The 576,716-nt window shown below is 41.4% G+C and overlaps 1 protein-coding gene across 6 annotated transcripts; it reads right to left on the reverse strand.

Moving 5' to 3' along the window:
* Window positions 1–4,985: 4,985 nt before the first annotated feature.
* On the reverse strand, window positions 4,986–333,452 carry CDH20 (cadherin 20). 6 transcript variants are annotated; one of them, XM_072152732.1, is made up of 15 exons: window positions 332,944–333,452; window positions 251,110–251,178; window positions 198,110–198,136; window positions 111,839–111,888; window positions 82,289–82,649; window positions 74,668–74,962; window positions 69,446–69,565; window positions 52,976–53,143; window positions 51,694–51,881; window positions 46,607–46,860; window positions 19,802–19,938; window positions 18,355–18,476; window positions 13,785–13,902; window positions 9,878–10,129; window positions 4,986–6,352 (listed from the first exon to the last, which is right to left on the reverse strand). In XM_072152732.1, exons 5-15 carry the CDS (start codon window positions 82,514–82,516, stop codon window positions 5,859–5,861), a joined length of 2,376 nt encoding a protein of 791 aa, XP_072008833.1. In that variant the 5' UTR covers window positions 82,517–82,649; window positions 111,839–111,888; window positions 198,110–198,136; window positions 251,110–251,178; window positions 332,944–333,452; the 3' UTR covers window positions 4,986–5,858. The 6 variants fall into 6 exon arrangements, with proteins under 6 accessions (XP_072008833.1, XP_072008834.1, XP_072008835.1 ...); XM_072152733.1 differs by lacking the exon at window positions 198,110–198,136; XM_072152734.1 differs by lacking the exon at window positions 111,839–111,888.
* Window positions 333,453–576,716: the final 243,264 nt, after the last annotated feature.

Genomic DNA, 576,716 nt, shown 5'->3' on the forward strand with positions numbered 1-576,716 from the left:
GCCTGAAACACCTGGACCGAGGTAGGCCCCGCAATCCTCGGCGTCGGCAGTATATGAGCAGCCCCAGTGTCAGACTCGGTCCCAGCCTCCACCAAGTTAACCCAATGTGCCGTCAGCGATATATAGTGGCCCTGCCCGGCAGCACTCGTCCACGTGTCCGTGGTCAGGTGGACCTTGTCAGAAACGGCGTTGGTCAGGGCACGGATGATGTTGTCTGACACGTGCTGGTGCAGGGCTGGGACGGCACATCGGGAAAAGTAGTGGCGGCTGGGGACCGAATACCGAGGGGCGGCCGCCGCCATGAGGTTGCGAAAGGCCTCGGTCTCTACTAGCCTATAGGGCAGCATCTCCAGGCTAAGCAATCTGGAGATGTGCACATTAAGGGCTTGGGCGTGCGGGTGGGTTGCACTATATTTGCGTTTCCGCTCCAGCGTCTGGGGTATGGAGAGCTGAACGCTGGTGGATGCTGTGGAGGATCGTGGAGGCGACGATGGGGTTTTTGTGGCAGGGTCCTGGGCAGGGGGCTGACTAGCAGCTGACACAGGGGAAGGAGCAGTGGTATGCACGGCCGGAGGTGAACGGGCTTGTTGCCACTGAGTGGGGTGTTTAGCATTCATATGCCTGCGCATACTGGTGGTAGTTAAGCTAGTAGTGGTGGAACCCCTGCTGAGCCTGGTTTGGCAAATGTTGCACACCACAGTCCGTCGGTCATCCGGTGTTTCCTTAAAGAACCTCCAGACTTCTGAAGATCTAGCCCTCGCCGCAGGAGCCCTCGCCACGGGAGCTTCACTAGTTGACACATTTGGCGCTGATGCACCAGCTCTGGCCCTGCCTCTCCGTCTGGCCCCACCACTGCCTCTTCCAACCTGTTCTGGTCGAGGACTCTCCTCCGTCTCAGAAGCACTGTGTTCACCCGGCCTCTCAACCCAGCTTGGGTCTGTCACCTCATCATCCTCCGATCCCTCAGTCTGCTCCCCCCTCGGACTTCCTGCCCTGACAACAACTTCCCCACTGTCTGACAACCGTGTCTCCTCATCGTCGGACACCTCTTTACACACTTCCACTACGTCAAGAAGGTCATCATCACCCACAGACTGTGACTGTTGGAAAACCTTGGCATCGGAAAATTGCTCAGCAGCAACCGGACAAGTGGTTTGTGACTGTGGGAAGGGTCCAGAAAACAGTTCCTCAGAGTATGCCGGTTCAAATGCCAAATTTTCCTGGGAGGGGGCAGACTGGGGGGGAGGAGGCTGAGGTGCAGGAGCTGGAGGAGTGGCGATTTCGGTGACATGGGTGGACTGCGTGGAAGACTGACTGGTGGTGGACAAATTGCTCGAAGCATTGTCAGCAATCCACGACATCACCTGTTCGCACTGTTCTGGCCTCAACAGTGCTCTACCACGAGTCCCAGTAACTTCAGACATGAACCTAGGGAGTGTAGCTCTGCGGCGTTCCCCTGCTCCCTCATCAGCAGGTGGTGTCTCACCCCGCCCAGGACCACGGCCTCTGACCCCTGCAGTAGTTGGACGCCCACGTCCCCGCCCTCGTCCTCTACCCCTAGCCCTCGGGTTAAACATTTTTAAAATGAGAGTTATAACTTTATTTTTTTTTTTACTTTTTTTTGTTTTTTTTTGTGTTTTTTTTTTTTTTTTGTGTTTTTTGTTTTTTTTTGAGTTTTTAAAACCAAACAATGCTATCCTATTGCTATGGCTATTTTCTAGCCAAGTATCAAAGCACACTACTATGCCAGATGAGATGACACTGAGTTAGTGCCTAATTGAAATCCAACCCCTACTAAATTTTCCCACTTCGGTCTTTGCTATGGATATGTGCGTCACTAAGCGCAGAACACAGCGGTCGCAAGTCTCACTACAAATTGCTCAGAATTGGCTAGTACATGCACTGCAGAAAGTACAGCCACCAGCAGATCAACCAGAAATCAAATATATAGAACGCTACTGTATGCGTAAGTAAGCTCTTTGTATTCTCCTATGGCTATTTTCTAGCCAAGTATCAAAGCACACTACTATGCCAGATGAGATGACACTGAGTTAGTGCCTAATTGAAATCCAACCCCTACTAAATTTTCCCACTTCGGTCTTTGCTATGGATATGTGCGTCACTAAGCGCAGAACACAGCGGTCGCAAGTCTCACTACAAATTGCTCAGAATTGGCTAGTACATGCACTGCAGAAAGTACAGCCACCAGCAGATCAACCAGAAATCAAATATATAGAACGCTACTGTATGCGTAAGTAAGCTCTTTGTATTCTCCTATGGCTATTTTCTAGCCAAGTATCAAAGCACACTACTATGCCAGATGAGATGACACTGAGTTAGTGCCTAATTGAAATCCAACCCCTACTAAATTTTCCCACTTCGGTCTTTGCTATGGATATGTGCGTCACTAAGCGCAGAACACAGCGGTCACAAGTCTCACTACAAATTGCTCAGAATTGGCTAGTACATGCACTGCAGAAAGTACAGCCACCAGCAGATCAACCAGAAATCAAATATATAGAACGCTACTGTATGCGTAAGTAAGCTCTTTGTATTCTCCTATGGCTATTTTCTAGCCAAGTATCAAAGCACACTACTATGCCAGATGAGATGACACTGAGTTAGTGCCTAATTGAAATCCAACCCCTACTAAATTTTCCCACTTCGGTCTTTGCTATGGATATGTGCGTCACTAAGCGCAGAACACAGCGGTCGCAAGTCTCACTACAAATTGCTCAGAATTGGCTAGTACATGCACTGCAGAAAGTACAGCCACCAGCAGATCAACCAGAAATCAAATATATAGAACGCTACTGTATGCGTAAGTAAGCTCTTTGTATTCTCCTATGGCTATTTTCTAGCCAAGTATCAAAGCACACTACTATGCCAGATGAGATGACACTGAGTTAGTGCCTAATTGAAATCCAACCCGTACTAAATTTTCCCACTTCGGTCTTTGCTATGGATATGTGCGTCACTAAGCGCAGAACACAGCGGTCGCAAGTCTCACTACAAATTGCTCAGAATTGGCTAGTACATGCACTGCAGAAAGTACAGCCACCAGCAGATCAACCAGAAATCAAATATATAGAACGCTACTGTATGCGTAAGTAAGCTCTTTGTATTCTCCTATGGCTATTTTCTAGCCAAGTATCAAAGCACACTACTATGCCAGATGAGATGACACTGAGTTAGTGCCTAATTGAAATCCAACCCCTACTAAATTTTCCCACTTCGGTCTTTGCTATGGATATGTGCGTCACTAAGCGCAGAACACAGCGGTCGCAAGTCTCACTACAAATTGCTCAGAATTGGCTAGTACATGCACTGCAGAAAGTACAGCCACCAGCAGATCAACCAGAAATCAAATATATAGAACGCTACTGTATGCGTAAGTAAGCTCTTTGTATTCTCCTATGGCTATTTTCTAGCCAAGTATCAAAGCACACTACTATGCCAGATGAGATGACACTGAGTTAGTGCCTAATTGAAATCCAACCCCTACTAAATTTTCCCACTTCGGTCTTTGCTATGGATATGTGCGTCACTAAGCGCAGAACACAGCGGTCGCAAGTCTCACTACAAATTGCTCAGAATTGGCTAGTACATGCACTGCAGAAAGTACAGCCACCAGCAGATCAACCAGAAATCAAATATATAGAACGCTACTGTATGCGTAAGTAAGCTCTTTGTATTCTCCTATGGCTATTTTCTAGCCAAGTATCAAAGCACACTACTATGCCAGATGAGATGACACTGAGTTAGTGCCTAATTGAAATCCAACCCCTACTAAATCTTCCCACTTCGGTCTTTGCTATGGATATGTGTGCCACTAAGAGCTAAACACAACGGTAGCAAGTCCCCCTGCTAATTCCTCACAAAATGGTACTAGATGCAAATTAAAATAAAAAAAGTAGAACGTTATTGTAGCCCTAAGAAGGGCTGTTGGGTTCTTTGAGAATCACTCCTGCCTAACAGTAAGCTAATAGAACACCCTAACGCTTTCCCTGACCAGCAGCAGCTCTCTCCCTAGCGGCATCCAGACACAGAATGATCCGAGCAGCGCGGGCAGCGGCTAGTCTATCCCAGGGTCACCTGATCTGGCCAGCCAACCACTGCTATCGACGTGTAAGGGTACCACGTCATGCTGGGTGGAGTGCAGAGTCTCCTGGCTTGTGATTGGCTCTGTTTCTGGCCGCCAAAAAGCAAAACGGCGGGAGCTGCCATTTTCTCGAGCGGGCGAAGTATTCGTCCGAGCAACGAGCAGTTTCGAGTACCCTAATGCTCGACCGAGCATCAAGCTCGGACGAGCATGTTCGCTCATCTCTAGTAGTATATTATGCAAAAAAAATTTTGTGGGGTGCTAAACACACACCACTATTTCTGTCCCTCTTTTTTCATTCACAGTATCTTATCTCTGCTTGTTTTGGCTTATTTTTGCCTGTCTTTTTTCCGTCTGCTACTTTGGTCATTTATCAATCTCACTTCTTCCTTGTGTTAAATGTTTTTTTTTTTTAGATCTCTTTACGTAAAATGATACAATTGTCACTTCTATCCATTTTCTAAGTTTTCCTTAAGTATGGCTTTGTCTGGAGTGTTTTGCGCCAAACAATGTTGCAAATTTTGAAAAGATAAATGTTATTTGCAACATTTAGCACATTTGGAATAGAAGATAAATGTGTCTTACTGATGATAAACAAATGACCGTTGGACTGCAAAAATTTGCAATGCGCCATATAAAAGACGGAAAAAAAGAAGAAAAAAGGAAGAAAAATAAAGATTATTGACCCCATCGTGTTTTGCTATATAATTTAATGAGTAAAAATGTAATAATAAAATGTACCATTTATTCCCATTAAATAGCTTGTATGATTAATAAAAAAAATGGTGAGCATTGTTTATTTTAGAGACTTTTAGGACTTTTTTTAAGGTTTGCCATATCATAATGCAGGCACAATCAGCATTGCACCAATTAAAGGTACATCTTTCAGTTTGAACTTTTATTAAAGAAGTGCTAAAGTACTGAACAGTCAGTACATCTTATTTCATTACCAAAATTATTGACAAATATACAAAACTTAACTTATTTTTTTTTCCTTTTTCAGAGATATTTAAGTTGATCATCTAGTACATGAATGTAAACAATCCTGGGTATAAATTGGCATAAATATACAGGGAAATAATCTGAAACCATCATGATAATGTGAACATAGTTTATGAATCTGATAAACAGCATTTGGCACACAGCAGTGGCATGTCCAATGAATTTACATGTAGTTAAACCTGTTTTCTTCTAAAGACATGCCACCAAATAGCAGGAATACAAAACTGTTACCATTACTATAAAAGGGAGAATATTAGTATTACTACACTTAATCTCTCACTGATAAATATATCTGTGGGAAAAAAAGACCAAACACTGTTAATAGAAAGATACTAAACACAGTGTTATGTTTTTTGTCTTTTTACATATTTTGAAAGTTTTTAAAGTCAGAATTTATAAATTATGAAACAATATTTTCCTTGCAAAGTAATTTGCAACTGTGTAAATTTGAAACAAAGTGTAAATATGTCACATAGTATAAAAATATATATCATATTATTCCTGGACTTCAAAGTCCTTCAGATCCAAGAAGCATTGTGTCATTTTCACACGTTAATGTTGTTTTTGTCTTTACATATGTTGACCAAATAAAGCTGATCTTGAACAATATTACATCCTGGTACGGTGCCATCAATGTCTATATAGTCTGCCGTGTAGAGCTTCTTGTCACTAATAAAATCCCAAAAGAAAATGGATCCAGATGGGGTGGGGCTTGGAGCCCTGCATAAAATCTCTCACTTCTTCCTGGGTGCTATCACAATGATGCATTGCTATCCTTGGCTCCATACATTTCGGCAAGCTTTTTAAACCGAGGTCCCCAGTCGTTAAGGTAGTCATAGCTCTGCTCAGAGTCTGTACTGAAGGATTGTAAAGAGCTTAAAGACTGAGCCACAGATCCTTCTCCCTCAAACATATATGTTTGAAGAGAGTCAAATGGAGGAGCACAAACATCTGTATCCGCTTCATAGAGCTTAGCCATCATGTAGCTATGTACATTATTGTCCATGGAACATGTTTGAGGCACGTAACGGGACAGGCTCTCAATCTCTGGCTGCATGTCCTGTCTACTTTTTCCAACATGGGCCTCCCTTGAACTCCATAGGGTTGCAATATCAAATGCTTCAGTGTCTTCTTCTCCCCCTCCTTCATCGTCATATCTAACAATGTTTTCATGAACATTGTCCTCCTCATCAATCGTGTAAGGCTGTTTTCTTTGTCTTCTCATGGACAAAATAAGCAGGACTAGTACTGCAATCAGAAAAAAATATACTTAGATGCACAGTAGTTGAGAGAAAACAGTATATACTAAGACTCCATGCACCATGATTTAGAACATAATGGTTTATGCAACATAAAACACAGTTGGAACATTGCTCTATGACAGTGTTGGCGAACCTTTTAGCGGCCGAGTGCCCAAACTGCAACCCAAAACCCCCCTTACTTATCGCGAGGTGCCAACCAAAAATTAAAGCAGTAACTTATTGCTCCCTGTTTTTAACAACTTTCAATCATATTGGCCTCCAGAGGACAGCAACACAGAATAAATATGGAAAATTTCCAATGTCCCTCTGTACACAGAAATTTGTGGGGCCGGCAGGAGGTCCTCTAAAGATTATTTGGCCCTGTCCACTCATTCTCCCTCCCTAAAGTCCCAAGTGGCGAAGAATCACTTTAATATATGACTGAAAGCAGCATCTTTTAAGTTGCATGGAACTGCAGAAAGATTCTTTGAGTCATGTCTGGAGCGCTGGGGAGATGGCCCGGGTGCCCACGGAAAGGGCTCGGAGTGCCGCCTCCGGCACCCGTGCCATAGGTTCGCCACCACTGCTCTATGATGTAGGGAGCTTTAAAGGGGTTTTCCAGGTTATTGATATCAAAATGTTAATAGGTCAGACTTATGAAATATATATGGAATGATTTAGCCCAACTGATAGCAAGGGGTTGGGGTAATGGACAAGATAGCCCACTGCATCTATGCTCCAATTCAGTGAAAGCCAATTAGGAGACTCATACACACTGCTGAGTATTTCGGGGTACCAGGTACTTCGGCTAGCATTTGGATATTGATGACCTATAATAAGTTGTGATATATACCATTTTGACATCTGTTTCGCTGTAGGAAATATCATGATGCTTTTACAGCAGAAGCATTGATACACAATAGTATATTTTCTTACATTTTTAATTTTTTGAAAAAAATAATTTTATTTAGTATTTTCTTACAAATTTTCCTGGTACCACATGTGATTGTGATGTGGAGTAACAGCATCGGTCAGTTACCAGTAATTTCTTTCCTCTGCCTATGAACAATTGCTACAAGTTGTAGCAGCATCTGAGGTATTAAAGGGGTATTCTCAAAAAGACAAGATTCTTATTTATATACTTAGGATAACAAAATAACACATTCTCTAATTCCCTGTTATTAACAAAAATACAGCATTTCACAGATATCATTCCAACTTCTTTCTATCAGTCCTGGTTTATACAATTTTGGTTCTCCTGGGATCCGACCATAAATCAGAAGTCTAAGGTTGGGCAGGACAGATTCTTCTCCTGTCTGACACTTCAGTGAGCTCCTCTCTGCATCAGTCCCTCCACCATGAATTCCAAGACAAGATCACATACAAACAGATTTCTTGCCAGTGAACAGCAGCATGATGAGAATACATTTACAAGCTACAGGCAGATAACTGTGTCATTGTGTGTTGTATACATCTCATGGATCTCATTATCTTTCATTTCTGATCAGTCTCATCTCTCTTTTTCTATGTGTCAGATGGTGGTAGAACATTCCAAAGCTAAATGAAAGTGTATATAAACCTGGACCCTTGTAATCTAAGTACACTGTCAGCACACAGCATCTCTTAGCATACAGGAATCATAATGGGTCTGCTTAGAGAGTCCCCACCCACACTCTGGAATTTCACACTGACCAGCCCAGGGAGTGGTAGGAGCTTAAACAGCAATAAGACTGTAAGAAAGGGGTGAAAAATGATCTTTATTGTGTAAACCTCACTATGGGATTGAAATATGAGAATTTTCTTTCAGGGCAAACCCCTTTAACTAAGTATCCTCCAAAATGAACTTTTTGGAGACAGTTAGTAGCAGTTATTTGAGTTTTCCGATTTTGAGTAGTTTTATGTCCATTTTCTTTATATATGATAGGCCATAAATTGAGTGATGTACTTTATCTGTATTCGTCATTATGCTTCTTGGTTAAATTATATATCTGTGGTCTGCTGTTAATCACAGCTCAGTAGAAAAATGCTTTCAGCACACACTTTTCAAAGGCAGCATTCAGCTTCTGAGCATGTGAAGTGCGCTGACCGCAGGGAGCAGAAATGCCAGAGGTATCTGTACTGGGCTTGGTAATTATAAACCAAGCAGACAGTCCTGAAATGTCGAATTACAAAAGCTCCAGCTCCATCCAATGGATATATCTGCAGAGAATATCCGAGACTACAATCACCTGCTGACAACTCATTTACATGCATAAAGCAGAAGATTAGAAACCACAAACTCTACATTATAATACAGCAACTGACTCAGAGTGTTAATAAGGGATGTCATGAAATTAATATGGACAGTAAAGTAATCTGACAGATTCCATTCCAGCAACCGATAAAGTGGATTCATCCCTTTAGCTGTATAGAAGCATTCAGCTTAAACTTTACTGCCCCCTTAATGCATTAACTACAAAATCTCGGTGTACAGTCAAATAATATAAGAGCAATTTCTCAAGTTATCGGGAACAAGTGTTTCTTGGCTATGTAATAGCCCATTAAGTCTCAGTTCACATCAGTGTATGTTTATAAAGGAAGCCACAAAAGTGCAATGGGTTGCATAATAAACATCAGCAATGTAAGATGGGCACTGCTGACTTACAACATTAATTTTTCTAATATTCTTTACCACCATAATCAGTCTCATTATTTTTGGATCTCCACTGTGGAGATCAGTGGCGGATAAAGTGTCCCATGGGCCCTGGGTTGTTCACATGACTAGAGCCCCCCAGAATTCAAACCAACATGTGTCTGGATGTTAGGACTTAAGTATATATACTCTATAGCCTTAATTTTAGAGTACTGTTTGTAAAAGTAATTTAATGATAAACTTCAAACCTGCTCTTATAACGTATCCATTTAGGAAAGCCAATCACATTGCTTAACTGCATGAAACCCTCCATCCTGACTATCATCCAGACCAGATCTCCCAGACAGTGTAGGACATCTGGACTGAACACCCACTCATATACTCATGTATAAGCCCAGGCTCCTAATTTCACCACAAAATAAACTGTGAAAAGTTATTGGCTTGAGTATAAGCTCTAGGGTAGGAAATGAAGCCACTAGTCTAATAAAATGTCCAGCAGCAGCCACAGCTCAGTAATAAAATGCCCACAATAGATGCCCCCTTTAATGAAATGTCAACAGCAGAGGCCCCTTTAATGAAATGTCAACATAAGAGCTCCCCTTTAAAGAAATGTCCACAACAGAGCCCCCCTTTAAAGAAATGTGCACAGCAGCTCTCCTATACAAAAATATCCACTGAAGATGTCCCTTTTAATGAAATGTCCACAGCAAAGCCCCTATACCGTGTACCATATAATAATGTGCTCTTTTCTTTTCCATGGGCTAGAGTAGAGAGCTTAGCCTTGCCAATTTGACAGTACAGAATCACAGTCCCTATTAAAGGGCACTTAAAGGTCCTCTTCAAGTGACATTTAGAAGTAGGATAACATACCAAAAGTACATTCATAAAAATAAAACTTACCTAATAATACAAAAATGCAGGCAAGGATAGCAATGAGTGCGCCTCTGCTTAGACTTATAGGTAAGGTGTATGGTTCAGCACTACAAGACATTATATCACCATCTTCATCACAACTGCATACTTGTATGGTCAGAGTGCCTGTACTACTCAACATTGGTCGCCCATTGTCTGCTATTATGATTGGAATGTAAAAGATGCTCTGTTCACTTTGCCTGAAGCCTGATTTTCGGGCCAAGATCCAGGCTGTATTATCTAGCAAACACACAAAAAAAAACAAGTATAATAGGTATTAGGTGTCAGTAGATTATGGTTTATTAATGTAGGAAGGGGATAATCAATGCAAGAAACCAGCTAGAAACATACCTCCAAAACTATAATTAGAGTCCTTCCAAAACATTTCAACCAAAAACCAACAAGACATGAAGCAATAACCCATATATCATAAAAAGGTCAAATTTTATTGTAGAATATACACAACATGTAATAGAAAATACTTAGAGAAGAAATAAAGCTAAAACGAGATGGAACTCATAAAGGTGATGCATGATACACTGAGGAGCCCACAATATTCATCATATATACAATAGTGATGGAGGAACCCATGTACACTACTTCTTAAGTCCTCCTAGATAATACCAGTTATAACATCTAGGGAAAAAGTGTAGAAAAAAAGTGTTGAAAAAATGTGGCCATATACACTCACCGGCCACTTAGGTATTAGGTACACCAGTCCAACTGCTCGTTAACACTTAATTTTTAATCAGCCAATCACATGGTGGCAACTCAGTGCATTTAGGCATGTAGACATGGTCAAGAAAATCTCCTACAGTTTAAACCGAGTATCAGTATGGGAAGAAAGGTGATTTGAGTGCCTTTGAACGTGGCATGGTTGTTGGTGCCAGAAGGGCTGGTCTGAGTATTTCAGAAACTGCTGATCTACTGGGATTTTCACGCACAACCATCTCTAGGGTTTACAGAGAATGGTCCGAAAAAGAAAAAACATCCAGTGAGCGGCAGTTCTGTGGGCGGAAATGCTTTGTTGATGCCAGAGGTCAGAGGAGAATGGGCAGACTGGTTCGAGCTGAAAGGCAAAAGTGACTCAAATCGCCACCCGTTACAACCAAGGTAGGCAGAAGAGCATCTCTGAACGCACAGTACGTCGAACTTTGAGGCAGATGGGCTACAGCAGCAGAAGACCACACCGGGTGCCACTCCTTTCAGCTAAGAACAGGAAACTGTGGCTACAATTTGCACAAGCTCATCGAAATTGGATAGTAGAAGATTGTAAAAACGTTGCCTTGTCTGATGAGTCTCGATTTCTGCTGCGACATTCGGATGGTAGGGTCAGAATTTGGCGTCAACAACATGAAAGCATGGATCCATCCTGCCTTGTATCAACGGTTCAGGCTGGTGATGGTGGTGTCATGGTGCGGGGAATATTTTCTTGGCACTCTTTGGGCCCCTTGGTACCAATTGAGCATCGTTGCAACTCCACAGCCTACCTGAGTATTGTTGCTGACCATGTCCATCCCTTTATAACCACAATGTACCCAACATCTGATGGTTACTTTCAGCAGGATAATGTGCCATGTCATAAAGCTGGAATCATCTCAGACTGGTTTCTTGAACATGACCATCACCAGATCTCAATCCAATAGAGCATCTTTGGGATGTGGTGGAACGGGAGATTCGCATCATGGATGTGCAGCCGACAAATCTGCGGCAACTGTGTGATGCCATCATGTCAATGATTGAGGCAGTTCTGAAGGCAAAAGGGGGTCCAACCCGTTACTAGCATGGTGTACCTAATAAAGTGGCCGGTGAGTGTATATGATTGTTATGATAACAAATAGCCAATACTGTGCCACACAATGTATAATGTATAATGTATCACCTTTGTGAGTTTCATCTGACTATTGTTTTAGCTTTAATTCTTCTCGAAGTAGTATTATTTATTACCTTTTGTGTAATCTACAATAAAATTTTAGCTTTTTTATTATATATGGGTCATTACTTCATGTCTTGTTAGTTTTTGGTTGATAATCAATGTAAGACCTAATTCTCATTAACATGTTGGAATGTAAGTATTATGACGGTTTTTGTCTGTATTCATGTGGCTGAACCTTTTATTTTATATTTTCAGGCATTTTTTAATGATTTTATTTCAATTTTTTTTATCACAGGAAAGAAATAGAAGGTGACATTGTCTGATTACACCTATAATTTACTGCAAGACTAAAGTATTAGGATATCATATAGTGTTAATATCTGTAATACTAGTATAATTAATTCAGGGGAATTATGCATATAATATAATTAATTCTGGTGGGTGTTATATGTATTGATAATGATGTTGGAAAATATATTTTCATACAAGTTGCATTGTATACAGTATATTATAATGGGACACATTTACTGCACTGACAGAAGGCACCAACTTTTTTTTTGGTGCACCTTTAACACAATTTTGTCGGTCCAATTGTGCACCGGAATGCCCATTTCAGTGCCGAAATTTGTGTTACATGAAGAACACAAACACACTTCTTAAATATCTGTGCACGCAGTTTGCACATAAAAGAAAGTGGTCTGACAGAAAACTGGTGTAAGGTGACCCATTGGGGCACATTTACTAAGGGTCTTGCGGGCGCGATTCTGTTGGGTTTTTGCGGAATTTAAAAAAAGAATTGTGTTGCAAGATCAGCACTTACATGCACAGAGAAGAAGAAGGTGAACTCTGGCGGACCTCGGCGCAGCAGCGAAACCTGCTGGATATCAGGCACACGACCTTAGTGAATCCCGGCAGACCCGAATCCTCGTCAGACAACGCGCTGCGGGATCGTGACTCAACCAGGTAAGTAAATGTGCCACAATATGTAGAAAAACAGACTTGCCCTCTTTGCCGTTTCACACGTTACAATCTTTACTTCATACCTGTATCAAATTTTTCTGTGCAAAGGATCCGAAACTGGCTGCGAGAGATGTCACTTTCTCGAAGGAAAAGCAACAGAATCCAAATATTGGTTAATATTCCATATAAAAGTACAAGGCTTTTTGAGTCCATACAAAAGTTACACGTTTTGAGTGCAGTGTACTCTTCATCGCATGTTGTCGAGATAAAAAGTTTGCAGCACACGTAATGTGTTACTTTTTGTATGGACTCATATACTTTGTATTTTATATGGAATAATAAAGAAACAAAATATGTTTAAAGAGTGCTGGATTCTCTTGCTTTTCCTTCAATTAAATATCATAGTATATTGATGGGCCTTGGTATATTTTTTAATATAAACGGGGACTCAGAATGGTCAGTTGTGATAACAGAGGTTATATGCAATATATCTAGCATATTAGGTCAGTTATGTTGTGAGTTGTATATATTATTTTGGAGCACAGTGTATGACATTGTTATCATGGGTTAAGTAGCCTGAGGCATTTTGGTGGCAAGAAGGAGTCCTCATGAAGTTCTAAAACAGATGGCACAAATGTGCCAGCTACGAGTTACTCATTTCTGCCAAATATCAAGTTAATATTGTAGTCAAATACTATTACTCTAGCATGTCACCTCTTTGTTGTTTCAGGTGTATTTTCCATAAGCCACTATAATATTGTCATGAGTTTGCATAGCTCAATTATAGTATGGTGGTCCTGCTTTAGTGGTCCTATTTCCTATATCTTGTTTTGTTATTTGTTGATAGAACAATATGTTTTGTGCTGCTTTAGTACACATTTGGTGGCAGCTTTTACAAAAAGTTTGACTATTTGAATGTTCCATATGCCACACCCATTAAAATTAAATCAACAATTAGTGCACATTATACCACAGATTGAAGTTACTAAAATGAAATGGCACACCATAAACCCACTATAGGCAAATCACACTAATTTACTTTATATGTTATTTGGTTACCTTGGTTATCTCTTAATGTGAAATTTGGATTACTAGCAGCTTCAGGAGCCAGGCTGTAGTATATATGTTGACCTTCTGGAGGATCATCTTGATCTATGGCACTCACGGTCTGAATTAGCTAAAATGTCAAGATAACAAATAAAAGGTAAATGATTTAGATGCACCTGCTACAACCCATATTTTGAAATATTCAAATAAATATTCAAATTGGTTTGCATAAAAAATTCTTAACTGTTTTCAATAATAATAATTCCTTTATTTATATAGCACACACAGATTACGCAGCGCTGCACAGAGCTTGCTAAATCGGTCCCTGTCCCCAATGGGGCTCACAATCTAAACAACCTACCAGTATGTTTTTGGAGTGTGGGGGGGAACCAGATCCAGAGGAAACCCATGCAAACATGGAGAGTACATACAAACTCTTTGTAGGCACCACTCATGCTGTCAGCATGTTTCCTCTTACATTGTAAACTTATACGTCCTGTTGTCACTTAAATCAGCCAGTGAAACTGTCTGACACTATGGTGTGTACCCCTTGTCTTTGACTAGTGTTTATAGTACTGATGTTACTTAATTTCAACAAGAATTAACGGCTTAATGACAAGTGACGTACAAGTCAGTCTGTATGAGATTCCAGGGCTTGTCATTTCTGAAGATCCGTTAAAGTGTGGGGATGGAGAGATCAGATCCCCTATGGTTAAAGTACTTCAGGGGGTCTACATATATATTAAAAAAAAATATAAGTAAAAAAAGAAAAGAAAATTGAAAATCCCTTTACGTTTAAAGCACCTCCTTTCCCTAGAAAATAAACAAAAAAAATCATAAAAATGTTGGGTTGGCTATGTCTCCTCATAGCTTTTAATAGAGCCTTGAGCCCACCAGGCTGATTTGCATAATTGTTAAAACCTTTTTTTCTTAAAAACAAAGACATAAGAAGCTCAAAGAAGAGCAGAACCTGTCAGCGGGGTCTCACACCAGTATGTCAGTGTGCTTGGTTTACAATCCTTGAACCTGGTTGCAGATGTCCTAATAAATCCCATGTAAATGTAGTATCCCAGTTATTGTACTTAGCTACAGAATTAAATACATACCATATATACTCGAGTATAAGCCGACCCGAGTAAAAGCCGAGGCCCCTAATTTTACCACCAAAAACTGGGAAAACCTATTGACTCGAGTATAAGCTGAGGGTGGGAAATGCATTGGTCACAGACCCCACCAATATATAGCCAGCCAGCCCCTATAGCAGTGGTGGCGAACCTATGGCACTGGTGCCAGAGATGGCACTCAGAGACCTTTCTGTGGGCACGCTGGCAGTCTCCCAGACACAGAGTTTGCCAGACATGGCACCTTCCTGCAGTCTCAGGCAGTCCAAGTAGTGCCCTGCTATTTTAAAGTGACCTATCCTGTGCTGCTTGGTCCTGTCCGAAGAGTGAGAAGATGTGGACAGGGTCGAATTGGAGCTCAAAGATTCTGGTAGCAATAAGTTTGTTACTGCCTAAATTGCTGTGTTGGCACTTTGGGAAAAGCTAGTGTGTTTTGGGTCTTCTTTTGGGCACTCGATCTCTAAAAGGTTCGCCATCACTGCCCTATAGTATACAGCCTGCCCCCAGTAGTATACATCCAGCCCAGCCTGTCCCCAGTAGTATACAGCCAGCCCAGCTTGCCCCCAGTAGTATACAGCCAGCCCAGCCTGCCCCCAGTAGTATACATCCAGCCCATCTTGCCCCCAGTAGTATACAGCCTGCCCCCAGTAGTATACAGCCTGCCCCCAGTAGTACACATCTTGCCCCTAGTAGTATACAGCCAGCTCTGCCTACCCCAGTAGTATAAAGCTTGCCCCCAGTAGTATACAGCCAGCCCAGCTTGCCCCCAGCAGTATACAGCCAGCCCAGCCTGCCCCCAGTAGTATACTGCCAGCCCATCTTGCCCCCAGTAGTATATAGCCTGCCCCCAGTAGTACACAGCTTGCCCCAGTAGTATACAGCCAGCTCAGCCTGCCCCCAGTAGTATACAACTTGCCCCCAGTAGTATACAGCTTGCCCCCAGTAGTATACAGCCAGCCCATCTTTCCCCAGTAGTATACAGCCTGCCCCCAGTAGTATACAGCCTGCCCCCAGTAGTACACAGCTTGCCCCCAGTAGTATACAGCCACCTCAGCTTGCCCCCAGTAGTATACAGCCTGCTCCCAGTAGTACACAGCCTGCCCCCAGTAGTATACAGCTTGCCCCTAGTAGTACACAGCTTGACCCCAGTAGTATAAAGCTTGCCCCCAGTAGTATACAGCCTGCCCCCAGTAGTATACAGCCTGCCTGCCCCCAGTAGTATACAGCCACCCCAGCCTGCCCCCAGTAGTATACAGCCTGCAACGTGTAGTATACAGCCTGCCTCCAGTAGTATATAGCACCCCAGCCTGCCCTGTGTAGTATACAGCCCAGCCCAGACTGCCCCCAGTAGTATACAGCCTGCCCCGTGTAGTATACAGCCTGCCCCCAGTAGTACACAGCTTGCCCCCAGTAGTATACAGCCACCTCAGCTTGCCCCCAGTAGTATACAGCCTGCCCCCAGTAGTACACAGCTTGCCCCCAGTAGTATACAGCCACCTCAGTCTGCCCCCAGTAGTATACAGCTTGCCCCCAGTAGTATACAGCTTGCCCCCAGTAGTATAAAGCTTGCCCCCAGTAGTATACATCCTGACCCCAGTAGTATACAGCCTGCCCCCAGTAGTATACAGCCTGCCCCCAGTAGTATACAGCCACCCCAGCCTGCCCCCAGAAGTATACAGCCTGCCTCCAGTAGTATACAGCACCCCGACCTGCCCCGTGTAGTATACAGCCCAGCCTGCCCCCAGTAGTATACAGCCTGCCCCATGTAGTATACAGCCACCCCAGCATAAAAAAAAATTAAACTTATATACTCACCCTCCGGTGGCCCCGATGTGCAGCGCTGCTCCCCGATGTCCGCGCGGCTTGTCTTCAGGCTTCTGCGCCCGTCTTCTTTCTTCTGCAGGGAGAAAAACAATGGCAGCGCCTGCAGAAGAAAGAAGACGGGTGCAGAAGCCTGAAGGCGAGCCACGCGGACATCGTGGGAACAGTGCTGCGCATCGGGACCACCGGAGGCTGAGTATATAAGTTTTTTTTTTTTCTAAGTAATTTTTAATGACTGACTGACTTGTATTGACTCATGTATAAGCCGAGGGGATGTTTTTCAGCACATTTTTTGTGCTGAAAAACTCGGCTTATACACGAGTATATACGGTAATAAGTGTCATTTGAAGTGCAAAATGAAAGCCGTAAAAACAATGCCCAAAAACCTGGCATAAAAATGTTTTTTTGACAATTTCATCAGAATTTTTACCTGCTTAACAGTACACAGCATATAAATATAAATTAGCAGTAAAAATCAGAAACACATTAGGTATCAATGCGTCCGAAAATGCACAATCTATCAAAATATAATAAAGGTTTTTCACTGCGTTTAACCCCGTAACAGAAAACAGCAACCAAAGTCGAAAATGGCACTTTTTTGCCATTTTGAAAAGTATTGAAAATTCTATAAAAAGTGATCAGAAGCCCTAAAAATGCTAACGTTGAGAACTTCATCAGAAGTTGCAAAAATTTACAGCGGTGTTTTCCCGCTGATTCGCGCCACCATCTTGCCACCATCTTGCCGAGGATCGTTGCTCCCCGTGACGTCATCAGGGAGCGGTCCGTCACCATGACAACCCGTGGCTGCTTCGTGTTAACACATTCATTACAATGTGCTATCAGCACATTGTAAAGAATGAGGAGGAAAATCCCCATATACTGCCATACTGAAAATGCCCGATCTATTGAAAACGTCATCAACAGTCGCAAAAAACAAAACGTCCCAAAGCTCTGTATACCAAAGTATAAAAAAGTTATTAGTGCCAGAAAATGGCAAAATCCCCCAAAATGTTTTTAGTCCAGGAGGTTTTAATATTTGTAAATGTATGAAAACATTATAAAACCTATGCAAATTTGGTATCCCCGTAACCAAAGAATAAAGTAGACATGTCATTTGGGGCGTACAGTGAAATCTGTAAAATCCAAGCCCACAAGAGTAAGGTGCAAATGCGTTTTTTCACCAATTTCACTGTATTTGGAATTTTTTTCCCGCTTCCCAGTACACGCCATGGAATATTAAATACCAACATTTTGAAGTGTAATTTGTTACACAGAAAATAAGCCATAACATAGCTCTGTACATGGAAAAATAAAATTGTTATAGATTTTTGAAGGTGGGGAGTGAAAAATGAAAATGCAAAAACGAAAAAGGGCTGTGTCAGGAAGGGGTTAAATTCTATTTTCCAAATAAAATATAATATCTTGATACAAGTTGTCATTGCGGTAGCCAATCACTAACTGTTCTACTGCAGATGGTTATAGGCTTAATGGAAAACCCCTGTGTCACAACCTTTAGAGTTGGGGAAACTGGTGCTGCCATAATCGAGAATGAATTTTTCAGGGATCTGTGATTTTAATATACATTCTTTTATTTTTAGACACACTGCTGAGCACAATTTTGAATATTTATTTTTTCTTACCTGACCAGCCTTTGCATTTTCACACATGAATGTCTCAAAAGATTTTGTGAAAACAGGAGCATTGTCATTAACGTCTAGGATTTTTATTGTAACAGGAACACTTCCAACCTGTGCCGGATTGTCTGTAGAGTTAAACAATTACAAAGTTAATTTTCCTGATATCACTGTCTATAGTAAGAATTTACCTATTTGAACATTATGCACATTAAAATAATCCCAAACTTCCAAAAAACCTTGCATAAAACAATAGTGCAAGTGAACTTACTTTGCTTTTCCCCATATTAACTGAGTTGTCAGATATTAATAAGTCACAGCAGGTCCCCACCCACCAGCACAGAAATGTCTGCAAGTTACAGACTACAGAAATTATTGCAGTTGGCAAATGACTAGAAGTAACATAATGGCCAGAAACAGTGTTATTCCTTATTAATATGCTAGGGACCATTGAATTAGGCAAAGTTTTTTTAGAAGGTAAAATGCAGAATCAATTTATAAATATTTAAAAAGGTCATAAAAAATATTTGCCCAATTTTTCTTGAATGTCTCTAAGAACAAAACTTCTTTTATATGTAAAAACATGACTTGGTTTCTCACAGAGGGATATCATTGGATAATTCTCTTGGAATTTAATGACAAAAAATTTCACTTAAAGAGGATCTGTCAGGGTGATATGGGACACTAAACCACTCACAGGTCCTTATGGATCGATAGATTAGCGCCCCAAATCGCCCTTTAAAAAAAAAAAACACTTTAATATTTACCTAGAGATGGGCCTGACGAGATGCATGGGACCCATCACTTGTGTCCCCTGGCCTTTGTAGTTCTGCAGTAAAGCCAGAGCATTGCTCCCTGGTTTCATTGTGCAAGTGTCATATATAAGACACATGTGCAGTGAAGGCGGGGTGTAGTAAGCCGACTTTACTATGTGACAGCGCAGGGGCGAGAAACAACGGACCGAGGTAAGTATAAACATTTTTTGATAGTGGGCATGTGGAGAGCGATTTGGGACACTAAACCACCGGTCCATAAGAAGATGGGTATAGTTTAGTCTCCTAAATCTGTGGTAAAAATGAAATATCAAAAAAATATTCTAAGAGCATGAGTATATAACTTGGAGGGTGAGAAGAGCCTGCGGAGGTAGTCGTGATCATACATGATGATGAAGGAATCCTATTGTCCTGTGGGTACAGTAATCTGCCAGGAATACCTTTTGAGACTGTAAATGTACCTTCAGAAGACCATGGATGGTGGCATCATACTATATGGCATATGATGATATGCATAGATACACCCATGCCCAGTTTTTTTTATCTAGATTATACTTCTTCAAAACAATAGTTAATAGCAATTCTTTAAACAGTATTGATAATATAAATATAAAAAAAAACCTTTGTTGTAAAACGTAACTTAAGATGATTTGTTATTATATTAATGTGTGATCACTTACTCATCTCCATTGCTAAGATGGTGATATTATGCAAAGATACTTCTTCCCTATCTAGAGGTCTTGCTGTCATCAATGCACCTGTGGTAATATCAACATAGAAATATCTCCCTGGATCACTGTTCCTGTCAATGGAATACCTGCAAAAAAGACAAAGGTTTTAGTAATCATGTGAAATGCAATAACATTTTTACTGTTATAACTACTCTCCTGTTATACTGGTCCTTTAACTAAGCTTGCAACTCCTCCTATTGTACGTTATCCTCCAAAAAATTTAAAGTTATTCTTTGGGCCTGAAACCCAGAAAGAAAATCACACAATTTTAAAAAGACATTAGAGATGAGCGAACATACTCGTCCGAGCTTGATGCTCGGTCGAGCATTAGCGTACTCGAAACTGCTCGTTGCTCGGACGAATACTTCGCCCGCTCGAGAAAATGGCAGCTCCCGCCGTTTTGCTTTTTGGCGGCCAGAAACAGAGCCAATCACAAGCCAGGAGACTCTGCACTCCACCCAGCATGACGTGGTACCCTTACACGTCGATAGCAGTGGTTGGCTGGCCAGATCAGGTGACCCTGGAATAGACTAGCCCCTGCCCGCGCTGCTCGGATCATTCTGTGTCTGGATGCCGCTAGGGAGAGAGCTGCTGCTGGTCACGGAAAGCGTTAGGGTGTTCTATTAGCTTACTGTTAGGCAGGAGTGATTCTACAAGAACCCAACAGCCCTTCTTAGGGCTACAATAACGTTATACTTTTTTTTTTTTTATTTGCAGCTAGTACCATATTGTGAGGAATTTGCCGGGGGACTTGCTACCGTTGTGTTTAGCTCTTAGTGACACACATATCCACCTCAAACACCAAAGTGGGAAAATTTATTAGGGGTTTGATTTCAATTAGGCACAGTCTGCCATTTACTTTTTATTTTACGTTTATTTTTTTAATAACTCAGTGTCATCTCATCTTGCATAGTAGTGTGCTTTCATACTTGGCTAGAAAATAGCCATAGGAGAATCCAAACGGCTTACTTACGCCTACAGTAGTGTCACGGGCACCCCCGCGATCCATACCACGGATCGCGGGTGCACCCGTGCCTCCGTTGCGGGCACCCCCGCGATCCATATCGCGGATCGCGGGTGCACCCGTGTCTCCCTCCGCTGCCCCAGTGCTGCTCCGGTGCACTCACCTCTCCTGGCTCCCGCTCCCGTCCGGACTGGGTCTCGCGCGCGGCCCCGCTCCCTAGGGCGCGCGCGCGGCACTGCCTCAAGATTTAAAGGGCCAGCACACAGGTGATTAGTATTGGTCATTTCCTGTTTTGTATATAACCCTTTGTTTCCCATCATTCCCTGCCGGATCTTTGTGCCTCTTAGCCTTAGAGAAAGCTTCCTAGCGAGTATTGCTGTGTTCCTGCGTATTCCTGTATTCCTGCGTTCCAGTGTATTCCTGTGTGTTCCCGTTCCTGAGTCCTGTGTTGCTGTGTTACCTGTGTTCCTCCCTGTTGCTGTGTGCCTGTGTTCCCGTTCCCTCCTGCCTGGACCTCCTGTTGCTGACCCCGCACTTGAACCTGACGTTGCATCTCTGCCGCCTGCCCTGACCCTGTGCCTGGACCCGACTACGAGTTTGTCATCCGTTAAGGTACCTCGACCTCGGCTGCCACCGTGGGCTAGTCACACCTGGGAACGACCTAGTGGTATCCTGCCGCAGCAAGTCCAACCCGCTTTGCGGCGGGCTCTGGTGAAAACCAGGTGCCGCTAGGCTCCGGTTCCGGGTGTTGGCTAGTTACATCTCCCGCGGTGGTCCAGAGGATCCACTGATCCTAACAGTAAGATCCGGCCATGGATCCCGCCGAGGCTCCTTCTCCCAGTCAGCCTGATCTCGCCACCATCGTGATCCACCAGTCCCGGCAGATTGCAGCACAGCGGAATCAGCTTGAGCAAGTCACCGCCATGCTCCAACAACTACTTGCTACCCAACATCAGCAACAGTCTCCTGAAGCGGCCGCTGCGACCCGTGCTGCCCCGGCTTATCTTCCTGCTGCTGAACCCAGGCTACGCCTCTCTTTGCCCGGCAAGTATGATGGAGATCCAAAGATGTGCAGGGGCTTCATAACCCAGTGCTCCTTGCACATAGAACTGATGCCGTCGCAATTTGCCACAGAGCGGTCCAAGGTGGCATTTGTCCTCAGCCTTCTTTCCGGGAAAGCCCTGGCCTGGGCTACTCCGCTTTGGGACAGAGATGACCCGGTTGTGTCTAACCTCACTGCGTTTCTGTCAGAGTTCCGGTCAGTCTTCGAGGAACCAGCACGAGCCTCCTCTGCGGAGTCTGCATTGTTGAACTTGCGTCAGGGCAACTCATCGGTGGGAGAGTACGCAGTTCAATTCCGCACCCTGGCTTCTGAACTTGCGTGGAACGATGCAGCCCTCATCGCTACATTTAAGAAAGGGCTCTCTGCGCAGGTCAAGGACGCACTGGCAGCTCGGGATCTTCCATCTACTCTGAGTGACCTCATCACCTTGGCCACTCGAATTGATGTTCGGTTTAAGGAGCGAGCTGAGGAACTACGCTCCGAGTATCCCCAAGGCCGTGTTAGACGCATTCCTTGCCTGGCGCCAGTCTTCCAAAGGCCGCTCCAGGGTCCGCCTGAATCTTCTGCTGAGGAACCCATGCAGGTTGACCCAACCCGGCTCACTCTACGAGAGCGTTCAAGACGCCGACAGGAGAACCTCTGTCTGTACTGTGCCAGCCCTGAGCATTTCATCGGTTCCTGTCCTGTCCGTCCTCAACGTCCGGGAAACGCCAGCACCTAGGCTTCTTGGGAGAAGCGTCCCTAGGTGTAAATACAGCTTCTCCACGTCTGACTCTTCCCGTGCTCCTCAGCGTTGGCACCGGTACCCAGATCGAGGTTACTGCCTTCCTGGACTCGGGCTCTACAGCGAACTTCGTGGATGCAGCCTTGGTCTCTCGGCATCACTACCCGGTGGTTCGTCTCAAGAAGCCATTGTCTATTGCCTCGGTCAATGGTCAGATTTTCTCCGTACCCATCTGGTTTCGCACGGAGCCCCTGCTTCTGCAAGTTGGTGCCCTACATCAAGAGAGACTTTCGTTTTTTGTGCTGCCCCAGAGCACATCTGCTCTACTGCTGGGTCTCCCCTGGTTGCAGCTTCATGCCCCTGTACTGGACTGGTCCTCCGGGCATATCCTCCGTTGGGGTCCGAACTGTGCTTCACGTTGTATGCAGATTCCCCGTCCGCTACCTGTGAGGACTTCGACTCTGGCTCCCAAGTCTCTGGAGGGTCTGCCAGCTTGTTATCGGGACTTTTCGGACGTTTTCTCCAAGAAGCAGGCGGAGATTCTACCACCACATCGTCCCTATGATTGCCCTGTGGATCTTCTTCCTGGCGCCACTCCTCCCAGAGGTCGTGTCTACCCTCTTTCTGTACCTGAGTCTCTAGCCATGTCCGACTACATCAAGGAGAATCTGCAGAGGGGTTTTATACGCAAGTCCTCCTCTCCGGCTGGTGCAGGTTTTTTCTTCGTTACCAAGAAGGACGGCTCCCTACGTCCCTGTATAGACTATCGTGGGCTGAATAAGATCACGGTAAAAAACCGTTACCCCCTGCCGTTGATTACAGAACTCTTTGATCGCCTACATGGTTCCAAGGTGTTCTCCAAGCTGGACCTCCGTGGTGCTTACAATCTCATCCGGATCCGCAAAGGTGATGAGTGGAAGACAGCGTTTAACACCCATGACGGGCACTTTGAGTACCTAGTGATGCCCTTTGGACTGTGTAATGCCCCTGCTGTTTTTCAGGAGTTTGTGAACGACATTTTTCGGGACCTTCTTTATACTTGTGTCGTGGTCTACCTCGATGACATCTTGGTGTACTCTCCAGACCTTGAGTCCCACCAGGCACACGTACGACAAGTTTTAGGTCGACTTCGTGCCAATCACCTCTATGCCAAGTTAGAAAAATGCCTGTTTCACCAGCACTGCCTTCCCTTCCTTGGTTACATAATTTCCAACAGAGGCCTCCAGATGGACCCCGCGAAGCTGTCTGCAGTTCTTCAGTGGCCACGTCCAGAGGGTCTCCGAGCCATACAGAGGTTCCTGGGGTTTGCGAACTATTATCGTCAGTTTATTCCCCATTTCTCCACTCTGGTGTCCCCCATCGTGGCGCTCACCAAGAAGGGTGCCAATCCACGTGCCTGGTCTCCAGCTGCTGAAATGGCCTTCTCCAAGTTAAAGTCTGCTTTCTCCTCGGCTCCCGTACTCTCTAGGCAAGATACGGACAAACCCTTTCTTCTGGAGGTGGACGCATCCTCCATAGGAGCTGGAGCGGTGCTCACTCAGAAAGGGCCCAAGGGCCGAACTTTGACTTGCGGTTTCTTTTCCAAGACTTTTTCTCCAGCTGAGAGAAATTATTCCATTGGAGACAGAGAACTATTAGCCATTAAACTTGCTCTTGAAGAATGGCGATATCTTCTGGAGGGAGCTCTCCATCCTGTTTGTGTGTACACTGACCACAAGAATCTTCTGTACCTCCAGACAGCCCAGCGCCTGAATCCCAGGCAAGCCCCGTGGTCTTTGTTCTTTTCCCGCTTTGACTTGCTGATTCATTTTCGTCCGGCAGACAAGAATGTCAAGGCTGACGCTCTGTCCCGTTCGTCAGATGTTGTTGGAGATGAACCAGTTCCTCGGCACATAATTTCTCCTGATCAGCTTGTAGTTGCAGCTCCGGTGGACCTTCGGCAGCTGCCTCCTGGCAAGACGTATGTTAGACCTGATCTCAGGAAGAGGATTCTGTCTTGGGGACATTCTTCTCGTCTGGCTGGGCACCCTGGGGTGCAGCGCTCCTTGGCCCTCATCTCCCGCTATTACTGGTGGCCAGACCTGGTCAAAGATGTTCGGGAGTTTGTGGGATCCTGCTCCTCCTGTGCCCGCAATAAAGCCTCTCGTCTCAAACCGGCTGGACTGTTACTCCCGTTGCCGATGGACTTTGTTACTGATTTGCCTGTCTCCTCGGGCAATACTGTCATCTGGGTGGTGACGGACCGGTTTTCCAAGATGTCCCATTTTGTTCCCCTTCCAGGTCTTCCGTCTTCTCCACAGCTTGCCAGTTTGTTCTTCAAACATATCTTCCGTCTGCATGGCCTTCCGCTTCACATTGTGTCTGATCGAGGAGTCCAGTTTGTCTCTAAATTCTGGCGTTCTTTATGTAACCAACTGCAGGTCATCCTTGACTTTTCTTCTGCTTACCACCCTCAGTCGAATGGTCAAGTAGAGAGGGTGAACCAGACTTTGGGCTGCTACTTGCGCCACTTCGTCTCAGCCCGTCAAGACAATTGGACTGACCTTCTACCTTGGGCTGAGTTCTCTTACAATTCTCTGGACTCGGGATCTACTGGTTCGGCTCCGTTCTTCGTGGTCTATGGACGTATTCCTCGCCCACCTCTCCCGCTGTCTACTCCCTCTGTTGTCCCTGCAGTGGAGGATCTGGTGCAGGATCTCAAGGCTGTTTGGGACCAGACCCGCCAGTCCCTTCTACGAGCTTCAGACCGTACCAAGACCCAGGCTGATAAAAGACGTCGAGCTCCTCCTGTCTTCTCTCCTGGTGACAAAGTATGGCTATCCTCCAGATACGTCCGGCTTAAGATACCCAGCTATAAACTTGGGCCCCGGTTCCTTGGCCCCTTTGAGGTAATCAAGCGCATTAATCAAGTGGCATATAAGCTCTGCCTTCCTCCATCTATGCGCATCCCGAACTCCTTTCATGTATCCCTCCTGAAGCCAGTCGTCTTGAACCGCTTCACCCAGCAATCCCCTCCTCCGGCTCCTGAGGCTGATTCTCCATATGTATATGAAGTCAAGGAGGTTCTGGACATGAAGTTCGTAAGGGGTAAGCGGTTCTTCCTTGTAGATTGGAAGGGGTTCGGGCCTGAGGAGAGATCCTGGGAGCCTGAAGAGAATATTTTTGATCGGACTCTCCTCCAGAGGTTTCTTGGGACCAAGAAGAAGAGGGGGAGGCCGAAGGGGGGGGGGGGTACTGTCACGGGCACCCCCGCGATCCATACCACGGATCGCGGGTGCACCCGTGCCTCCGTTGCGGGCACCCCCGCGATCCATATCGCGGATCGCGGGTGCACCCGTGCCTCCCTCCGCTGCCCCAGTGCTGCTCCGGTGCACTCACCTCTCCTGGCTCCCGCTCCCGTCCGTCCCTGATGGGAAACAAAGGGTTATATACAAAACAGGAAATGACCAATACTAATCACCTGTGCGCTGGCCCTTTAAATCTTGAGGCAGTGCCGCGCGCGCGCCCTAGGGAGCGGGGCCGCGCGCGCGGCACTGCCTCAAGATTTAAAGGGCCAGCGCACAGGTGATTAGTATTGGTCATTTCCTGTTTTGTATATAACCCTTTGTTTCCCATCATTCCCTGCCGGATCTTTGTGCCTCTTAGCCTTAGAGAAAGCTTCCTAGCGAGTTTTGCTGTGTTCCTGCGTATTCCTGTATTCCTGCGTTCCAGTGTATTCCTGTGTGTTCCCGTTCCTGAGTCCTGTGTTGCCGTGTTACCTGTGTTCCTCCCTGTTGCTGTGTGCCTGTGTTCCCGTTCCCTCCTGCCTGGACCTCCTGTTGCTGACCCCGGACTTGAACCTGATGTTGCATCTCTGCCGCCTGCCCTGACCCTGTGCCTGGACCCGACTACGAGTTTGTCATCCGTTAAGGTACCTCGACCTCGGCTGCCACCGTGGGCTAGTCACACCTGGGAACGACCTAGTGGTATCCTGCCGCAGCAAGTCCAACCCGCTTTGCGGCGGGCTCTGGTGAAAACCAGGTGCCGCTAGGCTCCGGTTCCGGGTGTTGGCTAGTTACATCTCCCGCGGTGGTCCAGAGGATCCACTGATCCTAACAAGTAGCATTATATATATTTGATTTCTGGTTGATCTGCTGGTGGCTGTACTTGCTGCAGTGCATCTACTAGCAAATTGTGAGCAATTTGTAGTGAGACTTGCGACCGCTGTGTTTTGCGCTTAGTGACGCACATATCCATCGCAAAGACCGAAGTGGGAAAATTTATTAGGGGTTGGATTTCAATTAGGCACAGTCTGCCATTTCCTTTTTTATTTTACGTTTATTTTTTTAATAACTCAGCGTCATCTCATCTGGCATAGCAGTGTGCTTTCATACTTGGCTAGAAAATAGCCATAGGAGAATCCAAACGGCTTACTTACGCCTACAGTAGCGTTATATATATTTGATTTCTGGTTGATCTGCTGGTGGCTGTACTTGCTGCAGTGCATCTACTAGCAAATTGTGAGCAATTTGTAGTGAGACTTGCGACCGCTGTGTTTTGCGCTTAGTGACGCACATATCCATCGCAAAGACCGAAGTGGGAAAATTTATTAGGGGTTGGATTTCAATTAGGAACAGTCTGCCATTTCCTTTTTTATTTTACGTTTATTTTTTTAATAACTCAGCGTCATCTCATCTGGCATAGTAGTGTGCTTTCATACTTGGCTAGAAAATAGCCATAGGAGAATCCAAACGGCTTACTTACGCCTACAGTAGCGTTATATATATTTGATTTCTGGTTGATCTGCTGGTGGCTGTACTTGCTGCAGTGCATCTACTAGCAAATTGTGAGCAATTTGTAGTGAGACTTGCGACCGCTGTGTTTTGCGCTTAGTGACGCACATATCCATCGCAAAGACCGAAGTGGGAAAATTTATTAGGGGTTGGATTTCAATTAGGCACAGTCTGCCATTTCCTTTTTTATTTTACGTTTATTTTTTTAATAACTCAGCGTCATCTCATCTGGCATAGCAGTGTGCTTTCATACTTGGCTAGAAAATAGCCATAGGAGAATCCAAACGGCTTACTTACGCCTACAGTAGCGTTATATATATTTGATTTCTGGTTGATCTGCTGGTGGCTGTCCTTGCTGCAGTGCATCTACTAGCAAATTGTGAGCAATTTGTAGTGAGACTTGCGACCGCTGTGTTTTGCGCTTAGTGACGCACATATCCATCGCAAAGACCGAAGTGGGAAAATTTATTAGGGGTTGGATTTCAATTAGGCACAGTCTGCCATTTCCTTTTTTATTTTACGTTTATTTTTTTAATAACTCAGCATCATCTCATCTGGCATAGCAGTGTGCTTTCATACTTGGCTAGAAAATAGCCATAGCAATAGGATAGCATCGTTTGGTTTTAAAAACTAAAAAACACAAAAAAAAAAACAAAAAACACAAAAAAAGTTAAAAAAAAATTAAAGTTATAACTCTCATTTTCAAGAGAGTTATAGTGTAAAGAGGTGTCCGACGATGAGGAGACACGGTTGTCAGACAGTGGGGAAGTTGTTGTCAGGGAAGCAAGTCCGAGGGGGGAGCAGACTGAGGGATCGGAGGATGATGAGGTGACGGACCCAAGCTGGGTTGATAGGCCGGGTGAACACAGTGCTTCTGAGACGGAGGAGAGTCCTCGACCAGAACAGGTTGGAAGAGGCAGTGGTGGGGCCAGACGTAGAGGCAGGGCCAGACCTGGTGCATCAGCGCCAAATGTGTCAACTAGTGAAGCTCCCGTGGCGAGGGCTCCTGCGGCGAGGGCTAGATTTTCAGAAGTCTGGAGGTTCTTTAAGGAAACACCGGATGACCGACGGACTGTGGTGTGCAACATTTGCCAAACCAGGATCAGCAGGGGTTCCACCACTAAAAGCTTAACTACCACCAGTATGCGCAGGCATATGAATGCTAAACACCCCACTCAGTGGCAACAAGCCCGTTCACCTCCGGCCGTGCACACCACTGCTCCTTCCCCTGTGTCAGCTGATAGTCAGCCCCCTGCCCAGGACCCTGCCACAAAAACCCCATCGTCGCCTCCACGATCCTCCACAGCATCCACCAGCGTTCAGCTCTCCATACCCCAGACGCTGGAGCGGAAACGCAAATATAGTGCAACCCACCCGCACGCCCAAGCCCTTAATGTCCACATCTCCAGATTGCTAAGCCTGGAGATGCTGCCCTATAGGCTAGTAGAGACCGAGGCCTTTCGCAACCTCATGGCGGCGGCCGCCCCTCGGTATTCGGTCCCCAGCCGCCACTACTTTTCCCGATGTGCCGTCCCAGCCCTGCACCAGCACGTGTCAGACAACATCATCCGTGCCCTGACCAACGCCGTTTCTGACAAGGTCCACCTGACCACGGACACGTGGACGAGTGCTGCCGGGCAGGGCCACTATATATCGCTGACGGCACATTGGGTTAACTTGGTGGAGGCTGGGACCGAGTCTGACCCTGCGGCTGGTCATATACTGCCGACGCCAAGGATTGCGGGGCCTACCTCGGTCCAGGTGTTTCAGGCCTACTATGCCTCCTCCTTCTCCCACCCCTCCTCCACCTCCTCCTCCGAACTACCATCTGTGGGCATGGCGCCATCAGTCGGTAGCTCTAGGCACAGCAGCAGTGCCGTCGCTAAGCGACAGCAGGCGGTGCTCAAACTGCTGAGCCTAGGCGATAAAAGGCACACCGCCCAAGAACTATTACAGGGCATCACGGCGCAGACTGATCTGTGGCTGGCACCGCTGAACCTGAAGCCAGGCATGGTTGTGTGTGACAACGGCCGTAACCTGGTGGCGGCTCTGCAACTCGGCAGACTGACACATGTGCCATGCCTGGCCCATGTGTTAAATCTGATAGTTCAGCGTTTCCTCAAGACATACCCCAATCTGTCTGATTTGCGCCGCATCTGTAAGCATTTCAGGAAGTCCAGCACAGATGCTGCCACTCTCAGGGCAGCGCAGCGCCGCCTCCAACTGCCCGCTCACCGACTGTTGTGCGACGTGCCCACGAGGTGGAATTCAACACTGACCATGTTATCCAGAGTTTACCAGCAGCGCCGAGCGATTGTAGACTGCCAGATGTCAACTTCCACCAGAACTGGTAGTCAGGTCAGTCAGCTTCCTCAAGTCTACAATGAGGAGTGGACGTGGATGTCTGATATCTGTCAGGTGCTGAGTAACTTTGAGGAGTCAACACAGATGGTCAGTGGCGATGCCGCCATCATCAGCCTCACCATCCCGCTGCTTGGCCTGTTGAAAAAATCTCTGATCAGCATGAAGTCGGAAGCTTTGCGCTCGTCACAAGAGACGGGGGAAGAAGATTCCATTGTTGATAGCCAAAGCACCCTTAGGTCTGTTTCTCAGCGCATATCGGAGGAGGTGGAGGTGGAGGAGGATGAGGAGGAAGAGGAGGAGAATGTTGGCGAAACACAAGAGGGGACCATTGTTGAGTCCTTCACTGTTCAGCATGTATGGGCAGAAGAAGAGGAGTTGGAGGAGTTGGAGGAGGAGGAAATGGACAGTCAGGCCAGTGAGGGGAGTGAATTCTTACGCGTTGGTACTCTGGCGCATATGGCAGATTTCATGCTAGGCTGCCTATCCCGTGACCCTCGCGTTCAAAGAATTTATTCCAGCACCAATTACTGGGTGTTCACTCTCCTGGACCCACGGTACAAGCAAAATCTTTCCACTCTCATCCCTGGAGAGGAAAGGAGTGTGAGAATGCATGAATACCAGCAGGCCCTGGTGCACAAGCTGAAACAGTATTTCCCTTCTGACAGCGCTAGCGGCAGAGTGCGTAGTTCTGCGGGACAAGTAGCGAGGGAGAGTAGACGAGCAGGCAGCTTGTCCAGCACTGGCAAGGGTACGCTTTACAAGGCTTTTGCCAGCAAGACACTGTCACCTGTCCCCAGTCTCGGCAGAGTAGGGCTGATCTTTACAGAAAGATGGTGAGGGAGTACGTAGCTGACCATACCATCGTCCTAAATGATCACACAGCTCCCTACAACTACTGGGTTTCAAAGCTGGACATGTGGCACAAACTGGCGCTGTACGCCTTGGAGGTTCTTGCCTGCCCTGCCGCTAGCGTCTTGTCCGAGCGGGTTTTCAGTGCAGCTGGTGGCATCATCACCGATAAGCGTACACGCCTGACGACTGACAGCGCTGACAGGCTGACGCTTATTAAGATGAATAAAGCCTGGATTTCTCATAATTTCCAATCTCCACCAGGTGAAGGAAGCTCAACCTGAATAATTTATCCACTCCTCCTCCTCCTCATTTTCCTCCTTCTCCTCCTCTTTGTACAGTAAAGCAGAGGAAACTGGCTATTTTTTGACAGGGCCCACTGGCTCTAGCTATAGTACTTTATGCATTTAATTTTTCTGGAGGGCCACCGACCCGGTCCTCTGTTTTAAACAATTTTTGGGAGTGCCACATACAGGCACTCAATCTATTCAATTTTTCTGGAGGGCCACCTACCTGCTCCTCTGGTTTGAAAACTTTTTTGGACTGCCACATACAGGCACTCAATCTATTCCATTTTTCTGAAGGGCCACCTACCTGCTCCTCTGGTTTGAAAACTTTTTTGGACTGCCACATACAGGCACTCAATCTATTCCATTTTTCTGGAGGGCCACCTACCTGCTCCTCTGGTTTGAAAACTTTTTTGGACTGCCACATACAGGCACTCAATCTATTCCATTTTTCTGGAGGGCCACCTACCTGCTCCTCTGGTTTGAAAACTTTTTTGGACTGCCACATACAGGCACTCAATCTATTCCATTTTTCTGGAGGGCCGCCTACCTGCTCCTCTGGTTTGAAAACTTTTTTGGACTGCCACATACAGGCACTCAATCTATTCCATTTTTCTGGAGGGCCACCTACCTGCTCCTCTGGTTTGAAAACTTTTTTGGACTGCCACATACAGGCACTCGATCTATTCCATTTTTCTGGAGGGCCACCTACCTGCTCCTCTGGTTTGAAAACTTTTTTGGACTGCCACATACAGGCACTCAATCTATTCCATTTTTCTGGAGGGCCACCTACCTGCTCCTCTGGTTTGAAAACTTTTTTGGACTGCCACATACAGGCACTCAATCTATTCCATTTTTCTGGAGGGCCACCTACCTGCTCCTCTGGTTTGAAAACTTTTTTGGACTGCCACATACAGGCACTCAATCTATTCCATTTTTCTGGAGGGCCGCCTACCTGCTCCTCTGGTTTGAAAACTTTTTTGGACTGCCACATACAGGCACTCAATCTATTCCATTTTTCTGGAGGGCCACCTACCTGCTCCTCTGGTTTGAAAACTTTTTTGGACTGCCACATACAGGCACTCAATCTATTCCATTTTTCTGGAGGGCCACCTACCTGCTCCTCTGGTTTGAAAACTTTTTTGGACTGCCACATACAGGCACTCAATCTATTCCATTTTTCTGGAGGTAAGTAGTAGCCTGATGTTTCCACAATCACGCGGATTTTGAGCGCTCAAGGATCTTCTGGACACCCGATATTTTACTATTAGCGTATATTTATTGTTTATAAAATAATAAAATGCACTGTTGCGACGCATTTCGGTCCGGTACCCGGACCTTCTTCAGGCAGTATAAGAAATTACATGATCTGTTGTTACATATATAGGAAGATACCGGAAATGAGAACTTTCGGTAACCACATATGCTTCCGGTTCAGGGGTTAACCGGGACCGGTAAAAAGACATAAATATCTATTTTGCAATAAAAACTCATATTATATTCTGTATATAATCAACATTAAAAACATTAATGTCCATATGATATTAAAGATTAAAAATGAATTGATTCGGAAGTAAAAAGGTTTTTTATTTGATGTGTGCCAGAAGGTGAACTGATTGTTTAAAGCTAGGTGAGGGGGAATAGTAAGGTTTTACCTTGATGAGCCTTGTATTGGTAGAGAGATAACCTCAAATAAAGGTGTTATCCAAGTTAATTCCTGTTATCCAAGTTTAAGTTGCACATCAGCCTGTAGCCATGGTAATGCCATACGCTGTTAATGTGTTCGCGTCAGCTACGGAAGCCGAGATGGATCAAAAAGCCGCTCGAGGCCAGCGAGCTGACGTTGTGATATTAAGCTGACGAACAGGTATCGGGGTTTTTCCGGATTATCGCAAATGAACAGTAGTAATTTGGGGTGAGTATATTGAACCTATAGTGGTGGTATATTGGCGTGTTGGGTTATTTAAAATTAGTATTTAGACCGACTCGATCACTTCATTTAGACCTAAGGGGTGAAGAGTGCTGATCTTAAATATCCAATAGGACTCTCTCCTATTTAGGGTTTTTACTCTATTTTTAACATCGATCGAAACTTGTTCAATCGGGATTACTGTGATTGTTCCGAAATTTTTCTCGTGTTCCAGAAGTAGATGTTTCGACAGACTGTGTTTTAAATACCCTATTTTTGTTTTATGTCTATGGCCGTTCATCCGAACTCTAAGTGTCTGAACGGTACGTCCCACGTATTGCAGACCACAACTACAATTTATAAGATATATAACGAAATCAGAGGCACATGATAGATTTTGTTTTATATTGAAGACCTCTCCTGTACTGTTTGATGAAAGTAGTGATTCCATCTTGAATTATATCACAGCACATACATTTTTTGTGCCCACATTTTTTGATGCCAGGAGTTAATTGTTTCTTAGTGTTTTCAGTTTTAACTTTCCGTAATTTGCTGGGGGCAATGATATTTTTTACAGTTGTTGCTTTTCTAAATGTTATTTTTGCATGTTGGGGTATTAAATCTTTTAGATAGGGGTCTTTTAGGAGTATCCCCCAGTGTTTGTTCAAGACTTTCCTTATTTGATGGCTCCCCTTGTCAAAGGTTGTGAGAAAATTAGCTGAAAAGGATTGCGATATTTCTCTATTTTTCGATTTTGGTATCAGACAATCCCTTTGTGTGCGTTTCAGATTCCTGGTATATGCCTCGTTTATTATAGGCATCGGATAGTTTTTTTCCCTTGAATTTTTCTTTTAGATTTTTTGATTGTTTTGTATAGTCAGCAGTGTGGGTACAGTTTTTCCTTATACGGTGAAACTGGCTGAATGGAATATTTTTTAGCCATTTTTGATAGTGGCTGCTTTTATAATCCAAAAAACCATTACTATCTACTTTCTTAAAATGAGTCCTGGTTACAATGTTTTCTTTGTTATGAGTGATTTCTAGATCCAGAAAGATTATAGAATTTTTATTAAAATTTTCTGTGAATGTGATACCCCATGAGTTAGCGTTTAGCTGGTTTATAAATGATCTGGCCTCTTCTTTAGTTCCTTTCCATATAAAGAACAAATCGTCTATATATCTTTTATAATAGACGACGTTCCTCATCCACTGGGTCGAGCAATAGATATATTGGTCCTCGAACCGCCCCATAAACAAATTTGCATAGCTTGGGGCGGCTCGAGTCCCCATAGCCGTACCGCATTTTTGCAGATATAGTTGTTCTTCAAATTGAAAATAGTTATGTTCAAGTACAAATTGTAAACTTTCTATCAAGAAGTCAGTTTGTGCTGGTGGTATATTTTTATTTTCCCCCAGGTACCAGCGAGATGCTTCCAATCCAAGGTTATGTTTAATATTAGAGTACAGCGATGTAATGTCGAGAGTGAGGAAGCCGTATTCTTCTTTCCATCGGAAGTCTTCTAGGTCCACTATAAGACTAGTAGAGTCCCGTAGATAGGATGGGAGCTCTTTTACTAGCGGTTGCAGGAATAGATCGATGTAGTGTGACAGATTGCATGTCAACGAATCTATCCCTGAAGTGATAGGACGTCCTGGCGGGTTAGTTGCATCCTTATGCACTTTTGGTAAGTGATAGAAGGTGGCCAAAGCAGGATGATTAACTTTCAGGAATTGTTTCTCTTTGGTGTTTAAAAGATTGCTCTTGTGTGCTCTATCTATCAAATTTAAATAGTCACCTATATAGTTTTTAGTGGGATCTGTCAGTAGTTGTGTGTAATACACCGGGTCGTCTAGGATCCTTAGGGCTTCCGTAACGTATGCTTCCCGATCTTGTACCACTATCCCTCCACCTTTGTCCGCCGATCTTATAACTATGTTTGTATTTTGTTTTAGATTTTTCAGAGCTAGTTCTTCAGCTCTGGTTAGATTTTTTTTATCTTTTTTCTTTTGTAGACTTCGAATCTTTTTGAAGTCTTCTGAGACAAGACTATAAAAGGTGTCTATATAGTGTCCTCGATGTTGAATGGGGTTGAAATTAGACTTTCCCTTTACATTCTGGTGTAGAAATTGATCTACTTGTTGGGTCGGCTCCCTCACTCCAGTGTTCTTTCTCTCTTTGATTTTAAAAAATCTTTTTTGTGTTAGTTTTTTTATGTAGAGGTTTAGATCTACAAAGAGTTCAAAGTCGTCAGTGTTTTTATCCGGACAGAAGTTTAAGCCTTTTGTTAAAAGGCTCTCTTCTTCCTTAGTCAAATTGTAGGAGGAGAGATTGAAAATTTTCACTGTCCCTTCATTCCCATTTTTTGGGGGGCCATGAATTGACAGCTTTTTGTTTAATTCTCCTGTCTCAATTTTTTCCCCCCCTGTTCTATTTTTTCCTCCTACAAGGCTCATCAAGGTAAAACCTTACTATTCCCCCTCACCTAGCTTTAAACAATCAGTTCACCTTCTGGCACACATCAAATAAAAAACCTTTTTACTTCCGAATCAATTCATTTTTAATCTTTAATATCATATGGACATTAATGTTTTTAATGTTGATTATATACAGAATATAATATGAGTTTTTATTGCAAAATAGATATTTATGTCTTTTTACCGGTCCCGGTTAACCCCTGAACCGGAAGCATATGTGGTTACCGAAAGTTCTCATTTCCGGTATCTTCCTATATATGTAACAACAGATCATGTAATTTCTTATACTGCCTGAAGAAGGTCCGGGTACCGGACCGAAACGCGTCGCAACAGTGCATTTTATTATTTTATAAACAATAAATATACGCTGATAGTAAAATATCGGGTGTCCAGAAGATCCTTGAGCGCTCAAAATCCGCGTGATTGTGGAAACATCAGGCTACTACTTACATTTGGAATACCATCCTCGGTGACCCTGGAACACGGAGGACGGGCTTCAATCCAAAATCGAGCTGCCAGGACACATAGGACCACAAGGATGACATGCTGACATTGATCATGGAATAGGTGAGAGTCCATCTGGACAAACCTTCTATTCACACGTGCCCACCTTTGATAAAACACTAGGAGAGCGTTTTTGTCTCCTTCTCCCTTGTTCTCTCTCCTATTCTCTTGGAGGGAGATTGCATAGTGTGCAATCCACTCTGCTCCCAGGTTCTACGTATATACTACGTGTCATCAAGGATACTGACCCTGACTGAACACGGATAAAGGGAGAATAAGACTGAACAGCCCCATTTGACTTATTTAACATGGAATATTTCAGGAAACGCCTTGACAACAGGAGAGATCTCCTAAATAGACTAATAAAAGAAAACAAAATAGAGGCGACGTCGACACTAGATAACGGGAACACCAGAGAAATGACTGATCTCTTCAAGACCATTGAAGATTTAATGAGAAAAGAACTGTACCATAGCTTAGATATTATGTTTTTAGAACTGTACATAAAAAAGGGCATATTACCGAAGGGACTAACTATTAACATTCCATCTGCATTTCCTGAGGATAAAGGCTATACCACAGAATGGAATGAATATATCCATTCATGTTCGGTTGGCCTCGCAAGTCGAGTCATCAACAAAAGAAATAGAGAATGTGACCTTATAACTAACCAAATTGTCAAGTTAGGGGAAAAATTATTCTCCTTCAATACACATCCCGATTTCACAAATATAGAGAACAATACACATCAAAGATTAAAAAAGCTAGAGATAGAAATTGCCACTAAAAAAACTAAAAAGCTATCGGCTCTATGTAATCCGAGGAAAATGATATCAAACTCTCCTTCCCCCGGAAAACTCAAAAAAAGAAGAACCAATACTCACATACAATAGGAACTCAAGAAACACTAGCGAGAACACCAAACATTCACATTTGGAACAAAGGAGGAAAATAGACCACCAATATAATAATAAAAAAAGAGAAAACAATCAATATAAACACATCCCCCGCACTGTCCTAAACACTGCATTCAGAAGAAATGAGAATGAGAATACAAACAATGAACGAACGCGAAGAATGACTAATCCCTTCCAAAACAAGAATAAAAATCAAATAGTGAGACAATCGAGTCCCAAACCTGCCCAAGAAAGTCCGAGACAACAGGATAATACTCAAGAGGATCCTAGACAACAGATCAATGTCCAAGAGATCGACATTGACCCCAATGAGATTACCATACATGATACATTTTCACAGAGTCAGGACACAGTGATACATATAAAATCACATAACAATCAACAAGATATCCGTCTAGAAGAGCTCCCATCTATCTCTCCAGTGAGTCTCAATCTACAATCATCTTTTTTAGAGATAGGCCCGACCAGACCCCTCACTCCTCTGAGACCCCCAATAGATCCAAGCACTCCCCAAGACAAAAACACGACAAAATCGAGGTTTCTAAATTACTTCATACCCCTAAATACCCCGAAAGCAGAAAAAAGAAAAAAACACATAGAGGAAGAAGAGGAGGAAAAAATAGAACAAGGGGGGGGGGGAAATTGAGACAGGAGAATTAAACAAAAAGCTGTCAATTCATGGCCCCCCAAAAAATGGGAATGAAGGGACAGTGAAAATTTTCAATCTCTCCTCCTACAATTTGACTAAGGAAGAAGAGAGCCTTTTAACAAAAGGCTTAAACTTCTGTCCGGATAAAAACACTGACGACTTTGAACTCTTTGTAGATCTAAACCTCTACATAAAAAAACTAACACAAAAAAGATTTTTTAAAATCAAAGAGAGAAAGAACACTGGAGTGAGGGAGCCGACCCAACAAGTAGATCAATTTCTACACCAGAATGTAAAGGGAAAGTCTAATTTCAACCCCATTCAACATCGAGGACATTATATAGACACCTTTTATAGTCTTGTCTCAGAAGACTTCAAAAAGATTCGAAGTCTACAAAAGAAAAAAGATAAAAAAAATCTAACCAGAGCTGAAGAACTAGCTCTGAAAAATCTAAAACAAAATACAAACATAGTTATAAGATCGGTGGACAAAGGTGGAGGGATAGTGGTACAAGATCGGGAAGCATACGTTACGGAAGCCCTAAGGATCCTAGACGACCCGGTGTATTACACACAACTACTGACAGATCCCACTAAAAACTATATAGGTGACTATTTAAATTTGATAGATAGAGCACACAAGAGCAATCTTTTAAACACCAAAGAGAAACAATTCCTGAAAGTTAATCATCCTGCTTTGGCCACCTTCTATCACTTACCAAAAGTGCATAAGGATGCAACTAACCCGCCAGGACGTCCTATCACTACAGGGATAGATTCGTTGACATGCAATCTGTCACACTACATCGATCTATTCCTGCAACCGCTAGTAAAAGAGCTCCCATCCTATCTACGGGACTCTACTAGTCTTATAGTGGACCTAGAAGACTTCCGATGGAAAGAAGAATACGGCTTCCTCACTCTCGACATTACATCGCTGTACTCTAATATTAAACATAACCTTGGATTGGAAGCATCTCGCTGGTACCTGGGGGAAAATAAAAATATACCACCAGCACAAACTGACTTCTTGATAGAAAGTTTACAATTTGTACTTGAACATAACTATTTTCAATTTGAAGAACAACTATATCTGCAAAAATGCGGTACGGCTATGGGGACTCGAGCCGCCCCAAGCTATGCAAATTTGTTTATGGGGCGGTTCGAGGACCAATATATCTATTGCTCGACCCAGTGGATGAGGAACGTCGTCTATTATAAAAGATATATAGACGATTTGTTCTTTATATGGAAAGGAACTAAAGAAGAGGCCAGATCATTTATAAACCAGCTAAACGCTAACTCATGGGGTATCACATTCACAGAAAATTTTAATAAAAATTCTATAATCTTTCTGGATCTAAAAATCACTCATAACAAAGAAAACATTGTAACCAGGACTCATTTTAAGAAAGTAGATAGTAATGGTTTTTTGGATTATAAAAGCAGCCACTATCAAAAATGGCTAAAAAATATTCCATTCAGCCAGTTTCACCGTATAAGGAAAAACTGTACCCACACTGCTGACTATACAAAACAATCAAAAAATCTAAAAGAAAAATTCAAGGGAAAAAAACTATCCGATGCCTATAATAAACGAGGCATATACCAGGAATCTGAAACGCACACAAAGGGATTGTCTGATACCAAAATCGAAAAATAGAGAAATATCGCAATCCTTTTCAGCTAATTTTCTCACAACCTTTGACAAGGGGAGCCATCAAATAAGGAAAGTCTTGAACAAACACTGGGGGATACTCCTAAAAGACCCCTATCTAAAAGATTTAATACCCCAACATGCAAAAATAACATTTAGAAAAGCAACAACTGTAAAAAATATCATTGCCCCCAGCAAATTACGGAAAGTTAAAACTGAAAACACTAAGAAACAATTAACTCCTGGCATCAAAAAATGTGGGCACAAAAAATGTATGTGCTGTGATATAATTCAAGATGGAATCACTACTTTCTCATCAAACAGTACAGGAGAGGTCTTCAATATAAAACAAAATCTATCATGTGCCTCTGATTTCGTTATATATCTTATAAATTGTAGTTGTGGTCTGCAATACGTGGGACGTACCGTTCAGACACTTAGAGTTCGGATGAACGGCCATAGACATAAAACAAAAATAGGGTATTTAAAACACAGTCTGTCGAAACATCTACTTCTGGAACACGAGAAAAATTTCGGAACAATCACAGTAATCCCGATTGAACAAGTTTCGATCGATGTTAAAAATAGAGTAAAAACCCTAAATAGGAGAGAGTCCTATTGGATATTTAAGATCAGCACTCTTCACCCCTTAGGTCTAAATGAAGTGATCGAGTCGGTCTAAATACTAATTTTAAATAACCCAACACGCCAATATACCACCACTATAGGTTCAATATACTCACCCCAAATTACTACTGTTCATTTGCGATAATCCGGAAAAACCCCGATACCTGTTCGTCAGCTTAATATCACAACGTCAGCTCGCTGGCCTCGAGCGGCTTTTTGATCCATCTCGGCTTCCGTAGCTGACGCGAACACATTAACAGCGTATGGCATTACCATGGCTACAGGCTGATGTGCAACTTAAACTCCCGGAGCAGGAATTAACTTGGATAACACCTCTATTTGAGGTTATCTCTCTACCAATACAAGGCTCATCAAGGTAAAACCTTACTATTCCCCCTCACCTAGCTTTAAACAATCAGTTCACCTTCTGGCACACATCAAATAAAAAACCTTTTTACTTCCGAATCAATTCATTTTTAATCTTTAATATCATATGGACATTAATGTTTTTAATGTTGATTATATACAGAATATAATATGAGTTTTTATTGCAAAATAGATATTTATGTCTTTTTACCGGTCCCGGTTAACCCCTGAACCGGAAGCATATGTGGTTACCGAAAGTTCTCATTTCCGGTATCTTCCTATATATGTAACAACAGATCATGTAATTTCTTATACTGCCTGAAGAAGGTCCGGGTACCGGACCGAAACGCGTCGCAACAGTGCATTTTATTATTTTATAAACAATAAATATACGCTGATAGTAAAATATCGGGTGTCCAGAAGATCCTTGAGCGCTCAAAATCCGCGTGATTGTGGAAACATCAGGCTACTACTTACATTTGGAATACCATCCCCGGTGACCCTGGAACACGGAGGACGGGCTTCAATCCAAAATCGAGCTGCCAGGACACATAGGACCACAAGGATGACATGCTGACATTGATCATGGAATAGGTGAGAGTCCATCTGGACAAACCTTCTATTCACACGTGCCCACCTTTGATAAAACACTAGGAGAGCGTTTTTGTCTCCTTCTCCCTTGTTCTCTCTCCTATTCTCTTGGAGGGAGATTGCATAGTGTGCAATCCACTCTGCTCCCAGGTTCTACGTATTTTTCTGGAGGGCCGCCTACCTGCTCCTCTGGTTTGAAAACTTTTTTGGACTGCCACATACAGGCACTCAATCTATTCCATTTTTCTGGAGGGCCACCTACCTGCTCCTCTGGTTTGAAAACTTTTTTGGACTGCCACATACAGGCACTCAATCTATTCCATTTTTCTGGAGGGCCACCTACCTGCTCCTCTGGTTTGAAAACTTTTTTGGACTGCCACATACAGGCACTCAATCTATTCCATTTTTCTGGAGGGCCGCCTACCTGCTCCTCTGGTTTGAAAACTTTTTTGGACTGCCACATACAGGCACTCAATCTATTCCATTTTTCTGGAGGGCCACCTACCTGCTCCTCTGGTTTGAAAACTTTTTTGGACTGCCACATACAGGCACTCAATCTATTCCATTTTTCTGGAGGGCCACCTACCTGCTCCTCTGGTTTGAAAACTTTTTTGGACTGCCACATACAGGCACTCAATCTATTCCATTTTTCTGGAGGGCCACCTACCTGCTCCTCTGGTTTGAAAACTTTTTTGGACTGCCACATACAGGCACTCAATCTATTCCATTTTTCTGGAGGGCCACCTACCTGCTCCTCTGGTTTGAAAACTTTTTTGGACTGCCACATACAGGCACTCAATCTATTCCATTTTTCTGGAGGGCCACCTACCTGCTCCTCTGGTTTGAAAACTTTTTTGGACTGCCACATACAGGCACTATCCAAATTAAATTGTCTCCATAGCAGCCTCCACACGTTGTCTCCATTGCTACCTCCAAAAGTCGTCCATATAGCTGCCTCCATACATCGTCCCTTTATCAAACGAGGTGTGTCAGGCAGAAATTTGGGTTGTTTTCATGGATTCCACATCAAAGTTGTTAACTTTGTCGCCACCCAGCTGTGTTATCCACAAAATATACTGGCAAACTTTTATCATTTACCAATATTATTTCAGCGCTTCTTGCGCTTCTGTTTACATTCCCCTCACCCGCCATATCCTAAACTTATAAGAACGCTACTACACTTGATCTTATACAAAAGGTTCTTAGAAGTGCTGTTTGGGGAGTAGCCTAGAGACAGGGGCTTGGATTGGCGAAAGCTCGCCTGGCAGCGGAGCGCCAGCTCCATGCCAAGATCCAACTAACATAGTTTTAACTGCAGCACCTTTAATCTACTACTAGTTCACTGCCTCCATATATGGTCCCCTTATCAAACGAGCTGTGTCAGGCAGAATTTTGGGTTGTTTTCATGGCTTCCATGTTAACTTTGTCGCCACCCTGCTGTGTAATCCACAAAATATACTGGCAAACTTTTATCATGTACCGATATTATTTGAGCGCTTCTTGCTCACCTCCTTTGGTTCCTCTCTGCCACCCATTGGTTTGAAGCCTGAGTCCATTTAGGGTATGTCGCCATGCCACTCTCTAGCCTGCCGCTGCTGCCGCTGCCTCTGCATGAAGTCCCCTATAGTGTCAGGGTCAATTATTGGATGTTTTAGATGCTATCTAGCTTCATTCTGTCACTCTGTCATTGCCATGCTGTTGCCCATAATTTTGGCATAATGGTGCGATTAAGCAGCCTCAGAGGCATCCATGCATGCTGCCCTTGCTGTTTCCTGTCCATTTCCGTGGTGTTTCCATCCTTTTCTGAGGTTCCCAGGTGTTTGGCCAAGCTTCCCTGTGCAGAGCCTTGGTCCCCTTGAAAAATGCTTGAGTCTCCCATTGACTTCAATGGGGCTCGTTATTCGAGACGAGCACTCGAGCATCGGGAAAAGTTCGTCTCGAATAACGAGTACCCGAGCATTTTAGTGCTCGCTCATCTCTAAAAGACATGTCTTATCACGTACACACATTATACAAGACATTAGTTGTGTGTAATGCATCCATGCGTCCAGTGAACTGGATGAAACACAATGTCCAATGACTGTTCTCATTGCCATACCATCCTTGGAAGCAGACCATATGGATGTTATGAGGCCCATTGTGGAAGAGAAAATACAGGAAAATGCTTATTCTGCCTTCTTCAAATGGTTTCTGCAGCCACTGCTAGGGGAGCTACCCTCATATAGATTGTTATTGAGACAACACTTGGCTACCCTCTGTTTTGGCTACAGACAGCTTGGGTTTTATCATTACTTGAAGAAAATAGATTTTATAAACTGACTTGGGAATATTAATACATGTAATTACGATATATGCTAAAGTATAAGCCGAGCTTTTCAGCACAATTTTTTTGCTGAAAATTCCCCACGCCGGCCGGTGCACAAGCTATGATGTCAGCTGCTGCACATGAAGTAAGAAGAGGACCTGCCCAGGGTGTAAGAAACGTGAATTTTTTTATGTGCTGGCATACTGGTGGCAGGCAGGCTCTATACTAAAGTGGTCTGGCTATTTACTACAGGGGCTGGCAATATACCACAGGCGGCTGGCTATATACTACACAGGGGTGGCTATATACTAAAGGGGGTTGGCTATATACTACAGGGGGCTGGTTATATACTACAGGGGCTGGTTATATAATACAGGGGGTGGCGATATACTAAAGAGGCTGACTATATACTACATAGGGCTAGCTATATACTAAAGGGGGATGGCTATATACTTCATGGGGCTAGCTATATTCTAGATGGGGCTGGCTATATACTACTGGGGGCTGGATATATACTACTGGGGGCTGGCTATATACCACAGGGGGCTGGCTGGCTACATACCACAGGGGGCTGGCCGGTTATATACTACTGGGGGATGGCTGGCCATTTACTACTGGGGCTGGCTGGCTATATACTACTGGGGCTGGATGGCTATATACTACTGGGGCTGACTGGCTATATTCTACTGGGGGCTGCTTGGCTGGGTATATACTGCTGGAGGCTGGCAATATAGTACTGGGAGATTGCTAGCTATATACTGGGGAGGTTGTGACCAATGAATTTTTGCTTATACTCGAGTCAAAAGGTTTTCCCAGACTTTGATGGTAAAATTAGGTGCCTCAGCTTATACTCGGGTTGGCTTATACTCAAATATATACGGTATATGTATTAAGCTCCAGAATAACTTAATTTTCATTAACAGTATCTAGATACACTATCATATCCACTAATGCAACATTAAATAATTTGGTATATTATGAGGTGCCAATGTCCCTGCCATCACTTTATATTGGTAAGCTATGTAACCTATGGCATTCAATTAACGCTTTCCTGCCCTATCTTAATGGTTAAATGTATTTTATTGTGGAAAATTGATTACAATTATTTAATTATTTATTGTTCACTATTTGAAACTGAGCACACTAGAAACAAATATAAGACATTTAGAAAGGTATTAATGAGGAATTCTCTCCTAGAAGAAAATGTCTTTATACATTGAGCATACTAAAACATACCATAGTAATGCTCCAGAGAATTTCCACTTAGTGTATAGTATTAAATTCTGGATAAGATCTAAGAATTTCAATTAAAAGTACAATGTTTTAAAACTATGAGTGACTTCCCAAATAATAAAAGTGATGATGATATTCATCAATAAAACCTTAATAAAACAGCCACCTTCCTTCACTATATGTGGCCAAATACCCTTTAATTCCTTATAAGCCGGCCAGTTCATTCAGCACCCATCTTAAAATGAGTTCCGGGTTTGATTTGTTAGGAATCTCTTGCAAGTTCTTTCAACATATTCTCATTGACATTTGAAGGTCAGATCAGTATTAAAGATTATGATCATTGTGCTATATTAATGACTAATGCTAAGCTGCACAGGCTATAACTTTGTTCTGAATTCTCCATTTTCTCAATTAATAACTAGTCTTTGAACTGATATTACTCTTCATATGCAGGCCACAGGACAAAGCCTTACATTTTATCACAAAGTTTTGTTCTAGGATTGTAATTAGCGATTAAGTTTAATATAATTTTTTTTTCATTATTTAAGGTTTTGGAATTAGAACATTAATATGTATGCATTAAAAAAATCTAAAATATACATGAATATACTGCATATACAGACGGTCCCCTACTTAAGGACACCCAACTTACAGACAAACCATAAATACATACAGACCCCTCTGACCTCTGGTGAAGCTTTCTGGATGCTGTACTATAGTCCCAGGCTGCAATGATCAGCTGTAAGGTGTCTGTAATGAAGCTTTATTTATAATCCTTGGTCCCATTACAGAAAAATGTTTAAACTCCAATTGTCACTGGGGCCAAATTTTTTTTTGTTTGGATCTACAATTATAAAATATACAGTTTCGACTTACATACAAATTCAACTTAAGAACAAACCTCCGGACCCTATCTTGTACGTAACCCGGGGACTGCCTGTATATATATTCTAAATGGAGGCAAAAGGAAAGGTGGGATGGCACTACTTCATATGATTAAATGCCCATTTTTATAAATGTCGGATTTATATACGGAATATGCCAGACCTAGTGGATAAACAGGTGGTGCTCTTATTGAACAAAAACAGTAAACTCTGTATATATATTCTATACACACTTCAAAGCTGGCTACAACTGTATACCACATTAAATATTAGAGAAATGTTTAAAAATGTTGGGTTGTCATCAAAACCAGGATTAACAATAAAGCTTAATTACAGACACCTTAAAAAACTGTTACAGCTGATCATTGTAGCCTAGGGCAAAAGAACAGTAAATTATCATCATCCAGAGGACTGTTTGTGACTTGGGGTCATCTATAAGTCGGGTGTTCTTAAGTCGGGGACCACCTGTACTGTCATGCAGTGTATAGTATATAGTATATTGCACCATTTGGCCAGATTGCTTTTAAAGGGAACTTTTCACCATATTTTACTCCATTAAACTTAAGGACACCCTACTTAAGGACATCCGACTTACAGACGACCCCTAGTTAAAGACAGCCTCCTCTGCCCACTGTGACCTTTGGTGAAGATCTGTGAATGCTTTATTATAGTCTGTATACTATATACTGTATATTATATACTGTGTACTATTTTGCGCCTTTTTGGGGACATTTTGAAATGTCCACCGGAAATTTATTTTTTCGCCAGTAAAACTCATTTCTCTTCTATTTCTATTTATACTCAGCTGTGCTAATAACATTTTTTGGCACAAAAACTCCAGACCAAACCATACTTAAGGAAAACTTAGAAAATGGAAAGAAATGACTTGAGACATTCGTGGGACATTTGTGTGACATTTGTAACAAAGAGATCTGAAGAAAAAAATAATCTAACACAAGGAAAAAGTGAGATTGATAAATTACCAAAGAAGCAGATGAAAAAAACACAGGTAAAAACAAAAACATACAGAGATAAGATAAATGACCCCTATTGTTACAATGAGCAGAACTTGTCTTACCCTCGCCCTGCTCTCTCTCTCCTCCCTCTGCGGGAAGACCTAATCTGCTCATTGTAACAATTGGTGAAAGGACATCATTAAGGGGCTCCGGAAACACATTTTAAAAGTTTATTTTAGAAGGCCATGGAGGAGGCCATGGATAACAAATATAAGACGATTACCACAGTCATGGTGTCTGAATCTATGAGTAAGTGCCCATGGTTTATCATGCTAGATTTCGATGGGAGATTTTCTTAAGCTACCTGTATCTCCAGTTCTGAAAGTTACAGAACCACAAGTATGAAAGATTATATGAGACTCTCTTGTCTTTAATATGACACCAAAACCCAGGTACTAGAAACTGAACATAGGGATCGTCTCAAGTGATCCACCCCACACTTGGATTTGTAGAGAGCACATTTTATAATCTTCCTGAGAATAGTAGTCTAGTGGGGTTCAATTTTTTGACAGTATCGCTCAAAAACCATACCGATTTTTCCGACTCCAAATTTTAGGTATATTTTAGATTTTTGTCAACATCAGCTATAGCTACTCACCTGACTGAGTTATTGGTTGCATCTGGATCTCTTGCGGAAACAATCTGTATTGTTGTACCAATGTCTACATTTTCAGAAACCTCTACAAAATAATGGCTAGATTCAAACACAGGAGGTTCATCCACATCTTCGACACTGACATGCACAGTTGTTGTGTCACGGAATGGACCCAGGTTGAAGAACCGTACTTCAATGTGTGGGTTTGAACCCTCAATTTTCAGTGTGTAACTTTTCTTGCTCTCAAAGTCCAGTGGCTGAAAGAAAATCCATAAGATTTATTGTTCTTTTTATTGATTTATTGTCTTTACAGGCAAACAGAGAAAATAACACGCTTCCATACTTTGGCTCCTCTTTTATCTAATATGCACAATATATTATGTTAGCTCTCTAGAATAACTTTGTTATGGATATTCTTTAACATGAGATCTAAAAGAAAATAAATAATCAAGTGTTACAATAAAACATCAGGAAAACTGTTTTGTAAATATTGTATATGGCTGGGGAGATAAATGGAGTTTTTGTTGTCTTTGTTCAGAGATTTAGCAGCAGAGTCAAAGCTAGGAGTGAAGTCAGCTTGGAGTTGTATAACACTTCTTTTTATTTGCTTCTTTACCCAGGAAAAACTCATGGGGCACATTTACTAAAAACTTTGTGCAGTTTGTCTGTGTAGTGTGCAGGGAGCACCAGATTCAGGATTTCTGGCGCCCATTCTTTATGAATCTGGAGCCCCCACACTGCCCAACTGCCCCCAATTTTTTTGTGCATCTTTAACATGGGGTGAGCTACACACTTCTGTCGGACTTTGCATGTTGAATTTGCCGCACGGTCCAATTGTGCAGTGAAACGTTGCGTGATATATGTGGTGCGGACACTTCATAAATACATGTGCAAGCGGTTTGAACATAAAATAACATGCAAAGTCCGACCAAAAACTGTCGCAAGGTCCTTCTTAAATATGGCCCCATATGTGCATTCAGCCCAAGATAGCTTCTTATTCTGGTTTTATGCCAGCTACTGGAAATCTATAGAGAACAATTTAAATAGTATGAGGCTTTCCATGTCACATTTTTTGACTCCTGGATGAGATTTTATAGACAAATAAGAATCTAAATGCGTTAATTCACACTTCCCACTCATTAAATAAAGTGTTTTGCAATGTTAGTATGTGCAGATAGTATGGACTCATAAATCATAAGTAGATTTTAATCTTGCTTTGGTAACATTCACGGTTCATTTACATAAACAAAGATTCTTTCTATTATTGCGCTGGCAATATAGTATAAGTGGGGTCAATGGACACTAAACTGTAGATCTCTTCATTATAATGTAATGAGTTATTCTTGAAATAGGATGAGTTTAATATTGCATCCCTCACATTCTAAATACTTCTAAATATAGAGGGATTTAAACATTTTGGGGCACATAGCAAGGGAGTGCAAGTATTTTTTTTGTGCCGAAATTTGAGGCGAACATTGCTGTGCAAGTAAATAAGTTTTTTTTTTTTTTGCAAATCCACAAAAGCAATTCAGCAAAAAAAAAAATCACAAAACGGAGTGCAAAAAGAGAAACCGTGATAATAGGGTTTATAGGGATATAATAGGGATAAACTGTGATAAATCATTCTCATTGACTTGTTTGCTTCTAAAAATTACCTAAGAGAACTTTTACAAAAGCAAACTTAAAAATGTCAGCAACAGAAAATGTGGTTTTAGCGAGATAGCCATAATTGGACTATTTTTATAGCATTTCCACATAATTCACAATTAAATATTCTTAGTGTGAATTGGCCTGTGTGATGTATTGCTTCAAGCTGTCTGTGCTTGCTACTTTGTGACTTGTTCTAGCAGAACAGTATATATGTCTGTGGTTTTACTGTTGCCTAATATAGGACAATTTATTAGTATCCGCAGAGTAACAGCCTTATCATATACAATACTTTACTTACTTTTATACTCTGCGCACAAGCTATTCTCCATCTGCCTTATCTCAGACAGCTTTGTCTAAGCAAAATTAGCATTTATGGATCTTCAAGTTGCAATTAAAAAAACACATGAGTTTTATTGGTTTATAAATAATCCATGCTCTACTTTATTGAAATGAAAAATGCATAGTTTGTAAATGCAACTATGGATAAAATAAGTCAGACAGTAGACTTCATTTACATAGCCTGTCTGCTCAGATACATTATAGAAGAAAGGTCTACTTACAGGAATGTTTGGGTAACGCAATATTTTGTTTTTACAAATCAAAAGCACCATTTTATATGAAAAAACAACACATATCAGAAAATGGAATTTGAACCCCATAGAAAATGTCTAGAATAATTGCTGGTATCATATGTGGACTTTATCTGATTACTCTCACATGATCATGTCTACTAACTGTAGGAGTAGGGGTGGGGAGGCAGGGAGCAGCAGAGACAGAGGCACTTCCTGAGAGGCAAGCTAGTGCTGAGTGTGTGTTTGATTGATTAGGTGAGATAGCAGTGCCGAGTGTGTCAGTGTGTCTTACATACATCTCATGACTCTGATCTGCCTTGTCTCTTATTCTATGTATCAGATATTAGTAGAATTTTCATAAGCTATATAAATTCTAGCTAAACCCTGTACCAAATTAATCTAAGCACATTGTCAGCACACAGCATCTCATAGCACAGAGAAATCAGGAAGTGTCACAGTGAGCATCTAATGCAGTGATGCAGCAATGAAACAAGTAAACGTGCAAAATAAGGGGTTAGAAGTTATCTTTACCAAGTCAGCTTCACTAGGAGATTACAACTTGAGAACTTCCATTCATGGGCAAATCCCTTTATCAATATGAGAATATAGAAAGGGAGTAGGGGCTACTATGGAGATTTCTGGGTAAATTGTTAAAAGTATCACTATGCTTGGATATCCCGTACTCACTGGACATATTGGTGAATCCCGTAACATTAAAATGACGACTTGGCAGACTCCCAGTGGAACTAAGCTTCTCTGATAGGGGCGACATATAGTGGCAGCATAGCCTACTTTCTCCAAATCAGCTATTAGGGGGTCATCTTAGCTTTTGTCTTGGCAGGGCATTTCCAGATATGTTTAAAAAGGGATGAGCAGTTTTTTTTTTAAACAACAAGATTTCATGTAACAAAATATATGTCCTATATAGGTTTGTGTGTTGCTACCCAAGGGAGTTACCATGTTCTACTGAATTTCCTTGGATTCCTTAATGAAAAACAAACTAAGGTAATGGTGAACACTTTAAAATCTTATAATTTTATAGTACAATGTGGTTAAAAGCAAAATTTTGCTGCCGTTCACAGGCAGAGCAATCCTTAATTCTCAATCAAATAAACTACTGCAACAAATGCCTACAATCTGGGTCGAGAGTTAGCATGTTAGTGTAATTCATATTAAATTTATATTCACCATATGGAGGGTATTGTCAATCATTGAAAAGGTGCTAAAATCCAAATACAAAGTTGCCACTTTCAATTTGCATATTCCTAAATATTCAGACCTTCCAACATAAGTACAAATGACATTTACTCTTTAGGGACCTACATGTTTATAAGTTTTGGAACTACTGTAGAATATTTTTTTCTGGAAATTAGCTACATTAATGCTAGGATTAGTGCATAAACAGCAATAGGCAATTTTTTTGTAATAACATTTTTTACACATCTACATTAACACGTTAAATTCTTCAGCATTTCCAGAAGAAATTAAGAGAAAGCAGAAGTTTATACAACTATTGGAAACTATTAAAATTATAAACAAGTGATTTTAAGTTTTGCTTTCCAGACCAAGTGCTGGTCTTTAAAAATACTTTGTCCAAATTGTTCAAAGTTCTACATTACAACTTTGGGTCTAAATTAAGGTATATTATATAGATTGCCATCCATGAGAAAAGACAGATGTCTAGATATGAGTCATACAAGATGTAGGGGTTATTTATCATACGCTGCTACTCATGCATCTGCATTTAATAGCTCTATCCGGTCACTTGATGTATCTGGCAGTGGCCTGTGTAGCAATTTTTCTATGCCAGACCCTACCTGGCGTAGAAATAATTGCCACCTTCAATAAGCTAGCATTTGCGATTATTTCAGGGCTTATACACCACTGGCGTAGTGCAGAAGCCCAGATAAATACCCCTCAATGCCTTTTCTTCATAAGCATCTCTGTATGGAGGCAAAGGGGGACATTTATCATATGCTAGTGCTCGTGAGCCAGCGTATGATAGCCCCGCCGCTCTGCTGGCTGCTCGGCTGGCCGCTCGGCTGGCCACCCTTCCCCCCCTCATGCCCCTTCACGACCCACTAGCATGAAGGTGGCGGTTTGGGGCAAATAGTAGTGAAGGTAGCGGACGTGGTGCAGAGGTCCTGATAAATATGCCCCAAAATGTGCATTTGTAGTGATGGTGTTATATCCAGTCTATATATTATGATGCAATGCATTACTTATATACAGAAACACCTAAGGGCCAGTTGAAATCTCAGTTTTTTGCAACCAAACTTTTATTCATCTGTTTTTATTTAATACATGTATATATTCATGTATATAATTATTTATTATTAACAATAAATAGATATGTTTTGTAAATTTAGGACAGACGTCATTCTGAACTTTAAGATAAAATTATAATATTTTGAGGCTGTGCTGAGAATGTCTCATGGTGTATCCACAGGATGACGTCTGTAATAAACACAACAATGGCAATCCATTCATCACCCATAGTGATATTACAATATTTCAGACCTTTTCAATTTAGTCTTCCCTTTCTACAGTTTATCTCATGACCTCTACATCATTGGCTATCAGTGCCAAGGAGCTGTCAAGTCTCTAGCAATGTTAGCCCAAACTTGTACTTTAGGATGAGAGGCCTCCTAAGTTTGTTTAATGATGGATCATAATCATTAAATGAATTACTGACTGTTTTGGATGGGTCTGTACTCACAGTCTGCTGGTGAATTGCATGACTAAATGTGAACTCCTTCTCATTATGCATTACCTGAAGGACAGATCTTCAAAAACTGGTAGCCTTAACCGTGAACAGAGAATAGTGCACAGAGTATCTCTTCATTGTCTTATGAAAGTAAGGATTACCTTTTTTACTGTAATCACTCCAACCTGATATGTTGGGTCTGTTGTGACATCAAACATATCAGAACCGTCTCCATCTATAATGGTGTATTTCATTTCGGCATTAACTCCTTCATCTAGGTCCATTGCCAGAACTCTACCAACAGTAGAGTTTACAGGAGATGACTCTAAAATGTTCATTTGGTAATGTTCTGATGATGATTAAGAGAGAGAGAGAGAGAGAGAGAGAGAGAGAGGAAGGAGAGAAAAAGATAGTTTAAAGAGAAAAGACAGTGAGTGAAGCACAGGAGTATTAGAGAGGTAGCATTGAGAGAAAGGACCAAAGTATGAAAAGAGATAAAAGAGGAAGATAGGAGAGAGAGGAAGTGAAGAGAAAATAGACCAATGAGATTAAGGGATGGAAGTGAGTAATTGAGGGGCCACACAGAGAACATAAGCATGAAAAGAGGGAAGGTGGGTGGAAGAAATGAATGGGAAGTAGAAGAAAGAAAAATGGAAATGGAGAGAGGCAGACAGAGAGAAAACATATTAAAATGATTGTGTTCTAAACACAAATCCTATCAAAGGCTTAATCATACTGAACACAGACATCTCATGATCACTTACAGTATATGTTTAACACTATGGGGGTCAATTATCTTTAGTCTGGATATTTGTGACAGTCTTTTTTTTTCTAGACTTGTTTGATATATCTTAGAGGGTAATTTAACAGGCATGTGATCCTGTTGTTTTATTTGCAACTTTTACGTCACACAAAATTCTTCTGTAACTTATTCCTAGCACCAAAATTGCCACACAAGTCCACATATAGATTTTAAAGATATATCAGCACTGCGAAAACTAAAAAAATGCAAAAGCATTTCAAATAAAGTTGCAAATATAACAGAAAAAGAAACGATGAAAGATAAATGACCCCCTATAAATTTAACTCTAGTGTTAGCCTCATTAGCAGATAAATCCAGATAGTGTTAAATGTAGAATTTCCACAAATCCAGCATAACCAAGCATTTAATGTTCAGTTTATACAAGTTGATCTTAAGAACTTGAAAGAAGTTTAGCTAAAACATCAGTTGGGTAACATATGAACTTGCACTCTGCAATCATTTAGATCAAAATAAGTTAACACTTTTTTTTAATAAATCACAGTTTTCAAGGTTTTAGGTTAGAAATGAACGGCATAACAGTACTTTAATGTTCCTTCTTGGTACTGAAGCCTTATGTCAGTGTGTTAACTTGGCACTTGATGAGCTGCGCAAGCTGCTGCTGATGATGATAATACACTTACTTTGAGGAAATCTGGGCGGATTGTCATTCACATCACTGAGAGTGATATTAACAGTGGTGGTTCCGGCTAATCCCCCCAGCTGTCCACCCATGTCTTTGGCCTGGATAGTCACTTCATAATAGTCTCTTGCTTCTCGGTCCATGTTTGTTAAAGCTGTTCTAATTATGCCTAGAGGGAAAAAAAATAACGGTGAAATTTGCTTAGACAACATATTACACGGAAAAGTACACTTCACTTTGAAATGAAAGAGTGGTTTTTTCAAATGGCCAAAGACAGGAGAAGAAATGGGTAATATTGCAGAAATGACCTGCAGAAATGCTGTTGATATCCTACCATACGGCAGTAAGTATGTCATTTAGAACGTCAGAGGTAATTGTCCAGATGCTTAAAGTACCCAATCAATGTAATTTCTGTACCACGTCCAATTAAACAACTCAAAGTGCCGTATACTTAAGTACCGTAATACAGTCATAAGGACATCATTCTGAAAAATAATTATCAGTTCTGTAATGACAGGCTGCACGTGGATTAGTTTGATGGCCACAAACAGTTTAGACTTCGGTTTTTATTTGTAATGTTCTGAAAGTAACAGGTAATTCTTTGAGTTTTGCACTTGCTATGACAGCTTTTGCCAATAGGTGGCAGCAATGCTTCTTGATAGAAGTGTGGCTGAAAGTTGGGCCATATAATTAGTGCTTGACTGAGTTGCTTGATTTGCTCTTCAGCTACTGAGATGAGTTTGCTCTTCCTGAAAAGACTATCATGAGCCTGACCTCTTCATAGGATATTTCCCCAAAGATCACAATTTTTTGGAACGTCTACTTTCGTTTTGTATAAGAACATGAAACTAGTTTCTGCGTTGACATCCCGGGCTGTGGAGAATTTCAATTAGATTGCTCCTCAGTACGATAAGAGCATTGAAACCCATTTGTCTGAAAAATATTGATGCTACAAGCACAAATGCCATTGTTTGACTTAAAATGGCAGAAAATAAAATATTGCATTTACTATTAATACTGTTGGAACATCTGCACATGGAAAAATGCAAACATATTAGACAAAGGGGTTTTGTTGCATTTTGCTTTTGTATAACAGTAAAATATCTGAGAAAATGGATGGATGCATGTTGTGAAAACTATTGATGATCAACAATAGGTGAAGTTATTTACATGTGCACATCCTTATAGGTGTTCTATATGCACCATAGTACCAGAGGTCCAGAGAATACTCCTGGGGGCCCAGGTGTTTCAGAATGGGAAAAAGGTAGATCATGTTCACAATATACATGCATACTGAACAAAGAAATAAACTGTATATAAATAAGCAGATAATGTTCACAATATACATGCATATTGTAGACAAATATACATTGTAATGATATGTACATAGATAATGTTCTATGATGCTGCACATTATATGAAGCACACAATATACATGCATACTGTACATACACACATACTTTATATTTATAGGTAGACAATGGCCCACATTTATGAAAAGAAGATCAAACTGCCCTATGTGCAGTATGCCTGTGTATTGTGTAGAGTGCGCTTGATTCATTTTGTGGCGCACGTTCTGAATGAATCTGGTGCTTCCCTGCACTGCTCTGAAAGAGCGCACCAGCTTTTTTATGGTGCACCTTTAACATAGGGCTTGCAACACAATTCTGGTGGACTCTTCATGATAAATGTGGCACATGGTTTGACTGTGCACCAGAACCTCCCTTTATGTGCAGAATTTTGTGTTGCGTTGGGTATAGTGCACAAACGTGTGGCGTGCAACACAATTGTGTCTCAGACACTTCTTAAATACAAGTGCATTATCCTTTTTCTATGGTAAACAGGGCGGAGCTTTTACAGGAATAAGCTTTATGAGGGGAAACCAAAGGTCAGGAGAGGTCTTTCTGGGGTTTTAAAGATTTTAAATTGATATGCAATATTTTTAACCTTCTTTGTGAGTATAACAAAAAGTATTTTTCTACCTATGCCTCGACGAACTGCACAATTTTATATCCCCTTTTCCATGTAGAACCCACAACGGGTTTAAACACGAGAATGTTTGGACACCGGCAGCGCTGGACCTCGTGTGGGGATCATTAAGAGTGACCCTTATCCAAACAGAACTGTTTCCTTTTGAAGAAGGAGTGAAGCTTTTGAACTTTTACATTTATATTGTGTTTGAGTGTTTATGAGCATGTGTGAGAGCATGCTTTTTTCAATTGCTCCCCCAATGCATATTGTATGAATCACACAGTATACATGCATACTGTACATACTTTACTCATTATATACTGTATATACTGTTGTGTCTAGAACTGAAATACATCCACATACTGTATATAGACGCATCGGTAGAATTTATCCAAAATATCAATTTTTTATTGTCTTCCTAAAATTCAGGAATGATTGGCAGTGGTGTCCACTAGGGCCATTCATGTCTATAAAGCAACAATCTATCACTTTTGGTATTTTCATTGTTCTGATTGAAAAACAGAGCAGGAAAATGGAAACAACAAAGAAGATGTGAGTGAAACCTACAGAGTTGGATGTTCCATAGCGGGTTCCATATGAAAGGAGATCAAATGTGTATGCTGGGTGTGTGCTGTCGCACTTGATTCATTTTTAGAAGACTTTTTTTGGTGAAAAACACCTTTAAGGCCAAAAGGATTAGCTGCTCCAGACATTGGCACTCACAATTTCGATAATTTTTGGCCAATTTGAATGTGTATTAACCTAATCTGATAGGTAGTAAGTAGGTATGGCCATGCATCACCATGTCAGGTCGGATTTTTCCTGTTAAGTTTTATTGTAGTCATCTCCTTGTCTTTTCCTACCTTCAGATAGATTAATGTGCACATTTGGCCATGTCTACAATGCATGCTAATGTAGGGCGTGATGGTGTTAATTGCTGGCCAAAGATCTTTCAGCCAGCAAATTATCCGAGGTCTATAATAAGGCATTCCTGTAGGGTCAGTAAACACTCAATGAAGTACCTAAGCAATAAGTTAGTCATGTTCCAAAAATGATGGCAATGATGTGCGCCTGATTGGTTGGGCTGTTTAATTAAGCAGGCTTTTAGTCTCTTTGCAATAATGTTCTCCAGAGGAAGCATTGTTTCCATGGTACCTGAGAACAGATGTTCTTCATGCTTTGTAAATACATAAACCATCAGTGATACATAATGATACAGAAGAGAGGCCTCGGCTCACAAAGGACTTATATAAAGAACAAGCACATAAACATGTACCATTGGAAAGATCACATGTCCTTCCACTACCTGCCTCTCCAAATATTACATTTATCATATGAAACACACCAGGAGGGTGCAGCTCCTAAAACAATAGGCAAGCGCTTGAATGTAGGGTGGCATTTCTTGAGATCTGGGAGCACCTCAAGCTAAAAAAAATATCAAAATTTATGTGTGTAAAATAAGAATCCCTTCTCTATGGTGAATATATGATATGATGCAAAAACTCATTTAAATTGCAATGATTTTAAAAGCCTTTATATATTTAATAAAAAAATTGTTTATGCAAATAGATAATCTTTATTTTAGAACTAAGCTCATTCATGTCTGTGTAACCAATATGAAGACATTTAAAGGCTGTAAATACTAATGGAGGGTAGGTAGGGGGGATAAATCCAAGCTTGATTTAGTTGCACAGGCCAGGAATTGCGACTATTTTCCCCTTACCTCACAACCATGCCGGGCACCGGAGTGGGTCACTCCCTTCACTAGGTATAGCTATAGCCGGCTAACAACTAGCTACAGCCTGCGCCCTTTCCTTGTGCAGGTTAAAGCCCAAGGCCGGACCTAAACCTCTCAATATTTATCGTGCACAAAAAGGGCGGGGTTAACATCATGTGCTGGGTAAGTCACAATGCAACAGCGTATGAGATATTCTCCTCAAAGAATTTCTGGAATAATAAAGTTTGGCCCATTAAAATAAAGATCCTACTAATGGTTTCCTACTAATGACCTCTAGGTAATTGCTGGGGGTCATTGTGCTATGGGCATCAGCGATAGAATCCCCAACAAGCAGACACTTATGCATACAATGTAGACAGGGTTATAGCGGAAGATTTATCAGGCATTCTGCGCCAGTTTCCTGTAATACAAACAAAGGAATTGTGAGCCAATAGTAATTACAATTGTTTCCGCAGCTGACTACAGTTGGCAAAGGGGAGCGCAGCCGAATAATGGTCAGAACTAAAGGCTACAGATTATGATGCAATTCTACAGGAGGCAGGGCATGGCATAAAATTGGACACTGCACAGCTTCCTGATGTATATGACAATACTGGAGGGGCGGAGACTATCGTTGGCGTATGATAAATGCCCCCATGGTGTTTATGGGGCTTTCTAGCCAAAACAATTAATGCCCTATTGATCTTAATGTCCTAAAAATATATTATCCAGGTAATATCAAGGTACATTAGAGCTCGAGGTTTTCTAAACATGGAACTTTTATGCCATATGTGCGGGTTCCGGAAGGGGGGTTAATTCTTTAGTAGCTGGCATAACGCTTTGCAGCTGGGGCTTATCAGAGATTACATTCTAGAATTTGATGTACTTATGTCATTTTTTAAGATAATGGCTATTAAACAGATTATTTATAGAATCAAAACTGAGACTTGGAAATGGATTGAAAAAGGAAAGTGGGACTTAGCTAATTACAGGGGCAAGGCTGCCAGTAGGGTGTATTGCCAGGAAAGTAATTAGAGTAGAGAAGGAGGGAAAACAATAGTGAATAACAGAGCAAATAATATGGAAGTCTTTGATGATAATGGGAGAAGAGGTATTATGTGAGGAGTGGGCTGTGCATTATATTGTGGTGTATTGTGTAGTGAACAGAATCGTTCGGTAGACATGATAAAGAACATAATAGGTCAGGATGAAATCATAACCTGAAATACATCACACTTGACAAAAACAAAAAGGGAGAGCACGAGAAATCTGCAGAAATGTAAGAAAAATCTGAACAAACCTTGAATGAATACTTAAACAATAGACATGATGGAAGATCAAACATTAGGTCTGTGTAGGATGTACGCATGAAACAAGCAGTTCAATAAAATCCTTTGTATTGCTAGAAAATAGAGGTAAATATCAAAGTGAAGCCAGAGCCACTGCAATGAATGTGAATGGAAATCTACCATTAAAATCAAGCATGATTAAATGAGGAGCACTTACTCATAGATCCAAGCACTGTTAGTGTGGTAATCTTCTTATATTTGTTATGGACTCCTTTCTTCTGAAATAAACTTTTAAATTATGCTAAGGAGCCTGGGGGGCTCTAGTAGGTGTTTCCAGAGCCCCTCATCGCTGCAACGTCACATGCTGTTACAATGAGCAGAACATGTCTCCCTCCGCCCTCTCCCTGTGTAATCTAGGAGCAGCAGGGAATGCAGAGGGAGGGGAGACCTGTTCTGCTCATTGTAACAACAAGTGAAGAGACATCACTGAGGGGCTCTGGTAACAGCCACCAGAGTTCCTCAGACTCTTTAGCATAATTTTAAAAGGAAGTAAGCCATGGAAAACAATATAAGAAGATGACCACAGTGTAAGTGTCCAGTGTAAGTGTCCAGTTAAGAACTGATCCATAGTATACAGAACCACTCATCAGTATGACTGAATAAAGGAGAGACATTTTAGCTTATTCTTTTAATAAGCAAAAACCCCTAAATTAAGCTTAGAAAAGAAAGCCCTCTTTATGCAGCAACCAGTACATTTTAAGGATATCTCAAGCTGTGCCGCTCAGTGGTTTCTCTGTGGGGTAAATTATATTAAAAGTTTGTGCAACACCCTCGCCGATGCAATGGCGAGGGAGGGTTTGCGAATACGTCCCACCTGCATGTAATTCCATTACACTACATGGTCCTGATAGGACATAGCGGTATTGCAGTGGTGAATCCTGCCTGGCAAGGCAGGAGTTAAGTATTTTGTATAATGCCAGATGCTGTTATCCAATGATATGTGTTACATCCTGTGCTCTGTAAGCTGAGATGTGATTGGAGGAGCAGCCACCACCTGACCAAAGGAAGGTAATAGGACCTCTGGCCAGGAATGTTCTGGAGAACAGTTTAGTCTGAGCTCAGCTCAGATCAGAACATTAGGGGATTCTCAGTGAGAGAGATTCCAGTGTAGGAGAATCAGTGAGTGAGTGAGCAATCTCTGTCTAGCCCATACCAGAGCAGGAAGAGCCTAGCTCCTGCCTCTGAAGAGTGGAGCATTAGACTAGAGTTAGTGTAGTGAGGAAAAAGGGGTATCATCTTACCTTTGAAGGTGATACCTGAAGCCCTACAGGACAAGCTGAAGCTTCCTACCAGGACACAGCTGCCTCCCAGCCTGCCCTCTACTTCCAGGCTGGTGAACTATCTCCTGAGGCTCCCTCCAACTCACATCTCGGCACCCTACCTACCTGTTAAAGGCACGTTTGCTGCGGTTCCTGCGGTTCAAATAAAGAACTGTAAGTTGTTTTCTTCAACTTCTGTCTCCGTCTGGTCCCTGCTAATACGGCTGCCTTCATCACCGGCACCCTGTCCATCACCCAGAGACTCACACTCGGGACACTAAGGGGTTGCCCCAGGGAGATCCGCTATAGCAGCCGCTCCCTCATCATTTCTTGCCAACACCACCCTGCTGGAGACCTGCCAGGCTGTAGGACAGCCCTCCGGTTCCCCCGTACCAAGCACCGTGACGATAGCGTGCTTAGGCCGCAACCGCCAGCCACTCCGGTACCGCGGGCCCCGGCTGTCACCAGGCCTCACCTCAAGGGCTAGGCCCCGGTGGGGGATGTTGCAAGTGGCGTCACGAACAGGATATTTACTTCTGTGCCTTATCACGGCATTAAAGACTTTCCTTTATTAAAAGACTGTGCTGCCTAACCCTGCTGCCATCCGGGTTTAGGCCCAAGTATTTGTGTGTTTCACATTGAACTGGTATACTGCTGCCACGTGCTGTCGAGCGCCGCTCCAGCACTCAAGAGGTTAATTCCTGCAAGAACTGTGTCAGCTCTGCTACATCCGGCGCTGCTGCGCCTGAAGCATTTACCTCAGAGGCGTGTGGCGCAGCAAGTATTTCCAGCCCGCCAAATCCTCACTGGCGGGAACTCCAGAGGCGTCACTAGGCTCCGCCCCCTGCTCGAGTGGCGCGAACTACCGTGGAGGAGGAGCTGGAGCGAGTGCAGCCGGCAACGAAGAGGGTTAATCGGCCATCTTGGATTTCGGCGCAGGCCGCGCCTGAAGCCTGCCAGCAGTGTGCGCCTCATCCGGAGTTCCGGCGCACGTGTCCTGCGACTGGAGGAGAACACCGCTGAGCATCACCGAGCCCCTGCTGCCTGCCGGACATCGGGAACGGAGACCTTCGTGCACCGGAGCTGTCCTGTCACCGCGGCTGATCCTGAGTGAGTACCGCTGGGGAAGTTAAAGGGGGGTAGAGATTGTTTCCGACGCTAGGTTATTGGCTCACCTCCCAGGGAATAGTGACTGTGTCTTAAAGTGCCCACGTCCCATTCTAGCCATCGCCCATAGCAACGGACATTGTGTAACCCTACAGACTTCCCTCAGCTAGGCCAGTCATGTCCGCCCAGGACGAAGATACGGGACTGGCGCAAGTCCTGTCCCCTGGTCCCTCCTCAGGGTACCGGAGCATGTTAAGTCCTCCAGAGAGTCCTTTCAGCCCTGCTACAACTAGTGTCCCTGGGACTCCCACCATGATGCCTCTGACTATGCCCTACTATCCGGGGGCCCCCTGGTTACCCCACTACGAGGGAGAATCACACACTCTCTCTGAATTCAGAGACAAATTGTTAGCCACCTTTGCCCTGTGTCCGTTTACAGAGGAACAGAAAGTGGGCATCCTCATCGGGCAGTTGAAAGGACCCGCTCTCCGGGAAGTCAAGTCTTGGCCCCGAGAACAGTGTCAGAATGTGGTCCAGATTCTTGATAGGCTACGCAATACCTTTGACAAGTGTACTGTCTCCGAGTTGAAGCAGAAATTCTTCGGGAAAAGACAGAAGCCCCAAGAGTCCCTCCGAGACTTTGCCCTCTCCCTACAGGAGACATGGAAGGCCATCACCTGCCTTGAGCCCAAAGACGCTGAAACCTCTGATCAAACCTTAAGGGAACAATTTATTAATGGACTTGTTGATAGAAATCAAAGGTGTCAACTAAAGATCATCTCTTCTCAACATGCCCAGGCCTCCTTCCTTGAGTTTAAGGAAACTGCCATTGACATATTAGGGGACCGACCGCCTACTGGACCGCAGAAAGAGCCTGAGTCCGTGGAAATGGAGGAATCTGCTCTAGCTTGCTATCCAACGCAGTCGACATCACCTACTCCTGCGGCTACGGAAGTTGCTGACTTAGCAGGACAGGTCTCTAATCTGGCGGACACCCTGCATAAAATCCTCAATCGGTTGACCCAGTTGGAAGTGACTGTCTCCGCTATGAGGAGGAAACCTCCAGAGAACCCGGTACGGTCAGCTACTCCTCGTGAATCTCCGACTAAACAGCGCCCAAAAGAAGCGAAGTCGTTAAGCACCTGGAGTCAGAAGAAACCCCGTCAGCGGTGCAGCTACTGCCATAAATATCGGCATGAAGAGAATGACTGTCGTCAGTTAAACGACAAACCCTTGGAGCTAAGGGACGACCTCCAAGGGAAGAACTTGTAAGTCCCCGAGATGCTAACTGGATGCCCAGGTTCGTGGGGACTCGCCCCATGGTTCATGTAACCATCAATGGAGTTACCCTACCGGCCTTAATTGATACCGGCTCTCAAGTGACCACCCTCCGGAGTGCTGCCTTTGAGAAATGCCGAGGAAAAGCATCCTTAATCCAGCCTCCCAAGGCTTACTTGAACATTATTGCTACGAACGGAAAACCCGTACCCATCCGCGGCTACTGGGAGCCCACGCTAACCATTGGAGACACTGAGTTAACCAGACAGGGCGTAGTGGTGACACGTGTGCCCGAAAACGGTAACTTCTCCCTGGTACTGGGTACCAATGTCCTCCGCAACTGCTACCCTGAAGTGCTGAAGGCTCTCCACGACTCCCTGCCAACAGTGCCCAACGGTTCCCGGAAGGTAATTCAGGAGACTATGCAGGTTCTAGCGCCGCAACAGAAGTTTGCTGGCCCTAATGGAGAAATCTGCAGAGCCCGGATCAAGGATCCCCAACCTGTCCGCCTTCAACCTGGGACTGAGACGTTAGTATGGTGTCGAGCCTGCATGGGCGTCCAAGGTCAAGACTACCAGGCGATAGTAGAACCTCTACCCGCGGATGAAGACCTGCCCATTCTAGCCGCCAGGAGCCTAGTCACTGTGTCCCGAGGACAAGTACCCATTCGACTACTAAATGTGGGAGACTCCCCAGTGGATCTGAGAAAGTACCAAGCCGTAGCCACTCTCTTCAGCGTGCATCCTGAAGACTTGGTGGAAACCGCTCTGTCTGCCTCCCAACAGTTGGAAGTGAAGCAAAGTGCTGAAGGTGAGCCTGCCGAGCAATCCTGGTGGCTTGAGCTCAATATTGGAGACGACGATTTTACTCCTGCAGACCAAGTACAAGGTGTCCTGGATGTCGTTATGAAGCACCACCAGGCCTTCAGCAAACACCCACTGGATTTTGGGCAGACTACTCTGATCCAACACACCATCCCTACTGGCTCTCATCCTCCTATCAAGGAACGATATCGGCCCATACCTCCAGCCCGTTACCAAGAGGTGAAGAAGCTGGTACAAGAGATGAAGACAGCCAACGTTATCCGGGAGAGTCGCAGCCCATGGGCTGCCCCGCTGGTCCTTGTGAAGAAGAAGGATGGAACCCTTCGATTCTGTGTTGACTATAGGAAAATCAACAATATCACCCACAAGGACGCCTATCCTCTGCCTCGAATCGAGGAATCCCTCGCAGCCCTAGGGTCAGCTGCCTACTTCTCTACCCTGGACCTGACCAGTGGCTACTGGCAAGTGGCCATGGCGCCGGAAGACAGAGAGAAGACGGCTTTCACCACCCCAATGGGCCTGTTCGAGTTCAACAACATGCCGTTCGGGCTATGCAACGCCCCAGGCACATTTCAACGGCTGATGGAGAGATGTTTGGGTCATCGCAACTTCGAGACCGTCCTGCTATATTTGGACGACATCATCATCTACTCCAAGACTTATGAAGACCACCTCCACCATCTGGCTGAAGTCTTCCAAATCCTGACCCAACATGGGTTGAAGGTCAAGCCATCCAAGTGCCACCTGCTACAACCTAGCGTCAAGTACCTGGGACATGTGGTGAGCGCTCATGGAATTGAGCCAGATCCAGAGAAGATTGCAGCTGTTCACGACTGGCCTACCCCATCAACCGTACGGGACATCAAAAGCTTCCTGGGATTTGCCAGTTATTACAGGCGTTTCATCCCGAAGTTTGCCCAGCTGGCGGCTCCCCTGCAAGAGCTTCTAAGGGGCCTGCCAAAAGAGAGCCAACGTTCCCGAGTATCCATTGAGTGGACGGCCGAACGAGAAGCTGCCTTCCAGATGCTCAAGCAACGGCTGACTGAACCTCCGGTGTTGGGATATCCAGACTATAGTCTGCCTTTCACCCTATACACTGATGCCAGCAAGCAAGGTCTAGGGGCGGTATTATCCCAGCTCCAAAACGGAACTGAAAGGGTCATAGCCTACGCCAGCCGTTCCCTCCGAGAACCGGAGCAAAACGACCAGAACTATAGTTCCTTCAAGTTGGAGTTTCTGGCGTTAGTCTGGGCTGTGACCGAAAAGTTCAAGGACTACCTAGCTGCATCATCTTTCACTGTCTTCACAGACAATAATCCTTTGGCGCATCTGAACACCGCACGTCTTGGAGCACTGGAACAACGGTGGGCCTCCAGACTTGCCAATTTCAGCTTTGCCATCAAGTACCGGGCTGGTAAGACCAATGACAACGCCGACGCTCTGTCCCGTCTCCCTGACCAGTGGGAGGGACCCTCCACTGATGCTCAGTGGGAAGATGTTGAGATGCCAGCGTTCTATGCCCGGTTTGTGCGTCAAGATGCCCAGAGAGTTTACTCCCTACCGACAGAGGCAGCGCCAGCTACTCCTCAAGAAGAGTCAGAGCCCCCTGCGGAAAAGGACCTCTGGATGAGTCTTCAGGCTGATAGCCGTGCCATAGGAGAAGTAATGGACTATCTCTCTAGTGGGCGAGTGCCTGAAAGAATCCGGCGCAGAAGAGCTGATGGAGAACTGTCTCAATTGTGGCGCCAGAGAAAGACTCTGAGCATGCACCAGGGGCTGCTAAAGAGAAGACTTCTGGACCCTATCACTTATGACCGGCTATACCAGATTGTGATTCCCAGGAGGGACGCCAAGATAGTACTGGAAATGTACCATGACCAGTCCGGACACTTTGGCGCTCAGAAGACTGAAGCCACCCTCCGAAGGCGATTCTTCTGGGTCAACATGAAGTCCGACATTGAAGCCTGGTGTCGAGAATGCCCAGCCTGCGCCATCGCTCGAGGAGAGCGACACAATCAAAGGGCCCCTCTACGTCCCATTGTGAGCCAACGGCCCTTGGAGATCCTGGCATTGGACCACGTGAAGTTGGAGCCCAGCAGATCCGGTCACAGTTATGCCCTTACTATCATCGACCACTATACCAAATTTGTGGTTGCAGTACCTGTCAGAGATCTGTCTGCAAGGACTACCGCAGCGGCCCTGTGGAAGAGCTTCATCCTCCCCTATGGCTGTCCGGACCAGATCCTTACAGACCAAGGAACAGCATTTGAGTCCCAAGTCTTCCAGGAGCTGTGCACTCTATATGGCTGCAAGAAGCTGAGGACCACAGCCTATCATCCCCAAGGCAACGGGCTGTGTGAAAAGATGAACCAGACTCTAATCAATATGCTGAGGACTCTGACCCCTGCAAAAAGGGCTGACTGGCCTAAACTGTTGCCCGAATTAGTGTACCTGTACAACAATACCAATCATTGCTCCACAGGATACACCCCGTATTATTTGATGTTCGGGAGACACGGCCATCTCCCTGCTGATATGACCTGGGACATGGAGTCCCCTGATTCCCAGTCTTTACTCCCTCAGACTGACTGGGTTCACGAACACCAGAGGCGCCTGGCGGATGCCAGAGAAGTTGTGGATCTGCGGTTGGAAGAGGCCCGAGAGAAACAAAAAAGGGACTTCGATCGTAATGCCTGTGCTGAGCCTCTTGCCCCAGGAGATCGAGTGTGGCTGCGCAACAACCATCCTACCAGTAAGCTAGATGGGCGTTGGGAGCGTGAGCCATACCTAGTTAGGGACAGTCTCTCCCCTGAAGTCTACGAGATTTCAAGAGGAGACCGTCCACCACTCCGGGTACATAGGAACCGGCTGAAGAGATGTCTTCGTCCTTTTGCCCCTATGTCTACACCTCTCACTTCGACCCCCGACTTACAGACCTCCTTGTGTTCGCCTACCCCCAGTTTCTTGGAACTTGTGACTGTGCCTCAATTCTGTTTTGTTTCCACTCCAGTAAGAGGTACCTCGCAGAGACCATCATCCCCACCGCAGTCTCCAATACTGCTGCCTGTGGAGGATGATCCGGCTCCACTGTCTGCAACCCCTGAAACATCAGAGCCAGCTGAGACTCCGACTCCAGCGCCTGAATCAGAGGACGACGATGAGGAGATTGTTATCTTCTCCAGGCCGGAACTTCGAAGGTCTCAAAGGGAGACAAAAGGTAAAGCTCCTGCGTACCTGCAGGAGTACCAGCTGGTGACACGCAGAAGCAGGAGGCAGGTACGTTTTTCTGACACCGAAGTACTTACCACCGAGGAAGATGCAGAGTAACCCCTGAAGGGCTGTAGCCCGCTTCAGGTACTGTACTATGTACATATTGTATATTTCTGTCCTTACCCCAAAGAGCCAGAGACTTTCCTGAGACTCTCACCCCTATTTATCTCAGTCAAGAGACATACCTTGAACTGATTATTGGCCTGTGCTATGATAGCACCCTTCCTCTGCCACAGCAGAGATTTCTTCAAAGGACCCTGTCCCTCTACCCATAGAGGAGACCCTTTGCTTCTTCATTGCACTTTTCCCCCACATCAAGGGCTGTACCCAGAAGATGGACTTTGTCAGTAGAGACCTTCTGAGAGACTTTTGCCAGATACTACAAGGGAAAAGTGGCTATTGACTATTATTTTGCACTTAATGCCTTCCTTTTTAGGTACGGACATTCTGGTTGCACTTTTTATGCCTTTCCTTTGCAGGAAAAGAGACATTTGCTATCTTGCTACCCTGAGTAGTCTATCCACCTCTGTAACGTTTGTAACGTTCAAGATGTGTACCCATTGGGCTCCTAAGCCAATGTGAATTAAACTGTTTGCACACTGTCATATATGCCAGTAGTCTGCATTAACCCTTTCATAGGCTTTTCAGGTTGTAGAGTGGCTGTGTCGGACCGTCTCTATGTAGTACAATGTTTTATTGTGTCACATATGCCAATGTATGCATATATACACTATATAATTGCCGCCAGGGAAGAAGTGTTGATAAAACAAATATACAGGCCTTGGTGCAAGGAGTGGATTACAGGACATGACACCACACCTTTCCTACTGTACAGTTCGGTTTAATGGCGTCAGCGACCAACTGTCATACAGCTACATGTTTGTCTTAGTCCGACACCAACCCAGGTGCCTGTCTCCAGGACCATGGGCGGTTTGTCCCTACACCTCACATAGCCTGCACTTCCTAGAAGTGCCCTTAGCCCCCTCTGTGCCCAAACCATCGGTAGTCGAGCCGAGGGCGGCTCTTTCAATTGCCCCCGGGGTATGCAACACCCTCGCCGATGCAATGGCGAGGGAGGGTTTGCGAATACGTCCCACCTGCATGTAATTCCATTACACTACATGGTCCTGATAGGACATAGCGGTATTGCAGTGGTGAATCCTGCCTGGCAAGGCAGGAGTTAAGTATTTTGTATAATGCCAGATGCTGTTATCCAATGATATGTGTTACATCCTGTGCTCTGTAAGCTGAGATGTGATTGGAGGAGCAGCCACCACCTGACCAAAGGAAGGTAATAGGACCTCTGGCCAGGAATGTTCTGGAGAACAGTTTAGTCTGAGCTCAGCTCAGATCAGAACATTAGGGGATTCTCAGTGAGAGAGATTCCAGTGTAGGAGAATCAGTGAGTGAGTGAGCAATCTCTGTCTAGCCCATACCAGAGCAGGAAGAGCCTAGCTCCTGCCTCTGAAGAGTGGAGCATTAGACTAGAGTTAGTGTAGTGAGGAAAAAGGGGTATCATCTTACCTTTGAAGGTGATACCTGAAGCCCTACAGGACAAGCTGAAGCTTCCTACCAGGACACAGCTGCCTCCCAGCCTGCCCTCTACTTCCAGGCTGGTGAACTATCTCCTGAGGCTCCCTCCAACTCACATCTCGGCACCCTACCTACCTGTTAAAGGCACGTTTGCTGCGGTTCCTGCGGTTCAAATAAAGAACTGTAAGTTGTTTTCTTCAACTTCTGTCTCCGTCTGGTCCCTGCTAATACGGCTGCCTTCATCACCGGCACCCTGTCCATCACCCAGAGACTCACACTCGGGACACTAAGGGGTTGCCCCAGGGAGATCCGCTATAGCAGCCGCTCCCTCATCATTTCTTGCCAACACCACCCTGCTGGAGACCTGCCAGGCTGTAGGACAGCCCTCCGGTTCCCCCGTACCAAGCACCGTGACGATAGCGTGCTTAGGCCGCAACCGCCAGCCACTCCGGTACCGCGGGCCCCGGCTGTCACCAGGCCTCACCTCAAGGGCTAGGCCCCGGTGGGGGATGTTGCATTTGCTTAAATAGTTTGATGCATGAAGCTCTACATAAATTTCACTGTCAACCTTAAAAGAAACCTGTCACCAGATTTTTACTAACAGACTTGACAGGTTCCCATAGCACTATACTAACTATTGCCCACACAGTTTTTAGCTGAAAATGCATCTTTCCTATCCCCAGCAAATGGACTATGTAAGCCTACCAGAAAAAGCACCAACTCCCAAGGGCATGCATTATTCATGCAAGGCAGTGTGTCTCTAAGCTCATGTCTGCAGGCTTCTCCCTCATTCCCCCTCCCTCCAGCTGACGTTATCCTCCGAGGGACATGCCACCAGACATGAGGTGAAAGATACACTGACATGAATAACACATGCCCTTGGGATTCAATGCTCCTTCTGGAAGGGTGCCAGGCAGGCTTACAAACTTCATTGTCTGGGGATAAGAACTATGCATTTTTTTTTATAAAAACAGTGTGGGCAAAAGTTAGTATAGTGCTAAATGAACCTGTCAATAGGTTTAATAATGAAAATCTGGTAACCCTTTAAAGGACACCTGTCATCAGGTCTCTGTAACTAGTCCTGCCACCAGTAGCCACTGGAGCAGCTAACAAGGATTCCATCCCTGCCTTTATCTAGTCAATTCATCCAGTAATCATTCTAAAATAATCTTTTCTTTATTATGGTTAGAGGCAGTGATGTCACCCCTGTTACTCCTCCCTCCTCCTCCCCCTACTCATGTCTGTGTGTAATGTATAGTAAAGCATTGCTAGTGTCTGTGCTTTATCTGCTGAGCAGTTTTATTTTACACACACACAGGCTGCAAAGGGCAAGGACGCCAGCACCAGGAAGTATGGAAAGGAACCAGCACCAGGAGTGTCACATCATTATACAGGCTGTCTGTCAACCACTGGGGGGCATGGCTGTGCCTCTCACTCATGAATAAGCTGGACAGCTGAATATGGTAATGGTTCATTAAACCTCTATCAGGTCATTTGCATACAACTTTAGTACCTGATAGCTTACGTTTACAGGCATGTCAGAGGGAAAATGAAGGGCCAGGGGCAATGCTTTCTAATGACAGTTTATAAAAATATATTTAGTTTTGTGAGTTAATATGCCTGACAGGTTCTCTTTAACTGTCCAATTTAATTAGACAGTTCCCTGCTGTGCCAGATTAATCTTTGTGTTCATTGTTGTATGATTAATTTGGTGCAGTATAAGACGTACGTTGCACCTCCTATTAGTTGGTCTAGTTTGCTGCACCACAATATTGAATTTTTTGGTGCATGGAATGAATTTTCTGGCGCACTGACAATTTTCTTTCTGGTCACGCCCCCTAGTTACTGAGGACAAGCCCCCTTTTTTAACAAGCTGGAAAACTTCCTAAAAATGGTCTAAAACCTTTGATAAATGCATTTTAGGTGGAAATGACTCCAGTTTTATAGGATAGACAGATTGATATACCCCCCACTGTTTCTAGATCATCTATTACTCTTTAATGGATCTCCTTTATGAGTAAAAAGATTTTATCTATCTATACATTTTACTTGTTATCCAGAAATTTTACGCATAGGATCAATAAAACAATATCAAGACCTTTCTTGACAAGAAGCGAGATGCCTTCAGTGTCTCCATACAAATTATGCAACCTCAGTAATTACCTGTTTTAGAGTCCACAGAAAAATATGGCTGTCCTTGCACAATACTGTACACAACCCTTGCACTGCTTCCATAAGTAGGATCGTCTGCATCTGTGGCTGACACCTGGATAATAGAGGTACCTGACAAAAATAGAAAACATTGACCTTTTTTAAATTAAGAGCTGAAAATCTAATTTAGCCTCTTCAATGAAAATAAAAAAAAAAACTTGCAAACTTTGCATAATGACAGCAACACTAACTGTTTAACCAGCTGTCAGTGCAAGATTAATTGCCAGACACATCTTCCATTCCACTAATGTATCCTAACAATATAATGAAGAAACCATTTTTACAGATAAGCCACAGAAGGCTGTTAATGCTTCTCTGTCCTCTTAAATATTGGATTTACCATTCACAGTCGACATGATGACTGCTTTAACCACCTGTTCTCTGGTCTAAGTAAGTCTTTCATTTCCCTTCTCTCTGTGTCTGTGTGTGCTATGCATGTAAATATTCTGCATCAGAAGAAAGAATTCTTCCATATTAACCCACCAGATATATTCATAAATATATATTTTCCATTTTATAGCAGCAGGGACTAAATTATAGACAAAAGATGGCTGTCTGGTCCCAAATAATAAGATTCATAAAATAATGGGGCACATTTACTAAGGGCTTTGCACCACTTTGCGGCACACTTTAGTTGGACTGCTTACGTTCGTTATTGCTAAAACAGCTTGCACAGGTATTTAACCCCTTCGCGCTCCGCGGCGGATATATCCGCCACGGAGCGCAGTGACTTAGCGCTCAGTGGCGGATATATCCGCCACGGCTCCTATGCCGGCTCGGCTCTGGATCAGAGCCGAACCGGCATCGGGAAACACGGGGTGCCGGCTGTAACTAATAGCCGGCACCCCAGTGTAACACCCGCGATCGGAGTTGTCTCCGATCGCGGGTGCTTAACCCGTTAGATGCCGCGGTCAGCGCGACCGCGGCATCTAACAAGTATCTGGGGGGTCTTTCCCCCACGATCGCCCCCCCCGAACCGTTTTCGGGGGGCGCCGATCGTTGCTATAGTAACTCTGGGGTCCGATCTGGACCCCAGAGTTACTAGCAAGAATTGCCAGTAAGATGGCGTCTGTGACGTCATCTTACTGGCAAAGTGCCAGCCTATGCAAGTGCATAGGCTGACACTGATAATACTCTGCAATACATCAGTATTGCAGAATATTATCATGAAGAAGCAATCAGAAGATTGCTTCTTCATGTCCCATGGTATAAAAGTGAAAAAGTAAAAAAAAAAGTTATTCAATAAAAAAATAAAGTCATAAATCACTAAAAATGCCCCAAACCCCCAAAACATATAAAGAGACATATAACTCAAAAAAAAAGTCTAAATCATAACACAAACCCCACATATATAGTATCACCGCGTCCGTAACAACCCGTAGAATAAAAGTAAATCATTATTGAACCCCCACGATAAACGCCGTAAAAAAAAACTGTTATAAACCCTCCAAAAATTATGATTTTTACCTTTTCAATCCCACAAAAAATGATATAAAATGCGACCAAAAAACCATATGTACTCAGACATGATACTGGTGCAAAGTACAACATGTCCCGCAAAAAACAAGCCATCAACCAGCTCCGTAGCCAAAAACGTAACAAAGTTATGCCACTTGGAAGATGGCAATACAAAAATTATAGATTTTTCCCCACATTAGGGTTTTGTTTGACAAATTTAGTAAAACGTAAGAAAATATATTCATGTCTGGTATCCCCGTAATCGTATCAACCCATAGAATAAAGATAACATGACTATTAGTCTATACGGTGAACACCAAAAAAAAAAAAGTCAAAAATCCAGTACAGAATTGATGCTTTTCTACTCCTGCCCTCAAAAAAAGTTCCTAAATTTTCAACAATAGGTGATACCAACCCCAAAATGGTAACAATGGAAAAAGCATCTCATCCCGCAAAAAAAATGCCGTCACATGGCCCCAATAACGAAAAAGCGAAAATTTTATAGCCTTCAAAAGGGGCCAATGAGGAAACTAAATTCCTGGCAGCTGCAGGGCTCTCCTTCCCTTCTGCACCTCGCTGTGCGCCCATAAAACAAGTCACAGCCACATGTGGGGGGTCTTTGTACTCAGGAGAAATTGCAGAACAAATTGTATGGTGGGTTTTCTCTTTTTATATTTTGGAAATGTGTAAATTTTAGTGCTAAATGAACGTATAAGGGAACAATTTGACCATTCTAAATTTCACCTCCATTTTGATTCAATTACTATGAAGATCTCAAGGGGTTAACAATCTTCGTAAAAGCTGTTTCTGATAGCTTGAGGGGTGCAGATTTGAAAATGGGTTGGTTATATAGGGGGTTTTGATGCTAAATATGTAAAATTTCATTCAAAACTGTATTTATCCCCAAAATAGTCAATTCTGAAAATCCGGAAAAGCGATATTCTATTTGCAAGCCGCGTGACGTCAAAATAAATTATCCAGATATTTCAGAAATTATGAAAATGTAAAGTAGACAAATGGGAAATGTTATTCAGCAACTTATTTAGCTGGTAAATCTATCTGCCTGAAAACGTGATGATTTAGAATTTCGAAAATGGCAAATTTTTCAAAAAATTCATCACATTTTCTTTTTTTTGTAAATAAACGCAAAACTTATCTGCCAAAATTTACCACTAAAATGAAGTACAACATGTGGGGAAAAAACAATCTCAGAATCGTTTTGATAAGTAACAGTGTTCAAAAGTTATAACCATATAAAGCGAAGCAAGTCAGAATCCAAAAAATCGGGCTGAGCCTTAAGCTGTAAAATGGCTGCGTCCTTAAGGGGTTAAGAAGTGTGTGCGCTGCGATTGTGGAGCACGCAACCATTTAGTGGCGCAGCTGTGCTGGCTTCCATGTGACAAAAATTAGGGGACGTGCATCGAACGGTCTGACTGATTCGGGCCAAGCGCCGTATTTGACTTTCAAATGTGTTGCACGCCCTATGTTAAAGGTGCACCACAAAAAAGATGGTGAACTCTGTTGGGCCAGTACGGGGAAGCGACAGATTCATGATTTCTGGCACATGTTCTTGGTGAATCGCTGCATGCTGCATTACAGACGGACAACACATTCAATGAACTTGAGTGACCTAAGTAAATATGCCCCAATAAGTTTCATGATGAAATCTACTAATAAATGACACCAGTTTTGGATAGGTACTGCATATTACTGGAGGATGAATTTGTAATAATAAATTGCTAGAACTTGTCAACAGATTTATAATCTGCTGGCAGGATATATTTAAAAAAAAATGCAGTTGGTTATGAAGGATATCGCCTTGGTGCACAAACTGTCTCATTAGCATATCATATCATTGGATATCATAGTGCATTTCTCTCCAATATGCTGCCAAAAGATTACTATGTTGTTCAGAGCTTTTGAATCCCTTTTACCCCATCATGACTGCCAGACACCAATATACATACTAACTGCACATAGCACATGAAGATAAAATTTGTATAGAAATTAATAAACATCATAACGGTGACACAACATCTAAATCTAGTGAAATGTGACACCAGTAAGGTACCACAGAAGTGGATATATCCACTGATAATCTTGCTGTAAAATATGTAATTTTTATATACAGCTTCCACTGTAACTTTAACAGTCCCTTTTAAAAATTACACCAGAACTGTGTTTCTAGGTGCCACTGTTCAGAAAATAAAACCCTCTCCAGCCTGTCAGCTGACGGCAGAATGGAGAAGGAACTGAAAGAAGACAGAGCTGACAATTTTCAGAAGAACATGCACCCTCTGCATCTGTAGAAGAATTTGGGGCGAGGGTGATGGGTTGATGTTGCACATGTTTGTAATATATTTTGGTAAAGCCGTTTTTAGTTTTATTGCTTACTAAAAAAGATTGAATGAAAAAAAATGACAAAAAAGCTTATTACATTACATTTTTAGTTATTTGTCTGCTAATTCTGTAAACCAAAACCATGTTATAAAACTGTTCAATGAAGTTAAAATAAAGTAAACATTGTTATGATATGTAAAGCTATTCCAAAGATATTGGCACTTGAAGAAGAGCATAAGACAACTGCAAAAATTAACCCGGATATTCAGGTATTAATGGACGGGTTAAAAAAATCTATGGGACCACTTTAGAGCTGGTCAAGTAAACTAATACTAATACTTTATTATTAACTAGGAGGGATGAGTGAACCCAGAAAAGTATAAGCCCAATGTGAACTGAAAAATTTTGTTCGAGCCCTGTTTCCGATACCTAACCAGGTCATACCAAAACCATGCCCCCAGTAACACCTGCGATCAGTGCTAGCACCAGTCACAGTGGTTAACTGTTTAAATGCTGCTGTCAAAGTTGTGCTATTTGTGGCCGTTTTAGGGAGGAAAGGCGATCCACATAATACACTAGTATTGGCGCATAAGTACAGCATTGATTTAGAAACCGCCATTGACTTTGGTGCCATCATTTTAAAAGTTCACATCAGTGAAACTGCCGGCACCATTGGCGGAGTTACCAGGGGGAAAAGGGAAGATGAGCTGGATCCGATCTTCTAATGAAGTCCAGGGACCAATCCAGGGGACCATAACCAGCGAAGCTCGGTATGGAACCTGTATTAACTAGTTTTAATAATATTTATGTTTTAAGAAATAGAGTAAAAAAGAAGGATCTCAGATTATATATTCAGGAAATGCTGTTATATTTGAAGAAACTATTGCACTTCTGTTTCTTTACATGAAATGTCAGCAGTTATGTGTTCATTTGCACTGTACACCTTTTTATAGTAGTATATCCATCAGTAAAATAAACTATTTTGATATTGGTAAAAAAATGTATGCAGCAGAGTAAATGCTGCTATAGAATGATAATAATATGCATCAGGTTAACCTGCTGGAAGACAAAGGAAAGCCATGGTGGTCTAATCTCTTGTGCTGTCAGATGTATTACCTTTGTACTAGTTATTACCACAAAGGCCATTATGCAGTTGTCTGTGGTCTACTCTCCTATTAAATCAATATTTTTATTTTAAGCCTTCACAGCCCTTTACTTCTCTATTCATGTTAATATTTTTTATAAACTAAAGCTGTATAGTGTTAAGTTATAGCGTACTTGGACTAATGTAAACATACAGCAGGGATGTCGAAGAAATCTAAAGGCCTATAAGATTGTTAAGGTCATTGCTCAACATTTCCTTCACATCTGCTTACCAACTGGTGACATCTCTGGTACAGAAGCCGTGTAGGGTCCATCAAGGAACCTAGGTTCATTGTCATTTATGTCTTGGATTTTAATAATAAATTCAGACTCTGGTTCCATGGGGATTTCAGTCTTTCTATCCAAAGCCTGAGCTCTGAGGGTATATTGAGCCCTCTCTTCCCTATCCAGTCTTTGTATAGCATGGATGTCACCGGTTGTATCATCAATTGTGAACATGGTTCCTGCCCCTTCGCCAGTGAGTATGTATTTTATTGAACCATTTCCTCTGTCCATATCAGAATGAAGCTGTGAAAAAGAAAAAAGAGAAAAAAAAATTAAAAAATGTACTTAAATGCATATATCACCCACATGTATTTCTAGGCCACGCTTACAACCAATAAAACAGAAGATGTGATAAATGGCCCAAGATAAATATTCAAGGCTATTGCATTAACTGCATATAATACCTTTATAGAAAGAAAACGCATTCTGCAGCCTTTTAAAAACCATTGGTACACATATAAACAGAGTACACAAAATGCAATGGGGGAGATGTATTAATGTGTGAGTCTTTAGACCTGTGCAGAGTAGAACTAGACAGATTTTTGTCGCGCCAGATTTATCACTGTGTCTGATGCTGGCTGAGTAATCCGTTGCAGTCTAAGACTGCTGAGTCCTACTTTGCACCTCCTATTAGTTGGTCTAGTTTGCTGCTCCACAATATTAAGTTTTCTGGTGCAAAGACTGAATTTTCTGGCACCCTGGCTATTTTCTGTCGGCCAACACCACCTTTTGGCAAGGACAGGCCCCTTTTACGGACAAGTTTGCAAACTGCCTAAAATGGTGTAATACCCTCAATAAATATGGCACACTACATTTTGGGTGCAAATCACTTCAGAATTACACATCTCCCTCAATAACTTTGGAAACAAAATTAAACAATACAAGTGAGGACCTTGCTCCCAAGAACTTACAATATGTGCATATTGTTTAGTTTGTAACTGCTGTTTCAACATGTAGAGTATAAAAACTTGGACATAAGAAGTTTGCATGTTTTATAATTTCACTGTATAATAGTAAATAATCAACTTAGAAAACAATGAAGTTTATTGAGTCCAATTTATAAATCCTATAGATCCAGAGGAAGGCATAAACTCCAAGGAATTAAAAGAGAGCCTTTCCTTATTTCAGATTGATGATCTATTCATAGGTCTATCAATTGCTATTGGTTTGGAGACCCTGTATCTCCAATTCAGAAAAAAAAAACAGTCCATTACATAGTATCTGCCATAGAAAAAATTTAGATCTAGCACCTAAAATACAATGTGAGAGATTTATTAATCCATCTATGACAAAATTCTGTTGTAGTTTGCACTAAAAACTGCCTGCAACACAATTATAAAGGGTTTAAGATAGTTTTCTAGCTCTCCTAAGACTGGCTCGACAAAAGACGCGTGGCCTGTGAAAAAGGGCGTGGCTTTGTGCCAAAAAGGTACACGCTCCTAATTTTCTGGCATAAAGTAAGCCAACTAATAGGAGGTGCAGAGTACCACTAGACAGTCTTATACTAGGACAGCTTTATCACACAGCACCACACACTTATTCTTCACCAGATTTATATATGACTGTCTAGTCTAACTCGCCATTGTCTAACATTAGGATCTGCCACAATATCTATATTTTATAAATGTTCAAATCTAATGAACAAGAGGCAACAATCTGCTTCTTGGAGTCATAGTCTTCATGAGATTGGTTAACTGAGTTCCCCCATGGAGAATATCAAACTAAGGCTACATTTAGACGGCCATAGGGGAACACATATATGGCCGACGTATATCCGACGTACATACGTCGGCCATATATACGTTCCCCTATGGCCGTCTAAATGCAGCCTTAGTTTGAAACCCATGGGCCGGCAATGGGCAAACAGCACCGTATTGTTCCATACCTGGGAGAAAGTTAAGATATGTCCTATCTTTCTCCGGAATACGGCATCATGCGCCATATATTTCTTTGGAAAGGGCCAAGGGTACCACATACGGCGGGCACATGTGTGTGTGAATATAGCCTTAGTCAGGTATCATATTTGAGGCTACGTCTTCATTTTGTGGGGCTCTCATTCTTGTGATCAGGGGGCCTCACCTCTATTGTCAATAATCACTCATCACCTTTCCTGTGGGTCCCCTGATACATACGTCTTTTTGTGGGACAGTCACTTTAACTTATATGAAAACTACTTTGAACAAACAATATATGAATAAATCAGACACGAAAGGCACCAAGCCATTTCAAGTTTCAACTTCCTAATTTACAAATGAATGTTCCCATTCACTGACAGTAAGTCTTAGTTTCAGTCCACACTCATTGAACTTTATTTGCATAAAACCAAAGGTCCACTTTAATGACAGAAAAAAAGGAAAATTTGCTTTGCAAATTCATATAGAGTTAGTAAATGTAATATGTAGAGTGTTTTTTAAACATTGGTAGACAAGAAAGCACAACATTTTCTGACTATGTTTCTTACATGTTTCATCCTCAGTGTATTCTAGACATACTCCTACTTCAAAAAGCATGGGAGAAATTTGGCACATTTCCTGAACACTGGGAATGTAATTATAGCAAAATACAGGATTGCTCATTAAATTAAAAAGAAAAAGAGATGTGAATAATCGCTATCAAGACGCATAATAATAATAATAATAATAATAATAATAATAATGTAACATGGTAATTTATTAATAAAACATGTGAATAAACCAAAATAATAAAAGTAACATACTCAAGAGCACAAAACCAACTGAATAAATTATCTTTATGTTCTAAAAACAATACATAAGCCAGATCTACAATCTAGAAGCTTTCTCAAAGAGTTTAACCGTGTAGCAATTATGTCCGTCATATCATTTCCACTCTAATGGGTATAAAATAATCTGTACACTTCAATCACATGTGAAAAAAGTATTTTGTGAGGAAATTAATTATTGGGATTGAGAAAATGTACCGTTTGTGTTACAGACTTTCCGGGAATTACTGCTGAAGGCTGAATAGCTGATTGGTGCTGCATCCAGGTGCTATTACCCCCCTTATTCTCGGTACAGTCATAGGTACATTTTTAGGTATCCGATCACATGCCTAAATTTCAGTAAACACTTACGGAAAATCTTGTATATTGTGCTATAGCAAAGAGGAGGCAATGGTGTTCTCATAATCGCACCCCCCTCAGGTCCTGCAGTTAATATATAACATTGATGGCGAACCTATGGCACAGGGCACCCAGGCTATCTTCCTCAGGACAGAGTTGATCAGACAGGACTCGACTTCCTGCAGTCCCAGACAACTTGAGATGCTGCTGTCAATGCTCTTTTAAGGTTACACATCTTTGATTGATTGGAACTGCAGGAAGAGTGATAAGGTATGAACAGGGCCAGATTATCTTTTGAGGTTCCCTTGCTGGTCCCATGATTCCTGTACAGAGAGACCCTGGAGAGAAACTACAAGGATGTCAGAATTTGCCCTCCTGCTTTCAACTATATTTGTGTACTCAGGGAACCGTTACAATTGAATGTTGTGGAAGAACAGGGAGCAATTAATTACTGTTTAAATTGTCATGTTGGCACTTGATGGTAAATAAGTGGGATTTGGTTGTAGTTGGGGCACCCTGATATATAACATTGTGCATTTGTATGAAATATCCTTCATTCGCAATGTTACCAATACCTACTGTTCCAGCTCTCATCAGGCTGTTTTTATACCACCACATGAGTCCATCCACATCCTCCCTTGTAATATGCAGGGGCTTCTATTTCTTTCATGGAAAAATGTGTTATACCAAAATCTTTTCACTTATTTAAAAGTTATTAAAAAATTAGCTTGTCTTAAAAATGGCTTTCAATGGTATATAAATGTGATAAGTGGTAGAATCTCTAGATGCAGACCTCCTTTATGGGCCAGACTAAAAAACTGAGCACAAAGTGAACCAAACCTGTTTATGTGTGACATGCTCCTCTAAATGGTAAACATATACAGTAAAAATGTTTCTTTCCTTACCTCTTGATTTGAGATGTCACAATGAAACAGGTGGACCCTTTTCTCACAGTGTCTAAGCCTACACATTGGGTTGTTTTGAACCAAAGGGAAAGGTAAGAAGGGACAAATCTGTAATACATTGATCCATATTGTGGGGCATTTATCAATTTTGGCACAGGGTCTGTGTTTTTGAGCATGAATTGTGCTATAATTTACGCTGGGATTTTAGATTGTAGTGCAAGTGGTTAACGAATTGGCGCATGACCGAAAAGGGTTAGAGCTGTCTCCATATTCATGCTGAAGAAATAGAACTCCACAGACCAGCATTTTGCAGCTCTAAGTGTGCATTGAAAATGGCACCAAAAACAGTTTTAGGAAACTAGAAGCGCAGAAAAAGTGTAGGGATTTAAAATTTGTACCAAAATAAAAATACCTTTTATTAACAGTATAAAGTAACTAATATTTACCAACTGTCATTGTAGAGAATCTACGCAGGACAGTAAAGACAGGATCATATACGCCATTGCACTGGAACAAAGCAGCAGGTGCACTGATGTTGGCTGTTCTAGTGAACGACTCCTATGTCAGTTCTTTCTGCTGGCATTTTGAGTAGTCACTTGAAATTGCCCAGAGAACAATGCATCCTTCTGTGGCGTGTGGCTTATTAAGTGAAGGTTTTAATTAGTGTGTTGTAATGATTAAGATCCGATTCTAAACAACTCACTAAGAAATACAAAGCTGATTTTTTTTCATTAATTTATGCACTCAGGAAAAAAATCTGCTATTGCAAAGTAAACTAACAAATTAATCCTTCTCTGCTGGAAACATCTTCATTATTACAAGAGGAACTACACTGACATTTCACTAGTTGGAAATTACCATGATAGTAATTAGCAACTGTCATATACAAATAGCCTGGAACTATAGTCACTGCTGCATACCTCTACAAAGAGTGGAGCCACTGAAGAGGACATTATAATTGCATCATTAAACCTAGGAATTACTGTGTATGTGATACATAAGAAACAGCTCCTTATAGGAATGGAAAACAAATATTTGTCAGAGATGCCATGAAAGTGATTTAATACAATCACACTGTACAGTGCAATGCACAGAATATGACAGCTTTTAAAGGCCATTGTTCACTACACATACCAACACTATAAGGCTGTGATGGCAAACCTTTTAGAGACAGAGTGCCCAAACTGCAACCCAAAACCTAATTACTTATGGCAAAGTGCCAGTACGGTAATTTAACCTGAAAACTGACGGTTTAGTTTAGAATCAATTTAGGACTGTCGGAGCTCGGATTACAGCATTCCTAAACACAGTGAAGTGCCACTTTTACACCATTTTACATCACATAAAAGAGTAATAAAACGTTATCAAAAGGTTATGCAGTCCTCAAAATGGTAGCATTAGGTAACAGCTCATTAGGCAAAAAAAAATCACACCTCCCCAGCTCCGTACACTAAAGTTATTAGCATCACAGGATGGCGAAACTATTTCCATTTTTGGGTGCGGGGGGCTTGTGGTAGCGGGCGCAGTTCGTGCCGTGAGTTTCGGGCCGGTTGCGGACGGAGTTTTAGGGGAGGGATGGGAGCAGGCAGGAAATCAGCCTTCCTGCTGATCTATTATGCCCAGTGGATGCCCTGAATAAAAGGCACGTTCCTCCAGCTGATCACTGCAGCGCACACGGAGTAAGGTGCCCAGCACTGGGACGCTTACCGTCCTGTTGGCTGCAGTGATCAGTGTGACAGAGCAGGCAGTGTTAGCGCCCTGCTCTGTCATGGCTGTTAACAGTATCGGAGCGCAGCTGAGTTTGGACAGTGGTTGTCCGCACCAGGGCATAAGAAGCTGAAAGAGGAGCAGATCCTGCCGGGGGGGGGGGGGGGGGGGACACCAGTATGTCAGCGTTCTTGGTGTACAATCCCTGATCCTGGGGGGGTCTGGCAGCTTTTACCTCCAAGAATAGAGGTCCACTTTACCCTATATAGTTGGAGTGTCAGGCTGCTCCTCAATTCAATGTTATGGACTGCTGAAGGCTCAGGGCATGTATATCCTACCATTCTATTCAGGGTAAAGAGGATCCTCATTCGTATGAGGTCATAGTTGAATTTTGAAATAGCTAACTATTTGTTTTGGTTATGGCTCTATTAGCCTGTGAGGCCGCCACCAAAGTGCCATTCACAGATCTCCATCAGATGCCTACATTGTGAGACTATACATCCCTTGGTAGCCATTCCTGTACAGAACACACATACTGAATTTTCAGTTTTTTTCTGTTAAAACAGACCTAAAATAAATGTGATAAATAAACCCCTGAATGGTAAGAAATATCCCAGGATGGCAATGCCACTAGAGCCCATTAAAGTTAGAGATAATATGGCTGAGGTTTACTACAAAACCTTAGTTTCACACGTTGCTCCACATTTATCATACTTGTACACAGTTTTTTTTTTGTGTACTCAGCATTTAAAAAGACACAATTTCTGGAATACGGTCAGGATTTTTTGTGGTTTTTCCAGCCCTTATACCTCCTTTTTTCGGAATGTGGTCATGGTGGGACAGGGCATAGGGCAGGCAAGAGCGGAGACACCTCATCCTTCTGGACTTACCTTATCCTGCGTTACCTTGCAGGTTATAGCTGAAATTTATTCCAGGTCTGACTTAGCAGTGCATATGCAGCAGATAGATAGGACACAAGATACACAACACTAGTTCTACAAGAGCATAAGACAGTTCAGTGCCTATAAAAAGTTAATTCATTAGAACCATTATCAGGTTCCTTATCTATGAACTTTCATAGGCAGAAGAAGAAGAAGCTGACATAGACTGCTAAAGGAAGGAAGAAAGGCTGGGAAAAAAGGACACTGGAATATTATTCTTATTTAATAAGGAGTATTACAAATTTTGCTTTTATCATATATATATATATATATATATATATATATATATATATATATCATAGATTTACTTATATCATATATCATATATGCAATTTGGTTGAAAATGTAGTTATGCTTTAAAAAGAGTGCCCCTGGTCATTACTCAGCAGATAGTGCTGATTTGTCGGTGTGCTCTGATCTCACTTTTATTAAAACTAAAACTATAAATGATGCTAAAATGATCCATTTGATTCTTGATCTGTCAACAGAGATATCAACAGAAGGGAGCAGCCAGGAGATACTGCAGGGTTACATTTTTGCAGATTTGGATTATATACATAAAGAACAATGTTTCATGCCATGTACTTGATATTGTGCTGGATGGATCTGTACAAGGACAAAAACTGGATTAATTAGTAAATGTATTGAAACATGAGATTATCATCATTCACTACTGGAATAGCTGTAAAACTGTAATAAGCTGTCACATTACTGGAAGACTTGATGTGTTTGGCACCTTAAAATGGGGAGCTGCCTAGTTAATGCAAGATTTGTATTCATTTCATTGGACGTTAGGCAGCTGGAATGTTCTCCAGATATCTCAAGGTGACATCAGTAACATGTCCTTTTCAGGTGCCATAAATTTATTCTGTACATTGTCTGACAAAATGAGGAAAGGCAAAGTACGGTATGTAGTATTCTATTTGGAACATCTTACCTTTCCGACATAAAGCGGTTCTGTTCCTGTGTACTCCTCCAGGACAAAGAACTGGTTCCATACCCAACTCCTCTTCAGGCGATTGTGCATCAGTTGTTTGTTCAGGGATTTATCGCCCAACTCTCTAATAAGCTGACTGGAAGATGCTAAAACTCCATTTGTCAATTCCAATAACATCATATAGTAAATGTAGACACCTTGGCCAGGATAATTCCTCAAATATCGCATTCTCTTGTGAGGTCTTTTGAGATTTAATTGATAAAAGTAGCGCAGTACAAGTTGATGTCAAATAAATAAAGTGGTGTAAAGGTGTTTGATCGTTTGTCTTTGATGGCAGTCCTAACAGCAGATACCTAGCAAGCTGGGAAAGAAAAAAGAAGCATAAAGTCAAATGACATCTTCAGTGGAAATAATGATATTTTCTGCTACAAGATGTGGAGTCTTTCGCATGGGTAGCATGATAATAAAATATGAACAGTATGTTTAGGAACAAAGAGGTCTGTTATCTTCCTATATACAACAAAGTACCTTTGGACACAGGCACACTGGGGGTTGTAGTTAGTGGGGAGGATTACTTCACTTTGGCTACTTTGATTACAACAGGGTTCCACTGTATTATTGATTTGCTGGAGTTAACAGCATGCTCTCAGAAATACAGTATTTATGATCTGAGAAGCCCTTTGAAAGTGCTGAATATAAGCATTCGCTTCCAGAAAATAGAATACCAAGCAATTTCCAAGGATAGCTGCTTTTTTCTTCTAAATATATATTTTGTTGAGACACAAAAGCGTAGAGCGGTTATTTTTATGGTAAATCTGGATCGCTCCTGACCTTAATTATTATTTTACGCTTGCCGTGGCACTCTATGTCACTTGAATTGCTGTTTTCGAGAGACACATATAAGTAGTGATAATGCAGGGACACAGCCCTGATCTGAATGGTCAGTTAATCATGATGTGATCCACATGGGAGATTGTCACATGCCATTGTATGATTTTGTGCAAGTCAGACCCACAGATTTTCCTTCTTTAGTTTTAAACCCTGGCTTAGGTAAAGGAATGCTGACCTCCAGTGCAGAAAGCTCTCCCATCAGTCAAGCGTCTTTTGTTGTCATGAAGTCAGATTAGCTGGTGACCTCACTCTGGGCTATTGAATCTATAAACTTTTTCTTTAACAGTTTATTGAGACTTAATCAGGTGGCATTGCGCTCAAGTTACTCAGTCAAAACACTCAGAACATCTTTTATGCCATTAACATTGAGCTGCTCAGTTTAGAGGCCCTTAAGTCTCTTTTTTCCCTCTGCTTTCTCTCTTGTCCTCTCTCCATCTGGCTCGCACAGGCAATTACACCAATGTTTATTTATGATTTGGCAACTTTGTGACAATACATTTTACAACTTTTTTTTAACTTTAATTTATTGGTAGCAAGTGAACAGCTGCATGTCTCTGAGAAAGCCATAATGTATACGATTTCCCTTTACTTGCCACTTCTTAAGAATTCAGCACAGCTGTAGCTCACAAGCTAAAAACAACAGAATGTAATATTAAGGTTCAAGCTTTGGTTAGTGATCACAGTTTGTGTACAGTGCTGATGTATATGTGAGCATTATATAAGCAATAAAGCTTCTATAATACAAATTGTCATGGACCTATACAGCAGTCGTTAAAATTAGCGCCATGTGCCTTAACGATTTGGATAGTTTGCCCCTTTTTCACTTTGTTTGAAAATGGATTCAGTATGCAAATATCATGTTTCACAGTGAATATGCAGTACTTTGGGAAGCTGTGTATTTGTTATAAATTCTAAAATGTATTATCTATTATATTAATATACAAAATCTGTTCTTTTACATATTATAACTTACAAAGAGAAATGCTTTCCTTAGGGTAGCTTCTACTCTAGAGACATATACACACTGTATGCTCATTTTTGTAGACAGGCAGCCCATTTCTCAACTTATTCTAATAAGTTGGATATGGATGGTGAGAAAAGATAGAATTCTCATTAGAGATGGGCGAATCGATTCTAATGATTCTAACTTCGGTTAGAATTTCAGGAAAAATTTAATTCGCCACAAAGCCGAAGTTTATGCTGATTCGCAGGAACGAAGTTGTTTTTTTCCCCTCATGTTTCTGCTAAATGGGCACGAGAACAACATGTTACATGGGGAAGAGAACTCTGGGAAGTAGAAAGGAACACCCCCGATGACATCTGCAGACCTGTAAGCCAATCAGCGACCGGCAGGCTAATGTGATGTCACACAGCCCTATAAAATCCAGCCATTTTCTATCTCAGCACTTCACACTTCATGTTGTAGCGTCCAGCTGCTGCTATAGTACTGTGTGATTCTTGCTGCAATCCCTTGCTGTTCTCTAAGGGGAATCTGTATACCCCAAATAGCAGTTCTATTTAGTGACAAAATCGAATAGGAAGAAATCTGTTTGACTTTCATGCATCTGCAGTAGTGATTGGTGGACCAATCCCTGGTTGTTCTTTAAGGGGGATCTGTATACCCCAAATAGCAGTTCTATTTAGTGACAAAATCGAATAGGAAGAAATCTGTTTGACATTCATGCATCTGCAGGAGTGAGCTGTCAGTTGTGGGTTATCTGTATAACGCACATTGCAATACCTTTTGGGGGCTCTAGTTTACAGCCAGATTCACGTGTCAAATCCACGTAGTATATACAGTGATTTTTGCTGAAATTACACTGTCAGTTGTGGGGTATCTGTATAACGCACATTGCAATACCTTTTGGGGGCTCTAGTTTACAGCCAGATTTACATGTCAAATCCACGTAGTTTATACAGTGATTTTCGCTGAAATTACCCTGTCAGTTGTGGGGTATCTGTATAACGCACATTGCAATACCTTTTGGGGGCTCTAGTTTACAGCCAGATTCACGTGTCAAATCCAAGTAGTTTATACAGTGATTTTCGCTCGAATTACACTGTCAGTTGTGGGGTATCTGTATAACGCACATTGCAATACCTTTTGGGGGCTCTAGTTTAAAGCCAGATTTACGTGTGAAATCCACATAGTTTATACAGTGGTGATTTTCGCTGAAATTACACTGTCAGTTGTGGGGTATCTGTATAACGCACATTGCAATACCTTTTGGGGGCTCTAGTTTACAGCCAGATTTACGTGTCAAATCCACGTAATTTATACAGTGATTTTTGCTGAAATTACACTGTCAGTTGTGGGGTATCTGTATAACGCACATTGCAATACCTTTTGGGGGCTTTAGTTTACAGCCAGATTCACGTGTCAAATCCACGTAGTTTATACAGTGATTTTCGCTCGAATTACACTATCAGTTGTGGGGTATCTGTATAATGCACATTGCAATACCTTTTGGGGGCTCTAGTTTAAAGCCAGATTTACGTGTGAAATCCACATAGTTTATACAGTAGTGATTTTCGCTGAAATTACACTGTCAGTTGTGGGGTATCTGTATAACGCACATTGCAATACCTTTTGGGGCCTCTAGTTTAAAGCCAGATTTACATGTGAAATCCACATAGTTTATACAGTAGTGATTTTCGCTGAAATTACACTGTCAGTTGTGGGGTATCTGTATAATGCACATTGCAATACCTTTTGGGGGCTCTAGTTTATAGCCAGATTTACGTGTCAAATCCACGTAATTTATACAGTGATTTTCGCTGAAATTACACTGTCAGTTGTGGGGTATCTGTATAATGCACATTGCAATACCTTTTGGGGGCTCTAGTTTACAGCCAGATTCTCGTGTCAAATCCGCGTAGTTTATACAGTGATTTTCGCTGAAATTACACTGTCAGTTGTGGGGTATCTGTATAATGCACATTGCAATACCTTTTGGGGGCTCTGGTTTACAGCCAGATTTACGTGTGAAATCCACATAGTTTATACAGTGATTTTCGCTGAAATTACACTGTCAGTTGTGGGGTATCTGTACAACGCACATTGCAATACCTTTTGGGGGGCTCTAGTTTACAGCCAGATTTACATGTCAAATTCACGTAGTTTATAAACCACTATGTCAGACAGAAAGGTGGAGCAGGCAGAGGTGGCAGCACAGTAAAGGGATGTCCCAGCAGGGGTGACTCTGTGAGGCCAGAGCTGCTTTTGTCATCTAGTTGCAGTGTGTTGATCAACAACCCAAGGTCATCCAATTCCTCAAATATAACATCTGACAACCCCAGCCAAGAGTCCATAGGTTCCTCGGATACAACAATTAGTTGGCATGGCCCAGGAGCAGGTCAGCGGCCCTCACCTGTCCTCAAGCAGGCTCTGTCCTGTTCCTTTCTCAGAGCCAGAGAGCTACTAGGTGGTCTGGGTTTGAGGACAGTCAGCATCTGCTTTGCAATGAAGAGGTGGGGCAGACTTCCGCTGCTTACTGCAGTAGGCAGTCTGTGCATACTGACACCGGTGAGGAGAGTAGCAGTAACTGGGAAGCGCAAATTGACGATGGTATAGCCGATCGCACTTGGGAGCCAGGTGTAGTAGGGGATTCATCATCGTCGGGTGAAGAGAGGGTCAGCTTGCGGAGCAGGCAGCAAGTTGCTACTGTGGCTGTGAGTCAGCAGGGTGGCAAACGTTCGCGGGGTACAAATCGCAATTCGCAGGCCCAAATAAGCAGTGGCACAGGGCTCAGCAAGGCAGCGGCGGTATTAGTCGCTCAGTGCAGAGTGTTGGCGGTAAAATTACCACCTCAGCGCTGTGGCAGTTTTTTGTAAAGACACCAGAGGAGCCAGCGTGGGTATATGTCTTATCTGCGGGCAGAAAGTGAAGCGTGGCCAGGGAGCTAACCTTGGCACCACGGCCCTGTGCCAACACATTCAGCGTCACCATCCAATGGCCTGGGAGAAACGGGTTTCAGATGCGGTCCATAATGCAGGCGCAGCAACAGCAGCAGTACCTAGTGGCACACATGCTGTTTCAGCAAGTAAAGGCTCCAGCACCTCTGCCGAAGGGAGCTGTTTGTCTTTGACATCATCTCCCGGTCCAGATGCTCCTGCTCCTCGCTATGCATGGCGCCAGCAGTCGTTGAGCGAGGTGATTACAAAAAGACAACTCTATGCGTCCAGCCATCCTAAGGTGCAAAAGCTAACTGTGCTCTTGTCGAAGTTGTTGGTACTGCAGTCTCTCCGTTTCCAAGTCGTGGACTCCCCACCCTTCAGAGAACTAATGGCTTGTGCCGAACTGAGGTGGAGAGTTCTAAGCCGCAATTTTTTTTCCAAAAAGGCTGTGCCAGCCCTTCACCAATATGTACAAAAGAAGGTGGGCCAGTCCTTGAGCTTAACAGTTTCTTCCAAGGTGCACGGCAACGCGGAAGTGTGGAGCTGTAATTATGGCCAGGGCCAGTATATGTCCTTTACGACCCACTGGGTGAATGTGCTTCCCGCCCAGCCACACCAACAACTTCCACAAGAGACGGCGCTTTCTCCTCCACGTTGTCAAACTGCTGCTCCTGCGTCAGTGTCCTCCTCCTCCGTCTCCACCACCACCTCAGCCTCCACAAGTGCTGCCCCATCATACCAAATGTGCAGGGCACAGCGGTGTCACGCAGTTCTACACCTGGTTTGCCTGTGCGAACAAAGTCACACAGGGGAGAAACTGCTCAGCGTCATGCAAGAAGAAATCAATGTGTGGCTTTCTCCGTGACAACTAAAAATCTGAACCATGGTGACAGACAATGGGAGGAACATGCTGTCCACGCTGGACAGAGGAGGGATGGTCCATGCGGCCTGCATGGCGCACTTGTTCAATCTGGTAGTCAACAAGTTCCTGAAGTCTTACACCCATCTGCAAGACATTCTAAAAATGGCCAGGACACTGTGCACGCACTTCAGCCATTCTTACAAAGCCAAGCACACCCTACTCGAGTTGCAGCGCCAGAACGGCCTACCACAAGTCTGATATGTGATGTTTCCACCCGTTGGAATTCCAGTCCTCCATATGTTAGACCGCCTGTATGAACAGAGCAAAGCCATTAATGATTTTTTGATGATGCAAGCGGACCGTAGCACTCCTCTGTGTAACTTTGATGTCAGCCACTGGCAGCTCCTGCGTGACACCTGCCATTTGCTCAGGTCTTTTGAAGAGGCCACGTTATTTGTCAGTTGCCAGGACTGCGCGATGAATAACGTCATTCCACTGCTTCATGTCCTGGAACTCATGCTGCAAAATCTGTCTGGTCAGGGCACTGGAGAAGTGGAGACTACATCTCATGGCCACATGAGTCCGGTGGGGGCTGAACTGGAGGAGGAGGACATTGGAACACAAGCAGAGTCTGGTGCAATTTGTGGTTTTTCTACTCGGTTGACAGGAGAGGAGGAGCAGGAGCATCCGGAGGAGGTTAAAGACGAGGCAGATGACCAAGAAGCGCATCTCACTTGCACAGATGGCCCGCAGCATGCTGCTTTGCCTAACTAGTGACAGCCGAATAGTCAACATCCGGCATAGGGATGACTTTTGGCTCTCCACCCTCTTGGACCCTCGCTACCGGTCCAAAATGGGTGACTTTTTTCCTGCTGCTGAGAGGAAGGAACAACTGGCATACTATAGAGAAATGCTGAGCACACAGTTGGCCGCTGCCTATGTGCGCCATTGTCCATCCTCTGTCAGGTCTGACCGGGGGATTCCTGGCAGTCATTGCTCACGTATTACTACCACGGCTGCTGAGGGGAGCTGGGAGGGTAGACGCCACCAGCAGCAGCAGCTTGACATGAAGCAGACCCTGCACCAGCAGGTGGTGGCCTACTTGGACAGCACTTTACCACCTGAGGTAGAGGATCCCATAGACTACTGGGCAGCCAAACTTGATGCGTGGCCGCAACTTGCGGAGTTTGCAGTAGAGAAGCTGTCCTGCCCAGCCAGTAGTGTGGCATCAGAGCGGGTGTTCAGTGCGGCGGGGGCCATCATTACCCCCAGGAGAACCCGCTTGTCCACCCGTAATGTGGAGAGACTGACCTTTGTCAAGATGAATCCGGCTTGGATCGGCCAGGATTTCAACTCACCAATGCCTAATGCATCAGATTAGATCAGCCATGACGCCTCCTCCAAACGTTGAGAAATGAGTCGGGGTTCTAACTACCTGCCTCAGCTACTATTTTGATGCTGCCACCTGCCTGATGCCACACATCTGCTGCTAGTTCCACCATCTGCCTCCTACCATCTTTACCAGGGACTGGAATTGTCCGCCACCTCCACACTATATCATGGTGCCACTCTGCAGGCTCCTGCTGCTTCTGATGCCACCAACACACTATATCATTGTGCCACTCTGTGGGCTCCTCCTGCTGCTGCTGCTACTGATGCCACCTTCACACTATATCATTGTGCCACTCTGCAGGCACCTGCTGCTTCTGATGCCACCTTCACACTATATCATTGTGCCACTCTGCAGGCACCTGCTGCTTCCAGCATGTTGCTGACACCTGTGGACTCCTGCTGCTGCTTCTTCTGTTGCCACCTCTACACTCTTATCATTGTGCCACTTTGTGGCCTCCTGTTGCTGCTGCTGCTGATGCCACCTCCACACTATATAATTGTGCCACTCTGTGGCTTTCCCTGTTACTGCCACCATGTTGCTGCCACCTGTGGGATCCTGCTGCTGATGCCACCTCCACACTAAATCATTGTGCCACTCTGTGGCTATCCCAGTTGCTGCCACCATGTTGCTGCCACCTGTGGGCTCCTGCTGCTGCTTCTGCTGCCGCCACCTCCACACTCTTATCATTGTGCCACTTTGTGGCCTACCATGATCAGTGACGTCAATGCAAAATTACTGCCGACATCCTCTGCACTCTTTTGGGGGTCTTTCAGGTTCTGTCGTAATCTATGGAATCATCTGATGTCAGTGTAAAAAGAGTGCACTCTTTGATGTTATAGTGGGATCTTGGCCCTCAACTCGGTCCTTTCGAGCTTCCACAGACGTTACCTTGTCAGGCTACATTCCTGCTTCGCTTATTTGGGGAAGTTGGCCTATGTAAGTGCACATGGAAGTGAAGAGTGAAGCGATTCTAAGAGCCACGGCTGTCATGTGCGTGTCATACTAAAACACAGCATTGTTTGAAGACCAAACCACGCTCCCTATGCATATTTAAGCATGGCACATCATTCTACAACACCCTACAGGCTCTCTGCAGCCAGGAAATGCCTGTTTTTTAACGTGATTCGTTTTGAATTCGAAAAATTCGGCGAATCGGGACAAAACAAATTTTAACAAATTCGCCCATCTCTAGTTCTCATGTTAGGTTTCAGATACTAACAAGGGCTGCAGGGAATCTTTACAGCACTCAGATCCTAGGGAACAAGTACATATAAAGACAAGAAGTGGTTTCTGCCTCATTTTTGTGTTTTTCCACAGGTCTGTCGCCGTCCCTGAACAAACAGATGATTTTTGTTTGGCAGAAATTGTTTGCTAGAGTAGCATTGTATTTTGACATAGAGTTAGGGTGTTATAATCTGTACCTTGTACCTGCAAAGATAGGAGTGAATCTTAATTTATTGTGTAGTTATGTACAAAGTCCATGCTGGATTATGGCATACACCTGTATGTAAGTTTTTTCTGTGTGAATTTTGAATAAAATATCTTGAAATAAAAATCTTTTCAATCAAAAAACATTGAAACAGTGCTGTCTACAGTTGGGAATTTGTTCCTTCTGGAATAGCTATATTGCTTTGGTTTCCATCTTACATCATGTCTATAGGCTTTCCTAAGTCCTGCTTGGAGTTTAGGGAGCTGCCTTATAAGGTAGCTGAAAGAGGCATTGTTTTCCTTATCCCTTTCTGGAAAGCTTATTTGCATATTTTCCCAGAATACCCTAGTGGAGCATCAATGGCTATGAGTCCCAACATGCATACAAGTCGGCTGTAATTGGCAAAGTCTCCATAAAGCAAACTCTTACTTCCTGGTACTAAGAGGAGCAAGCATGTCTAGAGCTGTAATAGAGCAAGCATGTCTAATAGAATCTAATGTAGTGCACATACCTTTACATTCTGAACACCAGGGGATACTATTACAAATATATGAATAAACCCTTTAAAAAGTAGAGGGAACTATGTTTATAACTAAGTAATTTCTTACCCATCTCTCTCTCTCTCTGTACTAATGAATATAAACATATAACAAGGATGAACCATTGGACAATATGATTGTTAACCCCTTAATGACTGCCCTATCGGCTTTTTACGGCGGCCATTAAGGGTACTTCTTCTGACGCGTACGCTTCTTCTGTCCCGCGTGGATCGGACCCCCCCCCCGGTGTGCTTCCTGGCAGGACCCGGCTGTATGTAACTGAGCATGCGCAGCATGCTCAGTTACTTACACTATACACTGCAATACAAGTGTATTGCAGTGTAAAGGCTTGAATAAGCGATCGGACGATCGCTTGTTCCAGCCAAGAAGTAGAAAATGTAAAAAAGTAAAAAAAAAAAAGATGAAATAATTTTATTATATAATTAAATAAATAAAATAAAAGTCCCATAATATACAATTTTTCATCAAACACCATCACAAAAAATGTTCTAAAAAGTGATCAAAAAAAGTTACGTTCCCTAATATGATACGACTGAAAGGAACAATTGTTTTCACAAAAAATAAGCCCTCAACGAGGTCTGACAACAGAAAAATACAGAAGTTACGGCACTAAAAAGTTGTCAATAGTAAAAACAATGCGATATTCTCCAATATTGGTTTTGCTCAGGAAAATTGAGCAAAGATAAGAAAAACTATATAAATGAGGTATCACCGCAAAGTGGTGAACCAGAGAATAAAGATAAAATATTATTTTTACGTTACAGTGAGCGGGGGAAAAAAAATGCAAAAAATCCAAAATAAAAATTGATGATTTTGTTTGTGTCCCCCTTGAAATAGTTAATAAAATCTCATGAATAAGCTATAGACCCCCTAAATGAATTATCTATACATTGTATCTCATCCCGAAAAAAATAAGCCCTCATATGTTCGCATTACCAAAAAAAATAAAAATTTATAGGTCGTACAATGTGACAATACAAATCTGCTGTGAATGGCGCCTCCATTCATTTTATACTCGGCTGTGCGCCCGTACAGAAGTTTACCACCAAATATGGGGTATCAGTACACTCGGGAGGAGTTGGGCTTCAAACGTTGCATTTATTCAAACGTTGCAAATTTATTCTGAAACTGTCAGTTTGGCCTAAATGAATGTATTTTCCAAAAAAATTCCATAGTTTCTAAATCGCAGGTCCATATTGTTTTAACCCATGTGAAACACTTAAAGGGTTAATGGACTTAATAGAAGTTGTTTTACATACGTTGAGGGGTGAAGTTTCTATAGTGGGGTAATTTATGTGGTTTTACTATTATTTAGGCCTTTCAAAGTCACTTGAAAGCTGAGTTTTCCCTCAAAATGTGAGTTTTGGCAATTTTCATGAAAATGAGAAAAATCGCACCTAAAGTTCTGCACCTCATAACATCCTAGAAAAATGAGAGGATGCATAAAATATCATCCCAACATAAAGCAGACATTCCGTAAATGTTAATTATCAAGCTTTTTGGGTAGTTTTACTTCCTGTCTGGAAAGCAGAACATTTCAAACTTGGAAAATGAAGAATTTTTACAAACTTTTGCCAAATTTTCACTTTTTTTCAGAACGAATCGCAAAACTTATCACTTAAATTTTATAACTAACATGAAGTACAATGTATCACGAGAAAACATTCTCAAAATCACTAGGATATGTTAAAGTGTTCCGAAGTTATAACCAATTATCGTGAGACATGTCAGATTTGAAAAATTGAGTCTGGTCATTGAGCTGAAAACTAGTTTCGGTGATAAGGGGTTAAGCAATTGTGTAAACATTTTCTAGGGATTCCTAAAGGGAAGTGTATTTGTGTAAAAGTCCTTGATATTTTTAATGCATACATTGTAAGCTTGTTTCTAGGATGCCGATGAGATACATAATGAAACCTAAAATTTCAATATTATCATAGAAGAAATGAGTTCTTTTGCATTTTATACACATAGATATCATTTTTTTTTCTAGAAGTCTTTCTATTTTGAGGAGTCTTTCCAAACCTATCAATACAATGACAGCAGTGTTGTGGGTGACATGTTTTGCACAGAATCTGCCTTTGAATAGACTGCCTTAAACAGTGACCTCTTACATGCTGCTTTTTTCCAGATTAAATGGATAATCCAGTTGCTTGCACAGGACTGCCATGGGACATTGAGCGCTTTGTTTTGTAGATTCCATCTCTCAGTGACATCTTGTCCAGTTGAACTAGTGAGTTCCCACCCACATGCTGAGTATTCCTCAAACATTGACCTGTCTGGTGTTTCTTCAGTATTTGCTATGAATGTCTTCCTCCCCAATCTTATACTCAGTTGCTCTTTCCCCCACTCCAAAAGAGGATTTTCTTATTTTAATCATACAATGAGAATATTTGTAAGTGGACTTGACAGGGAACATAACCCAAACATTCATGCGTTTACCATAAGTAGTGCTTTCTTAGTGTAGAAAGAGTGAATTAAAATACTTACTAAAATGCAAAGGAAATGTCTAACCTCATGGAAAATCCCATACAATACACATGGACAGTTTTCAAACTTAGTTTGTCTATTCATTGTGTTATCACTCAATGACATCTGTAGAATCACATAGAATGAAGGTATATTGTACTAACTGGGTTGTCCTTAAAGAAAACCTATCGTTTGTTTTTATGCATTATGAACCAAACCCTCTTGAGAATGCTTTGGCTACACTAATGCAGAAGCATAGAAACATATCTTGTTTAATCCCTGAATTTATTGGTTTTGCTGAAAAAACAATTATAAAATTATGATAATGAGTCTCTGTTGCTCCTGTGGCTGCCTCAGCGTTTTCCGCTTAACCTAATTATGCACTGCTCTAGAGAATGATGTATTCACTGTGTTGTCCCTGACAGGTAGAAGTAATTCATTGTTGAACCACTCCCCAGCTGCCGTGTATGAGTCATCCAGCTCAGGTTGATTAGTCTTGTCTGGACAGTTCAGGAGGCTCTGTGTAATGTGTTTATGAACGGCAGCCAGCATGCAACTAAGCTTTTCCAAGTTCCTGAATTTTGTAATAGTTTTTTTGGCAAAATCACTCGGAGCAGGGACTAAACAATATATGTTTCTGCATCAGTGTAGCTGATGTTTGGTTCATAATGCATGAAAACAAATGGTAGATTTCTTTTACATATATATGTTTCTGAAAAATTATCTCAGAGTCTATGTTATGATTCTTGATATTTAAGATGAGGGTTTTCTCACTACTAATTTTAGAAAATCCGACAATTTTGAGCCTCAACAATCCCATGAATGCTACTGGTCACTGCTTTTTCATCTATATGGGACTTCCAACTTTCTCTAGCAGTCACATAAAAATCAATATAATGATAAGAAAACTATCCCCTAACAAAGTATTTTGGATGGAGCAGCACTGCGGTATACTGTTAAGTTAACCCAGGTGCGGGTGCAAACCTTAGTGGACCTGGTATCCAAAAAAAGAAGGCGATGCAGCAGTCCTGGTCTGCGATGTTTCAGCCCCTGCAATGTTTTTAGACAACTATTCGCTATACTTGGATGCAGAAACTTCCCATTTTAGAAAATATATAGTTTGTATAATGAAAAGTCTTTATTAATTTTTCAGTGTTTATTTGAATCTCTGCCTTCTGTCATTTTAAAGAAAGCTTCTATGTTTATTTCTGGTGGATAGAAATCTGTCAATGTTCACATGATGTCACATAGATCCACGGCTTGTTGTATCCCAGAGAATAATCAGAGCTGAGTGTTATAACGAGCGGTGCACTAGCGTTACCATCAACGGATTTCTATCTACTGGAAGTAAACATTCTGTATAATGACAGTGAGAAGAAATGTAAAAAAACTGTGAGGTATTGATAAAGAAAGCATATTGGAAAACTGTTTGACTTTTCAATTCAAAAAATAACGTTTATTTGCTGAAAAGGGATCGCCCCTTGAAATTGGTGTAAAAATTGTGCAGTTATGGACAATTTTGATGTGAAAAATGGTGCTATTACTGACTTGTGACTCCACAATCTGGAGTCCACAAACTGCAACAATGGGTCATATACACACATCGGAGTCATTTATCTTTAGTCTGAACATTTGTGCCTGTCTTTTATTTTCTGGTTATGGGCTTGTTTGATTTATGTTAGAGGGTGATATATGTTGCATGTTGGTTTTTGTGTGACTAGGAAATTATTAGAAACTGTAATGTCTCCTCTAAATGTGATCTTCTGCATGGTTATCATTCTGAACAGCTGTTACACCTGTGATGTACAGGTGGTCCCCTACTTAAAGGGAACCTGTCACCAGGAGACCCATTTTTAGCACTCCCCCAGTCCCCACAGAGCATAGTACATACACTGCCAAAGTGTTTTTGTATTAAAAATTGGTTTTACAGAAAACAAGATATGTTATATTGTACCTTTCATTAGCATCTGCTGTGTGACTAGGCAGTAGCCTATTGGTAGGGGCTGGAAAGGAGCAGTTCCCCCCACCCTTGGGGAACAGCTCCTCCATGTGACCTTTTCAAATATATGAAAACACCCATCACTGCTCCTCTACAGCTAATCCCGAGTGTTGGGAGTTATTCATATATTTGAAAATTTCACATCTTTCCCAAGGGTGGGGAGGAACTGCTCCTTTCCAGCCCCTCCCAATTGGCAACTGCCTAGTCACACAGCAGATGCTAATGACTTACATACGACCCCTACATACGACCCCTAGTTACAAATGGACTTCTGGATTTTGGTAATTTACTGTACTTTAGTCCTAGGCTACAATAAACAGCTTTAACAGTTATCAATGGTGCCTGTAATTAAGATTTATTGTTAATCCTGGTTCTTATGACAATCCAACATTTTTATTGGGGTTACAAGGATAAAGAATATGGTTCCGACTTGCATACAAACTCAATTTAAGAACTAACCTACAGAACCTATTTTGTATGTAACCCAGGGACTGCCTGTATATCTGTATTTCTGCAATACTAACATTACTGGCAAGTGTTTTATTTAACAGGGGAACATCTGTCATAAGTATAAAAAGGGGGCACAATACCTTAGACCCAGTTTATAGACCTTTTCTAACTTTTTCTACTTGCCTGACAAAGGGAGCACTAAAGTTCAAAATTCTTAGGCAACTACTTCTACATTTAAATGTATACATCTGAATTTTAAAGATATATGAGGTTCAACACCGATATCCTATGTAACAGTGAAGTTTGCTAGGTGAGTGGAAAAGTTACAAATATAAGATAAAAAAGAAACTAAAATAAATCAGCCCTATTGGGGGGGATTAACCAATGTGTCCCAGGTTCCGCCAGTTTCTAGCTGGAAAACACTAGTCTTTTGCTGCACCACATTTATCACTGTGTTGATTAATCCTGTCGGTTCTTACTTTAGACCTACTTTTAGTTGGTCTAAACTGTGCACCAGAATTTAGGCGCAAAACCTCTGAATTGTGGCGCAAGTGTGTCAATACATCCCCCCCATTGAGTCATTGCACCATAATGTTTTTTTTTCTTATTAATCAGAGGTTTGAGGAGTTAAGGTCTTTAGTGAATTTGAGACTTTTTTTAACAAAAGTTGAAAAAATTCTCGAAAGTTGCAAACATCTATAAGCTATCTCTAATCTATAGTTATCCTTCCTATTTCATCCAGAGGTTTGCATTGTAGACAAAGAAATAGGGGCACATTTACTAAGGACTTTGCTCCAGTTTTCTGATGGACTTTGCACGTTCTTTCTAGCTTTCAGCTCACACAGATATTTAAGAAGTGTCTGCACCACAAATGTGTCGCACGTGACTGTTTTGTGGCACGGCTGCACTAGCCATCATGCAACACTAATTAGGGGGTATCGGAAAGTGTGCCAGATTTAACATGCAAAGTCTGTTGCATGACCTATGTTAAATGTGCACCACAAAAACGTTGGTGAACTCTATTGAACCAGTTCTTAATGAATCTGTCGCACCCAGCATTATACACGGACAGAGCACTTTTAGTGCAGTTTCCTATATTCTCAGGAAATGTGCCGCATAATGTATGTCCAGATAAACCGAAGTCGAGAAATAGTATGATAGATATATACTCACCGGCCACTTTATTAGGTACACCTGTCCAACTGCTCGTTAACACTTAATTACTAATCAGCCAATCACATGCCGGCAACTCGGTGCATTTAGGCATGTAGACATGGTCAAGACAATCTCCTGCAGTTCAAACCGAGCATCAGTATGGGGAAGAAAGGTGATTTGAGTGCCTTTGAACGTGGCATGATTGTTGGTGCCAGAAGGGCTGGTCTGAGTATTTCAGAAACTGCTGATCTACTGGGATTTTCACGCACAACCATCTCTAGGGTTTAAAGAGAATGGTCCGAAAATGAAAAAACATCCAGTGAGCGGCAGTTCTGTGGGGGGAATGCACCTTGTTGAATCTATGCCACGAAGAATTGAGGCAGTTCTGAAGGCAAAAGGGGGTCCAACCCGTTACTAGCATGGTGTACCTAATACTGCCGGTGAGTGTACTAGAGTATGTATAGTCCCTATTACAGAAGAGACCTATTTAACCCTTGGATTCCTAATTTCGGAGAAACAGCCCTCACTGGCTTCCACCCCAATTGTAATCTTCTCCTGTATTAAGTGGCCCACTTATAGAACTAGCGACAGGGTACAGTCACAGATCGACAATTAGTCCAAGTAGGTATATATTAAATAAACAAATAACTTTTAAGGTGAATTCTGAGCCAGGTTTAACTTTCCCAACCCTTTCTTTTACTTTTTAACTTGATGCATGCAGCACAAAAATTTGCAAATATAGAAGTAAAAGATACATGAAAGGTAATTTAGGCACTAGCTAATCCCAATTAAAACATTCAACAGACTGACTACCCATATGTTTAACATGTAGTAAGTTTCCATATGGCTGTGTAAAGTTATATTATTTTCTACATACACTTTCTACAATGACCAGTTAGGCTCCAATGTGAAGGCTGGGGTATGACAGCCTGACAGGTTGCCCTGATGCAACTACCCTCCCCATCTGTTTCAGTTCTTTGTTATACCACTATGCTCTGCATTTCTGTAGTGCATTTCCTGACGGAATCTAACAAAATGTCTTTAGCAATTGTTGTGCAAATTTGTGCAGTCAATATGAGTAATAATGTTGTGAATTAACTTATTGTATTAATGCCCTCAAACACTGGAGACATGTTCTTGTGTTCATTGAACCCTAGACATTTAATAGAGATCTGAATAGGACACATTGTTCCTCCCATAGTAATATGCTGCTCATTGTATGCCACTGGGTATTAAAGTCTGCCCCCTCCTTTCCCAATCATATGTGCACCTGTTTGTTTCCTACCAGGCAGGCAATTCTGAGTAAAAATGAGAACAAAACTTATATATTCCCTATGCTGAATTTCTGATGCCTTGCCAGAGAATGTCTGTTTTTCAGAAAGTGGTCATTTATGGTGATGTTGAGATTTATTTCTCCTATTAAATTTTAGGTTGTTCAGAGTCTGTTCAGGGACGAGAAGCAAGCTTGGTTTAGAAGAGCTTATTCTGTTAGAGAAGTACATGAACGTATCCAGCTGTACAAATTTGGACGTCTTGTTGAGGCTGATAATATGTAATGGAATTACTGACATTGATTTGGCTGAATCAGAGCCAAGCGTACTAAAAAGGTAATTCATTTGGAAATGCAAATAACAATCTGCATTCTATACCACAGCTGGTTTACTGCAGTGATGGTCTGACTGGACAATGATCCTTGTGACCAGTAATTGTTCTGTCCTGTCCTGTCCTAAGCAATGATTATTTAGGCAAAATGCAGCACACCAAGAGCTAGTACCCAATTTCTTATAATGTTCTAAGATGTGATATATTACCTAGCCCTACACAGAATGCACACAATAACTGAGAGGTGTTGATGTTTTATTACAAACTAAAAGGGAAGCTGTCATCAGGATGACACATTTTATTTAAAGGAAACCTACCACTTCTGAAGGTAGGTATGAGATGCAAACACCGGGCACCAGCTCAGGGTGAGCTGGTGCCGGTGCTTAGTCTCGTTAGTGTTAAAACCGCGGTATTGCGGTTTTAACACTTTTTAAACTTTATAGCAGAAACTGCTTCGGTGCTTCGGCGCGGTTTTAACACTAACGAGACTAAGCACCGGCACCAGCTCACCCTGAGCTGGTGCCCGGTGTTTGCATCTCATACCTACCTTCAGAAGTGGTAGGTTTCCTTTAATGTCTGATTCCCATAAGCTTTATAATACTATTACCCAATCTGATTTTTTAAATTAACATTAATGGTTCCACTTACTTTTAAAAGTTCATAAAAATATACCTGGCAATTCACGGGGTGTTCATGTGTAATCATCATTTCCTCCTCTCTTCTTTTCTAGCTCTCTCCCTCTTTCCCCTCCCTCCTGCAGACATGAGCTGACAGTGACAGTTTGCTGGCCAGGGAGCCATGTATACTTTAATATACTTTTAAGAGTGAGTAGAAGCAGTAATGTTAATGGTAAAAGCAGATTGGGAATTAGTGTAAAAATGTGTGAATCTGTCATTAGTTGAAAATATGTGATCCTGACGACAAGTTATTTTTTTAAATTTTTGCTATCCAGAGCCACAAAATAGCATCTGCAATAAACAGTCACTTTGATGTGTAATGAACCAATTGGAGGAATAATCTTATTGCTGAATCAAGTTTTTTTTAATAAGACATAGCCTTTATTTTCAAATCTGGTCTTTAAAGGAAGAATATTAGGGTCAATTCCCCTCTTTTTCCTTCCTCTGGTATGGCTTGCATTGCCACACTGTGAAGGAATGATGCTGATGTTGCCAATTAAAGGTGAAATAAATAGGCCTTATCTGATGTAGCCAATCCTGCTGTAAAAAAATTAATTCTTGAATAAAAAGACATCTGACAATAACAGCCATGACACAAGCATAACAGATCCCTAGATGCCTGCTGTAAGATTGCCTACAAGGTCACACTTTATTCCTTAAAAACTTGCAAAAATCAACACCTCAAGACAGAATCTACTAATATTGTATTCTGCTTTTTATAGCAAATATTTGAAGTTCTAAAAATTTAAATCAACTTCATGACCATAAAGAGTCTAAAATCATAATACTTTGTGCTATGAGTTAACGTGATCACCATAATTCTTGCAAGTACTGTTTGAGGCAATGTCAGATTTAATGTGGTTATATATGCATGCATGTCACTTGGGATCTGCAAAAGCAAAGACTTGCAGGGTTTAAAATAAAAATTATAACAATGAGAGCATGGAGATATTAGGCAGTGATTTAATTTGGTGTCAATGAAACGACACATGTTATGCGACAATTAAACCATGAAAAATTTACAGGTAAAGCTTCTGCAGGAGAACTTGTTATAAAGTCTCCAGATTGTTTGTAAAAAGAACCTTAAAAAAATTATTTCCATGTTAAATGAATCTACCATCAGAATCAAACCAAGGAAATTTATTTATAGATCCAAGCACCGTGACCGTGATAATCTTCATGTGATTCATGTTCCTTCTTCCTTATAACAAACACTTTTAAAATGACACTAATGAACCTGAGGGGCTACCCTAGCCCATCTGTATTCTGGCTTTAAAGACTGTTACACTGTCTTATCCTCCTCCTACTCCCTCACAGCAGGAAGTGCTAAAGAAGCTGGGGGAGGGGGAGGGGAGAGAGAGTAAAGTAAAGTAGTCTGTAAAGCCAGAACGCAGATGGGCTACAGTAGCCTCTCAGGCCTCATTAGCATAACTTTGAAAGTTGATTTTAGAAGGAAGGAGGCTATTGATAACAAATATAGGAATACTACAGTCACAGTGCTTGACTCTATGAGTAAGTGTCCCATGCTTGATTTTGGTGGTAGATTCCCCTTAAGTATCTTAGGCATACCACATGATATGTCAGAAATATCTGATTGGTGCAGACTTATCAGGGACGTTCTAGATAGCTGAGGTCTCAGGTTCTCCTTCTCAATAGCTTTAATGGAGTGGGGGAGAGAGCACTCTGCATTTATGCTGATGATGAAACAGAGGTCAGGGGACCTCTGTTCTCAAAACAGGTCCATTTTAGAGGAAGTGTAAACACTTATCCTGTAGATATGTGGTAATTAGTTTAGAGAGCGAAAAAGAGCACATACTGAATCTGCTCCACTTTCCATTTTATGCATTGCTCTGGTACTTTCAGTGTACAGTGCAATGCCTAACCAGAAATTTCAAAGTGCCACTGAAAATGGTTCATCCAATGAGTGCCCAATTGGACCACAGAACTTCACCTCTTTTTTCTAGGTGACTTTACTTCCTGTGTTTTGCTCTGTTACATGGCGGCCACTCATTGGATGAAACGGGTCCCATGAGCCTGCAGTACTTCCAGTCCGAAAATCGTAAATACATGAGCAGTCAGGGGGTAGCAATTGCAGTTGCAGAGGGTTTGACTTCGGCGGGGCCAAGGTATGGAGGGGGTCATTCATGATTGGAGGCTTCACATTTCATAAATGGCTGGAGGATTTTTCCTTAATAAGGGTGGGCTGCTGGACACTAAATATGCAAATGCACTGCTGGACAGTGTATATATGACATATTAGCATGTTGCTGTGTGCATATGTCTGTGTAGCATATATACGGTATGCATTCTCAAGTGTAATGTGCTGGATGGGGTGACAATATGAGTTTAGGTATATGAGGCAATAATCCAAAGTTTGCAATGGGACCCACTGGTGTCTCCTTACGCCAATGGGAGCAATGCTGGAACTGGACTTGGACTGAAGTAAGTATGTGTTCTTTTTCTGTCCCACCAGGACCCTTGGGGGTTTTTCATATCATGGAAAAACCTTTCAAGTTTATTAATTAGAATTATTATCCTATTAATGATATTAAAAACAGCATCAAATGTTTTATAGGATAATGAAGCTTTGGGATTCTGTCTAAACAAGTCTGTATCAGGGTCTTCTAACTTTCATGCATCTTTAAAAGTAGTAGTTTTTGGGGTATATTAACCTTTTAGACTCTAGAACGTATTATCATTATCTTTTGCACAGTAATATCTCTCTATGGTTTGCAAACTCATTTTACAAGAAATCTTTTAATGGTTCTTGAGAATTCTCATGGTTACCTAATAAATAATAACCAGTAATAAGTAAGTGATTTGGTAAGTAAGTAACAGTTTTCAATTACTGAAAAGTGTCTCTTTACTGCTGTCAGCATTATATCAGTACTAATTACCATACATTAGCAAACACCTACATATGCACATATCCATCACTGTGTAGAATCAGCATGACCAATGAAATGTGCTCTTTAATAACAAAACCTTTGCCTGTAAGGGCATATATTATTAAATTGCCATAGTTCAGGAGAAATGCAGTCATAGCATCTGTGTCTGTCACTTGACACAAAGCTGGCACGTACAGAGAACCCAGCAATCTGCTGATCAATAATTTTCTGGAACTTTTTTTGTCACTTCAACTCTTGTGAATATATTTTTCAGCACTTGATGCTTGCTCTTACCTGCTGATTCCCACTCTCACATCTCGGTATGGTACATCCCCTGCTAATGCTGACTGAAGAAAAAACAATTCGCCATACAGTTTCATGTTTAAAAGAGGATTGTTCTGTTGAACGGCAGCCAGAAGTGTCTCTGCATTACTCTTAGTGAATGTTCAATGTAACCTAGTTACACACAGCTATGCATGGCACATTGGATTAGCAGGAGCCCCTAAAAAGCTTCAAGCACACCTCAGGACAAAAATAAAACTTGACAATGCTCCTGAATCGATATATGCAGTAACTGTGCTCAATACTTTAACCAACCAATTATTAAGCTAAGTCTGCAATGGGAAAACGTTAGGCCTTTTACCAGTGCAGTCAATCTGGCTGATCTCCTGGAGGTAGTGACTGGTCGCAGTGTTAGTCATTGGGTGCTATTGATAGGGAAAAAGTAGATAATCTTTGTAGCAATGAATCTTTGTCAAAGTATGAGTTAAAGACCCCTATACAAGGCTACACATACCATATGTGTAGGTCTGTCTGATATACAACTTTAGGCAGAAGCTGAGAAAATTGTAGGACTAGATCCTACAGTACTTGAAACAGTTTTGCAACCATTACAATGAAAATGTTTATTGAAAATGTAAAAGTGGATATACAGTGCAGTCTTTTCTCTGTTTATATTCTACTTATAAAGAAGATGACTAAGGAAAACTAATTCCATTGCAAATACATTTACTAATAATGTCTTCCCAGGTTTAGGTCCACTGACAGCAAATCTGGCATGTTAAGATTGAACATGGTGGAAACATGGCCAGGCTAAGTTATATGTGTCCTACTCCATCCATAATCTTTGGTTTGCAGGATCTCATGTTCAGACTTCTTGAGAGGGATACATTTTCTTTTATCATTCATTATTTTAAGATCAAATGATGAGGTTCTAAAGCAGCATTGATCAAACGCAAGAAAGATCAAATGCTGAAGTCTGAAGATGAACTGCTGAAACTGCTGTACTATACAAAACAATACTGGAGATGAACTGAAGAACTCAAAGTGTGCTTTCTTCTAAGTCTCAGTGACCACAGGAATTATAAAGGTTTTGATGCTGCAATCATTTGTGGTGGACAGGTAATCCCTAATTAACTTTTGGTAATGTAGAGTGGAAATCAATACAAGATGTATAAGATACACTAACTTATTATAAGTTATTGCCACTTTATCTTATTGCACGTTGGGTATATCTAATGGACGTTATATTTAGAATATTGTTGTAGCTATGGCTGATGCTCTGTGTATTAATGAAATGTAGTATCTATCCTCAATCTGCATCAGCAAGTTACTAAATGTTGATTAACCTTAGCAGACCAAAGGCATTTAGTAGCCTCATGTGGGAACAGAATGATCCCAACATACAGGAAAAATATATAATTCATTATTAGGAGAGTGAATGTAGTATTGATTATTACTAGTTGGTTTTGCACAGGGGATTCTGTAAGGAATATTGAATTGGTAGTTTATGAACTTTCTTACATTCTGACAGTTCTTTGCTTTAAGTCTTTGAATGTCAGTACAAAGTGATGTTCATATGATAGAAATTGAAGATGTAGCAGTGCAAAAATCATGCTTTTGGAGTGCCTGTAGTTTTACATAAAATGTCAGCAGGACTGGATGGAAGTTTGATGTTTTGTGCAAAACATATGATGGGGACCACCTCCCTAGCTCCAATGTTACATGATGCATAACTTAATTAAGGATTAGAAAATATATGGTGTTATATCTGGTTGTATTGTTCAGCTTCATTGAGCTGGGAACATATTTGTATTAGCCAGGAACAATATATATTGTTAGCAGGTCCTCCATCAATCGGTGTTCCAGTAAATAAATGGAGCTAGAGGTATCTGAAAGCAATCTATTCCACTTTCTTCATTGCAGCAAGCCCACATGCTGATATTGTTATCATTGATTATTGTTATTACTTATTCATTTAAAGAGCACTATTACTTCCAGAAACACAAGTACAGATATAAACACGCAAATTAGAGTGAACTGGCACAACTGGACCCTGCCCATGAGCCCCCACATTCTAGAATTCAGTAACTAGTACATATAGATAGGGCTAAAGCAAAAGTACGGCAGCAATAATTATTATTAACATGTAAAACCCTGTAAGTTCTGTCTCTAGAGCCTTACTACTGTTTTTCCCCTACCCATAATCTGGCTTTAGATATTAAATGAACTAAAATGGTGAGTAAAGGAGTCTAAAAGGGCATGCATACATTTATTAAAGCGTAACTCTGAAGTTACCTGGCCAAAAATAGTTTTAGAAGAGCTGTAGAGAGCATTTAATGAAAGCTTACCAAGAAGAATGTATATATGAGGATGGAGTGCCATCTCCTTATACCAGGGGAAATATGTGAGACCGCTGTTCACACAGGGTGCTTTCCGGGTCATGACGCAATATTCATGTGCGCGTCTTGCATAAATGCTAACCAGATACCGCCACCTTTGGGGTGCTCAATCATCTGATTGGACATCTGTCCAAACACGCAGCACAGTGTTACCATACACTTCAGTCTGCTGCAGATATACGAATCCAAAAGTCTTACCCATCACTTCCGGGGTTCTAGCTCAAGTTTTTTAGAATAACATGTCAAGGCAACCAGGCCGGCCATGCGGAGCTCACTCACGCCTGCACTTAGACACTTTTCCAGGTACGGCCATGGATAAAATGGCACGGGCCCGATCACAACAAGTTGATACAAAGATATGTAGGGGCTACCTTTATCAAAAAGCCCTAATGGATAAAAAGCATTTTTTCAGAGGGAATAAAGAGAGGAGATAAAGGGTATTAGTTGTTAGTACGTTAGAAGATACATATATGCTTGCACCAGACATCATAATAATAATGTTCCATATATAATGTCAGACAAAACATGCATAATTGTACATTAAATCCTCTAGGTGCTACTGTGTTCAACAGATAAATCCATCTCGCTTCTCTTTGTCCCAGTTCCCTCCCCTTTGTGGTAAAGGTATCAGTTCGATCCCTGTAAACTTCAAAACGGAAGCTTGTCCAGAAGCTTCAATTCTGAAGCTTGTCAAGATTTGTAGCACTCGCCAATATTTCTCAATCAGTGTGTTGTCATAGTTATAGCCATAAGATTTCCAGGCATGAGTCATGTGTCCAGGGATTTATACTGTGCCAGATTTGTTTTTTGTCCTCCATTAACCAATATTACAGGATGAACATTATAGCCTGAAGTAGACTAGTGTCATTAAGCTTTAAAAACTAAAATATGGTAGAATATGAAAGAATATGCCTAAATTTGCAATACATTTAGTGCTGTGTCTATTATAAAGAATGCATAAGGTGAATAAGAAGCAACTTTGAAAATACCTTTGATTACATCTAATATAAGCTTGTTTTAATTGGTCTCTGTGGTTACAGACTACCAAGAGACACTGAGGGAGATTTAATCAGAAATGTCTGAGGTAAAACTGTTCTAGTTGCCCATGGCAACCAATCAGAGCTCAGATTCCATTTTATAAACTGCTGTGAGAAAATGAAAGCTGAGCTCTGATTGGTTTCCATGGGCAACTAGAACAGTTTTACCTCAGACACTTGTGATAAATCTCCCCCACTGTCTCTTGTCTGATCCTTAACTAATCTCAAGCAAAGTACCAATTCAACTTGGATGGTAAAATATATGGGCAACTTTCAATTCTTTTGGCATGGGAATGGTAAGAGAGACATTTTCTGGTGGGTGGACAGCCCAGAGACTCATTTATTTAGTAGGAAATACCTAGGCAACTGGTCAAGAAGCACACAAAAGGTTGCTCATTCTGTGGCCAACAAAAGGCTCAGATAACTATTATTTGCTGTTCAGTGTGACAAGCTAAAATCCCACTCTCACAGTGATATGTTAGAGGTGAAAGGAAACATTTTGCTTGGTACAAATGTGACATTTGGCTTTTTAAGGTACCATGAAGACCTTTTAACTCAAAGATGCTGGTGGTCCTAGCAAGAAAAGGATGTTTTTGTATACACCACCGACCAAAATTCCTTAGAGATGACTTGTTTGTAGTTGAAGTTCACTTTAAAAGAAATTATCATATGAAAATATTATAGTCCTTTTGCTTCCAACACAGAAATCTTTTTCAGTGATATGGTGCTTAGAGCACTGAGCTGCATCAATTATTAAGCTACGGCCCTTTCTAGCAAAATAGGATTTAGAATATAAAAACAGTGCACATGATGATTTTCAATTATATTGTTTTTTCAAGTATTTTGATAAGAGGATTACTGTTAATAAAACCAAGATAAGTGTTAAACTGTGACAATTAACAGTGTTTCAACCATACCATTACAAGAGTTACAGTCTTAATCCGCAAATAAAAGAGCAGAAAGTGGTTTAAGGGGATTTATCTCTTCTGAGATGAATAACCAGCATTGGATTATGAGTTTGCTGACAGAATGGTGCCTAAGCAGTGAATAAAACTGATGTAGTATGTGAGCATATAAACAGTTAGAAGACAATTCATAGCATTCTCTGAAATGATTACTTTTCCCCCTATCCATAAAATACGTAATAAATGTGGGGGGATCTGACTCTGGGGACCTATGCAATCGATGAAACATGGGACCACAAATCCCTCTGAGCTCCAATATATAGCAGACAAGTTAGATCTATGCTCCATTGTGCTAGCACAACCTACAGGATGAGACAATGCCAAATGCCTGTAATACAGCGCAGCTGAGAGAGACTTGTGGTTTCCTGATGGGCCAGTTACTAGGGGCCCCAGCACATAAAACCCCAACCATTGTGCATAAGGGATAAATGTTACTTATGGGTTGTCCCGCACAAAAACTATCTCAAAGTAATTGAACATTATGTCACCTCTGTCCATACTTCTAGAATTGACTTCAAAATCTTCATGCAAAAGCATGACTGTGGATGATACTGATGCTTCTGCTTATTGTGCATCAGGTGTAGAGTGCAGAGCCGATACAAGGGTTTCCTAAGATCATCCTAAGATCATTTAAGATCATTGTTTATGGCAGTTTATTTGGCTTTCCAGTGAACTTTATTTTTAAGGAAAGTTAAAGTTAAGGGAATTAAACTTTACAGTTCCCTTTGGGTTGGTCCATACCTACTGCTGCATCTGCTTTCTTCATTCTACTTATTTTAATGAGATGTCATTTATATTGTAAGGGACAATTTTGGGTAGTGCTGGTTAGCTAATTTGCATAGATACAATGGGGCACATTTACTAGGGGCTTTGTGCCGCACTTTTGTCGGACTGTGCACGTTCTTCTAAGCTGAAGTGACTTGCACAGGTATTTAAGAAGGGTCTGCGCAGAGACCCTTTTGTGAAGCAGCTGCCATGTTCCACATTAGGGGGTATGCCTAGATGATTGTGCACAGTCCGACAAAAGTGCAGCACAAAGCCCTAAGTAAATGTGCCCCATTGTGCCCCCATGTGTGAATATTTTCTAAAATAAAAAAACAGCAAAGAAACATCTGGAAATATTATATTAAGCAAGTTATACTAAGCCTATGTCTAGTACTCTAGTATTATAAACTTTTTTCTTTTCATAAAGCACTTGAGAGGGCTCAGAATGACTAATGCTAGCACAACTACTATACCCACAGGGTCCAAAGCAATAGTCTGCTTGGAGAATCTTGAACTGGGCAACGGGGGACCACTTTATAGGATGATGAGGAAGGTGGTTTTACTTTTGAGACACAGCAGAACAAACCTACCTCCTTTAGTTTTCACCTTAAAATCTGAGATTTATTCTTGTACTGGGCAAGTGAGTTTGTTCAGAGATACCCAACATTGATGGTCCTTCATTAAAACTTTCAGAGGAGGGCTTTAAACACTAACCAGAACTGAGAGAATATTCCACATCAGTCCTGCTAGCTTTTACTAAGGAACCAAAGGAATATTTTAATAAACAAAAAGTACATTAAGTTGGAGTATTTTTTTTACCTGCTAGTTATTTATGCCAAAATTTATCAACACGTCACAAGCATAAGCATATTGAAAAATGTGGCGCACATTACATACAAACTTACACAATATAATAAAGACATGATTCAAGGATTTCTATGCTTTGTATTACTTATTGAGGTTGTCAAAGGATCTGCAAATTATGTCACAATTTTGCATAAAAATGTCCATGAGATCATAAGAAATTACTGTTTTATTCAATACAGTATCCAGGTGGAGTGTACTAGCAACAATGTGATATTCAATGTTTGAAATGTTGCACTTGATGAATGCAGTGCATTCTTGTGCACTACAGTAAGGCCTCAATTCACACGACCATGTACTCTCTCTCGGACCGGATCCCGGAGCACTCCTGACTGCTCCCCTCTCAATTGAAAACCAAGCGATGTGGTGAGACATAGGCCCACATTTATCAAAACTAGTGCAAACTGCCCTAGGCCAGAGTGTGCCAAAACTGGCACACAGTCTTCATTAATCTGGTGCACATTTTTTCTGTCTTGTAGGACACAGCGGTGCCATGACACAAAACTGATGCAGACACTTTATAAACACATGTGCAAGCAGTTTGCACGTTTTTTTCAGTGCAAAATCAGACAGAAAACTGGTGCAAACACTTTAATAAATGTGGGCCATAGTGTGCAAATCGCACCATGACTGGATGCTATAGACCTCTATAAGGACCCTGATCTGGTTGAAAGTACCTGGTAAGCTATTGTGTTGTACATGTGGCAAACCAAAGAAGAACATGATGAGTACTTTCTTTTTTGATAACTATATTAGAACTTTGATACCATTATAGTGGCGAACGGACATCATCTACAGTCAAAGTTCATGGTCTAAATAACTACCAATCTGACTCTAATTAGGTTATTTTACTGGACTAAGTAAATCTGACAATTTATGAAATAAAATATTTATCACATTCTTTATTGTATTAATGTTTCCGTGTTTATGTATATTTGTTATTCCTCTAGAAAGAAAGGGATGTTTCCCAAGAAAACTAACATGGAAAATCAATGACTGCTGCCTATTTTTAAGTCCAGTTACTGCACACTATGAGGAAGTATATTACCATTAGGAAGTATTGACTTCCATGTGTAATTACTCTTTTGGAAAGCTTAGTCTAATCTGAGAAAGCAATGTGGTGTGTTAAGAAATGTGAAATAGATGAAAGGTTTATAGCATTAGCATTTTTGCATAACTAGATCAGAAATTCTGCGCAAAAGTGAAAAAGACTGTTTCTTTGTTCCAATGTAGCAACACAAGGAACAGCGTCTTTTTCAAAACAGCAACCTCTCCAAAGTCTTTGTTCTGTAAGAAAAAGACCTGACTCCCTAAGTTGTGTATGAGCAAGCTCAGCAGAGGCATCAGTGTGTGAATGGGCACTTGGCACAGGACGCTTTGTGTGCCCCCTCTCTGTGCCAGTAGACTCTTTTAGAACAGTGAATCTGCTTCAAAGAGATGCTGTGACATGATCACCCTGAGCAAGTACCCAGTCCTCTTCTATTCACAGAACCAACTGCATCGCTGCTTTGTACTGTATTCAGATGGGTCCTCTGCCTTTACAAATGAAAAGGGACAACCTCATTGATACCTTGTTAGAGGGTGTGTTGGAAATACAAAACAGATACCCTTTGCAATTTCCCTGCAGCTATTTGAAATGAATCCAATTAATAATCTGGATTTCTGCAGAGAAGTAAAGGAAAACTTTCTCATTAATTTCTGCCTTGGAGCTGGGTTTCATAGTCAAAAGCACATATATACATAAAAGAAAGTAATGAAGTGCTTATTTGATTTAAGTACAGTACACATATAACAAGCAATTCCGTTCTGAAATATCTGAGTCTCCAATGTAATAGGATGTAATTTAAGTGGGATATCTGCTCCCTAACATCCCCTCCAGCAAAGAAACATTTTTAATCCCAATTAGTATTTCAGGGGAAGTGTTTTCTCCCTTCTCAGCATAGTAAATCGACATTATGTGTACATGAATAGAAAACAATCAGCCTCATTATTCAAGCGTGGGAGAGATAACAGTAGCAACCTTTTCCATCATGCTGTCACAAAAGGTGAGAAGGAAATTAAACCCAAAGAAGAAAAAAACTGGATGGACAGAGAAGTCTCTTTACTGTCTTATTAAAGAATCCAGAGCTGCATAGTTCTTGGGTTATTAACCGAGTCAGTTTATCAAGTTTTCCCTACTAGGAGAACTAAACTTTCTAAGAGATGGGTGGCATGTACAGTAGACCAGTACACAAAGGCACACATGCACCTGTAAGCTTCAGAGTTTCATAGTCTAATAGAGCAATTACGCATTTGGTGTATTTTTTGAGTTAGATATAGTAAGGCTGAAGTTGGCATTTGGTCATCATAATGATATTACAATTTTCTTGTTGTAATGTGGCTAAATGAGCTACATACATTCAGTCAAATTAGACACCTGTCACAATGTGTGCACCTCGCTTTTCTCCTAAGCACATCTATATATCATGAGAGCTTTCCTGAATAACATGGTTATTCACAGTTAAATGACTTCACATAATAGACAAGATGCAGTCAGATTTCTCTATTATAATAAATTTCTAAAAATATCTTATACATTACACACATAATAGGAACACCAAATATAACTGTACATACTATGAGTCCTCTTTACAAGCTGTCAGGCAAGGTGATTGATCGAGCACTCTGCTTGCAGTGTTGAAAACCCTTGTCATAAGTCTCTGTGTATCTTATAATATAAGTTACACAGTAAGCTTAGACAATGTTCAGGTGTAGAGGGCAACATACTTCACATTATTTGTGATATTTCAATGGTGTCACATAAGGCTGCAATTAACTAATATTTAAAGGTACTAACAAATTCATCTCTGCTACATGTGCAAACACAATCAAACATGCTTTTCTTTAGCCATCGTCTCAAAAACCTAATTTCAAACCACAATTGTATCCAAGTGCATATCCATAGCATATCAGAAATTAGAACATCATACCTCTTTCCTATGGACTGAACTCTTAGGGATTCCTTAGGACGTGTCAGCCGCTGTAAAAGAAACAGTGCAGCACATCAGCCATTTTTTTACTCCTTAGAGTCCAATTTTCATTTGTGATTCAGGCAACTTTCACTGAGAAGTGAAGAACACAATTTTCAAAAGACACACCAATCAGAGTCTGGCCGTCCTCCCTCCTCCTTCCTCCCTCCCCCCAAACTGATTCAATGAACAAGCCCTGAAAGCCTTGCGTAAGAAGTCATTCACAAGTAAAATTCTGCAAATACACTGGCTGCTCTCACTGCCAATACAAAAGGCAGCGGTACAATTTGTAATATGTAAAAGAAAAAACACATTGATCAAAAACAGTGATGCATCTGTTAGTAAAAATGGAAAAACAGCAAGAACAAAGAGGATTTTTCCAAATTGTGTCTGTAATATGAAGCAAGTTTCATTAGTCTCACAAACAACATGCATATGAGCTGTGATATAAGAGATCCCTTCACCTTCCTTACCGCTTCTCCCTATAATTGGACGCTCTATGTACCTAATTAGAAGCTACAGTCTTTTAATGTCGCATTTCCTTTTATGCAAATAAACAATGCATCTGGGTTGGCCTATTAAATCATTATTAATTAGGAATTACTGTACTCCCGGAGAACGCTGTCATTATTGGAAGCTGCTTCATTTTTCTTTTGCTGTAGGCTGCCGACAGGCTTCTAATTGTGAAGAGATTATAGTGTTGATACTTGGCTGCCATCTGATCAGTAAGTTTTATGAGTGAAACTTATTGGGTCTTTAATCCTGATGAGTCATGAGGACGAGAAGATACAATTCTGTGGCGTCTTGTCCTCCTGGGGAAAGCAGAAGTCAGGTTTTGTTTGCTGTGCAGTATTTAATATACCTCTGATTAATTCTATTTCTTAATTAGCTGCTTCCCGTACACAAGAGAAATGGATTTTATTGCACGTTTCAAGTACATGAAATCATTTGTTACATAGATGATGAGGAGGATTCTGCCATGAGCCATTTGTTCTCAGGTTTCAGATCAAACCATCTGGCCTGGTCCTAATACAGGTGTTGGACATCTACAATATGTATATGAAGGTGTGGTTTGCCTTTTCATATTCTAGATAAATACTGATGGCAGTGTTGAGAGGTTTTATGGCCAGCTTTCCACACATCCTGAAGGGTAAAAACTGTACATTATGCAGTATTTGCTATGGCTTATTCACAATAGGGGGGGGGGGGGACTTATCAATGTGTCCCAGGTTCCGTCAGTTTAGTGGAGGAAAACCCTAGTAATTTTCTATGCCAGATTTATCACTGTGTTAATGAATCTGGTGCAGGATAAGACTGTCGGTTTCCAGTTTAGACCTACTTTAAAGTGGTCTATTCAAATAGGCCATGTCCCTTTTCCAAAGGCCACGCCCTCTCATTCGGACAAGTCGGAAAATGGCTAAAAACAGGTCTAAAAAGCCTTGATAAATATGGTGAAAAGCTTTTCACACTGGGGGTCATATACTAAGGGCCAGAATCACGTTTTTCCATCAGGCTACCCAAATACTACCGTTTTGCACTGATTTTCCCTGAATCGCCCCAAGTTTTTGGTGCACGCGATCGGATTGTGGTGCATCGGCGCTGACATGCACACCATGGAAACCGGGGGGGGGGGGTGTGTGCCCGTAAGAAAACCCGATGGATTCGGAAAAACCGTCGTATTTAAAAAAAAAGTGTAGCTTGACATGTGCTTACCTGCACCCAGGATAGCTTGGTGAACTCCAGTGAACTCCAACGGACTCCAGCGCAGCAGCAACACCTGGTAGACATCGGGCACACTACCTTAGTGAATCGCTGGCAGACCCAAATCCTCCACAGAGAATGTGCCGCTGGATGGCGACAGGACCGGTTGAGTAAATCTGCCCCACTTTGTTTTAGGTGCAAAACCAACAGAATTGTGGCGCAAGTGTGTTAATACATCCCCCCCATTATGTTATAGATGTAATACAGAACCTATGGAATGCTAGTGGTCTATGGTATTGTACTTGCTTGTAACTTCATGTAAAACTGCTGTTTACTGAGGTGGTTATCTTATGGAGTTAGAACAATCATACCATATTTAATCAAATGCAGTACTTTACATTAATCAATTCTGCAGGGGAGAATATGTTGAAATGTAGCATATTATAGACAGCAGTATTATATAATGGAAAATGGAGTCCAGCTTTTACATGCTTAAATGTAAGATGTTTGTAGCCTTAGGGTGTTTTATAAGTTCCACAAAGCTCCATGATGCGATGCCTATAACTTTTCGAAAAATGCACTGATTTCAACCATAATAGTATTTTTTCTGTCAATTGTGAGATTTTCAAGATTTCGTAGTTAAATTCGTATGCTAATGATGCATTTGGGGCACCAAGCTCATGGCCTCAGCCATTGGAGCACTGCTATTCCTGCCTGATACACTTCCAGTGTTTCCTTTTTCCATGCTATTCCTGGTGGAAACAGGAGTTACCCAGGCACCCCTCATTGAAGGATACCCTTCCCTCTAATACCTCACCCTGTGAGTTATGTACAGTGGTAGAAGTGCCCAGGTTTCTTTCCGCAGCTCAACCCAATACCTGCTTCAGTGACACTTTCCCCTTGTACAATCCCTCTTCCTAGCAATCACTTATTACCTAATAAAATACTTAACCTCTTTCTCCTCTGTTATCTTTCCCTCCTCATCCTGTGACTAAATATTTACTCCCTGGATCAGTCCTGTGCAGTTTCTCCCCTTTATCTCCAACTTCTGGAATGCATGGTCTATTCTTGCCTAATCCATTATGCAGTCTGCCAACTCTCGACCCATTACAGTCCGGTTTCCATACTATGTGGTCCACTGAAGCTGCTCTTTCCAAAGTCTCCAATGACCTGCTGAAGCCTAAATATGAATGTAACTATTGTCCCCTTCTGCATCTCTCTGCAGCATTTGACTTGGTGGATCATCAGCTTCTCCTCAGGATGCTTCAGTCCACTGGCCTTAAGTGGTCTGACAACGCTCTCTGCCTTTTTTCCTTTATATTGTCCTCAGTGGACAAACCATCTACAGATTTGGCTTTTACTACCAGCTTTATGCTGATATTAGCAAACTGTATACTACTTCACCTAACATCACCCCTGCCTTACTACAGAATACCAGTGATTGCCTGTCTGCTGTCCCTAACATCATGTCCATTTTCTATTTAATTTTATTCTAAAACTGAACTTCTTGTCTCTTAGCCGTCTGTTAACTGACCTAACCCTGGACATTTCCATTATTATGGAGCAGCAGGCTGACTATGCGTCCTGCTGCTTCTTTCAATTTCTATGGGAATGCTGGATATTTTCAGGCACAGGGCTCTGCTATTTCTGGTACTCTCATAGAGGATGAATTGGGTGCAAGAGTTAACCAAGTGCCAGACTTTTTTTTGACACTCTTACAGAAATTGAATAGATCCTGTCCTGTGGAGAGTACATTATAATGAAACTAGGGACAACCTCTTTTAAAGATACCTATGTTTTTGGTTTTCTAAATATCAGAGTTAAAATAAGAAAAGCTAACTATTCTAGATAATTTCCATGATTCTTAAAATATGGGAGAATTATGAAATCTCCCAGAAACCAAAAAAACTTTTAGAATCTCTTGCATTTCCATGAATTCTTAAACACATTGGGACACATTTACTTACCCGGTCCCTCGGAGTTGCCGAAAGTGCATTGTCTGTCCGGAATGCACTGTGCCGCAATTCACTTAGATCGTGCGCCCGATTTCCTGCATCTGTCCACCATCTTCTTCCCGATGCATGTAAGTGCTTGGCTTGCAACACAATTTTGAAGCTAAATACTGCGGTTTGTCCGGATCCGTCGGATCGTCTGACGGCCCGCCCCCGATTTCTGTCGCATGAAAGCAGGACCTGTTGCGCCAAAATCCGGTTGCGTAAATAATTTTATATCCAGTTGTATATGGAAAAATCTTCTAGATGGGATGGAGAACAGTAGCCCTCACGTCATACAAGTTATATTTTCTTTTATTCATAGGTATCCTAAATATAATATTGTTGAATTGGATTAGAGATCTGTAGAAAACTAGTGTGTGTATAGAGTATGTATAAAGGGGCTGTTGCACAGATGAGTTCTGCTTTAGAATTTTCACTTCTAATTCTTTTGTACTGGGTTTTAGAAACATTTTAGGTTATTTCCCTTTTCTTTGTCTCTATCATTCTTTTAAGTGGAAAGCTATAAAATGAGATGGTGAGGAAAAACCGAAAATTAACAATGTGCAAATTCTGGCTGCAAAGGGCATAATTACTAATACGTTTTTCAATTCAATACATGCCCTGAATTTTTGATTTGAGTGTCGAAAGTTTTCACAATGATCCTATAGAATTATAATCCATTCTGAAAAAAAATAAGGCTGCCTACGGCCAAAGAACACAGTGGGATAACAAAATGGGGGCATTGTCAGAAGCTATTTAGTCTTACTTCAGGAGTTGAGCTCTTTGGAGCTTCATGTCCCTCCAGCGCTGAGGAGGATACCTTTGTCGAATGTAATAGTCTATGAGTAATGACAGCAAACGGTGGGCAGTGATAGCGGAGCTACACAGAAAATAAGTCATAGCATGCTTGCTTTCAGATATACCTACTGTACATAGACACGCTTTGATTCTGCTTGTGGAGATGCCAGCCTATACATGATTGCAGATGACAAATTAACAATTCAATGATGGGTTATAAAACATGACACAGGATAGGGAAACCAACTTAACATCCCTAAATTTGTTATCGGAGTGAATAATGTAAGCTTTGACATGCTTTGTGCAGCACTGCGTAATCTGTGTGCGCTATTTAAATAAAGAATTATTATTATTATAACCTTTCTGGGTAGCTAGTCAGCTATTCTTCTTACCTCATTTATTTTATCTTTAGTCAGTCGGGGTAGTAGTTTGAGAATAGTATTATATTGTAAATGCTAGGTAAAATCATGTGTGTATTACAATATTGGATTTAATACCCAATAATTGTCAAAATAATGACCAAAGTGAGTGAAACTGGGAAACATATTATATGAGTTATTTTTATGTAATGAATGTTTATTCACAATTGTGGAGATGTATCATAGCTTTATTGGAAATGTTTGGCATTGTTTTGGTGCATTCGTGGTGCAAATGCAGTTTTGTGACCTTCCAGTGCACCAAATTAACAATGTAAAGTCACTTTGACATAGACCCTGTTTGCACCAAATTCATTATTTCTATAGGCAAGTTTTCACATTACGACTGAATTCATGAATTGCGACTTTCCATTTAGGTGCAAGTTTTGCTGCAACTTGACTCCAGTCCCCAACCTGTTCTATGTGCTGAAATTTTTGATAGAATTTGCGACCTTTTAATGCGACTGTCACAAACAAGACACTGCAAACAGATTTATCAAGGGCCAAGAGCCACTTTAATAAATCTGATGGGAAGTGGAGCTCCAAAGACAGACATAGAACTGTTGCAAGGAGCCGCCTAATGAGAAATTATCCCCAATGAATTTAGAACATGTTTCAGAGCACTTACTATATAAAACCTCATGCCCGCTACAAAGCTTAAAGGAAACCTACCACTTCTGATGGTAGGTAGGAGATGTAAACACCGGGCACCAGCTCAGGGTGAGCTGGTGCCGGAGCTTACCTTAGCGAGTGTTTTAAACCGCTATATTGCGGTTTAAACACTTTTTTATTTACCTCTCCGAGGTAGCTTCGGCGCTGCGCGCGGCCGTGCGCGCGGCCGTGCGCGCGGCCGTGCGCGCGCGCGCGCGCCTCCATACGGAGTGCCGGAGGCGTCACGCGCGCATGGCCGCGCGCAGCGCCGAAGCTACCTCGGAGAGGTAAATCAAAATGTGTTTAAACCGCGATATAGCGGTTTAAAACACTCGCTAAGGTAAGCTCTGGCACCAGCTCACCCTGAGCTGGTGCCCGGTGTTTACATCTCCTACCTACCATCAGAAGTGGTAGGTTTCCTTTAAGTGTGAAAGACACTATGGAAAAGATTTAATAGTAAGTTTACAGGAAGGATAGTAGTTCAGATTTTTCTACTTAAAAAATACCCTGCAGAAATGATGGCAGAAGTGTGTCCTTGGTTTTTTTCTGTAGATTAGCTTGCTGAAGAGATAGGGAACATACTTCTTTTTCCAGAATACTATAGGGAATCATACTTCTTTTTACAGAACACCAAAAATTAGCCAGATTTGATGGCTTTTGAGAGGCCAACATCTCAAAATATGATTAGGTTATCCTAAAGACACAAAAACATATCTACTGAAAAAGCAGCAAAAAATGTTTTAACTGCTGCCACATTCTTCTCTGCAGTCTCCCAGATAACTCCTGCCTAATCCATCCCTCTCCTCACTTCTCAACTGCCTCTCCTCCTGGCAGTCTCTCTACTAGTTATCTATTGCACAACAAAATAAAATATTAACCTCCATGTGGACGTGGAGGGGACGTGAAACGAAGTGGGACACTTTTAAAAAAAACCTGTGAATTTTCAGATCTAAATGCAAAACTAACCCAGATCAGGCCTGGCGTTGTGGCAAAGTGGTCTTTGCCTCTTAATGTATACGTCATGGCAGGGGTGTGCGGCATTTATCATACAGTGGTGCCCAAGCGTTCCCCCTATAATATCCAATTCTCACAAGACTTTCTGCTTCACTCTGTTACCATCCACTCTTCTCACACCCGTCTCTAGTGCATGAACAGGTACATGAACTGGTTAGATACCCATCTCAGTGAATACAAATGTACATGTTAATGTGTTAAGAATATTATTTAAAGGTTTTTTCCACATTTTTTTTAATGCTTTGGATAAGGGACCCCCAGTTATCATGAGTAGGGTCCCAGAATGTTCTGAGTTAGTGAATATGGCTATGACCTTGAAAGCTGATGGGGAGATGTTTGCTCAAAAATTATTACCGGTAACCTCCAACAAGAAATTTAAGTTATCACAAGTTGCAGGGAAACCACCAGTTCAGCTATTATTCAGAGATATTTTGCAATATATTGAGGTTACAACCTTCACATTATATAAAAGATCTCACAAAAAGGGATCCCTCTATAAAAGCACATTTACTTAGCCATGTATTGTATGGTTACTCTCTGTATGCCATGTAGGTTACAGGGTGATGTGTATAAATCAATTACTGCCCGCAATTATGCAACCCCTTTCTTGTCCATTAACATGATGCTGGAGGGTGTGTATACTAGAAGTAATGGTGCTCCAATTATACTGTTTTCACGTATTTAGCAATTGAGACAGGATGAAGAATAGAATTGCTGGATGATAATGCTGATATATACAGTATATATTGTACACATACATTTATATATTCACACAGCATATGTGTGAATAAGCCAATCTTCTTAATTGGTAGCCCTGGTCTGGAGCTGTACACCCTCCACATAATTGTGGTTGTGCTTAACGCTCTGCAATACTCTGCACTGCCACTAATGATAGAGGTTGTAAAACCAAGGGAAATAATTAAAAGCCCTTAACATCTTTAAACAGCTGTTTAATATAGTTGACAATAGTAGGACCCTCCCTGACATTATGCTATTTACAGAAACCCTGTTGGTGCAAAAATTATGCTATACTAAGTCCATCATGTCACAAACCTCCATGTATCATTGTAACACGCTATAGCCCCACAACATTATAATCATGAATAATCTGTATAATTAAGCAGCGCCGTCTAGAGCAATTGCTTTGTTGTGCTATTAGCATGATATGTCACTGCCCCATCATCATGCTCCTGATAATTAGCTTTTTTTTGCATTGTTCCAATGCTAAAGTTTTACAGGCATTTCACTGTTACTGTTTTTCCGCTTCATTTAAACATTTATGAATAAATACTCTCAAAATATACCCTATGTATTCGGCAATAAATTGTACATTACATGCCCGTGGTCACAAAAAATGAACTGGCACAAAAGTTAGTTGTCACTCAAGAGCAGCTATTTATTTCTTGTTTTTACTTTGCCACAGTTCAGTAGGCTTTCAATAATTCTCCAGATACAGAGGCTCTGTCGTTTTTCGACTCTTCAAAGAAATAGTTTCACATTACTGAGAATGTCTTACAGGAGTGAATCATTTCTTATATGAGAAAAGCCCCAAAAACCCACCAGACCAAAGATGTTGTGATGAATTATGTGACCAGGTAGTCAAAACAGCTCATCCACATCACTTGTCAGATTCCATTTTACGTCTTTCAGTTTCTATATCTCTTTTTGTCCTCCACTAGAATTGTAATGGTCTGGCACCCCAGCCAATATGTCAATACATGCTTCAATTCACACACAGAAAAGAAGCTCTGCTTTTGTTTGGGCCCTGGATAGCTGGGTGGTTTCATGCATCAGCAAGCAGTGGCTTCTCTCACAGTAGGAGCTGTGCAGTAATTGCCAGAACACATTATACTGGGGCAATCTGTTCTTTCTCCCTTTTCAAAGCAGGAAACTTCCATGGAACTTAAAGACAACACCAGTGTTGACTACTGACAAAGCAGCGTAAAAATAGATTTGATACACTATTAAAAGGATCATGTTGGGAACAACAGTTTTAGGACATGTTATTTTCATGGGTGCTAATATATTATCTTGTTTGGGATATGGTAAGTTTCATGCTCTATCTACAATGTAATTCAATAAATGCTGCAATAGGTTGTAACATATGTTTTACTACTTGGGCTAGTAAACCCATTAAAAACTAAATATGTACATACAGTATTATTTAAAACCACATTGTTACTCTGACTTCATTGTGCATCAACACAATGGGGCACATTTACTAAGGGCTTTGCGCCTGTTTTCTGATGTACTTTGCACATTCTTTTAGGTTTAAATTGCTTGCACAGGTATTTGAGAAGAGTCCACACCACTATTGTGTTACACCCGATCCTTTTGTGGTGCAGCTGCATTAGCCACCATGTGACACAAATTTAACATGCGCCAGATTTAACATGCAAAGTTTGCTGGACTCTCTATGTTAAAGGTGTACCACAAAAAAGTTGGTGAACTCTGTCGGGCCAGTGAAAGGAAGCCCCAGATACATGATTTCTGGCGCAGGTTCTTAATGTGTCGCACCCAGAATTATTCACGGCCAGAGCAGTTTTAGTACAGTTTCCGACAGTCTTAGTAAATGTGCCCCAAGATGTAAGAAAATAAATTTATCTGTAAATAATAAACCATAGCATTTCTTTAAATCTTTAATAAAATATGCACAAAACCCTTATTTATTATTCTTTGGAATAGGAGTGTTAGAACTTATGAAAATGTATAAAAATATACCTTCAGTACTAAATTTTAGCATATATTAAAGTAGTAAAATACAATTAAAGTGTTATTCTCATTTACATCTGCTCTGCTCCTTTTTGCCCTTTCCCAGGAGTTACAGAATCTGTGTATGACAATCGAGTTCAGCTGATTCCATAACTCTAAACCACCTCAGAGAGGCGAAGACAGGGTTATTCTTGTCTCAGGCAAGAAAAACTCAATGGGAATGACCCTTTAAACATATTTAACAATGTTTCAAGAAGTAATTCATTAATGTAATTTTAAAGTTCTGAAATTCTGAAACAAGTTTTTAAAGGTCTGGTAGCCAAGTCACGCCTTTTTTGCTCCATGATTCTGGGCCCTCTAGCTGTCAAAACAAGGCCTAACACTTTCCTAATTTTCGGACATCTGCAGATGATTTTTAAAAAGTGTTTTGCAGAAAGAAGTGTTTTTATTCAATGAAGCACACTATTGCTTCTTCCGCTTGCATCGCCTACTGAAAGCCTATAGATGAGATGATCATCACATTTCCCTTTAATGCTTGCCATATGCTCTGAATATTCAATGGAAAAGTGTCACAGACGTTGAGCTGCACTTCCCATCACTAGCCCTTACAAAGAGTTGGGCTTTTAGTACTGGAGAATGCTGGAGTATGCTAATCAGCGGGGGCCAAGTGTCAGACCCCATCATTCTAGTATTGATTGCTATTACTTTTCTCGAAAGTCTTTACATTGGATAGCAAATTCATCCATGGTTTACAATGCCAATACATTTTTCAGCATAAGTCAGGCATATATAAAAGAAGTCTATAAGACCTTTCTAAGTTCCCACTGGTGTTACCCCTGCCATGTGTTCTTTTGGCATCAGTGACTACTTAAGATTTTTACACCCACATAAGGATGTTTGTGATGTGCCAAAATGATACACACGGTGAGCGACTTCCCGAAGTGCCACCTAGTAGAGCAGGTGGGGGGGTGCAGGGACATAAAAAAATAAACTCAATACTCACTTTCCAGCACCACCCGTAGCTTCCTCTGCAGTAGTGTGGGCAGAGATAGGTCCGTGTGCTCTGCCCATGTACACACTATGAAGTGGCGGTGTTGCCACCTCTTGATGTCAAAGTGTCAAGAGCACCAGGTTCTGGCTCTGCGCACGCTACTGCTGAGGAATACTGGGGAGAAAAGGAGTTGTGGGGAGCACCTCAAGATGAGTACTCAGTTTATTTTTTATGTGCTGGGAGCACTGTACTGAGCTACATATATACTGGAGGGTAAGGTATATCTTTATACTTGGGGGGCAATGTACTGGATGACTATATACGGGAGGGCAGTAAGCTTGATCCCTATATACTGGGGGGGCAGTGTGCTAGATATATGTATAATAGGGGTCAGTGTGCTGCTACCTATGTACCTGGGGGACAGTGTGCTGGATACTTATTTATGGGGGAATAGTGTAATGGATACCTATATACTGGGGGGTGGACTTTTCTGGATACCTATACATTGAGGGGGCAGTGTGCTGCATACCTAGATAATGGGGGGGGGGCAGTGTGCCTGGATACATACATATACACTGGGAAGGGGGGCAGTCTGCTGGATACCTAGATACTGGGGGGCAGTGTGCTGGATACTTATATACTGGAGGTCAGTGTGCAGGGAAATATCATATACTTGGGGAAGGCTGCTGTTCATTTCATTAGTTTGTGGAACACGTGACCAATCCATTTCTGACCCTAGGGTTATACTTTTCCCAAGTCACAGTTCTCACACACAAAACACAATGACACTACGGCCATACTATATGGACAGAGAAAGAATTTGTTATGAATGTTACAGCTATTTAGCAAACATTGGCCCACATTGATTAAAACCCCAGCACCACTTTTTTGTCTGACTTTGCAGGTTCTTTTCAGTACAAACTGCTTATGTATGTATTTATAAAGAGTCCATAACACATTTGTGGGTCGGCTGCACTGTGCCCGATGCAGGACAAAACACGCCTTATGTTAAATGTGTCCCTAAAAAAAGCTTGTGCACTCTGTTGGAGCAGTGCAGGGAGCACCAGATTCATGAAGAACGGGCACCACAATTTCTGAATCTGACGCACAATTCCTAAATCACAATTCACAGGCAAACTGTACATAGGGCAGTTTGCACTGTTTTTGATAAATGTGGCCCGTTACGTAGTACTTAACAACATGCTGCAATAGCCCTCATAATAAATCTGCACCTCTGTATGTCTTGAACTTGTTTTTTTTCTGGGCATTTTGGCTGTTATTACACCTCAATTTTTGCCATATTACAGCAACAGTTTTTACATGAACTAAAGTACCACAGGTAGGTGGGAGTCATCTGCTATAGGAAGACTATTTAAAAGTTGAACAGGTAGCAGCGCACATTAGAGCACATGCTCATGCCATTCCTAGCTTTTCACATTGATTTGTCTGTTCTGACTCATCTTACAGTGTTTGCATTATTAGTTTGACTTTCAGGTACCGTATCTTGACAGGCTGTAAAAGCGCCAGCACTGCAAGCATTCTTGTATATTTGGAATATTTCTCTGGTTCTTTAATCTTTTTTCAGGATATGTCAACTCCAGCTAGCTGGTGCCCATAGGGAATTTGGTTTCTGCTTCGAACATCACATACCAGTTACTTCTGCTTTTATCAACCCCCTAAAGCCAAGTTTGTAGCATTTGATTAATTTAACCCTACCCTAGTCTCTCGATGGGCCCTGCGCTCATCAGAGTTTCAGATAATGAGACTTTTTTTTGCAAAATATAAAAAGATTTCTACTCTATGTTTTATTTGCAAATAAGATTTAAATAGTACATTTATGTTTTTAACATGAAAATTAACCATATTTAATTGTATGTAAAAGAAAATCTGACTGAACAATAATTATTTGATCTGGTTTTCACATTATTTAGTTAGTATTCAATTTATTGAAGATGCTTAACCCTTTCCTGCAACAGTAAATTTCAGCTTTTTTATTTTGATTTTTCCTCCCACCTTCCAAGAGCTATAACTACCTTTTACAGAAATGTTCAACCTTTATAGCTTTTTTAATGCTTTGAAAACGAGATGCCACGTGAGCCTTATTGTAACTTTGATACTTTAGGTACTTAGGTTTTTTCTTTGTAACAGTTTTGTTGTGTGGAGGCAGATCACCAGTCAATGTGGCCCTGAGAAATAATTTCTCAGATGCCACAGTAGTAATTAACATACTCTCTTAATCTCTTAAAGAAGCTCAGCAGCCATTTCTATTTATTATATAAAGAGATCATTTAGAATACGCTTCTTCAAAAAATTTTAAAATTTGATACCTTACACTGACCTCTGACACTGGAAACCTGACTTCTGACTCTGATACCAGACTCTGATACCTGACTTTAATACCTGACTCTCACATGTGACTCTGACACCTGACTGATATCTGAGTTTCATATCTGACTGTCTTCAGAGATCAGAGAATGTGTATTGGATATATTAAATGTGCTTCCTAGTTAACTTACAGATTGTAATAGCCAAAGAGGAAGAACACAGGGGAGTGGAAAAGAACCAGCCATCCATTGGACTAGTTGTAACATTTGCAGAAACTGGCTTCTAGAGAGGTTGCTTCTTTGTCGCTAAAGACAGGCAATCATTACATGACTTATAGCCACTGTGCATTTTAATCATTCACACATTTCTCTTAACACTGTTATCATTGTTGATCATGTAATTAGTGTGCTCAAAATATATACCATGCAAAAAGAATGTGTAATCTTAAAAAGTTTGTTGGTATTATACTGGGACCCCAGGAATTACAAGAACTTGGGTCACATACAATGTGACAATGACAATATGACTGATAGAGGAGGAATGGCAAGGCACTAAGTAAGTATTCAGTAACACTGATTTTATCTTTAAGTAATGAACACTGCTTTAGCCATAGCAATTTTTTTCAGTGCTATATAGTCCATTCGTGATTTAGATGTTAGATTTAAATGTAACTTATTTTTGAACTGTTTGCAGACACTCTTTGTTTACATGACAAGCTCTGATTAATAGTAGGAGCTGTAGCAGGAGAGTTATGACTCCTCCCGGGGTCGGCGTGTGGTTTTGTCAATGGGTAAGGACACGTATACCAATTAACAATTTGTAGGATACCCCAGGTATATGTGGGCATTGATTTTAGCACCCATAAAAGTGTAACTTGATGTACATTTGTCCGGACCCTTCCATGTATATACAGTATCTTATGATTGTCTGTTCGCTCGATAGATATATGGCAATTATTTGTACCTTAACCCACGCCGTTTCTAGCCAGGGATATTGTCCACTAGCAGATGTCTAATTGTAATATGGTATATTTTATGATGTATTTACTATTAGTATTAAGCCTGGCAGGTGCATCTGCCATTAAGTGGGATGATCCCGCCTCAGGCGGCAGATGAAAGAGCCCTTCTGGAGGTGGTTTAATTGTAATTTTGCAATGTGTGTGATTCGGGCAAGTGCCACTGGCAAGTCTGTACAACAACTGGGGGGGGGGGGATATCCATGGCATCATTGTCTTAAGTCAGAAATGTCATTGAAATGCAGAACAATGCAGCACCGCTCTCTTGCTCTGGAAGACCCAGGCACTTTTGGACAGGTCGTGGGCGGCGTGTGATGACGAACCTGGAGGTGAACTAAACGATCGTGGCAGCGTTGGACACAAGAACTCCGGGTAAGTATCAGTATTTGGCCATATTAAGAATAAAATTGTGGGATTGGGGTAAAAGCAAGGCTAAGTATACTTGATAATTATAATAATAATGATTATAATAAGGGGGCTGTATGTGTGGGCCAGAACATACTTTATATAATTAAACTGAGGGTAGTAACTGTATATACGGGACAAAATTTCATTAAACTGGGGGAGGGGTTTCATATAGGATAGAGTATATATTTAAACTTGAGGTAGGGATCTGTATGTAGAACGCTGTATACACAGTAATTTCAGTGGAGGGAAACTGTATCTAAGGACCTTAGAAACTAGTGTAGGAGCTGTATATGGTTTACTGTGTAAAGTTAATGGGCAGGATCTCTATATAGGGGTTTGACTATAATTAAACTGTTGGTAGGGAGATTATATATGGGGGCAAGATTTAAATTAAATTTGGGGCTGTATTTTGAAGGGAGCTGTCTATAATGTAATTTGAGGGCTCTGTACATTGAAAGAAGCTGTATATAAATGATTATAGTTCTGGGTTCAAGTCCCATTCAGGTCAACATCTGAAAAGAGTTTGTATGTTCTCTCTACATTTTTTAAGGTGGCACTATCATTATGTTATTGGAGGGCTGTATGTAAGTTTTAAAATATATCAGGGTGGAACTGTGTATAAAATCATTAAGGTTGGCATTACATAAATTAATAGTAACAGCGGGGTGTATATTAAAGGGGTCGTCCAAGAACTGGAAAAAAAATGATATGTGGACAGGAAGGTGCTGTCTTAAAAAATAAACATTTACTTACCTCCGCGGTCCTTCCCAGCGTCCCACGCTGCTGTCTCGCCATGCCATGCCCCTGTTTGTCGACTTCCGTCCCCATATAAAGCGCTGAGATACAGCATAGTGGCGATGCGGGACACCGGGAGCAACCGTGGAGTTAAGTAAATTTTAATTTTTTTAAGCAGCACTCTCCCAGCAATATATATATTTTTTCAGGTATCGGATAACGCCTTTAATTACAGGACAGAATAATGCATTTGTACTGTATTTTGACGCATATTTATTTTGTAAGTAGCAATGAATTTTTTTGCTATGTTAAGGTTTCATATTAATGTTTAAAGGGAAAACACATGTTATCTGTGGGGGGGGGGGGGGTGCATTTCAGTTTTCGCCTCAAGCAAATAAAGGGCTAGAATCAGCACTGGAGCCAGTCACCTCCTGCTTTGTAAATATGTTCCACTTTTCTGCTGATGATGCTGTCACTGGCTACCACTGCGATATTAAAAATAATTCCTTTATTTACATAGCACTCACAGATAACGCAGCGCTACACAGAGCTTGCCAAATCGGTCCCTGTCCCCACATGAGCTCACAATCTAATCAACCTTCCAGTATGTTTTGGAGTGTGGGAGGAAACAGGAGGACCCAAAGGAAACCCATGTAAACACAGAGAGAATATATAAACTTTTTGCAGATGTTGATCCTAGGACTTGAACCCAGGTCCCCAGCGCTGCAAGCAATGGCTGCTGAGACTACTGGAGTTGGAAATCATACTCTGCATTTTAAAAACAGCTGTACACTGCTAACTGATTTCCATCGATGTTTGTGGAATGGCTGTGAAATTACTGCTGGGTATATTCTGTGGCTGTTCCACAATACACATAGCCTAATAGAACTGCATAGCATACTCTAGTATATATGGCACAATGTATGCTCTATAAGAAGGTAGCCAGTACGATGAAAAACTGTGTAATGTTTATGACTTCTTCAAGTCTATATAATTGTGAATTATTTAACTTATTTTTTTTTTGCATTTTATTTTAAAGTAACAGAAATCAATAAATGACTTTAAACAAAATATATTTTCAGTCCTAAAAATGTCAGCTTTTATTTATTTGCATTACATTTACTAACTAGAATAGACAGAGCAAGTTTAATGATTTTACAAATCTCCTTGGTATTTGAAAAACCTAAGGCTAAAAAAGTTTGTTATATAATACAATGCAGCGGACTAACAATGTATGTGCATCTTCTTTACAGACCGAAGAAATGAGCAGACTATACAAGGTGCATTAGCCTTCTGAATGAGAAGATCCCTTGGAGCTTTCCTATCTCTGCCTCTGAAATTTACAGAATGTTAATCCTTCCAATGATCCATAATGTAGGTAGGAGATAGACCAATTTAATTTTTCTTTACAGTATCAGGGCTCATCGTGTCACTTCTTTGTTAATTGTTCATTACCTTGACCCTGTAGCCGAAGGCAAGATTAATTATCTTGTTCACAGACAAGCAAACATATGTAAAATATCATTAATAAATAAATGTAAGATCCACTGATTCTCAAGTTTGATTTCAAGGCTGGTAAATACTTTTGACCTGCCATTCCTTAGTGATGTCAGTTGACAGCAATTAGAATGAGCAGTAGGTTTTATGGGGCCTCATAAGTAGAAGACATTAGGGATTAATCACAGTGTCGGCATTCTTATTCATTACAACTGTTAAGATGTATTCTTAAATGTAGAGGCCCTCTTGTGAGATGAATAAGATAAAAGACAATTGATTCAAAAATGTGAAGGTTCTCAATAACTTCTAAGATTTAACTGTTTTCCGACCAAGGATGAGAATGGTTGTCCTAGTTAGTATGCTGTTGCATCCATAGGGCGAGCAGTCTTGTCCTGATGATCGCAATGATCAGCCCAATCAGCAGCAGAAGACTATTATACACATCTGGTCAGTGAAGAGGCTTTGGTGCTATTCAGGGCAACATGAATGATGGGTTACCATTAGAAATGTATGGGCCACCAGTAGCCAATGCCCCCCCAGCAATCACAATGCACTCAATAGCCACACTGCCCCCCAGTAGTCACAATGCCCCCAGTAGCTATTGCCGCCATTAGTCACAGTGTCCCTAGTAGCCAATGCCCCCTCAGCAGTCACAGTGCTTCAGCAGCAACACTGCTCCCCAGTAGTCACAGAGCCCTAATAGCCAATGTTCACATCGGTAACAGTGCCTACAGTAGACACTTTTCCCAGTAACCAATTCCCCCATCAGTGACAGTGCCGCCTGTAGCCAATGCTTCCAAGCAGTCACAATGCCATTAATAGCCACACTGCCTCCCAGTAGTCACAGTGCCCCTAGTAGCCAATGCCCCTATCAGTCACAGTTCCCCTACTAGCCACTGCCCTCCCCAGCAGTCACAGTGCATTTATTCACCTTTCCTTGCTCTCACAGTGCAGGGACAACAGCTGTCTTCTTCTTTCAGCGTGTGCCCATTGTACACGCCAGCTCCGAAGCCAGGACAGGTGACATGATCATGTGTTCAGGTTTCAGAGCCGGCACATTAGCGGTGCAAACTGAAGTAAGCTAAAGTGCTGTGTCTGTGGAATGAGGAAAGTCGAGTATCGAACCCTGCCTCTATCTTGTGCTCCCAACAAGGGCAGGGACACAAGGCTGCTGGACGGATTTAGCAAACGGGCCTTGTGTTTGACACCCATGCTCTAGGGTACTTTAACCCTGGAGGGTCTCAATGTATTGCAGTATATAGTAATTTTACTGCTGATCTCTAATAGGCTGCCATGGCAACCAATCGGCACGCTCTAATGTCGTAACGGGGGGCCTCAATTAGCCATTCATGATGGAGATACCCACAAGAATGCTTAACAGCGTGCCAGCACTGACCACAGTAGTTACAGGCGGGTGTTATACAGCCGACACCCGCTGTGTATGGATACACGAGGTACATCTTGGTGTGAAAAATGGTTTAAGAGAACTTGTCACCAGGGAACCTGTCCACAAACAACACACAGTACCTGTTAGATGCCTTTATACATATTTCACTGATGCGTCTGTTCATGGGATTAAATCCAGCCTTCTTCTAAACAAGACTTTATTGATGTCCTCTGTTCCAGTCATGGTGGTGGGGATCTGTAATGTACAGCATACCCCACTCTCCTCACTGAGGCTGACATTCTTTATTCCTCTTTACACTGCTCCCACTTTTCTGAGGGAGTGGGTTATGATATAGCAGAGCCTGAACACAGATCCACTGTCTGTCGCTCACCTGCTGCCCCACCCACGAATTCAGCCATTGGTAGTGTCAGCTTCATCAGGGAGGAGGGGGATAGCTTGACTGTATTCTGCAGTTCTCCGCCTCTGTGACTGGAACAGAGGAATCAATAAAAGTCTTCTTAAGAAGGAAGTTGGCTCTAATCTCATAGATGGAAGCATCAGAGGAACATATATAAAGACATCTAATAGGTACTATGTGTGGTTTATGGAGGGTTCGCTTTAAGGGGTTAAAGAGATCATGATCAATCCTTTCATTCACTAGAACTTTAAAACAGATTGGTAGTTGTCTTTGTTACTGAAGAGCAAACCAGTAGATCTGATAAGCCTTGTACATCACATACTGTATTGCAGCTACTTTATAACCGTTTTCTTTCTCTGAGGACTGGAGGGCCTAGTCACCACTAATTGGTTAACATTTTCTATCTGAGCTACTGTGACTCCTGGAACTACTTAGTAATCTAGACTTCAAGCAAAGACACCAAGTGTGGGCCCGTGGCATTTGACAACTTCTTTACAATCAGCCGTTCCTTAATCAAAACAATGTCACAGTTCAAGCATGCATTATGCAGAAAGTGAAACACACGAAAGCGACTGCTTTATTAACATATAGCTGCTACACTTGACCTCAGCTTGTGCAGGGTATGCTGGGCGGTGTGCTGCTGTAAGTGCCTACAAAGGTAGATATAATAAACATTTGTTGTACTTAAGTGATAACACTTGTATAACATTTCCTTCTTTTTATTTTGTGTTAAGGGGGTTGTATCAAGTATTATTCTATGTTCTATACTGTGTATAGGGGATGACAGTCTGAAACATCCTGCAACTCCATTTAATGCTATGCGAGTATTAGACAGCACTCTGTTCTCTCAGGCACACCCATATACAGGAAATGTGAATACCAGAGATATCTGAGAGCAGTGCTACCCAATCTCCTACTCTCTTATAGAATACAATGAAGCAACAAGAAACATGCTCAACCTGCTGCTTAATTCAATTACTTTTTACTAGAGATGGGCGAATTTGTGAAAATTTGATTTGATCCAGTTCGTCGAATTTTCAAAGACAATTAGATTGGGACCGAATCAAATCGAATTGAATCACGGTGTGTGACGTAAATTACGTCACATGCTGGGAGCAGGTACATGGAGAGGGCTCACGGGCTGAGCCCTCTCCATAGCCGGTAAGTCTTTGCTGCATATTGCAGCAAAGGCTTAGCGGTAACACCCGCGGGCGGTGCTAGCACCGATCTCGAGTGCTAACCTGCAGAACAAGCCAGCAAGCTGTTGGCAGCTTCAGAATAATGGCGGCGCCATCATGCCGAGGATCGTCGCTCCCCATGACGGGGAGCAGCGATCTGTCACCATGACAGCCTCAGGTCTTTGAGACCCGAGGCTACCTCGGCTTAACCCCTTCATTACAATGTGCGATCAGCAATGAGGGAAATCCCCATGTACTGCCATACTGTAGTACAATAAACAATGAAGCCTCCTATAGATGGAGAACAAGCAGAGATCTAGAAAACCATGAGGAATTGATACAGAAAGTATATTGGAAAATTGTTTAACTTTTCATTATTCAAACAACATTTATTTGCTGATCTAGAAATACCCCTTCAAGAAGTCAAGCTTTAATAAAAAAAAAAAAAATATATATATATATATATATATATATATATATATATATATACTCGAGTATAAGCCTAGTTTTTCAGCACAAAAAAATGTGCTGAAAAACCCAAACTCGGCTTATACTCGAGTAAAAAAAGGTTTTACCAGGTTTTTGTGGTAAAATTAGGGGCCTTGGCTTATACTTGGGTCGGCTTATACACAAGTATATACGGTATTTCATCCAGGAGCATTAGATTCACCTGTAAACTTAGGAGGTTGTAAGTAATTATTTTTCTCTTAAAGTATTTGACTGTGACTTTAAGATGGGTGGAAGTGGAAGGTTATCAGGGATAACTATTCAATATGTGTATGAATTTATCATGTTGGCTTGTATTTTTACGAGGAAAAATGCAGAGACTTTTTGTAAACTTTTTTATCTTGACCTATTGATGTTTAATAAACAATAAACACAGTATCCCTGTGTTAAAGTACATGATAAATATTAGGAGTTAAAGTGAAAAAACAATGCTTACTTTGTGCAAAGCTCTGTACATAAGTATAAAAAAAACTTTAGAACTACTGTGAGAAGAAAACATCCACAATAACAGGAAACACTTTATGATAATGCTACTTTGAGAATATCACTTATAATTAAAAAAAAAACGATAAGAAGAATAAAAATAAAGAAAACCAAGACTAAATAGCAAAATAAAACAATATTTTTGTTAAAAAGTAAAATCATTTATAGATATTAAACACCATGATCATCAATTGTTGGGCATATATTGTACCAAAGTAACTTGTAATAATGTACATTTTACATAATTCCGAACTGTGCAAGGGGTGGATATCCAATATTAAATGAGCCGACAGTTCAGCTGCCCAGAAAACTGGAAAGATACACAGGCCTAAGAAACTAAGAACGACTAAGAAAATCCAGACTCCTTGGAGGTTTACATGGCCAATCAGAGAGCCGGTCTGTGGATGATTCTGTTTTTTTTTTGTATTCTTCATATATCTGCAGCCTTATCTTGGTATTGAGAGAGTGTTCTGCATTAACTCTTTGACTCTTCTAGTCTATCATTTTCTTCTTAATATAAAATTATGTGAAGTTTACCATATGACTTAAGTGAAATGTTATGTTTATTCTGTATGTCATTATGATTCAAATAAAAACCATTTTTTGTTTTGCTAGTTTTATAAAATAAAAATTTTCTTTTTAAAAAATAATTTGTTCTTGCAAAATCAACTTCTAAAATTTGTAACTTTTTGATTTTTCCACCATGACTTTTTTTTGCACGATGAGCAGTAATTATCGCTGTAATTATTCGGTGAGAGTGACTATCTGATACTGAAGGATGAAATAGTGTTAATGCTGTGCTGCAGAACTCATATATAATCTATTTTTCAATTCTTGCGCTATGACTTCAGGACTCCTTCGTATAGGGTGATACGTCACTTGGGTTGTGCGGTGTTCATTTTTAACAAGCATACTGTGCAATTCAATCCTAAAGAGAAAAGGGAACATCACTCACCCTTCTGTGTACTTTATTTAGCATACTCTTAAGCACTTAGAAGGAGATCAAACACAGGGCATCTTTCTTGAAAGACTTTTTAAATTACTTTTTATGCATTTTTTTTTAAACAAAGTGACAAAAACTCAGCAGTTTTATGCCAATTGTTTTGAAATCTTTATGGTGCTCATGGATTATCTTTTTAGATCAGGGTGTTACAAATGTAATTATACCAAATGTTTGGGAGTATTCAGAATTAAATTTTTTTTATCATAATAATTGGATTCTTATGGAATAGGGGGATTTGGAGTTTGGACTTTGGACTAAAAGTTGCAATACCTTGGTTGTACTTACAGTATGATACACTGCATTATGTGTGGTGGTGCACTAAAGCCCCTTTTACCAAGTCATACTATCCCATTTTGGGTTGTCAATATTCAGTGATCTAGAAAACTGTTGGTAATCTACATTACACTGAAAGTATATTGGAAAATTGCATAACTTTTTCAAACACAGTGATTAAAATTTAAGTGCAGCATCATACACTATCTAGCTCTCACTTATAATACAATAGGACACAATTATTCATCCAGAAATGGTTACATTACACGCAAAAAGCAGATGCAAGGATAGGATGCTGTACACATCTATAACTGACGCGTTTCAGACCATCAGGTTCTTAGTTATAGATGTCCTATGACTAAGAACCCGATGGTCTGAAACGCGTTGGACATTTCTATCTTGTCAGCTGCTAGTCTGATTTGCATTAATCTGCAGTACCACTATTTTGAGAGCGCATAACATACAGTACTGTGGGGCTTCCCAGTACAGCTTATCATTACCAGAATGGCACCAAGGCTGTGGTTAAATCTCCTGTAGATGCTCTCCAACTATGCAAGTTCTGAGATCTGATGAATAATGAAGCATCCCTGAAAAAACATCCCTCTCTTTAACTTCTACTTGAAGAATGGAACCAAGCATCTCAAAACAAGAAAATAACTGACTTCTACTTTGTTAAATCTCCTGTGGGTGAAATGGTTATTGCATTATTATTCTTTGTCTCAATTACCTAGATTATGTATCTTATGTTACAACTAGAGATGAGCGAGCACTAAAATGCTCGGGTACTCGTTATTCGAGACGAACTTTTCCCGATGCTCGAGTGCTCGTTTCGAGTAACGAGCCCCATTGAAGTCAATGGGAGACTCGAGCATTTTTCAAGGGGACCAAGGCTCTGCACAGGGAAGCTTGGCCAAACACCTGGAAACCTCAGAAAAGGATGGAAACACCACGGAAATGGACAGGAAACAGCAGGGGCAGCATGCATGGATGCCTCTGAGGCTGCTTAAATGCACCATTATGCCAAAATTATGGGCAACAGCATGGCCATGACAGAGTGACAGAATGAAGCTAGATAGCATCTAAAACATCCAATAATTGACCCTGACACTATAGGGGACGGCATGCAGAGGCAGCGGCAGCAGCGGAAGGCTAGAGAGTGGCATGGCGACATACCCTAAATGGACTCATGCTTCAAACCAATGGGTAGCAGAGAGGAACCAAAGGAGGTGAGCAAGAAGGGCTCAAATAATATCGGTACATGATAAAAGTTTGCCAGGATATTTTGTGGATTACACAGCAGGGTGGCGACAAAGTTAACAAGTTTGTTGTGGAAGCCATGAAAACAACCCAAAATTCTGCCTGACACAGCACGTTTGATAAGGCGGGCATGTATGGAGGCAGTGAACTAGTAGTAGATTAAAGGTGCTGCAGTTAAAACTATGTTAGTTGGTTCTTGGCATGGAGCTGGCGCTCCGCTGCCAGGCGAGCTTTCGCCAATCCAAGCCCCTGTCTCTAGGCTACTCCCCAAACAGCACTTCTAAGAACCTTTTGGATAAGATCAAGTGTAGTAGCGTTCTTATAAGTTTAGGATATGGCGGGTGAGGGGAATGTAAACAGATGCGCAAGAAGCGCTGAAATAATATCCGTAAATGGTAAGAGTTTGCCAGTATATTTTGTGGATTACACAGCAGGGTGGCGACAAAGTTAGCAAGTTTGTTGTGGAAGCCATGAAAACAACCCAAAATTCTGCCTGACACAGCACGTTTGATAAGGCGGGCATGTATGGAGGCAGTGAACTAGTAGTAGATTAAAGGTGCTGCAGTTAAAACTATGTTAGTTGGTTCTTGGCATGGAGCTGGCGCTCCGCTGCCAGGCGAGCTTTCGCCAATCCAAGCCCCTGTCTCTAGGCTACTCCCCAAACAGCACTTCTAAGAACCTTTTGTATAAGATCAAGTGTAGTAGCGTTCTTATAAGTTTAGGATATGGCGGGTGAGGGGAATGTAAACAGATGCGCAACAAGCGCTGAAATAATATCCGTAAATGGTAAAAGTTTGCCAGTGTATTTTGTGGATAACACAGCAGGGTGGCGACAAAGTTAACAACTTTGATTTGATGAAAACAACCCAAATTTCGGCCTGACAAACCTCGTTTGATAAAGGGACGATGTATGGAGGCAGCTATATGGACGACTTTTGGAGGTAGCAATGGAGACAACATGTGGAGGCTGCTATGGAGACAATTCAATTTGGATAGTGCCTGTATGTGGCAGTCCAAAAAAGTTTTCAAACCAGAGGAGCAGGTAGGTGGCCCTCCAGAAAAATGGAATAGATTGAGTGCCTGTATGTGGCAGTCCAAAAAAGTTTTTAAACCAGAGGAGCAGGTAGGTGGCCCTCCAGAAAAATGGAATAGATTGAGTGCCTGTATGTGGCAGTCCAAAAAAGTTTTCAAACCAGAGGAGCAGGTAGGTGGCCCTCCAGAAAAATGGAATAGATTGAGTGCCTGTATGTGGCAGTCCAAAAAAGTTTTCAAACCAGAGGAGCAGGTAGGTGGCCCTCCAGAAAAATGGAATAGATTGAGTGCCTGTATGTGGCAGTCCAAAAAAGTTTTCAAACCAGAGGAGCAGGTAGGTGGCCCTCCAGAAAAATGGAATAGATTGAGTGCCTGTATGTGGCAGCCCAAAAAAGTTTTCAAACCAGAGGAGCAGGTAGGTGGAGCTCCAGAAAAATTGAATAGATTGAGTGCCTGTATGTGGCACTCCCAAAAATTGTTTAAAACAGAGGACCGGGTCGGTGGCCCTTCAGAAAAATTAAATGCATAAAGTACTATAGCTAGAGCCAGTGGGCCCTGTCAAAAAATAGCCAGTTTCCTCTGCTTTACTGTACAAAGAGCAGGAGAAGGAGGAAAATGAGGAGGAGGAGGAGTGGATAAATTATTCAGGTTGAGCTTCCTTCACCTGCTGGAGATTGCAAATTAGGAGAAATCCAGGCTTTATTCATCTTGATAAGCGTCAGCCTGTCAGCGCTGTCAGTCGACAGGCGTGTACGCTTATCGGTGATGATGCCACCAGCTGCACTGAAAACCCGCTCGGACAAGACGCTAGCGGCAGGGCAGGCAAGAACCTCCAAGGCGTACAGCGCCAGTTCGTGCCACATGTCCAGCTTTGAAACCCAGTAGTTGTAGGGAGCTGTGTGATTATTTAGGATGATGGTATGGTCAGCTACGTACTCCCTCACCATCTTTCTGTAAAGATCAGCCCTACTCTGCCGAGACTGGGGACAGGTGACAGTGTCTTGCTGGGGTGACATAAAGCTGGCAAAAGCCTTGTAAAGCGTACCCTTGCCAGTGCTGGACAAGCTGCCTGCTCGCCTACTCTCCTTCGCTACTTGTCCCGCAGAACTACGCACTCTGCCGCTAGCGCTGTCAGAAGGGAAATACTGTTTCAGCTTGTGCACCAGGGCCTGCTGGTATTCATGCATTCTCACACTCCTTTCCTCTCCAGGGATGAGAGTGGAAAGATTTTGCTTGTACCGTGGGTCCAGTAGAGTGAACACCCAGTAATCGGTGCTGGAATAAATTCTTTGAACGCGAGGGTCACGGGATAGGCAGCCTAGCATGAAATCTGCCGTATGCGCCAGAGTACCAACGCGTAAGAATTCACTCCCCTCACTGGCCTGACTGTCCATTTCCTCCTCCTCCAACTCCTCCAACTCCTCTTCTTCTGCCCATACACGCTCAACAGTGAAGGACTCAACAATGGTCCCCTGTTGTGTCTCGCCAACATTCTCCTCCTCTTCCTCCTCATCCTCCTCCACCTCCACCTCCTCCAATATGCGCTGAGAAACAGACCTAAGGGTGCTTTGGCTATCAACAAGGGAGTCTTCTTCCCCCGTCTCTTGTGAGGAGCGCAAAGCTTCCCACTTCATGCTGACCAGAGAGTTTTTCAACAGGCCAAGCAGCGGGATGGTGAGGCTGATGCTGGCGGCATCGCCACTGACCATCTGTGTTGACTCCTCAAAGTTACTCAGCACCTGACAGATATCAGACATCCACGTCCACTCCTCATTGTAGACTTGAGGAAGCTGACTGACCTGACTACCAGTTCTGGTGGAAGTTGACATCTGGCAGTCTACAATCGCTCGGCGCTGCTGGTAAACTCTGGATAACATGGTCAGTGTTGAATTCCACCTCGTGGGCACGTTGCACAACAGTCGGTGAGCGGGCAGTTGGAGGCGGCGCTGCGCTGCCCTGAGAGTGGCAGCATCTGTGCTGGACTTCCTGAAATGCGCACAGATGCGGCGCACCTTCGTGAGCAAATCAGACAGATTGGGGTATGTCTTGAGGAAACGCTGAACTATCAAATTTAACACATGGGCCAGGCATGGCACATGTGTCAGTCTGCCGAGTTGCAGAGCCGCCACCAGGTTACGGCCGTTGTCACACACAACCATGCCTGGCTTCAGGTTCAGCGGTGCCAGCCACAGATCAGTCTGCGCCGTGATGCGACGGCACTGCTGCTGTGCCTAGAGCTACCGACTGATGGCGCCATGCCCACGGATGGTAGTTCGGAGGAGGAGGTGGAGGAGGGGTGGGAGGAGGAGGAGGCATAGTAGGCCTGAAAGACCTGGACCGAGGTAGGCCCCGCAATCCTCGGCGTCGGCAGTATATGACCAGCCGCAGGGTCAGACTCGGTCCCAGCCTCCACCAAGTTAACCAAATGTGCCGTCAGCGATATATAGTGGCCCTGCCCGGCAGCACTCGTCCACGTGTCCGTGGTCATGTGGACCTTGTCAGAAACGGCGTTGGTCAGGGCACGGATTATGTTGTCTGACACGTGCTGGTGCAGGGCTGGGACGGCACATCGGGAAAAGTAGTGGCGGCTGGGGACCGAATACCGAGGGGCGGCCGCCGCCATGAGGCTGCGAAAGGCCTCGGTCTCTACTAGCCTATAGGGCAGCATCTCCAGGCTTAGCAATCTGGAGATGTGCACATTAAGGGCTTGGGCGTGCGGGTGGGTTGCACTATATTTGCGTTTCCGCTCCAGCGTCTGGGGTATGGAGAGCTGAACGCTGGTGGATGCTGTGGAGGATCGTGGAGGCGACGATGGGGTTTTTGTGGCAGGGTCCTGGGCAGGGGGCTGACTATCAGCTGACACAGGGGAAGGAGCAGTGGTGTGCACGGCCGGAGGTGAACGCGCTTGTTGCCACTGAGTGGGGTGTTTAGCATTCATATGCCTGCGCATACTGGTGGTAGTTAAGCTATTAGTGGTGGAACCCCTGCTGATCCTGGTTTGGCAAATGTGGCACACCACAGTCCGTCGGTCATCCGGTCTTTCCTTAAAGAACCTCCAGACTTCTGAAAATCTAGCCCTCGCCGCAGGAGCCCTCGCCACGGGAGCTTCACTAGTTGACACATTTGGCGCTGATGCACCAGGTCTGGCCCTGCCTCTCCGTCTGGCCCCACCACTGCCTCTTCCAACCTGTTCTGGTCGAGGACTCTCCTCCGTCTCAGAAGCACTGTGTTCACCCGGCCTCTCAACCCAACTTGGGTCTGTCACCTCATCATCCTCCGATCCCTCAGTCTGCTCCCCCCTCGGACTTCCTGCCCTGACAACAACTTCCCCACTGTCTGACAACCGTGTCTCCTCATCGTCGGACACCTCTTTACACACTTCTTCCAGTACGTCAACGAGGTCATCATCACCCACAGACTGCGACTGGTGGAAAACCTGGGCATCGGAAAATTGCTCATCAGCAACCGGACAAGTGGTTTGTGACTGTGGGAAGGGTCCAGAAAACAGTTCCTCAGAGTATGCCGGTTCAAATGGCAAATTTTGCTGGGAGGGGGCAGACTGGGGGGGAGGAGGCTGAGGTGCAGGAGCTGGAGGAGTGGCGATTTCGGTGACATGGGTGGACTGCGTGGAAGACTGACTGGTGGACAAATTGCTGGAAGCATTGTCGGCAATCCACGACATCACCTGTTCGCACTGTTCTGGCCTCAACAGTGCTCTACCATGAGTCCCAGTAACTTCAGACATGAACCTAGGGAGCGTAGCTCTGCGGCGTTCCCCTGCTCCCTCATAAGCAGGTGGTGTCTCACCCCGCCCAGGACCACGGCCTCTGACCCCTGCAGTAGTTGGACGCCCACGTCCCCGCCCTCGTCCTCTACCCCTAGCCCTCGGGTTAAACATTTTGAAAATGAGAGTTATAACTTTATTTTTTTTTTTAAACTTTTTTTTGTGTTTTTTTTGTGTTTTTTAGTTTTTAAAACCAAACGATGCTATCCTATTGCTATGGCTATTTTCTAGCCAAGTATGAAAGCACACTGCTATGCCAGATGAGATGACGCTGAGTTATGAAAAAAATAAACGTAAAATAAAAAAGGAAATGGCAGACTGTGCCTAATTGAAATACAACCCCGGGCCCTAATAAATTTTCCCACTTCGGTCTTTGCGATGGATATGTGCGTCACTAAGCGCAAAACACAGTGGTCGCAAGTCTCACTACAAATTGCTCACAATTTGCTAGTAGATGCACTGCAGCAACTACAGCCACCAGCAGATCAACCAGAAATCAAATATATATAACGCTACTGTAGGCGTAAGTAAGACGTTTGGATTCTCCTATGGCTATTTTCTAGCCAAGTATTAAAGCACACTACTATGCCAGATGAGATGACGCTGAGTTATGAAAAAAATAAACGTAAAATAAAAAAGGAAATGGCAGACTGTGCCTAATTGAAATACAACCCCGGGCCCTAATAAATTTTCCCACATCGGTCTTTGCGATGGATATGTGCGTCACTAAGCGCAAAACACAGTGGTCGCAAGTCTCACTACAAATTGCTCACAATTTGCTAGTAGATGCACTGCAGCAACTACAGCCACCAGCAGATCAACCAGAAATCAAATATATATAACGCTACTGTAGGCGTAAGTAAGCCGTTTGGATTCTCCTATGGCTATTTTCTAGCCAAGTATTAAAGCACACTACTATGCCAGATGAGATGACGCTGAGTTATGAAAAAAATAAACGTAAAATAAAAAAGGAAATGGCAGACTGTGCCTAATAGAAATACAACCCCGGGCCCTAATAAATTTTCCCACTTCGGTCTTTGCGATGGATATGTGCGTCACTAAGCGCAAAACACAGTGGTCGCAAGTCTCACTACAAATTGCTCACAATTTGCTAGTAGATGCACTGCAGCAACTACAGCCACCAGCAGATCAACCAGAAATCAAATATATATAACGCTACTGTAGGCGTAAGTAAGCCGTTTGGATTCTCCTGTGGCTATTTTCTAGCCAAGTATTAAAGCACACTACTATGCCAGATGAGATGACGCTGAGTTATGAAAAAAATAAACGTAAAATAAAAAAGGAAATGGCAGACTGTGCCTAATTGAAATACAACCCCGGGCCCTAATAAATTTTCCCACTTCGGTCTTTGCGATGGATATGTGCGTCACTAAGCGCAAAACACAGTGGTCGCAAGTCTCACTACAAATTGCTCACAATTTGCTAGTAGATGCACTGCAGCAACTACAGCCACCAGCAGATCAACCAGAAATCAAATATATATAACGCTACTGTAGGCGTAAGTAAGACGTTTGGATTCTCATATGGCTATTTTCTAGCCAAGTATTAAAGCACACTACTATGCCAGATGAGATGACGCTGAGTTATGAAAAAAATAAACGTAAAATAAAAAAGGAAATGGCAGACTGTGCCTAATTGAAATACAACCCCGGGCCCTAATAAATTTTCCCACTTCGGTCTTTGCGATGGATATGTGCGTCACTAAGCGCAAAACACAGTGGTCGCAAGTCTCACTACAAATTGCTCACAATTTGCTAGTAGATGCACTGCAGCAACTACAGCCACCAGCAGATCAACCAGAAATCAAATATATATAACGCTACTGTAGGCGTAAGTAAGACGTTTGGATTCTCCTATGGCTATTTTCTAGCCAAGTATTAAAGCACACTACTATGCCAGATGAGATGACGCTGAGTTATGAAAAAAATAAACGTAAAATAAAAAAGGAAATGGCAGACTGTGCCTAATTGAAATACAACCCCGGGCCCTAATAAATTTTCCCACTTCGGTCTTTGCGATGGATATGTGCGTCACTAAGCGCAAAACACAGTGGTCGCAAGTCTCACTACAAATTGCTCACAATTTGCTAGTAGATGCACTGCAGCAACTACAGCCACCAGCAGATCAACCAGAAATCAAATATATATAACGCTACTGTAGGCGTAAGTAAGCCGTTTGGATTCTCCTATGGCTATTTTCTAGCCAAGTATTAAAGCACACTACTATGCCAGATGAGATGACGCTGAGTTATGAAAAAAATAAACGTAAAATAAAAAAGGAAATGGCAGACTGTGCCTAATAGAAATACAACCCCGGGCCCTAATAAATTTTCCCACTTCGGTCTTTGCGATGGATATGTGCGTCACTAAGCGCAAAACACAGTGGTCGCAAGTCTCACTACAAATTGCTCACAATTTGCTAGTAGATGCACTGCAGCAACTACAGCCACCAGCAGATCAACCAGAAATCAAATATATATAACGCTACTGTAGGCGTAAGTAAGCCGTTTGGATTCTCCTATGGCTATTTTCTAGCCAAGTATTAAAGCACACTACTATGCCAGATGAGATGACGCTGAGTTATGAAAAAAATAAACGTAAAATAAAAAAGGAAATGGCAGACTGTGCCTAATTGAAATACAACCCTGGGCCCTAATAAATTTTCCCACTTCGGTCTTTGCGATGGATATGTGCGTCACTAAGCGCAAAACACAGTGGTCGCAAGTCTCACTACAAATTGCTCACAATTTGCTAGTAGATGCACTGCAGCAACTACAGCCACCAGCAGATCAACCAGAAATCAAATATATATAACGCTACTGTAGGCGTAAGTAAGACGTTTGGATTCTCCTATGGCTATTTTCTAGCCAAGTATGAAAGCACACTACTATGCAAGATGAGATGACACTGAGTTATGAAAAAAATAAACGTAAAATAAAAAGAAACTGGCAGACTGTGCCTAATTGAAATCAAACCCCTAATAAATTGTCCCACTTTGGTGTTTGAGGTGGATATGTGTGTCACTAAGAGCTAAACACAACGGTAGCAAGTCCCCCTGCTAATTCCTCACAATATGGTACTAGCTGCACTACTAGTGCCAGCAAGCCCAGCCACAAGCAAATAAAAAAAAAAAGTATAACGTTATTGTAGCCCTAAGAAGGGCTGTTGGGTTGTTGTAGAGTCACTCCTGCCTAACAGTAAGCTAATAGAACGCCCTAACGCTTTCCCTGACCAGCAGGAGCTCTCTCCCTAGCGGCATCCAGACAGAGAATGATCCGAGCAGCGCGGGCAGCGGCTAGTCTATCCCAGGGTCACCTGATCTGGCCAGCCAACCACTGCTATCTACGTGTAAGGGTACCACGTCATGCTGGGTGGAGTGCAGAGTCTCCTGGCTTGTGATTGGCTCTGTTTCTGGCCGCCAAAAAGCAAAACGGCGGGAGCTGCCATTTTCTCGAGCGGGCGAAATACTCGTCCGAGCAACGAGCAGTTACGAGTACGCTAATGCTCGATCGAGCATCAAGCTCGGACGAGTATGTTCGCTCATCTCTAGTTACAACCTCTGCCACATCAGCTCCAGTCTTATCTGGCCTGTTTTACCACTTTGTTACCAGGCAATGTTTACAGTTTTAGCAATGGATATGTGTAATGGCAAATAACTATTACATTTTTAATTCAACATACATGAAGTATATGTTTTTTTTCCAAATATTTACAGCTTCAAATATGTCATAGCGGAAGCACCTATAAGAAAGGATATAAGGATTTATCCCAAGGTAAGTATGATATTATTAAGGGTTTGGCATAAGTGATGTGTAAATTAGGTCCATGTGTACCAGAAGAGGAGGTTAACAGTAAGTGTTACTTTTTTCTCTATATATATTGCAGCAATGTATTTAGTAGTCAGTGATTTAGTAGTCATGAAATCAGATATATGCACATTGCTTATATTTGTCATAGGCTACAGGGGCGTGGAGCAAAAACTACTCCATTCCTCAGTAGCCTCTGCGATCACACCTTTCTGCATGTCCTCAGCGTGCGCTCTCATAGTATTAGTAATAGTCATTAATAGTAAATAAAAATCCCATTCTATTAGAAACTTTAGTAGTGGATTTAACAGTGTTAAACAGTTAACTTCTCCTGAAGTTAAAGGAAAGGTGCTTCTCTTTAAAATGGCATCAGAATTGTGTAGTTGGTGCAGATGTTAGTTAAGTATATTACATGGTTACATCTAGACCCAAATGCACAAAGTTATCAGAGTTTGCTTATTTTATGGGTATAGGTAATACTGTGGAAATGTTACCCTGAGCAAGTTGACAGAACATAAAATGTTTTTGTCTAATGTTTGTATGTTATGTTTTCATTTACCTTCTGAAGAAGAACCTGCTTGGTCAGCCATTGAGATACAAACAAATTACATGACAGATTTGCTTTTTTGCTGTGATAAATGTAGATTCCTTAATATACCATTAGTAATATTGATGCAGTAGTATCTATTTATCATAGGCACATATGTAAATAGCTGAACATATGTAAATAGCTATTATTAACATGATTTACTATCTTTTCTACATGTGCTCACATGTTTTTCAATATCTGATTTAACCTAATTGTTTCAAAGTACATATGTGTTGACCTACATGCAAAGCTGTCGTGATTTATAGATGTAATAGGGTTACATACACATGAAAAACAAGACAAAACAGTTGTTTGCTCTTCAAAATATACATTTAATAGTAGAAACCTACCTATCAAAACTGATGATAAGAAAGGGGTAAGTTTTAGGTTTTATATAGCAACATATTAGATTGCATCTTTTATTTCAAAGTAGACCTATAAAAATGGGAGCTGGGAGCTAATTGGTTGCCATGAGCAACTGTTCTTCTGTCCCAATACTGATACATTTAATTATCAGAAAATAGCATATTCCAATAAATGTGTTGTATGAATCCATAAAATTGTGTGGATATTGTAGCCTGCTGGGCACCCATATGGTGCCACTATGTTCTTCAGATTTTATAATGGATTCTTGGAGAGGTGATAAAAAATAAAATAGTGGCATGTTCCAGCAAATTCCATATGACAAGATGTTCTTTAAAGCAACCTTACTCCTTTGAGAGAATACTCTCACATGGCATTACACAGCTAAAAAAAGAGTGTCTATTGGTCTTCTTATGCTGTCCTACGTGACTTTGCTAAATGCATTAGCCCTAATAATTTTCAGGTTATAATCTTTTACAGAGTAAAAGTAAATACATGCAACCTTATAACCTAATAATTGCTTAGTTAATCCGGAAAAGTTGTGTATAACTGAGGAAAAGTTCTACAGACAGCATTTCACCTGCTAACTGTAATTGGACAATGTAACGAGTGAGTAGTGCAGGTCATGGAGTAGCTACGGTTGACGTCTGACATACAGCAGATCAGTCACGGAGCACAAGGACATTTGGCACTTGCTTTTGGCAGTATTCCTAACGGTACTATTTAAGGCGAAGACTGTAAGAAAAAAAATCAACTTACATATCCAGATTAGTATTTTACCAGATTTTCATTTTTCGGAAATTCAGGCACATATCAGGCAATATACTATTATATTTCTTTTCTCTTTAATGTACAATCAAAGGTGTTTGCTCTTGAAAACAACCCTGCTAGGACCATAAAGGTCAGAAAGGTTCCCCCATATCGGAGAACTAGACATACACTAGAAATGCTTAACACTGTCCATGTATTACACAAATGTCCCTTCACAGTAACCAACACAGCACAACTTTCATTGCTCTTGAAATATAAAAGTTGCATTATGATCAATAGATTTACTTAGCCACTCTTATAATCTCCCTGTAAACTTTAGCTGTCTCCTCATAAAAAGTGTGGCCTGGATTGCTGAACATGTACATACATACAGAGATGTATGTCCCGAGACTCCCAGGCTGTTTAGAGCAAGTAAAACACATTCAGTATATTGAGTAAAAGACAGACACTTTTATAATAGCTTCTGGGTTATTAACAAAAACTTCCTAAAACTAACAGTGTATTTCATTTGAGCAATGGTTTAGTTTCTTAGAGAGGTGTCACCAGAGGAATTTTGAACAGATTTACAAGTATGTGCATTATTATTATTTTTAAGATTTTGGAATGTTTTTCTAAAAGAAAATCCCATGTCACTATCTTTATTTAATAGTAAATACTATATCCTACAATTTTCCTACAAAATCAAGCCTAATACACCTAAACTTTCTAAATCTGTATTCAGCCACATTTCACCGTACAGACAGGACTATTTAACAAGACAACATTTCTATAGAAAACGCCATATTTACATTGACTGTTGACAATACAATGGTTTTAATAAATATAAAAGAAAATTGATATAAACTGGTGTAATAATATGAAGGCTATAATCTGCTTGGTTGCTATTTGCAACAAAGATGAAACTCTTGCTCTTTTTGCAAGATCTATGCTTGTCACCGGTCAACAGAAATCAGAAGAGGAAAATCTGTCTTTCCTAGTCGTACAATGATCACACACATACAAAATGGAGGGTAATTTTTTTGCATATTCAAATTTTATAAAATTTTTAAAAAACAAAACAGAACATCACAAGCAGGAGGGGTAAGGGGAGAGTGTAGGGAAAGGAGCTGCAATTCAGGCGCCAACATGCACCCGATATGGGGGGGGGGGAGTGGGAGGTTATTTGTAGACCATAAAACAGTTTCAACGACATGGTGCAGAGTATGTCACAACAGAAATACAATATACTGTTATCAATCAAGTCAGTTTCACTGTAATTTAGTTGCGTTCTTATTAGATTGCTCAGAGAGGAAAGGGAACAGCATCAAGGAACCGGAAAAGAAGGGGGAGGAAAAAGAAAAGGGGAGAAGGGGGAGGGGAGAAAGGAATTAAGAGAGAAAGAGAGAACACTGTGCCTCCCCCTACCTGGTGGTTAGGCCTCAGCAGATTCACTGACCTGTACTGAAAGCGGGATTGAGCTGGTCAATTCCAAATAACAGGGAGACGCCACAAATGTGACCCAGTGAGACCACGTTTTCTGAGAGCGGGTAGCCCTCTTTGGATCAACATTCAAGAGACTCTCCATCCTTTGCAGCTCATTGACTCGGGCCAGCCACCGATGCAGGGAGGGAGGATCCGGGGAGTGCCAGCAGGCCGGAATGTAGGCCTTGGCTGCATTCAGAAGGTAGCATACCAGGGACTTACGGTATGTGGGAGGGAAATCTCATGATGGTGTAGCAGAACCCAGGCAGGATCATCTCGCAGCTCTCTGCCCTTCACCTCGCAAATCACCCCCAGCACCGCTGTCCAGTAAGGGGCCAGTGAGGGACAGCTCTAGAAGATATGAAGGAGCGTGCCCTCCTCCTTGCCACACTGCCAACAGGTCTGGAGGATGTCCGGGAAAAAAAATGGAGGGTAATTTTAATTCTTAGATTGATTTGAATTTTAACATTTTTACTTTACCTACTGAAGGGTGCTGTATAACTGTACAGTATAAATACTTTTTCCTAGCTCTGCACAAAGTCAAATAAGCAATTTTGTCATTAGCTATCTTCCGCTGTTTGTCAGCTAACAGGCCAGAAGCAAGCAGTTACCTTGTCCCTCTGGCTGTCTTTGTTTGGTTGATTGTGGTTGGAATCTGTAACTAGATGGAGAAGAGGAGGTTGGGAGGGTGTTGTTGGGGGAGTTACTAGCATATGCATGCTCCTTATCAGTAGATGCTGGGTGCAGGAAAATATTAGTCCAGGGAGAATGTAAAACACTCCAGGACTTGCAGTGATGTCATAAGCATGTGACTAATTACATACTTAAGGTCATTTAATTACATACCAGGATTGGTATGTAGCAGATCTGTTTGTGTTTGAAAGTTTGAATATAGTAGAAAGTATATGTGTATGTTTAAATGTTTGAATGCGTAAATAAATAACAACAAAGCTCAGGCTCCCTTTCAGATCTCAAGAATGGATCAGATCCTGCACACACAGCACAGTGTATATACAGTGCAATCTCTTTGCACCGGAAAGGTCAGCTTCCATATTGTATAATGGCAAAAAAAAATCAAAAAAAAAAAAAATCAGTGATTGAATTAAAAAAACCCAGTCTTTTAGGAAGTGGGTCCTTTCAGAGAGGTGGTCTTCTGGAGAGGTTTCATATATATGTATATGTACACATACTGTGATGCTGCCATGTGTTTATCTATATATTTCTATGTAGGTGTTTTAAAGTGTAGGTGGACATGTTTTAATTTCTTTTTTTCTTTGTGATGTAGTAGGTTACTGTATGAATCAGAGCTCCAGTGCTCTGTCTTTCCTACCTCACTTGTTATCTATACAAGCAGTAACACTGGTTCTGTGTCCTGATTTGCTGAGTAGTTTGTGCACATTCACGTGAATGCCCTCAGTGTTATTGTCATCATTGCCCACAACTGATGTCACAACCAGGAAATCCACTCAAATATCTATTAGCTCATTATCTCAGGCTGGGAAGAATCCAGAAGCATGATTCAAGTATTGGAATTGTCATAAAAGGCTATCTCCAGCCATGCTAAAACTATTTTATGTCTGTACAATTATTATTGAATCACCTATAGCAGTGGTGGCAAACCTATGGCACAGGTGCCAGAGGTGGCACTCAGAGCCCTTTCAGTGGGCACTCAGGCCATTGACCCCAAGACGGAGCTCACCAAACAGGACCAAATCCACCAAATCTTCCTGCAGTCCCAGGCAATTTAAGAGATGCTACTCTCAGCACTATTTTAAAACCACACTTCATTGGCTGTTTGGAACTGTGGGAAAAGTGAGAAGTTGTTGATAGAACTGCAGTATCTTTGGTGGTCATCCTACTGGACCCTACTTTCTTACTGTACAGAGAGGCCCTGGTGAGAAGGTACAATGATGGTCTGAATGTACCCTCCTTCTTTCAACTGTATTAGTGGCCTCAAGGGGCCGATACGATTGATAGATGTTGAAGAGCAGGTAGCAATAAGTAGATGCTTAAAATGCAATGTTGGAACTTTGCGGTAAATAAGTGGAATTTGGTTATAGTTTGGGCACTCGGTCTCTAAAAGGTTCGCCATCACTGACCTATAGCATAGAACACAGGTTCTTGTCAACAACAAAAGACAATTACCTGTCGCAACTAGTCCTGGAGCCAACAAGAGGGGGGCACTGCTGGACCTTATCCTTACCAACAGATCTGATAGGGTATCAAAACTACAGGTTGGGGGGAACCTGGGTAAAAGTGTTCATAATATCATTGATTTTGTATTACGCTTAACTAAGAGCGTTAGTGAAGGGGCAACCAACACTCTAAACTTCAGGAGGGCAAATTTTCAGCAACTAAGAGAAGACCTTAAAGGCATAGACTGGGATAATGTTCTCAAAGACAAAAGCCTCCCCCCCCCCCGAAAAATGGGACTTTTTCTTATATATTCTGAAAAAGTCCTGTGAGAAACACATACCTTATGGGAAAAGCATAAAAGGAACAAGAAAAAGCCTATGTGGCTAACGAGTCTTGTAAGGAAAGCAATAAGCGAGAAAGATAAAGCGTTTGAGGTGCTAAAACGTGAAGGTAGCGATGAGGCATTACAGGATTATAGAGAAAAAAATAAATCCTGTAAAAAGCAGATAAAGGCCGCAAAAATAGAGACTGAGAGAAATATTGCCAGGGAGAGCAAAAATAATCCCAAATTATTTTTCAAGTATATAAATGATAAGAAACTAAAAACAGAGAGTGTGGGTGCCCTTAGAAATAACATGGGGGTCATGGTGGAAGGAGATGAGGAAAGGGCCAATCTACTGAATGTCGCCTTCTCAACTGTCTTTACCCAGGAAAATCCCCTGGTGGAAGACACAGTGAGGAATAATGTAAATTCTTTTTGGAATGTCAACAGTTTAACCCAGGAAGAGGTACGGCGCAGCCTCGCAACCACTAAGATAGATAAATCACCGGGGCCAGATGGCATACACCCCCGGGTTCTGCATGAATTATGTACGGTGATAGACAGACCGTTATTTTTAATATTTGAAGATTCACTGAGGACTGGTTATGTTTCACAGGACTGGTGCATAGCAAATGTGGTACCAATATACAAAAAAGGATCAAATAGCGATCCTGGAAACTACAGACCCGTGAGTCTAACTGCTGTGGTGGGGAAAATATTTGAGGGGTTTGTTAGAGATGCTATCCTGGAGTATCTCACTGTGCACAACCTTATAACCCAGCGTCAGCATGGGTTTATGAGAGATCGGTCCTGTCAGACTAATCTGATTGGTTTCTACGAGGAGGTAAGTTCAAGACTGGATCTGAGAGATGCTGTGGATGTTGTATATCTGGACTTTTCAAAGGCATTTGACATCGTGCCACATAAAAGGTTGGTATATAAAATGAGACTGCTGGGAATAGGAGAAAATCTGTGTATTTGGGTAAGTAATTGGCTTAGTGATAGAAAACAGAGGGTGGTCATTAATGGCACATTCTCAGATTGGGTTGATGTTACCAGTGGAGTGCCACAGGGGTCAGTATTGGGGCCACTTCTTTTTAATATTTTTATTAATGACCTTGTAGTGGGTTTACACAGTCAAGTTTCAATATTTGCAGATGATACTAAGCTGTGTAAAGTAATAAATACTGAGGTCAGTAGTTTAGCATTACAGAGGGATTTGTGGAAGCTTGAGGGATGGGCAGAGAAATGGTTGATGAGGTTTAATGTAGATAAATGTAAAGTTATGCACTTGGGCCATGGAAACAAAAAGTTTAACTATGTTCTAAACGGTCAATTACTTAGTAAAACTGGAGCTGAAAAGGACTTGGGGGTATTGGTGGATGGTAAACTTAATTTTAGTGACCAGAGCCAGGCGGCTGCTGCTAAAGCAAATAAAATTATGGGATGTATCAAGAGAGGAATAGATTCTCATGATAAAGACATAGTTTTGCCCTTATACAAATCTCTGGTCAGACCACACATGGAATATTGTGTACAGTTTTGGGCACCAGTGTATAAAAAGGATATAGTAGAGCTGGAACGGATGCAGAGGAGAGCAACCAGGATTATTAGGGGAATGGGGGAACTAGAATACACTGACAGATTAAAAAATTTGGGATTATTCAGTTTAGAAAAAAGACGACTGAGGGGAGACCTCATTACAATGTACAAATACCTGAACGGACAGTACAAGGATCTCTCCAAAGATCTTTTTATACCTAGGCCTGTGACCAGGACAAGGGGGCATCCTCTACACCTAGAGGAGAGGCGATTTTACCATCAACATAGACAAAAGTTCTTTACTGTAAGAGCAGTGAGACTATGGAACTCTCTGCCACAGGAGGTTGTTATGGCGGACTCTATGTACATGTTCAAGAGAGGCCTGGATGCCTTTCTGGAGAGAAAAAATATCACGGGTTATGGGGATAAAACATTTATTTAATTCTTAAAGGTTGGACTTGATGGACTTGCGTCTTTTTCCAGCCTTATATACTATACTATGATACAATGCAACTGTATATCAATCTATGGTAAAAAATACTATGAGGGGAGAGCCCATTTAAAAAAGCAACTTTTCTGCATATACCTTAAGTAGAAGATGATGCTAATACATTAAACACACCAAAGCAAGCTTACTTTAATCATCTATATTCTTTGTGTTTTTAGATAAAAGCATCTGAATTCTGGCCAACTAAATGAACCATATCTCACCGCTAACAAATGTAGTTATATTATTGCCCTTTTATTCAGTGAAGCCTCCATAATGTTCAATAATGAAATGCAGTTACTTATATTGAAGATGTAGTACACACCTCTAGGATGTATGACTATTTTACAAAAATATTAAGATGATGTAAGAATCTTGATCTAGGAGTCTTCCAGACTAATTAGGTTTCATTCCAAAACTACCTTACTTTATTCTACATCATTTGGATTCCAAGGCAGCATTTGCACTTAGTTACAGTAAAGTGGTAATGTATGCATAAGGATTCCAAGCAGTACTTTGTCTAAAGCTAACAATACAAATTCATCTCGTGGAACAGAAGCCTATTACTCAGAACACAAAATGTAAGTCACCAAATGGTCCTTAAAGAGTCTCTGGAAGCTTATTGTGCAAGAAAGCAGAACACAGAGTTTGATGTGATTTCATGCACATACATCAATAAATAAATTTTTTTCTTAATCCAAAGCACATGAACTATAAAGGGTAGATACATTCACCAAGGAAGTAAAGGGAGACCACTTGTCTGTGTTACAAAAATAAGCCATGTTGGATATCTGCTTACTATCAAATTAGTACCATACCCAGCATGACTGCAGGTCAGCTTTAAAGCAGAAAAGGGAACCCCATGCTGATGGGACCTGCAGCTTAGCTCCCATTCAAATAATTAGAGTTGATATGCAGCATACTGGTCTGATCACTACACTGAAAGTGGAGCTGTTTGTTTCCTATTCTATTCTGTATTAATTTAAATATATTTATAAAATAGACCATTACATTGGAACTCAATGCCAGATTGGTGGGGTCTAATGCCTAGCGCTCCCTCATATCAGGTATACTCAAAATATATAAACAGGGAATGAAACAGGAGGCTGACAGGTCCATTCTCTATGTGGCTGTCCATTCTCTATGCACCTGTTTATTATCTATGCATTTTACTGCGGATCAGCTCCCATCATTTCAATGGAAACTAAGCTTTAGTTAAATAGTTCAGCCACTACATTGAGAATGGGTCTGTATGCATCCCCTTCCATTCTCTGTTTTTGTTAATGGTGAGAAAAGATGTTCTTTGGAGGTTTTTGATAACCTATTTTATAGATATGTTATCAATATGTTTGTTCCAGAAAAATTCCTCCTGGTATATCAACTCCTTTCTGCACCCTGACTTAACGATATGTCATAGGATGTGGGTAGTTCTGTACCTAGATGTAGAGTAACTTCATGGTGATCACTATGTATATCATATATATCAGCAGTATACTATAGCCAGGTCCCCACTGTAACAGCATGGCATCAATAGGGCATCTCAAGCACAATCAGCATCCTCAGTGCAGGGCACGGAGGTGCCGTTTGATGCTATGGTAGCCCTGATATCCGGTGAAGGACCCCAGAGCTTCCAGCAGTAAATGCCTGTTAGATCATGTTGAAACAGTACAGAATGCATAGGCTGACTATGTAATATGCTGCAATTCATAAGTATTGCAGTATATTATAATGAACAAGTCATCAAATTATCACTTGAATGAAAAAAGAATGAAAGTCCCCTTATACCCCATCGAATATAAAACTGAAATACAACATATAAAAGGGAAAATCACCAAAAACACTAGATATTGGGTAAAACCACGTCCATAACAACCTGTACAAAAAATAAAATTGTTGCTGAATTTGTACGGTGAACATCATAACAAAAAGTACAAAAAAAGTACAAAAATTATTAAATTTTCACATCTGACCTCATAAAAACAGGATAAAAGGTGATTAAAAAGTAACATTTACTCCAACATAATGCAAAGAAAAATGACAGCTTGTCCTGTTAAAAACAAGCCTTAAAACAGCTCTGTGGTGACTCATAGAATAAAGATAACACATTATTTTTATGGTATAAAAATGCTAAAAACCATAAACAAGAATTAATGATTTTTTTTAACCACAACCAAGAAAGACTTAATAAAATCTCATTATTGGCTATTGACCCCTAAATGATGTATCTGAAAAGGGGACTTACCCCTGAGATAGTCACCGAATAGGTGACAATACACGTGGGGTCTGCCTACCCCTCTCTCTCTCTGCCTTCAACTGCATGCCTTGCTTTATTGTCTCATTCTACGACAACATGGTATTGTATATGTTGGGCATGTAGGGATCAATACATCAGAGCTTTGTTACATTGTTCAATTGCACTTTTCATGCATCATTTTCTGCACTTTAGCTCTATATGGTTATTCATATTCTGGTCCTTATGGTTACTGTAGTTCTGCTCTTGGCAGACTGTAGTAGGGGGTTTCTAGGGCAACTTGGCCCTTGGCAGCTTTGTACACCCCTCTGGTGTACTTTTTAAGTGTTTTTATATTTATTGTTGTCCCTTCTTGATTGTGTTTAAAATTGTTACTTATCCAATAAACATTTTTTTGTTATTTCTGTCTAGCCTTGTGTACGCATCCCACCTTTTTCTTGTTTTGTTTGGATTAAATGGGGTTTTGCTGTAATCGTGGTGACTCATAGAATAAAGATAACACATTATTTTTATGGTATAAAAATGCTAAAAACCATAAACAAGATTTAATGATTTTTTTTAACCACCACCAAGAAAGACTTAATAAAATCTCATTATTGGCTATATCTCATTAGCAGTTACCCCCTAAATGATTTACCTGAAAAGTGGATCTCATCCGCAAAAAAAAATAATCCCCCATATGTCCAAATGACAAAAAATAAATATTTTATAGCCTGTAAAATGTGACATTGCAATTTTTTTTCTGAATGGCGCTCCTTTCATTCTATGCCCAGTCGTGTGCCCATACAGAAGTTTACCAACATATATTGGGTATCGACATACCTAGGAAAATTGGGTATCAAACTTTATGGAGGTTTTCGTAAAATTTATACTTTTTGAAGATTTAATTTTTGGCCAAAAGTTCGTAAATTACACCTCCATTTTGTTTTAAGTGTTAAAAGGGTTAACACACTTCTTAAAGTTGATTTTTTCATACATTGAGGGGTGTAGTTTCTAAAATGGCATCATTTACAGAGTTTTACTGTTATTTAGGCCTTTAGACCATTGGTGGACTTTTTGTGTGTATGTTGTCTTTTTAAATGGGATTTTTTTTAATTCTTCTAATAAATTGTTTGTTTATGCTTTCTACATTTTGTTTTTTGTTTCCTATTTTATTGTGGTGTTATTTGAATTAAGGAAAAATGTGTTTGATCTGGTGGGGGAACATTGTGTCTGTGCTCCCTGTTACTTGTATTAGTATTATTTAGGCCTTTTAAAGCCACTTAAAGCTGAGCAAGTGCCTCTAAATAAAGGTTTTGGCCATTTTCATAAAAATTGCACCCAAATTTTTGAACCTCCTAACAATCAAGAAAAAAGAGAGGATGCATAGAAAGCCATGCCAATATAAAGAAGACATTTTGGAAATGTTAGTTATATAGTTATCTATAACTATCTGCCTGAAACACAAAAAAATTAGAACTTTGGAAATGAATAATTTATAGAAATATTTGCCATATTTCAGTTGTTTTCATAACTAAATACAAAAGATATCATCAAAAATTTTCTATAAATTTGAAGTACAATGTGTGACGAGGAAACAATCGCAAAATCCACTGGATGTGTTAAAGTGTTACAAAGATATGACCTCCTATAATACTACAGGGTAAATTTAAAAAATCAGGATTGGTCCTAAAGCCCTAAAATGGCTTAGTCAAGAAGGGGTTAAACTCATGAGTGTATTTCCTTTTTCTTGAGGCAGTAAAATGGAGAGGCTGCATATACAATTTGCTACATTTCCAACACTAAAGTATGTAAGAACACGTAAGAAACAATAACATTTTATGGTGGGAATACATATTAATTCACGGCTTTAATAAAAAAAAAATGCCAAAAAGTGCCAGCCACTCAGTAATAAGTGGCTCTATGTAGGATCTATCTCACAACCTCAATAACTTGTCTTCATTTTGTTGTTTTAAATTTGATGAAAAGTATTGTATACGTGTCATTTTGGCTAAAATTGAATTATGCTTTAGTACTTTATTTTGATAAAAGCAGCTGAAAAAATAGTAATGTTAGGGGTGGAAGACCATATTGCAGAACTTTTCTTCTTCTAAATGGAGGCTGTCCAGACAATAGGCTGGTTTAGGCTTGGAGTATGTAGTTTCTGTCAGCTGTCATTAAAGCTCATTGCATGTTTTATTGTAAGACTGTAAATGCATTACATTAATGCACACACACTGGTACTAGAACAATAACCGCTCTGCTCTCTGCCTCTGTCAGAAAGTAGTGTGAGAACTAATAATACGCTTTAATGGCTGTACGGTTGGTTCAGATCAGCCCCCCTGTGCTCTTATATGCCTTTTTACACTAGAAATTCACAGATGCATAGCAGTAAATTACAGTGTTAACATCTCAATACATTTGTAGCATTACAGTAGAAAACTGTTAAAGAAGTGATTTTCCCTGAAAGAACATATCCATGGCCATATGAGAAATTAAACACATGTATTACAGTGGTTTGGAAAGAATGTTATTAGTACAGTAATACTGGGTAGGTAAGAAGCAGTGTTATAGGTGAAATGCCACTGTCCTAGATGTGATCTATTTTCCTGTATGTGTGACTCTTTAATAGGCACTTCTGAAGTCATTACTTTAAAATCAAGGTAGTATTTTCTTCTGATTTATCTATCAAATGCCGGGTCGCTTGGAAACCAGAAAATGAAGTGGCTCATACACACAGCAAATAATGACAAAAAGAGACAATAAATATACAGTACACTGGATATGGAGAATTTATTCTCTGCCTCAACATAATGGCCACTATTTAATCTATACTGTATGCTATGTTTTGCCAAAAAGATAGCCATTACATGTTATTTTGGTACAGTAAATGGAATTTCTCTAGACCAGTCAGAAATGTGTCAAAAAAGGTCTAAAAGCTGTGATAAATGGAAAATATGCCTGAAGTATGGGGATTAAAGGGTTTGGCCACTTTACCTCATGTTTTTTTGTAATATGTTTGTAAGTGTGGGGGGGCAGAATATTTGGCAATTAACTAATTTAGATATTTAAAGTTCTGGTCCGCTTTCTTGGTATGTAAAGTGAAGCCTCCTGTCTTTTACTTCATCAGCCAGACATTCCTGACCATAAAATGGCCGCAGATGCACTCACTTTATGGACAGGAATGGCAGCTAAAGAGATAAAGGACATTTCCTAACAGGGGCTTTACTTTACATTTCAAGAAAGCATTGTATAACTTTTAAAGGAAACTTGCCATTAGGAAACTACCTATTAAGCTAGGCAATCCAATACAAAAACAAATAAGGACATAGCAGGGATCAAAAAATACCCTAATGAAATGGTCTTTAACAGGGGGTCAATAATGATAAAGGGTCCCCTTGATAAAGACCAGTGCAATGGAAATGCTAGTCGGAGTGGACATCAGGGAGTTTGTCTACGGCCAGCTTGTTCTTTGTGCAGGTATATATTGCAGGGTTCTTGCATTGAACTTATTTGTGTATATTATATTTAACCTCTATTATTTATTTGTATCCTTTGATATACTGTTGACACCTAGCACATTTACAGATTCTTATGGACATACTGCCTGGATTGTCCTAATTTTCTGTTCCTCCCTTTGAATATACTTCATGTATGCTTTTAATACATTGTATCTAATAAAAGAATATTCTCTATTATATTTCTTGCTGTGGTCGACTTCTCATTCATTGGCTATATTCATTGGTATATTACTTTTTAATGTAGATCCAATGGTAGTTTCTTACTAAAAACCCCTAAGCCCTAAACTTTCCCTAGGATTTGAATCCCAGGAGAGGAGGCATTCAGAGCTACCATGACTTTAGTGTTACACTCTCCTCCTCCTTGACTTTAAACAACCAATTTACAGCTTTTGTTGGATGAAACCACAACATTGGGACATGAAACAAGCAAAAACTAGAAGGTGTTACGCAGCTTGACAATATTCTGTTATCGATTTATTGGACCAATTGCTGATGACAGGTTCCCTTTAAGGATACATCAAACAATTATTTCGGAGTTCACTACTTACATTCCTTGCACTAAGTTCACATCGAATGGATTTATTTTCCATTCAAAAGTTTTCTATTTGAGCATATGTTAAGTATATATTTATTCTATCCATGGTCTCTAAGCAGAGATCATTCACCTGAAAGTAAAGCTGAGCAACATACTGAAGTAAAACATGCACTGTGCTTATTTCGTGTGTAGATATGGGAAAGCAAGGAGAAGAAAGGTAGATGCCAAAGAAAAGAATAAAAATTGGTATTTGCCGCCTTTACAATGTGATAAATTTTAATCTATGGGAATGCTGCAAAGACCTGGATACTTTAATGAGATTCTCAGTTCTATTTTAGAGGTCTGGCTAGAATGTATTCAGTTTTCCAGCCCTCGGTTTTCTAAAGGGGGAAGGGTTTTTACTGTATAGCTTTTGAAGCTGACTAGCTCACTGATAATGAAAAATAAATGTGAACTGCTTAATATTTTGATCAGAGAATTCTTGGGTATCAGAAAACAAAGAGGGATGGCAAAAGTCTCTCTGCATTGAAAAGCTGAGTCTGCATCGGAAATTCTGGAATGAAATGGTAATGTCTTTTCTAATGTACATTTGACATTTCTCTGGTCAATATTCTCTCAATTATATTTAATAAGTTGACTTCCTCTCTTTAATTAAATCTCAGCAAAAATAGTTTGTCTGATTTTATACCATAGGATTTTTTATTATAATCCTCTCCTTTAATGATTTCCTACTCTGGTGTAGTAAAAAAGTGATTTGATGTACCCTTGTGAAGGAGACCCTTTATCTGCCTCTTATAAGTGTGATGGATGAGACAGGCTCTGTATACAATGGAGATGCATCTTTTCAAAAATTACCTGAATCATAAAACTCAGCCAGGCAAGAGCTGATGTAAATGATAGACACATATAAAGTAGCCATGTGTTATAAATCACTTCAAATAAATCCTTCCACAAGCATGAAAGAGTTTTGGTATCTGACACAACATCTAATGATCGTAAAAAGGTCTCACTTCACAGGTTCACAACATACGAGGTCACTGAAGGGGATGGATTGGGATTTATACTGGAGATTGTATCACACAAAAACTGTAATAGTGTTGAAAATGTGTTCACTACCCTCCAACAAAAAGAGGACACTAACATGACATGGACCCAGTAGGCCTGTTGTCGGTATGGGTTACTATTAACTCTGTGGAGGTGGAAATATCACCTGCTTACTTTTACTGTATGTAATTATGTATGTGTGGTATACTTTTGTTACTACATAGCAGTATGAACTTATAGTGAGGATCGTTATTCTTTTTTTGGTAATGTTAATATACTGTGGCATATTTGCAACTGCTGCTGTATTCAATTGACATCCAACAGATGTGGTAGTATACAGTATTAAACCTAGTTGAGAAATGGAGATACAACGCTGGCATCAGAAAATTAATTGTATGACGTAATGTGCTGCATCCAATAGGTGGTGCATAGCTGGTCAAGGTATCTTCTTTTACATTTACAGGCAGTCCCCGGGTTACATACAAGATAGGGACTGTAGGTTTGTTCTTAAGTTGAATTTGTATGTAAGTCGAAACTGTATATTTTATCATTGTAGTTCCCGACAATTTTTTTTTTTTGCCCCAGTGACAATTGGAGTTTCAAATTTTTTTGCTGTAATAGGACCAAGAATTATCAATAAAGCTTCATTGCAGACAATTTTAAGCTGATTATTGCAATCTGGGACTATTTTAAAGCATCCAGAGAGCTTCACCAGAGGTCACAGTGGGCAGAGGGGTCCGTCTGTAACTATGGGTTGTCTGTAAGTCGGGTGTCCTTAAGTAGGGGACCGCCTGTACATGAATCTTTCTATTGGCCTAACTAAAAGCCTCCTCCTTTAAATTATGTTAGTTTGGGAGTCAATGTTTACAAGTAAACAAGAGTACCTTGGAGGTGTTGACTGCTAGACCATTTTATGCGTATGAAAGGTTATTTGAAGAATAGTGCTAGAAAGAGTGCAGATGGTGGCCACCACCAAAAAGATCTTAATCTCACTACGCAGTACCAAAACTAAACTTACCAAGCTTAATACATAGATACATTAATGTAATTTTTTGAGACCTTTTATCTGTCTCACTTCACAGGTTCACAACATATGAGGTCACTGAAGGGGATGGATTGGGATTAATACTGGAGATTGTATCACAGAAAAACTGTTGTTTTGAAAATTCGTTCACTACCCAAAAAAGAGGACACTAATTTACCAAGCCTAATACATAGATACATTAACGTAAAAACTTATAAATTCTACATCAGAACAATTTTTTTTTAATTATGAATTTTTTGAAGAATTTGGGAGACAATATATAAATATTTCTATTGATCTATATACTTTTATTGATCAATTTAGCCACTCACTTTATGTAAATAGTCATAGAATATATATATATATATATATATATATATATATATATATATATACAGGCAGCCCCCAGGTTACGTACAAGATAGGGTCTGTAGGTTTGTTCTTAAGTTGAATTTGTATGTAAATCGGAACTGTATATTTTATCATTGTAATCCCAGCCAGAACTTTTTTGGTCTCTGAGACAATTGGATTTTAAAAATGTTGGGTTGTCATAAGAATCAGGATAAACACTAAAGCTTCATTACAGACACCTGTGATAACTGTTACAGCTGATTATGGTAGCCTAGGACTAAAGTACAATAAATTACCAATATCCAGAGGTCCGTTTGTAACTAGGGGCCGTATGTAAGTCGAGTGTTCTTAAGTAGAGGACCGCCTGTATATATATATATATATATATGTTTCATATTTTTACCATATTGTAAACTTAACTAAACATAACTTAAAGTGGACTGTTTCAGATATTCATCTGTAAGCAATGTTGAGCAGATAAATGTTATATTTTGTATATGTAAATAAAAGAACACTTTATTATAGAGATAACACTGGTGTACTGCTTTCATGGCGTTTGGTTGGATTATTTAACAGTAAACTTTGGGTCAGGTCTGTTAAAGTGTGCACCCTAATTGGACTGGATCACTTGTACTGCCCCTTGCCTGGCTGCCCCTCATCTGGACATCACTAAGACTCCTCTGTTAGATCCTGTTTCTGGGCAATGGAAGTCAAGCTCCAGTGTATGCACACTGAATCCAGGAGCATGTCTTTGGCTTCATCTTGCAGGGTCATGTGTTTTGTGAGTGGGGGGCTTGTATATTGTGAGTGGGGGGCCTTGTATATTGTGAGTGGAGGGGGGAGCTTGTATATTGTGAGTGTGGGAGGGGAGCTCGTTTATTGTGAGTAGGGGAGGGGAGGCTTGTATATTGTGAGTGGGGGAGGGAAGCTTGAGTGTTGTGAGTGGGGGAGGGGAGCTTATGTATTGTGAGTGGAAGCAGTCACATATGGCATTTTAGGGATGTATGTTTAAACGCATGTGCCTGAATGCATGCATTTTATATGTTTACCATGAGTTTGGCTGGTTTGAAAGCATTTTTCTTCATTGTTGGAAGTGTAAGCAGCTGCATTGAAATGCATGCATGAATGCACCCTAAGGGTAGGCTGCTGCTGGTCGTTTCATTGACTTGAGGCTGCTGCTGGTGATTTTATTGAGTGAAGGCCCTTTTTTAGCTGTTCATACTGACCCAATAGAGACATTGGGGCACATTTACTAAGGGTCCGCACACCACATTTCCGTCAGGTTTCCCGACTATTTCTGATTTGCACTGCATTTAACAGGGGTTCTTGGAGCACGTGATCAGATTTTGGCGCAATCGCACCGACTTTCATGCAACACAAATCGTGAGGCCCGACTGTTTCGGACTTAGTGTGGGATTTAAAATTCTAATTGTGTCGCAAGACATGCACTCACATACACCGGGAAGAAGAAGGTGAACTCCGGTGGACCTCAGCTGGGAAGCAACACATGCAGGATATTAGGCACACGATCTTAGTTAATCGCAAATGCAAATGTCATTTCACTCCATAAAGTCACATTTTTCCTTGTCTATAACCTAGCCAAATGTTAACTCTCTGAGAAAACGGCCATATTTTCTGAACAAAAGTAGGATCTTGGTATCACTATTCAAAGAGTACCAGTGTTGCATAATGGTAAGTTTCAAGTCCCAGCTTTGAGTGATAATCTGGTACACATCTGGTATGCAAAAATAAACAGAGTATAAGTTCAGTATTACAATGACAATCAAACGAATAATAGTAGTAATGGCTGCTGCGTTTCTTGGGATCTGGCGTAGAATACTCTCCAGATATCCAAGAGCAAATATGTAGTGAAATATCAGATATCGACACGCTAGCCTCCAAGAAATCCTAAGATGATGAAAGGATTTTCTTTATTTTAGAGAAATTTTGTGGACAATACGTTTTGTGTGCGAACTGCCCCCTTCATCAGGTCCAATGAATGGACACACTGTAAACGATCATCAAAACAAAGGAATTCATACTGTAGTATATGTGTTTTAGAAAACATTAACAATAACAATTGTTCTTGAAAATCTTAATAAAAGCATAGCGATGAGTAACAAACACACATGCATTCTGTGATAAAATGCTTTTAGAAAGTACATGTACATAATTACAAAATATATATAAGGAGGGTGACCTACTGTTAACAACCTTCTTGATATACGGGAATTTGTCTAACCAGCTCCATGTCAGAGACCCTACAAACCCTTCTACTTCCCTCATTGTCTCAGAAACAGAGGTTTTTGAGTCTGCAAGACAATGCAAGATTTTTATCTGCATAGAACATTAATTTCCTCTCTGCCCCACATACAAACCACCTCACCAGTGCTGGACCAGAACAAAGCTACCGAGAGATTAGGGTGGTAGGCCCAGCACTAGAACACAGTTCAGAGTTATGCAGAAATGTATCCTTTAGTAACGGGTTGGACCCCCTTTTGCCTCCAGAACTGCCTCAATTCTTTGTGGCATAGATTCAACAAGGTGCTGGAAGCATTCCTCAGAGATTTTGGTCCATATTGACATGATGGCATCACACAGTTGCTGCAGATTTGTCGGCTGTACATCCATGATGCGAATCTCCCGTTCCACCACATCCCAAAGATGCTCTATTGGTTTGAGATCTGGTGACTGTGGAGGCCATTTGAGTAGAGTGAACTCATTGTCATGTTCAAGAAACCAGTCTGAGATGATTCCAGCTTTATGACATGGCGCATTATCCTGCTGAAAGTAGCCATCAGATGTTGGGTACATTGTGGTCATAAAGGGATGGTCAGCAACAATACTCAGGTAGGCTGCAGCGTTGCAACGATGCTCAATTGGTACCAATGGGCCCAAAGAGTGCCAAGAAAATATTCCCCACACCATGACACCACCACCAGCAGCCTGAACCGTTGATACAAGGCAGAATGGATCCATGCTTTCATGTTGTTGATGCCAAATTCTGACCCTACCATCTGAATCGCAGCAGAAATCGAGACTCATCAGACCAGGCAACGTTTTTCCAATCTTCTACTGTCCAATTTCGATGAGCTTGTGCAAATTGTAGCCTCAGTTTCCTGTGTTTAGTTGAAAGGAGTGGCACCCAGTGTGGTCTTCTGCTGCTGTAGCCCATCTGCCTCAAAGTTCGACGTACTGTGCATTCAGAGATGCTCTTCTGCCTACCTTGTTTGTAACGGGTGGCTATTTGAGTCACTGTTGCCTTTCTATCAGCTCGAACCAGTCTGCCCATTCTCCTCTGACCTCTGGCATCAACAAGGCATTTCCTCCCACAGAACTGACGCTCACTGGATGTTTTTTCTTTTTCGGACCATTCTCTGTAAACCCTAGAGATGGTTGTGCGTGAAAATCCCAGTAGATCTAGATCAGCAGTTTCTGAAATACTCAGACCAGCCGTTCTGGCACCAACAACCATGCCATGTTCAAAGGCACTCAAATCACCTTTCTTCCCCATACTGATGCTCGGTTTGAACTGCAGGAGATTGTCTTGACCATGTCTGGCTGATTAGAAATTAAGTGTTAATGAGCAGTTGGACAGGTGTACCTAATAAAGTGGCCGGTGAGTGTATATATATATATATATATATATATATATATATATATATATATATATATATATATGTATATATATTAATGACTAAAGGAGGCAGAGGCCCCTATTTTTAGATTTGTCCTGCAGAGTAAATTACCTTCATTGCTGCACTGGTTACCACATCTTGGCCACAGTTGGTCTTTCCCCCCTGGCTTGCTACGACAGATATCCCAAGTAACTGCATAAAATTGAACATTTTATCTCTGCATTTCTGTGTCATTCCAGTGCAGCTTCATTTTCACTACTACCACACATTTTTGTCCGTAAACAGAAGAAACAGCAATTGGTATCAATGTTACGAGTGGTTAATCAATATCACCATTACACAGGATGGCTTCTATCAGTAAATAAACTGGAGTTTAGCTTTATTTTCCCAGATCAATTTTAGCATGTGTAATTTCTGCAGTTGACATTAACGTGAGGTCATAATTTACTGACTCGGCAGCATTTCAATAAATTAAGAGACATTCAGAATCCTGTTTACTTTTTAATCTGTGGATTGTATGTAGTTCTCTGCTGCAAATTAGTCTCTCATTTGTCAGTGTCGTGCAGAGCTGAAGATGTGGTTTTCCCATCAGTCTTGATCACACTGTGCAGTGCCAGCTACCATGCTGCTTTGACACTGAAAATATATTCAAGAATCCAGTCAGCTAGCAAGATTCTAGCGGTGCAGATGATTTGATTAGTTATTTAGTAACAGTTTAATTGATAAGACATATGCAAGCTTTTTTTTTTTTACCTATTTCTGAATTAGCCCAACAATCATTGGATACAAAAATGTCCAACAATGTGTAATGAAGATTTTAAAAGTGACAGATATTGTGGGGAAGCAATGAGATAACTTCAAGGTTTAGATAATGACAACACAAAAGTTATGGCTAATGCCTACATATGTTATGATATATAAGTGATAAATGTCTAAATACTGTGGCTGACATGAAGCATTTGCACCAATTTTTTGTCTGATTTTGTGTGGTGGCTGCACTTTGCTCAACAAGTGCATCGAAAGGGGCGCAATACTGCTTAGTCGAATTTGCGGCACATTTATTACTGATATGCGCCACAATTCTTCCTGGGCCCCAATTCTGCAGCATGAACAATGTTTCAAAGGAAATGGTGCACACTTTCAGAGCATTGCAGGGAGCGTCAGATTGATGAAGAGCGGGCGCACTGTGCACACTCCACAGGAAAACTGCACATAGTACAGGCTGCACCAATTTTCAAAATGAATCGTATGAATAAGAGTATCTAAATTCTTTGTGTGAATTGTGCACTGAAACAGTTGTGGAATTGACAATGCACTGTACTCATTAACTTCTGTGAAGCAAACAATACTGAATGGAGGTTGTCACATATTGTATGTACAATAGCACTACACAGGGAATCGAAAATCCCTAATATCTAATGAAAAGGGTCATATATTTATTACCTATACTTTGTGACTTGGGGAATTCCTTAAAGAGGATGTTTCATTATGCCCATCAACTCCCCTCTTTGCATTTTTTTAATAGGTGCCACTTTTCAGATGCTGTAAGAGTTTACTCTCTAGCTCCCACCATTCCCAAGTAAGCTATGTCTGTATTTTTTGAATTTCTCCTGTCAGATGGGAAGAGCACAGCTATTTGCTGCTACCAAGGACAACCCATCTCACAGACATGATCCTAACAAGCATATTGAGTCTTTAAACTACTCTGTAACCATGCTAACTAGATTTCTACTGGACTACATGTGGTCATGGGCTTGATCAAACAGTCTGGCTCTGCCCATCTGACAATAGAGAGCCACAGATAATGGCATTGATTACAAAAGCGGAAAATGTCTGTTGCAGAATGCAAGAGTTGGGATTGGTTAAAAAGGGCTTATTTAAGGAAGGCCTTGGATAGTAATCATTCTTCTGCAATGTGTATACAGATTAGAACATACTGCAGATAACACATATTGGGGGTAATTTATCTTTATTTAAAGAAAACCCATCATGCAAAATAACCCCCCTAATCTAAATAGATTTTCATAAACTGCCATTAGAGAGCATTGCCTATATCCCTTCATTGTCCCTCTACATGGCTGTAAACTTAAGCAATGAGGTCCTAAAGCTGTATGCAAATGGCCTGTGAAATTTCCAATGAGTCATTAGCATATTCAAGCTGTCCAGCTTATTCATGAGTGGAAGGCACAGCCACACCCCCAGTGCTTGACTGACAGCCGGTATATTGGTGTAATGGCTGCTCCATGTACTTGCTGGTGGCCACGCCTCCTGCAGCCTATGTATGTGTATGTGAAAGATCCAGGCAGCCATGATATAGCAGAACATGTGAGGTACTTGTGTAGCTGATGTCTGTGTCTCTGCGTATTAGGAGGATGCAGCATGTCAGCAGATGCAGCACACACACTAGCAATGCTTTACTATACAGTAAACACAGACATGAGCAGGGGGAGGAGAGGGGGAACAGGGGTGATATCACTGCCTCTGACCATGTGACCAGCCTCATTAACATAATAAAGAAAATATGATTTTATAATGATTAATGTATGAAATAACTGGATAAAGGCTGGGATGGAATCATTGTGTGCTGCTCCAACAGGTAGAGGAGACAGGACTAGTTACAGAGACCTGATGACAGGTGTCCTTTAAGGCTTTTTCTTTTTTTCTCTTACATTTGTTACTTTTTTGGTGCATTTTTCAGTATTGCACCTGATATGTCTTTAAAATTCAGATGTGGACATTTAAAACAGTAAATCACCAATATGGTGCAAATTACCTCCATTTCTGAGCATGCATAGGCAAAAGTAGACTTTTGTGTGACAAATAAGCTAAAATTTAACACGTAAAAGGTAACAATTATTTGTTTCACTGTGCAAAACTTAAAAAAATAATCTTAAAGATTTTACACTATTTTAATGTATCCAGAATTATACTAACCTCAGGAATGGAAGCATGGGAGAGGTAGTTGATGTCATGGAATAATGGGAAGTAGAAGTGCAGGGGCATGCATAATTAGCATCCCGGAGCTCTGGAAATTTTTTCCCCACTGCTAATTATAAGTTTCTTTTATCGGTGACCCCAGCTTCTCAAGACTAGCAGAGACAAGCTCTGTGAGTAACATCAAGAGGAGCAGAGGTAAGTATTTGTATTTTTTATTTTTTTTTTTAAATGTTGATTTCCTAGAAATGGTCTAATAAGTCCTCTAGATGTGCCATCTGACAAAAGTGCAGTCAAAATTGCTCAAGTGTTGGTATTACACCACCTTTTTTCTAGCTAAAATTTCCCAGGTTCTTCAGAAAGATGCTAGAGACATTGTGGTCATAAGGGCTCTCTTCTTCACATATTTCGGCTTGCCAGGTTTTGCAATCTTTTTGGATAAACACCGTTAAAAATATCCCTTCAATGTTAGGGATAGAAGTACCCCCAGAACGTGCTTTAGCTATTTTTGCTAATCAATACAAAAAAAAGATATATACACAGAAAATTGGTCTGTCATGTCCTTCAAGTGGGAAAAATGTCAATAGCTAGAGTCTGGAAATCTCCTTCACCCCATCCAAGATTGCTTTGAATGAAATTCTAGACCAACACTGCCATTACGAAAAGGGGTTTGCTCTCCGACAAAGAACATTAAAGGCCTATTCTGCCATGTGAGATCCCTGGTCGGCACACCAATGATAATGCTGATCTTTCCTGACTGAAATTCTCTAAGCAACCATTGTTTCAGTATTACAATCTATATTATTACCCCTAATGTTTTATGGAAAATGTGGCATAATGTGATGCTCCTTTCATGTATGACCTTATTCTTTTAAAATATCAATTACAAGTTAAAGTTAAAAAAAAAAATTAGTGAGTCTTGGATTTGGGTTCTGTCCCTTTTTTTGCTCACTAAAGATTACTTTCAGAGGCACCATACCGTGGATCATTTCCCACTGCAAGGGTGCTGTACAAATACTGCACTACAATTCACTGCCACAGAGTATTGAGGATGCACAGAAGAAGTCCTGAAGACCGCTGCAAGGAGAACGGATGTTGATACAATAAACATAGGTTAGAAAGGTGAAGATGAAAACACTTTTGCAAAGGATGGCTAGACTCTGTGGTACTGAATAATGTAGACATACCAGAGGATGAGAGAAATGAATGGTGTTGAGATCACGTGTAAGCTGAGGTTGACAATGGTGAAGATGACTGAGGGTGCAAGATCATATTCTATAATGTCATAATTGGTATAATTCAGGTGTGCACTTATGATCTGCACTTAGGAAACTGCACTGTAAGATTAAGGTCTATAGACTTATATTGGGCCTATTCATAGTGTGTGGAGGCATGGTGCATTTTTCGATAATGACTTTACATGGTCAAGCTTCAGGAATGCTTATATGGGTACTTAGTGTATGTTATTTCTGAATTTGACTAAATTATCACTGTGAAACTATTTACTAAATGTGAAGACCGCATAAACAGAAATATAAGTCATCACAATAGGGAACACTGTTGTCACCCTCGTCCATTCTTAAATGGATTCCTACAGACTACAACTATGCTGCATATGTAGATAAGATAGACTTTTCGTTTGATGTTTTCTTCCTCCAGATTCTTAGAGTTATCTTTATTTTTTGCCAAACATTTTCTTACATCAGGGAATTTCAAAATTGATAAACTGCTCCAAGCCTGCCAATAAATGTATAGCATTCAATATTTTTGAAGCTAAAAGCTAGCTTTTGTTAGTAAAAGGTCATGTAGAACACATACAAAAAAGTTCAAATTTGATGGCACACAAAGAAGAGATATACAGGTCTTTGTTCTTTACCCTTTGTAATTATCACACAACACCCACACTGCCAGAAACAATAAGAGATGAGAAAAATAGAAATTGCTGGAAGAATTACAGAAATTTACAAAGTACACCTAGGAGAAGATTTCTACAAGAAAAAAAAATCAAGAATAATTGTGTGCTCTTTTTAACTTTTTATGTTTGAAAACTAAACAAAAATGGAAAACTATAATTGACTAAGTATATTTAACAGCTTCCAGCTTATTAACAGCTTATTATGTCTTCAAACTCAAGTGTAAAATAATAAATGTCCATGTGTACTGGGAGATTATTCAGATTACAATATCCATTATTGTGTCATTCTTACAATGATTTTCAATGATTATTTTTATTATTTCCAGTTATTTTCTTTGTAATCACTACATGTAAATTCAATATGCAATTGAACCACAGGTGGGAAGGGGTTGAGGAATTAAGCATGGCTTGAATGCCAGGAAAGGTGCCTTTTTTCCATTTTTAAAGCCACCCTAATGTCAAATGGTCAGAAGTGGTTTTGGCCAGGTACAACTGGATGCCTGACATACTATGAGACTTTTGTTTTCTTTTACTTGCTGTGCCTGTTACACTGTTGCACCATATTCATGAAGTGTTGGTGCCACAATTTTGGTGCTTTTCCAACACCCGCACCTCTTTTTGGGGGGTGGCTCACAATTTCGACGCAGCTTTGAAGTTCCAATATTTTTCCTGCTCTTCTAGTTTCCTAACACTTTTTTGATAACATTTTTAACTGACATTTGTGGGCTGCAAAAATCTGGTCTACAAAGTTATATTTCACCTTCATGAATGTGGAGTTATTTAGACCAATTTTGGTCATGTGCATATTTATTAATCCATTGCATCAAAATCTAAAATCTTAGTATAAATTACTGCACGGTTTATGTGCCAAAAAAAACAGGCCCTGCGCCAAAAATGATGAATGCTCCCCAATGTGCCCCGTTACTACCGTAGATTCCTCCAACAAAGTGGGTTTAAATGATTTGATAAATTCTGATTGTAGCTAGTTTTTAACTCTATGTACAAATCTGTAAAAGACTGACAACCGATTAAAGACTGAATTTTTACATGGTTGCCAATTTTCAACTAAAGAAAAAAGAAATAAATATGTGAGACAAATAGTGTAATGTTTAGCTAAATTTCTCTATAATATACCGTAATTTACCTTTTAACCTTTTTCTGAAGACTGAAAAAACTGCTGCTTAAATGGAGCAATTACCACACTTTGGCCACACTTAACCATTTTAAGGTTGTAGTGATAATGGTAATTTACAGTGAAAGATGTTTAAAGGGATTGTCCGAGAGTAATGAAAAAAAAACTAAAGGTGGCCAGAGGGGGCTGCTATAAAAATAAAGATCTACTTACCTTCCAGTGCCCTCCCGTATACCGCGCTGCTGTCGCTCCGGTCCGGGCGCCATGTAAACAAACATGGCCCCAGAGCAGCGCAGGACTCGGCTTCCGGTCGGACCCAACAACCTTCCAGCCCCCATACACAATGCTGTAAATAGGAACGGGTAGGCGTGGACGGCCACGGCCAGCCGGAAACTAATTCCTGTTTACATTGCGCCCGGACTGGAGCGACAGCAGTGCGGGTCACCGGAGGGCATCGGAAGGTAAGTAGATTTTTATCTTTTTTAAGCAGCCCCCTCCGGCCACCTTTAGTTTTTTTTTCATTGCTCTCCGACAATCCCTTTAAAGAGGACCTGTCACCCAAAATTTCGGCACTAGGAGCTGCTTACTAAAGTAACTTTAGTGAGCAGCTCTTAGTGCCGAAATTTTGGGTGACAGGTCCTCTTTAACCCTCACCTACCGATTTTTTTTATTTATTATTGTCTTCTAGGTACTTTCTTTTTTGCTTAATGAGTTGTATCTATATTCTATTTGGTGCGCTACATCATAAATTTATGCATTTTTATGAGATCAATATAATACAAGCAAGACAAGCAGAATGCGCTAGATATCTGCTATCAAAAAATATATAACAATCTTTGTTAAAGACAATGGGTTCCATATACAAATGTTAAAACCATTTAAATAATGTAATATACACTATACACAAAATCCCCAATCATCAGCATCAATTCATACTTCGGTACATATTTGGTAAGTTGATTTTCAAAATTCTTTTTTTAAGGAAATATAACATTTTTTCCCTCCTCACTTTCATTGGCTTTGAACCTCTTGGAAACTGGGCCCTTAAGGACCCGTATTCACTTACCACCTCCAATGGTGATGATTTTCACTATATAGGACATACTATCCCATATAGATTGGGCCTTTATAGCTACTTGTTTGCAACAAAGTACACATAACACCCCTTTTCCCCCTAATTTTCATCTTTTATAGATAAGGATCATATAAACTATTGGGCCTTTCCTGTGATTCATTAATTGGATTTAGAAAATCACAAGACCAGATACAAAGGTCGAGGTGACTTCATAATGAGTTGCCAGAGGGTTTTATGATATCACATTTTTGATCATCATTAGAGATGAGCGAACATGCTCGTCCGAGCTTGATGCTCGGTCGAGCATTAGGGTACTCGAAACTGCTCGTTGCTCGGACGAATACTTCGCCCGCTCGAGAAAATGGCAGCTCCCGCCGTTTTGCTTTTTGGCGGCCAGAAACAGAGCCAATCACAAGCCAGGAGACTCTGCACTCCACCCAGCATGACGTGGTACCCTTACACGTCGATAGCAGTGGTTGGCTGGCCAGATCAGGTGACCCTGGGATAGACTAGCCGCTGCCCGCGCTGCTCGGATCATTCTGTGTCTGGATGCCGCTAGGGAGAGAGCTGCTGCTGGTCAGGGAAAGCGTTAGGGTGTTCTATTAGCTTACTGTTAGGCAGGAGTGATTCTCAAAGAACCCAACAGCCCTTCTTAGGGCTACAATAACGTTCTACTTTTTTTATTTTAATTTGCATCTAGTACCATTTTGTGAGGAATTAGCAGGGGGACTTGCTACCGTTGTGTTTAGCTCTTAGTGGCACACATATCCATAGCAAAGACCGAAGTGGGAAAATTTAGTAGGGGTTGGATTTCAATTAGGCACTAACTCAGTGTCATCTCATCTGGCATAGTAGTGTGCTTTGATACTTGGCTAGAAAATAGCCATAGGAGAATACAAAGAGCTTACTTACGCATACAGTAGCGTTATATATATTTGATTTCTGGTTGATCTGCTGGTGGCTGTACTTTCTGCAGTGCATGTACTAGCCAATTCTGAGCAATTTGTAGTGAGACTTGCGACCGCTGTGTTCTGCGCTTAGTGACGCACATATCCATAGCAAAGACCGAAGTGGGAAAATTTAGTAGGGGTTGGATTTCAATTAGGCACTAACTCAGTGTCATCTCATCTGGCATAGTAGTGTGCTTTGATACTTGGCTAGAAAATAGCCATAGGAGAATACAAAGAGCTTACTTACGCATACAGTAGCGTTCTATATATTTGATTTCTGGTTGATCTGCTGGTGGCTGTACTTTCTGCAGTGCATGTACTAGCCAATTCTGAGCAATTTGTAGTGAGACTTGCGACCGCTGTGTTCTGCGCTTAGTGACGCACATATCCATAGCAAAGACCGAAGTGGGAAAATTTAGTAGGGGTTGGATTTCAATTAGGCACTAACTCAGTGTCATCTCATCTGGCATAGTAGTGTGCTTTGATACTTGGCTAGAAAATAGCCATAGGAGAATACAAAGAGCTTACTTACGCATACAGTAGCGTTCTATATATTTGATTTCTGGTTGATCTGCTGGTGGCTGTACTTTCTGCAGTGCATGTACTAGCCAATTCTGAGCAATTTGTAGTGAGACTTGCGACCGCTGTGTTCTGCGCTTAGTGACGCACATATCCATAGCAAAGACCGAAGTGGGAAAATTTAGTAGGGGTTGGATTTCAATTAGGCACTAACTCAGTGTCATCTCATCTGGCATAGTAGTGTGCTTTGATACTTGGCTAGAAAATAGCCATAGGAGAATACAAAGAGCTTACTTACGCATACAGTAGCGTTCTATATATTTGATTTCTGGTTGATCTGCTGGTGGCTGTACTTTCTGCAGTGCATGTACTAGCCAATTCTGAGCAATTTGTAGTGAGACTTGCGACCGCTGTGTTCTGCGCTTAGTGACGCACATATCCATAGCAAAGACCGAAGTGGGAAAATTTAGTAGGGGTTGGATTTCAATTAGGCACTAACTCAGTGTCATCTCATCTGGCATAGTAGTGTGCTTTGATACTTGGCTAGAAAATAGCCATAGGAGAATACAAAGAGCTTACTTACGCATACAGTAGCGTTCTATATATTTGATTTCTGGTTGATCTGCTGGTGGCTGTACTTTCTGCAGTGCATGTACTAGCCAATTCTGAGCAATTTGTAGTGAGACTTGCGACCGCTGTGTTCTGCGCTTAGTGACGCACATATCCATAGCAAAGACCGAAGTGGGAAAATTTAGTAGGGGTTGGATTTCAATTAGGCACTAACTCAGTGTCATCTCATCTGGCATAGTAGTGTGCTTTGATACTTGGCTAGAAAATAGCCATAGGAGAATACAAAGAGCTTACTTACGCATACAGTAGCGTTCTATATATTTGATTTCTGGTTGATCTGCTGGTGGCTGTACTTTCTGCAGTGCATGTACTAGCCAATTCTGAGCAATTTGTAGTGAGACTTGCGACCGCTGTGTTCTGCGCTTAGTGACGCACATATCCATAGCAAAGACCGAAGTGGGAAAATTTAGTAGGGGTTGGATTTCAATTAGGCACTAACTCAGTGTCATCTCATCTGGCATAGTAGTGTGCTTTGATACTTGGCTAGAAAATAGCCATAGCAATAGGATAGCATTGTTTGGTTTTAAAAACTCAAAAAAAAACAAAAAACACAAAAAAAAAAAAAAAACACAAAAAAAAACAAAAAAAAGTAAAAAAAAAAATAAAGTTATAACTCTCATTTTAAAAATGTTTAACCCGAGGGCTAGGGGTAGAGGACGAGGGCGGGGACGTGGGCGTCCAACTACTGCAGGGGTCAGAGGCCGTGGTCCTGGGCGGGGTGAGACACCACCTGCTGATGAGGGAGCAGGGGAACGCCGCAGAGCTACACTCCCTAGGTTCATGTCTGAAGTTACTGGGACTCGTGGTAGAGCACTGTTGAGGCCAGAACAGTGCGAACAGGTGATGTCGTGGATTGCTGACAATGCTTCGAGCAATTTGTCCACCACCAGTCAGTCTTCCACGCAGTCCACCCATGTCACCGAAATCGCCACTCCTCCAGCTCCTGCACCTCAGCCTCCTCCCCCCCAGTCTGCCCCCTCCCAGGAAAATTTGGCATTTGAACCGGCATACTCTGAGGAACTGTTTTCTGGACCCTTCCCACAGTCACAAACCACTTGTCCGGTTGCTGCTGAGCAATTTTCCGATGCCCAGGTTTTCCAACAGTCACAGTCTGTGGGTGATGATGACCTTCTTGACGTAGTGGAAGTGTGTAAAGAGGTGTCCGACGATGAGGAGACACGGTTGTCAGACAGTGGGGAAGTTGTTGTCAGGGCAGGAAGTCCGAGGGGGGAGCAGACTGAGGGATCGGAGGATGATGAGGTGACAGACCCAAGCTGGGTTGAGAGGCCGGGTGAACACAGTGCTTCTGAGACGGAGGAGAGTCCTCGACCAGAACAGGTTGGAAGAGGCAGTGGTGGGGCCAGACGGAGAGGCAGGGCCAGAGCTGGTGCATCAGCGCCAAATGTGTCAACTAGTGAAGCTCCCGTGGCGAGGGCTCCTGCGGCGAGGGCTAGATCTTCAGAAGTCTGGAGGTTCTTTAAGGAAACACCGGATGACCGACGGACTGTGGTGTGCAACATTTGCCAAACCAGGCTCAGCAGGGGTTCCACCACTACTAGCTTAACTACCACCAGTATGCGCAGGCATATGAATGCTAAACACCCCACTCAGTGGCAACAAGCCCGTTCACCTCCGGCCGTGCACACCACTGCTCCTTCCCCTGTGTCAGCTGCTAGTCAGCCCCCTGCCCAGGACCCTGGCACAAAAACCCCATCGTCGCCTCCACGATCCTCCACAGCATCCACCAGCGTTCAGCTCTCCATACCCCAGACGCTGGAGCGGAAACGCAAATATAGTGCAACCCACCCGCACGCCCAAGCCCTTAATGTGCACATCTCCAGATTGCTTAGCCTGGAGATGCTGCCCTATAGGCTAGTAGAGACCGAGGCCTTTCGCAACCTCATGGCGGCGGCCGCCCCTCGGTATTCGGTCCCCAGCCGCCACTACTTTTCCCGATGTGCCGTCCCAGCCCTGCACCAGCACGTGTCAGACAACATCATCCGTGCCCTGACCAACGCCGTTTCTGACAAGGTCCACCTGACCACGGACACGTGGACGAGTGCTGCCGGGCAGGGCCACTATGTATCGCTGACGGCACATTGGGTTAACTTGGTGGAGGCTGGGACCGAGTCTGACACTGGGGCTGCTCATATACTGCCGACGCCGAGGATTGCGGGGCCTACCTCGGTCCAGGTGTTTCAGGCCTACTATGCCTCCTCCTCCTCCCACCCCTCCTCCACCTCCTCCTCCGAACTACCATCCGTGGGCACGGCGCCATCAGTCGGTAGCTCTAGGCACAGCAGCAGTGCCGTCGCTAAGCGACAGCAGGCGGTGCTCAAACTGCTGAGCCTAGGCGACAAAAGGCACACCGCCCAAGAGCTATTACAGGGCATCACGGCGCAGACTGATCTGTGGCTGGCACCGCTGAACCTCAAGCCGGGAATGGTTGTGTGTGACAATGGCCGTAACCTGGTGGCGGCTCTGCAACTCGGCAGACTGACACATGTGCCATGCCTGGCCCATGTGTTAAATCTGATAGTTCAGCGTTTCCTCAAGACATACCCCAATCTGTCTGATTTGCTCACGAAGGTGCGCCGCATCTGTGCGCATTTCAGGAAGTCCAGCCCAGATGCTGCCACTCTCAGGGCAGCGCAGCGCCGCCTCCAACTGTTGTGCGACGTGCCCACGAGGTGGAATTCAACACTGACCATGTTATCCAGAGTTTACCAGCAGCGCAGAGCGATTGTAGACTGCCAGATGTCAACTTCCACCAGAACTGGTAGTCAGGTCAGTCAGCTTCCTCAAGTCTACAATGAGGAGTGGACGTGGATGTCTGATATCTGTCAGGTGCTGAGTAACTTTGAGGAGTCAACACAGATGGTCAGTGGCGATGCCGCCATCATCAGCCTCACCATCCCGCTGCTTGGCCTGTTGAAAAACTCTCTGGTCAGCATGAAGTCGGAAGCTTTGCGCTCGTCACAAGAGACAGGGGAAGAATATTCCCTTGTTGATAGCCAAAGCACCCTCAGGTCTGTTTCTCAGCGCATATCGGAGGAGGTGGAGGTGGAGGAGGATGAGGAGGAAGAGGAGGAGAATGTTGGTGAGACACAAGAGGGGACCATTGTTGAGTCCTTTACTGTTCAGCGTGTATGGGCAGAAGAAGAGGAGTTGGAGGAGTTGGAGGAGGAGGAAATGGACAGTCAGGCCAGTGAGGGGAGTGAATTCTTACGCGTTGGTACTCTGGCGCATATGGCAGATTTCATGCTAGGCTGCCTATCCCGTGACCCTCGCGTTCAAAGAATTTATTCCAGCACCGATTACTGGGTGTTCACTCTCCTGGACCCACGGTACAAGCAAAATCTTTCCACTCTCATCCCTGCAGAGGAAAGGAGTGTGAGAATGCATGAATACCAGCAGGCCCTGGTGCACAAGCTGAAACAGTATTTCCCTTCTGACAGCGCTAGCGGCAGAGTGCGTAGTTCTGCGGGACAAGTAGCGAGGGAGAGTAGGCGAGCAGGCAGCTTGTCCAGCACTGGCAAGGGTACGCTTTACAAGGCTTTTGCCAGCTTTATGTCACCCCAGCAAGACACTGTCACCTGTCCCCAGTCTCGGCAGAGTAGGGCTGATCTTTACAGAAAGATGGTGAGGGAGTACGTAGCTGACCATACCATCCTCCTAAATGATCACACAGCTCCCTACAACTACTGGGTTTCAAAGCTGGACATGTGGCACGAACTGGCGCTGTACGCCTTGGAGGTTCTTGCCTGCCCTGCCGCTAGCGTCTTGTCCGAGCGGGTTTTCAGTGCAGCTGGTGGCATCATCACCGATAAGCGTACACGCCTGTCGACTGACAGCGCTGACAGGCTGACGCTTATTAAAATGAATAAAGGCTGGATTTCTCAGAATTTCCAATCTCCACCAGGTGAAGGAAGCTCAACCTGAATAATTGATCCACTCCTCCTCCTCCTCATTTTCCTCCTTCTCCTCCTCTTTGTACAGTAAAGCAGAGGAAAATGGCTATTTTTTGACAGGGCCCACTGGCTCTTGCTATAGTACTTCATGCATTTAATTTTTCTGGAGGGCCACCTACCCGGTCCTCTGTTTGAAACAATTTTTGTGAGTGCCACATACAGGCACTCAATCTATTCCATTTTACTGCAGGGCCACCTACCTGCTCCTCTGGTTTGAAACATTTTTGGGACTGCCACATACAGGCACTCAATCTATTCCATTTTACTGGAGGGCCACCTACCTGCTCCTCTGGTTTGAAAAATTTTTGGGACTGCCACATACAGGCACTCAATCTATTCCATTTTACTGCAGGGCCACCTACCTGCTCCTCTGGTTTGAAACATTTTTGGGACTGCCACATACAGGCACTCAATCTATTCCATTTTACTGGAGGGCCACCTACCTGCTCCTCTGGTTTGAAAAATGTTTGGGACTGCCACATACAGGCACTATCCAAATTAAATTGTCTCCATAGCAGCCTCCACACGTTGTCTCCATTGCTACCTCCAAAAGTCGTCCATATAGCTGCCTCCATACATCGTCCCTTTATCAAACGAGGTGTGTCAGGCAGAAATTTGGGTTGTTTTCATGGATTCCACATCAAAGTTGTTAACTTTGTCGCCACCCTGCTGTGTTATCCACAAAATATACTGGCAAACTTTTACCATTTAGGGATATTATTTCAGCGCTTCTTGCGCATCTGTTTACATTCCCCTCACCCGGCATATCCTAAACTTATAAGAACGCTACTACACTTGATCTTATACAAAAGGTTCTTAGAAGTGCTGTTTGGGGAGTAGCCTAGAGACAGGGGCTTGAATTGGCGAAAGCTCGCCTGGCAGCGGAGCGCCAGCTCCATGCGCATCATGCGCTTCTTGCGCATCTGTTTACATTCCCCTCACCCGGCATATCCTAAACTTATAAGAACGCTACTACACTTGATCTTATACAAAAGGTTCTTAGAAGTGCTGTTTGGGGAGTAGCCTAGAGACAGGGGCTTGAATTGGCGAAAGCTCGCCTGGCAGCGGAGCGCCAGCTCCATGCGCATCATGCGCTTCTTGCGCATCTGTTTACATTCCCCTCACCCGGCATATCCTAAACTTATAAGAACGCTACTACACTTGATCTTATACAAAAGGTTCTTAGAAGTGCTGTTTGGGGAGTAGCCTAGAGACAGGGGCTTGAATTGGCGAAAGCTCGCCTGGCAGCGGAGCGCCAGCTCCATGCGCATCATGCGCTTCTTGCGCATCTGTTTACATTCCCCTCACCCGCCATATCCCAAACTTATAAGAACGCTACTACACTTAACTTGGTGCAGGCTGGGACCGAGTCTGACCCTGGGGCTGGTCATATACTGCCGACGCAGAGAATTGCGGGGCCTACCTCGGTCCAGGTCTCAAAGGCCTACTATACCTCCTCCCACCCCTCCTCCACCTCCTCCTCCTCCGAATTACCATCCGTGGGCATGGCGCCATCAGTCGGTAGCTCTAGGCACAGCAGCAGTGCCGTCGCTAAGCGACAGCAGGCGGTGCTGAAACTGCTGAGCCTAGGCGATAAAAGGCACACCGCCCAAGAGCTATTACAGGGCATTCCACATCAAAGTTGTTAACTTTGTCGCCACCCTGCTGTGTAATCCACAAAATATACTTGCAAACTTTTACCATTTAGGGATATTATTTCAGCGCTTCTTGCGCATCTGTTTACATTCCCCTCACCCGCCATATCCTAAACTTATAAGAACGCTACTACACTTGATCTTATACAAAAGGTTCTTAGAAGTGCTGTTTGGGGAGTAGCCTAGAGACAGGGGCTTGGATTGGCAAAAGCTCGCCTGGCTGCAGAGCGCCAGCTCCATCCCAAGATCCAACTAACATAGTTGCAGCACCTTTAATCTACTACTAGTTCACTGCCTCCATAATAATAATAATAATAATCTTTATTTATATAGCGTCATCATATTCTGTAGCGCTTTACAAATCATAGGAAACAAATACAAATGTAATGTAACAGAGCACAACATTTGTATGGAACAACAGGAGTGAGGTCCCTGCTCGCCAGAGCTTACGGTTTATGAAGATGATGGGGTAACACGAGGTAAAAGAATATTTAATGGTCAAGCCATTCTTCTTAGGGAATAGAAAAAAATATAATAAATGGAATTGCTGTCGCTTGAACCACTCAGCCGTCATCTTATATACCAGGTCCAGGGTGAATGGGACTGCAGAGAAGTCTGGTGCCTGTTGGTTGCTGGATAACAGATGGGAGGACGACACAGGACGGGTTAGTAGAAGAGTTAAAACTTCATGCAGTTAATGAGTGTTATAGGCTTGCCTAAAGAAATGGGTTTTAAGAGCACGTTTGAAACTTTGGAGGTTAGGTATTAGTCTGATAGTCCAGGGCAGAGCATTCCATAGAATTGGTGCAGCTCTAGAGAAGTCTTGGAGACGCGAGTGGGAGGTCCGCACTAGGGTAGAGGTTAATCTAAGATCACTGGCGGATCTAAGAGCACGGGTTGGGCGATAGACTGAGATAAGAGAGGAGAGGTAGGGGGGTGCAGCATTATACAGAGCTTTATGGATGAGGGTTATTATTATTTTAAACTGTATTCGAAAGGAGACTGGCAGCCAGTGCAGCGACTGGCATGAACTGTAAGCATACATGGTCCCCTTATCAAACGAGCTGTGTCAGGCAGAATTTTGGGTTGTTTTCATGGCTTCCATGTTAACTTTGTCGCCACCCTGCTGTGTAATCCACAAAATATACTGGCAAACTTTTATCATGTACCGATATTATTTGAGCGCTTCTTGCTCACCTCCTTTGGTTCCTCTCTGACACCCATTGGTTTGAAGCCTGAGTCCAATTAGGGTATGTCGCCATGCCACTCTCTAGCCTGCTGCCGCTGCCTCTGCCTCTGCATGCCGTCCCCTATAGTGTCAGGGTCAATTATTGGATGTTTTACATGCTATCTAGCTTCATTCTGTCACTCTGTCATGGCCATGCTGTTGCCCATAATTTCGGCATAATGGTGCGATTAAGCAGCCTCAGAGGCATCCATGCATGCTGCCCCTGCTGTTTCCTGTCCATTTCCGTGGTGTTTCCATCCTTTTCTGAGGTTCCCAGGTGTTTGGCCAAGCTTCCCTGTGCAGAGCCTTGGTCCCCTTGAAAAATGCTCGAGTCTCCCATTGACTTCAATGGGGTTCGTTATTCGAGACGAGCACTCGAGCATCGGGAAAAGTTCGTCTCGAATAACGAGTACCCGAGCATTTTAGTGTTCGCTCATCTCTAATCATCATCCTTCAATGTGCCAACATGGGAATCTGTTTTGTTCGTGGTAGTGAAGACTGGTTCGAAAATATTAGGTCAAGCTTTGTTGGGACATTGTTTAAAGTGAGCTGCAAACTTATTATGCAACTTACCCCTGACGACGATACACGTGTGGAGCCTTCTGCCCCTATTCGGGTCTCTTTACCTGCCGATCTGCCAGCCTAGTCTGTTTGTCATTTGTGCTTAGCCACTGGTATTGTATACACACATGTGTAGTGTTCATCTTTTTTTCTGGATTCATAGGTGGTTAGATACTTTGTCTGTAGATTTGTTTTACTTGATATTGAGGATTGATTTGCTCATGTTCATCTACAGCTTGACACATTTATACGGCTTATCTTTCTATGCCACACACTTATATTACTTATTTCAGATTTTCAAGGACTATGCAAGAAAGGCTTATAACCATGATGTTGTGGTGGAACAGTGGGTGGTGAATTAGGTGGTCGCTACCATGATCACCTTTTTGTGCATAGTGTATATGACATTTTTAAATGGTTTTAATATTTGTATGAGTAACCCATTGGGGGGGGGGATTTACTAATTCTGGCACAAGCACGACTGTTGGCATCGGAGATAAGTCACCCAATGTGATAAAGCACTGCCCAATGTGATGCATGGCTCTTAATTAATGGGTAGACGGAACTAATCAGTCGTGTGCCATAAAAATGCCAATATCAATGAGATGTGCACCAAAATCTTAATTTTGCTCTCTGACCATTTTTTTCCTGGTCTATTGTGCGCCATAATTTGCGCCAAAAAAATGCAGACAAAATAAACATAAATGTGACGGATAATGTGGAAAAGTTAGGCCACGCCCACTTGCACCAAAAGACCCCGGAGTCGGGATAGTCTGAAACATCTGTTCTTTGTGGCGCAAACTCATTATGAATGATCCGCAACAATTCTGCACCAAAAAAAAAGTAAAATCACTGCATTTTTTTAGGCGCAGATACGATAATACATGTCCCCCATTGTCTTCAATAAAGACTGTTATATATTTTTTGATACCATAGAGCCATATCTTGCACATTCTGTCGTCTTGCTGTTGTCTTGTAACTTTTTTCTGATTCTTAATGACTCTCTATGTGACGAATACTTTATATAAACTATATGACAGGAGGCAGAGAGGGTCGAAAAGAAGCAAGTGATGCTAAACATTATGAACTTTCTGCAAACAGCATGTATTGCAGGAAGCTTAAAGGCTATAGCTTTGAGAAAAAGTTTAAATATAACCTGGAATAAATCAATTTCAAGCTAGAACTTCAAGTCAGGTTTAGGCACTCACTTTTTGAATAATCATTTTCCCTATTTATAACCACCAGTCATTGTGAAGAGCTATCCTCTGTAAACATGAAGTAAATGCACCATGATTCATGAATGTGGCTCACTCTGCACATATCACAGGCAAACTGCACATAGTGCCTATGGCACTGGTTTTGATAAATGTGGGCCAATGTGTGGATGAAGTAAGTAAGTTTTGATCTATTGATCTAGAGCTGGGAAAAATAAAATAAGATTCACTATAGCTTTAAAGGCTAAAGTTCCCTTTGACATTTTAGCACATTGTACTTTTAAATGGACATTCTTATAAATTTACCTAAATCATCTAAGATGTTTCTGTTGCTCCCAAGTGTGCAGTTGATGGAAAGTTTATTTACACTTCCTCACGTGAAAAAGTATGGCTCGACACTCATGAACCTTGTTCTAATTAACAATAACACCATGAAGGGTGGGAAACCCATAAAATCAATAAAGAGTATCAATGGTGGAGAAATGGTGGATCTGAAGGACTTTCTGGCCAAGTTGAGAGTGGTGGCGGCGAGAAGTGATTGGAGCTGGATTGGAGTTGGAGCTGGATTGGAGCTGGCTGAGCTGTTGTGGCCAGTCCTGGATGGAACAGTGGTGGAAGCAGTGGTGGCACAGCCGGAGCCCAGGGTGGAGGTGAGAGAGGCCGTGGTTACGGTCGACGTGGGGCCGTCTGAAGTAGTCAGGAGCTCTCGCTGCACCAGGGCACTAGATCATTTGAGCCCAGAAGAAACCCCCAGATCGTGACAGCTTTTAAAGAGCCCCTCACAGTACCCTTCAGTGCAAGTGCATGCTTCCCATGCCTTGGAGCAGGGTTTGCACGCAGGAATCCACGTGCCCGGTCAGCAGCTGTGGAGAGGAGCTGGTTGTGCCTTAGCCCGGGGTTGAGGCATCTTGCTGCTCTTGTTCAGCGGAGATCCAGCCGTAGGAGGTCCAAATTTGGAGGTGGAATTGCTCCCCTGCCTGGCATAGTGCCTGTGTGGGGGCAGTGCTGATCAGCACATGGTACAGCATGTAGGTTTCAGGTCTCCCCGCCAGCAGAGGCGGGATGCTGGGTGGCTTCTGAGCATGGTGTCCAGGCCAACAGAGTTAGTGGTAGCTGAGGATAGTGGTACCCGGTGGCTGAATCCAGTACTCCTTCGTAGGAGGGGTGCCAATCTTGCTGCAGCTGCTCCAGGCTGAGAGACTGATGCCAGTGCAGTAGAGGTCAGATGTGTGGCAGCCCTGACAATAGGGACACAGCGGGTGGATTTTGACCTTCCAGCAAGTGGAGTCACAGCCCCCTTGAAGCCAAGTGAGCATACTTTTATGTCAGTGCTTGTATTGGGGGCCCGTGGTGCGGGGGGAAACGGGAGTGTAGTCCATGATACAATAGCTAGATGGTTTTTCATGCATTGGTTCTGAGGTGTCTGGAGTGTTGTTGGCATCAGTAAAGTGGGTAGTGGAGAAGTTTGGGGTTCTGTTGGCAGGGAAAATAACAGAGGGTCCTAGTAATAGTTTGGAATTTTTGGGGGATAACATTGGATAAGGCTTGGATGGAGTGCAGATTGTCTGGGGAAGATTGTTGGGTTTGCGAGTAGAGGTGCAGAGAGTGAGTAGGTTGCGCAAGATTCCTCTTAGGGAGTTGCAATCTTTATTGGAGAAGCTTAACTTTGCATGTTGCATCATTCCAATGAGGAGGGTTTTTTGACACCACATCTGAGGTTAGGGCCCTGCATCAGTTTGCATGGCTTACAGGAGAGTTGCGGGAAGATTTGGGACAGTTTGGGACAGTTTCTTGGGAGGTCTACTCTTGAAGGGGTTGTGGAGAATTTTGACTGGGGGTTGTGGGTAGATACAACTGGGGGGGGGGGGGATTTAGGTCCAGATAAGTTGGTAGGTAGTGGGGGAGGATTGGTGAGGAACTTCACTTGGCCTTACTGGGGCTCTTCCCTATTGTGGTGTCAGTGCTGGTCTGGGAAGAATGTTTTAGGAATGGTAAGGTTTGGCTTCACTGCAATAATCTGTTGGTGTTGGATGCCATTAATAGCATGTCGGCATTTTCACCTCCGGTGGTGGGGTTCTTGCAACAGTTCGTGTTTCCCTGCTTATCCCTAAATGCACGGGTGGTTTGTGGTTCATGCTCCAGTAATTGAATTGAGAAACCTTGCCTGGGGTTCAGAGTGGCGAGGGTGCAGATTCAGGCCACCCTGGCTACTGGCATAGGGGTAGCGTACATGGCTTGTTTGCAACATTGGGGTGGCCTCAAACAGTTATGGATTTTGAAAGGAGGGGGGCAAAAAATTAAAACAAAAATGTAGAAGGGCATAAGTGATAAGGAGTTACATTTTCATAGAACATGATAAAATCCATCCAGTCAGATGTAACTAAAATATAATCTTAAGCTTTGGTACAGGTGCTTGTGGAGATTGTTACAGATAGTGAAGTGTACTTTTCACCCTGGAGGACAAATCTATTGTTAATATGATTTTTGTTGATGAAACAGCTTCATAACTTGCATGAGATTAATATTAATACTTTGCTATATCTCTAATAGAAATAACAAAATAACAGCTAATTTGCTTTTTGTTGCATAATTATGACTCATGGTGTTAATGAATACATATAATTATCACAGAAAACGTTTTAGTAATGTAAAGTAAGCCATATTGCGTTTACATTGTCTGGACCCCTGTCTACAAATGAAAAAGAACAAAACATGCAAAGATGTAACTGTGCAGTGTCTGACAATGCAGCAGAGAATTTATCCTGATATCAAGGACTTTATATGAAGCTTTACTTAGGTATCAATTTGGAAATATAAGGAATATACAAATAAGTTTTCCAGATTGGGAAAAGGATAACTATAACTATAGTTCATGGGGCTAAACATCACGGTCTGACTTTTAGGAAGCCATTCAACATAACATGGTAATTGCCAAACCAGTAGGTCATGTTATACAATGTATTGTAAATGTCTTTAAAGGGAACATGTCCCCAGCGACCCCCTTCCCACACAAACCATGCACAGTTCCTTTGAGATGTATTTATACTAATTTCACTGTTGGTTTTATCCATGTGATTAGAGCTACCATTCTTCTAAAAAAAAGCCTTTTAACTAAATATCCAATCCATGCTGGGGGAGCTCCAGCATACAGGCAAGCTACAACTCCTCCTGACACCAACACAATATACTAACACGGATTTTGCAGTGCGGCGGACACAGCTGCCGTGGCACAATACTGGCGCAGACACTTCATAAATACAGGTACAAGCAATTTGCACCTTCTTTTCAGTGCAAAGTCAGACAGAAAACTGGCGCAAACACTTTAATAAATGTGAGCCTTGTGTGAACGCACGGTCAGGGTTAATGTAAGGAAGCATTGATAGAATGGCAGCAGGGACATAATTTGGAAGCAAGGTGACCTGGCAAATATAGGTAGATGGTTGTATATGGGAAAGAGATGGGAGGTCAAGAGGAAAGGAGTGGTGGTACAGGTGGCACACAGGTAACATTTCAGGGGGCAGAAAGTGAGCATAAAAAAACATAACTGACTCTGTCAGAGTCAAGACTGAAAGGGTTAATTGCACACACAGGGCTTGACTCCTACCATGCTGTCCTCCTCAGCGAGGTGACAGGGTCACCATACATCAAACAGGAGTGGACTTTGGTTCCTGTCTGTTTCTGTCTGAATAGCTGCTCCTCCAAACGCTGATAACGCTGAGGCCGACCCGAACAGCCCTGGTGGCTGGAGGCACGGGAGTGCTCAGTAAATTACACATTGGGAGGCACGGCCCTGGCGCGCACGGGAGTGCGGGGCACGGCTGCAACACAGACACTGATGATGCAAAGAGTAACCGCTCTCTGCATCATTATTATTATATCCCTGTCACACACCTCCCCCGCCTTAAGTGGGCCCGGCCCTGATTGACATGCTATGGACAGGAAAGCATCAAACAAATAAGGATCAATTTGACAGAAAATACACCAGAATGATAGGGCACCCCAATCTGCGTTTCAATGGGCAAAGGTTCATCAAGGGTATAATTGGTATGCGTATTTCTTCTAGTGAAATTGTCTTAAAGAGAAATGGTAATGAAGGAGGATAAGGAAACGCGATGGAGTTGGTCTGAATGGTGACCTATTCTTGTCAGAAACCTGTGGAGACGTGCAATACTCATTGAAAAGGATCGATGCGTCAAAGCAATATACCGTGTTGGATTCATAAAGAATTTATAAAGGATTGTTGGAGCTCCGGTCAGAGTAATTTTTCTCTTTCTTTTGTTTTAATTGTGGGACTGTTTGTGGACTGGTCCTGAGCTGTTGTTAGCTCCTAGGAGCCAAGTGTGCAACACATTAAGATATTAATATTAATAAGTTATATTAAGGGTATAATTGGTTGCCCTGAGAAACTATACCACTTTTATAATAATAATAATAATAATAATAATAATAATATAATAATTATTATGCATGTAACTTTCACTTTATTTTTTCTAACCACCTTTGATTTCTCCTCCCATCTATGTAATCTCTTACCACTTGATACCATTAAACAGGTTACTTGGTGGATCCTGGTTTCTGTAAATATCGATCATAGTTGGTGACTGGTTCATTTGGCGTTATTAATGTCTTTAATTATTTTATACCTTAAAGCGAACGTGTCACCAGTAATGTGATTTTTAGCTGGTGACAGGTTTCTATAGTCTATCCTATGATTTTATAAAATGCCTTTGTTAGCATTCTGAATTATTTCAGTAGTTTATATAATGTTTATTCAGATTACCTGGCTCTCTGCTAGCATCATGTGGTGAGTCCTGGTGTAAGGGGCAGCTGTAGCCTGTGTGTGCCTGTGTCAGTCTGCTCTCTGCCAAACTAATGCAGCCCCCTCACCACTTCCCACTTTCTGTCATGTGCATTGAGCAGGCAGGGGAGGGGGATGGTGTGGAGGAGAGGAAGAATGCATGAGGAGACACAGGCACACACAGGCTGCAGCTATTATAAAGTACTAAAATGGTTCAGAATGATGAAAAGGTAATTTTTAAAATCAGCATAGTATAGACTTTTGGTACCTGTCAACAGCTAAAATTGACAATCCTGTTGACAGGTTCACTTTAAAGAATGACCGGACCATTGTACAAGTTACTGTAACCTTCTGTGTCCTTTCTTCATTCTCATAGACTGTAAGCCCTGATTCCTATTGTTTCATCTGACCATGCAATGGCTCTGCTATGTCTTATTTTATTTATACATGTCGCCCATGATCTGTAAAGCTCTGCAGAATATGATGACTGTAAAGAAAGAAAAATGTCTTATTGTTTATTATTAGTACCATTAACATTAAACATTTACTAAATAATATGTTTGTAATAAATTATAGAAAAACTTTTAATTGTCAACTTTTAGGCGCATCTCAACCACATCACGAAACTGACTATCTATTGGTATCCTAATCCTGTATCCTAATTCATAATCCTGCCTACTCAGCCACAGTAATAATACTAATAATTCCTTTATTTATATAGCGCACACAGATTACGCAGCGTTGCTTAGAGCTTGCCAAATCATGCACAAAGAGTTTGTTTATCTGCTTTTCAGGTGTAATGCTTTGCTGTGGGTCACTGTATCAAAACCACATGTGGTACTGTCTACTAAGTCAGTGTTTCTAAGCATATAAATTCACATTTTTATAAACAATACCCAATAACTTCCAATTGTCCATCCAATCTGAGCTGTGTTTGTTCTATTGGTTTGGAAAGTAATTGCGTTTTAGGATGGTGTGTATGTTTTAGATTAAGGAAGAAATCTATGCATTTAAATGAAGACTGTAGACACGGTATAAGAGTAATCCTTCACTCAAAACTAAAAATTGCTTTTACTTTACTATTTGGCTGCTTTTTCTTACTGTTACTAAGCAATATTGGAAACCCATTCTGTACAAGTTGTAAGGAACACAGACGCATTAAAAACATTAAAAATAGATTTAACTTTTCAGCCCTGTAGTAGGCCATTTTGGGAACTAAAATGTACTTTCCCCAAACAAAGGCTATTTTCAAAAACCCATTTTTAAACTCACTCTGCCATTCTTTCTTTCAGCAACTTGATAATAACATGTAGTGTATTCAGAGAACTGTTGTGCTTCACTTTTGTTCATAATCTATTAAATGAAATAATATTTAATGAGGAATAACTTCAAATATTATTGTATTTTCAAATAGAGGCTTGTAAAAAAATGTATACTCCTTTGTTTTGTTATCATTTTGACACAGTTTACACCTATTATACAGAAAAGTATTTATTTTTCCAAAGTATCTTGTACAGAATGACAGTTTACAAACTTGAAATCAGGACAAGCTCAAAAAACAGGTACATTTAGTTCTTTAGACTCTAAATAGTACTTAAAGAAATGCTCGAGATGAGCATCAAAGGAGACATCTGCACATGCTGAGAACATAGATTTAGCTCAAAAATTGGTAAACTATCAAAAAATATGGAATTAGTAGACATGCTGTTATTTATTATGTCTTATAGCTTATAACTATGTATGAAAATACCAATGGACAGTGCAGAATTTTAATGATCTCTGTATACCTAAGCATATTGCTGTAACAAGAGAACATCCATATGCCCATATCCATATCTACAGAAAGTATCAGAAACTTGGAAACTGTTTAAACAGTAGCTAATTATTATAATTAATATACGAAAAGGAATATTTCCATTCAATATTGGGAAATGTAAAACCTGTTATCAGATTAGACCATGATAATAGTTTATACGGTTGAAAAAACACACTTGTCCATCAAGTTCAACCAAGGAAGGGTAGGGATTGGATGAGGAAGGGATTTAGGGGAAACAATCTTATATAGCATAACAATCAATGTTATTTAATAATAATTGATGCCTAGCACACTGGAGCATTTACATGTTCCACATCCTTGGTTGGAGAGAAAAAACAGAAGTGGAAAACAAGGATGAGATTTAATTAAGCATGAACAAACACATCTATAGACCTGGGGCTTAACAATTTTTGACCCTGACCATATTATCATGAACATAAAAGATTTAAATGTATATTAAATGTCAATTGGGGTTTTTGAAAAGATAGGATAGTCTAGGAACAAGTTGTAGTACTTTATGTTAGGCTACAACAATTAAAGACTTACTAGTCTAATTTAGTACTAAAAGTTCTCTCCCATACACATGAAACAGTAAAGTATCTGTTGGCTGACCAATTGCTCAGCTATCTCTTAACAGAGTTATACAAATGCATAATCTGCTCCTCCTTGCCCAATCCTTGTCTTCCCCTACATCTGAAGTCTGGGGAGTAGCCCCATGCAGACAGCTGGAAGAATCCACCAAAAATGGCAGATTTTTCATTTAGCTACTTTTGTTTTTTGTACATATTTTTCACTTCTAGATTATGCCTTCAGTAGTACAAATTATTCTGCAATTAGAGCAATCAGTATGTTTTTTGCAACAATAAGGTTGTGAAGGTCTGTAGAGAAAGATCACTCTGTTTATCATGACATGATTTTGTGTGCTCTTATTGACAATGAGATATCTTTTGGGGCATGATTGCTTTCTTATTGCTGAATTCATCCTATGTCATGACTTTCCATGTTCTTTTGCACTTCTCTTTTTTAAACATGTTCAATATGTTTTGCAACTAAATTTATGAATATATGCTGTACGGCTTCATTGCTGTAGCTGTGGATTAGATGGGTTGTTCATGTCCATAGCACTTTAAGAATATATTTACTTAAAAAATTGGTGACATGTTTTATCATTTTTTTTTTCACCAACTGTATTTGTGTTCCTTTAGAGTCATTGTTATACTATACCCAATGAAGAGTTCCAGGTACTCTTAAAAGTTCACTTGTAACACAATATATTTCTATTAACCATCAATATGTATCATAACTTCAAGATGATCATTTTGTTTCTCATATTAATTATAATAAGAATTGGACCATCAACATCAAAAGGCATTCTTTATTTTACAGAGAGGTTATGGAACTCTCTGCCACAGGATGTTTTAAATGTTAATTCTTTATTTTGGGCTCAATGTGAATAACCATCTTCAGTAAAATCAATAAAAGTTATATTTAATAGATGACTAAAGATGTGTCAGATGATTATAGACAACATGGGAACTGATAAAAATCAATAAACTGTCTAGGTTCATATATAAGGCGCACTGGACTATAAGACGCACCTGATTATAAGGATGAATGACCAGCAGGTGGCAGACCTGTGCACAGTTCAAGGCAGATGTTGTCTGTAAGTAAAGTTCGTATATAAGGCTCACTGGACTATAAGGCGCACCTTTGATTTCTGAGAAAATCAAAGGATTTTTTGTGCGCCTTATAGTCCGAAAAATACGGTATATTCTTCATGATATGCAAATGGTAAGTATCAGTGGTTCCTCCTATATCTTGATGGTGCTGGTTCCGATCTCATCAAAAGGGGATATATTTTAAAACATCTTAATGTTCATAAACTAAGGAGCTGTTTAAGCTAATGATGTGCGTTAAATTACAAAATTGTATAAATATATGACAATTTGTGGTGCTACAGTGTACATAGCAGCCATAATATATATTTATAGTCTATATCATATTACTCATATACATACAATAAAAAACATATTTATAGTACTGGTATTTGGTGTGGTCCCATGTAAAATATGTTTGGAGAGAAAAGCTTTAGCGTTATACAAGTTATATGGGATTAAAGTCTGGTGGTATGCTATAGATGAATTTTTATGGCATTGTAAAAAGAGTAAAGGCTAGATTAATAATGAAATCCATGAATACATGTGCAACCTTTTTATTTCAAATGTTGTATAGGCCAATTCTCGGCACTGATGCATAATAGCACTAAGGCCGTGCAACACCAGATTTATCTACTGTAACTTTTTAAAAATCTGCAGTCACTCCAGTCCCCTCCTGGCATATGTGAAGCACCTTACATGCCAGCAGTACAGAAGATCATCTGTATTTTTCAGATTAGTTAATATATAGCATATAACAATATAAAATATTTTAACTCTTTCACAAGAGGAACATTTTTGTATATATACAATTTGATTTATTTGCTTTTTTTTAAAGATCCATTTAACAGTTTATTAAAAGATCTGATCAAGATGAAAGTCTGCCACAAAAACACATATGGGGGATTTAACAGAGCTATTACACCATAAAACTGCCCCCCCCTCAGGCCAACATCATAGCAAACGGGCATGGAGTGATGTGAAGGGGGCAGTGCCTGGTGGTGGAGTGGGCCGAGTTTCAGTAGGACCAGTTAAAGAATTGCCCTGTTGCCCGCTTGATACACATATACTGAGGGGGGAAAGATCATATATTTTTGCCCACTACCAGGTAGGCCTCCATTTATACAGGGTGAGTGAAGGTAAATTTATACTTCACTGTATTGAAAACTCTTACTCCATAGGAGTGCTGTCTAATTTATGTTTTTATTTTCTGTCAGAATGTGTACAGTTGGAATATGACATCAGTTTTCGTAGTGAATCCCTGTTAACTGAAGCATTTAGAACAAATGGTTCATAAAATTTGTCCAAAATTAACATCCTACTATGAAGTTACTTTCACATTTCAAAATTACATTTTTCCATAAGCAAATGTAGATAAACTGCTTTTTTCAGATTTATGAAACCTATCAGTCAAACTAATGTAGAAAAAAAACACTTTTTTTTTTATCAAACTGCTGCTTATAGACTGCTGGTGTTTTAACTGAAATCTTGGATATTGCAGAAAAGCAAAAATTAGTTTAAAAGGACTATGCTTCGTGTAATTCTGTCTGAAACTTGCTGTATTCTTATTTAAATATAATTTGTAAATGTATGCTGTTCCTGTAGATCCTGTTGCTGGGCCCCATAGGACAATTGTTTTTGGGACCCCCCTTGAATGAAGACTAGTCTAGACTGCCAGCTAGAATCGGCTGCTGGGCCCCCTTACACCTTGAGACTCAAATAAGCTGCTATGGCTGCTATAGTGGTAGTGGTAGTCCCTGACTTAAAAAAGCCAAACTTATAGACAGACTTATAGTTACAACCTGACCTCTCTGTCCACTGTGACCTCTGGAGAAGCTCTCTGGATGATGAAAATTTACTTTAGTCCCAGTCTGCAATGACCAATTGTAAGGTTTCTTCAAATAAACTTTATTATTAATCCTTGTTCCTTTGACAATTCAGCATTTTTTAAATCCCATTGTCACCAGGACACAAACAATAATTTGGCTGGAGTTACACTTACTTAATATACCTGGTGCAACTTATATAAAAATTTTACTTAAGAACAAACCTATAGAACCTATTCTATACGTAACCCGGGCACTGCCTGTAGTTACACCCCTGAATTCATTTGAATGATAAAAAAACCAATGGTTTTTTTTTTTGATGACCCCATTAAAAATACCTTAAAAAAGTGTTTTTCTCAAAGAATTTTGGCAGAGTGCATAATATACATGAATATAAGCCGAATGTTTCAGAGCAAAAAATGTGCTGAAAAACCGACTTACATTCAAGTAAAAAAAAGAAATTCAAAACTCACATTTCTGGCACTCTGCAGAGGGCTTCTATTCAATCTGTCCATCAGGGATAGGTCCATGCAACGTCACAGGCGCTGAGGTCAGAGCTGTGAGCTGCACGGACCTGCCACTGCCGGACAGATCGAACAGAAGATCTGCGGGGTAACCGGAAAGATGAGTTTTCACTTAGATTTTTTAATGAACTGTCTGTATAATGGGGCATGGGGCTGGCTGTATAACAGTGTCCCGGGGCCAGCGGTAAAACAGAACAGGGGGCTGGTGGTTTAATGGGGCAGAAGGCTGCCTATCTAATCAGTCAGGGGGCTGGCTGTATAGGGCTGGCTCTGAGACCCCCACTGATCAGCAAGTTAGGCCCTATTCTGTGGATAGGGCCTAACTTTAGCTCATGGAAAAACCCCATTTAAAGCTTACTTTTTCATGGTCATATACCTAAGTCATATTCTATATCGTTAATTTTATCTTGGACTATTAACTCTAATGGAATTTTAAAGTGGACATATCAGGCACATCAGACCCCTCTCTGGTGCTTTCCGCAGAAGTTCACTTAAGCCGCACACACCAACTTCATTGCGCAAGCGTAGTACCCACAGCACATGTGCATTGAAGCTGGGGCGGTACCATGCTGGCTTCATTGTATAAGTGCACAGGTGCCAGAAGGTCTGGATTGATGTAGGTATTCAATTTTTCAATTTTTCTTTTTAGAAAACTGAAGAGCAATTGGGACACTAAACCACAGGTCCAAAAGAAACTGAGGGTGGTTTGATGTGCCAAATTGCTCTGACACGAAGCATTTAACACATCAGGAGGAACAAAGATTATCTTCAAAAATACATAGCATTTTCTAATGCCTAAAGAGATATCCCCTGTGGCATGTCCTGATTTACTTTCTGTTCATTTCAATCCTCCTCTATATTTAATATACCTGCAAGACTTAGGGGCTCATATACTTTTGTCAGACTGTTCATCTTTTTCGGGGATTGCACGGCTTGGAGAGTTACAGTGCAGGTGTCTGCACTAGGATGCAACACAAATTGGGGGCTGTGCTGTCCAAGATCTGACTGATTCGGACTGAGTGCAGGATTTAAAGGGGTATTCTCATCTGGACATTTACATTTAATTTTATTCATTTGCCATATGGAAACATTTCTTCAATTGGATGTTATTAAAAAAAAATTACCCGTGTGAAGATAATTTCTCATAAATGTAGTCATATGATCCCTTAGAAACAAGACTATGTCCATGGATACAACCACCTCTGCTGGAGTGATTGCACAAAGAAACAAAAAGTTTTTGTATATGAAATGTCCGGGAGTTACTCCATGTCCCACAGCCGTCCTGTGGTAATGAACTCTGAAGCCAGGTGGTTGGGCAGGGCTCGATAGCGTATGTCTGGCCACCACTGCCAGAGGACAGGGTGATCATATCTGAAGAAGCTATCTGGTTTCTAAGGGACATCATGGCTACATTTATGAGAAATTATCTTCTACATTTACGAGAAATTATTTACACCAATATTTCATGCAGACACTATCTGTTAAGATTCACTGAAGTTATAGCATTTTAAGGCAATTGGAAAAAATATTAATGGATCCACTTGCTGCAGATACGTTAAAACCTCATATTCTTTATTTATTCCATAACGATCCAAGTACACAAAACATAAGACGTTACTTATGTGGAGCGATGATGCTCACTGTTAAAAATAATGAGGCAGACCTACGCGTTTCGGACATTGACTGGCATGTTGTCCTTAATCATGGTCTATCTGCCTATAAGTAAGACACAATCCTTTATACTTAAAAAAAACCAGGATTTTTCCTCTCTAGTGATCCGGGCACTGGTCACACTAGTTGGATGTCGAATACCTGAATACGAATCTTCTGCCGAACAGGGTGAGCTGGTTCCGGCGCTTCTTTTCGTTATGTTTTTAAACACATGTAAAGCGTTTAAACGCCTTAGTAATCTTTATATACCACGTACATTCAGCGCATTGTGATACAAGCTCGGCGCACCGTGCGCATGACCACTTTGTGCTTCTGAATGGGAAGTGGTCGCGCGCATGGTTTAAAAACATAACGAAAATAAGCGCTGGCACCAGCTCACCCTGAGCTGGTGCACAGCATTTGCAGCTTAGAAGCACCATTGGAAGTGGTAGGTTTCCTTTAATGTAAAATGTAAACTGGATGTGGAATTTATATGAAGACTACAATAACTTCACCCTGTTAAACAACAATGAATATAGACTGTTTTAAAGTGATTCTTCGAATAGTAAGGATTGACTAACGATCTATATAATCATCTATATAATAGCTTCATGTTCTGGGAAAGTAGCTCGGCCTCTACTGCTCGGAAAATAACACCCATGTATAATAAGCAGATGAAGGTTAATGAAAATTGTCTTACCGCTAGTGAGAAACTACAATAATTATAAAAAGCCCTAAAGCTAGAACCTTACATGGGAAAATAAAGTAATTTTAATCAAGGTGAGGACAAGTGCATTTCATTCACTAAATGTGCAATAATTTGGTAAATAAGTTCTCCTTTCATGTATTTAAAAAACTGCTGCAATATGTAATGCTGATGTAGTATGGGATCCTAATGTTGCATTATACATTTAATTTTGAATCCTTAAAGGAGTCTTCCAAGTTATGTTATGGATATTGATGACTTACCTTAAGATTAGATTATCATCATCTAATTAGTGGAGGTCTGAGACCCAACACCCCTACTCTTCTGTATTGTCTCTGGTTCACAAAGTAACACAAAGAACAGAACATGATGCATATTGAGCAGATTTACTGACCCGGTCCATTCGCGATCCAGCGGCGCGTTCTCTGCGGTGGATTCGGGTCCAGCCGGGATTTAATAAGGTAGTTCCTCCGCCGTCCACCAGGTGGCGTTGCTGCGCTGAAAAGCATCTGAACGCGCCGGAATTCACGGAGGCCAGCTGAGTGAAGGTAAGCGCTTCCCGAGCGACACATTTTCCGTTTTTAAATGCGGCGGTTTTTCCGAATACGTCAGGTTTTTGTTCGGCCACCCTCCCCCCCCCCCCCCGATTTCCAGCGCGCGCATACCGGCGCCACAATCCGATCGTGTGCGCCAAAATCCCAGGGCAATTCAGGTACAATCGGCGCAAATATTCGGGTAACACGTCGGGAAAACCGCGAATCGGGCCCTTAGTAAATGACCCCCATTGAGTTGGAGCTGAGCAGCAGTAATCTGTCTTGGCCTCTACATGGAGAAGAGTGCTGTCAGTGGTAGATGACAATAGTTGGTTAGTGGAGGTATCGAGTGGGAGACCCCTATTTATCTGAGATTATTTACCCATGCTAAGGTTAGGTCATTCATGTCTATAACTGTAAAACTTGTTGTTCACTTTACAACATTGTTCACTTATCCATTCTGAAATTATGGGAAATGTGCAGTTACATGTCAATAAAATGGATATTCTGCAGATGTTAACAGTGATAAAAAGAAAATTTTCTCAGGGCAGTCTTTTGTTTCTTTATGGCAGGGGTCCCCAAACTTTTTGCATAGGAGGCTGTTCACTGTCCCTCTCAGACCATTGGAGGGCCGGATAAATAGCGGTACATGTGACCGCATCCGTAATACACTGGGCCACCCCTCAATTAATTATTTAATATACTGCACCCCCTTGTGAATTATTTTATATATTGACCCAATGAATTAATTAATTGGGTCAATTAATTATTAAATATACTGGGAAGCCTCTCCATTAATTGTTTCCCATGCTGCCCCCAAATTAATTACCAGACTGTCCCCCACCATTAATTATTTTATATGTCCCCCGCCACCATTAGTTATTTTATATGTCCCCCCACCATTAGTTATTTAATGTCCCCCCACCATTAATTATTTCATATGCTGCCCCCCACCATTAATTATTTTATATGTCCCCCGCCACCATTAGTTGTTTTATATGCACCCCCCCACCATTAGTTATTTTATTTACCCCCCACCATTAGTTATTTTATATACCCCCCACCATTAGTTGTTTTATATGCCCCCACATTAGTTATTTTATATACCCCCCGCATCATTAGTTGTTTTATAAACACTAAACTGATGGTAGATGTCCTTACAGTGACTTCACTGTGATTTCACTTATGTGTCATGTTCTTTAAGTTCTGTCAATGTTGTCTTCCATACTTAGGTTAATAGATTATCATCGAATATGGGGGTGGATATTTGACATTGGCATTGCTTGGCAGAACTGATCATAATCTGATTATAATCTGATCTTGCTAAGAATTTAGCAGAAGCATGTAGTTTCTGCAGTAGCCAAGGAGTGTTGAGGTGGTGTTACAAACAAACCCTATACAAAGCTACCTTGAGTAAAAAAAAATGCATAACTTTTGTAAGGTGGCAATGAAAAATCTATTATTTTCTTCATGAAAACTAATGCACAATGTTATGCCACTGCAATGTTTTGAAATGCTTAACTTCACAAGATGTTTATTCTGAGAAACTACAAAACCATGCTTAAAAAAATTTGTAAAGCCTCATAGAACAGGCCTACAAATATCAACCTCAATTGATTGTGTGGGAAAACTGAAATGTAATAAAGATATTTAATGAAATTTATATTTTGAGCTCTGAGGAATACCATTATTATTCCAATTTATACCAGGAGGGCATTTGACTATGCCAATTGGGACATTGCTCTTCAAAACTAATTTTATTATAGGGTATAAAAGGAAATTCTGTGTGTGGATCCAAAAGGGAGGTAGAAAGGGAAGCACTGTAAGGTATTATATGTAGAAAGATGAATACTTTCACATTTGAAATAAAAGTAATTCCAAAAGGGGTTTTATTTCAGGCAGAATGTTACACTTAAACCATTTATACTCACTGTAACTGGTAAAATACTGTGAATAGATTAAATACTATAATCATTTTATTATATCAATTTATGTCTAAAAGCTCAGATTTTCATATTATTCAGAAGATTTGGTATTTTCATATTATTCAGAATGTAATACAAATTGTCAAACAAAATCTGTGTGATGTGTACCAATCCAAGTCCAATCCAAGTCCATTCTTAATTACATTGTAAACATTACATTTGAAATGTTATCTAATTTATTGACTAAAACTGATTAACCCCAAATTGAGAGAATTAATCATATAAAAACCCTGGATGCTACCTCATGCACCCTCAAAAAACAAAACATGTCTATTGTGTATTTACATAATTTCTTATTTCTACAAGAAGGTGAGTTTAAAAGCCTATCACTTCCATTTGGCTGACATTCAGAGTGGTCAATTTGTGTGATCAAGAACTAAGTGTCTAGCTTGCAAAAAATAATGTAATTTATATACAGCGGGCCACATATGCTGTGTACATCAGTATATACATAAATAATGTAAAGACTGGCAAGGAATAGCTAAAACCATTAAATTAACAGCCCCACCCCACCCCGACATATTTTGCCCTTATTCCTTATAAGGCTGTTACACCTGAGGACACCCATAGGTAAAACATATCAGGTTTTATTTACTCATCGCCACTGCTGTGGGTCATGGATCAATAATGCATATCCAGCAATTTAGTACCTGCTGCATGTTCTTTCATAATTTTCAATAAGTAACGATCTTGAAACATGTTTCAAACACTTAAACATACTTAACTCTTCATCAAGCTGCATGAATCAGTAATTTATTATGTGTATATGAGGAATAACATTACAGAACAGAACATAACATGAATATTTATCCATATCTGTTCTAATTAATAAAAATTACATAGATGAGACACTTCAACAGTTCCCAAGTATAGCAATCAATTATTTAGCTGCAACCAGATCACAATCCCCATAGACATCTATGGCTTTCGGTGATGGTGAGCAAACGGTGTGTGACTGCACCCCCAAGTTTGGCGGGGCACTGCAAAATATAGGACTTGTTCGCAGCCGCTCGTCTCTGCCTATGGAGGGAGTAGGAATGAGAAGCGCTTACCCCTCCCTCCTCCTCCTCTAAATTCAGACTAATACTCTCCAAAGCTATTCTGTCATAACCAAATATAGAAATGGACCAGAGGATAATGGAGCAGTACACCAGGTATATCTTCCCAAGTTCGAGCTATTTGGGAATGCTACTGTTCTATTCTTGAACCCTTGTCTCTTTTGAAGTCAGTGCACCTCATACTGAAATCTATTAATGGCACATATATTTTGCTAAGTAAAGTATCTGTGACATGTTATCACTGAAATAGCAGTGGCAAATGGTAATTAAAATATTGCTGTTATCAGAGAAGGAAAAAAGCTAAACTAAAATTAACATTTTCTGTTACGTGCTTAAATATCCCGATGGGCAAATAGTATTTGCACTTTACACATTGTAAGATAATAAGAGATAATATGCAATATGATTGGACATGTATGAAGTTTTATAGCAATTATTAGAAATCCACTTAAAGTCAGACTTTAATAAGAAATCTTACCTTTCTTGTAAAACCTCTAATCAGTTCCTAAGAATAAAGACGAAATGAGATATCAGCATTGTGAGCAGTATTGTCAATCATAAGCTTGGCTGAATTATACTAAAATTCCAATGAAAAACAGAACTTTATTTCCTAAATTCGCTTGAGAAACTATTACAGTCAATTGGGGAATTTGATGCAATTTTTTCCGCAAGTGCTGAAGTTGAGAAGATGTTATCAAGTCAAGCAAACAAATCTGGATGAATTATGTATAAATTGTGATGTGCCACTGTATCTTTTATTGTCCACGTTAGTTTTATGAGATTTAAAGGCTCTTTTTTGGCCAATTTAATTGTACACTTTAGAGCTGGATGACTCATGTAACATTTGAAATTATTGAAAAATAATGAAGGATGCCATTAGCAATTCACTTAAAACCCAATATAGTGAACCTTCAACATTAAAAAAAATTTGCATTCGCCCAAAGAAGTATCTCTTGTTTTTGGCTTCAAGGTGAATTGCCCTTAGGTCTCTCCAGTCTTCCTATAGCCAATTTTTGAGACAGTAGTAATTTGCTATATCTTGTATAATGTACCTCTCTATAAGGTCTCCACTCATTACTGTGTTACACAAGGTAAATACGCCGACATACTGAAATCTCCATTGTATTGGTTGTATTGTATTGGTTGTATTTTGTGTGTATAAGGAAGGATCTGTGTAAAACATTTGTTTACTAATGTCTGTCTTTTTTCTGGTAAAATTTGAAAATGACTAAAATTTGCTGATAAAAAAATTTGCATAGGGAGTTTATTATCCTGTAGACTACACACTCCATTTATTTCAATACAGCTTGCATTACTACAGTCCTTTGCTAACTTCAGCCATAGGAGTACAGGAACAGCAGTAGTACAAACACACTGGAACTTAAGAGGGGATATAAAATCACCCTTACTAAATAGGAACATAACATTATTATAAATACTATATGATAAATAAGAAGTTCTGTCAAATAATATAACAAGTTGTAAAACAGTGTGCAGGTTAAGCTTTTTATTATACAGATTAACAAGATTAAATAGCAGTCCAAATGCCCCCCTGATGGATGCATGTGACCTTTGTTAACCTTGTATTGTGGATTATAATGGTTGAATTACATTTCTGTCAAATAACACTTCCTAAACTACATCCACTTACAATGGAATTAAAACGGTCATATCACCAAGCTTTCCATCTTCTCAACATAATCTTCTACGATATTATATTGGAACTCTTGTCAAATAAGTTTGAAACTTCTTTTAATGAGATTACCCCATGTACCAAAGGTAAAGACAAGCAAAAATATCATGTATATATAATGTTAAAATTTTTTAGATGGGACAAAAAATATAGTGGTCCCACAAGGGAGATAGACCCCAAGGGGTCTAGAGTCGAAATTTTACTGTGAAAAAGCCCTCATTACAATATGAGAGTTATCTATCAAGTTTTTTCTAGAATTTTTAGGCATTAAAAAGGCTAAAAGAAGTTGCATTAAGGTTTTTTTTGCAACTTTTTACTGCTAAAATTTCACACATGGTTATTTTCGCCACTTCACTATTTTGGCATAAATATGTAACTACTGGTAGGTAGCAAAGGTAGTAGATTCATAACTTGAGACTTTTAAAAAGAGTCCCATAAAAAGTCTCATAGTCACTCCAGTCCCCTGCTGGTGTATGTGCTGGGACTTTTTATGCATTTTGCAACTTTAAAAAAAAAAAATCCCAGACAGCAAGTAGAACACAAAAACATTTATTAAATGGCCAAAGCCACTTTAATGAATCTAATGGGCAACAGAGCTTTAAAAACAGACATAGAACTGTCCCAAGTAGTCGCCTAATTACAACTTCCCCCCATAGAACTGTCCCAAGGAGCTAGCCTAATGATAAATAAACCCCATGCAGGTTCCCATAGGTAACTACTGTGTTGCTAGACAGGATAGTTTAAATATCCATAATACTAATGGTTGGCTCTTTCACCAAAAGGAATTAAGGAAAATAAGGGGAAATTTAAGATTGCTAACTTCATGAATTTTGCTATTTCATCATTTATGCTATTTGCTGAATATGTAAATAACAGACCTTCTGTTTCAAATTGTTGTACCTATGTATTGTGAATTAATGAAATATAAATCTAACATATATAACTATACATTGTAATCCAATGCTTATGAAGATTAGACACTATTGCAAAATGCTGAATTAAGTACAGACAAAACACTCATTAACAGCAGAATGCATCATGACATCATACCATGGGTTATAAGCATACTCTTAAAGGCTCCAATGCTTCTACAATGAGTCAGATCTGACAGCTTTGATAAATTCATTCTGGTCTCTGATGACTTTCAGCTCACTGAATTATTATATGAATATGTTGCAAAAAGAATGGGAAAGAAAAGATACACAGGCACACACGTTATGCAACAGGTAATGATAGGTCATCTTTTTAACCAAAAGTGTTTTACACAAAGCATTAGTATTACACAAAGCATAGTACACTGCAATACAAGTGTATTGCAGTGTAAGGGCTTGAACAACCGATCGGATGAACGCTTGTTCAAGCCTAAATATGGAATGTGTAAAAAATGTAAAAAAAAGTAAAAATCATTTTATAATAATAATTAAAGAAATAAAATAAAACAACTCTTTTTGCAAAGAATAAGCCCTCAACCAGATCTGACAACAGAAAATACAGAAGTTATGGCCCAGAAAAGTTGTCAATAGTAAAAACAATGAGGTTTTCTAAAATATTGGTTTTGCTCAGTAAAATTGAGCAAAGATAAGAAAAACTATATAAATGAGGTATCACCGTAATCGTAGTGAACCAAGAAAAAAGATATAATATTAGTTTTACAATATGATCAGCAGGGGGAAATAAGTGGTAAAAATCCTAAATAAAAATGTATGATTTTGTTTGTATCCACCTTTAAATAGTTAATACAATCTCATGAATAAGCTATAGACCCCCAAAATGAATTATTTTTACAAGTGTTTCTCAACCTGCAAATAATGAGCCTCATATGTCCACATTAGCAAAAAAAATGTACATTTTATAGCCTGTACATTGTGACAATACAAAAATGCTGTGAATACCCGGCCTTGCAACAGTACAGAAGTTTATCACCACATATATGGTATCGCTACACTCGGGAGTAATTGGGCATTAAACTTGGCAGAGCGTTTCATCATTTTATTCATAGTCAGTTTTTCCCCAAATTAATGTATTTTCCCCCAAAATTCAAAAGTTTCTAAATCACCGGTCCATATTGTTTGAACCCATGTGAAACACTTAAAGGGTTAATAGACTTAATAGAAGTTGTTTTACATACGTTGAGGGGTGAAGATTCTATAGTGGGGTCATTTATGGGGTTTTACTATCATTTAGGCCTTTCAAAGTCACTTGGAAGCTGAGTTTTCCCTCAAAATGTGAGTTTTGGCGATTTTCATGAAAATGAGAAAAATTACACCTGCGTCTCATAACATCCTAGAAAAATGAGAGGACGCATAAAATATCATCTCAACATAAAGAAGACATTCCATAAATGTTAATTATCAAGCTTTTTGGGTAGTTTTATTTCCGCTCTGGAAAGCAGAACATTTTAAACTTTGAAAATGAAGAAATTTGACACACTTTTGCCATTTTTTTTTTTTTTCAGAGCGAAACCCAAAATTTATCACTTAAATTTTACAACTAACGTGAAGTACAATGTGTCATGGGAAAACAATCTCAAAATCACCTGGATATGTTAAACCGTTCCGAAATTCTAACTAATTATTGTGATACATGTCAGATTCAAAAAATCGAGTCTGGTCATTGAGCTGAAAACTAGTGTCGGTGATAAGGGGTTAAAATATCTTTGGTTCAATTAAGTTATTTAGTGATTCAAAAGCCGACTGTATGACAATAATAATAATAATCTTTATTTAATAATACATATATATATATATATATATATATATATAATGTTATATTACAGAGTATAAACATTCATATGGAACAATAAGAGTGAGAGCTTACAGTTTATGAGGATGAAGGGGTTGACACAGGAGGTAAAAGAGATTGTACAATGGCCCAGCCATTCTTTATAAGGGAATAATATAAAATAATTTAATAAATAAAAATTCTGCAGCTTGAACCAGCCATCAGCCGCCATCTTATTTACAAGGTCCAAGGTGAAAGTAACTTCAAAGAAACCTGGAGCTTGGTATATATCTGGTGCTTGCTGGATAACAGATGGGAGGAGGACATAGAATGAATTAGTAAAGGGAGAGTTGACATTTCCTGCACTTAGCGAGCGTGATAGCCTTGTCTAAAGAGATGGATTTTAGAGATGCAGTATGAAACTTTGGAGGGTAGGTATTATTTTGATAGTCTGGGGAACAGCATTCCAGAGAATTGGTGCAACTCGGGAGAAGTCCCGGAGACATGCCTGAGAGGTTTGAATTAAGGTAGAGATTAATCTAATGTCACTAGCAGATCGAAGAGGACGGGAAGGACTAAGATGAGAGAAGTGAGATAGGAAGATGGAGCATTATTTAGAGCTCTGTGGATGAGGGTTATTATTTTCAAAGTGAATAATGAAGGAGATAGGCAGCCATGGCAGTGATTGGCACAAACTGGAGGCATCCATGTAGCGTTTGGTCTGAAAGATCAGCCTGGATGCTGCATTAAGAATAGATTGTAGAGGAGAGAGTTCAGTGAGTGGAAGCCTGATTAGTAGGGAGTTACAGTAGTCTAGTCGATAGTGAATCAGCGCAACAATTAGCATTTTAGAAGTGTCAATTGTCAGAAATGGTCTGGAGATGTTTCTGAGATGCATGCAGCAAGAGCTAGCAAGAGATTGTATATATGGTGAAAAGGAGAGGTCAGAGTTCAGCACAACCCCAAGACAGTGGATCTGCTGCCTCTATACATACATATGTATGGAAAACCATATAAATATTGATGACTTCCTTTACTGTTATAATAATATAAGAGAAAATGGCTCTGAAAGGACCGTGTCTTTCAGTAAAAAACTCAGAAATCAATAAAATATTCAAACACTATCATTTATCTCACAATGGACAATTACGTTTATTGACACTTATAATGAAACTCTATATTTAGATCAAAAATACCAAATAAAAATACCATCTTTGGACATAAATAAATACACACAAAATGTAAAAAATAACTCAAATGTCTATTAGACTATGAAAATAGCTGTTGTACTCAAAGTCATGTATCTAAATGAAGTCAAAATCCTACATCTAAATATATACCTATGTTGCATAACATACAAACCTAAATGGAGTCATAATAGAGATCCTAAGAAGGAATAACCTAAAGTTGTGTGAAATAAAGATTGGTAATGGAATCAAAGTTATATTTTAAAAATGTTGTCACTAGTCTTTCTTTGTAAATAGACCTTTTTTAATTTATCTTACTAACCAGACCCAGATGTGCTCATATGTGGTGCTCTATAGAGTAGATGTGCCTGGGCCCAGGCTAAAATTTATGAGCTCGAGGTCAGCATAAACATATAAACAGCAGAAATTTTATGTTTTTTGTATAGCTCTAAATTTGTTCCTCTGTATATGAATCATCTTAAAAGGTTTATGGCAAAAATGTCAATTTCTTTCATTACAGCGTGTTGTATTTAAATTTCTCATCTTATTCCAGATTTTTCCTTTGATAACTGCTCATAGTCTCTTCCCTGATTACTACAAATTCTTTTAGAAAAGTTACTAGCCACGTGTTTTCTGTGCGACCTTCTCCAGCTGGTGGATTCCTTGGCATTCACTGTGTTCGAGATCAGTTGATGTTAAGTTCCAGTCAGCTAATCTTCTATTGAGTAGTGTACTATTGCGTAGTATAATTATAAAATACAATCTACCAAACCAAACCAATAGTCTATACCCAAGCCCCAAATTTAGGCTAAAAAATAACTCCAATTATTAAAAAAAGAGGCCAAATGAAATCAAGGTTAGATTTTAAAGGATATTGCCGATGTGAACTATGTAAGAAATGGAAAATTACCAACTTCCTGATAAAGATAGAACAGGAAGTATCAACATTTAGGATTTGTACATCCCATAAAGGAACATCTCACCTGCCATACAGCATCCGTTATTTATCTTATAGAATGCCCTTGAGGCAAACAATACAAAGGGCGACCTTGTAAAACCCTAAAATAGAGAGTTGGTGAACACAATAATATCATTAATGGATTTGAGAACCATACAAGTTCAGGGATGAAACAGCAGAATCTGACCCCTAAATTGTTATAGAGTGAGGGATCTGTAAAGCTACACATATGCAAATAACACATAAGAAGAGCACGAGAAACATATGTCAAGCAGCAAAAAATGATAATATCAATATTTATTAAAGTACAAATGCAAAACAGGAAAATCAATTGGACAGACAATATAAAAACATTTAAAACACGAAAGTGCAGATCAACTGCCTTCGTGATTGAACGTAGCAGGTGATGCCATACAATAGTGTCAAACAACCTGCAACAGGGCCCCCCAGAACACACCAAAAAAATTAACCAAATGAGTATCACAAACTGCACTCTAGCTGCAACAAGAATTACTATGTAAACTGCACAATGTAAGGGTCTAGGCAAAAGAGGACCAGATGTTGGTCAACTTCATATGGCGCCACCAGGGCCAAAAAGGAAAGTGAGCAGCCCTGACGGTATTTGTATAATGCATGGAGTCTCAAGTCACCAGAAGAATGTGGAGACAACATTATACAGAAAAGAGACTGCAACGAACAGCCTGTTGCACTGGCTGTTGCATCAGAGCTTTCATCCCCGCCACTTGAAGAACGGAATTCCGATCGAACTATTTCTACGGGTCAAAAGAAACTGTACCACACAAAAAGAATTTTCACAACATGCAGAAGAGCTTACTCGACGTTTTAGGGAACGAGCTTACCCCAAAAAAGTAATCTCCAGGGCCTACATGCGGGCCAAACAAACCCTCAGAAAATATACCTTTGTATCAAAGCCCAGAGTCTCAGATGGCAAACCCTGCCTCATTACATCATACCATAACCAGTGGTCAGACATATATAAAATGTTACAAAAAAACTGGGGCATTCTCCAAAGTGATCCGAGATTGGAGCTACACATCCCCACTGGCCCTAGGATGATAGCCAGACGGGACAGAAATTTAGCTTGACTAGAAGTCACTTTCAGAGACCATGCACACCACTGGGACGAGGTCAGCGGCTGACGGGCTCCTACCCGTGTGGTGACTGCACAGTATGTCCCCTAGTGATACGCGGGACAAATTTCGTGAACCCAGCAAACTCCAGGAGCATACAATTACGGTCATACATCAACTGTCGTACCCGTAATGTCATTTATGGTCTACTCTGCCCGTGCCCCAAACTTTATGTGGGGCAAACTGGTCAGGAGTTACGAAAGAGAATTCAGAAGCACATTTCCACCATCAACAATGCGGCACAAGACATGTCTAATGTCTAATCAGCTTTCCACCGTGGTGAAACATTTTTTCCATGTCCATCGGGGAAATCCCACAGGCCTACAGATTGTGGGCCTGGATAAGGTTCAACAAAATATACGCGGTGGTGAGATCACACCAGCGCTTCCTGCGCCTGGAGGCAAAATGGATCTTTGATCTGAGTTCCGTAGCTCCACATGGGATGAATGAGGACTTGTTATTCTCTGGCTTTTATAAGAAGTGAAGCATCTGATGCCACAATTGCCACTATTATCTATAACAGGTATGGCGTACTCACATCTCTTTGCACTTTCACCTCACATTTTTCACTTTTGGTCATCTTCTGGTGTTTTCCATTGACCCTTACTTGCATTGCCTCACTCATTTTCACGCCCCTTCTTCTTTTTGGGGCAGTCTCCCCTACCAGTCACCTTAGGTCACTTACACATTGTTCCTCGTGTCTCTATACACCACCTTCTTCGTTTTCTCTTGTCACCTCTTCCACGCAGGGCACGTTCACCATTTCTCAGCTTTTCCCACCTTCTTCTTCATTTATTAATTTCAATTTTTTTTTTCCTTCACTTTCTTTATAATATTTTTTTTTCTCCAGACTTTATTCATTTCCCCCACCATGGAACCCTTCCTTTTTCTCCCCCCTTCCCCTCTTTCTTCCCTTCCTCCCCTTCCCTTCTCCCTTTCCTTCTCCCTCCCCTCCCCCTTTCTTCTCCTGGCCTTGTTCCCCTGTGTTTTCCTTGTGTATCTTACTCATTTTTATTTTTTTCTTGACTTCATTTACTTCCAGGTACCATTTATGGGGCTTTGGGATTCCACTCTCTTCCCACCGCTATAGGATCTAACATACTAACCTCTGAAACTTTGTTCCCAGACCTTCTGTCCTGCTGGTCTGGTCCTCCATGACACACACAAGAAGAAGAAATCCACTCCATTCATTATCCCTAACGGGACTAGGGTGTCTGTTCTTAATTTATCATATGTCTTTCTATTACTTCCTGGGCTGCTCTGTGTGTATGCTGGTGTGTCTGTGCATGGGCCCATGTGTGCATGTGTTGGGTGTGTGAGTGCGCTTGTAGTCCATTCATCATGACTTTGGTATTTGTCTAGAGATAATCATGCATGCACATTACGTTTTTTTCTATGGGTCCAAACTTATGTATTATGTGTCTTTATGTATTTTTAGCTTTGCTGCTGCACGGTCACTTTATTTATTTATTTATCTATGCACTTTATTAGGAGAAAAATCTTTTAAAATATCATTTAAAGTATATACACTGCATGACATATCGCTTATATTCAACTAGTAATTCTTTGTCTGTCCTTATCAGCTAGCACTGCACTTATATAGCTTATCTTTATACGTCCAGGAGCTCTATACAGGTCTCCTCACATCACCTTTTCACCTATACATTCCAAGACATTCCCAGGATGCAAAACTTGCATGGTAGAATATAACACTTCCTTTCACTTCTGTGTCTGGCCGCACAATGCAAGTGCGCATGCGCGGTCACGGGGACCCACGTCACCGGATGTGACGTTATCGGATCACGTGAACTTGCTGAGCATGTGACCGCATGGGCGCCGCCAGGACGCTCGAGCCGCACACCGGCAGCGCGGGACTTAATCAGTACACCAGGTATTAAAATACAGACGCCACCTAATTTGGGCACCCCTGAGGAAGCCGCGATTCGTTGTTGTTTGACACTATTGTATGGCATCACCTGCTATGTTCAATCACAAAGGCAGTTGATCTGCACTTTCGTATTTTAAATGTTTTTATATTGTCTGTCCAATTGTGTTTCCTGTTTTGCATTTGTACTTTAATAAATATTGATATTATCATTTTTTGCTGCTTGACATATGTTTCTCGTGCTCTTCCCATACAAGTTCAGCACATCTCAAAAAAGTTCAGAACAAAAATTCTAAGGGTCTCAGTTTTTATGCAATATGCTCAGTTCAAAAGGATTGGAGGGGTGGTAACAAAACATAGCAAAAATGTCCATCTATGAATTTATCCCTAAAAGTTTAAATGCGGAAACGGAACAGTTTATTTCATAATAACTATATATCATTGCATACCATATTATCCATACCAATGTTTATATATTACATAGAATTCAAGCCAGATTTTGTGATAAACAAAAATCATTTAAAAGCCAGAATGGGGTGCCTTCTACGCTACCGAGGAAGGAGCTGTTAGCTTCGAAACACGCTTTGATGGTGCTCTTTTTGTATAAATCCTACTTAACTTCAGGAACAAAAAAAAGGAATTTCTCATGAGGATTTTAGATTGTATTTACAACTGTACTGTACTAAGAGAAAGTACACTATCTTCCCATAAAAGATCAGCTGACCAAAATTTAACATCAGTTGATCTCGGGCACAGTGACCACCAAGGAATCCACGAGCTAGAGTGATGAAGGTGTTACACACCGAAACGTCGCCACTTGTTCAATAAAGTTCACCTTTTATTTTGAAATTTTGAACCATGGAGTGCTGCCCGCTTTTTACTTTATTTAACAACACTTTGCCAATGTAGCCCATCACTTCTCTAAAAGAGTTTGTAAAATTCAGGGAAGAGACTGTAAGTATTTTTTTGTGAAAGTATTTTTATTAGAGCCAAGATGCTACATTGATCAATCAATGCACATTGGCAATCAATATGCAAATGTGACACATACACATGCTCCAATTTTACAGTATGTAATGGATTAAATATCCATAGGAAAATATTAAACAACATAGAAGACAAAAAAAAGGGCTCATTCAGACGGGCGTGTCTCTGTTCAGTCCATATTTTATCCATTTTTTCACGTCCATATGCCATCAATTTTTTTTTCACAAAATTGATGTATTTCTAATCTACTTTTTGTCCTGCCCAGTTGGAAGCCTAGCAACATTTGAGAAAAAACTGTCTGCGACGATCCCTTTTAGAAAAAAAAAAGAAGGAAGCGTCGTAAGAGAGTTAGATTAGGCGCACAAATTCTAGAGGCGACTCAGTGCAAAACAGGAACAAATTTCTGGCACAAACTTTACAATGAATACCCCTACCAGGTGTCTCTAGCACAATACAGGTGCCACAATACCAATATTTATAACATTTTGGGGGAGATTTATCATTAAGTTTCTGAGGTAAAACTGTTCTAGTGGCCCATGTAACCAATCAGGGCTCAGATTTAATTTTATAAACAGCTGTGGGGAAATGAAAGCTAAGCTCTGATTGGTTGCCATGGGGAACTAGTTTAAGACGTAGAGAAAGATAGGAAAAAATATCTCACGTACCCTTATATCCAAAAACTTGCTTTGAGTATAGTGGAGGCTTGTTTGGATTGCCCACGTGTTGCTGGCTTGTTTGTCCAAAAATAGTCCAAGTAAGAAAGAGTATACGTGGCACATCCCATAAAAATTCAAAACTTTATTCTTCTTACATTAGTATTCAGTATGCAGAGTTGTTCCCTTAGTCACATAGGAGTGGCCAGTGGACCTACATGCTACCTTTATTGCACCTTTTAATGTAAAAAGAATAAAGTTTTGAAGTTTTATGGGATTGTGCCACGTATACTCTTTCTTACTTGTACTATTTTTGGGCAACTAGTATAGTCCAGCTCTAAGAAACGTATGATAAATCTCCCCCTTTGTGTGTATCTATTTATATCAGGAGATGGTATTTTTTAGTTTGTATTTTTATTTCATGTATAAATATAGAGTGGTGTTATAATTGTCAATAAATCTAATTGTCAATTGTCCTAGTGCCTAGTGCCTGAATATCTTAAATAAAATACATCAAATTCAAATTAGAAGGAATTCATTATCACAATGTCTTTTTCATGCCTTCGTTCAAAAGGCATGAAATGTTGGCATGTTCAAAAAAATACCATTGCAGTCAGTACAATCTAAAATTGATCACCTATCCTAAAGATAGCTCAATTACAGGTACAGTTAAGCAACAATGAAGCCTTGAGTTGTTTTCTATTTGCTGTTGGTTCAACGAACGCTTATGTAGATGTTAGTTCATTGGTGGATAGATAGAAACCACAACACATTGTTGTATGTTATATTATCATGACTTTCTTAAGACTGATGCATTTTTTTGCCAAACTAATTTTATAATAGTAGAACCTGTATACCAGTAAATTCAGTTCAGCAGCAAAATGGTCATATTAATTCTCTTTTGTTTTATCAGGTTGATGACAGCTTCTTCATGAAATCTTTTAATAAACTCCTTCATTCTGAAGATGTTTTCATGGCAGCCTTTGCCACCCCAGCTTCATTTGGATAAAATAACAAAGGCTACATCTGTGCAGCTCCAGAACGAAATACAAACTCTTTATTTCTAATGTTAAGATGACTGAAAATGCATATAAACAGAAATGGATTAAGTAAACCCCCATCCTTGGAAACAGGCAAGAGGGATGCAAAGTTTTGACTATATTCATGCCTTAAAGCTCCCTTCTTTGTCTGCCTAAACCAACAAATACAGAAAACTACCACATCAACATCCTTGTCAGGATGAATAATCTAAAATTAATGTGCACTTGTCCGCCTGTATTACCATTCCTGACAGGGAATACTTGCCTGCACTGGCTAGAAACCGACAATCCTTCACAAGCAGTTTTCTTACTGCCAAGGTCTCACAGAAAATATAAAGCACAAAGGAGCAAAGCACTCTGATTCTAAATGATATATACAATGATTCCTGACACATAAAACTAGTATTGAATTCGCTCAAGACCACAATGAATAGTTTGCTTTACTTTTCATTTTGGCAGATTTTGGATTTTACTGTTCTCGCTTGCTGCACTCCAAGTGATCCAGCTAAACATCTGAAATTATGTATTTATTTACGCAGCGTCTACACAGATAATAGTCATATATCATTCAGCAAACAGTTTGACTCTCAGAAGGTGCACTGAGCTTCTATTCTCTAATACAAGAGTAACTTAAATTGTTAAAGGGAACTTGTCATCAGGAGCCCTTTTTCTGGCTCCCTCATGTCCACATAGTGTACACATTGCCAAAGAGTTTTTAAAGTAAAACTGTCTTTTTCTGAAAAAAACATTAATTAGTTTCAAACCTTTCAGTGCGCAGAGTTGTTCCCTTAGTCACATAGGAGTGGCCAGTGAGGAGAGAAGCCGACATGTATGACATCCTGAGAGGGGAAGCGATTGGGGGGGAGTACTGAGGGACATGTGCTTGCACCGTGCGCAGCTTACTCCACATGACAAGCGCTGGCCTAGCAAATCGCAGGGGTGGAAATTTATCAGGCAGGGATGATGACATCAGAGGATGGAAAGAGTAGGTGGCAGTGATGACGGGTGGGTTGGTTGGACTTGGTTGAAAAATATACAATTCCTACGACTCACTGCTTGCTGCCAGGAGATTAACAAGTATTTTTTATGGAGATTGAAAGTACTGCTTTTTTAGCTAAAAAGGGTGGCCATTAGTTAAAAGAGTGTTATGGAAACATGTCAATAGCTGGAATAATGAAAAATGTGGTGACAGAGGTTTTAGATTTTAGAGAAAAAAGAACAAATAAAATAAACAAATTATGTGCAGTGTGTTGTATATTTAATAATTTGTATTCTACCCAAGAATACTGTTCCATACTAATGACCAGGCCCTCCTTTCCTCCAATTTTGGTTCCATGTGGGATGCTGGTCCATGTAAATACCTGTGCACATGTGACCAATAAATGGCCCTCACCGCTTCAGCAGGACCCTTCAACAATCACACCTGCTCAGACTTAGCTGCAACACAGCTTTTCAGAACTGTTCAGAATTTCAGTTCTCCACTATGGATCTGTTGACAATCCAAAAAGAGGTCCATTCTTCCTTTATCGTATACCCTTTTTTGTAACTGTCTTGCTTATACATATTTTCAGTTCCATCATGTTTGTAACTTTAGCAAGAATAGTACTGTATATACTTGAGTATAAGCCGACCCAAGTATAAGCCAAAGCCCCAAATTTTAACACAAAAACCTGGGAAAACCTATTGACTCGAATATAAGCCGAGGATGGGAAATGCATTGGTCCCCAGTATATAGCCTACCAGATCCTGCCCCATAGTAAATAGCCAGCACCTGCTCCCCAGTATGTAGCCTGCCAACCCATATCCCCAAGTATATAGCCAGCCCCCTACCCTAGTATATAGCCAGCAGCGGGGGAAGCCAGAAAGGTGAGTTTTGATATATTTCTTTTACTCGAGTATAAGCCGAGTTTGGATTTTTAGCACATTTTTTTGTGCTGAAAAACTAGGGTTATACTCGAGTATATATGGTACTTTTATATATTAACAGTTCAATGAAAAAAATTGCTCCTTGCTGCTCTATATACCCGCCAATTCCATCAAAGTTACATAACCCTACAAATAACAGTGTGATTATAGTTACCCTGTTTTTTGTGTGTGCCTGTGTTTTGATGTGTGATTGCTTGTGAAGTGTATAAATTGTGTCAAAGAACTTAGTTGCAACGGACTGAAAGATACACAAGTGCTGGAATATTTCATGGCCAAAAGAGACCTGGCTGTGGAAATTTAATGAACAAGAAATATTCATCTTGGTTGACCTTAGTGTTTATGCAAGGCTATGGAGATGCCACAAACCTAATGGATGGATTAAGGACAGTGGTACCAGGGGGTATAGTATCTACTCATGTACTCAGTATTTCCGAGTCTTAGTAGCTACAAAGTGTGTCTTCTGAAATATAACCACCTTCAGCCTATCTTTATAGATTCTATAAAATACCTGTCGATACACCTCAGGTTTATTTAGGTTGCATAGGATTGTAGGTGCTAAATTTCAAGGAAGCAAAATTCACTGGAAGCTTTATGTCTCATTGTATTGGACATAGATGGGAGAAAAATTAAAGAGTTTAATGCATTTTTTAACATATCTTTTAGAAAGGGATCAACAACCAATACAAAAATGGAAAAATAAATTGGAAAATAAAAAGGAAGGCAGCTTTGGGAAAGAACATTGCACTGTTTGAAGTTTTTGAATTCTTCTGTGAACATTTGTGAATTGACATCTGCTCCTCTCTTTCATGGTGCACCTTGGATTGTCCCACATTAAAGATGTGACCATACAATATGCAGGTCATGCAGCATTTCACAGGGACAAACGCATGAAGATAACAACTCATGTGACCCTGGCTCTATAGTACCTGAGGATTTATGCCTCTAAGAGGCAGGTAACAATAAGTATATAGAAACTATATCACAAAAACTTTCTATTATGCAGGTCTGCTACCTGCAGCCATGAAATAACAATAAAATGTAATCTTTTAATGGACGGAGAGGCTTGATAGGCCAGGGCACCTCTGTCTTCAGGATATATTGTGCTGAGGCTTTTCCAAGGTTTACAATCTGTTGCTATTTTAAAATTAATAAAAAATAAAACTGGAAACAATAAATATATAGAAATCATAGATATATAGAGAATATAGAAATCATATAACAAATAGCTTCCTCCTGCTAGGACTGCTACGTATAAAGTCTATACATAATACATTTTGCTTTTTAACACTGTATTACTTCTGCTGAGTTTCATCTTATACCAGACAATACTGTACATAGTGGATGTTTCTTATTGTACTTACCAAACATACACTCAAAAATGTGAATGTTTAACCTTCTTCTGACCAAGGCTCTTTCCTGAACAGTCTATTTAAAAGAAAATATTCATCTGCTCTCCTACTTGTATTTAACTTTCTAACTAATTTTTTTGGTGGTACTAAAATAAACAGGGATATGCCTAGAAGCCCAAAGGCGTTGGTAGAAAAGATACATGAAAAAATAGTCAGCTGGCTACCTAAAGGAACCTTGTGCCAAAATTGAATAATGTAGTAATAATGGGGCTAAGTAACTTAGTTAAGGCTACCCATTCTCTGTTGGTGGTACTGTTGTGTTTGGATGTTTCAGTAGCACAGGAGATGTACCTTACGCCACATATTCCAAGTTCAGAGGTCTAGTAGATATTCAAGACTGGTGATATACACCTATATCAGTATATGGAGGCCACTCCTAAGCCTCCTGTCCTGCTGCAAAGTCCTGTTATGTTGATGTCCCTGAAATATGGACAGTCTGGAGAGTCAAGATTCCTTCAACTTGTTTCAAAAGCAAATGGCTTTCTTCATCAGGAAGCAACAAGATGCCAGATGTCTGTGTTCCTATATACACAAGTAAGTATTGTATATGTTGAAAAATGGTTCTTTGTGATTTTTAGTATCTTTAGAAAATCACCACTAGTGTGTGATAGGTTGGAGTTCAGTGTTCAATTACAAAATGATAAAATTCTTATTTTACATATTGACATGTGAGCCGTTTCACTAATACTCTGTGGGGCACATTAACTAAGGGCCGAGCACCACTTTTCTGTAGGACATTTCACGTTCTTTCTAGTGCAGATTGCTTGCACAGTCATTTAAGAAGTGTCTGCACCACATATGTGCGATCCTTTGGTCGTGCAGCTGCACTAGTCTTCATTTCTGCACTGAATGGGGCGTTCCGGTGCTTAGTCAGAACATGCAAAGTCTGTCAGAATTGTGTTGCACGCTGATGTTAAAAATGCATAAAAAAATAAAGTGGTACACTCTGTCACATGCAGAACGTGCCCCTGAATCTGGCGTACTATGCACAATCTGCACTATGCACTGTTCTAAAAATGAACTTGGTGATTTGTAAGGAAAATTAATATGTATAAGAGGAGTAGAAGAAGAAGAAAGAAAAAGGAAGAGACTAGAGGACAAAAAAGTGGGGATTTTTTATATATAAAAGTGTATAACCCTTATAATAAAACTTAATTTTAATAATATATCATTCAAATAGAATATAGGAAGTAATTATTAATAATAAAATAAAAGCAATAAAAAAGGAAGGGTAAATACATAGAACACCTGATGATCAAATATACCTATGTATCTGTTATAAAGAAGGGGAATGGGAGAAAGGACAGATGTGTGTGAATTCCACTACATTTGTATACACCGATATCTGTCTATGCATGTATACAGTTCTATACATTTGAAATACCTCCATATTCTAGCTACCTTTTACTGAAAAGCGAAAAGTTCAATTTGTCTAAGAGGAAAATCCATTTACTCTAATCCCTCAACATCATTTTATAAAATTTCCTTCTCTTCAGCTTTTATGGATGTTCTGTAGCCCATAAACTTTTGACCCCCTAAAATCCCCCTACAAGAAGTTACCTCCTGCAAAGAGAGAGCCCCCTTTTGTCACTTACAGCCCACATATTGTTAAGGGGATTGCCTGCAAATTACACCCTATTTTACAGAAGGAAGACAACCTGAAATCTATTATTCCAGATCTCTGACCCTCTCGGATATAGACAATTCCCAAACCAAACATTGCTGTCAGGAGCTCATTGTCCTCTTCAGTTATATGCCCCCTCTGGCTGGATCTGCTCTTGTGCCTTTTTTCCCCTTAAAATAAAAGCATAGGAAGCTTAAATAAGAGAAGATCCTGCCAGAGGGGGCACACAGCAGTATGTCAGTGTGCTTGGTTTACAATCCTTGATCCTAGTGGTAGATGTCCTTTAAGGAATCTGCTCCCATACCTGGTAGGATCATCAATACCATGGGCCAGATCTCACTCATAGGACAATAAAACCACCTCACTCGCCAAATGCTAAAACATTTCCTGCCATTAGTGTTTACTTTTCGTCTTCTGTTGATTGTTCTGTCTCTTATCACTTGTCTCATGAACCATAGCCTTACTGCATCCATTTGTGTTCTAAAAATTTGTGTTCGATTCAGACATTGTCTTATGAAGAGACCAGTGTAGTCTCAAAAGCTTGCAACTAACATCATTCTATTTAGTTAGCCAATAAAAGGTATCAATAACTGAGGATTAACAACTTTTAACTATTCAACAACTGGCTAACAAATTACAAGCATTTATTAAGCTGTACAAATATAGTGGACTTCACACACATCTTTACTTTCTGACTGGGTAGCCTTAAAGGGGTTTTCCCACAAACAAAAGTTTGGCCCTATCCACAATATAACTTGCTGATCAGTGGAGGTCTCAGTGCTGAGAACCCCACAGATCACGAAAATTATGGGGTCCCACTTACCTCTGTTGAACCTCTTGTTGAACTTTCACAATGCTGTTGCCGTCGTACCATACATGATGGGCACACGGTGGCGCCGGGGAGAGGATGAGGAGGGAAATATGGCGCATGGCGCCGTATGCTGAGAAAAGATAGGACGGCGCTGCACGCCCATTGCCGGCCTTATATAGGTCCCCTGAACGGCCGTGTGAATGAGGCCTAATGAAGCAGATGGCTGCACATAACCATTCTGCTCCATTAATCTCTATAGAGCTGACTGAAATTGCTCTGGGAAACATGGGCAAATACTATGGAAGAGCAAATTCTATAAAATACATCTAGTTTTAAGAAAAGACTAATCTATTCTGTTATTACCATATAATGAAATGTTTATTGGGAAAGGGTCAGTACTGTGCTAGACAGTTTAATTCTGTTCATTTATAGGGCCTGTTTAGATTATGTGTCAGAAAACATCTGGTCACTTATACTTAACATATCTGCAGCCCCATGCACACAGTATGTGACAACAGTGTTCTTTAGGTATATTCTATCATAAAATATATTTATATTAAGTACAGGAAATGCACTTTCCTTCATTAAGGGAAGCAGGAGAGCAATGGGGATCATTTATCTTGGGACATTGTGCCTTGGTAATTTATTTCCTTTGGGGTTTGGGCTTGTTTAATTAATCTTACAGAGGAATTTGGCATTTGATTTTAATTTTTTTTGTTACTTTTTGAACTACCCATACCATTCAATTGCCTATATCTGAGAATGGGGTTTATCTGTGCTTAAAATTTGACTTTTTACCTTGATGTGTACATCTCAGTTTACTCCAGATTTGTAATTCTAACAATAACAAGATGTGATAAGAGAATTGGATGTAATGGATTGCTCCTATAAGGCAGCAGCATTACTCTGGCAAACTACTGAAATAAGTTATTTGTGTGGAAAATCTTGATGTATGGCGATGAGATAGTAGACTGTGATTGATGAATTCACTGATGGCACAGATAAGACATTTTATTTAAGTATCCAACACTTTTATGTGAAGTTCTGTTTAAATGTATAAAATATTCTTCTTGTGTGAAAATTCTGGTGCAATTTGCCATATCTTGAACCTCATCCCTTTTAAATAAAACGCCTAACCCTTCAACTAATGTTATTCACATTTATCTGCTTGAAGCTTTCTTCAACATAGTACACAGTTATGTGATGCAGGAACTTGCTTTGACTTCATAACCCAACATCATTATTTAGCAGAAAGAAAGATTTTTACATTTATAAAAAGCATTAAAACAAAATACAAGGAATTACCACAGTAAGTTGCAGGTATAAGTAGAGTCCGGGACAGGGGACCAGAAGATACATTGTAACACAGCAGTATAAATTGGAGTAAACTGGTGATAGAAATCACCGAAAATAACGTGTTCAAGAGTGTGTTCTATAGCCTTGAATGTCTTGTCAGGATGACCAGCATTCCAGGTGTACATTAACTGTGTTGAATAGCTTAGCTGTCATTTTATCCATTCTTCAAATGTGATCTATTTCACTTATCCAGTCAGCAAGGACCCTAGGATGACTGTCCTCGCTACTACCAGGATGTGACTAATCAGGGAGCGCAAGGGACATCAGGTAGGAATTGTGAGAGGAGAATTATGGAGTATGAATTTTCAAGCTGAACTTATTAATAACAGATAGGACTCTATTCAGGAACCCTGAGTTGGTGGACTTTTCCACCATATAGTCATGGTTAGTTTGCGTGCAGCACAAATCAGGCACTGAGGATAGGACATGGCTTGGCAATCATGGAGTGAGGACACTTATTTTGATAGCTCTGTCCTGAACAGTGCCATAACTGCTGATATACTCAACTCTCTGCTCTACTGGAGATGAACGGCCAGCAGGTGAGAAACTCGAGTTGCCTCAGCATCACTTCCAGCACAAAGTAGGCGATATCTGGCCTAAATTTAGGCCAGTTTTTGCAGCCACACCGCACAGCTCCCTCTCAACCCACAACACCCCCTGCAACCAATGTGGTGCCCATTGATGTGAATTACTGAGCAACAGAGCAGCAGACCATGCAGCAATCAGCTAGCAGGGACACATCTCCCCAGGCACTCCAGGTGCAACAAGTGCACCCAGCTCCACAATAAAGGGGGTCAGAGACCCGTGTACTATCGTTGCTAAGGGTTCCCCCACAGAACTAGCTACAAAGGACAGGATCCAATGCTATGCACACTAAATTACAACTCCTTAGGGAGCTTATACAGGCCCTTCCCACCAGGATCTGGCCTCTGCTATCCAGAGGCTTGAACTATCTCATCAACGGTTTCATAGTAATAACAATATCTCAGGGATAAATGTTAGGGGCTTTACATATGAAATAGAGGCATACCCTGATGACCGCCTTTTCTTCTTGACTAACCTACAGGTCTCCCTACACAATCCTAGTGGTCCAAGTCAGAGGCATTAAATGTCTCCGTACCAGAACAGCTTCAAATGACTCTGGAATCTTCATTCAATTTCAAGTTGGCTTCCCAAAGCATCAAATATTTGGGGATTCATTTACTAGCCAATCTTTCTAAACTCTACATTTTACAATTTCCTGCCGATGCTTAAAAGTGTGTGGGAAGAATGCTCCAGGTGGACCAAGTTTGGTCCTGGTTTGGTAGATGTGCAATACTCAAAATGGATATCCTGCCACTCCTGCTTTATCTTTTCCAGGTTATTCCAACTAAACTACCAAATTTCAACACCCTTCAACACAAATTTGTTTGGGCTGGCAAACTGAAAAGAATTAAATGTTCCACCTTGTTTAGGCCAAAGATCTCTGAAGTTGTTGGCCTTCCTTATTTCAAAAACTATCCTTTGGTTGCTAACTAGAGATGAGCGAACATGCTCGTCCGAGCTTGATGCTCGGTCGAGCATTAGGGTACTCGAAACTGCTCGTTGCTCGGACGAATACTTCGCCCGCTCGAGAAAATGGCAGCTCCCGCCGTTTTGCTTTTTGGCGGCCAGAAACAGAGCCAATCACAAGCCAGGAGACTCTGCACTCCACCCAGCATGACGTGGTACCCTTACACATCGATAGCAGTGGTTGGCTGGCCAGATCAGGTGACCCTGGGATAGACTAGCCGCTGCCCGCGCTGCTCGGATCATTCTGTGTCTGGATGCCGCTAGGAAGAGAGCTGCTGCTGGTCAGGGAAAGCGTTAGGGTGTTCTATTAGCTTACTGTTAGGCAGGAGTGATTCTCAAAGAACCCAACAGCCCTTCTTAGGGCTACAATAACGTTCTACTTTTTTTATTTTAATTTGCATCTAGTACCATTTTGTGAGGAATTAGCAGGGGGACTTGCTACCGTTGTGTTTAGCTCTTAGTGGCACACATATCCATAGCAAAGACCGAAGTGGGAAAATTTAGTAGGGGTTGGATTTCAATTAGGCACTAACTCAGTGTCATCTCATCTGGCATAGTAGTGTGCTTTGATACTTGGCTAGAAAATAGCCATAGGAGAATACAAAGAGCTTACTTACGCATACAGTAGCGTTCTATATATTTGATTTCTGGTTGATCTGCTGGTGGCTGTACTTTCTGCAGTGCATGTACTAGCCAATTCTGAGCAATTTGTAGTGAGACTTGCGACCGCTGTGTTCTGCGCTTAGTGACGCACATATCCATAGCAAAGACCGAAGTGGGAAAATTTAGTAGGGGTTGGATTTCAATTAGGCACTAACTCAGTGTCATCTCATCTGGCATAGTAGTGTGCTTTGATACTTGGCTAGAAAATAGCCATAGGAGAATACAAAGAGCTTACTTACGCATACAGTAGCGTTCTATATATTTGATTTCTGGTTGATCTGCTGGTGGCTGTACTTTCTGCAGTGCATGTACTAGCCAATTCTGAGCAATTTGTAGTGAGACTTGCGACCGCTGTGTTCTGCGCTTAGTGACGCACATATCCATAGCAAAGACCGAAGTGGGAAAATTTAGTAGGGGTTGGATTTCAATTAGGCACTAACTCAGTGTCATCTCATCTGGCATAGTAGTGTGCTTTGATACTTGGCTAGAAAATAGCCATAGGAGAATACAAAGAGCTTACTTACGCATACAGTAGCGTTCTATATATTTGATTTCTGGTTGATCTGCTGGTGGCTGTACTTTCTGCAGTGCATGTACTAGCCAATTCTGAGCAATTTGTAGTGAGACTTGCGACCGCTGTGTTCTGCGCTTAGTGACGCACATATCCATAGCAAAGACCGAAGTGGGAAAATTTAGTAGGGGTTGGATTTCAATTAGGCACTAACTCAGTGTCATCTCATCTGGCATAGTAGTGTGCTTTGATACTTGGCTAGAAAATAGCCATAGCAATAGGATAGCATTGTTTGGTTTTAAAAACTCAAAAAAAAACAAAAAACACAAAAAAAAAAAAAAAACACAAAAAAAAACAAAAAAAAGTAAAAAAAAAAATAAAGTTATAACTCTCATTTTAAAAATGTTTAACCCGAGGGCTAGGGGTAGAGGACGAGGGCGGGGACGTGGGCGTCCAACTACTGCAGGGGTCAGAGGCCGTGGTCCTGGGCGGGGTGAGACACCACCTGCTGATGAGGGAGCAGGGGAACGCCGCAGAGCTACACTCCCTAGGTTCATGTCTGAAGTTACTGGGACTCGTGGTAGAGCACTGTTGAGGCCAGAACAGTGCGAACAGGTGATGTCGTGGATTGCTGACAATGCTTCGAGCAATTTGTCCACCACCAGTCAGTCTTCCACGCAGTCCACCCATGTCACCGAAATCGCCACTCCTCCAGCTCCTGCACCTCAGCCTCCTCCCCCCCAGTCTGCCCCCTCCCAGGAAAATTTGGCATTTGAACCGGCATACTCTGAGGAACTGTTTTCTGGACCCTTCCCACAGTCACAAACCACTTGTCCGGTTGCTGCTGAGCAATTTTCCGATGCCCAGGTTTTCCAACAGTCACAGTCTGTGGGTGATGATGACCTTCTTGACGTAGTGGAAGTGTGTAAAGAGGTGTCCGACGATGAGGAGACACGGTTGTCAGACAGTGGGGAAGTTGTTGTCAGGGCAGGAAGTCCGAGGGGGGAGCAGACTGAGGGATCGGAGGATGATGAGGTGACAGACCCAAGCTGGGTTGAGAGGCCGGGTGAACACAGTGCTTCTGAGACGGAGGAGAGTCCTCGACCAGAACAGGTTGGAAGAGGCAGTGGTGGGGCCAGACGGAGAGGCAGGGCCAGAGCTGGTGCATCAGCGCCAAATGTGTCAACTAGTGAAGCTCCCGTGGCGAGGGCTCCTGCGGCGAGGGCTAGATCTTCAGAAGTCTGGAGGTTCTTTAAGGAAACACCGGATGACCGACGGACTGTGGTGTGCAACATTTGCCAAACCAGGCTCAGCAGGGGTTCCACCACTACTAGCTTAACTACCACCAGTATGCGCAGGCATATGAATGCTAAACACCCCACTCAGTGGCAACAAGCCCGTTCACCTCCGGCCGTGCACACCACTGCTCCTTCCCCTGTGTCAGCTGCTAGTCAGCCCCCTGCCCAGGACCCTGCCACAAAAACCCCATCGTCGCCTCCACGATCCTCCACAGCATCCACCAGCGTTCAGCTCTCCATACCCCAGACGCTGGAGCGGAAACGCAAATATAGTGCAACCCACCCGCACGCCCAAGCCCTTAATGTGCACATCTCCAGATTGCTTAGCCTGGAGATGCTGCCCTATAGGCTAGTAGAGACCGAGGCCTTTCGCAACCTCATGGCGGCGGCCGCCCCTCGGTATTCGGTCCCCAGCCGCCACTACTTTTCCCGATGTGCCGTCCCAGCCCTGCACCAGCACGTGTCAGACAACATCATCCGTGCCCTGACCAACGCCGTTTCTGACAAGGTCCACCTGACCACGGACACGTGGACGAGTGCTGCCGGGCAGGGCCACTATATATCGCTGACGGCACATTGGGTTAACTTGGTGGAGGCTGGGACCGAGTCTGACACTGGGGCTGCTCATATACTGCCGACGCCTAGGATTGCGGGGCCTACCTCGGTCCAGGTGTTTCAGGCCTACTATGCCTCCTCCTCCTCCCACCCCTCCTCCACCTCCTCCTCCGAACTACCATCCGTGGGCACGGCGCCATCAGTCGGTAGCTCTAGGCACAGCAGCAGTGCCGTCGCTAAGCGACAGCAGGCGGTGCTCAAACTGCTGAGCCTAGGCGACAAAAGGCACACCGCCCAAGAGCTATTACAGGGCATCACGGCGCAGACTGATCTGTGGCTGGCACCGCTGAACCTCAAGCCGGGAATGGTTGTGTGTGACAACGGCCGTAACCTGGTGGCGGCTCTGCAACTCGGCAGACTGACACATGTGCCATGCCTGGCCCATGTGTTAAATCTGATAGTTCAGTGTTTCCTCAAGACATACCCCAATCTGTCTGATTTGCTCACGAAGGTGCGCCGCATCTGTGCGCATTTCAGGAAGTCCAGCCCAGATGCTGCCACTCTCAGGGCAGCGCAGCGCCGCCTCCAACTGCCCGCTCACCGACTGTTGTGCGACGTGCCCACGAGGTGGAATTCAACACTGACCATGTTATCCAGAGTTTACCAGCAGCGCAGAGCGATTGTAGACTGCCAGATGTCAACTTCCACCAGAACTGGTAGTCAGGTCAGTCAGCTTCCTCAAGTCTACAATGAGGAGTGGACGTGGATGTCTGATATCTGTCAGGTGCTGAGTAACTTTGAGGAGTCAACACAGATGGTCAGTGGCGATGCCGCCATCATCAGCCTCACCATCCCGCTGCTTGGCCTGTTGAAAAACTCTCTGGTCAGCATGAAGTCGGAAGCTTTGCGCTCGTCACAAGAGACAGGGGAAGAATATTCCCTTGTTGATAGCCAAAGCACCCTCAGGTCTGTTTCTCAGCGCATATCGGAGGAGGTGGAGGTGGAGGAGGATGAGGAGGAAGAGGAGGAGAATGTTGGTGAGACACAAGAGGGGACCATTGTTGAGTCCTTTACTGTTCAGCGTGTATGGGCAGAAGAAGAGGAGTTGGAGGAGTTGGAGGAGGAGGAAATGGACAGTCAGGCCAGTGAGGGGAGTGAATTCTTACGCGTTGGTACTCTGGCGCATATGGCAGATTTCATGCTAGGCTGCCTATCCCGTGACCCTCGCGTTCAAAGAATTTATTCCAGCACCGATTACTGGGTGTTCACTCTCCTGGACCCACGGTACAAGCAAAATCTTTCCACTCTCATCCCTGCAGAGGAAAGGAGTGTGAGAATGCATGAATACCAGCAGGCCCTGGTGCACAAGCTGAAACAGTATTTCCCTTCTGACAGCGCTAGCGGCAGAGTGCGTAGTTCTGCGGGACAAGTAGCGAGGGAGAGTAGGCGAGCAGGCAGCTTGTCCAGCACTGGCAAGGGTACGCTTTACAAGGCTTTTGCCAGCTTTATGTCACCCCAGCAAGACACTGTCACCTGTCCCCAGTCTCGGCAGAGTAGGGCTGATCTTTACAGAAAGATGGTGAGGGAGTACGTAGCTGACCATACCATCGTCCTAAATGATCACACAGCTCCCTACAACTACTGGGTTTCAAAGCTGGACATGTGGCACGAACTGGCGCTGTACGCCTTGGAGGTTCTTGCCTGCCCTGCCGCTAGCGTCTTGTCCGAGCGGGTTTTCAGTGCAGCTGGTGGCATCATCACCGATAAGCGTACACGCCTGTCGACTGACAGCGCTGACAGGCTGACGCTTATTAAAATGAATAAAGGCTGGATTTCTCAGAATTTCCAATCTCCACCAGGTGAAGGAAGCTCAACCTGAATAATTGATCCACTCCTCCTCCTCCTCATTTTCCTCCTTCTCCTCCTCTTTGTACAGTAAAGCAGAGGAAAATGGCTATTTTTTGACAGGGCCCACTGGCTCTTGCTATAGTACTTCATGCATTTAATTTTTCTGGAGGGCCACCTACCCGGTCCTCTGTTTGAAACAATTTTTGTGAGTGCCACATACAGGCACTCAATCTATTCCATTTTACTGCAGGGCCACCTACCTGCTCCTCTGGTTTGAAACATTTTTGGGACTGCCACATACAGGCACTCAATCTATTCCATTTTACTGGAGGGCCACCTACCTGCTCCTCTGGTTTGAAAAATTTTTGGGACTGCCACATACAGGCACTATCCAAATTAAATTGTCTCCATAGCAGCCTCCACACGTTGTCTCCATTGCTACCTCCAAAAGTCGTCCATATAGCTGCCTCCATACATCGTCCCTTTATCAAACGAGGTGTGTCAGGCAGAAATTTGGGTTGTTTTCATGGATTCCACATCAAAGTTGTTAACTTTGTCGCCACCCTGCTGTGTTATCCACAAAATATACTGGCAAACTTTTACCATTTAGGGATATTATTTCAGCGCTTCTTGCGCATCTGTTTACATTCCCCTCACCCGGCATATCCTAAACTTATAAGAACGCTACTACACTTGATCTTATACAAAAGGTTCTTAGAAGTGCTGCTTGGGGAGTAGCCTAGAGACAGGGGCTTGAATTGGCGAAAGCTCGCCTGGCAGCGGAGCGCCAGCTCCATGCGCATCATGCGCTTCTTGCGCATCTGTTTACATTCCCCTCACCCGGCATATCCTAAACTTATAAGAACGCTACTACACTTGATCTTATACAAAAGGTTCTTAGAAGTGCTGTTTGGGGAGTAGCCTAGAGACAGGGGCTTGAATTGGCGAAAGCTCGCCTGGCAGCGGAGCGCCAGCTCCATGCGCATCATGCGCTTCTTGCGCATCTGTTTACATTCCCCTCACCCGGCATATCCTAAACTTATAAGAACGCTACTACACTTGATCTTATACAAAAGGTTCTTAGAAGTGCTGTTTTGGGAGTAGCCTAGAGACAGGGGCTTGAATTGGCGAAAGCTCGCCTGGCAGCGGAGCGCCAGCTCCATGCGCATCATGCGCTTCTTGCGCATCTGTTTACATTCCCCTCACCCGCCATATCCCAAACTTATAAGAACGCTACTACACTTAACTTGGTGCAGGCTGGGACCGAGTCTGACCCTGGGGCTGGTCATATACTGCCGACGCAGAGAATTGCGGGGCCTACCTCGGTCCAGGTCTCAAAGGCCTACTATACCTCCTCCCACCCCTCCTCCACCTCCTCCTCCTCCGAATTACCATCCGTGGGCATGGCGCCATCAGTCGGTAGCTCTAGGCACAGCAGCAGTGCCGTCGCTAAGCGACAGCAGGCGGTGCTGAAACTGCTGAGCCTAGGCGATAAAAGGCACACCGCCCAAGAGCTATTACAGGGCATTCCACATCAAAGTTGTTAACTTTGTCGCCACCCTGCTGTGTAATCCACAAAATATACTTGCAAACTTTTACCATTTAGGGATATTATTTCAGCGCTTCTTGCGCATCTGTTTACATTCCCCTCACCCGCCATATCCTAAACTTATAAGAACGCTACTACACTTGATCTTATACAAAAGGTTCTTAGAAGTGCTGTTTGGGGAGTAGCCTAGAGACAGGGGCTTGGATTGGCAAAAGCTCGCCTGGCTGCAGAGCGCCAGCTCCATCCCAAGATCCAACTAACATAGTTGCAGCACCTTTAATCTACTACTAGTTCACTGCCTCCATAATAATAATAATAATAATCTTTATTTATATAGCGTCATCATATTCTGTAGCGCTTTACAAATCATAGGAAACAAATACAAATGTAATGTAACAGAGCACAACATTTGTATGGAACAACAGGAGTGAGGTCCCTGCTCGCCAGAGCTTACGGTTTATGAAGATGATGGGGTAACACGAGGTAAAAGAATATTTAATGGTCAAGCCATTCTTCTTAGGGAATAGAAAAAAATATAATAAATGGAATTGCTGTCGCTTGAACCACTCAGCCGTCATCTTATATACCAGGTCCAGGGTGAATGGGACTGCAGAGAAGTCTGGTGCCTGTTGGTTGCTGGATAACAGATGGGAGGACGACACAGGACGGGTTAGTAGAAGAGTTAAAACTTCATGCAGTTAATGAGTGTTATAGGCTTGCCTAAAGAAATGGGTTTTAAGAGCACGTTTGAAACTTTGGAGGTTAGGTATTAGTCTGATAGTCCAGGGCAGAGCATTCCATAGAATTGGTGCAGCTCTAGAGAAGTCTTGGAGACGCGAGTGGGAGGTCCGCACTAGGGTAGAGGTTAATCTAAGATCACTGGCGGATCTAAGAGCACGGGTTGGGCGATAGACTGAGATAAGAGAGGAGAGGTAGGGGGGTGCAGCATTATACAGAGCTTTATGGATGAGGGTTATTATTATTTTAAACTGTATTCGAAAGGAGACTGGCAGCCAGTGCAGCGACTGGCATGAACTGTAAGCATACATGGTCCCCTTATCAAACGAGCTGTGTCAGGCAGAATTTTGGGTTGTTTTCATGGCTTCCATGTTAACTTTGTCGCCACCCTGCTGTGTAATCCACAAAATATACTGGCAAACTTTTATCATGTACCGATATTATTTGAGCGCTTCTTGCTCACCTCCTTTGGTTCCTCTCTGACACCCATTGGTTTGAAGCCTGAGTCCAATTAGGGTATGTCGCCATGCCACTCTCTAGCCTGCTGCCGCTGCCTCTGCCTCTGCATGCCGTCCCCTATAGTGTCAGGGTCAATTATTGGATGTTTTACATGCTATCTAGCTTCATTCTGTCACTCTGTCATGGCCATGCTGTTGCCCATAATTTCGGCATAATGGTGCGATTAAGCAGCCTCAGAGGCATCCATGCATGCTGCCCCTGCTGTTTCCTGTCCATTTCCGTGGTGTTTCCATCCTTTTCTGAGGTTCCCAGGTGTTTGGCCAAGCTTCCCTGTGCAGAGCCTTGGTCCCCTTGAAAAATGCTCGAGTCTCCCATTGACTTCAATGGGGTTCGTTATTCGAGACGAGCACTCGAGCATCGGGAAAAGTTCGTCTCGAATAACGAGTACCCGAGCATTTTAGTGTTCGCTCATCTCTATTGCTAACCTGTATAGAGTTCTGGATTGGTGCTGCAATTCCACCTTGAAGCCATGAGTGCACTCGGAGTAGTCCTTTACTACATTACAAGTAGCTCCATCGTTAGATCACAGCAAAATGCTCGCTCTTAAGAACCATCCTACAATAGGACCAACTATTGTCAGACAGAAGTGCTGAGGGAGTAGATTCTACTAAAAAAAAAATCCCCTTTAACTCCAACTTTGGGAGATTTCCCCAGATTTCCCTGAGGGGTGTGACGATTCTGTCTTTAAACAATGGAGAGGGTGGGGTAAATTTAGAGCTGAACATTTGAAGGAAGACTTCACCTGGTTATCTACACAATCTCTCATGGGCCTTAAAGAGACCCTACCTCTAGGTGCGTGGAAAGCTCAACAGTTGCGGCGCTACTTAATGTTCCTCCCTTTTTGCCCTTAATTCTCCCAAAATAAAACAGCATTTGAAGGCCTCTGTTCTGCAACTGGGAATTTGAGTCACATACTCTTGCCTACTGATTATTCCTGAGGACCCTGGCCCTCGCTACCTGGTGCAATAGGTATATCTCCCTCAAGCTGTAACAGAAGACTAGAATATTTGAGCTGTGCTATAGTACCTTGAAAAGTCCTAGATTTCAGGAAGCGGGATATAAAATCCTGGCCAGATTTTACAGGGTCCCTACTAGGTTGCATACCTTCTTTTCGCAGGTCTTTGCCATGTGCTGGAGATGTGGGGAGGACTATGGTACCTTCCTTCATGTATTTTGGACTTGCCAAATCCTCTACCCATTCTGGCAAGAGCTACCATGCCTTATCTCACTGTTTTGGGTAGATCCAGTTAAGTTGGAGCCTTTACTCCTCCCTAAGAATCTAGCTACTTCCTTGCAAGAATCATAGAAATGTTGCAATTGTACTTCCAAAGTAGTTTAGGGGCCTGTTGGAAATCATGGCATCTATAAGTTGTAATGAGTTCAAGTTCAAAGGATTACAAAAAGTTAGTGGGGAGTGACCTTTTCATCAGGAAGAAGACAATCCTAGGGAAAAGTCACTGACTAAAGTGAGTGGGACATGCAGTATAAAGGCATTAATGCCCTTTCAGGGGCCAGATAAATGCAAGGTTGGTTTTGAAGTCTGAAGTAGGAAGATGCCCACCACAGGTGGGTTGAGGAAATGGCAATAGACTAGTTGAGCCTGACTAGTTTAGTGAAATCAGTCCAGAAGTCTGGTTGCTACAGAGGTTATGTAGTCTGCTCTACAATCACACAAATTTAGTATAAAAGGAAAATAATGTATTAAAAAAGTTTCAGGGATGAGAAGTGGGTAAAGCTCTTATTTTCACACTCCACCTTCACAGAAGGTCAGCTTTAACCTTATGAACATTATTCATGTTTGTATATATTATGGCTTAATCTTTTTGTAAGAAACTTGGTGTAGAGTTTTGCATCTATATTATGGAGAAATATTGATCTATAATTGATGCAGTAATAGGGGTCTATCCCATCTTTGGGTATATATGCACCTGTAAAAATGCTGAGGAGAATTTGATTGAAAGGGAGATCACATTACCATATATTCCGGCGTATAAGACGACTTTTGAAGACTGAAAAATCTTCTGTCTGGTCTGGGGTTGTCTTATACGCCGGTAATTGACCGCCCGCCGTGTATTCACGGCGGCGGTCGGGTCGTGCTGCATGGAGAGGGCTCACAAGCTGAGCCCTCTCCATAGCCGGTAAGTCTTTGCTGCATATTGCTAGCACCGATCGCGGGTGTTTGCACAGGCGCATGGCGCCGCCATCTTACCTGGGATCGCCGCTCCCCGTGACGTCATCGGGGGCGGCGATCCGTCTCCATGGTAGTCTCAGGTCTTTCGAAGACCCGAGGCTATTTCGTTTTAACCCCTTCATTACAATGTGCTGATAGCACATTGTGATGAATGAGGAGGAAAATCCCCATATACTGCCATATTGTAGTATGGCAGTATATGATAGGATCGATCAGACAACCTAGGGTTAAAGTACCCTAGGGAGTCTGAAAACTAGTATAAATAAAAATTTTAAAAAGTAAAAAAAAATAAATTATAATAAAAAAACCCTAAAATTTCAAATCACCCCCCTTTCCCTAGAACTGACGTAAATATAAATAAACAGTAAAAATCATAAACACATCAGGTATCGACGCGTCAGAAAATGCCCGATCAAAAAAATGATATCATTGAAAATATTATCAAATTTTGCAAAAAATTACACCACACACAGCTCCGTACACCAAAATATAAAAAAGTTATTAGTGCCAGAATTTGGCAAAATCAAAAAAATAATTTTGGTACAGGAGGTTTTTATTTTTGTAAATGTATGAAAACATTATAAAACCTATACAAATTTGGTATCCCCTTAATCGTACCGACCCAAAGAATAAAGAAGACATGTCATTTGGGGCGCTCAGTGAAAGACGTAATATCCAAGCCCACAAGAAAATGGCGCAAATGCGTTTTTTCACCATTTTCATTGCATTTGGATTTTTTTTCCCGCTTCTGAGTACAAGGCATGGAATATTTAATAAAATACAAATTTAAGGTACAGTATGGTAACATTTACAATAAAATGGACAATGGTAATGTTGTTGTTGTATGCCTTATGTTTATGAGCGACAGTTTTCCTGCTATATACCTGCATGTCATAAGAATTTAAATTAAAAAAAGGACCATGTTAAATTCAAATCTTAATGTTAATGTTAATTTTTACCGGTGTTTTGTATGCGTTGGAAAAGGGGTAGTCTTATACGGCGAATATATCTTAAACTCTATATTTTAACAGGAAAGTAGGGGGGTCGTCTTATACACCAGGTCGTCTTATACGCCGGAATATACGGTATCCAAGACAGGGGAATCAAGTTCATCATGCAATATTTTGTAGAAGGAGGATGTAAGCCATCAGGGCCAGGGCCACTGGCGAGATGCTAGAGGCAGTGATTAAGATGGGATCTCATTAAGAGAGTGACGAATTTAATAAATGTACCACATTTCATGTGCTTCAGAAACCCAGGGTAAGGGTTTTTGCCATTTGGTAGGGAGTTCTAAACATTTTAGTCTGTGCTCTAAATCATAAATCCTTTATTCTAGAAACTTATATTCCACTGAAAAATATAGCACAGTTTCAGCGCCAACCCTTGCCAAAATTAATAAATTCCGCTGAAAGTCTCTTAGAGCAGGCAGAAGCACGATCAGCATGAGAGTCAGGTGCAGATACAGTAGAAAAGGCTGTATAGTAAGCATGAAAAACCCCTGCTATATCATTGTTCTTATGGACAAAAATGCCATTTTTTTTTAATGGAAGGGATATACAAAAGTTTTTTTAATGGAAAGGATATACAGCACTGTTTGTCTAGCTCTCAGTGTTCTCGTCAACTGTCTACAGGATTCCTTATTTATAGCACCCTCCACTTTGTGTGAAATGTTGTGTCCTACAGCATGGCAATGTACTGTGTATTTACCTTTAATTATTTAGTCTTTGAGGTAACCAGTGCAGGACAGGGCATTCTGGGAAGAAGAAAGGAGCAATATCGTGGTATACTAGAAATGGAGGATTAGCGGGAATAATCAGCTCTTGGGCCAAAAGCTGCAGAACAGTGTACCTGTGTCCCCGCAGAGGCAGAGTGTGTTAGCACAGTAAGAAAAGTGTAATGCCTGTGATGAACACATGGAGGAGTAGGATAGCAAGCAAGCTGACATTGAAGAGTGTTAAACATCATGCTGACCCAAAACACCTACCTCCCAGGGGACCGAGTTGTTGATTGACCACATCCTGGTCAAACATCCCGACTGGCGTCACAAACTATTTTCTTGCAAGTCATTTCCCCCCTCTTTAAGCACTGTATGTGGCGGCTCCTGTCTCCCTTTCAGTAGAGAACCTTGGCCTAGGGGAAGGGGCGCGACACATTCATATTGGAATTTAGCACATAAATGTTAAAATCATGGATGACCAGCACCCAAAAGTCACTTAAATTCTTGACAAACCAATGTTAAGTCTCTTAGGGGGTCATTTCTATATTGCACCAACATTTGTGGCTGATATATTTTTAAAATCCAGATCTGGACATATCTATGAGGACTGTGCTTCACTTGTAAAATGCTTTCACTTTTTGGCAACCTCATTGCAGCCTCACTTTTCACTTTAGTGGCTGGCAATTGGCTGGTATTTGGTTTTCTGTGCCATCTTTAACCCATTTGCAATAATAATTCACAATAATGTGCAAGTTGGCGAGATGCTAGAGGCAAGTGATTAAGATGGGATCTGATTAAGAGAGAGTGATGAATTTAATAAATGTACCACATTTCATGTGCTTCAGAAATCTGTCAAAAAATATTGTCCCGATGTCCATCAGGATCTTCTATTAATCACTTGTCAAATATTTGCACACCTGGGAGAATGAATAATAATATAAATTAAATACAAATACAAATTTAATAAATATGTGTTTTCTGTGTATATGCATGAGCATTATGTACTTTCAGTTTATTGCATTGAGATTGCCATATAGTTGTGTAAGACTGTAATGTACACAAAATAATTATAAATAAAAATGTAACCATAAATCGGAAAAATCTTGTATAATAATAATAAATAATAATAATCTTTATTTATATAGCACCATCAAATTCCGTAGTGCTTTACAAATCAATATTACAGCAAGTATTAAGTTATACCAAATGCACAACCAGATTTATATTACTGTATATAATGGAGAATTTAGATCTTTTCTGATCATAATATCATCAATGCCACCTAAATTCACAAAATGCATAAGTCAAAGGAGTTTAGGTGACAGGAGGGAGAACCTGTGCATGAGGCTAGGGCATCCTACACATTTTGTCACCTACAGTGACTTCATCAGGGGTCGATAAAGTCATTGTAGTTGACAAAATGCATGGGAAGAAGTTCTCCCTCCTGTTATATCCCCTAGCCTATGTTGGTATTTATGACCTTGGACAGAGATGTTTGTACCATTTGTTATAGGTGACATATGCATTTTTTGGATTTAGGTGGTATTGATGATATTATGAACAGAGAAATCTTTGGTATTTATATATAGGAGGTGTTTACCATATACGTTTTGTGCATGTTAAGCTATATGTGAATACACTGATATGGTTTGTAGCCCACATGAATTGAAGGGCTTGTATGCACATTTTTAAATTGTTTTGTTATGTTGGCTAATCCAGTAAATTTTTTGGGCTGTGTAGACCACCTCTTTCAATGGGGAATTTAGGTCTATTGCTTACCTTACCATCTGACTGTGGTTTGGAACCATATGTGAGAAGTGACTTGCAATAATCACATGGGAATACTGTTGCTTAGCAAATCATGTTTACAAGCCCCTTATGCCAATGCAGGCAGTTTACATATGAATGAAAACCAAGAAAATTTAATCAGACTGCAAGTCAAATTCATAAATATACAATATTGCACCTTTTGTTCTTAACACAGCATATAGCCCAGTCACTTTATGTCTTTAAAGTGCTAGTGCAAATAGTTTATTGCCACAATGTCTCAGCGAGTATGTCAAAGTGCTAGTACATATCAAAAACAATTAAGACATATGTCTCCATACTTAGATCAACGTTAATTCAGAATAACGGAGAGAGCATTGCTTACCCCTGATGTCTGGTATACCCCAAGTGTGCGACGGACAGGATACTCCCCGACGCGTGTTTCAGCGTTTGCCTTCGTCTGGGGGAATGCCTTCGTCTACTCTAATTTAGAGGTACAATTGAGAACAAGTGAAGAAAAGGCAGATTTGTTCCATGGAAAGGACAGTCTGTATACAATGGTAATGAATTATTTAAAGGTCAGCTTGCCAGTATTTACAATATTGCTCCATTCTACAGGGAGAACAAGTTAGGAACAATTTATTGCAAAGACCTACATGACCTACAATGACCACTTTCTACTGCGCTCTCTTATTACTACACCAAAAGCAGAGAAATATTCAATTGGTACTTATAATTTACATAAGCAAACACCTAATGCAGGTGTTTAAAACACATATTTTATTAATTCCCTTTATGATAAAGTTTTTACTCCTCATTTTTCCAAGAGCCATCCTTTATCACTCCCCTTTTCTGTTGACATGAATGTAAATTACTGCATATCCATTTATTATTTATTAAGGGTGGTGTGGAAAATATAGTCTACCATTATTTGTGTGAGACAATATTTCTGGACAGTAATTATTAGTATGGAAGTGATAATTTATAGGGCAGTGATGGCTAACCAATGGCACTGGTGCCAGAGGTGGCACTCAGAGCCCTTTCTGTTGGCACTCAGGCCATCACCAGAGATGACTCCAGGTATATTTCTGCAGTCCCAGACAGCCCAGGACTTGCTGTACACAAAGCTATATTAAAGTGACAGTTGTACCTGGGACTATTTTCTGCTTTATTGGTGTCCTCAGAGTGCTGCTATCAATGAAAACTGTGACAGAGAAGGGAGTATAAATCACAAATTAAATTTCTGTGTTGGCACTTTGCGATAAATAAGCGGGTCTTTGTCGTAGTTTGGGCACTCGGTCTCTAAAAGGTTTGCCATCACTGTTATAGGGTATGTTCTATATATAAATTAACAACCATTTACAACCATCCACTGTCTTTTGATGGCAGATGGAACGTGTTTCCTAGTCTGCAGCAATGTCTTTCAGCATTGATTGCAGAAAAAGAATAGGTCTCTGTCTGGTAGAAACAGCCTGAGACCCGGAAGAGAAAGTAGAATCCATTTATAAACAATTCTGCCTTCTCCTTTCCTCACTACATAGCACTGAACAAGTGCTATGTAGTGAATAGAGACAATGGCAGTGCTGCTGCCTGTAAAGATCCGGCAGTCACGTGCTTGCCGATTCTGACAGTGTTGACCACAGGGGGGTTGTTTTCACCTGAGCTTTTATAGATGCTCCAGTTACATTGGAAAATTTGAAAAGTAAACCATTAAATACAAAAAAAAGAAAATGTCCCCCAGGGGTCTTTTACGTCCTTAATGGGAAACACATAAAGTAAAAAACACAAAAGTAATATGTAAATATATATATACGAATAAATATTTTCCAATATATTAGCAAAACAATTTCTTGCCTACTAAACAGCAGCTTTAGTTAAAGACATAGCATTAATGTAATCAAATTTATAGGTGGGTATATGCAATATATTAAATTTGGCCAAAACCACAGGTTTAAAACAAATTAAATGATCTTCTATGAAGTGTAAAAACATGCCCAATCCTTTAGTTTTCAACCTTCTAGTGTTTTTCAGGAAAGGCTTAGGGCAGATGCACATCAGTAAAATAGAATTTTAATTCTCCTTTTTTTACAAAATTTTTAATAGTAAAAATCATTATTCTTAGGCTACATGCACAATGTTTTATGAGGGAATCAAAATCAGTCCGGTGGTCTGTAGTTTGTATCCCATGTGTCATTTTCAGGTCTGATGTAAATTCTAAAACAATTACAGATGCAATCCTTAGCAATGTTCATGATCCCATAGAAAGATATGGGGGGAGGGGGGGGGGGGCTAGCTGTAAAAATACAATTAGTACACATCTCTTAAAACTTGCAGTGTGTATGTAGCATTAATAGTGTTCAAAATTTTTTCTAAAATCACACTTAAAAATATAGTTTTTAGACTTAAATTCAGATTCAACTTAACAAAAAGCCTACACAACCTACTACAATCTTGTGCATAACCCAGGTATTATGCAGCATTTTCACATGAACATTAAACTCTCACTCTTTCTGTGTCCATCCTTGTTATGAATATCCCTGATATAATGATATGATATCCCTGGTGTTATAAACACTTTTAGTACACTTTTTTTTAGATCCAGTGGTTCACATCAAAATTTCCTATAAAAGTTGCTTTTAAACATGATGTGAATATACTTCATACATAAATGTGTTCAGTTAAGTAAATGCTAAGACTGTTCTTGTGAAATATAAGTAAATATAAGTAATGGGAGTTTCTAGAGTACACATAAACTCATCATTAGTCACATCCATTTTCTTGGGAAATCAAAAAGCATATGTCTTTAGAATATATATCTTATCATTTTATTCATATATGTAGTCTCTTCTACTGACATTGATTTGGTCAGAAAACATTGTTTTAGTTTTAAGTGTTCTTGATTTAAAATAAATCCTCACTTGTTCTATTTGACATGATATGTGAGCAAATCTGATTAAATTCAATTGGAAAAGGAAAAAATCTAATATCCTAGCACATGCTACAAAGATTAAGCTGACAGATGGGAATTTAGCACAACTAAAGTGAATTTGCTGTATTTGTTAGCTTTCGGAATGATTTTCTGTCTAAGTGCTTAGTGGTTTATTTAATGGTCCAGTTCAATGTAACAAGCTAGAAATACACTTATGTGATAAATACACTTAGAACATGTAACATTCTAAGAGGATTATATACTGTTTTGTGCTTACACATCCAAATACTAAATCATTATCTTAAGGCTTACTATTTATTTATTTTTTTTTTTTTGCTAAGAATTAAAATTATGAATACATTTCAATATGGCACCATCTTTTCTTTGGATCAGAATCCAAAATGAGAATAAAAAATCCAAATCCATAAACATATGGCATTCTACCATACTGTAGCTCTGTATTACTGGCAAGTCAGATATAGCCATAAAAAGTACTTTGAACAAGGTCTTAGAAGGGTTTTCCAGATAAAAAGAATACAGGAGTAAAATAGCAAGCTTATTTAATTACTATCTGTGCATGGATTATCCAAGGTGCCAAAATCTTCTGATACCTGCTCCAGTCCAGTTCCAGGTAGGTCTGACCAACATGAAAGAGCATTTCTTGTGTTTAGGTGAATTGCTGACTGGCTTGGGAAATAGCTAAAACCCTTCCTTCTCCATTCATAAGGGGGCTAAATTAGCCATTACACTAGATGATCTGACCTCCACACTCCACAAGTATATACTGTAATTCCACATGTGTTAATTCATAGTTTTGATGCCTTCAGTGTGAATCTACAATTTTTATAGTCATGAAAATACAAAAAACTGAATGTGAAGCTGCATCCAGACTTTTGGTCTGTACTGTATATATATATTTAAAGTTTAAAGCAGACAATAATAGAAATAACCAGATATTCTGGAAACCCTTATACAAAGATTACACAGGGGCAACTTATTTTGAAAAGGAGCGTGAAATGGGTTACTAATCTGGACAAAAATGTTTTGCATCTAATTTGCAAATAAGAGGAAGTGGGTCTAAATTTATCATATTAAGCACTTAGTTCTCTGACCCTCCAAAATGAATAACAATGCAATTAGCAAAGAGCAATTTATCTTCCATGGGAGCTGATCTGCTGATGCTATGGGGAAAATGTTTTGGTACATGGTTAGTGATTATAGCTATTCAGAGCTGAGGAAAACTATGGTATGTTTTGTTACTAAGGGCTCATTCACACAGTCGTTCATGGGGACATACATGCGGCAGCAAGAAATACTTGTTAAATCCACATAGTTGCTGGAGTGACTTTTGCTCCAACCCCAGGGTGTCCGTTTTGGGGGATCTGTATACCCCAAATTGCAGTTCTGTTGCTGAAGTGAAAAGGAAGGAAACTGTGTAAAATGCACATACTTTCCGTAATGATTTCTGCTCGTATCGCAGGGTGTCCTTTTTGGGGGATCTGCATACTCCAAATAGCAGTCCTTTTTTTTCTGAAGTGAATAGGAAGAAATCTTTGTAAAATGCACATACTTTCTGTAGTGATTTCTGCTCCAATCCCAGGGTGTCCATGTTGCGGGATCTGTATGCCCCAAATAGCAGTTCTTTTCTGTTGCTGAATTGAATAGGAAAAATTCTGTGTAAAATCCACATACTTTCTGTAGTGATTTCTGCTCCAATCACAGGGTGTCCGTTTTGGGGGATCTTTGTACCCCAAATAGCAGTTCTTTTTTGTTGCTGAAGTGAATAGGAAGAAAACTGTATAAAATCCACATACTTTCCGTAGTGATTTCTGCTCATATCCCAGGGTTTCTGTTTTGGGGGATCTGTATACCCCAAATAGCAGTTCTTTTTATTGCTGAAATGTATACAAAGAAATCTGTGTAAAATCCACATAGTTTCTGGAGTGATTTCTGCTCCAATCCCAGGGTGTCTGCTTTGGGGGATCTGTATACTCCAAATAGCAGTTCTTTTTTGTTTATAAAGTGAATAAGAAGAAATCAGTGTAAAATCCGCATACTTTCTGTAGTGATCTCTGCTCGTATCCCAGGGTTTCATTTGGGGGGATCTGTATACCCCATATAGCTGTTCTTCTTTTGTTGCTAAAGTGAATAGAAAGAAAAATGTGTCAAATCCACTTAGTCGCTGGAGTGATTTTTGCTCCAATCCCAGGGTGTCCATTTTGGGGGATCTGTATACCCCAAATTGCAGATCTTTTTTGTTGCTGAAGTGAATAGGAAGAAATCTGTTTAAAATCCACATACTTTCTGGAGTGATTCCTGCTCCAATCCCAGGGTGTCCATTTTGGGGGATCTGTATCCACCAAATTGCAGTTCTTTTTTGTTGCTGAAGGGAATTGGAAGAAATCTGTGTAAAATCCATGTACTTTCTCTTGTAATTTCTGCTCGAATCCAAGGGTGCCAGTTCTTGTGCTTCTGTATGTCCCAAATTTCAAGTTTTCTGGTAGATAAAGTAGATCCTTGTCAAATCAACATAGTTGATTAACTAATATGTCACACAGAGAGGTGGCAGATGAATCAGGCCCAGGTCGTGGCACAGGAAGGGGACGTCGCAGCAAGGGTGACTCTGTGAGGCCAGAACTGCTGATGTCATCTAGTGGCAGCGTGTTGATAAACAACCCAAAGGTTGTCGATTGGTTGATTTTGTGGGTTTGTCAGATACAGCATGGCCCAGCAGCAGGTCAGCGGTGCTCACCTGTCCTCAACCAATCTTTGTCCTGTTCAATTCCCTCAATCAGAGATATACGAGGTGGTCTGGGTTCAGCGCCACTATAGAGTGAGGACGAACTCCTTGAGGACAGTAAGCAGCTGCTTGGCAGTGAAGAGGTGGGGCAGGCATCCGCTGCTTTGTGCAGTAGGCGGAAAAGTAGAAATGTGGAGAGTGCCACTGGAGGTTATGTTGCACTTGCAAGTAGTCGGGCTATGCATACTGAGACCATAGTGGAGAATAGCAGTGACAGGGAAACACAAATCGATGATGATGTAGCCAATCGCACTTGGGAGCCGGGTGAAACCAAGGATTCATCATCATCGTGCGTCAGACAGTGAAGCAGGCAACATGTCGCTACTGTGGCCGTGAGTCAGCAGGGTCGCAGCAGTGCAAGGACGGGAGCCAAATGGCCGCGGGGTACAAACCCCACTTCGCAGGTCCAAATAAGCAGTGGCACAGGGGCTCACTGAAGCATGCGGTGTTAGTAGTCGCTCAGTGCTGAGTGTTGGCAGTAAAATCACCACTGTGTGGCAGTTTTTTGTTAGGCCCCCAGAGGAGCTTAGCATGTGTATATGTAGAATCTGCGGGCAGAAAGTAAAGCATGGCAAGGGAGCTGAAGTTTTCACCACGGCCCTGTGTCAACACATGCAGCATCACCATCCAATAGCCTAGGAGAAATGTGGTACAGATGTGGAATTCCTTCCTGCCGCCGCAGCAACAGCATGAGCACCTAGTGGCACACATGCCATTTCAGCCAGTCAAGGCTCCAGCACCTCTGCCAAAAGGAGCTGATTGCCTTTGACATCATCTCCTGGTCCAGATGCTCCTGTTCCTCACTACGCATGGCGGCAGCAGTCGCTGCACAAGGCGATTACAAAGAGACAACTGTATGTGTCCAGCCATCCTAAGGTGCAGAAGCTGACCATGCTCCTGTCCAAGTTGTTGGTACTGCAGTCCCTCCCTTTCCAAGTCGTGGACTCTATACCCTTCAGATAACTAATGGCTTGTGCCGAACCGAGGTGGAGATTTCCAAGCCATCATTTTTTTTTTTTGCCAAAAAGGCAGTGCCAGCCCTTCACAAATATGTAGAACAGAAGGTGGGCCAGTCCTTGAGCTTATCGGTCTCTTCCAAGGTGCACGGCAGTGTGGACATGTGGAGCTGCAACTACAGTCAGGGCCAGTACATGTCCTTTACAGCCCACTGGGTGAATGTGCTTCCCGCCCAGCCACACCAACAACTTCCACTAGAGATGCCACTTTCTCCTCCACATTGTGAAACTGCTGCTCATGCACCAGTGTCCACCTCCTCCCTCTCCACCACCACCTCAGCCTCCACAAATCTAAATGCTGCTCCATCATACCACATGTGCAGGGCACAGCGGTGTCACGCAGTTCTACACCTGGTTTTCTTGGGCGAACAAAGTCACACAGGGGAGGAACGGCTCCGCGTCATGCAAGAAGAAATCAATCTGTGGCTTTCGCAGCGACAACTAAAAATCAGAACCATGGTGACAGACAATGGGAGGAACATGGTGTCCACGCTGCACCAAGGGATGGCCCAAGCTTCCTGCATGGCGCACATGTTCAATCTGGTTGTCAACAGGTTCGTCCAGTCTTCCACCCATCTGCAAGACATTCTAAAAATGGCCAGGAAACTGTGCATACACTTCAACTATTCTAACAAAGCCAAGCACACCCTCCACAAGTTGTAGCGGCAGAACGGCCTCCCCCAACATAGTCTGATATACAATGTTTCCACACATTTCCAGCTTCCATAAGGTAAACCGCCTATATGAACAGAGAAAAGCCATTAATGATTTTTTGATGATGCAAGCGGGCCGGAGTACTCCTCTGTGTAACTTTGCTGTCAGCCACTGGCAGCTCATGCGTGACAACTGCCATTTGCTCAGGCACTTTGAAGAGGCCATGCTATTTGTCAGTTGCCAGGATTGCGGGATGAATAATGTCATTCCACTGCTTCATGTCCTGGAACTATTGCTGCAAAATCTGTCTGGTCAGGGCACTGGAGAAGTGGTGACTACATCTCATGGCCACATGAGTCCGGTGGGGGCTGAACTTGAGGAGGAGGACATTGGAGCACAAGCAGAGTCTGGTGAAATCAGTGGTTTTTCCACTCAGGTGACAAGGAAGGAGGAGCAGGAGCATCCGGTGGAGGTCGAAGACGTGGCAGAGTCACTTGCTCAGGTGGCCTGCAGCATGCTGCTTTGCCTAACTAGTAACAGCCAAATAGTCAACATCCGGTTTAGGGATGAGTTTTGGCTATACACCCTCTTGGATCCTCGCTACCGTTCAAAAATGGGTGATTTTTTTTTCCAGCTGCCGAGAGGGAGGAACAACTGGCGTACTATAGAGAGATACTGAAAACACAGTTGTCCACTGCCTTTGTGTGTGATTGTCCATCCTCTGTCACATCTTACCAGGGGATCCCTGGCAGTGAGCACTTATGTACTACTGCAATGGCTGCTGTGGCGAGATGGTGGTGGAGCAGTAGCAGCTCCATCAGCAGCAGCTTAAGTCTTGAGTACTTAATAAGCAACTTCCTTCACCCGCCTAGTGAGGAGGGTAGCTGCCACCAGCAGCAGGAGGACATGGAGCAGACCCTGCACCAGCAGGTGGTGGCCTACTTGGACAGCACTTTACCACCCCAGGTAGAGGATCCCCTGGACTACTGGTCAGTCAAACTGAATGTGTGGCCGCAACTTGCAGAGTTTGCAGAAGAGAAGCTGTCCTGACCGGCCAGAAGTGTGGCATCAAAGCGGTTGCTCAGTGCAGTGGGGGCCATCGTTACCCCAAGGAGAAGCCGCTTGTCCATTCATAATGCGGAGAGACTGACCTTTGTCAAGATTACCTTTGTCAAGCCGATAAGGCTTGGATCGGCCAGGATTTCAACACACCAATGCCTTATGCATCAGATTAGATCAGCCAAACATTGAGAAATGAGTCTGGATTCTAAATACCTGCCTCAGCCACTATTATGATGCTGCCATCTGCCTGATGCCACACATCTGCTGCCAGTTGCTCCATCTGCCTTGCACCATCTTTACCAGGGACTGGAATTGTCTGCCTCCTCCACAATCTGTCATTGTGCCAATCTGTGGCCTACCATGTTGCCGCCACCTCCACACTCTGTCATTGTGACACTCTGTGGGCTCCTGCTGCTACCGCCACCTCCACACTCTATCATTGTGCAACTCTGTGGCTTACCATGTTGCTGCCACCTCCATAATTTGTCATTGTGCCACTCTGCGGCCTACTCATGCGGCTGCCAACTGACCGATGTCTGCCTGGAACACCCTGTGATTTCCATAATGCTTTTTTCACCCTCCACCACTCTATGACGTTGCCACTATGTTTGGTTTTCCCCTTCATTTCATCTGTCAGAAGGAATGAAAAGCCTGAGGATTGATAGCCTAAAGCAGGAGTGGATACAGAGCACAGAGGACATGCAAATATCCCATTTACTGGTAATCTCTGTTTTGGATTAACTCCTATTTGTCTTTGGCTTTTAGCAATGCTGATGGATTATTGAGCGATTGAAAGTGGACACTGATGGATGACATTAAGGGCAAAATGATCAGTGATGTCAAAGCAAAATTACTGCCGACACACTCTCCACTCTTTTAGGGGATTTCTACATATATCCGCGTTTAACAGAACAGGTTCTGTCATAATCTATGGAATCATCTGATGTCAGTGTAAAAAGGGTGCACTCTTTGACGCTATAATGCGATCTTGGCCCTCAGCTCTGTCCTTTTGAGCTGGCACAGACGTTACCTTGTCAGGCTGCGTTCCCGCTTCGCTTATTTGGTGAAGTTGGCATCTGTAAGTGCCCATGAAATTGAAGAGTGAAGCGATACTAAGAGCGGCGGCTATCATGTGCGTGTCATACTAAAACACAGCATTGTTTGAAGACCAAACCACACTCCCTATGCATATTTGAGCATGGCACAACGTTCTACAACACCCTACAGGCTCTCTACACCCAGGATTTAATGTGATTTGTCATGATTCGATTGGGGTTAAATCACATTTTTTCAAAAAATTTGGAAAATTGTGTCAAACAGAATTTCAACTAATTCGCCCATTTCTATTTGTCAAGTTTTACATCCCATCTGGTTATCAAAGTAACTCAAGGAAAACAGCCAATAAAAAGGGATAGTCTACATCAGACAGAAAATATAAATGTAACAAAACAGGTGGCAAACAATAACCTGTATGACAATAAATTACAGCATTATGAGATAGACTAGCAATTACAGGTATGTTGGAGGTATCTGCTTTAATACATTCCTTTAAATTGTAACCATGGTTTCACAAAACTTCTGAAATGTGATAGTGACATATCAGTAGTTTTGAGCAGTTTTGCCCTGATTGCTGAGAGCACTACCAATCATTAAACCAGAGCAATAGAAGCTCTCAGCTATGTTCTTATACTGTAGCTGTAATCAGCTCAGCCCTTTTCTGTAAATAGAGTGGTGTATGGACAAATTTCCATTATATGAGCCCATACACAACTGGTTTCATAATCCGAGGAGAGACAAGTGGAGCTGATCAATAATGGAGGTGAGGTCATATGATAATAATAATAATAATAACAATAATAATTATGAATCTTTCTTTATGTAGATCATATGATCACGTTTTCTTCTACTTCTACTTCTGTGCACTTAGCAGCTGCGGACTAAAATAATTAGTAATACCCTTTATATGAACAGCCTTCTGTTTCCAAAAGTGCCACCACAGGAGAAAAAGAATCATACACTTTCCTTCTTTACTAACAAAATATAGAAAAAACTTAATTCCATTTTACTTCAATCTATATAAAGAAGCAATAATCTATAATTTGTAAAGTGTCTATGATTTGTAAAGCACTATGGAACATGATGGAGCAATATATATAAATATTATTATTATTAATACTTTATATACTCCAGAATAACCCATCCGAATATAAGCCTAGGTACCTAATTTTAACACAAAACTGAGAATACTTATTAACTCGATTATAAGCCTAAAGTGGAAAATGCATTGTTCACAGCTAGCCAGTTCCCTTCCCCCCAAGTATATAGTCATCCAGCTCCTTGCCCCCCTAGTATATAGCCAGCCCATGCCCTATATTATAAAGCTAGCCAGACCATACCTCCCAGGATATTGCCAGCTGCCCCTGCCCCCATATTGGCCAAGTAACCCCTGCCCCCATTATATAGCCAGCAGCTCCTGCTCCCAGTGTATATCTAGTAGCCCCTGCCCCCAGTATATAGCTAACACCCCTGCCCCCAGTATATAGTCAGACACCTACCCTCAGTATATTGCCAGCTGCTTCTGCTCCTAGTATATAGCCAGCAGCCCCTGCCCCCCCCCAGTATATACCCAGCAGCCCCTTCCCCCCAGTATATAGCCAGGACCCCTTCCCCCAATATATTTAGCCCCCACAGTTTATATAGCCAGCCCTTTGCTCCCAGTATATGGCCAGCTAGCCTCTGCCCCCAGTATATAGCCAGCAGCCCCTGCCCCAATTATATTGCCAGCAGCCCCTGCCCCCAGTATATAGCAAGCAGCATCTGCCCCAAGTATGTACTCACCTTTTTGACGCCCCCCCCCCCCCCCAACAGGTCTTCTTCTTTCTTCCAGTGCTCCATCTCTGTCTACGGGTCCCTGTGTGCTGTGGCACACAAACTATGCCATCAGGCACTTTCATTCTGTGTGATCCGCTAGTGCCTCTGCTTGTGTCAGCAAGTGCCTCACTTTATAATGATGGTGCAAGCACAAAAATAGGACCTGCAGGGGGCGTCGGAAAGGTGAGTACAGAGTTAATATTTTATAGATGCGAGTATTTGCCGATTTATTTTTTTTTAGCATATTTTTACTTGAGTATTTACGTTAGCCATTATACAACAATGTGCATCATGTATTAAATTTCACTACATGCTAAACTTACATTTTGCCTATGTTTTCATGTGGCAGAAGCTGCTACAATTGCATATCATCCAGATTGCTATGATAACATAATGGTTCATGCTGCTGGTTGCTGCCATGTGGTTGGTATTCCCATATATATAGCTAAGCAACATGTATTAATATTATTCAATGGAAACCAATGTATCCCACTGTGCTACATTGAAAAAAAAAACTGATTTGTCTTTCCAGAAAGCATTGCTTTTATTTAGTCATTATTCGCTCCCATTTTGCACCAAAAAAAAGAACAATTATCACCCCCCTGCTGCTTAAATGTTTGCAGATAGCAAGATGCTAATAATTTGCTTGTAGTGCCCATTGAAATGCATGATGTCTTAACATAGCAATAAAATACAATTATATTAAAAGCTGGGGTTTGTCATACAAACTAAGCACTTTGGATGTGACAAGGCGCATTGACATTTTCTTTAAAATATAGTCATGGCATGTGACATTTTAGGCTTATAAATATAGCTTTTCATTTAGTTCACTTAAAGCAGCACAAAGAAGAAAAGTATAAGATTCATTACCTTCGAAAACCAAGAAACATTGTAGGGAAGTATACAGTTTTATTGTAGAACATCATTCTTCAAAATAATAGAGTGCCCTGCTGCGGTCCTACCGCATCAGCATTTACAGGTTTCTATTGAATTCTCCATCATCATTAAAAGAGTATGTTTGTAAAGTGAAATGTTGATCTGATAATATGGGGTTGCTATGTGTTATCCAAGTGTCTGAAAAAGCTTATGACTCATATTTGTATTGTATGAAATTAGCAATAATGAGAATCTGTCACTGGTTCTTCAAATCCTGATCTGTTAAAAAGGGAGTTAGATTTCATTTGTGTTCCACACTTACAAATTCATTTTGTTACACATCTGTAAGAGACTGCTGCTTTTGACATTTCTTTCTATTTTACAAAGTGATAATCAGTGCAAACTGCTTACATATTTATGTAGGAAGTGTTTCCACCAGTATTGTGTCATGGCCACATCACAATACTGTGCACATAAAGGGGCATTCCTGTGCGCATTCGCACCGTGCACCACATTATGTCGTAAGTCCAACATAATTGTGGTGCCCGCCTGCTAAAATGAGTGCCCGAGAAAAAACTGCACTTTGGGTGCCCGCTGGATTCTCCAGATTCATGAAGACTTTGCTTTTTGCTTCACTGTTAATAAATGTGGGCCAATAAGAAAAAAGGTTTGAACTGCTGATAGGTGGTCACATACGGGTAAGCACCATGATATGAGACTTACCAACATCATTACTCAAAAACTTATCCCTGAACACATGTGATTTGACCAAAATGTTTGCTATTAATACGTAGCAAAATGTCTTTTGCCTGGTTAACTGGCAAAACGCATCTGCTTGCTTACCAAACACAAGTGTTTTCGCAAATCGCATGTGTATTCAGGGAGGAGCTTCATTGCGCCTGCAATGTATTTCAAAATGCAATCCAAGTCTAAGTGAACACAGGCTTAGTGAATTATAATTTTACAGGATGTTGCTCTAAAAGAGAGATAAGACACATTAGAGAAGAGAGATAATGAGATCCATGAGTTGGATGTAAAACAAAATGACACTCTCAGCTCTGCTAACTATAACAGACACAAAGTCAGGATTGCTATAAGCCTCCCTCCTGGATAAAGACCATATCTTGCCTGTAGCTTGTAGAGTAAGTCTCTGTACACTGCTACTTGCCAGTAGGAAGTGCCTGTGTTTGAGGTGGTCTTGTAATGCAGGGGGGAGGGGCAGGAGGCAGAGAGCACTGCAGTGTGTAGACAAGAGAAGCTATTCATGAGAAGAGTCGTAAACAGCAAGACTGATAGAGACAGGTTGGAATTATATCTGTGAAATGCTGTATTTTTGTTAATAACAGTGAATTAGGGAATGTGTTATTTTGTTATCCTGAGTACTGTATATTTAAGAATTTTGTCTTCATTGGAATGCCCCTTTAAGCATGCATGGCACTATTACTACCATGCGGTGTACTATTAAATGCACTGTTTAATTATATAGGCATGGTTTATTAATATTATATTATTATTATAATTATATTATTTAAATATTATTATATTTTAAACGGTGGTCATATGATGGGCCACTGCATGGTGCTATATGCTCATAGATTATTTGCATGGGATATTGTAATAACATTTGTGCAAGAATTTAGAAATATTGGGGCACATTTACTTACAGGGTCACCGTTCGTTCACTGAAAGTGCATTGTCCGTCTTTAATGCAGCGTGTGGCTTTCACTAAGATTGTGCGCCTGAAATCATGAATGTGTTGCTTCCCCCGCTGAGGTCCGACAAAGTTCACCTTCATTTTTGTGGTGCATCTTTAACGTAGGGCGTGTGACACACTTTAAAAGTTAAATAACACGCTCTGTACGAATCTGCCGGACTGTCGCATGGAAGCCAGCACAACTTTGCCACAAAAAGGGTTGCGTGCAGCACAATCCAAGTGCACACACTTCTTAAATACCTGTCCAAGCTGTTTTAGCCCCAAAAAAGGTGCACAGTCTGTTTAAAGTGTGCAGCGCGACCCTTAGTAAATGAGCCACATAATCTTTATCTTAAGGGAAGCTTTTTTGTTTTTTTGTATGCCAAATTCTTAATGTATTTATTAAAAATATGAGTCATATATATTATAACTGTTTAATACCTAAACAGTGTAAAAAACTTCAAAACAGCTCATGCAAGGTACAAAAATAATAAAATATGTAAAACACATAATACATTTTATTCACAGCATGTACATCATTGTTGGTATAAGTAAAGCCAGATTTCATGCATATTTAGCTTACTAATTTTGATGTACTTTATTTGATTGAATAACAGATTTATTGTATCAGGGGGTGGCATTTTGTGCTTGTAAGAAACCTTTGATTTTTTTTCTGAAATTTCCATTTACAGACAAAATTGATCAAACATTTATACTACTGCACAGAGCAGCAAGAGCTGTTACTGTGGCTTGTATTCCGGCAAATGCATTTTAGCAGAGCTTACTGTGAGCTGACAAGTCCAGTAATCTCCTTTGTTCCCTGACTGATTTTTCTCTAGTTTTGCATTTTGTTACAATTTCTGTCACTACTAACTGCACAGTGGCACCTGCTCTTCCAGGATGGTACATCCATATGTCCTGTTGTACAAAGGTATGATGTGTCTCTCAAGAGCAAAGAACTTATATAGTATGAGGACAGGGAACATTACATGAAGTAAGAAAGACCAGACCATAAAAGGCCATTAATCCAACAACAGGACAAGAATCAGCTCATTCCTGTGTAAGATGCATTTGGAGATTACCAGAACTATATAGTTACCTTCAATGGGCTCCTTATCTGCATGTTGTTGACCATACTATCTTAACCCGACTTCATGAGGCTGGCATGAGGACCCAATGTTTTGTAAATTGACATGGGCTAACCGCTCCCAGGATTTGTTTCATTTGTTATTCTCTTGGTTTATTGGTTATTCTCTTACCAAAAGCAGGTTCAACATAAACACTGCGATAAAACCAAAAGAGGCTTTAGACGCAATGATGAATAGTAAGCAGCTTGCAACACCCTTTAGAATGTCCAGACTATGTAACCCTGTCTGTTGTTAGGTACAGGAATGTCCAGACTGCATGCAATTCTTCTAGTGCAGGACATTGTGCAGACTGCATGACATGATGCTACTAATTGGCCCTCACATCAAAAAGACTGGAATGAAGTTCATAAGTTGTTTGAATCCATGTGTGGAATTTATCTTTGTAGAAACATCAGTTTTCTGACATAGAAATTTTATAATTGTCTTAACTATAGTTTGCTTGTGATGTTTGCCAGACTACTCCACTATTTGCTTTTGCCTATATTTATTAAGTGAATCTGCTAGAGCTGCTGGTGGGATGGCATGGATACAAAGTCCCAGAGCTGCTGGTGGCATGGTATGGATACAGAGTCCCAGAGCTGCTGCTGGGATGGCATGGATACAGAGTCCCAGAGCTGCTGGTGGGATGGCATGGGTACAGAGTCCCAGAACTGCTGGTGGAATGGCATGGGTACAGAGTCCAAGAGCTGCTGGTGGAATGGCATGGGTACAGAGTCCCGGAGCTGCTGGTGGGATGGCATGGATACAGCATACCAGAGCTACTGGCACAGTACAAGCATTGACAGGGTTCAATGAGAGTTCCAGATCTGTTGGCAGGATATAAACAAGTTCCAGCACAACTGGCAGGATTCAGAGTTCAGGGTTCCAGTAAACACCGGCAAAGCTGACTTCATCATAGTCTGGTCCAGCAACAGATATAATGACTTGCCCTTGACATCTAAGGGGAAGCCTTATATGCAGCCCCAAGATACAGCCAACAGCAGCTGACTGGCCAAAACCTACATCACTCATCACCCGCAGAAACAGCCCTAAACTCAATTAAGGACCACACAGCTTTTCACAGATAGTGAAAGGAAAGCTGATTGTGGCTTACAAACCTGCCAGCAGACGGTCATGATAGAATCAAATCACAAATTTAGGTGGAAATTAACTCCAGCCCCCTCCAAACTTTGGAAATACTTAGCAATTATTTGAGCTCCCAAGAAAGTCTAAAAACTGATTCAAGAAGCCTCTCTAATGATTAATCCCTAAATAATTACCTAATGGCAATAAGCACACGCTGCCAAGGGGCACACTGGTGCCCTGGTCAATTTTTAAAGGAAATCTCTGAATGCATCTTCTTCCATCTCATCGGAAGCATGTCCTGATGATTTTAGTGTGGACAGGCAACTGGAGGCAATATACAGTACAGATTCTTACATTAAGAACTGTGATCCACCAGTAAATAAAATACTTCATTAGGATTATTTCTTCTGCAGATTTTACACTGTTGATGAATTTGTTTTCCATTGATCATTGATACATCCCTTCTTGGTATGCATGTGGTCAATATGTCCCAAAAAATTTATGTGTGTTACAAAGGCTAGAAAGACATTGCAGCTTGTTAAAAAAATGTCCCATATCTCCAACAACTACAAGCAAATTAGATGTATTTAAAACTAAATGTTTTCTATAAAACACAAAGAAGCAAGAAGCCCCAGTCAAGTATAATTATGATATAATGAGAAACTATAAACTTTCATTGATGCATATTTTATCACAGCTCACATCTTATGTGATCTAAAGATTCTGAGCTTGTCCCCAGAGACAAGGGGACTGAAATATGTAATCACGATTTCTTTTATGTTTTTTCCATCACTGACACTGTTCTGATTGCAATTAACATCTTTTACAATGAAACATCAGTTAGCTGTCACATCTACATATAAGAGAAGTAAAGATCACTTAGTTTACTAAGTTATTCTTACAAAGTTTGAAGGGCATAATAAGTGCTAAATCCATTGTCGATGTGCTCAATGTGCTCACCCATAACAATTCATCCCAATTACCCCATTGTATTTATAATAAAATAATCAATTCAATAATATTTACTGATGTTAAAGGGGTATTCTCGTCTGGGCACTCACATTCAGTTTCATTAATCTGCCATATATAAACATTTCTTCAATTAGATGTTATTAAAAAAAATGTTCCTGTGTGAAGATAATTTCTCATAAATGTAGTAATATGGTCCCTTTGAAACGAGATGGCTTCCTCGGATATGGCCACCTCTGCTGGAGTGAGTGCACGAAGACACAAGGGTGTTTGTATATGAAATGTCCGGGAGTTACTGCATATCCCACAGATGTCCTATAGTAATAATTACTGAATTCAGGAGGTCGGGCAGGACTTAATAGCGCATGTCTGGTCACTGCTGCCAAAATCTGACGTGGTCGTATCCGAGGAAGCTATCTGGTTTCTAAGGGACAACATGACTACATTTATGAGAAATTATCTTCACACAGGAACATTTTTTTTTAACATCCAATTGAAGAAATGTTTACATGTGGCAAATGGATTTAATTAAATGTAAATGCCCTGATGAGAATACCCCTTTAATCTAACTATTTTCTTGAAATCGACTTCACATTTGCACAGGAATCAACACTTTATAAATTCTTAGGTATAGACTTCCTGTCATTGTAGGGATTTTTCTTTTCTATTTATGTAAATGAGCTTCTCTGTGCGTTAGAGGCAAAGCCCTGACTGTTTCCCCCTCCACAGTGCACCAAGAAGTTTATTTGCTAATCTAAAACTGATCTACAACTAGGAAATAAGTTGTATTCATGGACATTTTTTTTAAACTGGTGGTAACATTTAGGTATTGTAAATACAATATAAATATTAGATCACTATCCACTGAATGAAAAATTTGATGAAATTAGATTTTTTTTTTAATGAGTTGCCTTTTGAGATTTAGAATTCTGTTTTAAAGAAAATCTACTATCAAAATGAAACGTAATAAACCAGAGGCAAGATAGATAGATGTTTACCAAGTGTTTCCAGAGCTCCTCTGTGGTGCAGCTGTTACCTTGTGATAGAGTACTTTCCTCCTCCGACTGTGTGCTGAAATTTCCTCTGCTACAGAAAAATGATATCATGTAGAGGGGGGAGGGAGTGCAGAGAGAGCAGAGGGGGAGCATGAAACACTGAAACAGCCTGTGAAGCCAGAGCAGGGATGGGCTCTGGTAACAGCCCCCAGAAGCTCTCTTGGCACAATAAAATTTTATCTGGCACTACAATTATAAAATATACAGTTCTGCTTTACATAAAAATTCAACTTAAGTACAAACCCGGGGACTGCCTGTCCATCCATATCTGGATCTATGAATTAGTGCCCCAAGATTATCATGCTTGATAGGTTAATTTCCTATAAATATTCCTAAGTCACAGAGGTCAAGACTAGTGATAAGCAGACCCAACAAAGTTTTGACATAAATGAAATTGGATAAGCTTGGACTCATACCCACACATGTAACACCCTTTATTGGTGCTGGTGTTAACCAATTAAGTCACAGGATGCAACGATCCTCCCCAAAATGATGGTGGTCAGACAATAGGTGTTCTCCTTAAGGAGAGATTACCAAATAAGGCCACCTTAAAGGCATGTGGAGACTTAAAGCCATAGATGCTCCACTAGGGAATTCTGGGAAGAATGCAAATAAGCTTTCCAAGGTGTTAAATGGAAAACAATACCTCCTTTTGCTACTTTAAAAGGCAGCCCCCTTAATACCAAGTATGACCTATAAGAAGTCTAAAAACATGGTGTGGTATTAAGCCAAAACAGGCTGCCTTTTAAGGTAGCAAAAGGAGGTATTGTTTTCCATTTACCACTTTGGAAAACTTATTTGCATTCTTCAAAAAATGATAGTGCACATGCATCATTGGCAAATAAGTGCTGGCACACACACACCTCAATAACTTAAATGCAGATGAAGGCTTTGCCGATAGAAAAGGGGAAAAAGGGAGTGGGGTAGGTTGAGCTGAAACCCACAAAGCTCAACACTAGTCATGGCAGAGGAGATAATAAAAATACACACTGATATTTATTGGCAGTTGGAAAAAAATGATGTTGTTCCTACCTTTAAGCTGATGCTGTCTGGGCATTGTCTTTTGTCTTCCTCAAAGTTTTATTTTTATAACACTTTTGTCTGTAAAACAAAGAAAACAATGACAAAAAACATGTCATAACACACCTTAACTTTGTCTCTATTTTCATGACATTCCTATTACCTCTACCATTCTCTGACATTTGTTCTGGTAGTTCATTCATGTAATGTGTTTCCATCATCATTTTGCCACCTCCTGTCAAGTTGAAGGAGACCCGATTAAGTGTCCTGCATTGTAAGCTTGAAAGGATTATGACTAGTTACCCTATCAGAAGAAATCTAACCAAATGAATTCTGCATTGAAGTAATTGCTTTAGTCAAAGCCCTAACACAAGGAGGAAGCTATGATAGCCCTAGTATCAGCATGTATATCAATCTATGTAACTTACCATGTACCACAATATAGCCAGGACTAACTTCTGTAAAGATTTCTGTAGAACAACTGCAAACAATAAATAAAATACTATCCCCTTGTGCAGCCAGTCCCAAATGAGCCCAAATACTTACCCCCCAAACTATCCCTGCCTGCCTGATGACTGTGCTAATAAGGTAAAAACAAAGTCAGCTAGTTGAGTCAAAACCTGGAGAGTATATTTAGACAAATCAATTGCCAGAGAATGACCAATTCAAATTCATAACAAGATGGTTGTGCACTGGCAAGTCACAGATGAAAAAAAGGTTTGTCAGGAAACAAAGCTGATAACTACAAAACGGCTGTGCAGTACCATGTCAAATATGCAAATGGAGAAGGAAACAAAGCCAATAACTCAAAATTTAATTCAGAAGTATTGGCACGCAGAAGACTGAACCCTAAAAAACTGGCAACCTCTAGAAGGCTGAAATGTTTTTTTTACCAGTTATTGAGCTGCTGAGTAGTAGGTGATCAACATCATTTAGGGTTTTAACTCTTGGCTACCTCTTAGCTTGGCACTGCTATCATTAAACTTGTTGGGGGAGAATTATCATATGCTGGTACTAGGTGTGCCGGACTCCTGATAAGTCAGGCAGACGAAAGAGCACTCCAAGGAAATGATACCACAGACCTGGTTCATTTGAAAGGCCTTATTTGATCCAAAAAATGCTTATAGCCACATGTTTCTAGGATGTAGTCAACCTCTTAGTCAGGCAGAGCATATGCAGATAATAAAACCTATTTATATATTTAGCTATAATATTTAGCTATAATATAACGCCAAACTCCCAACAGGAAACATGATAGTTTTGGCCTTAAAGAGGATCTTGCAGCACTTTCACCAGCTTTATGCTATAATGTGTACACAACTGTCAACACTGTATAAGTGCTGAACTTATGTAGCTGCTTTAAATATTCAGGACACCCATTTAATGTTGTTGATTTGATGATTTGAGTGAAGCATGTAATCTATTTTTTTAACCATGTTTAGGCCCTTATTCGAAGTACAGATGTGTCAACCCTGACATTGCTACTATTTGGTTAAGGAATCACAATTTTCTCACCAAAAAAAATTGATCTAAAATCTAAACATATGAACAAAACCAGTGATAGACAGCAATTGACAAGACAGCCATTGAAAAGATATTTAGATACATACTGGTTAAGCAACACATCTTTACATGTGGAGGCAAGGTGAGAAGGCTGATAAGAGCATCCTAAATACTCAATGTTGCTTTTTAGGCTACCTCTAAGGACTGTGAAGCATGTCCGGAGTTGGGACAAAATCTATGTTATGCCTGCACCCATGAGATTTGAAAAGTGCAAGGCAACTACATGACAAGAAGGAAGGAGGGAGTACAAGAAGGAAGGAGGGAGAACAAGGAGATGCGAGGAGTTAATAAATTTCTAAACCTATTTTCTAAACCTTTAAGGAAAATGTTATGTCCCTATTTCTTGACATACGTTGTAGCTCGGCATGCTGCTTATTACTTTACTCTTTCCTTAAATCTATTTAAATACTCTATTTAATATGAAATTAAAATACAGGAAGAAAAGCTGTATCTGCAGATTTCCAGTGTTCTCTGTGTAGATAGCTAAGTCTTTCATCTTTTCTTACTATTTCATATGGTTTTGAAGTCCAGAATCACACGCTCACACTAATATAAGTCACTTTTTGCATTTACTTAATATATTTCACATTTCTTTTGAAATCACTCTGAACCTTGTTTTTTCCAATTATAAAGTACCTAACAGAGCAAAAAGGGTCATTTCAATAATGAAGATGAAACCATTCTTATTATAATTTCAGTAAATATGAACTTATTCTCTTAAAGTTACTGTGTAGAAATATCAGCACATTTCACATTAAAGTAGCACTTCCAAATTTTCTTTTTAACTTCCTGCCCATTAGTATTGGGCATCCTGTTACATGTTGTACTGCTCAATCATTCCCTGTTTTCTCGATCCTTTTGAATCACATGAGAAGCAGTCCTACTGACCAATTTATACACTATCTGAACAGATTGGGTTCATATGATCATAGAGATGTCATATTTGTATAGCTTTTATATGTTTTGCAGTACTCTGATAACCATGACTTGTATTATCATTTCATTTAAGGAGCTCTGTAGGTGGTATTTCATTGTGAGACGTTGTAGTTTCACTGACAATTTTGGCACTTTTAGTTCAGTTCTCTCTTGGTAGCAAAAATGGAAAGTTTAGTAGCAACTTAAATTTTATGGGTGCTTTTCTTATCCCACCCAGTCAAGTGAAACATTCAACTGTGGTTTATAAAGTGCCCTTTTGATCCCCTGATCCCCTATGGAAATAGGTAGGTTTGTTACTTAACCTTCTTATGTGTTCTCCTCAGGTTCTTGCAGTGTTTCAAGGATTTGATAAACATGTACATTCTTGACATTTATATATCAATACAAACTATTTCCCCCCCAACAAGATTGTAACCCACTAAGCCACTAATGTGTTGTGCGTATACATAAATCCTGTACTATCCTTGTGATATTTCTGTTTTTAATCTGAATTGTTTACTTTTCATATACTTAGAAATACAAATTAAAACAAGGAAATTATAAGATGAGAAAATGCAATGCTACCCTAAGCTATATGCAAATAAACTAAACTTAACTTGTATATATTATGGATTGGTTTGGTTTGGATTATAATTTGGAATCTGATGGTTTTCCGGAGTCCAATAAGGGAAGGGAGAAGGGGACATATCTCACATAATGTCTAGTAGGACAATACATTTCTGAATACGTGTGGTATACAGTAGGTCCACTGTAAGTGAGTCTGATTCCTAAAGTTTCCTAAGTAATAGAGTAGGAGCTGGACCCCAAATTTGTCTATGATCATTTAGCTTTCAGAGCCATGGGTCTTCAAGAACAATGCTTGAGATTTATGCGTTTTCAATATATGTTCAGAAAGTTAACTGAATGAGGTGGCATTAATTTAGGTAGGAGGAGCAGATTTGGGTAATTGAGGAGAGGAGTTTGTCAGTGGAGAAACTGACTCTGTAGATGCCATTGTGTGTGGACAAGCCTTGGATATTGGGATTAGAGCAATTTTTTTTTTCTGGCACAAGTTCGTAATGCAGTAATCTCCTAAACTCTGTAAACTGGTAGCTGATGGTTCATGGTATGTTTTTTTGTCTTTGTAGGATTAATGAAAAAATGGAAACATTCAATATAAATACATTTTTTTGCTTTATAAAATGAAAACATTGCAGACTGAATGTTATATAACCTTTTCATACACTTTGTATTTCATTTCCTAACAATGTCCAGAGGATGGAAACTTCCTTGTCATATACAATCCTTTAATTTATTGACTTGTACTTGAGGATATAGTGAGAAAGAAATACGTTTCTCTAGCATGTAATATACAGTTCAAAAAGGGTTAAGCTTAAAGTGGATTACATTGTATGTAATGTAATCTCCAATGATCAAAATTTGATTGATTTTTCAAGGGGTACACCATGTCATGAGAACAGTGTTTTATAAAATTAGCTTTATTTAGCAAAAAATCTGATGATCATAATTAGAGGACAGCATTGACATTGAGAAAGATTTTATTAAAATTTTCCTAAGGTTACAACAGTCACCAATCAGTAGGGAGTGTACAGTGAATGACTTCAGCACATCTGCGTCCACAGGACATCACTTGCCTCCCACACTGCTCTGGTGGGATTGGACCTCTCTTCTTCCAGTCTCTTCCACAGTTCTGGGACTGTTGTGGGTTTCTTGGACATAACTTTGTCACCAAGGATGTTCCATTGGTTATATATCTATTGAGCATAGATAATACACTGGCACTGTTTCAATGTTTTATGTTTCAAATAACTGCCTTACAGGGGGCATTGTCCTGCACATCTCCCTGCAAACAGAGGAGGTGACACCACCACCAAGCCTGTCCACACCATCCCAGGGAAGGGTTCATACTTCTATCCCCCCAAAAATTAAGAAAAAGCAGAAGTTCAACCAATCTCACACAAGAGTCCCTGTTCGTTCTGGAACAATTGCTAAATTGCTGTCCTCTTATAAAGCTATCATATCAGACAACTTTAAAAATTTATAAGTGGCTGTTCCACAATATGTAATTCCCAGTGGCCAATATTTCTCTGGCCATGTCATCCCCTCCCTGCAATTACAGTCACAAGTTGCAGGCCACAACTAATATGTGGATAAGTAAGCATGGGCAGGGACAATACATCTCTTTAACTGACCATCTCTTTTAATGTAGGGTCCAAGGCAGGAATCGCTGTGGTGCATATACCTTCACCACAAAGTAATGCAGTACATCACTCTTTGCATCTGCTTACCTCCTCCTCCCACTCTGTTTCCTCTTCTCCTTCCTCCTCATCCATTTGGCATTGATCGAAACCACCAGTTTAAGCACAGCCATTGGGAAATGCAACTAGCCGTGCTGAAACCCATCTGTCTGGACTAAAAGACTGCACACCAAAGTAGTCTTGGTGTGGGAAAACACAAAGCAGAATGGGGAGTTTTGGATACTGCAACCAACATTTATGATTGTCCTCGGCATGGGACCTTCATAGTGGAGTACTTGACACACCAGAGAGGAATCAGTATAACACATTTCTCCCTCTCTGTATTTGGAATGCAGCTTGATTTTTTGGCTTTGTAATCACCAAAAGTGATCCATAAGATAAGCATAGTTGTGCTTAATGAATATTATTGGTCTCCAATGAATTCTGGCACAAAAAATGGCATGTAACCATTTGATCTAGGTATTTCTGTACGCTATTCATGGGAGCACCTTTATGATTAAGGCATTACTGGACCCTATGCACTGACAGGAACAACTTTACATTAAAGGTATTACTGGACACTATTCACTGAGAGCAGCAACTTTACAATCAAGGTATTAGTGGATGCTATTTACTGACAGGAGCAACTTTACAATCTCAATATTACTGCATGCTATTCACTGAAGCAGCGCCTTTATGATCTATGTATTAGTAGTGTTCTCTATTCACTGACATCAGCACTTTTAAGATGTAAGTATTAGTGCACTATTCAATGACAAAAGCACCTTTATGATCTAAGTATTAGTGTGCAGTATTCACTGGCAACAACACCTTTCATAAACTATGAATTAGTGCAGCCAGGCCAATTAAAGACATGCCTATAGAGGACATGCCTGTGGATGCTAAGTGTCTGCAAGCTGCTTGATTGATCGATCTGTCATTCAAGCAGATCGCTGCTTCTTCCCAAACACAGAGACCTGAAAATCCAACAGCAGCTCTTGTTCAGTCTTGTTCATGGGTGCCTAACCTGACAAATTTGGTACAGACCTTGAAATATCTCTAATTTTGATCTACAGTGTGTGTGTCTATATATACACACACATACAAATATTTTTTTAATTCAAGATATTCTTACCACTTAGTTCTACCATTGTCATTGCTTATTATTAACACAATAGCTGGATTATTTTAGTTATCTTCTTGGAACGATTGAAATAAACAAATCTCCCCGGGATACTTCAAATTCTCCAAGGCTTACTCCTTTTCCATCAGCTAAGGTTAAAACCTCGTATTTAGCCCTACAGTCATTAGTGCAGCATTTGACAATCTTCTTCTTGTAACATCTATATCAAGTATAATCCATTTGCTATCTTTGCTCACATTGGCTTACAGTCTGGCTATGCTCTGTTACAGTCAGGCTTACTGAGCAGAGCACGAGTTCTAGCAACAGACAGAAAAAAATGGTAAAACTTCACTGTTATTAATAGTTCATTTTTCTTTATGATGTGCATCCATCCATGTTTTAACTATGTTATTCTTGTTAAAGGTGACATTTTAACATTTTTGTCTGTTGCTGAATTTCCTCCTATGGATTCCTGCTATGGATTTCTATCTTCCTGTGTTGTCTCTGGCGTTGCTCCAGACCATGGATGCAGTGACCATAAACATTTTTTTTTTTTCTTTTCTTTATGTTATGTATTTATTTGTGTTCAACTATACCAGTACAGTTTTCCTCAGTAAATTATATATTTTTCTGATGTTTATCTTCAATGCAGTTTTAAGAAATCTGTCCTAGACTACTGTAGTTTCCTAGTGCTAAATAAACCTTTTATGCCAAGATCAGGACATAATTGACGATCACATTAACATCAAACCAGTTGGAAATAACAGTCCTACTGTCAAAATGTATACCTACATATAGATACTGTACATAATGTAGACACTAGAGTACACACCTGAAAATAAGTAAAAAAAGTTAAAAAAAACCCACAAAGATAAATTAAAACAAAATATTAAAATCACAACTGTTCCCCTAATATAAGTGGTAAAGAATAGGCAATGGCTCCATTCCTCTATGAAGCGTCCGGTTTAGTGAAGCCTGGACCTACGACTGGCGTGTGCACATGCTGTGGACCGTCAGGACGGGAGTTTTTTGATGACATTAGGTTATATATCAGTATGTGAGGGATATCCAGTTTCATCATCATCTGCATGAATCTTCTGGTCTAAATTCAACACTCTGGATTTTCCAGTTTTTTACCCACAATAAAAAACTGTTTTTTAACCTAACATGTTTATGATTTTATTTATTTTTATATCAGTCTTTTGGAAGGGGGGGGGGGTTGAACATTTAGGTTTTTAACATTTTTTAAATATTTTTTAAATTTTTTTTTTTTAGACCCCCCTTGAATACTACTTTAATCCTAGGTTGTCTAATCGATCCTACCATATACTGCTATACTACAGTATATTAGTATATGGGGATTTTTCATATGATCTGTTAAAATGTGCCACATTGTAACAGATCCTCAGAAATGACAAGTCTTGGGGTCTTATTAAGTCCCCAGGCTGTCATGGAAACTTATCGTTACTCCCTGATGATGTCATGGGGATTGATGATCACCACCAAGATGCCGACACCCATGTGCCATCATCTTTTACATGCAGCCGACAGCTGTGTACACGACATGTAAAAGGATAACAGCCGCTATTGATGCTGAGCCCTCTTCATACATCCCCCATCACACCACGATGTTGGTGAACGTCACGCTGCGGCAAGGATTTAATAACTGCATGGGAACAAAGGAATCAGGACTAACTGTCAGTGTCTCTAATAGGAGTTCTGTCAACCCTAAAATCCAAACTTCAGCTTCTCTCCCTCACTACTCTCTGATCTCTGATATGGCTACAGTAATCATCTGATATGTTCATTTTAAGCCTACATTACCTTGAGCAACATAAGCAGGATATACTGTCTTGAGTGAAAGCTGTTGGGTAACCAAAATTGCTGCATTAATTTCCATTTTTAAGTGAAGAGCTTATTTATATTTAACTACTTAATTATCTATGTTATTACATGATGATAAGTGTTTATTTAAGGGTTTCACTTAGCTTTATATCTGTTTAATAGTAGTGATAGGTCTGAATTAGAGATGAGCGAACATGCTCGTCCGAGCTTGATGCTCGGTCGAGCATTAGGGTACTCGAAACTGCTCGTTGCTCGGACGAATACTTCGCCCGCTCGAGAAAATGGCAGCTCCCGCCGTTTTGCTTTTTGGCGGCCAGAAACAGAGCCAATCACAAGCCAGGAGACTCTGCACTCCACCCAGCATGACGTGGTACCCTTACACGTCGATAGCAGTGGTTGGCTGGCCAGATCAGGTGACCCTGGGATAGACTAGCCGCTGCCCGCGCTGCTCGGATCATTCTGTGTCTGGATGCCGCTAGGGAGAGAGCTGCTGCTGGTCAGGGAAAGCGTTAGGGTGTTCTATTAGCTTACTGTTAGGCAGGAGTGATTCTCAAAGAACCCAACAGCCCTTCTTAGGGCTACAATAACGTTCTACTTTTTTTATTTTAATTTGCATCTAGTACCATTTTGTGAGGAATTAGCAGGGGGACTTGCTACCGTTGTGTTTAGCTCTTAGTGGCACACATATCCATAGCAAAGACCGAAGTGGGAAAATTTAGTAGGGGTTGGATTTCAATTAGGCACTAACTCAGTGTCATCTCATCTGGCATAGTAGTGTGCTTTGATACTTGGCTAGAAAATAGCCATAGGAGAATACAAAGAGCTTACTTACGCATACAGTAGCGTTCTATATATTTGATTTCTGGTTGATCTGCTGGTGGCTGTACTTTCTGCAGTGCATGTACTAGCCAATTCTGAGCAATTTGTAGTGAGACTTGCGACCGCTGTGTTCTGCGCTTAGTGACGCACATATCCATAGCAAAGACCGAAGTGGGAAAATTTAGTAGGGGTTGGATTTCAATTAGGCACTAACTCAGTGTCATCTCATCTGGCATAGTAGTGTGCTTTGATACTTGGCTAGAAAATAGCCATAGGAGAATACAAAGAGCTTACTTACGCATACAGTAGCGTTCTATATATTTGATTTCTGGTTGATCTGCTGGTGGCTGTACTTTCTGCAGTGCATGTACTAGCCAATTCTGAGCAATTTGTAGTGAGACTTGCGACCGCTGTGTTCTGCGCTTAGTGACGCACATATCCATAGCAAAGACCGAAGTGGGAAAATTTAGTAGGGGTTGGATTTCAATTAGGCACTAACTCAGTGTCATCTCATCTGGCATAGTAGTGTGCTTTGATACTTGGCTAGAAAATAGCCATAGGAGAATACAAAGAGCTTACTTACGCATACAGTAGCGTTCTATATATTTGATTTCTGGTTGATCTGCTGGTGGCTGTACTTTCTGCAGTGCATGTACTAGCCAATTCTGAGCAATTTGTAGTGAGACTTGCGACCGCTGTGTTCTGCGCTTAGTGACGCACATATCCATAGCAAAGACCGAAGTGGGAAAATTTAGTAGGGGTTGGATTTCAATTAGGCACTAACTCAGTGTCATCTCATCTGGCATAGTAGTGTGCTTTGATACTTGGCTAGAAAATAGCCATAGCAATAGGATAGCATTGTTTGGTTTTAAAAACTCAAAAAAAAACAAAAAACACAAAAAAAAACAAAAAACACAAAAAAAAACAAAAAAAAGTAAAAAAAAAAATAAAGTTATAACTCTCATTTTAAAAATGTTTAACCCGAGGGCTAGGGGTAGAGGACGAGGGCGGGGACGTGGGCGTCCAACTACTGCAGGGGTCAGAGGCCGTGGTCCTGGGCGGGGTGAGACACCACCTGCTGATGAGGGAGCAGGGGAACGCCGCAGAGCTACACTCCCTAGGTTCATGTCTGAAGTTACTGGGACTCGTGGTAGAGCACTGTTGAGGCCAGAACAGTGCGAACAGGTGATGTCGTGGATTGCTGACAATGCTTCGAGCAATTTGTCCACCACCAGTCAGTCTTCCACGCAGTCCACCCATGTCACCGAAATCGCCACTCCTCCAGCTCCTGCACCTCAGCCTCCTCCCCCCCAGTCTGCCCCCTCCCAGGAAAATTTGGCATTTGAACCGGCATACTCTGAGGAACTGTTTTCTGGACCCTTCCCACAGTCACAAACCACTTGTCCGGTTGCTGCTGAGCAATTTTCCGATGCCCAGGTTTTCCAACAGTCACAGTCTGTGGGTGATGATGACCTTCTTGTGAGAAAGTAGAGGAAAAAAACGGGGTTATAAAAGTGAGACGCGCTACATCCAAGGAATGATAATGGTTTGGTAATTTTTTGTAATTTTTATTGGAAAAATGACAACGCGTTTCAACGCCGTAATGGCGTCTTCATCAGGTCAAAACACTGTGGAGTTACATGGTAAAAGACATAATTAGTTAGTTAATGGGTTAAAGGGCACAGACATAAATACAGACGTAAATAACAACAAAAATATATAAAATACAAAAATACAATATAACATATAAATATAAAAATATACACTGTGACAGAGAATAACCAGTAGTAGAAGGGTGATGGGCTGTATTTGTGAATCTATTCGATGGTAAATTAATTGATTAGTTAAATAGTTGATTAATTACAGAGTTAGAGTCAATAAATGCATAGATTGATGGTACATCGGGTGATTCGGTAAATGATTTAGTAAATTAATTAATTAATTAATTAATTAATAAAATTGATAAATTACTGAAATAATAAATTGGTAAAAAAACACATTAAGATTATGAGAGTAAGGTAGAGTAAGAGTGGAGAAGAGAAGAGAGAGGAAGTGTGGAGGAGAGAAGAGAGAGGTACCTGCAGTGTGACCTGCGGTGTTGAGGGCAGATGCTATGCTGCCTGGGAGTCCAATCCTGGGGAAATGCAGAGTGAAAAACGCATAAGAGAGCGATGGAATGAAGGCAGTGTAAGGGATAAAAGGAGGCGCTTAACTTACCGCTGCGAACGGTGTAGCGGGGAGGGAGGCTGCGTGCTGACACCGGCGTGAGAATGGACAGGAAGCGCGCCGGGTAGACACGCGGTTTTTTATTGTGACAGGCAGCTGATGATGATGCGGGGGCAGTGCGCCTGCGCGGGTAGCGGCACGGACAGGTGGATTGGGCGCACGGTACGTTTGTAATGTAATGTGCTGAGTGCAGGAGAAGTATGTATGTATGGGGATGACAGAGGTGAGTGGATAGACTGGAGGATGGGAAGATGAATGAATGAAGAGTATAGAGAAAAGGGATGATGGATAAAAAATATGGGAACCGGGATGGATGTAGAGGAGGATTACATGAATTAACATGGATTAGCATGTGCTAAAAGATGATAAATGAAATGGAAGTTCTATTGAATTTACAATGAACAAATTGTAATAATGAACAATACAAATAAAAATGAAAGTGGAAATATTGAAAAACGAAGAATGAATCAAATTGGATTAAATAAAATAAAATAAAATAAAATAAAAACAAGGTTGAGCACCAATCAGACTGCAAATTAGATATTTAAAATTTAAAATTAAAATTTAAAAATTGCAATTTCCATAAGAGGGTAGATAAAGTACAAAAATGATGGAATACAGAAGAGGGGGGGGTGTTGATCATGGGATTAGAATGATGTTTCGACCATGTCGTTAAGACCAGCGGGGGAGAGGGTGTCTAATTTGTAGATCCAGTATGATTCTCGCTGTCGGAGTTTTTGAAATCTGTTGCTAGTGGTGGAGGGGATCTCTTCAATCGGGGTGATCTTGATGCCACTGAAGTCCTTGCTGTGTTTGAGCGCAAAATGGCTCGAGACGCTGTGTTTCAGGAAGCCGTTAGTAATATTGGACCTGTGGTTATTCATGCGGATGTGTAATTGCTGTGTGGTTCTGCCGATGTACTGTAGGTTACATGGGCATTCGAGCAAGTAGATGATAAAGGAAGAGTGACAGTTAAGGAAGGAGACAATTTCGAAAGTCTCACCGGTGGTGGTTGAGGTGAAAGACTTTCTTTTGTGTTGGATGTTGAGGCAACATAGACATCTGGATGTGCCACATTTGTAGGATCCTTTGAATGCCAGAAACGTGGTGGATTGGGTCTTAGTAGGTATCTTGAGTTTGTTGGGAGCAAGTATGCTACGGAGGGTTTTGGCTCGTCTGAATGTGACTGATGGACGGTTGGGTAGGGAGAGTTTGAGATGAGGATCACTGAGTAGAATGGGCCAATGTTTAGTCAGAATGCGTTTGATGTTGCTGTGGCTACTGTTGTATGTTGTGATGAAATTGAGTGGGGGAGTGTTGATGTGGTTAGGTTGTTGGTGAGATGATGGTTGTTCGCTTGGTTGGAGACAATGGTTCTGGGTAAGGGATAGAGTTTTGGTATATGCATCTTGTACTAGCTGTTTGGGATAATGTTTGGCCTTAAATCTTTGCTTGAGGATTTTGGCCTGGTTGATGAAGGTGGTAGTGTCAGAGCAGTTTTTACGGATGCGTTTGAATTGGCCGTAAGGGATATTGCGGAGCCATGGGGTGTAATGTGCACTGTGAAAGTCCAGATAGCTGTTGACGTCCACGGATTTGAAGTGCGTCTTAGTGGAGAGAGAGCCTGTATCACTGAGTTGGATGGTGAGGTCCAGGAAGTCAATCTGTGTGGTGGAGAAATTGTGGGTGAAACTGAGGCCCATGTTGTTGTTATTCAGATGGTTGATAAATTCAGTGGCTGTGTCTATGTTGCCTTCCCAGATGAAGAACAGATCGTCTATGTACCGACGGAAGAAGATGATATGATCACGGAAGGGGTTGGGGTTGAGGATGAATTCTTGTTCAAACGTGCCCATGTACAGGTTAGCATACGATGGGGCGAATCTTGTGCCCATTGCGCAGCCTTTGGTCTGGCGGTAGATGTTATTCTCAAACGAGAAGGAATTGTGGTGGAGTATGAAGTTGATGCTTTTGAGGAGGAAAGCGGTTTGTGCTGGGGGCATCTTAGGGTTAGATGATAAAAAGTTCTCAATGGATTTGATTCCTAAGGCATGTGGGATATTGGAATAAAGTGCTGATACGTCAGCTGTTAGTAGTGACCAGGTTTTGCGGTTCATGTGGGGGTTGGTGAGGTAATTTAATGATAAAAGTTCCTTGATCAGTTGAGTTGAGTCTTTCAGATACGATGGTAACTGGAGAACAAGGGGTTGAAGGTGGAGATCTATGTAGTGTGACAAATTGCAAGTTAGAGAGTTTATACCTGATATGATGGGGCGGCCAGGTGGGTTGGTAAGGGATTTATGGATCTTGGGTAGGTGGTAAAAGAAAGGGAGTGGTGGATTGCTGACAGTAAGGAATTGTTTTTCTTTCTTGTTGAGCAAATTTTGGGAGGAGGCTTCATGAATTAGATTGGTATAAGTGGAGTAATCAGTAGGAAGAGGGTTTGTTTGCAGTGGTTCATAGAAAGATGGATCAGATAGAATATTGTATGCTTCGGCAGTGTAATCTGAAAGGTCTTGGATTACGATTCCTCCGCCTTTGTCGGCTGGTCGTATGATAATGGTGGTATTGTCCTTAAGGGTTTTGATTGCTCTTTTTTCAATAGCAGACAGGTTAGAGTTGGTGCCTTGGAGGTTTGACTGGGGAAGTTTTTTGAGGTCATCGAGAGCTAAGTTGTAAAAGGTGTCGATGGCCGGTCCTTTGTGATGTAAGGGGTAGAAATGGGAGGGAGGGTGGACCTGGACTGATATCGGAGGGAGGGTCGTGGGGGAAGGGGAAGGTAATACGGGAATGGGGGTAGTGGACATACGTGTTGCAGATTGGACTGACTGTATAGCAAAATGTCGGTTGAGAGTGAGTTTACGGATGAAACTATTGAGGTCTAGGAAAAGTTGGAAATCATCAGCCTTGGCGGTGGGACAGAAAGATAACCCTTTAGATAGGAGGTCGAGTTCGTTCTGATGGAGGGTGTATTTGGAGAGATTGAAAATCTTGATGGGTTGGTTGGGTTCGACTTTCATGTTTAATGGATTCTTGTATTTTTGGCTGCTGGCTCTTCTTTTAGTGGTTCCACCACGGCAGCCTCGTGGTCTATTTTTCTTTTTGTGGAGGTTTTGTGACTTAGAGAGAAGAATTGAGTTATTTTGATTGGGCTTGTTAGGATGGGAAGTAGAGGTAGGACGGAGGTGTGGGGGGAAGGGTTCGGGGATCGGGAGAGAAGGGTGGGACTCGGGGATCTGGAGAGATGGGTGGGAAGGGCTAAAAAAGACTGTATTTTATATATTTTTGTTGTTATTTACGTCTGTATTTATGTCTGTGCCCTTTAACCCATTAACTAACTAATTATGTCTTTTACCATGTAACTCCACAGTGTTTTGACCTGATGAAGACGCCATTACGGCGTTGAAACGCGTTGTCATTTTTCCAATAAAAATTACAAAAAATTACCAAACCATTATCATTCCTTGGATGTAGCGCGTCTCACTTTTATAACCCCGTTTTTTTCCTCTACTTTCTCACAAATACATCTGGATTCACATCCAGCTCCCGGGGTTGACGCTGCCACTCCTTCCCATTATCCATTCACCACCCATCCTGTGCATAAAAACCTCTTGGCGCCTGGCTCGAGACAAATCCCTCACAATTTTATCCTCTCCTCCCTAACCATACCGGCTCAGGGCGGGTTCCACCGAACCAGCCGGCTAAGGGATCGAGCACCGTTATCCACCGGTGGCTGCCTTTGCACAAAAAACCCCCCCCCCCCCACCCCACCGATAAACAGAATGCTCTCGTTTTTGGCTGCACGAGAAGCACAGAGGGACCACCTCATCGACCAATTGACTGATCCGAAAACTACCACCGAACCTCCAACAACGAACCATTTTTCCAGGGAAGATACCAGGTCCATGACCAATCTGTTCCTGGACCTGGAAGAATCACTGAAAAAGGAATCCTCCAACAGCATCCATGCCCATTTTCTACGACTCTACCTCAAAGAGAACCTTTATCCCAAAAGTCTCCAGGTAGACTTAAAATCTCCCTTCCCGAATGACCAGCTCTTCAACGAGAAATGGAGCACCCGCCTGGAAACCCTCACTCGAGACCTGATTGACCTCATCATACTAAAACGATCCGACCTCCAAAAGGAGGCAACACTCAAAATCAACATCATTTCCACACTACTATCACCCTATGAAGATCACCCCGATTTTCAAAATCTAGCTACTAGTACCCATTTCCGCTCCCAACAACACGACCTAAGCGAAATCAAGCGGAAATGCCTTAAACTGGTCAATACACGCAACCATCACACCTCTAATAACACTCCAGACAACCCCACACTGCTATCACCTGAAGCCGTTCCTGTACGACACACCCACCCAGAACACAACAAATATACAAACAGATACCACAACACCCACCATCCGAAACAGACTTCTACAACAACAGATAAAAGGCCGGAACACAACCGAAACAACAACCGGAGGGTGCCCCCCTCCCACACTATACCAACTAAGAACAGAACCTTCCGCAAAACCTCTGCACCCACACCACTCCCCGATCACATGAACGTCGCTTCTACCACCCCAACAATCCTAACCCCCATACCCTACCCAACTATAACCATCCCACCCCCCCCTCCCCCCATTAACCCCCTTGGCTCCATTAACCCCCTTGGCTCCATTCCCCTCCATGCATTCAAAGCCGCTGATTTGGATGCCCATTTAGCCAGCCTCCCTTCACATCTCACCATCCACACCACACGCGAGCCCATAGACAACCTCCATCTGTCTCTACTGTCGACCCATGACGAACCCCAATCACCTACCCTTTCCCCTCCCTCACTACCCACACCCCCGAGTTACCCTCCACCTCCAGCACCTCTTCCACTGAGTCTTTTTTAGCCCTTCCCACCCATCTCTCCAGATCCCCGAGTCCCACCCTTCTCTCCCGATCCCCGAACCCTTCCCCCCACACCTCCGTCCTACCTCTACTTCCCATCCTAACAAGCCCAATCAAAATAACTCAATTCTTCTCTCTAAGTCACAAAACCTCCACAAAAAGAAAAATAGACCACGAGGCTGCCGTGGTGGAACCACTAAAAGAAGAGCCAGCAGCCAAAAATACAAGAATCCATTAAACATGAAAGTCGAACCCAACCAACCCATCAAGATTTTCAATCTCTCCAAATACACCCTCCATCAGAACGAACTCGACCTCCTATCTAAAGGGTTATCTTTCTGTCCCACCGCCAAGGCTGATGATTTCCAACTTTTCCTAGACCTCAATAGTTTCATCCGTAAACTCACTCTCAACCGACATTTTGCTATACAGTCAGTCCAATCTGCAACACGTATGTCCACTACCCCCATTCCCGTATTACCTTCCCCTTCCCCCACGACCCTCCCTCCGATATCAGTCCAGGTCCACCCTCCCTCCCATTTCTACCCCTTACATCACAAAGGACCGGCCATCGACACCTTTTACAACTTAGCTCTCGATGACCTCAAAAAACTTCCCCAGTCAAACCTCCAAGGCACCAACTCTAACCTGTCTGCTATTGAAAAAAGAGCAATCAAAACCCTTAAGGACAATACCACCATTATCATACGACCAGCCGACAAAGGCGGAGGAATCGTAATCCAAGACCTTTCAGATTACACTGCCGAAGCATACAATATTCTATCTGATCCATCTTTCTATGAACCACTGCAAACAAACCCTCTTCCTACTGATTACTCCACTTATACCAATCTAATTCATGAAGCCTCCTCCCAAAATTTGCTCAACAAGAAAGAAAAACAATTCCTTACTGTCAGCAATCCACCACTCCCTTTCTTTTACCACCTACCCAAGATCCATAAATCCCTTACCAACCCACCTGGCCGCCCCATCATATCAGGTATAAACTCTCTAACTTGCAATTTGTCACACTACATAGATCTCCACCTTCAACCCCTTGTTCTCCAGTTACCATCGTATCTGAAAGACTCAACTCAACTGATCAAGGAACTTTTATCATTAAATTACCTCACCAACCCCCACATGAACCGCAAAACCTGGTCACTACTAACAGCTGACGTATCAGCACTTTATTCCAATATCCCACATGCCTTAGGAATCAAATCCATTGAGAACTTTTTATCATCTAACCCTAAGATGCCCCCAGCACAAACCGCTTTCCTCCTCAAAAGCATCAACTTCATACTCCACCACAATTCCTTCTCGTTTGAGAATAACATCTACCGCCAGACCAAAGGCTGCGCAATGGGCACAAGATTCGCCCCATCGTATGCTAACCTGTACATGGGCACGTTTGAACAAGAATTCATCCTCAACCCCAACCCCTTCCGTGATCATATCATCTTCTTCCGTCGGTACATAGACGATCTGTTCTTCATCTGGGAAGGCAACATAGACACAGCCACTGAATTTATCAACCATCTGAATAACAACAACATGGGCCTCAGTTTCACCCACAATTTCTCCACCACACAGATTGACTTCCTGGACCTCACCATCCAACTCAGTGATACAGGCTCTCTCTCCACTAAGACGCACTTCAAATCCGTGGACGTCAACAGCTATCTGGACTTTCACAGTGCACATTACACCCCATGGCTCCGCAATATCCCTTACGGCCAATTCAAACGCATCCGTAAAAACTGCTCTGACACTACCACCTTCATCAACCAGGCCAAAATCCTCAAGCAAAGATTTAAGGCCAAACATTATCCCAAACAGCTAGTACAAGATGCATATACCAAAACTCTATCCCTTACCCAGAACCATTGTCTCCAACCAAGCGAACAACCATCATCTCACCAACAACCTAACCACATCAACACTCCCCCACTCAATTTCATCACAACATACAACAGTAGCCACAGCAACATCAAACGCATTCTGACTAAACATTGGCCCATTCTACTCAGTGATCCTCATTTCAAACTCTCCCTACCCAACCGTCCATCAGTCACATTCAGACGAGCCAAAACCCTCCGTAGCATACTTGCTCCCAACAAACTCAAGATACCTACTAAGACCCAATCCACCACGTTTCTGGCATTCAAAGGATCCTACAAATGTGGCACATCCAGATGTCTATGTTGCCTCAACATCCAACACAAAAGAAAGTCTTTCACCTCAACCACCACCGGTGAGACTTTCGAAATTGTCTCCTTCCTTAACTGTCACTCTTCCTTTATCATCTACTTGCTCGAATGCCCATGTAACCTACAGTACATCGGCAGAACCACACAGCAATTACACATCCGCATGAATAACCACAGGTCCAATATTACTAACGGCTTCCTGAAACACAGCGTCTCGAGCCATTTTGCGCTCAAACACAGCAAGGACTTCAGTGGCATCAAGATCACCCCGATTGAAGAGATCCCCTCCACCACTAGCAACAGATTTCAAAAACTCCGACAGCGAGAATCATACTGGATCTACAAATTAGACACCCTCTCCCCCGCTGGTCTTAACGACATGGTCGAAACATCATTCTAATCCCATGATCAACACCCCCCCCTCTTCTGTATTCCATCATTTTTGTACTTTATCTACCCTCTTATGGAAATTGCAATTTTTAAATTTTAATTTTAAATTTTAAATATCTAATTTGCAGTCTGATTGGTGCTCAACCTTGTTTTTATTTTATTTTATTTTATTTTATTTAATCCAATTTGATTCATTCTTCGTTTTTCAATATTTCCACTTTCATTTTTATTTGTATTGTTCATTATTACAATTTGTTCATTGTAAATTCAATAGAACTTCCATTTCATTTATCATCTTTTAGCACATGCTAATCCATGTTAATTCATGTAATCCTCCTCTACATCCATCCCGGTTCCCATATTTTTTATCCATCATCCCTTTTCTCTATACTCTTCATTCATTCATCTTCCCATCCTCCAGTCTATCCACTCACCTCTGTCATCCCCATACATACATACTTCTCCTGCACTCAGCACATTACATTACAAACGTACCGTGCGCCCAATCCACCTGTCCGTGCCGCTACCCGCGCAGGCGCACTGCCCCCGCATCATCATCAGCTGCCTGTCACAATAAAAAACCGCGTGTCTACCCGGCGCGCTTCCTGTCCATTCTCACGCCGGTGTCAGCACGCAGCCTCCCTCCCCGCTACACCGTTCGCAGCGGTAAGTTAAGCGCCTCCTTTTATCCCTTACACTGCCTTCATTCCATCGCTCTCTTATGCGTTTTTCACTCTGCATTTCCCCAGGATTGGACTCCCAGGCAGCATAGCATCTGCCCTCAACACCGCAGGTCACACTGCAGGTACCTCTCTCTTCTCTCCTCCACACTTCCTCTCTCTTCTCTTCTCCACTCTTACTCTACCTTACTCTCATAATCTTAATGTGTTTTTTTACCAATTTATTATTTCAGTAATTTATCAATTTTATTAATTAATTAATTAATTAATTAATTAATTAATTTACTAAATCATTTACCGAATCACCCGATGTACCATCAATCTATGCATTTATTGACTCTAACTCTGTAATTAATCAACTATTTAACTAATCAATTAATTTACCATCGAATAGATTCACAAATACAGCCCATCACCCTTCTACTACTGGTTATTCTCTGTCACAGTGTATATTTTTATATTTATATGTTATATTGTATTTTTGTATTTTATATATTTTTGTTGTTATTTACGTCTGTATTTATGTCTGTGCCCTTTAACCCATTAACTAACTAATTATGTCTTTTACCATGTAACTCCACAGTGTTTTGACCTGATGAAGACGCCATTACGGCGTTGAAACGCGTTGTCATTTTTCCAATAAAAATTACAAAAAATTACCAAACCATTATCATTCCTTGGATGTAGCGCGTCTCACTTTTATAACCCCGTTTTTTTCCTCTACTTTCTCACAAATACATCTGGATTCACATCCAGCTCCCGGGGTTGACGCTGCCACTCCTTCCCATTATCCATTCACCACCCATCCTGTGCATAAAAACCTCTTGGCGCCTGGCTCGAGACAAATCCCTCACAATTTTATCCTCTCCTCCCATGATGACCTTCTTGACGTAGTGGAAGTGTGTAAAGAGGTGTCCGACGATGAGGAGACACGGTTGTCAGACAGTGGGGAAGTTGTTGTCAGGGCAGGAAGTCCGAGGGGGGAGCAGACTGAGGGATCGGAGGATGATGAGGTGACAGACCCAAGCTGGGTTGAGAGGCCGGGTGAACACAGTGCTTCTGAGACGGAGGAGAGTCCTCGACCAGAACAGGTTGGAAGAGGCAGTGGTGGGGCCAGACGGAGAGGCAGGGCCAGAGCTGGTGCATCAGCGCCAAATGTGTCAACTAGTGAAGCTCCCGTGGCGAGGGCTCCTGCGGCGAGGGCTAGATCTTCAGAAGTCTGGAGGTTCTTTAAGGAAACACCGGATGACCGACGGACTGTGGTGTGCAACATTTGCCAAACCAGGCTCAGCAGGGGTTCCACCACTACTAGCTTAACTACCACCAGTATGCGCAGGCATATGAATGCTAAACACCCCACTCAGTGGCAACAAGCCCGTTCACCTCCGGCCGTGCACACCACTGCTCCTTCCCCTGTGTCAGCTGCTAGTCAGCCCCCTGCCCAGGACCCTGCCACAAAAACCCCATCGTCGCCTCCACGATCCTCCACAGCATCCACCAGCGTTCAGCTCTCCATACCCCAGACGCTGGAGCGGAAACGCAAATATAGTGCAACCCACCCGCACGCCCAAGCCCTTAATGTGCACATCTCCAGATTGCTTAGCCTGGAGATGCTGCCCTATAGGCTAGTAGAGACCGAGGCCTTTCGCAACCTCATGGCGGCGGCCGCCCCTCGGTATTCGGTCCCCAGCCGCCACTACTTTTCCCGATGTGCCGTCCCAGCCCTGCACCAGCACGTGTCAGACAACATCATCCGTGCCCTGACCAACGCCGTTTCTGACAAGGTCCACCTGACCACGGACACGTGGACGAGTGCTGCCGGGCAGGGCCACTATATATCGCTGACGGCACATTGGGTTAACTTGGTGGAGGCTGGGACCGAGTCTGACACTGGGGCTGCTCATATACTGCCGACGCCGAGGATTGCGGGGCCTACCTCGGTCCAGGTGTTTCAGGCCTACTATGCCTCCTCCTCCTCCCACCCCTCCTCCACCTCCTCCTCCGAACTACCATCCGTGGGCACGGCGCCATCAGTCGGTAGCTCTAGGCACAGCAGCATTGCCGTCGCTAAGCGACAGCAGGCGGTGCTCAAACTGCTGAGCCTAGGCGACAAAAGGCACACCGCCCAAGAGCTATTACAGGGCATCACGGCGCAGACTGATCTGTGGCTGGCACCGCTGAACCTCAAGCCGGGAATGGTTGTGTGTGACAACGGCCGTAACCTGGTGGCGGCTCTGCAACTCGGCAGACTGACACATGTGCCATGCCTGGCCCATGTGTTAAATCTGATAGTTCAGCGTTTCCTCAAGACATACCCCAATCTGTCTGATTTGCTCACGAAGGTGCGCCGCATCTGTGCGCATTTCAGGAAGTCCAGCCCAGATGCTGCCACTCTCAGGGCAGCGCAGCGCCGCCTCCAACTGCCCGCTCACCGACTGTTGTGCGACGTGCCCACGAGGTGGAATTCAACACTGACCATGTTATCCAGAGTTTACCAGCAGCGCAGAGCGATTGTAGACTGCCAGATGTCAACTTCCACCAGAACTGGTAGTCAGGTCAGTCAGCTTCCTCAAGTCTACAATGAGGAGTGGACGTGGATGTCTGATATCTGTCAGGTGCTGAGTAACTTTGAGGAGTCAACACAGATGGTCAGTGGCGATGCCGCCATCATCAGCCTCACCATCCCGCTGCTTGGCCTGTTGAAAAACTCTCTGGTCAGCATGAAGTCGGAAGCTTTGCGCTCGTCACAAGAGACAGGGGAAGAATATTCCCTTGTTAATAGCCAAAGCACCCTCAGGTCTGTTTCTCAGCGCATATCGGAGGAGGTGGAGGTGGAGGAGGATGAGGAGGAAGAGGAGGAGAATGTTGGTGAGACACAAGAGGGGACCATTGTTGAGTCCTTTACTGTTCAGCGTGTATGGGCAGAAGAAGAGGAGTTGGAGGAGTTGGAGGAGGAGGAAATGGACAGTCAGGCCAGTGAGGGGAGTGAATTCTTACGCGTTGGTACTCTGGCGCATATGGCAGATTTCATGCTAGGCTGCCTATCCCGTGACCCTCGCGTTCAAAGAATTTATTCCAGCACCGATTACTGGGTGTTCACTCTCCTGGACCCACGGTACAAGCAAAATCTTTCCACTCTCATCCCTGCAGAGGAAAGGAGTGTGAGAATGCATGAATACCAGCAGGCCCTGGTGCACAAGCTGAAACAGTATTTCCCTTCTGACAGCGCTAGCGGCAGAGTGCGTAGTTCTGCGGGACAAGTAGCGAGGGAGAGTAGGCGAGCAGGCAGCTTGTCCAGCACTGGCAAGGGTACGCTTTACAAGGCTTTTGCCAGCTTTATGTCACCCCAGCAAGACACTGTCACCTGTCCCCAGTCTCGGCAGAGTAGGGCTGATCTTTACAGAAAGATGGTGAGGGAGTACGTAGCTGACCATACCATCGTCCTAAATGATCACACAGCTCCCTACAACTACTGGGTTTCAAAGCTGGACATGTGGCACGAACTGGCGCTGTACGCCTTGGAGGTTCTTGCCTGCCCTGCCGCTAGCGTCTTGTCCGAGCGGGTTTTCAGTGCAGCTGGTGGCATCATCACCGATAAGCGTACACGCCTGTCGACTGACAGCGCTGACAGGCTGACGCTTATTAAAATGAATAAAGGCTGGATTTCTCAGAATTTCCAATCTCCACCAGGTGAAGGAAGCTCAACCTGAATAATTGATCCACTCCTCCTCCTCCTCATTTTCCTCCTTCTCCTCCTCTTTGTACAGTAAAGCAGAGGAAAATGGCTATTTTTTGACAGGGCCCACTGGCTCTTGCTATAGTACTTCATGCATTTAATTTTTCTGGAGGGCCACCTACCCGGTCCTCTGTTTGAAACAATTTTTGTGAGTGCCACATACAGGCACTCAATCTATTCCATTTTACTGCAGGGCCACCTACCTGCTCCTCTGGTTTGAAACATTTTTGGGACTGCCACATACAGGCACTCAATCTATTCCATTTTACTGGAGGGCCACCTACCTGCTCCTCTGGTTTGAAAAATTTTTGGGACTGCCACATACAGGCACTCAATCTATTCCATTTTACTGCAGGGCCACCTACCTGCTCCTCTGGTTTGAAACATTTTTGGGACTGCCACATACAGGCACTCAATCTATTCCATTTTACTGGAGGGCCACCTACCTGCTCCTCTGGTTTGAAAAATGTTTGGGACTGCCACATACAGGCACTATCCAAATTAAATTGTCTCCATAGCAGCCTCCACACGTTGTCTCCATTGCTACCTCCAAAAGTCGTCCATATAGCTGCCTCCATACATCGTCCCTTTATCAAACGAGGTGTGTCAGGCAGAAATTTGGGTTGTTTTCATGGATTCCACATCAAAGTTGTTAACTTTGTCGCCACCCTGCTGTGTTATCCACAAAATATACTGGCAAACTTTTACCATTTAGGGATATTATTTCAGCGCTTCTTGCGCATCTGTTTACATTCCCCTCACCCGGCATATCCTAAACTTATAAGAACGCTACTACACTTGATCTTATACAAAAGGTTCTTAGAAGTGCTGTTTGGGGAGTAGCCTAGAGACAGGGGCTTGAATTGGCGAAAGCTCGCCTGGCAGCGGAGCGCCAGCTCCATGCGCATCATGCGCTTCTTGCGCATCTGTTTACATTCCCCTCACCCGGCATATCCTAAACTTATAAGAACGCTACTACACTTGATCTTATACAAAAGGTTCTTAGAAGTGCTGTTTGGGGAGTAGCCTAGAGACAGGGGCTTGAATTGGCGAAAGCTCGCCTGGCAGCGGAGCGCCAGCTCCATGCGCATCATGCGCTTCTTGCGCATCTGTTTACATTCCCCTCACCCGGCATATCCTAAACTTATAAGAACGCTACTACACTTGATCTTATACAAAAGGTTCTTAGAAGTGCTGTTTGGGGAGTAGCCTAGAGACAGGGGCTTGAATTGGCGAAAGCTCGCCTGGCAGCGGAGCGCCAGCTCCATGCGCATCATGCGCTTCTTGCGCATCTGTTTACATTCCCCTCACCCGCCATATCCCAAACTTATAAGAACGCTACTACACTTAACTTGGTGCAGGCTGGGACCGAGTCTGACCCTGGGGCTGGTCATATACTGCCGACGCAGAGAATTGCGGGGCCTACCTCGGTCCAGGTCTCAAAGGCCTACTATACCTCCTCCCACCCCTCCTCCACCTCCTCCTCCTCCGAATTACCATCCGTGGGCATGGCGCCATCAGTCGGTAGCTCTAGGCACAGCAGCAGTGCCGTCGCTAAGCGACAGCAGGCGGTGCTGAAACTGCTGAGCCTAGGCGATAAAAGGCACACCGCCCAAGAGCTATTACAGGGCATTCCACATCAAAGTTGTTAACTTTGTCGCCACCCTGCTGTGTAATCCACAAAATATACTTGCAAACTTTTACCATTTAGGGATATTATTTCAGCGCTTCTTGCGCATCTGTTTACATTCCCCTCACCCGCCATATCCTAAACTTATAAGAACGCTACTACACTTGATCTTATACAAAAGGTTCTTAAAAGTGCTGTTTGGGGAGTAGCCTAGAGACAGGGGCTTGGATTGGCAAAAGCTCGCCTGGCTGCAGAGCGCCAGCTCCATCCCAAGATCCAACTAACATAGTTGCAGCACCTTTAATCTACTACTAGTTCACTGCCTCCATAATAATAATAATAATAATCTTTATTTATATAGCGTCATCATATTCTGTAGTGCTTTACAAATCATAGGAAACAAATACAAATGTAATGTAACAGAGCACAACATTTGTATGGAACAACAGGAGTGAGGTCCCTGCTCGCCAGAGCTTACGGTTTATGAAGATGATGGGGTAACACGAGGTAAAAGAATATTTAATGGTCAAGCCATTCTTCTTAGGGAATAGAAAAAAATATAATAAATGGAATTGCTGTCGCTTGAACCACTCAGCCGTCATCTTATATACCAGGTCCAGGGTGAATGGGACTGCAGAGAAGTCTGGTGCCTGTTGGTTGCTGGATAACAGATGGGAGGACGACACAGGACGGGTTAGTAGAAGAGTTAAAACTTCATGCAGTTAATGAGTGTTATAGGCTTGCCTAAAGAAATGGGTTTTAAGAGCACGTTTGAAACTTTGGAGGTTAGGTATTAGTCTGATAGTCCAGGGCAGAGCATTCCATAGAATTGGTGCAGCTCTAGAGAAGTCTTGGAGACGCGAGTGGGAGGTCCGCACTAGGGTAGAGGTTAATCTAAGATCACTGGCGGATCTAAGAGCACGGGTTGGGCGATAGACTGAGATAAGAGAGGAGAGGTAGGGGGGTGCAGCATTATACAGAGCTTTATGGATGAGGGTTATTATTATTTTAAACTGTATTCGAAAGGAGACTGGCAGCCAGTGCAGCGACTGGCATGAACTGTAAGCATACATGGTCCCCTTATCAAACGAGCTGTGTCAGGCAGAATTTTGGGTTGTTTTCATGGCTTCCATGTTAACTTTGTCGCCACCCTGCTGTGTAATCCACAAAATATACTGGCAAACTTTTATCATGTACCGATATTATTTGAGCGCTTCTTGCTCACCTCCTTTGGTTCCTCTCTGACACCCATTGGTTTGAAGCCTGAGTCCAATTAGGGTATGTCGCCATGCCACTCTCTAGCCTGCTGCCGCTGCCTCTGCCTCTGCATGCCGTCCCCTATAGTGTCAGGGTCAATTATTGGATGTTTTACATGCTATCTAGCTTCATTCTGTCACTCTGTCATGGCCATGCTGTTGCCCATAATTTCGGCATAATGGTGCGATTAAGCAGCCTCAGAGGCATCCATGCATGCTGCCCCTGCTGTTTCCTGTCCATTTCCGTGGTGTTTCCATCCTTTTCTGAGGTTCCCAGGTGTTTGGCCAAGCTTCCCTGTGCAGAGCCTTGGTCCCCTTGAAAAATGCTCGAGTCTCCCATTGACTTCAATGGGGTTCGTTATTCGAGACGAGCACTCGAGCATCGGGAAAAGTTCGTCTCGAATAACGAGTACCCGAGCATTTTAGTGTTCGCTCATCTCTAGTCTGAATGTATAACTTGTTTTCTGGATCAGAATGCATTTATGAATCTCTCTTTCCTACAATCCTATTGTCACTGTACAGTTACTTTATGCTGTCAATCATCATGTTGAGATGGCATAATCCACACTCATGCATTAGCTGTGGCATGCTCTACTAAGCAGAGCCATGGTTTAGAAATGAGATTGACAAATGTTAGCTGCATGTTAAAATATAATGAACCTTAGCTGTAGATCTTGGAATGTCATTGAAATCTCCAGCTCATATCTGCATACTAAGGTACGGTTAATTTGGTTATTGCTGTTAGGTACAACTGTTAACTATTAGGTACAATAACACAGACTTAAAATAACGTAATTAAAATGTGTATTTTCACATTTTACCATGCAGATATGTTCACCGTTTTCCTAGTATTTGGTTGGACATATCCAGAGCTTGAGATGAGCATTTTTATCATAAACTTTTAAGATCTTTTTTGGCTGCACACAATGGCACCAATCTAATTGGTACATGTCTGTACATACATTGCATAATTTAAAATCATAATTATAAAAATGTTATATACATTTTGTACTGTAAATGTACATTTCATTATTTCACAAACTTTAATTTGACCTTACATTTTGAATCTCTAAACAACAAAACAATACCTCATATTACCACCTTAACATACTATTAAAGTTTTATGGTTTTATAGATAATACAATACTATAAAAATATCTTCTACATACACACAGAGCAATTAAAATAAAGTGTAACTGATAGAAATTGCACTTTTTCAAGAAATACCATTTTAGTGTCTGATATCTTCTACTCAGCTACTACAGCATAAACCTTCTAGGGAGTATATCTCTTCTGACAACTTTTTTTTACTATACTTATGTTTATTAACCCCTTCACGCTCACGGCGCACGGCGCTTATGCCGGCTCGGCTCTGGATCAGAGCCGAACCGGCATCGGGAAACACGGGGTGCCGGCTGTAACCCCAGCGCGACCGCGGCATCTAACATGCATCTGGGGGGTCTTTCCCCCACGATCGGCTCCCCCGAACCATTTTCGGGGGGCGCCGATCGTTGCTATAGCAACTCTGGGGTCCGATCTGGACCCCAGAGTTACTTGCAAGAATTGCCAGTAAGATGGCATCTGTGACGTCATCTTACTGGCACAGTGCCAGCCTATGCAAGTGTATAGGCTGACACTGATAATACTCTGCAATACATCAGTATTGCAGAATATTATCATGAAGAAGCAATCAGATGATTGCTTGTTCATGTCCCATGGTATAAAAGTGAAAAAGTAAAAAAAAAAAAAGTTATTCAATAAAAAAATAAAGTCATAAATCACTAAAAATGCCCCAAACTCCCAAAACATATAAAGAGACATATAACTCAAAAAAAGTCTAAATCATAACACAAACCCCACATATATAGTATCACCGCGTCCGTAACAACCCGTAGAATAAAAGTACATCATTATTGAACCCCCACGATAAACGCCGTAAAAAAAAACTGTTATAAACCCTCCAAAAATTATGATTTTTACCTTTTCAATCCCACAAAAAATGCTATAAAATGCGATCAAAAAACCATATGTACTCATACATGATACTGGTGCAAAGTACAACATGTCCCACAAAAAATAAGCCATCAACCAGCTCCGTAGCCAAAAAAGTAACAATGTTATGCCACTTGGAAGACGGCAATACATAAATGATCGATTTTTCCCCACATTAGGGTTTTGTTTGACAAATTTAGTAAAACGTAAGAAAATATATTCATGTCTGGTATCCCCGTAATCGTATCAACCCATAGAATAAAGATAACATGATTATTAGTCTATACGGTGAACACCAAAAAAAAAAAAAGTAAAAAATCCAGTACAGAATTGATGCTTTTCTACTCCTGCCCTCAAAAAAAGTTCCTAAATTTTCAACAATAGGTGATACCAACCCCAAAATGGTAACAATGGAAAAAGCAACTCATCCCGCAAAAAAAATGCCATCACATGGCCCCAATAACGAAAAAGCGAAAATTTTATAGCCTTCAAAAGGGGCCAATGAGGAAACTAAAATCCTGGCAGCTGCAGCGCCCTCCTTCCCTTCTGCACCTCGCTGTGCTCAGGAGAAATTGCAGAACAAATTTTATGGTGGGTTTTCTCTTTTTATATTTTGGAAATGTGTAAATTTTAGTGCTAAATGAACGTATAAGGGAACAATATGACCATTCTAAATTTCACCCCCATTTTGATTCAATTACTATGAAGATCTCAAGGAGTTAACAATCTTCGTAAAAGCTGTTTCTGATAGCTTGAGGGGTGCAGATTTGAAAATGGGTTGGTTATATAGGGGGTTTTGATGCTAAATATGTAAAATTTCATTCAAAACTGTATTTATCCCCAAAATAGTCAATTCTGAAAATCCGGAAAAGCGATATTCTATTTGTAAGCCGCGTGACATCAAAATAAATTATACAGACATTTCATAAATTATGAAAATGTAAAGTAGACAAATGGGAAATGTTATTCTGCAAGTTATTTAGGTGGTAAATCTATCTGTCTGAAAACGCAATGATTTAGAATTTCGAAAATGGCAAATTTTTCAAAAAATGTATCATATTTTCTTTTTTTTTGTAAATAAACGCAAAACTTATCTGCCAAAATTTACCACTAAAATGAAGTACAACATGTGGGGAAAAAACAATCTCAGAATCGTTTTGATAAGTAACAGTGTTCAAAAGTTATAACCATATAAAGCGAAGCAAGTCCGAATCCAAAAAATCGGGCTGAGCCTTAAGCTACAAAATGGCTGCGTCCTTAAGGGGTTAAAACAAGCTCCACCAAAATATTGGGACAAAAATCTGCAATGGCACATGTAGAATGTTTAAAGTAAATCTATCACTGCAGTACAGTAAACTTAATCTAAACATAGTTACCTATTGTCCTCTTCATCCCGATCCTGATGTTGGTCTTTTTTAATCTTGATGCAGTGGGATTACCTAAAAAAAGTCTTAAAAAAGCAGCCCAGAGTGCAGGAATGCCCTACTCTGTATTTATGGTGCCCTCCTCAGACCAAATAATCAGACACCACCATATATAATCAAATGAGAAGCTGTTCTTTTATAGCATTGTGAGATGTCCACAAAGAAATTTAAAAGTAGGTATTTATTTTGTAAAAGTGGTAGTGATCTATGAACACACATTCACAGACCTGCTCTACTCCCGATGCGTGAACCTCCAGGAACGCCTTTCTTCTCACCCAGGTGCAATGAAAATTGTAAGAGACGAGGTTCGCACTCTTGATTGCTTGTATCAAAACTTGTATCTTTTATTTGTGCATAGAAAACAGCAGTTACAGATGTGGATAAAATCTGACGCGTTTCTGACCTACTTGGTCCTTAGTCATAGATAGTCTATTGCTCACCAAATCACCTTCAAATAGCCTCCAACAGCAACTCCGTGCGGCGGTGCACGCCGTCAGGTCCTCAACTCCAAAACCACACGTCAAAAAATTGGAATGGACTGCACTCTTAGTAAACCACACTGTTACTGTGTCATGAAGGCTGCATCCTTTATTTCATTTCAGTTGGGATGCATCACAGGAACAACAAAATCAACGATCACAATGAAAAAGTTGATGTTTTTTTCTCCTTTTCTTTATAGTTTTCTGGTTTGTTATATGTTTATGTGTGTATTCTATGTATAAAATGTGTTACATGTAATGTTAATATTGAAATAGAGAATTTTAAAAAAACATGAGAATAGACCAGGCATTCTAGGAGTTTGGAGATGAAATATAGATTAGAGACTGATTCGTAGTTAACAACATTGGACGTGTCCAGGGAAGGTTTCTTTAGTAATGGGGTAACAACGGCGTGCTTGAAAGAAGAGGGAGTATTTGGTTGTATTTATTCTTTGATGGATCTTGGTTCAAATACTTCATTTCCATTCTCTGGTCTACAAACTAACCATAAAATAGTGCATTACTAAAGCTATAATGGTAAGGGGTAAATACAGAGAAATTACCATTTTTCATTTCACTAACACTACATCCTTCCTTGAAATTGCTATTTGAACTGAAGCATGACAATAATAATGCTAAGAAAAATCAAACCTTTGTTATTCCCACAGGAATAACCACAGAAATGCAACTTGACCTGACATGCTGAGGTGTCTACCTACTTATCATTAGGAAAGGGCCCCTTTCTACTTTACAAAGGCACCTATCATTCCTGTATTTTTTGAAAGACATGGCCTAAATCCTATATTTATAGAGACTTTACCTGTTCAACTTAATCTCATTATCCAAGAACTGGCAGAATTATAGCCTGCAGCATTTGACACTGCTTTCCCTTTTATACAGAAACATTGCTATTTGAGGATTTTTAAGGTAAATTTTGAAAATGAAATTATATTTTTTCATGTATATATGAAACTGGAAAATAAATGTGCCATTTATGACACAGTTGTAATTCACGAAGTGTTCATTTAAATGTTAGCATTTGCACAGAAAACCTGTCACCAATCCTGTCATAGCTTTTTACTATTTCCTATTAAAGAGGACATTTCACACAAAATACTGTGAGACATAATTAATTTATTTACCACTGTGCCCCTGATTGATTTACTGGCAGTGGTTTTATTATGTTGTGAGATCCTTTATCACTTGCCATTTCGATTTTGTTGTGTACATTGTCTACTGTTCATGCGGTAGGTTCCATATTTGTAAGACCATCAGATAATTGTTCACTTGATTTAGGAAAGACCAGAGTTTTATTACAAAAGGCAATGGGATTCCTAGCCTCATTGAACATGTACAGAGGGACCATGGAGGTAAGCCTGAGGTCTTGAGGTTTGCAGGCATCGAAAGAAGTAATGAAAACATAGTGGGAGGGGATAGCTCGAGACTCCTCCTACAACACAAAAGCAGTTGGATTATGAGGTTTGGAAACCTGGGACCTCTTGGGCTAAACAATCATAATAAGCTCAATGTGTTTTTGTGACGTATGCTGTTTTCATTACCATGGTGTTTCTCCCTTGATTCATGTATATACCCTGCATAAGGCTACCATGTATTCTGTGTCGTACTATGATATTATCTTACCTCTAGAGGACAATAATTTATATTTGGGTAAGACTGATTTGTAAAGGATCCTTCCCGGTCTGCATACTATACTAATCTTATTTATGGCTCCATATTTATGCCTCTCAATTGTTTTGTAGCTGGAGTTTTGGATTTTTCAGAATGTGAACATATATTGTCAGAATATGAATATATTCTACCCTTTTTCATTATATCTAACTCTAAAGAGAACATGTCATCAGAAATTGACCTAGTAAACCACTAGCAGTGTGTTGTCAAGCAGCTGAGCAGCTTCTAGAAGATGTTTCTTTCATTTCCTGGTGTGATAGCTGTTGAGATGTGGGGTCTTCTGGCCGTTAAAAAAAAGAAATCTTTACTCAGGCTGTAGGTCCAAAGAAAAGGCCTGCATTTATTTGCACAAAAAAAACTCCAAGGAAGGAAGCAGCATTCCAAGATAAATAGTGAATGTTTATTATTATGCACAAAAATAAAATGTACAGAACAAAAATGCAGATAATTCAGGGGTCAGGTTGCAGTTACCTTGGAACAAGCAGCTCCCCTGTGGTCAGATCAGACACTCTGACCTAGAGACAATCCATGTACACACAGGTGTCATTAAATAGCCAACTATTTCCCTTGAGTCTTAAAGGGATACACCCCTGGGTTGCACCTTTAACAACAAACATCACACAAAGATATATTTCTTACTTAATATATATATATCACCACAATACAGTATAATAAACAATATAAAAATAAAGGTGAGTTTACAATATACACAAAGTAACCAAAGTAAGAAATACATACATAAACCACATGGCTTCAGCTCAGCATCACCTGGCAGTAATCAGGTGCAGCTATATAACCCCAGCTCACCCTCTTCTCAGGTTTTGCACACACAGGTAAGATCAGGTAATGCTGAGTGGTGACTGCTGAACTGGTTTGTCTGTTGAAACAATAGTGGACAGAGACAAAGGTTTGCTGGCCAGCAGGAGGAGAAAAAGAAGAAAAGGTACAAACACACAGACAGACAAACAGTTCACCCCTCAGAAAATCAACTTTGAAGTGATATGTAAATTGGTTTTATGAAGTAAAGGAGGCAGAGAGTTTGACACTGAAGTTACGCTTTCCCTGTCTTAGAATGTGTATTTCATTGTTAATGGTGGTCCTGGGGACATTATCCAGGGACATCATTGACCAGGTTTCCAGGTCTGGCACATGATGTCAATCACATGGGAGGAGGTGCTCAGTGGAAGTTAGAGTTTAACTTCAACAATAAACTCTCCGCCTCCTTGACTTTATACATCTTACTTGGGCCATGAAAGAAACATGATATAGAACCTGCTGAGCTGCTTGAATACATACTGGCAGTGGTTTATTAGGCCAATTTCAGCTTAACACTACATAAATCTGCCCTTCGTGTATTTTACAGGTAGCACACTGTAATGTATTTTGACAATGTAAAAGAGTCAGCTCTTATGGACTTTAATGTTTTTTAGCTTGTAAATTATTTTGGTATCCCTTAAATGTTGTATCAATGTAATAGCAGGAAAGCAGCATATAAGAGACTTAATTACACAAATTGATAATTACAAATCATTACATGTATTCAAGAAATGTAGTCAATGTGATTAAGCAGCATAAAAGCAGCATGGAATAGCTAAAGATTGTATTTCAGGCTATTCATAGATATGTTTAATGTTACAGTACATTGTTTTCTATAGGCAAATTGTTCTGTAAGATAATAATAGCGGTAATTAATGCTAATATACATTATGTACTGAGATCATTAGGGGTATTCACTACTAAATGTAGTAACTATAAAGAAAAGCAATTGACATGAGATGCTTGTTAATGTTACATCAAAGCAACTGTTTGTATCCTTTGATACAAACTCCAGATCTACCTTTAGAATCGGTGTCAGCTGAATACATTTGCTTTTCTTACCAACATTAGTTTGAAGAGCCAGTTTATGAAAATCTAATGTGCTAAAAAAATAGATGTTTATTCTACTAATCCATACCTAATTTTGAAACTATACTGTGTCTTCTAAAGAAGGCACTAAAATGAATTTATTATAAATGCTGCTTTAAGGTGCCATTTCTATCATAAGTAAAGAGTATAAGTATATGGCTACAGCCCATAATTGATGTGAAACTGCAGACAGATATACAGTATAGTGTACATCATCCTTTGAATTCCATTATTCCCTGTATAACCTTCTCCTTTCAAGCTCTAGGACTTATTGAATAAAAATCAGTTCTGCGGGATAGGGGATAGTTGGTAAGGGCGAATACAGCCAAATAGAACGATTGGGACTTTCAAGGGCAATGACTGTGGTTTCTGTTCCTTTTTTGCAGAGTGGCAGAATAAGTGTCTCACGGGCCCCTGGCTGTGCACATGACTAGGGCTCCCTTCCACCAGCATCCAAACAAACATGTGCCCGGATGTTAGGACTTAAGTACTAATCTATATACTCTATATACTCAATGTTCTCAATCTTATAATGCTCATAAAAGTATTTAAATGATGAACTTCAGATGTGCTTTTATAACACATCTATTTAGGAAAGCCAATTGCATTCCCTAACTGCATGAAACCCTCCACCCCAACTACCATCCAGATCAGATCTCCCAGACAGTGTAGGAGATGTGGACTGCTACCCATGGCTGGCCCAGCCTATGTGCGCTCTGCTGCTGAACTCCCCCTCATTCTGTAAATACTCATTTGTAAGCCAAGGCTCCTAATTTTACCACCAAAAAAACTGGGAAAAGTTATTGACTGGTGTATAAGCCCTAGGGCAGTGGTGGTGAACCTATGGCACAGGTGCCAGAGGTGGCACTCAGAGCCCTCTCTATGGGCACCTGCGCCATCACCCCAGCGCAGAGTTTGTCAGACAGGACTCAAGGCCTCCTGCAGTCCAAAGCATCCCAGAACCCTAGACGGAAGTTACCAAGATAATCCAAACTTCTTCTCCTTATTTCTACTGTATTGGTATCCTCAGGTGCCTAAACAATTTAAACATGTAACAGGGCAGGGAGTAATAAGTTACTGCTTAAATTGTCGAATCGGCACTTTGCGAAAAAAAAGGGGGTTTTGGTTGTAGTTTGGGCACTCGGTATCTAAAAGGTTTGCCATCACTGCCCTAGGGTAGGAAATGCAGCCGCTACTCTAATAAAATATCCTGCAGCAGCTGCACCTCATTAATGAAATGTCCACAGCAGATGCCCCCTTTAATGAAATGTCCACAGCAGAGGCCCCCTTTAATGAAATGTCAACATAAGAGCTCCCTTTTAAAGAAATGTCTACAGAAGTGCTCCCCTTTACAGAAAGGTCCACGGCAGAGTCCCCTTTAATGAAATGTCCACAGCAGAGCCCCCTTCAATGAAATGTCAACAGCAGATCCCTCTTTAAAGAAATGTCCACAGCAAAACCCCCTTTAAAGAAATGTCCACAGCAGAGTGCCCCGTTACAGAAATGTCAATAGCAGAAGCCCCTTTTTATGTCCCACGGCTCCTTCTTTTCCTCTTATGACCAGTGCGGCATGTGCACACACTTGTGCCATAGTGTGTGCATTCTTCATAGTTTTTGCATAAGTAATGGCAGGGAGTTACTGAATGTCATACAGCTGTCCTGTTGTTATGAGCACTGACTCCAGGTGCAACAACACGCTGTCAGAGTATGGTTTGGCCGTATCCAAGGACGACAATCTTGTTTTCGAAAGGAAATTATCTTCATACAGAAATATTTTTTAATAACCTGCAATTAAATAAATATATCTATATGGCAGATTAATTAAATGTGCATGTTTAGAAGAATACACCTTTTACTTCCAACAAATAAACTGCTTCAAGCAGAGTTTTAACGCCACATGGAACATTTCTGCAAAAAGTTTCACCTGTATCAATATTTGTATCAATATTTTTGTTTTACTGTTATTTAAATGCAATATAGTACAGTAGATGGCAGAGGCATGATAAACTGTGCTTTGATTGAGTAGGTTTCCACACATATAATCATAGTCTTTCCACTACTGTAAACAAGTTTGGTTTAGTCAGTAATTAGTATTGCAAACATAGAATTTTTATGAACATTAAAATTAACAACGTTAAATTAGTATGTAGAGTAAAAATGCCATTCTGAAAGTAATGTTTATTGTATATGCATAGCAGATTCTTTAGATATATTGTACATTGATGCCACTCTACCATTCCATTTATTTCACACTCACATGTTCTATATTGCTGATCTAAGTACAGTTTAAATTCATTTACAATGCCAATTCTTAGCCAATATCTAATGGAGGACTTTGGGCAGTTTTACTCTGTTCTTATATTTTCCTCTTTATTTGTACTTGAATCTGAAGCCAAAACTAAAATGTAATTGGTGAATGCAATAAAAGTACAGAAACAAATGAGACACATGTGCCGGCAGCTGAAGTGTTCTGTGCCTGATACATATGGTAGGTTAACCAGTCAATCCTGTGTTATCCCCTTAACACCACAACCCTTTAATTTTTAATTTTAATTTCAGTTTTTACACGCCAACTTCCAAATGCCATTTTTATATTTTTCCCTTTACAGAGCTGTATGACGACCTGTTATATGCAAGAAAAATTGTCCTTCCAGATTCAGTACAATTGAAATAAAATTTGAGCTGTTTTCATACAGGCTGCATAACCATATCTATGGGTGTGTTGTTGTTAGCCGCAGGACTATGGAAAATGGAATTATATTCCAGTATTGTAGCTGGACTTAACTGTAGCTGTGGAGAACTGTGATAACTACATACGTTAATAATTAAAAAAGGACTAAAGTGTAGTGTCTCCAGGTTTCTCATGTTTAGTCCATTTAAGTAGGCACATGGCTTTAACCCCTAGGCGCACCACGACGTTATACTACGTCCCCGGGGCTAGATGCTTAGCGCACCGGGACGTAGTATAACGTCCAGCTTCTGGGACCGGCTCACGAACGGAGCCGGTACCAGAAGCAGCGGCTGTCAGCTGTCTATCACAGCTGACACCGCGCTGTAACACCCGCGATCGGAGCCGACTCCGATCGCGGGTGTTAACCCCTTACACGCCGCGGTCAAGCATGACCGCGGCGTGTAAGGGTGTTCCTGCTGTGGATCGGATCCCCCGTGCCGCTTACCGGGGGATCCGATCCTCTTCCGGGCAGCTCCGAGGACTGGCATGTGCCCCGGAGCTGCCCGGTCTCCATGGCAGCCAGACCCCTTCCGGGTCTGACTGCAAACTGTCTGAGCATGCGCAAGCATGCCAGACAGATTACACTGCTCTACAATAAAATAGTATTGTAGAGCAGTGTATTGAACTTAAACCAGTGATCAGAGCATCACTGGTTTAAGTTCAAGTATGTATAAGTAAAAGTATGCAAAAACACTTAACACTACACATTATAATAAATAAAAAATAAATACATAAAATATAAGCCCCTAAAATGTCACTTTCCCATAAAAAACTTAATAAAGTATAAAAAACATAAAAACACAAAAAAACCCCTGCATATTTGGTATTGCCGCGTCCGTAACAATCTGCATAATAAAACAGAATTGTTACTGGACCCGCACGGTAAACGCCGGAGGAAAAAAACGCAAAAAACGTTCCGAAAAAAGAAAATTTTTAATTAATACCCTATAAAAATGCTCTAAAAATGATTTTAAAAATTTTATGCACTCTAAAATAAGCCCACTAAAAAGAACAACTGTTCTCGCATAAAATAAGCCCCTAACAAGATTTGTCAGCCAAAAAATAAAAAAGTTATGTATATAAAAAGATGGTGATGCTAAAATGAATAAGATTTTCTCCAAATTAGTTTTTATTCAGTACAATTGAATAAAATACACAAAACCCCCACATATTTGGTATCCCTGCGTCCGTAACAATCTGTATAATAAAACAGAATTGTTATTAGATACGCAAAGTGAACCCGTAAAAAACAACCTAAAAAAACTCTCTCTGAAAAAGATGATTTTTTATTAATGCCCTTTAAAAATGCTCTAAAAAAAGTGATTTTAAAAAGTTACGCAATCTAAAATAAGACCACTAAAAAGAGCTATCATTCTTGCAAAAAATAAGCCCTTAAACAGATTTGTGAGGTGAAAAATAAAAAAGTTATACATATGAAAGACGGTGATGCTAAAATTAACAACAATTTTGCCAAATTACTTTTTATTCAGTAAAAATGGTAAAAAATAAAAAATATATATAAATGAAGTATTTTCATAAACGTGGCAACCCATAGAATAAAAATAATATACTATTTTTATGGTATGGTTAACGGCCAAAAAAAAAAACACATAAAAATTTTCCTAAAAATTGATGATTTTCATTTCCTCCACCAACAAATAGTTAATTAAATTTCACCAATTAGCTGTAGATGCCCCAAAATTACGTACCAGAAAAGTGCATCTCATGTGGCAAAAGAAATAAGCCCCTATAGGTCCTCATTAAAAAAAAGAAAAAAATTATAGCCTGTACAATGTGACATAGCAAATCTGATCTGGATGGCGCCTCCTTCCCTTCTATGCCCGGCCGTGCGCCCATACAGCAGGTTACCAGCACATATGGGGTATCCGTGTACTCGGGAGAAATTGGGTAACAAATTTTGTGGAGCCTTTTTTAATTTAATCCATTTTAAATGTTTAATTTTCCACCCAAAATGAGTGTATTGTGAAAAAATATTACAATTTGCAGACTCCACCTCCGTTTTGTTTTAACCCCTATAAAACACGTAAAGGGTTAACAAACTTCTTAAAAGTAGTTTTTCATACGTTGAGGGGTGTAGTTTCTACAATGGGGTAATTTATGAGTCTCGCTATTATTTAGGCCTCTCAGTGTCAATTAGAAGTTGAGCAGGTCCATCTAAGTACGGGTTTTGGCGATTTTACAAAAAATGTGAAAAATGGCACCCAAATTCTGAGCCTCATAACATTCTAGTAAAATATGTGGAATCTTAAAAAACCATCCAACATAAAGCAGACATTTGGGAAATGTAAGTTATGAATTTATTTGGGTGCTTTGACTATCTGCATCAAAAGTAGAGAATTTAGAACGTTGAAAATAAAGAATTTTTCAAAATTTTTGCCAAATTTTGTTTTTTTTCATAACTAAACGCAAAAGATTTCATCCAAATTTTTAAACTAATTTGAAGTACAATGTGTCACGAGAAAACAATCTCAAAATCCCCTGGATATCTCATAGCGTTCCCACGCTATAACCACTTATAGTGACACAGGCCAGATTTGAAAAATGGGGCCGCGTCCTTTAGGCCAAAAGATGCTGAGTCCCCTAGGGGTTAAATGAATATTACACATTAGAGGTGCATTTACAAATAAAATTATTTTGTTCATATTTTTGAGAGAAATCATTTATCATAGTAACTCTGAAATAGTAACCTCATTTTAGCTTTATAACAGATGGTTATTGTTCTCTATCGGCACAGTTTTTTGCTGAATGGATTTCTCTTATGTCACAAGCTATATTTATAGTATATTACAGTCTATTTGGGATTACTAAGGAAAAAACAATCAAACAATACGTAGATGAATTTAGGGCTGATTTAAATATCTATTGCTTCATAATTCACTTCAACCATAGGGAAGAAATTTTATTTTCTATAGAGAATATTGTTTAATTGTTTTAGAACATAACTCATTTTAATACTACATAGAGAATAAACATGGCATTTTAATAAGACCTTGTCCTGGACAGAAAAGTAAAAGGTTGCCACTTCCATTAAATGAATGTATTTTTCTTTCCTCAAGATTTATCATTCCAAAGTGCCCTATAGTTCAATGCTGTATGTATTATAGTAGAAAAGACTAAATTAAAATCCACATACGTAAAGGTCACTCAATATTCCTAAAGTATTCCCCGTTAATGTTATTTGCAATTTTAATTTAATAAAGAACTGTCAAAAACAGAAACGTCTAATACTATTAGTATTTCCTGAAGAAGACTCATTCAAATACAAGAACATTCTAACTCTAGCATTTTTGACATGAAGAAATGTATACCTTCACAGTTACCCTATGTTCCCTCTTGGAGCTTGTTTGATGTCTACTATAACCTTGCTAAGCTTAAAGGGGACCTGTCACCAGAATTTCACTCCTCACCACATTAATACTTGCTGGTAAAGTCTTCCCCATATCACCTCAAATGATCTGCCACTGAGGCACTGTACCTTAATATGTTTTTCTGATATTCAACATTTCAGACAGGAGAGTGAAAATATATATCAGTAAAGATGTCCAAGGACCTAATGCTTACAAGGGTGGTCCCAGACATACTCTGGCAAGCTACAATGTCCATGAGTAAAAAACATACACAAACTTCCAATGAACTTTGCCCCTTCTTCATGGGGTTCATTAAGGGATATACTCAGAAGGTGGCAAAAACCTATAATCCTCCCATAACTACAAACAGGGAAGTACTCTGTCAATGAGCAAGGCAGCAGCCTCATCTCAAACAACCCAGCCTGTGGCGTGCGGATTGATTCTGGCGTGAACTGAACATATATGTCTTGTTGTCATATGGTTCTTATGGACCACTGAGTTAATGTGTTTACAGGCGACAGGACTACACAGTGTGCACTAATTGCCTAACTAATTGCACTAATGGCCTAACTAATTGCCTTAAGTGGTCCATCTATTCAATATGGTAATATTGTACACAACTGTTTGATTGTTATAAGTAAAAGTTATGTTTGAATATAACCATTCTTATTGGATCTAAATATCACCTTTAGAAATATATTTTCTTTAAATTTTTCACTTGTTCAGTACTTGAACATTTGACCCACCGTATTTTGGTTGGCAATAATGTTACAATGTTACTGATGTTGTCCACTGTTTCATATTCAAACTTTTGCAATGTGTCAAGGTAAATTCATGCAGAATTTCAAAAATAGATTTCAATAAATACTTGCGAAGTGTAATACAGTAACCTTCACTGAGACCACAGAAACTACTTACATTTGCCACACTAAACAGTACAATTCCTTAACAAACCAATGCATTTCTTCTTTCTGGAACAGTTTTTCAAAGACAGACAATATTTTATACATACTATTTTGAAGGCTACAATTAATAGCAAATGTAAGTGATACTGTCTATGCCAAAAGTTAAACATACAAATATATCCAAAAGTTCAACATATAAATATGAATCTATTACTAGTATAATGATAAATAGTCAGTATTATCTATTCATTTTTACATTTTTACATTTTTACACTAGAAAAAAAGTTCCTTTTTTGTTGGGAATCTCGAAAGATTTGTGGATGGTTTGCTTATCTGTCCAACCAATGGCCACATAACAAATGACCGGCCGCGGCACAAGAATAGTACCTGCCCTATTATTTATGGTGTGCCAGGTTGGTATGTTGAGACACTGTGTATGCACCTTGCCTCAATGTTAATGTGCCCAATAGAGGTCTATAGGACGATAAGTTGGCAGCAGTTTTAGCTCACGATATACATATATTTGTGTGTATAATTACCTAGTATAGGAAAGATGTTTGCTTTTATAGTATTGTACACAATATATTGGTTAACAATAAAAATAACAAAATTCCTATTTGGATATATGACATACATATGGAGAACATATTGCTCTGTTTTGCTCCAGTTAGTGTTTACCATGTGATGGGAACATTTTTTGTCTTAATAATAATTTTGTTGACTTTAGCTGACTAAGTTGAAGCTGTTTCATTTTTGTCAGGTTGCATTTAGGGCATTAGACTTTTCACAAAAAAACATAAATCCTACCATCAAGTAAATCTATTCCATGTGTACCGTAGAAGCAATACTCATATAAAAAGTGGATAGTTGCAGGAATTTGTACAATTGACCTTCATCTTCTTGCTTCACAGATAATTTTGCTTAGCTCAAAATCCCCACTATCTTTTCCAAACAGAAATGCCTCTAGATTCATTACACCCCTGAAATGCTTTTTGACCATTCATGAAAAATTATACGGTATACAGCTGCTTAACCATGCATTATTTATACATAACTTGGGACATTCACTCTTTAAATAGTTTGATCTCTGTTGGGTTTTTTATATAGTAAGATTTAAGGGACATCTGCAGATTACACATTGAAATTACAAGGGAAATTTTGAGAAACATGGAGATTTGCATAACCAGGGTAAAAGCAAAGGAGAATTTACAGATACAAATTGCAACCCGCATCCTCCTTACTTCTCAGTAATTTGGAAGACTCTATGTTATACAAGGGACATGGAGAAAGGCTATAATAATCAAGCGTTCAATAGATATATCATCAACATTTGGGACCTGTGGAAACTAAAACCACTACTACTATTAAGCTAAACTACAATCTGAAGCTAAAACTATAGATTTTTGGAACATTAGTGTGTCCTACAGTAAATTTACAAGACACTTTCCTGTAATTATTCATGTAATTCAAGTATTTAAAATCAACAGACCATCTCCTGGGTGGCATGCCCAACTACTCCCCACCCCCCACTTCCAGCAATTGTTTCCCTTATAACTGGTTTACAATCTTCCTATGTTCAGACTACTAACATTTATCAGGACCTCTGTTCCACATCAGTGACATAGAAGTCCTGAAATAATCGCAAATGCTAGCTTATTGCCAGCAATTGCAATTATTTTCCCCAACCCGCTACCTTCACGGCAGTGGGGCGTGAAAGGGCGTGAAGGGGGGCACAGCCATCCATGCAGAGGGTGTGGCGGCCGGAGGTAACCTTTCCCCATGCCTGCACACTTGCTGCAGCTGGCGAATTTTCACATGTGAAAAGTCGCCAGCTGCGTTTATTTCTACACCAGGCAGGGCCTAGCATAGAGATAAAGGGGGGTATTTATCATACACTGGCGGTCATGCATGGCGTGGCATGTAGAGGCCCTGAGAAATATGCTCCAAACTTTGCAATGGACCCCACCGGATACATCAAGGGGCCGAAGTCTCTTGATGTATCAGTCTGCGCAAGAGCTCCAGCATAAGATAGATAACCCGCAATGACCCTGAAAGCCATCAGAAGAGCCAGGCAACTTCCTTACAAAAACAAAACAACAATTTAACAATATATCACCATAGTGAGATGGAGTAGGAGAATACTATGTCATAGATACATGTTACCTTACACCAGTTGCTGAACACTTTTGTTTAGTCCTACTTGCCTTTATGTAACTATACATTAGAATCATAACCCCCATTATGCCTATTTTTTTAGATTTCTACGTGAAAACTTGCATAACTTGGTTTACAATAACCGTAAGAAAAAGCAGGAAAATAACACATACAACAATTTTTTCCTTTTATTTAAGTATACTGTATTCTACACAAACATAATTAAAATAATATATGTAATATAATGTGAAATGATAGGTATTGTTCGACAATACACAATACAGGGAAAATAATGCTGAATATTTTACTCTCTAATACAGTGAATTTCGTGGGGTTAACCTCTGGACTCAAAGTAACCACTATGTTAGTGTATGTTTATTCAGCTCCTACTTTATTCACTTTGCCATCCAGTCTTTTATCATATCTCTCACCCCTTTATGTAGGTGATTCATCAGAGCTGCACACTAATAGTATTGCCCCTAGTGTGAATAGTGAGATGAAGAGCTGTATTAGACAAGCAACATTCACACAGTTCTCACTACTGATAAAAGAGTTGACAGTGACTAAAACATGACATTTCCAAACCACAAAGCAAACATATCATGAATATATTCATGTACATAATAATAATAATTGACTTGTAACAAGAAATTATTTCTGTGCTGTGAAACTATATAAGTCTCTTTTGTCATTCCATTGAAATGTTGTCCTTAGTTAATTGAGGTTTTTGAACATTTGTTTAGGATCAGCTTTCTTTAGGCATCACCATAACATTTCAAAAGAGTTAAGAACTAGATACTAAAGCACCTTTTTTTTTTAATTCAATCATTATATTGTAGATTTACTTCTGTGCTCTGGATTATTGTCATTTTACTTGACCCCAGTTAAAATCAAGATGTAGCTGAATAATAGATTGCCTCGTATTTGATTCTGGGATATTTGATCTTACAGAGGAGTTTTTGTTTAACTCAATATTTGCAGGGTGCCCAGGTCCAAAACAAGACAAAATCATCAACCCTCTGCCACTGTGGTTGGGTAGAATTTTATTTGTAATGACAGTATATCCACCATTTTCATACATAGAAGTGCCAGAGGGATGTAAGAAACCTGAGCAGGATTTTACCAAGCTTAGTGAGGGTAAGGACAGATTAAGTTGGGATGCAAGTTGGTTTGGGCTGTGGCCCCTATGGTTACAAATATAGATTGAATCTAGTTTGATAAAGTCCACACATGCAGTCATGGACATAAGTTTTGAGAATGACACAAATTTTATATTTTCACATGATCTGTTGCCCTCTGGTTTTTAGATGTTTTCAGATGTTTTATTACATACAGAAATACAAGTGCAATCATATTATGAGTAACAAAAGCTTTTATTGACAGTTAGAATGAGTTAATGCAGGATGTCAATATCTGCAGTGTTGACCCTTCTTCTTCAGGACTTCTGCAATTCTCACTGGCATGCTCTTAATCAACTTCTGGACCAAATCCTGACTGAAAGCAGTCCATTCTTGCACAATCAATGCTTGAATTTTTGTTACAATTTGTTGGTTTTTGTTTGTCTACCCGTCGCTTGATGATTGACAACAAATTCTCAATGAGATTAAGATCTGGGGAGTTTCCAGGCCGTGGACCCAAAATCTCTGTTTTGTTGTGGCAAGGTGCTCCATCATGCTGGAAAATGCATTGTTGATCACCAAACTGCTCTTGGACGGTTGGGAGAAGTTGTTCTTGGAGGACATTCTGGTACCATTCTTTATTCATGGATGTGTTTTTAGGCAAGATTGTGAGAGAACCGATTCTGTTGCCTGAGAAGCAACCCCACACATAAATGGTTGCAGGATGCTTTACAGTTGGTATGAGACAAGACTGGTGGTATCGCTCACCTTGTCTCCTCCGAACAAGCTGTTTTCCAAATATTCCAAACAATCAGAAAAAGGATTTGTCAGAGAAAATGACTTTACCTCAGTCCTCAGCAGTCCACTCCCTGTACCTTTTGCAGAATTTCAGTCTTTCCCTGATGTTTTTTCTGGAGAGAAGTGGCTTCTTTGCTGCCCTCCTTGACACCAGACCTTGCTCCAAGAGTCTCTGCCTCACAGTGCGTGCAGATGCACTCACACCTGCCTGCTGCCATTCCCGAGCAAGCTCTGTAATGCTGGTAGCCCGATCCTGAAACACTTTTAAGAGATGGTCCTGGTGCTTGCTGGTCCTTCTTGGGTGCCCTCGAGCCTTTTTGTCAACAATGGAACCTCTCTACTTGCCTTGATGATGTGATAGATTGTTGACTGAGGTGCAATCTTTCAAGCTGTGATACTCTTCCCTGTTAGGCCAGTTTTGTGCAGTGCAATGATGACAGAACTTGTTTCTTTAGAGATAACCATGGTTAACAGAAAAAAAAACAATGATGCCAAGCACCAGCCTCCTTTTAAAGTGTCCAGTGTTGTGATTCTTACTTAATCATGACAGATTGATCTCCAGCCATGTCCTCATCAACACCCACACATGTGTTACTGGAGCAATCACTGAAAGGATGTTAGCTGCTCCTTTTAAGGCAGGCCTGCAATGAAGTTGAAATGTGTTTTGGGGGAAAAAATCATTTTCTAGGCAAATATTGACTTTATAATTAATTGCTGTTAAGTTGATCACTCTTTATAGCATTCTGGAGTATATGCAAATTGCCACTATAAAACATGATGCAGTAGACTTTGTAAAAATGTACATTTGTATAATTCTCAAAACTTATGACCATGACTGTAGGCATTGTTGGCTTTGCTCTTTGCTCTAAATCATTAAAAATAAATAGTTAGTTTCTATTTTTGTTTCATTTGTGTATGGTTGTGCACTTAGGCTACCCTTAGTATTTTATTTCATTAGAGATGAGCGAACATGCTCGTCCGAGCTTGATGCTCGGTCGAGCATTAGGGTACTCGAAACTGCTCGTTACTCGGACGAATACTTCGCCCGCTCGAGAAAATGGCAGCTCCCGCCGTTTTGCTTTTTGGCGGCCAGAAACAGAGCCAATCACAAGCCAGGAGACTCTGCACTCCACCCAGCATGACGTGGTACCCTTACACGTCGATAGCAGTGGTTGGCTGGCCAGATCAGGTGACCCTGGGATAGACTAGCCGCTGGCCGCGCTGCTCGGATCATTCTGTCTCTGGATGCCGCTAGGGAGAGAGCTGCTGCTGCTCAGGGAAAGCGTTAGGGTGTTCTATTAGCTTACTGTTAGGCAGGAGTGATTCTCAAAGAACCCAACAGCCCTTCTTAGGGCTACAATAACGTTCTACTTTTTTTATTTTAATTTGCATATTTTACCATTTTGTGAGGAATTAGCAGGGGGACTTGCTACCGTTGTGTTTAGCTCTTAGTGGCACACATATCCATAGCAAAGACCGAAGTGGGAAAATTCAGTAGGGGTTGGATTTCTATTAGGCAATAACTCAGTGTCATCTCATCTGGCATAGTACTGTGCTTCCTTTGATACTTGGCTAGAAAATAGCCATAGGAGAATACAAACAGCTTCTTGAAGCCTACAGTAGCGTTCTATATATTTGATTTCTGGTTGATCTGCTGGTGGCTGTAGTTTCTGCAGTGCATGTACTTGCCAATTCTGAGCAATTTGTAGTGAGACTTGCGACCGCTGTGTTCTGCGCTTAGTGGCGCACATATCCATAGCAAAGGCTGAAGTGGCAAAATTCAGTAGGGGTTGGATTTCTATTAGGCAATAACTCAGTGTCATCTCATCTGGCATAGTACTGTGCTTCCTTTGATACTTGGCTAGAAAATAGCCATAGGAGAATACAAACAGCTTCTTGAAGCCTACAGTAGCGTTCTATATATTTGATTTCTGGTTGATCTGCTGGTGGCTGTAGTTTCTGCAGTGCATGTACTTGCCAATTCTGAGCAATTTGTAGTGAGACTTGCGACCGCTGTGTTCTGCGCTTAGTGGCGCACATATCCATAGCAAAGGCTGAAGTGGCAAAATTCAGTAGGGGTTGGATTTCTATTAGGCAATAACTCAGTGTCATCTCATCTGGCATAGTACTGTGCTTCCTTTGATACTTGGCTAGAAAATAGCCATAGGAGAATACAAACAGCTTCTTGAAGCCTACAGTAGCGTTCTATATATTTGATTTCTGGTTGATCTGCTGGTGGCTGTAGTTTCTGCAGTGCATGTACTTGCCAATTCTGAGCAATTTGTAGTGAGACTTGCGACCGCTGTGTTCTGCGCTTAGTGGCGCACATATCCATAGCAAAGGCTGAAGTGGCAAAATTCAGTAGGGGTTGGATTTCTATTAGGCAATAACTCAGTGTCATCTCATCTGGCATAGTACTGTGCTTCCTTTGATACTTGGCTAGAAAATAGCCATAGGAGAATACAAACAGCTTCTTGAAGCCTACAGTAGCGTTCTATATATTTGATTTCTGGTTGATCTGCTGGTGGCTGTAGTTTCTGCAGTGCATGTACTTGCCAATTCTGAGCAATTTGTAGTGAGACTTGCGACCGCTGTGTTCTGCGCTTAGTGGCGCACATATCCATAGCAAAGGCTGAAGTGGCAAAATTCAGTAGGGGTTGGATTTCTATTAGGCAATAACTCAGTGTCATCTCATCTGGCATAGTACTGTGCTTCCTTTGATACTTGGCTAGAAAATAGCCATAGGAGAATACAAACAGCTTCTTGAAGCCTACAGTAGCGTTCTATATATTTGATTTCTGGTTGATCTGCTGGTGGCTGTAGTTTCTGCAGTGCATGTACTTGCCAATTCTGAGCAATTTGTAGTGAGACTTGCGACCGCTGTGTTCTGCGCTTAGTGGCGCACATATCCATAGCAAAGGCTGAAGTGGCAAAATTCAGTAGGGGTTGGATTTCTATTAGGCAATAACTCAGTGTCATCTCATCCGGCATAGTACTGTGCTTCCTTTGATACTTGGCTAGAAAATAGCCATAGGAGAATACAAACAGCTTCTTGATCTTGAAGCCTACAGTAGCGTTCTATATATTTGATTTCTGGTTGATCTGCTGGTGGCTGTAGTTTCTGCAGTGCATGTACTTGCCAATTCTGAGCAATTTGTAGTGGGACTTGCGACCGCTGTGTTCTGCGCTTAGTGGCGCACATATCCATAGCAAAGGCCGAAGTGGCAAAATTCAGTAGGGGTTGGATTTCTATTAGGCAATAACTCAGTGTCATCTCATCCGGCATAGTACTGTGCTTCCTTTGATACTTGGCTAGAAAATAGCCATAGGAGAATACAAACAGCTTCTTGAAGCCTACAGTAGCGTTCTATATATTTGATTTCTGGTTGATCTGCTGGTGGCTGTAGTTTCTGCAGTGCATGTACTTGCCAATTCTGAGCAATTTGTAGTGGGACTTGCGACCGCTGTGTTCTGCGCTTAGTGGCGCACATATCCATAGCAAAGGCCGAAGTGGCAAAATTCAGTAGGGGTTGGATTTCTATTAGGCAATAACTCAGTGTCATCTCATCCGGCATAGTACTGTGCTTCCTTTGATACTTGGCTAGAAAATAGCCATAGGAGAATACAAACAGCTTCTTGATCTTGAAGCCTACAGTAGCGTTCTATATATTTGATTTCTGGTTGATCTGCTGGTGGCTGTAGTTTCTGCAGTGCATGTACTTGCCAATTCTGAGCAATTTGTAGTGGGACTTGCGACCGCTGTGTTCTGCGCTTAGTGGCGCACATATCCATAGCAAAGGCCGAAGTGGCAAAATTCAGTAGGGGTTGGATTTCTATTAGGCAATAACTCAGTGTCATCTCATCTGGCATAGTACTGTGCTTCCTTTGATACTTGGCTAGAAAATAGCCATAGCAATAGGATAGCATTGTTTGGTTTTAAAAACTCAAAAAAAAACAAAAAACGCAAAAAAAAAAAAAAAAACACAAAAAAAAACAAAAAAAAGTAAAAAAAAAAATAAAGTTATAACTCTCATTTTAAAAATGTTTAACCCGAGGGCTAGGGGTAGAGGACGAGGGCGGGGACGTGGGCGTCCAACTACTGCAGGGGTCAGAGGCCGTGGTCCTGGGCGGGGTGAGACACCACCTGCTGATGAGGGAGCAGGGGAACGCCGCAGAGCTACACTCCCTAGGTTCATGTCTGAAGTTACTGGGACTCGTGGTAGAGCACTGTTGAGGCCAGAACAGTGCGAACAGGTGATGTCGTGGATTGCTGACAATGCTTCGAGCAATTTGTCCACCACCAGTCAGTCTTCCACGCAGTCCACCCATGTCACCGAAATCGCCACTCCTCCAGCTCCTGCACCTCAGCCTCCTCCCCCCCAGTCTGCCCCCTCCCAGGAAAATTTGGCATTTGAACCGGCATACTCTGAGGAACTGTTTTCTGGACCCTTCCCACAGTCACAAACCACTTGTCCGGTTGCTGCTGAGCAATTTTCCGATGCCCAGGTTTTCCACCAGTCACAGTCTGTGGGTGATGATGACCTTCTTGACGTAGTGGAAGTGTGTAAAGAGGTGTCCGACGATGAGGAGACACGGTTGTCAGACAGTGGGGAAGTTGTTGTCAGGGCAGGAAGTCCGAGGGGGGAGCAGACTGAGGGATCGGAGGATGATGAGGTGACAGACCCAAGCTGGGTTGAGAGGCCGGGTGAACACAGTGCTTCTGAGACGGAGGAGAGTCCTCGACCTGAACAGGTTGGAAGAGGCAGTGGTGGGGCCAGACGGAGAGGCAGGGCCAGAGCTGGTGCATCAGCGCCACTGTCAACTAGTGAAGCTCCCGTGGTGAGGGCTCTTGCGGCGAGGGCTAGATCTTCAGAAGTGTGGAGGTTCTTTAAGGAAACACCGGATGACCGACGGACTGTGGTGTGCAACATTTGCCAAACCAGGCTCAGCAGGGGTTCCACCACTACTAGCTTAACTACCACCAGTATGCGCAGGCATATGAATGCTAAGCACCCCACTCAGTGGCAACAAGCCCGTTCACCTCCGGCCGTGCACACCACTGCTCCTTCCCCTGTGTCAGCTGCTAGTCAGCCCCCTGCCCAGGACCCTGGCACAAAAACCCCATCGTCGCCTCCACGATCCTCCACAGCATCCACCAGCGTTCAGCTCTCCATACCCCAGACGCTGGAGCGGAAACGCAAATATAGTGCAACCCACCCGCACGCCCAAGCCCTTAATGTGCACATCTCCAGATTGCTTAGCCTGGAGATGCTGCCCTATAGGCTAGTAGAGACCGAGGCCTTTCGCAACCTCATGGCGGCGGCCGCCCCTCGGTATTCGGTCCCCAGCCGCCACTACTTTTCCCGATGTGCCGTCCCAGCCCTGCACCAGCACGTGTCAGACAACATCATCCGTGCCCTGACCAACGCCGTTTCTGACAAGGTCCACCTGACCACGGACACGTGGACGAGTGCTGCCGGGCAGGGCCACTATATATCGCTGACGGCACATTGGGTTAACTTGGTGGAGGCTGGGACCGAGTCTGACCCTGGGGCTGCTCATATACTGCCGACGCCGAGGATTGCGGGTCCTACCTCGGTCCAGGTGTTTCAGGCCTACTATGCCTCCTCCTCCTCCCACCCCTCCTCCACCTCCTCCTCCGAACTACCATCCGTGGGCACGGCGCCATCAGTCGGTAGCTCTAGGCACAGCAGCAGTGCCGTCGCTAAGCGACAGCAGGCGGTGCTCAAACTGCTGAGCCTAGGCGACAAAAGGCACACCGCCCAAGAGCTATTACAGGGCATCACGGCGCAGACTGATCTGTGGCTGGCACCGCTGAACCTCAAGCCGGGAATGGTTGTGTGTGACAACGGCCGTAACCTGGTGGCGGCTCTGCAACTCGGCAGACTGACACATGTGCCATGCCTGGCCCATGTGTTAAATCTGATAGTGCAGCGTTTCCTCAAGACATACCCCAATCTGTCTGATTTGCTCACGAAGGTGCGCCGCATCTGTGCGCATTTCAGGAAGTCCAGCCCAGATGCTGCCACTCTCAGGGCAGCGCAGCGCCGCCTCCAACTGCCCGCTCACCGACTGTTGTGCGACGTGCCCACGAGGTGGAATTCAACACTGACCATGTTATCCAGAGTTTACCAGCAGCGCAGAGCGATTGTAGACTGCCAGATGTCAACTTCCACCAGAACTGGTAGTCAGGTCAGTCAGCTTCCTCAAGTCTACAATGAGGAGTGGACGTGGATGTCTGATATCTGTCAGGTGCTGAGTAACTTTGAGGAGTCAACACAGATGGTCAGTGGCGATGCCGCCATCATCAGCCTCACCATCCCGCTGCTTGGCCTGTTGAAAAACTCTCTGGTCAGCATGAAGTCGGAAGCTTTGCGCTCGTCACAAGAGACGGGGGAAGAATATTCCCTTGTTGATAGCCAAAGCACCCTGAGGTCTGTTTCTCAGCGCATATCGGAGGAGGTGGAGGTGGAGGAGGATGAGGAGGAAGAGGAGGAGAATGTTGGCGAGACACAAGAGGGGACCATTGTTGAGTCCTTCACTGTTCAGCGTGTATGGGCAGAAGAAGAGGAGTTGGAGGAGTTGGAGGAGGAGGAAATGGACAGTCAGGCCAGTGAGGGGAGTGAATTCTTACGCGTTGGTACTCTGGCGCATATGGCAGATTTCATGCTAGGCTGCCTATCCCGTGACCCTCGCGTTCAAAGAATTTATTCCAGCACCGATTACTGGGTGTTCACTCTCCTGGACCCACGGTACAAGCAAAATCTTCCCACTCTCATCCCTGGAGAGGAAAGGAGTGTGAGAATGCATGAATACCAGCAGGCCCTGGTGCACAAGCTGAAACAGTATTTCCCTTCTGACAGCGCTAGCGGCAGAGTGCGTAGTTCTGCGGGACAAGTAGCGAGGGAGAGTAGGCGAGCAGGCAGCTTCTCCAGCACTGGCAAGGGTACGCTTTACAAGGCTTTTGCCAGCTTTATGTCACCCCAGCAAGACACTGTCACCTGTCCCCAGTCTCGGCAGAGTAGGGCTGATCTTTACAGAAAGATGGTGAGGGAGTACGTAGCTGACCATACCATCGTCCTAAATGATCACACAGCTCCCTACAACTACTGGGTTTCAAAGCTGGACATGTGGCACGAACTGGCGCTGTACGCCTTGGAGGTTCTTGCCTGCCCTGCCGCTAGCGTCTTGTCCGAGCGGGTTTTCAGTGCAGCTGGTGGCATCATCACCGATAAGCGTACACGCCTGTCGACTGACAGCGCTGACAGGCTGACGCTTATTAAAATGAATAAAGGCTGGATTTCTCAGAATTTCCAATCTCCACCAGGTGAAGGAAGCTCAACCTGAATAATTGATCCACTCCTCCTCCTCCTCCTCATTTTCCTCCTTCTCCTCCTCTTTGTACAGTAAAGCAGAGGAAAATGGCTATTTTTTGACAGGGCCCACTGGCTCTTGCTATAGTACTTCATGCATTTAATTTTTCTGGAGGGCCACCTACCCGGTCCTCTGTTTGAAACAATTTTTGTGAGTGCCACATACAGGCACTCAATCTATTCCATTTTTCTGGAGGGCCACCTACCCGGTCCTCTGTTTTAAAAAATTTTTGGGACTGCCACATACAGGCACTCAATCTATTCCATTTTACTGCAGGGCCACCTACCTGCTCCTCTGGTTTGAACAATTTTTGGGACTGCCACATACAGGCACTCAATCTATTCCATTTTACTGGAGGGCCACCTACCTGCTCCTCTGGTTTGAAACATTTTTGGGACTGCCACATACAGGCACTCAATCTATTCCATTTTACTGCAGGGCCACCTACCTGCTCCTCTGGTTTGAACAATTTTTGGGACTGCCACATACAGGCACTCAATCTATTCCATTTTACTGGAGGGCCACCTACCTGCTCCTCTGGTTTGAAACATTTTTGGGACTGCCACATACAGGCACTCAATCTATTCCATTTTACTGCAGGGCCACCTACCTGCTCCTCTGGTTTGAACAATTTTTGGGACTGCCACATACAGGCACTCAATCTATTCCATTTTACTGGAGGGCCACCTACCTGCTCCTCTGGTTTGAAACATTTTTGGGACTGCCACATACAGGCACTCAATCTATTCCATTTTACTGCAGGGCCACCTACCTGCTCCTCTGGTTTGAACAATTTTTGGGACTGCCACATACAGGCACTCAATCTATTCCATTTTACTGGAGGGCCACCTACCTGCTCCTCTGGTTTGAAACATTTTTGGGACTGCCACATACAGGCACTCAATCTATTCCATTTTACTGCAGGGCCACCTACCTGCTCCTCTGGTTTGAACAATTTTTGGGACTGCCACATACAGGCACTCAATCTATTCCATTTTACTGGAGGGCCACCTACCTGCTCCTCTGGTTTGAAACATTTTTGGGACTGCCACATACAGGCACTCAATCTATTCCATTTTACTGCAGGGCCACCTACCTGCTCCTCTGGTTTGAACAATTTTTGGGACTGCCACATACAGGCACTCAATCTATTCCATTTTACTGGAGGGCCACCTACCTGCTCCTCTGGTTTGAAACATTTTTGGGACTGCCACATACAGGCACTCAATCTATTCCATTTTACTGCAGGGCCACCTACCTGCTCCTCTGGTTTGAACAATTTTTGGGACTGCCACATACAGGCACTCAATCTATTCCATTTTACTGCAGGGCCACCTACCTGCTCCTCTGGTTTGAACAATTTTTGGGACTGCCACATACAGGCACTCAATCTATTCCATTTTACTGCAGGGCCACCTACCTGCTCCTCTGGTTTGAACAATTTTTGGGACTGCCACATACAGGCACTCAATCTATTCCATTTTACTGCAGGGCCACCTACCTGCTCCTCTGGTTTGAACAATTTTTGGGACTGCCACATACAGGCACTCAATCTATTCCATTTTACTGCAGGGCCACCTACCTGCTCCTCTGGTTTGAACAATTTTTGGGACTGCCACATACAGGCACTCAATCTATTCCATTTTACTGGAGGGCCACCTACCTGCTCCTCTGGTTTGAAACATTTTTGGGACTGCCACATACAGGCACTCAATCTATCCCATTTTACTGGAGGGCCACCTACCTGCTCCTCTGGTTTGAAAAATGTTTGGGACTGCCACATACAGGCACTATCCAAATTAAATTGTCTCCATAGCAGCCTCCACACGTTGTCTCCATTGCTACCTCCAAAAGTCGTCCATATAGCTGCCTCCATACATCGTCCCTTTATCAAACGAGGTGTGTCAGGCAGAAATTTGGGTTGTTTTCATGGATTCCACATCAAAGTTGTTAACTTTGTCGCCACCCTGCTGTGTAATCCCCAAAATATACTGGCAAACTTTTACCATTTAGGGATATTATTTCAGCGCTTCTTGCGCATCTGTTTACATTCCCCTCACCCGGCATATCCTAAACTTATAAGAACGCTACTACACTTGATCTTATACAAAAGGTTCTTAGAAGTGCTGTTTGGGGAGTAGCCTAGAGACAGGGGCTTGGATTGGCGAAAGCTCGCCTGGCAGCGGAACGCCAGCTCCATGCGCATCATGCGCTTCTTGCGCATCTGTTTACATTCCCCTCACCCGCCATATCCCAAACTTATAAGAACGCTACTACACTTAACTTGGTGCAGGCTGGGACCGAGTCTGACCCTGGGGCTGGTCATATACTGCCGACGCAGAGAATTGCGGGGCCTACCTCGGTCCAGGTCTCAAAGGCCTACTATACCTCCTCCCACCCCTCCTCCACCTCCTCCTCCTCCGAATTACCATCCGTGGGCATGGCGCCATCAGTCGGTAGCTCTAGGCACAGCAGCAGTGCCGTCGCTAAGCGACAGCAGGCGGTGCTGAAACTGCTGAGCCTAGGCGATAAAAGGCACACCGCCCAAGAGCTATTACAGGGCATTCCACATCAAAGTTGTTAACTTTGTCGCCACCCTGCTGTGTAATCCCCAAAATATACTTGCAAACTTTTACCATTTAGGGATATTATTTCAGCGCTTCTTGCGCATCTGTTTACATTCCCCTCACCCGGCATATCCTAAACTTATAAGAACGCTACTACACTTGATCTTATACAAAAGGTTCTTAGAAGTGCTGTTTGGGGAGTAGCCTAGAGACAGGGGCTTGGATTGGCGAAAGCTCGCCTGGCAGCGGAGCGCCAGCTCCATGCCAAGATCCAACTAACATAGTTTTAACTGCAGCACCTTTAATCTACTACTAGTTCACTGCCTCCATACATGGTCCCCTTATCAAACGAGCTGTGTCAGGCAGAATTTTGGGTTGTTTTCATGGCTTCCATGTTAACTTTGTCGCCACCCTGCTGTGTAATCCACAAAATATACTGGCAAACTTTTATCATGTACCGATATTATTTGAGCGCTTCTTGCTCACCTCCTTTGGTTCCTCTCTGCCACCCATTGGTTTGAAGCCTGAGTCCATTTAGGGTATGTCGCCATGCCACTCTCTAGCCTGCTGCCGCTGCCTCTGCATGCCGTCCCCTATAGTGTCAGGGTCAATTATTGGATGTTTTAGATGCTATCTAGCTTCATTCTGTCACTCTGTCATGGCCATGCTGTTGCCCATAATTTTGGCATAATGGTGCGATTATGCAGCCTCAGAGGCATCCATGCATGCTGCCCCTGCTGTTTCCTGTCCATTTCCGTGGTGTTTCCATCCTTTTCTGAGGTTCCCAGGTGTTTGGCCAAGCTTCCCTGTGCAGAGCCTTGGTCCCCTTGAAAAATGCTCGAGTCTCCCATTGACTTCAATGGGGTTCGTTATTCGAGACGAGCACTCGAGCATCGGGAAAAGTTCGTCTCGAATAACGAGTACCCGAGCATTTTAGTGTTCGCTCATCTCTATATTTCATCAAAAGTTGCATTACATTGCTGCTCCCAATTTGGATTTTGACAGGTTGACTAGCTTGTGAAGAATATAATCTCCTTTTCTGTAAACTATTTGGATTGTTAAAAAATATCAACCATTTTGCTGTTACTGGTAAAAAGCGATAACTGTACTATCATTTGGGGAGGCTGCAGAATGGAGAACCATAAACCTTAATGGTTAAATTATAGCAAAATACATTTGCATTGGCAACTGAAATACTAAAGGGGTACTGCTCTGGAAAGTTTTGATTAAACAGTTCAGAATTTAGAAATGCCAGCACTGCGGAGAAACAGTAAGCTCTGCAAAGAACTTTGGACACACGGAGAGTTCAGTTACAGATTATGTAGATTACTCTATGCCTTCAAAACAGCAGCTACCATTTCATACCACATCATTATAGTTTTATTAGTCAAGGTAAATCATAGCTAAAACAAATCGCAGGATCAGAAAATATGTAGCAAAGAGTACATCAAATGGAGGAAAATGCACAATTATCCATATGTGCTCTGCTCTGATTTTCTTCACTGCATAATGAATCAGAAATATGCTTTAAGTTTGAAAGTGGTCATTACCAAACGAGACAAAATGAGTAGTGAGACTGATAAGAAGCTTGCACCCATGGATATGGAGAATTATAAGCGTAAAAATTAAAATTGAAACTCACTACTGTAAACTTCAGCTGAGTTATGGAAACTGTAAGAATTATTATAGGTCAAAAGTATTGTGTATAACTAATGTCTGGGCCCCTACAGTAAAGCTAAATGGTCAGTGCCCATTAATTTGTGGGGGACGGGGGTATTGTGGAAAAGGGTTGATAACCTGATTATACTGTAAAGTAGAACTCCCAAGATAGAAATAAAAAATGGCTGACTGGAGATGGGATCAATGGAGTTACGTAGATTTTGTGAAATTACTGGCCTTTATGTTTGCATGTGAATGGGTCTTAAAATGATATTCTGGTATTTAGATGTTAAATAGGACCTATCAGGGTGATTTGGGCCGTTAAACCACCCACAGGTCCTTATGGACTGATGGTTTAGCTTCCTAAATTAAAGTCCCCAGGTGCCAGCTATAAAAATCTAAAACATTAATACTTCTCTAGATCCAGTGTTCTCTACGCCTACATAGTCGAGCAGTGATGCCTTCTTCACTGCTAATGTGCCATGTTTATGGCTCTTGTGTGATGAGGTATACAGCTCTAGCTTTATTAAAGTACTGTGCAGGCACGGGGAGCACACAAAATGTGTGTTATGCAAAGTGTCTATAAGGACCTGTGGGTGGTTTAGTGTCCCAAATTGCCCTGACAGGTCCTCTTTAAAGAACATTTATCAGCTTAGCTCATTAACCCCTTGACAACCAGCCCATGTAAATTAATGGGCTGGTTGTTGTTGTAAAGGTGGAATTCAGAGGGCTCACAGACTGACAGAGAAAGGAACAGCTTTTTTTCCGATTTCAACACATTTGGAAATTTTTCCTAGCTTTGCAGTACATTACAAAGTACAATTTGTCCTGCAGAAAACAAGCCCTCACACGGCATTATACGTAGAAATATCACAAATATAGGGCTTATATTGGCCCACAGGTACACCAGTTTTCTGTCAGTCTTTGCATGTTCTTTTCAGTGCACACTGCTTACACATGTTTTAAGAAGTGTCCGAGACACATTTGTGGCGCACGCAACACTTTGTGATGCATGCCGCACTATTCTTCATTCTGGACTGAAATGGGTCTTCTGATGCTTAGTCAGACTGTGCACGCAGTTATCAGGCAAAGTAAGAAATGTGTCGCATGTCCATTGTTTAAGGTGCACCAAAAATGGTGTACTCAATCAGGGCAGTGCAGAGTATGCCATATTCATGAAGAACAGAAATTTTGATTCTGGTGCCCTCTGCACAATACATATGCACTGTTTTTAGTGAATGTGGGCCATTGAGCTGGGGTTCTATATTTAAGGTCCTATTCCCTTGAAGGGAACCTGTTACCAAATTTTTTCACAAATACAGCTAGTGGCGCATTCACATACTGTAGAGTAATAGTAACTAACTGTCTTCCTTATTTTAGCTAAAAATTGTTCCCCTCAGATTCCCATATAATCAACTTTATAATTTTACCTGGTAATCAATAATGTCTATAGTGAACTGAGAGGGGTTTGGCCTCCTTGGGCTGAATCCAGCAGCTCCTCCCTGTGCTTTATCTGCATGCAGCAGTAATGTCATGTGCCCAGGGTGACACCATTGCAGGTCCTTTAGCCTTCAAACATTAGCAAACTGTACACCAAGCATACACTTCTTGAAATTCCAGCAGCCTGCATGGAGAGGAGTGGAAGTCCAGGCAGGCATGCTGTGATTTTATGTGGTCAGATATACTCGCTGTATAGATCCCTAGATACCAGGCAAGTTTATGACCCTGATTTTATTGAGATGTGAGAGAAACAATTTTTAGCTAAAAGAAGGGTGTCAATTAGTTACTAGGGCTCTATAGAAACCAACCACTAGCTTTATTTGTAAAAAATGTGGTGGCAGGTTCTCTTTGGATTTTGTACACTGTGCTAGTCTTAGAGGTGTTACTCCTGATATAAATCGATCCATGTAGTGAATTTTAGAAGACTGGTTTGTACCCATTTTGTGAACACCACCATTTACAAGCTCTAGCAACAGCAATGTGGTAGGGCCATGCACCAGTTACTGCTGGGTGAATGGCTTACTACTCACTTGAAAAGCTAGAGTGCTCATAAGCTATAGGAGCTTAACTGCCATCCAGAGGTGAGGCTATTCACAGTCAGTGAACAGAAAAACAAATGAACAGTACCCAAGTGATGGCTGATATTTTTCACTGGAGCATTTATGACATTAATATGTAAGTAATTTTATCAAATATCAGGCCACATGTATCACTCGTTTTTTTCTGGTGTTTTTGCGCCTTTTCATTCTGGTGCACTGTTTTTGCGCCATTTTTGCGACTAAACACCAAACTAGCCGTGCAGCAAAAATAACGATGTTTCCCTCATTTATCCAACCAATCCAAACCAATGGTATTCAGGCGCAAAAACAGGAGCAAAAACACTCCAGCCTGAAGGTGGCGTAAACTGAGAAGCAGCACTGAGCTCTTGTGCAGAGCAGCTCATCCCCAGCAGCAGAGCTCAGCAGATACTAGTACAGACATTACAGACACTACAGACAGGACCTGCAGAATCTATTTACAGTTCATGACCTTCTATTTACAAAACAATCTGCAGAAGCCTCAGCTCAGAGCAGGAGAGGAGAGAAGTTTGTAGGATTTTGCAGATACTACAGAGAAGTGTCCCCCTATGTAGCAGGATAACCACACTGGTGTCTGAGGAGGATACTGGTCATAATTACAGGGGGACAGCATTAGATCAGCCCTGGCGGATCCCCTCCAGGAGAAGCCACTGAAGAGGAGGTCACTGGGTTCAGGGTGTCACACACCTGGGTGCTGCTGTGAGTGTTATCTGCATTCTGGGATGTGGGAGAAGCAGAAAGGAGCTTGTAGCAGGATCACATGTAAGAGCCCAAATCTAACATTGCCCCTAAACTGCACCTAAATTGAGCCTAAACTGTGTTGAAGGAAAGTGATTAAATAAGAGGCACAAACTCAACTCATCATTGATGGTTGTAGCTTGTGATATTTCTGGTGCAACAATGCGCCAGCATATAGGCGCAACAATGCACCAGAATATAGGTGCAACTACTACACTTACATGCAGAAAAGTGATACATCTGGCCCATCTTCTTAAGAAAATGACAATTACATTTCAGACAGACATATACATTGCAATATGTTGCACCATATGATAATATATTTCCATTAATATATTTTCTTTTTTTGCATTTATTTAATATAATTGTCATCTGCTGTGCTGTTAGTTATATTAAATATATGAATGTAGTGTTCACAATCACAGGCACTTAGCAAGGATCATTTAATGGATTTAACACATGAAAAGGCAATGATTTCTTGCTTGTCCTTGTGACCTATTAGAAAGCTACAAGAATGAGCACCTTATTTATTGACACTATAATAAAAGCTTGAGTCACCTGTGCCTCGACATTGATATATCAATCAACCTTGCCATTTAACTCAATACAGTATGAGTCGGTGAAGAAAATTTACATCTCATCTCCTTAACTACTAAATGAAATGACATAGTGTTTGCATGTATTAATAGAATTATATATAAATATAAGCTGTTTGGAAAGACTATGGGGGACATTAATCATAGTGTGTCTCAGATTCGCCTTTTTTGCACCTGGTTTGTTAGTTTTCTTGTAATTTATGTTTTTTTTATTTGTTTTTTTGCCTTATTAAAGGTGATTATATGGAGAATGGGGAGACAAAAATAAAATTACAGATTACAAAATTTGGATTATTCCGTTTAGAAAAAAGACAGCTGATGGGAGAGCTCATTACAGTGTACAAAACACTGAACGGACACCAATTGTAATAACTAAAATTTATACTGAAAAACTACAAAGTAGAGTAAATAAGTATGTGTGGTTAAACAAAAAACCACAAACAAAAAGCAATATCCTCTACCTACCCCCAGTAAAAGGAGGTTTAGGGGTTGCACATTTAATTAGTTATAATAATGCAGCCATCTTGGAGCAAGCGCGTCAAAGTGTGATGGAAATAGAGAAAAAGCACTGGTTACAGATCAAAAATGAGGCCTTCCCACAGACTCCTTTAATTGGTAGGTTATGGGCTTCAGGGTTAAAGCAACCTCTGACAGGTCCTTTACTTAATACATCCAGAGCTAGCCTAAAAGTATGGGACGAATACACAACAAGATTTCCACTGGTAAAATTGCGAGTTGTTGATATGCCATGTAAGCTACTAAAATATTTTATTACCAATTTGGATATCATTAATTGGGAAGGACAAGGAATTACTCACGTGGGCATGATTTGGGACAAAACCCATCTGATGTCATTTAAAGATATTACTCAGCGGTTTGATATACCAACAAGGGATTTCTATAAGTGCTTACAAATGAGGCATTTTCTAAATACACTACCAAAGGAATGTTGGAGTCCAAAAACATTATTTGAACTGACCTTCCTTAACAAGAATAAGATAGTTAAAGGAATCTCATTGGCATAAAAGGCTATTGAAGAATTACATAACAAAGATTCGATGATATGCTTACAACATCTTAATATTACTATAGAGAAATCCATATGGGAGGCAAAGTTTAAGATGGCTTCCACTTTATCTAGATGCGCATCACACTTCGAAACGAGACGCAAACTGCTGTACCGATGGTATTATACACCTCATAGGCCTGCAAAGCTATACGGGTCGACTTCCCCAAAATGCTGGCGTTGCCATAAACAAAAGGGAACAATTCTGCATATATTTGGGGATTGTCAATTGATAGTAGGTTTTTGGAAACAAGTAGAATCCATGTTAAATAACTTGCTAGACATTAGGATAATTCTTTCCCCAGAATTGGTGCTGTTAGGTATAGGTCTTATGGAAGCGCCACTGGAAAATAGAACTATAACATTTCATGTAACTACGGTAGCACTTAACTTGATTGCTAAAAACTGGAAATCAGTGAAAATACCTTCCTTTGCTGAGATGACAAATAACATAAATGGATGGGAAAAATGGATGGGTTCCATATATTTTCAGAGTCACATAAATATAAATGAATAAAAATAATGTCATACACAAAAGAAGAAGATACTGAGGGTATATATATATATATATATATATATATATATATATATATATATATATATGATGTGGTAATAGGAGATATGTTTCTTATGCTATCCTACAAGTTGGCTATGTTAGTACAATGTTTACTTTTGTTTGTATAACAGTAAGATTTCGAAAGAGACATGGATAACATAAAATGTATGTTATAAAAAACAGAGGTTCAGTTTTAATAGACATGTAAAAAGAGTCGAAATGCAGGATGCTGTTACAAAATAATTATGCAATGTACTTACAATGTATGATTTGTATGATTTGTATTCATTAATTTTGACTCAAATAAAATATTTAAAAAAAAAAAAAACCTGAACGGACAGTACAAGGATCTGTCTAAAGATTTTTTCTTTACCTAGGCCTGTGACCAGGACAAGGGGGCATCCTCTACACCTAGAGGAGAAGCAGTTCTATCATTGCCATAGACAAAGGTTCTTTACTGTAAGAGCAGTGAGACTGTGGAACTCTCTGCTGCAGGAGGTTGTTATGGCGGATTCTTTCAGATTATGGATGATTTTCTGGAGAGCAAAAATATTGCAGGTTAGGGAAAAAAACATTTGTTTAATTCCTAAAGATATGGTCTTTTTCCAGCCTTATTTACTATTTACCTAATTGTTGCATGAATTAAAATTAAGGCATCTTAATTGCTGCATCTCTATTTTTTTTTTCGGTGTTACCAGAAAACCCAAGCAACATATTGGTCCACATTTATTAATGTGTTTCTGAAAAGAACATGCTTGCACATGTATTTTAAGTATCTGCTCCAGTTTTGTGTCACGGCTGCACTGTGTCCGGAAAGAGAAAAATGTGTGCCTAAAGGGGCGTGTTAGTGCTTAGTCGGTGTTTGCTCCACATTTATTACTAATGTGCGCCAGAGCACCTAAAAAATGGTGCACACTTCCAGAGCAGTGCAGGGTGGACCAGATTAATGAAGACCATGCGCCAGTTTTGATTAATCTGGTGCTCTCTGCCACTCAGCAGGCAAATTGCGCATAGTGCATTAGATAAATGTGGGTATTTGATAAATTATCTTTATTCTAAGGGTCATTATGATTACGGTGACACCATTTCTTCTTGCTCTTTACTAAATATAAACCTAATGTTTTATGGGCTTGTTTTTTGCAGAACATGTTGTATTTTACAATAGTATTATTCTGGAATACATATATTTTTTGATCACCTCTTTTGCATTTTTTGTGGGACAAGATAGATTTAGTGAGTTTTTAAAAGATTTTTAAGGATTTCATTGTGTGAGTTAAATTATGATTTTGTTTTATTGTACAGGTCTTCCTTACATGGCAATATCAAATTTGTAGAGACCCTTATTTACCTTTATATGTAACTTTTTGGCAGCTTTATTAATTTGCTGATTTTTAATTTTAAACATTTTCATTAACTTTTTAAAAACATTTTAACTTGTTCCACTATGAACTTGCAAGTGGTGTATTGCAAGGTATTCCCATAAATATCCCATCTGCCTGATTGACATATTTAGCATTCATCCAGGAAGTCACAGCAGAAGGTCACCAAAGGCCCCCTTTTCATAGCAACTTATCTTGCTGATTTTTGACAGATTTTCTCTCCTAGAAGCATAGATTACTAGAAATAAAGAAACACATATGTATCAACTCTTTTGTAACTTTTTCCACTGCTTGTAGCTTTAAGAATGAGTTCAATATTTACTTTATTTTTATTCTGTACTATGCAGTTTGATTTGATTCATATATTATAAAGTGACAGCTAATCAGCAAACATAAATGAGCATGCCAATAGCAAAAGCTTGCAAGATAAATGAATATATCTATATTTTTCCTTGCGAAATAGCATGAAAAGAAACACAAATTATGTTCGCACAGATGAAAGAAAACTACATTGAATTTTCTGTGTTTGAAATTAGTTATGTCTAGTATTCTAATGCGCACTTATTATTCAGACTATAACCATACTTTTACATTAAAATGACATACTCACTATGAAAGCTACAATGCAGAAACCAGTACATGGAATTCTGTAGCGCTATCTGTATCCACTTTTGTAATGTTATATTCATACCCTTTTGTACAGTCTTTAATAATTCTGATCTTTCTTGCTTCCAATGCATAAAAAATGTATACATTGCTTGCATTAGCCTTACAGCATTAAAGACACGCCATTTGTTCTTCACTTTTCATAAGAGGAGAGGAAAGTCTGCATAAAGGATTTTAATTTGACTACTGAAATGAATAAATAAGCATGCCATTTGTTTATAACAAACAGACATTGAAAAGTACTGCATATGCTCAGTGCATTTCTTAATGCAAGATTACAGTTTGTATTGAAAATGGGAAAAAATATATATAAAGTCTCACTCATACGTCATTTAGCTATGTCCAAAAGGGAACATGGGTTGAAACTAAATTTTTTAATCAGTTTATGTAGCTGCAGAACGCCATTAATCCACAACAGTCCAAACCGGTTCAGCAAGCCCCTCATATCTCATAACTGGATTAAAACAAAAGTGGTAATGTCTGGTGAAGGCCGACCACAAGAACTCCCCTCTGTTTCCTCTCAGTGGGCAGCCAACAAAGATCAGACCTGACAGTCCTTACAGTATGTGAGGTATAGCGGCTCTCCAAGTATACCATACACATGTGTACCATACCCTTTAAATGGAATATGGGGAAACTGTTGTAATTATGGGGCTGTTAGGTTATGTTGGTGAACTGCCAGTTAAGGATAGCCTCAAACATGGCATCCTTTGTTAACTATAACTAGCTAAAAAGTTATTAGCATTCCACTGGGAGAAAGCCACCAATCAGACACAAACACTATCCTTTATCCTCTTCAAACCTTGAATGACATTCTTTCCGGCTTACTATATAGAGGAAGTTCACACAGACAAAGCATAGTCTGTTTCAGCAAAGTTCCAGTAACTTTATTATAATATACTCACAATTAAAAATGTGCATATAAAATTCACAAGGGCGCCAATGACCAGTGCCCAACCCTGGGTTTTGCCTCCTTGGCTTCTTCCGGAGCACTTATAATGCTGGACAAATTGGTTTGGTCTGGGACAGTTAATAGCTTTGGTATTTAGAGTAGTACGGCACTTAGTTTTATGTGCCAATTTTCCAAAATAATATGAATAAAAGCTATAGCTAGTTCCACAAAATGAGTATCATTGACCGTTTTATTTTATTTTTTTAAAGATGTAAAGTAAATATGTATGTAACTTTATGAAGACGTAAAAACCATATAAACATTTGGTACCAAAGAATGGCCTGCACAGTTTACTGCACAATGAAGGCATTGAAAACAAACAATAAAAAACTTTTAACAATATTGGGGCAGATTTACTTACCCGGCCCATTCGTGATCCAGCGGCGTGTTTTCTGCGGTGGATTCGGGTCCGGCCAGGATTTAGTAAGGTAGTTCCTCCGACGTCCACCAGGTGGCGCTGCTGCACTGAAGAGCATCGGAACGCACTGGAATACACCGAGCCGGGCTGAGTGAAGGTAAGTGCAATTTTAGCGACACATGCGGCGGTTTTTCCGAATCCGTCAGGTTTTCGTTCGGCCACGCCCCCGATTTCCGTCGCGTGCATGCCGGCGCCGATGCACCACAATCCGATCACGTGCGCCAAAATCCCGGAAAAATTCAGGGAAAATCGCCGCTAATCGGAAATATTCGGGTAACACGTCGGGAAAACGCAAATCGGCCCCTTAGTAAATGACCCCCATTGTGTTTGTTTCTTTTCCACAGTTTTCCACAGCAGGTGCAGTACAGCAATCATGCACACTGTATGATGAGGGCTCAGCCAGTGATCACTTTACATACAGAGCACTGTACATGTCTTACATGGTTTTATGTAGCCACTAAGAAATAAAATTTATCTAGAAAAAAATAGGCCTTCTTACAATCCTGTGAATGAAATATGTCCTTTAAAGGGTAGGTAAAAAAAAGAAAATTCGAAAGAAAAAATGACAGCGATAGAAAGCTGTTAATTTTTAGCCATCTTTAGTTATCTTTATTCTACATTCTTGACTTAAAGAGAAGCTGTTATTTCTATCCTCTAATCCTTTATATGTATGCAATGTTATAACATCACTTTGTAAACTTATATGCAACTCACCTTAAGTGAGTCCTGCATATCAAATTTTATTTGCATTGTCCTGCCTCCATTTTCATGATTGACAGGCCTCAGTGCTAGGACATGCTTTTGCATGGAACATTAAAAGAGAGCTCTGTTACATCATTAGGCTCTTCATGTCACTTGACCAGGGTGATGTCATCTCAGGCCATTTAAGCATTGGCATTTGCAATGTTTACTCCATGCATGTATCTGTTTATATGAAATCCCATGCTGTGATTTCATGTGACCAGATTTATTAATGGGGTCGATGTTGTAAATGTAACATCACCTTGGCCACATGACACTAAATGCTGACTGCGAAGAAGAGGTATAGGGCTACGGGAGGAATAGATGGGAGGGGCTGGCTGAGCAGGACACGCCCCTCTGATGCCAGTTAAAATAACAAAGTTCAGTTATCGGCATGTGAGGGAAACAATTTTTAGCTAAAAGAAGGGTGCCATTTAGTTAATAGGGCTCTATGTGAACCTGTCACTAGCTGTATTTGTGAAAGTGTGGTGACACACTTTTATCTTCATGTAACAAGAAAGAAATAAAGTAAATTTTTCGTCAATGATCACAAAATGTATGTAAATCCAGTGTTCCAATGTTTTAAAACCATTAAAATAGTCCTACCTGATTACAAAAGCTTAGGATAGACCTTACAACCAACATGAACAATGTTAAATAGAAAAGGCAACTTATACTTATCACAATTAAAATATTTACCAAAGCCGTGGTGTAATTACTGTAAATGCAATATGCACAGTTTGATAGCTAGAAGCGAGGTGACTTATTTTAACAGTTTTATCTCTCAATCCTAATGGACACAAAGACTGGATTTATAGGATTGATTTTGTCCTGTCATGACTAGGTAGGCTTGCATTTCTTAAAGCATAATACAATTACACTTATTTCTGCTCCTCTTCTTTTTGTCTTCTAAGTTCCTGTGTTCTTTAGTTTCTTACTTTGTTGTCACAGTTTTCCTTCTTTCAATACCCCTTAAAAGATATTAGGGCATATTTATCAGGTCCTCTGCACCATGTCAGTGGCGTAGAGGCCCTGAAATAATCACAAATGCTAGCTTATTGCTAGCACCTGCAATTATTTCGCCCTCTTCGTCACCTTCACGCCAGTGGGGCGTGAAGGAGGCTGGGCCATCCGGGAGCCTGTGCACACACTGCTGCCAGCAACTTTTTACATGTGTAGTGGCGGGCCTATCATAAAACTGTGCATGAGCTCAGGCTTTTGATAAATATCCCCCATTGTGTCAGTTCCTGGTATTTTATGTACCGTATTTTCCGGGCCATTAGGCGCACCGGAATATAAGGCGCATTAGTCCGATGCGCCTTATATATGTAATAATTCCATATATAAGGCGCATCGGACTATAAGGAGCGGGGGCGTGGCGGAGGTCCGGGGGCGGAGCGGCAACCCGACGGGACGAGACGCAACGCGACGCCGAGACGAGACGCGGAACGCGGGGAAGGTGAGCGGGGAAGGTGAGGGGGAGGTGGAGAATGGCATGCTTACATAGGTCCCCGCTACCGGAGACAGCAGATCTCCAGCGGGAACTGCAGACCGACGCGGCAGAAGTTGTTTGTGCCGCGTGGTCTGCAGTTCCCGCTGGAGATCTGCTGTCTCCGGTAGCGGGGACCTATGTAAGTAGGTCCGCTGCCCTCCTATAGGGCGCACCGGACTATAAGGCGCACTTTGGATTTCCAAGGAAATCCAAGGCTTTTATGTGCGCCTTATAGTCCGGAAAATACGGTAATTTTGACAACTTATGTATTATATTTATAGTCCTTAACTGAACATTGATTTAAAAGAATGAAGTTCTTCTAATCTCTAAAAATTCTTGAAGTTATTATTGTAGAATCTATACTGGTTCTACACTAGGAAATATAAGTTCTTGCTAATGCTGTGGTTGACCTCATAATAATTGTTGTGGATGATCCCAATTTTCAAAGAACATGCATAAAATACATTACCTTAGCATACTTTTTAAGTATGGGGAAAAGTTACTATGGCTAACTGCATATTTACTAACACCAGCCACTCTTAGCCACTTAATTTTACATTTGCTTTTCAGGAGTTTATCATTTGATGATAAAACATAGCTTTTAGATGTGTGAAAAGGGTTATGTGCATATTTACTGATGCTTAAAATGAAATTGAGAAATTTGTTTTCCTTAGCTGTTCTTTGGGCTGGATATGCCTTTTCACAAAGCAGTGTTATCTGCTTATGTGTGTCCACAAAATGTGAGGATGTAAGTTGAGGGGAAATTTCTGCTTTTCAAGGCCTTTGTTATAATGTTGAGTCATTGTTTTATTTTGATTTCATGTGATGACCAAACTGGAAATTAGTTAAAAATGAACAAATCTGAACATAACAACATTCTGTCTCCATGGCCACATCTCCTGCCTTGTGGTTCCCATGTCGAATGTTCTGCTATCCTGTACAGCCCTCTGTTGCAGGGTTCACCCTTTGTCTTTCTCACTACCAGTGATCTACTGATCCCTTCCACATCTATACTTTGTCTTTAGGTTTCTTAAAGTTTCAGTGTGCGCCATCATTACCTCTTGCCAGCCAAAGTCCAACAAACACAGAACTAAGAAGAATCCTTCCTCGGTTCTGCTGTGCCTACATAATAAGGTCTTTTTACTTTTTTAAACGGGAGCTAGAAACGGAAATGTGAATGGTAGTGTTGACTTTGCCTGACATGTTTGTCTAGTGTATTTTCTGTATTTTTTAAAAAGTCGCTATTTTTTAATGCAAAAGTGAAGTGTTTGTTCTGCTTCTTTAAACCAAGCTTTCTAGCCGAGACTAGTTGAGCTTTTGTGCTTATTTTTGAACTTTTGCAAAAGTTGCAATTAACTTTAGTCTAATTAGATAAATACAGTAAAGCCATCCAAAAACAGTGCACTATGGAAAAGTCACAGAAAATGTGTAAAAAATAAAATGTGCAAAAATGTGTGACTTTTTGCACTGAAGTGAGAAAGTAAAAGACTACTAGATCTCCCTGTATGTCTTTTGCAATCTCTTTTCTGTGCCATATTATAGACATATCCATAAGTAATAATCAGGGTACTTAGTTTAGGGTGGTGGTGCACATGAGGTAAGCAACAGAATTAATGATATACAGCACTCAAACTTCTTCTTGCATAACCATTCAGATAACATGGCACATACAAAAAGAAGGTTGAGTGCTGCATATACTTTATTCAATTTATTTTACTTACATTGGATCTAGAGTGGAATATGTTACTTTACAGAGGTGTCCTACAGTAACAAGATCTTTTGGGTATTTATAGCTATGCTTTTCACGGGTCTCCTAAATGCTATACTACCCAGGGAAAATAATTTGCTTTCCAAATTATAAAAACAATCAAAATCAAGCATTATAAACTAGTGGCACTTATTCATAGATCCAGGTACTGTGACTATGGTAATCTACTTTAAGGGAACCTGTTTTGCACATATACAACCAGTGATAGGTTCCTATAGAGCTCTATTAACTAACTGACTCCCTTCTTTTAGCTAAAAATTGTTTTGTTTACATCCATATAAATCACCTTTTATCTTATAATACCTGGCATCAAAGAGGGCATGACCTGCTCATCTGGCCCTTCCCATCTTATACTTCCCATGCCTTATTACTCCTTACTGGTCACAGTTCATGTCATATGACCAGAGTGACATCATCTTAGGTCCTTTAGCCTTTTAACAATGTCAAACTGTACCCCATGCATGTATCTGACCCCATGAAGTCACAGCAGCCTCCATGGACTTATACTCCTCTCCATCCCTCCATGGAGACTGCTGTGATTTCATGTAATTACATACATGGTGTACTGTGTGCTATTATTAGAAGGCTAAAGGACCTGTAATTATGTCACTCTGGGTCACATGTCATCAACGTAACTCAAGACACTGTGTAAAAAATGTACACAATATTTCCCATCTGTCAGTCAAAATAATGGGGCGTAGTTCACTGCCAGCCTGAGAGAGAGAAACGTCACAGATGCCAGATACCGAGTCAGAACAGCTGATTTGCATATCAGAAAAACATCTGGTGGTCAAAATCTGGTGACAGGACCTCCTTAAATTTGTTACAGATTCTCAGGCTGTTACAATGAGCAGAACATGTCTCATCCAACCCTTGCTCTCTCTCTCTTCTCTCTGCCTGTGTAATATGGTAGAAGAAGAAAGTGCAAGGGGGGGGGAGAGACCTGCTCTGTTCATTGTGCTGTGTAAACATTTCCAGAGCCCTTTAGGCTTATTAGCATAATTATAAAAGTTGATTTTTAGAACCAAGGGGGACATAGATAACAAATATAAGAAAATTATCACAGTCATGGTGCAGAGATATATGAGTAAGTGTCGCTGGTTTATCATGCTTGAATTTGATGGTAGATTATTTTTTAGCAACATGAATTCAATTAATAAATGGAAATGTCTAATTTAATAGGAATTTAAGAAGGAGATTTTTAGAATTAGACTACAAGCATGTTTGCCTCTAGCTTTTGTCATGTGAATAATCATGCGAGAAAATTGTTCATCTGAAATAAAGAAAGATAAATGTATAAATAAATAATGTATCTACAAATTTCCTTGGAGATGTCTGATCAATTGTTAAATACATTTCCATGAAATGCAAATTGTTATCAATTATGAATGTGATATTTGCTGTAACAGTAAGGCTATATTCACACGAACGTATATACGGCCGATATACGTCCCCCATACACTCCTATGGGCGCACGGCACCCTACGGGAGCGGTACGGTGCGCCCATACCGTTCCGTACCCGGGAAAAAGATAGGACCTGTCCTATCTTTTCCCGTAATACGGCGCCGTGCGCCATAGGTTGCTATGGAGAGGGGCGGGGGTGAGCTGCACTCACCTCCTCCTCTTCTCCTCGTACACTGCCGTTGCCCGCTACGGTACGGTACGGGCGGGCAACGGCAGTGTGAATATAGCCTAAAAGTAAATAATATCACCAGCAGTCTGCTCAATGCTCTGCCACCATGACACAATTACAATTTTCTCTTATTATGATGCACAAGTTATGTAACATAAACACTTGGTACAACATAGTGAAACACAGTCAGCAATAGAGATTTCATTTCTATATGCTCAGCATCTTTGCCTTTTGAGTAAACAGCCACCCTGCAGTGAATTCTAAAGATGCTGTTTTAACTTTGATGGTGAGTGGTTAGGCTTCCTTCTGTGCTAGTCAAGACATTTTCCATGAATTCTAAACAAAGCATTATAAGTTGTTTCAAACTTTTAGCCTGTATAGCTAGAGACTATGTAGACATAATGCTGTTTCTTGTATGAGAAATATTTTTAAACTTTTATATCTCTAAGATCAGTAGAGCTGGGAAAGAAGCGCATCTTGCATACCACTATGCAAAAAGCGACTTAACATACTACATCAGAAAAGGTTGAATCGATAAAACAAAAATAACTTGAGTCCATTATTGTTGGTCGAACTCCGAGTCAAAGAGTGGTTATTATGCATTTTATACTGGTAGATAGAGAAGAAAAATTATTTTCTAGTGGTATGAAGTTACAAAGGGTTCTTCTGAAAATACAGTTTATTTCAGAGATTTAAAGATTTATTTTAGTACAAATGTAGTCAGCACACATCTACAGTATTTTACTAAAGAGTAGAGTACAAAGCCAACTGCTGAAGGTCTTATAAAGTTTAGGGGACCCAGTTTGTCTGTTCATTTCTGAGTTCTCCAATGTATGCAGGGTTCATCATTTATTTACACAATGCATAGACCACCATAATGTTTACAACCCCAAATACATTGGAAGGAAGTTGATAGCCACAAACATCTGAAAAATATGATCACTCTGATAAAACTATACACATTTCAGACCATTACAGACCATTAAAAGAAATCCATCATCAAAATCCATCATGATAAACCAGGGACACTAACTTATAGATCCAGGCTCTGTGACTTTGGTAATTTTCGTATATTTGTTATCCATGGCCTCCTTTCTTCGAAAATCAACTTTAAAAAATGTGCTAATTAGGCAGAAAGGGTATGGGCATGTTACAGAAGCCCTCTGTCCACCGTATTCACAGACATGTCTCAGTCTCACCCTCAAAACAACGTTTTCAAATTTAAAGTGTAAGTCTTAAGTCCTTAAAGTGAAGTGGACCCAGTGCTGTATTGCCCCTTATGCCTCTCCCCATTTCAAGACAGATAAGATTCAGAATCAGGACATCTCTTTCATGTCAGTACAAATGAAAATGCATTTGCATATTAAAGTGTTTATTACTTTGGCAATGTGGACAACAAAAATAATTTGTTTGAAATGAAAAAAAAGTACTTGTGACCAGTTATGAGAGGGCCCTTCAGTCAGAAATCTGAGTTCGGTTACACGGTAACACCCACAATCAGTGCTTACCTCCACTGTGGGTGCATTGCCACCTGTGACATGTAATTGCCAGTGGTGCATGTACTTGGTCATTTTGGAAGCAATTTTGATGCTCCCTGCAATGTCATGGGGAGCTGCAGTCCCAGTATGGTGCCATATTTAAAGGGTTAACACTGGCGATCAATGCAAGCACCTTTTGAATTCAAGCCCAGGAACCCAGACTTTTGGTCCAGTTTGGCCAAATCCATAGGACTCGAATACTGATTCGTTCATTACTACTTGTGACTAGAGATTTATACTTGCTAAATTGCAAGTTTTAACTTGCCCTAAATTCACCAAACAGGTACATTTTTTTAAATGTGCATTAAATTTCTGTTATGATCTGTTTAGGATATGTTCCCTATTACCTTGTTGTATACACACAAGCAATAAGCAGTTATGCTGGGAATTAATTTTCTATGCCCGTGTTACAAAATTTTGTTACAAAATTTAGATTTGCAACGGATTGCCTGTCTACAAAATTGGTAATAAGAGCGTGACTAGGGACCCCATGAGAATGAGAATTCAACATCTACTGTATGATTGGATAAGCAAGTCTAGTATGCACACTGCTGCTCCACTGTACTCCACAGATTGCTAAACACTGTACTTGGCTACTCTTTTACAAATATAAAATGTGTGTCAATAAAAATTCATGTAAACCACTCCATTAATGCATTGGACCCCATTTTCTAGATTGTGCATCTCTGCCCAAATCCCCCTCATTGATCACACACTGCACATTATCTATCTTGCGAATAGATAATAAGTTGAAAAATTGGTACAACCTCATATCTTACAATTAGAAAAATATCTCTACACTAACATGTACTGTATCAATATGGATCATAGTATAATAGTAGACATGGTTGAAAAAAGATATTGATCCATCAAGTCTAAACTGTTAATCTAGATTGTTAATCCATAATGAGGTAAAATAGATCATAGTCCCAACAAATATCTGGATCAATGATCCATCTCAAAGATATATTTCTCATAACATGCAATATTCTTAATTTTAAGAAAGGCATCCGGGTCTTTATTAATTTGTGTAATGCATTATTTCGTTATAGCAGCAACATCTTCACTTGCTTCACTACTTAGAAGTCGGAGAGAAATTTATGTAACTGTGTAAAGAAAGTCATCGGGAAAAAATAAAAGCTCAGTAATTCAGTCATTACTTTTTAGTGGCCCCAAAGGTATGATTGAATTTGAAAGGGTCTGTGGGGATAATAGGTGTTGTTATTTAAGAAGTGTGAGGTGTGCTCGTAAATTCAATGGCACCTTGGAGTAGATAATTGGCCAGCAATGCTTCCTGATTCTACATTCCAGCCAGGTGTTTGGGAGTTTTATATTCTAAAAGCTACCCATTTAGCCAGATGTCAAACAGCATTTAGCTCTCAGAACCAGCTGTAGACAGTGACATCAAATGGAATTATAATTTTATTAATTATTCTTTAATTAGTTGATACAGCACAGAACATGCAGTAATTTAATCATAATTGGCTTGACTAAGACACAGCACTTGAAGAGATAGATCCTGCCTGTGATACTTTATTACACGAATAATGGTAATGAATAACAATTATAAATGTGATAATGCTTATTTTAATCAAATGCTCAGTAGCAGAAAAGAAAGTACAGTAGAAATAAAGTATATCATCTTGCTAATGTAGCTCTACAGTAGCCAACTCATTGTAAGTAAACTTGTTAGCTATAATGAAGTTTCCCAATAGATTAATGGTAATACAGAAGTATATAATATTTCTAGCTCATACCACAATCAAAGTTCTTATAGCCAAGATATTTTGTTTATTGGTTGTTGTGCCTACTTATAAAGTGTGAATGTAACAAGCTACATGTCACTCATTATTGTGATATAATTGAAATGTGTTACAAACATAAATGGTTCTTGCTTGGAATCCTTGAGCAAGATCCATCCAGAATCAAAATATGTAAGCATTAAAAGCATTTCTGAAAACTCATTTTTATTTCAAGCATCATGTTTTATTTGTTATTTGACAATAAAGCTTTGGATTGTATATTGTCAGACTATTAAGAGTTACCTTGAGGACCTTGAGGTGTCTGTTCACCGAGGATACATATTGAATTAAAGTCATTTCACACAAGACAAGTGTTTGCTACAGATCACTTTTTGAAAAGATTAATTTTTTAAAAGCTTAATTGGATATTTTAATCTGGAAATTGTAATTAAATTCAATTCACCTATCATATATATTTATTTTTTCAGTTTTACTTTATTAAAATATGTTCATGTTTAATGATAATTTCCTGCAAATGTAGTCATACAGTACCTTAAAAATTAGATTGTTGTCCTTGGATACAACCACCTCTGCTGGAGGGATTGCACAAAGAAACAAATATGCAGCTACTGCTGCTAGAGTGTGGGGGTGGGTGTATGCGAAGATAGCCTTCTCATTTCTTAAGGACAACATGGCCACATTTATGGGAAATAATCATTACACAGGTAAATATTTTTTAATCACATAAAGGAATATGCCTTTTAGTAGAAACTAACTTCTTAACAAGCATTCTCCACTTAATGAATACAGTATAGTATAAAAAACTCTTGAGTAAGGAATAATACACAAAAGGCACAGATTATATGTAGATTGGAGATGGAGTATAGTGGAATAAAGGGAATTAAGAATGGAAGAAAGGGCAAATGTCATAAGAAGTAGCAATTACAGAGAAATAGTTTCAGAAGTGAAAGAATGAAATAGCTGAATAAGAATGACAAGAATAGAAATAAGAAATCATTTTGACAGATAACCCTTAGTGTATAGGTCCATCCAGTCCACAAAACTGATTTTACGTGTGTGATGTGCTCAATTCATAGATGTAGATCCTAAAACAAGACATTTCTCCATAGAACACTAAGTTATAGCATTGAGCAAACATCTTTGTAGGTTTAGCATTACTCAAATGAAACTAGTTAACTTAGCTAAAATCAGTTATTCTGTAATATTTCTCATCTTGTAAGCAAAGTACAGATTATCATCGGCTGCACCAAGTATAACTAGGTACGTGAAGGGTTTTGAAAAATACACGGCACTCAACCATCTTCTATAAAGTTTTCTTTTCTCTTTATTTCATCAAAAACATTTGCTTACAATGAAGGAAACAGGGTAAAATGAAGTGGAGGGAGGACATGGGGGGTTGCCCATAGACGAGGCAACACTGCGCTTCTTTCGGCCTCTTTCAGGTCGGATGAAGGCCAGAAGAAGCGCAGTGTTGTGTGAAATGGCCATCACTACACTACATTAGACTGTGAGCACCTAATAATAATTCCTTTATTTATACGCAGTGCTGCACAGAGTTTGTCAAATCAGTCCCTGTCCCCCTGGGACTCACAATCTAAGCAACCTACCAGTATGTTTTGGAGTGTGGGAGGACACTGAAGGACCCGGAGGTGCAGATGTTGACCTGGATGGGAGTTGAACCCACTCCTATACCTTAAAAAACACATTAGTTGTGGCAACATTTACTGCAATATTTTCTGAAGTTACATTCACAAGACTAAAAGGAGACTGGGGTGTGGCTATTGCTTGGAATGAAGATGCCAAACACTATTGGTCCCCAAGGCAGAAAAAACAAAAGAACATGAGTAAGAGCACGCTATAGTGCTAGAAACGCGTCAACGGTTATAATCCGTTGAAGAGCTGGATCAGTGGATTTTATTTCAGTTTAGAAAAGATGAAATCCCTATACATGGGAATGGAACTTTAGGAATTAATTTATTCCAACCTCTTGGGACTTTACAACTGTTAATTTTGTAGCAAATACAGTTACATACACTGCATTGAATTTGCACCATACTCTTCTTTTGTGTCTTTTGTTTTGGGACAAAACATATTTTGGGAGACTGCAAACTGATAGTGTAGTTTTCATTGTTTTTGATAAATGTGCCCCTATGTGCAGTTTGCCCGTGAAATGTGCAGGGTGCTCCAGATTCAGGAATTGTGGCACACATTCTGCATGAATCTACCATTCCCTGCACTGCTCAGACAGTGTGCACCAACTTCTTTTTGGAGTACCTTTAACTTGGGCGTGTAACACACTTCTGCTAGACTTTGCCTGATAAATGTAGCGTATGGTCCGACTGTGCACCGGAATTAAATTTGTGTTACATCGGGTAAAGTGCCTATAACATGTGCATATATATGTGGCACAGACATTTTCTTAAATACCTGTGTAAGCAGTTTGCACATATAAGAACGTTCAAAGTTCAAAAGAAAACTGGCACAAGTTCCTCAGTAAATGTGTCCCTTAATGTTTGCTTTGCATAACCAGAATGCTTCTAAAATAATTAGCATTTTACTGACATTAATGGCCAAAGATCTTTTATGTTTTAGTAATTTAAATGTAGATTACTTCTCATGAAGATCCTGATCTAGTGTACTATGTCACCAAACACATACAGTAGAACATTAGGGTTCTGTAGTGTAATTTTTAAAGAAATTTAAAATGTTTGACTTTTTTTTAACATCTATTTTATATCACATCATCCCAAACTCACTTAATGGTTCCAATTTATATGCTAATTGACTCAATTTGCATGTGTGTGAAAAAACTATAAAAACAATTAAAACTATACCTTGCTAGTATAAATTAAAAAAATAAATGCTTCATATAAAATAGCACAATGTAAAATTACCTTTAATGTCTTTTAGCTTGACGTATATCCTGTGTGCTAGAAGGTTGAAAGGACAAGTCATTTAAATCCTGTAACGTACAGGAGAAGTATCCCACTAGGCATACTTTGAAGTACCACATTATTAAGATCAAATGGAAGTGACTAAGTAATGAAATAGAGAGTATATAAATGCCCATATGGTTCAAACAAGAAGTATTGTAAGACTGGATGATAAAGTAAAGTGATTACCCACTGAATGTGTACATGCAATTTAATGGTAAAACTGATCGTGAGTGACATGAAGACTGCATGAGCCAACATGATTGCAAAGCTTTTAACTTCCATTTGGTAATATGAAATTGCACAAGTTAATATAGGTATAAAACATCATACTGAAAGACTGCTGTAAAAATAACTCTATTTATGCACATGTATTTCTAATGAAAATGAATTAAACCTTTGCTTTAAAGTTAACTTAATGCAAAAATCTTTTTAAAAGTAGTTTTGTATATTGTTACAACTTTGTCCCAGTTAATCCAATCCCTGATTTATTTATATTTTTTCATGGCTTATACTTTATTTAGTTTTTGATTTTTGTTAAACTTTATTGATTTTTCATTCTTTTTTATATGAGAAAAAACATATTACATATATAAAAGAACACAACGTTTTACCCATATAAAATGCAACAAAAAGTATAGTATACAAATCTTAGGCTAAACATAATGCATCTCTCAGACCTCAGACGCTCTTGTATAAATCCTCACTTTCTTTTTAAGGGTTGATCAGAATCCCACAAATAACAACCCTTACCCCACCTGCCCTCAACAAAAACCAAGTAACCCAGGTGTGAGAAGAAAAACATTATCAAAATCCTAGATATCTCTCCAATAACTCAATCTATTCCACCTACCATAGTAAATCTTTTCATAGCTCTTCCCACTACTTTCCAAAGCTAGCCATTGAGAAAGCACAGGAGAGTTTGTCCACATATAGTTCCTTGCAATGATTGCTTGCTAAAAGGGACATCTGCAAATAACAATTTTATATTTGTTTGTTATTCTAGGAAACTCTCTCTTATTGAGTTTTTTTAGTAGGACCTCAAAGGGTTTGTCCACTTTCACCAAACAATTGATATTGTTTATTTAAAGAAAAGTTATACAATTTTGCAACATACTTTCTCATTCAATGGGAAGCATCATTGTTTACTTCTTGTGGATTAAAACTGGTCCACGGTCTTGTGATGTCACACAGATGATTGGGTCATTAGTATTAACAAGAGTTTGATTTTTGTGTTACAATGAGCCATGCACCTGTGTGACATCACATGACCATGCACTGGTGTTTATACACAGGACTTGGTGCTTGGTGACAGACTTTTCACCTTCTCTTCAGTGCAAACTACTTGAACAGGTATTTAAGAAGTGTCCGCACCACATATGTGTTGCACGCAACCCTTTCGTGTCACAGCTGGACTATTCTTCATGCAATAAAAATTTCTGCACTGAAATGGGTGATCTGGTGCTCAGTTAGAACCTGTGCCACATTTATCATGCAAAGTCTGACAGTAGTGTGTTGCACTCTCTGTTAAAGGTGCACTCTGTTGGAGCAGTACAGAGAGCGCCATATTCATGAAAAACATGCGCCAGAAATACCAAACCTGGCGCACCCTGCACACTACAATGCACAGAACCATTTTTAGTAAATGTGGGCCAATGTGTTTGAGAATATAAAAATGTAGCATTTACCACCATTCATAGCATAGCACTCTAAGCAATTTAATCAGTGTGGTTGCTCATTCTTGTATTTTAAGGGTAGCAATATTGTCCATTGTACAGAATGTTTAATGCTTTAATAGTAGGTGAAATCCCTATTTTTAAAACTTTTTTAATACTTCACATTTCTCTTCAACAAGATTTGGTTCTTTAGTTTACAAAACAATTGCACTTATTTCTGGGAGATCCTAAAAATGGCAGGGGAGGCAAGTATAGATCTTGTGCCTATAGGCTATTATCTTACATAGACATAACAGACTCGAAAAGGTTCTCTGTTTCTCAGCTCTTCCTACGTGTCAGAAAAGGGCTACCCTTCCAACAATATGGACTCTAGAGAATCCTGATTTACAATGTATTAAATTAATGGGCTCTTATGACCCCTGTTTAATACGGTGTTATTTCTGCAGCTATATTACTGCAGACGAAAAGGGTGACTTTTCATAGCTTCCCAAATCATCATCAGGGGGTCATCATGCTGCCTTCATTATAAATGGGTTGTGAAATTCAACAGTAAAAAAAATCAACAGTAACTTTTTTGGAAGTAGGTATCAAAGAAAAAGTCATAAGCATGATAACCAAAGTATGTGAACCAAATGAAAAAAGTCAATGAAAAAATAAGCATAATTCATACATGAATGGGTCCTTAAAATATAAGCTAATATGTAATTTCACTCCTTAGCAGAAAAATGATTTGGACATACAATGTAATGAAGAATTAAAATGCTACTGGTTCTTTAGTCAGCTCATTGATTTTCGCCGCCCGGAGCAGACACAGGACAGAAGATGGCCGCTGGTTTGGCTGTAGTCGTTTGCTTGCAGTGCATCCAGTATGGCCAGTGTTGTGGTGAGATATCTGTTACACATTATCCCACATCAAAGTTACACATCATTACTATGGTAATAGAGCAAGTAAGTCTGTTAGATCTTTATTGGGAGCAGAGCAGAAGAGAGAGGAGCTGTTACTGAGAACTAAAGGATCATGGGACTTGTAGTTTCCAGTGGTGGCCATCTTGGTAATAACTACTTTAGAGAGGCCATAAAATTTTGTGAATAATAAAATCACACTATTTAAGCTTCATTTTGTGATTAATGACAGTGGGTTCTGTTATATTAATTTATTTATAGCATTATGGGTTTTTGTATTGAACGTTCATATTTCCGGGATACCCCTTTAAGTTGCACTGTTCATTTTTCCAGGAACCCAAAACATTTTATCTAATTAAGTTAATAGAATTTGTGATCTTCCTTTTGTTGTTGATACACTATGACCCGTTCTGGTCTACAGATTGTCTACATAAGAAGAAAAATTCCAATAGACCATTTTTATACCCAAACTGGAAAGTGGTGAATATTTGAAATTTATTATTTTGAATAGGCTGTTCACAAAAGCCACACCAATCAAATTTGTGTTCATTCATAAAGATATCTGTCTAGCATGCGGTTTTTGAGGTATTTAAAATCAACAGAAAGGTATTGAACACATTTCTAAAGTTTATGTTTTCAACAACTTGAATTTATTCTTATGAGCATTTTAAAACGTCATAAAAGTTCATAGACTGCAAATTAAAATACAAAATGTTACATTAAAGGGGTATTCCGGGAATATGAACGTCTGATACAAAAACCCATAGTGCTATAAATAAATGAATGTAACAAAACTTAATGTCATTAGTCACAAAATGGAGCTTAAGTAGTTTGATTTTATGATTCACAAAATTTTATGGCCTCTCTAAAGTTATCACCAAGATGGCCGCCACTGGAAACTACAAGTCCCAAGATCCTTTAGTTCCCAGTTACTCCTCCTCCCTCTTATGCTCTGCTCCCAGTGATGATGTAATAGGTTTTTTTGCTCGGTTACCATAGTAATGATGTGTAACTGCCATCACCACAACATCGGCCATACTGGATGCACTTCAACCAACCGACTACAGCCAAACGTAGTGGTGATCACATGACCTGCCCAGGCAGGTGCAGGACATGTGATGTGGACATGTGACCAGCGGCCATCTTCTGTCCTGTGGATGCTCTGCAACGGACCACGTGGAGGAAATTAATGGACTGACCAGTAGCATTTTAATTCTTCATTACAGTCTATGTCACCAGCATTTTCTGATAAGGGGAGCTAAATTTTAAATAACAACTAATTACATATAAGCTTATATTTTAAGGACCAATTTATATATGAATTACGCTGATTCCTGGAATACCCCTTTTTATGATATCATGGCTTCCCTTTTATAGGATACATGATAGATATGACCTATTTTGATCCATTGTCATCTATGATCCATTCAAATTAACATACCCCACTACGATCTTCTGAAATCTTTTTTATATTAACTATCTTACACTGAAATCAGAAGTCAATGTTTCACACAATAACAGAACTTTACAAATATAGAAAATGATACTATTTAAAATTGTTGCATTACAGGAGGTCCACACACAGATTTACTAATCTCCGCTGACAGATAATGAAATTATTAAATTTGAATTAGTTATATTCAGGTTGAGAACCAAAAATCTATAAAATGGATCTGCACAGTTTATGCATAGAACTAGCAAAGACTTTTACCATTGTTCTCCTGATTACATAGCATGTGTTGTATCTGTATCTGCTACCCAAAATTATTCTTCCCCTGTCTGTTTCAACTTTTCTCATGATCCTATTATTATTATTATACTCATCATCACACCAGTGTTACATTAAATATTGCAAAAGATGAGTGAAACCAATGAAATGTGCTTCTAGGATAGTGTCATTGCTAAAGCCCTAAGCATTAGCATCAATCCTCTTAATCACATGTAAAATACTGCTGTAATAGGTGGATAGTAGAAACACAGGAAATTACTTTATATGAGGGATATTGCTAGTGCCCAGTAGCACTTCATGTCCCTGAAGTTTACACAAGACACAAGAAATAGAGTTAAATCATACACAAGTAAAACAAACTGCAAGCATGTGTATGTGATGTGAAGGGGAGAATATATATGTAATGGATGCTTTCATTAAGCACTGATTTACCTTAGCCTAGGAAAACATGTGATTTTTTTTACACAATTCATACGATTGAAGTAAACTGTGAAATGGACATATGTATTATAGCTATAAAACACTTGTAATTAAAGCTCTTGGAACCTGCAATAATTGTCGTCTTCTGCCTGATCCCCAGTAAAAGAGCAGCACCATTAATTTCTGCATTACTTCACACAACTAACCATTTCTGATGACAGAATCTCCAATCAGAATGAACAATTAAGTGCATAATTATTCCAGTCAGCTCGCATACAATGAAATCTTTATTCTGTGTTTACAGCAAGCTTTGGCAGAGCCTCCCTCGCTGCCCCCTTGGCTTCCATCAGAATCAGCTGCCTGCATTTTTTAAGCATCCCTGTCTTTCCCTGCCAATACTCTGCTTCAACTCTCTCTGCGGAGCAAAATGTTTTAATGGCTAAAAGTCCTATTATTTCCTTTTTTTTATCAGTATGGTACAGTTCAGATAACTGCTTCCTAACAACTGAATTGCCATTTTTCTCACTAGCAGTCAATTTTCTCCTCTGCTTACACTGTGCCAGCATAGACAGAGAACGTAATCAGAGATCTACTGTATTTAATAGCAACCTCTTGGGTGCAAGGTGACCTGAATATCGCCCCCCTTTATAGCCATATATTACAGGGAAAAAAGTTAACAAGCCCATCACTACAGGATAATGCAAGACGATCAGAAGCTCAGATCAAGTTGTCCTTTTACGTAACAGAGAAGACATACTTCAAGTTCACTAGGAAGTTGGAGAAACTTAGCTTAGCTCTGAGTTGATTGAAAAGTTGGAGTCAAGGGTGTTTGGAAAAATTGGCTGGGAGATCTTGGCATGAATCAGCACTCATTGAAGGTTGTGTATGAAAGCAGGGAACTGTCCACAGTGCTGAAATGCCTCGTGTCATACTACACCAGATACATCATAACAAATATTCAGCTGTATTTACAAAACATGCTGCAGCAGATACAATGTATCCGGCTTACAAATACAGCTGCCATCACTGAAGAAAAGACCGAGAAATAAAACTTATTTACCTGCTTTGTGTCTCTTTCCAGAAACAGCTTTCCTTTCTTCCTATTAGATCCAAGGATCTTCTTGTCTTCCACAGCTTAGCCAGATATGTGCAGTCTTGCCTTGCTGCTCCTCCAGGCTCCTTACAATCCTCTCTGCGAATATGTTTGTGCTCTAAGTGTTCATGGACAGGAGCAGTGGAGCTTGCAGATCGATATTCTACAATAGTTTAGCGCAGGCAGGCACCTTGCTCGCTCACATGTTCTCCCGAAGTGGATACTGTCTGCCTGAGCCACAGCTTCTCATTCCCCTGCTCATGAATATTCTGACAGAGGTTATTGCTGCTGAAGTAAATTGAATTAGCCAATTGGTGCCAAGAGCAGCACTCCTTCCTTCTCAGGAGATGTCTGGAACTGCACCAGATGGAAGTAATTAGTGTCCAGTTGGCACCCTGTGGCTGCGTCCCTGTAGTTGTGATTGGACACCTCAAGGGGATCCCCAAGAGGGAGCTGTAGCTTAAACATTCCATTCACATCACCCTGACCAGTGAAAGCAGCTGCCTGTTATACTAAAAGGGAATCTGTTCAGAGCAGTCTCTAAGGAAAAGAAGCAGCTTCCCTAGCATGCTCCAAAATCACTTTGCAGATTGATTTTGCTTTGGAACATATGATATTTTCATGATTCATGGCAGTGACTGCATGCAAAAATGTGCAATATAGAATCAATAGTAAAGGATGTACATAGCCAGTACATGCACAATATTATCACAGAGGAAAACAGTATGCCAAAAATTACTTTCACCAAGACTTTAACCCCTTTTCACCGACACTAGTTTTCAGCTCAATGACCAGACTCGATTTTTCAAATCTGACATGTCTCACGATAATTGGTTATAACTTCGGAACGCTTTAACATATCCGGGTGATTTTGAGAATGTTTTCTCGTGACACATTGTACTTCATGTTAGTTATAAAATTTAAGTGATAAGTTTTGCGTTTCGTTCTGAAAAAAAGTGAAAATTTGGCAAAAGTTTGTAAAAATTCTTCATTTTCCAAGTTTGAAATGTTCTGGTTTCCAGACAGGAAGTAAAACTACCCAAAAAGTTTGATAATTAACATTTACAGAATATCTGCTTTATGTTGGGATGATATTTTATGCTTCCAGTCATTTTTCTAGGATGTTATGAGGTGCAGAACTTTAGGTGCGATTTTTCTTATTTTCATGAAAATTGCCATAACTCACATTTTGAGGGACAACTCGGCTTCCAAGTGACTTTGAGAGGCCTAAATAATAGTAAAACCTCATAAATTACCCCACTATAGAAACTTCACCCCTCAACGTATGTAAAACAACTTCTATTAAGTCCATTAACCCTTTAAGTGTTTCACATGGGTTAAAAAATATGGACCTGCGATTTAGAAACTATGGAATTTTTTTGGAAAATACATTCATTTAGGCCAAAACTGACATTTTCAGAATAAATTAAATGATGAAACGCACTGCAACGCTTGATGCCCAATTCCTCCCGAGTGTACTGATACCACATATGTGGTGGTAAACTGCTGTACGGGCGCACGGCCGAGCATAGAATGAATGGAGGCGCCGTCCACAGCAGATTTGTATTGTCACATTGTACGACCTATAAATTTTTATTTTTTTTGGTAATGCGATCATATGAGGGCTTATTTTTTATGGGATGAGATACAATGTATAAATAATTTATTTTGGGAGTCTAAAGCTTATTCATGAGATTTTATTAACTATTTCAAGGGGGACACAAACAAAATCATCAATTTTTATTTTGGATTGTGAGCATTCCCCCCACCCCCCCCCGCTCACCGTCACGTAAAAATAATATTTTATCTTTATTCTCTGGTTCACTACGATTGCGGTGATACCTCATTTATATAGTTTTTCTTATTTTGCTCAATTTTCCTGAGCAAAACCAATATTGGAGAAAATCGCATTGTTTTTACTATTGACAACTTTTCAGGGCCATAACATCTGTATTTTTCTGTTGTCAGATCTGGTTGAGGGCTTATTTTTTGCGAAAACAGTTGTTCTTTTCAGTCGTATCATATTAGGTACCGTAACTTTTTTTGATCACTTTTTAGAACATTTTTTGTGATGGTGTTTGATGAAAAATTGTATATTATGGGAAGTTTTTCGAGTTTTTTTTTTATGTAGTTCACCGAGCAGGTTCAATATTGATTTAGATATATTGTACAGATTAATACGGATGCGGTGATACCAAATATGTACGTGTTTTGTGTTTTATATACTTTATTTGCATTTTATGTGTTACTGGGGAGATTATGGGACTTTTATTTTATTTATTTATTTAATTATATTATAAAAAGATTGAATTTTTTTTTTTTTTACTTTTTTACATTTTCTACTTCTTGGCTTGAATAAGCGATCATCCGATCGCTTATTCAAGCCTTTACACTGCAATACACTTGTATTGCAGTGTATAGTGAAAGTAACTGAGCATGCTGCGCATGCTCAGTTACTTACAGCCGGGTCCTGCCAGGAAGGCAGGACCCGGTGAGAAGAGGAGCCGACAGCCCCGGGTCACTCGTCGGAACCCGGGGCAGCAGCAGGAGGGATCAGATCCCCCGGTAAGCACACCGGGGGGGTCCGATCCACGGGGGACACACTTGCACGCCGCGGTCATGCTTGACCGCGGCGTGCAAGGGGTTAAACACCCGGGATCGGAGTTTTTCCGATCCCGGGTGTTAGTGCCGGGTCTGGGCTGTGATATCACAGCCCGACACCGGCACCAGCGAGACCCGGTGTCCCGAAAACTTCTTCTGATGCGCCGCCGTAGAAAGGCGTCGCATCAGAAGAAGTACCCTTAATGACCGCCGTAAAAACCCGATAGGGCGGTCATTAAGGGGTTAATGTTTTGGTAAAGTCTTAATGATGACTCACTATACTTGTTACTGCATAAATTAACCCATTTAAAGCTAGTTGTAAAGTTTATAATTTCTTGTTTGTTATAAACTAACTGTAAATGAACTGTGACATCTGTGTGGTGGAGTGGTCATCTGTGTAGGGGGAGTACAGAGGCTCTATGATAAATCTGTAGAATCAATAAGGAAGATCATTAGGTGTATATACAACAGGGATTAAACAATTTGCTGCTGTCTGTAAACAGGCTAGTCATAGAGGGTAATAAATGTAAAATTACAGCATTGGTTATTAATAGTCTTTGCAGATTAATAGTATAACCCTAATAAATCTATACGCACACACTGTTTAGTTTAGAAATATTTTCAGATTTAGAAGTGCAAAGTTACGGTAGCAGGATCATTTCTATTAAATTTCTACATAATTATATGTCTGTAAATAGGTTCATTAATAATGATGAGCAGAGCTATCCTGCAACGTTTGAGTCTGTACCAAAGTTCACAGGTTTGGCACCCAATGGACCCGGAGCCCAAACAAACATCATTATTTGGGATTCTGGTCTGTGTTTGGACTTTTAATATTGCACTTTTGTACATAGTTCAAAAAAGTCCTGCTGTTAGAGAATATTGCACTTTATGCAAGGTTCAGAATAGTGTGGGCAGTAAAAATAATGCACCCCAATATGGGGTTTAGAAAAATGTGGTCAATGAAAATAACACAAATACATGGATAAAAAAGTATGGTCATTGAGAATAGCATACACTTTTACGTGGATCAGAAAAATGTGATCAGTGATAATAGCAGACTATTTCTTTGATTGTGCCATGGATGTATTATATATTGTGATTATTGATTGGCCCATAATTGCAATGTTGTATTCATTCTGTAGGTTACAGGTTTTGGTGGCTTATATCTGAGAAAGTGCGTTGGATTGACTCTAATAGTTGTTCAGATGACAAAAAAGATGTCTGAGCTTATACTACCTCATCGGACGGGTTCATATTGGATTAAATCTGAATTGAATTTATCATGGAGGATACTTAACCTAAAAGAGACCTTTTGTTGTAGTACTAATGTTAATGTTATATTACAGTGGATGTTTATGTGTACACTATACACTGTCAATTGTGTGTAGTTCTGTGTTTGTTTTGATGTGTGTTTTGTCTCAATTTTGCAGCACTTTATTATTTTTTTGTACGTTCTAATGGACCGTGGTCCATGAGAGGAGTTAACCACAATAGAATTTCTTTGCACCATGCACTTTAGGCTCATAGCACTTTTTTCATATTTTTACACCTTCTTGTATATCATTTTATTTGCTGTTTGCAGCATCTATCTTTGAAATGGTGATATAATAATATGAACTTTCACATAGTGAAATGATATGGTTTCAGCTATAAGTGTCTTGCATCAATAAATGAGTCACCCTGATTTACCTTGTTAAAAGAAATGAATCATGTGTGGTATAAAAGATATGTTAAAAAGGCTATCTATGAGGATAGGGCAATTTTTCCCACTTCCAAGATGGCGACCGTGATGTCTGGGGTGTTTGTGCGCATCACAGGAAGTCGATCCCTACCGCACGTCTGGCGGGAGTTCTTAGCGGCTCTTACATCGTTTGGAAAGCGGTGCTGGATCCGTGACGCTGGCAGCTGGATTCTAAAGGTGTTGTGGACGCTTCCTGACATACGCCGCAACAAAACAGGCCCTTTCTGGTAATTATCTCCACCTGTATATGGTCTTTAAATTGTTCTCTGGCACATTGTATCGACACCCCCTGATGAAGCAGGGTGCGAAACATATGTTGGGGTGTTCGGACAGTGTGGTACTGGACTTGTGGAGTATGGCCTCTGGTTGGTATTATGGTTGTATCATAGCTGGCTCAATATAATTTGGGATGATTTAGAGTATTGGACTAGACTATGTGTATTTAATAGAGATGAGCGAGCACTAAAATGCTCGGGTGCTCGTTATTCGGTACAAACTTTTCCCAATGCTCGAGTGCTCCTACCGAATAACGAGCCCCAGTGTTCTTCACTGTTTTTTAATAATTTAATGCTCAAACTCGAGCCAGCAAGATACTCGTCCGAGTAACGAGCCGGTCCGAGTATGCTAATGACTCTGCTGACTCTGACGAGTATACTCGCTCATCTCTAGTATTTAACCTTCTCTGTTCCCCTAAAATGTGTAATTGCTGCTAGGATATTTATGATGTGTTACCAGGACCTTGTAATGCATTTTATATATGATTTCCCAGTCGAGATATTATCACACTGTCTGTTGTTTTTTTTTAATGTGTATCTCTTTTAATGGGGTGTTTTTAAATACTTTATTCTGGTCATTATGTATGACTGATGTGATTAATAAAGATTAATTATGTGTACCATATGAAGTTGGTTACTGTACTTATTCAGTGATATTGAGTTTTTTTTTGGTTAAATATTAGTTGAATTGTCCTCTATTTAACCTCTTGCTATTTGTATTATCAATTTCTTGTGGTTGATTAGAGTCTGGGCAGGGAAAATAGCACACTAGATTGTGTATCAGAAAAGTGGGGTCAGTGAGAATAGCACACTAATATGTGCATCAGGAAAGTGTGGTCAGTGAGAAAAGTGTACACTAATACGTGGTTAAAAAAAAGTGTTCAGTAAGAATACCCCACACATACATGGATTAGAAACGTGTGTTCAGTAAGAATACTGCACACAAATAAGAGGATCATAAATTGTGATCAGTGAGAATAGCGCACAATAATATGTGGCCCAGAAAAGTCCTGTTTTCTAAGAATATTTTTCATATTCATGGTTCAGAAAAGTAATATTGTCAGAGAATATTGCGCCTTTATATGTAGTTCAGAAAAGCCCTGTTGTCATAGGATATTGTGATTTTATAAGTAGTTCAGAAAGGTCTTGTTGTCAGAGAATATTACGATTTTACATGTAGTTCAGAAAAGTATTGTTGTCAAAGAATATTACACTTTTAAACATGGATTATAAATGTCTTGTTGTCAGTGAATATGGTCCAGTAATACCTTAATAGTAAAGGTTCTGTCACAGTACTGTTTGGTACTGAAAGACTTTTAAAATGAGAAAAGCAGGAACTAATGGATAGGGATGTGACTGTGGTTCTGCTGCTGTTAGAGATTGTTAGAGATCGATTCTAACAAAGTGAAATTCGTTTAGAATTTCAGGAAAACTTTGATTCGTCATGAATCCGAAGTTTATAGATTTTTTTTCCCCCTTTATTAACAAAATGTCCGCGAGCACTGCGCGTTACATGGGTCAGAGAATGGAAGAAGAAAGGAACATGGTGGTACTGTTCCTCACTGTCTGTGGATAGTGTTCCTCACTGTATGGGGGTAGTGTCCCTCACTGTATGGCGGTAGTGTCCCTCACTGTGTGATGGTAGTATTCCTCACTGTATGGGATTAGTACTCCTCACTGTATGGTGGTAGTGTTCCTCACTGTATGGCGGTAGTGTTCCTCACTGTATGGCTGTATTCTTCACTGTATGGCGGTAGTGTACCTCACTGTATAGCTGTATTCTTCACTGTATGGAGGTAGTATTCCTCACTGAATGGAGGTAGTGTTCCTCATTGTATGGCGGCAGTGTTCCTCACTGTATGGGGGTAGTGTCCCTCACTGTATGGCGGTAGTGTCCCTCACTGTATGGTGGCAGTGTCCCTCACTGTATGGGGGTAGTGTTCCTCACTGTATGGCGGTAGTGTTCCTCACTGTATGGCTGTATTCTTCACTGTATGGCGGTAGTGTACCTCACTGTATAGCTGTATTCTTCACTGTATGGAGGTAGTATTCCTCACTGAATGGAGGTAGTGTTCCTCATTGTATGGCGGCAGTGTTCCTCACTGTATGGGGGTAGTGTCCCTCACTGTATGGCGGTAGTGTCCCTCACTGTATGGTGGCAGTGTCCCTCACTGTATGGGGGTAGTGTTCCTCACTGTATGGCAGTAGTGTCCCTCACTGTATAGCGGTAGTGTTTCTTTGTGTACGGACCTGTGGGTGGTGTCATTTTGTGCAACTTTTGATGACGTTTTCATTGCTACCATTTTTAGGACTGTATGACCTTTTTTTTTCAAGCCGCCGGCATCTTTGCTGGTGGCCATGTGCGGCTTGACACCCGTGATTGGTGGTAGCACCGACTATTTTACGTCACATGTTGTGATTCGTTTAGTTTCAAATCAAATTTTTTCAGAAAATTCTGCGAACCTGGTCAAATCAAATTTAGAAAAATTTGCCCATCTCTAGCTGCTGTTGGTTGTAGTGATGTGGTGCTGGTTCTGCAGGAAGAGGATGTGTTCTGTTCCTTTAGTGCAAGTGGGCCGCAGAGTTTGAGATGTCTACTGGTGAGTCCCAATAGGCCACATGAACTTGTGGCATTGGTCAATGACATGGTAGACAGTGCATCAACTTCTGTGGGATTATCTTCACCACACACAACCTCAGTTGGAAGTACATTGCCAACCATCTCACCCCCATTCAAAGTAGCAAAGCCGTTGGAGCCAAAAATCCTATGACAACTCTCCGGTGGCCGGAACCTTGCAGAAGCTTGTGGCTGAGCCAAATTCACCCACATCCTATATATTGTGCATGTGCGCAAATTGGTGGTGCAAAGGTTCCTGGCCAGCTATACAGACATGCCAGAGTTGTGTTCACATTTTCTGCATGCCTCCATGAGAGACGTGTTCAATGCTGCACTGCTTCCAATATGCCCCCAATTTGGTCAATGCCAATGATGTCATTGTCAGCTCTACCATCCCCATCTTTCGCCTTCTAGAAAAAGTTTTTCAGGCCATGGCGGAAGCTGTAGTGGCAGCATATGAGGAAAAGAGGAGAAACAGGTGCCTAGATACAAGGAATAAAATGATGGAGTGAATGCAGACTTTTCTACAGGCACTACTGGTGGAGTTCCCATCTGACACTGAGAGCTTATTGATAGCAATAGGAGGAGGAAGTAATAAATGCAATAAGGGCACCAGCACAACCTGTGGAGGGCTATGTTAAATTATCCTCAACCTCCACCACCAACAGATAAGGCACATGGTGGAAGATTATCTGTCCACACATCTCCTGGTACTATAATGGGTCCTCCCTGTTCAATTTTGGGGTGGTAAAATTAAACATGTAGCCAGATCTTTCCCTCTATGACTTGTAGGTGATGTCCTGCCTTGCAGGTGATGTGCTGCTTTGCATCTAGTATGCCATCAGAGCCCGTATATAACACCAGTGGTTATGTCATCACCCACAAGAGGATTCACCTCTCTACAGGCATTCCTAACATTTATTAAAATGAACAAAGCATGGATCCACTGCTACTTGACTTTGCCATTGTATAACATTGTATAACACTGAATAAGTTCCGTGTTCCCAGAACATCACTTTACAATTTTTCAGTTCCACATTACAGAAGGACACTTTCAAATTTTGCAGTTCCACATTCCCTAAACATCATTTGACAATTTTTCAGCTCTGTTTTTCCAGACCATTACTTGACAATTTTACAGTTCTGCATTCCAAGAGCATCCATTCCCAAATTTTCAGTTCCGCATTTCTGGGGTGTCACTTTTCAATTTTTAAGTTCTGCTTATCCGGACCGTCAATTTTCAAGTTTTCAGTTTCGCATTCCCAGAATGTCAAATTCAAATTGTTAATTTACGGAAAGAAGAGTAAGAAGGGGCACTATCTAGAACACTTTACAACAATATGTGGATACAGTGATGTATTAGCTTGAGATGACGTCCGTTGTGATAGACGTATAATGGTGGTGCTCGACGTATGGCAGAAAACAGTCCATTGAATCACATTTGAAAGGCTTTCTCTAGCCTTCTCTAGCCTCCGGAGGCTAGAGAAAGCGTCGGACGGCGCGAAACGGCTGTTGCCTTGTGTTACCCCCTGCTCCCACCCCTATCCTGTCTTGCCTGTGCCACTGTACTTTTTATATGAAGACAAAATAAAGAAGAAGTTTTTATGGTGAGTGGCCGCGTTTCTTCTTTTTTCTTTCAAATGTGATTCAAATTGTTAATTTGCTTCAACTGACCTTCAAATTCAAACATCTTTCATTCTTTTAATGCGAAGTGAATGACTAAGACCCAGAGAGTTTTTAAGCGCAGTGAGAGAAAGGATGTCTGGTTTTTCCATGGCCACTAAAATTCTTTGTATAAATAACTGGGTCTGAACACTCAAGTAAACAGTGGGCACATAAGACTAACCCCTTAATGACCGACATATTGTGTTCTTACGGTGGCCATTAAGGGTACTTCTTCTGACGCGCCGTCTTTCTACATTGGCATGTCAGAAAATTGCGGGGCATCGGTCCTGCTGGTGCCGGGACCAGGCTGTGCCATCACAGCCCAGACCTGGCACTAACACCCAGGAACGGAAAAAATCAGATTCCGGGTGTTAAACCCCTTACATGGTTGACCATGGCATGTAAGTATGTCCCCCGCCGATTCCAGTCCTGGGTCTGGGACATTATACACTGCAATACATGTTTGGAAAAATTTTAAAATGTAAAACAAAAAGTAAAAATCATTTTATAATAATAATAATAATGATAATAATAATAATTAAATAAATAAATAAAATAAAAGTCTCCTAATCACCCCAACCACATATAAAATTCAAATTAAGTATATAAAATACAAAAACACTAAAAAAATGTACCTATTTTGTATCATTGCATCTGTATTAATATGTACAAAAAAAATCTATATTGAACCCGCTCGGTGAACGACATTTCATCAATTTTTTCATCATATACCCTTACAAAAAATGTTCTAAAATGTGATCCGAAAAAGTTACACACCCTAATATGATACAACTGAAAAGAACGTAGTGAACCAGAGAATAATGATTAAATATTACTTTTATGTTATGGGGAGCAGCAAAAAAGTGCTAAAAATCCCAAATAAAAATGTATAATTTTATTTGTACCCCCCTTTAAATAGTTAATAAAATCTCATGAATATGTTATAGACCCCCAAAAGGAATTATCTATACATTGTATGTGACCCTGCAAATAATAAGCCCTCATATGTTCATATTACCAAAAAAAAAATTATAGCCTGTACAATGTGACAATGCAAATTTGCTCTGAATGCACTGCTTTCATTCCATGCCTGGATACCCATATGGGGTATCGGAACAATCCAGAGAAATTAGGCATAATATTTTGCAGAACCTTTCATCATATTATTCATTATGAAAGTGTCATCTTTTGCCTAAATAATGAATTTTCCCCAAAAATTCTAAAGTTTCCAAATTGCACTTCCATTTTGTTTTAACCCATGTGAAAAACTTAAAGTGTTAAAAGACTTAATAGAAGTTGTTTTACATACCTTTAGGGGTGTAGTTTCTATAGTAGTTTCAATTTATGGAGTTTTACTCTTATTTAGGCTTTTCAAAGTCACTTGAAAGCTGAGTTGTCCCTCAAAATAGTTTTTGCTATTTTCATGAAACATCCTAGGAAAATGAGAGGACGCATAAAATATCATTCCGACATAAAGCAGATATTCCATAAATGCTATTTATCAAGCTCTTTGGCTATTTTAAATATCTGCCTGGAAAGCAGAACATTTAAAACTTTGAAAATGAAGAATTTTTCCTCAATTTTGCCAACTTTGCCAAGTACAATGTGTCTCAATAAAACAATCTCAAAATCACCTGGATATGTTAAATTGTTCTTATGTTTTAACCAATTATCAAGACACGTCAGATTCGAACAATTTAGTCTGGTCATTAAGCTGAAAACAAGCGTGATGTGCAGAAGTCTCAAGATCCAACACCAATATCATCCAAAACAATTATAGACTGGTCATTACTTGGGTATTATGCAAAAAAGGTGTATTTATTAACAAACAGTGTACAAAAAGGATATTTGTTAGGATCTATAACAGTTTGCCACTGTTATATTGTCCATTGCAAATTCTTCATAAGCTGCAATAGTGTAGCAATATGGCATCACGTCCCGCAAAATATATACATACATAAACATTTTTTACCAAAATATTTTTTTTAAACAAGTGAACATATTATTTCTTATAATATAAGAACAAGACACAGTGTGCATTTAAGATCAATTATTGCAAGAACATGTATGATTGCATAAGAAAAATATCTTTTTGATTTTCCATATTTCTCTTCATGTCCCCCTATTCATCTCTTGTTATGTTGGTCTCAAGAATCAGTTTCAACAAATGTTGGTCTTAAGGATCAGTTTGAACAGATTTTGTAAACTGTCGGATGTGGTGATTAAACCTGTCAACAAAGGTGGGGATATTCTGTTTTCAGTGTACGATAAAGAAGTGTACAAACAATTAAAAGCATTAAGTCCAGTATGCTGCAGTAACAGAACTAATGGAACTATTACATAATCATTACATGATGCACTTCTCATTCCAGAGCCCATATTTTCAACAATGTAACTCATCCCAAACATGCACACTGACCAACAATGCCCAGAATTTTGCATTTGTATACATCTTTACAACCATCCATTTACCTTGTATCATCCCACCAGCCTGTTTATTTATTTACTCAATTTATCTAATTATTTATTTAGTTACACCAATGCCTCCAAGCTTTAAAAAGAGCTCTGGAATGCAGGAAAAAAATTCCAAATTCACTGAAATTTGCACCATTTTTCACACGCTGAGCCCTCTTCATACACAGTGGTTGTTGACTGCAATATGCAGCAAACACCCACCACTCACACCCATGATCAGTGCTTGCATGGGCGCCACCATCTTAGGTTTGATCTTTGCTCCCTGTGTTGTCATCAGGGAGCTATAATTCACTCCCATGACAGTTTGCAGTGTGTATGTTATATGGCAGAATCTATAACAGTTTGCCGTGGTTATAGATCCATCTCTATATACTACAATACTGTAGCAATATGGTATCAATGAAAACGTCATAATTTTACGTTCACCTTTCTTTACATCCTGAATGTATCTATATTTTTCATGTATTTCTTTATTTATCAATCCTCCTTTACTGTTAAAACCAACACATATTGGGTTCACTTAGTCTGATGTGCCTTTTTTAGTGACTTTTTGAGCGCATTGGGGTATGTGCACAATATTTTGCACCCTTTTCCAGCAGTTCACCAAAATTCAAAGTGTAGCAGTGATCCTGGTTTGCACCTAATTTGTCTTAGTATTTCTCCTGCTTGTGCCCAATATGGGTGCAAATAATTGCACAATAATATGTTAGTCCTAACCATGCTTAGCAAAGCCAATGGTGTGATTTGCGCCAAAAAATGTGCCTTTTTTAAAATAAGTGCCAAATAAGGCTAAAAAAAAATATTGACAAAGACAAATCAAGTGCAAAAAATAGACTCACAAAAGGCGCAAAAAGAGCTCAGAGAAGGGGAAATAAGATAAATTATCCCCATCCTACTTTATTTTAACAATCTTTGGTTAACCACAACAACAGTTGTCCACATATCCCAAAAAAAATTTTGCCACTAATTATTTTTTACAGCTGTTTGGCTATTATCTGTCACCACTGTGGCATTAAAACATGTAGCCCCATTTCTTCGATTTGCCATTGCAACCAATCCACCGTGTCACTATTTTTTAATACTGTTACTGGGAACATCCTCAGCCAAGGGCCTGTCGCTTCAACCAACCAATCCATTTTTTTAATCAACATTAGCTGCTTGTGCAGTCCACCACAATATCACAACAGATACCGAATTTGCTAACTCATAGGTTCGAAAATTATGATGAACTGCATGGCCTATTTGCTGTTTCAAAAAAAATGTGATATTTTATGTGATTTGTCCTTGTCCCTAAACTTACATTGGAATGACATCTTGCCAATTAAGTTTTAATGGGAGAACATGTAAGAAGAATTGAAAAAGCAAAGGGGACAAAGATTAAATGCATCAAACGTCTATCCACACCACCAAATTTTGTTACTTCTGCAATTTATTATGGGTAAATCTTTTTATTGAAAGTACTGTGAATAACAAGTGTACAACATGTACAGTATTCGCACATAGATGGTCAATAAAAGGCGGATAAAACAATAATTCACAAGAAATGATATGTCACAAGAGCGTAGACACGGGCATATCTTAACAGTTGCAATACCAATGCAAGAGTGAGCTGTGACATAAAAAAAAAAAACAGAACACATAGTAAAGATTAGGGGAGTTGACGAAGACAAAGGATCACACAGAAGGAAGACACAAAAGGGGTAGAGGATGGGGGAGGGGCTAGGTAATGTCAGTTAAGTAGTTCCTGAAGAGAGCCAGGAAGACATAGCTGTGGAGATCCTGAATGTGGACCATGGAGACCAGACCTTATGGAACGTGGTAATTTTATCATTATCTAGAGCCGTAAGCTCTTCCATTCTAATAATATGATTAAGACAGTCTACTAATTCTGCCCTAGAAAGTGGAAGACATTAAAAAATGTCTAAGGAGTCCCTTCTTGGCTTTTGCAATAGAGTACGGGAATAACAAGAGTACTGTCAGTTCAGGAGAGAGAGAGATTACCTCTCCACTAACTTTCTTATATAGGTCCCATACCTCCCATACCTCCTCCCAGAACCATGCGATTATAGGGCAACCCCACAAAATATCTAGTTGAGATCCTATATCAGAGAAACACCGCCAACATGATTCATATACCTCAGGGTAAATTTTATGTAGTACCTCTATATAGCTTTTCTCTTGCACAGAAAAATCTCTGGTCTAGGAGGCTAAGCAGTTCCTGGCGCGTGTTAGAGATTTCTACCTGGATAGAGGCAGCGCATGACTTTTTATTGCGCGTTTCGAGCTCAGATAGGTGAGTTAATAGAGCAGATATTTTAGCTGTGTTTGCTTTTTTCAAACGCGAGCCATGTGACATAAAGACCATTCTGATCTCGCATTTTAATTCCTCCCATAATGTGGGTGAGATTGAGGAGGCTTCTTTGTAGTCTTGTGAAAATCTAGACAGGCTCTGCTTAACCTCCTCTACACATAGATCATTGTTTAAAAGATTTTCATTAAGTCGCCATGTGAACGGCTTATGGGGGGTGGGAAACACTGAGAGAGCAAGGAACACTGGGGCATGATCAGACCAAATGATCTGTCCTATATATGCTTTAGTAACTAGCTCTAAAAGTGGGTGACTAACAAATATCATGTCTATTCTACTATATGACTTGTGAGCTGCAGAATAGAAGGAGTAGTCTCTAGTGTGTGGGTTTAGAGTTCTCCAAGAGTCTACTAAGAGTCATTTTTGTAATTCTTTCCTGAGTCTATGCACCGCTGCAAAAGAAAGGGATGACTTACCAGTGGAAGTATCAACTAAACAATCCCATGCCCAATTGAAATCTCCGGCCAGGATGATCTGGGAGGATACAGCAAACGAGTCCAGAGACGTCAGCGCCTCTAATGCGAAGGCTACTTGAGCTGAGTTAGGAAAGTACATGCTAGCCAGGGTATAACACTTAGCTACATATGAAATATTAACAAACAAATATCGACCCTCAGGATCACTGTAGGATTCCAACACTGTTGGGGGGAATGAATAGTGAAATCCAATGGAGACCCCTCTTGAGCGGCCATCCAGACATGGTGCATGTAGCCACGCATTATAGTAACGGTCTCTGAAATGTGGTGTTTTGTTTCACTCAAAGTGAGTCTCCTGTAGCATTACTATCTTAGCAAGATTTTTGTGCATAGAATGGAGTATCTGACCACGTTTCTTGGGGACGTTAAATCCCTTCACGTTAAATGTACAAATTGTCAAATCATATTTTCTCAAGAAGGGCGCGGATACGGCACAGCAATGATAATAACCATAAGCCAAAGTGCATCAAAAATACAAGTAATGAGAAGCAAGGAAAAGGGGATGCAACTAAATGGCAAAAAATGGCAGTCTTTATTGAAAAAATGACAAAATAATGTACAAACAAAGAGACACACACCAATAAAAACAATTAAAACATGTGCTATGCAAAGCACAAACAACCCCCCTTATTTAAGGGTATGGGATGAAGATCCCAACCCCGGGGAACCCACAGCTGTTCTCCAAAATCCACCCTAAAGGTAAGCCCCAATAAATAGACCATAAAGTGCACTATGTGTTTACTCAGGAAAAAGCCTGAAAGTAGCCGTGTACAATACCTCCTACCAGCAGATGAGCATGAAACGGGGTCGGCAGATACGACGGGGGAGGGAGGAATGGAACAGCTGTGGGAGAAGGAACCCCACGCGTTACGTCACTGATTCGTGACTTCCTCAGGGGTAATGGTGGTTGATGGCTCCGTCCAGCCTATATGCCCCGAAAATTTGCTAAATTACCTGCCACAGGTGTGTGAAGAAGGCATCCCGCGAATGATGGCCGTCACCCCTCACCCGGAAGTATAAAGAGCCGGCGCGTGCGCTCTTGTGTTCTAAAAAGAATGTAGTATGCCGATCAAGTATACAGCGCATGCGTCAGGCGGTAAAGACCCGCTGCTCACAGCAAGCTTGGAAAGGATAGGTAAGCGCGTGCGCAGATAACAAGATGCGCATGCGCTGATGTTGCCCGGGCAACAATACTACACATCTGAAACTGCGGCGAGGCACAATAAAATCATGTATATTAGGCACGAATGGGGAAGCAGGAGCAAAGAGGGGCACACAGGTAGGGCGGAGTCACAACCAAAATGACAACATGTAAAAATAGGTGTCTCAATAAGTAGTAATGCATATTATGTAACATCAAACCAGGGAAACACAAAGAAGCCAAAACGAATATATATGTATACATCGTATGAAGGTATAACAAAAAGGGGAACATAAAATAAGATAAAGGAGTAAGGGTGGTCACTGACGATGACATATGGGATAGTAGAGCAGCGAAGGAAATAAGGTCCTAGTAGCGAACGTTGGAACTCCCAATCAGGTGGTACCATGCGCAGAGGGAGATAGTGCGAAGAGGATGTACCGGAACCAGTTGAGAAAAGCAGGTAAGTTAGTGCTGCAGTAATTAGGGAGCTAGAATTAGAATAGGCACAATGTTAGTAAGGCATATACATGCGTGCTTTAAATAAAAAGAGCTAAGTGCCCCAGGACGAACAGGGAAAGATGAATGGAGGAAGGGGGGGAGGAAAAGAAGATGGGGGTGAAAAAGAAGGGGGGGGGAAAGGGGGGGGGGAGGGGAAGGGGAAAAGTATGTGGGGGAAAAAAGTGCCGCAGGTGAAGGGGACCAGGGTAAAAAAGTACAGGAGGAAGAGGTCCCCAGGTGTCACCAAACAAATAAATCCTAGGCCACCTGAAGGGCAGGTGGGTGTGCAAAAGAAAACACAGTGAAATGTGGGTGTGAGCCCCAAAAAAACAAAAAAAAAAAAAAAAAAAAAAAAAAAAAAAGAACAAAAATAGAAGTGATGTGTGGTAGTAAGTCAAAAAAATATATATATTAAAATGTGTATACAAACCAGTAGATGCTGTGAACCACAAAGTGGTGACAAATACATGATAGTAAGGGTCAAGTGACCAAGTAAACCTGTATAAATAAACATGGTTAGAAAAACAAGTGTAGAACCGAGCAAAAGTCAGAGAGCCATGGTAACTGGCACAATAAACCAATGCTACGAAGGAAAAACAGAAAGTGATTCAAATTTACTTACCTCGATCATTGTTTATAGAACCCAGTGAAGAGGAGATCCTCATTAAGGCCTCTTGGTGCCTGGCAATCAAGTTTGAAGATCCAACGCGCCTCACAACGAAGCAGGGCTAGGGTCATATTCCCACCCCTCGGGTTTTTCCGTACAAGATCTAAGCCCACTACTTTAGTTCCATGGGTTCTTCCTTTATGGCACATTCTGTAGTGTGCCGCAACCGTGGACAGGGGTTTTTCTTGGCCGAAATGAGTTTCAGCATTTGTTATTGTCGACAAGTGTTGTTGGATGCGTTTGCGCAATTCCTGCGATGTTTGCCCAATGTACAATTTGTTGCACGGGCATTTTAGCGCATAAACCACATTTTTGGTCTTGCAATTTATGTAATGTTGAAGTTTGTGTTCATCACCAGAACAAGGGTCCAGGAAAGTCTCACCAGTCTGTATTAATGGGCACACAGAACAATTGCCACATGGGTATGTACCCCTGATTTTGATTCCTCTGCCTATCGGATCTCGGTGCCGCTGAAAGTGGCTATGCGATAGAGTATCCTTTAGGTTCCTCGCCCTTCTTGCGACCAGGGGAGGGTTGGAGGGGATTAAGGAAGTTAATTTTTCATCGCTCAGGAGAATATTCCAGTTTCTCTTCAACAGGTGACGTATTTCTTCCCATTGGTTGTTGTAGGTCACGATTAATTTTGGGAAATCTGATGTTGGGGTGACATGTGTCTCAAGTAGGCTCGAGCGGTTGGCATCCCGCGCTCTCTGGTATGCATGGGAAATAACTTTCTTCGGGTAACCTCTATTTTTCAATCTAGTAGTTAGATCACGGGCATGTTCCCGGAAATCCTGTTCATTCGTGCAATTGCGTCTAATGCGTAAAAATTGGCCAGTCGGTATGCCATCACGTATGTGTTGTGGGTGAAAGCTCCCATAGTGAAGTAAACTATTGGTGGCCGTTTGTTTACGGAACAGAGTGGTGATAATTCTTCCATTGTCGACACGTATCCTTAAATCCAGGAAATCTGCTGAGACAAGAGAAAAGTGGGAAGTAAGACAGATATGCCAAGGGTTCATGTTGAGATGTTCAATGAATTGTTGGCATTCATCCAACGGTCCAGTCCAAAAGAACAGTATGTCATCGATAAATCGATGCCAACCTGTGACATGCTGCTGGAAAGGCGATGAGGGATAGACATGCAACTCCTCCCACCAACCCAAAAAAAGGTTGGCGTAGGAGGGTGCACATCTAGCCCCCATCGCCGTCCCCGAAACCTGTCTGTAATAGGTGTGATCAAAAACAAAGTAATTTTGTTTCAAGACAAAGTCGAGGAGATCCAACAGGAAGGAGTCGTGTAGACGGTTGCCCGTAGTGTTGGTGTTCAAGAAGTGTGCCACTGCCCGAATCCCATCCGTGTGGGCTATATTGGTGTAGAGGGCTTCTACATCAAGGGTAACAATATACGTGTTTTGTGGCATAACAGTATTTTCCAACTTCTTGACCAAATAGATGGAGTCTCGTACATAGGAGGGCAAAGATAATACCATAGGTTGTAAATAGAAGTCCAAGTAAATGCAGGGTCTCTCACAGATTCCACCAATACCCGCCACGATTGGTCTACCGGGGGGATTTGTCAGTGACTTATGCACCTTAGGAAGTAGGTAGAAGGTGGGTACTACCGGGTGCTTTGTTGTCATAAATTGCAGTTCTTTTTTGTTTATAATCGCGTATTGGTTGGCGGATGTCAGGAGGCGATCTAATTTAGTCTTAAAGACATCTGTGGGGTTTGAAGGTACTGGGAAGTAGTAGGTTCTGTTGTCCAGTTGTCTTTTGGCTTCGGCCATGTAGAGATCAGTCGGCCATACAACTATGTTACCCCCCTTATCCGCTTCCTTAATGACAAACTGATTGTTGGTTTTAAGAGTACGCAGGCTTGACTGTTCCGCTTTTGAGAGGTTAGTACCCCTATAGTGGTTAGTCTGTAGTTGTTTAATTTCTCGCACCATGCTCCGAAAAAACAAGTCGAGGGCTGGTATTAAGCCAAGGTTGGGGGTGACCTGAGAAGGTAAGCGTGCTGGAAAAAGACGCCTACCTGCATGTACATCTTGTTCGGCTTCCTGAAGTAATGCCAAAAGATCGGAAAACACCCTTTGGTCCTCCAATGTAAGGCCTTCGACCAAGTTCGGTTGTTGATAGAGGACTCGAAAGGATAGCTGCCTGCAATATAAATAGATGTCTTTTATCAAATCAAATTTGTCAAGGCGACAAGTGGGGGAGAACATCAGGCCTTTGCTGAGTACAGAGATATCAGATGCTGTAAGGGGGTAATTAGATAAGTTGATAATTTGTAGATCGCCACCATTGGCCATTACCTCCACTTGTTCCTTCAATTCTTGTTGTTGTTGTTGCATCTGGTCCCCCTCTTGTATGACGGGGACCAATCCCTGTGTCGTGGACCCCTTTTGCGTTTGTTTTGTTGTGCGCTTGTGCCTCCCCCGTCTGATCTGCCCTCTCCCTCGCTGCTGTCCGTGGATAAAAAATCACTGGTTGATTGCTCAGTTAGTGTATCGTGTCTAGTTTGTAATGGAGTGAATCTCCTGCTATTGCCTCTGTGGGTCCATCTGTAGGCCCTATTCTTTTCAAAATCAGCTTTATCTCGAGACATCTTCTCTTTCTTTTTTTGTATAACTTCCTTCTCCAACCTGTCAATGATATCCTTGAGTTTGTTTTGAAATGGTATAACCAGCATAGCCTGATCAAATTTAACCAGTTTTTCCTCTAGAGTTTTTATCTCTGTCCGTATCCGTACCAGAGCTTCTCTATCATGAGACAATAATAGTTGTATGAGTATATTCGAGCACTGTAAAAGGCCCTGTTCCCAAGTCCCCCGAAAATTAGAGTCCACTTCCCATGAGGGAAAGATTTGCACTCTAAGACCCCGTGGAGCAATGTTCAATCGCAAATACTCTTCCAAGCTTTTAATATTCCACCAAGTGCGCGTAAGTTGTTTATGTAAATCAATAAGTTCCCCTGAGATTTTCTTAAAGGTAGCATCGCCCGTCTGTTCAGGCTCAGGGTCCCCAGAAAAGACAGAATTGGTTTGGCTTAACCACAGTGTTTCCCTGGATTGTAGATCCATAACGTACCAGAAAACAACGTATTTCCAAAATATATAGGTATTAGAAAAGAGAATAATCACAATATCATTGAATGTCAATGAGCGTGCTCAGTACCACAGAAATGGTGACCATGGATAGAGATCACCCAAACAAAATGTATTCTCAAGAAGGGCGCGGATACGGCACAGCAATGATAATAACCATAAGCCAAAGTGCATCAAAAATACAAGTAATGAGAAGCAAGGAAAAGGGGATGCAACTAAATGGCAAAAAATGGCAGTCTTTATTGAAAAAATGACAAAATAATGTACAAACAAAGAGACACACACCAATAAAAACAATTAAAACATGTGCTATGCAAAGCACAAACAACCCCCCTTATTTAAGGGTATGGGATGAAGATCCCAACCCCGGGGAACCCACAGCTGTTCTCCAAAATCCACCCTAAAGGTAAGCCCCAATAAATAGACCATAAAGTGCACTATGTGTTTACTCAGGAAAAAGCCTGAAAGTAGCCGTGTACAATACCTCCTACCAGCAGATGAGCATGAAACGGAGTCGGCAGATACGACGGGGGAGGGAGGAATGGAACAGCTGTGGGAGAAGGAACCCCGCGCGTTACGTCACTGATTCGTGACTTCCTCAGGGGTAATGGTGGTTGATGGCTCCGTCCAGCCTATATGCCCCGAAAATTTGCTAAATTACCTGCCACAGGTGTGTGAAGAAGGCATCCCGCGAATGATGGCCGTCACCCCTCACCCGGAAGTATAAAGAGCCGGCGCGTGCGCTCTTGTGTTCTAAAAAGAATGTAGTATGCCGATCAAGTATACAGCGCATGCGTCAGGCGGTAAAGACCCGCTGCTCACAGCAAGCTTGGAAAGGATAGGTAAGCGCGTGCGCAGATAACAAGATGCGCATGCGCTGATGTTGCCCGGGCAACAATACTACACATCTGAAACTGCGGCGAGGCACAATAAAATCATGTATATTAGGCACGAATGGGGAAGCAGGAGCAAAGAGGGGCACACAGGTAGGGCGGAGTCACAACCAAAATGACAACATGTAAAAATAGGTGTCTCAATAAGTAGTAATGCATATTATGTAACATCAAACCAGGGAAACACAAAGAAGCCAAAACGAATATATATGTATACATCGTATGAAGGTATAACAAAAAGGGGAACATAAAATAAGATAAAGGAGTAAGGGTGGTCACTGACGATGACATATGGGATAGTAGAGCAGCGAAGGAAATAAGGTCCTAGTAGCGAACGTTGGAACTCCCAATCAGGTGGTACCATGCGCAGAGGGAGATAGTGCGAAGAGGATGTACCGGAACCAGTTGAGAAAAGCAGGTAAGTTAGTGCTGCAGTAATTAGGGAGCTAGAATTAGAATAGGCACAATGTTAGTAAGGCATATACATGCGTGCTTTAAATAAAAAGAGCTAAGTGCCCCAGGACGAACAGGGAAAGGTGAATGGAGGAAGGGGGGGAGGAAAAGAAGATTGGGGTGAAAAAGAAGGGGGGGGGGAAAAGGGGGGGGGGAGGGGAAGGGGAAAAGTATGTGGGGGAAAAAAGTGCCGCAGGTGAAGGGGACCAGGGTAAAAAAGTACAGGAGGAAGAGGTCCCCAGGTGTCACCAAACAAATAAATCCTAGGCCACCTGAAGGGCAGGTGGGTGTGCAAAAGAAAACACAGTGAAATGTGGGTGTGAGCCCCCCCCAAAAAAAACAAAAAAAAACAAAAAAAAAAAAAAAGAACAAAAATAGAAGTGATGTGTGGTAGTAAGTCAAAAAAATATATATATTAAAATGTGTATACAAACCAGTAGATGCTGTGAACCACAAAGTGGTGACAAATACATGATAGTAAGGGTCAAGTGACCAAGTAAACCTGTATAAATAAACATGGTTAGAAAAACAAGTGTAGAACCGAGCAAAAGTCAGAGAGCCATGGTAACTGGCACAATAAACCAATGCTACGAAGGAAAAACAGAAAGTGATTCAAATTTACTTACCTCGATCATTGTTTATAGAACCCAGTGAAGAGGAGATCCTCATTAAGGCCTCTTGGTGCCTGGCAATCAAGTTTGAAGATCCAACGCGCCTCACAACGAAGCAGGGCTAGGGTCATATTCCCACCCCTCGGGTTTTTCTGTACAAGATCTAAGCCCACTACTTTAGTTCCATGGGTTCTTCCTTTATGGCACATTCTGTAGTGTGCCGCAACCGTGGACAGGGGTTTTCTTGGCCGAAATGAGTTTCAGCATTTGTTATTGTCGACAAGTGTTGTTGGATGCGTTTGCGCAATTCCTGCGATGTTTGCCCAATGTACAATTTGTTGCACGGGCATTTTAGCGCATAAACCACATTTTTGGTCTTGCAATTTATGTAATGTTGAAGTTTGTGTTCATCACCAGAACAAGGGTCCAGGAAAGTCTCACCAGTCTGTATTAATGGGCACACAGAACAATTGCCACATGGGTATGTACCCCTGATTTTGATTCCTCTGCCTATCGGATCTCGGTGCCGCTGAAAGTGGCTATGCGATAGAGTATCCTTTAGGTTCCTCGCCCTTCTTGCGACCAGGGGAGGGTTGGAGGGGATTAAGGAAGTTAATTTTTCATCGCTCAGGAGAATATTCCAGTTTCTCTTCAACAGGTGACGTATTTCTTCCCATTGGTTGTTGTAGGTCACGATTAATTTTGGGAAATCTGATGTTGGGGTGACATGTGTCTCAAGTAGGCTCGAGCGGTTGGCATCCCGCGCTCTCTGGTATGCATGGGAAATAACTTTCTTCGGGTAACCTCTATTTTTCAATCTAGTAGTTAGATCACGGGCATGTTCCCGGAAATCCTGTTCATTCGTGCAATTGCGTCTAATGCGTAAAAATTGGCCAGTCGGTATGCCATCACGTATGTGTTGTGGGTGAAAGCTCCCATAGTGAAGTAAACTATTGGTGGCCGTTTGTTTACGGAACAGAGTGGTGATAATTCTTCCATTGTCGACACGTATCCTTAAATCCAGGAAATCTGCTGAGACAAGAGAAAAGTGGGAAGTAAGACAGATATGCCAAGGGTTCATGTTGAGATGTTCAATGAATTGTTGGCATTCATCCAACGGTCCAGTCCAAAAGAACAGTATGTCATCGATAAATCGATGCCAACCTGTGACATGCTGCTGGAAAGGCGATGAGGGATAGACATGCAACTCCTCCCACCAACCCAAAAAAAGGTTGGCGTAGGAGGGTGCACATCTAGCCCCCATCGCCGTCCCCGAAACCTGTCTGTAATAGGTGTGATCAAAAACAAAGTAATTTTATTTCAAGACAAAGTCGAGGAGATCCAACAGGAAGGAGTCGTGTAGACGGTTGCCCGTAGTGTTGGTGTTCAAGAAGTGTGCCACTGCCCGAATCCCATCCGTGTGGGCTATATTGGTGTAGAGGGCTTCTACATCAAGGGTAACAATATACGTGTTTTGTGGCATAACAGTATTCTCAAATTGTCAAATCAGTTATCTTAGAAATAATCAAAGAAGAGAAGCAAAAATATGTTAACCATTACAACTAGCCCTAAACTAGATACAAGGTGGGTATTAGGGTGGGAGAGAAGGGAAGGAAAGATGGGGGAAGGCAAGACAAGCCAGACATAGATAGTAAGGATTAGATTAGTATTACTAGTAATGAAACTCCAGTCTGAACAATAAGTTTCCAATAAACCAGCGTCAGAACCTGCCAACGCTTGTGTGTCAGTCTGGGGACGTAGAAACATATGGTGAGCGATAGCTTCCCTGCATCCCAGGACTGAAACCCGCTCCCAGCTTCCAAAGAGAATAAACCTCCCTTCCCTTAAAAGAAAAACAATTATAAAACAGTAAAGACAACGTCGGTAGGGCATGGCATTGGATGCCTCATATAACCAGAAGGGGATATAGGTCATGATATATAAGGGGGAATCTCCTTCTTCCCGCCATGCGTGGCAAAGGGGAACATCCTCCCCAACTATTGTAACTTCACAACACGTTAGCTTATGCTAGCGAACCCAGACAATGATCATCTGTTAACTGAGTGATGACAGTCATTGTTGCGATCAGGTGGTACCAGGTTAGTTCCCATTAGAAAGCCGTTTCTTAGGTGGTTTCTGTGAGGGTGACCACTTTTCACAATGAGTTGGCTCCATAGGTTGTGGTAACACTGGCCAGTCCGGGATAGCATTCATCGGGAGCTCCAGTACGCCTAGGAACTTAGGTAAGTCCCCTAAATCACGAAATATCGCCGTCTTGCCTTGGTGCTTTGCGATTAGTTGAAAAGGATATCCCCAGCGATAGTGAATTTTGCGGGAGATTAGCTCTCCTAGAAGGGGACCTAGGGCTCTTCTAAGTTGTAGAGTGTGGCGTGCCAGATTAGGTAAAAAGGTGATTTCTTTATCCAGATATAGCACATGTTCTTTGGTTCTGGCAGCCCTCATTAATTGCTCTTTCATCTTGAACAAATGTACTCTGCATACTACATCTCTAGGACGTTGATTGCCTGCAGGTTTCGGCCTTATGTGCAGTGAATCCTATCAAGTTCCACTGGAGGAAGTGCTGGATCATCCAGTAAATCAGCAAACAACAATTTAGCCACCAAGTCCAATTCTTTGGCCTCAATAGATTCGGGTAAGCCCTTATGTGAATGTTTTCTAAATTTTCTTGAGCTGAGAAGATGTCTCTCATGGCTAAGGAATAGGCCTGTAATATCTTGTGGTGTTCTGATATAGTGTCCCAAATGTTATCTTGCCCAGTCTCAGCATCTGCAATTCTATGGCCCAATTGCCTCACCTCCCGTTTCACTGAATCCACCTCCTTCTTGTATGAGGCCTCTAGGCGGCTTTCCAGGCCCTCTAGGTCTGTCTTGGTGGGCATAGACTCTAGGTGAGCACGCAGGTCCCAGTCTATGCTGTGAGCTGACATGGAGGTGCCTGTAGGAGAGGGCGGTGCTGACATGTGCGCGGCTTCCGAGCAGGCCGGAGAACCATGTGCTGTCGCCATCTTGGATCTGCACACCGCGCCGTTGGAGGATTTGGCCGAGTCAAAATATGAGGTAATGGAGCCGCGATCGCCTGTGTGACTCACGCTAGAGGCTCTGGTCCTTCTCCTGTTTCCCATATGGTGAGAAATTCCGGGTTTGCTGAGGTATGGAGGACAGCGGGAGCGGTAAGGCCGGGAGCTCACTTTCGGCACGTCTTCACTCCTCCATGCGCAAGCCACGCCCCCCTTCTGCAATTTATTATAAGTTCAATTGGGGGTTATTGACCACTCATATACTGACACATGAAATTCCCTAACAAAATAACTGCTTCTATTGGAAAGAACATGGATTTGGAGATCCTAGTGTTTCAGGGAAATCTTCTTTTTCACCAAAACTCGGATCCCCTAGGTTGAAGGTAGCAACCCCTGATGGTCTTTTTACATCATTATTGCTCTTTCATGAGTACTTGTTTAAAAGTCTATGTTCATTAGAGATGGAAGAATTTGTTGAAATTCGATTCAACCCAATTTGCAGATATTTTCAAAAATATTTGATTTGACCTGAATCGAATCATGTTAAAAAAACTGATATTTCCTGGCTGCAGAGAGCCTGTAGGATCTTGTAGAGCGTTGTGTCATGCTCAAATATGCATAGGAATCATGGTTGGGTCTTCAAACAATGCTGTGTTTTAGTATGACCTGCATGTGACAGCCTCATCTTTTAGAATCACTTCACTCTTCAATTCCATGGGCACTTGCAGGGGCCAAATTCATCAAGTATGTGAAGCAAGAACGCAGCCTGACAAGGTAAAGTCTGTGCCAGCTCATTTCACTGATCATTTTGCCCTTCTTTTCACACTGTGGTAGGCCACAGTGTGCACAATGACAGAGTGTGGAGGTTTCATCAGCAGGAGGTCACAGAGTGGCACATTGACAAATTCTGGAGGTGGCAGCAACATGGAAAGCCACATTGTGGCACAATGATAGAGTGTGGTGGTGGCAGCAGCACCAGGAGGTCAGAGAGTAGCATAATGACAAATTCTGGAGGTGTCAGTAGCATGGTAGGCCACAGTGTGCCACAATGACAGTTTGAAGTTTGAAATGATTTCGAAGTTTTACATTTTTAATTCAAATTTGAATTGAATGGGATTGGAGAAAAAACCACTACAGAAACTATTTGGATTTTACACAGATTTTTTCCTATTCACTTCAGCAACAAAAAAGAACTGCTATTTGGGGTATATAGATCCCCAAAACAGACACCCTGGGATTGGAGCAGAAATCACTCCAGAAACTATGTGGATTTTACACAGATTTCTTCCTATTCACTTCAGCAACAAAAAGAACTGCTATTTGGGGTATATAGATCCCCCAAAACAGACATCCTGGGATTGGAGCAGAAATCACTCCAGAAACTATGTGGATTTTACACAGATTTCTTCCTATTCACTTCAGCAATAAAAAGAACTACAATTTAGGGTATACAGATCCCCCAAAATGGATACCCTGGGATACGAGCAGAAATCACTCCAGAAGCTATGTGGATTTTACACAGATTTTTTCCTATTCACTTCAGCAATAAAAAAAGAACTGCTATTTGGGGTATACAGATCCCCCAAAACAGACACCCTGGAGCAGAAATTGCTACAACACAGTACAGTACAAGCAGCTAGATGATGGAGACAGCATATGCAGTATAAAATGCCACATTTGGAAATCGCTGCCTGTTTTTATAGGTCTGTGTGACATCACATAAGCCTGCGAGTTGCTGATTGGCTTTCAGGTCTGCACACATCATCGAGGGTGTTCCTTTCTTCTTCCCAGAGTTCTCTGCCCCATGTAACACGTTGTGGTTGCACTCATTTTGGTTATAAAGGAGAAAAAAAAACCTTGTTCCCATCACCTTAAACTTTGTATTCAGGAAGAATCAAATTTTCCATGAAATTCGGACCGAATTCCACTTAGTTAGAATCGATTTGCCCATCTCTAATGTTTATACACAAGTATAAGTAAATTTAGATTTTCCCATTTCTCTAGTTTTTTGTAAGATCAAATAATTTCATAAAATCTGACATCTCCCTACTGGATACTAAAATGGATGCTACATTTAGTACAATAATGGGAAAATCTTCTAAAAATCTTAAAACAGTAGACTTGTCTTTATTACAGTTTTTTCATGTAAAACATATTTTATAGAAGTGTTTTGCCCTTATTGCAAACCAAATATGAGTGGTTTCTTTAATATTGCCATTTACCCAACACATTAGCAATTAATATTTTAATTAATTGCATCTTCCTATAATTTTTCTCTTACAGTGATCCTTGGAATATCACTAGTCAAGTCACATTATGTCTTTTTAGTCATTTACCCTGATTTCTCACACAGAGAAAACAACACCCTAGTTTTACCACAAAAAGATGGAAAAACCTATTGAGTCAAGTATAAGCCAAGGGTGGGAAATGCATTGGTCACAACCTGCCCCCAGTATATAGGTAGCCAGACCCCTGTCCCCAGTATATAGCCAGCCCCCAGTATTTAGCCAGCCAGCCACGTCATTTAGCCAGCCAGTCCCCTGATATAACCAGTCCCCTGTATATAGCCAACCAGTCCTCCGCATATAGCCCCCAGTGTATAGGCAGCCCCCTGCTCCCATTATATAGCCAGCCTCATTTCCTAGTATATAGCCACCCAGCCAGTCCCCTGTATATAGCCTTCCAGCCTGTGCATATAGCCAGTCAGTCCTCTGTATATAGCCAGCCAGCCCCCAGTATATATCCAGCCAGTGTCTGTATATAGCCAGCCAGTACCCTGTATGTAGCCAGTCAGAGCCTGTATATAGCCAGCTAGCTCCCAGCATATAGCCAGTGATTCCCCTGTCTATAGCCAGCCCCCTGCCTAGAACATAAAAATAATAAACTCTGTACTCACTTTTTCGACGTTTCCTTGAAGTTCTACCATTTGATCCAGTCCAGTCAGCAGCGACAGGTTCATGCATACTGGTGACAGGTTTTTGCATGTTAGTCTGTGTGCCGCTTGAGGGCTGGGATCAAGAGGAGGACTTGGCTCAAGCTTGAAAAAGGCTCATGTTGAGTCAAAATGTCGCTGTACACATTAATATGGAATAAAGAGGACCACCTACCACTTTTGGACAAATTGGAGTGCTTCTCTTCCTTTTTTCATATTGCTGGAGGGCCTATATATAGTATATGCATATACTGTCATTATGTAAGTATACGATATCACGAATATACTTAAAATTAATAATAATACATAAAAGTTGTTAACTAATTTAAAGGGCATCTACAATCAGGATAAAACCTGAGCGGCTCCAGGCTCCATAGCCTCCTTAGTAGCATTATTTTAAAAGCCTTTTTTTTGTAAAAACCGGGGTATAAGAAACTTAAAAAAAATAGCAGATCCTTCTAGAGGGGCACTCACCAGCATGTCAGTGTGCTTGGATCCTGGTGATAGATGTCCTTTAAATTTTGCAAGCAGTCAGTTTTGACACAGATTTTGTTAGCAACCGTTTTAATCATTAAGCTTCTGTACTGAAGTTAAATGCATTCCTGTTAGGATGCTGTGGATAGAACCAAATGCTACTATGTCAATTACATTGTTTCCCCTGCCAACTAATAACATACACCTCTAGGGACATTTTAGAGATGTGTGACTGCAAGGTAGTCTGAGCAATTTAAAACTGTATACAAAGGTATAACTCATAGACATTTCCAGAAATGAGAGAAAGCTAAAAAAAGAAGATTATACGCAGCAAAGCATTGAAATTAAAAGGAATGAAGCATGTGTTTTTTTTTTTAATTCAGTATTTGTATGCATTTTACAATTTCTTTATTTCTTTATTTGAAGACCTATTGCAGATTGGATTTCTATTGACAGATTAATCATTAATTGCAAATAATTCAACAAATACATTTTTAAAGGACATCTACAATCAGGATTAAGGATTATAAACCAGGAACGCTTACATGCTGGTGTGTGCTTTTTCTGGCAAGATGTACTCTTCTTTTAGCCTCATATAGTCTTATATTTTTGAAACAAAAGGTTTGTAAAAACAAGGGCCTAGGACGCTAAAAGAAGAGCAGATCCTACCAGAGGGGGAACACGCCACTATATCAGTAGGCTTCAGGCATAACTGGGCAAGTGCCCACATAAGGCTGTAGATAAGTAATCCATGTGGGCGAGGGGTGGTTGTATCTAAATAATGTATAGCGTGTGATGGGGGCTTATATAAAATATATTGGTATATTTATTGGTAGAGATGGGCAAATTTTAAAAAAATTTGATTTGCTGAGTTTGGCGAATTTTCCTACAAAATTTGAATCGACCTGAATCAATTCATGGCAAATTACATTAAAAAAACAGGTATTTCCTGGATGCAGAGAGCCTGTAGGGTGTTGTAGAATGTTGAAAAGGTTCTGTTAAATGCTGATACATGCATTCAAAAAACAAAAAGGTGAGCACTGCAACCATAATAGAACATGAAGTGGTCAAAAAATGATACCATAAACTCGAGAAATAAAGAAGATGCAATAGATGATCAAAAAATAAATCAACAAGTCTTTATTAGATATACACAACATACAATAGATAAAACCAAACCACTATCCCTGAGCAAGTCACGTCAGTGACGAAACGTGTAGGGTCCTGCCTCCCCCCTCTCTGCCTTTCTTCATTCATGAGATTTAGCCACCTTTAGTACACCTTTAGTTTGGATTTCCCATAATTACCCAAAAATAAATATATAGATACCAAGCAAAGTTGCCATACACAGTTTTGGGGGTCAACGTTGCTCTCACCTTGCAAATATCAATCTTATACCAGCTAGTCAAGTGAGATAACTAAAATTCATAACTTTTTATTGGATATGCATTAAAAACCTCTAAAAAATATCAAATAACAGTAAAATCATCCAGTGCATCCAGTGCTGATGGTCAAAGTATAACTGGGATCAAACAATGAACACACCAAATATTCAGATAGAGAGTCTCTTGATCTCTTACAGACACATACATGTAGTATAAAATATTTGCATCTTACCATACATGCTGGTGTCAGTACAGGGGTGCCTGGTGGCTTCCTCGGTCGGGAGTATAAGTCCTCTCCTGGGGAGGAATGGATGTGAGGAGAAATCAAAGGTGCCCCTACACTCTCCCTATCGTCCCGGAGTTGTCTCCCGCCCTTACAAGGGCAGTACCATTAAGACTTGCCCTATGAAAAATCAAAAATACCCCCGCATCCCCCCACCCTGACGCGTTTCTTCACACATGGGATTCATTAGAGGGTCTACATGGGTGAAATGTGGACATTAAAAATTAGATACAGTGGCCCCTGTTATGGGGTCACTAAGGGGTATCAAATGTACAGAGTGACTAATATAGTGATAAGTACTCTGCCTGGGGGCCCAAGTGAAGTGGCCACACTCATGATCCCTAGCTGGTCCCTAGAGATAAGAGACCTCCCTTAACTATGGGGTAAAAATACCCTTTCTCCCCCAGCTCCTCATACTCACACACCAATCACATGCAGGGATTGCCCCCATCACACCTTAAATGCATCACCGGAAGTGATGATAGGCTCCGCCCACTAACATGCATCACCGGAAGTGGCAGTAGGCTCCGTCCACTGATACGTGTCACCAGAAGTGCCTGTAAGCTCCCCCCACTGACGTGTGGTCAGCTGATCCAGTCACATGCTTTAGGAGTGTTTGTTATTCAAAGAGGGGCGAATAGTTTACTGGTCACTATAGCCACCATATACCGCTGACACTGCTTGCAGCGATCAGCATGCTATGTACTGGCTAATAAGACAGCAGGTAAAAACAGGCTAACACAAATGTTTTGCCACACACATTAGGGTTGTAAAATTTGTGGCAGTGGCAACCAACAATGTGTATTAACCCTATACAGGCAGTTACGCACAAGATAGGGTCCGGAGGTTTGTTCCTAAGTTGAATTTGTATGTAAGTCGAAACTGTATATTTTATAATTGTAGATCTAGACAAAAAAATTTTTGGCCCCAGTGACAATTGGAGTTTTAACATTTTTTGCTGTAATGGGACCAAGGATTATCAATAAAGTTTCATTACAGACACCTTAACCCCTTAAGGATGCAGGGTTTTTCCGCTCATTTCTTGCTCTCCAACTTCAAAAATCCATAACTTTTTCATTTTTACGTAAACAGACCTATGTGAAGGCTTACGTTCTTGTGGGCTCAGTTTTTTCGACTTTGACTGTGCACTCAAAATAACACCTCATCTTTATTCTTTGGTTCGGTGCGATCGCGGTGATAGCAAATTTATATAGGTTTTAATTGCCGGCGGCAATGACAGGGTTAATAGCCGCGATCGGTGCAAGCAAAATGCAAAATGCAAAAACCCCCACCTTTGTATGAAGAGGACTCAGCCCGTGAGCCCTCTTCATACACTCCTTATACGGCGCAGAGCGTTAAGGGGTTAAAGGTGATCATTGCAGTCTGAGACTATAGTAAAACGTTCAGAAAGCTTCATCAGAGGTCAGAGAGGTCTGTCTGTAACTATGGGTTGTCTGTAAGTCGGGTGTCTTTAAGTAGGGGCCCGCCTGTATACACCCCACTCCAAAGGTTAGTGATAAGGATAATAAAATTGAGGTGTATGATGCGTGGAGCAAATTTATTTACATTTTACTGATACTTCAGAGGTACATAATTCGTGACAGACTTGTTTTTCAACGTTACATAATTAATAACAGACTAATACTCATGTGTAGTGTATTATGTCAAAGGAAACAGGTAAACAGTAATTGCTCATTGAGAGCGTTTGGTGCCACTGTTCTTAATTTGTGGATCCACCTGGTCTCAACCTGTAGGGGAGATAATACCACCTTAGCCACCACCCCATCCTCTCAGTCCTCTTTTTTTAGAGAACAATTATCCCCTTCGAAGCAAATACAACACACAGAAGGGTCCCCCCAAATCATAAACTTGTCAAACAAAAACCTCACCCTGTCAGAAAAGGTGGTCTTGGGGGAAGGCCTGTCATTTGTATCAAAGATCTCCACCTTTTTGCTAGACGCCTGCATTGGTGTAAACATTTTAAAAGGTGTTAGAAGAAAGAAAGTCGTGAACTAGGGATCCCCGCTAACATGCTGAAGGATGTAAGATTGCTTTTTGACCTAGAGGACATGTCAAGGCTGGACGGTAAGGGCCCATTCACTGACCTAAAGAAGGGTAGCATAAAGATGCCCCCAAAAGGGGAGGTGAAATGCATAGATGTCTTTGTCGACCTAGTTACAAAGGACTTGGAGGGTCTGGGAGACAATAGAACACCACATAATCTAACAGCGAGTGAAATACTTGCTTTACATAGTCTCAAAACTGACAGTAACACGGTGATTAAACCCTCTGATAAGGGGGGGAACATTGTACTAATGAATACCCCCCAATATATGAGAATGTGCCTTGACTTGTTGGAAAATTATACTTGCTATGAGATTTTGCCTAAGTTTCCAACTAAAATAAATGCAATTAATCCTCTGCCTCTAAGTTCTCCTGTTCTGCAAAATGAAAGTAAAACAGCGCGGTACCTTCCCGATATAGAATCTCGGTACTCACGGTTGTGGAGACTGTCTTTACTTTTAAGTCAGCGTCCTAAGTCTTCAATAGTTAGAAAAGAAATTTTTAGTTGAGAAATTTTTAGTTCCCTTCTGGTGTTGCTACTTCGATGTGGCGTCTCTCCTGAGCGTTTCTGTGTTGCTGCTTATTCCTCCCTTCGGGGAACTCCGTGTCCTCCACGATCGTTCCGCTCTACTTGTCTCCTCTCTTGTTTGCCACTCAATGAGAAGAAAGGACAGACGATGGTGCAGTAGGTTCCCAGCTAGTTAAAAACTTTTTTATTGGAAATACTCAAAAAGATCAAGATATAAAAAGGCCTTATGTATAAAAACAGCTCGGTAACGGATGCCCAAGTGGTCTCTCCTATTGTAACCCCAACCACGTTGATTATAATTAACTTTTTTATGACCACTTCTACTGAGCTCTCTCTGCTGGTAATTGGAATTAAGAATAAAGAGAGTCAAGAACAGCAGAATCAGGAACAAATTAGACGAATAACTCAAGAGAACCCTAATGAGCAGCGATATGGGGGTAATAGAGTAAGAGCTGAATATAGATCACATGGTAATAACATCATGCAGACATCATCATATCAAAATGTTGATAGACAGTATGGTGCTCGGCACCGTAATCTTAATTTAAATTACCAGCAGAGAGATCTCAGTAGAAGTGGTTATAGTAAAGTTAATTATAATCAAAGTGGTTGGGGTTACAATAAGAGAGACCGCTCGGGCATACGTTACCGAGCGTGTTTTTGTACATAAGGCCTTTTTATATCTTGACCTTTGTGAGTATTTCCAATAAAAAAGTTTTTAACTAGCTGGGAACCTACTGCACCATTGTGTGTCCTTTTTTCTCATTGAGTGGCAAACAGGAGAGGAGACAAGGAGAGCAGAACGATCGTGGAATTCCCCGGTGGGAGGAATAAGCAGCAACACAGAAATCACCAAGTACCTCTGAGATGCTCAGGAGAGACGCCGCGTCGAGGTAGCAACACCAGAAGGGAACTAAAGATTTCTCAACTAAAAATTTCTCTTCTAACTATTGAAGACTTAGGACGCTGAGTTAAAAGTAAAGACAGTCTCCACATCCGTGAGTACCGAGATTCTATATCGGGAAGGTACCATGCTGTTTTACTTTCATTTTGCAGAACAGGAGAATGTAGAGGCGGAGGATTAATTGCATTTATTTTGTTTGAAACGTAGTGGTTCTTTGGTCCTTTTAACCATTTTTTCCTCTTTGCGCCGTTCTTCTTCCTTGTAAAGTATTGTTTTTGCAAGCACAGGGTACTATATTGTTTTTTAACTTTCCAACTACTGCCACATTCTATTCACTCCCCTAAAGTGCATAAGGGTACCAGCCCCCTAAAAGGACTCCCAATAGTGTTGGGGGTTGGTTCCCTATGCCAAAATGTGGGTATATATGTGGATAGAATCCTAAGACCATTTGTTTTATCCCTTCCCACATATATAAGAGACACCACAGTCCTCCATAAACATCTCGAGGGACTGACTATCGATGAGGGCATACTTCTAGCAAGTATCGATGTGAAGGCACTGTACTCCTCAATACCCCATGATAAAGGACTGGAAGCAGTGTCTCACTTTCTGTCAAGTCGGGGAAGACAGTTTAGTGATCATAAGTTTTCCTTGACACATAACTTCTTCCTCTTCAATAATGGGATCTACCACCAGCTCAGGGGCACAGCAATGGGGAGCCCTAGTGCTCCCTCATATGCCAACTTGCTCCTGGGCTGGTGGGAGAACACAGTATTGTTTGGCAAACCTGCTTATCCTGGCATTGAGTGGGCTGAAATTTTCCTCAGATATATAGATGATATCTTTGTACTGTGGAGAGGAGAGAAAGATACTGTATGTTCATAAATTTCGTTGAAAGCCTTAACACCAATAATATTGGGCTCAGGTTCACCTTCGAATTGAATCCGAAAAAACTGGCCTTCCTTGATATATTAATGACTAAACCAGAGAAGGGAAAGTAGACCCACAAAGACCAACTCATTGTTGAGGTGGGAAAGTCATCATCCCCTCCCACTTAGGAGGGGGATCCCAAAAGGCCAGTACTTAAGGATGAGGAGAAACTGTACCACTGACAATGAGTTTAGATCTCAGGTGGATGACTTATGCCAACGATTCACTCAAAGGGGGTACCCTGATGGGGTACTTTGAACAGCATTTAAACATGCATCTAAATTCAAACAATATGAATTGTTTGTGAGCACCAATAAGGAAAAAAAGGGGGAGGATGGTCTGTGTAGGATTGTAACAACTTTTGACAATGATGCAGAGATTGTGAGAGCAGTTCTGCAAAAACATTGGCCTATCCTACTCATGGATGAGGTAATCCTAGAAAAGGTGGGCTCCCACCCTCTTGTGACATAGGAGGGGAATCCCAAAAGGCCAGTACTTAAGGATGAGGAGAAACTGTACCACTGACAATGAGTTTAGATCTCAGGCGGATGACTTACGCCAACGATTCACTCAAAGGGGGTACCCTGATGGGGTACTTAGAACAGCATTTCAACATGCATCTAAATTCCAACAATATGAATTGTTTGTGAGCACCAATAAGGAAAAAAAGGAGGAGGATGGTCTGTGTAGGATTGTAACAACTTTTGACAATGATGCAGAGATTGTGAGAGCAGTTCTGCAAAAACATTGGCCTATCCTACTCATGGATGAGGTAATCCTAGAAATGGTGGGCTCCCGCCCTATTGTCACATTCAGGAGAGGCGTTCCATAAAAGATAGGCTGGTACACAGCCACTTTGTCCCCACTAAATCTAAAGGGACGTGGCTGGATCGCAAACCTCTGGGCTGTTTCAGATGTGGGGGAGACTGTATAGCTTGCCCATTTATCGACGTCTCTAAGACCTTCCATGGAAAAGTAGTGAACCAGACCTTTACCATTAGGGACTTCATAAATTTCCTTTCCATGGGGGTGATCTATAAGGCCACATGTGAATGTGGCCTAGAATACATAGGCAGTTTAGAGAGCTCCAGAGGAGAATTGGTGACCACTTGGTGGATATAAGACATGCACATGACACCCCCCTTGCAAGACATGTGCATCTGATGCATAAAGGGGACCCCAGAGTGTTACGATTTATGGGGATCGTCACAGTGCCATTTCCGGAGAGAGGTGGTGACTGGAACAAAAAAATCCTACAGGTTGAGACCAGGTGGATCCACAAATTAAGAACAGTGGCACCAAAAGGTCTCAACGAGCAATTACTGTTTACCTGTTTTCTTTGACATCATACACTACACATGAGTATTAGTCTGTTATTAATTATGTAACGTTGAAGAACAAGTCTGTCACGAATTATGTACCTCTGAAGTATCAGTAAAATGTAAATAAATTTGCTGCACGCGTCATATACCTCAATTTTATTATCCTTATTACTAGCCTTTGGAGTGGGGTGTATATGCGTGTATTTGCGTTAGCCTGTTTTTACCTGCTGTCTTATTAGCCAGTACATAGCATGCTGATCGCTGCTATGCTGGAGCAAGCAGTGTCAGTGGTATATTGTCGCTATAGTGACCAGTAAACTATTCGTACCTCCTTGAATAACAAACACTCCTCCATGCATGTGACTGGATCAGCTGACCACACATCAGTGGGTGGAGCTTGTCGGCACTTCTGGTGACACATGTCAGGGGGCGGAGCCTGTCGGCACTTCCGGTGACCCATGTCAGGGGTGGGGCCTCCCACCACTTCCGGTAATGCGTGTAAGGTGTGATTTTTACCCCATAATTAAGGGATGTCTCTTATCTCTAGAGACTAGCTAGGGATCATGAGTGTGGCCACTTCACTTGGGCCCAGCTGCAGAGTACTTTTCACTATATTAGTCACTCTGCACATTTGATACCCCTTAGTGACCCCATAACAGGGGCCACTGTATCTAATCTAAACGTCCACATTTCACCCATGTAGACCCTCTGATGAATCCCATGTGTGAAGAAATGCATCGGGGTGGGAGTATGCGGGGGTATTTTTGATTTTTCATAGGGCAAGTCTTAATGGTACTGCCCTTGTAAAGGCAGGAGGCAACTCCGGGACGATAGGGAGAGTGTAGGGGCACCTTTGCTTTCGCCTCACATCCATTCTTCCCCAGGAGAGGACTTATACTCCCGACCAAGGAAGCCACCAGGTACCTCTGTACAGACACCAGCATGTATGGTAAGATGCAAATATTTTATACTACATATATGTGTCTGTAAGAGATCAAGAGACTTTCTATCTGAGGATTTGGTGTGTACATTGTTTGATCCCAGTGATACTGTGACCATCTGGGCTGGATGCACTGGATGATTTTACTGTTATTTGATATTTTTTAGATGTTGGTTTTTAATGCATATCCAATAAAAAGTTATGAATTTTAGTTATCTCCCTTGACTAGTTGGTATAAGTTTAGATTTCTCCTTTTATGTGGAGAATCTCTCCACGCATTGTTATTCATTGCTGCTACATTTTGCAATTTGCTTATTACTATTGCTGCTATACATTGCTGCTATACTTGCATTTGCTTTTTGGCATTGTTGCTATTGTATTTGTTTGGGTATCCTAGTAGACTTTGATTTTCTTGAGGTGGCTGAGTCATTTCACCATTGTCTATATTTACAAGGGCAGTTTGTAGGGGAGTAATTACTGTAGCCCTACTTTGTACGTTGAGGGGCACAGTGTACAATGTAACATACTGGTTGCATTTTTTAGTGGTTTTATCTATTGTATGTTGTTTATATCTAATATAGACTTGTTTTTTTATTTTTGGTCATCTATTGCATCTTCTTTTTTTCTCGAGTTTATGCTAGTACGTGTAAACCCCCCTCCCAAAAGAGTGGAGAGGGCATCGGCACTAATTTTGCATTGACATCACTGATCATTTTGCCCTTCTTTTCATCCACCAGTGTCCGCTTTCAGTCAATATTCCATCAGTATTGCTAAAGCCAAAAACAAACAAAGTTGACCAGTAAACTGGATATTTGCATGTCTTCTGTGTTCTTATACCACTCCTGCTTTTGGCTATCAATCCTGAAGCTTTTCATTCCTTCGGACAGATGAAATGAAGGGGAAAACCAAACATAGTGTTTCATAGTGATGGGTGAAAACAGCATTATGGAAATCACAGGGTATTTAAGGGAGACAACAGTCAGTTGGCAGCAACATAAGTAGGCAGCAGAGTGGCACAATGACAAATTCTGGTGCTGGCAGCAACATGGTAGGCCACAGTTTGGCACAATAACAGAGTGTGGAGGTCACGGAAGAAGCATGAGGACAGAGAGTGGCACAATGACAAATTCTGGTGGTGGGAGCAACATGGTAGGCCATAGTGTGACACAATGACAGATTGTGGAGGTGACGGCAGCAGCATGAGGTCAGAGAGTGGCACAATGACAAATTCTGGAGGCGGCAGCAACATGGTAGGCCATAGTGTGACACAATGACAGAGCATGGAGGTGGCGGCAGCAGGAGGTGAGAGAGTTGCACAATGACAAATTATGGAGGTGGCAGCAAGATGCCAGGCCATAGAGTGGCACAATGACAAAGTGTGGATGAGGCAGCAGCAGGAAGTCAGAGAGTGGCACAATTACAGTATGTGTAGGTGGGTGTCAGCAGTTGCAGCAGCATGAGGTCAGAGAGTGACACAATGACAAATTCTGGTGGTGGCAGCAACATGGCAGGCCACAGTGTGGCACAATGGTGAAGTGTGGAGGTGGCGTCAGTTGCAGAAGGAGGTCAGAGAGTGGCACCATCACAGTGTGTGGAGGTGCCACCAGCAGCAGCAGGAGGTCAGAAAGTGGCACAATGATAGAGTGTGGAGGTGGGTGACAATTCCAGTCCCTGGTAAAGATGGTGGGAGGCAAATGGAGCAACTGGCAACAGATGTGTGGCATCAGGCAGGTGGCAGCATCAGAATAGTGGCTGAGGCAGGTAGTTAGAATCCAGACTAATTTCTCAGTGTTTGGGGGAGGCGTCATGGCATTGTTGTGTTGAAATCCTGGCCATTCCAAGCCTGATTCATCTTGACAAAGGTCAAGATGGGTGGATGAGCGGGTTCCCCTCGGGGTAACGATGGCCCCTGCGGCAGTGAACACCTGCTCTGATGCCAAACTACTGGCCAGGCGGGACAGCTTCTCTACAGCAAACTCTGCAATTGATTGCGGGAACACACAAGTTTGGCTGTTCAGTAGTCCAAGGTAACCTCTACCTGGGGTGGTAGAGTGCTGTCCAAGTAGGCCACCACCTCCTGGTGCAGGGTCTCCTCCATGTCCTGCTGCGGCTGGTGGTAGCTACCCTTCTCACTAGGCGGGTGAAGGAAGCTGCTCATTAAGGACTCCAGACTTAAGCTGCTGCTGATGCTACTGCTCCTACTCCCCTATCTCCAAACAGAAGCCATGGCAGTAGTTAGTCCTCGCTGTATAGTGGTGCTGTATAGAGACACTTAGCGCAGACCACATAGTAGATCTCGGGCTGAGGGAAATTAACAGGACAAAGACTGGTTGAGGATAGGTGAGGGCTGCTGCCCTGATCCTGGGCCATGCCAACTAAGGGTTGTATCTGTCAAACCCACAGACTCTTGGCTGGGGTTGTCAGATGTCATTTGGGAGGAAGTGGATGACCTAGTCAACCAATCGAGAACCTTTGTGTTGTTCATCAACACACTGCCACTAGATAACACCGTCAGTTTTGGCCTCACAATGCCTGCTCCAGAGCCCCAAAAACTGATACCCTGGACTTTGAGCAAATATCACTCCACCAACTATGTGGATTTGACACGGATATCTTGAAATCTACCATAGCAACAAAAAAGAATTTAAATTTGGGGAATACAGACCCAAAAAACTGACACCCTGGACTTTGAGAGAAAAATCACTCCACCAACTATGTAGATTTGACACAGATATCTTGATATCTACTTTAGCAACAAAAAAGAGTTGAAATTTGGGGTATACAGATCCCCCAAAACGGAAACCCTGGACTTTGAGCAAAAATCACTTCATCAGCTACCACGTACAAGCAGCTAGACGCTAGAGACACCACATGCAGTGTTAAATGACGGGATTGCAAATGGCTGTCTGTTTTTATAGGGCTGTAACACCACATAAGCCTCCCAGTCGCTGATTGGCTTACAAGTCTGCACATGTGATCGAGGGTGTTACTTTCTTCTTCCCAGATTTCTCTGCCCCATGCAACACCTTGTGTTCATGGCCATTCTGATAACAAAGGGGGAGAGGGGGGATTAAATCCCACAAATCATTCGTAAACTTCAGATTCGTGCCAAACCGATGTATTTTTTGAAATTCAAAACAAATTCCACTATGTTAGAATTGATTCGCCCATCTCTATTGGTATGTTTGTATTTTAAAAAACAGGAGACTGTTTTAGTTTCTGTATTTTTAATCCTGCCATGTGAGTTCACTGCTAAGGGGACCACTGAGGCTCTGTCGCCCTGGGGCCTACTAAAAACATGGCGCTAACCCTGGTAGGCTTGGTTTTCAATCCTTAATCCTGTTGGTAGATTTCCTTTAACCAGGTCCCAGGTCCTGTTGCATGGAGAGGGCTCCCGGGCCGAGCCCTCTCCATAGCTGGTAAGTCTTTGCTGCATATTGAAGCAAAGGCTTACCTGTAACACCTGCGATTGGTGCCAGCACCGATCGTGGGTGTCTTTCCGCCGATTCCCGCTAGCAATGCTGCCGGCGCCTACAGTCCTAAAAATGGTAGCATTGAAAACGTCATCAAAAGTCGCAAACAATGACATCACCCATAGCTCCGTACACTGAAGTATGAAAAAGTTATTAGTGCCAGAATAAAAAAATAAAAATTTGTACAGGAGGTTTTAATTTTTGTAAATGTATGAAAGCATTATAAAACCTATACAAATTTGGTATCCCCGTGATCACACCAACTGAAAAAAAAGTAGACATATCATTCAGGGTGCATAGTGAAAGCCGTAAAATTCAAGCCCGCAAGAAAATACTGCAAATGCGGTTTTTTCACCATTTTCACTGTATTTGGAATTTTTTTCCCACTTCCCATCACTATGAAGTGCAATTTGTTAGACGGAAAACAAACAATTACAGAGCTCTTTATGTGGAAAAATAAAAAATTATAAATTTTTGAAGGTGGGGAGTGAAAAATGGAAGTGAAAAAAGGGCCAGGTCGTTAAAGTTACCAGCAGCATTCAAATTACCTGGGCCACAATCTTGCAGAGGATTGCCCTTCCTTGATAAAGTTATTCACTCAGCTATTTACTCTTCAAAATACCAGCATGAGTGGGTGATTTAAATGCTGCTGCTAAGTTTAAACAGTTAACATCCACAATCAGTGTTAGTTATTGGGTGGGATCTGGGTTCGGTACTCGAACCCAGATCCAGACACAATCCGAATTTCAACAGGTCCACTCCTCCCTAACTAGGGGTTCAAATCATTCTTGCCATATACTGCAATACTACTAAAAAAACTATGTTTTTTGGTGACACTTTTCTTAAAGTAACCTTTTTCTTTACATCATATTTTTAAATGGTCAAATATAAAAAAAAACAATACAAACTTCATTCCACTAATGTGACTCTGTCATTCATAAAAAGCGAACATATGGCTGATTGCTGAAGTCAGTATAATTACCGTACACAGAAGCTGAGCACAGAATGCTGGAACAGGTCCATTTAGCAAAGTGTATACATATAATTACACGTACCGTAACTTACATAGTGAACCACAATGACACCTACAGTAAAATGTTTCACTGTAAGAGTCGTAGCACCACTTATATATAAAAGAGAGGGGAAAAACTGCTTTCTTGTCATTCTTTTTTTTTCATTTCCTGTCACCATTGTTGCCATGTCACCACAACAGGTCATTTGAACCAGTTACTGCGCCAAGAGCATTCATAAACTTTTCAATGTACAATCTTTATTGCAAACAAATGCACATCAGGGTGCACATTGTGAGAGTGCGTTAGAAAGAGTTATGTTCCCTGAAAGGCATCGCTCTTAATGCTGAGCAATTTGAGCCGCGAGAGACGCAAATCTGTAAAATGTGAATGTGTGATTGGCAGAGCTTTTTCTGCAATCCAAAATTTACATGAACATAAAATAACCTCTGAGGTAATATTTGCACATTTATGAGGCAGCATTTCCAGTTTTACGGCATTTAGGTGTTTGATTACCAAGGAAATAAACATTTTGAATCCTTTGAGTAAAGTTAGACCCCATTAGTTCTCTAAAAGAATGCTGTTTTTGTCCTTATCTCTTGGAAATAAAGGAAATCAAGTTCTGTGATTCAGCCATGAGTGCACAGAGGGGTGTAATACTGTGCGAAGAATGGGAGAAAGGAGGTTGTAAATAGCCTGAAAGAAGTAAAGGAAAATGCATTTAAGGGACTCTGCTTTTATGTAGGCTTTGGGTGACTTGATGTAGAACAGTATACTAAGGCTTTTGATATCGTGGTGCTATAGAATTTTATGTTGTAGAAATCCATGGTGATCTTTTGCCCGCTCTCTCTCTTACATTTTGTAAATGTTGAATTAATACTTCAAGGTTCATACAAAGAGCAGCTTAATTTACAGACAGACATGAATTAGAAATAAGATTTAGATATTTACAAATGCGTAGCTAAGATTGAGCATTTGGTAAGTACTTTGGATCTATTGACTGTCCACCTATTGCGTTTTCCCAACATAAGCAACTCAATGGGGCACATGTATCATAGTTTTCTTTGGTGAACTTTTGAGACATTTGGCAGCTCTTTTTTGCGCTTTATGTATGATCCTGTCTTTTTACTTGTGATACATGTTCAGTTTTTGCTGTATCCTGGCAGTTGCAAATTTTGCCTTCTTTTTGAGTCTTTTTGTTGCAAATGTCTCACCCCAGGGAGATGATGACATATGAGGCTGCTGTTACACGTTGCGTTTTGAAACCTATTACAACAGATGAGAAGAGGTGATTTGCCTGATTACAATACTGTTAACATTTGTATTTACAAAGCGCATAGTAAACGTGGTGTTAACACATGCATTAGTGTCAAGTTTATATTGTGTTTTTGCAAATGTTAACAGTGATGTAATTAGGCAAATCGCTTCTCCTCAGCTGTTGTAATAGGTTTAAAATTGCAATCAAAAAGCAATTTGTGACTGCACCCTTAGACGTAACCAATAAAAAAAGAAAAAAAGAAAATGCAGATATTTTTGAACTTTCCAAAAAGAGGTTACTGTACAAAATTTTAAACATTTAAAGCATGTGAAATAATTCCAATTTACATGTTAAAATAGGATCCATGAAAAAAATCCTTTCTTTGTACCTGTCGTGGATCAGGTGCAGATTTGTGCCTAAAAAGATGCAAAAACAAGCTAAATAAGTGATACATAAGTGAAAAGTCGCACAGAACATCTGGGAAGTAATGATACATATGGTACAAGGTGCAGACCAAGGTGTACTTGAAAAGCGGCAACAAAAGTTGCAGTGAAAAGTCCCAAAATTCGGCACATCAAAATAAAGATACATGTTCCCCAATGTATACAATCAAATTTTAGCTTAAAAAAAAAAAAAAAAACCCCTAAATCATTGAAGTATGTTTGGTTCCTCCTCTTTTTTTTTGAATATGTCCAGGAATTGAAATTTCCACTAACCCCTGCCTTTCAACAGTCATAATACAGGTATACAGAGAATGCTCAGAAGCCGCAGGTGTCTGCTTTATTCTAAAGCAGGTAATAGCAGTTACCATCTAGCATCTGTTAGATGACATGGCTAAATCTGACTATACACCTAAAAAGTGTGAGGGAAAAAAAACATTTTTTATGTGTTCTCCATCATGTCTCCATATTCCCTGTAACTTGCAAGCTACATCTGTGTAGACCAATCCCCCGCACATTCCAAAATTGTCTCGGATTTTCTTATCAACATTCAACCTCCTGTCCGATGAAAGAAATATAAGAACTCCTTTATCTGAGTGGATATAAGAATCCCCTCCCAAATTCAATAAAGTGGAATCATTTTTGACGAAGGAAATTTGTGTAGATGTTCCATCTATGGTTCTCCGAGCAGCTTGTTATATACAGTACCCAACATCACATCAGCGACAGATCTTCATTTACTCACAACAGCATTGGACGGTTGCAGAGACTAGTTGCTGTGAAAGCTATGAACCTCTAGGACAGCGGTGGCGAACCTTTGGCACGTGTGCCAGAAGTGGCACTCAGAGCCCTTTCTGTGGGCACCCAGGCCTTTACCCTAGCACAGAATTTGCTAGACATGACTCAAGGTTTCCTCCTGCGGTCCAAAACTATTTTGGATGCCAGGACTACACAAGGAGCGAGAAGGTATGGACAGAGGTGGATTATGGTTGGAGCTCCTGCTCTGGGTCCCCTGATTCTTCCTCTTCAGGGGACCCTGGAAGGAAGCTACAATCCAAATTTTCTTTCTATTGTATTGGTGTCCTCAGAACGCCAATAGGGTTAAGAATTATGATACAGTTGGGATCGATAGGTTACTGCTTAAATTGTCATCTTGGCACTTTGCGACATAAAAGTAGGTTTTGGTTGTAGTTTGGGCACTCGGTGTCTAAAAGGTTCGCCATCACTGCTATAGGATGCTCAGGCCTGTAATATAAACAGTATCCATTGCACCCTGCTGGAGGTTACTTAGAAAAGGACACCACGAGGATCAACATGGACCATAGATAGGTAATTGTAGTTTTATATGTCTACCAGCTAGTGGTAAATTTCCTTTAAACATAAAAATGTTGTCATAATATATTTAGTCTCTTCAATTTTACACCGAAATGGTTAATTTTATCCAATTAGTCCCAAATGAATGATGCCAATAAAATTCAATAGAAAAATCAAGAAAAAAGCCCTCACATGGCAATAATAATGGAAACGTTTAAGTTTTCTGGAGCCTTATTTTAGACTCAACAATGAGTAAACAATGTTCACAGGAAAATTCTTATTCTTCTTTTCCTGATTCTGTCATCAGGTGAAAGTGAACTACTGTATTTTATGTGATTTTTTTTGTTGAAAACAGCTTGATATTTTGTCACTTGTTGGAAAAAATTGAAACCTGGCAATGCCAGTACCTACTTGTTTACTTTACATTTTCATTTTATGATACAACAGAGGAAAAGAAACATGAACATCAAGACTTAACACTTACATTCTTAGATGAAATATACCTTTAATTTATATGGCTACCATGACTTGACACAAAAAGCAAACTCAGTAAAATTTGTCATTACTAATGCTACAACAGAAGCAGTCAGTAATATACAGCTCTGACAGGCTTATGAGGACTCTACACCTAACTGCTTATTACCAGGAAAATGTGTTAGACACAGTTCCGTTTTACTACAGGAATATAGTTTAAATGCACTCAGTCATTGGTGATATATATTGGGAAAAAGATCTAATCTGTGCAGTCTGTTAAATTTAATGTGTCAGTTTGCAAAAATGGGCAATTTTGCAGATGTAAAAATATAAACATTATGTAGCAAGGAACCATTATCTAAAGTAAGATCTTTGCTTGTTCGTGAAGTAAGTATAAAACATAGATAAATTTGGGGATTCTGATTTTATTACTTTACATGTGTTTTTGGAAGGAAAGATATATATTTTTCGGTGTCCCTATATATAATTTGAGCAACTTTTGTTATACTTATACTATACTTTTTTTCAGGAGAGTATCCAGAGAAAAGCACCATGCTGTCAGATATGACAAATCCCTTGTTGCTACTTATTTTACACAATTACACATTGCATGAAACAAATAAAACAATACAGTAAATCCTTTCTTAATCTCATCTTTTTTTATAAAGTCTCCGGAGCCCAACTTCTACTTACAAAATTGGCCTTTAATATGGGACGAGGACAGGTAAAACCCCATCTGTCATCTAAAAATGGAGCTTTAAATCTACTTTTTATTTAGCGTTTCCATTAACACTTTTTATCATTTGATGGTTTTTGTTTTATATTTAAAAAAATAAAATGAACCATTTTTGCTGAGATTTTGTGATAATTACATCAAAAATGTATGTTTTTTCATTAGGGTTCAACCAATAACTCAGTCAATCAGCTACAGTAAACTACAGTACACATTATAAGTAACCCATTTATTAAAAATTACAGAAATGTGTCCACAACAGGTTGCTTTAGTAGCAAACTATTAGTTACTTAAAATTAATTGTATTGCCATGTTTAGGACACCATTACAATTGGCTAACATAAAAGCACGTCAGGATATTCCTTCTACATGTGCTGCTTTCTATATTTCACTATAATAGAACAGAACTGATTAAAGGGCATTACATGTAATGTATTATACATTATAAATCAATGTAGTATCCTATAGTCACAGTGCACCCACTGTTTCCCATTGTCACAGGGTCCCACACAGTATCCTATATTCAAAGGGCTCTCCACAGAAGTGCTTAGTCACAGTATATCTTATAATACCCAATAGTTACATTGTAGTTACAGTTACATTTATTATGCCCCAGTCTGTTAGAAAAAAAAAAGTTTTGTATATGTGTACCATGCTTGCCATGCTAATAATGATTGAATCCATTTATATTTCTGTAAGAATGTATGTGAAAACCTGATTTTCTAGCGGTAGAGAAAAAAATCCACTATACAGATTGAAATATACAGAATCCTCTTTAGCACCTGGGTCCTTGATGTAAGCCTCTCTGACAGCTGAGACACTAATCAATATGTGCTAGCTGAACCAGCAATCAGCCATTTATGTGAAAACAGTATTTTTAGACAAATACTGTAGACAGTTAAAATAATCCTACACTAAAAACTATATTAATATGCATTGTAAATGGAAGAATAAATGGAAAATTAAGTAAAATGTATGACCCATTTCCATGTTTACTATACAATATCCATGATGACATGAAGAATTTTTTTAAAATTAAAAATAATTGTTGGGTATCTAAAAGTCTGTGAATTTGACATTTACAGGAAATTCATTGAATTGCCTTAGACAAATCTCATTGCAGGGATAACTTGGGCCATATGTATCACTTTTGTGCGCCTAAGTGTAGTAGTTGTGCCTAAATTCTGGCAAACTGTTGCATTAGAATTATCACAAGCTACAACCTTCTGTGATAAGTTAATTTCCTGCCTCTTATTAATCACTTTACTTTAACACAGTTTAGGCGCAGTTTAGGCGCAGTTTTGGCGCAATGTTAGATTCGGGCACTTACATGTGATCCTGCTTCTCCCACATTGCAGAATGAAGATAACACTCACAGCAGCACCCAGGTGTGTGACTCACACTCTGCACCCAGTTACCTCCTCAGCAGTGGCTTCTCCTGGAGGGGATCCCCCAGTTCTGGTCTCCTGCTGCACCCCTGTAATTCTGCACAGTATCCCCCTCAGACACCAGTGGGGTCATCCTGCTACACGGGGGACACTTCTCAGTACTATCTATGTACAATGTTTTGCAAATAGAAGGTGATGAACTGTAAATAGAGTCTGCAGGCAATGTATGTAGTGTATGTAATGTCTGTACTAGTGTCTGCAGTGTCTGGCTGAGCTCTGCTGCTGGGGATGAGCTGCTCTGCCCAGGGGCTCAGTGCTACTTCTCAGTTAATGCCACTTTTGGGCTGGAGTGTTTTTGCGCCCGTTTTTGCGCCTGAATGAAAAGTCGCAAGTGATGAATATCATTAGGTGCAACAAAACATCTGGATTGGTAGGATAAATGAGGAAAGTGAATGCGGCTACATAGGAAGTGAATGAGAGCCGCGTGCATGGTAAGCGCCGAGCGCGTACCTCCCTGCGCCGGCTATAGAGTTTAAAAAGTGTTTTAAACCGCGATACCGCAGTTTAAAACACTAACGAAAATAAGCTCCGGCGTGAGCTGGTGCCCGGTATTTCCATCAGAAACCTGCCACTACAAGTGGTAGGTTTCCAATAATTCAGCCCCACATACCAAACAGCCCTCCTTTGCTTCAGTTGTGCATCTCTTCCATTTCTTTCCTTCCACCCAACCTCAGCATTGAGCTCTTATTCCGACCAGCCAGTCTTGTCCAACGCTATATTTATCACTGTATCTGATGCTGGATGAATAATCTGGCAAAGTCATTTTTGTACTTCCTATTAGTTGATGTATTTTACACTAGTGGCAAAACTGTGGCAACATTTTTGGTGCATGTTCTTAGGCCAATCACATTTTGCCTTATAAGTTAGTAAGTGTCTAAACACTGTCTTAAACCTTTGATCACTCTGGTGCAAAGCATGTAAGACAGTTTTTCTTTTTTGGTTAAAATGACATCAGAATCCAGTTTGATAAATCTGTAGCATTGTCCTTTCACTGTACTAGTCATAAAACTGTCTAAAACATTTGATAATTAATTAGCTAGTTTTTGGTGGAAATTATGAAAAATTTTGTAGTAAACCGATGAAAAGGCCCAAGTTATTTCTTAAAGGAAACCTACCATGAAGAATCTACCATCAGAAGTAGATCTGGAACCTAACCTAACTTGTTAAAAACTTTATTTTAGTAATATGTAAATTAATTGCAGAGGCTCCTGGGGCATGTACTAGCCTGGCCGGGCACTGGGAGCTAAGGCTAGTACACGCCCAGTAGCCTCTACAGTTAATTTACATATGACTAAAATTACGTTTTTAACAAGTTATGTTAGGTTTCAGGATTATTAAATGCATACGTAGATCTGATGGTATATTCCTCATGGTAGGTTTCTTTTAATGCTCCACACCAAAAAGTCTCACTGAATGCAAAGTCTTCTGATACAATTGTGGTTCAGTCTCATTTTGCACCAATTTAGATGTACCCTTAATTTCACCTTCAAACATGATACTGTACAAGAAGATAGTTACGAAATGACTTATATTGACCAAGAAACAGGATACATCTGAATGGTATTGGACTGTGCACTATAATTACTTCTAATTGAATCCAGAATTTATGGTGACATTGAGCAAATATCAAATTGTGGGGGACCAGGATATCTGAACAGAATTCTGTTGTCTTAAGAGCACAAAATAGGTTTCTGCATACGATTTTGTGGCATTTTTCAATTTCTGTTACTGACATTTAAGAAGCATGGCTAGCCTGGTGATCTGATGTATATAGGATATATCAATTCCAATAAAATTGTTGCCTATTCATTTTAATAGGGAAGTAACATGGAAAGTTTTACAATTGTGGCGCTGGATACAAAATGTGGCAAATTCAAAGTCAATTTGCCTTAAAGTATGAAAACACAGACAGTAGCAAAACTCCACCAGTGTGTTTCACTACATTGCAATTTCACATTCATTTAAAACCAGAAATGCACCCTTTAAGAAAATGAGTATTTAGAATAGTAATACATGTAAAAAAGTACTAGATGTGCAGGCATTTCAGTCCACACAATTGGATAGTGATCCCCTCCTGTCTTTGCAATTAGTACTGCCAACTGTTCCTGAATCAAATGCAGGGGCTTACAATGTAATTTTGTTGTCAATTACATCATGCAGATTGTATCCTTTTAGACTAAAATTAAACTAATAGGGAAAAATGACCTTTCATGTATGGATACTTTATGTTGTTCACTTTTCTGTTTTTACATAATGTTGTTCCAGGAGATGTTAAAGCTGTAAAACAATATAAAGGGAAATTATCAAATAAAACAATTATCCGAAATCTGACTTATACCTTATAAAGCAGTGTCAGTGACTGAATCTACTTTGCACCCTGATGCAGGATGTGGCCTTGTAATTCTTTTAATGATCTTCTTTTCTTAGAATTGGTTCTAAATAGAGATGAACGAACATACTTGTCCGAGCTTGATGCTCGTTCGAGCATTAGCGTACTCGAAACTGCTCGTTGCTCAGACGAATACTTCGCCCGCTCGAGAAAATGGCATCTCCCGCCGTTGTGATTTTTGGCGGCCAGAAACAGAGCCAATCACAAGCCAGGAGACTCTGCACTCCACCCAGCATGACGTGGAACCCTTACACGTCGATAGCAGTGGTTGGCTGGCCAGATCAGGTGACCCTGGAATAGACTAGCCCCTGCCCGCGCTGCTCAGATCATTCTCTGTCTGGATGCCGCTAGGGAGATAGCTGCTGCTGGTCAGGGAAAGCGTTAGGGTGTTCTATTAGAATAGTGTTAGGCAGGAGTGATTCTACAAGAACCCAACAGCCCTTCTTAGGGCTACAATAACGTTTTATTTTACTTTTTTTGGTTTGCCTGTGGCTGGGCTTGCTGCCATTAGTAGTGCAGCTAGTACTATATTGTGAGTAATTTGCAGGGAGACTTGCTACCGTTGTGTTTAGCTCTTAGTGACACACATACCCACGTCAAACACCTAAGTGGGACAATTTATTAGGGGTTTGATTTGAATTAGGCAGAGTCTGCTGATTTATTTTTTTTTTACGTTTATTTCTTTTTATAGCTCAAACTAATCTGGCAAAGCAGTGTGCTTTCAGTGTAGGCTAGAAAATAGCCATAGGAGAACCCCAACGGCTTACTTAGGCCTACAATAGCGTTAAATTTTCCTTTTTTTTGCTTGCTTGTGGCTGGGCTTGCTGGCATTAGTAGTGCAGCTAGTACCATATTGTGAGGAATTTACTGGGAGACTTGCTACCGTTGTGTTTAGCTCTTAGTGACACACATACCCACGTCAAACACCAAAGTGGGACAATTTATTAGGGGTTTGATTAGAATTAGACAGAGTCTGCTGATTTATTTTTTTTTACATTTATTTCTTTTTATAGCTCAAACTAATCTGGCAAAGCAGTGTGCTTTCAGTGTAGGCTAGAAAATAGCCATAGGAGAACCCCAACGGCTTACTTAGGCCTACAATAGCGTTATATTTTCCTTTTGTTTGTTTGCTTGTGGCTGGGCTTGCTGGCATTAGTAGTGCAGCTAGTACCATATTGTGAGGAATTTGCTGGGAGACTTGCGACCGTTGTATTTAGCTGTTAGTGACACGCATATCCACCTCAAACACCGAAGTGGGACAATTTATTAGGGGTTTGATTTGAATAAGGCAGAGTCTGCTGATTTATTTTTTTTTACCTTTATTTCTTTTTATAGCTCAAACTAATCTGGCAAAGCAGTGTGCTGTCAGTGTAGGCTAGAAAATAGCCATAGGAGAACCTCAACGGCTTACTTAGGCCTACAATAGCGTCATATTTTACTTTTTTTTGTTTGCTTGTGCTGGGCTTGCTGGCATTAGTAGTGCAGCTAGTACCATATTGTGAGGAATTTGCAGGGAGACTTGCTACCGTTGTGTTTAGCTCTTAGTGACACGCATATCCACCTCAAACACCGAAGTGGGACAATTTATAAGGGGTTTGATTTGAATTAGGCAGAGTCTGCAGATTTTTTTTTTTTTACATTTATTTCTTTTTATAACTCAAATTCATCAGGCACAGCACAAAATCCAGTTGTGTGCTGTCAGTGTAGGTTAAAAACTAGCCATAGCAATAGGATAGCATCGTTTTGTTTAAAAAAAAAATAGAAAAATAAATAAACACAAAAAAAAAAAAAAAAATTAAAGTTTACACTTTAATTTGGAAAATGTTTAACCCGAGGGCTAGGGGTAGAGGACGAGGGCATGGACGTGGGCGTCCAACTACTGCAGGGGTCAAAGGCCGTGGTCCTGGGCGGGGTGAGACACCACCTGCTGATGAGGGAGCAGGGGAACGCCGCAGAGCTATACTCCCTAGGTTCATCATGTCTCAAGTTACTGGGACTCGTGGTAGAGCACTGTTGAGGCCAGAACAGTGCGAAGAGGTGATGTTGTAAAATGGATTGCGGACAATGCTTATAGCCATTTGTTTACCAGTCAGTCTTCCACACAGTCCACCCATGTCACCGAAATCAGCACTCCTCCAGCTCCTCCACCTCAGCCTCCTTCCCCCCAGTCTGCCCCCTCCCAGCAAAATTTGGCATTTGAACCGGCATACTCTGAGGAACTGTTTTCTGGACCCTTCCCACAGTCACAAACCACTTGTCCGGTTGCTGCTGAGCTATTTTCCGATGCCCAGGTTTTCCACCGGTCGCAGTCTTTGGGTGATGATGACATTATTGACGTAGTGGAAGAAGTGTGTAAAGAGGTGTCGGACGATGAGGAGACACGGTTGTCAGACAGGGGGGAGCAGACTGAGGTATCGGAGGATGATGAGGTGACAGACCCAAGCTGGGTTGATAGGCCGGGTGAACACAGTGCTTCTGAGACGGAGGCGAGTCCTATAGCAAAACAGGTTGGAAGAGGCAGTGGTGGGGCCAGACGGAGAGGCAGGGCCAGAGCTGGTACATCAGCGCCAAATGTTTCCCGTAGTCAAGCTCCCGTGGCGAGGGCTAGATTTTCAGAAGTCTGGAGGTTCTTTAAAGAAACACCGGATGACCGACGGACTGTGGTGTGCAACCTGTGCCAAACCAGGATCAGCAGGGGTTCCACAACTACTAGCTTAACTACCACCAGTATGCGCAGGCATATGAATGCTAAACACCCCACTCGTTGGTACCAAGCCCGTTCACCTCCGGCCGGGCACACCACTGCTCCTTCCTCTGTGTCATCTGCTAGTCAGCCCCCTGCCCAGGACCCCGGCCCAAACACCTCCCATGCGAAAACCCCATCTTCGCCTCCACGATCCTCCACAGCATCCACCAGCGTTCAGCTCTCCATACCGCAGACGCTGGAGCGCAAAAGGAAGTATAGCGCAACCCACCCACACGCCCAAGCCCTCAATGTCCACATCTCCAAGTTGCTTAGCCTGGAGATGCTGCCCTATAGGCTGGTAGAGAGCGAGGCCTTTCGAAACCTCATGGCGGCGGCGGCCCCTCGGTATTCGGTCCCCAGCCGCCACTACTTTTCCCGATGTGCCGTCCCAGCCCTGCACAAGCACGTGTCAGAGAACATCATCCGTGCCCTGACCAACGCCGTTTCTGACAAGGTCCACCTGACCACGGACACGTGGACGAGTGCTGCCGGGCAGGGCCACTATATATCGCTGACGGCACATTGGGTTAACTTGGTGGAGGCTGGGACCGAGTCTGACCCTGGGGCTGGTCATATACTGCCGATGGCGAGAATTGCGGGTCCTACCTCGGTCCAGGTCTCAAAGGCCTACTATGCCACCTCCCCCTCCCACCCCTCCTCCACCTCCTCCTCCGAATTACCATCCGTGGGCATGGCGCCATCAGTCGGTAGCTCTAGGCACAGCAGCAGTGCCGTTGCTAAGCGACAGCAGGCGGTGCTCAAACTGCTGAGCCTAGGCGATAAAAAGCACACAGCCCAAGAGCTATTACAGGGCATCACGGAGCAGACTGATCTGTGGCTGGCACCGCTGAACCTGAAGCCAGGCATGGTTGTGTGTGACAACGGCCGTAACCTGGTGGCGGCTCTGCAATTTGGCAGACTGACACATGTGCCATGTCTGGCCCATGTGTTAAATCTCATAGTCCAGCGTTTCCACAAGACATACCCCAATCTGTCTGATTTGCTCACGAAGGTGCGCCGCATCTGTGCACATTTTAGGAAGTCCAGCACAGATGCTGCCACTCTCAGGGCAGCGCAGCGCCGCCTCCAACTGCCCGCTCACCGACTGTTGTGCAACGTGCCCACGAGGTGGAGTTCAACATTAACCGTGTTATCCAGAGTTTACCAGCAGCGCAGAGCGATTGTAGACTGCCAGATGTCAAGTTCCACCAGAACTGGTAGTCAGGTCAGTCAGCTTCCTCAAGTCTACAATGAGGATTGGACGTGGATGTCTGTTATCTGTCAGGTGCTGAGTAACTTTGAGGAGTCAACACAGATGGTCAGTGGCGATGCCGCCATCATCAGCCTCACCATCCCGCTGCTTGGCCTGTTGAAAAACTCTCTGGTCAGCATGAAGTCGGAAGCTTTGCGCTCGTTACAAGAGACGGGGGAAGAAGATTCCATTATTGATAGCCAAAGGTCTGTTTCTCAGCGCATATCGGAGGAGGTGGAGGAGGATGAGGAGGAAGAGGAGGAGAATGTTGGCGAGACAGAAGAGGGGACCATTGTTCAGTCCTTCACTGTTCAGCGTGTATGGGCAGAAGAAGAGGAGTTGGAGGAGGAGGAAATGGGCAGTCAGGCCAGTGAGGGGAGTGAATTCTTGCGCGTTGGGACTCTGGCGCATATGGCTGATTTCATGCTAGGCTGCCTATCCCGTGACCCTCGTGTTCAAAGAATTTATTCCAGCACCGATTACTGGGTATTCACTCTCCTGGACCCACGGTACAAGCAAAATCTTTCCACTCTCATCCCTGGAGAGGAAAGGAGTGTGAGAATGCATGAATACCAGCAGGCCCTGGTGCACAAGCTGAAACAGTATTTCCCTTCTGACAGCGCTAGCGGCAGAGGGCGTACTTCTGCGGGATAAGTAGCGAGGGAGAGTAGGCGAGCAGGCAGCTTGTCCAGCACTGGCAGGGGTACGCTTTACAAGGCCTTTGCCAGTTTTATGTCACCCCAGCAAGACACTGTCACCTGTCCCCAGTCTCGGCAGAGTATGGATGATCTTTACAGAAAGATGGTGAGGGAGTACGTAGCTGACCATACCATCGTCCTAAATGATCACACAGCTCCCTACAACTAATGGGTTTCAAAGCTGGACATGTTGCACGAACTGGCGCTGTACGCCTTGGAGGTTCTTGCCTGCCCTGCCGCTAGCGTATTGTCCGAGCAGGTTTTCAGTGAAACTGGTGGCATCATCACTGATAAGCGTACGCGCCTGTCGACTGACAGCGCTGACAGGCTGACGCTTATCAAGATGAATAAAGCCTGGATTTCTCCGGATTTTCATTCTCCACCAGGTGAAAGAAGCTCAACCTGAATAATGTATGCACTCCTCCTCCTCATTGTCCTCCTTCTCCTCCTCTTTGTAGACTAAAGCAGAGGAAACTGGCTATTTTTTGCCAGAGCCAACTGGCTCTAGCTATAGTACTCTATGTATTTAATTTTTCTGGAGGGCCACCTACCCGGTCCTCTGTTTTAAGCAATTTTTGGGAGTGCCACATACAGGCACTCAATCTATTTAATCTTTCTGGAGGACCACCTACCTGCTCCTCCGGTTTGAAAACTTTTTTGGACTGCCACATACAGGCACTCAATTTATTTAATTTTTCTGGAGGGCCACCTACCTGCTCCTCTGGTTTGAAAACTTTTTTGGACTGCCACATACAGGCACTATCCAAATTAAATTGTCTCCAAAGCAGCCTCCACATGTTGTCTTTTTAGCTGGCTCCACACGTTGTCTCCATTGCTACCTCCACACGTCATCACCATAGCTGCCTCCAAAAGTCGTCCATATAGGTGCCTCCATACATGGTCTCCAAACGAACTGTGTCAAGCAGAATTTTGGGTTGTTTTCATGGCTTCCACATCAAACTTGTTAACTTTGTCGCCACCCTGCTGTGTAATCCACAAAATATACTGGCAAACTTTTATCATTTACCGATATTATTTCAGCGCTTCTTGCGCATCTGTTTACATTCCCCTCACCCGCCATATCCCAAACTTATAAGAACTCTACTACACTTGATCTTATACAAAAGGTTCTTAGAAGTGCTGTTTGGGGAGTAGCCGAGAGACAGGGGCTTGGATTGGCGAAAGCTCGCCTGGCAGCGGAGCGCCAGCTCCATCTCAAGATCCAACTAACATAGTTTTAACTGCAGCACCTTTAATCTACTACTAGTTCACTGCTTCCATACATGGTCCCCTTATCAAACGAGCTGTGTCAGGCAGAATTTTGGGTTGTTTTCATGGCTTCCACATCAAACTTGTTAACTTTGTCGCCACCCTGCTGTGTAATCCACAAAATATACTGGCAAACTTTTATCATTTACCGATATTATTTCAGCGCTTCTTGCGCATCTGTTTACATTCCCCTCACCCGCCATATCCCAAACTTATAAGAACTCTACTACACTTGATCTTATACAAAAGGTTCTTAGAAGTGCTGTTTGGGGAGTAGCCGAGAGACAGGGGCTTGGATAGGTGAAAGCTCGCCTGGCAATGGAGCGCCAGCTCCATCCCAAGATCCAACTAACATAGTTTTAACTGCAGCACCTTTAATCTACTACTAGTTCACTGCCTCCATACATCGTCCCCTTATCAAACGAGCTGTGTCAGGCAGAATTTTCAGGTGTTTCATCAGATACATAGTGGAACTCGGCCCATCTGTCTCCGCCATGCTGGAGACCTGAAGTTGCAATCATAGCAGCGCAATATGGATGCCCCATAATGTCGCTCTTAATCATGGAACCATTTCTGTAAAAACAATTAAAAATAGAACCACTATGCTATTCCATTATTCCTAGGTGAAGTATTCAAACGACCCGGCCTGCTTTGAAAATTATAATTTTTTCAAAGTAAACGCTTCTGGCCCCCAGGCCCATTTTGGGTGGGGAGGAGCCGAGAGACAGGGGCTTGGACAGGCGAAAGCTCGCCTGGCAGTGGACCGCCAGCTCCATCCCAAGATTAGGCAGCCTCAGAGGCATCCATGCATGCTGCCCCTGCTGTTTCCTGTCCATTTTGCCTCCACGATCCTCCACAGCGTCCACCAATGTCTCATTTCAACTCTCTATACCCCAGACGCTGGAGCACGAGAGGATATGCAGCACATCATCCCCTTATCAAACGAGCTGTGTCAGGCCGAATTTTCAGGTGTTTCACCAGATACATAGTGGAACTCGGCCCATCTGGCGCCGCCATGCTGGTGACCTGAAGTTGCAATCATAGCAGCGCATTATGAATGCCCCATACTGTCGCTCTTAATCATGGAAGTCGTCTCCATGGCTGCCTCCACATGTCGTCCCCTTATCAAAAGAGCTATGTCAGGCTCATTTTTCGGGTGTTTCACCAGATACGTTATGGAACTTGGTCACTATGTCGCCACCATGCTGTGTTATCGACTAAATATACCATCAACCTTTTGTTCACATAGGAAATCATTTCAGCGCTTCTTGCTCACCTCCTTTGGTGAAGCCTGAGTCCATTTAGGGTATGTCGCCATGACACTCTCTAGCCTGCCGCTGCTGCCGATGCCTCTGCATGCCGTCCCCTATAGTGTCAGGGTCAATTATTGCATGTTTTAGATGCTATCTAGCCTCATTCGGTCACTCTGTCATGGCCATGCTGTTGCCCATAATTTTGGCATAATGGTGCGATTAAGCAGCCTCAGAGGCATCCATGCATGCTGCCCCTGCTGTTTCCTGTCCATTTCGGTGGTGTTTCCATCCTTTTCTGAGGTTCCCAGGTGTTTGGCCAAGCTTCCCTGTGCAGAGCCTTGGTCCCCCTGAAAAATGCTCGAGTCTCCCATTGACTTCAATGGGGCTCGTTATTCGAGACGAACACTCGAGCACCGGGAAAAGTTCGTCTCGAATAACGAGTACCTGAGCATTTTAGTGCTCGCTCATCTCTAGTTCTAAAATTGTTTAAAATATGCTTATATTTTATATTTAAAATATGTTATTATTTTTTTTCCTAGCATCAAAAATCTGTCTCTTTTGGCCATGTTGTTTTAAATTTGCTTGAGACAGTGGCATTCTACTTGTTCTCAGTCAGTTTAGTCAAGAAACTCTCATACTTCCTTTTACAGAGCTGTGTAATTTTTGATAACATTTTTTATGGGTGGGTTAAAATGGCATAAATTCAGACACTTGGACATTCACCATATAGAATAATTATTTTCATATGTCAATAGAATTTTTTGGATGCTTGCTCTAGCAGAGCTTGTGAGTCTGCCCATACATACTTAAAGGGAAACATGTCAGCATCAATTGACCTAATAAGCCACTACCAGCATGTTGCTAAGAAGCTGAACACCTTCCAGATCATGTTTCTTTCATAACCCAGTGCGGTAGCATCATTTAGAAAATCTACTTCAAAGTGAGATGTAAACTGGTTGTATAAAGTGCAGGAGGCAGATATTTTAACACTGAAGTCAAGCTCTCTCTTCCTCAGAAAGCCTCCTTTACTGTAATTGATGGTCCTGCATCCATGATCCATGCATGATGTCAATTATTGGGCTTTTATTATAGTTTATTAGACCTATTATTAGTGACAGGTTCCCTTTAAAGACAACTTGATATAATAGTTCCCCACATTCCCTTAAAGTGTTAGAGTTCAAGTGGCCTGACCTTCTAGAAAATAGGGAATTATAGTTTGCTATAGCTGAAAGGATTTATAAGAATGTAAAACAATTATGCAATAAGGACTGTCTCACCCAATACCAATATATAGTATATTGATTTTTTTCAAGTAATATACATGTAAGTATATAAGATGTATGTAAGATACATTACACACATTACCTTTGCCACTCAGTCATCCACAATCATAGCTCTTCATACTCGTGCAACAGGGATAGTGAGGGAGAGGTCCCCTTTAATTAAATTATTCTACTCTCCTCTACATGTATATTACCCCCGTTCTTATCTTGAAACAAAGGTCAAAAGAAAGACAGGCTGGGTTCCTAAGTCTAGTCCGCCTTGGCCAGACTCCCATTGGAAACTTAAAGTCCAGTGCACACAACACTGATCTTATTTGTGTTCAGTGATGTTATAATGCACACTGAAAAGCTGAGCAGTCTTATTACACAATGAGGTAAGCAGCGTGGCACATCCGAATCGGATCGCCACAGAGCTGCATGCAGTGACAAGTGTGACATCCACGCTCTTGTACACATTTGCTGTATTGGGCTGAATTGCCCTCCGCTTGTAACTGGGTTAATCGTAAGCCATTCTATTAGAATGAGATCCCTAAGCTGTGATTGTGATAACAACGAGTCTTGACAAGTTGGTCACGGCATGTAAAAAATTGTATATAGAATGGAGTGAGTAAACTGTTAAGTTATTATTTATTTAATTAATATGGCATAACTTTCTTTGTTTATTAAGAAGTTCTCAATCACAATGAAGTTCTCATTGAATGAGAAAGAAATTTACCAGTTGTACTCTTAGCTGGGAGGAGAATTAATAATCAATATCTTAAAAATCATTAGTCAGAGGGTAAGATTAGAGTATGTTGGAGAAGGAGTAACAAAAGTATGTGGATTATCATAATGAACCTTTAGTAGGAGGATAAATCTAGTATAGGCCTGCTTAATAAAGATCAGATCCAAGCCATTAGGTTTCTGGCTTCCCATCCTATATATCCACCTACTTTATGTTTGAAGTATTGTGACATCCAGGTCTCCATCTTGGATAGCTGAGCTTACTCAGGTGATGTCCAACCCTTTCAGCCCATTGCATATGAGATATTTCTTAAAATGTTCTACAATTGCTGCTGTCTGAAATAATTTATTTTGTTTTAGCACTTGACTTTTTTTTTCTTATCATAGTTCTTGATGCTATTGAGGTGTTTCCTAATTCTGGTCTTCAGTTCTCGAATAGTCTTTCCCATGTATACAATATTACACAGGCATTGTAGGACACAGATGACCCCTGACAAAAAGCATGTGATGTCTTCCTGTATCTAATACAAGCTACAGTCTTTCTTTTGGAAAGCATTAATCTTTAGCAAGATTTGACAGGCAGAGCAACATGGGAAGAACCCCAGATATTTATGCCGTTTGCTTTCACTATGTCTTGAAAAATGACTTCTTTCCATTGAACTGCCATTTCTGTATCAACTGGATATTCTATTCCCTAGAATTTTTTGGGTCTGGTAATAGAATCTGCCACTGGCGGTTCAGAATCTGGTTCATTTTGGCCCAATTTACATACAGGTTCGTAATGAACCTCACTTGTGTGAGGTCTACATTTTTGGCTTTTACTTGTGAAAAAGAGGAACTGTCCATATGTATTGCCGCATTATATGCCTTTTTGATTAACCAACCTTCCTTTGGCAAAATCCATCTTTAATGCCAGAGTGGAACAGTTTCTGCTGAAAGGAGTTTTCCCGCAAACTAAAGTTAGGCCCTATCTACCGGATATTGCATAACTTGCTGATCAGTGGGGGTCTCAGTATTGAAAACCCCACAGATTGCAAAATATCGAGGTCCGTCGGACCCCTTGTCGCTCCATCAGACTAATGGGGCAGACGGGCACGCATGACAGTTCTGCTCCTTTAATCTCTATGGTGCTAATGGAAATTGCTGTGCTGCACTCGGCAATCTTAACTTAAAATTTGATACATGGGTAGTATATTTTGTTCAAGAAAAGCAGCATTAATGTATTTTAATAATTTTGATTTTTTTTATATATCTGTCAAGTGTAACCTTTTATATTTTATGTTGATCCAGAGGAAGGCAAACCAGAAAATGAAGGTTTGTACAGAAGGTTTTAATTTATGTAAATATATGAAAACATTATAAAACCTATATAAATTTGGTATCCTACTGACCCAAAGAATAAAGTAGACATTTATGGTGCACAGTAAAAGCCTTCAAATCCAAATCCCACAGGAAAACGTTGCTAATGCATTTTTTACCAATTTCTCTGCATTTGGAATTTCCACTTCCCAGTACATGGCATACAGTCACTATAAAGTTGAATTTGTTACACAGGAAACAAATCCTCATACAGCTCTTTATATGGAAAAATAAAAAAGTTATGGAATTTTGAAGGTGTTACTTCAAAAAACAAAGTGAAAAAGAAAAACCAAAAAGGGTCTGTTCTTTAAGGGGTTAATAATATCGCCGCATCCAAAAATGCCCGATCTATCAAAATATAATAACGGTCTTTTACTGCATTTAACCTTGTGGTTAATGGAAAATAGCGCCCAAAGTCAAAATTGCACTTTTTTGCCATTTTGAAAAATATAAAAAATTCAATAAAAAGTAATTAAAAGGTCCCAAAACTGATAGCATTGAAAGCTTCATCAAAAATTAGCAAACAATTACCACTCACAACTCCGTACACTAAAGTATGAAAAAGTTATAAGCGCCAGAAGATGGCAAAACCCCCCCCAAATATTTTGTACAGGAGGTGTTATATTTTAAAATGTATGAAAACATTATAAAACCTATGCAAATTTGGTATTCCTGTAATTGTACCAACCCAAAGAATAAAGTAGACATGTCATTCGGGTCGCATAGTGAAAGCCGTAAAATGCAATCCAACAAGAAAACGGAACAAATGCATTTTTTTTACCATTTTCACTGCATTTGGAATTTTTTTCCCGCTTCCCAGTACACAGCATGGAATATTAAGTAAGATCACTATGAAGTGCAATTTGTTATACAGAAAACAAGCCTTCACAGAGCTCTTTTTGTGTAAAAATAAAAAAGTTATAGATTTTTGAAGGTGGGGAGTGAAAAATGGAAATGAAAAAACAAAAAAGGGCCAGGTCGTTAAGGGGTTAAATCCTTCATCAATTGCAAGAAACTGGGAGTAGTCTGTGAGGTTGGCCAGGAGTAAATTGGAAAGACAAAATATGATATTTGCCACAGAGTGGGGGATCAATCAATAGATTCAGCAAAATGTCGAGCTGTGCAAGGTTCATCCATTAGCATCATATTATTATGTAAAAAGTTGCACTAATAAAACTTCTTCATTGTTTCTGTATATTGCAGTTAGTTGTGTAATATGGTTCTTGGCAGACCTGGAGAGTGAGGTGTTAGACTCTGACAACCAGGAAAGTTGTATTCAGTGTGAAATTTTATTTTTAGTTGTATGAATCTCGGATGTGTCATCTTTTATTTAGTTGTGTCTTATATTGTTTTAAACATCACAGAAACAAAATCCAAATCTATTTACCTAATTGTCTTATCTATTCAAAACCTTAATTATAGTAAAATAGACAGTTTTTTAGAGCACCCCCTATGTACATAGCAATTCCAGCTCTCCTTTCTATTGTGTGTGTTTTGACAGACATGTATTGATCCATATATAATTAAAGGGTTATCAGTAGAAAGGTAGTTTGTCTTTATCTCAAATCCCAAAACAGATTACATTCCATCTTTTTCTCTGGAAAGATTGACTTGATCTTTGCATCCATATTCAAACAAGAGTAAAATGTAATATTTTATTTTCATATTATATTACATTTTATAACTGTTTACAATAATGTTTGGTTGATATACATTTTTAATATATTAATTTCCCTGATAATTTTTACTTTATTGTTTCTACTTTTCAAACATCTGGTATAATTATTACATTACTGTGCTGGGACCTGGTCTTCTAATATCCAGGAATGGATATTCAAGTTAAAAATATTCAAATCGGCCGAGGCACTCCACGATTCGTCACTGGAGCACCGCTAGATATTTATTTATTTATGCCCCCATTCTGTTCATTGTAGCCAGTCTACAAAGAACAGACTGGGGGAGCAAATAAATTAATATTCAATGGAATTATTAATGACCAGATGTCAGATATATTTCTTACTATTTAAACTTTGTCTCAAATTATTTGCTTTACTGATATCTAGCAGTTATACTATTGTTATGCTAGATTACAATTGTACTTTAGGTCATAATATTTTATGCTCTATATACTTTGTTCCATATTTACATGTAGAGATGAGCGAGCACTAAAATGCTCGGGTACTCGTTATTCGAGACGAACTTTTCCCGATGCACGAGTGCTCGTCTCGAATAACGAGCCCCATTGAAGTCAATGGGAGACTCGAGCATTTTTCAAGGGGACCAAGGCTCTGCACAGGGAAGCTTGGCCAAACACCTGGGAACCTCAGAAAAGGATGGAAACACCACGGAAATGGACAGGAAACAGCAGGGGCAGCATGCATGGATGCCTCTGAGGCTGCTTAATCGCACCATTATGCCAAAATTATGGGCAACAGCATGGCCATGACAGAGTGACAGAATGAAGCTAGATAGCATGTAAAACATCCAATAATTGACCCTGACACTATAGGGGACGGCATGCAGAGGCAGCGGCAGCAGCGGCAGGCTAGAGAGTGGCATGGCGACATACCCTAAATGGACTCAGGCTTCAAACCAATGGGTGGCAGAGAGGAACCAAAGGAGGTGAGCAAGAAGCGCTCAAATAATATCGGTACATGATAAAAGTTTGCCAGTATATTTTGTGGATTACACAGCAGGGTGGCGACAAAGTTAACATGGAAGCCATGAAAACAACCCAAAATTCTGCCTGACACAGCTCGTTTGATAAGGGGACCATGTATGGAGGCAGTGAACTAGTAGTAGATTAAAGGTGCTGCAGTTAAAACTATGTTAGTTGGATCTTGGCATGGAGCTGGCGCTCCGCTGCCAGGCGAGCTTTCGCCAATCCAAGCCCCTGTCTCTAGGCTACTCCCCAAACAGCACTTCTAAGAACCTTTTGTATAAGATCAAGTGTAGTAGCGTTCTTATAAGTTTGGGATATGGCGGGTGAGGGGAATGTAAACAGATGCGCAAGAAGCGCTGAAATAATATCGGTAAATGATAAAAGTTTGCCAGTATATTTTGTGGATTACACAGCAGGGTGGCGACAAAGTTAACAAGTTTGATGTGGAATGCCCTGTAATAGCTCTTGGGCGGTGTGCCTTTTATCGCCTAGGCTCAGCAGTTTGAGCACCGCCTGCTGTCGCTTAGCGACGGCACTGCTGCTGTGCCTAGAGCTACCGACTGATGGCGCCATGGCCACGGATGGTAATTCGGAGGAGGAGGAGGTATACTAGGCCTTTGAGACCTGGACCAAGGTAGGCCCCACAATTCTCTGCGTCGGCAGTATATGACTAGCCCCCGGGTCAGACTCGGTCCCAGCCTGCACCAAGTTAAGTGTAGTAGCGTTCTTATAAGTTTGGGATATGGCGGGTGAGGGGAATGTAAACAGATGCGCAAGAAGCGCATGATGCGCATGGAGCTGGCGCTTCGCTGCCAGGCGAGCTTTCCCCAATCCAAGCCCCTGTCTCTAGCCTACTCCCCAAACAGCACTTCTAAGAACCTTTTGTATAAGATCAAGTGTAGTAGCGTTCTTATAAGTTTAGGATATGGCGGGTGAGGGGAATGTAAACAGATGCGCAAGAAGCGCTGAAATAATATTGGTAAATGATAAAAGTTTGCCAGTATATTTTGTGGATAACACAGCAGGGTGGCGACAAAGTTAACAACTTTGATGTGGAATCCATGAAAACAACCCAAATTTCTGCCTGACACACCTCGTTTGATATGGGGACGATGTATGGAGGCAGCTATATGGACGACTTTTGGAGGTAGCAATGGAGACAACGTGTGGAGGCTGCTATGGAGACAATTTAATTTGGATAGTGCCTGTATGTGGCAGTCCAAAAAAGTTTTCAAACCAGAGGAGCAGGTAGGTGGCCCTCCAGAAAAATGAAATAGATTGAGTGCCTGTATGTGGCAGTCCAAAAAAGTTTTCAAACCAGAGGAGCAGGTAGGTGGTCCTCCAGAAAAATTTAATAGATTGAGTGCCTGTATGTGGCAGTCCAAAAGAGTTTTCAAACCAGAGGAGCAGGTAGGTGGCCCTCCAGAAAAATATAATAGATTGAGTGCCTGTATGTGGCAGTCCAAAAAACTTTTCAAACCAGAGGAGCAGGTAGGTGGCCCTCCAGTAAAATGGAATAGATTGAGTGCCTGTATGTGGCAGTCCAAAAAAGTTTTCAAACCAGAGGAGCAGGTAGGTGGCCGTCCAGAAAAATTTAATAGATTGAGTGCCTGTATGTGGCACTCCCAAAAATTGTTTAAAACAGAGGACCGGGTCGGTGGCCCTCCAGAAAAATTTAATGCATAAAGTACTATAGCTAGAGCCAGTGGGCCCTGTCAAAAAATAGCCAGTTTCCTCTGCTGTACTCTACAAAGAGGAGGACAAGGAGGAAAATGAGGAGGAGGAGGAGTGGATAAATTATTCAGGTTGAGCTTCCTTCACCTGGTGGAGATTGGAAATTATGAGAAATCCAGGCTTTATTCATCTTAATAAGCGTCAGCCTATCAGCGCTGTCTGTCGACAGGCGTGTACGCTTATCGGTGATGATGCCACCAGCTGCACTGAAAACCCGCTCGGACAAGACGCTAGCGGCAGGGCAGGCAAGAACCTCCAAGGCGTACAGCGCCAGTTCGTGCCACATGTCCAGCTTTGAAACCCAGTAGTTGTAGGGAGCTGTGTGATCATTTAGGACGATGGTATGGTCAGCTACGTACTCCCTCACCATCTTTCTGTAAAGATCAGCCATACTCTGCCGAGACTGGGGACAGGTGACAGTGTCTTGCTGGGGTGACATAAAGCTGGCAAAAGCCTTGTAAAGCGTACCCTTGCCAGTGCTGGACAAGCTGCCTGCTCGCCTACTCTCCCTCGCTACTTGTCCCGCAGAACTACGCACTCTGCCGCTAGCGCTGTCAGAAGGGAAATACTGTTTCAGCTTGTGCACCAGGGCCTGCTGGTATTCATGCATTCTCACACTCCTTTCCTCTCCAGGGATGAGAGTGGAAAGATTTTGCTTGTACCGTGGGTCCAGGAGAGTGAACACCCAGTAATCGGTGCTGGAATAAATTCTTTGAACGCGAGGGTCACGGGATAGGCAGCCTAGCATGAAATCTGCCATATGCGCCAGAGTACCAACGCGTAAGAATTCACTCCCCTCACTGGCCTTACTGTCCATTTCCTCCTCCTCCAACTCCTCCAACTCCTCTTCTTCTGCCCATACACGCTGAACAGTGAAGGACTCAACAATGGTCCCCTCTTGTGTCTCGCCAACATTCTCCTCCTCTTCCTCCTCATCCTCCTCCACCTCCACCTCCTCCGATATGCGTTGAGAAACAGACCTAAGGGTGCTTTGGCTATCAACAAGGGAATCTTCTTCCTCCGTCTCTTGTGACGAGCGCAAAGCTTCCGACTTCATGCTGATCAGAGAGTTTTTCAACAGGCCAAGCAGCGGGATGGTGAGGCTGATGATGGCGGCATCGCCACTGACCATCTGTGTTGACTCCTCAAAGTTACTCAGCACCTGACAGATATCAGACATCCACGTCCACTCCTCATTGTAGACTTGAGGAAGCTGACTGACCTGACTACCAGTTTTGGTGGAAGTTGACATCTGGCAGTCTACAATCGCTCTGCGCTGCTGGTAAACTCTGGATAACATGGTCAGTGTTGAATTCCACCTCGTGGGCACGTCGCACAACAGTCGGTGAGCGGGCAGTTGGAGGCGGCGCTGCGCTGCCCTGAGAGTGGCAGCATCTGTGCTGGACTTCCTGAAATGCGCACAGATGCGGCGCACCTTCGTGAGCAAATCAGACAGATTGGGGTATGTCTTGAGGAAACGCTGAACTATCAGATTTAACACATGGGCCAGGCATGGCACATGTGTCAGTCTGCCGAGTTGCAGAGCCGCCACCAGGTTACGGCCGTTGTCACACACAACCATGCCTGGCTTCAGGTTCAGCGGTGCCAGCCACAGATCAGTCTGCGCCGTGATGCCCTGTAATAGTTCTTGGGCGGTGTGCCTTTTATCGCCTAGGCTCAGCAGTTTGAGCACCGCCTGCTGTCGCTTAGCGACGGCACTGCTGCTGTGCCTAGAGCTACCGACTGATGGCGCCATGCCCACGGATGGTAGTTTGGAGGAGGAGGTGGAGGAGGGGTGGGAGGAGGAGGAGGCATAGTAGGCCTGAAAGACCTGGACCGAGGTAGGCCCCGCAATCCTTGGCGTCGGCAGTATATGACCAGCCGCAGGGTCAGACTCGGTCCCAGCCTCCACCAAGTTAACCCAATGTGCCGTCAGCGATATATAGTGGCCCTGCCCGGCAGCACTCGTCCACGTGTCCGTGGTCAGGTGGACCTTGTCAGAAATGGCGTTGGTCAGGGCACGGATGATGTTGTCTGACACGTGCTGGTGCAGGGCTGGGACAGCACATCGGGAAAAGTAGTGGCGGCTGGGGACCGAATACCGAGGGGCGGCCGCCGCCATGAGGTTGCGAAAGGCCTCGGTCTCTACTAGCCAATAGGGCAGCATCTCCAGGCTGAGCAATCTGGAGATGTGGACATTGAGGGCTTGGGCGTGCGGGTGGGTTGCACTATATTTCCGTTTCCGCTCCAGCATCTGGGGTATGGAGAGCTGAACGCTGGTGGATGCTGTGGAGGATCGTGGAGGCGACGATGGGGTTTTTGTGCCAGGGTCCTGGGCAGGGGGCTGACTATCAGCTGAAACAGGGGAAGGAGCAGTGGTGTGCACGGCCGGAGGTGAACGGGCTTGGTGCCACTGAGTGGGGTGTTTAGCATTCATATGCCTGCGCATACTGGTGGTAGTTAAGCTAGTAGTGGTGGAACCCCTGCTGATCCTGGTTTGGCAAAGGTTGCACACCACAGTCCGTCGGTCATCCGGTGTTTCCTTAAAGAACCTCCAGACTTCTGAAAATCTAGCCCTCGCCGCGGGAGCCCTCGCCACGGGAGCTTCACTACGTGACACATTTGGCGCTGATGCACCTGCTCTGGCCCTGCCTCTCCGTCTGGCCCCACCACTGCCTCTTCCAACCTGTTCTGGTCGAGGACTCTCCTCAGTCTCAGAAGCACTGTGTTCACCTGGCCTATCAACCCAGCTTGGGTCTGTCACCTCCGATCCCTCAGTCTGCTCCCCCCTCGGACTTCCTGCCCTGACAACAACTTCCCCACTGTCTGACAACCGTGTCTCCTCATCGTCGGACACCTCTTCCACTACGTCAAGAAGGTCATCATCACCCACAGACTGCGACTGGTGGAAAACCTGGGCATCGGAAAATTGCTCAGCAGCAACCGGACAAGTGGTTTGTGACTGTGGGAAGGGTCCAGAAAACAGTTCCTCAGAGTATGCCGGTTCAAATGACAAATTTTCCTGGGAGGGGGCAGACTGGGGGGAAGGAGGCTGAGGTGCAGGAGCTGGAGGAGTGCCGATTTCGGTGACTGCGTGGAAGACTGACTGGTGGACAAATTGCTCGAAGCATTGTCGGCAATCCACGACATCACCTGTTCGCACTGTTCTGGCCTCAACAGTGCTCTACCACGAGTCCCAGTAACTTCAGACATGAACCTAGGGAGTGTAGCTCTGCGGCGTTCCCCTGCTCCCTCATAAGCCGGTGGTGTCTCACCCCGCCCAGGACCACGGCCTCTGACCCCTGCAGTAGTTGGACGCCCATGTCCCCGCCCTCGTCCTCTACCCCTAGCCCTCGGGTTAAACATTTTGAAAATGAGAGTTATAACTTTAATTTTTTTTTTACTTTTTTTTGTGTTTTTTGTTTTTTTTTGTGTTTTTTAGTTTTTAAAACCAAACGATGCTATCCTATTGCTATGGCTATTTTCTAGCCAAGTATGAAAGCACACTGCTATGCCAGATGAGATGACGCTCAGTTATTAAAAAAATAAACGTAAAATAAAAAAGGAAATGGCAGACTGTGCCTAATTGAAATACAACCCCGGGCCCTAATAAATTTTCCCACTTCGGTCTTTGCGATGGATATGTGCGTCACTAAGCGCAAAACACAGCGGTCGCAAGTCTCACTCCAAATTGCTCACAATTTGCTAGTAGATGCACTGCAGCAAGTACAGCCACCAGCAGATCAACCAGAAATCAAATATATATAACGCTACTGTAGGCGTAAGTAAGCCGTTTGGATTCTCCTATGGCTATTTTCTAGCCAAGTATGAAAGCACACTGCTATGCCAGATGAGATGACGCTGAGTTATGAAAAAAATAAACGTAAAATAAAAAAGGAAATGGCAGACTGTGCCTAATTGAAATACAACCCCGGGCCCTAATAAATTTTCCCACTTCGGTCTTTGCGATGGATATGTGCGTCACTAAGCGCAAAACACAGTGGTTGCAAGTCTCACTCCAAATTGCTCACAATTTGCTAGTAGATGCACTGCAGCAAGTACAGCCACCAGCAGATCAACCAGAAATCAAATATATATAACTCTACTGTAGGCGTAAGTAAGCCGTTTGGATTCTCCTATGGCTATTTTCTAGCCAAGTATGAAAGCACACTGCTATGCCAGATGAGATGACGCTGAGTTATGAAAAAAATAAACGTAAAATAAAAAAGGAAATGGCAGACTGTGCCTAATTGAAATACAACCCTGGGCCCTAATAAATTTTCCCACTTCGGTCTTTGCGATGGATATGTGCGTCACTAAGCGCAAAACACAGTGGTTGCAAGTCTCACTGCAAATTGCTCACAATTTGCTAGTAGATGCACTGCAGCAAGTACAGCCACCAGCAGATCAACCAGAAATCAAATATATATAACTCTACTGTAGGCGTAAGTAAGCCGTTTGGATTCTCCTATGGCTATTTTCTAGCCAAGTATGAAAGCACACTGCTATGCCAGATGAGATGACGCTGAGTTATGAAAAAAATAAACGTAAAATAAAAAAGGAAATGGCAGACTGTGCCTAATTGAAATACAACCCCGGGCCCTAATAAATTTTCCCACTTCGGTCTTTGCGATGGATATGTGCGTCACTAAGCGCAAAACACAGTGGTTGCAAGTCTCACTCCAAATTGCTCACAATTTGCTAGTAGATGCACTGCAGCAAGTACAGCCACCAGCAGATCAACCAGAAATCAAATATATATAACGCTACTGTAGGCGTAAGTAAGCCGTTTGGATTCTCCTATGGCTATTTTCTAGCCAAGTATGAAAGCACACTACTATGCCAGATGAGATGACGCTGAGTTATGAAAAAAATAAACGTAAAATAAAAAAGGAAATGGCAGACTGTGCCTAATTGAAATACAACCCCGGGCCCTAATAAATTTTCCCACTTCGGTCTTTGCGATGGATATGTGCGTCACTAAGCGCAAAACACAGCGGTTGCAAGTCTCACTCCAAATTGCTCACAATTTGCTAGTAGATGCACTGCAGCAAGGACAGCCACCAGCAGATCAACCAGAAATCAAATATATATAACGCTACTGTAGGCGTAAGTAAGCCGTTTGGATTCTCCTATGGCTATTTTCTAGCCAAGTATGAAAGCACACTACTATGCAAGATGAGATGACACTGAGTTATTTAAAAAATAAAAGTAAAATAAAAAGAAACTGGCAGACTGTGCCTAATTGAAATCAAACCCCTAATAAATTTTCCCACTTTGGTGTTTGAGGTGGATATGTGTGTCACTAAGAGCTAAACACAACGGTAGCAAGTCCCCCTGCAAATTCCTCACAATATGGTACTAGCTGCACTACTAGTGCCAGCAAGCCCAGCCACAAGCAAATAAAAAAAAAAGTATAACGTTATTGTAGCCCTAAGAAGGGCTGTTGGGTTCTTGTTAAATCACTCCTGCCTAACACTATTCTAATAGAACACCCTATCGCTTTCCCTAACCAGCAGCAGCTCTCTCCCTAGCGGCATCCAGACACAGAATGATCCGAGCAGCGCGGGCAGCGGCTAGTCTATCCCAGGGTCACCTGATCTGGCCAGCCAACCACTGCTATCGACGTGTAAGGGTACCACGTCATGCTGGGTGGAGTGCAGAGTCTCCTGGCTTGTGATTGGCTCTGTTTCTGGCCGCCAAAAAGCAAAACGGCGGGAGCTGCCATTTTCTCGAGCGGGCAAAGTATTCGTCCGAGCAACGAACAGTTACGAGTACGCTAATGCTCGATCGAGCATCAAGCTCGGACGAGTATGTTCGCTCATCTCTATTTACATGTGTTTTGCACTTATAAAGATCAGTTATTTTTCTTGTTAAAAGTGAGTAAGATCCATCTTATAATGAAAAGCCATCAGATCCGGCACCAATCAGCTTGTTACTTACAAATTCTTTATTTGTGATATTTCCACATTAAATTGACAGTATTGCCATCCCATGGAAATAGGGACCTAATTTGACGTGTATCAAAAATCAAAGTTATAAGCACCAGAAGATGGCAAAATGAAGATTTTTTTGTACAGGAGGTTTTAATTTTTGTAAATCTATGAAAACATTATATAACCTATATAAATTTGGTATGCCCATGATCCTACCGACCCAAAGAATAAAGTAGACATGTAATTTATGGTGCACAGTGAAAGCTGTGAAAATCCAAATCCCACAGGAAAACGTTGCAAATGCATTTTTTTTTACCAATTTCTCTGCATTTGGATTTTTTTTCCACTTCCCAGTACATGGCATGAAATATTGAATACTGTCAATATGAATTGAAAGAAAAAACAAGGTAGAAAAGAGCCAAAGGGCGCTCGATGTGCGGATTATCTCTGGGTAGGTGAATTGTGTTCCCCCATATAGGTTTGCACTCACCTTTTTGTGTTGTGCAGACGGCACAACACACTAAGTGGTCAAATAGTGATAGGAAGAGCTGCTGCCGCGGGGAGTCTCTCTCAGTGCGAATACTGTCAGAGCTGAAGAAACCTTAAATGATTCCAATCTTGGTATCAATTGGATACTCCCGTATTCCCGTCAAGGATCCGGCACTGTCACCTCCAGTTTCAAAAATGGTTTTTATTTATAGTAAAAACTTGTTTACAATCATGAACTTAGATTAAAATTAAAATGGCCAGCAATAAGCGTTTAAGATCCGGAACGGATCCTTCATCAGTTGCATATGTAGTGTCTCTATGCTTGTGGTTTATTTAAAACTGAAGGTCTAAACGAAGTCACAGAGACAATCCTAGTCTAAGTATAATAAACATACTTGTGCTAAAAAGATCCGCCCTATGTTATAATATAATATTCCGCTGCTTACCATGTGATAAATAAATCAATCCCACGTGACAATATTATTATAACCTGCAGTTCATTGATAGATCCGCTTTATGTGACAACACTCCGCTACCTACTTTGTGATAAATACAAACAACTAAAACACCGATCCCTTTCTGACAACATCACTACAACCTTCATTTTTCTATGGAAGAATCATGTAAACTAATATACATAAAGAAACAGATGATGCATACCTCACTACAGCGCTGCAACAGCCTCTCAAAGAGGAACACTTTTTGACTCTCCTAGGTCACCGTAGTTGTAGTACACAACAGTACATGAGAGCCATTTTGGTAGTTTCCTAATGTTTTTGGTCTACATAGGCCACCATACTTGTAGTACTAAACATCCTTGGTGAGCCATTTTAGTAGTTTTTTTACCCCCGTTCGATTCTAATACTGGGATTTACACTGACAAAAACACATATTTTTATTAATCCACCAAGAATATAACATATCCTTGGGCCACTACACACAATTCTAAATTAACTAACAGTTTTTTAAATAAAGAAAAGACTTTTGAGTAGAATCGATTACTCGGTACTCAACACGTCATCCTCACTGACAATCCCAGATGATGACATTTTCCTGCCAAATCACCTTTAAATAAACCACAAGCATATAGACACTACATATGCAACTGATGAAGGATCCGTTCCGGATCTGAAACGCTTATTGCTGGCCATTTTAATTTTAAGTTCATATTTGTAAACAAGTTTTTACTATAAATAAAAACCATTTTTGAAACTGAAGGTGACAGCACGATCCTTGACGGGAATACGGGAGTATTCAATTGATACCAAGAATCCTTTAAGGTCAATATGAATTGGATTTTTTTACAAAGAAATCTAAAAAAGTTGAAAATGAAAAATGAAAATACAAAAACCAAAAAGAGTCTGTTCGTTAGGGGGTTAATAATAACCAAAGATAAACATTTACCAAGCGCTTTTTGATTTCCTGTTGCCCTCTAAAATTGGGTTATAAATTCAGATATCTCAATGGTTTAAATGTTGGAGAGACTGGCTTTTTTGTAAGACACAATTGACTAGGCCAAATACAAATGGGGACTTGTGGATGATTTCCAGTATCTAGATATATCACTAATTTGGAGTTTAAAGTGAGAATTTCAGGGGCGTTTTTATGAATTTTAACACCGCATAAGCGTAAATGCGATGCAAAAGCAACATAAATGCAAACACTGCATAAGCGTAAAGGTGACACAAACACCACCTAAGTGTAAACGTGACACAAACTTCACCTAAGGGTAAGCATTATCGCGATGCAAATGCTGCATAAGTTTTAACGTGATGCAAATGCAACATAAGCGTACGCATAAACATGGCACAAACGTAATGTAAATACCAGGTAAGTGTAAACGCGGTGCAAATGAAAACTCCACCTAAGTTTAAACACAATGCCAATTCAAATGCCCCATAAGCGTAAACACGAAGCAAACGCCGGGCAAGCATAAAACGGAAGTGTAAACATAAACACCACATAACCGCAAATCAAGCATAAGAATAAGCGTTAATGTGATGTAGATATTTTTACATTACGATTTAGGTCTACATCACTTTTGCAGTAACATTGCATATCATATTGCAATTATGCATATTGTATAACAGTTCATATCTGTTTACATCATTTTATCAAATGTGCATTCACATTGCGCTTGTGGTGACAACACATTTGTTTTCAAAACTCCTTTGCAATGTAAACAGAGTGTACACTCAATGTAAACACAATTTTGTAACATTGTGATAATGTAAACACAGTGTAAACATATTGTCAACAGAATCTTAGCGGAATATGTGTGACCGTAGGCTTTGGATGAACATAGAATAAAAAATAAATAAATAAAAAATAACAGTTTCCTACTGTTCATCGTAACATCTTTGACATTGAGTCCCACTAATAGGACAGTAAGAGAAATTTAGCATAAAACACACCTCTAGTCCCAGCACCAGCTCCTCCTCCTTGATCGAAGATAGATTATAATGGTCAGATACTGGGAATGATATCTCTACAACCGTAGGGGCTAGAAAGTCAATTCAAAGTGCCCCTGTGTAGCAGCCCCTACAGAATGTATGTTCATCTCCATATAAGTGAGGTGGAAAAGGTCCTCTTTCACCCCATGGTGACCAAACTTATTTGTGCCTTGATGTCCAAGGCATATTTTTCAATACCAGCATGTGTCACTTTATCTGGTTATAACTTTAGAATGCTTTAACTTACCCAAGTGTTTTTGAGTTTGTTTTTCTATGTCATTTTGTACTTCAAGTTAGTGGGAATTTTTGGTTGATATATTTCGCAATTATTTATGAAAAAAAGGTGAATTTGTAAACATTTTAAATAAATTAGCTATTTTTAAAAATTCAACATGTTCTGTTTTTTTTAAATGGATAGTCTTACTACCCAAATTAGTTACTAACTAACATACCATATCCCAGCTTTGAGTTGGCATCAGTGGCGTAACAAGACCCAGTGGACCCAGTGGGCCCTGGTGCAAACATAGGAATGGGACCCCCATACATCTAAACCAGTGGTTCTCAACCTGTGGGTCGTGACCCCAGCACGGGTCGAATGACCAAAACACAGGGGTCACCTAAAGCCTTTGGAGCCGCAATTTTATTGTGTTTTTACTGAAAATCGCATGATTTGGGGTCACCGCAACATGAGTAACTGTATACCTCCCCTGAAGGCCTCAGCATATGAGGTTGTGGGATGGGTCCAGGGGCACATCATTATCAAATTATAATTCCTCTGTCTGTCTCCGGCTATTGCTTCTGGGTTCCTGGAAGATGCCCATCCCTCGCGGGTTCCCCTGCACCTGAGGTTGCAATAACATTTTTCTAGAAGGGTAATAATACTACTCTAACTATTTTTAAGGAGTATTTTTAGCCGAGGAGGAGTATGAAATTTTCATTAATACAAATATATAACTCATATCCACATATAATGTTAGTAGACACATTTATCATCTCAGTCAGTACCTTCTGTGCTGAAATAGCAAATTGTGGCTGTAAAAGTACACAACCTTTTTTTTTAGTCTCCTCAGTTCAACCAACAGACTATGACTGACCGGGTCGCTGGTGCCCCCCCACTCCAAACCCCCCGATCAGACTGTTGCTGGCAATGCCAACCAGCGACCCCCTGCCACCCCGCACCACAAGCCAAACTGTGGCTCATGCCGTCACCCCTCCCGCTGACCAGAGTGTGGCGCCCCCCTTCCCCCAAATTGATGCTGTTTTATTAAAAAATTGTGTGTGTGTGGGTGCTTTAATTTTTTTTAGATTTTTTTTATGAATTTATGTGTTTTTTATGTGTAATTTTTGTGTGTTTTTAGGGAATGTTCTTTTATACAGATCACATGTTACAGTGATATTAATGGCAACATCCCTTAGGATCACTGTTATAAGTGATGTGTATACAGACATTGAGAGGGGATGCACATCACAGCTTCTCTGCATCCATCTAAGACTACATTCACACTAACACTACAAACAAACAGCGCACAGGTTTAGGAGGAGGGGGTACATTGCACACAGCGCCATTACAGGCGGTTAGATAGGATATGTCCACTCACCGCACACCGCCCACTCACAGCACACAGCCCACTCACCACATATGGCCCACTCACTAAAATTAGCCCGCACACAGCCCACTCACTACAAACAGCCTGCACACAGCCCACTCACTACAAACAGCCCGCACACGGCTCTCTCACTACAAGCAGCCCGCACACAGCCCACTCACTACAAACAGCTTGCACACGGCCCACTCACTACAAACAGCCCGCACATCGGCCACTCACTATTTGCGATGTGAAAAAATGAATGACATATGGATGTGAAAAAAACGGATGAGGATACAATACAGACTGCACAAGGATGTCACACATTTTTTATGGACTCGTCCGTCTGAATAAAGCATTTTGACTGTAATAAAATAACTCAGGGACTGATAATCATTCAGCTCTTAGCACTTGGAAGAAGGAAGGACTTTGTTTACTTTATGACATTTTCTAACACATCACTGTGAAAGAAGAGCAAATGTTTCTTCACCAATTTTAATGGATTGTAATTGAAGAAGGCGAAGGGCAAGAGTTTAATTCAAGATTTCCAAATAATTGAAAATCTGGCACAAGGTCATTGATTAAGTAGGCACAAAACAAGCTTGTTGAGTGTCATAAAGCTTATTTCAACTCAATTTCAAATGTGATAATAATCTGTTTTTCATTTCTCCCTGATTTTCCAGTTGCCGTACGAGCTGAATTAATTAGCCAGAACTTTAACACATTTTATTTCAGGGATCCAATTTAAAATCTGAACATACTATAAGGAAATAGAGGTGAAAAGGTTACTGCAGCCAGGAAAGTTATCAGCAAGGTAACCAGACTTTAAAGGTACATTTTTTGTGCTTTTTCTTAACTTTCTTTTAGCCTGTTTTTTTTTTTTTTTTTGGTAAATTCAAGCATGCTATACTTTTTTAAATAAATGTATTCAATGTATAATACAATTGATTTCTTTTGCATAGCAAAATAAATTCACTTCCCTGAGTATGCCCAATTTCGGTAAACATACTGGGGGAATTCAATTTTTCCCTGGCCTCTTTGTGAATATGGGCGCAAACTCCGCCAGTTCCGATCTTCCGAACTGGTGGAGTTTGTTGCTGTGGTCCCTGCTGGTTTTCTGGCAGAGACTATCGTAAAAATGATGGGTCAGGTATAGAGATGAGCGAGTATACTCGTCCGAGCTTGATGCTCGTTAGAGGATTAGCATACTCAAAATGGCTCGTTGCTCGAAGGAGTATTGAGATCGAGCATTTACTTAAGAAAACACAGTGAAGAACAGTGTATAATACAATGAAAACAGTGAACACAGTGAACACAGGATCATTTAAGTGAAGAACACGGTGAAGAACACATTGCAGATGTTTCCGTACATCTGCTAACTTACCCGAAGACACGAGTGCCGAACGGTGTTCTTCACAATAGTAAAAACAAAAAATTAACAAACAGGACCGACTTCCTTATTTCTCAATAAAGTGACACATTTTATTGCAGAGCCTTGGTTCTTTGAAAAATGCTTGAGTCTCCCATTGACTTCAGTGGGGTTCGTTATTCGATATGAGCACTCGAGTAACGAGCGCTTGAGCATTTTAGTGCTTGCTCATCTCTAGTCAGGTATTTACACCCAGGCCACCAGGCTCGCTCTGCTCTCTGCCTGGTCTCCGACATGACCCATCGTGGCGTGTGGGTCAGAGAAACTTCGAAAGCGGTGGGGGCAGAGAGATTAATATATCATCATCATCCACTGTATTCATCTTTAGTGGTGCAGTGCACATACATAGGTCTTTGAATTAAAATGAAGGATTGGCAAGGCCATAAAGCTGGGGACAGACTTTTAATTGTGATATGTGACTTTTAATTATGTACCTGTTCTAGTATATGTTTATTTTGTCATCAGTAGGGGGACCTGGAATGTCTTAAAGTACAACTAAATCTTTGAACCTTTATCATTGCATAAAAAAATTTGCAGGTGAAAATAGTAAACTTTGTAATATGTTTACTGGTAAATTAGAGGACACAAAGTCGGGGGCAGACTTTTAATTATGTTGTGTGACTTTTAACTGTGTTACCTAATGAGATTAGATCAACAAGGCACCATCTGTAAAGAGTTAAGTGACTAGGAACATTATCAGGTTCATTTATCTCTAAACTCTAAGCTAAGAATGAGACAGATAGCTGATTTATACAAACTGTATGACTAGTAAGTATATTTTAATGTTATCTTCTTCACTATTGGTTTATGCAATTTTATTAATAGTTAAGTTACACTTTGAGACAGATAGAGAGTTTGTTGGGTTATTATTATGGAACCATTGTTTATGCCCAGAGGAGAAATCTGAAGCAATATACACAATGTTGTTTGTACAAATGTACTATTTAATCTAATCGTTCCCGTTATACTGTTTGATGAAAACACTACAAAAAACATGTTTGAGCACTGGGTGTGAAACCAGTATAAGGCTGTGGTCACATTTCTGTTGGAATCTTCATCTCATATTCTGTTGTATAGCTTCAGTGAGATAGTAGGATCCAGTAGGATCCAGTATTGATTACCTTGTGGGTAATACAGTACAGTATTATGGCTTCCATGACAAATGGAAATATTGGAAATCATAGAAAAATGCTGCACTTCTTTGTTTGCTGATCTGCTGCATAAATATGCACATTACTCTCATATGGTAGTAGATAAGATGGAAGATTGTAAGTGGATATCAGTGCAAATATCATTTCAAGACTTACACTTTGGCAGCTATGTTTAGAAAGGCACCAATGCCAACACATAATAAAACATTATTTTAGCATTCATTATAGGCTGAATTCAATTTTATATGTAACGCTCCCTCTGGCAAGCTTCAGTTTTGATTAATAATCATCCACACATATTGATTTGCAATTTGAATCCTGTTTGCATTCACCAAACATCAAATACATTGCTGCCCTGAAAGTTGCTTTCTTTATTAGTAGCTGTTAGTGTGAAATATGCTTTTTGAAGGTGAATTAGCTATTCGAGGAATGCTTCATGCTCTGTTTTAATCACTTTCATTAAATTGGTAATAAAAATAGTAACACTAAAATATATTCAGAAATATTTATTCATACCATATATTTGTACATTTTTTTCACACCTAAATGCTACTTATAGACTACGTTGGTAGAATACGTTGATCACATTTAAAGAAGCGTAAATTTCATTGACATTTGATGTCAATATTCTTTTTCAGTAACAATGAACTAAAATTAATATATGTGACTATTCACAAGGGCATATAAATTATAAGAACAGAGCATGCAAATCTTTATTCCATCTTCCAAATGAAAAGATCCCTTTAGATGTGTACACAATATTTCGATACCCACACTTATGTGATTTCCTATTACCTTTGTTTTTCAAAGTGGTTGTTTTATTTAGTTTTCTACTGTCCTGGTCATCATTATTGGCACCCATGAAATTTAAGTACACAATGCAGAATATCTCTAGAAAAAATTAATCAAGTTTTCAAAGTATTTTGTATAGAGCACTCATGTTAAATAGAAGAGCAAATGTGAAACTACAATTAATAGAAAAACCTAAAGCTTGCTGTGATACTGGTATTGCACCCTTAACATTAAATTAGCATGAAACACATTCAACTCATCTGTTATAAACCACAAATGAGAATTATCTTTGATTAATTGTTGATTCCCATCTGACATGAATAAGCCAATGAACGATGTCTGCAGTGTTTTAAGTCATATGGTTGGCACTTTTTCTTTGTCACAATGGTGAAGACAAAGGAGCTGTCTGAGGGCATCAGAACTGCTCTTATTAGCAAACACAAGACTTCCAAATGGTATAAGATCATCTCCAAAGAACTCAGTAACCCAGTTTCAGCAGTGCAGAATGTTATTAGGAAGCATGGAACATTCAAGAACTTCCCTGGACATGGGGGGATGAGGAAAATTGACAAGAACTCATAATGCTGTGGGAATGATTTACTGAATCTGAGTCAGCACAAATTGCGGGTGATAAATAGTGGGGGTTTGGTCCCTGATGCCGAACCTTATTTTGAGGACCGGGTTATGCTCAACCTCACTGGGTCTCCTCATCACAAGTAAACAGCACTGTAAGACTGTTTCTCGGGGGTAGGGGGCAGACAGGGCATTTGGCCACATTAAAGTAATAATTCGCCTTTCACTCTTATGCCTGTTTTCCTAAATCAGTGAATCCTAACTTGTAGTTTTAGGCTTTCTGAAGAGTGTTCTTGGAGACAATTTGATATAATGTACAATAGTGGATTGTATGTTGTTCTACCAAATAATAGAAAAGAGAACACATAAAAGGAATATTTGGACAATCTGATAACATGCATTTTATTTGTGTGGGTTGTTAGTCCTGCCTGTTGAGGTCCTGTGCATGGATAAAATGCTAGCACAACCTTTATTGCCAATACAACCTCACATAGGAGAAGATCCATTATGACTTCTCTGTCTGTTTTCTGGTGGGAAGCACATGAATTTCTCCCTTTCAGCCAGTTTTCTGGCTACTACAATCCACAGGGTGGATGGACGGCGGGTCAGGTCATGAACGGAAAACTGTCAGAAACTATAGCAAAAACTCCACCAGCTCAACACACATGCTGATACTCAAATATTCCCTTCTTGAGAGCCTCCTTGAGATGGTTCTAATTTTTATTGGAGTCCAGCTGTGTTTAATTAAGCTGATTAGATTTGATTAGGAAAGGCACAAACCTGTGTATATAAGACCTCACAGTTCACAATGCATTTCAGAGTACATGAGCATCATAATGTCTAATGAACTGCCCAAGGTGCTCAGAGACCGAATTGTGGCTAGGCAAAAGAATTTCTGCAGCACTCAAGGTATCTAAATGCACAGTGGCCACCATAATTCTTAAATGGAAGACGTTTGGTATGACTACAACTCTTCCTTGACCTGGTCATCTAGCCAAACAAAGAAATTGTGGGAAAAAAACATTAGTTAGAGAGGTAAAGAAAAACCCCAAGATCCTCGTGGCTGTGCTCCAAAGAAACAGAAGGGAGATGGGAGAAAGTTCCACAAAGTCAACAATCACTGCCGTTCACCAAGCCAGGTTTTATGGCAGTGTGCCAATGGAAGCCTCTCCTCAGTGCAAGACGTATGAAAGCTGCATACAGTTTGAAAAAAAAACACAAAGGACTCCCAGACTATGAGAAATAAGATTCTCTGGTCTGATGAGATGATGACTGTTGGTGTCAATTCTAAGCAGTATGTGTGAAGAAAACTAGACACTGCTTATCACCTGTCAAATACAATCCCATCAGTGAAGCATGGTGGTGGCAACATCATGCTATGGGGTTGTTTTTCAGCTGAAGGGACAGGACAACTGCATGCATTTGAAGGAAAGATAAATGCAGCCAAGTACATGGATATCCTTGATAAAAATCTCTTCCACAGTGGAGACAATGACCCTTAGCACAAAGTTAAAATAACAAAGCAGTAGCTTCAGAACAACTCTGTGACCATTCTTGACTGGCCCAGCCAGAGCCCTAATCCTAAAGCCAATTGAGCATCTCATGAGAGACTTGACGTTCATCATTCAACCTGGGGGAACTGGAAAGTATTTGCAAGGAAGAATGGCAGAGGATCCCCAAATCCAGGTGTGAAAAACTTGCATTTTACTCAATACTGAGCAAAGGAACTTCATACTTATGACCATGTGATATTTCTCTCTTACTTATTTGCAAAAATATCTAAGAATGAAAAATTTAAAGTGGTTACTTTCTGTTACCTTTGTATAACACTACAAAGGCTGAGAATGACATAAATGCAGAGAAAACAGGTGTAAAAGCGTTCAGCAATCAGAGCTATATACCATTGAAAAGGCTTCTGTTAAAGAGCAAGTGCTTTAAGTTGATATGTGAAAGTATTTATTATAAGCGTTTCAAAAAGGTGACAATCATTTGTCAAAATGCTTTAGTTTTGCCCTTACAGAGACTAAGAACTATAATTTACATTTACTATACCTATCTGTCCAGACTGGGAATACTGTGTGGGGGTAGGGCTATGTATTTGTAATATTGTGTAAATGTGTACTACAGTCTTTCTTTATATGTGTTGTTTACAAATAAATTATGGCCAAAATCTCAAGGAACCCTTTAAAGACATAACTCAGGTTAAAAACAATAAGGCTATACTATCTCTCTGGATTTTATTTTGGTGGAATAATATGCAGGGACAAAGGGGTAAGAAAGAATTTACAGACAATGGATCATGCATAAATTATAAGGCAACCTCTCAAGATCTGTGTATATGCCAGTGGTTGGTGAATGATGTGGGTGTGCTCATCTTGCTCTGCTAAGACTGCTGCAGATTCTGCTCCTCCAGTGGGAAACTGATATATTCAGTGAAGGAGATGAAGAAAAGAGAACCTTGCTGGTGCCTCGCTTCCAAACGGGGAAACAGGAGTCCAGGAGGATTGTATTTCGTAAACGTTAACATTTAATACTAAAGCATATGTAAATATTTTGTGAAGGATCTGTGTTTTTATCTCATGAATTGTGCAGTAATTTACACTGGGATGTGAGACTGGCGCAAGGGGTTAATGAATTTCCGCAGGACCGAAAATGGTCTTAACTGATTCCACATTCATGAAAGTGAAATAGAACTTGGTAGAACAGCTTTTAGCTCATCTGTTTGTGCACCAAAACAATTGCCAAAATAGGTGTCAGGGACCTAGTAGCACAGGAAAAGTGTCGGGATTACCAAGCCACACCCAAAATGTAAAAAAAGGCACGAGAGTCAGAAAAAGAACTGTATTAAGGCATGGACACTTCATAAATATGGAGCACCTGTCACAGAAAGAGAAGAAAAGATACACCAAAAAACTGGTGCAAATCAATAACAAATGCCCCCAGGTTATTTTGGTTTATTACTTTCCCCTTCCTTTAAGTTACATATTGCAGAAAAAGCTAGTGTACGATACAGGGTTTATATAGTGTTTACACAAACATACTCTGAGTGCAGTGGTTTAGGATTGTAAGACAACATTTCATATGTAAAGATGTTGAGCTTAGTATGCTAAAACAAACTGGAAATAAACAGCTTCAAATATGAATATAAAGAAATATGGAATATAAAGAAATATGGAATATGTGCTTATGTAACATTGCTGAACTGGATCACCAATTCCTGTTTTCATAATTATTAGTAATAAAAACAGCATAATATATGGTAAATTACTTAGTATAAATGTAAGACAGACATACGGACAGATGTTATTTCTGTATGAAGGAAAGAGTTAATGTTTGTCTTTTCCTCATGTGTGATCCGTGTTCTGGGGTTGTATGTGAAAATCAAAAGGATGTAAAATCCTGTCAGAGATACCTAAGGTAATATTATTGAAGTATATCTTTTAACATCAGGTTTATAAATCACACCAAAAACACTTCTCCTGGTAATTAATAAAATGGTAAACATTGCATCATTTAACAGAATTTTTTTCCTTCCACTCTCTATTTCCTTCATTCTCCAATATTTTATTTCTGCCATATTCTTACTCCATTAAGATCATATGATGTGTAGGAAGCATGCAAAGTTTGTGTTATACCACAAATGTACACAGAAATGGGAAAAATCTGATTCGAAGTATAATAAAACTGGTTCCTTCTTCAATCATCATGCCAGTAAATTTAAGCCCACTTTTTATATAGTTGATAGGAATAGATTCCAAATTTTCTTCTTTGCCATAAATTATTTTAAGTCATGATCTGGAGGCCTTAATAATGTGGAAAGTTTGAAAGAACTTTGATCTGTTAGATATGTTATATCTATTATTATTTTTTATTTCCTAACAACCAATATGCCATCTCGATGCCATCTGGAACATGGCTGCTGGTGACAAGGGTGCGGCACATGGTTGCTGATGACAAGTATGTGGCACATGGCTGCAGGTGACAAGTGTGCAGCACAGGGCTGCTGATGACAAGGGTACGGCACATGGCTGCAGCTGAAATGGATGGGGAACATGGGTGCTGGTGACAAGTTTTGCAGACTATCTAGGTTTCCTCCCAGTGGCCTAGGTTTCCATGGATACTGCACGTATATACTGCAGTATATGGTGCACAGCCGTATGCAGCAAATATTTAGCCAGTATTTTATACTTTCCCATTGACTTCTATGTGCTGTATGGAATGGAAATACGGGGGAAATAAGGACATGCTCTATATTTTTATACAGCTCACTTACGGTATAGTGCGGTGGACCGCATTGCCCATTGGAATGCATGGTGCTGTATTTCGGACGTATATACGTCCGTTTTTACATGGTCGTGTGCATGGGACCTTAGGACCATTCTTCAGACTAATAGATTTTTTGATGGTTTTTTTTAACATAAAAATAAAAAATTGGATAATATGTTAAAGTTGTAATATTACTGTTTCAACTTTGTATATAGAAATGTCATATCATTGTATGTCATGTATAGTGTGGCTGCATTCAACTCTTCTTTTTCACATACATTATAAGAAGAAATTGTGTAGCTTAGCAAATTTTCGTTACAATGAATGTCAGTGAAGTATCACTGTCTGCTAATAGAGGGCTATATGGTGGCTGCTGCCTGATCCTCCCCTCTGAATGCAGGGGGGAGGAGTCAACCTTAGCAGAAGATAGCAATGTGTAAGGTGGTTTTCTAGTGAGGTCAGTGTCTTTATATGGAGACTGAAATCACTGGTCATCTCCCTCCTGCTAAGGGGAAGGGGATGGACTTAATATGAAAAAACCCATATTATTATACTTTATATTGTTAAGATATCAGAACTTTTTTGTTTTATTTCTAAACAAAGATTTTAGAAATTTGAATAATTAATCAATTCATCCGAAAACTATAAGGCTATCTGCACACCTTCTGGACTCCATGTGGATTTACACACATATTTTGGTGCGTAAAATCCACGGTGTAATACAGTACCATTAACCCCTTACTGATGTATGACATATCTGTATGGCACAAGTCGGCTCCCCCTGTCTCCATACAAGGTGGGCGTTTGCTGCATATTGCATAATAAAATGTCTCATAAAATGTCTGAAAAGTTTAGTTTAGCCATTTTTATAAAAAAAATCTGCCAATTTCATCTGCAATATGCAGACAATATTATCAAAAGCATTTTTATAAAGAAAGGGGGAGATTTATTGGGCAGCAGTGATGTTAGACTAAGTGCCAAAGGTGAAATTTAACTCAAGGAGAATCCAGCTAAGACAAACTAGACTAAGAAACTGGACAAAAAAGTAACTAGACAACTGGAGAACAAGAAAGAGAAGTTATAAATCTCCCCCAAAGTCAGCTCCAGATTTGTGTCAGATTGTGACAGCTGATAGATAAGGAGAGGTTGTTGTAGTTTCTAATGTTTGAACTCCTTAGAGACATTTACTTAATTGATATATCCTTGATCTTATTTTTTTTAAAAATTCAAAATATTATCCTTACATGTATAGCTTTGCTAATAGGGTGAAAGTTAAATGTGTCTTATCTGCATATATCTACTAGCTACATTTTCTATAAGCATTAATGTGTTTGGCTGTATTGGATATTTGGCACATATCTTTAATGTGCAGTAGATCAATAATAATGAATCTATCTCTCAATGGCATTCATGGATAAATAATATAAAACTCATGCAGCTAAATTAGGTTTCAGAGTGTCCAAGGAAAGAAAAGAATGATAAAATTAATGGCGGCTCTATGCTGGCAGGCAGCTATGCTCTGCTAAAATTCTCAGTACTGCTATAAAACACCATTAAAGCAATTTCAACTCCCTTTGACTGTGATCCTTGTTCTGTCAGTTTTACCTGACATCCGAGTGAACAGAAAATGTTTCTTTGATGCATGCTGTAGGTTTGTGGTGTCCATGTTCATAACAAGAAGCAGTACTACTAAAAGAAGTAGAATTCCCTGTAGTAGAACTCACTATAATTAGGTTAGAAGTCAATTACAGTCCATTTAGATGTTTGTTAATGCTAACACCAACTTAAATGGCTAGCGTGTAATGTGGGTGTAAGTATGCAGATTTAGGAAATTCACCAATTTACATCTATTAAAAGTTCTACATCGCTTTCCTCATAGGTAAAGACTCCTGCCTTTAACCTCACAAACCAGACATTTCTGCCATAAAATGGCTGCAGATGGAGGGTCATGTGATGACTATCTGTCCATGAACAATCGCCCTGCCAGGAATTTAACTTTATATTCATGTATTGACTGGACATAAGATCCTGACAGGAGGCTTTATTAAAATATCAATTAATAGATGCATATTGGTAAATTACCTTATATCCTGCCTCCCACACTTACACATACATTGCTTAAACATTGGGAAAATTGGTCAACCTCTTTAACTTCTTAGTCCACCCATTTTCTCTTTTGCCTAATTCACTATGTATACACCTATTCAGCCTATCCTGAATCTTGCCAGTTGTTTTGTTACTCAGTAAATGTATCTGCCCAGACCTTGGCTTGTATCCTGACATATTATCCTTCTGTGTTTTTGGTACTTTGGGGTCCGCTGCCACAAATCTGGAACTCCTGGGGCAAGACCTGGTAATCTGTTGCAGTGAAGTTCACATCCCCATATTTGAAGGGGGAATCAGTGTGATGAATGCCTTGGCTTTCCGTATTTACTATATTCTGTAATTTTACTATAGCTGTAATGGTCATCAGATTTGACCTGGTCTACATAGAGGAGCTTCCTCCTGGATATATGAAGAAGTCAGAGCCTCAATAGGTGTTGTCAACCTATTGGAAATAATTTTTTTCATTTCCAATAGGTTAACAAAAACACTTGTGGAATTTATTAGGACTGGCAGTTGGAAACGTTTTGTGACTTTTACTAACATTTTGTGATTTATTTGTGAATTGCTTTCATGAGAAGTTTCCCACCAACATATAATAAAACAGGCCTAAACCGATTATAAACAAAATCAATCTATTCCACGTTACATGCATGTATAATATAAAATGTGGTACATCAAGCCAAACAATGTGACCCTTAGCTTTCCACAAATCACAAAAACATCTTCTTACATCACAAGATATTTCATTATAGTAATCACAGTGTGGAGCACAAAATTAATACACCATATTTGTGGGAAGAGATACATGCTAAAAAATGGCTGCATATTATAGTCAGAGGTCAGGAGGATGCAGGACTGTCGGACCCTCTTCATTGTTATCCTGGAGATGATGTATAGTGCTAACAAGGCACTTCACCCAATCTCTGAGAGAGAAGTGCCTCTGCATTGTCTCTACCTTTCTGTCCTGACACTACACCAACATTAAGTTCCAAGAACTTCCCACCTGTGTGTATGTGGGCCTGAGTGGGTACAAGAAGCAGAGCAGTGTGTGTCTGCATGTAGTAGAGCTGTCTGTATGCATGTTAAAGAATTGTGTGTGTTCATGAGTGTGTGAAAATATGCAAAGTTTTCCAGGATGGGATAAGGAAAACCATGCCTCTTTTAGTTACCTTGTAAGGCAGCTCCCGTGACATCAAGCATGACCTGCAAGAGACCTTATGACAGGATTAAAACCAAACCAGTATATCTATTCTAGAAGAAACAAATTTCCAACCGTAGACAGCACTGTCTAGACCTGGTTGGATGTCTTCAGTACAGCTTAGGGGACTGGTTTGGCTGAGTGAGAGGCTTGTGCCTAGGCCCGGGAAGTAAAAGTTCTTCTTATGGAGACTGCCAAGTAACGCCACCATGTAGGCGTGTGGAGTCTTATAGCCATTGATGCTCCACTAGGAGGATTCAGGGAAAATATGCTAAGTTTTCCAGGATAGGATAAGGAAAACCATGCCTCTTTTAACTACCTTGTAAGGAAGCTCCCTTGACATCAAGCATGACCTGCAAGAGACCTTATGACAGGATTAAAACCAAACCAGTATATCTATTCCAGAAGAAACTAATTTCCAACCATAGACAGCACTGTCTAGACCTGCTTGGATGTCTTCAGTACAGCTTAGGGGGCTGGTTTGGCTGAGTGAGAGGCTTGTGCCTAGGCCCGGGAAGTAAAAGTTCTCCTTATGGAGACTGCCAAGTAACGCCACCATGTAGGCGTGTGGAGTCTTATAGCCAGGGCCGGATAAAGGGTGGTGGGGGCCCCTGGGCGCAAACTGGTGGGGGCCCTTCCAACAATGATTTTGGAGGTTAGTAGCCTGCCAGCCCCTCTGTAGTATATAGCCAGCCCCCTGTAGTATATAGCCAGCCAGCCCCCCTGTAGTATATAGCCAGCCAGCCCCCCTGTAGTATATAGCCTGCCAGCCCCCCTGTATTATATAGCCTGCCAGCCCCCTGTAGTATATAGCCTGCCATCCCCCTGTAGTATATAGCCTGCCAGCCCCTTGTAGTATAAAGCCACCAGACCCCTGTAGTATAAAGCCACCAGCCCCCTGTAGACTATAGTCGCATTGTGCACAGAGACACAGAGCTGAGCCAAGTCGCCGACAGTCTGAAACTGGTGGGGGCCCCTTAAAAAGTTAAAGTGGTGGGGGCCCCGGGGCTCGAGCCCCATGAGCCCCTCCTTTAATCCGGCCCTGCTTATAGCCATTGATGCTCCACTAGGAGGATTCAGGGAAAATATGCTAAGTTTTCCAGGATAGGATAAGGAAAACCATGCCTCTTTTAACTACCTTGTAAGGCAGCTCCCTTGACATCAAGCATGACCTACAAGATGTATGTAGTAGAGATGTCTGTAAGTGTAGCAATATGTTCAATGTATGTGTATATGTGTATTTAGCAGAGCTGTGTTTGTAAAAATGTATGTCCGCCATTATATTTTTATTTGTTGTCAAATATATTTTCCTTTTTTATGTCCATATATGGAGTGTTAAAGTAAGTTACAGTTATTTCGGTAATGTGTGAAATTTGAGGATGAACCTAACCTTTATATGCAAACTTAATGTGACCTTCTCTAAACTTTTGAAAAGACATGTTCAGCTGTTCAGTATTTCATTACTAGTTCTCTAACAAAGAGCTTAACAGCAAAATTCACAGCAGGTGTTTGTTCCAACAAGTTGCAACAAAGATACAAAGACTGGGAGAGTCATAAAAAGGCATACAGTCATGGCCATAAGTTTTGAGAATGTTAATTTTTACAACGTCTACTGCATCAGGTTTTATAATGGCAATTTGCATATACTCCAGAATGTTATAAAGAGTGATCAGCTTAACAGCTTCATTGCAGGCCTGCCTTAAAAGGAGCAGCTAACATCCTTTCAGTGATTGATCCAGTAACACATGTGTGGGTGTTGATGAGGACAGGGCTGGAGATCAATCTGTCATGATTACGTAAGAATCACACCACTGGACACCTTAACACGTTAGCTACGCTAGACGATATAGATCGTCTTTTTCCGCGGGTACTTTGCGCAAAAAGACGATCCATATTGTCATACATTGAAACTGTCACAATGTGTAAACACATGGTGACAAGTCCGTGACAACAGCTGTCAACGACAGCGGATCGTCACGGACATCGGGCCAGGGACCTATCACAGCCGTCCCTGCCTGACGATCACTGTGATTGGTCAGGGGATCCAGCCTGACCAATCACTGATAAAGAGGGAGGGAAGAGCTGGTTCCCGGGTCTGATTCTGTCATATTTCGTGACAGAAGTGACAGGATCAGAGCCGTGAACCGAAGCTCTGTCCCCTCAGTGTGTGGAAAGTGCCCCCTCACAAACAAATACCCCCCCAAAACCCAATCCGACCCCCTCCACACCCCTGTTGCTCATCTTTATTCAGTGTGACAGCCAGAGCTGTCATTTTTTTTTGTGTGTGTGATCAGGGCTAGTGATTAGGGCAAGTGATTAGGGCTAGTGATCAGGGCTAGTGATCAGAGATAGTGATCAGGGATAATGATCAGGGATAGTGATTAGGGATAGTGATTAGGGCTAGTGATCAGGGCTAGTGATCAGGGCTAGTGATCAGGGCTAGTGATCAGGGCTAGTGATTAGGGCTAGTGATCAGGGCTAGTGATTAGCGCTAGTGATTAGGGACAGTGAGTAGGGACAGTGATTAGGGCTAGTGATTAGGGCTAGTGATTAGGGATAGTAATTAGGGATAGTGATTAGGGATAGTGGTTAGGGCTGCTGAATATCTATAGTGATTAGGGTCAACGATTGGGGTTAGTGATCAGGGCTAGCGGTTAGGGATGTATACTGTATACACAAAAGCAGTATATAAAATTGTACGTTATTACATATACTTACACCTACACAGACCTTCAGCGTTTGTATCCCTTCCTGCGCTGACATTTCAGTTACTGTTTCTTGTTTTATCATAAAATTTAAAAAAATATGAAAAAAATACTAGAAAACTAAAAAAAATACAAAAAAAAATATAGTTTCTAGTTTTATAGATATAGTATCAGTTTAGTACTGTAGGGGTACATTATTACATATACTTACACCTACACAGATCTTCAGCGTTTGTATCCCCTCCTGCGCTGACGTTTCAGTTAGTTTTTTGTTTTACCATAAAATAAAAAAAACTATTAAAAAAACACAAAATCTAAAAAAAATACAAAAAAATATAGTTTCTCGCATGGCTAAACGGGTGTATTCTGCGGATGAGGCCTATGCCTTCACTTTCTAATGTCCTCTAATGACAGTGATGAGCCCTCACAAAGGCGCAGTAGTGAAGAGCAGTCAAGTGACCCAGGTTGGGAGCCCCCAAATATGTTTTCTCCCCAAATTCCAGCATTCAGTTCCAACCCAGGAATAAATATTAATACAGATGGGTATAAGGAACTTGATTTTTTTTAAAAATTTTTTACAGAGGAATTTGTAGACCTAATGGTTACACAGGCAAATCTGTATGCAGAACAGTTTCTGTCCGGTCACCCAACATCTTATTATGCTAGAAGCCAGAGTTGGCACCCCACTAATGCCACAGAATTAAAAAAATTCTGGGGGCTTTTTCTTAATATGGGACTTGTTAAAAAGCCTAGCATCCGGTCATATTGTTCCAGTGACGTTTTATACCACACACCAATGTACAGGGCTTTAATGACAAGACCACGTTTTGAGGCGCTGTTAAAATTTCTGCATTACAGTGATAATAGTCAGTGTCCTGCTGCTGGTGACCATGCCCAAGACCGATTGTACAAAATTAGGCCAGTAGTGACTCATTTTAATGAAAAATTTATGGAAGTTTACACCCCACAAAAAAATGTAGCCATCGATGAGTCACTTGTACTTTTTAGAGGTAGGCTTAAATTTCGGCAATATCTGCCAAGCAAAAGAGCTAGATACGCAATCAAAGTTTACAAGCTCTGTGAAAGTGAAAGCGGATACACCTACAAATTCCGTATCTATGAGGGAAAGGACTCCCAGATCTGTCCACCTGAGTGCCCCCCTGTCCTAACCACAAGTGGTGAAATTGTATGGGATCTTTTATTCCCCCTGTTGGGTAAAGGCTAGCACCTTCAAATAGATAATTTCTATACAAGTGTCCCTCTCTTTCAGTGCCTCCTTGAAAAAGGAACAGTGGCCTGCGGAACAATAAGGAGGAATCAAAGAAAAAAATCTGGTGGACCTTAAATTGAGACGGGGTGAAAGCAAGTCCTTGTGTCTGAGTAACATCATGCTGACAAAATATAAGGACAAGAGAGATGTGTTTGTCCTCACATTTATCCATGCAGATTACAGCACCCCTGTCTCTGTTAGAGGAGCCAATGCCACAGTCCTCAAGCCAGTCTGCATACAGGAGTATAGCCAACACATGGGAGGGGTTGATCTAGCCGATTAAATGCTACAGCCATATAATGCGATTCGCAAGTCCCGCACTTGGTACAAAAAGGTTGCAGTGCATTTAGTGCAAACTGCATTGTATAATTCTTTTATCATTTACCGCAAGACCCGCCAACAAGTAACATACTTGGCATACCAAGAACAAGTAATAAAGCAATTACTGTTCCCAGAGGGTGAAGAGGGTGCGAGCACATCCCATACTAGTCACGCCAGCAGAATTGTGCCAGGACGACATTTTCCATCTGAGATCCCCCCACAGAAAAGAAAAGACGGCCATACAAAAAATGCTGTGTGTGTTACAAGAAGGGAACACGCAAAGATACCGGTTATCAATGCGACACTTGCCCAGATAAGCCAGGGTTGTGCATCAAAGACTGTTTACGCGCTTACCATACTTCCCTGGAATATTAATTTATTGTTATTTTGTCATTTTTGTTATTTTTACATGATCCTGAACAAACATGCCCAAAATTTTATTGCAATGTTGGCCATTTACAAAGTGATATTATACCTAAAATTTAAAACCACATTTCATTTCATTTCATTATACCCCTAGATGAATACAGAAGGAACAAGTGTTCTTCACAACGTGCAAATGTGCAATGTGTTCTTCACAATGTGCAAATAGATTTTGCCTGGATTTAATTTTACTAGCGCCAAAAACTTTCGTTATACCCCTAGATGAATAAATTCTGCTTTCTGGGTGTTGTTTTCAATAAGGTTCACTTATAGTGGTGTTACATTATTCTGCTCAAATCTACTATAAGTGTGGAATGGGGCCTATAAGTCACTATTGCTTTATCCTAGAAACCTTTAAGGGTTCCATTTCCAAAATGGGGTCACTTGTTGGGGTTTTTAACTGTTTCCATTCCCAAAAGTCTTTGTAAATGAAAGGTTGTGGCATAAAACTTTCAGGAAAATTTACCCACTCATAGATAAATGGTGCTCATTGGCGCTCTGTTCTCTGCCCTGCTATATGCCTTAAAAGCAGTTTACACCCACATGTGGGGCATTTCCGTGCTCAGGAGGAATTGTGCAATAAAATGGGATGTGTGTTTTTTGCTACAACCCATTGTAAATTTGTACATTTTAGGCCTAAATTAATATATTAGTAAAAAAAATTATTTTTCAAAATTTGACTTCCATATTATTTAAATTTTTGTGAAACACAGAGGGGGTAGAAAAGGCCATTATACCCCTTAATAAATTCCATCAGGGGTGTAGTTTCCAAAATGGGGTCACTTGTTGGGGTTTTTAAATGTTCCCATTCCCCAGAGTCTTTGTAAATGAATGATGGTGGCCTAAAACAGTTTCAGGAAAATCTACCCACTCATAACCAAATGGGGCTCGCTCTGTTCTGTGCCCTGCTATATGCCCAAAAAGCAGTTTACACCCACATGTGGGGTATTTCCGTGCTCGGAAGGAATTGTGCAATAAAATGGGGTGTGTGTTTTTTCCTAAATTTGTACATTTTAGGCCTAAATTAATATATTAGTGAAAAAAATTATTTTTCCAAATTTTACTTCTATTTCTCTTTAATAGCTTTGAAACACCGAAAGGGTTAAAAATAACTTTCTAAAAGTGGTTTTGAAAAGCTGGATGGGAGCAATTCTGAAAATGAAGTCATTTGTGATGGTTTTTTATTGCAAAGTCTTTTAAAAAGCTCTTTCTTGATTGCAATAGTCCATAAACACGGTTTCCAAATTTTCCCATAAATTGCTGTTACTATTGTAAGTCTGCTTACATCCTAGAAAAATGTAAGAATGTTTACAAAGTTATTACAATATAATGCAGAGCTATGGTAAATGCTATTTATTAAGTAATTTGGATGGTAAGATTGTCTGCCTGAAAAAAAAAAACATGTTAAATTAGAAAAATTGCTGATTCTTTTGATCTTTTGCTACATTTCCCCTTTTTTAATAAAAAACATGAATCATATCAACTAACATTTACCACTGACATAAAGCACAGTGTGTCAAGAAAAAACAATCTCAAAATAACATATATAAGTTAATGTGTTCTGAAGTTATTATCAAACAAAATGATACATGTCAGGTCTGAAAAATAGGCCTGTGTCCTGAAGGCCATTTTAGGCTGTGTCCTTAAGGTGTTAAAAGGAGGTTGGTGCTTGGCATCGTTGTTTCTCTTCAGTTAACCATGGTTATCTCTAAAGAAGCACGTGCAGTCATCATGACACTGCACAAAACTGGCCTAACATCGCAGCTAGAAAAATTACGCCTCAGTCAACAATCTATCGCATCATCAAGGAATTCAAGGAGAGAGGTTCCATTGTTGCCAAAAAGGCTCCAGATCGCCCAAGAAGGACCAGCTAGCGCCAGGACCGTCTCATAAAAGTCTTTCAGCTGCACGCACTGTGCTGCACGCACTGTGAGGCGGAGACTCTTGGAGCAAGGCCTGGTGTCAAGGAGGGCAGCAAAGAAGCCACTACTCTCCAGAAAAAACATCAGGGACAGACCAATATTTTGCAAAAGGTACAAGAAGTGGACTGCTGATGACTGCTAATGAATCCCCTTTCTGATTGTTTGGAACGTCTGGAAAACAGCTTGTTTGGAGAAGACAAGCTGAGCGATACCACCAGTCTTGTCTCATGCCAACTGTAAAGCATCTTGCAACCATTCATGTGTGGGGTTGCTTCTCAGCCAAGGGAACCGGCTCTCTCACAGTCTTGCCTAAAACACATCCATAAATAAAGAATGGTACAAGAATGTCCTCCAAGAGCAACTTCTCCCAACCGTCCTAGAGCAGTTTGGTGATCAAGCATTTCAGCATGATGGAGCACCTTGCAATAAAGCAAAGGTGATAACTTAATGGCTCAGGGAACAAAAACATATAGATTTTGGGTCCATGGCCTAGAAACTGCCCAGACCTTAATCCCATTGAGAACTTGTGGTCAATCATCAAGAGACGGGTGGACAAACAAAAACCAACAAATTGTAACAAAATTGAAGCATTGATTGTGCAAGAATGGACGGCTATCAGTCAGGATTTGGTCCAGAAGTTGATTGAGAGCACGCCAGGGAGAATTGCAGAGGTCCTAAAGAAGAAGGGTCAACACTGCAAATATTGACTTGCTGCACTAACTCATTCTAACTGTCAATAAGAGCTTTTGTTACTCATAATATGATTGCACTTGTATTTCTGTATGTGATAAAAACATCTGACAAACACACATAAAAACCAGAGGGCAACAGATCATGTAAAAATATAATATTTGTCTCCTTCTCAAAACTTATGGCCTTGACTGTAGCAGTGGACATCCTTTGGCCACATCCCACAGTGATGACTGCTACATTGCCAACACTGTACAGCTGAACAGGATGATGAATGTCATTCAACTCTCAACAAATTTAAGGGTGATGAAAGGCACCCACGTGTCACATCAGATTATTTAAAACAGTTAATATCAGCATGGACTGCCTGATAGGCGAGGTGCAAGTGTGCTTGACCACCATTGTCTTGCATGTTTCAACACATGCTGACAAGAAATGATGGCATCCAATGATGTTGCAGATGTTAAAGAGAAAGCTATGCATCAGCCACTATTATCATCTGGTGGTGCTGGTGTGAGTAGGAGTGAATATTCAATATAGAAATGCCCTACAGTGACAAGGGTACAGTGACATATAAAGTCGTATTTACATTCAATATTTTTTGGGTGTATCTGTGGTTTATCTATTTGTATTACATTGGTATGGATGTATTTTTTCCTCTATCATATACCTATGAGTCAGTTACTGTTTGGGCTAAGTTAGTGGATGGTTTCTTAGTGTCTTTTGTATATGGTACACTTGTGTTCTTGCCTTATTGTATCTCTGTGTTTTCTACTTTTTTACATTTTAATATTTGATATTTCAATAAAATTGTGTATTTTTATCACTTTTGTTTATTCTATTTCTTTGTTCAAATACCTTGATGGTGTGATCAATCGACAATATAATTGTAGTTGCAATAGACACGTTGACACGTTTCTTGAATGAAGAGGACTCCAATTTCAATTGTATACTATATTTTGTAGTACAGAGTATGATTATAGTGGATAGCACATGATATCTTTTTCATTTTTCATTGAATTATTTCTCGATGTTGAATTGCACCAAATGCTTTCTACTTATCTTATATACTTTATATTCAACATTTTATATTCGCTTTTCCCCTTTTACTAAATATCAGGATAATTAGTGGTTGGTCTTCTCTCAATTTTTTCTGACATTTCTCTTCGGTTGTTAAGAACTCCTTATTGAACTCATCTACTTTACTGTGTATGATGTCTGGTCACACATATTTATATGTTATTGATTTTGTCTGGCTTTAAAAAAGTTCAAGTCTTTTGGCATCTTGTTGCTCATATTATTGCACTTACACAGTCCTGTTTTATTTCTTTTGATGTCAGTTTTCTTTATAGAAGTGTAAAAGCACTTTATGTAGCATTTTAAACAAGAACACACACAGTTTCTAATTGAAATCCAATCCAGCTATTATTAGTTTTGCAAAACATGCTGTTCTGTATGTCTAGAACTATGCTCTTGATGATTGTGTAGCTGATTTTAGCATAAGAAAATGGTTAAAGTGTATATTATGGTACATGAAAGCTGAGGGTAATGACATAGTGCAGCATAGTGGGCAATGTATCGAATTGAGCCATTGATTCATATTTATGCAGTCATTAGGTAATAAGGAAAACCTATCCAGTAATATACAAATTTCAGTAAAGTTTAGTTTGTTTCTTTTGGAAAATTGTCCCTTACCTATTGGTATAACATAAACAGTCACAGATATGACACTAAAAATTAATTTTTCGGGGCATATTCATGAGGGCCTCTGCACCACACCTGTGGGGCATGAAGGGACGTGAAGGTTGGGTGCGGTTTGAAGTGGGCTGGCGCAGGGCGTTACTGTAACCGCGTATGTTCACTCACTGCAGCCGGCAACTTTTCACATGTAATAAGTCACCGGCTGCATTTATTTTTCCATCAGGCAGGTCCTGTGGTAGATATCCCCCTTCATTTGTAACTGGGGGTGCCAAATCAATGTAGTTACAGTGAAAACGTAAAATGTTAAAAGCTTTTAAGTCTAAATTTTTTTTAAAGTGAATCTGTCACAGGTAGAGATGGGCAAATCGATTCTAATGATTCTAACTTCGGTTAGAATTTCAGGAAAAATTCGATTCGCCACGAAGCCGAAGTTTCGCGGGAACAAAGTTGGTATTTTTCCCCTCATGTTTCTGCTAAATGGGTGCGAGAACAACGTGTTACATGTGGCAGAGAACTCTGGGAGGGAGCAAGGAACACCCCCGATGACAACTGCAGACCTGTAAGCCAATCAGCGACCGGCAGCCTTATGTGATGTCACACAGCCCTATAAAACCCAGTCATTTTCTATCTCAGCACTTCATACTTCATGCTGTAGCGTCCAGCTGCTGCTATAGTACTGTGCGATTCTTGCTGCAATCCCTCGCTGTTCTCTAAGGGGGTTCTATATACCCCAAATAGCAGTTCTATTTAGTGACAAAATCGAATAGGAAGAAATCTGTTTGACTTTCATGCATCTGCAGAAGCGATTGGTGGACCAATCCCTGGGTGTTCTTTAACCCCTTAACGACTTGGCCTTTTTTAGTTTTTTCACTTCCATTTTTCACTTTTTTATTTTTCTACATAAAGAGCTGTGTTATGGCTTATTTTCTGCGTAACAAATTGCACTTCATAGTGACAGTATTTAATATTCCATGACTTGTACTGGAAAGCAGGAAAAAAATTCCAAATGCAGTGAAAATGGTAAAAAAAAAAATATGTGACATTTTCTTGTGGGCTTGGATTTTACAGCTTTCAATCTGCATCCCAAATGACATGTCTACTTTATTCTTTGGGTTGGTACGATCACGTAGATACCAAATTTGTATAGGTTTTATAATGTTTTCATGCATTTAAAAAAATTGAAACCTGCTGTACAAAATATATATTTTTTTATTTTGCCATTTTCTGGCACCAATAACTTTTTCATACTTTGGTGTACGGAGCCGTAGTGTCATTTTTTGTGAATTTCGATGTTGCTTTCATTGCTATAATTTTTGGGACTGTGCGACCTTTTGATCACTTTTTATAATTTTTTTTATGTTTTTCAAAATGGCAAAAAAATAGCATTTTCGACTTTGGACACTATTTTCCGTTACGGGGTTAAACGCAGTTAAAAACCGTTATTATGTTTTGATAGATCAGGCATTTTCTGACTCGGGGATACCTACTGTGTTTATGATTTTTACTGATTATTTATATCTATGTCAGTTCTATGGAAAGGAGGGTGATTTGAATTTTTAGGTTTTTTTATTAACCCTAGGTAATCTGATTCATCCTATCATATACTGCCATACTACTGTATTGCAGTATATGTGGATTTTACTCCCCATTCATTACAATGTGCAATTAGCACATTGTAATGCATGGGTTAAAACGAAGTAGCCTCGGGTATTTGAACACCTGAGGCTACCATGACGACGGATCTCCACTCCACGTGACATCATCGTGGAGCGACGATCCGCAACAAGATGGCGGCGCCCATGCGGCGCCGGCGGCAACCGAGGTAAAAACACGGTGCTAGCACCGATCGCGGGTGTTACCGGTAAGCCTTTGCTGCAATATGCAGCAAAGACTTACCGGCTATGGAGAGGGCTCGGCCCGCGAGCCCTCTCCATGCACTGGGACCCGGTGCGCGCCGTACTAGTAGTACAAGTACTAGTACGGCGTGCATCGGGAAGGGGTTAAGGGGGATCTGTATACCCAAAATAGCAGTTCTATTTAGTGACAAAATCGAATACGAAGAAATCTGTTTGACATTCATGCATCTGCAGTAGTGAGCTGTCAGTTGTGGGTTATTTGTATAACGCACAGTGCCATACCTTTTGGGGGCTCTAGTTGAGGACACTCAGCAGCTGCTTTGCAGTGAAGAGGTGGGGCAGACTTCCGCTGCTTCCTGCAGTAGGCAGGCTGTGCATACTGAAACCGGTGAGGAGAGTAGCAGTGACCGGGAAACGCAAATTGACGATGATGTAGCCGATCGCACTTGGGAGCCGGGTGTAGCAGGGGATTCATCATCATCAGGTGAAGAGAGTGTCAGCTTGCGGGTATCTGTATAACGCACATTGCCAAACCTTATAGTGGCTCTAGTTTACAGCCATATTTATATGTGAAATCCACATAGTTTATACAGGGATTTTTGCTGAAATTACACTGTCAGTTGTGGGGTATCTGTATAACGCACATTGCCATACCTTAGTGTGGCTCTAGTTTACAACCATATTTTCGTGTGAAATCCACATAGTTTATACAGTGATTTTCTCTGAAATTACACTGGTAGTTGTGGGGTATCTGTATAACGCACATTGCCATACCTTATTGTGGCTCTAGTTTACAGCCAGATTTACGTGTCAAATCCACGTAGTTTATACAGTGATTTTCGCTGAAATTACACTGTCAGTTGTGGGGTATCTGTATAACGCACATTGCAATACCTTTTAGGGGCTCTAGTTTACAGCCAGATTTACTTGTCAAATCCACGTAGTTTATACAGTGATTTTCGCTGAAATTACACTGTCAGTAGTGGGGTATCTGTATAACGCACATTGCAATACCTTTTGGGGGCTCTAATTTACAGCCAGATTATGTGTCAAATCCACGTAGTTTATAAACCACTATGTCAGACAGAAAATGGCAGGTGGAGCAGGCAGAGGTGGCAGCACAGTAAGGGGATGTCGCAGCAGGGGTGACTCTGTGAGGCCAAAACTGCCATTGTCATCTAGTGGCAGTGTGTTGATCAACAACCCAAAGGTTGTTGAATAAATGGTAGTAGACCGGCACAACATGGAGAACATCACATGGGTACGATGCCAAAAATTTCTTCTTTAATGATTTAAAACGTCACAAACACGGAGAAACAGATGGGTTAACGCGTTTCGACGGAGACCGTCTTAATCATAACCTGCCTGACATCACAACTCAGCCGCCTTTTAACCCCATAGCGCTCCGCGCCGTAGCTGTACTGCGCAGCTTCCAACGATTAGCGCTCAGTGCAGTACAGCTACGGCGCAGAGACGATGCCGGTTCAGCGCTGCACAGCAGCCGAACCGGCATCGTTAGCCGCGGGATTTCAGCGGTAATCTTCCGCTGACATCCCCGGCTAACACCCGCGGTCGGAGTGGGCTCCGATCGCAGGTGTTTAACCCGTTAAATGCCGCGGTCAACGTGACAGCGGCATTTAACATGCCTTCTGGGGGTCTTTACCCCACGATCGCCCCCCCCGCACCGTTTTCGGGGGGGGGGGCGATCGCTGTTTTGGCACCTCTGGGGTCCGATCAGGACCCCAGAGAAGCCTGGAGGGTTTACCTTTAAGATGGCGTCTGTGACGTCATCTTAAAGGCAAAGTGTCAGCCTATGCATCTGCATAGGCTGGCACTGATAATACCATGCAATACATTAGTATTGCAGAGTATTATCAAGAACAAGCAATCAGATGATTGCTTGTTCATATCCCATGGTGGATCATGTAAAAAAATGTAAAAAAAAATGTTTTTCAATAAAAAATTACTTTATAAATCACTAAAAATGCCCATAAGCCCCAAAACATATAAAGAGACATATAACGCTCAAAAAAGTCTAAATCATAACACAAACCCCACATATATAGTATCATCGCGTCCGTAACAATCCATAGAATAAAACTAAATAACTATTGAACCCATATGATGAACGCCGTAAAAAAAACGTTAAAAACCTGCCAAAAATTATGATTTTTACCTATTATATCCCACTAAAAATGCAATAAAAAGTGATCAACAAAACATATGTACTCCAGAATGATACTGTTACAAAGAACAACATGTCCCGCAAAAAACAAGCCATTAACCAGCTCTGTAGCCAAAAACGTAACAATGTTATACCACTTGGAAGACGGTGATGCAAAAATGATAGATTCTTCCCCACATTAGGGTTTTATTTGGCAAATTTAGTAAAACATAAGAAAAAATATTCATGTCTGGTATCCCCGTAATCGTATCGACCCATAGAATAAAGATAACAGGATTATTAGGCTATACGGTGAACACGAAAAAAAAAAAAAAGGAAAAAATCCAGTACAGAATTGATGCTTTTCTACTCATGACCTCAAAAAAAGTTCCAAAATTTTCAACAATAGGTGATACCAACCCCAAAATGGTAACACTGGAAAAAGCATCTCATCCCGCAAAAAAAATGCCATCACATGACCCAAATAACGGAAAAGCGAAAATTTTATAGCCTTCAAAATGGGGCAACAAGAAAACTAAAATCCTGGCAGCTGCAGGGTGCTCCTTCCCTTCTGCGCCTCGCTGTGCCCCCATAACACAAGTAACGGCCACGTGTGGGGGATCGCTGCACTCAGGAGAAATTGTAGAACAAATTTTATGGTGAGTTTTCTCTTTTTATCTTTTGGAAATGTGTAAATTTTAGGGCTAAATGAACGTATAACCGTCAAAATTTGACCATTCTAAATTTCACCGCCATTTTGATTCAATTACTATGAAGATCTCATAGTAATTGGTACATGAAAGCTGAGGGTAATGACATAGTGCAGCATAGTGGGCAATGTATCGAATTGAGCCATTGATTCATATTTATGCAGTCATTAGGTAATAAGGAAAACCTATCCAGTAATATACAAATTTCAGTAAAGTTTAGTTTGTTTCTTTTGGAAAATTGTCCCTTACCTATTGGTATAACATAAACAGTCACAGATATGACACTAAAAATTAATTTTTCGGGGCATATTCATGAGGGCCTCTGCACCACACCTGTGGGGCATGAAGGGACGTGAAGGTTGGGTGCGGTTTGAAGTGGGCTGGCGCAGGGCGTTACTGTAACCGCGTATGTTCACTCACTGCAGCCGGCAACTTTTCACATGTAATAAGTCACCGGCTGCATTTATTTTTCCATCAGGCAGGTCCTGTGGTAGATATCCCCCTTCATTTGTAACTGGGGGTGCCAAATCAATGTAGTTACAGTGAAAACGTAAAATGTTAAAAGCTTTTAAGTCTAAATTTTTTTTAAAGTGAATCTGTCACAGGTAGAGATGGGCAAATCGATTCTAATGATTCTAACTTCGGTTAGAATTTCAGGAAAAATTCGATTCGCCACGAAGCCAAAGTTTCGCGGGAACAAAGTTGGTATTTTTCCCCTCATGTTTCTGCTAAATGGGTGCGAGAACAACGTGTTACATGTGGCAGAGAACTCTGGGAGGGAGCAAGGAACACCCCCGATGACAACTGCAGACCTGTAAGCCAATCAGCGACCGGCAGCCTTATGTGATGTCACACAGCCCTATAAAACCCAGTCATTTTCTATCTCAGCACTTCACACTTCATGTTGTAGCGTCCAGCTGCTGCTATAGTACTGTGCGATTCTTGCTGCAATCCCTCGCTGTTCTCTAAGGGGGTTCTATATACCCCAAATAGCAGTTCTATTTAGTGACAAAATCGAATAGGAAGAAATCTGTTTGACTTTCATGCATCTGCAGAAGCGATTGGTGGACCAATCCCTGGGTGTTCTTTAACCCCTTAACGACTTGGCCTTTTTTAGTTTTTTCACTTCCATTTTTCACTTACCTACTTAAAAAATCTATAACTTTTTTATTTTTCTACATAAAGAGCAGTGTTATGGCTTATTTTCTGCGTAACAAATTGCACTTCATAGTGACAGTATTTAATATTCCATGACTTGTACTGGGAAGCAGGAAAAAAATTCCAAATGCAGTGAAAATGGTAAAAAAAAAAATATGTGACATTTTCTTGTGGGCTTGGATTTTACAGCTTTCAATCTGCATCCCAAATGACATGTCTACTTTATTCTTTGGGTTGGTACGATCACGTGGATACCAAATTTGTATAGGTTTTATAATGTTTTCATACATTTGAAAAAATTAAAACCTGCTGTACAAAATATATATTTTTTTATTTTGCCATTTTCTGGCACCAATAACTTTTTCATACTTTGGTGTACGGAGCCGTAGTGTCATTTTTTGTGAATTTCGATGTTGCTTTCATTGCTATAATTTTTGGGACTGTGCGACCTTTTGATCACTTTTTATAATTTTTTTTATGTTTTTCAAAATGGCAAAAAAATAGCATTTTCGACTTTGGACACTATTTTCCGTTACGGGGTTAAACGCAGTTAAAAACCGTTATTATGTTTTGATAGATCAGGCATTTTCTGACTCGGGGATACCTACTGTGTTTATGATTTTTACTGATTATTTATATCTATGTCAGTTCTATGGAAAGGAGGGTGATTTGAATTTTTAGGTTTTTTTATTAACCCTAGGTAATCTGATTCATCCTATCATATACTGCCATACTACTGTATTGCAGTATATGTGGATTTTACTCCCCATTCATTACAATGTGCAATTAGCACATTGTAATGCATGGGTTAAAACGAAGTAGCCTCGGGTATTTGAACACCCGAGGCTACCATGGCGACGGATCTCCACTCCACGTGACATCATCGTGGAGCGACGATCCGCAACAAGATGGCGGCGCCCATGCGGCGCCGGCGGCAACCGAGGTGAAAACACGGTGCTAGCACCGATCGCGGGTGTTACCGGTAAGCCTTTGCTGCAATATGCAGCAAAGACTTACCGGCTATGGAGAGGGCTCGGCCCGCGAGCCCTCTCCATGCACTGGGACCCGGTGCGCGCCGTACTAGTAGTACAAGTACTAGTACGGCGTGCATCGGGAAGGGGTTAAGGGGGATCTGTATACCCAAAATAGCAGTTCTATTTAGTGACAAAATCGAATACGAAGAAATCTGTTTGACATTCATGCATCTGCAGTAGTGAGCTGTCAGTTGTGGGTTATTTGTATAACGCACAGTGCCATACCTTTTGGGGGCTCTAGTTGAGGACACTCAGCAGCTGCTTTGCAGTGAAGAGGTGGGGCAGACTTCCGCTGCTTCCTGCAGTAGGCAGGCTGTGCATACTGAAACCGGTGAGGAGAGTAGCAGTGACCGGGAAACGCAAATTGACGATGATGTAGCCGATCGCACTTGGGAGCCGGGTGTAGCAGGGGATTCATCATCATCAGGCGAAGAGAGTGTCAGCTTGCGGGTATCTCTATAACGCACATTGCCAAACCTTATAGTGGCTCTAGTTTACAGCCATATTTATATGTGAAATCCACATAGTTTATACAGGGATTTTTGCTGAAATTACACTGTCAGTTGTGGGGTATCTGTATAACGCACATTGCCATACCTTAGTGTGGCTCTAGTTTACAACCATATTTTCGTGTGAAATCCACATAGTTTATACAGTGATTTTCTCTGAAATTACACTGGTAGTTGTGGGGTATCTGTATAACGCACATTGCCATACCTTATTGTGGCTCTAGTTTACAGCCATATTTACGTGTGAAATCCACATAGTTTATACAGTGATTTTCGCTGAAATTACACTGTCAGTTGTGGGGTATCTGTATAACGCACATTGCCATACCTTATTGTGGCTCTAGTTTACAGCCAGATTTACGTGTCAAATCCACGTAGTTTATACAGTGATTTTCGCTGAAATTACACTGTCAGTTGTGGGGTATCTGTATAATGCACATTGCAATACCTTTTAGGGGCTCTAGTTTACAGCCAGATTTACTTGTCAAATCCACGTAGTTTATACAGTGATTTTCGCTGAAATTACACTGTCAGTAGTGGGGTATCTGTATAACGCACATTGCAATACCTTTTGGGGGCTCTAATTTACAGCCAGATTATGTGTCAAATCCACGTAGTTTATAAACCACTATGTCAGACAGAAAATGGCAGGTGGAGCAGGCAGAGGTGGCAGCACAGTAAGGGGATGTCGCAGCAGGGGTGACTCTGTGAGGCCAAAACTGCCATTGTCATCTAGTGGCAGTGTGTTGATCAACAACCCAAAGGTTGTTGAATAAATGGTAGTAGACCGGCACAACATGGAGAACATCACATGGGTACGATGCCAAAAATTTCTTCTTTAATGATTTAAAACGTCACAAACACGGAGAAACAGATGGGTTAACGCGTTTCGACGGAGACCGTCTTAATCATAACCTGCCTGACATCACAACTCAGCCGCCTTTTAACCCCTTAGCGCTCCGCGCCGTAGCTGTACTGCGCAGCTTCCAACGATTAGCGCTCAGTGCAGTACAGCTACGGCGCAGAGACGATGCCGGTTCAGCGCTGCACAGCAGCCGAACCGGCATCGTTAGCCGCGGGATTTCAGCGGTAATCTACCGCTGACATCCCCGGCTAACACCCGCGGTCGGAGTGGGCTCCGATCGCGGGTGTTTAACCCGTTAAATGCCGCGGTCAACGTGACAGCGGCATTTAACATGCCTTCTGGGGGCCTTTACCCCACGATCGCCCCCCCCGCACCGTTTTCGGGGGGGGGGGGCGATCGCTGTTTTGGCACCTCTGGGGTCCGATCAGGACCCCAGAGAAGCCTGGAGGGTTTACCTTTAAGATGGCGTCTGTGACGTCATCTTAAAGGCAAAGTGTCAGCCTATGCATCTGCATAGGCTGGCACTGATAATACCATGCAATACATTAGTATTGCAGAGTATTATCAAGAACAAGCAATCAGATGATTGCTTGTTCATATCCCATGGTGGATCATGTAAAAAAATGTAAAAAAAAATGTTTTTCAATAAAAAATTACTTTATAAATCACTAAAAATGCCCATAAGCCCCAAAACATATAAAGAGACATATAACGCTCACAAAAGTCTAAATCATAACACAAACCCCACATATATAGTATCATCGCGTCCGTAACAATCCATAGAATAAAACTAAATAACTATTGAACCCATATGATGAACGCCGTAAAAAAAACGTTAAAAACCTGCCAAAAATTATGATTTTTACCTATTATATCCCACTAAAAATGCAATAAAAAGTGATCAACAAAACATATGTACTCCAGAATGATACTGTTACAAAGAACAACATGTCCCGCAAAAAACAAGCCATTAACCAGCTCTGTAGCCAAAAACGTAACAATGTTATACCACTTGGAAGACGGTGATGCAAAAATGATAGATTCTTCCCCACATTAGGGTTTTATTTGGCAAATTTAGTAAAACATAAGAAAAAATATTCATGTCTGGTATCCCCGTAATCGTATCGACCCATAGAATAAAGATAACATGATTATTAGGCTATACGGTGAACACGAAAAAAAAAAAAAAGTAAAAAATCCAGTACAGAATTGATGCTTTTCTACTCATGACCTCAAAAAAAGTTCCAAAATTTTCAACAATAGGTGATACCAACCCCAAAATGGTAACACTGGAAAAAGCATCTCATCCCGCAAAAAAAATGCCATCACATGACCCAAATAACGGAAAAGCGAAAATTTTATAGCCTTCAAAATGGGGCAACAAGAAAACTAAAATCCTGGCAGCTGCAGGGTGCTCCTTCCCTTCTGCGCCTCGCTGTGCCCCCATAACACAAGTAACGGCCACGTGTGGGGGGTCGCTGCACTCAGGAGAAATTGTAGAACTAATTTTATGGTGAGTTTTCTCTTTTTATCTTTTGGAAATGTGTAAATTTTAGGGCTAAATGAACGTATAACCGTCAAAATTTGACCATTCTAAATTTCACCGCCATTTTGATTCAATTACTATGAAGATCTCAAGGGGTTATCAATCTTTGTAAATGCTGTTTTTGATAGGTTGAGGGGTGCAGATTTGAAAATGGGCTGGTTATATAGGGGGTTTTTGTTGCTAAATATCTAAAATTTGATTTCAAACAGTATTTATCCCCAAAATAGTCAATTCTGAAAATACGGAAAATCGCTATTCGATTTGTAGGCCGCGTGATGTCAAAATAAATTATCCAAACATTTCAAAAATTATGAAAATGTAAAGTAGACAAATGTGAAATGTTATTCTGCAAGTTATTTAGGTGGTAAATCGATCTGCCTGAAAACGCGGTGATTTTGAATATCGAAAATGGCAAATTTTTCTAAAAATTCATCATTTTTTTCATTTTTTTTGTAAATAAACGCAAAACTTATCAGCCAAAATTTACCACTAAAATGAAGTACAACATGTGGGGAAAAAACTATCTCAGAATCGCTTTGATAAGTAACAGTGTTCAAAAGTTATAACCATATAAAGAGACGCAGGTCAGAATCTAAAAAATTGGACTGAGCCTTAAGCTGTAAAATGGCTGCGTCCTTAAGGGGTTAAACTAATCAGCTGAGTGGTGGAGGGGAGGGAACTCCCTCCTTACCTGACGTCACTCCGGGTACGGGTCGCGCCTCCAAGATCACATGATCAAACTCCTCCCCCTATGTCACGTCATCGGGAGCGCGACTCGGAATCGTGCAATGGAGGTAAGTAAACAATCTATTTAAAACACTCATAAATGTATAAAATATACAATATACAGATGCCTAACACTATAGTTGAAAACAGCAACTGTGATGAAAGGCACAAATAGAGATATACCGTTGGGAACAAGAACTAATCAATGTAATGCGTCCCACATTAAACATGTAATTCTCAATTCATAATGCAAACATAGTGTTGTTGGTACTTAGTGAAAAGAGGGGGAAATTTAAAATGCAACAACAATTGTTGACGTGTGATATTAAACACCGATAAAATATCATATAGAATGCAATGTAGAGTAATGTATGATATATAATAGATACATCATAGAACGGTCACCAATCCAACATGAGGGAAAGAGGAGAAAAGGAAAAAAGGAGGGGAAAGAAGGAAAGGGAAAGAGAGCAATGGTTCGCTAATTGCGATGACCCGAAATGAATTGTGTCGTGTCTTAGTACGTTAATATAATGTCCTGTCTTTTATTCATACCCTGTGGTGTTCTACTCTCCATCACAAAAATCCAATAAATTTCCCTATTTAATAATTTTCTCTTGATGCTACCTCCTCTTATTGGATATGAGACTTTCTCAAAACCCATCCATGAGAAATGACACATAGATTTTTTATGTGTTTCTCTAAAATGTTTGGAAGCCGCTGATATACCAACCAACTCGTTGGTGATATCTGACAAATGGCGGCGTATCCTGACTTTGAGAGGACCTGTAGTGTGGCCTATATATTGGATGTTACAATTTGTGCATTTAATAGAATAAATGGCATTACGGGTGTTACAGTTAAGATAAGATCGGATGGGATAACTTCTGTTAGTAGTACTAGATGTTATGTTTGTATTCACCGTAACATACCTACATGCCTTACATTGTGAGTGGCCACATTTATGACAGCCTTTGGTGTTTAGCCAAGTCCCGACAGGATTCTGGCTTCTGAACAGGCTAGGTGAGAGAGCACCACCTAAAGTGGGAGCTTTCTTAGCCACACATTTAATGCCGCTATCCAATATCGTGTGCAAACTCGGATCTTGTAGTAAAATCGGAACAAATTTTTGGACTATTTTAGTAATTTCCTTGTATTGTCTGCTGTGGGCTGTAGAAAATATTATGGGGGCTTTGGATTTTTGTGTTGCAGGGTCATCCTCTCCTCTCCCGTCTTTGTCCCTACATTTTTTGTCATTCTTGTCTATTAGCAAATCTTGTTGTGATATATTCACAATCTTGTTTTCAGCATTCTCAATATTAGCCTTTTGGTAACCTCTCTGGTGAAGTCTAGCTCTAAGACTGTTTTTTTCTTTTTCAAAATCGTCATTATCAGAACAATTTCTCCTTAGTCGTATCAATTCTTCATACGGTATATTCTGTATTATGTGAGGGGGATGACAGGAAGAAGCTAAAAGGGTGGTGTTTCTAACCATCTCCTTCCTGTAGGGTATACTCCTAACCCTGTTGCCCTCTCCTACTAGGATTACGTCTAAGAATGGAATGAAATTACCCCCAAACATAGACGTAAATTTTAAATTCATAGGATTGTCATTAAGATAACCTACAAAATTTGTAAAAGATGTCTCTGACCCTTTCCATACCCACACCAGGTTGTATATGTACCGACCGAACCATACTATAGACGCCCGGTGTGGGTTGGAAGATTACCAGCCCATTACCAGAGTCACTTCATCTTTCTTACGAGACACGAAACATCTATTACAGATTATGAAAAATTTCGAATGGCAAAATGAGTATAACTGGGCGTCGTGTGACGTTACCGCACTTTATTCATCCATACCTCATGAATTGGGTCTGTTGTTCCTACGTAGGCATTTAGACAGCTATAGTACCTACAGCACAACACTGAAAGAATATATAGTTCTCACTACTGGCTTCCTACTACAAAACAATTTCTTTTATTTTGATGGCAGATATTACTTGCAAGTGGAGGGGGCCCCGATGGGGGCCAAATTCTCCCCCTCCCTTGCAAACATATATATGTCACAATTGGAAGAGGCATACATTTTCTCATCTTCCAACCCACACCGGGCGTCTATAGTATGGTTCGGTCGGTACATAGACGACCTGGTGTGGGTATGGAAAGGGTCGGAGATATCTTTTACAAATTTTGTAGGTTATCTTAACGACAATCCTATGAATTTAAAATTTACGTCTATGTTTGGGGGTAATTTCATTCCATTCTTAGACGTAATCCTAATAGGAGAGGGCAACAGGGTTAGGAGTATACCCTACAGGAAGGAGATGGCGAGAAACACCACCCTTTTAGCTTCCTCCTGTCATCCCCCTCACGTAATACAGAATATACCGTATGGAGAATTGATACGACTAAGGAGAAATTGTTCTGATAATGACGATTTTGAAAAAGAAAAAAACAGTCTTAGAGCTAGACTTCACCAGAGAGGTTACCAAAAGGCTAATATTGAGAATGCTGAAAACAAGATTGTGAATATATCACAACAAGATTTGCTAATAGACAAGAATGACAAAAAATGTAGGGACAAAGACGGGAGAGGAGAGGATGACCCTGCAACACAAAAATCCAAAGCCCCCATAATATTTTCTACAGCCCACAGCAGACAATACAAGGAAATTACTAAAATAGTCCAAAAATTTGTTCCGATTTTACTACAAGATCCGAGTTTGCACACGATATTGGATAGCGGCATTAAATGTGTGGCTAAGAAAGCTCCCACTTTAGGTGGTGCTCTCTCACCTAGCCTGTTCAGAAGCCAGAATCCTGTCGGGACTTGGCTAAACACCAAAGGCTGTCATAAATGTGGCCACTCACAATGTAAGGCATGTAGGTATGTTACGGTGAATACAAACATAACATCTAGTACTACTAACAGAAGTTATCCCATCCGATCTTATCTTAACTGTAACACCCGTAATGCCATTTATTCTATTAAATGCACAAATTGTAACATCCAATATATAGGCCACACTACAGGTCCTCTCAAAGTCAGGATACGCCGCCATTTGTCAGATATCACCAACGAGTTGGTTGGTATATCAGCGGCTTCCAAACATTTTAGAGAAACACATAAAAAATCTACGTGTCATTTCTCATGGATGGGTTTTGAGAAAGTCTCATATCCAATAAGAGGAGGTAGCATCAAGAGAAAATTATTAAATAGGGAAATTTATTGGATTTTTGTGATGGAGAGTAGAACACCACAGGGTATGAATAAAAGACAGGACATTATATTAACGTACTAAGACACGACACAATTCATTTCGGGTCATCGCAATTAGCGAACCATTCCTCTCTTTCCCTTTCCTTCTTTCCCCTCCTTTTTTCCTTTTCTCCTCTTTCCCTCATGTTGGATTGGTGACCGTTCTATGATGTATCTATTATATATCATACATTACTCTACATTGCATTCTATATGATATTTTATCGGTGTTTAATATCACACGTCAACAATTGTTGTTGCATTTTAAATTTCCCCCTCTTTTCACTAAGTACCAACAACACTATGTTTGCATTATGAATTGAGAATTACATGTTTAATGTGGGACGCATTACATTGATTAGTTCTTGTTCCCAACGGTATATCTCTATTTGTGCCTTTCATCACAGTTGCTGTTTTCAACTATAGTGTTAGGTATCTGTGTATTGTACATTTTATACATTTATAATTGTTTTAAATAGATTGTTTACTTACCTCTATTGCACGATTCCGAGCCGCGCTCCCGATGACGTGACATAGGGGAGGAGTTTGATCATGTGATCTCGGAGGCGCAACCCGGACCCGGAGTGACGTCAGGTAAGGAGGGAGTTCCCTCCCCTCCACCACTCAGCTGATTAGTTTAAAAGGCGGCTGAGTTGTGATGTCAGGCAGGTTATGATTAAGACGGTCTCCGTCGAAACGCGTTAACCCATCTGTTTCTCCGTGTTTGTGACGTTTTAAATCATTAAAGAAGAAATTTTTGGCATCGTACCCATGTGATGTTCTACATGTTGTGCCGGTCTACTACCATTTTTTCCTGCATGTGCTATACGGCTATAGATTTTTCTTTCCGTGCACCAGAAGACTTCCACAGAGTGTGTACAGCCCAGACGATCCGGAGGTTGGGTGAGCTGGCTTTTTTCACTTTCTTCTACTGAGTAGTGAAGGTGTTATTTGTTCAAGTTTTTTGATTGGTTGACTAGGTCATCCAATTCCTCAAATATAACATCTGACAACCCCAGCCAAGAGTCCGTGGGTTCCTCTGGTACAACAATTAGTTGGCATGGCCCAGGAGCAGGTCTGCGGCCCTCACCTGTCCTTAACCAGGCTCTGTCCTGTTCCTTTCCCACAGCCAGAGAGCTACTAGGTGTTCTGGGCTCAGCGCCACTATTCAGCGAGGACGCAGTGTTTGAGGACAGTCAGCAGCTGCTTTGCAGTGAAGAGGTGGGGCACACTTCCGCTGCTTCCTGCAGTAGGCAGGCTGTGCATACTGACACCGGTGAGGAGAGTAGCAGTGACCGGGAAACGCAAATTGACGATGATGTAGCCGATCGCACTTGGGAGCCGGGTGTAGCAGGGGATTCATCATCGTCGGGCGAAGAGAGTGTCAGCTTGCGGAGCAGGCAGCAAGTCGCAACTGTGGCTGTGAGTCAGCAGGGTGGCAGCAGTGTGAGGACGGGAGCCAATTGTCTGCGGGGTACAAATCCCGATTCGCAGGCCCATATAAGCAGTGGCACAGGGGCTCAGCGAGGCAGTGGTGGTAGTAGTCGCTCAGTGCAGAGTGTTGGCGGTAAAATTACCACCATAGCGGTGTGGCAGTTTAATTTGTAAAGACACCAGAGGAGCCGAGCGTGGGTATATGTCGTATCTGCGGGCAGAAAGTGAAGCGTGGCCAGGGAGCTAAATTTGGCACCACGGCCCTGCGCCAACACATGCATCATCACCATCCAATGGCCTGGGAGAAACGGGTGTCAGATGCGGTCCATCCTGCAGGCGCAGCAACAGCAGCAGCACCTAGTGGCACACATGCTGTTTCAGCAAGTCAAGGCTCCAGCACCTCTGCTGAAGGGAGCTGTTTGTCTTTGACATCTCAGTCCAGATGCTCCTGCTCCTCGCTACGCCTGGCGCCAGCAGTCGTTGAGCGAGGCGATTACAAAAAGAGTACTCTATGCATCCAACCATCCTAAGGTGCAGAAGCTGACCGTGCTCTTGTCGAAGTTGTTGGTACTGCAGTCTCTTCCTTTCCAAGTTGTGGACTCTGCACCCTTCAGAAAACTAATGGCTTGTGCCAAACTGAGGTGAAGAGTTCCAAGCCGCAATTTTATTTCCAAAGACGCTGTGCCAGCCCTTCACCAATATGTACAACAGAAGGTGGGCCAGTCCTTGAGCTTATCAGTTTCTTCCAAGGTGCACGGCAGCGCGGACGTGTGGAGCTGTAATTATGGTCAGGGCCAGTATATGTCCTTTACGGCCCACTGGGTGAATGTGCTTCCCGCCCAGCCACACCAACAACTTCCACAAGAAATGGCGCTTTCTCCTCCACGTTGTCAAACTGCTGCTCCTGGGCCAGTGTCCACCTCCCCCTCCTCCTTCTCCACCACCACCTCAGCCTCCACAAGTGCTGCTCCATCATACCACATGTGCAGGGCACAGCGGTGTCACGCAGTTCTACACCTGGTTTGCCTGGGCGAACGAAGTCACACAGCTGAGGAACTGCTCCGCATCATGCAAGAAGAAATCAATGTGTGGCTTTCTCCGCGACAACTAAAAATCGGAACAATGGTGACAGACAATGGGAGGAACATGGTGTCCGCGCTGCACCGAGGAGGGATGGTCCATGCGCCTTGCATGGCGCATGTGTTCAATCTGGTAGTTAACAAGTTGCTGAAGTCTTATACCAATCTGCAAGACATTCTAAAAATGGCCAGGACACAATGTGCACGCAGTTCAGCCATTCTTACAAAGCCAAGCACACCCTCCTCGAGTTGCAGCGCCAGAACGTCCTACCCCAACATAGTCTGATATGCGATGTTTCCACCCGTTGGAGTTCCAACCTCCATATGTTAGACCGCCTGTATGAACAGAGAAAAGCCATTAACGATTTTTTGATGATGCAAGCGGACCATAGTATTCCCCAGGCCACTGGCAGCTCATGCTTGACACCTGCCGTTTGCTCAGGCCCTTTGAAGAGGCCACATTATTTGTCAGTCACCAGGACTGCGGGATGAATAACGTTATTCCACTGCTTCATGTCCTGGAACTCATCTGTCTGGTCAAGGCACTGGAGAAGTGGAGACTACATCTCATGGCCACATGAGTCCGGTGGCGGCTGAACTGGAGGAGGAGGAGGAGGACATTGGAGCACAAGCAGAGTCTGGTGCAATTTGTGGTTTTTCTACTCAGGTGACAGGAGAGGAGTAGCAGGAGCATCTGGAGGAAGTAGAAGACGAGGCAGATGACCCAGAAGCACTGTAGCAGTATACTGTGGATATGGAGGCCGGGAGTTCCTCAGAGTCACTTGCGCAGATGGTCCGCAGCATGCTGCTTTGCCTAACTAGTGACAGCCAAATAGTCAACATCCGGCATAGGGATGACTTTTGGCTCTCCACCCTCTTGGACCCTCGCTACCGGTCCAAAAAGAGTGACTTTTTTCCTGCTGCTGAGAGGAAGGAACAACTGGCATACTATAGAGAAATGCTGAGCACACAGTTGGCGCCTAAGTGCGCCATTGTCCATCCTCTGTCAGGTCTGGCCGGGGGATTCCTGGCAGTCATTGCTCACATACTACTACCACGGCTGCTGTGGGGAGCTGGGGGTGCAGGAACAGTAGCAGTTCCATTAATAGTCGCTTAAGTCCGGATTCCTTAATGAGCAATTTCCTTCAGTGAGGAGGGTAGCCGCCACCAGCAGCAGCAGCAGTACATGAAGCAGACCCTGCACCAGCAGGTGGTGGCCTACTTGGACAGCACTTAACCACCTGAGGTAAAGGATTCCATGGACTACTGGGCAGCCAAACTTGATGAGTGGCCGCAACTTGCGGAGTTTGCAGTAGAGAAGCTGTCCTGCCCAGCCAGTAGTGTGGCATCAGAGCGGGTGTTCAGTGCGGCGGGGGCCATCGTTACCCCCAGGAGAACCCGCTTGTCCACCCGTAATGTGGAGAGACTGACCTTTGTCAAGATGAATCAGGCTTGGATCGGCCAGGATTTCAACTCACCAATGCCTAATGCATCAGATTAGATAAGCCATGATGCCTCCTCCAAACGTTGAGAAATGAGTCGGGGTTCTGACTACCTGTCTCAGCTACTATTCTGATGCTGCCACCCGCCTGATGCCACACATCTGCTGCTAGTTGCACCATCAGTCTCCTACCATCTTTACCAGGGACTGGAATTGTCCGCCACCTCCACAATATATCATGGTGCCACTCTGCAGGCTCCTGCTGCTTGTGATGCCACCTTCACCCTATATCATTGTGCCACTCTGCTGGCTCCTGCTGCTGCTTCTGATGCCGCCTTCACACTATATCATTGTGCCACTCTGCAGGCTCCTGCTGCTTCTGATGCCGCCTTCACTCTATATCATTGTGCCACTGTGCAGGCTTCTGCTGCTGCTTCTGATGCCGCCTTCACACTATATCATTGTGCCACTCTGCAGGCTCCTGCTGCTTCTGATGCCGCCTTCACGCTATATCATTGTGCCACTCTGCAGGCTCCTGCTGCTGCTTCTGATGCCACCAACACACTATATCATTGTGCCACTCTGCTGCCCTTGCTGCTTCTTTTGCCACCTTCACACTATATTATTGTGCCACTCTGCGGGCTCCTGCTGCTTCTGATGCCACCTACACACTATATCATTGTTCCACTCTCTGGGCTCCTCCTGCTGCTGCTGCTACTGATGCCACCAACACACTGTATCATTGTGCCACTCTCTGGGCTCCTTCTGCTGCTTTTGATGCCACCAACACACCATATCATTGTGCCACTCTGCCGCTCTTGCTGCTTCTGATGCCATCTTCACACTATATTATTGTGCCACTCTGCGGGCTCCTGCTGCTTCTGATGCCATCAACACACTATATCATTGTGCCACTCTGTGGGCTCCTCCTGCTGCTGCTGCTACTGATGCCACCTTCACACTATATCATTGTGGCACTCTGTGGGCTCCTGCTGCTTCTGATGCCACCTTCAAACTATATCATTGTGTCACTCTGTGGGCTCCTGCTGCTTCTGATTCCACCTTCACACTATATCATTGTGCTACTCCTGCTGCTGCTGCTACTGATGCCAACTTCACACTATATCATTGTGCCACTCTGTGGCTTTCCCTGTTGCTGCCACCATGTTGCTGACACCTATGAACTCCTGCTGCTGCTTCTTCTGTTGCCATCTCCACACTCTTATCATTGTGCCACTTTGTAGCCTCCTGTTGCTGCTGATGCCACCTCCACACTATATAATTGTTCCACTCTGTGGCTTTCCCTGTTACTGCCACCATGTTGCTGCCACCTGTGGGATCCTGCTGCTGATGCCACCTTCACACTAAATCATTGTGCCACTCTGTGGCTATCCCTGTTGCTGCCACCATGTTGCTGCCACCTGTGGGCTCCTGCTGCTGCTTCTGCTGCCTCCACCTCCACACTCTTATCATTTTGCCACTTTGTGGCCTACCATGTTTCCGCCACCTCCATAATTTGACATTGTGCCACTCTGCAGCCTATTCATGCTGCTGACAACCTACCGCTGTCTCCCTGGAACACCCTGTGATTTCCATAATGCTGTTTTCACCCTCCATCACTCTATGGCGTTGCCACTATGTTTCGTTTTCCCCTTCATTTCATCTGTCAGGAGGATGAAAAGCTTCAGGATTGATAGCCAAAAGCAGGAGTGGATACAAAACACAGAGGACATGCAAGTATCCCATTTGCTGCTCATCTCTATTCTGGATCAACTCCTGTTTGTTTTTGGCTTTAGCAATACTGATGGATTATTGACCGATTGAAAGAGGACACTGATGCGTGAAAAGAAGGGCAAAATGATCAGTAACATCAATGCAAAATTACTGCCGACACCCTCTGCACTCTTTTGGGGGGTTTTCCACATGTATCCACGTTTAACAGAACAGGTTCTGTCGTAATCTATGGAATCATCTGATGTCAGTGTAAAAAGAGTGCACTCTTTGATGTTATAGTGGGGTACTGGCCCTCAGCTCGGTCCTTTCGAGCTGGCACAGACCTTACCTTGTCAGGCTGCATTTCTGCTTGTGCGTGTCATACTAAAATACAGCATTGTTTGAAGACCAAACCACGCTCCCTATGCATATTTAAGCATGGCACAACGTTCTACAACACGCTACAGGGTCTCGGCAGCCAGGAAATGCCTGTTTTTTATCGTGATTCGTTTTGATTCGGGCCGAAATCGGGACGATTCCGGGGGCCCACATTACACTACATGGAAATATTACCTGTATATTCTTAGGCTACATTTACAGAATTCATTTCTATTGTGTCTGAAAGGCAGAACAAATGCATTAAACAAAAGGTATCCTAAAACACATCAGTATTAATGATAGTAAAAAAACGGATGTATTTTGATGAGGGTTTTTCCCATGTGTTTGCAAATTAAATTAAGAATACAGTATTTCTGATGTGAAAAAAATTCAAGAACATATGAAAAAAAGCAGATAAAATATAGGTTATATATAATAGGTAGAGATGAGCGAACATACTCGTCCGAGCTTGATGGTCGTTCGAGCATTAGCATACTCGCAACTGCACAGTGCTCGGACGAGTATTTCGTCCGCTCGAGAAAATGACATCTCGCGGCGTTTAGATTTTTAGCGGCCAGAAACAGAGCCAATCACAAGCCAGGAGACTCTGCAGTACACCCAGCATCACGTGGTACACTTACATGTCGATAGCAGTGGTTGGGTGGCCTGCTCAGGTGACCCTGGAATAGACTAGCCCCTGACTGTGCTGCTCAGATCATTCTCTGTCTGGATGCCGTTAGGGAGAGAGCTGCTGCTGGTCAGAGATTGCGTTAGCGTGCTAGTAGATTACTGCTTGGCAGGAGTGATTCTCCAAGAACCTTACTGTTATGCAGGAGTGATTCTCCACAAATCCAAAAGCCCTTGTTAGGGCTATATTAGCGTTTTTCAAAAGTTAAAGTGACACACTCAGTCACAGCACAAAATCCTTTTGTGTGCTGTCAGTGTAGGTTAGAAACTAGCAATAGCAATCATCTTCTGTGGTTGCTGTCTGAATTCTTCTGCACGTTTTGTTCTATAAAAAAAAAACACACAAAAAAAATTTACAGTTTATTTTTCTGTTTTGTCTATATAATAGACATTAATTTTGAAAATGTTGAACCCGAGGGTTAGGGGTAGAGGACGAGGGCGTGGGTGTGGGCGTCCAATTACTGCAGGGGTCAGAGGCCGTGGTCCTGGGCGGGGTGAGACACCACCTGCTGATGAAAGAGCAGGAGAACGCTGCAGAGCTACACTCCCTAGCTTCATGTCTCAAGTTACTGGGACTCGTGGTAGAGCACTGTTGAGGCCAGAACAGTGCAAACAGGTGATGTCGTGGATTGCGGACAATGCTTCTAGCCATTTGTCCACCAGTCAGTCTTCCACGCAGTCCACACATGTTAGCCAAGTGAGCACTCCTCCAGCTCCTCAACCTCCTTCCCCCCAGTCTGCCCCCTCGCAGGAAAATTTGCCATTTGAGGCGGCATACTCTGAGGAACTGTTTTCTGGACCCTTCCCAGAGTTACAAACCACTTGTCAGGTTGCTGCTGAGCTCTTTCCCGATGCCCAGGTTTTCCACCGGTCGCTGTCTGTGGGTCATGATGACCTTCTGTCGGACGATGAGGAGACATGGTTGTCAGACAGTGGTGAAGTTGTTGTCAGGGCAGGAAGTCTGAGGGGGGAGCAGACTGAGGGATAGGAGGATGATGAGGTGACAGACCCAAGCTGGGTTGATAGCCCGGGTGAACACAGTGCTTGTGAGACTGAGGCGAGTCCTATACGAGAACAGGTTGGAAGGGGCAGTGGTGGGGCCAGACGGAGAGGCATGGCCAGAGCTGGTGCATCAGCGCCAAATGTTTCACGTAGTCAAGCTCCCGTGTTGAGGGCTAGATTTTCAGAAGTCTGGAGGTTCTTTAAAGAAACACCGGATGACCGACGGACTGTGTTGTGCAACCTGTGCCACACCAGGAGTAGGCATATGAATGCTAAACACCGCACTCAATGGCACCAAGGCGATCACTTCTGGCTGGGTGTCCACCACTGCTCCTTCTTCTGTGTCATTTGCTGCCTCTGCTAGTCAGCCCCCTGGCTAGGACCCCGGCACAAACACCTCCCTGGCGAAAACCACACCTTCGCCTCCTCGATCCTTCACAGCGTCCACCAATGTCTCTATGTGCAGCATACAGCACTCTTTACCACAAACGCTGGAGCGCAAGAGGAAATATAGTGCAACCCACATGCCCAAGCCCTCAACGTCCACATCTCCAAATTACTGAGCCTGGAGATGCTGCCCTATAGGCTGGTAGAGACCAAGGCCTTTCGCAACCTCATGGCGGCGGCCGCCCCTCGGTATTCGGTCCCCAGCCGCCACTACTTTTCCCAATGTGCCGTCCCAGCCTTGCACCAGCACGTGTCAGACAACATCATCTGTGCCCTGACCAACGCCGTTTCTGACAAGGTCCACCGAAGCATGGACAGGTGGACAAGTACTGCTGGGCAGGGCCACTATATATCGCTGACGGCACATTGGGTTAACTTGGTGGAGGTTGGGACTGAGTCCGACCCTGGGGCTGCTCATATGCTGCCGACGCCGGGGATTGCGGGGCTTACCTCGGTCCAGGTCTCTCAGGCCTACTATGCCTACTCCTCCTCCCACCAGTCCTCCACCTCCTCCGATGAATTAACATCCCTGGGCATGGCGTCATCAGTCCGAAGCTCTAGGCACAGCAGCAGTGCCGGCGCTAAGCGACAGCAGGCGGTGCTCAAACTGCTGAGCCCAGGCGATAAAAGGCACACCACCCAAGAGCTATTACAGGGCATCAAAGCGCAGACCGATCTGTGGTTGGCACCGCTGAACCTGAAGCCAGGCATGGTTGTGTGTGACAACGGCTGTAACCTGGTGGCGGCTCTGCAACTCGGCAGACTGACACATGTGCCATGCCTGGCCCATGTGTTAAATCTCATAGTTCAGCGGTTCCTCAAGACATACCCCAATCTGTCTGATTTGCTCACAAAGGTGCGCCGCATCTGTGCGCATTTCAGAAAGTCCAGCACAGATGCTGTCACTCTCAGGGCAATGCAGCGCCACCTCCAACTGCCCGCTCACCGAATGTTGTTTGACGTGCCCACGAGAAGTATTTCCACATTAACCATGTTCTCCAGAGTTTACCAGCAGCGCAGAGCGATTGTAGACTGCCAGATGTCAACTTCCACCAGAACTGATAGTCAGGTCAGTCAGCTTCCTCAAGTCTACAATGAGGAGTGGACGCGGATGTCTGATATCTGTCAAGTGCTGAGTAACTTTGAGGAGTCAACACAGATGGTCAGTGGCAATGAGCCATCATCAGCCTCACTATCCCACTGCTTGGCCTGTTGAAAAACTCTCTGGTCAGCATGAAGTCGAAAGCTTTGCGCTCATCACAAGAGACGGGGGAAGTAGATTCCCTTGTTGAAAGCTAAAGCAACCTCCGGTCTGTATCTCAGCGCATATCGGAGGAGGTGGAGGAGGTTGAGGAGGAAGAGGAGGAGAATGTTGGCAAGACAGAAGTGGGGAGCATTGCACAGTCCTTAACTGTTCAGCGTGTATGGGCAGAAGAAGAGGAGTTGGAGGAGGAGGTGGAGGAAATCGACAGTCAGGCCAGTGAGGGGAGTGATTTCTTGCGCATTGGGACTCATGGGATTTCATGCTAGGCCGCCTATCCCGTGACCCTCGAGTTCAAAGAATTTATTCCAGCACCAATTACTGAGTATTCACTCTCCTGGACCCACGGTACAAGCAAAATCTTTCCACTCTCATCCCTGTAAAAGGAGTTTGAGAATGCATGAATACCAGCAGGTCCTGGTGCACAAGCTGAAACAGTATTTCCCTTCTGACAGCGCTAGCAGCAGAGGGCGTACTTCAAATAGCGAGGGAGAGAAGGCGAGCAAACAGCTTGTCCAGCACTGGCAGGGGTACGCTTTACAAGGCCTTTGCCAGTTTTATGTCACCCCAGCAAGACACTGTCACTTGTCTTCAGTCTCGGCAGAGTAGGGCTGATCTTTACAGAAAGATGGTGAGGGGGTACGTAGCTGACCATACCATCCTCCTAAATGATCACACAGCACTCTACAACTACTGGGTTTCAAAGCTGGACATGTGGCCTGAACTGGCGCTGTACACCTTGGAGGTTCTTGCCTGCCCTGCCGCTAGCGTCTTGTCAGAGCAGGTTTTCAGTGCAGCTGGTGGCATCATCACCGATAAGCGTACACGCCTGTCGACTGACAGCGCTGACAGGCTGAAGCTTGTCAAAATAAATAAAGCCTAGATTTCTCAGGATTTCCATTCTCCACCAGGTGAAAGCAGCTCAACTTGAATAATATATGCACTCCTCCTCCTTCTGGAGGGCCACCTACCCGCTCCTCCGTTTTGAAAGCTTTTTTGCACTGCCACATACAGGCATTCAATCTATTTAATTTTTCTGGAGGGCCACCTACTCGCTCCTCTGGTTTGAGAACTTTTTTGGACTGCCACATACAGGCACTGTCCAAATTTAATTGTCTCCATAGCAGCCTCCACACCTTGTCTTTATAGCTGCCTCCACACGTTGTCTCCTTTGCTACCTCCACACGTCATCTCCATAGCTGCCTCCAAAATTCGTCCACGTAGCTGCCTCCATACATCGTCCCCTTAGCAAACGAGCTGTGTCAGGCAGAATTTTGTTTTGTTTCCACATCAAACTTTTTAACTTTGTCGCCACCCTGCTGTGTTGTCCCCAAAATATACCGCCAAACTTTTAGCATTGACCGATATTATTTCAGCTCTTCTTGCGCATCTTTTTATGTTCCCCTCCCCCGCCAAAAGCAGGCCAATTACTTATAAGAACAGTACTACACTTGATGTTATACATAAGGTTCTTAGAATTGCTGTTTGTAGCCCCCGTCTGCTTTGAAAATATTAATTTTTTCAAAGTAAACGTTTATGGCCCCCAGGCCCATTTTGGGTGGGGAGGAGCCGAGAGGCAGGGGCTTGGCCAGGCGAAAGCGTGCCTGGCAGCGGACAGCCAGCTCCATCCCAAGATCAGGCAGCCTCAGAGGTATCCATGCATGCTGCCCCTGCTGTTTCCTGTCCATTTCGCCTTCACAATCCTCCGCAGCGTCCACCAATGTCTCAATGCGCAGAGTTCAACTGTCTATACCTCAGATGCTGGAGGGCAAAAGGAAATACAGCACATCGTCCCCTTAGAAACGAGCGGTGTCAGGCAGAATTTTCGGGTGTAATGGAACTCGGCCCATCTGTCGCCGCCATGCTGGAGACCTAAAGTTTCAATCAGAGCAGCGCAATATGGATGCCCCATACTGTCGCTCTTAATCATGGGACCATTTCCGAAAAAAATAAAAATAGAACCGCTATGCTATTCCATTATTCCTAGAAGAAATATTCAAGCGACCCAACCTGCTTTGAAAATTATAATTTTTTCAAAGTAAACACTTCTGGCCCCCAGGCTCATTTTGGGTGGGGAGGAGCCAAGAGGCAGGGGCTTGGACAGGGGAAAGCTCGTCTGGTAGTGGACCGCCAGCTCCATCCCAAGTTCCAACTAACATAGTTTTAACTGCAGCACCTTTATCTACTACTACCTTACTGCCTCCATACATCGTCTCCTTAGCAAACGAGTTGTGTCAGGCAGAATTTTTGGGTGTTTCACCAGATACATAATGGAACTCGGCCCATCTGTCACTGCCATGCTGGAGACCTGAAGTTTCAATCATAGCAGCGCAATATGGATGCCCCACACTGTCGCTCTTAATCATGGAACCATTTATGAAAAAAATTTAAAATAGAACTGCTATGCTATTCCTTTATTCCTAGATGAAATATTCAAACGCCCCTGTCTGCTTTGAAAGTAATAATTTTTTCAAAGTAAACGGTTCTCGTCCCCAGGCCCATTTTGGGTGGGGAGGAGCCGAGAGGCAGGGGCTTGGACAGGCATAAGCTCGCCTGGCAGTGGACTGCCAGCTCCATCCCAAGATCCAACTTACATTGTTTGAACTGCAGCAACCTTCAACCCACAACCTATAACCTTTTACCTCTAAAATCTATCTTTTCACTCCTCTTTTCTCACCTCCTTACATTCACCTCGGGCACCATAACCATCCCCATTGCCTTCACAAGTCGTCTCCATAGCAGCCTCCAGATGCCGTCTCTACAGCTGCCTCCACACGCCGTCTCCATAGCTGCCTCCACACGTTGTCTCCATAGCAGCCTCCAGACATCGTCTCCATAGCTGCCTCCAAAAGTTGTCTCCATAGCTGCCTTCATATGTCGTCCACTTAGCAAACGAGCTGTGTCAGGCTCATTTTTCAGGTGTTTCACCAGATACGTTATGGAACTTGGTCACTCTGTCGCCGCCATGCTGTGTTATCGACTAAATATACCGTCAACCTTTTGTTCACATATGGAATCATTTCTTGCTCACCTCCTTTGGTTCCTCTCTGCCGCCATAACCAGGCATGATACGTACAGTGCTACACGTTATCCTCGCCAAAAGGAATTTTTTTAATTGGTTTGAAGCCTGAGTCCATTTGGGGTATGTCGCCATGCCACTCTCTAGCCTGCCACTGCTGGCGCTGCCTCCGCATGCCGTCCCCTATAGTGTCAGGGTCAATTATTGGGTGTTTTAGATGCTATCTCGCCTCACTCGGTCACTCTGTCATCACCATGCTGTTGCCCATAATTTTGGCATAATGGTGCGATTAGGCAGCTTTAGAAGCATCCATGCATGCTGCCCTTGCTGTTTGCTGTCCATTTCCGTGGTGTTTCCATCATTTTCTGAGGTTTCCAGGTGTTTGGCCAAGCTTCCCTGTGCAGAGCATTGGTCCCCTTGAAAAATGTTCGAGTCTCCCATTGACTTCAATGGGGTTTGTTGTTCGAAACGTGCACTCGAGCATCGGGAAAAGTTTGACTCGAGTAACGAGCACTCGAGCATCTCTAATAATAGGTTTATATATATACGTGTAATGTGTGATGTATACACAGGTATAAAATGTAATAGGTGTATATATACGTGTAATAATCATGGTTTATCGTGTGGACTATTAATGTATATTTCTGGCACAGCTCTTCAAGGAAAATGTGTCAATTGATTCCTAATATTTGAGATTCAACTCAAAATTTCCAAAAAATAGCAATTTATTTAATCCAAAATTTCTGAGCAAATTGTTGAAACATTGAAAATGTTCCTTGGTATTTAACAGTTAGCAGCAACGAAAGGATTCTTACAAATATGAAAACATTTCCACAATAACATTAAATTTAAGTTTAACCCCTTAGCGCTCCGCGCCGTAGCTGTACTGCGCAGCTTCCGACGATTAGCGCTCAGCGCAGTACAGCTACGGCGCGAGCGCATAGGATTTTAGAATTGTCACCACGTCTCGCGACGTGGTGACATCGGGACGAGATTTGGGTGACAGAGGCAGGAGGAGTTCCTGTCTCCGTCACCCGACCAATCAAATCGGTCCCGCCCGCCGATCGCCGTGATTGGCCAGTCAAACCTGACTGGCCAATTACAGCGATTTTGGGCTAAAAAACGTGGTTTTAGCCCCTTCCTCTTCCTCCAGCGGCACCATTTTGGTTTGGTATCGCTGGAGAGAGGAGAGAGCGTTACTGTGTGCACCAAAATACACTTTTACACTATAAATAGTGTTCTGATCCTTATCTGATCCCTATTGTTCCCTACAAATTCCCATCCCTATCTGTTTTTTCCTGTGTCCTGTGTGTTCCCTGTGTGATCGCCTTGTGTGATCCCACGTGTCTTCCGTTTTTCCCTGTCTGTCCCTTCTGAACCCAAACGCACTTTTCAGTGCGCTGTGTTAGCGTTGTTCTGCACTGGACGCACTTTTCAGTGCGCCGTGTGAATAGCGCTGCACAGAATCTTTAGCAATCTTAGCGGTAGTTAGTTTGTCTTAGGGCAAGCTAGGTGCATTTGTAGCGCCTTTTTGCGCGGTGCACATAGGTTTTTTTTCGGTGCCTGGTAATATTTTTTTCCAGAGCGCCCGTACGTAGCTACTTTTTGTGTGTGCCATCTGTGCGGCTGGTCCGTGTGGTTTGGTGTGCATTATCTTTTTTTTTGTGTGCTATCTGTGCGGCTTGTCCGTGTAGTTTAGTGCGCATTATTTTTTTGTGTGCTATCTGTGCGGCTTGTCCGTGTAGTTTAGTGCGCATTATTTTTTGTGTGCCATCTGTGCGGCTGGTCCGTGTGGTTTGGTGTGCATTATCTTTTTTTTTTTGTGTGCTATCTGTGCGGCTTGTCCGTGTAGTTTAGTGCGCATTATTTTTTTTGTGTGCTATCTGTGCGGCTTGTCCGTGTAGTTTAGTGCGCATTATTTTTTTTGTGTGCTATCTGTGCGGCTTGTCCGTGTAGTTTAGTGCGCATTATTTTTGGTGTGTGCCATCTGTGCGGCTTGTCCGTGTAGTTTGGTGCGCATTATCTTTTTTTTTTTTGTGTGCTATCTGTGCGGCTTGTCCGTGTAGTTTAGTGCACATTATTTTTTGTGTGTGCCATCTGTGCGGCTTGTCCGTGTAGTTTGGTGTGCATTATCTTTTTTTTTTTTTTGTGTGCTATCTGTGCGGCTTGTCCGTGTAGTTTAGTGCACATTATTTTTTGTGTGTGCCATCTGTGCGGCTTGTCCGTGTAGTTTGGTGTGCATTATATTTTTTTTTTTGTGTGCCTGCTAGACGGTTTATCCGTGTAGTTTGGTGCACATTATCTAATTTTTCTAGTTCTCTATTTTTTTTGTGTGCAATGTCTCAGAAGACGTACACCGTGTTGGAGGCATATAACATGCTTGCCTCTGACACCGAGTCAGCTAGTGGGGATGATGGTCCCTTTTACCTATCATCATCCTCCTGCTCATCTTCCAGTGACCTGGAAGGACCCCCAAGAAGGCGCCGTAGGGTTCCAGGGACTTCTGCAGGAGAAGTGCCTGGGACTTCTGCAGGAGAAGTGCCTGGGACTTCTGCAGGAGAAGTGCCTGGGACTTCTGCAGGAGAAGTGCCTGGGACTTCTGCAGGAGAAGTTTCTGGGACTTCTGCAGGAGAAGCGTCTGGGGCTTCCACTGACCCCACATGGGTAGCCCCAGATAATTATACCCCTCAGGTCCCTGACTTTTTGGGCCATCCTGGAATTAACTTTGACACGACAGGGCTCAGAGCTGTGGACTTTTTTAAGTTTTTTTTTGATGAGGAGCTGTTGAATTTAATTGTAGTCCAGACCAATCTCTATGCTGCACAACATATTGCCCAAAACCCCACGTCCTTTTATGCACAACCCTATAGGTGGACCCCTGTCACTGCAGCAGAGATGCACAAGTATTGGGGCATAATACTCCTCATGGGGATAGTAAAGAAGCCTTCAATCAGGGACTACTGGAGCACAGACATTCTGTACCACACCCCCATGTTCCGCATGGCAATGAGCAGGATGCGCTTTGAAGCCATCCATAAGTTTTTGCACTACACTGACAACACACAGTGCCCACCCAGAGGTGACCCCAGTTATGATCGGTTATTTAAGGTCAGGCCCATATTAGATCATTTTAGTGCCAAGTTTGCCCAGGCATATACCCCCGCAAAACATGTAAGCATAGACGAGTCCCTAGTACAATTCAAAGGGAGACTTCACTTCCGCCAGTACCTGCCCAATAAGAGGGCAAGGTATGGTGTGAAGATGTATAAGCTGTGCGAAAGTTCATCAGGGTACACATACAAGTTCAGGATATATGAAGGGAAGGACTCCACTATAGTGCCCCCAGAATGCCCCCCCTTCCTGGGTGTTACAGGGAAGATAGTGTGGGATTTAGTGCACCCACTGCTGGACCAGGGCTACCACCTCTACCTGGACAATTTCTACACCAGCACCACCCTGTTCAAGTACCTCACTTCCAGAAATACTGCGGCATGCGGCACTGTACGCAGAAATCAGAGAGGTCTCCCTAAGTCGCTGCTTGGGCAAAAACTTAAAAGGCACGAAAGCAGGGCACTATGCAGCGACTCTGTATTGTGTGTTAAGTACAAGGACAAGAGAGAAGTCCTTGTATTAACCACAATACATGAGCACACCACCACCCCTGTCCCAGTACGAGGTGCCAGTACAGAAACCCCCAAGCCAGACTGTATTTTAGATTATAACAAATACATGGGAGGGGTGGACTTGTCTGACCAGGTGCTTCAGCCGTACAATGCCATGCGGAAGTCGAGGGTGTGGTACAAGAAGCTGGCCGTGCACATGATGCAGATGGCATTGTATAATGCTTATGTGCTGCATCGATGTGCCGGCCAGAGGGGAACTTTCCTGGAATTTCAAGAGGTGGTAATAAAGTACTTTCTTTTTGGAGACCAGGAAGGGGGGAGTGCTAGCACATCTGGAAGTGAGGCCCCATCACGTATTGTACCAGGGCAGCACTTTCCAGGAGTAGTTCCCCAAACAGCCAGCAAGGGAAGGACACAGAAGAGGTGCAGGGTGTGCTCCAAAAATGGCATTCGGAAGGACACCATTCATCACTGTGAGACATGCCCAGAAAAACCAGGGTTATGTATGAAAGATTGCTTCTGAATTTATCATACATCCCTGGATTTTTAGAGTACTCTGTTGTTACCCTGATGCACAGCTTATACATCATGCCACATGCCGCACCTTCCCTTCTAAGCCCTGCCATGTGCCCAGCCTGTAGATTACTGTCCCGTATGCTTTACCCGGGAAAACATGCATCATGATTTTTAGGGTGTTTTCTCCCATGGCAGCAGCTGGGCACAAAATGACATAATGGATATTTTTTATTATGCACTATCCATTATGCACTTTTTCAGGGGTCCACCTGTGGGGTTAAAATGCTAACTATACCCCTAGATTAATTCATGGAGGGGTGTAGTTTCCAAAATAGGGTCAGTTCTTAGGGGTTTCTACTGTACTGGCCCCTATTGGCATCTACAAATCTTTCATGATGCCAAAAAGAAAAAAAAAATGTACAATGTCTGTGCTCCAACAAGTTATTCCCTTTTGAGCCCTACCGTGTCTCCATCCTACAGATTATTGCCTCCTATGGGGTATTGCCCTAACCGGGGTAACCCGCAGAATGATTTTTGATGTGTTTTTCCCCAGTGGCATGAGTTGGGCAAAATACTTTTGTCACTTCAATGGCATATTTGATAAATTGCAATACAATTGTTTCTCTGCACTACTCACTTTGTATTAAATTTTAGCCAGCACCTTAGGGGTTAAAATGCTCATACAAGCCTACATACATTCTTTGAGGGGTGCCCTTTCCAAAATGGGTTCACTACTTGGGGGTTTCTATTGTACTGGTACCTCGGGGGTACCCCCCATTACCAATCTAGTGAAAACGAAGCTTGAAAACCTAAATTGTGCTTCTTTCTTCCTGACCCCTGCCGTGTGCCCAGCCTGTAAATTATTGGCACATGTGTGGTATTGCTGTATTTGGGACAACCCGCAGAATGATTTTTGGGGTGTTTGTCTAAAGTGGCATGGGTTGGGCACAGTACACGAGGCACTAAAATGACATTTTTGAGATAAAAACACAATTTTTACTCTGCACCCTTTACTTTGCATTCAATTTTGGCCAGCGTGTTGGGGGTTAAAATGCTCATACAAGCCTACATACATTCTTTGAGGGGTGCCCTTTCCAAAATGGGTTCACTACTTGGGGGTTTCTATTGTACTGGTACCTCGGGGGTACCCCCCCATTACCAATCTAGTGAAAACGAAGCTTGAAAACCTAAATTGTGCTTCTTTCTTCCTGACCCCTGCCGTGTGCCCAGCCTGTAAATTATTGGCACATGTGTGGTATTGCTGTATTTGGGACAACCCGCAGAATGATTTTTGGGGTGTTTGTCTAAAGTGGCATGGGTTGGGCACAGTACACGAGGCACTAAAATGACATTTTTGAGATAAAAACACAATTTTTACTCTGCACCCTTTACTTTGCATTCAATTTTGGCCAGCGTGTTGGGGGTTAAAATGCTCATACAAGCCTACATACATTCTTTGAGGGGTGCCCTTTCCAAAATGGGTTCACTACTTGGGGGTTTCTATTGTACTGGTACCTCGGGGGTACCCCCCATTACCAATCTAGTGAAAACGAAGCTTGAAAACCTAAATTGTGCTTCTTTCTTCCTGACCCCTGCCGTGTGCCCAGCCTGTAAATTATTGGCACATGTGTGGTATTTCCGTACTCGGGACAACCCGCAGAATGATTTTTGGGGTGTTTGTCTAAAGTGGCATGGGTTGGGCACAGTATATGAGGCACTAAAATGACATTTTTGAGATAAAAACGCAATTTTTACTCTGCACCATTTACTCTACATTCAATTTTGACCAGCGTGTCGGGGGTTAAAATGCTCACCACAACCACCGATAAATTCTTTGAGGGGTCTAGTTTCCGTAATAGTATCATTTATTGGGGGTTTCTATTGCACTGGCACCTCACAGGCCCTGCCAACATGACATGGCACTCTAAATCCAAACGTGTGAAAACGGAGCTGGAAAATCAAAATTTCACTCCTTCCGTTCTCATCCCTACTGTGTGCCCAGTCTGTAAATTATTGGCACATGTGTGGTATTGCTGTACTCGGGACAACCCGCAGAATGATTTTTGGGGTGTTTGTCTAAAGTGGCATGGGTTGGGCACAGTATATGAGGCACTAAAATGACATTTTTGAGATAAAAACGCAATTTTTACTCTGCACCATTTACTCTGCATTCAATTTTGACCAGCGTGTCGGGGGTTAAAATGCTCACCACAACCACCGATAAATTCTTTGAGGGGTCTAGTTTCCGTAATGGTATCATTTATTGGGGGTTTCTATTGCACTGGCACCTCACGGGCCCTGCCAACATGACATGGCACTCCAAATCCAAACGTGTGAAAACGGAGCTGGAAAATCAAAATTTCACTCCTTCCGTTCTCATCCCTACTGTGTGCCCAGCCTGTAAATAATTGGCACATGTGTGGTATTGCTGTACTCGGGACAACCCGCAGAATGATTTTTGAGGTGTTTGTCTGAAGTGGCATGGGTTGGGCACAGTATATGAGGCACTAAAATGACATTTTTGAGATAAAAACGCAATTTTTACTCTGCACCATTTACTCTGCATTCAATTTTGACCAGCGTGTCGGGGGTTAAAATGCTCACCACAACCACCGATAAATTCTTTGAGGGGTCTAGTTTCCGTAATGGTATCATTTATTGGGGGTTTTTATTGCACTGGCACCTCACGGGCCCTGCCAACATGACATGGCACTCCAAATCCAAACGTGTGAAAACGGAGCTGGAAAATCAAAATTTCACTCCTTCCGTTCTCATCCCTTCTGTGTGCCCAGTCTGTAAATTATTGGCACATGTGTGGTATTGCTGTACTCGGGACAACCCGCAGAATGATTTTTGGGGTGTTTGTCTGAAGTGGCATGGGTTGGGCACAGTATATGAGGCACTAAAATGACATTTTTGAGATAAAAACGCAATTTTTACTCTGCACCATTTACTTTGCATTAAATTTTGACCAGTGTGTCGGGGGTTAAAATGCTCACCACAACCACCGATAAATTCTTTGAGGGGTCTAGTTTCCGTAATGGTATCATTTATTGGGGGTTTCTATTGCACTGGCACCTCACGGGCCCTGCCAACATGACATGGCACTCCAAATCCAAACGTGTGAAAACGGAGCTGGAAAATCAAAATTTCACTCCTTCCGTTCTCATCCCTTCTGTGTGCCCAGTCTGTAAATTATTGGCACATGTGTGGTATTGCCGTACTCGGGACAACCCGCAGAATGATTTTTGGGGTGTTTGTCTGAAGTGGCATGGGTTGGGCACAGTATATGAGGCACTAAAATGACATTTTTGAGATAAAAACGCAATTTTTACTCTGCACCATTTACTTTGCATTAAATTTTGACCAGCGTGTCGGGGGTTAAAATGCTCACCACAACCACCGATAAATTCTTTGAGGGGTCTAGTTTCCGTAATGGTATCATTTATTGGGGGTTTCTATTGCACTGGCACCTCACGGGCCCTGCCAACATGACATGGCACTCCAAATCCAAACGTGTGAAAACGGAGCTGGAAAATCAAAATTTCACTCCTTCCGTTCTCATCCCTACTGTGTGCCCAGCCTGTAAATTATTGGCACATGTGTGGTATTGCCGTACTCGGGACAACCAGCAGAATGATTTTTGGGGTGTTTGTCTAAAGTGGCATGGGTTGGGCACAGTATATGAGGCACTAAAATGACATTTTTGAGATAAAAACGCAATTTTTACTCTGCACCATTTACTTTGCATTAAATTTTGACCAGCGTGTCGGGGGTTAAAATGCTCACCACAACCACCGATAAATTCTTTGAGGGGTCTAGTTTCCGAAATGGTGACATTTTGGGGGGTTTTCTATTGTACTTTTACTTCAGGGGCTCTTCAATTACACTGTGGCACCACAAAATATTTGCAGCCAAATTGGCTTTCCAAATTCCCAGTATCGCTAACTCTGTTCTGGACATCGCTGTGCGGGGAAACAGCAGCTGACATCCACATGTCTGGTATCGCCGTACTCGGAAGAAGCAGGGCAAGAAATTAGGCATATATATTTACCTCAAATTCCTTCTGAATGTATCCATTTTAGGGCTAAATTGGAAAGATTGAAATCCAAAATTGAAATTTCAAAATTTCCACTCCATTTTCATATGCTTCCGGAAAAATAATTAAAGGGTTAACAGACTTCCTAAATGCTGATTTGAATAGGTTGAGATGTTAGGTTCATAAAATGTTACTTGTGGGGGTATATAGTACATAAGCCTTTATAGGGCACTTCCAAACTGAATTGATCACCAAAAAGTTCGCATTTTTCAAATTTCAAGAAAATCTGAGAAGTTGCTACTAAAACTTCAAACCTTCTCACATCCATAAAAAAAATGGAAACTTAAAACAAATAATGGATATAAAAAGAAGACCAATGGCAAAAGGTTTCTATCAAAAAAAATTTGTGGTATCACTTTTTGTCTAAAAAGTATAACATTTGAAACTTTGAAAATAGTCATTTTTTTCAAATTTTTCCTAAATTTTTGAATTTTTACCCCCCAAAAAAGGAACGGATCACCGAAATGACACTACTAACATAAACTACAATGTCTCACGAGAAAACAATCTCAAAATCACAGAGATATCTTAAAGCGTTGAAAAGTTATTACCACAGGAAGAGACACTGGTCAAATTTCAAAAAAAAGTTGCGAGCCTTAACCTGCAAACAGGCTGCGTCCTTAAGGGGTTAATGTAGTCTAAGTTCCCTGTTAATGTTCCTGTAACTGATATCCTGTAACTCATCTGTCTTTTGGGTTCCCAGAAACCCTCAAGTATACAAGGATAAAGAAATACCCATATACAACATTATTTCTTAAAGGTTTTCACTGCATGAGAAAAAGAAATAGCTGCAAGCCTCCCAAATGCAATATCAATGTAATGTTTCTTTTATCCACAAAGTTGAATCATAAATGTGAAATTGTTTGGCATGTTTTATATCTGAAGTGGTAAAACTTGAAGAATTAAAAAAATGACTTAAGTCAAGTTACACTTCTTCAAATTTTCAGAACAGTTATAACCATTTACTAAAACAATAATGTTACATTTGAATTTATTTTGAATATTTTTAATTATGTTTTGCAAAATGTAGAAGATCAAAATCACTGAATGGACAGATTTTTGTACAGAGATGTAATGAGATATGAAGGGCAGAGTTGCATTTCTCTATAAGAATTGTGGAAATTGTACAAGTGAAGTGATCTTTATAACATATGCATGTTTTCTTTACTCCATTAAAAATCTAGAGCACTTATGGCAATAACAATGTGTATCAACTGCTCAGACTGTGAGCCATAGTGCAGGGCTACTTTCAACTGCTCAGACTGTGAGCCATAGGGCAGGGCTACTTTAGAATTCCTATGGTATATCCAACGGTGAAGGGGTAGCATCCGGTGGCAGATTGGGCCGGCATGAGGTGTTCCTGCCCACGTACTAAAGCTGTACTATAGCTATAGCTTGGGAGCTAGGACCTGGTGTAGAAGTGTAAGATGGGCACAGCTGCCCAGTGGATACATCAGGTTCCAGAGCCTCCTGATATCTCTAGCATGGTGGAGTGGCAGTAGTAACGTCATAAGATGGTGCACAATGCATCTTGGGATTTATAGTTGTTTTGAAAAAAAGAATAAATTAAATAATTGCCTCCTGACAAACTTTAATTCAAAAATGACAACTGAAAGAAACTAATTCTAGTAAAGTTCTGAATAAGCAACTACTTCTCAAATGAAATGCAAAATGGACTTACCTCTTTTACTTTAATTCATGTTTAACCAAAAAGCTTTACTCAAAACAGTCTGAAGAAAACAGACTGAACAGGCCTATTGTTGGTTTATAGGACATAGCGCTAGCTAAAACATAACCAACCAACATACAAGATATGAGCACCAAATAACAAAAAGTAATACCAACAAATGAGATTAAAATACCAGTTTTAATAACAATTTACATTAAAAAGAATGCCAAAAAGATGACCATTCAAATGTGCAACAGGAAGAAGACTGTTGAAAACAAATAGTAAAGTACAAAGTAACAACAAATAAAATGCATTATAATTACAACACTGCTGAATAGGGGAAGAATAAATACACGAGAAATCACAAATCAGGTATGCTTATACAAGCTAAATCAAGTTAAAGTGCAATTGTTGATCAAGTGCATATCAAATAATAAATAGTTATACCAAATTAACCCCTTACAGCTGTATGAATCAGCCTACACCATGCTACCCCAACCTTTAAACCTCTCAGTTCTTAATCCAGTTGATTTATGTGTTGAATTCTTGAAGTTTATATGGAACACCTTCCCCCCCAAACAACAAACTTATTCATGATACAAGACCTTAGAGTTACACACAAGTGTAGAGTTACTATGTTCCTTGAGTGCCACTCGTTCCCCCTACAGCAAGCACTTAGTCCTTCAAGAGCCAATCGCCTTTAAGCCAAACTTGAGAAGTGCCAGTTCCACCAGAAGAGTCTTCCCTTCTTATGACAAGGGGCTACAGATGTATCCTGCTAAATTGTCTGCGGTTCTTCAATGGCCTTGCCCAGCAGGACTGCATGCAATACAGAGATTCCTGCGGTTTGCTAATTACCACCGGCAGTTTATTCCACATTTTGCCTCCCTTGTTTTTCCCATTGTAGCACTCACCAAGAAGGGCAACAATCCTTGACACGGGTCCCCAGCTTCCGAAGAAGCTTTCTCTAAATTAACGTTTGCCTTTGCTCGGCCCCAGTTCTCACTCGACTCCATATGGAGAAAGCTTTTCAATTGAAAGTTGATACCTCCTCAGTAGGAGCTGGGGCAGTGCTCACTCAGAAAGGGCCCAAAGACTGAACTCTCACTTGTGGCTTCTTCTCTAAGACTTTCTCCTCCGTGGAGAGGAATTACTCCATCGGGTACCGTGAACAATTGGCTATAAAACTTGCCTTAGAAGAGTGGCGCTATCTCCTGGAGGGAGCTCATTTTCCAGTTTGCATATACTCACACCACAGGAACCTCCTCTATCTCCAGTCTGCTCAGTGCCTCAATCCTCATTAAGCTTGCTGGTCACTCTCCTTTTCCCATTTCAATTTTCTTATCCACTTCCATCTGGCAGAGAAGAACATCAAGGCTGATGCTCTCTCTGGTGCCTCAGGTATTATTGGGGAAGAACCGGCTCCTCGGCATGTCATCCCTCCTGTGCGACTGGTTATGGAGGCTCCAGAAGACCTTCCGCATCTACCTCCTGGCAAGACCGACTTTCGACCTACTCTTCAGAAAAGGATACTCACTTGGGGACATTGCTCACGTGTGGCTGGGCACCCTGGGGTAAAGTGCTCTGTCACCCTCATTTCCGGTTTCTATTGGTGGCCTGATCTGATCAAGGATGCATGGGATTTTGTGAGTTCCTGAGCTTCCTGTGCCCGAAATAAGCCATCTCACCTCAAACCTGCTGGTCTTCTTCAGCCGTAGCCAATACCCAGCTGCCTGTGGACTCAATTGGCTATGGATTTTATCATAGATCTACCGCCTTTCTCTGGTAATACTGTCATCTGGGTGGTAACATTTTCCAAAATGCCTCATTTCTGACCAGCACATCATTTATGACCAGAGGTTCAGTTTGTTTCTAAATCCTGGCGGTCCCTGTGCAATCAGCTTCAGGTGAAACTTTTCTTCTGCCTGTCACTCACAGTATAATGGTCAAGTGGAAAGAGTTAACCAGACTCTGGGCTGCAATCTCCAACATTTTGTTTCTGCCCGTCAGGACGACTGATCCACTCTGTTGCCATTGGTGGAGTTTTAAATACTTGGATATAACATCTGCCAGCACTGCACCATTTTTCATCATTTATGGACTGCACCCATGCCCTCTTCTTTCACTACCTGTGTCCTTGGACGTTCCTGCCGCTGAGGAGTTTGTACAGAACCTGAAGTCCACTTGGGAGCAGACTCGCCTTTCCTTACTACAGGCTTCTGTTCAAACCAAGCTCCAGGCCGATAAGAAACATAGGCCCTATCCCTGGCTACAATCTTGGTCCACGTTTCCTGGGCCCTTTTAAGGTGCTGAGGAGCATAAATCCTGTGGCCCTTCTCCCACCATGTGCATCTCAAACTCCTTCCATGTATCTCTACTCAAGCCTGTTATCCTGAACCACTTCTCCCAGCAAGTTCCTACTCCTGCTCCACTGACATCTTTGAGGTAAAGGAGGTCATGACATGAAGACGGTGAGAGTTAAGTGGTTCTTCTCGGTTAACTGGAAGTGGTACGGGTCTGAAGAGAGATCTTGGGAGCCTGAGGACAATATCCTTGATTGTGGTCTCCTGAAAACCAAGATTTCTCCAGATCACCCTTGTCCCTCTCTGTGTCCACGTGCCCCACAGCACTAACTCACCTGTCCATGCTCCTGTTCCCAGTACGGCGGTCAGGGCCTCCTAGGGCGCCTGTGCCGGTTCCCGAAGATTTAAAGGGCCAGCGCACTATTGATTGGTGCTGGCTATACTAGGGATTCCTTATAAGCCAGCCTCTTTCTACTCACCCTGCCGGATATTTGTGCCTCACAGGCTTATAAATAACTTGTTGGATGCCTTCTATTATTCTGAATTCCTGTTGTGACCCCGGTTCTGTTGTTGACTTTGATCCCATGCTGCCTGCCTTAACCTATTGCTACATCCCAGACTCTGATCCCTTCCTGCCCATCCTGAGCTCCCGTTCTGCTCAACCTCTCTGTACCTTGCCTTTGCCGCCACCACGGACAAAGTTGCAGCTGTGGAGCGTGGTGGTACCACGCTGCAGGAATTCCAACTTGCTTTCCGGGATCTCTGGTGAAAACCGGGTACCACTTAGACTCTGATCCCAGGTGTTGGCTTACATCATCGTCTGCAGTGGTCCCGTGGGTACACAACCCATGGTGCCTGACAGATTTTACTTCGGTGACTTTTCTTTGGAAAAATGTTATTTTGCAGTTACAAGTCTCGCCTTAAAAGAAACCTTTCAATGAGAACTATGTACAAGATAGCCGTGGTATATTTCTCCTAATTATAGTAGTTATCTTATTTCCTAGATTCAGAGCTTTTGTTTCAATAATAAGGGGTTTTTTTTGTAATGTTGGTCCTATTATTTTAGCCTTTTGAAGTAAATCCCAGTGTTTTGTAATAATATTTTCCCTTTTTTATACTGTGCAGATAATTAGTTTTGTATTATAGTGGAGATAATCTCTTTCTCATTTTTGTGTTTCTTGAATAAATTTATTTCTATCTAGATTCTTGACTTTTTCGCAGAAATTCAACTTTCACATCTGGAATCAGGTAGCAAGCAGGAGGAAACACGCAGGAACACTGCATGAAACTTGACCATGGCAAACTTTGACATTGTCCTAAGCGCAAAATAAGTAGCAAAATTTCACATGCGCCACAAAAAGTCGCAAGTAAAGAAAAAGCTAAGCAAAATTAAATACATGTGCCCCAATATACAAAAAAAAAATATTACTGTAATAAGTCTGAAAGCGACTGTGTTCTGTATGGCTTACTTAAAACAAACTTGTCAGCTCTTCTCTCTTGCTAATTTTGACTTTAAGAGCAGATTACAAGGATTCCCTCCCAGCCTTCATCTTGTTCCTCAGCCAGCATGAGGAACTACAGAGAGAACTACATCTTGGATCATCATACAAGCTTTCAGTCAAAAGCACTGGGAGGCGTGGTTGTGCAGGGGATTCATGAGTATCACAAAATAGTTGAGTACAGTACATAATGGGGCAGATTCATCAAGTGTCTGAAAGTCAGAATATTTCTAGTTGCCCATGGCAACTAATCACAGCTCAGCTTTCATTTTACCAGTGCTCATGAATATTTTAAAGGGGAGCTGTGATTGGTTGCCATGGGCAACTAGGAATATTCAGATTTTCAGACAGCTTTATAAATCTGCCCCATTAAGTTGGAATACTGCAGCTATTGCTACATATTTTAGTAGCCCTACAAATTGCTGACCAAATGCCTCCGAGTGGCGGCAATAGTTAGACAAAAAAGTAGGAAAAGAACTTTAACATTAGACTTGCTCTTACCACATACGTTATAGAAGTTATGTATTTACCCAAATGTGGAGTCAATTTATCTATATTTTCATTTGGATGATTATGTGTATTATAACATCAAGAGAATAAGAATTCTGTTAAAAGACAAAAATACTGTGACCATTTAATCAGAAGCTAGATGATGGTGGACAAGAAAAGGAGCACCTAATAACCTGTTAAGTGACTCTACATCTGCACAGAGCTAGTGTGCTATGTTATCAAGTCTTGATGTTAAACTGATTTAACAAGCATATTTATGATTTACAATCAGGCTGGTAATACCTTCCATTTCTATTTCAGGTAACTTTATATTCCTCCTGCATAGACTTCTAATTGTTTTAATTTGGCTTCTCGTAGTGAAGCTATATTATGTGACAGGTATGATGGAAATAAATTAGAATTCTTGACACTTTGATTTTGGTTAATTAAATGGCTGAATTTGTGCCTCGTTGTAAAGGTTGGGAGAACAAGATTTCACTTAATATTAACTGACAACTTTATAATTCCAAACCATTGAAAAAGCCTGCAGAACATCCACATTAAAAACACATAAGTATTTTGAACATTGTGTACTACTTTGTGCACTGAGGTTGACAATATATTTAGATGCAGTAAATATCGCTTTTGCAAGAACAGTGAACTAATACAAAGTCAAATCATCTATTTGTAGCAAATTATTGTTACTAATGTCTTCTGATTTTCCAAAAATAGTGTATTTTTGCTTCACAATGGGACACATTTGCTAAGAACAGGGCAAACTGCACTAAATGCAGTATATAATGCAGGGTGCATCAGATTCAGGATTTCTGGCGCATGTTCTTCATGAAACTGGTGCTCCCCGACAAAAAGCACCAACTTTTTTTTGGTGCACGTTTAACATAGGGTGTGTGACTCAATTCTTTTGGACTTTGCATGATAAATCTGGCACACAGACCAACTGAGCACCGGAACGCCCCCTAATTTTTGTTGCATAATGCCTAGTGCAGCCTGGCCATTAAAGGGTCGTGTGCGACACAATGTGCAGACATTTCTTAAATACCTGTGCAAGAAGTTTGCACTTAGAAGAACCTGCAAAGTCTGCGACAAAACTGCCACATAGCCCTTAGTAAATGTGCCCCAATGAGTTTCCCCGGTTAGAACTAGATTTAACCTAGTGTGAAATTGGTTAAAGGGCTGGTCTGAGTATTTCAGAAACTGCTGATCTACTGGGATTTTAACGCACAACCATCTCTAGGGTTTAAAGAGAATGGTTCGAAAAAGAAAAAACATCCAGTGAGCAGCAGTTCTGTGGGCGGAAATGCCTTGTTGATGCCAGAGGTCAGAGGAGAATGGGCAGACTGGTTCGTGCTGATAGAAAGGCAACAGTGACTCAAATCGCCACCCGTTGCAACCAAGGTAGGCAGAAGAGCATCTCTGAATGCACAGTATGTCGAACTTTGAGGCAGATGGGCTACAGCAGCAGAAGACCACACCAGGTGCCAATCTTTTCAGCTCAGAACAGGAAACTGAGGCTACAATTTGTACAATCTCATTGAAATTGGACAGTAGAAGATATGAAAAACGTTGCCTGGTCTAATGAGTCTCGATTTCTGCTGCGACATTCGGATGGTAGGGTAAGAATTTGGCGTCAACAACATGAAAGCATGGATCCATCCTGCCTTGTATCAATGGTTCAGGCTGGTGGTGGTGGTGTCATGGTGTGGGGAATATTTTCTTGGCACTGGGGCCCTTGGTACCAATTGAGCATCGTTGCAATGCCACAGCCTACCTGAGTATTGTTGCTGACCATGTCCATCCCTTTATGACCACAATGTACCCAACATTTGATGGCTACTTTTAGCAGGATAGTGCGCCATGTCATAAAGCTGGAATCATCTCAGACTGGTTTCTTGAACATGACAATGAGTTCACTGTACTCAAATGGCCTCCACAGTCACCAGATCTCAATCCAATAGAGCATCTTTGGTATGTGGTGGAATGGGAGATTCGCATCATCGATGTGCAGCCGACAAATCTACGGCAACTGTGTGATGCCATCATGTCAATATGGACCAGAATCTCTGAGGAATTCTTTCAGCACCTTGTTGAATCTATGCCACGAAGAATTGAGGCAGTTCAGAAGGCAAAAGGGGGTCCAACTCGTTACTAGCATGGTGTACCTAATAAAGTGGCCGGTGAGTGTACGTCCCCCATAGACGGCAATGGGCGCGCAGCACCCTACGGGAGCGGTACGGTACTGCCCCGTACCCCGTGAAAAAATAGGACATGTCCTATTTTTTCAGGGCATACGGCGCCGTGCGCCATGTATTCCTAAGGAGAGGGGTGGGGATGAGCAGCGCTCTCCCCCTCCTCCTCTCCCCGCACGCTGCCGTGTGCCCGCCGTGCTACGGTACGGCAGGCACCAGTCGTGTAAATCCAGCCTAAATGATGATATAGTATCTTGTGCTTTCAATGGAATTGCTAGTGTCTTGACCAATCCTCACACAAAAAAATGCAGATTCATATCACATTTTAGCACTACACCAGGAAAAAACTGTGGTTAAACAACATCCCCATAAAGTTTTAAAAACTATAAATAGACCAATTGTTCCAGTGAAAACCGCTATACAATACCAAATGATAGAGACACACCATGACCATTACCAATACATTAGCAAAACAATTTTACTATAATATTACTGACTTAAAACCACTATATAACAACTACAATTACCAATATGCACTAATAAAAAAGTCTACAAAATGTTTGTACATGTTGACATTCCCACTGCAACATGTGCTGGAATATATGCGGCAAACATTCCGCAGTAATTCCATCATGTGTCACTGTGAGACTGAAGGAAAAAAAATGGGCATTGGTTTCTGTCATACCTAAATTTAATGGGTCACAGTATACTCGTGTCAAAGTCCTAGATAGGCCTTTACCCTCAGTTGCAGCTGTTAGGATGTAGGTGAACGCAATGATGAATTACATCCATCCAACACATAGCACTGTCAACTCAAGGTAAAGGGCTGTCTAGGCCTATGTCATGAGTATCCTGTGACCCAGCTGTAAAATGTCCATTAAAGTTTTATAAAAGTGAATGGAGAGCAGATCAGACTTGCCCATTGGTGCTACATTCACCTGTGGGATTTATGGGTGCCCTTGTGTTTTAAAATGATTTCGTATAACCTACAGCATAAATGCATTTTTTCATCAATTTCACCACATTTGGATTTTTTTTCCAGCTTCCCAGTACATTGGATGTGATAATAAATAGTGACACTAGGAAGTACAATGCATAAAAATAGCCTTAATGGAGCAATGTAAACAAAAAAATAATAAGGGGAGCAAATACTGAAACACAAAAACAAATAAGGGCTAAAATGGAATAGAGAGCTAAAATGAATAGAGGGCTGAATGGCAGGTATAACATGACAGGTGCCCTGTTCACAATGGGATAAAGAAAGTACTTTATCCCATTGTAATAATAACGTAACATTAAAATACTAAGAAATAATATTATTATAATAAAGTATGTTTTGAATCTGAAGTTGAAAAATTTTAATTTGATGTTCCATTATTACAGAATTCAAAACATTTTTGAATTTGAAAGCTTGATTATAGTGGTTCTCAGACACCTTAAAAATTATGATATGTGGCCAGGAGGAAGCTTCCGTGCCCCTGTAAACAAACAAGGACATGGCATGGCAAGACAGTGGCGCAGAACACAGGGAGGGACAGTGGAGGAAAGTAAATGTTTATTTTTTTAAGCCCCCTTCCGCCAGCATATAATTTTTTTTAAGGTCTCGGACAACCTCCAATGGTCAAGTTCCAATCTGACATTGATGACTTAGTGGTGATTACAGAGGACTATACCTCCCTCCCAGAGACTACAGATACCACAGGCATCATACAGATGCCCTGGAAAAGTTGGTTTGTTAAGTCTTTGCATGTTTCCTTTGATTAATTATATTCAGTGTAGAATTGATAAGATCTCAGTTGAAGGTGACCTCTTTTAAAGGCCAAATCTACTTTCATAATGACAGAGAAACATGCAAGCACCACTGATTTACCGAAGAGTTCTTGCTCTAAACTGACCACTCTAGCTAAGGGGTTGTTGCAGGCCTTGAAAAACAAGAAGCTGGATGAAGAGCTTTGCTTTTAACTTAAAACCTTTGGATATTGCAACCAAGATGTTTATGCTTGTGCTCATTGGCATTATTTTAACACTTCATGTGACCTTTATCGTGAAATCCCTGCCACACGAGAGAGGAATCAGTAAATAATACTTCTTTCTCTCTGTATTGTAGAATGCTGGACTCTTAGGCCATGTAGTGATCAAAAGCGATCATTATGATAAACATACTGCAGAACTTAATAAATATTATCGGTTTCCGATGAAAAAAATTCCAGCACAGAAAATGGCATTCAACCATTGTATTTTCTGATGTATGTAATATTATGTGCTATTCTGTGACAACTCTACTTTTCTAATGCATGTAATCATATGCACTATTCACTGAAAGGTGGAACTCTGCAATCAAAGTGTGATTGATTATGATGATGACTTTTCTGTAACTGAATACTCTACAAGGACAGGACGTTCAAGATTATGCTGGATGATCCAGTAAATGCTATTAATCCTGTCTGAGCTTTGCCAATATTGCTGTATAATCATCTATAATCATTAAGGGTAAGGGCAATTGATGGTGTTTCACATGTCCCTGCCTAGCTGACTGACCCTATGATGAGTAGCAAGCTCTCCCTAGCTCTCCATAGCATCTCTCCCTAGCTCTCCATAGCATCTGCTATGTGTAATGTTGTCTGCTCTTATACTGCAGGATTCCAGGGCCTATAATGTATAATAGAGAGGGAAAGATCGAAAACAAATATGCATGTTACTGTAAGGAAAACTATTCTTAACCCCTTCCAGTCGCAGCCCTTTTTCGTTTTTGCGTTTTCATTTTTCACTCCCCACATTCAAAAATCTGTAACTTTTTTATTTTCCATGTACAGAGCTGTGTGATGGCTTATTTTCTGCCTAACAAATTACACTTCAAAATGGTGGTATTTAATATTCCATGCCATGTACTGGGAAGCGGGAAAAAAATTCCAAATGCAGTGAAATTGGTTAAAAACCGCATTTGTGCTGTATTCTTGTGGGCTTGGATTTTACAGATTTCACTGTGCACCCCAAATGACATGTCTACTTTATTCTTTGGGTCGGTACGATTACGGGGATACCAAATTTGTATAGGTTTTATAATGTTTTGATACATTTAAAAAAATTAAAACCTCCTGCACAAAAATTTTTTGGGGGATTTTGCCAACTTCTGGCACTAATAACTTTTTCATACTTTGGTGTATGGAGCTGTGGGTGGTGCCGTTTTTTGCAGATTTTGATGAAGTTTACAATGTTATCATTTTTAGGACTTTACGACCTTTTCATCACTTTTTATAGAATTTTTAATTTTTTAAATGGCAAAAAAGTGGCATTTTTGACTTTAGGCGCGATTTGCCGTTACGGGGGTTGAACGCAGTGAAAAAACGTTATCATATTTTGATAGATCGGGCATTTTCAGATGCGGCAATACCTAATGTGTTTATGATTTTTACTGTTTATTTATATTTATATCAGTTCTAGGGAAAGGGGGTGATTTGAATTTTTAGGTTTTTTTATTATAATTTTTTTATTTTAACTTTTTTTTAATTTTAATTTTTACTATTTTTCAGACTCCCTTGGGTACTTTAACCCTAGGGTGTCTGTACGATCCTATCATATACTGCCATACTACAGTATGGCAGTATATGGGGATTTTACACGGGGAGCGACGATCCACGGAAAGATGGCGGTGCCCGCGCGCCGACGTCTTTTTTAAGCCGCCGGCACCTTTGCGGGCGGCGATCAGCAGTAGAACACCCGCGAACGGTGCCGGCACGGATCACAGGTGTTACCGGTAAGCCTTTGCTGCAATATGCAGCAAAGACTTACCGGTTATGGAGAGGGCTTGGCCCGCGAGCCCTCTCCATGTACCAGGACCCGACATGTGACGTACTATTACGTCACATGTCGGGAAGGGGTTAAAGGATATGTTACACTATTTCTAATTGACTATTTTCTATAAAAATAGTTCTAAAATATAAAAAATAAAAAAACAATATTTATACTGTACATTATTTTTATAGAAACAGTTTTGGGGTAATCCATTTCTTTTGATTAACTTTTCAGTTCTTTGCAAATATTGGTAATATTACCTATTGTTTATAGACTGCTGTAACATGGCATCAATATGTCTTAGTAGCTTTTTTTCTGCTGAAACTTATTTAAAAAAAAAATTCAATACATCTCTAACAATAGAGAACAAATAGGGCTGAACCAGCAAAGTTTTGCAAACATATTTATTTGTTTGCTAGCTGTAAGTATGATGATATTTATACTTCTTTATTGTCAATAGATGTTTTTTGTTTTTTGATTTGTACTTTTGTTTTTTTTTCAAAAAGTTGTTTGACTTTGGATAAAATGTATTTGGATAAAATGATTAAAAGAGGCTGTAATATAAAATGTCAACATAAAATCTATCATTCAGTTTTCTTGGTTTTATAAGATAGCTCCATCTACCTACTATGTTTGTAGCTTAAATTATTGTAAATAATTTGCATACAACATCTCAAGGTTACATCCTGCAATGTCAACCAAGAGAAGTCATTTGTTATTTTTAACCAGCCTGTCATTTGGCTATTATGAAGATAAATAAGATTTGTTATTACTTAATGATATGCATGTTGAAAACTGAAGGTAGAGTCTTTCAGATAACTCATGACTTGGAAATACTATTCATGTATTTTATTACTCTGTGTAAACAAAAAATAGTAGGGGCAGAACATTTTGTGGTTTCAAAGTAGCTGAGATATATTTTGATTGATTTAAAAGAATTTTAAAATTGGACTTAAAACGAATGAAAAAAAAGTAAATAGCAAAGTTCACATATTAATACAAAACTGATTGTCATTGAATCATATTGTGATCTATTAAGGTTAGTTTTGGATGCCTGCCCTTATTATAAAACAATTTAATGAAGCTATAAGTTACCTGAGTGGCTTAATTTGGATTCATGCCTAATTATCTGGATCTTTTCCACACTCTGGAGTGTCCGAGATTTATTTCTGAAGCAGATGGAGGCACTCAGGAATGACTTCATTTGTTTAGGACTTCATCCTAAACAATTTCTCATGAGGAGTATGATGACCTAAAATTCCTAGTTACTGAAGACATGAATAAAAGATGACTTTAAAAATCAAGTCTACTTTCCATTTCTATTTTGCAATCACTAATTCAGCGTCCAAAGTCAATTAGGAGGTAACAATATTAAAGGCTACAAGAAAAGGTCTAAGGATGTAATTATGCTACCTAAGATCTATGAGACTCTCACATCTGAGAATTAGCTGGTTGAAGGTATTATTGATCTAGCAATTTTAGAGAGTGATCCGTGAACTTCCTTATTGTATTAGGCAATGGCCAAATTCCTTGTACAATTAGGTGCTGGAATACAGTGGGGTCATTTTAATGAACTGTACAAAGCAAAGGCAAGTAATATTTTTTCATAAAACCAGTCTGCTTACAAAGAACATTGTTTATGTTCAGGAACTTTCTGGAAAAGTAATACATGCTCTTCTGGCGTGATTGGCACCAAAACAGTGTAAAACACCTCCCGACACATTTTTCAAGGCTATTAGACTGCATGAAACTTTCCCAACAAATACTTCAAAGGCTCTGTGGCCTGTGAAGAAGAGGCTTGGTCTCGAGGCAAAAATTCCAGCTTATTGCTAGCTTTTGCGATTATTTTCCCCAATCCGCCACCTTCACGCCAGTGGGGCGTGAAGGGGGGGCGCGGCCGGCCGAGTGGAGGGCGCGGCCGGATGGGAGTGGGCCAGCGCGGGGCGTTACTGCACTCGCTGCTGCCCGCGACTTTTCATACGTGATAAGTCACCGGCTGTGTAAACGCTGCGCTACTGGCAGCCCGATACATCAAGAGGCAGAAGCCTCTTGATGTATCGGGCAGCGAATTCGCCGCAACAGGGCGATCATACGCTGGTGCATGAGCGCCAGCGTATGATAAATATCCCCCAGTATATCCATTTAAAAAATTGTGATAATATTTTATTAGTACAATTTTACTAAAGTGATAGAAAGTTGAAATAGTCATCTCTTTCTCTCAAAAAGTTCTAATATAATACTCAGATTCAACCCATACACAATATTAAATAAGAATAGAACCCTTGTTCTTGGGCTTTGTTCTTGCTTTGATGAGGCTTTATAGAGTGTACATGTTTAATATCATTATACATTAGAGGTTCAGAGGTTTATTTTTTGTATGAAGCGATTTGAAAAATTGTATTACATTGAATTAAAGGGAACCTATCACCACATTTTTCACAAATACAGGTAGTGGCAGGTTCCTAAAGAGCCCTAGTAACTATCTGACACCCTGCTTTTAGCTAAAAATAGTATTGCCTGGTAACTATGCAGCTTTGGAGCGAGTCGAGGCAGCGTGGCCTAATGTCATGTGACCAAGGTGACATCATCAAAGGTCCTTAAGCTACTTAAAATTAGCAAACTGTACCCCATGTACATATCTGAGCACATAAAACAATCACAGCTGCTTCCATGGACTTCTACTCCTCTCCATGCAGGTTGCTGTGAGTTAATGTGATGCAATATGCTGTGATATTGTGAGATATATGTGTGGTGTACAGTTTTCTAATGCTACAAAACCTGTAGGACATGCAATGATGTCACCCTAATCACAGGAAATTATAGCTGCATAAAGAGATAGGATGGAGAGAAGCTGCTGGATTCAGCCCGAGGAGGCCACACCCACCTCGACTCGCTGTAGCCATTCTTAGATACCAGGTAAAACTATAAAGTTGAAAATATGGGAATCTAAGGGGAACAATATTTAACTTAAGAGAAGGGTCTCAGTTAGTTACCAGGGCTCTATGGGAACCTGTCACTACCTGTATTTGTGAAAAATGTGGTGATGGGTTCCCTTTAAAATGGAAAAAAACAAAAAAATCCTTAAATAACTAGAGTGTCACTTTCTGCTTACTAAAGGCCTGGAGGTGCAGGATGTAGGATGAGACAGTGTAACGGTCTTCAAATCCAGATCAGAGAGGGGGCTAGGGTGGTCCCTAAGGCTTATTATTATTATTATAATTTAAAGGTTGATTTTAGAAGAAAGAAAGCCATGGATAACAGATATAAGAAAATTACCACAATCACATTGCCTGGATATATGGGTTAGTGTCCCTGGTTTATCACACTTGATTTTGGTGGCTAATTCCTTTAAAATATTTAGTGCAGGTTGAGCTGAATTTTTAATGTCAGTATTAGAGATGAGCGAACATACTCGTCCGAGCTTGATGCTCGATCGAGCATTAGCGTACTCGTAACTGCTCGTTGCTCGGACGAGTATTTCGCCCGCTCGAGAAAATGGCAGCTCCCGCCGTTTTGCTTTTTGGCGGCCAGAAACAGAGCCAATCACAAGCCAGGAGACTCTGCACTCCACCCAGCATGACGTGGTACCCTTACACGTCGATAGCAGTGGTTGGCTGGCCAGATCAGGTGACCCTGGGATAGACTAGCCGCTGCCCGCGCTGCTCGGATCATTCTCTGTCTGGATGCCGCTAGGGAGAGAGCTGCTGCTGGTCAGGGAAAGTGTTAGGGTGTTCTATTAGCTTACTGTTAGGCAGGAGTGATTCTACAACAACCCAACAGCCCTTCTTAGGGCTTCAATAACGTTATACTTTTTTTTTTTATTTGCTTGTGGCTGGGCTTGCTGGCACTAGTAGTGCAGCTAGTACCATATTGTGAGGAATTAGCAGGGGGACTTGCTACCGTTGTGTTTAGCTCTTAGTGACACACATATCCACCTCAAACACCAAAGTGGGAAAATTTATTAGGGGTTTGATTTCAATTAGGCACAGTCTGCCAGTTTCTTTTTATTTTACGTTTATTTTTTTAATAACTCAGTGTCATCTCATCTTGCATAGTAGTGTGCTTTCATACTTGGCTAGAAAATAGCCATAGGAGAATCCAAACGGCTTACTTACGCCTACAGTAGCGTTATATATATTTGATTTCTGGTTGATCTGCTGGTGGCTGTAGTTGCTGCAGTGCATCTACTAACAAATTGTGAGCAATTTGGAGTGAGACTTGCGACCACTGTGTTTTGTGCTTAGTGACGCACATATCCATCGCAAAGACCGAAGTGGGAAAATTTATTAGGGCCCGGGGTTGGATTTCAATTAGGCACAGTCTGCCATTTCCTTTTTTATTTTACGTTTATTTTTTTAATAACTCAGTGTCATCTCATCTGGCATAGCAGTGTGCTTTCATACTTGGCTAGAAAATAGCCATAGCAATAGGATAGCATCGTTTGGTTTTAAAAACTAAAAAACACACAAAAAAAAAAAACACAAAAAAAAGTTAAAAAAAAAATTAAAGTTATAACTCTCATTTTCAAAATGTTTAACCCGAGGGCTAGGGGTAGAGGACGAGGGCGGGGACGTGGGCGTCCAACTACTGCAGTGGTCAGAGGCCGTGGTCCTGGGCGGGGTGAGACACCACCTGCTTATGAGGGAGCAGGGGAATGCCGCAGAGCTACACTCCCTAGGTTCATGTCTGAAGTTACTGGGACTCGTGGTAGAGCACTGTTGAGGCCAGAACAGTGCGAACAGGTGATGTCGTGGATTGCCGACAATGCTTCGAGCAATTTGTCCACCAGTCAGTCTTCCACGCAGTCCACCCATGTCACCGAAATCGGCACTCCTCCAGCTCCTGCACCTCAGCCTCCTCCCCCCCAGTCTGCCCCCTCCCAGCAAAATTTGCCATTTGAACCGGCATACTCTGAGGAACTGTTTTCTGGACCCTTCCCACAGTCACAAACCACTTGTCCGGTTGCTGATGAGCAATTTTCCGATGCCCAGGTTTTCCACCAGTCGCAGTCTGTGGGTGATGATGACCTTGTTGACGTACTGGAAGAAGTGTGTAAAGAGGTGTCCGACGATGAGGAGACACGGTTGTCAGACAGTGGGGAAGTTGTTGTCAGGGCAGGAAGTCCGAGGGGGGAGCAGACTGAGGGATCGGAGGATGATGAGGTGACAGACCCAAGCTGGGTTGAGAGGCCGGGTGAACACAGTGCTTCTGAGACGGAGGAGAGTCCTCGACCAAAACAGGTTGGAAGAGGCAGTGGTGGGGCCAGACAGAGAGGCAGGGCCAGAGCTGGTGCATCAGCGCCAAATGTGTCAACTAGTGAAGCTCCCGTGGCGAGGGCTCCTGCGGCGAGGGCTAGATTTTCAGAAGTCTGGAGGTTCTTTAAGGAAACACCGGATGACCGACGGACTGTGGTGTGCCACATTTGCCAAACCAGGATCAGCAGGGGTTCCACCACTAATAGCTTAACTACCACCAGTATGCGCAGGCATATGAATGCTAAACACCCCACTCAGTGGCAACAAGCGCGTTCACCTCCGGCCGTGCACACCACTGCTCCTTCCCCTGTGTCAGCTGATAGTCAGCCCCCTGCCCAGGACCCTGCCACAAAAACCCCATTGTAGCCTCCACGATCCTCCACAGCATCCACCAGCGTTCAGCTCTCCATACCCCAGACGCTGGAGTGGAAACGCAAATATAGTGCAACCCACCCGCACGCCCAAGCCCTTAATGTGCACATCTCCAGATTGCTAAGCCTGGAGATGCTGCCCTATAGGCTAGTAGAGACCGAGGCCTTTCGCAGCCTCATGGCGGCGGCCGCCCCTCGGTATTCGGTCCCCAGCCGCCACTACTTTTCCCGATGTGCCGTCCCAGCCCTGCACCAGCACGTGTCAGACAACATAATCCGTGCCCTGACCAACGCCGTTTCTGACAAGGTCCACCTGACCACGGACACGTGGACGAGTGCTGCCGGGCAGGGCCACTATATATCGCTGACGGCACATTGGGTTAACTTGGTGGAGGCTGGGACCGAGTCTGACCCTGCGGCTGGTCATATACTGCCGACGCGGAGGATTGCGGGGCCTACCTCGGTCCAGGTGTTTCAGGCCTACTATGCCTCCTCCTCCTCCCACCCCTCCTCCTCCTCCGAACGACCATCCGTGGGCATGGCGCCATCAGTCGGTAGCTCTAGGCACAGCAGCAGTGCCGTCGCTAAGCGACAGCAGGCGGTGCTCAAACTGCTGAGCCTAGGCGATAAAAGGCACACCGCCCAAGAACTATTACAGGGCATCACGGCGCAGACTGATCTGTGGCTGGCACCGCTGAACCTGAAGCCAGGCATGGTTGTGTGTGACAACGGCCGTAACCTGGTGGCGGCTCTGCAACTCGGCAGACTGACACATGTGCCATGCCTGGCCCATGTGTTAAATCTGATAGTTCAGCGTTTCCTCAAGACATACCCCAATCTGTCTGATTTGCTCACGAAGGTGCGCCGCATCTGTGCGCATTTCAGGAAGTCCAGCACAGATGCTGCCACTCTCAGGGCAGCGCAGCGCCGCCTCCAACTGCCCGCTCACCGACTGTTGTGCGACGTGCCCACGAGGTGGAATTCAACACTGACCATGTTATCCAGAGTTTACCAGCAGCGCCGAGCGATTGTAGACTGCCAGATGTCAACTTCCACCAGAACTGGTAGTCAGGTCAGTCAGCTTCCTCAAGTCTACAACGAGGAGTGGACGTGGATGTCTGATATCTGTCAGGTGCTGAGTAACTTTGAGGAGTCAACAGAGATGGTCAGTGGCGATGCTGCCATCATCAGCCTCACCATCCCGCTGCTTGGCCTGTTGAAAAACTCTCTGGTCAGCATGAAGTTGGAAGCTTTGCGCTCCTCACAAGAGATGGGGGAAGAAGATTCCCTTGTTGATAGCCAAAGCACCCTTAGGTCTGTTTCTCAGCGCATATCGGAGGAGGTGGAGGAGGATGAGGAGGAAGAGGAGGAGAATGTTGGCGAGACACAAGAGGGGACCATTGTTGAGTCCTTCACTGTTGAGCGTGTATGGGCAGAAGAAGAGGAGTTGGAGGAGTTGGAGGAGGAGGAAATGGACAGTCAGGCCAGTGAGGGGAGTGAATTCTTACGCGTTGGTACTCTGGCGCATATGGCAGATTTCATGCTAGGCTGCCTATCCCGTGACCCTCGCGTTCAAAGAATTTATTCCAGCACCGATTACTGGGTGTTCACTCTCCTGGACGCACGGTACAAGCAAAATCTTTCCACTTTCATCCCTGTAGAGGAAAGGAGTGTGAGAATGCATGAATACCAGCAGGCCCTGGTGCAGAAGCTGAAACAGTATTTCCCTTCTGACAGCGCTAGCGGCAGAGTGCGTAGTTCTGCGGGACAAGTAGCGAGGGAGAGTAGGCGAGCAGGCAGCTTGTCCAGCACTGGCAAGGGTACGCTTTACAAGGCTTTTGCCAGCTTTATGTCACCCCAGCAAGACACTGTCACCTGTCCCCAGTCTCGACAGAATAGGGCTGATCTTTACAGAAAGATGGTGAGGGAGTACGTAGCTGACCATACCATCGTCCTAAATGATCACACAGCTCCCTACAACTACTGGGTTTCAAAGCTGGACATGTGGCACGAACTGGCGCTGTACGCCTTGGAGGTTCTTGCCTGCCCTGCCGCTAGCGTCTTGTCCGAGCGGGTTTTCAGTGCAGCTGGTGGCATCATCACCGATAAGCGTACACGCCTGTCGACTGACAGCGCTGACAGGCTGACGCTTATCAAGATGAATAAAGCCTGGATTTCTCCTAATTTCCAATCTCCACCAGGTGAAGGAAGCTCAACCTGAATAATTTATCCACTCCTCCTCCTCCTCATTTTCCTCCTTCTCCTCCTCTTTGTACAGTAAAGCAGAGGAAACTGGCTATTTTTTGACAGGGCCCACTGGCTCTAGCTATAGTACTTTATGCATTTAATTTTTATGGAGGGCCACCGACCCGGTCCTCTGTTTTAAACAATTTTTGGGAGTGCCACATACAGGCACTCAATCTATTCAATTTTTCTGGAGGGCCACCTACCTGCTCCTCTGGTTTGAAAACTTTTTTGGACTGCCACATACAGGCACTCAATCTATTCCATTTTTCTGGAGGGCCACCTACCTGCTCCTCTGGTTTGAAAACTTTTTTGGACTGCCACATACAGGCACTCAATCTATTCCATTTTTCTGGAGGGCCACCTACCTGCTCCTCTGGTTTGAAAACTTTTTTGGACTGCCACATACAGGCACTATCCAAATTGAATTGTCTCCATAGCAGCCTCCACACGTTGTCTCCATTGCTACCTCCAAAAGTCGTCCATATAGCTGCCTCCATACATCGTCCCTTTATCAAACGAGGTGTGTCAGGCCGAAATTTGGGTTGTTTTCATGGATTCCACATCAAAGTTGTTAACTTTGTCGCCACCCTGCTGTGTTATCCACAAAATACACTGGCAAACTTTTACCATTTACGGATATTATTTCAGCGCTTCTTGCGCATCTGTTTACATTCCCCTCACCCGCCATATCCTAAACTTATAAGAACGCTACTACACTTGATCTTATACAAAAGGTTCTTAGAAGTGCTGTTTGGGGAGTAGCCTAGAGACAGGGGCTTGGATTGGCGAAAGCTCGCCTGGCAGCGGAGTGCCAGCTCCATGCCAAGAACCAACTAACATAGTTTTAACTGCAGCACCTTTAATCTACTACTAGTTCACTGCCTCCATACATGGCCGCCTTATCAAACGTGCTGTGTCAGGCAGAATTTTGGGTTGTTTTCATGGCTTCCACAACAAACTTGTTAACTTTGTCGCCACCCTGCTGTGTAATCCTCAAAATATACTGGCAAACTTTTACCATTTACGGATATTATTTCAGCGCTTCTTGCGCATCTGTTTACATTCCCCTCACCCGCCATATTCCAAACTTATAACAACGCTACTACACTTAACTTGGTGCAGGCTGGGATCGAGTCTGACCCTGGGGCTGGTCATATACTGCCGACGCAGAGGATTGCGGGGCCTACCTCGGTCCAGGTGTTTCAGGCCTACTATGCCTCCTCCTCCTCCCACCCCTCCTCCACCTCCTCCTCCTCCGAATTACCATCCGTGGGCATGGCGCCATCAGTCGGTAGCTCTTGGCACAGCAGCAGTGCCGTCGCTAAGCGACAGCAGGCGGTGCTCAAACTGCTGAGCCTAGGTGATAAAAGGCACACCGCCCAAGAGCTATTACAGGGCATTCCACATCAAACTTGTTAACTTTGTCGCCACCGTGCTGTGTAAGCCACAAAATATACTGGAAAACTTTTTTCATTTACGGATATTATTTCAGCGCTTCTTGCGCAGATGTTTACATTCCCCTCACCCGCCATATCCCAAACTTATAAGAACGCTACTACACTTGATCTTATACAAAAGGTTCTTAGAAGTGCTGTTTGGGGAGTAGCCTAGAGACAGGGGCTTGGATTGGCGAAAACTTGCCTGGCAGCGGAGCGCCAGCTCCATGCCAAGATCCAACTAACATAGTTTTAACTGCAGCACCTTTAATCTACTACTAGTTCACGACCTCCATACATGGTCCCCTTATCAAACGAGCTGTGTCAGGCAGAATTTTGGATTGTTTTCATGGCTTCCATGTTAACTTTGTCGCCACCCTGCTGTGTAATCCACAAAATATACTGGCAAACTTTTATCATGTACCGATATTATTTGAGCGCTTCTTGCTCACCTCCTTTGGTTCCTCTCTGCCACCCATTGGTTTGAAGCCTGAGTCCATTTAGGGTATGTTGCCATGACACTCTCTAGCCTGCCGCTGCTGCCGCTGCCTCTGCATGCCGTCCCCTATAGTGTCAGGGTCAATTATTGGATGTTTTAGATGCTATCTAGCCTCATTCTGTCACTCTGTCATGGCCATGCTGTTGCCCATAATTTTGGCATAATGGTGCGATTAAGCAGCCTCAGAGGCATCCATGCATGCTGCCCCTGCTGTTTCCTGTCCATTTCCGTGGTGTTTCCATCCTTTTCTGAGGTTCCCAGGTGTTTGGCCAAGCTTCCCTGTGCAGAGCCTTGGTCCCCTTGAAAAATGCTCGAGTCTCCCATTGACTTCAATGGGGCTCGTTACTCGAAACGAGCACTCGAGCATCGGGAAAAGTTCGTCTCGAATAACGAGTACCCGAGCATTTTAGTGCTCGCTCATCTCTAGTTAGTATTAATTTACAGAAAATGAATTGAACATTTACTAGCCCTTGATTAGGAAAATTACAATTCAGGCTTATTTTTTTAATGCATTTAATGTACAGGGTTCACTGTTCAGTATGCATATCATGATAATGACTTATGACTGATGATTTATACATGCATAATATTTTTTTTTACCTTTTTGACTAAAAAACGGTTTCATATTTCAACATGAATATTTTGTTTGGGTTTGTTGCTCCATAATTTGTGTTATACTTCCAGTGCTGTGGTGGCAAGTGTTTAAGATGCAATAGAATGCACCAGATAGAGTTAAAATGATGCACTAAAATGTTTGGACAAAATAAGGCAGGTTATAGGTAGTGTCATATACAAGCTTCCAATTTATCATCCATCATAAACCAATGAGGTAAATGTAGTGCATCGGTGTAGGCTTGGTGTACAAGTAGTGAGAAAATTTAAATTTGAATTTGTCAAGTTTGGATGAATTCCAGTGAAAAGTTTGCTTTGTGTACCCAGACTTGACATGAACTTGACCCCAAACCCCATTGAAATCAATGGGGACCATAATTTTAACACCCAAAATGGCTGTAACATATAGGTAGTAAGGAGTAGCAGGCTGAAAAATTTGGGTAATCAAAGGACAATTACCATGCCAAAAATGGGCTAGGTTAAGTACTTTAAATAATAACATAAGATAAAACAATTAATAAACAAAGAAATAATAAAATATAATAAAAAAGAACAAATAAAATGCTCGAAATGTTTCTTCAAGTGTTTTGTTTTTAGACATAGTTATGCTCAAAGCAGTAAAAAAAAAATGGGAAAACCCTACACCCTTTCTCTGACTGTGGTTAATACTTAGCTAATTGATGTTTTTCATTTAGAATGCAACTACTGCAGTATTTAATTGATTTCAAATTTAAATGCAGCGGTATTTGATGAATACGCGGTAGTCTCTTCACTATACAGCTGGCAGTATGGTGAAGAGACGACCATGAATGTGTGAGAATTGTTGAGAGTCGGTTGATGTCCCTGTCGGACATGGAGATAAGATGAGGTGACAGATGAGATCCCAGAGCTCAGAGACAATATACCCCCTATTGCTTTAACACTACTTTGCAACTGCAACTGTTTATTAACCCATGCCGAATATTGTGGTTTGGGTTCCATAAGAAGGCAATGACCAGAAGTATCATAAATGGCTATAATGATTTTAGTCTCTGCAGAGTGTTCAGAAAACATGGCTAACGACAGCGTAATTTTTTCCAATTGAACATGTCATCTAAAATTGTTCTTTGAACTTTTTTTTTGAAAAAAAAAATAAAAAGTGTATTTAACTGGATGTTTTATCTTTAAGAATTAGAAAAACTATGTGGAAGGATAATGATTGATGGCTTTGCAGTTTTTATATGGGATCCTGGGAATTTCTAGAATCAATTAACCATTTGCACAGTGTTTAACAGGACCTTTATCGTTTTTCCGTTTCAGTTTTTAACTCCCTCATTCCAGAAGTGATAGCTTTTTTTATTTTTATGTTTACAGAGATGTGTGAGGGTTTTTTTTTTTTATCTGTGGGACAAGTTGTACTTTATAATGGTGTTATATAATATTCCATGCAATTTTCCGTTATGGTGTTCACGACCAGCAATAATCTTTTTTATATTTTCATACAACTGGCATTTTGTGAATGATTTTTACTGTTTATTATTTTTAAATATGTGATCTAGGAAAAGTGGGGTGAATTCAACTTTTACTTTTTTTTCACATTTTTCAATTATTGTTTTTACTGTTTTTCAGACCCCCTAGGGTACTTTAACCCCACAAGGTCTGATTACTCATACTATATATTGCAATCTTACTGTATAGCAAATTGTATAGCCATCCGCAGGTTATTGGATATTTTTACACTTGGCAAGCATACAAGTCTCTATGAGACTTGGCAACCGATCGCCATCCTCCAATACATCAGAAGATAAGTTAGGTGCCAGCACCAACCATGGCAGTAACAGGCAGGTGTCAGTTGTATTATACAGCTAACATCCACTGTGTATGCTGAGAGCTCAGCCTCAGAACTTTTTCCATACACCCCTTCAGCACTAGGACATAATTGTACATCCTGGTCCGCATAGGGGTTAAATCAACTTTAAAAATATTTACAGTTTTCTATTTTCTATTTACTCTATGATCTTACAGTATATTGGATTACAATTTAGGTTGTATAATAATAATTAAAAAAAAACATTTTGTTTCTACTTATTTTAACATCTGGCAAGTAAGAGTAGATTCCCTGGCACCCTCACCAATCAGCTGCTTCACACAATACAGCTTTGTCCTTAGCATGAAATAGCCCTTATTTATCATTACACCCTTATTTATCATCCTATGGTTATGTAATTTGAAGTTTTTACCAGGAAAACATGTTTAATTAGCCATTGTCTGATATTAGAAACAAGTTGGGGTTTTATCTCTTGTACTGCACTTTGAAACTCTTTTGTCTCATCAGTTGAGACTTTTGTGCAACAGATTGCAGCTTGACAGAAGAGACAAAAAAGTCTCAAAAAGAATAATAAGGCACCAGACAATGTGGTGATAAAATAAATCCCCCTAATGGTTCCTAAGTTTTTTAAGTCAAAGTCTTAAATCCTTGGTTAAAATATTGTGTGACAAACTTCTCACTGGTATGAAAAGTTAAATACAATTATTAATAGCTTAATTATTAATGGTGACACATTTGCATTTCCTTGTTTTTCACTTTGCTGAAAATGTGCACCTGCTTACTGTTGATGCAAGATGTGGAAGAAACAATGAAGAATCATTAAGAGTTGATCGTCCATTGATGATTCTTTGTATTGATTATTTATTGTTTTGCAGCTGTGCATGGCTGTATCTTCTTGCAATATTTTGTAAACACAATGTAGAAGCATATTCAACTTATTTTTCACACATTGTAAAAGATGCATTGAATGACGCCAAGTAAATTGATATTTAAATAACTTTAAAGATACAGCCTTAGACGTTCAGTGCATAGGTGACACTGATTGCCAAAACCATTGCAATTGTCCTTCTCCTTCTGTAATTCACTAAAAGTGTTATTTTGTGACACAAACACCTTGCAGACAATTAAGAGCATCAACAGCAATATAACAGAGAAAGAAATAGCTTGCTTGCTGTTAAAGCCACTCCAGGTGACAAGAGAAACCAACTGGAAGATATTATTTTATTCCATGGGAAGTTTCTTCTTCTTATTGCCGTTATATATGTTGGTAACCGTTCACAGCTGGAAATATGTTGCTGTCTCTGAGGTAAGGTCCCAGGAGGCGCTAATATCAAAATAGATGACTGGCAACTGCTTTAAGTTTTTTTTGTTACATTGTTTTTTTTAGAGATGCTTTTTGTGTCAGCTTTGGAAAGTAGTGTTATATAGAGAAATTAGATGTCTTCATATGAAAGTATGCTATTCCCAAATATACAATATACTATGTTTTATCAAAGTAGACAATAATATAGGTGCAACAAAAACCTTCCAGTCTTTATATCAATGAGAAACACCAGACAAAGATTTGCCTTAAAGCAAGTACATTTAAGATTTAATGTCAAACTTTAATATGGCTGTGAGAATGTTGAGGAACATCATTTGACAAATGTCTTATGTCTTTGTTTTCCATTTTTCTTAACGTGTCAGAAAGGATGAATGCTTTGGTATTTATTTTAATGTGTTTGAGAGTGATACCATCAGAGATGTGTGCTTTTAGTTTAGCTAAGTTATAGCTGAAATATGTGAGGCATTTAAAAGTTTTGCTGTGTTTTGTCAGTGTTTGAAGCACTGACTGTTCTCCAGGTAATTCTGTACGGTCTAAGCTGTCTCCAGTAAGTGAGATAATGAAACTCCATGCTTAAGACCTCATCTTACTTGTCTGCAAGACTGATAAATACATCCTTGTTAGGAGTTGTCCATGACTGCTTTTCTAAAAACAAAAAAAAAAAAAAAAAAAAAATATGATAAAAGTGATCCTGCCTTCTTTCTTTTATCTACCACTGATGTCATGTGCAGTTCTCCAGGAGCTGCTGGCAGGATGGTTGGATGGAGTCTTACAGGCAGTGTCATTCGGGAGGGGCCAGACTGATGGATGGGTGGCGTCTTCACAATGGAGTCCCTTGGAAAGAGGCTAGATGAAAGAATGGATAGCCTTGTCTTGCCACCTAATCAGGAGGAGTGGGTCAACAGCGTATCTTCTTGTCGATACATGCACCAGACCTCGCTGTCTTCTCAAGCATCTGTGCCTAGACAACAGGCATGTAACACATTATTAGCCCCATGGAAGTGAGCATATTCATGAGTCAACAAGCATTTTCTCTAGTCAACAAGCATATAACATATTATAAGCCCCTCTTGCAACAAGCATATTCATAGGTAATGAGCATGTAAAACAGTATTAGCCCCCTGGTAATAAGCATTTTCCTTAGGCAAAAAGCATGTTACTGAGTATGAGCCTTACGGGAACAAGCATTTTCCCTTGGCAATGAGCATATTCCACAGGCAATAAACATGTGACACTTTATTAACCCTTATTAACATCATTAACAACTAACATATACTCTAGACCAGTGATGGCGAACCTTTGAGAGACCGAGTGCCCAAACTGCAAACCAAAGCCAATGTTTCTATCACGAGGTGCCAACACAGAAATTTAGCCCAATGGGTCCACAATACCACCTAACAATTAGGCAAATAATACTGCCATATGATGCTGCCACCTTTACAACCACATAAATAGCATCATTCTGGTAATAAAGTCTATAGAAAGGCCAATGTTACCAATAATATTGCTATACTATGCTATACAAATATAGTGATGAATATCATATTACTGCCATTCAGTGAGGAATATTACCGCCATATACTGATTTTCATTACCACCATATAGTGACAGTAGTCTTGAGTAGATGCAGAGACTAGGGGACTGTGATAAGTTAGCTTGCTCATGGACCAAATATTGCCATCTTTACCCCTTTTTTGTTTTTGTGTTTCCATTTTTTACTCCCCACCATGAAAGAGCTGTGGGTAAAAAATTGCAATTCATAGTGATGGTATTTAATATCCAATTCCCTGTACTGGGAAGTGGTAAAAAATTCCAAATGCAGTAAAATTGGTTAAAAAAATGCCTTTGTGACATATTCTTGTGGGCTTGGATTTTACAGCTTCCACTGTGCACCCCAAACGACATGTCTACTTTTTTCTGTAGGTCAGTATGATCACAGGGATAATATATTTACATAGGTTTAATAATGTTTGTATACATTTACAAAAATTAAAACCTCATGTACTAAAAAAAAAAAAAAAAGTAATTTTGCCATCTTCTGGTGTGAATTTTTTGGGCGCTTTTTCATACTTTGGTGTACGGAGCTGTATGTGGTGTCATTTTTTGTGATATGAGATGCGCTTTCAGTGCTACCATTTTGAGGACTGTACACCCATTTGACCACTTTTCATAACATTTTATTACATGTTGCAAAATGGCAAAAAAGTGGCATTTTGGGAGGTGGTTTGTAGGGCAAAGTGGTTGTTGTGGGGTGGATGCACAGGTGGATTTGGGATCACCCATAAGACATATACACTTGCCTCAGCCCTCATCACCTGCACCACACTGCCAGTAATGCAGCATAGCACCCGTTTACATTTTACATAGGGTGCTTACAGTGGGGTTGTCTTGGCTTCACTGGACGCCTTGTGCAGGTGATGAGCACTTCAGATACAGGCAATGTGGCCACAGCTGTTATACAGGGGGATTTGGGACACTAAACCACAAGTATGTATAGTTGGTTTAGTGTCACCTGCCAGGACCTCTGTAAGTGTGCACATGTGTGTGAGCCGCCCCAGCAGCTCCTGACCTCGTATCACTGCTCTGCTCTGCTGCTGTCAGCTCCATTCTGTGAGCTGCCTCACTCCGTTCTCTTCCCACTGTTTTCCGGGCTGAAGAGGAGGAGGGGCGGGCACTGACACTGATCGGCTGCTCTTGTCTCACTAAGGCATCACTAGTGAGAGCAGAGCTGATCAGCTTCAGGCTGCCCGAGCTCCGACTTTGATGAGACCGAGGAGATGGTACGCGTGCCTGCAGAGAGGGCTCTGCGTGCTCTCTCTGGCACGCGTGCCATAGGTTCGCCACCGCTGCTCTAGACAATGGGTATGTAACACTCATGTAACCCCTTTACCATTACCCTGGTAACAACTGCACCAGGGGTCCTGGGAACAATCGGACACCATCCAGTACCTAACTATCTATTCGAGTTGCTTAAGGATAATGCTCATTGCCAGGGTGATAATAAAATGTTTCATGATCGTTGCCTTAGTAAATGCTTGTTGCCTAGGTGGCTAATACCATGTTACCTGATAATATGACATGTCAATATCAGAGCGGGCAAGGACCAACATTTATGTACACCAGGAATTGTACATATGAAAACTGGTGCACAAACTCAAAAACTAGAACACACAGGTAGGAGCACACAGGTCCTGCAGTTATAGATAATAATTCAAGAGTAAAAGTCTGCTGATATTAACACTTTATTTTGGACCAAATATGCTGACATACGTTGAGTTATCATCTCACTCAATTCATTGTACTTTTTCACTTTATTATGGAGTTTGTAGAGATATGATGTCTCTGTCTTGCAAACCTGTGTTTCTGTTTACAGAGAGAAGTAATGGAGGGCAGGGTAAAAAGTCCTAAGTGTATTGGGTAGGGAACCGTAAGGTGTAGTGGGCTGGATATAGCAAAGCCTGGAGGGTGTACTGGGCAGAGTTTCTAGCCTTGTGTAAGCTAGTATGGGCTGATACACACTGGTCCACATTTATCAAAAATATATTTAGCTAACTATGATGTTCCCCAATGTCATGGGGATCCCACTGGCTCAGATGCATGTTGATAACTGTACTGACATAACGGTACTGACCCATAGAACATAAGTAACACATTAACTATGCTATTTGGTGTGTAAAACACACACAAAAATGGAAAAAATTAAATAAAGCTAATAAAGATTAAACAACATGGTATTTGGTATAGTGTTACTGCAGTCCTTAAGGGTTCTAGTTTTTAAAATGGGTCCACTCTTTAGAGGTTTTTACTGTTCTACTATCTACCTACAATAGATGCCCCCTTCCATTCCGAGCCACACTATATGCCTATACAGCAGTTTGTGATCACATTTGGGATATTGCTGCATTCCATAGAAACTGGGTAATAAACTATGGGGTACGTTTACTTTTCTAGCCCCTTCTAAAAAAAAAATTAAACAGGTTTTTTGAAAAAAGATTTTCACTTTCTATAAAAAAATCTGTAGTGGTAAATATCTCAATTAGCGATGGGTGAATTTTTCGAAAATTCGATTCACCGAGTTTGCTGAATTTTCTGACAAAATTAGTTTCGACCTGAATCGAATCATGGTGAATCACATTAAAAAACAGGTATTTCTGGGCTTCAAAGAGTCTGTAGGGTATTGTAGAACGTTGTGCCATGCTCAAAAATGCATAGGGAGCGTGGGTTGGTCTTAAAACAATGCTGTATTTTAGTAAGACACGCACATCACAGCTGTCGCTCATCTTGAAGGGACTCCATTATGAAGACCCCACCCATCCATCAGTCTGGCCCCTTCCGAATGACACTGCCTGTAAGACTCCACTCAACCATCCTACCAGCACCCCCTGGAGAACTGGATATGACATCAATGGCAGATAATAAGAAAAAAGGTAGGAACACTTTTAGCACATTTTGTAATTTTTACATTTCTTATTTTTAGAAAAGCAGTCATGGACAACCCAGCGACATTCACCTCTCCCCGTTCCAAACCCTCGGCCCAGATCTGTACATGCACATATCTTTCTCCTAGTGCGTGTGTGGTGTCTTCTGGAGATTTAAAGGGCCAGCGCTGATTGGTGCGCTGGTTGAACACTTCCCTTTTAAGAGTCCTTCCTGCTTTGCCGGATCTTTGTGCCTCACAGCCTCAAAGACAGCTACATAGTGATTACCTTGCTCTCCAGTGTCTCCTGCATTCCAGTGTCTTCTGCATTCCAGTGTCTCCTGCGTTCCTGTGTCTCCTGCGTTCTCATACCCATTTGCTCGGACCGCCCGTTGCTGACCCCGGATTGGACTCTGACGTTGCATCTCTGCCGCCTTCCCTGACCTTGTGCCTGGACCTGACCACGAGATTGTGTGGCGTTTCTGTACCTCAACCTTGGTTGCCACTGCAGACAAGTCACGCCTGTGGAGCTACCTGGTGGTACCACGCCACAGCTAGTCTAACCCGCTTTGCGGTGGCCTCTGGTGAAAACCGGGTACCACTTAGACTCCGGTCCCATTTAGTGGTTTGTGTCATTGTCTGCAGTGGTTCAGAGGATCCACAACCCCTGAGCCTGACACGCTGCCTGATGTGCAAGCTGACACCCTCTTTTCCCGACGATGATGATGAAGCCCTTGCTTCACCCGGCTCCCAAGTGCGACCTCATCATCGATTTGTGTTTGCCTGTCACTGCTATTTTCCTCAATGGTCTCAGTATGCACAGCCCGACTACTTTCAAGTGCAACATAATCTCCCGTGTCACTCTCCACATTTCTACTTTCTCGCCTACTTCACGAAGCAGATGTCTGCCCCACCTCTTCACTGCCAAGCAGCTGCTGACTGTCCTCAAACAGTTGGTCCTCACTGTATAGTTGCGCTGAGCTCAGACCACCTATTAGATCTCTGGCTGAGGGCCACTGACCGTCCCCTAGGCCATGCCAACTAAGGGTTGTATCTGACCAACCCACGGACTCTTGGCTGGGGTTGTCAGATGTCATTTGGGAGAAAGTGGATGACCTTGTCAACCAATCAAGAACCTTTGTGTTGTTCATCAACACACTGCCTCTAGATGACACCGGCTTACTGTGCTGGGACCTGTACCTGCTCTACCTGCCACCTCTCTGTCTGACATATTGGTTAATCAACTATGTTGATTTGACATGGATTTCTTGATATTGACTTTAGCAACAAAAAAGAATTGACATTTGGAGAATACAGAACCCCAAAAACTGACACCCCTGGTCTTTGAGAAAAAATCAATCCACCAACTATGTGGATTTGACCTGGATTTCTTGATTTACTTTAGCAACAAAAAAAGAATTGAAATTTGGGGAATACAGAACCTCAAAAACTGACACCCTGGACTTTGAGCAAAACTCACTACATCAACTATGTTAATTTGACACAGATTTCTTGATACCTACTTTAGCAACAAAAAAATTTGAGATCTGGTGAATGCCTGCACATGTGATCGAGGGTGTTCCTTTCTTTTTCCCAGAGTTCTCTGCCCCATGTTGCACGTTGTGCTCATGGCCACTTTGCTTATAAAGGGGAAAAAAAATTGTTCCCAAGAATCACCGTAAACTTCGGATTTGGCAGAACCAAAGTTTTCTTTTAATTCTAAATGAATTTCACTAAATCGCCAATCTCTAATCTCAATAAAAAATTGATAAATTCTCTGGGTGCTGTAGTTTTTCAAACCATATGATAATTCATATTCAAAGCAACATCATCAAAACCTTAAAAGTTTAATGCTGCTCCTTTCGTTCTGTGCTCTGCTGTGGACCCCTGAAGTGCACAACAAAATCTGAGGCATGTTTTCTCCAGCATGCACAAGTAAATTTTAGGACTAAATTATCATTTTATTGTCGAAATTTAAAAATTCCAAATAGAACCTCCATTTTGTTTTAATTCTTGTGAGGTGACAAGGGCTGTATTGAATAGCTTGAGGGGTGCAGTTTTAAAAATGTTGATTTGTGGGGAGTTTCAAATAAATAGAAGTTTGAAAACCCTTATGAAGTATCTTTGTTGGTATTCACTGTGTGTTTTTGGTTATAGGTAACCCTACAGCAGTTATGGATTTTCGTAACAGAGAATCAAATTGGCTTTCCATGGTCAATCAAGTTTTTAATTGTGACTCACAGGGCCCAGCATCAGGTAGGGATGAGACCAGGGAAATACAAAATTCCTTAAGAGAACTATTAAGAAAACGGGTTAAGACCTGGTGGAACAAAGCTGCTTTGGAGCAGTATTTGGCAAAGGACCTCATACCCAGGGGATTACGAGTACAAGTATACCCATCCTTTGCATTGGATGATGAGGTTATTAGAAAAAGGTGGGAAGAAGCTTGTAATACCTGTTCTCGAACCTTTATTGAGATCCTGATAGGTATTGAGAAGAAGAAATTGGAGAATATTGAAACAAATATGGCTCCATTACAGGAGAAAATTAAGACACTTTTCCCCACGGAAAATCAGAACAAATTTGAGCAAGAACTAAATACAGAATGCTCAAAATGGTAAAAGGATATTCAGGCTGTAAAAACTAAGAAATTCCATAGGGATATGATGGATTTTCAAAAACAGAAGGCTTATCGATGGCAACGTATGAATATATCACGACCACTGAGAAGGTCAGATTCAGCGACATCATTGGAAACGGTTGTGTCAGACTCTTCATACTCAGGGGCAGAAGGCTCCACTGAATACAGAATGACGCCATACCAACATCGGGCTACACCAACGAAACAGAAATACAGTAATCAACAGGAACCGAATAATGGCAGATTAAAGGTAATTAACTTGTCAAATATAATATTAACACCAGACCAGTTATCCTTACTGTCTTTGGGGCTTAATTTCAGCCCAGTAGTCACCTTTGATGACTTTACAGTTATCAAGGATGTGTATTTATTTGCTCGAAAAATTGCTGTGGAAGAAACACTTTGGTAAAAATGATAGTTCTCATTCCATTACAGCCCCGGAAGACCTGGAAACGCTCAGGATATTAGAATCATTACTACAGGAACAGGAACCACTAGGGGTGAGTGACCATAGCAAATTTCCCGCGGATATCAGGCCTAGATCCACCACGTTTCCCCCCTTTTCGACTAGCCCGGAAATTGAGATGTTTGTTAGGATGACAACAGCTCAACTGCGGAAGTTGCCGCAAACCCGACACTACGACAACCTGACTCAAGGTCAGAGGACGAACTGAAAAACATGAAAGAGGTGGTATTCAAACCCGCTGATAAAGGGGGCAACGTGGTGGTATGGCCAATTGAAATGTATGAGGCAGAGGCGTTTAGACAACTTAAACAACAGGATTGCTATAAACAACTGCCGAGCAATCCTACGGAAGTATTCAGTGGAGAATTGACCCATATATTAGATGATGCCTTAGCAAGACAAATTATTCCGATCAGAATACGCAGAGGTCTGGAGGTAGATTCACCGATTATACCTACCTTGTACTTTTTACCTAAAGTACACAAGAACGCCAAGGTACCACCAGGTCGTCCCATTGTGTCCGGCTGTGGCAGCTTATGTGAGCCTACATGCCGTTTTGTTGATTTCTACTTGCGCCCTTGTGTAGAAGAATTGCCATCATATGTCCGTGACTCCACGGATGTTTTAAAACGCCTTGAAGACGTGACACTGGCACCAGACATGTTTCAGGTGTCCTGTGATGTGGAGGGATTGTATACGTGTATCAACCATGACTTGGGCATTGCAGCAGTGGAATTTTTCCTGGGTGTCCGAGATTTGGATGAGGATTTACGAACACTCCTGGTGACGTTAATGAGGTTCATCCTGGACCATAATTATTTTCTCTTTAAGGAGAGATTTTATGTGCAGACAAGGGGAATGGCGATGGGGGCCACGTGTGCCCCTTCGTACGCAAACCTTTTCCTCGTCCTTTGGGAAAGGAACGAGGTACAGGAGGCCATGGACAGGGCATCAGGCCACGTAATATCATGGATGAGATTTATCGATGATGTCCTGTTCATTTGGCAAGGATCAAGGGCTGGTCTAGATCAGTTTCTGATAGACCTCAACTGTAATGACCTCAACATTAGACTGACGAGTAACATCAGTCAAGAGCACATGGAGTTTTTGGACATCCAGATTGATGTTCGACATGATGGGCGTTTGAATACAACTGTGTACCGAAAAGAAACCTCGGTAAACGCCTTATTGCATGCAAAGTCTTTTCATCCCCCTCACACAATTCGTTCTATTCCAACAGGGCAATTTTTGAGGGCACGGCGAATTTGTGATACGATAGACACGTTTGAGGAGGAATCACAGACCTTGGGATCCCCTTTCAAACAGAGGGGATATCGGGATTCCGACATACACAAGGGTTATATGAGAGCCAAATCAACCGACCGGAAATCTTTATTCGTACAACGACGTAAAAACATACAGGAAAATAAGGTACAAATTATTATTCCTTATAATGCGCAATGGAAGGAGATGAATGACATCTTTGAACGATACTGGCCGATTCTCCTTTCAGATCCAGAGGTGAAAAGGCATCTGGCGGACAAACCTCAAACAATCTCGAGACGAGCCGACACAATTGGAAATACTCTGGTAAGGAGCCACTACACACCTCCAAAACCGATTAAGTATATTTTTGGATCGAAGGGCCCTGATTGGGGATCAGTCCCCTGTGGACATTGTTCGGTGTGCCCTCATATTAAAAGAACAAAAACGTTCTCAGACTCTGAAGATGGCCGTGTATGTAACATTGTGCATTTTATAAATTGTAGCACTACAGGAGTAGTATACATCATCCAGTGCCCATGTGGACTCAAATATGTGGGGATGACCACACGGGAATTAAGAATCCGCTTTCAAGAGCACATTAGAGTCATTCGAACGGCCGGTAAGCTTCTACCTAACGATTTTGAGAAGATAGCCAAATTGAAGCCCGTACCAAAGCATTTTTTTGAACACCATAATAGTAGATGGCAAGATCTAAGAGGGTACGGTATTGACAAAATTATCCCTGGAGCTCGTGGAGGTGACACCTTCAGAAAACTCGAAAGAATCGAGTTAAAATGGATAGTCAAATTGGCTACCACACACCCATCAGGTTTAAATGAGAAATTATCCTTTTCCCCTTTTGTGTGAATTTAGCCTGGAGTCGTTTGTAATTTTAAAATATTTTGAGCTTGATTTTAACATTAACTTCTGGTCCGGGGTGAGGCATATGCATTACTCCCTAATAATATGGGACCCATTGTGGATTTTAAGGTTTGGTCTGATGATAGTGGTATTTGTGTTTTGGTTTTAGGCTTGCGGTGCAATGGGCGGTATGGTGACATCGTTGTGAACATCTCAAGAGCATGGCTTTGTTACAACTTTTTTGGCTTGAAGGACTATACGTTTAACGCATTGCTTCTTTTTTGGGGGTGTCCGCTATCATGCATATACGCACAATTTAAATGATGTTCTCCCATTATAAGCATTGAGCATGATACTTAATGTAACAGTTATTGTTATCAATTATCCATTCATACATATCTGGACAATCATTGACACATCTAGTTGGGTGACACATTATTTCATTTTTCACCATGAGTTCAGATATTTCACTTCACTGCTTTGGATTCACTTTTTCACTTATACACAATTTTTGTACATAGTTTTTCACCATTTTAACAATATATTTTTTCTTTTTATGAATTTTTATGTAAATTATATCTGGCACAAGCACTTTTTCAGGATGCATATTTCGTATGCATCACCTACTCTCCCTCACGAGTCCAGAACAATATCCTCACAGTTGCATTACATCAATTAGGCACAAGCACTTTCACCAATTTCGAGTCGCTCAAACAATCTTAGGACACTTTATTATTCTTAATACCTAATAATGGTGGGTTTTTATTGGGATATATGACATACAATAGACTTTGCACTTTCACAGTGTTAGCACAACATGTAATTACTTATCTCCAGTATTAGAGCAAAATCACACCCATATTACTATAACCAACATTATGTTGGGTATGACAATTTTCACTTGAATAGCACATGTCACTTTATGTATGTATAGTTTCAATCGTACTAGTCCAATTTTTATGAATTTTAATTCTATATGGTATTCATTGTACATTGTCTATATATGTTGTATATATCTCAGTTGATAATACTAATAAGTATTTACTTATTTAACAGCCTAGGCGAGCTATGAATAAATGTAATCACATTATTTGCCATTTTATTGCACTACTTGCATGGTTTATTCAGATAGGGCATGACCCATACCTTCCAATACCCAAGATGGCCGGGTGGTGCGCGCCTCTCCGGTGCGCATGCGCATCCTGGTGGCGGGTCTGTACTTCCGGTTCATGATGACGCGCGGTGACGCGCGCCCTCGTCTTCCGGAACTTCAGCTCCCGCGGCCAGATGTGTGTGTTCGCGCCGGTGATGTGCGCCGCTATACACACCAGGTCACATTATCATCTTGGGTAAGCTCTACTATCATAGGACCAATTTAATTATGGGCGTTTTCGTTATTGTCATATATGCCTCACTCGGGCCGGACCACAGCACACCCCCTTGAGGAAGCGACGGCGAAACGTGCGTCGGGGTGCTGTGGTGGTGGCCTGGTAATTTATAATTCTATTGGTAGGCATTTGTAGGTTATACTATGCCCCGTTTTGGGCATTGCTAATACCTGGTATTATTTGTCATGTGATCATCCTCATGTGCCTAGGTGCAATATCCCACTGTGGAATATACTGTTGTTGACTTATGACCACCACCTCATGTGTTGTTGTTATTGTGGTTTTATCATGTTTTTAATATATTTTTTGGATTGTCTATTTTGTCGTACAATAATAAAAAGATGAATTTATAATAATATAATATTGACTTGTTTTTGATGTTGAGTTAAACTGATCCTATATACGTTTTTTTGGTATTCACTTATGAAGAATTGTACTGTAAAAATTTTATTTGAAATTTATTTAAAAAATTGGAAAATTCGTGTTGGAACTGTAAGCCTCCTAAATCCTAATAATATAAAATAACATATTTAATTATCAACATAAAGCAGACATATGGCTAATGGTGGTTGGACTAACTGTTTGATAAGCATAAAATTCTGAAAATCACACATTTTTAAAGACTTTCACCAAATTCACATTTTTTTTTATAAATAAGAGCAAACAATTTAAACTAAAATATAGGATTAATGTGAAGTACAACATGTCATGAAAAAACTGTCTATAAATAAACTCAGTAAGATAAAGCGTTCTAAAGTTATAACTGTACATTGTGACACAGGAAGATTTAAAAAATCAGGCTATGTCTTAAAGGTGAAAATGAGCTGTGTCCTTAAGGGGTTAATGCCTTCTGGGTCTTTTCACTCTTTTGAAACAAATGTGCTTTTTATTCTGGACTCTACCAGACAAACCTTTTCCTTCTGAATTCTATATACTGTTTCATTATTGCTAATCTCCCTTGTGAGTAGTAGATCCTACCTACTGACAAGTTTTGGTATAAGCATTGTCGGTAAAGAGACTACTTAATCCATAAGGGACTTATCTTTTATTAATGTCATAACTAAATAGGCCTTGTATTGTGAGTAATCTTTTAAGTTTATCTTTAAAGGAGAGAGCATGAGCATTTTCTAGAGAGAAAGTGGTAATCATCTTTTAGTTTTTGTCTACAACTGGAATCATGGAATGGAAAAGAATAGAATATTGAATTGTAACTTTTGCAATACTCAATGAAAAAAAGATGCTAAATGTTTTCAGGATCTCATCTTGTTATGCTTTCATGATTCACCGCACACTGCTGGCTTGCAGCCAGGTAATGTGAAATAAAGTTTTACAAAAAACTGAAATGGTTTAAAATCAGCTGATAACGGTGTTTTTAAAATAAGCATAGACTACTGAACCTGTCACAAGCTAAAAATCACATTCCAGGTGACAGGTTCATTTTAAGTGTTGCCAATATGATCAAACTTTAAGTTCACTTGCACTAGAGGCTTTTGCTTGTGGCATAACAAGTTGTTATCTTCCTTAACCCCTTACCGACATGTGACGTAATACTACGTCACATGCCGGGTGCGGTTGCTTAGAGAGGGCTTGCGGGCTGATCCCTCTTCATAGCCGGTAAGTCTCTGCTGCATATTGCAGCAAAGGCTTACCGGTAACACACGCTTACTGTTTTCCTGCTGATCGCCGCCCGCCGCCCGTGACGTCATCGGGGAGCGGTTATCCGTTGCCATGACAGACTCAGGTCTTCTGAAGACCCGAGGCTGGTTCGTGCTATAAGTCATAAGTCAATAAGTTATAACACATCTCTGTACATAGAAAAATAGAAAAGTTATAGATTTTTGAAGGTGGGGAGTGGAAAATGAAAATGCATAAACGAAAAAGGGCATCGGCGTGAAGGGGTTAATATATTGATATCTGTGGCACAGATGCAAAGACTCTTGCACGTATACAAAGACTAAGGGGCACATTTACTGAAAACAGTGAAAACTGCACTATGTGCAGTTTGCCTTTGAATAGTCCAGAATGCGCCAGGTTCCGGATTTCTGGCGCCCATTCAGCATGAAACTGGCACCCTCTGCACTGCCCCGACTGCACCACTTTTTATTTTGATGAACCTTTAACATAGGGCATGCAACACAATGGGGAATAGTTATCAGGACCTCTGTGCACCGCCAGTGGCGCAGAGGCCCCGAAATAATCGCAAATGCTAGCGGAGAGCGCGGCCGGATTGGAGTGGGCCGGCGCGGGGCGTTACTGTCCCTGTGCCTGCGCACTTGCTGCTGCCGGTGACTTTTCATACGTGAAAAGTCGCCGGCTGCGTTTTTTCTACGCCAGGCCCTGCCTGCCATAGGATAGATCCTTCACAGCCCCCCGCCCCGATACATCAAGAGGCAGAAGCCTCTTGACGTATCGGGCTGCGAATTTGCAGTGGCGGGGCCAGCCAGCATATGATAAATATCCCCCAATACCTCTGCAAGCAGTTTGCATTAGAAAGAATTTGCAAAATCTGACAGATTATGAGATGATTACTTTTAATGTATGACCCCACTACTCTGTGAGGAAATGAGTCCCCTCAGCCACCTAACTTTTGTGAAGGGACAATGTGAAGAAACAGTAGTGTGTATTAATATAAACTTTAAACTCACCATTCAAATATAAAACATAGCACTTTCATCTATCTGTTACAGCGGTCCCCTACTTAAGGACATCCCACATACAGATGACTCCTAGTTACAGACGGACCCCTCTGCCCCCTATGACCTCTGGTGAAGCTCTCTGGAGGGTTTACTTTAGTCCCGGGCTGTAATGATCAGCTGTAAGGTGTCTTTAATGAAGTTTTATTGATCATCCTTGGTCCCATTACAGCAAAAAATTTTGAAAACCCATTTTGTCACTTGGACAAAAACATTTTTTGTCTGGAGCTACAATTATAAAATATATAGTTCCGACTTACATACAAGTTCAACTTAAGTACAAACCCAAAGAGCCTATCTTTTATGTAACCCAGGGACTACCTGTACTTGTATTAACCCCTTAACGCTCTGCGCCGTAGCTCTACGGCGCAGAGGTGTAAGGGATGTATGAAGAGGGCTCACGGGCTGAGTCCTCTTCATACAAAGGTGGGGATTTTTGCATTTTGCAGAAAACCCCCACCGCTAATAACCGCGGTCGGTGCATGCACCGATCGCGGCTATTAACCATGTCAAAGTTGCCAGCAGCGTTTTAAAAACGGTGGCGCGCGGGCGGCGCCATCTTTATTGCGATCGCCGTGCCCCCAAACGTCATCGGGGGGCGGCGATCGGTTGTCATGGTAGCCTCGGTTCTTCTTTTGACACGAGGCTACTTGGCTTCTGCAGTTTCGTTACAATGAGCCAGTGGCTCATTGTAATGAATGTGCTGCATAAATGCCATATATTGCAATACAGAAGTATTGCAGTATATGGTAGGAGCGATCTGACCATCTAGGGTTAATTTACCCTAGATGGTCTAAAAAATAGTGAAAAAAAAAAGAAAAAAAAAAGTTTAAAAAATAAAAAAAATTAATAAAATATTAAAAGTTCAAATCACCCCCCTTTCCCTAGAATGGATATAAAACATAATAAACAGTAAAAATCACAAACATATTAGGTATCGCCGCGTCCCAAAATGCCAGATCTATCAAAATATAAAAACAGTTACGAGCGGCGGTGACCTCCGAGACGGGAAATGGCGCCCAAATGTCCGAAATGCGACTTTTACACCTTTTTACATAACATAAAAAATGAAATAAATAATGATCAAAATGTCGCACAGACCTCAAAATGGTAGCAATGAAAACGTCGCCTCATTTTGCAAAAAATGACCCCTCACACATCTCCGTGCACCAAAGTATGAAAAAGTTATTAGCGTCAGAAAATGGCAAAAATGTTTTTTTTCTTTTTTGTACACATTCGTTTAATTTTTGAAAATGTATTAAAACACAATAAAACCTATATAAATATAAACTGAGCCCACAAGAACATTTTTTTCAATTTTTCCACATTTGGAATTTTTTTTCAGCTTCGCAGTAAACGACATGTTAAAATAAATAACATTACGGGGAAAGTAAAATTTGTTAAGCACAAAATAAGCTCTCACACAGGTCTGTACACGTAAAAAATGAAAAAGTTATGGATTTTTGAAGTTGGAGAGCGAGAAATGAGCCGAAAAACCCTGCGTCCTTAAGGGGTTAATATGTTTTATGCTTGTTATGTATACCATGTTTTAAGCTTACATGTTTTTGCAAATGATTTGTATAGCAGAGATGATGAAAGAATGTACAGTAGGCTTCATGGAGACTTGCTTAGGCAAAGAAATTAAATTTACAGTTATGCCGGGAAGAAAATTGGGGAACAGTAGGAGGTAAAATGATATTTATGGAAGCTATATGGACTTTCTTTTACATGAATTTTAATCAGATATTTACCTTCAGGTTTCTGGAAGAAAATATTTTGTGAGCATTACATGCAACAGTTGAATAAAAAATATATTATAATTATTAAATAATAATGACGGATAGTACACATAAATGTTATAATATTTTTTCTGTCAAAAAATTTACATTTTAAATATGTAACAGTGAAATACACATTTATGAACATAAAAGACATGACAATATGAATAAATTCTTTATTGGTTATAATAAAATCCTTCAAAGTAATAATGACAAATGCTAATTTATGGAATAATTGTGTAAGCTATAAATCAGAAGATATGTGCAAAAGAGTTCCCTGGATAGTTGAATGTCTCCAAATATGGGTGAGTATAAGGACACCAGAGAAGTAAATTGAGAGTGCATTGGTGCGGTGAGCACATACATGCTACTGCCATCAGAGATATTGCTGTTATTTCATCTATGATCTAGAAGCACACACAGGTTCTTCTCCCAGATTTACTCCATCAAGTGTTGCATACAAATTATCATTTTTATTGGAGTCTTAATGGCAAAAAAGTATTGATCTGGACATTTAGACATTATTTTGAGTTATGGGGGGTCATCGCTAGGAATTGTGTTTAGGACGAATTCACACAAACTTATGGGGGGCGTATGTAGGACTGCAAACTTGCAGCCGTACATATGTCCCCCATAGATGGCAATTGCGACACGGAGTGATACAATGCTACACACATGTGCTACCGTACCCCTCCGAGAACATGTCCTATCTTTCCCCCATATGCATGTCTGTACACGTGCATCTCTATGGAGAGGGGAGGGGTCACCCCTACTCCTCTCCAGTGTGCCAGACATATATGACCGCCTGGCTATGTGTATTTGGCCTTATACTGTATAAATTGGAAATTTTTGGATGTGGCAATAGCTAATATATTTATTATTTTAATTGTTATTACTTGTATTTTATATGTGTTCAAGGGAGAGTGGGGTGATTAGAATTTTTTAAAAAATGTATTTAATATTTTTTCAACCTTTTCAATTTTTTTTTTTTACTATGATCTCAGCCCCCTAGTATACTTGAACTCCTGATGAGACAGGTGAGACAGGATGCCACAGAGATTATTTGCCAGGAGTCCACTGTGAAATGTCTTCAGAATGTGCAGAGGGATCGGAGCACACTAGAGACAGCCCAACCTTACTGCCGTGTCTACAATACTACTCACGGCACTGTCTCACTATGATTACTATGACAAGCTGTCACACATTATGCAATGTCTCCAGGCTGTACAGGGGAATCGAAGCAGTCTAGAGACAGCCCAATCTTACTGCAGTTTGTTCATTGTTACTTACTGGATTGTCTCACTATGATCACTGTGATAGGTGGTCACAGAGATCATTTGCCTGGTGTCCACTGTGAACAGTCTCTAGACAGTAGCAGATTAAAAATGCCATGGGCACAGGTCTATATGAATATTATAGCTACTAGAAGTCTGGAATTCACTTCCTACATATGGTACTAGAATCAAGCTTCTTGGGGAATGGAGGACAAGTCTTTTCTACCTGCTTTCAATTTTAAGTTTCAGGACCTTTTGAGGACCTTCAAATCTCCTGAAATGACTATTGTCTACATGTGTTTTGAGAGCAGGAACTCATGTACAAGGATTTATAGGGTAGTTTGATTGGTTCTGGGCCCCTAGAAAGCTTAGGGCCCAGACTAACGCCCAAACACTTCTGTCCTCATGTTGTGCAATGATATCTCAACTGTCTGTAGCTGTCTCTTGCTGCACTGTCTTCTTTGCTAAATGATCACTGTGACAAGACTGACCCCTAACCCTGATAGTAACATTCCCTCTTATTTACAGTCCATCCATTTGTATCATACAATTGCTAATGTGCCAGAAGTGAACCCCATATCCCCATGGGGTCTAGTGGTGTGGGCTAACTGGTTTAAACCATTAGTGTTCTGTCTCATATTTTAATTGTTTTTGGTTGTACAATAAAAAAATTGTATTGATTCTTGAATAATTTGGTACATTTAACATTTTCTTTTGTTTAATTCAATTTATAATTTCACATTTTTTTTCCTTTTGTACATGACATCTTGTGGAATTTTTAGCTACATCCATTATGACTATTCTTGCAATATTTACTGTTTTCTCTTCTTTGGTTGGTGCTTTCCTTTTTATGGTTTTTCATTAGGCTAAATAAGGGCTAGTGTCAGAATTCGGGATGTCTGGATCCATTGGACCACCGCAGGAGTTGCTACTGGCCGACATCTGGGACCGGAGTCTAAGTGGCAACTATTCTTCACCAGAGCCTGCCGCTAAGTGGGTTGGACTTGGTGCGGCAGGGTACCACCAGTCATTCCCCAGGTGCGACTAGCCCGCAGTGGCAGCCGAGGTCGAGGAACCTTAACGTAAGAAAGTCTTTTGGTCGGTCCAGGCACAGGGTCAGGGCAGACGGCAGAGAAGAAAGGTCAAGTCCAATCCGGGGACAGCATTGGGAGGTCCAGGCAGATGGGAATTGGAACACGGGACACAGGAACACAGCAACATGGAGGAACACAGGAACAGGGAGGGACTCTGGTAACATAGGAACACGGCAACACAGGATTAAGGATTAGGAACACACTGGAACGACGGAATAAATATGAACCCAGGAGGCACAGGAGCCCAGGAGGCACTGGAACGCAGGATAATTGCTAGGGAGCTTTCTCTAAGGCTATGAGGCACAAAGATCCGGCAGGATGTGATAAGAAAGGCAGGTTTAATTAGCCTTATGGGAAAATGGCCAGCAACAATTAATGGTGCGCTGTCCCTTTACATTTCCTGACGCCAGGGACAAGGGGGTGCGAGTGCATGGAGCAAGTCTGGGACTCGGGATCGGGGACAGATGAGAGGCGCTGCACCTGCAGGGAACGCGAGGCACAGGTGAGCCTGCGACCTACGATATGGATCGCGGGAAAACCCGTGACAGCTAGCTCACATCTCTGTTGGATGTTCAGTTATTGGTTGTTCAGTTTTCCTTCAGCTATTTTGAGCCAAAACCAGATGTTATCCAACTTCACATTGGCTCAAAATAACTGTAGAAAATATCTGAAGGCCTAATTGAATCATCCATAAAATATGTTATGCAAACCTTCTTTCTGCATCAAGAAACTATTTTACAATCTTTAGTGACTCTCTCCTTTTCTGATTTGCTAGGGTCCCTTCTATCCACAGCTTTTAACATATTGCATGGCATACGGCAGTTAGTCACTCAACACTTATAAACATTTGTAGAAAACCTAGAAAGCACGGCACATACCAGAAAGATTTTCATGATTGTTACCTAAATGTTTGTGGGAAATATCTCCAACATTTAACACATTTCCTTTGGCAAAGGAGCAGATGGCAGACAGTTATAAGTACAACATATACATTTTTTACATTTTTGTATCAAACATATGGTTGAAACATAAAAACAATTTATGACACCTGGGGTGCGGCATAGATGTTTTTAAGGGTTATTGGATCATTCAGATGTAAACTAAAGAGTTTCAAGTCTTCAAGCTTGGATGTTAACTTGCCTGTATATAGATGCTAAAAAAAACCGGTTCCATTGTATACTCATTCATATTTTACAAAATAATAGTGTATATGGATTGTGCCATTCCTAATATTTCTGTTTTTTGCTGTTTTCTCTGACACTGATCATGATAGTTTTCTCTGCAGTTTAAGCTGTTTATGTTTTATATTACCATGAATTCATTAGACTGAACCATACATCATCTCGCCTCACACAAAATCACACCAATACACTGAAGAAGTTACTAATGCCAGAATATGGAAAAACTAAGACTTTTTGGTACATATAGGGGCACATTTACTAAGTGTCCGAATCGCGTTTTTCCTCCAGGTTTCCTCCAGATTGTGGCACACGTGATCCGATTGTGGCACATCAGCGCCGGCTTTCACGCAACAGAAATTGGGGGGAGGGGGCGTGGCAGTTGGAAAACCCGTGGAAAAACCGTGGAATGTAAAAATTCCAGGGCGAGGTGAATTCTGTCAGACTTCACCGCAGCAGTGACACCTAGTGGACATCGGGCGCACGACCTTAGTGAATCGCCGGAAGACCCGAATCCTGTCGCTAAGTAAATTACCCCCAATGTGTTTATTTTTAAAAATCTATTAAGACTTAATAAAAACCTGTATAAATTTGGTATTGCTGTGATCATACTGATGCAAAGAATAATGTAAAGGGGAAGTGTCATTTGGAGCACAAAGTAAAAGTCTTAAAAAAAGAGCCCACAAGAAATGGTGCAAATGTGTATTTTTTATCACTTTGACTACATTTGAAATTTTTTCCAGCTTTCCAGTATATTTTCACAGCACATATATTATTTAAATGATGTCATTAGGAAGTACAATATGTTACACAGTAAACAAGTCCTAGTGAAGCTCTGTATTCAGAAAAATAAAAAAAGTAATGGATTCTTGAAGATCAAAAATGGAAACTCAAAATTAAGAAGCTTTTTTATGTGATTAATGGTAATCATTACATCACTACAAATCAGTTTTTGTGCTTTGTGTTCTGAAGAATGTTGGTGTTGCACATCCTAGGACTTGCAAGGTCTAACTTGACTCAATATGCACTGATATGTTTTTTCTCTTATTAAGCCTGAAAACAAAAAAATTACTTAAGAACACTTTTTAACGAGATAGCATCAATTTGTCCACAGTTTTTTTATTGCCAGTGCATAGGGGACTGAACTTGAAGTTCAATGTCATGGTTAAGCTCCTCATTAATTAAGTAGACATTTACATTTCTCAAGACCACAGCAGCAGTTTTAAGATTGATGTGAGCTATATCTAGAATTCACATAAGCATATGGATCAGCAACCTGACTACAACATCATTATGTCTTGCAGGGATGTCAGCACCAATTTCATCTTTGAAATTCAAAATAGTTTGGGCGGTTTGTTTATTTAGTTAATTGGTTAATGGATAAAGATGATGGCTTAATTATTGCTAGGCTAAAGATCAGCAGAATTTTAAAAACTTTCTAAATTTTGTAACTAAAATTAAGAGGATTCAGGGGTATCCTGTATACAACTTATCTTTTTGCATATCATTTTTTTTACCTTACTTTCAGTTTTCAAATATCTCTTGCTTTTTCTTTGAGCCAATTACAGAGGAAGAAGTGTCTGGGCTCATTTCATCTGCTTGCCCCACTACCTGAACCTGTGACCCCATCCACTTAAGTGTTTCTCCCCGGCAGTCACTTCTTACCCATCCTTAAAGGGGTATTCTCATCTGGACACTTACATTCAGTTTCATTAATCTGCCATATATAAACATTTCTTCAATTGGATGTTATTAAAAAAAATATTCCTGTGTGAAGATAATTTCTGTTCATGTTGTCCCATAGAAATGTGATTGCTTCCTTGGATGCGGCCACGTCTGATAGACTGAGTGCACAAAGAAACAAAAGGTTATTGTATATAAAATGTCTAGGATTTACTACATGTCGCACAGCCACCCTGTGGTAATGATTTCTGAATCCTGGTGGTTTGGCAGGACTCTATAGCGCAAGTCTGGCCACCGCTGCCAGAGTGTGACGTGGTCGTATCCGAGGAAAGTATCTCGTTTCTAAGGGACAGAATAACTACATTTATGAGAAATTATCTTCACACAGGAACATTTTTTAATAACATCCAATTGAAGAAATGTTTACATATGGCAAATGAATTTAATTAAATGTAAATGCCCAGATGGGAATACCCCTTTAACCACTCTCTCTTTCATATGGTATCTTTTCCTCTTCTTTCAAACATACTGGCCCAGATTTACTATGCAGTCTGCGCCAGAATTCTTGTATAGACTGCACATGAAAACATGTGAAAACTAGTTGCACATGTATCTATGAAGTGTTTGCGCTAGCATTGTGTCATGGATTGCTATGCACACCGTGACAGAATATTGTGCACAGAAAGGGTCGTTCCAGTTCATACTCTTCATCACAGTGTTCTTATGGTGTAAAAGGGCATCTACACCCTTCTTGAAGCTGTCTCTACTGTGACCATCTCCTGAGTAAGGCTATTCCACCGAATCACAGTTCATGTAAAGAAGTCTTGTCATCTCTGGAGATTAAAACTTTTCTTTTTTCAAAAAGGAGACAGTGCCCCCCTTGTCTTTTGATGTAATTTAACCTAGAACAATTTTCCACCACATTTTTGTATGGATCATTTTTGTATGGATATATATTTTTATACATTAATCATGATAGTCATCTCTTTTCAAGACTAAATATATCTAATTCTTTTCATCTTTCCTTATAATTGAGACCCTCCATACCTCTTTTTTTGTGATTCTTCATTGTACCTTCTACAGCACAAGGGCATCTATTTTATGGACTGGTGCCCAGAACTGAACTGCATATTCTAGGTGAGGCTGAACCAATGTTTTGTACATTGGTAATATTACATCCACAGGGCTGAAATAAGGTTCGTGGGGGCCCCATGTTGTAAAATCAGGTGGTGTCCCCCCTGATATAGTTCGATTCCCATTCCCATTAAGTACAAACTGCAGCCAGAAGCTGTAGTGAGTGAACTATTAAGTTTTTTTTTAAAGAAGACTTATCTACATAATTCAAAAATGAGTGAGAGGGATAAATCAAGTTGGGAGTGGGGACTATGGTATGGAGATGTCTACAGCAAATGTATGGGGTCAGTTAACAGCAGAATTAAGGATGTGTAAATGTGTTGAGTATAGGCGAATCATTGGCCACTTTTGCATAGCATGGTGGCGTTTTTGGATGCATTTTTAAAAACACATGTTTTTACATGTTACCGAGCATTTTCCTGGTCTGAAAGTGTTTTTCTTCATTGCTAGAAGTGTGAACAGATTCATTACTGTAAGTGAAAATGTTAACACCCCTTGAACCGAGTACATCAGAACAAATCTGAGGCACATAGCTCATACACTTCAGGCGCGTGCAGCATGATCCACAATCATGAAGATTGAGCTCTGGTCTTCATGAATGAGTCACCTGATGCACAGTAGTGAGGGAAACTGCACATTGGGGGAAATTTATCAGACACTGGCGCTCCTGATGTATCGGGGCGGGAGGCTGCGAAGCATTTATCAGGGAAGCGTTTATCAGGGCAGTGTTTATCAGGGCAGGGCCTGGCGTTGAAAAAACCGCAGCCAGCGACTTTTCACGTATGAAAAGTAGCCGGCAGTAGCAAGTGCGCAGGCGTGGGGACAGTAACGCCCCGCGCCCGCCCACTCCCGTCCAGGCCACAAACCCCTGGAATGTTTGGATTATTCTAGACTCGTCCCGTTATCTCTATGCTAACTCCCTTCTGGATCTTCTACAATCTGGTTTCTGCACTATGCACTGCACTAAAACTGCTCTTTCTAATCTCCTCACTGCTAAATCTAAAAGTGACTAATGTCTCCTCATTCTTTTGGATCTCTAAGCTGTATTGATACTGTGAACACGCGTGCAGCACGTATCTCTCCGTACCCCGTAGAATGATAGGAAATGTCCTATATTTCTCAGGAATGCGGCGCCGTGCGCTCTCCCCCTCCTCCTCTCCCTGGCACTGCCACGTGCCTGCCATGCTACAGTACGGCGGGCAATGGCATTGTGAATGTAGCCTAATAGAGTATGTTACAAAGTTTAACATTTTCATCTGCACTATTGATTTATGCAGTTTTGAAAAGCATGAATTGTTTTGTGCTGTTGTATTTTCACATAAGCGGTTTCTGAGATATAAAATTGATCTGAACACTTTTTAACTTCCTGTTTACCACAGAAATAATATAAAATAACATATCACTCTGCTACTATGATCTAATTGTTTATTATATTTTCAAGTATTTTATAGACTATAAGATGTACCTTACTATAGGATATGCCCGAGATTTGGGCATTAAAAAGGAAAAATACCAAATCCCCAAATGGTCAGCAACATATACTCAAAAAAAGCACTGCTACATACAGAAACACAAAACCAGCACGGATACATATACACTCACCGGCCACTTTATTAGGTACACCATGCTAGTAACGGGTTGGACCCCCTTTTGCCTTCAGAACTGCCTCAATTCTTCAAGGCATAGATTCAACAAGGTGCTGGAAGCATTCCTCAGAGATTTTGGTCAATATTGACATGATGGCATCACACAGTTGCCGCAGATTTGTCGGCTGCACATCCATGATGCGACTCTCCCGTTCCACCACATCCCAAAGATGCTCTATTGCAGTGATGGCGAACCTACGGCACGGGTGCCAGAGGTGGCACTCAGAGCCCTTTCTGTGGGCACCCAGGACTTCACCCCAACGCAGAGTTTGCCATCTAGGACTCAAGGCTTTCTCCTGTGATCTAATACAGCCCAGGACGTGCCATGCTCAGCGCTATTTGCCTGGCAGGACTAAAGGAGGAGCAAGAAGGTATGGATAGAGATGGATTGTTATTGGACTTCCTGCTCTGTGTCCCCTGATCCGTCCTCTCCAGGGGACCCTGGAGGGAAGCGACAATCCAAATTTCTCTACCTTTCTATTGTATTGGTGAACTCAGAATGCCAATACAATTAAAACCTGTGATACAGCAGGGGTCAATCAGTTACTGCTTAAATTGTCATGTTAGCACTTTGCGACATATAAGTGAGTTTTGGTTGTAGCTTGGGCACTCTGTCTCCCAAAGGTTCACCATCACTGCTCTATTGGATTGAGATCTGGTGACTGTGGAGGCCATTTGAGTACAGTGAACTCATTGTCATGTTCAAGAAACCAGTCTGAGATGATTCCAGCTTTATGACATGGCGCATTATCCTGCTGAAAGTAGCCATCAGATGTCGGGTACATTGTGGTCATAAAGGGATGGACATGGTCAGCAACAATACTCAGGTAGGCTGTGGCGTTGCAACGATGCTCAATTGGTACCAAGGGGCCCAAAGAGTGCCAATAAAATATTCCCCACACCATGACACCACCACCACCAGCCTGAACCGTTGATACAAGGCAGGAGGGATCCATGCTTTCATGTTGTTGACGCCAAATTCTGACCCTACCATCCGAATGTTGCAGCAGAAATTGAGACTCATCAGACCAGGCAACGTTTTTCCAATCTTCTACTGTCCAATTTCGATGAGCTTGTGCAAATTGTGTGGTCTTCTGCTGCTGTAGCCCATCTGCTTCAAAGTTGGACGTACTGTGCGTTCAGAGATGCTCTTCTGCCTACGTTGGTTGTAACGGGTGGCGATTTGAGTCACTGTTGCCTTTCTATCAGCTCGAACCAGTCTGCCCATTCTCCTCTGACCTCTGGCATCAACAAGGCATTTCTGCCCACAGAACTGCCGCTCACTGGATGTTTTTTCTTTTTCGGACCATTCTCTGTAAACCCTAGAGATGGTTGTGCATGAAAATCCCAGTAGATCAGCAGTTTCTGAAATACTCAGACCAGCCCTTCTGGCACCAACAACCATGCCATGTTCAAAGGCACTCAAATCACCTTTCTTCCCCATACTGATGCTCGGTTTGAACTGCAGAAGATTGTCTTGACCATGTCTACTGGATTGTCTGTACCATGTTTATTTGTCCAATTACTTTTGAGCTCCTAAAATGTGGAGTGTTTGTAAAGAAATGTGTACAATTCCTACATTTTCTATCAGATATTTTTATTCAACCCTTCAAATTAAACATTACAATCTGCACTTGAATTCTGTTGTAGAGGTTTCATTTCAAATCCAATGTGGTGGCATGCAGAGCCCAACTCGCGAAAATTGTGTCACTGTCCAAATATTTCTGGCCCTAACTGTATTTACTGCAGACATCTCCATACCTTAGTCCCCACTCCCAACCTGATTTATACCCCTCACTCATTTATTAATTATGTAGATAAGTCTTATTAAAAAAAACTTAATAGTTAAATCACTACAGCTTCTGGCTGCAGTTTGTACTTAATGGGAATGGGAATCAAACTATGTCAGGGGGGGCACCACCTGATTTTGAAACATGGGCCTCCACCAACCTTATTTCAGCCCTGTGGATGTAATATTACCAACTTACAAAACATTTCTTCAGCCTCACCTAGAATATTCAGTTCAGTTCTGGGAACCAGTCCATAAAATAGATGCCCTTGTGCTGTACAAGGTACAATGAAGAGCCACAAAAAAGAGGCGTGGAGGGTCTCAATTATAAGTAAAGATGAAAAGAATTAGATCTATTTAGTCTTGAAAAGAGATTAAGCAAGGCACATCATTAATGTATATAAATGATCTATACAAAAATTATGGTGGAAAGTTGTTCTAGGTTAAATTACATCAAAAACAAGAAGAGGTCACTGTCTCCTTTTCGAAAAAAATGTTTAACCCCTTTTAAAGTTTTAAAATGTCCAAGGCATTTAGGGCCTTAGGACCAAGCCTGATTTATAAAATCTGCCCTGTGTCATTATAAGAGGTTATAAAGTTGTACCGCTTAAACATATCCAGGGAATTTTGAGATTGTTTTCACTTTGAGAGGCCTAAATAAAAGTAAAACCCCATAAATTACCCCATTATAGAAACTACACCCCTGAACGTACGTAAAACAACTTTTATGAAGTTTGTTAACCCTTTAATTGGTTTACAGGGGTTAAAACAAAATCGGATGCAATTTTTTATTTTTTTTTTACTAAATTAATGTGTTTTTCATAAAATGTACAAATTCTCAGTGGATAAAATACCAAAACACTCCACAAAATTTGATACCCAATCTCTCCCGTGTATAGTAATACCCCATATGTGGTGGTAACCTGCTGTATGGGCACACGCCAGGGCATCGAAGGGGAGCTGCGCCATTTAGAGCAGATTTGCATTCTCACTTTGTAAGATATGCACAATCTTTATTTTTTTTTGCAATTTGAACATGTAAACGCAATTTTTTGGCAATTTGAACAATTAAACACTGATTTTCTGTGAGATTCATTTTAGTGGGCCTTTAATTTATTGATTAGATTTTATTACCATATATACTTGAATATAAGCATAGTTTTTCTGCACAAAATTTGTGCTGAAAAACCCTTACTAGGCTTATACTCGAGTATATAAAAAAATTAACACTATACTCACCTTTCCGATGCCCCTGTAGGTCCTCTTCTTGCTTTTGATGCTTTGGTGCCTCTTCAGTTCCTTTGGGTCCTCTTCGGTTCCTTCCATCTATTCCGTCATAATAAATCTCTTCACTGGCTGTATCATTAAAAGTAAGATAACCTTACTTTTCTCTAACTCATGTAAAGTAGCTACTAAAATTCACTTTGATACCATCTTTCCATTATGATCGCCTTTTCAGAATTTTCCAATAACTATCGTAAATGTATTCTATGCTTCTTTATATTTTACAATGTTCCATCAATGAGAAAAATGTCTGTGCATTCGTTTTTACATTATGATTTCATAATTCACTATAGAATACAGCTCTATTTTGACCATACTGAGTAAAGCTATCACAATGTAGGCTACTGTTAATTTTTGTTTTTTATCTAAATAACTCAATGTCTGTACAGTGGATTGATTTTCCTTCTTAGGAAGCAGAATGTCAGCAGCTACAGGTTTTCAAACTCAAGCTTACATATATCACTGTAAATAACTATTTGATGGCAAAAATCAATGATTTTCCTTTAAGGAGAATGAAGAGACCTGATAACTAATTAGTGTGTTTCTTTCTCTCTTCTTTTCTGTAATTGCAAATAGTAGCCATATGCGTCATTTTCTGTGCCGGTGCCTGCACAGTGTGTTTCCTGCAATATTCAACAGAATATAGATCTTTGTTCCTTTCTTTAACTAAACAATCACTACAAACAGTAAATGCATTTATAGTGATATATAATAATAGATGAACTAAGCTTTACAAAGCTTTTATGAGAGAAATTGAAAAAAAAAAAAATGTCTTTTTACCAACAAGGACTCCTGCAGAAAGTCAATTCTCAAGCAGGGAAACTCACACTTCTGAAAAGCAAAGCCATTAATATAGTTTCTATATCCCAGTGCCCTATTTTATTAGTATTGCCACAAGATGTGTAACAGTAAACTTCACACCATAAACAAAGAAAATCGAAAAAAAGGTTTCATTAGGCACTAACAAACAAAATATAGAACTAGTTATAACAATAACACAAAACATTAATGATAGAACACTTCCCTAGCAGGAGCCGGGAGAGGTGAGTGATGTGACCGGGCTGTAGTGGGGGCACACGGAGGAGCACGGATGCGCCTGCGATCCGAGACAGGGATCGCGGGAGCACCCGTGACATTTGGTTTAATAATCCCATGGAGGTTGATGCCTCACTGAGAAGAGCACATTCAAGATCCACTTATTAGTGCACGCTGTTCACTAACAACAACACTCAGATGATCCAGGTATTACTGGGTGCTATTCGCTGACAACACTAATTATGATCCAAGAATTAGCGCATGCTATTCATTGACAACAACAACTTTATGATCCATTGCCCAATATTCTATGAGGTGTAGTTTTATGATCCATATATTACGGCGCATATTCACTGACAACACTTTTATGACCCACATATTTCTGCGCTCTATTCACTTTTATGAGCCAATATGCACTGTTCACTGAAAAGAGAACTTTTATGATTAGTATTACTGCACGCTTTTCACTGCAACTGCACTTTTATCTACCCCTTATGTTTAGGTTCCTCTCATATCCCCTTCATATTGTGGTCCCACAATCTCCCCCACATATTGTGGCCCCTCTCATCTCCTTTCTCTTTTTGTGGGCCTCTTTATATTTCTCACATGTTATGCCCCCCTCATTTCCTCTTCATTTCCTTTTCATATTGTGGCCCCCCTCTTCTCCCCTTCATATTGTGCCTCCCCCCCTTATTGAGGGTCCGCTCTCCTCTCTCCCCTTTTTATGGATGGTAATTGGTAACCTCTCATTGTGGCCCCCATCTTATTGTGGGCTCCCTTATCTCTCCCTAATATTGAGGCCCCTTTAACGCCCTTATCCTCATTCTGTGCTACTCTCCTCCTCCATGCATATTGTGACATCTCATTTTCCCTGCTTATTGTAGGCCCCCTTATCTCCTACTCTTATTTTAGCCCCCTTTATCTTCCCCACATATTGTAGTCCCCTCATCTCCCCCTCATATTGTAGCCCCTCTCATCTCTCCTTTCATAATGTGGCCCACTCTCATCTCCTCTCCTGTTGTGGACCCTCCCACCTTTCCCTTCATAATGTTGCCCCTTCTCCTCTTTGCTGTATGAAATAATAAACACCATATACGTACCTTTCCACATTCCCCAGCTTTTCTCCTCTTCTCTTCTTTCTGTGCTGCTGTCTGCTGTCTCTACGCACCATAGTACATGATTGCATCAGTGGACTCCAGATGTTCCTGTAGCCATCCAGGCATCACTTGTCTTCCCATGTTTTGTAAAATTAGTTAAATCTCAATAAAAATATATCCTAAGGAGAAAGCTTGTTTCAAGCTTGAAAACTTTCAACTCAGATACAAGTACATAGTACATTAAATTAAGTTTGGTGGTGCTCATATAAACATGTCCAGATATAGCATGCACATGAAAGAAATGATTACTGGCACTCACCATCAATAGTCCATTCTTTAATTAGGGCATAGGAACAGAGAGTTAAATTGGGCACCCTTATTTTTGGCAACAGGCCATTTGGTGCTCCCTCACTTTCTCAAGCTGTGCATGCAATCTTTCAAAGGACATTCCAGCAAATTGGTGGTAAGGGGTTAAAGCCATAGGGTGTGGCATCATTAGATTATAAAAGCTTCAGATTTTAATGAGTTGCAATTAAAACCACATGTGTGCACAGATCCCTGATCATTTAGTGTAAAACACATTTATTATGCTTTCTCTGACAGTTTCTGGAAGAGAAGGCATGACAATTTCTCCATCTGTAGCAGTTCTGGGAATTTGTTGGAGAGTGTTCTTGTGGTTGGTGCTCTATGGTGGAGTCCAATTCTCATGGCAAATGAAGTAGTGGATAGTTAGAAACTCCAGTAGCATACATATATGTATTTATAGAATAATTTGTTGTAGGGACCATATATGTTATATCTTGTTATGGGAGTACAATGTATACATTATACATACACAATATTGTCATGATAAATTATATTATTTTCTCCCTATAATAAATTATTATATAAATATGGCAGCTAACAGTAGCATTAAATTGTAATATATGTTGCCCCCCATAGTTAATAGATATATAATACTGAGTATTCATAATTATTTAGACAAACACTCATTACGGAGGAAATATATATTATAATTTATAATGGGGACACTAAGTAGGTAAAATATATTTAGCCCATAATAAATTATGTTATAATTATTATAACCATGGCGCTCCTTTTCTAACGTATAAAAATGGTCTGTCAAAAATTTGATGTCTACAGCATTGCTCTTAACCTAGGACATAAGCTATCATGTTATTTATACCACTTGGTGAACACTGTGCATTAAAAGTGACAAAAAAGTGTAAGAACTGCATTATCCCAATTTTAATGGAGATCTTGTACCAAAATAGGCTGGTTGCTATGGGGTTAAGATGCGAACTGTCATTAGAATTTGAATTGATTTATTAGCTGAATACAATGATTGTAAGCACAAATAAGAGAAATCTATATTAGGCTGTTAAGTTGGTTTTTGAGATAAGTTATTGTGCCGGCACTTACCAAGTTGATGCAGTGGTTCTTCCCAATTTAAATATCAAGTTTATCTGAAGAGAAGTCCTTTGTAACTTGGCTTGCTTGAATAGCCATACTGCATAGCTTAATAACAGCAAATTCTTCAGCAACCACTATTATGTGAGCACATAATAATTGAGATGTTATTATTATTAATTATTGTTATTATAATTGGTATTATTATTATTTTAACTATATTTGATGGTAGTGAAAATAACAAACATTTTTCATATTTGTGGTGTTATCACATATTTAGGAATATTTTATTTAGTGCCATATTTCATTTATTCTAGGCTCATGTTTTGCTGTATCTGAAAGCAGTTCACAGACAAATAGAAAATATGTGAAATATTAATTTCTAATTTAATTTTATTTGAAAAAGATCATAGACAAGCTTCAATCTTATAAGCTGTTTTTATGCATGAAGTCAGAATATATTTATTGTGTTTGTGGTGAATAAGCAAATTGTAAGTACAGATACATTAATGAATATTTGCTGTGCATGTAGGAAAATCAAATTCTTCTCTTCATGGGCATTGGCACTCATTGCAGTGTTTATATTGTAAATATAAAATTCTGAATAATTTTCTGAAGTAATCCAACACTATCATGCATTCAGGTATCTGAGCTGAGTTTCTTATCTTTCAATAAACAAAACTGAAGATTTGCCATATGCACCTGGCAAGTATTGCTGCAAAGGAGAGAGAAACCAAAGTAAAGCCCTTGAAATTTCACTGATTTATAAAAACATCTGCATGAGAAAACAAGTAAGCTAACTTTCCAAATGTTTTACCTCTAACATCTTAAGTACATGTAAATGGATCTCCATAACAGTAACTAAAGTATTTATTTTTTCATATCTACATATTAATAACATGTCTGTATGTTTCTCTTATATTACTCTTTTGTTTTGTTTATTTCAACGAAACAAAAAAGTGCTGTATTCTCCAGACTATACAACGCTTCTTACTATAGGATGCACCCCAGATTTAGGCTTCCAAAAAAAGAAATATATATTTTACTCCAATTAAAATATCCCTGTTGGTCACCCCCCTCCCTCTCCCCTCCTCTTGCTGTGCCCGGAACGTCACCCCCTGACTGGAAGCGGACCATGAATATAGGTTAATTTTTCTGCTGGCAGACAGCAGTCTCAATTCATTAAGACATATCCAGCACGCATGCAACTGGCTATACAAGGTACAATTGTGGTTTCATATTGATTCGCCTGGTGACAGCTAGTCATGATGTTCCTCTATTAACTACATAGTGGTCAATCAGCACTAGGTAGTGAGCAGAAAACAAAAATAGTAATACACTATCTGACAATTGGTGCGGGAGGAGAAAACTGCAGGGAAGCAGTAGATGTTGCTGCAGTAGAAGGTGGGCAGTAGATATACAGTTCATTAAATGTTTGTGCCTCCTAGGCCTTAAAGGAAACCTACCATTTGATTTGATGCATTATGAAGCAAACATACCACTAATGCAGGATCATATCTTGGTTAATTTCTGTGCTGAGTTGTTTTACTGATAAAACAGATAGAACATTATGATAATAAAGCTCTGCCCCTTCTATGGCTGGTTCAGCACTTGCTTTCACGCTTCTAGTAGAAGGAGAGTTTTTCTCTGCAGAAGATGATGATGCAATCACTTTTCTCCCTGCCAGGCGGAATAATCAATTGCTGCACCATCCCACAGCTGCTGTGTATGAGTGATCCAGCTCAGGTTGATTAGTACTTGACTAGTCATGCTTAGTCATGCTTGACTAACCACCATTTGTAATTCCAAGCTCCCATGTGAAATGTGTTTATCTTGGCAGCCATGCTGTCCCAGCTTTCCCAAGGTCCTGAATGTTATAATTGTTTTTTCAGCAAAACCACTCAGCTCAGGTATTAACCAAGATATGATCCTGCATCAGTGTAGCTACAGCATTCTCAACGTATGTTTGCTTCATATTGCATCAAATCAAATGGTAGGTTTCCTTTAATGTTTCTGTAGACCTGGTTTCTGCCTACGCATCTATACCTTTTATTTCAATTTCTTTTTTCATTTTTCTTCATTTATTTTTCTAGTTTCCTTTCCTCATTGCTTATTCTCACTGCTTATTTGTTGTGTGTCATTTTATTTCCTTTCTGTTCTTTTATAAAAATACATTAAAGAGGTAGGCAGTAGTAATTGTGTTAGCAAAGTAACATTGGGCAGAATACAGCAATGAATAAGTTGTCATCAAGTATCCATGCTAATTTCTTTATAAACTATATGACAATTGTTAAATTCTTGCAACCAGTAATACATCCAACAAGGTTGGTTTTTTAAATATTTGATTCCTGTCACCTACCTAGATCTTATTTGTTGACTACTTATTTTGTCTCAACAATGCTGATTAAAACAGTTTTGATAATTGATTTTTCAGAAGGGTGTTAAAGTTTATGACACATACAATTACTTTCAGAACTGCTCAGCAAATTATAAATTTGAAATTATTAGAAGAGAAAATATTTTTGGAGAAATTACAGCTTCATTAAAATTAAGTGAGCATCAAACACTGTACAAAATCTGAAAGCTTAATCATAAAGAGTAACAACCTGAAATAATGAAAATTGTGTAATATTATGGTGTTTGCTTAATTTACATGATCAGAAGATGTTTCTAGACTTGATATATTGAAGATGTACTTTGGACAGCAAAGTTATTTTGGACAGCATGGTTTCATTGTTTGTCCATATAGCAAAAAATCTGAGGTTGCAGGGAGCACCAGATTCATGATAAGCGTGTGCCACAATCCATGAATCTGGCGCACCCCGCACGCTCCACAGTAACCTAGTGCAGGTTACACTGTTTTTGATGAATGTGGGCAACAATATCTCAATAAACGCTCAACACCTGACCCTCCCAACTACAGGAAGGAGAGAACAAACAAGAATAAAAAAAAAGAAAATGAATTATAAATGACACCATCGGATACATTTATGTTGTGGCTGCACTATGCCCACCACACCACAAATTTCTGCTCATAAAGGGGTCTTCCGGTGCAGTTGGGCCATGCGCAACATTTATCACCACAACAGAATAGTGCCTTCATGCTCTTTGTTTAAGGTGCACCAAAAAAAAAGTTGGTGCACACATCCCGTGTAGTGCAGGGTAGGCCAGATTTATGAAGACCGTGCACCAAATTTCATGAATCTGTCGCACACTGTACACTATAGAGTTTTCACTACTTTTGATAAATGTGGTCCATTGATTCAGGAGTCTTTATTTTCAACTGCATTACATTTCTTTATTATTTATACAGTTTACTTTTATTTCCACTGATTGTAAGAGTGGGAGAGGAACCTATCTTTCCAGGATTTCATGTCACTGTTTTGCCAAGAACAGGGCTTTTAGTATGAAGCCTTTTTGGGTTATAGTAGAAGCAATTGAAGAATCATCCGTGAATATTCATTTACAAATTGAATGTAATTTAAGTCCCAGCAAGGTACACCGAACTACACATAATGGGGCAGATTTACTTACTCGGTCCGTTCGCGATCCAGCGGCGCGTTCTCTGTGGAGGATTTGGGTCTTCCGACGATTCACTAAGGTAGTTCCTCCGACGTCCACCAGGTGTCACTGCTGCGCTGAAATTCATCGGAATGCACTGAACTTCACCAAGCCGGGCCGAGTGCAGGAAAGCGCGTGTCAAGCGACACTTTTTTTTAAAAAATGCATTGGGTTTTCCGAATCCGTCGGGTTTTCGTACAGCCATGCCCCCGATTTACGTTGCGTGCATGCTGGCGCCGATGCACCACAATCCAATAGTGTGCGCCAAAAACCCTGGGCAATTCAGGGAAAATCGGTTCAAAACTGAAAAATTCGGGTAAATCGCCGTAAAAACACAATTCGAGCCCTTAGTAAATGACTCCCAATGTGAACAAATGTGAGGATAAATATAAGTACTTTGGGTGCTACAAAATGAAATCCAACCATACCAATATGCACTTTAAGGATTTTAATAGGATACGCGCCCAGGCCGACACGGTAGAGGGAATGCAATGTATTGGCACCTAGGTAAGGTACATCAGTACTCCAAAGGAATGTGTACAAGGGTGTACAGCATGTATGGTAGGCCCCAAAAGGCCACCCAAAATTGGGGCTTTGGTCAATTACTTGGCAGACAGTGCTTCAAGATCCATAGGATTATATTTTCCGTGCTTATCCACAGATCAAAGTACAGAGTCCTCCATCTCACCCCTCCAAAATAACAAAGCTGTTTCAGCCACTAGTCATGGCACAGTCAGTCCACCTTCCCCAGACATAGTTTCCTAAGTCTTCATGTTGGAGGATAAAGGTGTGGATGGCAGAAGATATCTACAATGATGATGAAAACAAATCTCAACTGTTATGGGGGAGGAGGAGGGCCCCGGTAGTGGTAGAAGTATCGAGGAATAATGATGAAGTTCTAGACCTGGCATGGGTAGAAGGCAGTGATTGTTTGGACAAAGAGGGGATGGTCAAGAAATCCTAGGCAGACAGCAGAACTAACAAAAGGGTGTCAGGGTGCAGCCGTCAGCCCGTATCCATGTTGTTGACTGCTAATGCCCATGCCCATGGACCTAGCAAACAAAGGCCATCCCATAGGAAGTCAGCATTGTGACATTTTTTTCTTACCAGCATGAAGAAGACATGTTGTTTGCACACTTTGCCACCAGTCCATAAAGTTTTAAAAATCTGAACAATTATGACCAGCCAACCTGAAAGTAAACAGGAACTGCAGGGGATGAGGCACAAAAAATCCAGTTGCAAGTTTGAAATTGATATGTTCCGTATTCGCTGATTCCAAAATTGAAATTGTCAAATTCCGCATTCACTTTATACAAAATTAGAATTGTCCTGTTCCGCGTTCGCTAGATTCACATCTGAAATTGCTGTGTTTCGCATTCCATGGATTCAAATTTGAAATTGCTGTGTTCCGCATTTCCTGGATTCAATATTGAAATTATCAAATTACGCATCCACTAGATTAAGAGTGCAATTTACAAATTCTGCATGAATGGAATTTAAACTGAAATTGTCAAATACCACATTCACTGGATTCCAAATTTAAATTGTCACGTCCCACTTTCTGTGGATTCAAATTTTAATTTTCTGTGTTCCACATTATTTGATTTCAAAATTTTAATTGTCAAATTCCACATTTACTTTGTACAAAATTGAAATGGTCCTGTTCTGCATTCGCTGGATTCAAAATTAAAATAGTAAATTGTGCATTTGCTCAATTAAAACTTGAAATTCTTCCAATACCTAAATTTAAATGTATGATTTTAAACTTAACATTTTCATGTTTCGCATTCATTGGATTCAAACTTGAAATTGTCAAATTTTTCATTATCAGAATTTATACTTGAAATTGTCAAATTTGGTATTACTGGAATTTAAACATTAAATTTTAAAATTCAACAGTTTCTAAATTAAAATTTGAAGTTGTCAGATTCTGCATTTGTTGGATTCTAAATTGAAATAGTCAATACCCCCATTTGTTTGATTCAAAATTGAAATAGTCAAATTCCATATTCCTTCGATTCTAATTTAAAATTTTCAAACACTACAGTATCTGGACTTTAACCACAGTGAGGGTTTGTGACTCACCAATTGCTTCTTTTAACACTATGGGGCAGATTTATCAAGCTGTCTGAAAGTCAGAATATTTCTAGTTGCCCATGGCAACCAATCACAGCTCAGCTTTCATTTTACCAGTACTCATGAATATTTTAAAGGGGAGCTGTGATTGGTTGCCATGGGCAACTAGAAATATTCTGATTTTCAGACACTTGATAAATCTGCCCCTATGAGAATTAATGGGTCTGAAGACCAAGAGCTGCATTAATCGCAGTGAGAAGAAGAGTTTGTGTTTTTTTTTTATTCTTCTAATGCTGGAAGAATAACTGGGCCTGGGCCAAGGGTGCACCCATGTACCTCTGTGTCGGCTACAGGCTTACTCATCCATCCATGCTCCAGCATTGATGCCTGTGGTCTTTGTAAAATTTAAAGGGCCAGAATGCTGCCCTGGTATATACATTGCCCGTTCCTTTGTTTTTGGCCGGATCTTTGTGCCCTGTTGCCTGAGAGAAAGCGTTAAAACCACTATGTACAGGAATATACACTATGTACAGAAATGTCCAGCTATCACCCCGAACATTTAAAACGGGCACTACCGTATGGCCAGTACATACGACTTAGACGTATAAATTTCAGATGAGGCCCTATATCAAAAACAAGCAGAAGAACTTACCCCGAGATTGTGCAAAAGAGGTAATCCACAAATGTTACTCCATATATATATGAAAGCATTAGAAAATAGCTCACAGCAACTGCTACAGTCATCATCAGAAAGTAAAAACAAAAAAATCAAAGAAAGATTCATTTTTTCCAACGACTATAATGCTATGGCCCCTATCATTAAAAAAGCAATACATCAAAACTGGTATATGATCAAGGCAGACCCTCAATTAAAAACAATAGCAGATAATGGTAACCTTAGTACCTATAGTAACCTTTAGAAGAAGCAGAACTATAAAAGATCAAATAGAACATAGCAGGTTGCCATTAGGACATGGTTCACACACTCCTGCATGCAATATGTAGAGTTTTTAGCTAACCTCAGCAATGCAACACTGCTAATCTTAGCATAACATTCCTTATTAGGACACCATTCACACACTCCTGCATGCGATGCATAGAGTTTATTGTTAACCTCAGCAGTGTGTCACTGCTAATCTTAAAACAACATTCTTTATTAGGACATAGTTCACACACTCTTGCATGCAATTTTATTAGGCTCTTCTCGCTGCACCAAAAAGTACCACTTACTATATATTCTTATTGGTTGAAGGAATAAGAGCGTAAGACCCACCAACCACCCTTTTCATTGATAGGAGAAAAAGAGAATCAGTTCTCCTTCAGATCCGACTGCATTCTTGCTAAATAGGCGTGGCTGCATGTAACCCGCTCCTTCTTGGTTTTAACTTCCCTCATTGGTGGTAAGGAAAGAGAAGCAGTTCTCCTTCAGGTCCTACAATCTGTTCTTACGCCACTAGGCGCTACCATTTAAATACAGGTGTGTTCACTAAGGGCACATTCACATTGCCTTTTCCCGCCATACCGTAGCACGGCGGGCACATGGAGGCACTGGGGAGAGGAGGAGGAGTTGAGCGCTGCTCACCCTGCCCCCCTCCACAGAGGAATATGGCGCACGGCACCTTATGCTGAGAAAAGATAGGATATGTCATATCTTTTCACAGGGTACTGAGCGGTATGGTGCCGCATATGTGCTGCACCATACCGCACCCATAGTGTGAATATAGCCTTAGTGTTTTGAGGCAAGATGAAGCTCTTTGTGTAGCGCAAAACGAGTAATCCTTCACACACTTTATCCCCTGCTTTGTCATCCACTTGTATGTCTTTTATGAAGAGATGAAATAAAGACAGATTTTCTTCAGGACAGTGAGTGCCGACTTTTTCCTTTTCTACTGCGTATAAAACGGCACAAATGCGTTTTTCACTGCATTTGGAATTTTTTTCTTGCTTCCCAGTACACAGCATGGAATATTAAATACAATCATCTTTAACTCCTTAACGACTTGGCCTTTTTTAGTTTTTTCACTTCCATTTTTCACTCACCAACTTCAAAAATCTATAACTTTTTTATTTTTCCACATAAAGAGCTGTGTTATGGCTTATTTTCTGCGTAACAAATTGCACTTCATAGTGACGGTGTTTAATATTCTATGGCGTGTACTGGGAAGCGGGAAAAAAATTCCAAATGCAGTGAAAATGGTGAAAAACCACATTTGTGACGTTTTCTTGTGGGCTTGGATTTTACAGCTTTCACTCTGCGTCCCAAATGACATGTCTACTTTATTCTTTGGGTTGGAACGATCATGTGGATACCAAATTTGTATAGGTTTTATAATGTTTTCATACATTTAAAAAAATTAAAACCTCCTGTACAAAATAATTTTTTTTTATTTTGCCATCTTCTGGGGCCAATAACTTTTTCATACTTTGGTGTACGGAGCTGTGGATAGTGTCATTTTTTGCGAGTTTTGATGCCGTTTTCATTACTATAATTTTTGGGACTGTGCGACCTTTTGATCACTTTTTATTATTTTTTTTTTATTTTTCAAAATGGCAAAAAAATGTCATTTTCGACTTTGGACGCTATTTTCCGTTACGAGGTTAAACATAGTGAAAAAACATTATCATATTTTGATAGATCGGGCATTTTCGGACGCGGCGATACCTAATGTGTTTATGATTTTTACTGTTTATTTATTTTTATATCAGTTCTAGGGAAAGGGGGGTGATTTGAATTTTTAATGTTTTTTATTATAATTTTTTTTTTAAACTTTTTTTTATTTTTACTTTTACTATTTTTCAGACTCCCTAGGGTACTCTAACCCTAGGTAGTCTGATCGATCCTATCATATACTTCCATACTACAGTATGGCAGTATATGTGGATTTTACTTCCCATGCATTACAATGTGCAATTAGCACATTGTAATGCATGGGTTAAAACGAAGAAGCCTCGGGTATTCGGAACACCCGAGGTTACCATGGCGACGGATCGCCGCTCCTCGTGACGTCATCGGGGAGCAGCGATCCACAACAAGATGGCGGCGCCCATGCGGCGCCATCTCTTTGAAGCCGCCGGCAGCATTGCCGGCAGCGATCGAGGTGAGAACACCCGCGAACACCTGCAAAATGCAGCAAAGACTTACCGGCTATGGAGAGGGCTCGGCCCGCGAGCCCTCTCCATGCACCGGGCCCCGGCGCGCGCCGTACTAGTCGGGAAGGGGTTAAGTGCAATTTATTACAAAGAAAACAGGCCATCACACAGCTCTGTACATGGAAAAATAATAGATATTTGAAGGTGGGGAGTGAAAAATGAAAATGCAAAAACAAAAAAGGGCTGCTTTGGGAAGGGGTTAAACAACGCCTGAAATTTTTGCTAAAAATACCTTAAGGCTTCATACTCAAGAGGTGAAAGCCAAAAATTTGAAAAAGAAAATGTTTTAGCTTTACATATAATTAGCAGGTGATATAACGCTATACTTAGAATGATGTAAACAAGAAAAAGTGAACAGCCAATTACTTGGGAATTCATCTTATCTCCTAAGTAGTGATGAGCCAGTCCATAGTGAATTTCACGGTTCGGAACTCACGGACCCAGAGCCCTAAAACACGTCATTACTGAAATCCGCATCCATGCTTGGGAAAAAGCACCAAGGCAATCTGAAGAATTCACTGTAATGATATTCATACTTATTATAGAGGTTTATGCAGGAGGTTTATTAGCATTTACTGCATTATCCAGAAAGATTTTGAAGCTCATGTTCCTGTATAGTATTCATTTCCTATAAAATAATCAACATTAATAATACTTAAATTGCAAAGTTACTCCAGTAAGTCAATAACGCATACGATTTGGTAAATCAGAAAAGTAGTGCTGCCGCAGAATAGCTCACAGGAACTCTTCTATCTGAATAGAAACGCAGAATAGTGCACAGAATCAAATCTATCCAAAAAATGTTGTTGTCACAGAATAGTGCACAGGAACACTCTATCCAAAAAGTTTTTTTTGTCACAGGATAAAGCACAGGAAAATTATATCTGAAAAGTTTTGTTGTCACAGAATAGCACACAGGGACACTCTATATGAAAAGTTTTGTTGTCACAGAATAGCTTATGGAAGCATGTCCAGCCGAATAGTTTTGTTGTCACAGAATACTGCACAGGAACACTATATCCAAAAAGTTTTCTTGGTTGTCACAGGATAAAGCACAGGAGCATTCTATCTGAAAAGTTTTGTTGCCACAGAATAGCTAACAGGTTTATTGGAAAAGATTTGTTCTGACAGAGTAGCACACAGGAACACTATCCAAAAAGTTTTGTTGTCAAAGAATAATACACAGGAACACCTTATCCGAAAAGTTTTGTTGTCACAGAATAGCTTACAAAAACATGTATATAGGAAGCGGTTTCTTGTCGCAGAATAGCGCACAGTAACATGTCTTTACAGAAAGTTTTGTTGTTATAGAATAGCGCACAGGAACATGTTATCCGAAAAGTTTTGATTTAGCAGAATTGCACACAGTAACATGTTATCCGAAAAGTTTTGTTGTCACTGAATAGCTCACAGGAACGCTCTATCTGAAATGTTTTGTTGTCACAGAATAGTGCACTTGGAACATCACTTTCCAATTTTTCAATTCTGGATTAATGGAACTTCAAATTCATTTCCCAATTAATGGAACTTCAAATACATTTCTGGATTATTGGAATTTGAAATTAATTTCATATTAATGGGATTTCAAACAAATTTTGGGATTTATAGAACGTCAACTTTATTTCTGGATTAAAGGAATTTCAAATTCAATTCCAGATCAGTGGAATTTCAAATTCAATTCCAGAATAATAGTACTTCAAATTCTATTCCAGATTAATGAACATGAATAAGTTATCCAGTTTTGTTGTCACAGAATAGCACACAGGAACATGTCTATCCAAAAAGTTTTATCATAGAATAGCATACTTGGAATGTCACTTTTCAAGTTTTCAATTCCAGATTAAAGGAACTTCAAATTCAATCCCAGCTTAATTGAACTTCAACTTAATTTCTGGATTAATGGAACTTCAAATTAATTTCCAGATTAAAGAAACTTCAAATTAATTTCCCGAATTAATTGAATTTAAATGGGACTTCTGGATTAATGGAAATTCAAATTAATTCTCGAGTTAGTGAAAATTCAAATTCAATTCCAATTTAATGGGACTGTGAACTAATTTCTGTATTAATGGAAGCTTAACTTTATTTCTGGATTAAAGGAATTTCAAATCCAATTCCAGATTAATAGAACCTCAAATTCACTTCCTGATCAATAGAATTTTAAATGCAATTCAAGATATAGGATTAATTGAACTTCAACTTTTTATATTTCACATTCGAATAACTGGGTCTGAACACCCAGAGTGCCTTTAACCTCTGTTAACCTCTTACCTAATTATTTCTTGGTTTTATTTTTTTTAAGGTTATGTTATTATTTCGAGTACTTTTCTTAGCCCATTGTGTGCAGTACAAGAGCCCTGTTATTCTTATTTTTGAGCCCTCTAGCCATTTTTGGGTGTTAAACAGAACCTGTCACAAGGGAATAGAGATGATGCGAGCACTAAAATGCTTGAGTGCTCATTATTCAAGTCGAACTTTTTCCAATGCTCGAGAGCTCATTTCGAACAACGAACCCCATTGAAGTCAATGGGAGACTCGAGCATTTTTCAAGGGGACCAAGGCTCTGCACAGGGAAGCTTGGCCAAACACCTGGGAACCTCAGAAAAGGATGGAAACACCACGGAAATGGACAGGAAACAGCAGGGGCAGCATGCATGGATTCTTCTGAGGCTGCCTAATCGCACCATTATGCCAACATTGTGGGCAACAGTATGGCGATGACAGAGTGACCGAGTGAGGCGAGATAGCATCTAAAACACCCGATAATTGACCCTGACACTATAGGGGACGGCATGCAGAGGAAGCGGCGGCTGCAGCGGCAGGCTAGAGAGTGGCATGGTGACATACCCCAAATGGACGCAGACTTCAAACCAATTAAAAAAATTCCTTTTGGCGAGGATAACGTGTAGCACTGTACGTATCAGTATTTGGCCTGGTTATGGCGGCAGAGAGGAACAAAAGGAGGTGAGCAAGAAGCAATGAAATGATTTCCTATGTGAACAAAAGGTTGACGGTATATTTATTCGATAACACAGCATGGCGGCGACAGAGTGACCAAGTTCCATAACGTATCTGAAAAATGAGCCTGACACAGCTCGTTTGCTAAGGGGACGACATGTAGAGGCAGCTATGGAGACGACTTTTGGAGGCAGCTATGGAGACGACATGTGGAGGCTACTATGGAGACAATGTGTAGAGGCAGCTATGGAGACAACGTGTGGAGGCAGCTATGGAGAAGGGGTGTGGAGGCTGCTATGGAGACGGCGTCTGGAGGCTGCTATGGAGACGATGTGTGGAGGCACCTATCAAGACGACGTGTGGAGGCTGCTATGGAGACGACACGTGGAGGCATATGGGGGGGATGCACACTCAGTCATACAGCTTTGCTGCATCCATTGTCAAAATGAGTAACCCATAAAAAATGGCAGAAAATCACAGCCGGTAAAACACCCGAAAATGTAGCCTGACACAGCTCTTTGCTAAGGGGACGATGTGTGGAGGCAGCTATGGGGATGAATTATTTGAGGCAGCTATGGAGACGATGTGTGGAGGCAGCAATGGAGACGATGTGTGGAGGAAGCTATAAAGACGACGTGTGGAGGCTGCTATGGAGACAATTACATTTGGATAGTGCCTGTATGTAGCAGTCCAAAAAAGTTTTCAAAACAGAGGACCGGGTCGGTGGCCCTCCAGAAAAATTAATGAGATAGAGTACCTGTATGAGGCACTACCAAAATTTTTTTAAAACAGGACCGGGTAGGTGGCCATCCAGAAAACTTAAATACATGGAGTACCTGTATGTGGCACTCCCAAAACATTTGCAATACTGAGGACCACGAATGTGGCCCTCCATAAAAATGTAATACATACAGTACTTTAGCTATAGCCAGTTGGCCCTGGCAAAAAATAGCCAGATGGCTCTGGCAAGAAATAGCCAGTTGCCTCTTCTTTAGTGTACAAAGAGGATGAGAAGGAAGAGAATGAGGAGGAAGAGTGCATACATGAGAATTATTCAGGTTGAGCTGCTTTCACCTGTGGAGAATGGAATTGATGAGAAATCCATGCTTGATTCATCTTGATAAGCGTCAGCCTGTCAGCGCTGTCAGTCGACAGGCGTGTACGCTTATCGGTGATGATGCCACCAGCTGCACTCAAAACCCGCTCAGACAACACGCTAGCGGCAGGGCAGGCAAGAACCTCCAAGGCGTACAGCGCCAGTTGGGGCCAGATGTCCAGCTTTGAAACCCAGTAGTTGTAGGGAGCTGTGTGATCATTTAGGAGGATGGTATGGTCAGCCACGTACTCCCTCACCATCTTTCTGTAAAGCATATATACTGAAGATATGGGGTATAAAACAAAAATATAATTCTACATCTGTAGTTTAGTCACTATAATTTAAAGAAAAAGAACAGATGTAATTTGCAAGGTTGAATATAAATTTTATTAAGGTTAACAATACATGATAAAAACATTTAAAATACCCTAAAAACGGGTAAGAGCTCAGGTCCCCCAGGTGTATACTCAGGTATCACCAAAATTCATAATTTTACAACAAATAGTTTAACATGACAAGAGAATTCTTGTACATAAAGGTACATCAAATGGTAGCTAAAGTGCAGAGTGTGTCATCTAAGCAGCTAAAGTGCAAAATAAACACTGGTGGTGGTGGGGACCCGGGCCTGGAGCCATGGGGGCTATGCCTGCCAGTACGGGTGCTGGGGGGCAATCATGTCTTGGTCCCTGCCGGCACTGTGCTGCAGCGGTGGTGGACGCCATGTGATGCTGCACACAATAGCGTAGGGACGCACCAAAAAGAGGTCACCTTGAAGTGGTTGGTGGGCTTATACAATTTTATCAAAATGTAACTAAGAACCTCGAGTTTGTTATATAATGTAGCCTAGCGGCAGTAGATCATTGTGTGATGTGTGGATGTGCGGTCCAGTTCTTTTTCTCTCCTCATGTTAGAGAATGATCCAAACACTGCGGGAGGTGGCTAGTATATTCCAGGGTCACCTGATCAGGCCAGCCAACCACTGCTATCGAAATGTAAGTGTCCCACGTGATGCTTGGTGTACTGCAGAGTCTCCTGGCTTGTGATTGGCTCTGTTTCTGGCCACCAAAAATCAAAACGGCGGGAGATGCCATTTTCTTGAGCTGGCGAAATATTTGTCCAAGCAACGAGCAGTTGCGAGTACGCTAATGCTCAAACGAGCTCTTATGAGTATTTTTGCTCATCTCTACCAGGGACCTAATTTTCACTAAATACAGGTTGCAAAGGTCCATTGCGGCTGCATTGAAAATATACCTTTCTGCTTTATCTAAGCACTAGCTGTAAATATCTGCTCTTAGCTACAACAAAATGTAGCTTTACAAAAAAATATTTTATATGTATACATAGACTGCCTCAGACTGTCTCTGACCATCTCTGACCATCCTAGGAATCACTGCTGAATTCATGGCCAAATGTCTTTAGCTCGGTGCAGCACATCTCTACCCAGCGTTCCTAAAAATACCACAGTCACATAAAGTCTCCTGGATAACAACACTGTGCTCCTAAATAATATATACCCCTCACAACACAACTGACCTCACTCCCCCCAAATATATATATATATTTTTTTTCATTCTACTGGAATTATATCATGCACAGCACACCAATCAATATACAACACCCCTTATTTATTAATACAGACCCCCAATCCTATTACTAATAAATCCCACCCTTTTACATATGATTTTATATACAGTGCTACCCTGACCAATGTAAATATATAGCACCCCCTAATGAATATATACTGCAGCACTCCGAGATTTGTGGAAATCAGAAAAAAGTACTCATTTATTCACACATGTGTCAAGACATTTTTCTGATTTCCACAAAAAAAAAAAAAAAAAAGCCTTGACACAGGTGTGAATAAATGAGTACTTTTTTCTGATATCCACAAATCTCGGAGTGCTGCCATTTTTTTGCTGTTCTATGTTTTGATGGACCTTGGTTCAGGTCCTGGGAATTGCACCCGAGTTCATAACTTTTCCCGAGTGCTGCCTCACCTCTTTGTATCTTATACATATATATATGTATTTATTTTTATAAAGCCCTGCTCTCATATATTTAAAGGCTTCGTTATTCAACCGCCCAATTAAATCATATACAGCTCCCATATAGTTCCTCCCAGTTTAATTAATATCTTGCCCCCATATTTAGATCCCCCTCAGTTTGACTATAAACAGCTTCCCATATAGCACAACCCCTGGTTAAATTATTACCGTGCCCCATATATACAGTAGTTTTCCCCAGCCCAGTTTTATTATACAGTATTTAGAAGCACTAGTAGTAGAAGACAGCGCTCGGCAATATCCAATTTCACTGATCGTGGTGCATACCAATCGTAAGGCACTATTATACCACTGTAGCGGACTCCGGCACAACAATCCTTATTATCGTTTACACTGCTGGTGGTACTCTGCTAGGTAGACAGAAAGTCCAATAGATATTCACATGCGATAAGAGGAAAAAGCGGCACTCACCATTGCTGTGAAAAAAGTAAATTTCTTTATTTCGGGTGCATAGTACAGGGAGGAGTGGGACGCTTTTTTTTTTTTTTTTGCTGTGAAAAAGTAAATTTCTTTATTTCGGGTGCATAGCACAGGGAGGAGTGGGACCGTGGCGACGAGTCGTTTTGCGCCTACTGGCGCATCATCAAGCCAATGACGTCACTCACCCGTGCCGCGCCTCTTATATGCGGGGTAGCCGGTAAGCGTCGCCATAGAAACAGTATACAAGTAATGAAAAACGTTCGTGAAGACATGGTGAGTATAAAAACAAGAATAAGAAAGTTTTTAAAAACATAACAGGATCATATGCATGTATATTCATGTTGATAAAAAGCAGGAAAAATCGTAATCATCATTTACTAATAAACATAATTTAGCATTTTTTTATATCTCAGATCGGACATTGGTCTAAATAGTATTTAGAAGCCCCCCCCAGTTCTATACAGCCACACATATATAAATATACACAGCCCCCCCAGAAGAAAAATAATCTGGCTCACATAAATATATACAGCTCCAACCTGTATAATCAGAATCTGGCCCCATATAAACATATACAGCCCCCCTGTATAATCAGAATATTCCCCCATATAAATATATACCACCAGGAAAAGAAATCTGGCCCCATATAAATATATACGCCCCCCCCCCCCCCCAGTATAAAATGGATTTGGCCCATATAAATGTATACTATCATCCGCCGGGCACTGTGTTGCTCCGCATGTAAATCACACCTGTGTCTTAAAGAGACAGGTGGGATTTATTTATCAGGTCGGCCTTTCAGGCAGATGCGGCCCTGGTCGTAAGTGATCTTTTTGTAAAAAAATTTGCTACATTAGTAATACATCGCAAAAATATGTGTCATATTATGTCTTCACCACTTCTGCAAACCCCAACTCTTTGCATTCTTAATGAGATTTAGATCATGACTAAGAGACGTATACAATGGCTCAAAAAGTGTACATCTGTATTCTCTTTACTTGAGGATGTACACCACAGATTTTAATATGCTTCAATAAAAGGTGAATCTCCTTCAGTCCATTGCCTCTCCCATGATTTCCCAGCAACGCATCACATGGGTTAATACACACTACGGGGCACATTTACATACTCGGCCGCTGGAGTTCACAGAAAGTGCATTGTCTGTCTATAATGTACTGTGCCGCGATTCACTAAGATTGGGCATCTGAAATTATGAATGTGTCACTTCCCCGCTTAGGTCCGATAAAGTTCACCATCTTTTTAGTTGTGCATGTAAGTGCTAGGGCTTGCGACACAATTTGAAATCTAAATCCTGTGCTCTGTCATGCCTCCCCCCTCCCCCAAATCTTGTCACATGGAAGCCAGGGCAGCTGCGCAAAAAAATGATTGCATGCTCCAAAATCCCAGTGCACATACTTATTAAATACCTGTCCAAGCCAATCCCTGAAAAAAGTGAGCAGCGTGACCCTTAGTAAATGAGCCCCTATATAGTTTATACCTGCTGGAGAAAGATTGTAATTATTCTTCTAGTTTTATCATTATTAATATCCAAGAGATCATAATTAAGCCACCAGGCTACAGTCATTGTCTACATTATAACTGTGTGATATTAGCCTTTTATTCATCAGCAGTAACTGCAATAGGAGAATGTGTTCTATTCAATAGTGTCTAAGGGGTACAGTTGCAGTTGCATCATCCAGAAGTAATGGAAGAAAACATTTTAAGTAAAAATAAGCTGGTATTCTTAACAAAGTAGCCTCAACATCTCATAGCAGCAAATCCCCCACAGATAGAAATCATAAACCAATGGTAGTTTTGTTTACCTTGCCAGATGTATGGAAAACAGCGAGGATGGAATATGAAAAGATGAATGCTAAAATAACTAATGGCCAAAATTAATATGTGAAGATAGGAATAAGGGGTAATGCCGAAAAGACTAAAGCTACATTTACACTGCCTTTGCCTGCCGTACCGTAGCACGGTGGGCGACGGCAGCGTACGGGGAGAGGAGGAGGAGGTGAGCGCCCCTCTCCATACGGAGAAAGATAGGGCACGTCCTATCTTTTGCCCGGGTACGGAGCGGTACGGTGCCGCACATGTGCTGCACCAGACCGCTCCCGTAGGGTACCGTGTGCCCATTGCCGTCTATGGGGGACGTATATCGGCCGTATATACGTCCCCTTGCGGCAGTGTGAATGCAGCCTAAATCTGTTGTATCGTATATAATTTTCAATGTAATAAGGATGTAGGGTAAATGATGGCTTACTAACTTTAGAACAATATTATAAAAGAACTTATACGGAAATGCATTGTATATATTTACAATGAATATATTAAGGGTGAAGATGCGTCACCCAGGTCGTGCCCCGGACAAAGTACATTTTAATAAAGAAAATGTTTCATTACCATATTTAAAGTTACCTACAGTATGCCCACTTTTATTTGCCTAGTGTTACAATAAAGTAAATTGACCACAGTGGGTGCAGTGTCCCATTATGACTGCAATGAGAAGTGGTGGATAATGGAGAAGTGTGAACACAAAGAAATCTACTGATCTTAGTTTGTTTCTATGTATCTTGCAGGGCAAACAAAACTACCATATGTTTCTATTTGTGTGGTATCTGCTACTATGAGAAGTTGAGCTTGGACCATTATTTACATGATATAGCATCATCCAGAAGACATGACAACAAAAAGGTATATGTTATTGGGATTCACAGGGTTACTCACGAGATCACATGATTCAACTTAATAATACAAAATTATAAACATTGCGAATTTATGGACAAAATTACATAATAAAAAAATCTATTTGCAATTTTTGCAATAGAATCGTAGAAAACTAAGAATGTTTTAAAACTTAAAAAGTAAAATTCCTAATCTTATTCAACCCCATTTTTTTACTGAATGCATATGGCTTGAAATACTTTCTATTACGCATATTTAACAGGGATTATTTAAGGGTCAAGAATTATTATTACTTAGCGTAAGTGTGATAATCCTCATTGACTTACTACAAATGGTGTTAAGTGGTTATTACAATTAATGTTTAAGGTAACCTTGCTCCTAAGTTGCTCTTTTTTAATTTCATTTATAAGTGTCATGGAAAGTCATATAGCTCACACTTATAGACACACTTTTCTCATTAATAGTGTAATGAGTGGGAAAAAAATGCTGAGTTGCTGGCTAATATTTCTAGTCTATTCTTTTTCAAATGCATTTTATCAAGGCTTGGCTAAATATAATGCATAATTTATGTTTCAGTAAACAAGGACACTCAGTTTGCTTTTTGGCACTACTTTCAATTCTTAATGATACTTTTTGTGACATGTTTGAAAGGGCAGTAAACAAAGAAAGAAATATGAGTAATAAATATGAATACTTACAGAGCCATACAAAATTCATTTTTTATAATACATTTTAATATATATGCTGCCAAACATGCCCTTTTACAGTTTAATAAAGGATTTATCTACTGTACCTAAAAGTTGACCAACTTTGCAAATGCATTAGAGGCAAGTGATGAACCCATGCACTTCACAATTCTGCTAAATGAAGCATTGTGACTTTTAGAGAGCACACAAGAGGACACTTTTTCAACCCACTGTAATATGCTCTCAACCCCTCAGGGATGTCTAATTTCACACATAATTGAAATAAAAACCTAAATCTATACCTAATGTACCCAAGGCAACTATATATGCCGCAAATTAAAATCCTCTGAATGTGTTTGCATTATTACTTAAAAAAATCTTAACACATTCCAAGCTTGGGAATAACTTGTAACGGAGAAGATGACTTTTATGGTGAATTCACACAAAAGATAGACACCACTGATCTACTGCAATAAATAGTAGTATAAGAGTGTATGGCTGCATCTAGTAAAAACTGCAGTGTAGACTGACCTGCATTATGAGTTTTTAAAGGAAGCCTGTTACCAGGCACCCTTTTTGGGCCTCGTACATGTGCTCACAGATAATAAATAGCTTATCCCCAAACAGTTTTTATAAAAGTGTTCTATTATAAAGTGTTCTATTATTAGTGGTTGAAACAATAACTTATATAAAAGTTTACCTGAAGTTGGGGAAGTTGAATGAGTTTGTAATGTTGTAAAGATGCAATATTCTAGAAATCATAGACCTGGAACAACCCCATTCTCTTGCTATGACTGATTGGGTTACCCCTCTGGCCTTTATCTGGGCAGCCTCTAGCAGGAGAGTTTCAGTCACTTTCGAATGGCACACCATTTTTGTAGTGCATACTGGAAAGATAGCCTGACAGTTAAATAGAGTTTGTCAGAAAATGAAAGGGGTTTTCCCATGAAAGAAAATTCTCAAATTTCAATCAAATAAAGATCACTTTTAACCCTTTACTTTACAATTTTACTCAGTTTTATTGCTGTTTTAGCTCATATCAGTCCCTGGGCTGGTAAATGAAAAATTCCAGGGTGTGGGCAGTGTCTCTCTAAGCAGACACATTATGATCCATCTAGTTCTGTGAGCTGACAATGTGGTTAGATTATCAGGGTACAAGGTTTATATACACTTTCATTTACATTCTGAACATTGTACTAGTATCTGACAACATAGAAAGAGAGATGAGGTAGATCAGAAATGATGAAAACCATGAGATACCTATTACACATAATGACACAATTAGCTCTTCTACATCTCTGCTATTCCACAACACACTATATCTGCTGTACCTTCCTCCCCCTTCCCAGATAAAAGAACTTATCTGTCTGAAGCTTTACTCTCCGCCGCTGCTGCTGGCAGGAAGTCAGTTTCTGTGTATCACTGTGAGACCTCCGTCCTTGAATACAAGGAAATGGGCTAGAGGCAGAGAACTGAGAGAGACAGAAATCTCAGCTCCACGGCCTTCTAGTCAGAAGTTATAAGGTTGTGTCTAGGGGCAACTGAAATTTTATATACCAGGACTGATAGACGAGATGGAATTGTATTGTATTGAAAAATGCTGTATTTTTGTTAATAAAAGTTCAATAGTGAATGTGTTATTTTGTTATCCTGAGTATATTTAAGAAACTTGTCTTTGTGGTAATATACCTTTAAGGAAATTAGCACCAGGTGCCAGATTAACAACTTCCTTTGCAGGTATCTGAAAGTTTTCTCTAATTTTGATCAGTTTTCTTTTTCATTTATCTCATTTACATTTATATGTTGTGCTTTAAAATATATACAATTTCTGAAATAAAATATAGCTATTTCATTCATGTTAGGATATATTCACAAAGGAATACACAATGAGGCAGATTTATCAAGCTGTCTCAAAGTCAGAATATTCCTAGTTGCCCATGGCAACCAATCACAGCTCCCCTTTAAAATATTCATGAGCACTGGTAAAATGAAAGCTGAGCTGTGATTGGTTGCCATGGGCAACTAGGAATATTCTGACTTTCAGACACCTCGATAAATCTGCCCCAATAAATTTGACATTTTGGGTTGTTCTCTAATTTTGATCTCCAATGTATATTTATGCTTAAAGTTGTCTGTAATCTATGCAATATATTTATTGTTTTAGATTAATGAGGTGTCATTGCAGACACCTTAAGCATTTATTTGTAATGTGAAAAATATGAACACAATACATGTTCTGAAAAGTCATTGCAAATGTTTTTTGCTTTCCTCAATGTAATTATATGTGGTGTGTTCTCATTGCCACAGTCTATGTGTACCTATAATATCAGTAGAGCTCAATTCATCAGTTAAACACAGCAGAACAAGTAATATGCACATCAATCACTGACTGCAAATACCACTTCAAATTGTATTTATAGCAATTTTTCATCAAATATGCATTACAGTAATGATCAGCATATCAGAACAGCAAAATGAAGCAAATGGTGCAGAGAAAGGTTATAGTAGATGGCCATCTCATTCATACAGAACTGTTCTTTAATCACACAGCACGCCAGAAGAGATAAAGAGCTCCACATAAACTGCAATATGAAAAAGCTGATTTATAAACATTAAAAGCAGTCTTTTCTGTATTATGTATTTGTAAATGAGTCAAGTAAATATACATTGTAACAGGGTTTCTTACATGCTGAGTAGGATCATTTATTTTTAACCATCCTGAATGCACTCAGTTGTGACTTTATACAAAGATGTGAATGTATAAAACAAAGATGGCCTGACCTTGCACAATATGATCATGTGTCTACAATATTCTTCATAAACTTCAGCTCTAGAGATCCAATTATACTAATTCATAAATATTGAATACATTATGTGGTGAATTATATCATATTCATATGTATTACTTTTTAATTCTAATTATACATATGTTTCTCAACAGTAAATTTATAGTGTAGGAGTTGTAGTCCTGTGCTATCCCCGAATAATGTAGGCTAGGAGTAGAAGTGTTCTGCTATGCCCAAAGTAGTGCTAATACTATTCTAAATATATGGGTAAAGCACTACTACTCTTATCCTATATATGTGGGCACATCACAGTACCACTAATCCTATCCTACATTATGTGGGGATTGCACATCTCTACTACTCCTCTCCTGTATATATGGGCACTGCACAGTACTTCTACTCCTTTTCTCTATTTGTGGGAACATCACAGTACTACTATTCCTTCATGACATATCTGGGTATAGCACAGTATTACTGATCATTTCATGTATATATGGGCACATCACCCTAATAATACTCCTATTCTACATATTACCACACAGTATTCTTACTCTTATCCTGCATATATGAGCACAGCACAGTACTACTGTTCCTATCCAGTTTATACAGACCCACACTGCTACTCTTGTCCTGTTCTGTATATGCACTGCACTTTACTGCTACTTATGTCTTGTATATGGGCACAGTAAAATTGTACTACTTTTGACAGCATATATTAGTACATCACAATACTACTGTCCCATATAAGTGGATACAGCTTAGTATTACCAATCTCTGTCAGCCCCATAGAGATGAATGAGTAGAAATGAGGGCTGCGATGAAGGTACCTCGGACCCCGTTGGACCCCCCTTTCTCAGGATCTCTGGGCATCTTATCACTGAGACCCGCACCTGTGGATAGGGCCTAACTTGTTTGGTGGGAAAACCCCTTTAACTTATTTTGAGTTTTGGGGTTTTATGTTGGGAAAAGAAAGCTAACATATACATTAATTTCGTTTCCATTCTACAAATCGCACACTAGAACAATAGTTCTATATTTTCTATTGTTGACTTATTTATTGTTTTATTATGTGTAAACAAATATGTATGACAACATCTTGATTACTGACCTTGCATACAACAATTTTGTGGTTGGATAAAATGTTAAACAACTCCCTAAAGGAAAGGGAGAGATAATTGGCTAACTAGGTTCAGCACTAATTAAACAGGGTAAGCTTTAAAATGATTTAACAGCAAAAGCGTTTCAATGTACCATGGGAATTATTCATCATAAAGTAACAAGTATGGAAAAATAACACTAAAATTTTCTTACATGTCAATGTGGATCTCCCTAGTTTTCCAGTACAAATGGCTAGTGATTAGAGATGAGCGAGCACTAAAATGCTCGGGTACTCGTTATTCGAGACGAACTTTTCCCGATGCTCGAGTGCTCGTTTCGAGTAACGAGCCCCATTGAAGTCAATGGGAGACTCGAGCATTTTTCAAGGGGACCAAGGCTCTGCACAGGGAAGCTTGGCCAAACACCTGGGAACCTCAGAAAAGGATGGAAACACCACGGAAATGGACAGGAAACAGCAGGGGCAGCATGCATGGATGCCTCTGAGGCTGCTTAATCGCACCATTATGCCAAAATTATGGGCAACAGCATGGCCATGACAGAGTGACCGAATGAGGCTAGATAGCATCTAAAACATCCAATAATTGACCCTGACACTATAGGGGACGGCATGCAGAGGCAGCGGCAGCGGCAGCAGCGGCAGGCTAGAGAGTGTCATGGCAACATACCCTAAATGGACTCAGGCTTCAAACCAATGGGTGGCAGAGAGGAACCAAAGGAGGTGAGCAAGAAGCGCTCAAATAATATCGGTACATGATAAAAGTTTGCCAGTATATTTTGTGGATTACACAGCAGGGTGGCGACAAAGTTAACATGGAAGCCATGAAAACAATCCAAAATTCTGCCTGACACAGCTCGTTTGATAAGGGGACCATGTATGGAGGCAGTGAACTAGTAGTAGATTAAAGGTGCTGCAGTTAAAACTATGTTAGTTGGATCTTGGCATGGAGCTGGCGCTCCGCTGCCAGGCGAGCTTTCGCCAATCCAAGCCCCTGTCTCTAGGCTACTCCCCAAACAGCACTTCTAAGAACCTTTTGTATAAGATCAAGTGTAGTAGCGTTCTTATAAGTTTGGGATATGGCGGGTGAGGGGAATGTAAACATCTGCGCAAGAAGCGCTGAAATAATATCCGTAAATGAAAAAAGTTTTCCAGTATATTTTGTGGCTTACACAGCACGGTGGCGACAAAGTTAACAAGTTTGATGTGGAATGCCCTGTAATAGCTCTTGGGCGGTGTGCCTTTTATCACCTAGGCTCAGCAGTTTGAGCACCGCCTGCTGTCGCTTAGCGACGGCACTGCTGCTGTGCCTAGAGCTACCGACTGATGGCGCCATGCCCACGGATGGTAATTCGGAGGAGGAGGAGGTGGAGGAGGGGTGGGAGGAGGAGGAGGCATAGTAGGCCTGAAACACCTGGACCGAGGTAGGCCCCGCAATCCTCTGCGTCGGCAGTATATGACCAGCCCCAGGGTCAGACTCGGTCCCAGCCTGCACCAAGTTAAGTGTAGTAGCGTTCTTATAAGTTTGGAATATGGCGGGTGAGGGGAATGTAAACAGATGTGCAAGAAGCGCTGAAATAATATCCATAAATGGTAAAAGTTTGCCAGTATATTTTGAGGATTACACAGCAGGGTGGCGACAAAGTTAACAAGTTTGTTGTGGAAGCCATGAAAACAACCCAAAATTCGGCCTGACACAGCACGTTTGATAAGGCGGCCATGTATGGAGGCAGTGAACTAGTAGTAGATTAAAGGTGCTGCAGTTAAAACTATGTTAGTTGGTTCTTGGCATGGAGCTGGCGCTCCGCTGCCAGGCGAGCTTTCGCCAATCCAAGCCCCTGTCTCTAGGCTACTCCCCAAACAGCACTTCTAAGAACCTTTTGTATAAGATCAAGTGTAGTAGCGTTCTTATAAGTTTAGGATATGGCGGGTGAGGGGAATGTAAACAGATGCGCAAGAAGCGCTGAAATAATATCCGTAAATGGTAAAAGTTTGCCAGTGTATTTTGTGGATAACACAGCAGGGTGGCGACAAAGTTAACAACTTTGATGTGGAATCCATGAAAACAACCCAAATTTCGGCCTGACACACCTCGTTTGATAAAGGGACGATGTATGGAGGCAGCTATATGGACGACTTTTGGAGGTAGCAATGGAGACAACGTGTGGAGGCTGCTATGGAGACAATTCAATTTGGATAGTGCCTGTATGTGGCAGTCCAAAAAAGTTTTCAAACCAGAGGAGCAGGTAGGTGGCCCTCCAGAAAAATGGAATAGATTGAGTGCCTGTATGTGGCAGTCCAAAAAAGTTTTCAAACCAGAGGAGCAGGTAGGTGGCCCTCCAGAAAAATTGAATAGATTGAGTGCCTGTATGTGGCAGTCCAAAAAAGTTTTCAAACCAGAGGAGCAGGTAGGTGGCCCTCCAGAAAAATGGAATAGATTGAGTGCCTGTATGTGGCAGTCCAAAAAAGTTTTCAAACCAGAGGAGCAGGTAGGTGGCCCTCCAGAAAAATGGAATAAATTGAGTGCCTGTATGTGGCAGTCCAAAAAAGTTTTCAAACCAGAGGAGCAGGTAGGTGGCCCTCCAGAAAAATTTAATAGATTAAGTGCCTGTATGTGGCAGTCCAAAAAAGTTTTCAAACCAGAGGAGCAGGTAGGTGGCCCTCCAGAAAAATGGAATAGATTGAGTGCCTGTATGTGGCAGTCCAAAAAAGTTTTCAAACCAGAGGAGCAGGTAGGTGGCCCTCCAGAAAAATTGAAAAGATTGAGTGCCTGTATGTGGCAGTCCAAAAAAGTTTTCAAACCAGAGGAGCAGGTAGGTGGCCCTCCAGAAAAATGGAATAGATTGAGTGCCTGTATGTGGCACTCCCAAAAATTGTTTAAAACAGAGGACCGGGTCGGTGGCCCTCCATAAAAATTAAATGCATAAAGTACTATAGCTAGAGCCAGTGGGCCCTGTCAAAAAATAGCCAGTTTCCTCTGCTTTACTGTACAAAGAGGAGGAGAAGGAGGAAAATGAGGAGGAGGAGGAGTGGATAAATTATTCAGGTTGAGCTTCCTTCACCTGGTGGAGATTGGAAATTAGGAGAAATCCAGGCTTTATTCATCTTGATAAGCGTCAGCCTGTCAGCGCTGTCAGTCGACAGGCGTGTACGCTTATCGGTGATGATGCCACCAGCTGCACTGAAAACCCGCTCGGACAAGACAGGGCAGGGCAGGCAAGAACCTCCAAGGCGTACAGCGCCAGTTCGTGCCACATGTCCAGCTGTGAAACCCAGTAGTTGTAGGGAGCTGTGTGATCATTTAGGACGATGGTATGGTCAGCTACGTACTCCCTCACCATCTTTCTGTAAAGATCAGCCCTACTCTGCCGAGACTGGGGACAGGTGACAGTGTCTTGCTGGGGTGACATAAAGCTGGCAAAAGCCTTGTAAAGCGTACCCTTGCCAGTGCTGGACAAGCTGCCTGCTCGCCTACTCTCCCTCGCTACTTGTCCCGCAGAACTACGCACTCTGCCGCTAGCGCTGTCAGAAGGGAAATACTGTTTCAGCTTGTGCACCAGGGCCTGCTGGTATTCATGCATTCTCACACTCCTTTCCTCTCCAGGGATGAGAGTGGAAAGATTTTGCTTGTACCGTGGGTCCAGGAGAGTGAACACCCAGTAATCGGTGCTGGAATAAATTCTTTGAACGCGAGGGTCACGGGATAGGCAGCCTAGCATGAAATCTGCCATATGCGCCAGAGTACCAACGCGTAAGAATTCACTCCCCTCACTGGCCTGACTGTCCATTTCCTCCTCCTCCAACTCCTCCAACTCCTCTTCTTCTGCCCATACACGCTGAACAGTGAAGGACTCAACAATGGTCCCCTCTTGTGTCTCGCCAACATTCTCCTCCTCTTCCTCCTCATCCTCCTCCACCTCCTCCGATATGCGCTGAGAAACAGACCTAAGGGTGCTTTGGCTATCAACAAGGGAATCTTCTTCCCCCGTCTCTTGTGAGGAGCGCAAAGCTTCCGACTTCATGCTGACCAGAGAGTTTTTCAACAGGCCAAGCAGCGGGATGGTGAGGCTGATGATGGCGGCATCGCCACTGACCATCTGTGTTGACTCCTCAAAGTTACTCAGCACCTGACAGATATCAGACATCCACGTCCACTCCTCATTGTAGACTTGAGGAAGCTGACTGACCTGACTACCAGTTCTGGTGGAAGTTGACATCTGGCAGTCTACAATCGCTCTGCGCTGCTGGTAAACTCTGGATAACATGGTCAGTGTTGAATTCCACCTCGTGGGCACGTCGCACAACAGTCGGTGAGCGGGCAGTTGGAGGCGGCGCTGCGCTGCCCTGAGAGTGGCAGCATCTGTGCTGGACTTCCTGAAATGCGCACAGATGCGGCGCACCTTCGTGAGCAAATCAGACAGATTGGGGTATGTCTTGAGGAAACGCTGAACTATCAGATTTAACACATGGGCCAGGCATGTCACATGTGTCAGTCTGCCGAGTTGCAGAGCCGCCACCAGGTTACGGCCGTTGTCACACACAACCATGCCTGGCTTCAGGTTCAGCGGTGCCAGCCACAGATCAGTCTGCGCCGTGATGCCCTGTAATAGTTCTTGGGCGGTGTGCCTTTTATCGCCTAGGCTCAGCAGTTTGAGCACCGCCTGCTGTCGCTTAGCGACGGCACTGCTGCTGTGCCTAGAGCTACCGACTGATGGCGCCATGCCCACGGATGGTCGTTCGGAGGAGGAGGAGGGGTGGGAGGAGGAGGAGGCATAGTAGGCCTGAAACACCTGGACCGAGGTAGGCCCCGCAATCCTCGGCGTCGGCAGTATATGACCAGCCGAGGGTCAGACTCAGTCCCAGCCTCCACCAAGTTAACCCAATGTGCCGTCAGCGATATATAGTGGCCCTGCCCGGCAGCACTCGTCCACGTGTCCGTGGTCAGGTGGACCTTGTCAGAAACGGCGTTGGTCAGGGCACGGATTATGTTGTCTGACACGTGCTGGTGCAGGGCTGGGACGGCACATCGGGAAAAGTAGTGGCGGCTGGGGACCGAATACCGAGGGGCGGCCGCCGCCATGAGGTTGCGAAAGGCCTCGGTCTCTACTAGCCTATAGGGCAGCATCTCCAGGCTTAGCAATCTGGAGATGTGCACATTAAGGGCTTGGGCGTGCGGGTGGGTTGCACTATATTTGCGTTTCCGCTCCAGCGTCTGGGGTATGGAGAGCTGAACGCTGGTGGATGCTGTGGAGGATCGTGGAGGCGACGATGGGGTTTTTGTGGCAGGGTCCTGGGCAGGGGGCTGACTATTAGCTGACACAGGGGAAGGAGCAGTGGTGTGCACGGCCGGAGGTGAACGCGCTTGTTGCCACTGAGTGGGGTGTTTAGCATTCATATGCCTGCGCATACTGGTGGTAGTTAAGCTATTAGTGGTGGAACCCCTGCTGATCCTGGTTTGGCAAATGTGGCACACCACAGTCCGTCGGTCATCCGGTGTTTCCTTAAAGAACCTCCAGACTTCTGAAAATCTAGCCCTCGCCGCAGGAGCCCTCGCCACGGGAGCTTCACTAGTTGACACATTTGGCGCTGATGCACCAGCTGTGGCCCTGCCTCTCCGTCTGGCCCCACCACTGCCTCTTCCAACCTGTTCTGGTCGAGGACTCTCCTCCGTCTCAGAAGCACTGTGTTCACCCGGCCTCTCAACCCAGCTTGGGTCTGTCACCTCATCATCCTCCGATCCCTCAGTCTGCTCCCCCCTCGGACTTCCTGCCCTGACAACAACTTCCCCACTGTCTGACAACCGTGTCTCCTCATCGTCGGACACCTCTTTACACACTTCTTCCAGTACGTCAACAAGGTCATCATCACCCACAGACTGCGACTGGTGGAAAACCTGGGCATCGGAAAATTGCTCATCAGCAACCGGACAAGTGGGTTGTGACTGTGGGAAGGGTCCAGAAAACAGTTCCTCAGAGTTTGCCGGTTCAAATGGCAAATTTTGCTGGGATGGGGCAGACTGGGGGGGAGGAGGCTGAGGTGCAGGAGCTGGAGGAGTGCCGATTTCGGTGACATGGGTGGACTGCGTGGAAGACTGACTGGTGGACAAATTGCTCGAAGCATTGTCGGCAATCCACGACATCACCTGTTCGCACTGTTCTGGCCTCAACAGTGCTCTACCACGAGTCCCAGTAACTTCAGACATGAACCTAGGGAGTGTAGCTCTGCGGCGCTCCCCTGCTCCCTCATAAGCAGGTGGTGTCTCACCCTGCCCAGGACCACGGCCTCTGACCCCTGCAGTAGTTGGACGCCCACGTCCCCGCCCTCGTCCTCTACCCCTAGCCCTCGGGTTAAACATTTTGAAAATGAGTTATAACTTTAATTTTTTTTTTTACTTTTTTTTGTGTTTTTTTTTTTGTGTGTTTTTTAGTTTTTAAAACCAAACGATGCTATCCTATTGCTATGGCTATTTTCTAGCCAAGTATGAAAGCACACTGCTATGCCAGATGAGATGACACTGAGTTATTAAAAAAATAAACGTAAAATAAAAAAGGAAATGGCAGACTGTGCCTAATTGAAATCCAACCCCGGGCCCTAATAAATTTTCCCACTTCGGTCTTTGCGATGGATATGTGCGTCACTAAGCGCAAAACACAGTGGTCGCAAGTCTTACTCCAAATTGCTCACAATTTGCTAGTAGATGCACTGCAACAACTACAGCCACCAGCAGATCAACCAGAAATCAAATATATATAACGCTACTGTAGGCGTAAGTAAGCCGTTTGGATTCTCCTATGGCTATTTTCTAGTCAAGTATTAAAGCACACTACTATGCCAGATAAGATGACGCTGAGTTATGAAAAAAATAAACGTAAAATAAAAAAGGAAATGGCAGACTGTGCCTAATTGAAATCCAACCCCGGGCCCTAATAAATTTTCCCACTTCGGTCTTTGCGATGGATATGTGCGTCACTAAGCGCAAAACACAGTGGTCGCAAGTCTCACTCCAAATTGCTCACAATTTGCTAGTAGATGCACTGCAGCAACTACAGCCACCAGCAGATCAACCAGAAATCAAATATATATAACGCTACTGTAGGCGTAAGTAAGCCGTTTGGATTCTCCTATGGCTATTTTCTAGCCAAGTATTAAAGCACACTACTATGCCAGATGAGATGACGCTGAGTTATGAAAAAAATAAACGTAAAATAAAAAAGGAAATGGCAGACTGTGCCTAATTGAAATCCAACCCTGGGCCCTAATAAATTTTCTCACCTCGGTCTTTGCAATTGATATGTGCGTCACTAAGCGCAAAACACAGTGGTCGCAAGTCTCACTCCAAATTGCTCACAATTTGCTAGTCGATGCACTGCAGCAACTACAGCCACCAGCAGATCAACCAGAAATCAAATATATATAACGCTACTGTAGGCGTAAGTAAGCCGTTTGGATTCTCCTATGGCTATTTTCTAGCCAAGTATTAAAGCACACTACTATGCCAGATGAGATGACGCTGAGTTATGAAAAAAATAAACGTAAAATAAAAAAGGAAATGGCAGACTGTGCCTAATTGAAATCCAACCCCGGGCCCTAATAAATTTTCCCACTTCGGTCTTTGCGATGGATATGGGCGTCACTAAGCGCAAAACACAGTGGTCGCAAGTCTCACTCCAAATTGCTCACAATTTGCTAGTAGATGCACTGCAGCAAGTACAGCCACCAGCAGATCAACCAGAAATCAAATATATATAACGCTACTGTAGGCGTAAGTAAGCCGTTTGGATTCTCCTATGGCTATTTTCTAGTCAAGTATTAAAGCACACTACTATGCCAGATGAGATGACGCTGAGTTATGAAAAAAATAAACGTAAAATAAAAAAGGAAATGGCAGACTGTGCCTAATTGAAATCCAACCCCGGGCCCTAATAAATTTTCTCACCTCGGTCTTTGCAATTGATATGTGCGTCACTAAGCGCAAAACACAGTGGTCGCAAGTCTCACTCCAAATTGCTCACAATTTGCTAGTAGATGCACTGCAGCAACTACAGCCACCAGCAGATCAACCAGAAATCAAATATATATAACGCTACTGTAGGCGTAAGTAAGCCGTTTGGATTCTCCTATGGCTATTTTCTAGCCAAGTATTAAAGCACACTACTATGCCAGATGAGATGACGCTGAGTTATGAAAAAAATAAACGTAAAATAAAAAAGGAAATGGCAGACTGTGCCTAATTGAAATACAACCCCGGGCCCTAATAAATTTTCCCACTTCGGTCTTTGCGATGGATATGTGCGTCACTAAGCGCAAAACACAGTGGTCGCAAGTCTCACTCCAAATTGCTCACAATTTGCTAGTAGATGCACTGCAGCAACTACAGCCACCAGCAGATCAACCAGAAATCAAATATATATAACGCTACTGTAGGCGTAAGTTAGCCGTTTGGATTCTCCTATGGCTATTTTCTAGCCAAGTATTAAAGCACACTACTATGCCAGATGAGATGATGCTGAGTTATGAAAAAAATAAACGTAAAATAAAAAAGGAAATGGCAGACTGTGCCTAATTGAAATCCAACCCCGGGCCCTAATAAATTTTCCCACTTCGGTCTTTGCGATGGATATGTGCGTCACTAAGCGCAAAACACAGTGGTCGCAAGTCTCACTCCAAATTGCTCACAATTTGCTAGTAGATGCACTGCAGCAACTACAGCCACCAGCAGATCAACCAGAAATCAAATATATATAACGCTACTGTAGGCGTAAGTAAGCCATTTGGATTCTCCTATGGCTATTTTCTAGCCAAGTATTAAAGCACACTACTATGCCAGATGAGATGACGCTGAGTTATGAAAAAAATAAACGTAAAATAAAAAAGGAAATGGCAGACTGTGCCTAATTGAAATACAACCCCGGGCCCTAATAAATTTTCCCACTTCGGTCTTTGCGATGGATATGTGCATCACTAAGCGCAAAACACAGTGGTCGCAAGTCTCACTCCAAATTGCTCACAATTTGCTAGTAGATGCACTGCAGCAACTACAGCCACCAGCAGATCAACCAGAAATCAAATATATATAACGCTACTGTAGGCGTAAGTAAGCCGTTTGGATTCTCCTATGGCTATTTTCTAGCCAAGTATTAAAGCACACTACTATGCAAGATGAGATGACACTGAGTTATTAAAAAAATAAACGTAAAATAAAAAGAAACTGGCAGACTGTGCCTGATTGAAATCAAACCCCTAATAAATTTTCCCACTTTGGTGTTTGAGGTGGATATGTGTGTCACTAAGAGCTAAACACAACGGTAGCAAGTCCCCCTGCTAATTCCTCACAATATGGTACTAGCTGCACTACTAGTGCCAGCAAGCCCAGCCACAAGCAAATAAAAAAAAAAGTATAACGTTATTGTAGCCCTAAGAAGGGCTGTTGGGTTGTTGTAGAATCACTCCTGCCTAACAGTAAGCTAATAGAACACCCTAACGCTTTCCCTGACCAGCAGCAGCTCTCTCCCTAGCGGCATCCAGACAGAGAATGATCCGAGCAGCGCGGGCAGCGGCTAGTCTATCCCAGGGTCACCTGATCTGGCCAGCCAACCACTGCTATCGACGTGTAAGGGTACCACGTCATGCTGGGTGGAGTGCAGAGTCTCCTGGCTTGTGATTGGCTCTGTTTCTGGCCGCCAAAAAGCAAAACGGCGGGAGCTGCCATTTTCTCGAGCGGGCGAAATACTCGTCCGAGCAACGAGCAGTTACGAGTACGCTAATGCTCGATCGAGCATCAAGCTCGGACGAGTATGTTCGCTCATCTCTACTAGTGATAAAAGAAATCCAAATATATATATATATCTATATATATATATATATATATATATATATATATATACACTCACCGACCACTTTATTCGGTACACCTGTCCAACTGCTCGTTAACACTTAATTTCTAAACAGCCAATCACATGGAAGCAACTCAGTGCATTTAGGCATGTAGACATGGTCAAGACAATCTCCTGCAGTTCAAACCGAGCATCAGTATGGGGAAGAAAGGTGATTTGAGTGCCTTTGAACGTGGCATGGTTGTTGGTGCCAGAATGGCTGATCTGAGTATTTTCAGAAACTGCTGATCTACTGGGATTTTCACGCACAACCATCTCTAGGGTTTACAGAGAATGGTCCGAAAAAACATCCAGTGAGCAGCAGTTCTGTGGGCGGAAATGCCTTGTTGATGCCAGAGGTCAGAGGAGAATGCTTCCAGCACCTTGTTGAATCTATGCCACGAAGAATTGAGGCAGTTCTGAAGGCAAAAAGGGGTCCAACCCGTTACTAGCATGGTGTACCTAATAAAGTGGCCGGTGAGTGTAAAATATATACAGTATATATATATATATATATATATATATATATATATATATGTGTGTGTGTGTGTGTGTACAAGATCGACAGATTCTTTATTCAGTGAATAAGCATATAAGTATTTCATTCTGCCGTATTAGACTGAATTGTTACAGTCACCAGTGCTGTTTGCTGCTTAATTTCCTTATTATTCATTGCAAGTGTTTCCATATCTAAATTATTATAGAATTATGTATGCATGAATCTAGGCATGGCGCTCGCACACATCTGTCTTAATGTCAGTGTACAGGCATAGAAATGGCTTCTTTCAATATTGATACAGTAAGAAGTCAAGCCAGAGCTCTTCTGCGCTGACCCTTCACTGCTCACTGACAGGTAATTTGGCAAGACTTTTACAATGTGTTCTTTTTTCATAAGGAAGATGAGAAAACAACTCGTCCCATGAAAGCATTTCTGTCCATTAAAATTACCTACATTTTCTATTATTCTAAAATAATGTCTTTCATAGTGAGTGTGCTAAATATCCTTTTTTCATGAAGTGGAAACTATGGAAAGAAATATGTGATATTGTGTCACTGTAGGACTACAAATTAAATAGTGTGCCCTGTCATATTAAGCAATGTGCCCAAGGCCAAATTCACACGGTTAAATGTTTGGTAATTATACTCAGAAGGATTGCTTGAATGTGTTGCACTCAATATATCACCAAATGGATGTAATTGTTAGCATACAGTATACAATATACGTGGTCTATTGACTACAATTATACTTTTTTTTGTGGTCGAACTAGTAATACAAGTCTTGATTCATTGGAATAAATTAACAAATAACTAAATGAATAGAAAATGAATAGAGATGAGCGAACACTAAAATGCTCGGGTACTCGTTATTCGAGACGAACTTTTCCCGATGCTCGAGTGCTCGTCTCGAATAACGAACCCCATTGAAGTCAATGGGAGACTCGAGCATTTTTCAAGGGGACCAAGGCTCTGCACAGGGAAGCTTGGCCAAACACCTGGGAACCTCAGAAAAGGATGGAAACACCACGGAAATGGACAGGAAACAGCAGGGGCAGCATGCATGGATGCCTCTGAGGCTGCTTAATCGCACCATTATGCCGAAATTATGGGCAACAGCATGGCCATGACAGAGTGACAGAATGAAGCTAGATAGCATGTAAAACATCCAATAATTGACCCTGACACTATAGGGGACGGCATGCAGAGGCAGAGGCAGCGGCAGCAGGCTAGAGAGTGGCATGGCGACATACCCTAATTGGACTCAGGCTTCAAACCAATGGGTGTCAGAGAGGAACCAAAGGAGGTGAGCAAGAAGCGCTCAAATAATATCGGTACATGATAAAAGTTTGCCAGTATATTTTGTGGATTACACAGCAGGGTGGCGACAAAGTTAACATGGAAGCCATGAAAACAACCCAAAATTCTGCCTGACACAGCTCGTTTGATAAGGGGACCATGTATGCTTACAGTTCATGCCAGTCGCTGCACTGGCTGCCAGTCTCCTTTCGAATACAGTTTAAAATAATAATAACCCTCATCCATAAAGCTCTGTATAATGCTGCACCCCCCTACCTCTCCTCTCTTATCTCAGTCTATCGCCCAACCCGTGCTCTTAGATCCGCCAGTGATCTTAGATTAACCTCTACCCTAGTGCGGACCTCCCACTCGCGTCTCCAAGACTTCTCTAGAGCTGCACCAATTCTATGGAATGCTCTGCCCTGGACTATCAGACTAATACCTAACCTCCAAAGTTTCAAACGTGCTCTTAAAACCCATTTCTTTAGGCAAGCCTATAACACTCATTAACTGCATGAAGTTTTAACTCTTCTACTAACCCGTCCTGTGTCGTCCTCCCATCTGTTATCCAGCAACCAACAGGCACCAGACTTCTCTGCAGTCCCATTCACCCTGGACCTGGTATATAAGATGACGGCTGAGTGGTTCAAGCGACAGCAATTCCATTTATTATATTTTTTTCTATTCCCTAAGAAGAATGGCTTGACCATTAAATATTCTTTTACCTCGTGTTACCCCATCATCTTCATAAACCGTAAGCTCTGGCGAGCAGGGACCTCACTCCTGTTGTTCCATACAAATGTTGTGCTCTGTTACATTACATTTGTATTTGTTTCCTATGATTTGTAAAGCGCTACAGAATATGATGACGCTATATAAATAAAGATTATTATTATTATTATTATGGAGGCAGTGAACTAGTAGTAGATTAAAGGTGCTGCAACTATGTTAGTTGGATCTTGGGATGGAGCTGGCGCTCTGCAGCCAGGCGAGCTTTTGCCAATCCAAGCCCCTGTCTCTAGGCTACTCCCCAAACAGCACTTCTAAGAACCTTTTGTATAAGATCAAGTGTAGTAGCGTTCTTATAAGTTTAGGATATGGCGGGTGAGGGGAATGTAAACAGATGCGCAAGAAGCGCTGAAATAATATCCCTAAATGGTAAAAGTTTGCAAGTATATTTTGTGGATTACACAGCAGGGTGGCGACAAAGTTAACAACTTTGATGTGGAATGCCCTGTAATAGCTCTTGGGCGGTGTGCCTTTTATCGCCTAGGCTCAGCAGTTTCAGCACCGCCTGCTGTCGCTTAGCGACGGCACTGCTGCTGTGCCTAGAGCTACCGACTGATGGCGCCATGCCCACGGATGGTAATTCGGAGGAGGAGGAGGTGGAGGAGGGGTGGGAGGAGGTATAGTAGGCCTTTGAGACCTGGACCGAGGTAGGCCCCGCAATTCTCTGCGTCGGCAGTATATGACCAGCCCCAGGGTCAGACTCGGTCCCAGCCTGCACCAAGTTAAGTGTAGTAGCGTTCTTATAAGTTTGGGATATGGCGGGTGAGGGGAATGTAAACAGATGCGCAAGAAGCGCATGATGCGCATGGAGCTGGCGCTCCGCTGCCAGGCGAGCTTTCGCCAATTCAAGCCCCTGTCTCTAGGCTACTCCCCAAACAGCACTTCTAAGAACCTTTTGTATAAGATCAAGTGTAGTAGCGTTCTTATAAGTTTAGGATATGCCGGGTGAGGGGAATGTAAACAGATGCGCAAGAAGCGCATGATGCGCATGGAGCTGGCGCTCCGCTGCCAGGCGAGCTTTCGCCAATTCAAGCCCCTGTCTCTAGGCTACTCCCCAAACAGCACTTCTAAGAACCTTTTGTATAAGATCAAGTGTAGTAGCGTTCTTATAAGTTTAGGATATGCCGGGTGAGGGGAATGTAAACAGATGCGCAAGAAGCGCATGATGCGCATGGAGCTGGCGCTCCGCTGCCAGGCGAGCTTTCGCCAATTCAAGCCCCTGTCTCTAGGCTACTCCCCAAACAGCACTTCTAAGAACCTTTTGTATAAGATCAAGTGTAGTAGCGTTCTTATAAGTTTAGGATATGCCGGGTGAGGGGAATGTAAACAGATGCGCAAGAAGCGCTGAAATAATATCCCTAAATGGTAAAAGTTTGCCAGTATATTTTGTGGATAACACAGCAGGGTGGCGACAAAGTTAACAACTTTGATGTGGAATCCATGAAAACAACCCAAATTTCTGCCTGACACACCTCGTTTGATAAAGGGACGATGTATGGAGGCAGCTATATGGACGACTTTTGGAGGTAGCAATGGAGACAACGTGTGGAGGCTGCTATGGAGACAATTTAATTTGGATAGTGCCTGTATGTGGCAGTCCCAAACATTTTTCAAACCAGAGGAGCAGGTAGGTGGCCCTCCAGTAAAATGGAATAGATTGAGTGCCTGTATGTGGCAGTCCCAAAAATGTTTCAAACCAGAGGAGCAGGTAGGTGGCCCTGCAGTAAAATGGAATAGATTGAGTGCCTGTATGTGGCAGTCCCAAAAATTTTTCAAACCAGAGGAGCAGGTAGGTGGCCCTCCAGTAAAATGGAATAGATTGAGTGCCTGTATGTGGCAGTCCCAAAAATGTTTCAAACCAGAGGAGCAGGTAGGTGGCCCTGTAGTAAAATGGAATAGATTGAGTGCCTGTATGTGGCACTCACAAAAATTGTTTCAAACAGAGGACCGGGTAGGTGGCCCTCCAGAAAAATTAAATGCATGAAGTACTATAGCAAGAGCCAGTGGGCCCTGTCAAAAAATAGCCATTTTCCTCTGCTTTACTGTACAAAGAGGAGGAGAAGGAGGAAAATGAGGAGGAGGAGGAGTGGATCAATTATTCAGGTTGAGCTTCCTTCACCTGGTGGAGATTGGAAATTCTGAGAAATCCAGCCTTTATTCATTTTAATAAGCGTCAGCCTGTCAGCGCTGTCAGTCGACAGGCGTGTACGCTTATCGGTGATGATGCCACCAGCTGCACTGAAAACCCGCTCGGACAAGACGCTAGCGGCAGGGCAGGCAAGAACCTCCAAGGCGTACAGCGCCAGTTCGTGCCACATGTCCAGCTTTGAAACCCAGTAGTTGTAGGGAGCTGTGTGATCATTTAGGACGATGGTATGGTCAGCTACGTACTCCCTCACCATCTTTCTGTAAAGATCAGCCCTACTCTGCCGAGACTGGGGACAGGTGACAGTGTCTTGCTGGGGTGACATAAAGCTGGCAAAAGCCTTGTAAAGCGTACCCTTGCCAGTGCTGGACAAGCTGCCTGCTCGCCTACTCTCCCTCGCTACTTGTCCCGCAGAACTACGCACTCTGCCGCTAGCGCTGTCAGAAGGGAAATACTGTTTCAGCTTGTGCACCAGGGCCTGCTGGTATTCATGCATTCTCACACTCCTTTCCTCTGCAGGGATGAGAGTGGAAAGATTTTGCTTGTACCGTGGGTCCAGGAGAGTGAACACCCAGTAATCGGTGCTGGAATAAATTCTTTGAACGCGAGGGTCACGGGATAGGCAGCCTAGCATGAAATCTGCCATATGCGCCAGAGTACCAACGCGTAAGAATTCACTCCCCTCACTGGCCTGACTGTCCATTTCCTCCTCCTCCAACTCCTCCAACTCCTCTTCTTCTGCCCATACACGCTGAACAGTAAAGGACTCAACAATGGTCCCCTCTTGTGTCTCACCAACATTCTCCTCCTCTTCCTCCTCATCCTCCTCCACCTCCACCTCCTCCGATATGCGCTGAGAAACAGACCTGAGGGTGCTTTGGCTATCAACAAGGGAATATTCTTCCCCTGTCTCTTGTGACGAGCGCAAAGCTTCCGACTTCATGCTGACCAGAGAGTTTTTCAACAGGCCAAGCAGCGGGATGGTGAGGCTGATGATGGCGGCATCGCCACTGACCATCTGTGTTGACTCCTCAAAGTTACTCAGCACCTGACAGATATCAGACATCCACGTCCACTCCTCATTGTAGACTTGAGGAAGCTGACTGACCTGACTACCAGTTCTGGTGGAAGTTGACATCTGGCAGTCTACAATCGCTCTGCGCTGCTGGTAAACTCTGGATAACATGGTCAGTGTTGAATTCCACCTCGTGGGCACGTCGCACAACAGTCGGTGAGCGGGCAGTTGGAGGCGGCGCTGCGCTGCCCTGAGAGTGGCAGCATCTGGGCTGGACTTCCTGAAATGCGCACAGATGCGGCGCACCTTCGTGAGCAAATCAGACAGATTGGGGTATGTCTTGAGGAAACGCTGAACTATCAGATTTAACACATGGGCCAGGCATGGCACATGTGTCAGTCTGCCGAGTTGCAGAGCCGCCACCAGGTTACGGCCGTTGTCACACACAACCATTCCCGGCTTGAGGTTCAGCGGTGCCAGCCACAGATCAGTCTGCGCCGTGATGCCCTGTAATAGCTCTTGGGCGGTGTGCGTTTTGTCGCCTAGGCTCAGCAGTTTGAGCACCGCCTGCTGTCGCTTAGCGACGGCACTGCTGCTGTGCCTAGAGCTACCGACTGATGGCGCCGTGCCCACGGATGGTAGTTCGGAGGAGGAGGTGGAGGAGGGGTGGGAGGAGGAGGAGGCATAGTAGGCCTGAAACACCTGGACCGAGGTAGGCCCCGCAATCCTCGGCGTCGGCAGTATGTGAGCAGCCCCAGTGTCAGACTCGGTCCCAGCCTCCACCAAGTTAACCCAATGTGCCGTCAGCGATATATAGTGGCCCTGCCCGGCAGCACTCGTCCACGTGTCCGTGGTCAGGTGGACCTTGTCAGAAACGGCGTTGGTCAGGGCACGGATGATGTTGTCTGACACGTGCTGGTGCAGGGCTGGGACGGCACATCGGGAAAAGTAGTGGCGGCTGGGGACCGAATACCGAGGGGCGGCCGCCGCCATGAGGCTGCGAAAGGCCTCGGTCTCTACTAGCCTATAGGGCAGCATCTCCAGGCTAAGCAATCTGGAGATGTGCACATTAAGGGCTTGGGCGTGCGGGTGGGTTGCACTATATTTGCGTTTCCGCTCCAGCGTCTGGGGTATGAAGAGCTGAACGCTGGTGGATGCTGTGGAGGATTGTGGAGGCGACGATGGGGTTTTTGTGGCAGGGTCCTGGGCAGGGGGCTGACTAGCAGCTGACACAGGGGAAGGAGCAGTGGTGTGCACGGCCGGAGGTGAACGGGCTTGTTGCCACTGAGTGGGGTGTTTAGCATTCATATGCCTGCGCATACTGGTGGTAGTTAAGCTAGTAGTGGTGGAACCCCTGCTGAGCCTGGTTTGGCAAATGTTGCACACCACAGTCCGTCGGTCATCCGGTGTTTCCTTAAAGAACCTCCAGACTTCTGAAGATCTAGCCCTCGCCGCAGGAGCCCTCGCCACGGGAGCTTCACTAGTTGACACATTTGGCGCTGATGCACCAGCTCTGGCCCTGCCTCTCCGTCTGGCCCCACCACTGCCTCTTCCAACCTGTTCTGGTCGAGGACTCTCCTCCGTCTCAGAAGCACTGTGTTCACCCGGCCTCTCAACCCAGCTTGGGTCTGTCACCTCATCATCCTCCGATCCCTCAGTCTGCTCCCCCCTCGGACTTCCTGCCCTGACAACAACTTCCCCACTGTCTGACAACCGTGTCTCCTCATCGTCGGACACCTCTTTACACACTTCCACTACGTCAAGAAGGTCATCATCACCCACAGACTGTGACTGTTGGAAAACCTGGGCATCGGAAAATTGCTCAGCAGCAACCGGACAAGTGGTTTGTGACTGTGGGAAGGGTCCAGAAAACAGTTCCTCAGAGTATGCCGGTTCAAATGCCAAATTTTCCTGGGAGGGGGCAGACTGGGGGGGAGGAGGCTGAGGTGCAGGAGCTGGAGGAGTGGCGATTTCGGTGACATGGGTGGACTGCGTGGAAGACTGCCTAGTGGTGGACAAATTGCTCGAAGCATTGTCAGCAATCCACGACATCACCTGTTCGCACTGTTCTGGCCTCAACAGTGCTCTACCACGAGTCCCAGTAACTTCAGACATGAACCTAGGGAGTGTAGCTCTGCGGCGTTCCCCTGCTCCCTCATCAGCAGGTGGTGTCTCACCCCGCCCAGGACCACGGCCTCTGACCCCTGCAGTAGTTGGACGCCCACGTCCCCGCCCTCGTCCTCTACCCCTAGCCCTCGGGTTAAACATTTTTAAAATGAGAGTTATAACTTTATTTTTTTTTTACTTTTTTTTGTTTTTTTTTGTGTTTTTTTTTTTTTTGTGTTTTTTGTTTTTTTTTGAGTTTTTAAAACCAAACAATGCTATCCTATTGCTATGGCTATTTTCTAGCCAAGTATCAAAGCACACTACTATGCCAGATGAGATGACACTGAGTTAGTGCCTAATTGAAATCCAACCCCTACTAAATTTTCCCACTTCGGTCTTTGCTATGGATATGTGCGTCACTAAGCGCAGAACACAGCGGTCGCAAGTCTCACTACAAATTGCTCAGAATTGGCTAGTACATGCACTGCAGAAAGTACAGCCACCAGCAGATCAACCAGAAATCAAATATATAGAACGCTACTGTATGCGTAAGTAAGCTCTTTGTATTCTCCTATGGCTATTTTCTAGCCAAGTATCAAAGCACACTACTATGCCAGATGAGATGACACTGAGTTAGTGCCTAATTGAAATCCAACCCCTACTAAATTTTCCCACTTCGGTCTTTGCTATGGATATGTGCGTCACTAAGCGCAGAACACAGCGGTCGCAAGTCTCACTACAAATTGCTCAGAATTGGCTAGTACATGCACTGCAGAAAGTACAGCCACCAGCAGATCAACCAGAAATCAAATATATAGAACGCTACTGTATGCGTAAGTAAGCTCTTTGTATTCTCCTATGGCTATTTTCTAGCCAAGTATCAAAGCACACTACTATGCCAGATGAGATGACACTGAGTTAGTGCCTAATTGAAATCCAACCCCTACTAAATTTTCCCACTTCGGTCTTTGCTATGGATATGTGTGCCACTAAGAGCTAAACACAACGGTAGCAAGTCCCCCTGCTAATTCCTCACAAAATGGTACTAGATGCAAATTAAAAAAGTAGAACGTTATTGTAGCCCTAAGAAGGGCTGTTGGGTTCTTTGAGAATCACTCCTGCCTAACAGTAAGCTAATAGAACACCCTAACGCTTTCCCTGACCAGCAGCAGCTCTCTCCCTAGCGGCATCCAGACACAGAATGATCCGAGCAGCGCGGGCAGCGGCTAGTCTATCCCAGGGTCACCTGATCTGGCCAGCCAACCACTGCTATCGACGTGTAAGGGTACCACGTCATGCTGGGTGGAGTGCAGAGTCTCCTGGCTTGTGATTGGCTCTGTTTCTGGCCGCCAAAAAGCAAAACGGCGGGAGCTGCCATTTTCTCGAGTGGGCGAAGTATTCGTCCGAGCAACGAGCAGTTTCGAGTACCCTAATGCTCGACCGAGCATCAAGCTCGGACGAGCATGTTCGCTCATCTCTAAAAATGAACACATAAAAAAGTTTTTTTTAAGATCATTTTTTTCCATATCATGTATTATAGATAGGGCAGAAAAATTTTACTTTTAACAGGTACTTCGATAATGTGTTCATATTCAGTTTACAGCATAAAACCTTTACTATATGACCAGAAGTATATTCACATGTCTGCTACAGTTGTATATATAATTATATTAATCAAGACAACAATACAAACTTCCTAAAGATGAAGGTTTATGTGTTAAATTAACAGTTAAGCCCTTGCCACCAATTTCTGTGAATGGAGCTGTATATGTAACAAATTGTACTTCCTAGTAACAGTAATTTATATTCCAACAAACAAGTCTAGCTCAAAACACAGTCCTCCAAGATGATCATAAAATTAAAAATGCATATTCAGAAAGGCCAGAATACACACAAGAAAAAAAAATCATGTCCAGAAAGAGAAAAAGGAAAAGGTTTTCTTTTTAAATTGCTGGTGCCCACCCATCAACTTTAATGTCCCAAATAGATCAGCCCTGCTGTATATCCGAAGTTTTTCGTCCGGATCCAAGGTGCATGTATTCAAAAATTCATAAAAATCTGCACTGGCAAAAGAAGTAAGAACTAGAAAATTTTATTTAATCAATAGTATATAAAAAGTGAAATCACTTTAAAAAGAGGAGAGAATGTAGTAACTTTTTTCAAACAGAAACAAATCGTAGTCCTTAATTATACCTTAATATACAAACAAACTGAGCAAATTTAAATGGGAAAAAAAGACACCACCGGAAAAATCAATCAAGTGGAGGCCACCTTTTGCCAGTGCAAATTCTTATGAATTTTTTTCTTTGATACAAAAATCATGGCAGTTGTATATCAGGTGAGCTGACTTGGACTCATGGGGCACATTTACTTACCCGGTCCCTGCGCGATCCCCAATCTGTGCAGTCCAATGAGGATGAATCCTGCATGTGTCGGTTTCCAGATCAGGTCCACCGGAGTTAACCTTCTTCTTCCCGCTGCATGTAAGTGCTTGGCTTGTGACACAATTTTTAAGTTAAATCTCACGGTTTGCGCCAAAATCCGATCGCGTGCACCAAAACCCCTTTTTAAATCCCTGTCCCAGCGGAGCAAAACGGAAATTGTTAGGATGTTCAACGAAATTGCGGTCCGTGGGCCCCTTAGTAAATGAGCCCCATTATTTTTTATTCCATGCAGGTCGCTTGGAATCTGAAAAAAAATTACAAATATGTTGAAGTTTCCTAATGTGCATGTGCACCATATTTTTGTGGGCTTTGTTTTTACATTTTTCACTGTGAAGTCCTCTGATTTGTTCTTTGGTTCATAACAATCACAAGTACGGTAATACCATATTTATAAGTAAAAAAAAAATAAGGAAAAGAAGAGTCCAAAAAACAACAAATCCAAGGCAACAAAAGGCCCCTAAAATACAGACGAGCGAGAAGGAAACACTAAATATGACAAACAAACAAGGATTTACACAACTCACAAACCAAGAAATGATCTTCTCTATTTGGAAACACAACATGACTTACCTTATCCCAACCTACAAGTGTACTAAATTAATCAGGGAATATTCTGTCTTATCATGAAATAAAAGTTTACCCCCAGGACTAAGTTTTTCATCTACCAACACCATGGATCTTTACCAAACAATTAACAATTTTGTTAGACTTCTTACTGTAAAAAAGTTTTTTGCCATACACAGGATGAAACAACATTACCAGCATATGTGCAACCTCCTCAAATGATCAACAGCAAAGGAAAAGAATGATTTGTCCTCAAAGATCATTTTAATGAACGTGTGATCCTCATGAATATGCTTCATTTGGATGCTACAGATGAAAATACGGATGATCCTATATTATATACCCTACTTTCTACCCTATAAATATCAAATCAAGAAAGCTGTGGAAGAAGAGTTAAAATCCTTATATGATCAAATTCCAACCATTACCAAGGTAAACAATTTGACACAAAAAGAATAAAAAGCCATTCAACAACTGAAATCCAATCCTTATTTTAGAATATGTAGTGGTACTTGATTAGGGTTTATATCAAAGAGAAATTGAGAATATGCTGGGAAACACAAAGGTATATCATACATTGCCCTCTGATCCAACTGTTACAATTGCTATATCTTTAAAATCTTTATTTTATGAATGTGTTTATTTGGGTTTTTTTTTACAACAAAACAGCTGAATATCTATTACCAGGTAATCCTGCATCCCCCATCTTTTTATGCATTGCCTAAATCACATAAGTGTACCTTTCCCCCTCCCTTTAGACTCATAGGGGCACATGTATGATAGTTTGGTCTCTCTGAGGTGAATTTTAGAGACATTTGGTGGCTAGTTTTTGCGACTTATGTATGATCCTGTCTTTTTACTTGTGATACATGTTCAGTTTTTCCTATCCTGGCAGGTGCAAATTTTTGCTTCTTTTTGAGACTTTTATTGCAAATGTCTCAAATCCACATGGACACAAGCCACGTGAGGAGGTTATATACAGGAGCGGACACTACTGTTAATTTAGGATTTAACATGTTTCATTTTTAATGCATTTAGAAACTAATTACAGCAGCTAAGGAGAGGTAACTTTTAACATTTGAATTTACAAAATGCATAGTAAGCGCAATGTTATGACATGCATTAACATTGCGCTTATATTGCATTTTTTAAACACAAATGTTAACAGTAATGAAAAAAGGCAAATCACCTCTCCTCAGCTGTTGTAATTAGTTTCAAAATGCATTAAAAAACGCTATTAAACCGCTATGTGTGACCTCACCCTTAGAAGTAACCAATAAAAAAAAGCAAAAATTTAAGAATTTTGATGAAAGAGGTTACTGTGCAAAATGTTAAACAGTTAAAGCATATGAAAGAATTCCAATTTACATGTTAAAATCTGGTCAATGAAAAAAAAAAAAGATGATGTGACGCCGTATTACAGGGCCTAGGTTCGCCGCTGATAGCAGGTCGCATGGGAAGTGGGTGGAGAGGTAGTGCCTCCCCGCCCTGCCCTCCGCTCCCTGGCCTGGCCTGGCCTGCGCGCCTTCCGTCTGACCCTGCCAAGTGCCTCGCGTCCGGCCCGACCACCCTCTCCTATGTGGTCCACTTCACCTGCCACTATGTCACGACCAAGTGATATCCAGCTGTATGATTGCTACATATGTAAATGCATGTATATGTGAGTATATGTATGCTGAATATACTGGATGTGTGTGTATATATGCTGTGTATGGTTTATATATGCTGTATATCTCTGTGTATGCTGTATATACTGGATGTGTGTGTATATATGCTGTATATCAGTGTGTATATGCTGTATGTACTGGATGCGTGTGTATATATGCTGTATATCTGTGCGTATGTGTTGTATATACTGGATGTGTGTGTATATATGCTGTATATCTGTGCGGAAACTAGCGGAAACTATGATACATGTGCCCCATAGTGTGCTGCATAAAGTCTCTAAATGAAAGACTTGGTCCCCCATGACAAGGCAGACCAGGCACTAAAGTATCACACAGATACAGTAAATACAACCTAATGTTACAAGAATACATCATAACAGTGCTATCATTTTTTTTCTGTATATTCAATTCCACTGTTTATATTCAGAAATTGGTTGGCCTATGGAGCATAGCTTTTCCCCATCTCTGATCAACCTATATTTGGCCTTTTAGGAATAACAATATCTGTATACTTCTATTAATCCGTTTTAGCATTCTATCACCTGGTATGGTACTCATAGAGTACTTGAATCATAACCCTTTAAATTTACAGTTTACATTTTAATACAATGCTTATCAAATTTTGTTCCTGGATATGCCACTTGTTGGGGACATAAAAACAGGAAAAGTCCATACAACATTTTATCACAAACCCACATAGGTGAATAAGAGCTAAATGCTCATGTACTTTAGAACTTATTACAATTGAGAATGCATAGATACTACACCAGAGTACATATAAACTACACCAAAAGGGGTATAAATCTGTTACATTCAAAAGGGCCAAGAAGATTGTAGACAAAAAGTTTAGATCTTTTTATTTACAGCCTAAATCACAGCACAATATTATACTTCTAAACTACACCGTTTAGTACTCATTCAATTTAATTTCATTCCATTGTTTAAATAATTAGAAAATACTTACCCACCTTGTATCATGAGCCAACCTTGAAAAATACCTTAAAGGATGGCATCTCTTTTGTGTCCACTAGAGCCACCACATTGGGTAATTTTTTATCTCCCAATGTCTTCACTGATAACTAAAAAAGTAGAACTTGGATTCAAGTCAAATGCAGTTATTACTGAGGGAGGAACCTTTGCGATTTATGTAAGTTTATGATAAAAGGAGATTGAAAAAAGGATGTGTTTTTCAGAGAGGCTTTCTGGATCTGAATTTAGAAACTCGCTTCCCTAAAGGATTACATTAGAAACATAATCTTATGTATATGTTTATACATATCTGTTTCTCTATGTTTTTCTTTTTATGTCATGTGTCATATCAATGGGACACATTTACTTACCCGGTCCATTCGCGTTCCAGCGGCGGCTTCTCCGACGAGCTTTCGGGTTTTCCGGCGGTTCATGAAGGTCCTGCGCCCGCCACCAGGTGTCGCTGCTGCACCGAAGTCCGCCGAGGTGCCCCGGAGTTCATCGTCTTCATCGTGGTGCATGTGAGTATAGCCCGTGCGGCCAATCTTTTTTTTTAATACGGCGGTTTTTCCGAATCCGTTGGGTTTTCCGATGGCCACACCCCCCGATTTCTGTCGCATGCATGCCAGCGCCGATTCGCCACAAACCGATCGCGTGCGCCAAAATCCCGGGCCAATTCAGGGAAAATCGGCGCAAAACGGAAATATTCAGGTAACACGGCGGGAAAACGCAAATCGGGCCCTTAGTAAATGACCCCAATATCTCTCTACCCAGGGTGTGGGTGCTTTTTGTACACCAGTAATCTACACACATCCATGAAGAATACTCACATCACCATTCACGTTTTTTGTCCAGCTTGACATATCTTTGTGTCCATGTTGTAACATTTTGTTACGTTATGAGGATTAATTGAATGTGGCTATTTTTCTTGCATAGGGTATGCTGGAATCCTTCACTCCTGTTTCATAATTTTTTAAAGAAAAATGAAAACCTTTGTATGGTATGAATTTATTTGGACCCAATTTTGTCTCTAATAACCTTTTCTTAAGTACAAGTACCTGTGCAGGGTGTCAATGTTTTCATTTCTATAATTTTGGATATATTTCTATATGTAATATATGTTATTACTATAACATTTATGTAAAATGTTTAAAAAGTGTTGAGTTGGACATTTGGCTGTTATTTTCCATTTTGGGGTCCACCACCAAGAATAACCACTATATACTTTCATAGAGCTGTCATTTTGGGACACGGCTATACCTAACATGCTTATTTTTATGTTTGTACTATGATTTCAAATTTTACTTTAAAAAAAAAAAAAAAGAAAACATTTTACTGTATTTCTAAAACCTGTACGGTACTCGAATTCAGATGTTTACCCCTTGCAAAGATTAAGGCGTGAATCACTATGGTCTTCAATGGCAAACCAAATGACACTGTAGGATCTCTGAAAAGTGAATCCAGATCCACCGCATACAGTATGATTAATATTTACATTTCACCACTCTTAGTCTAATGAATCAGAGGTAGGAGTTGTATGTACCCTGTCCACAAAACCGTTCAACCTACAAAATAAGAATTTTTATACAGGACGTAGCAGCTCTGTTGCTTATTTGAAATGGAAACCTATTGCTAACCCAAATATACATAAACTAAATTCTAAACTACCAAAAAATTTGCCACAATTACGATAAAAGATATAAGTTAATTGATTTCTTCTAAAAATGCACAATTTTATATCTAATAACTACAAAGTATTGTGAGATACCATCTGTGTACCAATAATCAAAAATAAAGACTGTTATATTGCCCAGATCCCTAATCCTATTATTATTTATTCAATAAAGAAGAAGATTGCTTGAGTCAGTGTCATCTCCTTTTATCATTTGTAACTGTAATCCAGTAATACATAGATTGACCCCAATATTAAGCTAATAGGGGTGGTACTTTTATTTGTGCAAACTCAGAGAGAACAATGGCCTTTGATAGTTTTTCCCCTGGCAATGACATTCATTAGGATCTGTTATTAGTTATCTAGTGTATAAAATGCTACAAAAAAATGGTAATGGTGGAAAAGACCTAAGGATACCCACTGTATTTAGAGGATTTAACTGAGCAAAGACAATAAGAAATTAGACTATTCCCTGCTACCCTTTCTGTTAAATGTTTTCAGCTATTAACAAAAAAGGAAGTCACATTGCATTTGACTCCAGGATCCCAAGAACTTAAAGAAAATTTATCATATGCTTTTATGCATTATGAACCAAATATACTGTATATACTCGTGTATAAGCCGAGTTTTTCAGCACAAAAAATGTGCTGAAAAACCTCACCTCGGCTTATACACGAGTAAATAAAAATAATAAAGTTATATACTCACCCTCCGGCGGCTCCTCTTCTGTCTTCCCCGCGGCTCCTCTTCTGTCTTCTGTATAGCATACTATGATGCGGCCGCTGATGATATTGGGAGCCGCGCTGAGCATCGTGGCCGCCGGAGAGTATATAGGTTTATTTTTGTGCTGGGTGCGCTGGCTGTATTCTACAGGGGGCTGCCTGGGTAGGCTGTATACTACAGGGGGAAGACTGGCTATATACTACATGGGGGCTGGCTGTATACTACTGGGGGCTTGCTGGCTATATACTGGGGTGGCTATGACCAATGCATTTCCTACCCTCAGCTTATACTCAAGTCAATAGGTTTTCCCCCTTTTTTGGTGGTAAAATTAGGGGTCTCAGCTTATACTCGGGTCTGCTTATACTCAAGTATATAAGGTACCTTGAGAATGCTTCAGCGACACTGATACAGAAACATATCTTGTTTAATCCCTGAACTGAGTGGTTTTGCTGAAAAAGACAATTATAAAATGATGATAATGAGGCTCTGTTGCTCCTGTGGCTGCTCCGGTGCTTCTCCTCATACCCTAATTATGCAATACTCCAGAGAATAATGTATTCACTGTGTTGTCCCTGACAGGCAGAAGTAATCATTTGCCGACCCATCCCCCAGCTGCTGTGTATGAGTCATCCAGCTCAGGTTGATTAGTCCTGTCTTGACAGTTCTAGAATCTCCTTGTAACATGTTTATGCATGACAGCCAGAAGACTACGGAAGACTACGGAACAAGAGACACGCCCCCATCCCACTCTCTGCACACAGCTGATTACCTCATGGTTCAGTGCTGCAGCAGTCATGTGCAGGGAGAAGCCCTCACTTTCCCTACTCTTGTGTATAAACACATTATCCACTCAGACAGAAACTGCAGCCCCCCTCCCCCCATCACCCCCCAGGAAATGGCAAGAGACAATCTCCAAGTCTTCATGCTGTCCTGTCATCTGCTGTGCTGGAGTGTTACATAGATAGATATACAGATATATAGATAGATATGAGATAGATAGATAGATAGATAGATAGATAGATAGATAGATAGATAGATAGATAGATACTGTAGCTAGATAGATAGATAGATAGATAGATAGATAGATAGATAGATAGATAGATAGATAGATAGATAGATAGATAGATAGATAGATATTAGATAGATAGCTCTGGTGTCATTGGTCAGCAGCAGGCGCTTGTGATGAGGTGACAGGAGGAAGTCTTGCCCTCCATCTTGCTGATTGTAGTTTTTTTAAGAGCTGGAAACCCTGGTTGCTATGGGCCAAAAAAGGTACTAAATGATGACCAAGAGGAAAAATATTTTGAGGAATGATTCCCAGGGACATCGGGAGCAGAATTATGTATTTTAGGTTTTTTTTGTTTAGAATGAGAGTTACACTTTAAGCTCCATCTGCAAATAGCAGCTGTGAGATGGCCACAAAATGGCAGCAATCTCACAGCCTGTCTAAGGTGCATTATACATGGTGTCTGAGCCATGGAGCCGCAAAAAGATAGAGCAGGTATTATTCCTGCCTGAATAATCCATTGTGAAAAGGATCCATAAAGTTTTCAATTAGAGATGGGCGAATCGCTTCTAACTAATCTTTATTCAGTTTGAGTTTCAGGAAAACTATAAAGCGGCACGAATCCGAAGTTTACGGTGATTCGTGGGAACAAAGGGTTTTTTTCTCTCCTTTATTATGGGTGTGAGCACAACGTGTTACATGGGGCAGAGAACTCTGGGAAGCTGAAAGGAACACCCTCGATCACATGTGCAGACCTGTAAGCCAATCAGCGACCAGCAGGCTTATATGATGTCACACAGCCCTATAAGAACAGGTAACCATTTCCAAATTGCAGTTCTTTTCCATTGCTGAAGTGAGTAGGAAGAATTCTATGTAAAATCCACATACTTTCTGTAGTGGTTTCTGCTCCAATCCCAGGGTGTCCGTTTTGCAGGATATGTATAAACCAAATAGCATTTTTATTTTGTTACTGAAGTGAATAGGAAGAAATCTGTGTAAAATCCACATAATTTCTGTAGTGATTTCAGCTCCAATCCCAGGGTGTCTGTTTTGGGGGATCTGTATACCCCAAATAGCAGTTCTTTTTTGATGCTGAAGTGAATAGGAAAAAATGATTGTGAAATCCACATACTTTCTGTAGTGATTTCTGCTTCAATCCCAGGGAGTCTGTTTTGGGGGATCTGTAGAGCCAAAATAGCAGTTATATTTTGTTGCTGAAGTGAATAGAAAGAAATCAGTGTAAAATCCACAAACATTCTGTAGTGATTTCTACTTCAATCCCAGGGTGTTTGTTTTGGGGGATCTGTAGAGCCAAAATAGCAGTTATAGTTTGTTGCTGAAGTGAATAGAAAGAAATCAGTGTAAAATCCTCATAGTTTCTGTACTGATATCTTCTCGTATCCCAGCGTGTCAGTTCATGTGCTTCTGTATACCCCAAATTTCAAGTTTTTTTGGTAGATAAAGTAGATCCTTGTCAAATCAACATAGTTTATTATCCAATATGTCATGCAGAAAGGTGGCAGGAGGAGCAGGCACAGGTCGCAGCACAGTAAGGGGACGTCGCGGCAGGGGTGACTCTGTGAGGCCAGAACTGCCGTTGTCATCTAGCAGCAGTGTTTTGATAAACAACCCAAAGGTTGTTGATTGGTTGACTCGGTAATCCACTTCCTCCCAGATGACATCTGACAACCCCAGCCAAGAGTCCGTGGGTTCGTCAGATACAACACTTAGTTGGCATGGCCTAGGAGCAGGTCAGCGGCACTCACCTGTCCTCAACCAGCCTCTGTCCTGTTCATTTCTCTCAGCCAGAGATCTAGTAGGTGGTCTGGGCTCACCGCCACTATAAAAGCGAGGACAAACTCCTTGAGGACTGTCAGCAGCTGCTTGGCAGTGAAGAGGTGAGGCAGACATCCGCTGCTTTGTGCAATAGGCGGAAAATTAGAGATGTGGAGAGTGGTACGGGAAGTTATTTTGCACTTGCAAGTAGTCGGGCTGTGCATACTGAGACCTGTGAGGAGAATAGCAGTGACAGGGAAATAAATCGGTGAAGATGTAGCCGATCGCACTTGGGAGCCAGGTGAGGCCAGGGATTCATAATCATCATCAGGGGAAGAGGGTGTCAGCTTGTGCTTCAGACAGCGAAGCAGGCAGCAAGTTGGTACTGTGGCCGTGAGTCAGCAGGGGGGCAGCAGTACGAGGATGGGAGCCAAATGGCTGCGGGGTACAAACCTCCTTTGCAGGTCCAAGTAAGCAGTGGCACAGGGGCTCAGTGAGGCAGCGGTGTTAGTAGTCACTCAGTGCAAAGTGTTGGCAGTAAAATCTCCACACCGGCGGTGTGACAGATTTTTGTTAAGACACCAGAGGAGCCGAGTGTGTGTATATGTAGAATCTGAGGGTAGAAAGTAAAGCATGGCAAGGGAGCTAACGTTGGCACCACAGCCCTGCATCGACATATGCAACGTCATCATCCAATGGCTTGGGAGAAACGTAGTACAGATGTGGAGGTCCATCCTGCCACCGCAGGAGCACCTAGTGGCACACATGCCAATTCAGCCAGTCAAGGCTTCAGCACCGCTGCCGAAGGGAGCTGTTTGTCTTTGACATCATCTCCCGGTCCAGATGCTCCTGCTCCTTGCTACGCATGGTGGCAGTAGTCATTGCAAGAGGTGATTACAGAGAGACAACTGTATGCGTTCAGCCATTCTAAGGTGCAGAAGCTGACCATGCTCCTTTCCAAGTTGCTGGTACTGCAGTCCCTCCCTTTCCAAGTATTGGACTCTGCACCCTTCAGAGAACTAAAGGCTTGTGCCAAAATGAGGTGGAGAGTTCAAAAAAGGTAGTGCCAGCCCTTCACAAATATGTAGAACAAAGGGTGGGCCGGTCCTTGAGCTTATCGGTGTGCAGCTGTTACTATGGTCAGGACCAGTACATGTCCTTTATGGCACACTGGGTGAATATGCTTCTCCCTCAGCCACACCAACAACTTGAACAAGAGATGCCGCTTTCTCCTCCACGTTGTCAAACTGCTGCTCATGCGCCACTGTCCGCCTCCTCCTTCTCCACCACCGCCTCAGCCTCCACAAGTCTAAGTGCTGCTCCATCATACCACATAAGCAGGGCACAGTTCTACACCTGGTTTACTTGGGCAAACAAAGTCACACAGGGGAGGAACTCCTCCGCGTCATGCAAGAATAAATCAATCTGTGGCTTTCTCCACGACAACTGAATATCGGAACTATGGTGGCAGACAATGGGAGGAACATGGTGTCCGTGCTGCACCGAGGAGGGATGGCCCATGCGCCCTGCATGGTGCACATGTTAAATCTGGTTTTCAACAGGTTCCTCAAGTTTTCCACCATCTAATAATGGCCAGGAAACTGTGCATGCAATTCAGCCATTCTTTCAAAGCCAAGCACACCCTCCTCCAGTTGCAGCGGCAAAACGGCCTCCCCCAGCATAGTCTGATATGCAATGAATTCCAGCCTGTATGTATGTATGTTATACCGCCTGTATGAACATAGAAAACCCATTAATGGTTTTTTGATGACGCAAGCGGACCGGAATACTCTCCTGTGTAACTTTGATGTCAGCCAGGTCAGTCAGTTGGCCTCTGTAAGTGCCCATGGAATTGAAGAGTGAAGCGATTCTAAGAGCGGCGGCTGTCATGTGCGGGTCTTACTAAAACACAGCATTGTTTGAAGACCAAACCACGCTCCCTATGCATATTTGAGCATGGCACAATGTTCTACAACACCCTAGAGGCAGCCTGGAAATACCTGGTTTTTAACATGATTCGTCATGATTCGATTTGGGTCGAATCTAATTTTTTCGAAAAATTAGGCAAATCGGGTCAAACCAAATTTCAACAAATTCGCCCATCTCTATTTGAAATCTTGGCAACAATAATCATAAATTTTAGGGGGTCTGGGGAGTATGTCTAATTACATAATCTGCTAGATAAAAGGTAAGAAATAAGTCAAACTAAAAGCGGTGAGTATGTTCAATATGAACTGAGTCCCTGAGCCACTTGGAGGTATCTCGATTTCTTATGGTCTGTAAAGGTGCACCAGAAATCAAGCATCTTTCAACAGCTTTTGTATTATGTTTACAGATACATTTTATTTATTACTAGGAGAATTATTTAGGTGCAATTTCTAAACCTGGTGTTTAAAAGTATGCTTCAACAATTTAATCTTAGTAATGCCTACTATGGTTTTACATTTCATCCTTATGATTTCCTTATTGCACATTAATGTCTTTTTTAATTTTTAAAGATACTCAATGAATGTACAGGCAGTCCCAGGCTATATACAGGATAGGTTCTGTAGATTTGTTCTTAATTTGAATTTGTATGTAAGTCGGAAATGTATATTTCATAATTGTAACACCGGCCAAATTGTTTTGGTCTCTGTGACAATTGGGAAATATTGGGTTGTCATAAGAACCAGGATTAACAATAAAACTTAATTGCAGACACTGTTCGATAACTGTTATAAATGATCATTGTAGTCTTAGAATAAACTACTGAAAATTACCAGAGGTCCGTTTGTAACTAGGGGTCGTCTGTAGGTCAGGTGTTCTTAAGTAGGGGACCACCTGTATTAGGTAATTTAAAGTATTGAATTTATTGAAGATTCTAATCAATGGACTCAAGCCCTCTCTTAGGTATACACGGTACCAATGTGCAAACAATTTGGATATGATTAATAAAGTTGCTCTTTATTGGTATCTTACCATCCCTTAGTTGCCAAAATGACCCTTTACATCCACCATCCTGTTGGTAAGAAATACAGGAAAACAGTTACTTTATTCCATACCTGTCGCTGTTGATATTTCTCATCAGCTGCAGATTTATGGGTTGCTGTAGTTGTATAAGTACCTGATTTGTTTGAAATACTAAAAAGTGGTCTGCAATGCCAAGTATTACCAATAAGACCAACACACTATACAAAATCATAAACAAACAAAAACACAGAAAGTGTGTATAGGCAAAAAAACAAGTTTCATTTTGTATGCAACACGACATATAAAGAAAAATGACTTGTTAAAAATATGTAAAAAGTGTATAAGTACACAACAAAAAATAAACAAACATAAACCATGATAAGTATGTTTGCATAAAAACCTCACATACAGATAATGGAAAATCCTCATCAACGTCGGACCATGCAGAAGCCATGTTCAGCTGACCAGTGGCACCATCTAAACCACAATCTGGATTTGTTACAAATATAATACTAACACCATTAGGTCACAAGTGATAGTAACTAGCAGATAGTGGATTGGGAGTCAAAAATACAAGAAACAAGCCAAGCAAATATACAAATGATCATACTACACCACAATCAAGTTGAAATCATTAAGTCCTAAGGATGTGATAAAGTTTTCGAGGTGAAAAAATCCCCATGCGTTCCTTGGCAAACTTACTCAGGGGTACAGTCCAACTTTAATGGGGATTTTCTATATGTGAAGTTTTTATGTGAAAACACTTATCATGGTCCATGTTCACATAGTTGTTGATGTGTGCTTAAACACTTATACACTTAATGTTTTTAACAAGTCATTTTTCTTTATATGTTATGTTGTATATGAAATAAAAGCTTGTTTATTTTTTTGACTATAAACACCTTCTGAGTTTTTGTTTGTACCTAATATGTTTGACATACAATTTACTCCCAAATTCTTTAAACATGATTAAAAACTGTATCAAAAATAATTTAGAGGATATAATATAGCTAAAATAGTTTGCTATCTCTTATCAATTTTGTGAATTTAAGATCACCTAAATATTAAAATTTTGTTATCTGAAGTAGAGATGAAAAGAACGTTGAAAATAGCAAATAATGTTAAAGAATTTTTTATGAAAATGTTAATGCACTGAGCAGTCCATTATTTTACTAAATTATACCAGGCAATGTGAACTGACATATAAAGTCCAGGAGTAAATGCATTCTGTATACCACCCGCAAAGCCAATAGATAAGAGAAAACACAGCGGGAGAGCATGTGTTTATTTTTACACTGATCAGGATATAACACCTGCTGAGCTACTCAATGTACATTCCCTGTCACTGGAGATGAGAGGAGCCAAATTGTAATGAGCAGAGAAATTTATTTATGTATTGTCCTTTTGATTTACATTAAATTCATAATTTTGATTGGTTGGATATATTGTATATACCATAAAAACAATCAGCATTTCAATTTTATTTTTAAGTGAACTTAAAACTAAAACATTATATATTGTAATTGTAAGGACCAAAGTTCTGGCCTCAATAACTGCATTGATGTTGTGTAGGCAGACATATTACACATATAGTTAAATGATACACTTCTGACTCTTCTGGTAATCACATAATCTGCCTAAACATTTATAATTGAATTCAGAAGTTGCTAAATTATTTTGCAGAAACTATAGGTTGCCTTGGGTTGATAGGATGTTATCACTTACCTAAATTGCAGTGTAAATGGAAAAACAAGATTTTGTGCTCTTTGTAAAATCTCCTACTTCTTAAGGCAGATCTACAGTGTCAGTTCGCTGGGCAGGACAATTTTGGTAAATACTTGTTTTGCCCATTATATAATTGAATGTACATTACATCACTCTGAATAAACGTTTCTTATGATTCTGTTGTGTCAATGAGTAAATTGCCATTTAGGCATCAATAGTTGGAACATTTGATTAAAGAGTGGATAGCTATGTGTCAGTTTTCCCCTTATTGTTTTTCAGGGGTTTCAGTTTTTAGGCCTCATGCACACGTCTGTGTGCCAAAATGGGATGTGAACAGGGATAAATGCCTATTTCAGCAGCTCCAATAGAGTCAGATGGCCGTGCAGCAACACGCGCAGAAGTAGGACCATGATCCTGCAAAACGCACTTCTATGGGGGCCATCAACTGGCCACAATTTGTTACTGCAAATTATAGCTACAAATTGTACATAATAAAAAAGGAACACTATATAAAAGTTGAATGACATTTAAGCACACTGCTAAATGTTGAATAATAATCCCCTAGATGCACTCCATGTGTAGGTGCTCTAGAAGGATTCACTGTAATCAGGTCTCTTCAACTAATTCTGTCAACGCTGCCTGTAAGAGCAGCTCACAAGGATTCCATTCCAGCCTTATTTAGTTAATTAATACATCGTTCATTGTAAAATCATATTTTCTTTATTATGCATATACAGAGAGAAAGTGATGTAACCCCTGTTACTCCTCCCCTCTCCCCCCCCCCTGGTCATGTCTGCATGTAATGTATAGTGAAGTATTGCTAGTGTTTGAGATTTAACTGCTGCCTGTGGGAAACACAGACATCCGTTACACAAGTACCTGACATCTCTTTTCTCCTATACACATATGAGAGATGCAGGCATCAGCTACACAAGTACCTGACATCTCTCTTCTCCTATACACATATGAGAGATGCAGGCATCAGCTACACAAGTACCTGACATCTCTCTTCTCCTATACACATATGAGAGACGCAGGCATCAGCTACATAAGCACCTGATATGCTGAGTTCTACTATACACATGTGAGAGACACTGACATCAGCTACACAAGTACCTGATATGCTGCATTTTCCTATACACATGTGTGAGACACAGACATCAACTGCACAAGTAACTGACATGCTCTGTGCTCCTATACACATGCGAAAAACACAGACATCAGCTACCCAAATACCTGACATGATCTGTTCTCCTATACACATGTGAGATACTCAGACATCAGCTACACAAGTATCTGACATGCTCTGTTCTCCTTTACACATGTGAGAGACAAGGACATCAACTACAAAAGTACCTGACATGCTGTGTTCTCCTATACACATGTGAGATACTCAGACATCAACTACACAAGTATCTGACATGCTCTGTTCTCCTTTACACATGTGAGAGACAAGGACATCAACTACAAAAGTACCTGACATGCTGTGTTCTCCTATAAACATTTGAGAGACACATACATCAGCTACACAAGTACCTAACATGCTCTCTTCCCCTATTCACATGTGAGAGACTCAGTCATCAGCTATACAAGAACCTAACATGCTCTGTTCTCCTATACACATGTGAAAGATGTAGACATCAGCTACACAAGTACATGCTTTTTATGTCTCAATACCTTTTAAAAAAATTAAAACTTTGAATTAAATTAAAAAAAAAACTCTTGTATTGCCATATTCCGACACCTGTTGAATTGTATGATGGGGGCCGTTGGATACAGCCCCATGATGTATTTGGCTGGAGGATTGGGGTTTCATCAAAAACTGCTGCATGAAGTGCATGTGTATGATAAATGTCCTCCATCGTATGCACTGATGGTACACCAATACATTTCAACATATGTTTTGCCTTTTAACATTAATGATAATGATTAACCCTAGAATGCATGACCATAAAAATCTACACTTTTACATACCTGGGGCCTTTTAGGCCCGTGTGCAAATAACATGGAATAACTCAAATAAAAATACTTTTTAAATTTTATTTGAAAAATGCAAGGTAAGGATGCATTCCTACTAGCACTGGTGTCTGCCAGGAGGGGATCTGTAATGGATCTGACCTCCTGGTGTCCCCAGCTAAGGCTTATAGAATCCAGTCATTCTGGCAGCATTAACTGGAGTTACCAAGAGATCATATCCATTACGGATCACCTCCTGGCAAACACCAGCACTAGTGAGAATGCATCCTAAGATGTGAATAATTCAAAACATTTTGTGCAAAAAAACCCCCAAAGTAACAGAATGGGCTTAAAACGGCCAATATACTCATTCGATATAACTCTTTATAATAATGTTTTTTTCTATAAAAGTTTTTTTTATATAAAAGTTGCAGTAAACATGCTGCAGGAATATCCCTTTTCAAAGTTTCCTTTTCAAATTTACTAATGACCGCAAAATCTTTCACATGTTATCTGTTTGGAAGAATGATCCTTGCAGACATTTTGTCCACAAGTGCTACAGACACGCTCCAATTTCCTGTCCTTCTTTCCTGGACAAATGTAACATTGTTTTCTTATTTTATCTCTTGGCTCTGGATGTTCCTGAAAACGTATACGACATCTGATCATAGCTTACAGAAAATCTCTCTTTTGGACAAGAATTGTGGAATTCCTACAGTTCCTTGAGCAACTCTTACAATATTATGTGATGGGGTGCACCCAAGAAACCTAGGAGTACTGTCCCAAAAAACATTTGTTTTGGATGTTCTGGTTGTACGTTCTGCTGGATCCATTTCTTCTTCATCATCTGAAGAATCACTCAATGATGAAG

The sequence above is a fragment of the Engystomops pustulosus genome, chromosome 5 (assembly GCF_040894005.1).
Source record: "Engystomops pustulosus chromosome 5, aEngPut4.maternal, whole genome shotgun sequence".
Classification (NCBI taxonomy): Eukaryota; Metazoa; Chordata; class Amphibia; order Anura; family Leptodactylidae; genus Engystomops; species Engystomops pustulosus.

Coding starts and splice junctions, on each gene's coding strand:
- CDH20 (XM_072152733.1), bottom strand. CDS start 82,516: ATGCGATATTTGAGGAATTATCCTGGCCAAGGTGTCTACATTTACTAT. Junction 19,939..46,606: donor GCAACCAATAACTCAGTCAG/GTGAGTAGCTAT, acceptor TCTTTTTTGCAG/GTATTCCATTGACAGGAACA. Junction 13,903..18,354: donor AAAATGCAAAGGCTGGTCAG/GTAAGAAAAAAT, acceptor TTGACATTTTAG/CTAATTCAGACCGTGAGTGC.